Source organism: Balaenoptera ricei, chromosome 11, assembly GCF_028023285.1.
Source record: "Balaenoptera ricei isolate mBalRic1 chromosome 11, mBalRic1.hap2, whole genome shotgun sequence".
Taxonomy (NCBI): domain Eukaryota; kingdom Metazoa; phylum Chordata; class Mammalia; order Artiodactyla; family Balaenopteridae; genus Balaenoptera; species Balaenoptera ricei.
This window is the reverse complement of record NC_082649.1, coordinates 58,050,198-58,614,095: the sequence shown is the minus strand read 5'-3', so window position 1 is coordinate 58,614,095 and position 563,898 is coordinate 58,050,198. Positions and strand designations below refer to the sequence as shown.

Below are 563,898 nucleotides of genomic sequence, written 5' to 3'. Positions count from 1 at the left end.
AAAATTGCTGGGTCCTTTCGGCCTCTCCCCAGTTCTCCCCATTACTTTTTGGCAGCAGCACCATGTTCCTTATCGGGAAGGGACCTCGTGTTGTGAGACAACTCACACAAGCGGTTTGCATCGTGCCTGGCCAAGGAGGGCAGTTTCAGTCAACGGTTCCCTCACACAACTGTTCTTTCTCCTGAGAAATGGACTCGGCTTCAGAGAATGCACATCAGAGATGAACCTAAAACCAAGGTCCCCAGCTATCTGCAGAGAATGAGGCCTGGGCTTCATGGATATATATTTTTTTTCCTTTTTCTCTTTTTGTGAGTGTATATGTGTATGCTTCTTTGTGTGATATTGTCTGTGTAGCTTTGCTTTTACCATTTGTCCTAGGGTTCTGTCCGTCTGGTTTTTTTTTTTTTTTAGTATAGTTTTTAGTGCTTGTTATCACTGGTGAATTTGTTTTTTGGTTTGGTTGCTCTTCTTTCTTTCTTTCCTTTTTTTTTTATTTTTAATTTTTTAATTTTTAATTTTAATAAATTTATTTTATTTTATCTTATTTTTCTTTCTTTCTTTCTTTTTTTCTCCCTTTTCCTCTGAGCTGTGTAGCTGACAGGGTCTTGGTGCTCTGGCCGGGTGTCAGGCCTATGCTTCTGAGGTGGGAGAGCCGAGTTCAGGACATTAGTCCACCAGAGACCTCCCGGCTCCACACGATATCACACGACAAAAGCTCTCCCAGAGATCTCCATATCAACGCTAAGACCCAGCTCCACTCAACGACCAGCAAGCTCCAGTGCTGGACACCCTGTGCCAAACAACTAGCAAGACAGGAACACAGCCCCACCCATTAGCAGAGAGGTTGCCTAAAATCATAATAAGGTCACAGACACCCCGAAACACACCACCGGAGGAAGTCCTGCCCACCAGAAAGACAAGATCCAGCCTCATCCACCAGAACACAAGTTCCAGTCCCCTCCACCAGAAGCCTACACAAGCCACTGAACCAACGTTAGCCACTGGGGGCAGACACCAAAAACAACGGGAACTACGAACCTGCAGCCTGCGAGAAGGAGACCCCAAACACAGTAATTTAAGCAAAATGATAAGACAGAGAAACACACAGCAGATGAAGGAGCAAGGCAAAAACCCACCAGACCAAACAAATGAAGAGGAAATAGGCAGTCTACCTGAAAAAGAATTCAGAGTAATGATAGTAAAGATGATCCAAAATCTTGGAAATAGAATGGAGAAAATGCAAGAAACGTTTAACAAGGACCTAGAAGAACTAAAGAGCAAACAAACAATGATGAACAACACAATAAATGAAATTAAAAATTCTCTGGAAGGAATCAATAGCAGAATAACTGAGGCAGAAGAACGAATAAGTGAACTGGAAGATAAAATAGTGGAAATAACTACCACAAAGCAGAATAAAGAAAAAAGAATGAAAAGAATTGAGGAAAGTCTCAGAGACCTCTGGGACAACATTAAACACACCAACATTCGAATTATAGGGGTCCCAGAAGAAGAAGAGAAAAAGAAAGGGACTGGGAAAATATTTGAAGAGATTATAGTTGAGAACTTCCCTAATATGGGAAAGGAAATAGTCAATCAAGTCCAAGAAGCGCAGAGAGTCCCATACAGGATAAATCCAAGGAGAAACATGCCAAGACACGTATTAATCAAACTATCAAAAATTTAAAACAAAAAAAATATTAAAAGCAGCAAGGGAAAAACAACAAATAACATACAAGGGAATCCCCATAAGGTGAACAGCTGATCTTTCAGCAGAAACTCTGCAAGCCAGAAGGGAGTGGCTGGACATATTTAAAGTGATGAAAGCGAAAAACCTACAACCAAGATTACTCTACCCAGCAAGGATCTCATTCAGATTCGACAGAGAAATTAAAACCTTTACAGACAAGCAAAAGCTAAGAGAATTCAGCATCAGCAAACCAACTTTAAAACAAATGCTAAAGGAACTTCTCTAGGCAGGAAACACAAGAGAACAGAAAGACCTACAATAACAAGCCCAAAACAATTAAGAAAATGGTAATAGGAACATCCATATCGATAACTACCTTAAATGCAAATGGATTAAATGCTCCAACCAAAAGACATAGACTGGCTGAATGGATACAAAAACAAGACATGTATATATGCTATCTACAAGAGACCCACTTCAGACCTAGGGACACATACAGACTGAAAGTGAGGGGATGATAAAAGATATTCCATGCAAATGGAAATCAAAAGAAAGCTGGAGTAGCAATTCTTATATCAGACAAAATAGACTTTAAAATAAAGACTATTACAAGAGACAAAGAAGGACATTACATAATGATAAAGGGATCAATCCAAGAAGAAGATACAACAACTGTAAATATTCATGCACCCAACACAGGAGCACCTCAATACATAAGGCAAATGCTAACAGCCATAAAAGGAGAAATCGACAGTAACACAATCATAGTAGGGAGCTTTAACACCCCAGTTTCACCAATGGACAGATCATCCAAATTGAAAATAAATAAGGAAACACAAGCTTTAAATGATACATTAAACAAGATGGACTTAATTGATATTTATAGGACATTCTATCCAAAAACACAGAATACACTTTCTTCTCAAGTGCTCATGGAACATTCTCCAGGATAGATCATGTCTTGGGTCACAAATCAAGCCTTGGTAAATTTAAGAAAATTGAAATCGTATCAAGTATCTTTTCCGACCACAATGCTATGAGACTAGATATCAATTACAGGAAAAAATCCAAACACATGGAGGCTAAACAATACACTACTAAATAACCAGGAGATCACTGAAGAAATCAAAGAGGAAATCAAAAAATACCTAGAAACAGATGACAATGAAAACACGACGACCCAAAACCTATGCGATGGAGCAAAAGCAGTTCTAAGAGGGAAGTTTATACCACTACAATCCTACCTCAAGAAACAAGAAACATCTCAAACAATCTAACCTTGCACCTAAAGCAATTAGAGAAAGAAGAACGAAAAAAAACCCAAAGGTAGCAGAAGGAAAGAAATCGTAAAGATCAGATCAGAAATAAATGAAAAAGAAATGAAGGAAACAATAGCAAAGATTAATAAAACTAAAAGCTGGTTCTTTGAGAAGATAAACAAAATTGATAAACCATTAGCCAGACTCATCAAGAAAAAAAGGGAGGAGACTCAAGTCTAGAATTAGAAATGAAAAAGCAGTAACAACTGGCACTGCAGAAATACAAAGGATCATGAGAGATTACTACAAGCAACTATATGCCAATAAAATGGACAACCTGGAAGAAATGGACAAATTCTTAGAAAAGCACAACCTTCCGAGACTGAACCAGGAAGAAATAGAAAATATAAACAGACCAATCACAAGCACTGAAATTGAGACTATGATTAAAAATCTTCCAACAAACAAAAGCCCAGGACCAGATGGCTTCACAGGCGAATTCTATCAAACATTCAGAGAAGAGTATTCACCTATCCTTCTCAAACTCTTCCAAAATATAGCAGAGGGAGGAACACTCCCAAACTCATTCTACGAGGCCACCATCACCCTGATACCAAAACCAGACAAAGATGTCACAAAGAAAACTACAGGCCAATATCACTGATGAACATAGATGCAAAAATCCTCAACAAAATACTAGCAAACAGCATCCAACAGCACATTCAAAGGGTCATACACCATGATCAAGTGGGATTTATCCCAGGAATGCAAGGATTCCCCAATATACGCAAATCAATCAATGTGACAAACTATATTAACAAATTGAAGGAGAAAAACCATATGCTCATCTCAGTAGATGCAGAAAAAACTTTGACAAAATTCAACACTTATTTATGATAAAAACGCTCCAGAGAGTAGGCACAGAGGGAACTTACCTCAACATAATAAAGGCCATATATGACAAACCCACAGCCAACATCGTTCTCAATGGTGAAAAACTGAAACCATTTCCACTAAGATCAGGAACAAGACAAGGTTGCCCACTCTCACCACTATTATTCAACATAGTTTTGGAAGTTTTAGCCACAGCAATCAGAGAAGAAAAAGAAATAAAAGGAATCCAAATCGGAAAAGAAGAAGTAAAGCTGTCACTGTTTGCAGATGACATGATACTATACATAGAGAATCCTAAAGATGCTACCAGAAAACTACTAGGACTAATCAATGAATTTGGTAAAGTTGCAGGATACAAAATTAATGCACAGAAATCTCTTGCATTCCTATACACTAATGAAAGAAATTAAGGAAACACTCCCATTTACCATTGCAACAAAAAGAATAAAATACCTAGGAATGAACCTACCTAAGGAGACAAAAGACCTCTATGCAGAAAATTATAAGACACTGAAGAAAGAAACTAAAGATGATACAAACAGATGGAGAGATATACCATGTTCCTGGATTGGAAGAATCAACATTGTGAAAATGACTATAGTACCCAAAGCAATCTACAGATTCAGTGAAATCCCTATCAAACTACCAAAGGCATTTTTCACAGAACTAGAACAAAAAATTTCACAATTTGTATGGAAACACAAAAGACCCCAAATAGCCAAAGCAATCTTGAGAAAAAAAACGGAGCTGGAGGAATCAAGCTCCCAGACTTGACTGTACTACAAAGCTACAGTAATCAAGACAGTATGGTACTGGCACAGAAACAGAAATATAGATCAATGGAACAGGATAGAAAGCCCAGAGGTAAGCCCACGCACATATGGTCACCTTATTTTTGATTAAGAAGGCAAGAATATACAATGGAGAAAAGACAGTCTCTTCAGTAAGTGGTGCTGGGAAAACTGGACAGCTACATGCAAAAGAATGAAATTAGAACACTCCCTAACACCATACACAAAAATAAACTCAAAATGGATTAAAGACCTAAATGTAAGACCAGACACTATAAAACTCTTAGAGGAAAACATAGGTAGAACACTCTATGGAATACATCACAGGAAGGCCCTTTTTGTCCCACCTCCTAGAGAAATGGAAATAAAAACAAAAATAAACAAATGGGACCTAATGAAACTTAAAAGCTTTTGCACAGCAAAGGAAAATATAAATAAGACAAAAGACCACCCTCAGAATGGGAGAAAATATATACAAATGAAGCAACTGACAAAGGATTAATCTCCAAATTTTACAAGCAGCTCATGCAGCTCAATATCATAAAAACAAACAACCCAATCCAAAAATGGGCAGAAGACCTAAATAGACATTTCTCCAAAGAAGTTATACAGATTGCCAACAAACACATGAAAGGATGCTCAACATCACTAATCATTAGAGAAATGCAAATCAAAACTACAATGAGGTATCACCTCACAACAGTCAGAATGGCTATCATCAAAAAAAAAAAAAAATGGCCATCATCAAAAAATCTACAAACAGTAAATGCTGGAGAGGGTGTGGAGACAAGGGAACCCTCTTGCACTGTTGGTGGGAATGTAAGTTGATACAGCCACTGTGGAGAACAGTATGGAGTTTCCTTAAAAAACTAAAAATAGAACTACCATACGACCCAGCAATCCCACTACTGGGCATATACCCTGAGAAAACCATAATTCAAAAAGAGTCATGTACCATAATGTTCACTGCAGCTCTATTTACAATAGCCAGGACATGAAAGCAACCTAAGTGTCCATCAACAGATGAATGGATAAAGAAGATGTGGCACATATATACAATGGAATATTATTCAGCCATAAAAAGAAACGAAATTGAGTTATTTGTAGTGAGGTGGATGGACCTAGACTCTGTCATACAGAGTGAAGTAAGTCAGAAAGAGAAAAACAAATACTGTATGTTAATACATATATATGGAATCTAAAAAAAAAAAAAAAGGTTCTGAAGAACCTAGGGGCAGGACAGGAATAAAGACGCAGACATAGAGAATGGACTTGAGGACACGGGGAGGGGGCAGGGTAAGCTGGAACGAAGTGAGGGAGTGGCATGGACATATATACACTACCATATGTAAAATAGATAGCTAGGAGGAAGCAGCTGCATAGCACAGGGAGATCAGCTTGGTGCTTTGTGTCCACCTAGATGCGTGGTATAGGGGGGTTGGGAGGGAAACGCAAGAGGGAGGAGATATGGGGATATATTTATATGTATAGCTGATTGACTTTGTTATAAAGCAGAAACTAACACACCATTGTAAAGCAATTATAGTCCAATAAAGATGTTAAAAAGAATTGCTGGGTCATCTGGTGAAAATGTGTTCATCTTCTTTTTAACATATTGTCTAACTTTTCCAAACATACCATTTGGCTGCACTATTTTATGTTCGCAACAGCAGTGTGTTCCAGTTTTTCCATATCTTCACACTTGTTACCGTCAGGTTTTCCTATAGTCATCTTGGAGGGTATGAAGTGGCATATCACTTATATTTTCCTAACGACTAATGACATTGAACGCTTTTTACATATAGTAGTCAGCAATAAAAAAAGAGACAAACTGATACATGTTCCTACAACATGCAGGAACCTTGGGTTGTGGGGCGGGGGGAGAAAAAAGCATGCTAAGTGAAAGAAGCCAGACCCAAAAGACCACATATTGTATGATTCCATTTATGTGAAATGTTCAGAAAAGGCCAGGTGATAGAAAGCAAATCACTGGTTGCTTGGTGATGGGCACAAGGGAAACGTTTTTTCTTTTTTTGCTGTGCTGCATGGCTTGTGGGATCTTAGTTCCCCGACCAGGGATTGCACCTGGGCCCTCAGCAGTGAAAGCGTGGAGTCCTAACCACTGGACTGCCAAGGAATTCTCACAAGAGAACTTTTTGATGTTGCAGAAATGTTCTAAAAGTGGTTTGTGGTGATGGTTCCACAACTCTATAAATTTACTAAAAATTAAACTACATTCAAAATGGGTTAATTTTGGGACTTCCCTGGTGGTCCAGTGGTTAAGAATACACCTTCCAATGCAGGGGACATGGGTTCGATCCCTGGTCAGGGAACTAAGATGCCACATGGCGAGGGGCAACTAAGCCAACGTGCTGCAACTACTGAGCCACATGCTCTAGAGCCCAAGAGCCACAACTGGAGAGAAGACTGCATGCCACAACGAAGAGCCCAAGCACCACAATGAAAGATCCCACGTGCCGCAACAAAGATCCCATGTGCCACAACTAAGACCTGACACAGCCAAATTAAAAAAAAAAAAAGAAGGCGGCAAATTCTTAATGAACTGATTCAGGAAATGAAAAAAAAAATTTTTAAGTTACTTTTATGGTTTGTAAATTATACCTCAATAATGCTGAAGAAAAACTATTTTAGAAAATTAATGCATAGTTGAACTTTCAAGGAATAGTAATAGTAAATCCCTAAGAGCCAGAAATGAAGAACGAACTGAAATTCAGTGTAAGGTAAAGAATAGACACTGATTGCCTTGGAGGTAGGAGAAGGTGGTGCAGTGAAGCTGGTAATAAAGAGGCTTGGATCTTATCACCTCGTGAAATAAAATTCATATTTTATGGCAAGACAAGAAAAAATATAGGACTTCCTGGTGGCGCAGTGATTAAGAATCGGCCTGCCAATGCAGGGGACACAGGTTTGATCCCTGGTCTGGGAAGATCCCACATGCCGCAGAGCAACTAGGCCCGTGTGCCACAACTACCGAGCCTGCACTCTAGAGTCCACAAGCTACAACTACGAGCCCGTGTGCCACAACTACTGAAGCCTGCGTGCCTAGAGCCCGTGCTCCGCAACAAAGAGAAGCCACTGCAACGAAGAGTAGCCGCTCCTCACCACAACTAGAGAAAGACCGTGTGCAGCAATGAAGACCCAACACAGCCAAAAATAAATAATAAATAAATAAATTTTAAAAAATATATATATAAACAAAAAAATCTTCCGTGCCCTTTGGCCTTTTCTCTCCCCTGACTCTGCATCTTGTATCTGCATTATGCATCGAACAAACCTCCCCCATTGGCAGAACTACCTGCTCACCCATAAAGAGCAATATTCTCCCAGCATCAGTAGCACAACTCCTTAAAGATAATATTCTGTCTTGATCTCGTAAGGGGTCACATGGTGCTTAGGTCTGGATTATGTAAACTGTCAATAATATGTCATTTGATGTACAGCCCTCTTTCTCCAGAAACTTGTATAACTGTGCCTTGACTTCTAACAGAACAGTTCTCAGAGCTTTCTGAGATGCTCTTCCTGGGTTATAATCCTCAAATTTGGCTTGAATAAAATTTTCCATTTTGGGGACTTCCCTGATGGTCCAGTGGTTAGGACTCCGAGCTTCCACTGCAGGGGACATGGGTTCAATCCCTAGTCGGGGAACTAAGATCCCACATGCCACAAGGCACAGCCAAAAAAAAAATTTTTCCATTTTTCTTAGGTTGACTGATTAATTTTTTGTCAACAATCTGTATGAGTTCCCCAGGGCTGCTGCAAAAAATTACCAGAAACTGGACGGCTTAAAACAACAAATTTATTCTCACGCAGTTCTGGAGGCTATAAGTTCAAAATCAAGGTGTTGGCAAGGCTGAGGGCTCCAGAGGAGAATCTATTTCATGCCTCTCTTAGCTTGTGGTGTTGCCAGCAACCCTTGGCATTCCTTGGTTTTTAGATGCATCACTCCAATCTCTGTTTCCATGGTCACATAGCATTCTCCCGTCTCTGTCTTTTCTAAGAACACTAGTCAGATTAGGGCCCACCCTAATGATCTCATCTTAATTTGACGACATTTGCATGACTCCGTTTCCATATAAGGTCACATTCACAAGTGGTGGGGATTAGGACTTCAACATCTTTTTAGGGGGCACAGTTCAACCCGTAACGTCACTCACAGCAAGGAAAAGGAGCTAAAGCTTTAGGCCAGCTAAGGACAGGGAGCTAGAACTGAAAGTTTTGCAAAAAGCCAGAACCCAAGGAGTGCAGGGATCTTAGTCATTCCTGGCAATTCTGCTGCCTGGAACAGCCCTGATCCTGAGTATGTACATGCTCATTTGTTTAACTGGGCAAAGAAATGGACACAAGTTGGAAGCGTAAAGAAGCCCCTGTGTCTTTGTCTTGTTGAAATGAGGTTTTTCTTTTCTGACAAACAAGGAAAATAAAGGAACAATGAACAGGCTAGAGAAGCAGCATAAACTGGCCTGAAAGAGTTAATCAATCCTAGTTTTATTTTAACTGTTACTGATCTGTAGTGTAACTGGATTTGTCCTTCACAAAGCTAACCTCTAACACTCTCTGACTCTGTGAATTACATCCTGCCCCTGGTATATACACCCCCTACACTCCCTTGTAACAAATTACCCCTTGGAGTGTTCTGCATTTAAGAAAGACGGTCCTAGGCCGATAACCCAGAGATGAACAGACCCAATTACCGGGCTGCCTGACGCCAGCTGTGACCATTTTGAAATAAAGCAGAAAGAAGAAGAATGCAAGACCTTCACTACTTTGATCCTTATCACCTACCCCAGACTGCAAGCCCCACCTATAAGACATTTCCTGATTCCCCAGGGAGGAGGGCACAGTTCTTGAGGCGCCAGCCTGCTATGTTCTTTCTTTGCCTGGCAAAGAACAAAGCTACTCTTTCTTTTTCCTCCAGAACTCTGCCTCTGTATTTCTATTGGGTGTCCGTACACAGAGCTAATATTTTGCCATCAAAGCGGAGGGAGGAAGAGACTGAGGTAAGGTCGGAGAGAGAGCATAAAAGAGACAAGACATTCACTCCCTAGGTCATCACAGGCCACACCCATCCCTCCTGTCTCATGGGGAGGGGGGTGGGGAACTTAACACATTTAAATTCCCTCCTTGGCCCCTAAGGCCTCTTAAATTTGTAACTTTAGGCCCTAAATTTGAGGCAGAGTTTGAATGGGTCTCCCAGAACTCGATAGGTCATCTTTTGTCCATAAGCCATCTTTGATGTCTGTTTTCATTGCTTTTTAAATAAATGTGTGGGCTTCCGTGGTGGTGCAGTGGTTAAGAAACCGCCTGCCAATGCAGGGGACACAGGTTCGAGCCCTGGTCCGGGAAGATCCCACATGCCGCAGAGCAACCAAGCCCATTAGCCACAACTACTGAGCCTGCGCTCTAGAGCCCGCAAGCCACAACTACTGAAGCCCGCGCACCTAGAGCCCGTGCTCCGCAACAAGAGAAGCCACCACAATGAGAAGCGCACGCACCACGAAGAAGAGTAGCCCCCGCTTGCCGCAACTAGAGAAAGCCTGTGTGCAGCAACGAAGACCCAACGCAGCCAAAAATAAAATTAATTAATTTTTAAAAATACCATTAAATAAATGTGGGATGAGGTATTCCTTCCCCTTCACACTCCCAGTTAAGGGTGCTCTAGTTAACACCATGGTGCTGTTAGTAAGTTTTTTAATTTTATCTTTTATAATCAAATCATAGTCTGTTCACTCAAACTTTTGTAGCAAGGACAGGAGCCGGTCACAGTATTGGGCACTGTGGCAGAACAAAGAGAAAACATGCATAGCATCTGCCTGATGGAGCCCAGTTGGGGAGGCAAGTATGTTGCAAGGTGTGTGAGTGTGCTGAGGGCAACGATTAATCACAGACCTGCTACTCAGTGTGGTGTGTCCCCCGTCCCCCATCCCCCACCCCCACCCCCCACCCCCGCCTGCAGCATTAGCACCATCTGGGAGCCTGTTAGAAATGCAGAATCTAAATCCAGCTCCAGACCTGAGTCAGGATCTTCATTTTAACAAGATTGCTAGCAGGTGATACCTGTGTACATGGGAGCTTTTGTCCAGGACGCAGAAATTACTTCCTAGCTGGGTGTCCAAGGATGGTATCAATTCAGCCATCATCACCAGGACAAGGCCCTGTGCTGGGCACTGGGGACCTAGAGAAGAAAGAAACATGTCCCTGCCCTCAAGAAGCTCGCAGGCTAGCAGGGAGGCAGACAGACAACCACAGGAGTGGTGCAAAGGTAGGGGAGTAGCAGAGTCTGCTTTACAGAGGTGGTGGCTCTGAGATGCTCAACCTCTAGTGCTAGTAGAGGCATCATTTGTTCTAAGAAAACTTATAAAGCAGGCACAGTTGATCCAGCACAACACCAATTTCCTGTAGGTTCCAAGTAAGGTAAGAGCTTTCTGATGGGATCATCTTTGCGCTGGGGTTCACACAGCTCTTTGCAAAGTGGCACAGTGCTTCTCAGAGCCTACCTTTTCTCAACTGCAAAATTGGCCAATTTGAAATTTTAGTAGGAGTTATCAGGGTTATCCATGCTTTTATTGGAGCCACAAAGCCACGTTGTGAGAGGATGGCACATAAGGACTAACATGAAAACTTACTGAATGGAAAAAAACAATGCTGCTGGACAGTATGTGCACTGTGAAATCATGTTTAGAAAAACAGTCCCATACATAGTATATGCACTATTTTTTAACGTGTGCTGTATATAAAACTATACATATAGAAAAAGTACTGTAATAACAGTGCCTTTCCTGGATAGTGTAATTGGCCTTTATACACTTGAACAGCACTTCATTTTCAAAGAAACGTACTACTTAAACGAAAACATTTTAAAAGTTAAGTACATTGGAAATTGGAAGTAATGTTAATTCCTATTATCTGAGTGGAGTGATTATGGATGAAATTTTCTAATATACTTTCTAAATTTCTTACAATGAGCATATATCCATCAGGGCCTTTTGAATTGTCAGAAGCCCTAACCCTAGCCCACTTTCTTGCTGAGTCTGCAGGTCTTTGGCGCCCTCTGCCAAAGTATCTCTAAGGTGCATGTCGATCTCCTGGGGGTCTTGTTAAAAAGTAGATGCTGATTCAACGGGTGTGGGGCGGGACCTGGGAGTTTAACAGATTCCCAGGGGAAGCCGATGTTGGACCACACCTAATGACAAGGACTGAAACTGCTAGGCCACGAAGAGTTAGTCTACATCAGCAACCACAGTTCCACCGCCACCGTCAGCCTTGGACATCGGTCCAGGAACGCGCCAGGGAAAGCCTAAACCTAACGCGGAAAACAGCCAACCCCGGGAGAAGGAGGCCTGCGGCTCCGCCGCCGGCCCCGCCCCTCTAGGCCCTCGGGGAGCCTCTATTGGCCACCGCACCCACGTGAGCGTCGCGTCACGTGAGGCCGCAGTCCAACGCGGAGTGTGCTCCTCCGGGGGTCCGTGGCCGGCGCCGCGGGCTCCAAGGTGGGATGTCACAGGCCGAGAGGGGCAGTGTGTGCGCAGCCGCCTGCCTCGACGCTTCCGCCGGATTCCCTCCGCCTCCGCAGACCAGCGCGATGCGGCGCCGCATTTCGGGGCACCTAAAATCTGTTCTCCGACTGGGTTAGTTTGCTTTTGGGGAAGACGCACACCTCCTACATCCACTCTCTACCTTTTTTTTTTTTTTTTTTTTTAATTTATTTGGCCATGCCGGGTCTTAGCTGGGGCACGTGGGATCTTTTTAGTTGGGGCACGTGGGAGCTAGTTCCCGGGGCCAGGGATTGAACCCAGGCCCCCTGCATTGGGAGAGCCTTAGCCACTGGACCACCGGGGAAGTCTTCTCTACCTCTCGTTTTGACTGAGAGAAATGTTCTGGACATTCCCCCCAATGCTGAGAACTCCTGAACTACCTCCCCATGTCTGCTAAGGTGTACGTCTTTGCCGCTCCCATCCCGAGTCATAGGCCACCTTCTGCTTGTTAAAGAGGTTTCATTGCATCTGCAACCCAGGGTTAGGCCCTGACCTAAGAATCAGTAGACAGGCTGATTCTTTAGGTGTAAGCCTATTTAGGGCTAAGCCAGTGGGAGCTGCCATGCTCGTGGTTGGTATCCTGCTGGCTGTAATTCTTGGAGTAAGTGGTCCAAAGTAAGATGGGTGACTATGAGCCGTGAGGTTTTTCTAGTCTTCTCAGTTGTGCAGCAGACCTTCATAAGCCTTTACGTAAGCAGGCTGGCACTGGCATATACAGTGCTTCTGTGTAAATCATGCAGAGACACTCCTTCCTCGAGACACTATATATTCAGTTGCTGGGAAACTGTTAACGAGAAATGAGAGTATTAGGTTTAGATGGACACCATCCCCAGAGGAAGCAGCTCTGTCTGCAGGCAGGTTTAAAACTCAAAACCAAGCAAGGGGTCTGCATATCCTTTGTGTAGGAGGCTTCTGAAGGTCCTCTCTTCAATCAAGGCTCTCCTTTAAAGAAGAAAGAAATCTGCAGGTTCTCCAAGTGATGCTTGGGATCGCCATTCAAATAGTCCCAGGTGTGGTTTCCCCAGGAATGGCTGTGTCCTGGTTCAGAGCAGGGAGCCACACTGCCTGGGCTTGAATCCTGGCGGCTCCCCCCAGCTGTGGCACTTTAGGCAAGTTACGTAATGCCTCAGGATTTTTATCTGTAAAATGAAGTTAAGGAATAAATGAAAATGTACTTAAAACAATTAGCAGAGGGCCTGGCACAGAGTAAAAGCTCAAGAATGCCCAATGGGACCGGCCCGAGTGGGATGTAGCCTTCACAGGTGGCGGGGAGACGGGACTTACTCATGCTTTACCTGGTCCCGGGAAGTGAGGACTCTGCCCCTGATTTACTCATCCCTCATATCGAGTAATAACTACTTGGCCCTCTGGGATTGAACTTCAAGCCTTGGTCACTGTGGGGTCAGTAAGGGACTGGTGTTCAATAGAAGATAACTGGATATGGATTCGCATTTGACTTCTGCCCAAGGTCATATGGCCAGCAAGATGGCCAAATATGGGTCTTCTCTGAGGTTGTTTCAGGTGTAAAGTGGGTGTGCTGCCCGCTGAGGGTTAAGTGAAGCCCTGTGCAGGAAAGCTCTGAGGACCCCCAGGCTGTGGTGGCCCGGCGGCCAGCAGTAACCATGACCCTGGGTGCTGTGAGGGGGTCTGCCGGTCATGCTGCCCGGGGCTGGCCGTGGCTGCAGTGACGCTTTCTCCTGCAGGTGAACGTGGGCTTCTGCGTCTTAGGCATTATTGTGATGGCTACCACCAATTCTCTGATGTGGACGTTCTTTAGCCGGGGCCTCAGTTTCTCCATGTCTTCAGCCATTGCATCTGTCACGGTGACTTTTTCAAATATCCTCAGCTCGGTGAGTAGCCTGAGCGTACAGTTCCTCTGTCCCAAACCTGGGTTCTGGGAGGGTTCTGGGCGGGTTGTCCTCGGGCAACCCCTGCTTTCCCACATAGGAGAAGGGCCAGGAACTCAAGCAGAGGTTGGGCTGTGTCTTGACTCCCAGTGGCTGCTCCTCTAATCTCTAACTTGAAGGAATTCTCAAGTTAGATGGGGATGAAGTCCAACTGTCAAAAGCCTACTTGCTGCTCCTCAGGGGTCTGTGAACTCAGGCAGGAGATGTGGAGGGTCGAGGTTCTCTCCCAGGTGGGGCTGAGCCAGTCAGCCCTGCAGTCCGGGCGGGGAGGACTTGGTGGACCAGCTGTGTGCTGGGCCTGGCTGCCGGCCTCTGCTGGGCTTTCTTGTGCGCTTTGCTGGGGCCGATGCTGTGAGGAGGTACCCTCCCCACTTCTCCAGGTGAGATACGCTGAAGGTAACAGATGGGTTTCAGGCCCAAGACTTGCAGCTCCAGACCTTTCCTCCCGCCCTAGGGGGGCACTCAGCCACAGGGGAGTCAGGTGGTGCCCACCCACCGTGGTCGCATCCTGCGGGCACGTGCCTGCCCAGCCTCACAGCTGTCTCTGTCCTGCAGGCCTTCCTGGGTTTTGTGTTGTATGGAGAGTGCCAGGAGGTCTTGTGGTGGGGAGGAGTCTTCCTCATCCTCTGCAGACTCACCCTGATCCACAGGGAGCTGCCACCACCCAGGAAGGCTCTTCCACACAAGCAGCAGTAGCGCCAGCGGGCTGGGCGGACCCGCTGGAAAGACAGCGATGGCGGCTCAGGCTCGGGCTGGCGTGTGGGGACTGCTTCTCAGGGCGATCTGGGTGTGCAGCCTTCTGACCCTCGGCCAAAGAGAGATGCTTCCCAGGGAACCAGGCCTGTGACCGAGCAGCCTTGCGGGTGGACAGCTCCGGCCTCTGTCAGGGGAAGTACACCGCAGCATGTTCTGCCCGAAGTCTTCTCGGTCCGTCTGCTCGGTGCTGATTCTCACGCTCCACAACCCACCCGGTGAGCCATGGCAGGTGCGGGAGACCCTGGGGTTGGTGGGCTTCCTGTATGGACTTGAAACCATTGCTGTAACTGCAGTCCTGTTGCCTAACAAAGGCCTGTCATGGAACTTTGGAATCAATGACTGGTGGGGCTTTCGACAACTTCACACTGATATGTCAGGCCATCAGCGTCATGCTTCTGGATTATGGCAAGAGAAGGAAAACTAGATTAATAAATACTTTTTTTGTAAGTTAAAACTGCCAGGTGTGGAATCTTAATTCTTTCCTACTTTTTTTCCTTTCCTAATTTTTTGGAGTAAGAGCAACCAGGGTCAGCTGCAATTCCCGGAGGGGGAGTTAAAACTCCTCCCCCCGCTTCCAGACCTGGGGCTTGACTGCTCTCTGCCTGCCTGCGTGGTTCCTTCCTGACTTCACCCAGGCTGGCGCTCTTCAAATTCAGGAGCGTCTGTCCATTCTCTTGGTACCAAGGAGAAAAGCTTGACCTCACTTTGGGGGCCTAGTTTTATTTTACTTATTAGGAAAGGAAACTGGCCCAGAGGTTGCTCCCATCTCCTCATGTTAGCTCTTCTGTCCTTTGGTCCTGTGACTTTTTTGTATCTTACGCCATGTGAATCTAATTCCTAGTTCAAAACAGTCTGTTTGCTGCCTGCACCCTCTCCCCGTGCATAGCTTCAAGTGCGATGCGCACCTGCTCCAGTTCCCCGGGGCTCCCCTGGCTGTCTGAGAGCCCTCTCAGCTCTCCTGAGCCTGACTGCGGGCCCCAGGTCTCCTTCCACATCCCCTGCAGGAGAGAGGGCCTTCTTAGCCACGAGGCTGGGGGAGAGAAGGGTCGTGTCCAGCTGGCCCCTCCTCCCCACGCTCGTAGCACCTTCATTGCTCTCCTCCATTACTCGTGGCAGTTGCCGGCTGCTCTCCAGAGCTGTTCTGTGGCTCCCAGTGACTTCGCTGTGGCCCAGTCCCCTCTCCAGCTGCTCCCTTGCTGCCTCCTTCCCTCCCCTACTCACCGTGCCTGAGTCACCCACACGTCTGCATCTCAGCAGTTCTTGAGGCCACCAGAGCCAGTCGTGCCTCCATGCTTTTGTGCCTGCTTTTCCCTTTGCCTTGGATTCCCTCCCCCTTCCCCTGTCCCTGGAAAACTCCTCCTTCATATCCAACAGGGCACAATTTGCTGTGCTTTCTGAGCTCCCACAGGGGCCAAGGCCAAGCTGTGATTCACAGAATGGTAATTGACTAGCCCCGCTTTGACACACTGAAGCCTCCCAGCCTCACTGGGAGGGAGGTACTCTTGTTACTCTCATTTTAGAGGTGAGGAAACTAAGGCTCAGAGAGGTTGGGTCATTTGCCCAAGGTCACACAGCTAATGAATGTCCAAATCACTGTGTGACTCCAGGGTTTGGCTCTTAATCCGTATAACCATCCTGCCTCCCACTTCAGCACGTTAAAGCCCGGGAGAGGTCCTGTGGACGAGGATCCTGTTTTACAGTGTCTAATAGCGCTCCCCAAGTCTCACCTCCTACCCCTCTGAAGGTGATGCTCCCTGGAACACTCTTCACAGCTCCCTGGTCAAATCTGACCCCATTATTCTACCAGTGAGGAAGATGAAGGCCATTCAAGGCTCTGCAGGGTGTGTTCACATATATGAGTCAGGCACCCATCCAAGGCCAGACGTGAAGGCTACTGAGAGCTGGTGGCCCGGTCTCCCTGAGCAGTTCACGAATAGGGCAAGAAGAAGTCCATCTCGGAGCAGACGTTGTCCTGAGGGGTCCCAGCCTCCCATCCAGACGCCTGCTGGATACATAAAGATGCTTGGTGCTGACCCAGACCCTCTCACTCTCAACTCAACAGATGTGCCTGCAGGAGACCACGGGACACAATGAGATGTTTGTCTAAGAGGAAGGTTTGTCATTTTTCAAAAAGCAGAGAGATACGTGTCTCCATCTAAGAAGGTGGGGAAGTGTTCACTGTGTCTCTTTACTCATTTCAGAGGTATCGTATCTTTTTTTTTTTTTTAAACATCTTTATTGAAGTATAATTGCCTTACAATGGTGTGTTAGCTTCTGCTTTATAACAAAGTGAATCAGTTATACATATACAATATGTTCCCATATCTCTTCCCTCTTGCATCTCCCTCCCTCCAACCCTCCCCATCCCACCCCTCTAGGTGGTCACAAAGCACCAAGCTGATCTCCCTGTGCTATGCGGCTGCTTCCCACTAGCTATCTATTTTACATTTGGTAGTGTATATATGTCCATGACACTCTCTTACCCTGTCACATCTCACCCCACCCCCTCCCCATATCCTCAAGTCCATTCTCTAGTAGGTCTGTGTCTTTATTCCCATCTTGCCACTAGGTTCTTCATGGCCTTTTTTTTTTTTTTTTTTCCTTAGATTCTGTATATATGTGTTAGCATACTGTATTTGTTTTTCTCTTTCTGACTTACTTCACTCTGTATGACAGACTCTAACTCCATCCACCTCATTACAAATACCTCCATTTCATTTCTTTTTATGGCTGAGTAATATTCCATTGTATATATGTGCCACATCTTCTTTATCCATTCATCTGTCGATGGACATTTAGGTTGCTTCCATGTCCTGGCTATTGTAAATAGAGCTGCAATGAACAGTTTGGTACATGACTCTTTTTGACCTATGGTTTTCTCAGGGTATATGCCCAGTAGTGGGATTGCTGGGTCGTATGGTAGTTCTATTTGTAGTTTTTTAAGGAACCTCCATACTGTTCTCCATAGTGGCTGTATCAACTTACATTCCCACCAACAGTGCAAGAGTGTTCCCTTTCCTCCACACCCTCTCCAGCATTTATTGTTTCTAGATTTTTTGATGATGGCCATTCTGACTGGTGTGAGATGATATCTCATTGTAGTTTTGATTTGCATTTCTCTAATGATTAATGATGTTGAGCATTCTTTCATGTGTCTGTAGGCCATCTGTATATCTTCTTTGGAGAAATGTCTATTTAGGTCTTCTGCCCATTTTTGGATTGGGTTGTTTGTTTTTTTGTTATTGAGCTGCATGAGCTGCTTGTAAATCTTGGAGATTAATCCTTCGTCAGTTGCTTCATTTGCAAATATTTTCTCCCATTCTGATGGTTGTCTTTTGGTCTTGTTTATGGTTTCCTTTGCTGTGCAAAAGCTTTTAAGTTTCATTAGGTCCCATTTGTTTATTTGTGTTCTTATTTCCATTTCTCTGGGAGCTGGGTCAAAAAGAATCTTGCTGTGATGTATGTCATAGAGTGTTCTGCCTATGTTTTCCTCTAAGAGTTTGATAGTGTCTGCCCTTACACTTAGGTCTTTAATCAATTTTGAGTTTATTTTTGTGCATGGTGTCAGGGAGTGTTCTAATTTCATACTTTTACATGTACCTGTCCAATTTTCCCAGCACCACTTATTGAAGAGGCTGTCTTTTCTCCACTGTATATGCTTGCCTCCTTTATCAAAGATAAGGTGACCATATGTGTGTGGGTTTATCTCTGGGCTTTCTATCCTGTTCCATTGATCTATATTTCTGTTTTTGTGCCAGTACCAAACTGTCTTGATTACTGAAGCTTTGTAATATAGTCTGAAGTCAGGGAGCCTGATTCCCCCAGCTCCATTTTTCGTTCTCAAGATTACTTTGGCTATTCGGGGTCTTTTGTGTCTCCATACAAATTGTGAAATTTTTTGTTCTAGTTCTGTGAAAAATGCCAGTGGTAGTTTGATAGGGATTGCATTGAATCTGTAGATTGCTTTGGGTAATAGAGTCATTTTCACAATGTTGATTCTTTCAATCCAGGAACATGGTATATCTCTCCATCTATTTGTATCATCTTTAATTTCTTTCATCAGTGTCTTATAATTTTCTGCATACAGGTCTTTTGTCTCCTTAGGTAGGTTTATTCCTAGATATTTTATTCTTTTTGTTGCAATGGTAAACGGGAGTGTTTTCTTAATTTCACTTTCAGATTTTTCGTCATTAGTGTATAGAAATGCAAGAGATTTCTGTGCATTAATTTTGTATCCTGCTACTTTACCAAATTCATTGATTAACTCTAGGAGTTTTCTGGTAGCATCTTTAGGATTCTCTATGTATAGTATCATGTCATCTGCAAATAGTGACAGCTTTACTTCTTCTTTTCCGATTTGGATTCCTTTTATTTCTTTGTCTTCTCTGATTGCTGTGGCTAACACTTCCAAAACTATGTTGAATAATAGTGGTGAGAGTGGGCAACCTTGTCTTGTTCCTGATCTTAGTGGAAATGGTTTCAGTTTTTCACCATTAAGGACAATGTTGGCTGTGGGTTTGTCATATATGGCCTTTCTTATGTTGAGGAAAGTTCCCTCTATGCCTACTTTCTGCAGGGCTTTTATCATAAATGGGTGTTGAATTTTGTCGAAAGCTTTCTCTGCATCTATTGAGATGATCATATGGTTTTTCTCTTTCAATTTGTTAATATGGTGTATCACATTGATTGATTTGCATATATTGAAGAATCCTTGCATTCCTGGGATAAACCCCACTTGATCATGGTGTATGATCCTTTTAATGTGCTGTTGGATTCTGTTTGCTAGTATTTTGTTGAGGATTTTTGCATCTATGTTCATCAGTGATATTGGCCTGTAGTTTTCTTTCTTTGTGACATCTTTGACTGGTTTTGGTATCAGGGTGATGGTGGCCTCGTAGAATGAGTTTGGGAGTGTTCCTCCCTCTGCAATATTTTGGAAGAGTTTGAGAAGGATAGGTGTTAGCTCTTCTCTAAATGTTTGATAGAATTCGCCTGTGAAGCCATCTGGTCCTGGGCTTTTGTTTGTTGGAAGGTTTTTAATCACAGTTTCAATTTCAGTGCATATTTTCTATTTCTTCCTGGTTCAGTCTCGGCAGTTTGTGCATTTCTAAGAATCTGTCCATTTCTTCCAGGTTTTCCATTTTATTGGCATAGAGTTGCTTGTAGTAATCTCTCATGATCTTTTGTATTTCTGCAGTGTCAGTGGTTACTTCTCCTTTTTCATTTCTAATTCTATTGATTTGAGTCTTCTCCCTTTTTCTGTTGATGAGTCTGGCTAATGGTTTATCAATTTTGTTTATCTTCTCAAAGAACCAGCTTTTAGTTTCATTGATTTTTGCTATTGTTTCCTTCATTTCTTTTTCATTTATTTCTGACCTAATCTTTATGATTTCTTTCCTTCTGCTGGCTTTGGGGTTTTTTTGTTCTTCTTTCTCTAATTGCTTTAGGTGCAAGGTTAGGTTGTTTATTCGAGATGTTTCCTGTTTCTTGAGGTAGGCTTGTATTGCTATAAACTTCCCTCTTAGCACTGCTTTTGCTGCGTCCCATAGGTTTTGGGTCGTCGTATCTCCATTGTCATTTGTTTCTAGGTATTTTTTGATTTCCCCTTTGATTTCTTCAGTGATCACTTCGTTATTAAGTAGTGTATTGTGTAGCCTCCATGTGTTTGTATTTTTTTACAGATCTTTTCCTGTAATTGATATCTAGTCTCATAGCGTTGTGGTCGGAAAAGATACTTGATACGATTTCAATTTTCTTAAATTTACCAAGGCTTGATTTGTGACCCAAGATATGATCTATCCTGGAGAATGTTCCATGAGCACTTGAGAAAAATGTGTATTCTGTTGTTTTTGGGTGGAATGTCCTATAAATATCAATTAAGTCCATCTTGTTTAATGTATCATTTAAAGCTTGTGTTTCCTTATTTATTTTCATTTTGGATGATCTGTCCATTGGTGAAAGTGGGGTGTTAAAGTCCCCTACTATGTTTGTGTTGCTGTCGATTTCCCCTTTTATGGCTGTTAGTATTTGCCTTATGTATTGCGGTGCTCCTATGTTGGGTGCATAAATATTTACAATTGTTATACCTTCCTCTTGGATCGATCCCTTGATCATTATATAGTGTCCTTCTTTGTCTCTTGTAATAGTCTTTATTTTAAAGTCTATTTTGTCTGATATGAGAATTGCTACTCCAGCTTTCTTTTGATTTCCATTTGCATGGAATATCTTTTTCCATCCCCTCACTTTCAGTCTGTATGTGTCTCTAGGTCTGAAGTGGGTCTCTTGTAGACAGCATATATATGGGTCTTGTTTTTGTATCCATTCAGCCAGCCTGTGTCTTTTGGTGGGAGCATTTAATCCATTTACATTCAAGGTAATTATCGATATGTATGTTCCTATTCCCATTTTCTTAAATGTTTTGGGTTTGTTATTGTAGGTGTTTTCCTTCTCTTGTGTTTCTTGCCTAGAGAAGTTCCTTTAGCATTTGTTGTAAAGCTGGTTTGGTGGTGCTGAACTCTCTCAGCTTTTGCTTGTCTGTAAAGGTTTTAATTTCTCCATCACATCTGAATGAGATCCTTGCTGGGTAGAGTAATCTTGGTTGTAGGTTTTTCTCCTTCATCACTTTAAGTATATCCTGCCACTCCCTTCTGGCTTGCAGAGTTTCTGCTGAAAGATCAGATGTTAACCTTATGGGGATTCCCTTGTGTGTTATTTGTTGTTTTTCCCTTGCTGCTTTTAATATGTTTTCCTTATATTTAATTTTTGACAGTTTGATTAATATGTGTCTTGGCGTGTTTCTCCTTGGGTTTATCCTGTATGGGACTCTCTGTGCTTCCAGGACTTGATTAACTATTTCCTTTCCCATATTAGGGAAGTTTTCAACTATAATCTCTTCAAATATTTTCTCAGTCCCTTTCTTTTTCTCTTCTTCTTCTGGGACCCCTATAATTCGAATGTTGGTGCGTTTAATGTTGTCCCAGAGGTCTCTGAGACTGTCCTCAGTTCTTTTCATTCTTTTTTCTTTATCCTGCTCTGCAGTAGTTATTTCCACCATTTTATCTTCCAGGTCACTTATCCTTTCTTCTGCCTCAGTTATTCTGCTATTGATCCCATCTAGAGTATTTTTAATTTCATTTATTGTGTTTTTCATCGTTCCTTGGTTCCTCTTTAGTTCTTCTACATCCTTGTTAAATGTTTCTTGCATTTTGTCTATTCTATTTCCCAGATTTTGAATCATCCTTACTATCATTATTCTGAATTCTTTTTCAGGTAGACTACCTATTTCCTCTTCATTTGTTAAGTCTGGTGTGTTTTGACCCTGCTCCTTCATCTGCTGTGTGTTTTTCTGTCGTCTCATTTTGCTTATCTTACTGTGTTTGGGGTCTCCTTTTCACAGGCTGCAGGTTCGTAGTTCCCGTTGTTTTTGGTATCTGTCCCCAGTGGCTAAGGTTGGTTCAGTGGGTTGTGTCGGCTTCCTGGTGGAGGGAACTAGTGCCTGAGTTCTGGTGGATGAGGCTGAATCTTGTCTTTCTGGTGGGCACGTCCACGTCTGGTGGTGTATTTTGGGGTGTCTGTGGCCTTATTATGATTTTGGGCAGCCTCTCTGCTAATGGATGGGGCTGTGTTCCTGTCTTGCTAGTTGTTTGGCATAGGGTGTTCAGCACTGTAGCTTGCTGGTCATTGAGTGATGCTGGGTCTTGATGTTGAGATGGAGATCTCTGAGAGATTTTTGCCGTTTGGTATTACGTGGAGCTGGGAGGTCTCTTGTGGACCAGTGTCCTGAAGTTGGCTCTCCCACCTCAGAGGCACGGCCCTGATGCCTGGCTGGAGCACCAAGAGCCTTTCGTCCACACGGTTCTCTCTCCTATGTATGGCAGCCCACAGTCCTCAGGGATCCAAGCTTCTTTTCATTCTTTCCTCCACCCTCTGGTTCAGAATGGCTGGTGTCCTCCAGGGCCCCCGGGGTGTCCACTTGGTCCCAGCAAAGCCGAGACACTGAATGCAGGAGCAGAGGCGTCTGAGACCTTTGAAATGCAGGGCCCTCCAGAAGAAGCTGGTTGGGGACTAAGGCCAAATTGGAGCCTCCTACTCCCCCGTCAAATGATACCTTTGGGCAGCTCTAGGTTCTGGCCACTCAAAGAGAGGTCGGAGAGCCAGTGCATCCCCTGGGAGCTGGGTGGAAGCCGGCCGAGCGGGAGTCTGCGGGCCAACCAGCACCCCAGGGATCGTGGGCTGTGGAAGTCGAGGGCCGGAGCTCTGCCCGCTTCTCCAGCCAGGCCTCATCTGGGCGAGGTATCGTATCTTGATAAGAGAATGAACTATGTATCTGTATTTGTCTTTCTGGTGTGCACCCCGGATGATGGGTTGGAGTTTGTTTGCTCTGGAGCTGGCAATTTGACGTCCAGGTTCAACAGCCAATAATGGCCTGATAGGTCAGTGTTTCTATTTTTTTTTTCTGGTTTTAAAATTTTACTTATTTCTTTTTTAATGTGTATAATTCAGTATTTTGTTACTATATTCACAAAGTTTTCGACCATCACCACTGTCTAATTCCAGAACATCTTATCACCACAAAAAGAAACTCCCACACTCATTAGCAGTCACTCTCCATGCCACGGTACCCCCAAACCCCTGGCAATCAAATCTGCTTTCTGTCTCTATGGATTTGCCTATTCTGGACGTTTTATAGGCATAGAATCATACAGTATATGGCCTTTTGTGTCTGGCTTCTTTCATTTAGCATAATATTTTAAAGGTGCATCCAAGTTGTAACATGTATCAGTACTTTATTTCTTTTTATGACTGAATACTATTCCATTGTGTGCGCGTACCACATGTTGTTTATCCATTCACCTTGTGATGGACGTATGGGTTGTGTCCACTTTTTGGCTATTCTGAGTAATGCTGTTAAGAATATTTGTGTACAAGTTTTTGTGTGGACTTGTCAGGTTAGAAATGAGTTTATAGCTTCTGATACAAGAAGACAAGATTTTGCTCCTGCAGATCTGTGGATGTGGATTTACTAACTCCTTGTCTCCACGAGAAAGGGAGGAAAATGTATCAGGATGCAGCATCTTTATGATTTAGACAGGGCCTCGCCTCCCTTCTTCCTCAGAACCGGGAGATGCTCACAGAGCTTGGTTGGGGGCAGGTTTGAATCCCCAAAGCAATGCTGATGAGGCTCTCCTTCCAAAATAGACTACCAGCTTCCTTTGGAAGAAGAGGACATAGGTTTCACCCACCTCTGGGAGGCACGCCTGCGCCATAAGCACACAGCGACTTGGGCCCTACTGTGTGCCAGGCGCTGGCAGCACTGAGAGATTCGTCGTGCAGAGCCTTTCCTCACACATTATCCCAGTTAAACAACAGCTCTCTGAGCTGCTCACCCGTTCGTTGACGCGTGCATTCATTCATCTGTTGAGCACTGACCGTGTGCCAGGCCATGGGCTGGGGACACAGAAATGAGAAGATTCCATTCCTGGCTATAAAATCAGTCCCCTGTGAGTTTCATTTTGAAATGTATACCTGTCTCTCACCCTTCCTGTTGTTTTCAGGCCCTTCTTCCCTGCCTTTCTCTCTTCTCCCTTCTCCTCATCCCATCCTCTCTGGGTTAATGTGAAATTCGGTCCATGCCTATTTTTCTAGGAGAGTTTGCATTTTGAACTTCCTGTCCCATGGTAGGGCCTGAAGCCTGTCCCCTCTGTGAGCAGAGAGCAGAGGGTCTTAAGTAGGGAGTTGGCTGGGATCCATCACTTGGGAAGTCCGGACCCTGGCGTGGTTTGGGGGCTGCAATACTGGGGCCTCAGAGTCCCAGTGGCCTGTGACCAGACCCTGGTGTCACCTGTGCCAGGCAGGGAACGTAAGAATAGACGACTCTTTAGGACCAGCTGATGGATGAAATGCCATCACACAAGGAACTGAGTTAGAGCCACACCTGAGGCCCAGAAGTTCTGGGCAGGAAGAGAGAAGGAAGGCGCGCTGGGTTCCTCGGCTGACACCCAATATATCCCACCCTCTCTGCACTGCCACTTTCCACCTGTAAACTGAGGGTGTCAGAATGGACACTCTCTCTAAGGTTCCCCGTAGAGCTCATTTTTTGTAGAGTATTTGGAATTGCCCTCACCTGATTACAGCATCCTTTGCTGAGCCTGGCACCATAGACCCTGCTTTAGACGCATGACCTCCTACTCCCCCAACAGACCTGTGACATAGGTGTTCTTATCTCCATCTTCCAGATGAGGCGATGGAGGCACAGAGAGGTTGAGCAACTTGCCCAAGGTCACACAGCAGGTCTGTTGAGGGAACCAGTACTCAGGCCCAGTTCTGTCTGACCCCAAAGTCTGTTCCCCTTGGATGCTTTTACACTCACTCTGGCTTGGAAGTCACCGGAGGAAGTTCATCTTGTTCAAGCCCCTCACTGGTCAAAGGAGATGAAGGAGGCCCAGAGAAGTGAAGCAACTAAAACCCAGGCCTCCTCCCTCCCAGGCCAGGATGCTTTCCAGAAGGCTTCTCTTTGTTTCTGTTCTAAATAGTGAATTTAACTTTTGAATAGGTAATTCATGCACATGGTGCTAAATTCTGATGATGGAAAAGGAAATACAGAGAAAAGTAAGCATCCCCCTCCCATCCCTGAGCCCCCAGAGCAGGACCAGGGCCTCCCCGCAGACAGAGCCCGACCCCAGGTTTTTGTAAGTGCTGTGTGCACTTAGGGCTTGGTTTCTTTTATTCGGAGGACGGCAGAAAGCTGCTGACCCGGTTCCCATTATTCCAAGAGACCGGTGTACCTCTGCCTCTCCTCACGGCAGCAGAGGTGACTGTCGGGTCCTGGGCACCTTATTTGGTTTTTTTTCAGCTGCGCCACAGGGCATGTGGGATCTTAGTTCACCAACCAGGGATCGAACCCGCGCCCCCTCCATTGGAAGTGCAGAGTCTTAACCACTGGACCGCCAGGGAAGTCCTTGGGCACCTTACTCAGTCCCTTCACTTCTCAGGCGAGGAATCAAACAAAGCCGACTTTCCCAAGGACATGCAACGCGTTACTGCAGGGTTGGGGCTCCGTCTCAGATCCCCTCTCCCCTGGTCTGGGACTTCTGCCACACCAGGCTGGCTCCTTTCAGTAGAATTAACATCACTTAAGAAAATGACAAGTGCCCCTGTGGAGAGCAGAGCATTAATGTCTATCAATATTACAAACGTTTAAGCTCTTTGGCCCAACATTTCCACTTCAAGGCATTAAATCCTTCCTATAGATAGTCACACATACAGGTAAAATGATCTTTGTACAAGCTTATTCTTTGCAGCACTGATTGTACTAGTGAGATGTTGAAAGCAACCTAAATGCCTATGGATAAGATGCTAGTTAAATAAATGATGGGTCAGCCATACAATGGAACACTATGCAGCCATGAAAAAGAATGGGCCAGGTCTCCACATGCTGATGGAAAGATCTCCAGTGTTTCCAAGATACATTTTCCGTGGAAAGACTCAAAGCGCAGAACACATTGCTCCCCTTTGTATGAATTAGAAGGGAAATTATGCATAAACATATTTGCTTCTCAGTGCATATAACATCTCTGGGAAGATCTAAAAGAAACTAGCAACTAGGATGCATTAAAGTGGCTAGGGGTACTTTAAAAATTTTGAACCATTTGGAGGCATTATTTGTTCAAAATATAGAACAAAATTTTAAAAATCAACAAGCATCTCTGACTTTTTCAACTTGAAATGAAAAAACAAAAGAAAACTAGAAAGTTAGTCAAGGTTAGTCCAGCTCTTCTAGAGTTGATCTTGACGGTAGCTGGAATGGCTAGCCACACGCAGGTGAGGTCACGGGGCCTGGCCCTGTTTTGGGGTCACATATGAGACAAACGGGTGTCATTCTCCATTTTCTTTCCCTTTTATGTTGGCTCATCTTGGCTCCTGGTTTCCTAGGTCTGACATGTAAGGTGCCAAGGTTTTATTATTCGTAATCAATGCCCCTTTCCCAAACCCCACCCATGGCAGCCAGGGCAGGATCACGACTAACCCAGGACCGCATATTTAGGGCTCGTTTCCTCCCCCGAGGACGGACTCGGAGGAAGCCCCGGACATCAGGGCTGGAGTCTCCCCCGGAGAATGCAGGAAAGAAGCTGAAGGGCTCGTGGGCACATCCAGCAGTGAGTGGGTGAAATCTTGCCTTGGCCAACCACCTCCAAACCCTTGTCTTTCATCTGGAAGGTATGCGGGGCCTCCACCCTCTCACCCCAACTTGTGGCTGTGTGGCCCTGCGCTGCTCCCTGTCTTATCCCTCTAAAAACTCTTTCTATTTCAGCATAATTTCAGATGCACAGAAATCTAGTCAGCATAGTAAGAAGATTTCCCATATAACCGTCACCCAGATTCCCCAAATGATTTCACGCTTGTGACTCCCCCGACTCCAAGCCCCTGTGACCTCCTGGCAGGCTGTGTTCTGCAGGCTCCACTCTTGTTTGAGAAGCATCTCCAAAGGCAAGGAAGGCTGCTCTGAAAAGCTGCAGAGGGACAAACTCAGACCCTCCGGGCTTCCAGCTGCTTCTTTCTTGGAGTGACATTGAAGAAGGAAATGAAGGCAATATGAAAAATTATCTTAGAGTGAAGATGTTTCACAGGAAACAGGAAACCTAGGAACAGAAAGGAAAAGGTAAATAAAATTGACTTCATAGAAGTCAAAATATACGTGTGGCAAAGCCTACAGAGTCAGAAGGTAATGGCACTGTGAAAAGTACTTTCAATACACCTAATAAGCAAAAGCTATTCTGTAGTATAAAAAGAGCTCTTATAGATCTATTTAAAAAATGACCAACATTCCAAAAGTTAAATGGACTAAGAACAGTACTAAGTACTTCGAAGTATCATAATATATGAAAAGGTATTCAATCTGAGTAGTAATGAGGGTGATCATGAAACCAAATTGAAACAGCTATGAGATTTCATTTTTTCACCCATCAGATTGGCCAAGATTAAAAGTTTAGTAGTAAACAGGGTTTTCAGTTTTGTTTTTAAGGCATCTTCCCATCTTTTTATGGGAGTGTCACAATGAAGTCTCTGGAAGGCTCTTTGGCAACATTTACTGAAGTTAAAGATGCACATATAATGTGACACAGCTGTTCCACTTTGGAAGATTTGTTACAAATAAGTGTAAAGACACATGCCCAAGAAAGTTATAGCATATAAGAAGAGTGGAAACAATCTAAACACCCAACCAGATGCAATAGTAGCCTCCAGAAACTACGGGATCTAGTAGGGCGGTTAGGAAATAAATTCCAAGGTAGAATTTAGAGGAAAAAAAAGAAAAAGCCAGATACAGAATGGTATGTTGAGAAAGCTCTCACTTGAATAAATAAATATTTGTTTATGGCAGAGAAAACTGGAAAGATACTTAGACACTTCATGTTGATTGCCTCGAGAGAGGATCACTGGGGTGGAAGAGAGATTTAATTTTTGCAGTGGACATTTCTCACTTTCTGTCTGACCTGTTTGGGATTCTTTGTGATTCCTTTCTTCTTCTTCTTTTTTTTTTAATATTTCTTTTATTATTTATTTATTTATTTGGCTGCACTGGGTCCTAGTTGCGGCACGCAGGATCTTTTGTTGCGGCATGCAGGATCTAGTTCCCTGACCAGGGATCGAACCTGGGCCCCCTGCGTTGGGAGCGAGGAGTCTTAGCCACTGGACCACCGGGGAAGTCCCTTTTTCTTCTTAATTAGAGAGGAACGGTAAGACAACTCTTCTTCAGTTATTGTTTCTTCCAATTCTTATAAGTGACATTATCAAAGTTATTCACTTTACTGTGACAATTTGACCAAGTGAAAACCTGGAGAATTCCTAAGTCATGAGGTTGTTTAGGCATTTACATGGTGTGAACAAACACACATGACGGTGATGGGTGTATAGTAGATACTGTATAATTAGGAGAAAAATATTCCAGTTGAGTAATGCTGCAGCATGAGGTAAGAGACAGAAAATGTATTAAATGTAGAATTGCATAAATTCTGCAAGTGGAGAGAGGATACCTGTTCTCTGGTTGCACAACTGACACTCTGAATTGAGGAGAAAAATCTACTTGTTTCATTTCCTAATTATTTCCAGTTCTTCTATGTGACCTCATTGTCATCCTTGCTACATATGAACGCCAGTCATTGTACTTCTTTGCCCTTGTTAAGGACACAGGGTTCTCACCGCTCTCCTCACCCCCAGTCATCCATGCAGGCCCTGGTAGTTTCTGATGTGTGCTTTCAGTACTTTTCTAAAACAATGAGAAATTTAAGTGACGAATTTGAATTCACTTGTAAGGTTCACGTGCAACACTGTGATCACTTAATTGTGGTAAGAGTGGAGCAGCTTCAATGGACCAGAGTCTTAACTCAGGCAGTTAGCACTAGGAGATGTGTGAAGACTGATAAAATAGGATGATGGTGTTTTTCTTAGAGAGACGCGTAAGACTTGTTGAAAGTAACTATGGAGAGTTCTTTGGAAATGGAGGGAGGAAACTGCAAGGAAGCTCCCTTTAATCACTCCAAGGTCTTAGGCACCTAGTGGTGGTGTGTTCTGATGTACAAACGATGGAGATGGAGACTTGGCAAATGTGCTGGGTTTCTGAGAATCTGGGAAATCAGATTCTGTCCTTGTGATTTCAACAAATTTCTGGGCAGTGCTGAAGGCTAGATGCTGTTAGTATACAGAGATTATTACATTTTCCCAGGCTTAGATTGGTGGCAGTTTGACGGAGAAGGGGTGTTGAATGAAACAAACTTTGTGAATATAGCTTTAAAATATCACACGGCAACCTAGATGTTGGAGATGAGGAAGCCTTCTGGACACTGTAATAGGCAGGTCAGCAAGGCATGTGCTGTGGTTCACAGGAAACGAGGTGCCAGGAACATAACTGCAACATAAATTATGTCCACTCTAAATAAGTGACCTTCCGCCCACAGGTGGCAGGGACCTTTCTCTTAACAGAGTGATAGTCTTGTCAAGAGTTCTGGGTTCTGGGGACTTCCCTGCTGGTGCAGTGGTTAAGAATCCACCTACCAATGCAGGGGACATGGGTTCGAGCCCTGGTCCGGGAAGATCCCACATGCCACGGAGCAGCTAAGCCCGTGCGCCACAACTACTGAGACTGCGCTCTAGAGCCCGCGAGCCACAGCTACTGAGGCCACGTGCCACAACTACTGAAGCCCACACGCCTATAGCCCCTGCTCTGCAACAAGAGAAGACACCGCAATGAGAAGCCCATACACCGCAACCCACTTGCTGCAACTAGAGAAAACCCACACATAGCAACGAAGACCCAATGCAGCCATAAATAAATAAATAAATAAGAGTTCTGGGTTCTGCCTGAGGTGTCACTTAGTTGTGTGAGAAGTTCACCAGTCAGAGGCAGTGAGCCTTTCTTTTTTAAACAGTTTATTTAGTTTCTAGACTAGAAGTTCCCAAGTTTTTCACAACCCATGTTGTCTTTGTACTTATCTTGACTGGAGTGGAAGGAGGATTTTTTTCAGTTGTGGTAATTGATACAGTGGAGTTGGGTAGCAGGTTATGCTCACATTTAACATTGGTATAAATGAAATATAATAATGTGTCATTTTCTGCAGCTGGTAGTTTGTTTTCAGCTATACCAAGAATGGACTGATACATATGTATAGAAAAGAAGATGTACGTTTGGTGCTATGTACACAGGGAATAGGTAGATGCTCATAGCTGATAAAATGGCTGTGAAAACTAATAAGGTAACTTTTCATTTTTCACTTCTCTCTGGCATTGTCTACATGCAGGCATTGTGCACATTTTTGTTCTCTCATAATTCCAGTGTGGTTGCCCAACTATCAAGCATCGAACCATGTTCCATGCAGCAAGAAGGAGCATGTGTGAATCTGATAGAACATAGAGGTTTTGATTTGAAGCCACTCCTTTTTGCCTTGGGAGACATAATCCTCCCCTGATCTTCTCGTTCCGTATCATTGGTCAGAATTCTATCACATGGCCACTCTAAGAAAATACACATTCTGTATCACAGGCCAACATGTGAGGAGATATTTGTGAATGGTTGATGTTACCTGAACTCTTTCACAGAGCCTGACCCAAGGATATTACAAATGGTTAAATGTTTGAATTCAGGATTGTGTGGCTGGTACCCAAAGGAGTGCTTTGTAGGGGACTTTGGCTTCATTTGGGCCAATTCCCTTCCTCTGTTGTGTGTGAGTCCTGATGTCACCCCTTGAAGGGCTGTCACCTGACAGGAGAGGTTATGATGTTATTGATGATGATGATGATGACTTGCATTTCTTTGAACTTGTTAAGAATAAAATAGCTTCTAGTATAATTGTCCCAGAAAATTGTGTTTCTGTTCAAGTGCTTTTTATTTTATTTTTTAAAACAGGCAGGGAAGTGACTAAATGGGTTAAAAGAATATGAACTCTGAAGGTTAAGTTTCTGTTGGGCAGGCTTAGGAAAGACAGTGAGGGAAAATACCCCAGAGACAGGGAGAGCAGTGCACACAGCGGGCTGCTTCCCCAGCCCCGCCCTGATCCACCCCCTCAGGAGGCTGTGTCCAGGTCTGTCCTACCCTGGGTCCTCCCCTGCACAGGTTACAGGAGATCAGTGTTGGGCCGGCTGCTCCTCCCACATCTCAGCGGCAGATGCTCACATTTTGCTGAAACCCAAAAGCAGATATGTGGGAGCAAAGACCTCTATGTTTTAGAGTCTTTTTTTTTTTAATTTTGGCTGTGCTGGGTCTTAGTTGCGGCATGTGGGCTCATAGTTGCGGCATGTGGACTCTTAGTTGCAGCATGCATGTGAGATCTAGTTCCCCGAGCGGGGATCAAACCCGGGCCACCTGCACTGGGAGCACAGAGTCTCACCCACTGGACCTCCAGGGAAGTCCCCGAGTCTTTTTTTTTTTTTTTTAATTGAAGTGTAGTTGATTTACAATGTTGTGTTAATTTCTACTTGGAGTTAATTTCTCATTAAATCCTGCACTTCATAAGCCATGCCATCTGGCACCCTGCTTTCCATTTCTGCAGATCCAGTATTTGTACAAGTTCAAAAATGTAAATAAACATGTATGTTGTGAAATGATTACCACATTCAAGCTAATTAACATATCTGTCATCTCACTTACTTGCATTTTTTTCTGGTGAGAACACTTCGAATACACTCTCTTAGCAAATCTCAAGTATAATATACCCTATAATTGTTTCACCAGACTGCACTTAGATTTCCAGAATTCATTCATCCTGCATAACTGAATTTTGGTACCATTTGAGCAACATCTCCTGTCTCCCCCATAGCAAGTTCCAGACAGTCAAGATTCTGCTCTGTTTTATGAGTTGGTCTTCAGTATAATTCCACATATAATTGAGATAATACAGTATTTTTCTTTCTGTGTTGGCTTATTCCATGTAGCATAATGTCTTTCAGGTTCATTCATGTTGTCTCAAATGGAAGGATGTCCTTTTTTTTTCAGGCTGAGTAATATTCATTCTGTATATCACATTTTATATCTATTTGTGCTAGACACCAGGGAAACAATAATAGGACAGCACCTCAAATTTCTAGATGCCTAAATTAAATACAAAATTGGTAACATTAAATTTTACTGAGAATGGGGAGGAGTTTTTTTTTAATTTTTATTGGAGTATAGTTGCTTTACAATGTTGTGTTTCTACTGTAAAGCAAAGTGAATCAGCTATACGTAGACATATATCTGAGAATGGAGAGGAGTTAAAATTACCATGTATTGCTGATGGAAGTATAAAAATACATCCAGTTAGGAAAACTGATTGGCTTTTACTTATAAATTTAAAACTTTACCATATTAGAAAAAAAATAAAAGTGTACATAAAACAATGAAAACTCTCTGAACTTCTAAGACACCCTTCCTTTCTGTATTCCTCCAGCCACCTATAGGTAGCTTCTTTTTTAAAAAAATATTTATTGATTTATTTTATTTTATTTTTTTATTTTGGCCGTGTTGGGTCTTCGTTGCTGTGCACAGGTTTTTCTCTAGTTGCGACGAGTGGGGACTACTCTTTGTTGTGGTGTGAGGGCTTCTCACTGTTGTGGAGCATGGGCTCTAGGCATGTGGGCTTCAGTAGTTGTGGCTCGCGGGCTCAGTAGTTGTGGCTCACAGGCTCTAAAGCGCAGCCTCAGTAGTTGTGGCACACGGGCTTAGTTGCTCCACGGCATGTGGGATCTTCCCGGGCCAGGGCTCAAACCCCGTGTCCCCTGCAATGGCAGGCGGATTCTTAACCACTGCGCTACCAGGGAAGTCCTATAGGTAGCTTCTATTTTATGCAAACATTTTTTTAAAAAATCAATGATAGGGAAACAGAAGAAGAGACAGAAAGGTGAGTCCCAGTATCTACATCCTCATGGTTATTATGAGCCTCCTAGTGCCAAATTCCCAGGGTATTATGAAGATTAACTCCAGTAGGAGCTGTGAGGTTTCCAAAATAGTGCACCATAAACTACCTGTAAGCACAGAGTAGATGCTCAGTAGTCATTGCACTAATGACTATATACATGTTGTTTTCCAAATAGAGACTTATTCAGATGTTATAGCCTTTATTAGCCTTCTGTAAACCTTAAAGTGCCAGCCAAACATGGGATCCTTTAAGACTATGATGGTGGTTTTTAGTGAAACCAACAGTAGCTGTCTTGAGATAAGGTGGTTGGTGGAAGGGGCTGAGGTGTGGCGTGCCTGCTTTCTCTAGTGCTACTAAAAATGGGTCTGGGGGAGTATCATCGGCACACGGAAGAAGCTTGTTAAAGCTGCCGATTCACGGGCCCCACTTCAAGCCTGCAGAATCACAGTTTCTTCGTGGGTGCTAGAATGCTTTGTATGCATATTAAAGTTTGAGAGGCAAGATTTACTTAAGTGCTTATCACTCTAGACTTACAATAAAGATGACATGGCGAGCTTCAGTTACTACTATTACCTGTGACCTCCTTCACAGATTCTGCCTGACAGCACATGTTTTTTTTTTTTTTTTTAAACATCTTTATTGAAGTATAATTGCCTTACAATAGTGTGTTAGCTTCTGCTTTATAACAAAGTGAATCAGTTATACATATACAATATGTTCCCATTTCTCTTCCCTCTTGCATCTCCCTCCCTCCCACACATGTTTAAAAATACGAAATGTAGATGACCTACAATATTATATTTGATTCAGGTGTACAACATAGTTTCAGGTGAACAACATAATTTATATGGATTACAAATAAATTTGTTTTAATTACATGTTCCAGGCAATCCAGGGTGAAACCAGGGTTATGCAAGAGGGCTCTCAGATATTTTTGTGGTGTGAGAGTTGAGGTCAGCCTTCAGTTCAAGGAAAGGTAATACAGTCTGTGTGGTGTGTCAGGTGTCTGCAATCCACAGTCCCCATTGCTGCTGCAGAATTAGTGGCTGACTGTGAAAACAGGACAGGAGAAAATCATGTTTTGGTCTCCACGGAGGAACTCATTTTTTTCTGAATCTCTCAGGTGACATAGGACAGGAGAGTGTGGCCTTTTCTGCATTTCAAGGTCATCCTGCCTCTGAGAGAGGGGATAGCAGGTGAAGGGGCTGTGTTGATGCCCTCAAAGAGGCACAGGTGTGATTTCTCTACATAATATCGCCTGAGAAAAATCTAGAAATGGAGGAGGAAGAGGAAGGTTCTCAGGTAAATATTGTGACCCAGGTCAGAGGCTGTGTCCCCTTTTCTTGCTGAAATCCCATGTATTTAGAACTTGTAAACACGTATTTCTCTAACTCTGGTGGTCCTGCCTAACAAACTTGTGTTTCAACTACTTTATTTTCCTAATGATAGCCAAGGTTAGATCTTTAGAATATTCCTCTCTTATATCCCAGATCCTTCTTTCATTCTCTCTGTCCAGGCTCCCTTTACAGCATGAAAAATTCCTACCATGAATTACTGATGTGCAAATGTTGAAAATGTTCCCTTTTTATCAAATCAACTTGGGGATGTCTTTATACACAAGATTCCCACTGAATATGGGGTTGGATCCTGGGATATCAGTGAAGAAGGAGAATATGTAATATTTACGTCCTGTCTGGATGCAGCATCAGTCTATGTAGCCAAAGATTACGAAAATGCACCAATAAAGCAGATGGCTGTATGGTTCAGAATAACCCAAAGTTCTGAAAAAGAGAGCTCTCGATTACCTCAAGGGAAGACTTACCATTTAAAATACACAAGAGTACAGAACATGAGAGTTGTATGTGGCTTTAAATTTGCTTAACACTTTTCTCATGATTAGATTTTTATTTTATTCTATTTTATTTATTTTATTTTATACAGTATCACGGCAATGATGGTGAGTCCTGTGTGCATGGGGCAGCTGATATGAATTTGTCCCAGTACAGCTGATGTTAATTTTGTTCACTTGGTTCAGGAGCTGTCTGCCAGATTCCTCAACTGAAAAGCTAATAATTTTCTAATTATCATTAATAAGGGTCTTACAGGGATTTACTGAGAGATGTGCATAAACCATCACATTTCACCTGAAACTCCCCTTGTCTACTTCATTTCCCTTTACTTGTAGATTGCTTTGGAAAAGGATGACTCTCACCTTTGTTCAGTGGAGATATAGGCTTTTGTTAGTAACTGTTCCATAAATTTCCATTTTATTCCACAGTCATGTCACAGTTTTTTTCTTCTTTATTGCTTTTTGTATCTTCAGGAAAAGAAAACAAGAGTCCTATAGTATATGTTCAAGTATCCTAAAATGCTATAATATAATCAGCACAAATGAGAAATGAAATCATTTCAAGGAAATAGGGATTTGTCGATGCAAAGAAAATCTTCACGATGTTTCATCTTGTTCTCATTTCTTGAGTTGATCTGCATCTTTCACTCTAGCTCAGTGATCATTTTAGATACTTATAAAATGAAATAAGATATTGTTGCCCACATCGTAAAATCGGCTATCCATTCCCTATTTTTGATTGAGTAGTTCTTGGAAGTAGAGTTAAGGATCTGCAAATTAGAAATGCTTCCTAAGTGTTTTAAAGGGGCTGTCAGGAAATGCTATTTGGTGAAGTAATTTTCTATAACTTACAGTGTCCTCTCTTCTCTATTGAACACAGTCCTGCATTGGAAAGTGTAGAATTCCTGGGATGAGTCATGTTCCTTTTTTTTCATAAACAGTTCTTGCTGTCTCTAAGCTGAACCTGGTCAGCTTTTTTGAGCAAAGGAAAGAGCCCTGGGATGTGAAGGAAAGGAGACAACAGTTCCTATACCCAGGTAGTGGGAATGAATAAAGCAGATAGCACAGGTGTGATGTCCAAAGATGAAGGAGGAAGCTAGGCTTTAAAATGTTATTTAGGAAGCTCTGCTTCAATGGAAATTATTTTGAGAAGCCTAGGTTTATGTGTCTTGCTGTCATAAATGGTGGACCTTTGAAATATCATGCTTATTGAGATAGATTAACTTACTGAAATTTTTTCAGTAAACAGTAGAAGAATGAGCGGTAGGGTCACTACAAAGAACACAAGATGTTTCAGCTGAATTTCAAGAAAACAGCACATGGGAGGCCACAATTCATTAGAGATTTGGTGTATGGGAAAATGGCCTTTTATAATTTGTAGAAGGAAGATTTTCCTGTGTTATCCCCTTTGTTGACAAGAAAGAGGTTTCAAGATGGACTCCTGAATTGGAAAATACATTTATTTTATTTTAATATTTATTTATTTATTTGGTTGCCTGGGTCTTCGTTGCTGCACTCGGGCTTTCTCTAGTTGTGGCGAGCGGGGGCTACTCTTCGTTGTGGTGCGCGGGCTTCCTATTGCGGTGGCTTCTCTTGTTGCGGACCATGGGCTCTAGGCATGCGGGCTTCAGTAGTTGTGGGACGTGGGCTCAGTAGTTGTGACTCGCAGGCTCAGTAGTTGTGGCGCACGGGCTTAGTTGCTCCACGGCATGTGGGACCTTCCCAGACCAGGGATCAAACCCGTGTCCTCTGCATTGGCAGGCGGATTCTTAACCACTGCGCCACCAGGGAAGCCCCAGTACCGTTTTTTAAGATTCCATATATGATCTCACCAGTTTTGACCCTGTGTCATTCTTCTCTTCCAGGACCCAGTCCAGAACACTACAGTACATATAGTCGTCACATGTTCTCTGTCTCTTATGCTCTGTTAACACTGTTTCAGTCTTTCCTTGTTTTTCATGACCTTGGCAAGTGTGAGGAATACTGATGAGGCCCTGCTTAGAATATCCCTAAAGCTGAGACTGTGATATGTTTTCCTCATGATTAGAATAAATGAGATGTGGAATCTTTCTCCAGAATAGCTCATCATGTCATATCATTTGATAATTGACTTGATTTATCATTAAGGTGGTGAATCACTTGTGTAAAGTATTTGCCAAGTTTCTCCACTGTGAAGTGACTGTGTTTTTCTTTTGCATATTCTCTTCTTTGCCAGGAAATTACTAAGTGCTTTTCATACTCAACGTGGGGCTGGGGCGAGGGGAGTAAAATAAGCTTCCCTATTATAAAAAGAGGAATAACTCCATATATTGGTCATCATTTTTAGGTAAGGAATATATTTCTTTTCCCCATTCATTTCTTTTTTTTTTTTTAAATACTAGCTTTACTTTGTAATTGTCATTTGAGAGTTTAGCTTTTTTATTTATTTTTTTTTATGGCTGTGTTGGGTCTTCGTTTCTGTGCGAGGGCTTTCTCCAGTTGCGGCGCGGGGGCCACTCTTCATCGCGGCGCGCGGACCTCTCACTATCGCGGCCTCTCTTGTTGCGGAGCACAGGCTCCAGACGCGCAGGCTCAGCAATTGTGGCTCACGGGCCCAGTTGCTCCGCGGCATATGGGATCCTCCCAGACCAGGGCTTGAACCCGTGTCCCCTGCACTGGCAGGCAGACTCTCAACCACTGCACCACCAGGGAAGCCCCTTCCATTCATTTCTATAGTTATTTTTCTAACGTTGATATGGAATCCTGTGTATTTATTGAATATTTTATATTACCATTTGGTACATTTATTACCATTTATTTTGTTGTTCAAGTTGATCTACATTTGGCCATTTGGGAGCTCTTTCAGTGTAGCCCTCCTTCCCCTTGATGTGCCACCAGACTTTTGATTTGAGCCTTATTTATTGCCTCTATAAGATCTTCCAGGCTCCTGTGTATTTCCAGTTTCCACAGTCAACTCAGTATTTCCTGCTTCCTTCACATGAGACTCTGTCTGACTTTTACTTTTGGGATAAAGTAAAAAAAAAAAAAAAAAAAAGGAGTCTCTGAAAACTCTTCAATAATCTCCTTGGAAATAACTAGACTGGTAGGTTGTAGTTGTTTTTGGTAATTAACGACGAGGGTAAAGTTTTTCACAAATATCCTCCATTCCCCAGAACTGTTCTCTCATTGCATACTTGCCGTACTGCAGAGAGATGAGGTCACACAATCACAAAACCGTACCTAGGTTTATGACTGCCTCCTTCCAACATAAGTACTGGCTGTCTTGACCACACTGAGCCCACCATTCTGGCACAGAAAGGAGTCAGGTGACAATTTTTTCTTTCAGTCTGAAAGGATGACTCTCCATGGAAGGAAGCTTATCAGGAATTTAGGTACGTGCTCATGTCAGAAAAAGTGATTCTTCAGGGTTTCATTCCGGTCCAGTGCCAAAGCCACACAGGAAGATGAAATAATTCTGAAGCTTGAGCTGAACTAGCAAAGAGAGATTGAGATTATAGTTCCTACATCAATCCATTATGCTTCGAATGTAATTAAGTGTAATTTGCAATGACGCTCACTGTAAATCACAGTGGATTCTTGGTGTTGAATCCAAGTAATACTTCAACCTGACTTTTAATATAATCTTTTAATATACTTTTTAACATACTCTTCAGTATACTTTTAATATACTTTTAATTGGTTTCAACAGCTTGAAACCAATCTATTGTTCATATTAATTACTGGAATCAGAGACTAAATTTTCAGGATTACTGCAGGTATGTGCCTGTAACACCACGTGCTTATAATAAAGAGTAAGATGAATGTACGTAAACCATTATGTCCTGTGCAGAAATAGTGTAGCCAAATGGCGGTTGCTGGAACAGAAATGTGTTCTCTAACTCAGGGTGTATGAAGTGCTTTAATGGAGACAGTGAATTTTTTCTACTGCAGATGTCAATGGTCTGTTCATTTTGATGAGATGGTCTTCCCTCTTGAAGAAAAGGAATCAAGCCTTAAGGAAATATAAATATATAATAATGAGTTTCAGAGAACAGAAGTCAGGCTCAAACGTATCTTGTGATATTTGCTCTGTTTTAAAAAGTCTATCAACAAAAATATATGACCCCAGTTTAATAAAATGCACCAGACTTTACACATGAGAGGTTCCATTTTTGCATAACTATCATGTATGTTAAAATAAAATAAAAGGCAAATCTCTCCTCATCGCTAATAGTTTTACTTCACTCATGCATTAATAAATTGATAAGCATATGATGTAAAGTTAGTGATATTTTTCTACCCTACACAATTTTATTAATATTAGTGATTCATAACAACTACTTTAAGGTGCACTGTGTTATTCAACAATTCCTGTTAGGTGGAATTACATTTTATTCAGGCACAGAAGCAAAGGAGTCTTTCTGTAACAGCCCTAATATTAAGCCCGTCTTGCGTGCACTAAGTCCAACTTGGTCATGTGGCAGGTTTCTGTAGTATTGCAATGAGAGCATCTACACTAAGTTAATCTCTCTAAGTCTTTTGCATAATTGATATTGGGCTATGAAATCAATCTTTATAAGTAAATGGAAACTCATCAGTACTCAATAAAATAAATTACCACCAACTTAAACTATGATGACAAGTTAGGATACCAGATAAATATATACATAAGCTATTGGAAGAACACAGCTAACTAGATTTGTAAGTACATCATAGTGGTTAACTATGCTAGGTTTGTTACCAGAAAAAGGATTTGGGATTCTTTTATGCTTTATTTCATAACAGAATCACCATCTTATTGGCTGTAGGACTGTTATTATTCCCTGATGTTTCACGTTAGGTGCTCATGATCTGATCATGTCTCTATGGTTTTCATCTTGAATAGGCACAGGCAGCAGATTCAACACATCCATAGGACTAACATCTCCCTTAGATTCCCCCCTGCCCTGAATCTAGAGCCACCCAAAGCATTCTTGTCTTGATGAGCTCTTTTGTGTCTTTGCAACCCTCTCTTCCATATTTCACATTTCTTTGGCTCCTTTTAGTAATCCCAGCTGGGGGATGGTGAAATCTGCTGCATTGATTACTGTCTGTTTCTTAACTCTAATCCCCTTCATTCTCTTGATTCATAACTGCAGAGAATCCAGGCTTTTTTTTTTTTTGGCCATGCCACACAGCTTGCGGGATCTTAGTTCCCTGATGACCAGGGGTTGAATCTGGGCCGTGGCAGTGAAAGCACCAAATCCTAACCACTAGCCCACCAGGGAACTCCCTTTTATTTTTTTTATAATAATTAGAGAATTTCCTAATCTTGTGAGATATATATAAATTGATTGTATTAGCACATTTGTCAGTTTTTAATTTATTCATTCCTCTCTAATTCCTAAGTATAATTATTAAACCGTCATTTACAAGAGAGTGGCATATAAGACAATTTTATGCTCCAAAAGAAGCAATAAATCATAATACAACTGTAAATGCATTACTGTGTGATTAACATATAAATACCTATGTAAATATAACTTTATTAATGCTTGTAGGGGAACTTCAGAATCTAGGCCGTGTTAAGCAGAAGTCTCTTAAATAATCTGGGGATTAGAGAGGAGTCTTGACTGTGCAATTATCTATCTGAAATAATACATTTTCCTAGAAATAAACTCGCCCCGAATTCTAGGAAAAGCTGCATGAAATGAAACAGCACGTGAGATGGCCATTCAAAATATACAGGGATTGGGCTTCCCTGGTGGCACAGTGGTTAAGAATTCGCCTGCCAATGCAGGGGACACGGGTTCGAGCCCTGGTCCAGGAAGATCCCACATGCCGCGGAGCAACTAAGCCCGTGCGCCACAACTACTGAGCCTGCACTCTAGAGCCCGTGAGCCACAACTACTGAGCCCACGAGCCACAACTACTGAAGCCCATGCGCCTAGAGCCCATGCTCTGCAACAGTAGAAGCCACCGCAAAGAGAAGCCCATGCACTGCAATGAAGAGTGGCCCCTGCTCACCGCAACTAGAGAAAGCCTGTGTGTAGCAACGAAGACCCAATGCAACCAAGAATAAAAATAAATAGATAAATAAATATATAAAAAAATATATATATATAGGGATTATATATATATTCAGTATATAACTGAATTCCCATTAGGATCACATAATCAGTATTAAGAACTAGCATCACGTGTGTGCTCCCCAGAGGGTCTGTCTATTGGTCCTGTGGGAGCATCAGTGTTGCTTTAATTAAGTGCCCCAGGTGATTCTCAGGAGAGGCCAGGGTTAAGCACATGGTCTGCTGGGTACACTTGTGAGAGCTGAGGCCAGGCTTCAGTCTAGGAGAGGCAACAGTCTGCTGTACGTGGGTTTGGAAGGGGAACGTCAGTGCAGCCCACATACCCTGTGTTAGCAGTATTTGGGGACATTTATGAGGAGAGAACATGTGTTGACAACAAAGAACAAATTCACAGCTGGTCTCCATGTAGGAGCTGTTTGTTCCTGACTCTCTCCTGAGACAAAGGACAGGAGAGACTGGCCTTTTCAGCATTTCAAAGTCGGCTTTGAAAGTTTGGCCTGTGGGTGTGGTGGGAACAGATGAAGGAGCTGTGCTGACGCCACAGAAGGCATATGCTCAAGGCGCTGACCTGATTCCTCAACATAATATTGATGAGAAAACGACCCAGAGCAGGCGGAAGAAGAGGAGAAAATGGCAGCTTCTCAGGTAAACGTCCTGTCCTGGGTCAGAGGCTGTGTCCTCTTTTCCTCCTGAAATGCCGTGAATTGAGAACATACAAATCATTAAGTCTCTACTGACTTCTTGCCTAGTGAGGTTGTTTTCAACTACTTTTTTGTTTATTCTGATAGTCATGATCAGCTCTTTAAAATACTCTCTTTTGTCCCAGAGCCTTTTCTCCTCTGTCTGCATCCAATCTCCCTATAGAGCATGAAGAGTTATCGCCATGAATTAATAACTTGCAGGTATTGAAAATATTCCCTTAGTGAGACATCAACAAGGGAAAGTATTGGTATCCAAGATGCCCACTGGGATGGAGTTGGGTGTTGGGACTTTAGGGAAGTAGGTGAAAATGTAGTGATTACTTTACATCTGGATACAATATTCTATTTGAAACAGGATTGAGAAAATGCACATATAAACAGGATGACCTTAGTAATCTTGAATCCCTCATAAAGTTTTGAAAAAAAAATAGGAGAGGCAATTTATATGTTGTTAAGAAAGGCTTGCTATTTACGTGACTATTAGGAATAGAGCACATGGGAGGTTTATATGAATTGAAATTTGCATAAAACTGACATTTTTCATGATCGATTCAGGTTATGATTTCCTTATTTTTGCCAAAAATGCCCAAGCAGTGATATTGTGTCCTTCTTTGTGCCTTAGTCATCTGCTATCCGTGTATCCTATAACACCTGATCTTTACTGGTTCAGGTGCTTTCTTTGAGAGTCCATCGCTGAGAAGTTCATGCTTTTTCCATTTATCTTTAATAAAGGTCTTAGAAATAGTGAAGGATGAGCATGACCCACTTCAGCTAATGTGGTAATGCCATTTCTTTTTAGTTTCCCTTTGCTTGTCGTTGGTTTTGAAATATGAACTCTCAACTGTGTTGAGTAGAGATACTGAGAGTTGAGTCCAGCTTTTGGTTCAAGGAAATGTAATGGAGTCTGTGTGGGTGCGTCAGGGCCGTGCACCCCACATACCCCATTGCTGTAGCAACATTTCTGGCTGACTGTGAGACAGAAGGGCTTATGAAAACAGGGAAGGAGAATATCCTTGGTCTCCATGTAGGAGCGCATTTCTTCCTGAATCTGTCACGTATTAAGGGAGAGGGGAACGTGGTCTTTCTGGATTTCAGGGGCCTCCTGCCTCTGAGAGTGGGGGTAGCAGGTGAAGGCGCTGTGCTGATGCCCTTAAAGAGGTACAGGTGCCATATATCTACATAATATTGCCTGAGAAAGGAACCTAGAAGTGGAGGAGGAAGAGGAAGAAATGGCAGGTTCTCAGGTAAAATTTGTGACCGAGATCAGCGGCTGTGTCCCCTTTTCTTGCTGAAATCCCATGTATTGAGAACTTGCAAACATTTACTTCTTTACCTCTGGTGGTCCTGCCTAACAAATTTGTTTTCAATATGTTTCTTTTCTTCCTAATGATAGCCAAGGTTAGATCTTTAGGATATTCCTCTCTTACATCCTATCGCCTTCTCTCCTTTTCTCCATCCAGGCTCCCTTTAGAGCATAAAGAATTCCTACCGTGAATTACTGATGTGCAAATGTTGAAAATGTTCCCTTTTTGTCGTATCAACTTGGGGATGTGTTGATACACAAGATTCCCACTGAATATGAGGTTGGGTCCCGGGATATGAGTGAAGAAGGAGAATATGTAATATTTACATCCTGTCTGGATGCAGCATCAGTCAATGCAGACAAGGATAATGAAAATGCACCAATAAAGCTGATTGCTCTATGGCCCAGAATAACCCAAAGTTCTGAAAAAGAGAGCTCCCAATTGCCTCAAGGAAAGACTTACTATTTAAAATACACAAGAGTACAGGACATGAGAGTTATATGTGGTTTTAAACGTGCTTAACCCTGTTCTTATGATTAGATTAATGTTTTTCGGTTTGCTTTTTTGCAAAACTATCCCAGCAATGATGATGAATCCCATGTGCATTGGTCAGCTGATAGCAATTTGTCCCATTAAAACTGATGTTAATTTTGTTCACTTGATTCAGGGGCTGTCTGCCAGATTCAACTGAAAAGCTAATAATTTTCCAATTATCATTAATAGGGTCTTGGAGGGATTTACTGAGAGATGTGTATAAACCATTGCATTTCATGTGAATACTCCCCCTGTCTACTTCATTTCCCTTTACTTGTAGATTGCTTTGGAAAATGAAGCCTCTCATTTTTGTTCAGGCTTTTGTTAGTAAATGTTCTGTAAATTTCCTTTTTATTCCACTGCCATTTCACAGTAATTCTCTTATTACTTTTTGTATCTTCAGGAAAAGAAAACAAGAGTCCTATAGTATATGTTCAAGTATCCTAAAATGCTATAATATAATCAGCACAAATAAATGAAATCATTTCAAGGAAATAGGGATTTGTTGATGCAAAGAAAATCTTCGCGATGTTTCATCTGTCATTCTCATTTCTTGAGTTGATCTGCATCTTTCACTCTAGATCAGTGATCATTCTAGATATTTATAAAATGAAACAAGATGTTGTTGTCCACATCGTAAAATCGGCTATCCATTCCTTATTTTTGATTGAGTAGTACTTGGAAGTAGAGTTAAGGATCTGCAAATTAGAAATGCTTCCTAAGTGTTTTAAAGGGGCTGTCAGGAAATACTATTTGGTGAAGTAATTTTCTATAACTTATAGTGTCCTCTCTTCTCTACTGAACACAATACTGGACTGGAAAGTGTAGAATTCCTGGGATGAGTCATGTTCCTTTTTTTAATAAACAGGTCTTGCTGTCTCTAAGCTGAACCTGGTCACTTTTTCTGAGCAAAGGAAAGAGCCCTGGGATGTGAAGAAAAGGAGACAACAGTCATACACCCAGGTAGGTGGGAATGAATAAAGCAGATAGCACAGGGGTGATGTCCAAAGGTGAAGGAGGAAGCTCTGTTTCAGTGGAAATTATTTTGAGAAGCCCAGGTTTATGTCTCTTGCTGTCACAGAGGTACATCTCCTGCTCCACTCGTATCGTGCTCCTAAATCCTCTAAGTGTTTTCCTTTTTCTTCAGTGATCTTCCATGGCAGTCAGAGTGAGAGCCAATCAGAGCCATGGCCTCTGAGGGTCTGCATGTTCTGACTTTTCTTCCATTGCTTTTGGGGACCTGGGAAAATCTGTGCACATAACAAAGTTCTTTTATGGAGTTCATGTGTTTCTCCTCCCTTGTCTTTGGAGGTACTTGTCTCCTAGAGTCACGTACACATTCCACTACAACCCTGGGAACATGAGATAGACTGACCGTCCCCCATTCAAGTCTATGTAGAGCAGGCTTCCCCATGGACCAGACCCTGTACTAGGTCATCAGAAATGAACCTGGGAGCCTCACAGTGTTTACCCGGTCTCACGGTTTAACCTGGGCCACTTCATTAAGATCCTGGGCCCTGCCAAAGACTAACTGACAGAAGCTATGGGGGTGGGACACAGGGGATGGTGGTTCTAAAAAAATACACAAATGATCCCAATGGGGAGTCAAGGCTGAAAATGACTTTGGTGAACATTGCTCATCAGAATTGCATGTCTGTACGAATCACTTACGGATCCCATTAAAACAGATACTGGGGCCCACACTCAGACGTTATGAGTCTCCAAGTCTGGGATGAGAGTCATTAATTTGCACTTTGAGCGACCACTGAATTTGCTTCTCCCAGACCTCATTTCCCGCAGCATTAATCTAGAGAAATCAAGGAAGCGCCTGAGTGCCTTATACCCAACCACCCTATCTGAACACAAATACAGCTTGTTCCCAGTGAAGACCACTCACAACTTCTGAAAAGATGACATTCTCTGCTCACCCCTTTCAAATTGATCAGGGACTAGAGGAAGCAGTGGGGTCTGAGCAAGACTGTTACGGGGAAACAACATTTATTCATTCATGAAAGGAAGTTTCATGAGGACCTACTGTATGCTCGCAGGTATGTGGGGATGCGCTGTGTTCAAGACACTGTGCTAACATCCTCACATTATGAGAGTTGATTGTCATAATCTGCTGGGAACTGGGTATTCTATGTTCATCTTTCCCAGGAGTATGTAGATGTCGGGCTCGCCTTCCTGGGAGTAGAGATGATCTTTTTCTCTTCTCTTTCATTATCACTGATGATAAAGATAAAATCTACCCACCAAATTTTAAGTCTTTTGCCCTCCTTTATCTGAGTTTGAGTATCAAAAATTGTGAATGTCAGATCCATTCACAAAGGTGGCAGAGTTTTCAGAAACTCTGGTCTCTGAGCTGCTCTAAAAAGCATGACCAAAGAATGCGGCAGAACCATGGCAGGACTTTTTTGTTTTGGTTGCTTTAAGTGGACATTTTATTTATTTATTTATTTTTGTTTTTGGGGGGTTTTTTGGCCGCACGGCTTGTGGGATCTTAGTTCCCCAACCAGGGATTGAACCCGGGCCCTGGCAGTGAGAGCTCGGAGTCCTAACCACTGGACCGCCAGGGAATTCCCTAAGTGGTCATTTTAAGCAGAATGAACTGACATTCACTATTACGCTCTGCAAGTCTGATTTTGGAAGAGGGACTATATTTTGGGTGGGAATTCTGAAGCAGCAGAGCTGTTCCCACAATGTTAAGCCTCAAGTATGAAATAGGAATCTGTGGCATCAGGTGGGCTGCTCTAGAGGTGGGACTGACCAGTGCCTTATGTGTTTGTATTACTCAGGGTGATTCTGGGTGGCCAGTCCCTGATTCCAGCCTGCTCTTGGGTCATATGCATTGTTAGAGGTACTAGATTCAAGTTCTTACGAGTTTCACCTGCATTCCCTGTGTGTGCCTGTGTGAAGGTTTGGGCTAAAGAAGAGGCTAAAAAAGCAAGGGGTAACAATACAGGTCAGAGGGAGAACTGGCCTGTGCTACAGATTGTGGTACCAGCTTGCCTGAACTGCGAACTCAGGTGCGTGGGCTCCATTAAAATGGAATTCAAGGCTGGCGATCTGGAGCCCCGGGCTGGTGAAGGGAGGAGGCTGTGACTGGACGTTTTGGCCCTGGGAGGGGCTGGTGTGTGCCAGAAGTCCTCTGTGCCCTGCTCAGCACATGGTGGGAGACTCTGCCGGCGCAGGCAGTGTGGTGTTACTATCAAGGGTGCAGTCTGGTCAAGTGAGGGCACGGCTGTGCTGGTGTGTTGTTGGCGTGAGTGAGTGGGGGCAGGGAGAAGCGGGGAGAGACTTCACCCTGAGTCCTCAGGCCACGCTGCACCTGAGCGAGGTGTTTAGGGACTAGACGAGGTGCTAGTGCTCAAAATGAAATGTGGCACTGTGTGTTAAAATGTTAATTTATGCGCATTCCAGTTTTCAAGAGTTCATTTGAGCCGACCTCTACTCAGTTCCAGCAGCCTCAAATCAAAGGTGGTTAGGAGCACTTTATCTGCAGGAACTCGGAGAGAGGTTTTTCTAAAGAAGACACCACATCAAAGCAAGGATAATATTTGATTGTATCTTAACCAGTCACCTTGGTTTGGGAAAGCCTTGCTGGCTGTGTGTGATTGGTTGTTCTTAATTTATTTTCTCAGATTAACGTGCCTTGACTCTGGATTAAGTTTTGTTTGCTTAAATAGGCTACCAAAGTATGAGAGTCACCTCAGCCTAATGGCCTCCTTGTTTAATTACTTTAACACTCGAAACGCAGTAGGTGGGATATGACACTTTTCATCCATTTGCAAGGTGATTTAGCAATTGTCCACATAACGTAGAAATGCACAGTCACGTTGGTGCAACAGTTTCATGTCCCAGAACCATCCAGATAAGCCACATGTGTAGAAATCGGAGATCCACATTCTGTGATAGCAGGACAAAAAAAGATGTATCTATGTAAATGCATAACTAGGGAGGGTTTCAGTAAAGGCTTTTTATTCCTAATTACCATGGAATATGATGCTGTGTTTTTGGGAATGCAGGAAATCCATTTCTACTGGTGAGAAAATATCACCTTCATATATCATTAGTTAAGGAAAGCAATTTGATTGACAGAAAGTTTGATTTGACAATATGTATGTCAGTATTGAACCATGTACATAATATTTTAGTGTTTGTGTGTGTGTGGATGTATATTATACAAATTCAAATGTAGTTTGTTACACATGGAAATTGCATAGCAAGGAGGATATATTTGGAACTGATGATGTTACATGGAGATAAAATTTTATTGCTTCTGGGGGTGGTTAATTAATGTGCATTTTTGATTTTTAAATATTTTATAATTTCATATTTTATAATGTTTATTATTTTATAATTAAATTTGTTCTTATGTGTAGTAGTTTTCTATCACTGCCGTAACGTATGACCACACGCTTAGAAGTTTCAAAAACATTCTACAGTTCATAAGTTAGAAATCCAGTGATCTTGGCTGGGCTTTCTGTTTAGTGTCTTACAAAGTCAAAAATCAGGGTCTCCTGAGGCATAGGTTCTTATCTGCAGCTTCCAGGGGAGAATCCACTTCCAGGACCATTCAGGTGCTAGGCAGAATCCATTTCATTCTGGTGGTTTCCATGTGAGCCCTGCATGGTCACACCTTGCATCCGGTGTCCCTAAAGGAGAGAAGAAACACTGTGTCATTGTTCACTCAATTTTTTTTCTCTAATCCTTTAGTGTGTATTCATTTGAAGGGATCATCACAAGTATTTTATGTAAGTAAGGTTATTACCTCAAGGTCTCAAACTAGAGACTGTTCACAATTAGGTTATGATTTAAATGCAAATCATGGAATTAGTGAATAGGAGAAAAAGTTAGTGACCTTTAATCCACCTGCTGCAACTACCATCACCCTCCTCCACCCCTCAACTCCACCGTCCTCTATTCCTCGTTGTGACCTCAGTCTCTCTGCCTCTGTGACCTTTAGATATCTCTAGAACGAATTCTTCCCCTTCTAGGCTTCCTTATTGCTCTCCCATGTCCATCCTGTGCATTTTAGACCTCCATCCCCATGAAACCTGTATCCCCCAGATTCCAGAGCTCTCAGCCCAACCTCCTCCCCTTCTACTGCTCCCAAGCCTTTTATCCTTCGTATCCTCCTTCTCCCTTGCCCTTTATCCTTCTCTCCTTCCAGTGACTTCAGCCCATGTCTCGTGTCCTGTTATGTCTAATGCCCTCAAATGTTCTAGTCGTCAGTTATCTAGTGTCCTTAGTTTCCTCACGACCCTGCACCCATTTCCCCCAACCCTATAATTCCTGACTCTGCAATTTCCTCTGCCATTTTTTTGAATAGTTGGAGAAGAATAGGTGTTAACGCTTCTCTAAATGTTTGGTAGAATTCACTTGTGAAGCCATCTGCCTGGACTTTCGTTTGTTGGAAGGTTTTCTGGTTTTTTAATAACTGATTCAATTTCATTACTGGTAATTTGTCTGATTATATTTTCTATTTCTTCCTCATTCAGTCTTGGGAGATTGTACGTTTCTAGGAATTTCTCCATTTCTTCTAGGTTGTCCATTTTATTAGCATATAATTGTTCATGGTAGTCTCATGCTCATTGGTGTTTCTGTGGTGTCAGTGGTACCATCCCCTTTTTTTTTAAAAAAATAAAATTATTTATTTATTTATTTATCTATCTATCTTGGTTGCGTTGGGTCTTCATTGCTGTGCGCAGGCTTTCTCTAGTTGTGGTGAGCGGGGGCTACTCTTTGTTGCAGTGCGCGGGCTTCTCATTGTGGTGGCTTCTCGTTGCGGAGCACGGGCTCTAGGCGCACGGGCTTCAGTAGTTGTGGCACAGTGAGCTCTAGAGCGCAGGCTCAGTAGTTGTGGCACACGGGCTTAGTTGCTCCATGGCATGTGGGATCCTCCCGGACCAGGGATCGAACCCATGTCCCGTGCATTGGCAGGCAGATTCTTAATCACTGTGCCACCAGGGAAGTCCCTCGTCCCCTTTTTCGTATATGATTCTAACAATTTGGGTCCTCTCTTTTCTTTTTCTTGATGAGTCTTGCTAAATTTTGTTTATCTTTTCAAAGAACCAGCTCTTAGTTTCATTGATCTTTTCTCTTGATTTTTAATCTCTATTTTATTTATTTCTGCTCTAATCTTTTTGATTTTTTAAATTTTATTTTACAAACTTGGAGCTTTGTTCTTCTTTTTCTCACTCCTTTGGGTGTAAGGTTAGGTGGTACATTTGAGATTTTTCTTGTTTCCTGGTAAATTGTATCACTGTAAACTTCCCTTTTAGAACTGCTTTTGCTGTGTCCCGTGGATTTGGATTGTTGTGTTTTCATTTTCATTTGATTCTAGGTATTTTTAATCTCCTGTTTGATTTCTTCAGTAATCAAAGTCTCACAGCATTTGTAGTCTCACAGCACTGTGTTTGGAAAAGATACTTGATATGACTTTTTCTTAAGTAAATTTTCTTAAATTTACTGGGGGTTGTTTTGAGGTCTCTCATGTGATCTATCCTGGAGAAAGTTCCATGTGCAGTTGAAAAGGAAGTGTATTCTGTCGCTTTGGGATGGAATGTGCTATATATATCCATCTGGTCTAATGTGTCATTTAAGGCCAGTGTTTCCTTATTGATTTTCTCTCTGGATGACCTGTCCATTGTTATAAGTGGGGTTTTAAAGTTCCCTACTTTTATTGTGTTACTGTCAATTTCTCCCTTTATGTCAGCTAATATTTGCTTTATGTATTTAGGTGCTCCTATGTTGGGTGCATAAATACTTACAGTTGTTATATCTTCTTGGATTGATCCCTTGATCATTATGTAGTGTCCTTCTTTGTCTCTTTTAACAGTCCTTATTTTAAAGTCTAATTTGTCTGGGAGTTCCCTAGAGGTCCAGTGGTTAGGACTTGGCGCTTTCACTGCTGTGACCTGGGTTCAATCCCTGGTTGGGGAACTAATATACCACAAGCCACGTGGCCAAAGAAAAAAAAAGCCTCAAATCACTTAAAAGTTCAAATACACTGGTATGTGGAGCATGAAACACTTATTGGGATATACTGAAAGATGCAAAAAACTAAAAATAGAAATACCATATGACCCAGTGATTCTATTCCTGGGTGTATATGCAAAAAAAAAAAAACCCAAAACACTATTTCAAAAAGTTACATGCACCCCAGTGTTCATAGCAGCACTATATTTACAATTGCCAAGATTGTAACCTAAGTGTCCATCAACAGATGGATAAAGAAGATGTGGTATATATGTACAACACAATACTACTCAACCATGAAAAAATGTGATTTTTGCCATTTGCAGCAACATGGATGGACTTGGAGGGCATTATGCTAAGTGAAATAAGTCAGACAGAAAGGAAAATACTGTATGATATCACTTATGTGGAATCTAAAAAATACAACAAATGAGTGAATACAACAAAGAACAAACTCACAGATACAGAGAACAAACTAGTGGTGACCAGTGGGGAGGTGGGAGGTACAAACTATTGGGTGTAAGATAGGCTCAGAGATGTATTGTACAACCCGGGGAAAATAGCCAATATTTTATAATAACTGTAAATGGAAAGTAACCTTTAAAAATGGTATAAAAAATTTTAAATTTTTAAATAAATAAAAAAATTAAAAGATTCAATATTCTCAAAGAATATTCAAAAAAATGGATATGCTTTTCTCTAATTTTTACCTTAATCAATGCACTTTAAAGATTTGAGAAAGTATAAATATGTAAGGGGGGGTGGTTGGAGAGAACAAACTCTGGCACCACAATTTATAACACGCACACATTGACACACAATAAACAAAAAATTCTGATCTGTTGATTCAGTTATAAGGTACTTTATTAACATAGATCACGACTTCCTTTGTGAATCATCAAATATTCATTCATGGCATCATTTTCAAAGGCTCCATTCCCAACACAAAATGATAATCCACCCTCCGTTGCTGCCTTTGGTTTATTTTCAAACAAATCTGTGATGCAAACAACTTCATGCTCTGGATCTTTGGGGGTAGGGAGTCTCAGCTCACCTGAGGACAGGTGGTCATGCCCTGCTCCGGTAGTCCTGTGGGTCAGGTGGGCCCTGAGAGGAGAGGGGGCTAAAGGACCTGAGGACTAAGGGTACCTTTGGTTAGATTTCTACGGGCCACCCCTCACACAACCCTAAACCCACCATGTGATTTCCACCAACCCAGCAGCATCTCCCGTAGGCAACAGCAAGGCCACAGCTACTCCAGGAAGGGCTCAACCCCTAGGAATCAGGCCCAGGGAACCTGCGCTTCTGAAGTTCTTACCCCAAACCTTCACACTACTCAGTGGTCTCAGGTGTGCTCTGCCTGATAGCTCTAGCTCATTGCTATTGGATACGGGTCTGAGGAGTAACATCTACAACAACAAAAAACTTGTTAAAGATGCCATTTTATGAGCCCCACAGGAGAATCATAACTTCAAGTGGGGCCCTGATTCCCCCCAAATTTGTAAGCACTTTAAATCTTTGGAAGAAATGTTTGCTACGTTGCTCCCATGCACTTTCCCACTAGTATTACATGATGAGTATTTAACAGTAACATCACCTGTGCCCTCCCCACAGAATCTATCGATCTGCGTGGGAGCATCTGCATTGTTTTAACTCCAGGTGATTCTAAGGTTAGGCCCTGTTTAAGCACGAGGGCTGCTGGGTTCATTGGTGAGCGTTGCTTCCAGTCTTTGGTCCTTTTGCCGTTGGAGAGGCGTCGGTGTCTGCTCTACGTGGGATTGGAAGGGGTAGGGTCGTGTAGCCCACTTACTCTATGCTGTAGCAGAGTTTTTGGGCCTCTGTGTGAGGGGAGAGCACATGTAGACAGGAAAGAAAAACCACACAGTTTGGTCTCCATGCAGGAGCTCATTGTTCCTGAATCTCTCTTTTTCAAAAGGTTGGCATTTCAGCGTTTCAAGGTCCTTTTGCCTGTGGGTGTGGTGGGAACAGGTGAAGGAGCTGTGCTGACGCCACAGAAGGTATATTCTCAAGATGCTGATGTGATTTCTCAATATAATACCGACGAGAAAACAACCCAGAGCAGGAGGAAGAAGAGGAGAAAATGGCAGCTTCTCAGGTAAACGTCCTGTCCTGGGTCAGAGGCCGTGTCTGCTTTTCCTCCTGAAATGTCATGGGTTGAGAACCTGCAAACTTTTCATTTTCTACTTCTGATGTTCCTGCCTAGCAAAGTTGTTTTCAACTACTTGTTTTTTTCCTTCTTATGATAGTCAGCTCTTTACAATACTTCTCTGTGTTCCAGAGCCTTTTCCCCATTGTCTGCATCCAGGCTCCCTACAGAGCTTGGAGAATTCTCACCATGAATTAATGACTTTCAACTATTGAAATTATTCCCTTTGTGAAAGATCAACATGGGAAGGCATTAATATCCAAAACTCCCTATGGGATAATTTCAGATGTTGAGCTATTAGTGAAGAAGGGGAAAGTGGAAAGATTAATGTACATCTGAATGCAACATCAACTTAGCATAACAGGATTAACACACTTTTAAGTGGGATGGCATTAGTGGTCCAGATAACTCAAAGTCCTGGGGGAAAAAAAAGTAGGAGAGATTTGCTCTCAAATCTCAATATACGTTACTGATAAGAAAGACTATTTAATTACAGTATTAGAGTCAGAGAACATGGGAGGTATATGTGGACTGAAATTTGCATAAAACTGACATTTTTTCATGATAGTTTCAGATTATGGTTTTCTTATGTATTTTCACCCAGAATACCACAGTAGGGATAATGTGTCTTGTGTGCTTCAGTCACCTGATAATGATTTGTCCCATTACACCTGATGTTCATTGGTTCAGGTGCTTTCTGCAAGATTCCTCTGCTATGAAGTTTATATATTTCTTTTATGTTTAGTAAGGGTTTGGTGTGATTCACTGAGAAATGTGCATAAACCATCATGGTAAATCTGGAAACTCCAATTTCTTCTTAGTTTTCCTTTGCTTGTAGTTTGCTTTGGAAAATGAACATTGTCCCCTTTGTTTATTAAAGATATTGGCTTTTCAGGTGGAGGTTGTAATCAGTCAAGGCTTGTTCTTGTAAGTTTCCATTATACTCTGTGCTCATGCAACAGACATACTCTTCTTTATCACTTCTCTGTATTTTCCAAAAAGTTTACCAGAATATTATTAATGTATGCTCAATTGTGTTAAATTTCTGAAATATAGCTCAACTCAAATGATATTTTCAAAGACATCAAAGATTCAGAACCAATAGCTCTAACTTATTTTATATCATTGTGTGTATGTCTCCCCTAGTGTATTTGTAAAATACAAAGTGCATCATCCACAAATAGATTTATAAGATTTACCCAATTAAAAATAATTATTTCTTCTTTAAAAGTTTGATAGAGAAAAAGTTTGATAGAATTCACCAGTGAAGCCATCTAGTCCTGGTAGTTTCTTGTTGGGAGGTTTTTGAGAACTGATTCAGTCTCCTTAATAGTGATTTGGTCTGTTCAGATTGTTTTATTTCTTCATGATTCAGTCCTTTTATTTTTAATTTTTTAATTTTTTCTTTGGCCTGTTGATTTTTTTAGGATCGTGTTGTTTATTTTTATTTATTTATTTATTATTATTATTTTTTTGGCTGCATTGGGTCTTCGTTGCTGCGCATGGGCTTTCTCTAGTTGCGGTGAGCAGGGGCTACTCTTCCTTGCAGTGCGCAGGCTTCTCATTGCAGTGGCTTCTCTTGTTGCAGAGCCCAGGCTCTAGGCACATGGACTTCAGTAGTTGTGGCGTGCGGGCTCAGTAGTTGTGGTGTGTGGGCATCAGTAGTTTTTGCACACGGGCTCAGTAGTTGTGGCTCGCAGGCTCTAGAGCACAGGCACGCTAGTTGTGGTGCATGGGCTTAGTTGCTCCGCAGCATGTGGGATCTTCCCAGACCAGGGATCGAACCCGTGTCCCCTGCATGGGCAGGCAGATTCTTAACCACTGCACCACCAGGGAAGTCCCTGGATCGTGTTGTTTAATTTCCACACATTTGTAAACTTTCCAGACTCTGTCCTGTTGTTCATTTCTGCTTTCTTACCATTGAGGTTAAAAAAATACTTAGTATGTAAGTCAAGCAAGTCAGAAAGAGGAAGACAAATACTATATGATATCATTTACATGTGGAATCTAAAATATGACACAAATGATCCTACGTATGAAACAGAATCACGGACATAGAGAATTGACTGGTGGTTGCCAAGGGGGAGGGGTTGGGGGAGGGATGGAGTGGGAGGTTGGGTTTAGCAGATGTAAGCTTTTATATAGAGAGTGGATAAACAATAAGATTGAACTGTATAGCACAGAGAACTATATTCAGTATCCTATGATGAACCATGATGGAAAAGAATATTAAAAAGAGTGTGTGTGTGTGTATATATATATATATATATGTATATATATGTGTCTGTGTGTGTATGTGTATGTGTGTGTATATATATATATATATATATATATATAAAACTGAATCACTAAAAAAATTACTTAGTGATATTGGTCTTCTTAAATTTGCTAAGACTTGTTTAGTGACAACACTAAACATCACATGGTCTGTCCTGGAGAATGTTCAATGTGAAGTTGAGAAGAATAGGCTTAAAGTCTATTTTGTATGGTATAACTCTAGCTACCACTGCTTTCTTTTGGTTTCCATTGTATGGAATATCTTGTTCTAAAGCTTCACTTTGAGCCTAATTTGCTGCTGTTGGATGGACTGTTCTGTTTTTGTCCGTTAAGTCCATTTGGTCTAATGTATAATTCAAGTTCAGTACTTCCTTATTGATTTAATTTCTGGATGATCTATTCACTGTTGAAAGTTGTGTATTAAAGATCCGTACACTTTTTTTTTGTATTGTCTATTTCTCTCTTCAAATCTGTTAGTATTTGCTTAACACATTAAGGTCCTCCACTGTTGGGTGCATATTTATTTGATTGTTCTTAATGAACTGACAACATTATCATTATATAATTACCTTAATTTTTTTCTTTTTAAAAATTTTTTGGCTTCACAGCATGTGGGATCCTAGTTCCCCAACCAGGGATGGAACCCACGTCCCCTGCGTTGGAAGAGCAGAGTTTTAACCACTGGACCGCCAGGGAAGTCCCTTTTTTTTTTTTTCTTGTTGTAGCTTTTGGCTTAAAGTCTATTTTGTATGGTATAACTCTAGCTACCACTGCTTTCTTTTGGTTTGCACTTGTATGGAATATCTTGTTCTAAAGCTTCACTTTGAGCCTAATTTGTGTTTTTAACACTGAAGTGAATTGCTGATGGGCAGCATATAGTTTGACCTTATATTTTTTTCCTAATTTCTGTTGGAGTATCGTTGATTTACAGTGTTGTGTTAGCTTCAGGTGTACAGCAAAGTGAATCAGTTATACATGTATCAACTTTTTTTTAAGATTCTTTTCCCATATAGGCTGATCTTGTATTTTTATCTGTCTAGCCACTGTATGACTTTTGACTAGAGAATTTAATATGTTTACAGTAATTATTGATAGGTAAGGACTTACGAATGCCATCTTATTGTTTCCTGGATGTTTTGTTGTTTCTTGTTCCCTTTTTCCTCTTTTGCTGCCTTTCTTTGAGAACTTGTGATATTCTGTAGTGGTATGTTATGATTTCCTTCTCTTTATATTTTCTGAATCTAATATAGGTTTTTGCCTTGTGGTTCCATGAGGCTCACGGAAAGCATTTTATAGATATAACAGTCTCTTTTGTGTTGATAAGAATTTAACTTCCATCACATACAAAAAAATTTACTACTCTTTTACTCCCCTCCATGAATTTTGTATATGGTATTACAATTTACCTCTTTGTATATTGTTTATACATTAAAATTATTATAGCTGCCATTATTTTAATAATCTCATCCTTTACCCTTTATACTAGTTAACTGGTTAACACACCACCATATCACACTATTGAAGTATTCTTACCTTAACTATATACTTATAAGCCTACTGTGTATTCTTATATGTTTTCATGGTACTATTTAGTTTCCTTTTATTTTAGCTTGAGGAACTCTTTTGGAATTTGTTCTAAGACAGATCTAGTGATGATGAACTCCCTCAGCTTTTGTATTTTGAAAAGACTTTTTAATCTCTTTTTTTTTTAATTAATTAATTAATTTATTTATTTATTTTTGGCTGTGTTGGGTCTTCGTTTCTGTGCGAGGGCTTTCTCTAGTTGCGGCAAGCGGGGGCCACTCTTAATCATGGTGCGCTGGCCTCTCACCATCATGGCCTCTCTTGTTGTGGAGCACAGGCTCCAGACGCGCAGGCTCAGTAATTGTGGCTCACGGGCCCAGTTGCTCCGCGCGCGGCATGTGGGATCTTCCCAGACCAGGGCTCGAACCCCTGTCCCCTGCACTGGCAGGCAGATTCTCAACCACTGCACCACCAGGGAAGCCCTAATCTCTTCTTTTAAGAAGGATAATTACAGTGGATAGGATATGCTTGGTTGGCAGGTTTTTTTGTTTGTTTGGGTTTTTTTTTTTTTTTTGAGCAATTTGAATATATTATCCCATTCTCTCCTGGCCTGTGAGGTTTCTGCTGAGAAATCAACTTTTAATCTTATGAGGATTCTCTTGTAACTTATAACCTTATCTCCTCTTGATGCTTTTAAGATTCTTTGTTTTTGATAGTTGACAGTTTTATTATAATGTGTTAGAGAAGAATTTTTTTTTGAATTAAGTTTGTCTGGTGCCCTATGGGCTTCACGAACTTGGATATCTAAATCTCTCCCAAGACTTGGAAAGTTCTTGGCCACTATTTATTTAAATAAGCCTTCTGTCTGTATCTTTTCCTTCTAAGATTCCATAATTCACAGACTGTTTCTTTTGATGGTTATCTATAGATCACATAGTCATTCTTCACTCTCTTTATCTTTGTTCTCCTCTGAATGGGTATTTTCAACTTACTGTCTTCTAACTCACAGAATATTTTTTCTGCTTGATCTGTTTTGATATTGATGATGCTTATTGCGTTTCTTTTTTCTTGTAATATATTTAACATATAATATTATTTGAATTTAAGGTGTACAGCATGGTGATTTGATACATTTACATATTATAGTATGATTGCCATTGTAGCAGTAGTTATCACCTCTATCATGTCACATAATCATTATTTCTTTATTGGGGTTGGAAAAATTAAGATCTAGTCTCTAAGCAAGTTTGATTATAATATAACACCATTGTCTATATTCACTGTAATGTGCATCAGATCTTTAGGAACTGTTTACTATTAGTTGAAAGTCTGTACCCTTAAACAACATCTCTCCTGTTCCCCACACCACAGCCCCCGGTAACCAACATTCTATGAGTTTTGGCATTTTTTGTTTGGATTTTACATGTAAATGATATCACATAGTATTTGTCTCTCTGACTTATCTCAGCATAATTTAGCCAAGGTACATCAGTGTTGAAAATGGTAGAATTTCCTTCTTTCTAATGGCTGAATAATATTCATTGTGTGTATGTATATATAGATATAGATATCACATCTTTCTTATCCATTCGCCTGTTGGTAGGAACTTAGGTTGAGATCATATCTTAGCTATTGTGGATAATGCTGCTGTAAATATGGGGGTGCATATATCTTTTCAAGTTAGTGCCTTTATTTTCTTTGGATAAATACCCCAAAGTGGAATTGCTGAATCATATAATAGATCTATTTTTACTTTTTTGAGAAACCTTCATATTGTTTTCCACAGTAGCTGCAAAAACTATATCCCCACTAACAGTTCACGTGTTCCCTTTTGTCTACATCCTCACCAACGCTTATCTCTTGTCTTTTTGATGATAGCCATTCTAACAGTTGTGAGATGATACTTATTGTGGTTTTTGATTTGCATTGTACTGATGATTAGTCATGTTGAACACATTTTCATATGACTATTGGCCATCTGTATGTCTTTTATGGAAAAAAAGTCTATTTCCTTTATCCATCCATACATTGGATTGTTTGGTTTCTTGTGGCATTTTATGAGTTGGTTTTTTTTTGGATTTATTTATTTTTGGCTGCACTGGGTCTTTGTTGCTGCGTGCGGGCTTTCTGTAGTTGCAGCGAGCAGGGGGTTACTCTTCGTTGTGGTGCATGGGCTTCTCCTTGTGGTGTCTTCTCTTGTTGCAGAGCACGGGCTCTAGGCATGTGGGCTTCAGTAGTTGCAGCATGCGGACTCAGTAGCTGTGGCTTGTGGGCTCTAGAGTGCAGGCTCAGTAGTTGTGGCGCATGGGCTTAGTTGCTCTGCGGCATGTGGGATCTTCCTGGACCAGGGCTCGAACCCGTGTCCCCTGCATTGGCAGGCAGATTCTTAACCACTGTGCCACCAGGGAAGCCGTATGAGTTTTTTTAAATGTATTTTGATTGTATGTCCCTTACTGAATATATGGTTTGCATTTTTTCCCATTTGGTAGGTTGACTTCATTTTGTTGATTGTTTATTTTGTTGTACAGAAGCTTCTAAGTTTGATTTATTCTCAGTTGTTGACTTTTTGCTTTTGTTTTTTGTGCTTTTAGTGTCATATCCAAAAAAATAATCATCAAAACCAATGTGGAGGGTTTCCCTGCTGGTGCAGTTGTTAAGAATCCATGGTTGTTCGTGGCTACCTTGTCAAAAATTAGTTAGCCTTATATGTAGGGTTTTAATTCTGGGCTCTCTATTCTGTCCCATTGGTCTGGGTGTGTATTTTGATGCCAGCACCATACTGTTTTAATTAATATAGATTGTAATAGAGTTTGAATTAGGAACTGTGATGTCTCTGATTTTGTTCTTCTTTCTCAGGATTGTTTTGGCTATTCAGTTCTTTTCTGGTTCCATAGAAAGTTTAGAATTGATTTTTCTATTTCTGTGGAGAATGCCATTGGATTTTTGAGAGAGATTTCTTTGACTCTATAGATGGTGGGCATTGAGTTTAGGACTTTTTAATCTTAGAAATTTCTCCAATCTATGAACGTAGACTATCTTCCCATTTGTTAGTGTCTTCAGTTTATTTTATTAATGTCTTATAGTGTTCAATGTAGAGACTTTTCACCAACTTTGTTAAATTTATTCCTAAGTATCTTATTATTTTTGATGCTGTTATAAATTAGATTATTTTTTCAGATGTTTTACTACTTGTACATAGAAATATAACTGATGATGTATGTTGATTTTATATACTGCAATTTTACCTATTTTGTTGATTAGTTACAACTTTTGGGGATTTCTTGGGATTTTTATATACAAAATCATACCATCTTCAAATAATGACAATTTTACTTCTTTCTTCCTGATTTGGATGACTTTCTTTGTCTTGCCTAATTGCTCCAGCTAATACTTCCAGTACTATATTGAATAAGAGTGATGAAGTGATAGCTTTTGCCTTTTTACCATCAAGTATGATGTTAGCCGGGTTTGTTACATATGGCCTTAACTGTGTGGAGGTATGTTCCACCCATACTCAATCTGTTCAGAATTTTTAATCATAAAAGAATTGCATTTTATCCAGTGCTTTTTTTTTTGCATCTATTGAAATTATCATGTGATTTTTATTTTGACTCTATTAATCTGGTGTATCCCACATATTTGTGTATGTTGAGCCATTCTTACATTCCAGTGATAAATCCCACTTGGTCCCAGTGTATAATACTTTTAATGTATTGTTGAATTTGATTTGCTAATATTTTGTTCAGCATTTTTGCATCTATATTAATCAGTTTTATTGGCCTCTAGTTTTCTTTTCTTGTAGAGTCTTTATCTGGCTTCGGTGTCAGGGAAATGCTGGCCTCGTAGAACTAGTTTGAAAGTATCCCTTTCTCTTCAATTTTTTGGAAGAGTTTGAGAATTATTGGTGTTAATTCTTCATCATGGGTTTGGTAGAATTCACCAATAAAGTCACCTCGTCCTTGAGTTTTCTGTGTTGGGAGTTTTTTGATTACTGATTCAATCCCTTGTTATTGGTCTGTTCAGATTTTCTATTTCTTCCTGATTTGGTCTTTGTAGGAAGTGAGTTTCTAGAAATTATCAGTTTCTTCCTGAGTATCTAATTTGTTGGCATATAATTGTTCACAGTGGTCTCTTAAGATCCTGTATATTTCTATAGTATCAGTTGTAGTGTCTCCTCTTTCATTTCTAATTTCATTTGAGTCTTCTGTTTTCCTAGTCTAGTTAAAAGTGTGTGAATTTTTTGAAAATCCAGCTTTTAGTTTGTTGCTCTTTTCTATTGATTTTCTTGTATATGTTTTATTTATTTCCACTCTAGTGTTTATTATATACTTCCCTCTGCCAACTTTGGAATAAATTTCTTTTTTTTTTCTAGTTCCTTGAGGTGTAGATTTAGATTGTTTGAGAGCTTTCTAATTTTTTGTGCTGTGCACTTATCGCTATAAACTTTCCTCTCTGAACTGCTTTTGCAACATCCCATAGGTTTTGGTATGTTGTGTTTCCATTTTCATTTGTTTTGAGATGCAAGGACTTATTATTGCCATCTTATTATTGCTTTCTGATTGTTTTGTATTTCCATTGTTTCTTTTTCCCCTCTGTCTACGTCTGTCTACGTTTTTAAATTGGTGGTTTACCATGTTGGTATGCTCTGTTTCCTTTCTTAATGTTTGTGATTCTTTTAAAGATTTTTGCTTTGTGGTTACCATGAGGCATATATAAAACATCTCATCTTTAAAACAGTCCATTTTATGCTGATATAAACTTATCTTTGTATGCCTATAAATGTTCCATTCTTTTTTTTTTGAATTTTTGAATTTTGTTTATTTTTTTATACAGCAGGTTCTTATTGTCATCCATTTTATACACATCAGTGTATACATGTCAATTCCAATCTCTCAGTTCATCACACCACCTCTCCCACCCTCCGCCACTTTCCCCCCCTTGGTGTCCATACATTTGTTCTCTACATCTCTGTCTCAATTTCTGCCCTGCAAACCGGTTCATCTGTACCATTTTTCTAGGTTCCACATATATGTTTTAATATATTATATTTGTTTTTCTCTTTCTGACATACTTCACTCTGTATGACAGTCTCTAGATCCATCCATGTCTCTACAAATGACCCAATTTCATTTCTTTTTATGGCTGAGTAATATTCCATTGTATATATGTACCACTTCTTCTTTATCCATTCGTCTGTCGATAGGCATTTAGGTTGCTTCCATGACCTGGCTATTGTAAATATTGCTGCAATGAACATTGGGGTGCATGTGTCTTTTTGAATTATGGTTTTCTCTGGGTATACGCCCAGTAGTAGGATTGCTGGGTCATATGGTAATTCTATTTTTAGTTCTTTAAGGAACCTCCATACTGTTCTCCATAGTGGCTGTATCAATTTACATTCCCACCAACAGCGTAAGAGGCTTCCCTTTTCTCCACACCCTCTCCAGCATTTTGTTGTTTATAGATTTTCTGATGATGCCCATTTTAACTGGTGTGAAGTGATACCTCATTGTAGTTTTGATTTGCATTTCTCTAATAATTAGTGATGTTGAGCAGCTTTTCATGTGCTTTGTGGCCGTCTGTATGTCTTCTTTGGAGAAATGTCTACTTAGGTCTTCTGCCCATTTTTGGATTGGGTTGTTTGTTTTTTTAATATTGAGCTGCATGAGCTGTGTATATATTTTGGAGATTAATCCTTTGTCCGTTGATTCGTTTGCAAACATTTTCTCCCATTTTGAGGGTTGTCTTTTGGTCTTGTTTATGGTTTCCTTTGCTGTGCAAATCTTTTAAGTTTCATTAGGTCCCATCTGTTTATTTTTGTTTTTATTTCCATTACTCTAGGAGGTGGATCAAAAAAGATCTTGCTGTGATTTATGTCAAAGAGTGTTCTTCCTATGTTTTCCTCTAAGAGTTTTATAGTGTCCAGTCTTACATTTAGGTCTCTAATCCATTTTGAGTTTATTTTTGTGTATGGTGTTAGGGAGTGTTCTAATTTCATTCTTTTACATGTAGCTGTCCAGTTTTCCCAGCACCACTTATTGAAGAGACTGTCCTTTCTCCATTGTATATCCTTGCCTCCTTTGTCATAGATTAGTTGACCATAGGTGTGTGGGTTTATCTCTGGGCTTTCTATCTTGTTCCATTGATCTATGTTTCTGTTTTTGTGCCAGTACCATATTGTCTTGATTACTGTAGCTTTGTAGTATAGTCTGAAGTCAGGGTGTCTGATTCCTCCAGCTCCATTTTTTTCCCTCAAGACTGCTTTGGCTATTTGGGGTCTTTTGTGTCTCCATACAAATTTTAAGAATTTTTGTTCTAGTTCTGTAAAAAATGCCATTGGTAATTTGATAGGGATTGCACTGAATCTGTAGATTGCTTTGGGTAGTATAGTCATTTTCACAATATTGATTCTTCCAATCCAAGAACATGGTATATCTCTCCACCTGTTGGTATCATCTTTAATTTCTTTCATCAGTGTCTTTATAGTTTTCTGCATACAGCTCTTTTGCCTCCCTACGTAGGTTTATTCCTAGGTATTTTATTCTTTTTGTTGCAATGGTAAATGGGGATGTTTCCTTAATTTCTCTTTCAGATTTTTCATCATTAGTGTATAGGAATGCAAGAGATTTCTGTGCATTAACTTTGTATCCTGCATCTTTACCAAATTCATTGATTAGCTCTAGTAGTTTTCTGGTGGCATCTTTAGGATTCTCTATAGTATCATGTCATCTGCAAACAGTGACAGTTTTACTTCTTCTTTTCCAATTTGTATTCCTTTTATTTCTTTTTCTTCTCTGATTGCCGTGGCTAGGACTTCCAAAACTATGCTGAATAATAGTGGTGAGAGTGGACATCCTTGTCTTGTCCCTGATCTTAGAGGAAATGCTTTCAGTTTTTCACCATTGAGAATGATGTTTGCTGTGGGTTTGTCATATATGGCCTTTATTATGTTGAGGTAGGTTCCCTCTATGCCCACTTTCTGGGGAGTTTTTATCATAAATGGGTGTTGAATTTTGTCAAAAGCTTTTTCTGCATCTATTGAGGTGATCATATGGTTTTTATTCTTCAGTTTGCTAATATGGTGTATCACATTGATTGATTTGCGTATATTGAAGAATCCTCGCATCCCTGGATAAATCCCACTTGATCATGGTGTATGATCCTTTTAATGTGTTGTTAGATTCTGTTTGCTAGTATTTTGTTGAGGATTTTTACATCTATATTCATCAGTGATATTGGTCTGTAATTTTTTTGGTAGTATCTTTGTCTGGTTTTGGTATCAAGGTGATGGTGGCCTCATAGAATGAGTTTGGGAGTGTTCCTTCCTCTGCAATTTTTTGGAAGAGTTTGAGAAGGATGGGTGTTAGCTCTTCTCTAAATGTTTGATAGAATTCACCTGTGAAGCCATCTGGTCCTGGACTGTTGTTTGTTGGAAGATTTTTAATCACAGTTTCAATTTCATTACTTGTGATTGGTCTGTTCATATTTTCTATTTCTTCCTGGTTCAGTCTTGGAAGGTTATACCTTTCTAAAAATTTGTCCATTTCTTCCAGGTTGTCCATTTTATTGGCATAGAGTTGCTTGTAGTAGTCTCTTAGGATGCTTTGTATTTCCGCGCTGTCTGCTGTAACTTCTCCTTTTTTATTTCTAATTTTATTGATTTGAGTCCTCTCCCTCTTTTTCTTGATGAGTCTGGCTAATGGTTTATCAATTTTGTTTATCTTCTCAAAGAACCAGCTTTTAGTTTTATTGAGCTTTGCTGTTGTTTTCTTTGTTTCTATTTCATTTATTTCTGCTGTGATCTTCATGATTTCTTTCCTTCTGCTAACTTTGGGTTTTGTTTGTTCTTCTTTCTCTAGTTCCTTTAGGTGTAGGGTTAGATTATTTGAGATTTTTCTTGTTTCTTGAGGTAGGCTTGTATAGCTATAAACTTCCCTCTTAGAACTGCTTTTGCCACATCCCATAGGTTTTGGATTGTCATGTTCTCATTGTCATTTGTCTCTAGGTATTTTTTGATTTCCTCTTTGATTTCTTCAGTGATCTCTTGGTTATTTAGTAACATATTGTTTAGCCTCCATGTGTTTGTGTTTTTTACATTTTTTCCCTGTAATTGATTTCTAATCTCATAGTGTTGTGGTCAGAAAAGATGCTTGATATGATTTCAATATTCTTAAATTTACTGAGGCTTGATTTGTGACCCAAGATGTGATCTATCCTGGAGAATGTTCCATGTGCACTTGAGAAGAAAGTGTAATCTGCTGTTTTGGGATGGAATGTCCTATAAATATCAGTTAAATCTATCTGGTGTATTGTGTTTCCTTATTATTATATCTATTTGGTGTATTGTGTTTCCTTATTATTTCCTTATTAATTTTCTGTTTGGATGATCTGTCCATTGGTGTAAGTGAGGTGTTAAAGTCCCCCACTACTATTGTGTTACTGTCGATTTCCTCTTTTATAGCTGTTAGAAGTTGCCTTATGTATTCAGGTGCTCCTATGTTGGGTGCATATATATTTATAATTGTCATATCTTCTTCTTGGATTGATCCCTTGATCATTATGTAGTGTCCTTCCTTGTCTCTTGTAACATTCTTTATTTTAAAGTCTATTTTATCTGATATGAGTATTGCTACTGCAGCTTTCTTTTGATTTCCATTTGCATGGAATATCTTTTTCCATCCCCTCACTTTCAGTCTGTATGTGTCCCTAGGTCTGAAGTGGGTCTCTTGTAGACAGCATATAGATGGGTCTTGTTTTTGTATCCATTCAGCAAGCCTGTGTCTTTTGGTTGCAGCATTTAATCCATTCACATTTAAGGTAATTATCGATATGTATGTTCCTATGACCATTTTCTTAATTGTTTTGGGTTTGTTTTTGTAGGTCCTTTTCTTCTCTTGTGTTTCCCACTTAGAGAAGTTCCTTTAGCATTTGTTGTAGAGCTGGTTTGGTGGTGCTGAATTCTCGTAGCTTTTGCTTGTCTGTAAAGCTTTTGATTTCTCTGTCGAATCTGAATGAGATCCTTGCTGGGTAGAGTAATCTTGGTTGTAGGTTCTTCCCTTTCATCACTTTAAGTATATCATGCCACTCCCTTCTGGCTTGTAGAGTTTCTGCTGAGAAATCAGCTGTTAACCTTATGGGAATTCCCTTGTATGTTATTTTTCATTTTTCCCTTGCTGCTTTCAATAATTTTTCTTTGTCTTTAATTTTTGCCAATTTGATTACTATGTGTCTTGGCGTATTTCTCCTTGGGTTTATCCTGTATGGGACTCTGCACTTCCTGGACTTGGGTGGCTATTTCCTTTCCCATGTTAGGGAAGTTTTCGACTATAATCTCTTCAAATATTTTCTCAGGTCCTTTCTCTCTCTCTTCTCCTTCTGGGACCCCTATAATGTGAATGTTGTTGCATTTAATGTTGTTCCAGAGGTCTCTTAGGCTGTCTTCATTTCTTTTCATTCTTTTTTCTTTATTCTGTTCCGCAGCAGTGAATTCCACCATTCTGTCTTCCAGGTCACTTATCCGTTCTTCTGCCTCAGTTATTCTGCTATTGATTCCTTCTAGTGTATTTTTCATTTCAGTTATTGTATTGTTCATCTCTGTTTGTTTGTTCTTTAATTCTTCTAGGTCTTTGTTAAATATTTCTTGCATCTTCTTGATCTTTGCCTCCATTCTTTTTCCGAGGTCCTGGATCATCTTTGCTATCATTATTCTGAATTCTTTTTCTGGAAGGCTGCCTATCTCCACTTCTTTTAGTTGTTTTTCTGGGGTTTTATCTTGTTCCTTCATCTGGTACATAGCCCTCTGCCTTTTCATCTTGTCTATCTTTCTGTGAATGTGGTTTTTGTTCCACAGGCTGCAGGATTGTAGTTCTTCTTGCTTCTGCTGTCTGAGACCTAGGAATTATTTTCTAACCTCTCACATGTGAGGATTCGATGATTGTTAAGTGCTTGAATTCATGAAAGACAGAGACTTGAAGGCCAGACTAAGCAGTCTGGATTTTATTCCCTGCTAGTGTTGGAGGGTCTCCTGCAGAGGCGGGGGTGGCTGTGGCTCACCGTGGGGACAAGGACACTGGCAGCAGAAGTTCTGGGAAGTACTCCTTGGAGTGAGCCCTCCCAGAGTCCAAATGTTCCATTCTTTTATTCTTCTCTTTTTATATTTTTATGTCACAATATACTTCATTTTATCCACACATTTGTTAAAATGCTATTGTAGCTATAGATTTTTCTGTTGCATTTTTTCATTTATTTCAGCTCCAGAACATTTTTTGGTTCTTTTTTTACAATTTTTGTCCATTGTATTTTTCTTTTCTTCATGTTTTTATGATTTCATTGAATTGTCTTTTTTTCTTTCATTATAGCTCACTGAGGTTTCTTATAACAGTATTTTAAAATTATTTATTAGGTAGATTGCAGATAGTTCTAAGTCTTTGGGATTGGTAACTGGCAGACTTTTGCAGTCCTTTAGTAGTGCTAGATTACTTTGATTTTTTTTAATGTTCCTGGGGTTTTGTGCTACTTTCAATTCTGAAGTAGCAGGCACCTGCTCCAGCATTTACTACCTGTTTTCAGGAGAGAAACACCTTCTGTCAGCCCTGTAGAGTTAGAGATTCTGAGGCTTTCTCAGACCTTTATGGATAAACCTGTTTCATGCTTCTTATCACATCTTTTGGCAGAATTCGTGAGCTTATGTGCCATCTTTTGATCTTGCAACACAGTACGCTGGGTGCTGACAGCCCCTCTTTTCTTCTCCTAAGGGTGGTGCTAATGCAGAAATTTATGGTCTGTCTCTGGCCTGCAGATGTGAGCCAACTTTCTGTGTGTGTTCTCAAGCTGTCTGCCAAAGCTTGCCCTCAGTGCCTTGGTTGGGAGCACACATGGTGAACTGACCACAGCGTGAGGGTTTGTGTTGGTGAGGTGTGCAGAGCACCAAGGGTGCCCATTGGCCAGTTGGGAGGATCTATGGGTGAGGCATCCCTACTGGCTCATGGATGGGCTTTTTTTTTTTTTTTAACATTTATTTATTTATCTATCTATCTATCTGCCCCGGGTCTTAGTTGCGGCACACAGATCTTCATTGCAGATGCGGGATCTTTTTAGTTGCAGCATGCGGGATCTTTTTAGTTGCGGCATGTGGCATCTTTAGTTGCAGCATGTGGGATCTAGTTCCCTGGTGAGGGATTGAACCCGGGCCCCCTGCATTGGGAGCGCTGAGTCTTAGTCACTGGACCACCAGGGAAGTCCAGTGGATGGGCTTCTTGATGGACTCTGGAGTACAGCTAGTAGTATCTGCCCCACATTAATGCCTTACCAGAATCCTATCTGCTACCTCTTCCCAACCCCCAGTCATGCAACTAACTCATAATTCAGCACTCTGGATGGGGCAAGAAAACAACGGGCCTTTTGGGCAGCATCTCACACAGTTGGAGAAGCTACATGCTCACTCACATGCTTTTACTTGCCCCTGCAGGAGAAATCATGGGCCAGGAAGATATCTCTTGGCCCTAAATTGTGCAATCTTGGGGGAGGCATGATGTTGGTAAAGTGAAACTATTCCCTTTACTTTGTCCAATGCATCCAAACTCATACTTTTTTTTTTTGCTCCAACATTGTGCTAGTACTTCTCTACTAGAAACCTGGATATCCACAAAGGCTCTTTTGTTCATGAGTGATGGCTTAAAATAGTATTTTCCAGGTGCCCCTGGACTCGAGCCAAGAGGAGCCAGTTAACAGATGACTGCAAAGTCCAGAGCTGGGACTGAGGTCTCTGTGCCTACTACCCTGTTCATGGGTGGGTGAGACTCCTCCTGGGCCCCTTGGTGTGTGGTGCTGGAACCCACAGCTCCCACAAAGACACTTTTGTCTGTGAATGAAGCCAAGTTGTTGAAGGGGGTCATGAGGAGGCACATCTTATTCAACCGTAATGCTCATGGAACTCCTCACTGGAATATATTCAAGTCAAATTGAGTAACTCAACCTGAGCTTCCTTTACTTTGCTTTTATATTTTCATTGGTCTTGAGGCCTCAACCAGGAGTCTTCCTCATTAAGGGAAGAAGTCCTAGAGAGAGAGAGAGAGAGAGAGAGAGAGAGAGAGAGAGAGAAGCTTCCATGAGACAGATTCTCATGGGGAAAAATGATTAGGTTCTTTGCTCCTCCTAATAGAATCCCATTCTCTATAAAACCACCCACACTTTCTTGACCCAGGTCAGAGTTTCTTCCCACGCTGCAAAAAGACCAGAACAAGTCAGGGAACTGTTACCTCTTCATCTATAGGAGTTCTCAGACTTTGCCTCACATCATTATTACTTGGAAAACATTTTAAAATTCCCATCCCCAGGACTTAGAAGCATTCAGTAAATTAGTATTTCTGGGCATCAGTATTTTTAAAATATCACCATGTTATTCAAATTTGCTGTCAAATTGAGAATAAGTACACTTGCCCTACTTAGTAAAAAAAAAAAAAAAAAATGTGCATGTGAGTCACCTGAAAATATTGTTAAAAGGCAGTTTCTGTTTCAGAGCCCTGGGTTATGCCTAAAAGTCTGAAATCTGAACACAATTCAGGGACACAGACTACAGTACACTTAGACTACTAAGGGCCTCTTTTACACCGAAGTAAATAAAACTTGGTGACAAAATAACAAAACAAAAAACCTTATAAGTGATAACTGGAAGTGAAAATATCTGTACAATATATCACATTGGGAGGCTCTCATTATCATGAAGAAACTAACCAAATATAATTTCCAGTGATTTTTAATAACCAAAATTTATAAGATGAAGAAAATATCCTCCATTATGGTTTTCAGTAGCACTCTTTCAGAGATAAAAATTCTAGTTTCAGGAAAGGCTCAGCTTAAAAAACATAGGTCTCTGTTTTATCCAGAGTTTCCCAAATTCCAGTTACCTGCACACTGAATACAAATAAATGTTAATCAATTGCCTCCTACTGGCATTATAGCTTAATATTTTCCAGTGTGTTGACTCAGTTTCTTATTAACTATTATTTTCCTTTATTTTTCTTTCAGTTTTATTGAGATACAATTTCTACATACAGTACTGTAGAAATTGGAGGTGCACAGCATAATGACTTGACATATATTGTAAAAGGATTAGCAAACAACAATTTTTCTAATTTACTAAATACTTTATATGACAGTTTGGTAACTTCCATTTAAAACATAAGTTAAATTTACATCATTCATAACATTACATGAAATGGGCTGTGAAACTCTCAATGGTATTCGGTGTTCTGAAATTTGTACATAAAGCACACCTGGGGAAGTGCTAATTCATGAGACAAATTCTGCTCTTTTCTTTCTTTTACTGCAGTAGTCCCCTCCAAGACACGTTAGCCTGGAGGCTGAGTCTTCCGTGCCTTGGGGTGGGGCGGACCACTCTCCTCAGAGGAGGAGACCAGAAGGTCCTCATGGAGAACATGGACTGGGACATGGGTTAGGATCACCCAGATTCCTCTAAGATGTGAAACATCTGACTTGTAGGAGCAGGCTTCTCAGGAGGATGAAATGAAAGCTGTTCTGAACCTGGAGCCCTTCCCCCATCCCTTGTCCCATCATGAAGACAATTCTGGGGGGTTGGTCTGGAATGTGCACAGATGGTGGGGGTTGGGGGACAGTGCAGGCCTGGATTGGGCTCAGGTGAGGCGAGTTGGGTAGAGGCTGGGAGTCAATGCTTAGCACTGGGGCAGGTGGCCTTATGGTCATTTGATGTGCCTGTGTGTATCCAAGTCCAGTTGTACTGGGAAGAGGATGAAGACCATGGACAATTCCACAGATCAGGTCTCTGAGTATCCTCAGAGGAAAATAAGGACCCGAGTCTTACTTTTTTGGGGGGAGGGGAGGTTCTAGCAAAACTGGATGGAGACCTGGGAAGGTCTCTTGCCTGGGGCCTGAGTTTGGAGTCCTGGTCACATTTATGTGACCAGACAGGCTCTGGTCCACACACTGAGTCTACTTCAGGACACTTGAGTTGTGCCTTGTGGTTGATGACATAGTCCAGACCAAATGTCTTGGTGGCAAGCTGGGGACATCACAGGAGAAGATCCAGGCCTGTTGTCTGTCACCTTGGCAATGATGTTTGAGCACTGACCAATGTGCTTGGGTGCAGGTTGTGAGGTAATAATGACACCCTCATCCTGTCCTTTATCTGGTCCATAAGTTGAGAGCAAAGAGCTCAGTACAGAGTTCTTGATGTAAGGCTGTTCAAGGCAGATGGCCCTCATATCAGGTGTCTTGAGTGGTGGATGACCTGTGAAAACGAGTTCCTTGACAAATTTTTTAGTGACTGTGTGGACAGTAATTGGCTTGGAAGGATGCTGTGGGAGAAGACACCACAAATATAAAGTATATTTGAATTGCCTCTCAAGACAAAAAATAGAAGTGACCAAATAAAAATATTTGGAACCTATGAAATTAAATTTCACTGAAAAAGAAATAAAAACGATCATTTTACATATGAAGAGGCACCCAACCTCAAAGAGATGGTCGGGGAAAATACATTACAATGCCAATGTAACGTTTTTTTCCCCATTATATTGGAAACTTAAACTGCCTTTGTAGCGTCTCTTGTCAGTATCAGTGGAAACAAGCCCTCTGATACACTCGTGCAGGGAGTATACATGACTAATGTCCTTTTAAAGGCAGTTTGTCCCCTCTTTTGCTTCTTTAGGTTCTGGGCTTTAGGGGTGCTGTGGGGCTGATGTTTGTGTGATGACCTTGATATATGCTGTGTCCTTGGGCCTCTAGTCAGTGTTCTTCAGGCATTGATCATTTGATTTCCTGTAGTAGAAGAAAAAGGGCAAAAAAATCACACAGAGATTGAATCAAGATGGTGGAATAGAAGGACGTGGAGTTCACCTTGTCCTGCAAATACTGAATACATCAAAAATACATCTACATGTGGGACAATCCTCACACAATACCTACTGAACACTAGCAGAAGATCTCAGACATCCAGAAGTGCAAGAAAGATCTCCACATAATGAGATAGGATAAAAGAAAAAAAAAAGGAAGAAAACAGGACAGGACCTGCACCCCTGGGAGGGAGCTGTGAAAGAGGAAATGTTCCCTCACCCTGGGAAGCCCCTTCACTGGTGCAGAGATCAGCTGGGACAGAAAGGGAGCTGCAGAGACTTGGAGGAGGGCACAGCAGCCAGTTTGCAGCAGACAAAACAGAGACCTGCACAAAGGATCTGTGCTACTTTGTGCAGTTCTCAGCCCAAGATGCATGCCTGCTGGTACGTGCGGGGGCTGGGTGCTGAAACTTGGGCTTCAGAGGACAGACCAAGGGAGAGGACTGGGGTTGGCTGCACGGAGACAGCCTGAAGGGGCTGGAGTATAGTATGTGCCCAAGCGGGGGTGTGCGCGGAAGAAGCCCAGGCCAGCCACAGAAGCGAAGCGCCATTGTTGAGGGGCAGGTGAAGGGAGGTGCAGGACCACCATAGCAGCCTCCTTCTTGGTGCCACCTCTATGAGCTCTGGGAGCGCACAGGTGCCAGCAAGTTGCCCACCCTTCTAGGCGGGGCTGAAATCAGATCTGATCCCCAGGGACTGCATGACATAGGAAGCAGGCCTGAAACCTAAGCCCTCTCCCCGTGGCTGTGCGATCTGCGGCTTTATGTCACTGCCACTGGAGTACAGTTGATTTACAATATTACATTAGTCTCAGGGGTACAACATATTGACTTAATATTTTTATAGATTATGCTCCACTTAAAGTTATGGCAAAATAATGGCTGTATTTTCCTGTGTTGTACAATATATCCTTGTTTGTTTATTTTCTACATAGGGGTATTGGATTAAGAGAAACAAACTACTATCTTTCCCTCCCTGCTTCCCTCTCCCCACCAGTAACCACTAATTAGTTCTCTGTGAGTCTATTGCTGTCTTGTTACATACATTCCTTTCTTGCATTTTTTAGATTCCACATGTAAGTGAGAACATAGAGTGTTTTTCTTTCTCTAACTTATTTCACTAAGGTATTATATAATACATTCTAGGTCCATCCATGTTGCTGCAACTGGCAGAATTTAATTCTTTTTTAATGGCTGAGTAATAGTCTATTGTGTATACACACCACATCATCTTTATACATCTTCTAATCCAAGAGCATGGGATTATCTTTCCATTTCTTTGAATCCTCTTTAATGTTCTTTATTAATGTTTTATAGTTCTCAGCATATAAGTCTTTCACCTCCTTGGTCAGGTTTATTCCTAGGTTTTGTGGGGGTTTTTTTGGTGCGATTTTAGAAGGTATTATTTTTTTACACTTCCTTTCTGATATTACATTGTTCGTGTAAAGGAATGCAAATGATTTCCAAATGTTAATCTTGTATCCTTCTACTTTGCTGAATTAATTTATTAGATTTAGTAGCTTTTATGTGGAGTCCTTAGGGTTTTCTATATATAGTATCATGTCATCTGTATATAGTGATGATTTTACCTCTTTCCTTCCAATTTGGATACCTTTTATTTATTTCTCTTGTCTGATTGCTGTGGCTAGAACTTCAATACTATGTTGAAGAGAAGTGGTGAGAGTGGGCATCCTTGTCTTGTTCTAGATTTCAGGGGGAAGGCTTTCAGCTTGTCACTGTTCAGTATGATATTGGCTGTGGGTTTGTCACAAATGGCTTTTATTATGTTGAGATATGTTCCCTCTATTCCCACTTTGGTAAGGGTTTTTATCATGAATGGATGTTGAATTTTGTCAAGTGCTTTTTCTGCATCTGTTGAGATGGTAATGTGGTTTTTGACTTTTCTTTTGTTAATGTGGTGTATTACATTGATTTGTGTATGTTGAACCATCCTAGTGAACCTGGGATGAATCCCACTTGGTCGTGGTGTATGATCTTTTTAATGTGTTGTTGGATTCAGTTTGCTAATATTTTGTTGAGAATTTTTCTATCTATATTCATCAAAGATATTGGCCTGTAATGTTCTTTTTTTAAAAATTTATTTATTTATTTTTGGCTGCATTGGGTCTTCATTGCTGCACGCGGGCTTTCTCTAGTTGCAGCGAGTGGGGGCTACTTTTCATTGTGGTGCACAGGCTTCTCATTGCGGTGGCTTCTCTTGTTGTGGAGCATGGGCTCTAGGCACACTGGCTTCAGTAGTTGTGGCACTTGGGCTCAGCAGTCGTGGCTCGTGGGCTCTAGAGTGCAGGCTCAGTAGTTGTGGTGCACGGGCTTAGTTGCTCTGCTGCATGTGGGATCTTCCTGGACTAGGGATTGAACCCATGTCCCCTGCATTGGCAGGCGGATTCTTAACCACTGCGCCACCAGGGAAGCACAGTGGTTTGTTTTTTTTGTTTTTGTGGGGGTTTTTTTTTTTTTGCTTTATACTTATTTTAATTTCTGCACTGGAAAAGAAAAGGAAGGTGTAAACGAGGACAGGTTAGTTTACAGTGACTCCATCTTTGCCTTTAAATTAATCTTTGTTCTTGGGAACAGAGGGGGATGGAGAGACAGGAAAACATCAAAGCACAAGAGTGAACTGGTGACCAAAATGCCTCCCCGTCCAGCTAACTAGGGATCTAAAAGCCTGGAGGCAGCGCTGTAAACACTGACAGACGTCAGTTAAGATACATTAAAAAAAAAACAAAACCCATAATTCCATTCTCAAAATCAAGCACAAAAACTGACAGTGAAACATGGGTTCCACGTGCGCCCATCGGGCCGGAATGAGCGCCACCTGCTCTACCGCATTGGCCCTGCCGGACAGGAAGGACCCACAGGTAGGGAGTGGGAGGGGATGCAACCTCCCAGAGCCACAGGTGGGTCTGTGGGCCTTGGAGGCTCTGCCTCTGGAATGTTCCACGCGGGCAGGTGGTGGGTTTGAGTCATGCGCCACATGTGGTTGAAGTGCTCACTTTATTTTCCATGTGCAAACTGTCACCTCTTTTTCATTTCTTATTTTGTTTATTTGGGTTCTCTCTCTTTTCTTCTTGGTGAGCCTGGCCAGAGGTTTGTCAATTTTGTTTACCCTTTCAAAGAACCAGCTCTTGGTTTTGTTGATTTTTTCTGTTGTTTTTTAAATATTTATTTTATTTATCTCCACCCTGATCTTTATTATTTCCTTCTTTCTGCTGACTTTAGGTATTGTTATTCTTTTTCTAATTCTTTTAGGTGGTAGGTTAGGTTGTTTACTTGAGATTTTTCTTGTTTTTTTTGATGAAGGCCTGTATTGCTATGAACTTCCCTCTAAGAACTGCTTTTGCTGCGTCCCATAGATTTTGTATGGTTGTGTTTTCACTGTCGTTTGTCTCAAGGTATTTTTTAAATTTCATTTTTGATTTTGTCATTGACCAATTGGTTTTTTAGTAACGTGTTACTTAGTCTCCATGTAATTGTTTTTTTCTCATTTCTTTTCCTGTGGTTGATTTCTAGTTTCATGCCATTGTGGTCAAAGAAGATGCTTGAAATAATTCCTATACTCTTAAATTTGTTGAGGTTAGTTTTGTGCCATAGTATGTGGTCAATCCTAGAGAATGTGCCATGTGCACTTGAAAAGAATGTGTATTCTGATTTTTGTTTAATGTAATGTCCTGAAAATATCAATTAAGTCTAACTGTTCTATTGTATCATTTAGGATCTCTGTTTCCTTATTGATTTTCTGTCTAGAAGATCTGTCCATTGATGTGAGTGGGGTGTTAAAATCTCCTATTATTATTGTATTCCTGTCAGTTTCTCCTTTTATGTCTGTTAGTATTTGTTTTATGTATTTGGGTGCTCCTATATTAGGTGCATGTATGTTGACGAGTATAAAATCCTCTTCTTGTATTGATCGTTTTATCATTATATAGTGTCCTTCTTTATCTTTCTTTATAGCCTTTGCTTTAAAGTTATTGTCTGATATGAGTCTTGCAGCTCCTGCTTTCTTGTCATTTCTGTTTGCATGAAATACCTTTTTCCATCCCCTCACTTTCAATCTATGTGTGTCCTGTGCCCTAAGATGGGTCTCTTGTAGGCAGCATACTGTAAGCTCTTGTTTTTTTTATCCAGTCTGCCACTCTATGTCTTTTGATTGGAGCACTCAGTCTGTTGACATTTTTTTTTTAAAGTGCATACTTTATTCAGATATCCTTAGTGTTTTTTTAATGTTTTTATTTATTTTATTTATTTATTTTTGGCTGTGTTGGGTCTTTGTTGCTGCGCACGGGCAGCTAGCGGGGGCTGCTCTTCATTGCAGTGCATGGGCTTCTCATTGCGGTGGCTTCTCATTGCGGAGCATGGGCTCTAGGCGTGTGGGCTTCAGTAGTTGTGCCATACAGGCTTAATTGCTCTGCGGCTTGTGGGATCTTCCCGGACCAGGGCTCAAATCCGTGTACGCTGCATTGGCAGGTGGATTCTCAACCACTGCACAGCAGGGAAGCCCTCCACTGACATTTATGGTAATTATTGATACATATGTATTTATTGCCATTTCAAACCTTGTTTTCCAGTTGATTCTTTGTTTCTTCTTCATTCCTTTCTTTTTCTTTTTCCTTTTGTGGTTTGATGATTTCCTTTTATTTTATGCTTGTGTTCTCTTCTTTTTGGTTTTTGTGAATCTGTTGTATGTTCTTGATTTGTGGTTGCCCTGTTTTTCAAGTATTGTTAACTCCTTGCTATATCTGCTTGCTTTGCTGTTCCTTGTGTTTATCATTGCTTTCACAAATAGGTTTTGTTTTTTTTTGTTTTTCTTTTTGATCCATATACTGGCTAATTTAAGCGATTTACTTTCCAATTGTGGTTTTCTCCTTTCTATTTCTTCTTGCATCTTTTCTATTTAGAAATGACCTTTCAATATTTCTTTCAGGATAGGTTTAGTATTGCTGTATTCTTTTAGTTTTTGCTTGTTTGAGAAATTCTTTATTTCTCCTCCTATTCCAAATGAAAATCTTGCTGGGTATTCTAGATTGCATATTTTTCTCTTTCAAGACTTAGAATATATTTTGTCACTCTCTTCCTGCCTGCAGTGTTTCTGTAGAGAAATCAGCTGATAGACTCATGGGGGTTCCCTTGTAAAGAACTCTTTGTTTTTCTCTTGCTGACTTTAGAATCCTCTCTTTAACTTTTGCCATTTTTATTATAATATATCTTGGTGTAGGTCTGTTTGGGTTCATCTTGTCTGGGACCCCCTGTGCTTCCTGTATCTGGATATCTGTTTCCTTCTTTAGGTTTGGGAACTTTTCAGCCATAATTTCTTCAAATACATCTTCAATCCCCTTTTCTCTTTCTTCTCCATCTGGAATCCCTATAACACGTAGATTGGCCTGCTTTATGTTATCCCATAGGTCTCTTATATTGCTTTCTTTTTTCCTTTGGCTTTTTGTCTGCTCTTCTGATTGGGTAATTTCCATTATTCTATCTTCCAGATCACTTATTCTTTCTTCCACATTATTCATTCTGCTATTCTCTGCCTTGAGCTCAGCTTTCATCTCGGGAAATGAATTTTCTAATTTTTCTTGGCTCCTCCTTATAGTTTCTAGTTCCTTTTTACAGTAATCTGCATTTCTATCGATAGACTTCCTTAATTCCTTCAGTATTTTCATTACCTCCTTTTTGAAATCAGTGTCTATTAGACTGAAGAGGTCTGTTTCATTGCTTGTTCCTTCAGGGGAATTTTCTTGGTTTTTTAGCTGAGAGTGGATCCTCTGCTTCTTTATTTTGGTTCTATGGTTCTATTTCTCTTAGTCTGTGAGTTTAGGAAAACAAGTATCTACTGTAGTCTTGGAGGGCTGTTTATATGCGGGGGCATCCCTGTGTAGCTTGTGTGGGTTTAACATTTTTTTGGCATGAAGGCTGCTTTTGGTTTGGATGCTTGCCGTCTCTTACCTCAGTGTGTGCTGGCTGGTATCCCCTTGATAGGGGGTGTGCAGGTGTGCAGGTGCATGGCTTGCACAGACTCCCAGGAAGGCAGGGGCAGTGGCTGGCTCCTAGTCATGGGTCCCTCTGCAGCGGCAGCGGTGGGTCGCAGGCCCCTGAGGAAGATTGCCCAGGATCTCGGGACCCTAGGTGGCGGCGGTGGGTCGTGCGGCCTCTCGGAGGTGGGGGCAGTGGTCAGTGCCAGGTTGCAGGGCCATCAGCAGTGGCGGCGGACCATGCACACTCCTGGGGAAGTTGGCCCCAGATCATGGGACCCTTGGCAGTGGGCTAAGCAGGCTCCTGGGAGGGTGAGGGCAGTGACCTGCACCCACTCACAGGACCCTCAGTGGCGGTGGTGGCAGCAGTCCAGGCCCGTTCTGGAGTCCAAGATGGCAGCCACGGCTCATGCCCACTGTTGGAGCTCGAGAGGCGGTAGGCGGTGCCTTGCTGCCTGTGAGTGGGCAGAGAAGGAGCTCCTATGGCAGGCCTGCCCCTCTCCTCGTGTGCCCCACCCCCCGAAAATGGTGCCTTGACTCTCTGGCGGGCTCAGGCTTCTTCCCCAACTCCCTCAGTTGTGGCACACTGCACCCTCGCCCCCTCAGGCTGTCTCCACACAGCCGACCCCAGTCCTCTCCTCCGGGTCTGACCTCCGAAGCTCAAGCCTCAGCACCCAGCCCCCACCCGTCCCAGTGGGCGAGCGGACAAGTGTCTCAGGCTGTGGAGAGCCAGGCAGCACTGATCATGTATGCAGGTCTCTATCCGCTTTGCCCTCCAAACACCTGTTGCTGCACTCTGCTCTGAGGCAAAAACTCCCCCTCTGTCTCTGCCAGTGAGGGGACTTCCCAGTGTGTGGAAACCTTTCTACTTTCACAGCTCCCTCCCAGAGGCACAGGTCCTGTCCTGATTCCTTCTCTCTCTCTTTTTTTCTTCTGCCCTACCCTGTTACCTGGAGATTTTCTTGCCCTTTTGGAAGTCTGAGATCTTCTGGCAGTGTTCAAGTAGATGTTCTGTGAGAGTTGTTCCACACGTAGATGTATGTTTGATGTATCTTTGGGGAGAAGCTGAGCTCCACGTCCTACTCCCCTGCCATCTTGATCCCATCCTACCCCAGGACATTTCTACAGGACAGGTGTTATTTACAGCCCCACAGGCCTTGTGACTATTAAGTGCCCAAGACCACCAGTTTTAACGTTGCTGTTATGGAAAATGGCCACATGGCGGCAGGATTTCTTCATGCCCCACTCTGGGAACTTGGGCAACCAGAGCCTTAGTGAAAGTCGTGTTTCTGGGTTGTAAATTGGAGTGAACATGCCAAAACAAACATGCAAGTGATGCTGTCTCATTACTTCTTCCCCCTTACCCTTCACCCCTGGGACAAATGCCAACCCCTGCAAATCGCTCTACTGAGGGTGCTGTCCTCCGGAGGTGGGGCGACTGTAAAGGAGGAGGATGGAGGTGGGAACCTTCCCAGCTGGAGACGTGGAGACCAGGTGACTTTTCAAAGCTCTTGCAGCCCAGAGGGTCTACCCTGCTTTACGTGCACTGGGTTTGGTTTAGCTGTAGGAGTGCAGGCCTGGATCTGGAGATGGTGGTCCCATGCACAGGGGACCAGCCACTCCTGGTCCAAGGAAAGCTCATTTCCTGGCACATCCTTCCCAGCCCCGAGTCCCTGGACAGGCCAGTCCTTGGGATTGAAGCCTGCCAAGGCTCCAGCGATGTGACACCAGCTTGGGTCAGCAAGGCCTGAAGTTGATCATATGAGGCATTTCTTTGTTTTCATTTTTTTTTTTTAATTTTAATTTTCTAGTGGAGTATAGTTGATTTACAATGTTGCGTTATTTCAGGTGTTTGGCAACTTGCTTCAGTTATACATAGACATATATCTGTTCTTTTTTGGATTCTATTCCCATATAGGTTACTACAGAGTGTTGAGTAGAATTTCCTATGCTATACAGTAGGTCCTTGTTGATTATCTATTTTATACATATTAGTGTATATATGTTAATCCCAACCTCTAATTTATCCCTTTCCCCTACCTTTCCCCTGTGGTAAACATAAGTGTGTTTTCTAAGTCTGTGAGTCTGTTTCTCTTTTGTAAATTACTTCCTTGGTATCAATTTTTAGATTCCACCTATAAGTGATATCATATGATATTTATCTTCCTCTCGGATTTGATGCCAAAATCTTGGCTTTCTGTGCACCAATGCCAAACAGAAATATAGAGACAGAGTTTTGGAGAAAAAGAAAAATAGCTTTATCTTTGACAGGGAAATGGGAAAATACAGCGCACTAGCACCTCAAGAACTGTGACCCCCTTCCCTGGGGGGAAGTCCTATAGGTGAGGCTCGAAGTCCGGGGTAGGTGATAAGGATCAAAGTGGTGAAGGTCTGCATTTTTCTTCTTTCTGCATTATTTCAAAACAGTCACAGCTAGCATCAGGCAACCCGGTAACTGGGTCCGTTCATCTCTAAATTATCAGCCTGCAACCTTCTTTCTGAAATGCAGAATGCTACAAGGGGAGATTTGCTACAGGGGAGTGCAGGGAGTGTAAACACAAAGTGCAGGATGTAATTCACACAAGATTAGAGTGTGTTAGGGGCAGGATATAATTCAAACAGAGTTAAGGAGTGATAGGTGCAGGATGTAATTCACATAGTGTCAGAGAGTGTTAGAGGTTAGCTTTGTGAAAACCAAATCTAGTTACAGACACTACAGATGAGTGATAGTTAAAATGAAACTAGGATTGATTACCTCTTTCAAGCCAGTTTATGTTTCTCCTCTAGCCTGTTTACTGTTCACTTTCTTTTCCTTGTTAACAGGAGAGGAAAAACCTCATTTCTATTTTTGTTGCAACAGACTTACTTCACTTAGTATGATCACTGCTGGGTCCATCCATGTGGCTGCAAGTGGCATTATTTCATTCTTTTCATGACTGAGTAATATTCCATTGTTTCTATCTACCACTTCTTCTTTATCCATTCATCTGACGATGGACAATTTGGTTGCTTCCATGTCTTGGCTATTGTAAATAGTGCTGCAGTGAACCTTGGGGTGCATGTGTGTTTTTGAATTATGGTTTTCTCTGGATATATGCCAAGGAGTGGGATTCCTTGATGATATAGTAGCTCTATTTTCAGTATTTAAGGAACCTCCATACTGGTCTCCGTACTGTCTGTTACCACTTTAAAAATCGCACCAACAGTGTAGGAGGGATCTCTATCCTTCACGCCCTCTGCAGCATTAATTGTTTGTAGACATTTTGATGATAATCATGCGGCCTGTTGCGACGTGATACCTCGTTGTAGTTTTGACCTGCATGTCTCTAACAATTACCGATGTTGAGTATCTTTTCATGACCTTTCTTTAAACAGTGTGAGTAAAATTTGGCTGCTGCAACTGCCTTCTTGAAAATTTGCAATCTTTGTATTGTTTTTTGATTACCTACACAAGGACATTTCTTGAGGGCAGGAGTCATTTAAATCCCTGTAGTCCTGGTGAATACTGAGTGCCCGAAAGCACTAGTTTTAAATCTTGGCACAATCTTGTTGGAAAGGAAACTGGTAACAGCCAGTATAAAGAACAGTATGGAGGTTCCTTAAAAAACTGCAAATAAAGGTACCAGATGATCCGGCAATCCCACTCATGGGGGTATATCCAGAGAAAACCCGTATTTGAAAAGACCCACACACCGCAATGTCCACTATAGTAGTATTTACAATAGCCAAGACATGGAAGCAATGAAAATGTTCACCAACAGATGAATGGATAAAGAAGATGTGGTACATATAGACAATGGAGTATTACTCAGGCATTAAGAAGAATGAAATAATGCCACCTACAGCAACACAGATGGACCTAAAGATGATCAGACTCAGTGAAGTAAGCCAGAAAGGGAAAGACAAAGATCACATGATATCACTTATAGGAGGAAACCAAAAATTGATACAAATGAAGTCATTTACAAAGCAGAAACAAACTCACAGACTTAGAAAACAAACTTATGGTTACCAAAGGGGAAAGGTGGCAGAAGGGATAAATGAGGAGGTTGGGGTTAGCACATAAACCCCAATATATATAAAATAGATAATCAACAAGGACATTCTGTATAGCACAGGGAACTCTACTCAACACTCTTTAATAACCTATATGGGAAAGGAATCGGAAAGAGAACAGATATGTGTCTGTCTATAACTGAATCACGTTGCCGAACACCTAATAAACCACAACACTGTAAATCAACTATACTCCACTAGAAAATAAAAATTAAATTTAAAAAAAACCCTAAAACTAAGAAATGCCTCATATGATCACCTCAGGCCTCGCTGACCCAAGCTGGTGTCACATCCCTGGAGCCTTGGCAGGCTTCAGTCCCAAGGCCTGGACTGTCCAAGGGACTCAAGGAGCTGGGAAGGATGTGCCAGGAAATGAGCCCTCCTTGGACCAGGAGTGGCTGGTCCCCTGTGCATGGGACCACCATCTCCAGATCCAGGCTGGCACTCCGACAGCTAAACCAAGCCCAGCACACCCAAAGGAGGGTAGACTCTCTGGGCTGCAAGAGCTTTGAAAAGTCACCTGGTCTCCACGTCTCCTGCTGGGAAGGTTCCCACCTCCATCCTCCTTCTTCACAGTCGCCCCACCTCTGGAGAACAGCACCCTCAGCAGAGTGGTTCTCCAAGGGTTGGGTTCTGCCCCGGGCAAGAAGGGTAAGGGGGAAGAGGTAATAAGACACAACCCCCTGGAATTTCTCTTTTTTTTTTGGCCCTGGGGCTTGTGGGATCCTAGTTCCCTGACCAGGGCTCCAACCCGCACCCCCTGCATTGGAAGCGAAGAGTCTTAACCACTGGACACCAGGGACACTCTCTCGGGTGTTTGTTCTAGCACATACCACTCAAAGTTACAACTGGGGAACACAACTTTCCCTAAGGTTGTTGTTGCAGGAGTAACCGGAGCTGGGTATGAGAAAATGCTGCCGCCTTGTGGCTGGTTCCTGAAACAACAACTTTAAATCTGGTGCTCATGGGCACATGTTCATATTCACAAGGCCTGGGGGGCTGTAAATGACACCTGCCGTCAAGAAATGTCCTGCGGTAAGCAATCCAAAAAACATTCAAATCAGGGCAGAATGTCACGAAACCAATTTCAAGAGGTAACTTTTACTCATACTGTTTTAAAAAAAAGCACATGCCAAGATGCTCAACATGACTAATTATGAGAGGAACACAAATCAAAACTGCAACGAGGTCTCACCTTGCACCAGTCACAGTGGCCATTGTCCAAAAGTCTACAAACTATAATAGCTGGAGATGGCATGGAGAAAAGGGAACCCTCCAAGCTACTGGTGGGAATGGCAACTGGTAACAGCCACTATAGAGAACAGTATGGAGGTTCCTTAAAAATCTACAAAAAGCTACCAGATGATCCGGCAATCCCACTCCTTGTGGTATATCCAGAGAAAACCCGTATTTGAAAAGACCCATGCACCCCAACATCCATTGCAGCAGTATTTACAATAGTGAAGACACAGAAGGAATCCTATGTTCATAGACAGATGAATGGATAAATAAGTTTTGGTATGTACAGACCATGGAGTATTATTCAGCCTTAAAAAGAATGAAATAATGGCACTTGCAGCAACACAGACGGACCTTGAGAGGATCATATTGTTGCTGAAACTTCTCCTCTGGTCACCCATACCGAATAGGAAGGCGGAGACAGAGTGTTGTGTGAAGTAGAAAAGTGTAGCTTTTATTGCTTTGTCAGGCAAAGGAGGCCACAGCGGTCTAATGCCCTCAAGAGTCTGTCGCCCACCCTGGAGGGGGTAGTGAGTAGTTTTATAGTGTTCAAGAAGCAGGGCATGATCAGCTCATGGACAATTCTCAGATTGGTTGGCATCGAGGTGAAATTTCAAACTTCATTAACCTTCGGTTTTCATCCAGTCTAGGGTCTATGTTCTTGCTGTCAGTAGTTTTCAGCTGGAGGGGACTGCTTCCCATAAAAAGAACTCAGGAATGTGTGTCAGGCCTTTATATCTTTCAGGAAACTCTAAGTTGGGTGATTCTGCTACTTGGCAGAAGTATAGTCTAAATTCTTACCAGTTCCCCAGCCCATCTGCTATTGTTTGTTTCTACATCTTCACATTTCCCAATCACTGACTTTTGAGTCATCGTTTTTCTTCAAAGAGAAGGACACAGGTGCTTGTACATGGTTTCAATCCCCCTTTTTCTTTGATATTCCTCAGTTGAGGAGGAATAGGTGCAGAACATGAAAGGGAATGTTTTAGATTGAGAGGTTAATCATAAACTTGGCAGAAGAACTGTCAGTCCATCTTTGTTTCAATTTTCCCCTTCTCTGTGGGAATGGGGTGACAACCACTCTGGTTACTTCCTGCTGATGTGGGGTGTAGTCCTGACTAATTGGGGGAATGGACACAGAGTTGGAAATAATCTCGAATTCGAAGCTTAGCATCAATATTTTGTATTAAGAAAATATTACCTCTCTGATTCCTTTGTCATAGCACCTAGACAAACATTTGAAAATTATTAGACATATTACAATGCAGATAATGGTTAAAATACACCTTTGTAGTATTTTTCAAAATAATCCTCCTATTTTAGATGGCAACCAGGAAAATAAGTTTTGGAGTGTTTCCTTTTTACAGATATTTAGTAACCAAGTAGGCTTTTGCTGGGAGGCTATAGCTTGAGCTGTCTCATTTGCTATTACTATTTTTAAAGTAGGAAAAAGGTTTCATAGTTACAAGAAGACCTTGAGAGGATAAGGTTGCAGTTGGCAGCTGCTATTAGATATTGTTTTGAAAATGGCTGATGGTGTCCTTAAGTCTGATAAAGTTTAGAGAACTCAAGTTTTCAGTAGTATAGGAACGTGTCTGAACCCACATCCATACTGGCCACCTAGTTCCATTTTGGACGTCTGAACCAGTTATTTCATTTTGATTTTTTTTAATGGCTAAAGCAGATGTACAATGCATGTTTAATAGACCCAAAACAGGCTGTTTTGGTTACCCTAAATTTCAAATTCAGTCATGTACAAGCCAGAATGATTTCCCCATACCTCAACATGTGAAAATTTCTTCCATCATTTTCCCTTTTCGACTGCAAATATTTCCATAAATGGCATTGATAATCAATATGTTTTTCCAACGTTGCCAGAGTGGTGGCCCAGTTGCCTGCTCTGGGTCCATATATGTCCCTTGGTCCTATGCCTTTTTTTTTTTTTTTTTTTTTGCTTAGTTCTCCACGTTGGGGGAAAACTAATCAGATATCATGAACAGGCTCAGAGGTATGTTAATGGGGAAATGCTTTGTAGGCTATACAGTTTATCACTTGTACTTAATTGTCACGCAAGCATTGTACATGTGCGCTTAGCAATACACAAAACAAGCAGTGATACATGTCATGAATATTTATACTCTGTGACAACTTCACTAGAGAATTTTTTTTTCATGCTGAACACTGGGGTCAAAAGTATGGTTAGAAGTAAAACAAAAACTTTCTGTTTTGATAGGAAGACAAACATTTGATAAACAGTGCAGTTGAATTAGTTGGATGGTTCTTACGGGCCTGGTCCAGATTTTTATGTCAGCTGTCTTCCACTGCTGTTATCTTCTTTTCATCCTGGTGTGGGTGTCGTTTGGAGTTAGCAGTCTTTTCTGTAGACATTCAAATGCAGAGGCCCTTCTTAAATGGGAAATATGAATTCGAGTCAATTTCCTTCAGTTTTGTGGTACATATCATAGTTAAGAGTATCTTTTAAGGGTCTTTTTATTTAGTTTGCTGACAGTCCTTTAAATAATGTCTTTTCCACTGTGCATAATCTCTTAGGTGTAGGTCACAGGGCATCTGAGATTGGCTTTAGAAACAAGCTTAGAATATTCTTTTACTAGTTCAATTAAACTTTATAATAAGGTAACATAGCAATAAGGAGCCATCTTGGACATAGATAATAAATACAAAGCCTCAATAAATATAAAACTTTAATATCCGCAAAGGTATACTATTGAAACATAATTTTTCTGTCTAGATTATCCTCACTTTTTACTAAGTCCAGCCAAATTAAGGCTTTTTTCAAAATAAGTCTGGTTTCAATATACATGGCCTGATTATTCATATAAATGTAATTGCTCATATAGGCTCATTTATATTGGCTGCACTGGAACTCTTCGTTAGGAATCACAGATCAAACTTTTTTTTTTTTAAATTTTATTTATTTATTTATGGCTGTGTTGGGTCTTCGTTTCTGTGCGAGGGCTTTCTCTAGTTGCGGCAAGTGGGGGCCACTCTTCATCACGGTGCGCGGGCCTCTCACTATTGCGGCCTCTCTTGTTGCGGAGCACAGGCTCCAGACGCGCAGGCTCAGTAATTGTGGCTCATGGGCCTAGTTGCTCTGCGGCATGTGGGATCTTCCCAGACCAGGGCTCGAACCCGTGTCCCCTGCATTGGCAGGCAGATTCTCAACCACTGCGCCACCAGGGAAGCCCCCAGATCAAACTTTTAAAAGGCCTCTCAAGGCCAGGCTTGCCTGCAGATTCTGCCTGTGATATCTATAGATTGGGTAAATTTGTCTCTTCTCCAGGTCTAAAGAGTATCGAGATTCCTGCACATGCCAAGAGACAGTCTTTTCCATTCACCTGATAAGGCTGCTCAGAACCCAAGAGTCTCCAATTTCTGGAGGAACCAGGCAGAGAGAAAAAAATATTTTAATTTTACCTACAGGTGTAAATTACCAAATTGTTGTAAATCATAAGTAGCTTGAAGAAAAGGGCTTTTCTATACCTGAAAAACAAAGATTAGAAGCCAGCAGTATGTCAGACAATTCATAAAAACTATAATTATATTTAGCAGTTCATTTAATCCCCTATAATTTATTTTGTTGTTTGAGTCCAGTTTTTCCATCAGTTTTGTTGACCTTGCTTGATGATTGAGGATGATAGTGACAGTGATAATTTCAAGAAATTTGTGACATTTTTGTTAAGTCTTGTATGATTTGTCTAGTGAAGTGGGTGTCTTGATCACTGGAGATGGTAGACACTATACTCCAAGTGGGAAACACATTTTCTAACCTTTTCCTTTTCATTGTGAGCCATTCCCTGCAGCCAGAGAAATCTTTAACCCATCTAATAGAAAATGAGGTTTGTCAGGGAGCCGGGAAAAGCCAAGAGGGCATCTTGGATTTCCCATAGCCCTGATTTTTAAAAATTTACAGCTATTGTTTATTCATTTTTAAATTCCCTGACTTAGGAGTAGACCATTTCCATGCTATAAGGGCAGCAGGACAGCAGATATCTGACAATGAGGGGATCAATGTTAACAACATAGAAAATTCTTTTCTCAAAGTACCTTTTTCACAACCCTTTTATCACTTTCTGGATTCATAATAATTTGTCCCTTATTTTTTTCCATCCAGAAACAACCAACTGTAGGACAAAATTTATTATCATCATTTTTTTCCTCAACAAAAATATCTGCAATCTTTATACCTTCTTTCACTGGCAATACATCTCCTACTTGCTTTACACACTGTAATGTTTCCCTTATCATTTTATTACCTTTAATTACATATTATAATTTTTAACTCTTAAAAAAATGCTTGCACTTCCCTGGTGGCACAGTGGTTAAGAAGCCGCCTGCCAATGCAGGGGACACAGGTTTGAGCCCTGGTCCGGGAAGATCCCACATGCTGTGGAGCAACTAAGCCCGTGCACCACAACTACTGAGCCTGTGCTCTAGAGCCTGCGAGCCACAACTGCTGAAGCCCAGGTGCCCAGAGCCTGTGCTCCGCAACAAGAGAAGCCACTGCAATGAGAAGCTCACGCACCACAACGAAGAGTAGCCCCCACTCGCCGCAACAAGAGAAAGCCTGCACTCAGCAACAAAGACCCAATGCAGCCCCCCCCCCAAAAATTAATTAATTAATTAAAAAAAAAACCCAACCCTTAATCTCTAGTGAGAACCAAGAAGAAAGCAACTGAACTGTCTGTCATATTGGCATTCTCTGATTAGCAAACTTAGGAACATATTCTATAATCTCCAAAAACATGCATTTTCCCAAAGCACAATTTCTTTTCTCAAAGTGGCACAAGACATGTGTCTAATAAATGCAAACATCTTTAGTTTCCCTCTTGCAAGAAGACAAAAGTAGGTAAATTTAGATCTCATTTGTAAGCACTTACTTTTCTTTAAACCAATTAAATAGAGCTCATTTACAAATTAACCTCAGCAATATTATCCAAAGTCAAAGACACATACTGAGACATACATACAGACGGACAGAGATCTCATTGTTTCATCTTTTTATATTTCATCAGGCACTGTAATTAAACTTAGTTTATGAATAACAGAATACTCAGATTTACACATTTGATTTTAAAAGGCTTCTTTTTCTTCCCTCCTTTCCTGCCCCCCCTTGGCTTGAGGTTCTACTAATTAACCCAAGACTGAAGTCCCAGGCAAAGTGGGCTGTGTTCGTACTTCAAGGACATGATAAGAGTTAACTTCAAGTTTTCTCCTAAGAATATTTTTGTTCTCTCAGTGTTCTGAAAAAAAGTATTTTATCAAGCCAGCTTTCTCTAACTGCACATGCAAAATGGACCAGTTTTGGAATTTCAAGAGTTTCATCTCAACCAGTTTTCTCTGGAGTCTAAAGAATATTGTGACCACATGGTGTTTGTTAAATTATTTTTTCCTTATTTATAGGTTTATAATTATAGGTTGACCAGGCTGCCAAAATTTTCCCTAGTGGGCTGTCAGATGGAATCAAAGAAGCGCTTCCTACGTTGAGTCAAATTAAACACTTGCCAGCAAAACCAAAGGCAAACCAAATCCTTGTCGGGCAAACAGAAGCCACAAACAAACAAAAAAAACCAAACAGCCCAAGGCTCAAATTGGTTTCCAAGCTGCTACTTACAAACTGGATCTAAAAAATCCACCCCCCAGAAAAATAAATAAAATAAAAAATTCCCAAACGGCAACAGAAGGTTCCCCAAACGGACAAGGTTGAGGGTCCTTGGAGTGCACGCCGGGGGGCTTACCGAAGTGCTGGCAGAGGTGCTGCGACGTCCCAAACGCTACCTTGCTGCTTCCCCAAAATATCTTCTCAGAGCAGGAAGTCCGGACCGGTGTGGGCAGAAGGAGAGGGGGATGACCTCAAGGCAAAGGTGGCCTTGGCAGCTGCTAGGACAGCTTCTCTCCTGTCTTCCATCCCCGCCTCGGAGCTCCAACTACCGAGACGGCAGGCCGGGTATGATCAGGGCACAGCCCTACGGCAGGGGATCCCTGGCGATCCGGCCTCCAGAGGAGTCCTTCAACCCTCTGCTCTCTCAAAGGAGGCTGGTGTGGAGAGAAACCTCAGAGCGTCCGCTCAAACACAGGGGCGCCTCAAGGCCACCTGCACACAGGTCGATCCTGGATGAGCCCCCAAAATTCTATTGCCAAAACTCGGCATCTGTTCACCAGTGCCAAATAGAAATGCAGAGACAGAGTTTTGGGTTAAGTAGAAAAGAATAGCTTTTACTGCTTTGCCAGGCAAACAGGGCCACAGCGGGCTAATGCCCTCAAGACTGGAGGGGGTGATTAGCTCGCGGACAATTCTCGGATTGGTTGGCATCAAGGCGAAGTTTCAAGCTTCATCAACCTTCTGGTTTCAACCAGTCTAGGGTCTGTGTTCTTGTGGTCAGCAGTTTTCATCTGGAGAGGGTCTGCTTTCTGTAAAAACAACTCAGGAATGTGTGTCAGGCCTTTATATCTTTCAGGGAACTGTGGGTTTCATGATTCTGCTATGTGGCAGAATTATAGTCTAAATTGTTACCAGTTCCTCAGCCAAACAGCTATTCTTTGTTTCTCTATTTCACATTTCCCAATCATTAACTCTTGAGTCAGCATTTTATTACAAAAGACAAGGACACAGGGGCACGGTTTCAATACTAACTTAAGTAAGTCAGACAAAGACAAGTATCACATGATATCACTGGATGAGGAATCTACAAATTGATACAAATGATCTAATTTACAAAACAGAAACACTCATAGACATAGAAAACAAATTTATGGTTACCAAAGGGGAAATGTGGAGCAAGGGATAAATGAGGAGGTTGGGACTAGCATATACACCCCAATATATATAAAATAGATGATAATCAACAAGGACCTTCTGTATAGCACAGGGAACTCTACTCAACACTCTTTAATAACCTATATGGGAAAGGAATCCGAAAAAGAACAGATATATGTCTATGTATAACAGAATCAAGTTGCCAAACACCTAAAAAAACACAACATTGTAAATCAACTGTACTCCAATAGAAAACAAAAATTAAATTAAAAAAAAAATGCCTACAATGTTCCCCTCAGGCCTCAGTGACCTGGGCTAGTGTCACATCCCTGAAGCCTGAGCAGGCTTGGGTCCCAAGGCTGGACTGTCATGGGGCTGAGGGAGCTGGGGAGGATCTGCCAGCAAATGAAGCCCCCCTTGGACCTGTAGTGCCTGGTCCCCTCTGCACAGGACCACAATCTCTAGATCCAGGTGGGCCCTCCTACAGCTAAAACAAGCCCAGTGCACCCAAAGGGTGGTGGACTCTCAGGGCGGGAAGAGCTTTGAAAAGTCACCTGGTCTCCACATCTCCTGCTGGGAAGGTTCCCACCTCCATCCTTCTTCCTTAGGGTCGCCCCACCTCTGGACAATAGCACCTTCAGCAAAGTGGTTTTCCAGGGGTTGGGATTTGCCCCAGGGGTGAAGGGTAAGGGGGATGAAGTAATGAGACACAACCCTTCGGGTGTTTGTTCTGGCACATTGCACTCTAATTTACAACCCAGGAATACACTGTTTGTTTAAAAAAAAACACAAGATTCTCAACATCACTAATTATTAGAGCAATGGAAATCAAAACTACAAAGAGGTATATCACCTTTCACCAGTCAGAATGGCCATCATCAAAAAGTCTACAAACAACAGCAGTTGGAAAGGGTGTGGAGAAAAGGGAACCCTCCTAAGCTGCTGGTGGGAGTGGAAACTGGTAACAGCCACTATGGAGTACAGTATGGAAGTTTCTTTAAAAACTAAAAATAGAGCTACCAGATGATCCGGCAATCCCAGTGCTGGGCGAATATCCAGAGAAAACCATAATTCAAAAAGACCCACGCGCCACAATGTTCACTGCAGCACTCTTTACAATAGCCAAAACACTAGCAACCAAAAATGTCCATCGACAGATGAATGGATAAATAAGACGTGGTACATACAGACAATGGAACATTACTCAGCCATTAAAAAGAATGAAATAAGGCCATTTGCAGCAACACGGATGGACCTAGAGATGATCATACTAACTGAAGTAAGTCACACAGGGAAAGACAAACATCACATGATATCACTTAGAGGTGGAATCCAAAAGTTGATACAAATGAACTAATTTACAAAACAGAAGCAGGCTCACAGACTTAGAAAACAAACTTATGGTTACCACAAGGGAAAGGTGGGGAAAAGGGATAAATGAGGAGGTTGGGATTAGCATATACACCCCAATATATATAAAATAATCAACAAGGACCTACTGTATAGCACAGGGAACTCTACTCAACACTCTGTAATAACCTACATGGGAAAATAATCCAAAAAAGAATAGATATACATCTATGTATAACTGAATCAAGTTGTTGAATACCTAAAACAAACACAACATTGTAAATCAACTGTACTCCAATATAAAGTAAAAATTAAATTAAAAAAAAAAGAAATGCCTACTATATTCCTCTCTGGCCTCGGTGACCCGGGCTGGTGTCACATCAATGGAGCCTGAGCCAGCTTTGCTCTCATGGCTGGACTGTCCTGGGGCTGAGGAAGCTGGGGAGGATGCACCAGCAAATTAGCCCCCCTTGGACCTGTAGTGTCTGGTCCCCTCTGCATGGGATCACAATTTCTAGATCCAGGCGGGTCCTCTTACAGCTAAACAAAGCCTAGTGCAACCAAAGAATGGTGGACCCTCAGGGCTGTAAGAGCTTTGAAAAGTCACCTGGTCTCCACGTGTTCTGGTGGTGGGCTTCCCACCTCCAGCCTCCTTGCTTAGAGTCACCCCGCCTCCAGACAACAGCACACTCAGCAAAGTGGTTTTGCAGGGGTTGGGATTTTACCTGGAGGTGAAAGGTAAGGGGGAGGAAGTAATGAGACACAACCCCCTTGGGTATTTCTTCTGGCACATTCCACTGTAATTTACAATCCCCAAACACAACTTTTGACTTTCCAAGGCTTTGGTTGCCCGAGTATCCAAGCTGGGCATGAAGAAATCCTGCCGCCTTGGGGCTTCCCGTAACAACTTTAAAACTGTTTCTCATGGGCACTTCATATTAACAAGGCCTGTGGGGCTGTAAATGACACCTGCCCTCTAGAAATGTCCTGGGGGAGGTAATCCAAAAAGAAGACTGTCACGAAGCCAATTTCAAGAGGTAACTTTCACTCACACTGTTTTAAAAAAAAAGCACATGACAAGATGATCGACATCACTAATTATTATAGAAATGCAAGTCAAAGCTACAACGAGGTATCACCTTGCATCAGAGTGGCCATCATCAAAAAGTCTACAAACAATAAATGCTAGAGAGGATGTGGAGAAAAGGGAACCCTCCTACGCTGTTGGCGGGAATGTAAATTTGTTCAGCCAATGGAGAACAGTATGGAGATTCATCAAAAGCTAAAAAGAGTTGCCATATGATCCAGCAATTCCACTCCTGGGCATATATCCAGAAAAAACCATAATTTGAAAAGATACAGAGACTTCCCTGGCAGTCCAGTGGGTGAGACTCCGTGCTTCCACAGCAGGCAGCGTGGGTTTGATCCCTGGTCAGGGAACTAGGATCCCGCATGCCGCCTGGCGTGCCCCCCCCAAAAAAAAACAAAGAAAAAAAAAGGATACATGCACCCCAATGTTCACTGTAGCTATTTACAATAGCTAAGACATGGAAGCAACCTAAATGACCATCTACCAATGAATGGATAAAGAAGATGTGGTACATAGAGACAATAGAATATTACTGAGCCATAAAAAAGAATGAAATAATGCCATTTGCAGCAACATGGATGGACCTAGAGATAATCATACTAAGTCAGACAGAGAAAGACAAATATCACATGATATCACTTATATGTGGAATCTTTAAAAATTGATATAAATGAACTAATTTACAAAACAGAAACAGACTCACAGACTTAGAAAATAAACTTATGGTTACCAAAGGGGAAAGGTGGAGAAAGGGATCAATGAGGAGGCTGGGATTAGCATATACACCCTAATGTATATAAAACAGATAATCAACCAGGACCTACTGTATAACACAGGAATTCTGCTCAATACTCTGTAATAACCTTTAAAGGAAAAAGAATTTGAAAAAGAATAGGTACAGGTGTATGTATAACTGAATCACTTTGCTGTATACCTGAAACTAACAGAACATTGTTAATCAACTATACAGTGCTCCCATGTAAAGTAAGAATTAAAAGCAAAACAAAACCATGAGGACAGGGTTTAAGTGCGCTTTACTCAGCACTGTGGCCGGTCCCTTGCTCAGCGGCTGGCACGCGGCAGTGGCTCAGTAACCCTTTGTGGAGCCCGTGGAGGTGGGGGGAGGCTGGGGCACTCACCATAAGCAGTAAAGGGCCAGGCCTGCCCTCTGACACGCTCCAGGTCACTACTGCTTGGAATGGGCCAGTGCAGGAGCTCCTCACTGTTCTTGAAGCCAAAACTTGGATTCTGGGTGTGGGGCCCCTTGTGTGGGTCTCTGTAGCTGCCTGAAGGGGCCTGGGAGGTGTCAGGCGCATCTGGAGGGAGGCAAGAGTGGGCCTTGCGGTCACCACACCGCCACAGCTGTCACCTGGCCACTCTGGGGTGAGGCTGGGGTCCAGGTTCCGTGAGGGACAGATGCCGGCTCCTGTGTCAGAAGGAAGGCATGCAGCTCAGGATCTCAGCCCTTGGCAGGGAGAGAGATGCTCCTGCACAGAGAGCAGCCCCGGAATGCTGGCACAAGAGACACCCCCTCAACCCAGCCGTTCACTGTCCACTGGGTTCACCTGGATCCTCTCCTCCATTTGAATCCTTCCTGCCCTTCTGTCCTCTTAGGTCCCCGGCTCCTATTCTCACCCACAGTCCCACCTTCCACTCTTTGTTCTTCTGGAAGGACGTCACCTACATGAGATCCTCGCCTACATGGAGAGGCAGGTGCGGATTCACACACACGCACACTCAAGGCACAGTAACCAGGGTCCGTGTTGGGGAGCGAGCAGGGCGTGACCACAGGGAGATGCCTGAAATCCTAAGAAGGAACCTCAGGCTTCCTGTCCCCACCGCCCTGGGCCAGGGGCCTCAGGACATTCCCAGGGACAGAGGCAGGCAGACAGGCCTGAGGTGGGGGCCGAGGGATTTGGTCCAGAAATGACACTCAAAGCCTGGCAGCTGCCAAGCTCTGTCTCAGGGGATCCTGGGGGGACCCCAGAGGGACCCCGGGGGCCCCCACCCAAGGCGCCGCTCTCCTGTGGGTGTCCCAAGTCAGCCTGAAGGGCAGGGGACAGGGACAGGCCAAGCCCAAGCCCAAGCCCAAGCCCAAGCCCAGCACGTACAATCACCACTCCGACAAGCACTTCCTCCCAGGCCAGTTCACGGGGCTGGCATCCATGGGCAGCTGCCAGGCACCTGCTGCCGGAGAGAAAAGCCCCATCACCCCAGCGTTAGTGGAGGGAGGCGCCAGCTCGGATTCCATAAAGGCGTGCAAGTCGAAGCAGAGCCCCCTTCCCCGGGTGTGGGCTGACCGGCGGCGGTACGTCCTGCCCTCCCACCCTGCTGTCCTCCGGCCCGGCCTCCGTGGGGCTGAGCTTGCCTCCTGTATTTGCTCTTGGAGCCGTGTCTCCTGGGGACCGTCTGTCTGCCACTCACCCTCTTGGGCTGCACTCCCTCTTCCTGGACAGCCGGGGACCAGGCTGCTTCTGCCTGCAAGGCTATGGGAGGTGCTGCAAAGACAGAGAACGGGGAGGGCTTGACCAAGAGGAGAGGCCAGCTCGACAGAGATAATTGGGCCTCCTGTATCCTGTATCAATCCATCACATTTATAGTCTTCTCTCCAGACGGGAGACAACGAGGAAATGACAAAAGCCAATAAGGCCAATAAATAAAGGGTAATGGAATACCCAGTACGGGCAGCCCATCCCGAGCCCCAGAGCCAGGAGCAGGGCCGAGCCCTCCCCCGTGTCTGTCTTGACTTCAGCCACAGGCCCCAGGGACAGGTAACAGCCCCCATGGGGTTTTCAGCTGGAGCTCCAGCTGCGCAGGCCAAAAACCCTGGCATCATCCCTACCTCCTCTCTCTCACACACCCCACATCCAATCCAGCAGGAAATCCTGCCGGCTCTGCCTTCAAAATATATCCCAAATCCGACCACTCCTCAACACCACCATTGCCATGCTGGTCTTGAGCCACCAACGCCTCTTGCCTGGATTCTTACAAAGGCCTCCTGGTTGGTCCTTGGCCCAGACCGTTCTCAACACAGCAGCCAGTGGCGTCTATTAAAAGGCAAGTTGCACAGAACCCCCAAGTGGCCCCCATCGCACTCAGAGAACAGCCTGAGTCCTCTGCAGCCCCCCAATGCACCCCGCTCCCCAGGGCCTGTCTGAACCCATCTACAACCCCGGCTCTTACTCCACTTCAGCCACACCAGCTCCTTGCTGGCTCTTGCCCAGGCCATGCACGCCTCACCTGAGGGCTTCAGCAGTGGCTGTTCCCTCTCTGACACAGTCTTCTCCCAGAGAGTGCATGGCTCCCCTCTTTCCTCGGATGTCACTTTCGCAATGAGGCAAGAATGACCATCGTACTTTCTATCCTCTCCAGCCACTGTTTGTATACTTAGATCAGGTTCTGTGGGGTATAATTTACACGTAATAAATTCACCCTTTTTATTTTTAAGATCTTAGCCCTTGTTTCTTTCTTTCTTTTTTTTAATATTTATTCATTTTGCTGCGCTGGGTCTTAGTTGCCGTGTGTGGGATCTTTAGTTGTGGCATGCGAACTCTTAGTTGCAGCATGTGGGATCTAGTTCCCTGACCAGGGATCAAATCTGGGCCCCTTGCATTGGGAGCTTGGAGTCTTAGCCACTGGACCACGAGGGAAGTCCCAAAATTCACCCTTTTTAAATGCACAGTGTGGTGAGTTTTGACAAATGTATAAGCAGTATAACCACCACCAAAATCAAGATTATCAGATATTTCCATCACGTCCTCATGCTCCTTTACATTCAACCCCTTTCCCAACCCCAGTCCCTGGAATCCACTGAGGTGTTTTCTGTTCCTGTAGTTCTGTTTTCTGGAGCATTCATTTGAATGGAATAATACTGCATGTAGCCTTTGTGTCTGGCTGCTGTCACTTAGCATAATGCATTTGAGCCTCATCCATGTTGCTGCCTGTGTTGATTTGTTCCTTTTTATTGCTGAGAGGTACTCCATTAAATGGATGTACCATGGTTAGTTTTGCATTCAATAGTTGATGGACTGGACATTTGGGTTGTTTATAGTTTTTTGCCATCAGGAATAAAGCTGCCCCTATCAACATTGTGTACTTGTGTTTGTCTGATCATATGTTTTTATCTCTTGGGTAAATGCCTAGAAATTTAGTTTCAGGGGACAACTAATCAGTTTCATCTGATTAGTGTATGTTTAACTCTATAAGAAGTTGTCAAATATTTTCCAAAGTGGTTGTTCATCATTCATTCCCACCAGCAATGAGAGTTCCAGTTGCTCCATATCCATGCCAACATTTGGAACTGTCTTTTTTTTTTTCCTTTAATTTTAGCCAATTGCGTGGGTGTATCCTGTAATTTTAATCTGCATTTCCCTGATGACTAATGATGACAAATGATGTTGAGCATCTTTTCATGTGCTTATTAGCCATTCCTATATCCTCTTTGGTGAAATGTCTGCTATTGTTTTTAAGGAGCTCTAAAGAAATGCTTTATATATTAATACATATGTCACCATCTGAAGGAGCAAAACTCCCTGGGCAGTGTGACAACATTCCATCGCTCTGCATGGGCTTGCTGTACCATCTGGAGAAACTGACCTCACTGTTCTAGTCTCCCTTTTCTCATCTGTAAAATGGGCATGACAATACTTACCTCCTAGCGTAGTGTGAGGATTGTATAAACTAAAACACAAAAAATTTACAATAATCCCTAGTACACAGTAAGCACTTAATAAATATCCAGCATGATAATGATGAGCATGATTACCAGCCCCCATGTGACTTGTTCATGCCAATCCAATTTCCCTCTTCCAGAGCCCTGTGTTTTCATCTGTAAATGGTTAAGGACAATCTCTAAGTCCCTTCCACAGTAACATCCACTGGTTTCCTGAACTGCTCTCTGTTTACTGACACACCCCTCATAGGTCCTCCACCTAGGACCACCCCCCGATAGCCACCCACCCCCGGGACACTAGTTACACACACAATGCAGCAGAAAGCTCCCCGCAGCCCGTCCTTCCTGACGTGCAGAATGGACTAGGCCCCAGCTCCTCAGTCACCAATGAGAGGGACCATGAGAAGCTGGAAGGACCAGAGGGGACAGTGAAGACTGAGGAAGAGCTGGGAAGGGCAGATGGCGCCAGGCAAGACCAAGGAAAGTGGGGAGGTAGTGTGGCCTTTCAGGGACTGCATCCCCTGCCCCGCAGTGGCCCCACATGCCCTCCTCTCCCTCCATGCCCTCTCCCTAGCTCAGCTCCAGAGCTCGGGGTGGACCAGGCCCTCCGTCAGCCCCATCCTCCCCGCACCTGACCTCTGGGGGAAGCTGGATCCCCAAGGGAGTCCCTCCCTGGGGCTGTGGGGCAGGGAGGACAGGAGTGTTGGGAAATCAGTCCACACAGACCTGGGCCTGGTGCCAGGGTGCCACAGGGAGTAGGAGGAGGTGATGAGAGAAGGGGGCTGGCCAGCAGGGCCCAGGCCACTGGCAGGACGGGCCACAGGTGGCGACTGGGGAGCTGAGGGACAGGGAGGCTGGGAGAGTGGAGGGCGTCACAGGGGCTGGGGGCCTGGGGGTTCTAGAAGCCCAGAGCAGGGAGACTAGCAGAGGCCAGAGGAATGGCTGGGTCGGGGGGCTGAAGCTCTGGCCTTCCCACCCCCAGTCCTCCACTTGCACTAAGCGGGCTCTTTACGCCCACTGTCAGCTCCTCGATTATGGGCAGCCCGCCCAGCCCTCGCCACCCACCTGCTGCAGAGCCCCCCGTGCCAATTTCTCTGCTCCTGTGCCCCAGCTGAAGACCACCTGGCCCCATGTGTCTCCTTCCCGCCAGCCCCAGCTGCTGCGTGACCACCCTCCTCCTCCTGTAGAGACTCTGACGTCTGCAGGATAAATAAAAACGGAGCAGTGGGGCCACAGCCTGGCCTGCGGGCCTGACGGCAGCGGGACTCCCCAGGCGTGAGTGACAGGAGGCCCCGGAGCCAAAGGGATCCCTTACCTCACTCCCTCACTCCTGCTAAGTGATGTCAGCCTACACACGGGACCAGCTGGGGAAACCGAGGCATCTGTCCATTCTTCCTTTAGCAAACATGTGCTGAACATCTCCCAGGTTCTGGAGTTAAAAAAATGAGCACAAACAGAGGAGGCCCATGCCCTCATGGAACTCAAGGTCATCCTGGGGAGACAGACATTAACCTCAAAATCCACAAACCAGGGCTCTTTATAATTACAAAACAGTGAGGGGGTGGGGTGGGACAAAGTACAACGAGTACGAATATCCAGGGGCGGCATCAGGGAAGACCTCTGATGAAGACATGGCATTTGTGTTGACTGAGGTGGGTGTTGCCAGGCAGAGAGAGGGAAGGGTCGCAGCCTGGTCCAGAAGGGAAAGATGGCCCACGTGGCTGGCATGGGAGTGAGGGGGAGCCAGGAGCGGAGTGTGGACGTGACCCAGGGGCACACAAAGAGGTGCCTTCTTGTACATGCTTTTTTAGTATTTGCGGGGAGGGGCACGGTTGCCATCTGGGTTTGTACTTTAGAAAGATCCCACCTCTTGCTATGAGGGAAAGATCTGTGGGGCATAAGAATAGATGAGGGGAAACAGGTCAGGTGGTCTCTGTAGGGAGAGATGACGGGGCTTGGACTAGGATGGGGACAGTGGAGGGTGAGAAACTTGGGAGCAATTTTGGATGCAAAATTGGGGGACAGAGCACCCAAGAGTGGGTGGAGGCGCCTCTGGTCTCTGACTAGGACAAGGAAGGTGCCACAAGAGTCAAGAGGCCTCCTCAAGGCCACCTCCTTGGCTGGCCCTCAGGCCTCCTACATGTGGCCCAAAGAGTACTTGGCAAGCAGGATGGATGATTCATTGGGGACCTATTCTATTTAATAATTAATTCTCCACTATGGAGAAGAGTATGAAGGCTCCTTTAAAAACTAAAAATACAGCTACCATATGATCCAGCAATCCCACTCCTGGGCATATATCCAGAGAAAACTCTAATTCGAAAAGATACATGCACCCCAATGTTCAATGCAACACTATTCACAATAGCCAAGATATAGAAGCAACCTAAATGCCCATCAACAGATGAATGGATAAAGAAGATGTGGTACATACAGACAATGGAATACTACTCAGCCATAAAAAAGAACAAAATAATGCCATTTGCAGTAACATGGATGCAACTAGAGATTATCATACTAAGTTAAGTCAGACAGAGAAACATACCATATGATATCACTTATATGTGGAATCTAAAATATGACACAGATGAACCTACGAAACAGAAACAGAATCATGGACATAGAGAATAGACCTGTGGTTGCCAAGGGGGAGGGGGTTGGGGGAGGGATGGAGTGGGAGGTTGGGGTTAGCAGACGTAAGCTACTATATACAGAATGGATAAACAACAAGGTCTACTGTATAGCACAGAGAAGTATATTCAATATCCTATGATAAACCATAATGGAGGGCTTCCCTGGTGGTGCAGTGGTTAAGAATCCACCTGCCAATGCAGGGGACACGGGTTCGAGCCCTGGTCCGGGAAGATCCCACATGCCACGGAGCAACTAAGCCTGTGTGCCACAACTACTGAGCCTGCACTCTAGAGCCTGTGAGCCACAACTACTGAGCCCATGTGCTACAACTACTGAAGCCCACGCACCTAGAGCCTGTGCTCTGCAACAAGAGAAGCCACCGAAATGAGAAGCCCGTGCTCCACAACGAAGAGTAGCCCCCGCTCGCCGCAACTAGAGAAAGCCTGTGTGCAGCAACGAAGACCCAATGCAGTCAAAAATAAATTAAATAAATTTTTTTAAAAACCCATAATGGAAAAGAATATAAAAAAAGAATGTATATATATGTGTAACTGAATCACTGTGCTGTACAGCAGAAATACAACATTGTAAATCAACTATACTTCAATTTAAAAAAAATAAAGTAAAAAAACAACAAAAAAAGTGAAGTGCTGTGCTTACTTTTTTTTAGACAATGATTTACTTTTAAATGGTTCAAGAAAAGAACACCAATGAGACACAATATTGAGGGAGGGCATTCATTCACTGCACTTTCAACTTTTCTGAAAGCTTGAAATTATTCAAAATAAGATTGGAGGGGGGGCGGATTAAAGTCCCTAGGCTACTCTGACGTGAGCCAAACATGAGGCGCACTGGACAAGATGACCCCTCCCGCCCCATCTAGCCTGAGAGCCTGCTGGCTGAGGCTCTGCGTTCGGGCGAGGTCCCAGCAGTGTGGCATTAGGCCACATTGACCCCTAGAGGTGCTGTGCACTCAGAGGGGACCAGTCCTTGGCCGAATTGTCAAGTTCAAGAACATGGAAAAGAAGCCCATCCAAGCACCCCATGTCCCCTGCCCCAAATTATACAGAGTGTGGTACATCCCACTCGGCCCTCTGATGACCTGAGGGTTGGTCCCTGGAGGTGGGGCTGGACTGGAAAAGCAGCACTGGATCCCGTGATAGACCATCTCCATGACAACATCCAGAAAAGCAGGCCAGACGAAGAAGCTGGGCATGGATGTGGGCAACAGCAGGGGTTCCATGGTCGATGTGACGCCACCCCTGACCAACTCCACCAGAATGAATTAGAGGCTCAGGGAGGAGAGTGAGGGCCCAGAAAGGGGAAGGGCACACAGGGTGGACATGGGAGGGAGTTAGCAGGGAACAGAATAGCAGACCCTGGAGTTGCGGATGGGCTGCTGACAGGAAATTTGAGATTTGTCATGTTAACGCCAATGACATTTATGGACTCACGATCAAGGCAGGGAACACAGGCGACATGGTAATACTCACAGTCACTCCAAGAGCAGGGCTGCAGGCTGAGCCCAGCTCTGTAGGAAGCCATTCATTCCCTTGAGATCAGACTCTGTATCTCCTGCTGGCTCTATCCTAAGTCCTGAAGGAGGGATGGAGGTTTTCAGTCGTTTGAAGATGGAGGCACAAGGGCAGAAATACTAACAGGTATTTAAGGGGCTAGCACACCCATCCTACCTTTGCCACTTGTGTAAGGCCCCCCCTTGCTGCATACGATATAGGCGAAATAGTCTCAATCCATAGACCAAAGAGCCTGAAGTCTCGAAATAAAGATGTTACTGCAGGTGGAGAGAGATTAGGAAGTGAGCCTCTCGCCCCCAGAGGGGGCGTCCCAGCAGCAGAGCCCCCAAAGCCTGGTCCTTCTCCCTCAGACCAGGGGCTCCCTGAGCATAAACAGAGTGGAAGGCAGAGTCCCAGGTGCAGCCTGAGACCGCGGCAGGACCCGCAGAGGGCCCGGCTGGATGGATGGTGATTGGCTCAGGTCAGTAACGAGGTGCTTCTTTGACCAGAGGGACACACCTGATGCTGGGGGGAGGCCTAGGGCTCTGCCGCGTCTGAGTCCAAGTACTCAACAGTCCCGCGGGGGGAGGCGGAAGTGACCTGATCCAGAGGAAAGTCCTGAGCTCTACCCAGTGTTTACATTTCAGTTTGTTTTGGAGGGACTCTTAGTGGAAGTGTTGAGACAACAATTCAAGTATCACCTGTTGGTATACCAACAAAACTTTTACATATAATAATGAGGATTGGGAGACTGCATTTTTTTTTTTATTATAACTAGTTATCTCTTTTTCACAATGACTAGGTAGCATTTTTCATAGGAACTAAAAATGTGTTAAGACACTTTAATTTACTGATCTAAAAATCAAGACTTTCTACCATCGAGGTGGAGGCACAGGAGTGAGAACAGCATGGGAATAACCCCAAGGCTGCTGGAAATTCAGGTCAGAGGAGAATGTAGTGACAGGCCCGGGGGACAGCGGATGGGGACTCACCTCTGGAGACGGGCGGTAGGACCCCTCCCACAGAGCCGCCCTCGGGCTCCTGGAAAAACACCCAGACCCCACTGTCACCTCTCCAACAAGGAGAGAAAGTAACAGATATTTTTGGTCACAGTGACATTTTGGCTCTTTCTCCCTAAGAAGAAAAAGACTGGCACAAGCTAATTGGGGAACAGTGTGATAAAACAGGCCGGTATTAATCGGGCTGAAGTGTTCTGAGCCCCCAACTTCTTTCTTGTTTACCCAAATAAAGCAGAACAAGATGAACCATTCTCATCTTACCTTTATCTTAACACCTTGGCATTTCTGTTAGAGACAAACACAAAAAACCACAAAAACTGTTCCGGTAACACCACTTGGAAAGACAGTACTGACAGGACACAGTCAGACAAGTTCCTATGCTCTATTTGAAGATATTTTACTGCCTGCACTTACGACAGCCCATGAAAGGATTCCACGTAAACCCAAATCTAGAGATCTGGCTCAGAAAAACAGCCACTGTTTCCCCCAGAGGTAACTGTCTTTGGGTCTTTGGGCCAACCAGGTAGGCAGGCACAAAGGTGAGCAAGCCATGAGCTGGTGAATCTGCGGGCAGAGATTCACAAAAAGCCCATCTGGAAAGCAAGAAACACGTCAATTTGGCACCAGCCAGTCACTAGAAGAATTGCATTTCTGAAGGCAAGTAGGGACTCAGGTAAGCCCCATAAAGCACTGTCCTCTAACGTTCAAATACCTGTGATTGTTTCTTCCCAAAGAACTTAGGAGAGTTCAAGTCAGAGAACATTAAAGTCCCTATGGCTCGACTGCAGACAGGAAACCAGAGCCCTCTTACCAAGCAGGCCGCAGGATCACAGACACCCACAGAAGTATGTCTTTGAGCCTCTGTGTCAGGGAAGATTTTAATGTACCCCATGTTATATGCCTCATTCCTTGTGGATTACTTCTTTGGGAAGATGAACGTTGGGCAAAATACTTCAGCTCTCTAAGCCTCAATTTCCTCATGGGTAAAATGAGGATAGTGGTATTTCCCTCAGAGGGTAGTTGTAGGATAGTACATGTAAAGCACTTAGCTTAGTATACAGAACACACTAAGTGAGCAGAAAATGTAGTTGTTGAGTGCTTCTGCATAACAGAAGAGGAGGAACAGCAGGTCCATGAGAGGAGGAACAAGAAACAAATATATAATACATGTGGTCAGGATAATTCATAGAGGTTATCTAAAAGCCATCTCTAAGACCAACTCAAGTCCAAGGGAAAGAAAACGTACAATCTTGGGTTCCAAGAAGGCTGAGCAGATAAATCAAAGACACTGTACGATTTGGAGGCAGAAAATAGAACGCCTTCACATACAATACATCCAGAGGGACACGCACACAGCGTCATCCCGCAGACACAGCCCTCCTGTTAACTTGACACAAGACCAGCCCGTGATCTGCAGGCGTTAACAGTTTCCTTAGTTTCCCACGTCAAATAAAATACCAACCAAAACATCTGACATCTTTTGATGAGAAATTTAGTCTAAAATTTAGGATTCCATCATTTTAAAACAAAGCCACTAAAATACAGTATCTGAAGAGGCCGCACCTGCTTCATTACAGATGACATCACGCTTCTGAGACGTGAACTACGAGGACTTTCCCTCCAGGACTCCTGACTGCTCCTGAGCTTTAAGTTCTTCCAGTTTCTTCTCGTAGCGAGTCATGAACTCCTCATCAGGTTCAATGCCTACGTTCTGCAAATTTTCCATGACCTTTTCCAGTCTGTGTACCGATCGGGCTCCTTCAATCTTTCTTGTGCTCAGGTACAGAGTGAACTCCCTGAAATCCAGGAGCTTACAGGTGTCCACCGAGCAGATGTTCTTGATGTCACTAGTCCTATCCAGATGAGGGAAAAACACCAGTCCTGACAACTTCTCCAGCTCCTGCAGGCTCACCTGGAACTCACTTAATTGGGGCTGGAAGCCAATGGCCTTGTTGGGCACCACGAAGGCCCCTAGTGCCAGGGGCTCAGCAGACCTCGGGCTTCTGCGCGCCAGGATCACCTTGTAGAGGTGGGAGGGCACCGCCACATTGTCCTCGCCGATCACCTAAAAGCAAAGCAGCCATATTTGCAATGCTAATCTGCACTAGCAGGTCCCAAATTTTTCCTGAAAAGCTTTAAGATGCATTTCTGAAAATGTACTTACAAACTACCCCACCCCACCCCCAGTGGATTTAAATTCAGCTGCCAAAGGTAATAATAAACCAAGACACAGATTCACAGAGAAGATGAGCATTTAACAGGTAGATTCTGATCGTCTTTAAAGCAATGCCACCCCAAAGAGCAGGGGTCCCATTCTCTGCTCCGTCTGTAGGACAAAGGGATGTCAGGAGTGAGTCCTGGGTTTTTTAATGGACAAGAAAAGCTGTCACCTTCTCTCTGTCTCATAATCAGAACTTCTGGTGCTCCTAACATTCAAAGGTCAAAACGGCCAGCTTGGGGAACTCCCAGCTCTAGAAATAAAAATATGGCCTTAGTTTACCAAATTCACTAGGGAGCTAAACAAACAGCCTTTCAAGAAGCACCCAGACACACCACATCAGTATTACCATCTCCAGTATCACCTAGACTGTGGCTCATTTTTTAAATTACATTAGGTAAATGTAAATGCTGTTTGCTCAGAGTTCTGCACACTCTTGGGTCTGCTATCAAACACAGAACTTCTGAATGTGTCATCAAATCAAACACTTTGGAAAGGTATCCACACAACGAAAAAGCCAGAGCCAGGGTCAGGCCCGAAAACAACTTGGTTGCCTGTGTAGGTTGGCTGCAATAATGAAATAACACTGTTATGAAACCTTTTCAAATTTCCTTCCAATTGGCTTAGAAGCCATTATCTGTTTTCTGGAAGAGAAAAAAATGAACGTCCACTTCCTTAATGGTCTCCAATAAAATGACACAATCCAACTACAATAAGCTTGGGGTACTACTGCTCCTCCCGGGCCCGCCCTTCCTCGGCAAGAGGCCTCCCTCCCAGGCCAAACCTGCTTGCTGTGGGAGGCCCCGCTGGGAGCCCCGATAAGGCAGAGGGATGAGAGCTACAGAGGATTCTCTTCTGCTTTTCCCAAGCTCCTACCTACACGGCGCACAGCCTAACAACTCCGAGGCCATCTGCTGCCTAACACGCAGGGAAGTCCCACTGCCAAGGCCAACTGCAGGGCTGCGGGAAGACCCATCATTCCACAGGAACGATCTCTATAACTGCCTCGGAAGTTAGTGAAAGTGGTTGGTCAGGGTGCAGTTTAGAGTAAGGTTTATGAAACTACACAACCCCCTCCAGCAAGTCATTTATGCGGCTGGGAAAATAAACCTGCCCTTCAAGACAAAAAAACATACTGAAAGTGAACGCGATGGAGGGTCACAACTAGCCCACAGATCACCAACAGATGTTAACTCAACACTGCAACTCAGAGGTCCTGTGCCCGGCACTGCTGGAAATACCGAAAGGAATAAGCTTTAAAGTAAATTCAATTGGCGCTGCTCTCAAGAAGCTTCCCATCCAGGGGAAGAGTCAACACCCACAGTGTGGTGAGACGCCGATACAGAGCAGCAGCAGCGCTGAGGGGATGGCTGCAGCTGAGCCACAGTTTACAAGGTGGAGGTGGGGTGGGGGGAGGTTAAATGGGCTTCAGGTGGTCCAGGCACTAACTAGCTGGGGAGCCAACAGTTAAGCAAATCCTTGGTGCCCCCTGGTGGACACCCTCCATCACTGCAGCACAGATCTCAGACTCCAACTGTCAGGAGACCAGTCACTTGATTATTTTCTCTCCTCATGGACTCTTTGTCTACAAAGGACAACTCTCAAAAATAATTAATTGGTTAGGCCATGTGCTGCCAACCAGAGCTTCTAACCAGGTTTATTAAATTCCAGCCAAAAGTAAAGAAGCTTGGCATTTTAAGATTCATGGCTTTACCTCATGGAAATGTACCATTTCTATTAGATTTTCAAAAACTCTCACATAGCTAGAGGACCTCTAATATTACTTTTGAGAAACCTCATGGACACAGAAATTCCTACTAAGAACCACAAAGTGTGACTCTTCCACCCATGACGGTCTCACAATATTTCAACAAAGGGGCCATAAAACACTATTCCCAGAAATAAAGAGAATAATGGAAACCTTAGCCACTATCTATCTTCTCTGACTCAGTCTGCTTTGTTTTCAGGAAGTAAATATCTTTAATCTGCCTAATATCGGAACCAGTCCTATTTGGAAATTCAGAAACCTCATTGTTTCTTCCTTGAATTTAAAACTTAAAAACAAAAAAATCCTGAAATATTTTAAAGCTATCTTCTCTGTAAACAACTCAACCTACATAATAAATTCTTCCCACTTTCAGGAAAACTGGAAGACTTTCAGAAAATGTTTCTAGAAACTAGGGTACTGAAGCAGAATGGTTCAGCAGATTGAAACCCCACAGACCTGAGGCTTTGCATGAAGTTGCAAGTCACAGCCACTGGTATCTTCTTTTTTCATTCATAAAATGGGTAATAACAATCCCCAAGCTGTCTATCTCATAGAATAGTTCTGAAGATACAAAGACACGTTAAAAAAAAAAAAAAAAAAAAGATTTTGAAATCTGCAAGGCCTATGTAAAAAAGCTATTTTTGTAGTGGATGTCATTCAAAAGAAAGAAATAAATTGCATTGGTACAAAAGATGGTTCTGCAGAGGGACAGTGGGGAAACATGGGATCAAGCAAAATTAGACCAGTTCAAGGTGGACAATAGGGTTTCAGGAGAAGAAAACAGGTTGGACCCAAATGATGCCCTAAACAAAGGACTCGAGGGCTTAACGTGAACCAAGTCTTTAGTATCAGTAAATCAGCAATAATGCTTTTCATATAATATTTAGGTATAAAAATACTTTACAAAGGAAATCCTTGCTGCTGTTAAATTACCAAACAGCACTCAACTCTTGTCAAGGCTGTAACAAAAGCTGGAAATCAACTGGGAGTGACTAGAAAATACAATATATATATCATAAAGCTGGCACTCGCTCGTGACCTGAAATTAGTTTCCGTACGTGCTGACCTGCGCTCATTCCCTCCCATCCAAGAGACAGAGATGACAATTTGCTCCCCCATCCCACCCCCAGCTCCACACACACAGAGCTGGGCCTTCATGCTGACTCAGTGCCAGAAGACACTGGCCGCAAACAACACCCAGGCTAAGCCTGCCCTCTGTCATGTCATATCTGCAGCAACTGTGCCTTAAGTGAAATAGCAAGCAGCATCGTGAGGAAAAAATATGTACCTGCAAGACTCAGATAGATGTAATGTATCTGGTTACGTTCCCCTGGTAAGACAAAAGAAAAAGAAATTCCAAAAATAAAACTGTTGGACACATCAAGAGATGAAGCCCTTAAAATAAGGGTCATGCCAATCAAGTGAAAGAAAGAGACCATGACAGTGTGATAAACAGGGAATCTCTACGTGAGAGGCTGGAGGAACAAAAAGGGAGGGAGTCACAGGGGTGGGGAGTCAACAGGGGTGTGGCAGCCCCGTGTGGTACCTGTGCTACCTCTGCGGGAGCTCAAACCCTGGGAGATGGTGCTTCTCACATGGGGCACCCACCCGGCACAGAGGTGGGAGATGCCAAGCCAGTGAAACAAGCACAGCTTCCCAGACTCTCAATTCTACTAGGCAATTTAGGATGGGGGTGAGGAAATATTTAACACATAAAAGAATTTATTTCAATTAAAACAAATAGATATGGAAATGAAGATTGCATAAAGATAAAAGAGGAGATTTCAAAACAACATTCCTGATCACTACAGCTGATGCCCCAAGATCCCTGGAGACATATTTTCGATTTCCTCCCCACTCCAGGAGTTGTGGAAGTTTGGAAAATAATGCTGTAGAAGGAAAACACAGACTGTTAAGTACTTCTAACATCACCACTACCACCACTACCGAACTGTCAAATCTGAAGCTCACTTTCTTGCCAGGTCAATTATAATGTTCAGGCCAGGATCTTCAGGTATGTTTCACTTGTCTTGATTCAATCTTTTCTAGAAATAGGCACATGGATGACCTAAGCTATAATAAAGGGGGTGATTCTAATTAGAGCTGTCAGATGACTCACTCTGATAAAATCACTGCTACCAATCTTCCCTCAGGCTCACATTCACTCAAGTCCTATGATGCTGTGATTCTTTCCTACATATTCTAGCAGACATTTCTGCCTGGTTATGAGGAATCCTCCTCTTGGCCCATTTTCTGTTCTTATTTTTGCAGGCTAGTAAATATCACTTGTAACTGCTCTCCATCCACATCATTTTTTACCTCCTGGCCTTAAGCTTCTATATATGAAGAGCACAGCAATCCCTTCACTGTCGACTTTTGAGAGCTTAAAGAAAAATACTACGAATGACTGGCAATTCTCATACAAGTAGAGAGAGCCACCTTTGGATTTCCCCCTTGACAATTACTAGCAATGTGACTTGGACATGACCCCTCAAAACCTCAATTTCCTTGCCTATAAAAGAAGATAACCACTGCTTGTTTGTAAGAGCTGTTTGTGAGGACTGACTGGGATAGCATGAACAAAGCTACCTACATACTGGGTGGTGTATATGGCCCTCGATAAATACCAGCTCATCTGCTTCACTTCCTCCAAAGTATACACATATATGCTTCATTACCTAGATAGAAAAGTAAATTAATACCTCATTTTTATTAGCTACATCCTCCTAAAATAAGGTTCAGAGTATAGTTGTAAACAAGAAGTAAATACAAAATGGATGGATTTAAGAAAACAAAACATGAATTGCCACACATAACTGCAAGATATTCCCCGGGAAACAGGAATTCATGATTCAAATACATATTAATTCCTTGAGAGGAACAGACCCACCTCGAGGGCTGGGCAATGCTGTGTCCCCTTTCTCAGCATCACTAAAGGACATGGTTTTATCCACAATGATTTTATTATGAATTGCTAGAAAATAACCTGAATTTTTAGCTGGGCATTCAAGGTTTCTACCACCTGGTACAAACCTTCCCTTTTATTTTTATTTTTTCAAAACAACTTTTTATTGAAGTATAGTTGATTTATAATATTGTATTAGTTTCAGGTTTACGGCAAAGTCATTTAGTTTTATACGTACACACACATACATATTCTTTTTCAGATTCTTTTCCATTACAGTTATTACAAGATATTTAATATAGTTCCCTGTGCCATACAGTAGGTCCTTGTTGTTTATCCTTTCCTTTTATTTTCGTCTTCTTCCCTATACAAGTGCTCTAATCCAACTGTCTGAGGGACTTACTATTTCTCGGCATACATCCTACCTTTTCCTACCTCTTCCCCTTGCCTAGCTTTGCCTCCCATGTCTGTTTTCCTTAACCAAATTCACCCAAGTTTATACGTGTATATATTTGTACGCATATATATAATATTTTTGGCCCAACTAAATTCCTAAAATGGTGAGCTCTGAGACAATGTTTCCAATTTAATTTACTAAAGGATCCTATTTTGCTTTCATGTTAATAAATATACTAAAGATTTTTAAGTTTAAAATTCCACCTGAAATCAAGTTTGATGCCAAATCTAACAAAAGCTATAATAGAAATCGTTAGTGAAAAATATAAACACGTATATAAAAGTAGATGTCACTTTGATATGATTCCATGAAAGATGAAAAACTACATACCCATCGAGGGATATAGATTCCTATCAACATTCAACTTTATGTACACATACATAACACACAGTTATCTGCTTCCTTTACGACCAGGGGCTATAAATCTCCTTCTCAAAAAGCACTGGAAGGACTTCCCTGGTGGCGCAGTGGTTGAGAATCCGCCTGCCAATGCAGGGGACACAGGTTTGAGCCCTGGTCCGGGAAGATCCCACATGCCACAGAGCAACTAAGCCCATGTGCCACAACTACTGAGCCTGCACTCTAGAGCCCGCAAGCCACAACTACTGAGCCCACGTACCACAACTACTGAAGCCCGCGTACCACAACTACTGAAGCCCACACGCCTGCAGCCCGTGCTCCGCAACGAGAGAAGCCACCGCAATGAGAAGCACATGTGCAACAAAGAGTAGCCCCCCGGGCTTCCCTGGTGGTGCAGTGGTTGAGAATCTGCCTGCTAATGCAGGGGACACGGGTTCGAGCCCTGGTCTGGGAAGATCCCACATGCCGCGGAGCAACTGGGCCCGTGAGCCACAACTACTGAGCCTGCGCGTCTGGAGCCTGTGCCCCACAACAAGAGAGGCCGCGATAGTGAAAGGCCCGCGCCCCGCGATGAAGAGTGGCCCCCGCTTGCCACAGCTAGAGAAAGCCCTCGCATGAAACGAAGACCCAACACAGCCAAAAATAAAAAAAATAAAAAAAAAAGAGTAGCCCCCGTTCACCGCAGCTAGAGAAAAGCCTGCACGCAGGAACAAAGAGCCAATGCAGCCAAAAATAAATAAATAAAATTAAATTTTAAAAAAGCATAGGAATATTGAAGATGGAGAAAAAAGGCCTTCCTAACAGTGCGCCACTAAAGGCAATAGAATTCACATACTATGTTCTTTGGGGCTCTCTCCACCCACTAAAAACGGCTAAAAATAAATGTGGTGAACACACATGACAAGGCAAACAGCAGACCGAGTACTCAAGAATCAACTTGTCCAGATCTTGGTTTCTAAATACCAATCCCCATTAAAATGAACCAAGAGAAATGGCTGATTCCAGAGTTTGCCCAAGACGAGTCTGGAACATCCTGTTATGCCAGAAAGTAGGAAGTGCAGAGAAACTTAGTGGAGTCCTCCTCAATATTACAGGTGTTCAGAGATTCCGCAAAATCTGAGTACAAGTTATTAAGTAAAAGAACTGATAAAAGTTGTTGACTCAAAGAAATTCAGAGAGAGAGATGACTCCCAGGATGTGAAATAGAGGAAAGAAGGGAGAAAGTAATCAAGAATGTAGTTTGAAGCATGTCATTTACAATTCCATATACAATCCTCCCACATGAGAGGTACTTAAAGATTTGTCGAATTAAAGATTTGCCAGTATGAGCATGAATAGGTCCTATAAATTAATATAGACATGGAAAACTAATGATATAGGTTCAGAGGCCCAGAATCTGAAAGAAAAGGCCTAAGACCAATAATGCTTTAAAATAAAAACAAAAAAACAAGACTGTTACTCAAAGTATACTCTTCAGGAAGCTGATCTTGACTGCCCTCACACATTCACCATTACGACACTAATTAGGGTGAGAAGAGCTGACAGGTCTCTTTTGAAACTCTCTTCAAGGCTACTTGAACACGCCTGAATGTCATTCACAGATCAACTATTTAGGAGAAGCAAGGTTAAGTCTTTTTAGTGGTTAGTTTTACATATTCCAGTGTAGTAAGAATTCTGGTCTAGAAAAGATATACTAAAAGGTATATACGTATATATTTGTTTCATTCTGAATTAACTGCAAATTTAAAATGTGTAAGGATGGCATATGGAACACGTGCACACCCTTCACCCAGATTCATCAACTCAACATTTTGCCCAATTCCTTTTATCACTCTCTTTTTCTCTCTATTTTTTCCCTAACCCTTTTGAAAGTAAGTCATAGACACATCTTTCAGGATGTATCTCCTAGGAGCAAAGACATTCACTTACATAATCACAGTACAATGATCAAAATCAGGAAATTTAACACTGATAAAATATAATTATCTAATCTACAGACCTCAAATGTTACCAATTGTCTGAATAAAGTCTTATTTAGCAACTTTTGTTTTCTGATCTAGGATCTGATCTAAGATAACACAATGCATTTTGTTTTCAGGCGTTTTAGTCTTTAGTTTTTAGTCTCCATTAACCTGGAACAGTTAATTTCTCAGCCTTTGTCTTTGACAACACTAACATTTTTGAAGAATGTAAGTCAGCTATTTCACGGAATGTCCCTCATTTGGGGTTTGCCTGATACTTCTGCATGATGAGACTCAACATTATGCATTTTGGGCAGAAATATCACAGAAGTGATATTGTATCCTTAGTGCATCACACCAGGAAGTACAATTTATCAGTAAGTCCCATACATGCAATATTAACTCTGATCACTCGGTTAAGGGGGAGTTTCTCTACTGTGAAGTTACCATTTCTTGCTTTGTTATCAATAAGTAATTTGTGGAGGGATTCGTTTAGAATTATATATTATATAAATGTCCTATTCATCATAAAGCTTCTACTCTCTAGTTTTAACATCCACTGATGATTGTTTGAAACACATTACCATGATGGCTACAAAATGATTTTTCTCTTTCATTCTTACAAACTTATTAGTTGACAGTCCATGGTACACAGAAGCTTCTCCTTACACCCATGTGTTTACTTATGTATTAAGATATGGATTCCTATTTATAAGTTCTATAATCCATTTTATTTTGATATCAAATAGTTCCAGACACGTTAAGTTAGAACTCCATAAAGCTGATTCCTGTGTTCTTTTGACATGTCCTCACCATTTGTTTGAGTACTTACTTGCTTCCTGGCACAAGATGTTCCAGTTTGTACTTTCCCTGCACCATCCCTGGAATCAGCCATTTCTGCAAGTGCTGGGTTCTTTCAGCAGGAGGTGGTTTTTTAGAAACCAAGATCTGGTCTCAGGGTACACTCATTGCTAATAGCATATCACTGCTTCTAGGCGCTTTTAGCAGATAGATAATAAAAATTATATCCAACTTAAGAAAAACAATATACTTCCCACAACAGCATGTGGCCAAAACATATTTAACAGAAATATTCACACACACACACACACACAAAAGCTGTTTTGTGAAATGCTCTTAACTACTGGTTAACTGTCCCTTTTAAACCTTGTATACATTTTTCTTCTACTACACAGTAAGCTAGTCATACAAATTTTTCAATTTTATGAAAACAAAGCCCACACAAAACTGTAATTTGATCATTTAAGGTGTAGAAGTGAAAGCTGGGAGAACCTATTTTCCAAAAGTAAGAGTAAAGAGGATTTACCAAAGCTCAAGAATAATTAGTATTCGAAAAATAAGAGAACACAGGGAGGTTTAAGGCATTTTTTCCTTCTAGTATTACAAAAAATACGAAAATTAGCAAGTTGATGAGAGAGATTAATCTGCTTGGAATACTAACTCCATTGCCACTCCTTCACTCCCACAAGAACCCCTGGAATACTCTGAGGGCGTGAGCACCTCTGTGAACACTTGGAGACTTACACATCACTGCTCATCAGAGCCAGACGGGCTGATAATAAGCCAGTCAAGTGGGACAGGATACACCCTAAAATTGTTTTCATTTTCCTAACTCTGTTTCTCGGATCATTCAATTTTATCACAGACTCCCTTAAGTAACCATGTAACCTAAGCAGCATTTACTAAACATCTACTACATGTTCCCCCCAAACACACCTCCTCTTTGACTTTCCAGGAAGTCCTTCAATCCCTCTCCTTTCACTGACTCTATCACCTTTCTTCCTCCTCACCTCACTTCATTCCCGACCCTCTGTAGATCTCACAGTATATCAGTTCAGCTACCTTCTTGGCAGAATCCTTTTTTTTTCCTTTTTTTTTTTTTTTTGTTAATTGGGGTATAGTCGTTTTATAATGTTGTGTTAGTTTCTACTGTACAGTGGAGTTCCCTGTGCTATACAGCAGGTTCTCATTAGTTATCTATTTTATACATATTAGTGTATGTATGTCAGTCCCAATATCCCAATTCATCCTACCCTCCTTTTCCCTTGGTGTCCATATCTTGGCAGAATCCTTAATCTTGGGCATAACAGAAGCTGTCTACAGCTCTCACACCACTAATTATACTCTCTTATATCTTCAATCTCCCTTTCCTTCAATTCATAAAGTTCTCAAATATCGTGCGTGTAAAAAAAACTTCACCTTTTTAAAAAAATCCAAGCATCTAAAAGAAAAGCTTTTCCTCCCATTTATTCAACTAACTGCAATCTGGATGTCTTCCTGAATTCTTCCCTCTTCTTCACCTAAAAAGTGAATTTGTGATTACTCTTTCCTGTATTCCTCTGTTCCTCCTCACTCCATCTGCCTGAGTTCAGCCCGTGTCTGTAACGATACCTAAACCCCAGAATTCTGCTATTGATCTTAAGTGTCCGGCTCTCACACCATCAATCCTCTGGAGTCCCCGTGCTTCCCTCCTGACTCAGTTCACTCTTACTCACCCATCAAGATCTAGCTCAAAAATCTCCTCCTTGGGGGACTTCCCTGGCGGTCCAGTGGTTAAGACTCTGCACTTCCAATGCAGGGGATGAGGGTTCGATCCCTGGTCGAGAAACTAAGATCCCACATGCAGCGGGGCCAAAAAAAACATCTCCTCCTCTGTGAAGTCTTCCTGACCCCCACAAATAGGGTTGGTCAGTTCGTTCTGACACCACTTCATCTATGCGTTTATATATCAGATCACACTTTAACATAATTAACTGATAACATGTCTATTTCCCCTTCTAAACTGTGACCTCCTTGAAGTCAATGCTTGCTTTTTAACCCATCATTTTATCCTCTATGCCTATCATTCCAACAGGTGCTCAATAAATCCTGGTGAATAAATGAAATTGAAAAGTAGAATGAAGAATGAGATTATAACCTCATGCAAATAACATAAGCTTGAATATTAAAACACGTTCCTACCTGGTAACTAACCGTTTTCCTTCCATTGCTTCCAGTCTGAGGTAAGGTCAGCGGTCCAGATACTATCCAGACGTCCTCAAATCTCTCTGTCAGTTCTCGACAGTACATTTCTATTCTGAGAAACAAAGCAAAAAGATGTGTGATATTCTCACACATAAACATAGAAAAAGCAGCAAACCATATCAAGTCCTTAAGAGAGAAACCAAGAATATTAGAGAAATCAATGTAAAGAGAATATGACACAAAACACTATAAGCATATAAGCAATGTTCTTCCCAGTGTGTTTACTGCATGGAAAAACTTTAAAAATACATGCATTTATACAACTACCTATTTTCCTGTGTGTGCATTCAACATAGTTTATAACTGAAATTTTGTTTTGTTTCCTCTCATATTTTTCTATGTCCTAGTTCTCAAATAAACTTTTTTCAAGAATTACATATCATTTCAAAAAGTTGATATATCTTTTTTATGTAACTACTCCTATTGTAGGACAATTGGGTTTATCCTGACATTTCTTAAATAATGCAACACTGTATTAATTCCTTAGAATAAATTTCAAGGGCCAGAATTACTTTATTGAATATTTTGATGCTTGATTATATGTAAAACTAATATTTTTAATGAGATTGTACAAATTTACTCTATAAACTCCAAAATACGAAACAGCAGTTTCACAAGAATCTTTACAACACTGGGAATAATCATTTAAAAACTGTTCTTGCTAATTTATTAGATAAAAATGGCAAGTAGTTTTATTTTTTTTATTTTTTAAATAAATTTATTTATTTTTACTTTTGGCTGCGTTGGGTCTTTGTTGCTGTGCGCGGGCTTCTCATCGGGTGGCTTCTCTTGTTGCAGAGCACAGGCTCTAGGCACACGGGCTTCAGTAGTTGTGGAACTCGGGCTCAGTAGTTGTGGCTCACAGACTCTAGAGCACAGGCTCAGCAGTTGTGGCACACAGGCTCAGTTGCTCCATGGCATGTGGGATCTTCCCAAAGCAGGGTTTGAACCCGTGTCCCCTGCATTGGCAGGTGGATTCTTAACCACTGCGCCACCAGGGAAGCCCTGGCAAGTAGTTTTAATATGCACTTTGTTATACTGCAGTTGGAAGCAATTTATGAGAGGTAACAATGCACGACATCATTCCTCAGTTTCTGTATCTAAAAAGTAAAATCAACATTACATCTTATAGCATATATGCCCAATTGAAGGTAAAGTTTTCCTCCAAAAAGTATATCCCTTGAAAAAGGAAAATGTTAAATGCTTCCGAAGGTATGTAATCAGTCCGAATATGGAAAGAAAACTCTATAGGACAAACATCCCAGATCTTCAACCAATAATCTGCGGGGGCAGGGAGAAGAGGAGAAGCCTACAGATTAAAAGGGACTGAAGAGATATATTACCCAAATCTATGTGTGGACTGTGTTAGAATCAACCAAAAAAAAAAAAAAAAGGTAAAAACCGGCAGGGAAATTTGAACACTGATTGTAAAATTGTTAATAAGGAATTACTGAATTACTGTTACATTTTTAGGGGCAATGACAGTACTGTGGTTATATTTTTTTAAAGAATTCTTATCTTCTAAAAATATATATCAAAATATTTGTGGGGCTTCCCTGGTGGCGCAGTGGTTGAGAGTCTGCCTGCCAATGCAGGGGACACGGGTTCGAGCCCTGGTCTGGGAAGATCCCACATGCCACGGAGCAACTGGGCCCGTGAGCCACAACTACTGAGCCTGCGCGTCTGGAGCCTGTGCTCCGCAACAAGAGAGGCCGCGACAGTGAGAGGCCCGGGCACCACGATGAAGAGTGGCCCCCGCTTGCCGCAACTAGAGAAAGCCCTCGCACAGAAATGAAGACCCAACACAGCCAAAAATAAAAATAAATTAATTAATTAATTTAAAAAAATTTGTGGATAAAATAATACATCTGTGACCTGCTTAAAATAATCTGCGTAGGGGGAAAGGAGGGTATGTAGATGAAACAAATGTGGGCCATGACTGATAATTGTTGAAGTCTTTTTCAGTGTGAGGTGCTCTCTTCATTATTTCAAACCACACAGTAATGTCTGGGGAAAACGCAATAGCATGAAATATTTGTACCAGTTTTAAATGCTTAAAAGATCCCCTGACAGAACTGCATGAAAGCATCAGAAAAATACAGAATGCCCATATGATTTTATACAGTAGCCCCCCCCCCCATCCACAGAGAATACGTACCAAGACCCTCAGTGAATTTCTGAAACCGCAGACAGTGCCAAATCCTATATACACTATGTTCTTTCCTATACATATATACCTATGATAAAGTTTAATTTATAAATTAGGTATAGTAAGAGATTAACACAATAACTAATAATAAAATAGAACAATTATAACAATATACTGTAGTAAAACTTATATGGGTGTGGTCTCTCTCTCTCTCTCTCTCTCTCTCTCTCAAAATATCTTATTGTACAAGTTTAATGACTTTTCCATCTAAACTAAGCACTTATGCTTAGTGGCCATAACTTTTGCAGCTCGAGATGCAACAGCAGAACTAGCATGAGTTTCTTTTTTCTTCTTCACAGTTTCACAGATATAAGATTCCTTTTTACCACAGATCTCAACCATCTCAGCATACAATTTTTTTTCTTTCTTAAGTCAACAACTTTTACCTTTTCACTTAAGGGAAGCACTTTACAGCTTCTCTTCAGCAAATCCAAGTTGCTAGCAACACTACTCTTGCGTTTGCGGGCCATTATTAAGTAAAGTAAGGGTTACTTGAACACAAGCACTATGAAAGCGAGACAGTTACTGACCAATGGGGGGAATACGCTGTACAAAGGGAGGATTCACATCCCGGGCAGGACACAGCAGGAGGCGCTAGATTTTAGCAGGTTACTCAGCAACGCGCCAATTTCAAATTTATGAATTGTTAATTTCTGGAATTTGCCACTTAATATTTTTGGACTGTGGACGGTGAGTAACAAACAGCAAAAAGCAAAACTGTGGATAACGGGGGACTACTGTAGACAGCTTCTATCAAAAACTGGTAATGGTTATGTTCAACGGTACCAAAACTGTTCTTAAAAAGCTCAGCAACTCTTTAAATACAAGTGGAGAAAAATACAGTATCCTCTGCCTATAAACATAGTGTTCTACTGCCTCAGTAATAAGATTTTTAGTAGTTTCTTCCAGAACTTGACTTCTGACCAGAGGAAACATGACCAAAATGGCTGGCTATGTTTTGAAGTCTATACTTCCAAATCTAGCAAAGAAAACTAGTCCAAAATATTTATCTTCAGTAGTGTTAACATTTGAAAAACCAAAGGCAGAAACAGGTGCTAGGCACACATTCTCCTGTCACATCACTCATCTCCCACAGAATCACATTTTAAAAACTCTCACCCCTCACCTGTTCCAATAACCAGCATTATTATCAAAATTCTGAGGCACGATATTAGAAAGGTAAAAGGTTTCAGCCATGGCTTTCTGTGAAAAGAAATAAAAACAGTAACTTGCACTGAAATACCTTTCCCTTTGAGAGAGATTTTACAAAGTAGAGACAACCAGTTCCTTATTCATACCTTAGCTCCAAGCAATTACAGCAACTATCTGTTTAGATAAACAAAAGCCACAGCTACTCCATGACAGAAAGCTCAATAATGATTATTCAGAATAAGGACTATAACAAAAGAAGTAGTTTGGTGTGCTGCTTTTCTTCACAATTTATAAAATTCAAACCTATAATGTAGACTCTATGAACGAAAAATTTCCAGTATAAAGCTAAAAGGTGAATTCTAGTGCTAAGCCTCTGGCAGAGGATTTCTCAACAAAGGGCAGCTTTCAGGAGCACAGTAGTATTTTAGTACAGTGCAAACACATTAGTTCAAGAGTGGCACAAAAAAGTCCTGTTCTTCTGAATTTCTAGCCACCATGTGTTCATTCATCTCACACTTCTGACCTGTAAACCCAAGGCTCTGTCACTGGATTTCCTTTCATTGGTCTACACTGCCAAGGCCACCAAATACCCTCTCATCAAACAGTGGCTCTCAGCCTTGGATGCACATTGAAATAACCTAGGGAGCTTCAAAAATATCGATGCCTGGGTCCCAACCCCTAAAATTTCTAATTTAACTGCTCTGGGTTACAGGTCTGGGCATCAGGATTTTTTAAAACTTCCCAAGGTAGTTACAATGAGTATCCAAGGTTAAGAACCACTATCTTAATGATAATAATCACCAATTCATGCAATAAATGCCAGTCAGAAAAGACATTTCTCGCCTTTTTTTGGCAGAGAAATTATCCTAAATTAAAGGAGGCTAGAGAGACATGACAACTAAATGTAATATGTGATTCATGATTAGATACTGAATCCAAAAAAAAGTTGTAAAGGACATAATTGGGAAAATTTGGCAAATCTGAATGAGAACTGTATACTGGATATTATTGTACAAATATACAAAAATACACTTGCACACATTTCTTGGTATAATGATACACCTGACATATATTCAAATATCCTCATCTTTAGACAATACAATCTCCCGAGCAATCTACTTAGGCGTGAAGTGTTACAATGTCTGCAATTCACTGTCCATGGTTTAAAAAAATGCATATGTAAAATATATGTATCAAAATGTTTTTGCTGTACTATCCTCAACTTTTCTACAAGTCAAAATATTTTTGCTGTGTTCTTTTTTCAACTTTTCTACAGGTCTGAAATTTTTCAAGATAAAAATGAGTGAGTAGCTTTAGCTCCTGGTGGCTTTCCAATTCCCTTTTGCATAGCATTTAGTTTTCCTCAACCTGTTTAAAAATGTCTGAGCATCTGAGCAAAGAAAGGAAGTGAAGTCAGGAAGAAAAAGACAAAATAGGGTATGAAAATTCTCAAGTGTTAGGGTTTGGCTCCTAGGTTTTTAATTTCCAAGTCCCATGGTACACATAATACCAGCCCTGTGTTCCCATCCCTCCCAAAAAATATGCCTACAGATGAGAATTTGTTATCTCCTGCTGGAGCCATGTGGCCTCGTGACCACCCACTGCCAACATAGTCCTCATTGAAGGCACTGAAGGTTGGAGGGATGTTGGGATCTGGCTTGAATTTACAATGTTTTCTGTCTGCATCACCTGAAGAAAAACACACAAAATGGTAAGTTACCAGTGGACAAATATCCCTCAAGATTCTCTAAGCAAGGCAAGCTGCTTGCTGCTGGCTGGTATCTCTCTGAGCAGCTAGTACGTAGTGACAGCACGCATGTCTCAAGTTCCTGGGATAGCTCGGATACTTCACCTGAATTTAGCAAGGACTAGTCCAGGAAAGAATGTTCTTCATACAGTGCAGCTATCTCATCTCATATACTTTTGTTTCTGGCCTTTCAAGTTAAAGGGAAAAATCCCTTGGATAGTATCTATGTAAAAGCAATGACCAATCAAATAGCTGAGCTGTATAAAAAGCTTAGTTACTAAATACACTCTTGCTTTTTAAAAAAGACCCCCACGGGGACTTCCTTGGAGGTCCAATGGTTAAGACTCCGTGTGGGGTGCGTGGGTGCGATCCCTGCTCGGCAAATTAAGATCCCACATGCCGCGCGTGGCATGGCCAAAAACAAAAGACCCCCATGTATTGTATGTTGTACAACGGTATTTGACAAGTTTATATGTACTGAAATAATGGATATATATAGACACAAAACAATTTGTTCTGGGCAGGCACAGCCTAGAGGAGGGAGAGAGTGCCTCTGATATCTTGCTTACTGCCTCTTAAGCCATGACAAAACAAACATTTAGGTTATGAGATCAATCCAGAAACTCCTGACACAAAATATCTGAGCACCACACAGGAGAGACAAAATCTCAATTTTACTTATATTCTGATACCTCCAGAATAGTTTGCCACCGTGGACATCAGCGAATCCTAACACTATGTTTTCCACTGTCATTAGGACAGGCCTTGTTAAACTATAAAAATTATGAGAACAAATGGAATATACTCAGGCTGCTACTCAAAAAAGTGTAAAATGGGGATTAATGAAGTTACTGATTCTAACGTCATTTCATTCAATCAAGAAAAAAATTAAATTATCAGACCCCAAGGTTCAGAGTAAAGTATCTAATGTCTAGCTTCTTAGAATCACCCCATAAAAAAAAAATAATAACTGTAAACAGAGAATTACTAGTAAACTTCTCAAAGTGTCATTACCATTGGAATCGCTTCCTGGTATGTCTGGTTTTCTTTGTCTGGTGCTCACTGCCCTTGAAAAATCATTTGGGGGCGGGGGGAGGGACTTCCCTGGTGGCGCAGTGGTTAAGAATCCGCCTGCCAATGCAGGGGACACGGGTTCGAGCCTTGGTCCCGGAAGACCCCACATGCTGCAGAGCAACTAAGTCCGTGCACCACAACTACTGAGCCTGCGCTCTAGAGCCCGAGAGCCACAACTACTGAGCCTGTGCGCCTAGAGCCCGTGCTCCACAACAAGAGAAGCCACCGCAATGAGAAGCCCGTTCACCGCAACGAGAAGCACGTGCACCACAACGAAGAGTAGCCCCCACTCACCACAACTAGAGAAAGCCCACATGCAGCAACAAAGACCCAACACAGCCAAAAATAAATTAAAAAAAAAAAAAAAAAGAAAAATCATTTGTGGGAATTTCCAAAATCCTAGGATGAAGATGCCTTCCTGAAGAGAGGATGTAAACTTACTTCTGTCCAGTGTCTGGAGGCATTAGCAGTGGAGGACCACAGTAAACCAAGCTCAGGGTTTAAGGTTCTTTGATCTGTACAGGCTACATGGCTTTGGGCTACAAGTCTGCATGACAGCCAGTTTGTGGCCTCAACTTCTCTAGAACAAACTTTTTATTTTCCTTTTTGATCCTTGTCTGCTCAGTGCCAAGGCAACCTTCCGTGTAGTTCCCTATGGTGGGCAGGCAAGTAAGTTCTGGTTCACCCTTCCCCGAGGGTGCAGCCCTCTGGGGTTCCAGGTTAATGTGGGAAGGGTCTCCTGTAACATAATCTACCTTGGGTGAGCCCTAGGTCTTGCCTTCAGTCCCCCTGACCCCATAAGGCTGCAGAACCAAAGGCAATGTGGCTTTGGTTTACCAGGGCCACCCTTACCCCTCTGGATTCTGGCATTCCCCCAAATATTGGCCTGGCAAAAAAGCTCTACTATCATGTTGCCTCTTCATGTTTTGTTTGTTTGTTTGTTTTTAAAGCCAGGAATCTGGCTTCTGAGACAATATTTTTTTTTTTTTTTTTTTTTTGCTGCACTGGGTCTTCGTTGGGGCACATGGGCTTCTCTCTAGTTGCGGCGTACGGGCTCCAGAGCGCGTGGGCTTAGCTGCCCCGTGGCATGTGGGATCTTAGTTCCCCAACCAGGGATCAAACCCGTGTCCCCTGCATTTGAAGGCAGATTCTTAACCACTGGACCACCTGGGAAGTCCCTCTTCATGTTATTTTTTTTTTAGTGATTTTTTTTTTCTATATACTTTTTATATACTGCTAATAACATTTCTTGTTGTTTTTAGCAGGAGAGTTAATCTAAATAACTTAGTCTGTCATAACTAAAACAGAAGATGCTTTACACTATAATAAGTAAATCACAGGTATATGGCTTCTTGTTTTCAAATAATATTAATTAGCTCTATTTTACCTCCTCAAAATTAAACAGCTCACGTGATTTACAATATGAAACAGTGCTTTTCTTATATGCCTCTGAAAATGATAACTTAACAGCAAGATAAAATTAGTAAAGCTGAAATTTCATCTTGGGAAAATTTTTGTATTTAAAGGAAATTTATCAGGCTTGAGACTAAATCAAGTGAGTTTCTCTTGATGTAAATACATAATCAATTTCACCTGCTATGATAAAGTTTAGGCCTACATCAGTTTCCTTCTAGCAGCAAGCATATTCCAAGTTTCCCGATATTCTGCTGGTTAATGTGTACTCTATAAAGGCACACACTCATCTTAATATCAGCATTTTAATATATTTAAACATAGCATGCACTGTAAAGCAATGGAGAAATAATTTGTGGGCCATATAGCAAATTAACAGGCAAATAAGAGAATGGGAATAAAACAACTATGACAAAAAGTAATATCCTTAATATAAAAAAGAACTCCTACAAAATTCAAAAAAGAATATCCCTGGGACTTTGCTGGTGGTCCAGTGGGTAAGACTCCGCACTCCCAATGCAGGGGGCCCGGGTTCGATCCCTGGTCAGGGAACTAGATCCTGCATGCATGCTGCAACTAAGAGTCTGCATGCCGCAACAAAGTCTGCATGCTGCAACTAAGAGCCCACATGCCACAACTAAAGATCCTGCATGCCTCAACTAAGACCCGATGCAGCCAAGATAAATAAATAAAATAATTTAAAAAAAGAATATCCCTATTGAAAATCGTAAAGAAAAATTCACAAGGAAAGAATAATCCGCAAAATATTAACCCTCACTGGTAATCAATAAACGTAAATAAAATCAACTAATAAATTGGTAAAGCTCAATAATGCTCATTATGTGTGAGGGCTGGGAGAGATAGGACAAATAATGATGGTGGGAGTGTAAATTGGAGTAAGCTACCTAGAAACCAATCTGACGTTGACCAGCAAGATCTGGTCATCTTAATTACAGGAACGCACCAAGAAACCTGAGGGCACGTGAACAGGCTCACACACCTGCCTGCCTCTCCAGTCGCATTTCACATCACGCTCTCCCTTGCTCCAGCCAAACTGGCCTTCCTTGAGTTCCGTAACCGAACCAAACTCTTCACATGGGGGCCTTTAAAGATGCAACTGTGCTTCTCTTTCCCTGCCTGGAACGCCCCTCTCCATACCCCCGCTGCCCACCCAACTCCTCTGCCTGAGTGACTGCCATCCACTCTTCAGGCCACTTTCTCAAAGAAGCCTCGCTACTCAGTTATCAGGTTCTCCTGTTATAATCTCTCATCGTATTCTTTACTGTTCCTTAATTATACTATGCCAACTTGCAATCATTTTTCCTTCAGAACAGTTATTGCCGATTGTAATTATACACTTATGATTATTTGATATGTCCACCCACCCCCTCCCCAATTCAAAGTGCCTTGGGGGTAGAGACCATCTACTCTGGTCACTGATATAACCCCAAGGCTCAGCACAGTGCTATGCACAAGGTAGGCACTTAAAAAGCATTTGTGGGCAGGCCCCGGTGCAGACCTGGTCAAGTCCAAGAACCACACCATGCACAACCAGTCCCGAAAGCAGCACAGAAACGGCATCAAGAAACCCCGATCACAACGGTATGAATCTCTTAAGGGGGTGGACCCCAAGTTCCTGAGGAACATGCGCTTTGCCAAGAAGCACAACAAGAAGGGCCTGAAGAAGATGCAGGCCAACAACGCCAAGGCCATAAGTGCACGTGCTGAGGCTATAAAGGCTCTCGTAAAGGGACTTCCCTGGTGGCGCAGAGGTTAAGAATCCGCCTGCCAATGCAGGGGATACGGGTTCGAGCCCTGGTCCGGGAAGATCCCACATGCCGCGGAGCAACTAAGCCCGTGCGCCACAACTACTGAGCCTGTGCTCTAGAGCCCACGAGCCACAAGTACTGAGCCCGCGTGCCTAGAGCCCGTGCTCCACAACAAGAGAAGCCACCGCAATGAGAAGCCCACACACCACAACGAAGAGTAGCCCCCGCTCACCACAACTAAAGAAAGCCTGCGCGCAGCAACAAAGACCCAATGCAGCCAAAAATAATTAATTAATTAATTTTTTAAAAGAGGCTCTCGTAAAGCCCAAGGAGGTCAAGCCCAAGATCCCAACGGGCGGCAGCCGCAAGCTCAGTCGACTTGCCTACGTTGCTCACCCCAAGCTCGGGAAACGTGCTCATGCCCGCATCGCCAAGGGTCTCAGGCTCTGCCGGCCAAAGTCCCAGGCCAAGGCTCAAACGAAGGCCAAGGCTGCAGGTGCAGCTGCGGCTCCAGCTCAAGCTCAGGCTCCCAAAGGTGCCCAGAACCCCACAAAGGCTCTGGAGTAGAGGCCTTTATCTGCCAATGTGAGGACAGAAGGACTACTGTGACCCCTGGGCTGCTGTCTGCATGGGGCTGGTGTCCTCCTGTGCTATTTGTACAAATAAACCTGAGGCAGGAAAAGAAAAAAAAAAGCATTTGTGGAGGTAATGAATGAGTGGTGCTCATTGCAACAATATTTATGACAAAGCCTCCAATTAATGTGTCAAGATACAGATCCTCTCAGCCCCTGAGACAGCCTGGAAGGGTCTAGGGCGCCCTGGTTGACAGGCAGGGTCCATTTCTCTAGTGAGCCATACAAACACCATCATTTTCTAAATGTGCTGTAAAGTAGAAAAAGTTGAAATTATTAATAATCCTCGTTTTAAATTTGGAAACATCTTTCTTCAATGCCTTTGCTTCTAACCACCTACCCGTTATCTTGCTCTTGGATATATGTTCAAGAACCCATCTAGGAACCCGCTTTGACCGATCATAAGACAAGGCATGGTTAGTGTAGCACCTCGTCTCTGTTCCAGTTAAAGGGAATCCAAATTGTTCTAAGAGAGCCCTTTCTGAAGAACCTAAAAATGAAAAACAGGGGAAAAAAATAACAGTTAGTGACTACTATTAGGAATAAAAAATTATAAGGAAGGGGGTAAGACAAAGGACTGACTCAACAATTTAATCAACCAGGTGATCTCATTTTTGCAATTACTTATAAAGCAAAGAAGAGACAGTAGGCAAAATACTGGTTTTGCCTATAATCAGTTGTATAGTTCTATCCAGGTTAACTGTAGCTATTTCATTAACTGTTGTTTTCTAATTTAAAAAAATTTTTTTTTATTTTTCTAATTTATTTATTTTCTTATTGATTGATTGCTGTTGGGTCTTCTTTGCTGCCCGCGCGCTTTCTCTAGTTGCGGTGAGGTGCACAGGCTTCTCAATGAGGTGGCTTCTCTTGTTGCTAGAGCGCAGGCTCAGTAGTTGTGGTGCACGGGCTTAGTTGCTCCGAGGCATGTGGGATCATCGTGGACCAGGGCTCGAACCAGTGACCCCTGCATTGGCAGGCGGATTCTTAACCACTGCGCCACCAGGGAAGTACCTCATTAACTGTTAAATAAGGACCTGATCTTGCTGGTCTTTCACATCAAATTTTCAAATCTCTGCCCCACAAAGGACAGTGTATACAAAAGCAGCAAAGAAAAAACTCCTGTCATTACTAGTCATTGATATGATTGAATGCGAGACAGCCTACCTACTCATTATGTTCTAAGAGTTAATGTGGGGACAAAAGCACAGCCTTTTAAATTTTTTTAAAAGACCATCGTTCAGGGGCTTCCCTGGTGGTGCAGTGGTTTAGAATCCGCCTGCCAATGCAGGGGACACGGGTTCAAGCCCTGGTCGGGGAAGATCCCACATGCCGTGGAGCAACTAAGCCCGTGCGCCACGGCTGCTGAGCCTGTGAGCCCGTGTGCCTAGAGCCGGTGCTCTGCAACAAGAGAAGCCACCGCAATGAGAAGCCCGCGCACCGCAACAAAGGGTAGCCCCCGCTCGCCGCAACTAGAGAAAGCCCGCGTGCAGCAACGAAGACACAACGCAGCCAAAAAAAAAAAGACCATCGTTCACTGACACTCTTCCTCAATGTTCTGGTACTGAAGCAGAGATGTGTGCTGCAGCAAGACAGTGGTAAAACTGGTATTGCTTTTCCTAGTGGGAGAAACCAAGCACGCACGGAACAGGGAGTCGGTTTCCAAATAATTCTCTCTTGATGCGCTCTCCAGGCTTCAACCCACCAGAGCTGCTCTCCTGCTAAATGCCAAGTATCAGGAGGAGCAAGTTAAATTAGTATATCCGAGACAGAAAGAAACGAGCATGAGCTCATTTACTTTGTCAAATATAAGGTACACCTGGTAACCTGCGGATTTACATCCTTTGAAGAAGGGCCAGCAGGTATTCTTCATTTGAACGATGATAAATTGAGGACAGTTAACTGATCTGCTAAAACTATGTGTTCATTCGTTCATTCATCCATACGTACTGGATGCCAATTATGTACCACGTACAGGTCTGGTGGAGAAGAAAACTGACACCGTCCGAGCGCTTATGGAGCTAACAATCTAGGGGAGGACATAAACAACAAAAACAGACATGTCGGGGTAGTAGATCCCCAAGGGGAAGGAAGTACATGGAGCAGGCAGGTGAGACGCAACGCGGGGAGAGGAAGCCGAGCCGGGAGACTGCAAGGCAGACGACCAAGGGCCGGGCGAGTGGAGACAGAGCACGTCCATGGTTACGGCTCCTGCCCGAGGTAGCAGCCCGGGCCCGAGACCTGGGGACCCACACACTCACCGTCCGGCTCCCTCACCGCCAACGCTGGCTCAGCGTCCCGACTCCGGAGAAACTGCACGACAGTTAGCCCGGTTCCCATAGCGCCCGCGACGGCTCCAGCCACGAAGCCACTCAAAAAGCGTCGGGAGCCTCGGAAACGGGAGGCAAAAGTTTTGGCAGCCATCTTACCCGAGGCGCTAGCCTTTTGCCTTAGCGCATGCGCCCTTCAGGTCGGCCGCCTGAAAGCCAATCGCAACCGCGGGATCAAGACACGCATGCGCTACCTGGAGTCGCTGGCCCTGAGCCTCTCAGGAGACACCGGAGGCCAGAGCGCAAGCGCGCGCCCCCTGGTGACGAACCTGGAGGCCCAGGCGCGTCCCGGCTCCACCCCTGGTCCCCTGGACCGGGTGATGGGTGAGAGCATGACGCCTTGAAGGCTCAGTATGTGCACATACAGTCCTGAGAAGAAAATACTCTTAGTCCCGTTTAATAGGTGAATAAACCACTTGCGCATGCTTACGCTAAGGTCCTCAGAATCGAGATTCCAACTTAGGTCTGATTCTAAAACCTGTGCCACATTGGATGTCCTCATGACACGTGGCTTTGAAATCGCATGGTACACAAATCGTAACTTCTAAAGATAGCTTTGCATCTCCTAAGGAGTTTCTTGGCAAGACAGTACTCCATGGTGGTTTAGGACCCTGAATCAGAGCACAGGGGTTTGGATACCGACTCAACCACTTTCTACTTTTCTGTTTCCTCTTTTTAAAACGGGAATAATAATAGTAATAATAATAATACTTATTAGACCATAGGGTTCTTGTGAGGATTAAAGGAGATTAACCATGTAAAGCATTTAGGGAAGAACCTGGGGCATGTCGTTAAGTGCTCTGTTAATATTAGCAATTTTTATTTAGGCAGCTCTACTTTATCTTGATAGAATATGAAATCCGGATTGCTGAATGCCTGCTGTCAAAGGAAGGATATATGTTTTATGCACTCGCACTCACAAATAAATAGGTCTTCTTCATTTTGCAGCATCATCTCCAGCATTCCATGTGGATTTAGTTCACTAAGCAGGAGGCCATTTCTAACAACCAACTTAAATGGATACGTTGTTTTGACAGCTTCATGGCTCCGTGCGCCCTCCCAGGACTACCTGTCATGAAGTCATTTTGTATAATCCCCAGGACTTCTGACACTAACTAACTGGTTGAACTAAGTCAACCAGAGTCTTCCTAAGGATTTTCGATCTGGAACTTTCTCCAGATAGCAAAGCTGTGACATATGGAACTCCCGCTCTGTCTACAGCCTTTTTTCCTGCTAAGTAGACAAAGAGTAGATGCATCTGGTCTTGCACAGAACACCAGTGGAACAAATGGTGAGACACGGGTGAAGGCGTGCCATGCTGACCCCAGCTTCCAAGGCTCCTGAAGAAGCCCAGACACATCCTGCCTTTACGTAAGGCTTGGCTGGCCACTTGCCCCAGGATCCTTCCAGCAAAGCCCCCTTTTTTTTTTAAAGTATTTTTTTAAACGTTTCTTTAATTAATTAATTTATTTATATTTATTTTTGGCTGTGTTGGGTCTTCGTTTCTGTGCGAGGGCTTTCTCCAGTTGCGGCGAGCGGGGGCCACTCTTCATCGTGGTGCGCGGGCCTCTCACCATCGCGGCCTCTCCCGTTGCGGAGCACAGGCTCCAGACGCGCAGGCTCAGTAGTTGTGGCTCACGGGCTTAGTTGCTCCGCGGCATGTGGGATCCTCCCAGACCAGGGCTCGAACCCGTGTCCCCTGCATTGGCAGGCAGACTCCCAACCACTGCGCCACCAGGGAAGCCCAAAGCCCCCTTTTTGTTTAATGGTGTCTGACATGTGCAATCAAGAGTCCAGACAAGTACGACCAGGCAACACTGGTACCTGTAGGTTTCAGAGCTGCTTTGACAGCTTCCATCAGAATTTACTAAATACGTACATTCACTTAAGAGGTATTTCTCAAGGCCCTCCTAAGTGCCATGCACTGTGCTAAGCACCAGAAAGAGAGCGAGATGGTGGGTGACTCTTCCTCTCCCACATCCTGTACTTGGAAACAACAGTGAACCCCACACTGGGTCCCAAGAGTCAAGAATTAGAAGTAAAGGCTGCCTGACTCTGGGTAGGGTACCTCCTCTGGGCCTGTTTGTCCACCTTTAAAATGAAGGACCAGTAGTTTTAAAACTGTCATCAGGGGAACCCTAGTATTGCATAGGGGTGCTTGAGAATTAAGGGAAGGAGTGGGAGGGCAGGCTGAATGGCCCCTGAGCCCTCTTCTACTTGCTAACTTGGGCAAGCCTGCTTTTATGAACCGGCTTCTGTGTTCAATTTTTTTTTTTTTTTTTAACTGAAAGAATCCCTTTGCTGAAGAGAAAGCGAACAGATGGTCCCTGCAGTCCGACCTTCCAGTGTTGCTAGCGCTAAGGTCTTCATTCAAAAATGTTAGCCTTTTGTCTTCCTCTTCTTCTCATCAAGGGCACTCACTAATCAAAGATGAACTTTCTAACTCTGAGAGGACAAAATGGATCAAAAACTGGACAACTGGTGCCTAAATAAAGGGCCCCTTCATCAAAAATTGTTCCAAAGAGATCCAAGCAGGTTATTTAATCTTCGTAATTATCATCAGTGAATAAAAAGGCATTGACACCACCAGAAGGATTCAAAGCAATTGTTTCTCCACTTAGCAAATATTAGAGGCCAAAAAAAGTCTTTTATGTTACTGCAGAAAGCAGTGAGGTGATTTCTGCGTCTTTCCTGTTTTATTAGGTAGTAGAGACTATAATTATTTTATTAGCAGGGAACCATGTTCGCATCTAGTGAGATAACTCAGGAGCTCCCAGACGGGAGATCTGGCCTGCTGATTCAGATCTGGGGTGGTGCTCCATCACTGGATTTTTTTTAACAGCTCAGCAAGTGACCCGGCTACTCAGCCATGTTTGGAAATGGCAGCGCTTGTATTCTCAGTAGTCCTGAATATAACTTATTTTCTAGGTTTCTCTGCTGCACTTACAAAAATATTGCTCAGGGTTGTCTGCAAAGTATAGGATTGGGGAGCAGGGTTGTGTGTGGGGGGATCTTGGGGATTTGGAAAATACACCCCTGTCCTGCAGGAACATACCCAAAGTCCCAGGAGAGTCCATTAAGGAGAAGCCCACAGTGTCTCCAACTAAGTCCCGAGCTTCTGAAGGGCAGAACTGGAGACCTGTGCTTAGTCCACCCACAGGACCTTGGCAGCCTAGGTATCAGCCATTAACTGCATGTCGTCCAAGCAGGAATTCACGGAGGTGCTCAAGTTGGCCCTGTAAGTGGGAGAACACAACCCCCTGCCGTGTGATTAAGAGAGACAACAGGATTTTATTATTATTATTATTTTATTTTCATATACAAAAAAACTTGAAACAGTTCTAGATTTTTCCTCCTATCTGTTGGGGTGTGGCTGCTTCTTCACACAGGGGGAAAAAACTACATTCACATCGGTTTATTTGAGGACCCAGTGCAGAGTGCAAGCAGCAAAACCCCAACTTAGCAGATCTAATTCCAAACTTGACACTCATTTCTAAAATTACCACAGTAAAAAGGAACAAAGATCCACTGCAAATGAATGAACTATGATACAATGTTCTCTCCAAAATGTCTTCATTTTGCAACTGTAATTACATGGATGTCTGCTTTAGGCCATTTTAGATGTGTGCGGGTATATAATATATATATGTGTGTGTGTGTTTTATATATATATATATATATATATATATATATATATATATAAATCAGCACACTTTTCAAATCCAGACAGGGTAACAGCAACAAGCTTAACTCTGTGTATATATATATATATATATTTTTTTTTTTTTTAAACATGATACTTTAGTATAACTTTTGTTAATTCAGTAGTACAATCTATTTCTGTTCTACAAAATTTTAATTTTATAGCTACAAGGGTGAAAAGTGACCTATTACATTTACATCTCACATATCCTGGCATACAAACAGTACTTACTGAATTTGAGCCAAAAACTAGAAGTCTTTAGTTTTAGCACTTGAAGAGCTTCTTCACTTCTACAGGCTTAAATCATATCCTAGTCACATTTCCAGAGTTTTCAAATGATTCATCATTGTAAACCGCGAGAAACAGGTGAATCCAAACCTTTAATTACAGTTTTATATACAAGTTAGATAACACAGCTCAAAAAGACTTTGCTATCCATCCTAAACCCAACACACACATTCTCCACTAAGTTATTAGACAAGTCTTAGGATTTTCCTTCTTTTCCTTACAAATAATACACACATTTAGAAGGAGCTGGTAAAACTGACATATAAGATGGCAAGTGAGAGGTGACATCTGTTGGTTCCAGAATTGGTCCTGCAAATGTTGTACTCTGCTGTGTTCTTTAACTGTGTGTCTGTTACATGCAGAAGCTCTTTTCACAAGAATTGACATCAAACTCAATGTAAGTTAAATTTACAGTACTGTATGAAGTTCTTCAGATTCAAGGACAAATGTGGAAAAAATATTAACACGTGAAAAATTCGGCCTTTGATGCTACCATTAAGATCATGTCAAATTCATAAGCAGATTCTTTTGTACAGTTGAAAAACGGCATTGTGTGGATTTGTGGCGTGGAACTGAAATCTAGAAGTATGTTTCTCATCTGCGGTAACCCTCACCCCCAATTCTCAAGTACCACCCAATTCTCTTTGCATTTTTACAGAATTCTAGGAAAAAAAAAAAAGGGAGGAAAGAGACGCTGGCATTTTAACAACTCCTCCCCTCACAGGAGGTCTTCACGCTCTCAGATGAGGTCTCCTAAGAATCTCTGTACGGTCACTGGCTCTCAGACGGCCTTTGACAATGACTTGGACACTTTCCAAATCAAATCCCAGATGTTGCCTAACCTTTCCTACTCTCATCTCTGTCATTGCTGGTAAAATTTCGATGCGCGCGTTTTTCCCTTATGGAGAAATTATTTGGCTCAACATACACTTAACTCGTGGCAGGGCTCTGAGAAAACCCCAGCTGGGCTGAAGTAAAGCCCTTGTAGAGAGTGAAGTAAACAGCGCCTGAACAGAGCAGAGACCGAACACTTCGAGGGCTGAGTTGGGACCCAGTGGGGACACACTGACCCTGGTGTCCCACGGTCAGCAGGACAGGCCAGGTGGGCAGCCCACACTTGTAGGGCTGAGTTACCACTTTAATGTTGGTCTGCCATCTATGCCCCAGCGACGAAAATTCAGATGTGGTGACTGCTGGTTAATTAAACTTTCTGAACTGGTAAAAAAGGCTCTTTAAAAAATATATATATATTTATTTAAAATACATCAAAATGACAAACAGCCATAACCCGCAAGGCCTAATTTCACAGCAACATATGCTACAGACATCTTCCCAAAATGCACTGTGGTGGATAGGGGGCCGGGGGGTTTCAACCCTGCCATTTAAGGGAATGTTCTTCATTTGAGCTTTAGTGACTGGAAATGTGTTACAAAGAGCTCATTTTCGGAACTCATTTGTGTACAAGGCCAACCAGTTGAATCACTCTGCCTATTCAGACAGCAGAATACTGAAAATGGCAGAATTCAAAGTTGAGCGCGGAAAGCACCCTTCAGATGGCACTCGAGACCCATCCCACCGCAGGGCCATGAAGAGCTTGCCAGAAGCCCCTTTTGCAATCCTTGGGAAGAGTTTTACTTTAAAACAAATAAGTACCCATACTCGGCAGGGTTCCTGCGTGTGTATGTCACAAGCCTGCAGTTTCGAGAGGACCCAGATGGTGACACTGTTCAACACAAGGTCTGAGGTAACTGGTTCTTAACACACCTGGAGCACAGAACTGCATCCAGAAAATACAGCCGGGAAAAAGGAAAAAGGTGGGGTTTCGGGCTAGAAAAAACAAGTAGAAAAAAGCTTACAGCAGTTGCTTTTGGGGGGAGGCAGGTGACAAAAACAAAGGCACAACAGAATTACATTCCGAGACACGTGGCTGGAGAGCAGAGAAATGTTCTTTGATGGGGAACAGGTAGAGGACGGATGGTTGGCTCCCAGAGTGCTCCTGGATCTGCCGAAACTCAATTCATTCAAGTATAAAAGGGGTGGCGTAAAACTTTACTCTCGATCTGACCGAATAAAAGCACAGCTGGTTTCACATGACACACGAGGGACTCTCCTGACAATATTGTCCCAACCAGAACACCTCCGAACGCAGCAGCTGAAGCCAGCAGGCAGGGGCTGGGGAACAGGCCTTCAGCCATTACGGCTACAGAGTATGAGCTACGTGACTCTGTACTTGAGTATAGATGAGTATACATGATGTATACTTCCTATACATCCCCATCAAGAAGGCTTACCCAATAACCATCCACTCTCTACCCAAAAAATCAAAAGGCTAACATGAAGACTGCCTTCCAGATTATGGCAGTGATGCTGACCGTCGTAGGAAGAGCAGGAGAACCTTGTAGATACTGGAAAGATGCGCTGCTGGTACAGGATCCTGAGCCTCGTCCACAGGCTCCTGGGTTACTCGCTAGCCTAAAGTGGCGAGCCAATGCCGCCCCTCTCGCCTCCAAACAGCCCTCCCAGAGAAGATAATGTGTGTCTGGCAGCGCTCCGTATAATCTGATCACTATGTCCACACACCACCCTCCCCCTTTCCGAATGATTACTCCATTGGGAATTCTGTCCTGAAAACTGGATAATTTGGTCCTAGATAATTCAGTTTGGCAGATTTCTCCAATCACCAAATCCTCTCTTCCCATGTTTGTAGCCTGAATCTTATTCTAGTCCCAACCCACCCCAATCTGCACCCATACAATTTCTGTTCCCCAAAACACCTTCACACTACGACACCCATGAGAGTAACTTACAAACAAATTATTCGCCTCAGAACCCTTTGTTCAAAAGAAACCTCAGGAGGAAGCACGACTGTAAAGCACACTGCAGGCCCCTCTTGCCTCTCCCAGCCCCTCTCCTCCAGGTCTGCAAGGACCAGGGCTGAGCATCCCCGTCCCGCACAGACTGTCCCACACAGACAGCCACGAGTGGAGTTTTGGTCAAACAAGACCCAAAGATGGTCTGTAATCTGCCAGTGTATCAACGAGAATCCGCAGGAGCACTAAGTGACAGCGCCACACCACTTACACTCCAGTGTATGTTTATCTTGAAAGGTAAAGCTCATTACTCTGATTAGAGAATCATTCTTATTCGAAACTCACTAGACTTTATAAAAATAATCTGTGGTATAAAACAATCTCCACACTGTGCAGAAGAAATCTGTCAGGTGATATAACTAAATATATATGTAGTGCTATAGATCTTTTAAAGTAAAATTTCAAGTGTTGTAACTCTATTATATAACCTATACTTTTATTTACAATGCTACCTAACAACATTCCAATGCAAACATGATGCGGAGAATCAGGGAATGAGCCCACGCCCAACCAACAGCAGAAATTCCCAGGACTCAAGACAGAACTCATCCATTTGCAAAAAACCCATCCTCACCTGCCTGAAAAGCATTAGCTAATGAGTTGTATTTTTTATAACTGTCAGCTTAAAAATGTAAACTTTGCAAATGAATGAAATGCTTTTCTGTAGATGTCCAGAAGAAACCACGTTTGTAGAATCCACTGCATACACACATGTCCGTGTGTATATTTCTTTTGTGTCCTGTAGCTGGCTTGCAGTAGTTCTCAGAATTGTCTAGGCCCCAGACAATCCAAAGACACTCCTGGAGAAGAAAGGGCAGCACAGGGCCCATCTCCACATGCTGGCGTTTAGAGAATATGCATTTTAATTCATGAGGAAAAAACACTTGTGTTATCGCTACGAGCTGCCATAGGAGCAAATAAAATATCACTGGTTTTGGCACTACAGGGATACATGGAGTACCACAATCAAAACGTCCTGCTTCATTCATACCTGGAAGATACCGTCACACAAATGTAAAAGCTTGGTAAAAATTGTAAAAATTTAAATAGTGGTAAATCCTTTAAATTCAAAATCTTGTCCAAACCAAAGTTTACAGTGGACCCAAAATGAGTTTAAAATAGGAATATTCAAAATATCCCACCAGATAATTTGGACTTTTACTTGATGATAATGTATAGGTCTCCTGGACCCACTACAGTCGTCCCTCTGTATGGGGGAGGGGTGTGGCAGGGGGATGGGAATCCAAAATCCACTGAGGCAGAGGCCTCTTACATAAAATGGTGTAGCGTTTGCATATAACCTCCACAGATCCTCCCCTATACTTGAAATCACCTCTAGATTACTTATAATACCAAACACAATATAAATACTATGTAAATAGTTGTAAATACAATGTAAATACTATGTAAAGAGTTGCCAGTAGGTGGCAAATTCAAGTTTTGATTTTTGCAACTTTCTCTTATTTTTTCCCCCAAAATATTTTTGATCCAAGGTAGGTTGAACCCGCGAATGAAGAACCCGTGGATACAGAGGGCCGACTGTAATTGTTTTTAAAGTGTGGCTGAGTCAAATAAATTAATTTCCAAGGGAGAGGGTGCGTTTTAAACTTCAATTTCTTTTTGCTACAAAACTAAAATCATCTTTTAAAACTTCCCCAAGCCTCCTAAAGGTCTGGGATACATTCATACGTGAATTGCTGGTTACAAATTAACTGTCAGGAATCTTACTTAAAGAACTATGCCTATAACCCTGAATTCATTGTTTACAAATCTAGACTGAGAAAATAAACAAACAGTTCATCAACTGAATTACTGGGTCTGTTTCTTTGCCTAAAACATTACTCCTGATTGAGACTTAAACTCATCATTACTAGGCTGAACACATTAGCTGCTGAGCATTTTATTAGTTCAGCTTTTGTAAACAGCCATTGACCTAGGAGAATTCAAATCACCCAAAAGAGGAGAAAAAGCCATCTTGTCCTATTTCCTTTTCTGGCGTGGGGGGGGGGGGCGGGGGGCATGTAGAAAGTCAATTCCCTGTGCTTCTTGGAAAAGTGTGGTCTGAGGGCCCCTGAACTGTGAACCAGGCAGGCCTGGCCGTCTCTCCGAAGATTCAGAACCCAGCCGGCCACTGAAATAGCTGGGACTGACAGACTTGAGTAAACTGAGTTCTCCTGGAAAATGCTTTCCAATTTAGATATTTTTCTAGTGAGCCAAGTTCTCCGGAATAACGCCTGGCTGTTCAACTTCTAGTACCGCTTCTAAAAACTTACATACATACGCTCACTAGATTACTAAAAAAACATCAAATCCTTGTATTACCAACAGATGCTGGGAACTTCACATTGCATTCTAAAAAGAGGCAGAATTCCATCTGCAAGAGGGTCATCTAGTCCTCCCACCCTGGATGCAACAGCTGCCTCCCTGCCCTCATGGCTCGGAGCACAGGGGCCACATGATGGGCTTTCTGCGCCACACATAGCACATGGTGGACCCGCAATACACGGCTGGGCTTGCCACCAAGGAAACACACATGCAACCCAAGCACCCAGTGCAGAGGGGCAGGGCAGCAGCCAGCAAGAACGTGGCCAACTGGAGAGAAAGGGGACACAGAACTGCATGGTCCCCTGCTCAGCTCCCTAAAGCATGACAGGAAAGTGAGCCTGGCCCCTAGGGGCAGGGGAAGAACCACCTCAGTGGCCTGGAGATGGCAGATCTTTCCCTTGGCTGAGAACATGTGAGCTGGGGGCTCAAGAATCCTGAGGATGTTCGAGGCTGGACAAGGTCCTTCGTGTTCTGGACACATGCGACCACATACAGACAGAGTGAATTCTGAGTCAGAAGCAGCTGGCACACACGGGCAAGCCTCCCCAGCAGGACTAACCCCTCCGGGCACCTACTGAAAGCCAACAGGACAGGAAGGCCATCTGAACACCAGGCTGATGGCGCTCACCACATTTACACACAGCTGGGTCTCCCTTCCTCCTAAGAAGGGTCCATTCTCAGCCCTCACGCCCCAAGTAATCAACCAAAGAAGGACTCCTGGTAGGGACCAACGGCCCCAGGCGAAAGCCCAGCTTATGCCAGCCCCAGCATGAGCTAACAACTACATCCATGGCCTTTCCTGGCTGCCCATCATGAAGGGTCCTCTGCAGGACACTGTGGCATGGCGGCCTCTGTCCCCACGTGTCTCCTCCTTCCCGTGCTCACTCCTGGATCTCTCTGGCTCAAGAGATCTCCCCACAGCGATCAAACAGAACACACTCTCCCCCCCACAAGTCCACCCCGCAGCCAGAAGCCTTCCCGGACGACAGCACACTAGGAAGAAAGGGGCAGGGAGCCTGGGCCACGTCTGTCCCCTGACTTGGCCACCCTCTCACCCTGGATGAGGCAGGGAAAGCGATACCAGACTCCCTGCCCCCCGGTCTTCCACAGAGCTTGGCGGGGGAAAAAAAATGTAGCAGTGATCTGAGCTCACCGGAAGTGGAGGCTACAAGAAATCTTGGTGGAGAAGAGCACAGGCAGAGGCCCCCAACCCCATCGACACAAATCAGAGCTCTGGATGGTTGACTCCGCGGAGAAGAAGACATGACAGTAAACGTAACTTTATCAGAGGCGGAAGACCCACCCAGGCCCCAGCAGCACGCCCGGGAGAGAGATGCCCACCTTCTCCTGGCCACGAGCAGTCAGGGACACTCAGCCTAGCTCGCGGGGAAGGGGCCGCCAGAAGCCCTCTGCCCGGCCACACCACACGGGGCCATCACTGGACACTTCATTCTGGTGCCAAGGCCCCAAAGGGAGTGACAGTGGCTGAGCACTGGGTCAGCAAAGAGGGAGCGCCCCCAGACAAAAGGCCTGCCCTGTCCATCCTGCATCCTGCCCCGAAGGTCCCACAGCAGGGCCAAAACGTGCTCCCAGAAGAATCAAGCCAGCACGCAAAAGAAAAACTGCCCAGAGGAAATCTAAAACCAAACAGAGGCTGGGGTTTAGTGTTCCATACGGGCTGGGATCAGGGATCTAATCATTCCTATGGTAAATTAGCTACATTTGTTACTGGTTTATTTGTTTCTTCTGAGGGTTGAAAAGTAGAGACTCCCAGCACTGCCTAAGGAGAAAGCTGGAGAAATCAGATATGGCACTTTTCAATAAATATTTTAAAGCTTCTGAAAGAAATAAGTGGAAAAGAAAAGCAACTGCTGTAAGGCCTGTTTTTCTGTTAAAAATTATTCCGAGGGAAGAAAAATACCACAGCAAAAAATAGCTTAAAAAGGAAAAGTCAGAAGACAAATAACTTACCAAAAAACAAAAACAAAAACCTGTCCCTGTGGCCACCTTGGCCAGCCCACATTTTGACCCATGAAGCAAAAACTGAGCTCCGAGAGGGAAGCAAACTCGCCTCCTACCACACCCCGTGCCCAAACCCGCAGAGGAGGACACGGCCCAGGGGCCCAGAACCCCCGCGGCACAGGGCGCTGAGCCCTCACCACCAAGCCCGCGCCGTCACAGACCGGCCCCGAGCAGTGTGGACCCAGAGGCCTACAGATCAATTCCGCTATCACTGCTGCCAATGTGCTTAAGAAATTAAGTCTCGAGTAAAATTACCTCACGTGGGTCTAAAGGCTACAGTTTTGCCAAGTTAAAGTGGGGTCACCTGTCACCCTGAACAATGACCAATCAAGTCGAGGGAAACACTTGGACCTCCAAATAACTCAGGAGGAGGCTCCACCCTCCCCTTCTCACCCCAGTCAACCTCTCCCCATCGCCCACCAACTCGCCTACCCGCAAGGTGACGAGATCCAGTCTTTAAATAAAATGGTCTAAAGAAACGGGAAGGAAAAGCCTTCACAAATAAGAGTGATGAATGCCCAGACTCGGCCCAGACAGCCAACCTACAGTTGATGACAATTATTTACAAGGGGGCGGCGTTATCAAAGAAAAACGGTAGCACTCCCTAGAAGACTCACAACTTTTTTTCTTTTTCTCTATTTCTTTTAAACTTTCTTGTCATAAAAGCCAACTTACATTAAAATATACTTACTACAAGACAACACAACTAATAAAATATATAATAAAACTTACACAAGTAGAAAATTCTGAGGTATTTCTGGTTTGAGGTGGTCTGTGGTCGTGAAGTTTTAATTCTCTTACTCTTCAAAATTTAAACCTCGGAAGCCACATAGCAAAGCGTGTGTGTATACGTGGACGTGTGTGTTTTGTTTCCTTAAAAAATTTGCATGTTTCATAAATTAAAAAAATTCAAATGTTGAAACAGCAGCATTAGGAACATTCACTGACGAGAGCAAGGTTATGGCAAAACAGAGAAACGGTTTTTCGAATATGCACCTCTTTAAAGGGTCTGGAGAAAGCTGTGTTCACGAGCCACAGAAAGGGACAATAACGTCACCACACAGGGCAGAGCCAGCACTACAGGACTCGGGGGTCTCCGAGGGGCAGGCCTTGGCAGGCCCAACCCAGGGAACTCTCCCGCCCTGGCTGTGCAGAGCGCCCCCTGTGGCCATTTCCCTGAACTGCTCCAGGAGGAAGCAATGTACATATTTCAACTTTTCCTCCATTAAAGATATTTACAGTATCATGTCTTACGAAGAATGTACTCACTAAACCGTGATGATTTATACCCTTACCTAACCTTAAAATCAGGGCAGAAAAAATGTTTTGTCCTATGCCCAAGCCCAAGTGAGTGGAAAAAACTGGTCAGGGCCAACAGATGGGTCAGAGCCACACCTGATTTCAGACTTTCTCCAAACCCTGCTCTTGCCGTTAATGCTTGGCCTCCACACACTCCTTCCCCTCGATTCCTGGTTACCTGAGAAGTAGTCTCATAGCAAAGGATGTTGCTCCGAATATGCCCGGGTCCAGTGTAGCTCTGCACCAAACCCCACCCCCAGCTCTGTCCTCCCCTCCAACTCCGGTCCAAACCATCCTCATCCTCAGCCCAGTTTTTCCTCGGTCAGGACAACACCCGTTAATCCGTGAAAGACACATCTGCTGTTTCTTAAACTCACTGTCTAAAAAGGGAGAAAAACACAGTAAAAGGCGGGGGGGTGGGGGTGGGGTGGAGGACGAGGGCAGAGGGAAACTCCTCTTTTGAGGAAGATGTGTTCTTATGTAACAGTCTTCGAAGGTTCCTCTAGGTAGAGTTTGCAGCATTAAGTTTCCTAAGACAGGAGATGGGTTTCTTTGTGTCACAGATTCTGAGACAACAAACAAAGAGAAAGGGGGAAAAATGAACCCCGAAGGGCGGGAGGTGGCCGAGGCTGCTCAGCACGGCGCTGGTTCTGCATTCACAGCTCAGCACCTCAGCGCCTGCTGACGTGTCCGCTGTTTGCGATACAGTAGAGCAATGTGCTGGTAAAAACTGATCCAATCCAAAAAATAATATTAATAATAATAATAATTATAATTATAATAATAATAAAAAGTCAAGGTAAAATAGCAGCTGCATTTTACGTGTTTGTTGGTATTATGGGATTTCCAAAACAAAACACAACTTTTTTTTTTTCCTTTCCTCTTCAGATCCACTGAGTCTGGAGATCCACTCATGTCCTGGGCTTAGATGCTCGACTCCTTCGGGGGCAGGTCCACATTGGTGACGGAGGTCACCAGGGAGACAAGACAGTCCGAGGTAGTGCCATTGACAGACCTCCGGATCAGGGACACCCGCTCCTCCACGCAGCCCGCGGACAGACGAGCCTCTGCGTCGTGGTCCCAGCACTCCTCGATGGTCACGCAGAGCTGGGCCAGGCCCTGCACACCAGCGGGAGAGAGGAAACAGATGCCCTTGCTGGTGGCCCTCACTGAGGACAAGCAAACCTGACGATGTTCCTGAGGACCGGGGAGAGCCACGAGCCCATGCGCAGGGGTCTGAGGGAAACTCCCCTCCCGACAGTCACCAGCCTGAGGCCACGGGCCTCCTCCACAGCGCGGACGAAGGGTCCACTGAACCTCAACGTAGGAAGCAGGGGAACCCAGGGCCCTCCGGGGGCAGACATGGCTGCTGCCGCGGAGCAGTGATATTCAAACGAAATCTTATTAGGCCAAGCCCAAACCACATAAGGGCCCAAAGTGCAGTCACAGTGGGAAAAGAGGAAGGCTTCATCCCACCCTGTCCCCCACAGCCCTGGACACCTCCCCGGAGTCCAGGGAACGTGGCGTGACACCCTGTGCTGGAAGCAACTGTGTGGAGCTGGGAAAGGCAGCAGGATGGGCAAAATGCCCACACCCAGGAGCAATCCGGCCTGCTCAGCACCGGGACACACTCAGACCTCTCTGGATCTGCTCCTCATCAGGGGATTGGACTGGCAACCCCAGTTTCTCTGCCCTGGGAGACTGAGGAGGTCTGAGGCAGAAGGTAAGTTCCTGGCCCAGCTTCCCTCTCCTGATGCCTAAGTTTTCTCCATTTGCAGCTCTGGGCTCCAGGGAGCAGCATGGCAGCTGAACTTGGCCTCCGCAGCTCGACCCCAGACCATATGGTGAAAGTGCTAGCTCCCACTGGCCCCAAGGATGTCCCTCTTCTGAATTAACCCTTGGGTAGCAGGGGGAAGGACTCAATGGAGCTGGAGGCAAATATCCTTCCAAGAAAGGTAATGATTTACACAGCTGGGGTCTTTTGTACAGTATCTCCAGACTGGAGGGGCCCAGATGCCACAGAGCTAAGCCATATTAAATAAGCACTTATGTGATAGGTGTCCTGCCCGGTGATGTACAGTAACTCCTTCAATCTATTACTACCCTGAGGAGACAAAGGCTCAGAGAAATAAAGCAATTTGCCGGAAGTCACCCAGCTACTGACCGGCAGATCCAGGATTCCAACCCACATGCGTCAGGCCCAGGGCCAGTGGGCTCCACTGCACCAGTGCTTCACGGGGGCAACCAGGGCTCTGACGGAGCTGTCAGGCCCCATCGCTCTCTGCGGCCAAAACCAGAGCTGCCTCCCGGCAAAGCACTAACCTCCCCAGACGCTCCCCTGGTGGAAGGGAGGCACTGCACTAAGTGGCCTCTGGCCAGGCAGGGGCAGAGGGGCTGTCCCGCTGCCTGAGCCCCCTCTCTGACCCTGCCACACACGGGAGGGGCTGCCCTCTCTGCCCCCCAGGCCCCTCACCGGGTGTTTCAACCAGTGATCCTTGATGGCAGGCCGCATCTTCTTGTGCACGACCACCTCCTGCAGCTCCTCCAGTGACGGGTGCTGGCCAATCTCTTCCTCAAAAGGCAGCATGTACTCGTCCACAGGTCCTGGGGGCGGAGAGAGAGCCCGGCGGGGTCACCCTAGCGCCCAGCCCCACCACCCCCCCACACCCAGAATGCTCAGGGCTCCCGTCCCGCTCACCATCGGCAGCTTTGCAGCGGGACACGAGCTCCCACAGCACCAGGCCCATGGCGTACATGTCGATGCGCAAAAAGGCGTCTCTCTGGAAGTTGATGGCTCCCTCAAGCACCTCAGGGGCCATGTACCGCCGTGTGCCCACCTGCACAGGGACAGGGGAGGGTCTGCGGTCACCGACCACGCACAAATGCACGCACAGCTGGACACAGGAGCTACAGCCGTGTGCACAGCAGGGCCATCAACAATGATGGCCGTCCCAGACGCACCACATCCCCGGGGGGCCCCGGGGTCATGAAGTAATGACTACTGTAAAGTGTCATTCGAGACAGCAGTAATCTACCATGAACTGCTGCCTCCATCAGCACCACGAGGGGCTACACAGATGATGTGTACTTCACTGAGACACACGCCAAAAGCAAAAGGGGGAGAATACTTAAAAATAGTAATAGCCGTTGTTTTAGGATGATTTGCTTAGGCTAAACCTTAGGTTACTTTTTCTAGGTTTCTGGTTTGGATTCTTAGTATACTCTTATTTATCTTATTTTTATCTTGTTTAATAATTACAACTGAAAGAAGAAAGGAAATCTGTTTCTCACTGGCTGGCCCAAACCACGCCACCCTCCAGGCCTCGCTCTCCCCACTGGTGAAACGAAAGCCCTGTGCCCCCATGTCTTGCACCCCCTGAGGCTCGTCACCTGCCCATGAGTGTCCCCCGGAGGTTTCCCTGGCTCAAACCGAACAGCCAGGCCGAAGTCAGCCAGCACGGCTGTGAGGTCACTCTTCAGCAATACATTCTTGCTCTTAAAGTCCCTGCGGAGACAGTGGACTGAGACAGAGTCGAACATGTGGTCCAACTGACCCTGCTCCTGGCCTCCCACCTTGACTCCCAGAAACCCCAGGCCAGGCCATCCCACCCGTGGGGAGCAGGGTCTGCGCCAGGGTGGAGTTCCATGAAGCCACACGGGCAGGCAGCTTTAGGACCCTCCCTCCACTGGTGTGAGAATCCAGAACTGTACTCCCGCCAGAGCTGCAACACTGACCCCAGCCCGGTGCCCAGCATCGAAGGCCAGCCCTCACGTTCTCAGAGGGCTTGAGGAGGGCGCATAGCAGCCAGGGATGCGAGTTTTCTGGGAAGAATTTACACTATTTGGGATGCGAGTGAAAAGAGAAGTTTCAGTGAACTGGCCTGGGTTCTGAGCAGGCCCCCGAGGCTCGAGCCGCTGTGGGAGTGCGGCGCGGGTGCTGAGGCTGCGCTCGGCCCGGCCCCTCCCTAGCAGGTCCTCAGTCTCCCCGCGCCTGTCTCAGCCTTGCCGTGAGGGCTAAACCGATGCACGAATGTTTAGGGCCACCCCTGGCACACTTACTATGCACTACCGTTAGGTGGAACCATATGGAAGAGTCGACATTCAACCGTTTTTGACCTACAACAATGGCAATTTCATACAGTCAACCTCCTATGTCATTAATGTTATTACCATCGGGGCCCTTCAGCTTTGAACCCTGGAATTCGAGGCTCACTCCCTCCCTCACAGCCACAGAACCACACTACACTAGGTCTACTTCTCTGCGCCACTGTTCCTTCACCTGTAAGAGGGGCAGGGAAAAACAGTACCTATCTCGCAGGGCAGTAATGAGGCTGAAATGACTTGGTGTTTCTAAGTGCTTAGAGCAGTGCCTGCCACTGTGACGAGGAGGTAGCACAGTGGCCCTCAAAGCGCCATCCAAGGACCCCAGTGAATCCCCGAGACTGTTTCAGGGGATCTGCAAGGTCAGCATACTTTTCATAATAATCCGTTATTTGCCTTTTTTTAAGCTCATTCTCCCAAAAGTATAGAGTTTTCCAGAGGCTACACACACCTGTCATCACTCTGACAGTTAATGGAATATGTGTGCTCTAATACAGCAAATATCAACAGACATAACCCACAAGAGTGTAAAGGGATCCTAACCATAAAGTTTGAGACCTGCTAAACCAACTCTCCAAAGTTAGTCAGCAGTCGGCACTTCCTCCTGCGGCCACTGGAGGGCACCAGAGAACTGACTTGCGAGGCCACAGCCTGCAGGGGACGCGGGCAGAAGGCAGGGGAAGAGTCAGGTGGGCACAGGGTTTTGTGCGGTTGCCTCTGACACACCACAGAGCAGCTAACCACGTTTATGAAGCTGCGACCCCCAGGCCCTGCTCTCACCCTCCAACCCTCTCTGCAGCTCCAGGTCAAGCGCAGAGAGGGCAACTGCTAACCCAGGTACCTGTGGGCAATAGACGGTTTGTGGCCCTCGCCACGGCACCAGGGCACGTCCTCGTGTAGGTATGAGAGGCCTCTTGACATTGTCTCTGCCACGTGACACAGTTCATTCCATGTGATGATGTTCCCCTTGAGGTAATCCGTGAGGGAGCCCTAGAGGGAACAGACAGACTCTGGGCACAGGAGGACGGGATCCAGCCCAGCCCCGGGAGGGCCATCTCCATGGACCACTGGCTGGGCTTCCCACCCCCGACCAAGGGATGCTGGAATTCATGAGGCCAGGAGGGGTTGGGAAGGGGGTGTCGTCAGAGAGTGATAATCATGAAGTCACTACTCCCATTCGTAAGAACTGATCCCAGGGCGAGGGGTTCTTATTGCAGACCCTCATGTCCACACCCATGAAGGGTGACCTCGGGGGAAGGCCAGTGGGGCCCACGGTCACCTCCCGTGGGAGCAGGGTCCACAGGGTGTGGCTCACCTTGTCGTGGAAGGCCGTGATGAGCCACAGCTCCACCTCCAGGTTTGAGCCTCGCTTCTCAGCGGCAATGAACTGCAGCAGATTCTCATGCTTCATGCCAGGTGTGCTGAAGATCTCCCGTTCACTCTGCCACGACTGCTTGTCCTGAGGCAGGGATGCGGCTGAACCCCACCGCAGCCACGCCACCCTGCAGCTTCCCACTACCCCCAACCTCAGCCCCCGTAAGGGAGGTGAAGCAGGACTGAGCCGGGCCCAGGACCACAGACCAACAGTGACCCCTGAGATCACTAAGGCCAGCACCTGATTTACAAAGGGGGCCACTGAGGTCCAGAGACAGAAGTGAGGAGCCCAGGACCACCCACCAGTGAGAAGCAGAGGAGGCCTGGCTTTGCCAAGTGTCCCAGGCAACTGCTCGGGGTAGCCTGGTGTCTAGGGCCTCTAAGCAGAACCTGATGTCAAAACAAAACCCTGAAAACCAGACTGGATTGAGGTTTTGCAAATCAAAGTTTTGCAAAGCCCCCCCCTAGGCCCACGGTGAATGTCACCACCCCCAATGGGGCCCACTCCTCTCTCATCCCAGCTGTACAAGACGTGGACTGCCCTGGGGCAGAGAGCTTGGGCCCCGCAGGCACACACGCACCTGGAGTGGGAAGATCTTGACAGCCACAAAGTCGTTCATGAGTTGTGCCTTCCAAACACAGCCAAAGCGCCCCCGAGCCTTGATCTCCAGCAGCTGCAGTGGCTTCAGGCCCACCAGAGGGGATGGGGGTGGAGGTCCAGGGTCCTGGGGGGATCGAGGGCTTAAGAGGATCTGGCCTGGCCTCCCCACCTCTACCCTGCCCGGCCCCAAGCCAGCCCCATCTCACCTCATGGATGTCCACGTGGCCATAGGGGGGCTTGCGATGCCGGTACATCCAGAAGGCCAGCAGGACAATGAGGGAGAGGCCCCCGATGGGCAGCAGCGAGTAGGCCAGCACAGTGAGCAGGGTAGGGGCTGTCGGGGGTGGCTCGTACGTGACTGGGGGACACACGGAGCCCGGCGTCACACAGCCCGCCTACCCGCACACCTCCAGGGCCAGACCAGAGAGCCCTGCGGCTAATCCCCACCCCACGGAGGAGCCGAGCGGTCGGTGGGGGGCCAAGGCCGGCCCTCATCGCTCCCCCGCCTCACCTTCCGGGCCGCCCGCCTCGGGCAGGTGGGTGAAGCGCTCGTTGCAGAAGTTGCCTTCACAGCAGCAGAAGTACACCTGGGGGTTCTCCTCGGTGGCCACGCACTCCTGCCTGGAGGAACAGTTTCCCATCCGCTCCTCAGGCGAAGGCTCCCTGGGGCGGCCCAGCCAAACCCCTCCCCACAGAGAACCCCACAGGGAACCAGGCGGGGGGCGGGGCGAGAGCCTGAGCCCACGTCCCCTAAAGCGGGGCCCAGGGTCAGGAGGGACAACAGAGGGTGGACGTGCACCCAGAGCCCTCCTGGGGACCTCGCAACGGGGCAGGGACCCAGCACCACCCCTGCTCGCCCAGGCTGCCACGAGAGCCCGCGTGCCCCCGCCTTGGCTCCAGACACCCAGCCCCAGCGGCACTGGCACCTGTCGTAGCAGTTGAAATCGTCCAGCCAGCAGCCCTTCTTGACCAGCTCGATGGTGCCTGAGCTGTTGCGCCAGGAGGCGTAGCAGTGCAGCCGCTTGTCCTGCTCGCCCTCGCAGCGCTCCAGGCCGCTCTGGTTGGTGCGCTCCAGCTCCCAGTTGGCGTTGTAGTAGATGCACTCCCGCGTCTCGGCCTCCCCGCGCCCGGAACCTGTGCCCGGGGGAGAGAGCTGCTGCCGAGTAGCCCCAGGCCCACGAGGGAGGCAGGGTGCCAGACTGACAGCCAGATGCACAGTGGGGGGCTCCTGGGTGGGAGGGGGGCTGCTTCCCTGCAGCAGCAGCAATGAATGGAGGGGCCCTCAAAACCCCAGGGCACGGTCAGAATCACTGTGTCGTCCGGGTGGGGCGGGAGGGGGGTGCTAAAAATGCACATCCCTGGGATGTCCCTGGTGGCGCAGTGGCTGAGACTCCGTGCTCCCAGTGCAGGGGGCCCTGGTTCGATCCCTGGTCAGGGAACCAGATCCCACACGCATGCCGCAACCAAGAGTTCACATGCCACAACTAAGGAGCCCACGTGCTGCAACTAAGGAGCCTGCCTGCCGCAACTAAGACCCCGTCCAACCAAATAAATTTGTTTAAAGAATGCATATTCCTGGGCCCTGCCCAGACCCATCCATTTGGAGTGGGGGCAGGATCTACATTTTTTATTTTTTGTTTTTTTTTAAATGTTATTCATTTAATTTATTTATTTAGTTGCACCAGGTCTTAGTTGCAGCAGGCGGGCTCCTTAGCTGTGGCATGAGAACTCTTAGTTGCGGCATGCATGTGGGATCTAGTTCCCTGACCAGGGATCGAACCCGGGCCCCCTGCATTGGGAGCACGGAGTCTTAACCACTGCGCCACTAGGGAAGTCCCTGGATCTATGTTTTTAACCATCCCCCTCTGTCTCGGGTGGTTCTGATGCAGACCTCAGGGACCACGTCTGAGAAAATAGGAGGGCAGCTTCCTGCCGCTGTCTCTGCCTTGTCTCAGAGCAGCTCCACTAGTGAGAGGCAGGGCTGAGAGGATGGGGTGGATCCCGGAGGCCAAAGGCTAAGTGAGCACCAGTGGCAGGGCCTAGGCTGGTGCCGACAATGCCCACAGGCTCCTGCCCACCTGCCGCAGCATTCGGTGGCTGTGCTCTCAAAGCCCCGAGTCCAGAGGGCACAGGGGCCCACTGCATCCACAGCAGCAATTTCAGTGGGGGTCCCGGGAGACTTGACCTGTGGGGCAGACCCCCAAGCTGGGCTTCTGGGCTTAGCACAAGTTACCACCTCTGGCTGCAAGATGCTCCCAACTTTCTCCTTTATATTTTGGCTCTTCTCTCTCTACTTCCACAGGCCTTTGTGCTTCCTCCATTACCTAATTTATCACCCTTGACTAATTGCCTGTTGTTGTTTAAAGGATTATTTCAGACATTCAAAAAGTATAAAAATAATGTAACCAAAGATAACTCCCCAGAGAAAGTAACATAACGAATACTCATGTAAGAAACAAAACAGGGACTTCCCTGGTGGCGCAGTGGTTGGGAATCCGCCTGCCAATGCAGGGGACACGGGTTCGATCCCTGGTCTGGGAAGATCCCACATGCCGCTGAGTAACTAAGCCCATGCGCCACAACTACTGAGCCTACACTGTAGAGCCGCGAGCCACAACTGCTGAGCCTGCGTGCCACAACTGCTGAAGCCTGTGCACCTGGAGACCATGCTCCCCAACGGGAGAGACCACCGTGATGAGAAGCCCGTGTAGCACACGAAGAGTGGCCCCTGCTCGCCGCAGCTAGAGAGAGCCCACACGCAGCAACGAAGACCCAACACAGCCAAAAATAAAAAAAAAGAAATAATTAAAAAAAAAAAAAAAAGAAAGAAAGAGACAAAAATCATTACAAATGTGCTTGACAACTGCTTTTTAAATGTCAGGCTTCCCCCACAGGACTGCAAAGCTGATGCTTTAACTGCAGAAGCCTTGACTGTCTTGAATGCTAGAACCAGTTCCAGACACAGACTGGATAGAAGGATGGATGTATGGAAGGAAGGAAGGACCAACGGACAGAGCTATCTCCTGGCTAGAGCAGGATTCTGAAGAGAGGGGAAAACAGAAGGGATGGCCTCAGCCTGCAGCCCAAGCCCTAGGGTCCTCAGGGGAGCTTCCATCTCCGCTCAGACAACAAGCCCCCACCCCCTGTATAAGGCAAGGAGCCCGAACAAGAGAGGCCACCAGACATCAGGAATGGCCCAAGGCTGGCCCAGCTCCTCTCTCCAAGCTGCTGATCAGGCAGAGACCCCTCTGGCCACTACCGTGTGGCCAGGACCCAGGTGGTCAGGGCTGGGAAGTCCAAATCTCAAGGCTCCAGGTAGAACCCAAGGGTTCAGGATGACACTGGACCCCCACCTGACAAGATCCTCCTACAGACCAACTGAAAACAAAAGGCGCCCTTGACCCCATTCAAGTCCTGTTTCTGATGCTTACTGGCGAGTGATCCAGCCACCCCGTGCCTCCGTTTTCCCCACTCATGAAAACGGGATGATAACAGAACCTACTTCCTTGGCTGTTCCAAGAGCGAGATGAGTTAATGCATTTTAACGCTGGTTAGCACAATGCCTGGCACGTTCGCTGTTATATTCGAGCCTGACCCCCCCTGCTGCCTATGCCATTTCGTCACAGCACAAGCCCCCTGCCCTGTCAGGCTGGGAGTGTGCACACCCAACCTGCAAGAGCTTTGCATTCAGAGCCCCAGGGGGACCAGGGGAGACTGGGAGACTCCATGCCACCCCTCACCACACCCAGCCTCTGCTGCCAGCTGGAGAGGGATTCCCCCTCCTCCCTGGCACTCCGCTTCTGCACACACTCAGCTATTTATAGCCTCTGGCAACACTCCAACCACAAGGCCACCTCCGCCTTTTAACAGACACAGGGTTCCTGCCCACACTCACAGAGCCGGGGCCCCCTGCAGAGGAGGCTCCCCGACCCCAGCCCACTCGCCCATCCCGGCAGGCGAGGAAGCTGTGCCCCCTCTCACGCGCTGCCTCAGAGCCCTGTGGGGACCCTCCCCCCACACGCCGGGGTGAGGGGCTCACTCTACCCTGAGCACCAGCCAGCCCAACCGGCAGCCTCCGAAGGAACCAGGTCTACCAGCGTCAGTGTCCCCAGCAGGCCGTCCTTACGTTCCAAGGGGCCTACACCTCGGTAGAAAGATGCCCCCAGGGCTCCCCTAGCCCCCAGTCCAGGCAGAACAGAGAAACCCCGCTCCTGGACACGCACCACCACCAAAAGAAAGAACACATGCAGATTCCACTCAGAACCCACATTCCAGGAGCGGGATGAACCTAAATGATGGGCTTTGACACTTGAGGTCTATTTCCCAGGCCAGCTGACTCTGGATGTACCCGACTTGCACTGGGGAGACAAGGGGAAAATCCAGTGGGGAGAGGAAGAGGGATGAAGAGGTGAGGCAGAGCCTTGGTGGGAGGGTTTGGAGCTAGAGGGGCCACGCCTCCCCTGGGGTCCCCCGAGCTCTGGCCTTGGGGTGCATCTAGCTCAGCCAACATCTCCCAGAGGTAGCGCAGACCCCAGTAGCCAGTGGGCCACTGCACCCTGCCCCTGGCTCCTGGAGGCCCCTCGGCAGCCCCCGCCTCCCTGTGGGCGCAGCCCACCTACACTGTAGAGTGGTGAGAATGCAATGCCAGCCACCACCACATCCACCTCAGGCCCCTTGCACCAGCGCACCCCCCCAGGAGCCGCCACGCCCGAGATGTGGCCACGCAAGGCGAGCCCAGCCTTCTCCCTCATGGTCCAGCCTCCAGGTCTGCCCAGAGAGGAGGGGCAGCCCCCCCACACACACACAGTGGCCAGGCTTTCTTCCCGGGAGGCCCTGCTTCAGGCTCCCCTAGCCCTGCCCCCTCAGGGGGTCCTGCCGTCAGCTGAGCACCTGCTGTGCCCGCAGGTTCCTCCAGAGGAGCCAAGGGTCCTGAAGGTGAGGGCTCCCTGCCACAGTGTCTGTATCCAAGTTTATGACTCCACCTCCCCCGATCCACGCAGGAGCATCTTCACCATCTTCCCACGACCAGTGAGGATGGCCCGTGTGGGGGGGATCAAGGGAACCTAAATGGAGGTGAGGGGGTGGGCGAAGGGGAGGGCTGGAGCACGAGACAGACAGACACACACACACACACACACACACGTGTGTGTGTGGGCATGCAACGGTGGAATGGCACATACATACAAGAGGCAGAAAAGAATCCTAAACGTGCCTACGTTTATCTTTGAACTTCTTTCACACAGAGGATAACTCTACCCAAGTTACTTGTTAAGTGTCAAAACCAGGTTTTGAAACCAGGCAGCCTGGCTCTAGAGTACATGCCCTTTACATGCTCTGCGACCTTTATTCTCAGTGCTACAGAACAGTCCACTGCATGGCCTGACCACAACCTAAGTGTCCATCCTCCTGTTGGACCTTTAGGTCATTTACAACACTTGCTGACTTAAGCACTGCCACTGTGAACCCTCCCAAATCCTCCTTTGCCTGTTTTCTGGTGCTCATGAGCGTGCATTTCTCTAGGGAATACAGCCACACGTTAGAGATATGGGACATAAGGATGAGCATCTCCAACTCACTGGCTACAGTCACACTGTTCTCCCAAGTGGATGCACCAATTTATGTGCCCAACAGACTCCAGCCCCACTGAGCCACACCGTCAGCCCCTGATATGTGCGCACCTGGTCAGGGTGAAATCGTACATCATGGTTTTGATCCACATTTCCTGACTGCTTGTGAGAACGATCATGCTTGTGTTCATCAGCCCCTTCTGAGAACTGCCTGTTCGCATCCATTCCCATTTTTCTGCTGGGCTGCTTTTCCTTTGGGTTATAGAAATTTTTTACATATTCCAATAAAACTTTTCTTACTACATAGTAACCCCCTTCATTTATTTGTTTGCTCTTTGCCAGAAAGTCTACTTTATGTGACACTAACATAGCTATATGACATTTCTTGTAGTATTTTCCAAAAGTTTATCTTTTTCCAACTTTTATTTTAAATCTGTCTGTATCTTTTTTTATCCCAACTCAATCTAACACTGTCTTTGATCCTAGAATTGACTCCTGTTACATTTATGATTACCAGTATGTTTAAATTTGTTTTTTCTCTACTGCTACCACCTTGGATTATCTTTTTAAATTCCATTATTTCAGCCAATTCTGGTCTGGAAGTAATGCACCCTATTTCTATCCTATTATAAGCTAGCCTTTAAGTTTTAATATGTACATTTATGCTAAAAGCCTGAAAGTAATCAACATCTCTTCCATCCCTCATTGGAACTTAATTGTTCTAACTCCAATTACCTCCTTCCAACTTACATTAAATTAGTTTAACATAATATCTGTGTTCCACATTTAATCAGTTGTTCTTATCCGCCTCCCAAAGCAGATATTAGTTGTGTTTTATAAAGTCAGCATTTTCTTTTTTTTTTTTTTTTAATTTAATTTAACTTTATTCTTGGCTGCATTGGGTCTTTGTTGCTGCGAGCAGGCTTTTCTCTGGTTGCAGTGAGCGGGGGCTACTCTTCGTTGCAGTGCGCGGGCTTCTCATTGCGGTGGCTTCTCTTGTTGCAGAGCACGGGCTCTAGGCGTGTGGGCTTCAGTAGTTGTGGCACACAGGCTCAGTAGTTGTGGCTCGCGGGCTCTAGAGCGCAGGCTCAGTAGTTGTGGCGCAAGAGCTTAGTTGCTCTGTGGCATGTGGGATCTCCCCAGACCAGGGCTCGAACCCGTGTCCCCTGCATTGGCAGGCGGATTCTTAACCACTGCACCACCAGGGAAGCCCAACATTTTCTTATTAGTCCATACATTCTCCAGCTTGTCTGCTCACCCTTCTTAGAAGGAAGATCTCCACTCTTCCTTCTAGGACCACTGTCCTTCCTGAAGAACATCTTCCTTCAGTAAAGATCTTTTGGTACAGAAGCCTTTGTTCATCTTTCTGAAAATGTTAGTTTGTTCTTTTTCCTCACTGACAGTTCAGAAGAACATAAACTTTTAGGTTGAGTTATTTTCTCTCAGCATTTTGAAAATATTATTCCACTGTCTTCTGGCTTCCACCATTATTGCTGAAACGTCTACTATTAGTTTAACTTTGTACATATTCTGTCTTTTCCCTCTGGCTGCTTTCTTAGATCTGCTTCCTGCAGTTTCACTATAAGCTATGTGTCTAAGTCCATGTTTAAAGTTCTTTGTACTGCTTGGAAGAATCTGCTTTTAATCTGATGATTCATGTCTTTCACCAATTCTGAAAAATTCTTGGCTTTTATCAATTTGAATATTGCATCTCCCTATTCTATGATTCTGAAATTCCTATTACAATATCAGACCATTCCCAGTCTCTTAACTCTGCTTTCATATTTTTCAATTCTGTGTCTAAGCACCATTACAGATAATTCTACAGGTCTAACTTCCAATTCATTAATTTTCTCTTTAGCTGGGTCTAATCTGTTTAGTTCTTCTATTTAATTTATAAATTCAATTAATCTATTTTTTTATTTCTAGAAGTTCTATTTTTTTTTTTTCTGGCTGCACTGGGTCTCCATTTCTGCGCGTGGGCTTTCTCTAGTTGTGGCGAGTGGGGGCTACTCTTCTTTGCAGTGTGCAGGCTTCTCACTGTGGTGGCTTCTCTTGCTGCGGAGCACAGGCTCTAGGGCACGCAGGCTTCAGTAGTTGTGGCACGCAGGCTCAGTAGTTGTGGCTCACAGGCTTAGTTGCTCCACGGAATGTGGGATCTTCCCAGATAGGGATCGAACCCGGGTCCCCTGCACTGGCAGGCAGATTCCTATCCACTGCGCCACCAGGGAAGTCCCTAGAAGTTTTATTTTTAAAAAAACCTTCTTGGTCAATTTTGATACTTCTGTTCTTTGTCATACTTCCAAATCCCTCACTTCTAATTCCATAATTTAACTTCCTGAACATCTATTTCTGCCACTTGTTACTTTTGATGATTTCACTCATGGTATCTTGTTTCCCTGTGTGTTTTGGAATTTTGGATTCTGTTTTTGGATACAGAGTTTGTGTTCAGTGGGGGCCTTTTCTGTGGGAATAAAAAGTGAAGCCAAGTTTGAGGGGGCAAACTTCCAGAGATAATTTATATTTTTGCTTCTGCCAAATTCTCTAGGACATTACCAATCTGGAATCACTTTAATTACTCAACTCCCAGGAAACACAGATTGTATAAACTCCAACCCCAAGCTCATGGAAGCACAGATCTATGGTTACAAATTCTCAAGTGAAACTACCCACTCCCCACCAACCAACAGTTTTATTATCTATTCCCTTTATCAGCAAAAGAATGTTCCCTCTAGTCCATACTTTCACTGAATGAATAACGCTGTGGAAGTCTTATCATGTGAGAGCCTCAGTCTCAATTCCACATCTTATATCCTGTGCCTCACACACTGCTACTAAACCCACATCTCTAAATTATGGAGAGAGGCAAAGTCCCCCAGGGAAAAGCAGCTTTAACCAGTGAAGCGGTACAGCTCTAGCTTCCAGCCCACTCTTGCTTGTCCCTTACTTTGTTATACATGCAATCATGCATATACATTTAAAAAGGATATTTGTTATACTTTATCCAGCATTTCTATGTGTCTTGTATGAAGAGGTTTTTCAGCTGTTTTGTTCACTATTATTGCCAGAAATGGAAGTTCAGGAGCAATCTCCAAGGGTGACCAAAGGAGCTCTATCAGCCTAGGAACAAGGAATCAAGCTAGGTCACCTCAAGCCACTTCCAACCTCGAACTTTGTAAACGATTCCTTGGCACCATCCACGGAACAAGGTGTGGGTCCAGGGCCATTCTCTGAAACACTTGCCTTTCTCCAGGGCCCATCATTCCTGAAGGACAGTGGTGAGATAGCTTCCAGGTAAAGGGCAAGGATTATACACAAATGTTATTTTTGCTCTCTCCTGTAACCCCACTAAAACCATAGCAAATAAAAGGTTTTTAAGGCATAAACCCATAAGGACAAAAAGAACGGGAAAGCACCACAGAAATGAAGTTCTGAAGTTGGAAAGCAAATATACACAAGTGGCCACTGATCACACAGACTCCTAATTCGGCTGTGGAGAAAGCTGAGAAGCAACATGATTTCCACCATCTAACATCTTCATCCCACTTTAGAGTTTGTCTTCTTTTGGCTCCCCCTCACCTCTACATCTTTGGGGTCCCAACCCAAAAAGAGGGGCTCACTATACCCACCCTCTCTTTAGAACTCCAATTCCTGTCTTCCTAGCCCAAGGCTATCAAATGCAAGGCTCAGCTTCTCAGCTGCCCATATGGAGCTGAAAACAGACTCAAGTGTAAAAGTCACCACCCAAGGCCTCTGTTCTCACACATATTCTGGCCTGGTAGGTCTCAGCATTGAGAGGTAGCTGTACAATGCTTTCAACCAGAGATGTTTTCTCAGTTTGTCCATCTTTTCAGGTGCTTTCAGAAAGAGGGTTGGTCCTGATCATCAAAAGAGGAAATCTCCATATCTACTTTTAACCCAGGTTTTAGATATATTTTCAGGACCATATATAATACCCAAAGGGGATACCTCTACACAAACACAACAACTGAGATACCAGTGTAGAGATAAGACTGCCCTTAGAAAGTGTTAATCGAGAAGAACACTGACCCCAAAGCAGAGTCCTGAAAAAAGTAACTTCCATTCCAAAGTGTAATTCAAGAGGAAAATTCACTTTCAACCAACTTTATTATTTCAGACTCTTATGAACTGAATTGTGTCCCCCTCCAAAATTCATAACCGCCAATGTGACTGTCCTAGGAAATAAGGTCTCTAAAGAGGCAATTAAGGTCAATTAAGGCCATATGGGTGGGGCCCTAACCTAACAAGACTGATGTCCTTATAAGAAGAAGAAGAGACACCAGGAGTGTACACACCCAGAGAGAAGGCTGTGTGAGGACACAGCAAGAAGGCAGCTGTCTGCAAGCCAAGGAGGAAGGACTCACCAAGAACCAATCCTGACAGCACCTTGGTCTTGGACTTCAAGCCTCCAGAACTGTGAAAACTAATATCTGTTGTTTAAGCCACCCAGTCCGTGGTATCCCATGGTATAGAAGCCTAAGCCGATTAATACACAGACAGTGCACATCACCTGTACAATGTGGGAAAGCTGGCTGGGACATCACTTACACTGGAAACAGTACCCTTAACCCACTTCCACCTAACTCCACGAGCAGGGCCTGACATGTGGGCTTACACAAGGAATCCCAGTAAAATAGTAGTGAAAAAGTAGAGAGCACGCTGAAGAAGGGACTAGGAAAGCAGGGGCTTTGGAGAACAAGTCATCTCAAATTGTCTTCTTTAATTCTTCAGCCAGTCAAGGCAGAAGATCGTGCAAGGGAGCAAGGCACATGCTCAGCCAGGAACTGAAGCTCACCAGAACCCTTTCTGGTGTGAAAAGCCCCTCAGCAGACTCTAAAATAATTCTTTTACAAGTTTCTCCCATACCTCCTACCACCATTATCATCACACGTGACATCAGGATCCTTCCATGCCCAGAGCTTGTCAAACACACAGGGTGCACCAGTATAGCCCTGCTCCCCACAACCTTCAGCAAGAGCCTCAGTCTCTCTGAGAGGTGGAGGCAGCATGGAGCCTAGCTAGTGAGCACACACAGACACACACATGCACACCCACCCCAAACCCAGACCATATCCTGGCTAGTCCACTGCCACCTCCCCTTTGTCGGCACAGTAACCAGGAGCCTCAGACATGGGAAGCAGCCTCTCTGGCGCTCCTCAGATACCAGGTCAGCGGAAGTGAGCACCCGCCCTGTCCGGGCACCCTTCATCAGGTGGGCTATTTCCAACCTCTATAATCTAACATTACACAGGACACACACACCACCACCATCACCACCACCACCACGACACAGTATAACCATGTATAATCGTTTCTCGATATCTATCAAAATTTAAAATACACATGTCCTGGGGCTTCCCTGGTGGCGCAGTGGTTAAGAATCCACCTGCCAATGCAGGGGACACGGGTTCGAGCCCTGGTCCGGGAAGATCCCACATGCCGTGAAGCAACTAAGCCCGTGCGCCACAGCTACTGAGCCTGCGCTCTAGAGCCCGCGAGCCACAACTACTGAAGCCAGCGTGCCACAACTACTGAAGCCCACGCGCCTAGAGCCTGTGCTCAGCAACAAGAGAAGCCACGGCAATGAGAAGCCCGTGCACCGCCATGAAGAGCAGCCTCCGCTCACCACAACTAGAGAAAGTCCAAGTGCAGCAATGACGACCCAACACGGCCAAAAATAAATAAGTAAAAGTAAATAAATAAATAAAAAGACTGAGGTAGATCCATATACATTAAAAAGATTGCCAGAACAGATCTCTGAGTTTAAAAAGCCATGACAGGGACTTCCCTGGCAGTCCAGTGGTTAAGACTCTGCGCTTCCAATGCAGGGTTCATGGGTTCAACATCTGGTTGGGGGAACTAAGATCCCACATGCCGCACGACACAGCTTAAAAAAAAAAGGCCATGACACGTGACAACACGGATGCAAGTCACAAAACATGGTGAGCAAAAGATGGACATAAAGCAGTTCATCCTGTAACATTTCATTCATTTAAAGCACAATGACAGGCCAAAATAACATACGCTGTTAGAAGTTGGGATAGTGGTTACCCTTAGGGGTTTAGGGGTAGAGACTGGAATGGAGCAAGAGAGGGCTTGCTTGGGGAGAGGCCGGTAAATTTCTGATTCTCGATCTGGATGCTGATTACATCAGCATATTCAGTTTGTGAAAATTCCTCAAGCTGTCACTTATGATAATTACGCTATCCTATACATATTTTATATTTCAGTTAAATGTTTGAAAAAGAGTAATACCATTTTAGGTTAAAAAAAAAAAAAGCTTTATTTCTCTAAGTACTTCTATAGATACATATGTCAAGCGTCTAGAAGCTATCCACCAACCTGAGAAGGCTCACTTCTGGAGGAGGACTCAGACGGCGGACCAGGCTGGTAAAAGAGACCCCGGTTTTATCTGTAATATCTAAATTTCTGCAACTGAATCCATATGTATTACTTGTAAAACTAAAAATTAATAAAATTTTAAATGGGAAAAGAAGTTATGGCCAATGTGACCACCACTCAACTATATGCCAGGGTGGCTAACCAGGAGACCCCTGGATGAGGGCAGACTTGGGAGGGGTTTTTCATGGTAGGGGAGACAGGACCGCATTGCCCTGGCTCTGCTCCCCCACGTAGTCCTGCAGGACCCACTCTCAGGTAGCGGGTTCACAGGAGGGGCCAGCCAGGTGGGAAGGGAAACCAGAATTCACCTAACTTTTCTCTCTATTTTCTAAGCCCCAGCAGCAGATGAACCCTGATCCCCTCTGCCCTCAGGGCACAAAGGGCTCTACTTATGAGGCCTGGACCACAGGGCTCTCCTCTAACTCCCACTCCCACTCCCACCCAAGCCAGCAGTTCCAAGGAAGGCCCTGGTCTGCCTGGCTTGTGAGCACCTGAAGGGAATGTAAAACTTGGGTAAGAAGGAAATTCCCAAACAGGATATAAAGTAAGGGTTTCTTAACCCATGATTGCCAGCCCAAGGCTCTGAGAACTCATGCATGCTTTCTGAATCAATGAAGAGGAAGGGGGAAGGAGGGCTGTCAATGACACTGGACGTTAAGAGGCATTGTCCTCATACCTAAAAACACTGTGCATCACTATGCAAGCCAGAAGGAAAAAACATCCTGGCATCAACACTCAAGAGCGTCAGCTTCCAAGTCAGCCTCCTGTTTTCACTGGTTCAGGTCTAGGAGGTAAGCAGGGGCCCCTCCCTCTCCTCAGATGGACAGACAACAGCTGTCTGGTCACATCTTCCGAAATGCTGGGCCCAAGCCCCAGGAAGCAGCCTCCTCCATCCTCCAGCCAAGGGCTTGGGTTTCCAAGCAGCCTTCCTTTTCCTTCCCCAGAACTAATTTTAGCCTCCTTGGTTGTCAGAGTGGAACTGAAATAGTCGGCAGAGAAACGTTTGCAAACAAGAACATGCGCTCACCTCACAGAACGCCTCAGCTCCAGCCCAGAAACCAGGCAGAGGAGAAGTCCCACTGAGTGGCAGGCCCAGCCCCTAGAAGGCCCCTGGGAGGAGTCACATGCGCCCACTGGGGCAGGCTTCCTTTCCAACCCCCAGTCCCAGCAATCACGTGCCCATGAATGAAAACACCCAGCTAGGGCTGCCAGTCCCTGAGAGAGTTCGAAAAAGGCACATGTATGTGTACAGCCAGACTGGGATAACCAGGGCCAGGCATGGGGCTGTCCAAATGCGGGAAGCCATGACTGATCCTGGGCCAGGGGAGGCACAGCTGACCCCCAAACAATCTCAGCCTGCGTTACCAGTCGGTTTCCAGTACTTACCATTGTCTCAGACAAAAACAGCACTGAGAAACTTTAAAAACAGACTCAGAAGAGGGCAGCAGCCTCTACTCTCCCCCATCCCCGCCCCCACCCAACAACCTAGGCATCCAGAAGCAGCACCGCCAGGACCTCAAGGACCAGGCACCTCTGGGGCTGGGATGGCAGGCCTCTGAGTCTGGTGGAGAAAGGCCGAAAAGGAAGCCCCAAACAAGGGGGTGGGTGTCTATTCCGGAACAAAGAACAGGTGACAGAATGGAAGGGAAGGGAAAAAAAATAAAGAATCCTGAGATGGCAACAAAGTCCAGTTTGGAAAGACTCCAAAAGAGATGGAAGCAGAGTCTCAACCCCAGCAAACAAACAAACAAACAAAAAACCTTTAAAATAAGCACTTCACCCACCAGCGACATTGAGAACTTGGAAACTGAAGCTTTTGGGAATGCTTCCTCCTACTCTAAGAAGCGTCTGTAATCCGTTGCCAGTTCAGCAAGCTGTGTTTTGCCGAGTTCAAGATCAGAGAGGAGACCCCGTAAAGCTCCCCAGCCGAGCCACGAGTAGGTGGGGGGAGGAGCGGAGGACGAACAGGGGCTGCCAGCCTGCCAAGCACAACCAACAGGCGCCGGGAGAGATCAACCCCCGGGTCTGGGCCCGCGCGGTGCGGGCGCAGTCCCGTCTCCGGCCGTGCAGTCTACCGCACCTCCCCCCGGCCAGGGTGGAGCCGCGCCCCCGTACCTTTGGGGAGAGGCGGCGCCCCCGCCCCAGGGTCCACGGGCTCGGAGCTCCAGGCCCAGGGCGGCGCCGCCGCCTCCCCAGGGCGCCCGGCGGCCAGCCCGCTTGCTGGGCTCGCCGGGGAGGGCATGCCCGGCGCTCCGCTAGGCCCGCGTCGGCTGCCAGGTGCGCGCACAGGGGCGCCGCGCGGCGCAGAGGCCCCGGGCCCTCGGGCGAGGCGCGCTGCGAACCTGGCGGCGCGGTCAGGGTGGTGGGCGGGGGCGGCAGGCAGGCTGCCCGGCCACCCACAATCGCCGCCTCCCTGAAACCCGAACCACTTCTGAGAAAACTCAAGGACGCCAGGATTCTCTCCTCGGTGGCCAGGACTCCCGAACCAAGAGTTCGAACCAAACCCTGAGGCTGAAGCAGGAATCTCCTAGGCTTTTGAGGATTCAACCTCCCACCCTGAATCCGATGGGGGGGGGGGGGGGTGCGGCGGGGGGTGGTATTAGCCATTAACCCCACCGCCCACAACTCTCTGTCCCTTCAAAGGCATGAGAACATTCTAGATCAGGTTCTCAATCAGGTGATTTGTGCCCCCTCCACTCAGCATTTTCGGTTTTCGCGATTGGAAGTGCTACTAGCATTTAGCGGGTAGAGGCCAAGGGATACTGCTAAACATCCTACAATGCACAAGACGCCCTCCACCCCCCCCGCCCCGCCACACACACCAGAGAATCATGGGGTCCAAATTGTCAACAGTGTCAAGGCTGAGAAACGCTGCTCTAGAATGAGGTCTAGCCAGCCAGGATCCTGCCTGAGGGCTGTCTACCCAGCGTCATTCTCAAAAGTATTCCCCAGACCAGCTCCCCCCCCGACCTAAGCCCCCAGATCCCAGGCCCTGGTAACAGGCCAGTATCTGCAAGCAGACCTAAACTCTGACCTGATGTCTCTCGGTCCTCACTTGCACTACCCTAAGCTCCCAGGTAGGGATACACAGGCACTCAGGGGAGGGCTTCCTGAAGGAAGGGGCGGGGACGGGGGGTGGGGGGTGGGGGGTGGATCAGGGCTGGCATGTGAACACTGGGCAGGGTCACACAAGGCAGAAGTAAAGGAGAAGTCATGCCCAGTGGCTAGAACAGGGTAGGTGGAGGCAGCAGTGTGGGAACTTGCCCAGTGCACAGCCCCCGGCCAGGACTGATACAATGGGCAGGGCAACCAGGGCAGACAGGCCTTCACGGAGTCCAACCCAGGGGGCCATAATTAGCTGGTATCAGTACAAACAGTGAGTGTGCACAAAGTATGTGCATACTCTCACATGGGTTCTCTTTCTTATTTGCATTTATTTTCTGGGGGGGAAGGGTCCACAGCTTTCATCAGATTCTCAAAGGGGCCCATGGTGTAGGATGGGCACTCTTCACTGGGCTCCCTAGAAAGGAAGTTCCTCAGGCGAAGTGCCAGGGGAAGTCCAGGTGCTATTTGGGAATTGAGATGCCCAGAAAGACCCTGCAGAGTAGTGCACCACAGCAGCCCACCCAAGCTGTGGGAGGCCATGGGGTTCCAGATCTTATGTCTTCACCCAGGTGGAGAGCCAGGGAGTCTGGGTGAGTTTCTTACATCATCTACCTTGGAAGCATCTCTAAGAGCTGAGGAGGGTGCCCACTCTTCCCAAAGGGCAGCCCAGCCAGCCAGCCAGGGCAGAGTCTGGAATTCTTAGCAGGTACAAGGACAGGTAGCAGAGGACACCCTTCCCCGGGGAAGGGCACCAACAGCCCATGACTCTGTGGTCCGTGTCCTTGACACCTACCACTACACTGGGCCTGAGGGTCACTTCACTGATTCCACACACACTTCTCCCCTGAGGAAATGGACAGTATCTTTGGGTCAGAGAGAAGCCCGCCTATGACGACAGCTTGGAGCAGTCAAGGCCTGCACTTCCCAATGTGACAGACAGGAATCAGGTCCTCCTCCCCAGCCAATGGCTCCTGACATTTCACTCAGAACACTCTCCAACCCACAGGCCCTGATCTAAACCCCAAGTACAGAGACAGATGTCAGAAGTTCTTGCGGGATACACAGATGTGTGTCCGGGATATCCACTGCAAGGCAAGAGCCAAATGACTTGTTTCCCAAGGACACTGGGCCAGGCACAGAATACAGAAGACGTGCAAAACTAACTAACACTGATCTTCTAACAAGTACCCTGTACCATTATTGCAGCATCAGTTCTGCCTTTTCTTTTAGGCCTGCACCATCCAATACGGTAGCCACTAGCCAAATGAGACTACTGAGCATCTGAAATGTGCAAAGTCTGAATTGAGATGTTCTGTAAGTATGAAATACACAGTGGATTTTTATGACAGTACAAAAAATGGAGAATGTCTGTTTTAATATTGATTACAAGTTGAAATGATTATTTTATATACATTAGGTTAAATAAAATATACCATTAAAGTTAATTTGACCTTGTCACAGACTGAATGCGTCCCCTCAAAATTCGTACGTTGAAACCCTAATGCCCAATGTGATGGTATTTGGAGATGGGGCCTTTGCAAAGGGTTAGACTGGTTCATGAGGGTGGAGCCCCCATGATGGGGTTAGTGGAAGAGGGAAAAAACCCCCACAATCCCCCCACCTCCCCACTCCAAGCACCAGGTAAGCCCATGTGAGGATGCAGTGAGAAGGCAGCCATCTGCAAGCCAGGAAGAGGGCCCTCACCAAAACCTGACCATGCTGGCACACTGACCTCAGACTTCCAGTCTCCAGACTGTGAGAAAATAAGTTGTTGTTTAAGCCACACAATCAGCCCAAGGAGACTGAGACACACCTGTTTCTTTTTCCTTTTATTAACATAACTACCAGAAAAATTTAAAGTTATATGTGTGGTTCACACTATATTTCTGTTGGACAGTGCTGTTCTAGATCTTCCTTCTACAAGGGCACTGTGTGCTGCAGGGGGTGTGGGTACTTCTAAACAGCAAGCCAGGAACTTGAAGGAAGGGTATCAAGGATGTCAAAGGAACAGGAGGGCCAGCTCTGCTCCCACCTGGGCCTGTCGAGGCTCTTCCCATAGTTCTTCACAAGTCAGGGCAGTGGCCACCAAAGGACTGGCGGGTGTCACCACTAGAAACACCCAGTGACCCCCACTTTCCTCCAGGGCAGGAACACAGGTTGGTGGACTCTGTCCTAACTCTGGCTGCCCCACGTTGCAAGGTGCACTGCTAAGCACCGCCCAAGCCAGGGAAGAGGAGGGAAATACAGTCCTTCCAGGGGCCCAATCCCACCCTGCCCCGCATAATCAGGGAGGGACCTGAGACTGGCCAAGCCAGACGGAGATAATTAGGGAGAGGGTTTTGGTCTGAGGCTGTCCTTGTCCCGGGAGGAGGCCCCCTCTGCAGACATGGTCTTGGAAAAGCCCAGCACCTCCAGGAGGGATCCAGAGACAGTCAGGTGAGCTGCTGCGTGCCTAGTAAGTCGTCTGGCTGCAGCCCTTCCCTCTAGAGGCCAACGCCTTCCTTTCACTTCAGAGATCTCATTCTTGGGGAGAAGCACCTCAAAGCAGCACTTAAAAGGCAGAGAAAGGAACAGGTTCAACACCACCAACTCTCTGCATCTACGACACAGGAAATAGCTCCAAAAGACCCATGACACCCCTTCCATATTGTGCCCAGGTACCAATAAGGGGTCTCTGTCCTCTGGTCGCTGTACTCAGGCTACGCGGCTCCAAAGCCCCACTCGGAGAACTCACTTGCCTTCGGTGCAGACAGCTAAACCCTGCTACACTGCAAAGGAGGCGCGTAGAGCGCGAGTGGGGATGAGATGGAGATGCGCGTTCCCCACCCACGCAGCAGCCGGGGGATCCCAGCCCCGCCCCTGCACGCCCGGCCCCGCCCTTCGCGGGTTTCCCAGACTCTACGCTGCTGCCACCGCGGGCGGCTGGGGACCCGCGCTGCATGTGTAATGGGGGCTGGGAACAAAGACGCGCAGGACCAGGCTCCCGGGCTGCCGCACACCCGCCTCTGAGACCGCCCCGGGCTGCTCCCTGGAGCTTTAATGCGCGGCTCCCCACGCTTCCCAGGGCTGCCCGGAGCCGTCCGGAGCCGAGCGCGGAGCCCGTCCCTGCGCGCACACTGGAGTAGGGCGCGTCCCAGCACCGCTAGAAGAGGAAAATCAGTGCTTCGGCCTGGGGGAAAAGCGGTCTCCCAGCGGAACTCCGCGTTTATACACCCGCAACCACACACCCTCAAACACCCGCACGCGAGCCGAGCGCCGGCCGCGAGGGTCACCCACCCCCGCCACGTGCTTCCCGGAGGCCAGAACGAATAGGGACCTGTTGGTTTGTCTTCTCGCCCCACCTCCCCTCCCAGGAGGCCAAAACAAAGCAGTCCCTCGGGGTGGCCGCACCTCGCGTCCCGGGGCGCCGCAGGGAAAACGGGCGCAGGTAGGAGCTGGCGCCAACGGCGCGCCTCCGGGGGAACACCACGCAGACGCTGCTGGGATGGGGTGCAAGGGACTCCTCCGGGCTGTGTGAAGCGGCCCGCGTCGCTTCGCTACACCTAGTGGCTCTGAGGGTCAAGCAATCCTGCCCCCAGCCGCTGCTGCACCTACAATCCCGCTAACCCCGTATTAGATCTGACCGCCCCGCTTGGCCACCTTCCTCAAGCTTGGGATTTTCTCTCACTCTCCCTCGGTTCCACGCACCCGTGTAGCCTGAACCCCGACCCTGGGGTCGCCTCCGCGAACCGGAGCCCCGCAGACCGCCGCACAGGCAAGATCATCCCCCCAAGATCAGCGAGCAGGGCGCCCCGCGCGCCCCCCGTCCCCGCCCCGGGAGATGCAAGCTGGGTACAGGTGGTGCGGCGAGGAGGCCGCGGGCCCGCCCTTTGTTGGTAAACACCGCACGGCGCCAGAAGCCGCCCCGCGCCCCCCACGCCGCGCCCCGTCCTTACCGGCGCACAGCGATCCCCAGAGGAGGGCGAGGGCCGCCCAGGGCGCCGTCATGTTCCGCGGCGCCGCCCCGCGGACACCCGGAGCCCGCGGGCAGGGCCGCGCGGCGCTCCCGGGGCGCGCAGGGCCCGGCGGCGGCTGCGCTCTCCTTCCCGCTCCTTCCTTCGGTCTTGTTCCCCGCGCGCTTCCCGAGCCTTCGTCCCCGGGCAGCGTGCAGGCTCCAAGGGCCGGACGGCGGGGCCGGGCTCAGGGCCACTGCGGACGACGCAGGCTTCGGCCCGGGCTCCGGGGCGACGCGGGGGCCGGGGGACGGCGGCGGGGCGCAGGCCGGGGCGCGCCCGACTCAGGCATAGCGCGGCGGGGCTGGGCCCGGGCCCGGGGCGCAGGGGCCGAGTCCGGAGGGGCCATGAACGGGGGGAGGGGTGGGGGGAGGGGAGCTGAACCGAGTCCAAAATGGCTCCTGAGCCGCGGCCGCGGAGCCGAGCCAGCGGGGAAACCCGGATGTTGGATACAAAGAGGCGGGCGAGCTGGGAGGGGAGGGGGGGGGAGGCGGGCCCTCCGGCCGCGTGGTCCGCGCCCCCCTCAGGGGCGGGGCCCCAGAGAAACAACAACACGGAGGCCCCGCCCCACGCCCGCGCCGTTCCCGAGGCGCGTGCAAACCGCAGGACTGGAGGGCGAGGCAGGGCGAGCTGGCAGAGATCGCGGTTTGGGCCCGGGACTCCGGGACCCCGGGACCCCGGGGCCGCGGCACCGGGATTCTTGCTTCGTGCGCTGGCTGGAGCCCACGCTCCCGAAGGCAGCCTGCCGTGCGACCCCTGAGTGCTGGGCCGCCCCCGGACTCTGGCCTGAATTCCTCTCTGCGCCACCGTTTCCCCACCTGAGATGGGGGTCACAGTGAACCACAGGAGTGGTGTCTTTATTGATGGGTGAACTACTCGGCAGAAAAATGTCTGATTTCTCTGAAATGACAAGTGGTCCCCCACGTCTGCAATCCAACCCCCCGCCCACACACACACAAAGGCACAGCTGGGGATCTTGGAATTGGACCCATCCAAGTGAGAGAGGGTGCGAGCCCCGCCCCGCAGAGCAGCAGCAGGTGGAAAAAGGCCTCTAGCAACTTGCTTCTTTACCCTTACCCGAAATGTTCTAAGCACTGCCACCCACCTGCGCTCCGCACCCCTGCACTCTGCACCTTCAAAACTTCTCAGTTGCCTCTCGTCCCCGCAGTTGAACTTGTCTAGAGAATGTCTCCGCTATCCTCTTCACTCCCCAGCTTCCTCCTTGGGGGCCTGTTGTTCTCTGTCTCAGATTCCACAGTCCTTACCACAATCAGAGCTTGGGAGGGGGCATGCTGAGGCTCCCAGCTCAAGAGGGAAAGCCCCCTCACAGCTCGGGGATGAGGCGCAGACCCCTCGGATACAGAAATTGTCCTCCCGCCTCTCCTGATTTGCCACAGCCTCTCTCGGAGCAGGGCAAGAGCGGCCAGGCAGGAGGTGGTGCCTGGAAGTCTGAGTTGTTTCACTTCTGAGCCTCAGTTTCCTTCTACAGAAAGTGAGGAGGGGACGTCCCTGGTGGTCCAGTGGCTAAGATGCCGCGCTCCCAATGCAGGGGGCCCAGGTTCAATCCCTGGCCACCGAACTAGAGCCCATATGCCGTAACTAAGAGTTCACATGCCGCAACTAAAAAGATCCCGCACGCCACAACTAAAGATCCCACATGCCACAACTAAGATCCAGCACAGCTAAATAAAAAAGTATTAAAAAAAAAAAAAAACAAAGTGAGGAGGCTAAATAAATAAGCGGGGAAATGTGAGGAGGCTAGATTCCTTCCATGCTTTGCATTATTTTAAATAGCAGGAATCTTATTCAAACGAAATCTTATGTAAAACTCCACCTTGTAGAACGTTTATTGCCTTGATTGAAGTTGAAACGAGGGTCCACCACCCCCAGTTTCCACAGCACCAGGAGCACCTCAGGGACCACACTTTGGAGTCACTGATAGACTATAGGAGGCTATACTGATAGACGCCTGATGGCAAGGAAAGCAACTATGTCTTTTCTAGGGAAGATAAGTCACTGCTTCCTTCCTACTGGAAGGTAGCGACTATAATCCGTGTGCCAACAATTAGATTGGCTGGTTCTTCTCTTCTACTTCACATCAAGTCGGGTATCACAATAAAGGCTCAGGGTGGTCCAACTTGCCAACACATCTGTGTCTTCCACCCTGACATCTCTGGGAACTCCAAATTTGTATAACCAACTCCCTACTTGACATCTCTATTGGGCAGCCTATCAGGTATCTCGAAATTGCCCTAGCTAAAGCAGAGTTCCTCATTTACCCCATAAAGCTACTCCTCCAGTTGTCCCTGTCTGAATCAATGGCATAACCAGCCAATTGCTCAAATTGAAATTTTATGTCATTCTTGATTCCTCCCATATTCAGTCCATCAGTAAGTTGGTTTCAAAAACACATCCACGGGCTTCAGGAAGCCACGGGAGGATTTGAAGAAGGGGCGAAATGTGAAGTGAGTTCCATTTTAAAAGATCATTTCAGTTGCTATGTAGAAGATGTATTTTAGCCGGGCGAGAATGAAAGCAGGTGACAAGTCACGATCGCTTTCAGTTCACTGCTGTTGCAGTGGTCCACATGTGAGATGCTGGGTGGTGATAGTATATATGGAAGAGAACTGGCTTGATGCTGGATGTGTTGGGGTTTTTTGTTTGTTTTTTAAAATTTATTTTTGGTTGCATTGGGTCTTTGTTACTGCGCACAGGCTTTCTCTAGTTGCAGCGAGCGGGGGTTGCTCTTTGTTGTGCGCGTGCTTCTCATTGTGGTGGCTTCTCTTGTTGTGGAGCATGGGTTCTAGGTGCGCGGGCTTCAGTAGTTGTGGCACGTGGGCTCAGTAGTTGTGGCTCGTGGGCTCTAGAGCGCAGGCTCAGTAGTTGTGGCACACGGGCTTAGTTGCTCCGCAGCATGTGGGATCTTCCCGGACCAGGGATTGAACCCGTGTCCCCTGCATTGGCAGGCGGATTCTTAACCATTGCGCCACCAGGGAAGTCCGATAAACTCTTAAAGTAACCACAATTTTTGTAATTTTATTTGGAGACCTCTTCACTTAAATACACAGAAGTGGCCCCAGCCTCTCTCAGCTCCTGAAAGGCCCTTGGTTAAAGATATGCCACAGTGGGTAATTATGAGAAATACAGGGCGATATACATTAGTATATATTAGTGGGTAATTTAGGTACAGCAATGCATTAAACAATTTCAGGGGGTACCATTAATAGGATGGGTGCATGGCTTTTTTGGCAATACAATTCCCCCAAAACTTATCCATTTATTTCCAATCTGTCCCATGTGCCGTCAACATCAAAAGTTATTTCCCAGACATTTCAAACTGTTTTCTTTTCTACCTTGCCCCCATAGTTCTTCTTCCCACCCTCTCTCTTAACTTTAACCTTGAGGTCAACTAAATTAATTGTCTTGGATGGAAAGGTAACTGTCTATAACTCTCAAAACAGATTAGGTTATGCTGTGCTAATGGAAAATCCCCAAACCCCAGTGGCTCAAAACAACAAAATTTATTTCTCATTCATACTGCGTGTCCATTGGGGGTCACCAAGCAAGCTGTACTCATTATAATAACTTAGGGACACAGGCTAATGGAGGCAACATTTTGATACGTGCTTCTTTACTGCAGAGACAGGGGAAAGAGAGCCTGGTAAATTACATCCACGCTCTTAAAACTTCTACCAGATTCCGAGAAGATGGGGGGCTAGGTTGGTGGCTGCATAGCTTTTGAATCTTCCAAAATTCTCACAGAGCAACTACATAGAAGAAAACAACAACAACAACAACAAAAAAAACCCAGAAAATCCATGTACATTTACAACAAAACTAGGTGACAAGGTTTCCCCCCAAACACCAAAATACAAGCAAATGGAGACAACTACAAACTATCAATAGCAATAAAAGATTCATGGAGTAGCATCTGTACAAGGGGAAGCTGAGGAACAGCGTGGAAGAGGTACCTGGGAAAAACAGAATCCCAAAATATCTAAGAGATATTCATTGGAAAGCATGGCTCAATAACTTTAGAACAGTAGGTGAAACTAGGAGGGGTTTTCTCCAATCCAAAAGCAAGTGAATGCAAAGAGACTCTGGTAAGAATAGAAAGAGCTAGAACAGTCTGTCCCTGTGAACTCTTAAAACTGACCAGCCAAGCCTCCCTTTTAGGTCAGGCTCCTCCAAGGAGGAGAAACTTCTGGAAGTGGAACCAAAATCAAGCTGGATAAGATGTTTTACTTCCAGCCATCATGCAGTAGCTGGAACGGTATTTGCCCTTTGGAGCCATAACAAGAAAACCGGACAAAATATAGGAGGCAACTGTTTGTTTCTGGACCTTGTACAATCCTCTAATCCCTGGAAAAAAAAAGACAGTCAAAGTGAGGCTTATGATTGCCCCTGCTTTCTGCCTGGAGACAAATTCCAGTCCACAATGCAGGAAGTGCATTCCAAGCAGAGCCTGGCAACCTTGTCGAGTTGGGGACAGAGAGAGAGGTTGGAGATCGGGAGATGGGGAAGGCTGCAGCAAACTGAAGGGGCAGAGTACAGAGTGGAGGGAGCTGCAGAGAGAAAGCTGGAGGTCTTGCAGAAGAGTCTCCTTGGGGCTTTTGCTGAATTCTAGGTTTCACATACATAGGATGAAACTCCATGAGGTGAGGGAAGAAAGAAAGCAAGCTGAATAGTTCCAAGACTGGCACAGGATAGTTTTTAGTCCTAACCAGCCAAAGTGGAAAGTCCTCACTGAACACCCAGGACACTGAGAGTAAAGACTCAGAGGGTCACTCCATGGCAGTGGAGCTAAACTAGCCCTAGAATCAAGGCTACTGTAAGCCCACACTACCAAGCTTTGAAATGATCAAGCTGATCTATAAGTAACTTAAATACCTACCAGACAACAGGTCAACACTTTTTAAAGGAATTTAACAAATCTGGCACTGTATAATAAAAAATTTAATTAAAAAATGTTTTTAAATTACTAGATATGAGAGGAGGCAGGAAAATATGACCCATCAGGAGAAAAATCAGTCAATAGAAACAGAAATGACATAGATGATGTCATTACCAGTCAAGGATTTTTAAAAAGCTATTATAAATATGCTGAAAGATTTCTGGGAAAAGTGAACATAATGAAGAGAGAACAAAATATCTCAGAAATGGACTTTCTAGAGAGAAAATAACTACAGTGTCTTTCTAAAAAAAGATTAATTAGGTGGAACTACCATTTTTTCCTGTTTTCCTAATGCGTGATCTCATCTTCACTACTTCTTCTGTCTTTTTTGTTCACTAGTTTATTATTATTACTGCTTTTTGAGTTGTATTTTTAATTCATTTAACTCTTACACTTTTATTTGTACCAGTGTTACTGCATTTTAAAGCTATACTTCACCTATCACTGCTTTAATTATATCCCATAGATTTCATTATGTCTTTTTTTTTTTGGCTGCACCATGCGGCTTGCAGGATCTTACTTCCCTGACCAGGGATCGAACCCAGGTCCTGGCAGTGAAAGCACCGAGTCCTAACCACTGGACCGCCAGGGAATTTGCTCAGTCATTTTTTTAGATGCTCTGTAATTTTGGTTTATAGTTTCCCTTTGCCCTAGTACTTTCATAGAAAGTATGGATGGGACTTTAAAAATATTTTATTAATTTCTCATTCTATTCTGATTAAAGAAGATGGTATTATTTCTGTTTTGTGGAAATTATAGAAGTTTTCTCTGTGGTATATAGTAAATATTCATTTTTTTGGTGAGTGAGAATAATAGGTGTATTCTCTATTATTTATTTATTACTCCCTATTATAAGGTGCAAAGTAATCTCTTCAGAAGACATATAGATTCTGTTGGAATCTATAGGTGGGACTCAAAGAATTTCATTTAAAGTTGACAAGCCAAATCATTGAGGCTGTAACATTCATAACTCATATATCTTCACTGTGAATCGTGGCTTTTAGCATTATAGTGTCCTTCTTTGTCTTGTCTTTTTCCCGAATTCTACCTTGTCAGATATTGAAATTGTAAGCTTTGCTTTTTATAATTTGTATTTGCCTGGTATATTTTTGTCCCCCCCTTTACTTTTTAGCCTTTCTGGATCACTTATTTTAGGTGTGTCTCTTGTAAATAATAGACGGTAAGATATTAGTTTGTAAGCCAAGCTGAACTTTTTTTTAAAATGATGAGTTGAGTTTTCATTTACTAATACGACTCATATGCTTGTCCTTATTACGTTCACTCTGTATATGATGCTACATTTACTCCCTTTTTCCTTATTTAAGCGTTGATATTTGGTTTGTCAGCTTGAAATGATGTTCTTTGACTTGAACATATTGTCTTTGCAACAGAGCTCTTTGTACTGTCTTTTTCCTTCTTTTTGATTTATTTAGTTATGTTACTTCTACTGTGTCAAAGCACATGCCATTTGATACTCTTCCACCCTTATCCCCACTTTCACTTTGGTCTTAGATCTAAAACTATTCAATGCTCACTACCAGTCCTTTTGCTGAAGTTTCCCCAATCATCTCCTAGCTGGATGAAGCTTGTTTTAGTAGAATCCTAAGGGGGTTATGAGTACAATATTTCCTGAGCTCTTTTTAAACATCCTTGATACTTAAAGGGCAGCTTAGCTGGACACAAACACTTGGTTCATATTTTTTCTTTGAGTTTCTTGAAAATGTTGCTCCCTTGCTACTTGCTTTTTGAAAAGTTTGATGCCAACCTGATCTTTCCTGTGTAAGAGACTAGGCCTTTTGGCCTAGAGAATATTCCCCCTCACCTTCAAAGTGTAATAGTTTGCTAGGATGTGTCTCAGCTGATCATTCTGGGTCAATTTTCCAAGTAACAAGATAGGCCCTTTCAAGATATAGATTCAGGAACTTCCCTGGTGGTCCAGTGGCTAAGACTCCACGCTCCCAATGCAGGGGGCCCAAGTTCTATCCCTAGTCAGAACATGCCACAACTAAGACCCGATGCAGCCAAATAAATAAATAAATATATTTTAAAAAAAGATATGGATTCAGGTCTTTTGTTTTTAGGAATTTCTCTTGGGTTAGTTTTAAATATTAACCCTGTTCCATTGTCTTATATTTTAGCTTCAAGAGCTCCAACTTTAACTGTGTTAGTTTTTCTTTGCCTGTCTTCTTTGTCTATCATTTTCTTTCTGGGCCTTCCCAGCTCTTCCTTTATGTTGTTTTTGCTGTCTTAGCTTTTTTCATTCCTATCTTCTATATGCTTTGTGGTACTTGCAGTCGTTCCTATTTTCATTTGGGTATGTTGTAATGTAGTCTTCATTATCTAGGGTGATTTTACCTTTTTGTTCAAATTCTTTCCCAAGTTTGGTCAGTTCTCTTTCCATATATGCTTGTTGATTTTTCATTTTTACTCTGAGTTTCTGAATTTCTGACCTGTGGTATTCTTTCATAGCCACCATTGTTTTTTATTTTAAAGTTCATGTTGGAGGGTTGTTATAGTTTACACTCTTTGTTCCTTTTTATTTGGTGTATTTCATTAGCTTGAAAAGTTATGATTCTCACTTTGTTTTCTTCCCATATTTGTGTAAATAGTGACGTTTTTTTGTTGACGTCCTTGTAATAATGGGCAACTCTATGGGGGCAGGGGTAAAATGGGGAATGGATTGAGTGGCTTTCTGTTTCTTAGTAGAAAAGAGACCTTTTATTGTTGGCCAATAATGTAATTTCTTTTTTTTTTTTTGATCAGTCATCAATTTTTTTTTTAATTTTTTTAATTTATTATTTATTTATTATTTATATTTTTGGCCGTGTTGGGTCTTCGTTTCTGTGCGAGGGCTTTCTCCAGTTGCAGCAAGTGGGGGCCACTCTTCATCGCGGCGTGCGGGCCTCTCACTATCGCGGCCTCTCTTGTTGCGGAGCAGAGGCTCCAGACGCTCAGGCTCAGCAGTTGTGGCTCACGGGCCCAGTTGCTCCACGGCATGTGGGATCTTCCCAGACTAGGGCTCGAACCCGTGTCCCCTGCATTGGCAGGCAGACTCTCAACCACTGCGCCACCAGGGAAGCCCCAGTCATCAATTTTATACACAACAGTGTATACATGTCAATCCCAATCGCCCAATTCAGCACACCACCATCCCCACCCACCGTGGTTTTCCCCCCTTGGTGTCCATACGTTTGTTCTCTACATCTGTGTCTCAACTTCTGCCCTGCAAACCGGTTCATCTGTACCATTTCTCTAGGTTCCACATACATGTGTTAATATACAATATTTGTTTTTTCTCTTTCTGACTTACTTCACTCTGTATGACAGTCTCTAGATCCATCCACGTCTCAACAAATGACTCAATTTCGTTCCTTTTTATGGCTGAGTAATATACCATTGTATATATGTACCACAACTTCTTTATCCATTCGTCTGTCGATGGGCATTTAGGTTGCTTCCATGACCTGGCTATTGTAAATAGTGCTGCAATGAACATTGGGGTGCATGTGTCTTTTTTTTTTTTATATAATTTTTTAAAATTAATTAATTTATTTATTTATTTTTATGGCTGTGTTGCGTCTTCGTTTCTGGGCGAGGGCTTTCTCTAGTTGTGGCAAGCGGGGGTCACTCTTCATCGTGGTGCACGGGCCTCTCACTGTCACGGCCTCTCCTGTTGCGGAGCACAGGCTCCAGACGCACAGGCTCAGTAATTGTGGCTCACGGGCCCAGCCGCTCCACGGCACGTGGGATCCTCCCAGACCAGGGCTCGAACCCGTGCCCCCTGCATTGGCAGGCAGATTCTCAACCACTGCACCACCAGGGAAGCCCCTGCATGTGTCTTTTTGAATTACGGTTTCTCTGGGTATATGCCCAGTAGTGGGATTGCTGGATCATATGGTAATTCTATTTTTAGTTTTTTAAGGAACCTCCATACTGTTCTCCATAGTGGCTGTATCAATTTACATTCCCACCAACAGTGCAAGAGGGTTCCCTTTTCTCCGCACCCTCTCCAGAATTTGTTGTTTGTAGATTTTCTGATGATGCCTATTCTAACTGGTGTGAGGTGATACCTCATTGTAGTTTTGATTTGCATTACTCTAATAATTAGTGATGTTGAGCATCTTTTCATGTGCTTCTTGGCCATCTGTATGTCTTCTTTGGAGAAATGTCTATTTAGGCCTTCTGCCCATTTTTGGATTGGGGTATTTCTTTCTTTAATATTGAGCTGAATGAGCTGTTTATATATTTTGGAGAATAATCCTTTGTCCGTTGATTCGTTTGCAAATATTTTCTCCCATCCTGAAGGGTTGTCTTTTGGTCTTCTTTATGGTTTCCTTTGCTGTGCAAAAGCTTTATTAGGTCCCATTTGTTTATTTTTGTTTTTATTTCCATTACTCTAGGAGGTGGATCAAAAAGATGTTGCTGTGATTTATGTCACAGAGTGTTCTTCCTATGTTTTCTTCTGAGAGTTTTATAGTGTCTGGTCTTACATTTAGGTCTCTAATCCATTTTGAGTTTATTGTTGTGTATGGTGTTAGGGAATATTCTAATTTCACTCCTTTACATGTAGCTGTCCAGTTTTCCCAGCACCACTTATTGAAGAGACTGTCTTTTCTCCATTGTATATCCTTGCCTCCTTTCTCATAGATTAGTTGACCATAGGTGCATGGGTTTATCTCTGGGCTTTCTATCTTGTTCCATTGATCTATGTTTCTGTTTTTGTGCCAGTACCATATTGTCTTGATTACTGTAGCTTTGTAGTATAGTCTGAAGTCAGGAAGTCTCATTCCTCCAGCTCCGTTTTTTCCCCTCAAGACCGCTTTGGCTATTCGGGGTCTTTTCTGTCTCCATACATATTTTAAGATGATTTGTTCTAGTTCCGTAAAAAGTGCGATTGGTAATTTGATAGGGATTGCATTGAATCTGTAGATTGCTTTGGGTAGTATAGTCATTTTCACAATATTGATTCTTCCAATCCAAGAACATGGTATATCTCTCCATCTGTGGGTATCATCTTTAATTTCTTTCATCAGTGTCTTATAGTTTTCTGCATACAGGTCTTTTGTCTCCCTAGATAGGTTTATTCCTAGGTATTTTATTCTTTTTGTTGCAATGGTAAATGGGAGTGTTTCCTTAATTTCCCTTTCAGATTTTTCATCATTAGTGTATAGGAATGCAAGAGATTTCTGTGCATTAATTTTGTATCCTGCAACTTTACCAAATTCATTAATTAGCTCTAGTAGTTTTCTGGTGGCATTTTTAGGATTCTCTATGCATAGTATCATGTCATCTGCAAACAGTGACAGTTTTACTTCTTTTCCAATTTGTATTCCTTTTCTTTTTCTTCTCTGACTGCTGTCGCTAGGGCTTCCAAAACTATGTTGAATAATATTGGTGAGAGTGGACATCCTTGTCTTGTCCCTGATCTTAGAGGAAATGCTTTCAGTTTTTCACCATTGAGAATGATGTTTGCTGTGGGTTTGTCATATATGGCCTTTATTATGTTGAGGTAGGTTCCCTCTATGCCCACTTTCTGGAGAGTTTTTATCATAAATGGGTGTTGAATTTTGTCAGAAGCTTTTTCTGCATCTATTGAGATGATCATATGATTTTTATTCTTCAATTTGTTAATATGGTGTATCACATTGATTGATTTGCAGATATTGAAGAATCCTTGCATCCCTGGGATAAATCCCACTTGATCGTGGTGTATGATCCTTTTAATGTGTGGTTGGATTGTGTTTGCTAGTATTTTGTTGAGGATTTTTGCATCTATATTCATCAGTGATATTGGTAATTTTCTTTTTTTGTAGTATCTTTGTCTGGTTTTGGTATCAGGGTGATGGTGGCCTCATAATATGAATTTGGGAGTGTTCCTTCCTGTGCAATTTTTTGGAAGAGTTTGAGAAGGATGGGTGTTAGCTCTTCTCTAAATGTTTGATAGAATTCACCTGTGAAGCCATCTGGTCCTGGACTTTTGTTTGTTGGAAGATTTTTAATCACAGTTTCAATTTCATTACTTGTGATTGGTCTGTTCATATTTTCTGTTTCTTCCTGGTTCAGTCTTGGAAGGTTATACCTTTCTAAGAATTTGTCCATTTCTTCCAGGTTGTCCATTTTATTGGCATAGAGTTGCTTGTAGTAGTCTCTTAGGATGCTTTGTATTTCTGCAGTGTCTGTTGTAACTTCTCCTTTTTCATTTCTAATTTTACTGATTTGAGTCCTCTCCCTCTTTTTCTTGATGAGTCTGGCTAATGGTTTATCAATTTTGTTTATCTTCTCAAAGAACCAGCTTTTAGTTTTATTGATCTTTGCTATTGTTTTCTTTGTTTCTATTTCATTTATTTCTGCTCTGATCTTTATGATTTCTTTCCTTCTGCTAACTTTGGGTTTTGTTTGTTCTTCTTTCTCTAGTTCCTTTAGGTGTAAGGTTAGATTGTTTACTTCAGATTTTTCTTGTTTCTTTAGGTAGGTTTGTATAGCTATAAACTTCCCTCTTAGAATAGCTTTTGCCGCATCCCATAGGTTTTGGATCGTCGTGTTTTCATTGTCATTTGTCTCTAGGTATTTTTTGATTTCCTCTTTGATTTCTTCAGTGATCTCTTGGTTATTTAGTAACGTATTGTTTAGCCTCCATGTGTTTGTGCTTTTCACGTTTTTTTCCCTGTAATTCATTTCTAATCTCATAGCGTTGTGGTCAGAAAAGATGCTTGATATGATTTCAATTTTCTTAAATTTACTGAGGCTTGATTTGCGACCCAAGATGTGATCTATCCTGGAGAATGTTCCATGTGCACTTGAGAAGAAAGTGTAATCTGCTGTTTTTGGATGGAATGTCCTATAAATATCAATTAAATCTATCTGGTCTATTGTGTCATTTAAAGCTTCTGTTTCCTTATTTATTTTCATTTTGGATGATCTGTCCATTGGTGTAAGTGAGGTGTTAAAGTTCCCCACTATTGTTGTGTTACTGTCGATTTCCTCTTTTATAGCTGTTAGCAGTTGCCTTATGTATTGAGGTGCTCCTATGTTGGGTGCATATATATTTATAATTGTTATATCTTCTTCTTGGATTGATCCCTTGATCATTATGTAGTGTCTTTCCTTGTCTCTTGTTACATTCTTTATTTTAAAGTCTATTTTATCTGATATGAGTATAGGTACTCCAGCTTTCTTTTGATTTCCATTTGCATGGAATATCTTTTTCCATCCCCTCACTTTCAGTCTGTGTCCCTAGGTCTGAAGTGGGTCTCTTGTAGACAGCATATATATGGGTCTTGTTTTAGTATCCATTCAACAAGCCTGTGTCTTTTGGTTGCAGCATTTAATCCGTTCACATTTAAGGTAATTATCGATATGTATGTTCCTATGACCATTTTCTTAATTGTTTTGGGTCTGTTTTTGAAGGTCCTTTTCTTCTCTTGTGTTTCCCACTTAGAGAAGTTCCTTTAACATTTGTTGTAGAGCTGGTTTGGTGGTGCTGAATTCTCTTAGCTTTTGCTTGTCTGTAAAGCCTTTGATTTCTCCATCAAATCTAAATGAGATCCTTGGCAGGTAGAGTAATCCTGGTTGTAGGTTCTTCCCTTTCATCACTTTAAGTATATCATGCCACTCCCTTCTGGCTTGTAGAGTTTCTGCTGAGAAATCAGCTGTTAACCTTATGGGAGTTCCCTTGTATGTTATTTGTCGTTTTTCCCTTGCTTTCAATAATTTTTCTTTGTCTTTAATTTTTGCCAATTTGATTACTATGTGTCTCGGCGTGTTTCTCCTTGGGTTTATCCTGTATGGGACTCTCTGTGCTTCCTGGATTTGGGCGGCTATTTCTTTTCCCATGTTAGGGAAGCTTTTGACTATAATCTCTTCAAATATTTTATCTGGTCCTTTCTCTCTCTCTTCTCCTTCTGGGACCCCTATAATGCGAATGTTGTTGCATTTAATGTTGTCCCAGAGGTCTCTTAGGCTGTCTTCATTTCTTTTCATTCTTTTTTCTTTAGTCTGTTCCGCAGCAGTGAATTCCACCATTCTGTCTTCCAGGTCACTTATCCGTTCTTCTGCCTCAGTTATTCTGCTATTGATTCCTTCTAGTGTAGTTTTCAGTTCAGTTATTGTATTGTTCATCTCTGTTCGTTTGTTCTTTAATTCTTCTAGGTCTTTGTTAAACATTTCTTGCATCTTCTCGATCTTTACCTCCATTCTTATTCTGAGGTCCTGGATCATCTTCACTATCATTATTCTGAATTCTTTTTCTGGAAGGTTGCCTATCTCCACTTCATTTAGTTGTTTTTCTGGGGTTTTATCTTGTTCCTTCATCTTGTATATAGCTCTCTGCCTTTTCATCTTGTCTTTCTGTGAATGTGGTTTTTGTTCCACAGGCTGCAGGATTGTAGTTTTTCTTGCTTCTGCTGTCTGCCCTCTGGCGGTTGAGGCTATCTAAGAGGCTTGATGGGAGGTTCTGGTGGTGGGTAGAGCTGACCGTTGCTGTGGTGGTCAGAGCTCAGTAAAACTTTAATCCACTTGACTGCTGATGGGTGGGGCTGGGTTCCCTCCCTGTTGGTTGTTTTGCCTGAGGCAACCCAACACTGGAGCCTACCTGGGCTCTTTGGTGGGGCTAGTGACAGACTCTGGGAGGGCTCACGCCAAGGAGTACTTCCCATAACCTCCGCTGCCAGTGTCCTTGTCCCTATGGTGAAACAGAGCCACCCCCCGCCTCTGCAGGAGACCTTCCAACACTAGCAGGTAGGTCTGGTTCAGTCTCCCCCGGGGTCACTGCTCCTTCCCCTCGGTCCTGATGCGCACACTATTTTGTGTGCGCCCTCCAAGAGTGGGGTCTCTGTTTCCCCCAGTCCTGTCGAAGTCCTGCAATCAATTCCCACTAGGCTTCAAAGTCTGATTCTCTATGAATTCCTCCTCCCATTGCTGGACCCCCAGGTTGGGAAGCCTGACGTGGGGCTCAGAACCTTCACTCCAGTGGGTGGACTTTTGTGGTGTAAGTGTTCTCCAGTCTGTGAGTCACCCACCCAGCAGTTATGGGATTTGATTTTACTGTGATTGCGCCCCTCCTACCGTCTCATTGTGGCTTTTCCTTTGTCTTTGGATGTGGGGTATCTAAAGTGCACAGGCTCAGTAGTTGTGGTGCACAGGCTTAGTTGCCCCGTGGCATGTGGGATCTTAGTTCCCTGACCAGGGATCAAACCCACATCCCCTGCATTGGAAGGCGGATTCTTAACCACTGGACCACCATGGAAGTTCCTCTTCTGAATCTTTGACCTGCTGTTGATAGGTTGTTATCTTCAGCTTCTTGTTTCCCTTTTTGCCTTTATCCACCAAGCCCGCAAGGGACACCACTCCCTTTCAAGATGACTTCATCTTTCTCACAAGTGATATCTCTGGTCCTACTCATTTTCTAAACCCCTTCCCTTGACTTCCCACAAGGGTAGTCTCTGTCCCTGCTCTGATCCACTAGGTCTCAAAGCTGTTGCAGCATTTTTCTACTCTGGGTGAGATCACAAGTAGTTTGGTTTAACTGAAGTCCCAACATAGGTGCGGGCCTGTGGCAGAAGAAAAATCTGGAGGATTTTGCAGGAGGCAGACTTTCTATGGAGGGTTCTGCAATAATTTGAGCAAGAAATAAAGTAAAACAGGGAGGGATGGAGAGAAAGGAACTGCTTTAAGAGTTACCAAAGGAATAACAAAAATCACTTGGTGACTGATTTGATGTGGGGAAGCAGATATCTGAGTTTTGGGTTTGGGTTCCTGAATGAATGAATGAATGGATGGTTGGTGGTACAAATTCACTGAAACAGAAACTCTGGAGGAGGAGGTTTGGGGTAGGGCAAGGGAAGATAAGCGGAGTCTGGGGCTGCCCTGGTGGCACAGTGGTTAAGAATCCGCCTGCCAATGCAGGGGACACGGGCTTGAGCCCTGGTCTGGGAAGATCCCACATGCCACAGAGCAACTAAGCCCATGTGCCACAACTACTGAGCTTGCGCTCTAGAGCCCATGAGCCACAACTACTGAGCCCATGTGCCACAACTACTGAAGCCCGCGTGCCTAGAGCCCATGCTCCACAACAAGAGAAGCCACCGCAATGAGAAGCCCACTCACCACAACAAAGAGTAGCCCCCACTCTCCACAACTAGAGAAAGCTCGAGCGCGGCAACAAAGACCTGAAGCAGCCAAAAATAAATAAATTTTTTAAAAAATGATAAAAATGACTCAAAATTAAAAAAAAAAAAAAAAAGGATAAGCGGAGTCTGAAGTACCCTGTGAGAATGCTGGCTGACTCCAAGGGGAGTTCTGGCTGGAAACACAGAGCTGGGTGTTACTAGTATATAAGTAGCAGTTGAAGCCCAATGCTAGATGAAATCATCAAACAAGAGAGGACAGAATTGGAGGGAGAGAGGAATGAGAACAGAGATTTGGGGCCCAGCAATCATTAAGGAGTAGACAGAGCAGAAGTAACAGTAAAGAAGAAAGAATGAATGACAGATCAGGAAAGGAGGAGAAAAGTTGGAGAGTATGGCTATCAGAAAGACGACAAGGAGAAAAATAATTACTGCAATGGATTAAGACATATAAAGTATGTTAAATGTATCATATTGATACTAAAAATCTAGTTGCTGTTAGAGGATGCTTGGCAATCAACTCATCATCCTGAAAACTAGTGAATAAAGAGGAAAGAATCTATTTATTTTGCTTTGTCTCTCCCATTCTGCTGATTTAGGTCCCGAAAGGGAAAAAGTCACAATTTTTATTGGACATATCCGAGGCTCAGTGTTATCTTGCCTCCTGGGATAAAAGACAGGAAGAGAGATGCTTTCCTGCCCTGGGCACAAGGGCACAGGGACACAAGCTGTGTTCAGAAGGATGTCCTAAGGTGGGCTTTAAGGTGGTCCTGGGCAGGTTGGAGCACCACAAGGAGCCAGGTGGGCAGGCAGAGCTGCTTAGAACAGGGAAGAGGATCCCTGCTGTCCAAGGCCACGTCTACAAGTGGAATCAGTGAGACTGGGCCGGCCTGTGGAATTCACTCCGGAGGCCCCCGGGTCTGGGTCAGGATTCTCTGCTCAAGCATGGCATACCGCTGGAGGAGGGCCTCATAGACCTGGAGGGGTGGAAAGAGCAGTTTAGGATGGCGAAGGGAAGGTGCTCTTACATCTCTTTGCAACTTGCAATTTAAAAAATTCTACATCCCATGTACTTGCAATTTAAATTTTTTGCTGGGCAGAAAAAAGGAAGTGTCAATTCACAAAAGAGGAAATGCTAGTAGTTCTCAAACCTATAGTTTAAGATCTTTAAAAAATGCAAATTATGACAAGAAACCAGTTTTTGTTATCAAATCTACAAAATTTTTAAAAATTCTGATGAAGGTACCTGGAAATGGCTGTTTCATTGCACAGTTGGTAGAAGTTGGTGGTGCAACCCTTTTGTAAATCAATTCAACTTTATATTTTTATTAAGGGGCTTGAAAATGCCCATGGCTTTTGACCTAGTTATTCTACTTCTGCAAAGCTCTCTTAAGGAAGTAATCCTAAGTGTAGGGTGCTAGGCCCACCAAAGGTCCTCTTAGACACCACTAAACATTCAGACTCATTAGACTACCATGGGCCACACCTTGGCCCTCAAAAGGATACAATGGAGAAACATGCGTGTTGGCACAGTGGCTGCAGGAGACCATGAACAGTTTGAACAGGTGTCCAGGAAAGGGTATCTTTGCCTCCCTTCCTTCTTCCCTCCTTGCCCCCCAGGTTACAGCTCAGGTGCAAGGAGATGAAATCCACATCTTACAGGTGCAAGAACCACCCTGGCTTTGAAACCTCATGCCCCACAGGAGTATCCCTTGTTAACAACTCCATAGACAAGAGCCACGCCCGTGAGAAGTCACTGCACTCAGGGAGCCCTAAGTATGTCTTCCCCTTAGATATTTATCTTTTCCCATTCCTGGTGCAGTTTCCTAATTCAAGGCCATTTTGACATAGCAATGTTGCCTAGTAACACTGTTGACATTCCACTTTTATTAAGTCTCAAAGGAAGCAGAGCTAGAACATTAACCAAAAGTCAAATTCTCATGCAGAATAGGGAAAGGTTTTGTTAACCCTTTACCCACATAGGTTAATTATAATAATTGAAAAACTAGAAGCAACTGCTCTAAGACATGGAAAATGCTCGAGAAAATATGGTTCATTAGCCAGATAGAATATTATGCAGTCATTAAAAATAACATGTATGTTCCTGTGCACCTCTGCAAATTGCATGATGATTAGAGTCTTAGCCCATTCTGGGTGCTATAACAAAAATACCATAGATTGAGTAGCTTATAAACAACAGAAACTTGTTTATCGCAGTTTTGGAGGCTGGGAAGTCCAAGATCAAGATGCCAGTAGATTCTGTCCGGTGAGAGCCTGATTCCTAGACAGTCATCTTCTTGTTGTGTCCTCACATGGGGGAAAGGGCCAGAGATCTCTCTGGGGCCTCTTTTGTAATGACACTAATCCCATCCTGAGTGCTCCAGCCTCATGACCTAATCACGTTCATAAATTCCCACCTCCTAATACCATCACTTTGGGGGTAAAGATTTCAATTCATGAATTTTTAAAATTAATTAAAAAAAAAAACCAGTGGAGGCTAACACAACATTGTAAAGCAACCATACTCCAATAAAAATTAATTTAAAAAAATGAATTTTGGAGAAGCCCAAACAGTCTGTAGCAATTAGGAATTTATCTTTTTATGTGCCATTATCTCCCATTATATCCCAAACACACAGAGATGGTGTGTTTGGATTCCTAGAGCTTAGCATAGTGCTAGGCACACAGTAAGAACTTAATAAATAGGTGTTAAATAAATGACTATGTGCAAACCAAAAAAAAAAAAAAGTATGTATACCTTTAAGAATATAAATTCTTAGCATAGTAAAAGTTTGTAGTAAAGAAATGTTTAAAAAAAAATGGTAATAATATAACATGTAAAATATGTCAAACATGAAGAATATTTATGACAATGTAAACACAAATAATATAATAAATTGTATACTGTGAAAAAAAAAGAATATAAATACTTATGCTGTAATGTAGAATTTTAAAAGCAGGCTATAAAATTATATATATAGTGTGCTGTGTAATGAAATAAAACCAAAACCAAAACCAAAAAACCAACAAGGGAAAAAGGAGCAGAAAGAAACACAATCCCACATTCTTCCTCTTCATACTTTTTGTTTAAAGCTGTTTTCATCTGTGGCTCTGTAAGCCTTGCACTTCAGGTCAGCGCATGTGGTCTTACAGACAAGCAACACAAGGCCAAGGGACCCAGATTTCCTTGGGACTCACATATACCACCAGGAGGTCATGCCAATCCCATTCCTTCTTAATTTGGTTTAATTGGCTCCAAAGTTAAGGCCTTTAGTAACTGATTATGCAACTAGGGCCTACTCTTGGTGCAGTTGGAGCAGCTGCCTGTGAACTCAGACGTAAGAGGGCTGTGATATCCTCTCCAAGGAGGAAGTTGTAACATTTAGCAGAGCCTACAGGGAAAACACTGTTACTGTTTTGAGTTTCCACTTGAGCACATAGAGGTGCCACAGAAAGCAAACAGAGGACGTTGTCCTGCTCTCAAGGTATTTACAATCCAGTCCTCAAATAGGTCACTTATGCCAACAATCACAGACTGTCACTTCTTGCCACCTGGTGTTGAGAAGGATTCCGAGGTTACACTTGGGTTTAATGGTAAAGAGTTCCATGAGCTATTAGTGACTTTGGTCATGGGCAAGCCAGGGAGACTGGCGGTACACACACTGAGTATTTGCTGCCTGTAATGAGGCAGCTGCAGCTATTTGTTGCCCTAAAGCTTACCCTCACTACCTTCTTCCTTGCTGGCCTCCTTCTAGAGAGGATGAAAGAGCCAAACTCCACCTCAGCCTTTCTTACAACCAAGGTTGACAGTATAACCAAGTGGTAGTCTGTTGGGGGAGTTGAGGGAAACAGACCAGTATGTTTCTCCCTGAAAAGCAAGAGTGTGTGAGGAGAGACTCCTTGCCTAATGCCACGCTCTGATTTCTGCCTATGAATACAGTTGCGGGGGAACGTGATGCTAGGAGAAGCTGCATACATCCTGTGGTCATGTGGAGCATACCTAGTACAGCACTATCCAATACGGTAGCCACAAGCCACATGCGGTCCTGAGCACTTGAAATGTGACGGGCGCTATTAGTAGGAAATGCACACCAGATTTCAAATCTCAGCCAAAACAAAAAAAGAAGTAAACTATCACATTAGCAACTTTTCTTATTGATTACATGTTGAAATGACAATATTTTGGACATATTGGGTTAAATTAAATATATTAAAATTAGCCACTTATTTATTTTTACTCTTTTTTTCAAAAATGAGACTACTAGGAAATTTAAATGACATATGTGGCTCTCATGATGTTTCCACTGTCCATTGCTGATCTGGAGAACTTCAGAAAACCTCACCCGTAGCCCTGACACTGTTGAACCACTGAACCAACACGGCAGCACGGTCAGACTTCCTGTTGTATAGTAAAGCCATGATAGGGACTTCCCTGGTGGTCCAGTGGTTAAGACTTCGAGCTTCCACTGCAGGGGTCACAGGTTCAATCCGTGGTTGGGGAGCTAATTAAGATCCCACATGTCGTGAGGCGTGGCCAAATAAATAAATAAATAAATAAAGCCATGATAGGCAAGGATTCTCTTTCACCCTCACAATTAGCAGGTTAAAAGTAGGCCAGACAGATGTCCCCACTTCCCAGATGAAGAAACAGAGGTTCAGAGATGAGGAGTGCAGCTCAAGGTCATGTGAAGGTCACATGGAGAGGGAGAGGCACAATAAGAATCAGAACCCAAAGGCCCTTTATCTCAAGGTAGGATCTTTCTACTGCATTGAACTCCCTCTTGAACAGAAGGACACACAACAGAAAGTAATAGAAGCCTGGGCAGACCCATGTGGGTGGGTTATCTAGTCACCTGGATAGCATGAGCTTCTGCTTCCAAGATAAACTGCAAGACAATTCTCTATATGTGTTTCTATACGTCTTGTGACAGCTTTTGTTCCTGACTATCTTTTCAAGGGTGTTTGTATAGCAAACAGCCTTGGAAGATAGGGAGAGGGAAAATTTGTTTGCTGACCAGGATGATAAAGATGTCTCCTTCGGACAGGTTTGCTCGCAGCTCCTTTATAATGAGCAGGGTCCCTCATTTGTGACACAGACACAGTGTGTGCACAGTATCCACCTGGGTCCACTCCACACCGCCCGATGGCACTTCAGGGCCAAGGAAAACTGATGCAAACATGAAGCTTATGCTGCCTGCTGTACTGTGAGTAATAAAGCCCTCTGTCTGTGTCACCCCCTGCTCCTGGACTGCAAGAACCTTCTGCAAACAGGAAGGGTGGTGAAATGGACGCTATGGCATACCACCCGGATTGCCTTGCAGGAACAGAGAACTTATTCTCTCAGCCCTCAGCTGGCAGCCTCCTTTGTGGATTGCTTTGGCTGTAGAGAGCTGCCTTACCCCATCCTGGGGTGGCCTGCATGCAATAACGGATTGACATGGGGTATAAAGGCCCGTCCCCCTCACCACAACTGGGTAAAACTCGAAAGAGTCATCCCAGCTTCAGAACTTCCTGTAGGACTGACTGAGGGCTCCACTGAGATCGCACTGCAGCTCACCTCCTGCCTCTGCCCAGCCCTGCCTCTTCCTTTTTCCTTCAACAGATGCAGATCCCAAGAGTGCCCCCTAATAAATCTCCTGCATCCTAATCAACCACTCACGGTCTGCTTTCCAGGGAACCCAACCTGTAACAAGTGGGGTCTGCCTTCCCTCTGACTGAGTGACCACACAGCTGTGTTGGATCCAGATTTCAGATCTGAATGGTAGAAACCCAGCATGTCTTATGCTTAAGTGACGGAGTCTTTCAGTGGCCTCTGTAACCCTGTGAATTAGAAGGGCGCACCCCAAGGCATCTGAGCAAGGAAGATATGCCCGGTGAGCCGTCTGATCCCTGGGGCTATAAGATCAGCCGTATCTCTGAATCTCGGAGACAACCTGTCTTCTTTTGCTCTGTTTCCTTGACAATTAAAAAAAAAAGTAGATTTCCCTTTTAGTTGAGCACATCAACTATAATGTAGGTGATAAAGAAAAACTTACCTTTTGGAAAAAAGAACGTAGTTGATTTTTATGATGCAAATGCCACGAATGAACTCTGATGGTCTCTTACCTGAGACGCTCCCGGGGTTGGGGCAGCAGCTAATCTGGGATTTGGGGCTAACTTCACAACCTCTGAAAAGGGCACATCTGTTCCAGCTGCAAGGCCTAGAAGGGAAAGCTCATTTCACATCAGTGCATGTTGCAAATGAAGGCGTTACCCGGAAATAGCATTTTCTCTCTGGAGTGATAAAATGTTCTAAAACTGGATTATGGTGATGGTTGTACAGCTCAGTAAAGTTAACTAAAAATCACTGAACTGTACGTTTAAGTATGGGTGATTTTTATGTTATATAAATTGGGCCTCCATAAAACCATCTTTAAAAAAAAGAGAGAAAGAGAAGAAGTTTCAAGTGCAGGCCTCTTCTCAGCAGGGCCTTCTTTGTCTGAAGCGCATGTCGGGAGGCAGCTAACCTCTGATTTCTGACAGAGGGGAGGGTCCGCCCGCCTCTCCTCCCTCACGGGGCTCGGGGGCTCCGCTCTCCGCATCGCTCACTGCATTCCAGCCCCCCCAGCTTCTCTCAATTCCTTCTGCTCAGAGCCTTTTCACTGTGTGGAATGTTCTTCTCTCTTCTCAGAAAAGCTGCCGCTAGGAACATCCCTTCCAGCCCTCAGCACCATCCGCTTTCCTCAGGGCACATCTCACTACTTCTGCCACAGATTGGTTTAAGGTCCCTCCCTTCTTGAGCCGGAAGCTCTGAGAGGCCAGGACTGGGTCTCCACTGGAGCCCTGGTGCCTAGCACACTGCCCGCATACAGGAGGCACTCAATAAATGCTCACCAAGCAAAAGAGTGGCAGGGCTGGAAAAGAGAGAAGGTTGCCATAGGTGGGCAGGAAACAGTAAGGGATTTCCAGGCAATTTAAGGAGCAGTATCAGACTGAAGGGAAACTCAAGACCACCGAGAGGGAAGGAGGGCCCACTGAAGATGTGAGGCCCAGTTTTCTCTCTGAAGAACGCTGGAATATCCCAGCCCAGAGCTGTGTGGATGAGGGGACACTGGGCGGTGGGGTAGCCACCAGAGAGACTACTTGAAAGACTCTTGTCTCCCTCTACTCACTCACAGACTGGCTTTGCATGACTGGCTTTCATCCCTGGACCCAGCCGGAGAGAATGGATGTCCACATAAAGTGGGAACTGGTGTGCTAGGACCCAGCTCAGGTTTTAGTTTTGGAGGGCAGAGCAGGGCAGTACCCCCAGGTAATGTCTGACAACTAAACAGGCATGGAAAAGGAAAAATAAGAAAGGAACACAGTGCAGCACAGCAGTGGAGGCCCCAAAGGGTAGTTCCTTTTCTGCTTCGGCAGAAGGAGGAGTATAAAGTAAACCCCAGACTCCTCGTGGGCAACACTGAAGGCTGGAAGCTTATGGAATGGTGTTTTCAAAGTTCTGAGGAAAATATTTTAGAGTCCTTTGTCCAGCCAAGGTAGCATTCTTTGGGAGGGTGAAACCAAGCCCTTGCTGGACATGCAAGCCCTCAGAAAATTATCACCTACTGAATTTCCTCTTAAAAATGTATTCAGGCTGTATATTCCAACAAAACTAGCATAGAGATGAAGGAAAAAGAAACTGCAGAGAGTCAAAAAAAAAAAAAAGAGACAAACTCATACATAAGTGCAAATAAAAGCCAACATGTTGTAAAGTTTGATTAAAAACATAACAGCCTAGAAATAAACTGCCCGTTCCCTGGTGGCCTAGTGGTTAGGACTCCATGCTTTCACCACTGTGGCCTGGGTTCAATCTTCGGAGAACTGAGATCCTGCAAGCCGTAAGAAAAAAAGAAAGAAAGAAAGAAATTGCCCAATGATCTTGATACAAGCGGAGGCACAAGGTGGGGCGAGGTGGATAGGGCAGAGAGGGAGGGGAATGAAAGAGTAAGAGTTTAATTATTAAGAGAAGGCTACGGTCCCTGATTAATTCTCAATGTTGAAAGAAAACATACAAGTTTAAATAGGTGTGTTAAAAAGTTAACGATAAATGCGTGAAGAATGCAACCGCTAGAGGGAAAGGACAAGGCCCTTGAGTTACATGGGTGGCCCGGAGGAGTGGCCTGAGCAGGCAGAGGACAGGGCAAGTCGACCACATGGGTAGAAGAATGCCCCTGTGGGCCTGTGCTGCTCCCGCAGTTTCAAGGAGGCCTCCATCAGAGCCGTGGTTCCCCACTACCCCCAAGGAGCTGTCCAGGGTCCTGGACTGCTTGGCTCTCAAGCCTTCACCTTTGTCTCAACTTCTGCTCTTGTTGAAAAGATGGCTCTGGACTTTATCTACCCCTTCCTGCCCACCAGCTGTCCAGACCCATGCCCAAGTGCCCTCCACCAATGTCCCTGGGCTGAGTCTGACTCTGACCAGGCCTCATTTATTTAGGACCCTGCCTCTCTTTCCCAGTTTAAGTAAAGCACAAAGGAACAGAGGGTTTGGGGTTGGTTCCCCCCTGCTGGGAGGGGAGAAAAGTGAATCTAAAGACTCCAAGCCTGGGCTTCCCTGGTGGTGCAGTGGTTGAGAATCTGCCTGCCAATGCAGGGGACATGGGTTCGAGCCCTGGTCTGGGAAGATCCCACATGCTGCGGAGCAACTAGGGCCGTGAGCCACAGTTACTGAGCCTGCGCGTCTGGAGCCTGTGCTCCGCAACAAGAGAGGTTGCGATAGTGAGAGGCCCGCGCACCGTGATGAAGAGTGGCCCCCGCTCGCCGCAACTAGAGAAAGCCCTCGCACAGAAACGAAGACCCAACACAGCCATAAATAAATAAATAAATAATTTAAAAAAAAATTGGCCCTATAGTTTAAAAAAAAAAAAAGACTCCAAGCCTCCCATGTCCCTAAAGACTGGGAACATCCCAATCTCCCTTTCCCACTGTCCTCAGCCCAGCCAGTGCCCCAACCACTGCCAGAGGCATCTGCCGCCATCCATTGACCTACCATGGAAAGCTCGGTAAGCAGAGCCCACACAGGCTGAGTTCGCTGTGTCTATGACATACACTGGGGTGCCAAACACATCTGCCAGCACCTGGAAAGGACAGAAGTTCTTACTATGGTCCTCAGAGGGCGCATGCACACAGACATGCATTTACTGGGCTCTCTTTTCTAACATGTCTTCTGATACCTTCCATTCCACCTCTACTGCCTTAAAGGAAGTACACTTGACCATGCCGCCCTGGTGATAATAGGGTCAGGGTGACCTGGGAGAAGTCTCTAGTGAAGGGCCACAGCTCTCTGGGTTGTCCCTGCATTGTTTAACCATTTTATCAAAGACAAGGAAGAAGATTTAGAAAGTATGCTTAGCAACAAACAATCATGGTGGAGATGGCTAGGTCTCAGACTAATATAACAAGGCCAAACAAACCCAAACTAACAAATGCATGTCTTATAAGAATAAAAAAGTTTTCCATGTCGGTCCCCAAAATAAATTGCATAAATTTAGAACAGAGGATGTGTACTAAGAGGAGCTCACATGGAAAAGACTTGGGGGGGGTCTTAGTTAACCAGAGATATTGCTGATGCCCCATCCGGATCCCCTTACTGGACCGGTGTGCACCCTCACCCAGATGCTGTGAGTATTGGCTGCTAATGGCTCACAGCTGCCCCTCCTCAAAAGAATTGTTCTTTGCTGAACAGAGGCTGCCTCTCACAGGAGGTTATTCGTATCTCTTCCCACGACAGCCAGTTGGCCCTCTTACCCCAAGGTGGAAGCAAGTCTGCGGCATAGTTCATGGACCATATCTGCCCATGGGATGGAGCTGAAGCTGACTCCAACCAAAACCACATCCTTGCCTATCCTTCTTCCCCTGCCCTACCTGGATCCCTCACTCCCTTTCTCCTGGGAGCACTCTCCCAACAAATCACTCATAGAATAATTTCCATTTCAGGCTCTGCTTCTAGAGAATCTTACCTAAGACAGGTATACTATTGTACAAGTCAACAGTTGATTCAGTTACTCCAACAGCTAAGGCAGCCTCGGGCTATACCCCAAAATTCTCAGTGTCCCAATAAGACACTAACAGCCCCATGATTTGACAGTTTGATTGTCAGATATCTGCAGGTTGATTCTACTTTGGGTCATATATGTCTAGCATAATGAAGGACCAGAAAGACAGTGACAAATTCTGGCAACTGTATTATAAGAGGAATGGCTGGGAAAATCAGAGATGTTTAAATTGGAAGGGGGAAACCTTGAGGAAGACAAGAACATTGGCATTAGATGTCAGAAGGTTTGCCATGAAGGACAGGCACTTTCTGTGTGACGCCAGAGGCCAGTGCTGGTATCAGAGAGTGGAGTTGTACAGGGCAGTGGTTTTCACTTGAGCGTAAGACAGAATCTGCTTGCCATGTGCGCTGTAAAGAGCTGGCTTCCTGGGAGAGAATGAGCTGTAAGCTCCCCATCCCTGCCGGAGTGGGAACAGAGGCAGTGTTACTGCTGAGTGTCTGGCTCTTGGAAGTATTAGACGTGGAAGAGGCCCTAGCTCAGGGCTTGCTACCGGCACTTACCTGCAAGATGTCTCTGTTGTGAGATGCTCCTCCAGTGGCCAAAATCTTTGTCTTAGGCACTGCAAGAAAAAAGAAAACAAAAAACAAAAAACGGCTGTGACAATTCCCCCAAGGCAGAAAAAGCTGTTTTCCAGAGTTCTTCTACCACAAAGGGCTAGTGTCAGGCCAATGCCTCTTGCTTATCACACAGGACTGCAGGGGAGATCTAAAGCTGGTTCTGTCCACGCATGTCCAACGTGAACTTTGCTTGTGAGGCTGCTTCCTCATCCACCTCTTGGGGATGCAACTGAAGAGGGTACACAGGATGGATCTAAGGTTCTGGCAATGTTCTATTTCTTAACCAGAGTGCTCTATGAACAGGTGTTTGATTTATTAATATGTTTCACAATTAGCTGTATGAAGCACATATTCTACTGTATACATACTTTTCACAATAAAAAATAATAAACCACAGTCTAGTAAAAGACATATAGTTCCACTTCGGGTTAAAATGGAGATGGTCCAGAAAGAACATCCCCTGTGCTGTGACAATCACAGAATGCTGAATAAACAAACAAAAACATATTTTTATTTAATGCTATCAAAAAGTTGTAAATGCAGGGACTTCCCTGGCAGTCCAGTGGTTAAGACTCCGCACTTCCACTGTAGGGGGCACATGTTCGATCCCTGGTCGACTGGGGATCCCGCATGACACATGGCCAAAAAAAAAAAGTTGTAAATGCAAAGAAGTACAAATAAATTAAATCCTAGAATGAGATGAGCCCTTAAGCGCTAACTTGCTGTACCTGCAGTACAAGATAGATGGCATAGTGATCCTCCAGAGGCACATAAACTCTGCCAGGACAGAAAAACCAGCCAAGCATTAGGTGGTGTTGGTGTGGGAGAGGCGTCCCAAACGCAGAGCTAGTCCTCCTCACCCCCTCCTCTCCCCCATGGACCGTGTAAATGGTGATGCGGAAGCCGGGGGCAGGGCAGAAAAACAGAGCTCTGTAATCTCATAGTGCTTAGATCCCTACATTCCTGTGTCACAGGACTCTTTTACAATGAAGAGGCATTCATTTATTATGCAGGTATTTAAAAACAAATAAATGTTATAAGGCTCTGCTGTCACCTCTCAGCCTCCCCCATCTTCACCCTCAGCCATTAAGAGAGTACCTGGGGACTTCCCTGGTGGTGCAGTGTTTAAGAACCCACCTGCCAATGCAGGGGACATGGGTTCAAGCCCTGGTCTTGGAAGATCCCACATGCTGCAGAGCAACTAAGCCCGTGGGCCACAACTACTAAGCCTGCACGCTAATGCCTGTGAGCCACAACTACTGAGCCCATGTGACACAACTACTGAAGCCCACGTGCCTAGAGCCCACGCTCCGCAACAAGAGAAGCCACCGCAATGAGAAGCCTGCACACCACAACGAAGAGTAGCCCCGGCTCACTGCAACTAGAGAAAGCCTGCACGCAGCTACAAAGACCCAACGCAGCCAAAAATAAATAAATAAATTAATTAATTTAAAAAAAAATGAGAGACTACCTGGGCTGGGAAAAGGGGAAGGAATGTCAGCCAGCTAAGGAGACAATCCAGGACGTGGGAAGATGTTCCAGTGTTGATTCCATGTTGGAAAATCAAAACATGCTCCATTCACGACTGCAAGAAAACTCAGCTGGGCATGATGTAAAGCACCATGAAGACTTTGACACACTTTTAGGTTTGTATGTCCTCTTTGTAGGTACAAAGGGAATAGGACTCTGGCTTTATAAAAAATAAACTCATAATGGAGACTGGAAGAAAATGGTCCTAGATGGCAGGAGTGGTTGGGGAGAGGGGATGGGATTATAGGTAGTTTTCTTTCCTTTATTTTCCAAACTCGCTATTATAAGGTTTTTCTGCTCTTATAAGTCAACCTAAACAAAATGAAATACACATCGAAATATAAGCTGAAAAGGGACGATGGCTTTAGCCCCGCCCAGCTGGGTGCATATGTCTCACGGTGTCCAAACATCAAGAAAGTGATCATTCCTTAAAGAAAGCAGAGGTAACCCCATGGTTCAGAACCCAGAGTCTGGAACCAGACTGGCTTGGTTCAGAAGCTCTGAGCAAGTGATATAACACTTTGAGCCTCGAGCAAGTGATATAACACTCTGAGTCTTGGTCTCCTACTTTGTGAAGCGGGAGTAATACTGGTACCCGCCCCAGAGACACTGTTGTTAATAAACATAATGTGCTTAGGAACCAGGCTGGGCACACAGTACGTGCTCAATAAATGTTGGCAGCTATTATTATCATGATCATCAGTGTTACTTCAAATGTCTTTTTATTCTTCTTAGATGTTATTAAAACGAGATTATGACAGTTCAAGAATGAAACTCGAGGGAATTCCCCGGGGGTCCAGTGGTTAGGAGTCTGCGCTTTCACTGCCAGGACCCGGGGTTCAATCCCTGGTCAGGCAACTAAGATCCCGCGATCCCAGACTTCCCTGGTGGCACAGTGGTTAAGAATCCGCCTGCCAATGCAGGGGACACGGATTCGAGCCCTGGTCCAGGAAGATCCCACATGCCGCGGAGCAACTAAGCCCGTGCACCACAACTACTGAGCCTGCGCTCTAGAGCCCGCGAGCCACAACTACTGAGCCCGTGTGCCACAACTACTGAAGACCGTGCACCTAGAGCCCGTGCTCCGCAACAAGAGAAGCCACCGCAATGAGAAGCCCGCGCACCACAACGAAGAGTAGCCCCCGCTCGCTGCAACTAGAGAAAGCCCGCACGCAGCAACGAAGACCCAATGCAGCCAAAAATAAATAAATAAATTTATTTTAAAAAAAAAGATCCCACGATGCCACAAGCCATGCAGCCACTGGGAGCATGATGCCTACAGTTCGTGCAGCCCTTTTACCCTTTTAGGTTCAAGCGCATTCATTCATGTGATCTTGTTTGAGAGGAACCCAGCAGAGCTGGCAGGACAGGTTTGATTCGACCCTTAAGCTTGCTAAGAGGATAAGTAAGCTTACGCTGTTTTGCACAAGAATCGCTTCAGAGGCTGGGAACGATGACGTGATCACACTAGCCCCCTGGAGCCCAGGAGGGCCCCTCCGCCCTCACTGCCTCTCCCCTCACACTGGGCCGGTGGAGACAGCCCCCCAGCCCCCCAAAGTGCCCCCTCCTGACGACCGGAAAACCCTTCCTGCCAGTCACTCACGCCCACCTCAGCACCATCTCTGCCCTGCTCACCTGGGCTCACTTCTCAGGGACCTTGGAAGCCTTTGGAGACCTTTGGGGAATTTCTTTTTACACTCTGGGTGGGGGGATGGAGAGGAGTGGGACTGTTTATAAAGTTCATTCTATTTAAAAAATTTTGTTGAACTGTAACATACATCCTAACAAATGTACATACATACCATAAGCTGACAGCTTGACACATTTTCACAACTAAACACACCTGTGTAACCTAAGAAACAGAGCCTCACCAGCACCCCAGAGGCCCTCCATGCCCCCCGAAAGGTAACTACTAACGATCCAGACTTCCAACAACAGGCGATAGTTTTGTCTGCGTTTGAATCCGATGTCCACGGCATCTGCCACGCGTACTTTTGGGTTTGGCTTCTTTTGCTCAGCGTTTTCATTTGTGAGATTCATCCATTTTGTTGCGCGTGGCTAAGGCTGGTTCATTTTCATTTCTGTGTAGGATCATGTCGCCTGAACACCCCACAAGGCACCTATCTTACCATCGATGGGCACTGTGTTGTTTCCAGCGTGGGGTGCTAAGCACAGGGCCACCGGCAGTGTCCTCCTGCACGTCTTCAGTGAACACATGTCCACATCTCTGTCTCGCATCCACCGGGAAGTGAAGCTGCTGGGTGGACGTGTAAGCAGCTTTAGTAGATGCTGCCTAACAGGTTTTCAAAAAGGTTTACCTAGTGCTTATTTTTAAAGTATCCTTTTACTTATTTGGCTCAAAGGCATAAAACATATACTACATAGGATTGTCTGTAAAAGTATCATGAGGAGGCCTTCAAGCTAAGAGGATTCAGGGGTTTTCTACCTTCTCTTGACCACGGCTGGCCCAGAGGAACAATACATCTTGGAAACCTGGACTCTCTGGTCGGCGGGTCCAACCTCCTTCAGACGCCCCCCCTGCCCCCCGCCAGACCACTGCAGCGCCATCAAAAAGGGGAACTTGCTGACCTCCTAAAGCTGCCCACATTCCATAGCTCAAGTTCTTAGAAGTCCCTTCCTTCCCCATGGGCCTCCCCCAGCCCTGGTTCTGCCCTCTCCATTGCAGGTTTCTCAGTTCTGACAGTGGTTCTACATCCCCTCTCTTCCCTGTTCAAGCTGAAATGCCCAGAGCTGTGTCCCACAGGCAGATGGGGCCTGCCCAGGCTAGAAGGTGAAGGTCCAGCGATGGCCCCAGCCTAGACCTTTCCCACCTGCGTTGCCCGTGTCCTCGGGATCCAGAGCTTAGGACATTTAGTCTGCAGGTTGGAGCTTAGGGTTACAGAAAGATCTCCCAAGTCCTATAGTTCCTGGCCAGGACATGAGGCTCCTGGGGACGGAGCAGAGATGCAGGAACAACCTGCCTCCTGGTCTATGCCTGCCCACAGTGCCAGTCGATCGCTTTCTCACCCCACCACCAGGAGCCAGGCTCCACGCCCCTCCTGCACGAACAAGGCCCTTGTAATGGAGCCTTAACAGACAGTGTCCACTAGGCCTGGCCTGAAGGCCAGGAAGGGTCTCAAGCACCTCAGGGTATGCGCAGAACCCTTAGCGCCCACCCCAGAACACAGCCCGCCAGCAGCTCACTTACTGACTCGATAGCCCAGGCCCTCGGCATGAATCTTCTTGGCCATGAACTGTCCTTCGATCAGTGCTCGAATCTCCACGTCCCAGGGGAATGCTGAGACCTGATTCCGGGAGAAAGTGGGCAGAGTGAAGAACTCTCATTGTCCACTCACTGTGTGTGTGTGTGTCTGTGTGTATGTGTGTGGTGTGTATGTATGTGGTGTGTGCGTATGTGTGGTGTCTTTTTAAGAGTAGCCCAGATTCAGAGCTCATGACTCAGGCCTCCACTGGAGCGCACCCATAGTTGTGCTCTTGAACCACTAACTTGTTCGTCACACACTCACACGCACACACACATGCTCACGGCCTCACGCGTGTATCACTTTGGGGAGTCAGAGGATGGGAGAGCTCGGTTTCAGGCTGCCGAGGGTTCCAGTTCTGCCTCTGCCATTCAGCTCTATGACCTCGAATAAGTTAACGTACATCTTATGAGCCTCATTTTCTTTCTTTTTTTTTTTTAACATCTTTATTGGAGGATAATTGCTTTACAGTGGTGTGTTAGTTTCTGCTGTATAACAAAGTGAATCAGCTATACATATACATATATCCCCATACCTCCTCCCTCTTGAGTCTCTCGTTTTCTTTCTTAACAGAACTGACGTAATGGGAGCACCTATGTTTCAGGGTTGTTAAAAAGCAGACAGCAGAGCCTGGTCCATGTAGCTGATGCTCATGAAGGGAGAGCTTGTGCTGAGAACCCACCACTGTGGCGCGCCCTCTGTCCTTCCAGCTAAAGCCGAATGGCGCCCACTCCAGCCTCACCCCGCTCCCCAGCCCCTGAGACCAGTGATTGACGCCACCGCTCCCTCCCTCAGGAACTGCTCCAACCCAACTCACCTACTTCCAGTTCCTAAATTGCTCCCTTTGCCAGGACTCTGCCCAAGCTTCCCATGTGGGATACCTCTCATCCTTCAAGTCTGCACCTAAAGGCCACCTCCTCAGGGAGGCCCACCTGGTCACCCTATCCAAGGCAAGTCCCTGGCACACATCCTGCTTTCCCCTACGTCGCTTTGTTCCTTCCCGTCTGAGCCACATCACACACTGTAATCGTGTGTGTGTTCGTTCACCTGTTTACATCCTCCTAGACACTGGGCTCCGTGGAGCAGGGACCCTGTTTGTCTTGTTTGCACCAGTCATACATATCTGTTGATTGAAGAAATGAACGAAGAAAACTCCCTTCTTGATAAACCCAGACAGATTTACACAAAAGAGAACAGGCATGTCTTCTTTCTACGAGCAACAGAAACCAAACTGGCCCCCACCAGAAGACTGAGATGAACTCCCTATACTTTAGACAAAGCTTTCCATCTACAATACAACGTGTAATGCCATCATCGGCATATAATCCAACACCAACTCTGTTACACTTATTAGACAGAGTGACTTACTGAAATTCCCCAGACACCTTTTAGGGTCAGAAAAGTCTCTCAGGTCCAATCCAAAATGTGGTGATGACTCTGGTAACCATCTCACAGAAAAGTCAATTCCAAGCAGCAAGTATCAACGAAATCCCTCCTGGGAAAGGTCGTGTGGTGGAGGGCAAATAAAATAGCGGCTTTAGGGCCAGAAAGGACTGGGTTTGACCGCCTCCACCACCTAGGCCCTGGTGCCTTGGGTGAGATATTCAGTTTCTCCATCTGTAAAGGGGATGAAAATACCTAATTCACAGAGTTGCTTTGAGAGATAAATGAGGAAGATAAAGAAACCCACACACATAGTGCCTGGAACTAAACTGTGCTCAATAAACATCAGCAAATGTTAGTGCCTCCTGTGCCAGAGGCTCTTTCAATCAGGAGGAAATTCATCATCTGGAGATGGGAGGTGTAGGATAAGGCTCACCAAGGAAACAGGCTCCAAGATGCTTAATGACAATCAGTGGGAGCACACGTTAGCTCAGGGAGAACCCTTAGGTGTTCCACACTCTTCTTTGTGAGAAAGTACAGCATCTGTCTTATATCTTGCTGATGCCCCAGCATCTAGAGTGCACCCTAGCACATCAACAGTATTGTTTTATTATGACAAACCCACAGTCAACATTAATACTCAACAGTGAAAAGCTGAAAGCCTTCCCACTAAATTCAGGAACAAGATAAGGATGCCCACTCTCACTACTTCTATTCAACATAGTATTGGAAGTCCTAGCCACAGCAATTGGACAAGAAAAAGAAATAAAACTGGAAGGGAAGAGGTAAAACTGTCACTATTTGCAGATGACATGATACTTTATATAGAGAACACTAAAGTCTCCAAACAAAAACTATTAGAACTAATAAATGAATTCAGCATGGTAGCAGGATACAAGTTTGTTTGTTTTTTGGGGGTTTTTTTTGGCTGCACCAGGTCTTAGGTGCAGCATGCAGGATCTTCATTGCAGGATCTTTAGTTGCGGCATGTGGAATCTACTTCCCTGACCAGGGATCAAACCTGGGCCCCCTGCACTGGGAGCAAGGAGTCTTACCCACTGGACCACCAGGGAAGTCCCAGGATACAAGATTAATATATAGAAATCTGCTACACTAATAATGAAATATCAGAAAGAGAAAGTAAACAAACAATCCCATTTAAAATGGCATAAAGAATAGAACCTAGGAATAAATTTAACCAAGGAGCTGAGAACTATAAAACATTATTAAAGGAAACCAAAGATGATTCAAAGAAATGGAAAGATGTCTCATGCTTTTGGATTGGAAGAATTAATATTGTTAAAATGGCCATACTACCCAAAGCAATCTACAGATTTAATGCAATCCCTATCAAAATACCCATGACGTCTTTTCACAAAACTAGAACAGTCTTAAAATTTATATGGAACCACAAAACACCTAAAATTGCCAAAGCAATTTTGAGGAAAAAGAACAAGGGTGGAAGCATAACCCTTCCAGACTTCAGACTATACTACAAAGCTACAGTAATCAAAAGAGCATGGTATTGGCACAAAAACAGACATATAGATCAATGGAACAGAATAGAGAGCCCAGAAATAATCCCACGCACCTACAGTAAATTAATCTATGACAAATGAGGCAAGAATATACAATGGAGAAAAGATAGTCTCTTCAACAAGTGGTGTTGGGAAAGCTAGACAGCCACATGTAAATCAATGAAGTTAGAACACTGCCTCACACCATACACAAAAATAAACTCAAAATGGCTTACAGACCTAAATATAAGACATGACACCATAAAACTCCTAGAAGAGAACATAGGCAAAATATTCTCTGACATAAATCATACCAATGTTTTCTCAGCTCGGTCTCCCAAGGCAAAAGAAATAGAAGCAAAAATAAACAAAGGGGATCTAATCAAACTTAAAAGCTTTTGTACAGCACAGAAAACCATCAACAAAATGAAAAGACAACCTATGGACTGGGAGAAAATATTTACAGATGATGAGACTGACAAGAGGTTAATATCCAAAATATACAAACAGCTCATACAACTCAATATTGAAAAAACAAACAACCAATCAAAAAATGGGTAGAAGACCTAAATAGGCATTTTTCCAAAGAATACATACAAATGGCCAACAGACACATGAAAAGATGCTCAACATCACTAATTATCACACCAGTCAGAATGGCCATCATCAAAAAGTCAACAAATAATAAACATTAGAGAGGGTGTGGAGAAAAGGGAATCCTCCTACTGTTGGTGGGAATGTAAATTGGTGCAGCCACTATGAAGAACAGTATGGAGGGTCCTTAAAAAACTAAAAACAGAGCTACCATATGATCCAGCAATCCCACTCCTGGGCATCTATCAGGGAAAACTCTAATTGGAAAAAATATGTGAAGCCCCAACGTTCACAGCAGCATTATTTACAATAGCCAAGACATGGAAACAACCCAAGTGCCCATCAGCAGATGACTGGCTTAAGAAGATATGGTATATATACAACAGAATATATATTTTTAAAAATATCTTTTGGCCACGCCACATGGCATATGGGATCTTATTCCCCAACCAAGGATTGAACCCATGCACAACTGCATTGGAAGCCGAGAGTCTTAACCACTGGACCCAGGTAAGTCCCTATACAACGGCGTATTAGCCATAAAAAAGAATGAAATGTTGCCATTTGCAGCAACATGGATGGACATAGAAAGTGGTATACTTAGTGAAGTAAGTCAGAGAAAGATAAATATCATATGATATCATTTATATGAGGAATCTAAAAATACAAATGAATCTATATACAAAACAGAAACAGACTTGCAGACATAGAAAACAAACTAATGGTTACTGGCGGGGGTGGTGGTGGCAAATTAGGAGTATGGGATTAGATACAAACTACTTACTATACATAAAATAGATAAGCAACAAGGATTTACAGTGTAGCACAGGGAATTATATTCAATATCTTGTAATAATTTATGATGGAATATAATCTAAAAAAAAAACTGAATCATTTTGCTGTACATCTGAAGCTAACACAATATTGTAAATCAACAATATTTCAATTTAAAGAAAAATTTTTTAAGTATTTGTTTTATCAATGGCTGAGTAAATGAATGAGGTCCCTAAAACTAGCATAGTTTGATAGGCATTTGTTAAATAGTCAAAAATGGAGCCAATGTAGCTCCAATACCAATAACACACGTACCTCATGGTTTTCTGCACTAAACCTATGACGCCCAATAATTTCAGGGGTGATCTCCATTACATCAAAATAAAAACCTGAAACAAGACCAGGAAGAGATTAGCTGTCAGTGGTCAAAAACAAAAGATCAGCTTCTCAATAGCCTTAGAAAAAAGCAGGGTGAAATGACCCTATATCCCTGTTCCCCGGGACCCCCTATCCCCTGGAGACCTGTGAATATTCTCAGGTCCTTCTCTCCAGCAGGACGGAGGGCAACTGGAAAGGCCTAGGCTAGCTTTTCGTGGAGACAGCTCTTCCTGCTCTCATGTGGCCGCCCAGGCCAGGAGACAGCTAGCTGTCCAACTAACTCTAAAATACCAGCATGGGTTTGACTAAGGGAGGCACATCCCCTCCCTGCACAAAAGGCCTGCCCCAGTGCTGGGCACTTTTCCTAACAAGACCTCGTGTCTGGGGCAGAAAGCTGCATGTGGGCATGCAACAGGGCAGAGCAGGCACTGTGGCTGCCATCTCTGATGCTGTCACCAGGGGCTTCGAGGGGCACAGAAGATGCAGCTCTGGCCTGATCTGCCACTCCCACCTCACTCAGATCATGGGGTCTCACGCTAGTTTTAAGGCCCATGGAGCAGAAGTGCAGACAGTCTGGGCTCCCCTTGGCTTCTCCCTGGCCCTGCCCCTCCCCGCAGCAGCTGCTGCCCCTTCACAGACCCAGGCATCCCCAGACAGCCTACCCAGGTTTCCGCTGTTCCCCATCTCTGTGGACTGCAGCGCCTTAGAGAACTCGCTCCAGGAACTGGAAGCCAACTCATCACGGATCTTCTCTCTCATGAGGGAGCCGTTTTTAAAGCTGCAGAAGTGCACACAACCCTGAGGGAGGGACCTGGTGCTTGCTGACTGGACCCACGGGCTTTGGTGAAGAGTCCCAGGTAGAGGGGCTGCAGGTCAGGCTGGACCACAATCCCAGCCAGTGCACAGCAGGGATCTGAGGTTCCTCCTCAGGTATCAGACCCAGCGCATGTCCCTGGGAGTCACCAGGAAATGCACTTGTTGTGGGCTCTGTTTACAGGGGAGGTTGCCACAAAGGAGCCCCAGGGAGAGACATAGCTGTGGTTTCAGCACGTTGTACCACCTGGACAAGGGGCAGGGCTGGCCAGATTTACTAGACCTACATATTCTCCAGTGGTTCTTGGAGCTTCAAGGCTAAAAACCCTCCCTTAGTAGCTTCCAGCAGGTCCCCAAATGCCTGTTTGGAGGGTGCAGAACAGTCCCCTTCCATGAGAACTGTCAGGAAGCAGGATGTCCTTGCTACCATTGGTTGAAGGTCCACCATGTGCCAGACATAGCATAACAACACTATCAAGTAAACCTCTTATTCTCCGCATTTTATGAGCAGTGTGGCTCAGACATGCTACGGGATCTGCCTCAGGCCACACAGGATACAGGTGTTGGGGATGGGATCTGTATCTGGGTTTGGGGGAGACTTCAGGTCCTGGGTGCTTCCCCACCCAGCTCTGCTGTCAGCAAGACCCAGTGAGTCCCTGGGGTCTCAGCTACCCCGAGAGCCTGCGCAGTGGAACGACCTGGGGGGCTCCACATGGTGCTAGACCTGCCCACACCTCCTCCTCGCCACCCAACCTACCAAAGGAGGGCCATGTAGTGCTGGGGGTCAACCGGGTTGCAGAAGATGTGGCCTTCCAGGGTGGGCGTCGGCTCCTGCAGCCAGAGAAATAGGGTGTCGCTGGTGCCCAGGCTGACCTGGAGAGAGACGGGCAGAGGTGAGGCAGCTCCACGCACCCTGACCCTCATTGCTTCACTCCTCAGGCTGCAGACCTCGGATTAAACGCCACCTCCTCAGAGAAACCTCTGCTGACTCTCCCACACCAAAGTCCAAAGTCAGCTCCCCAGATTCAGGCTCCCATGGATCCTGTGGGCCGATTTTCTAGAACTTACTACAACTACCTCTAACTCGTGGTTCGGGTGACAACGGGTTTCCCACTAGAAGCAGGAGGGTCTGGGTTACGTCTTCACCGCCTAGGGAGCTCACAGTGCTCTAGCCCGAGGTCTGACCCTTCTGCCACTGTGCTCACCACGACTGGCCACTGTCAAGGCAGGCAGGGGACTTGTCTGCTCAGCAAAGGCAAATGACCTTCTAAGAGAGGACCTGTGGGCAGGTCCTGGGGCCTGGGTCTCCCTATCCCCTCCCTCAGCTGCCTTTTGACCCTGGAAGCCCCTCTGATAGGCAGCAAAGATGGTGCTGAGACCCCAGCACCCTCGTCCCCTGGGGCAGAAAGCTGACCCTGCCTGAGGGAGTGAGTGGTCACCTTACCGCAATGTCACCTTCCTCCAGCCTCATGCCTGCCAGCGACGCTGAGAATGGGAGGGGAGCCTGTGGTTAGCAGGGGGTCACATGAGAGCCACAGAGCAAACCAGTCACCCCCACCCCGCCAGATGGGAGCGCAGCCCCCATCTCCCACCCCAGTCCACAAGCTAAGGGGGCGCAGGAACAGGGTGAGCCAAGGGCTCAGGACGCCCCAAGGGCTAAAGGGTGGAGTCTCTGTGGTCAGGGCCTCTGATTTGGACTCAGAAACCTCATCTAAAGGGGTCCAAACTCCCCACCCACTGTTAGGCACTCCCAGGAGTGCAGAGGACCAAGGGGGCAAGTCAAGGCACCAGGATACACACGGCGGAGAAAGACAAAGGCGAGGCCGGAGTGAGGGGCTTTCCCCCACCTCAGTGGTATGGAAAGGGTCAAGGTCATGTTGACCGTCCCCTTTATGTGAGGCCCATGGCAGTGAAGTTTATCTGCCTTGCTCACTGATACACCCTGGAACTGAAAGAAGGTCTGCCATGTAGCAGCAGGCTTAAACATTGAGTGAATGAATGAATGCAGGAGAAATGTGGGCAGGAACAGGTGTACTCAAACACTGCTGCAGAGGTACGATCAGCAGAGTGTCAGAGCCCTGGACTCAGGAATCCTACCTCCGAGAGCTTATCCTATAGGCCACAGGGGTCCCCAGCCCCCTACAGGTCCGCACAGCAGGAGGTGAGCGGCAGGCAAGCGAGCGGAGCTTCATCTGCCCGCTCCCCATTGCTCGCGTTACCACCTGATCCATCCCCCCCAACCCCCCACCCCCGTCCGTGGAAAAACTGTCTTCCATGAAACTGGGCCCCGGTGCCAAAAGGGCTGGTGACCACTGCTATAGGGACAAGGGACAAGATAACGTTCGCATGGCCTCAACGGTAGAAGCCACGCCTACCTCCATCTCCCAGCTCCATCTGAGGGACACTGGCAAAGTAAATGCCGGAACAATGGAAACCTAAACAACCACTAATGATGCTGCACAAAAATATTGCCTTGGTTGGTTAAAATAAACTGTTTATTTATGGGCATAGGAAAAGAAGGTTGGAAGGAAAGCCCTCAAAATTTTAACTTTGGCTATCTCTGGGTTAAGAGATTACAGATGTTTTTTTTTACATCCTTCCTTTGGTTTGTCGGTACTTAAAATTTTTTTCTGCAGTGAAGAGGTATCCCTTGTGTATAAGAAAAAAAAGCATAAGACTAATGCATTACTTAAGGCAGCAGCAAAGTGAAGGTCAGACTTCGGGAGGGACCGGCTGAGGGCTACCTGCCTGGTACCTCCAGCATTCAGCCTGAAACCGCAGTCCAAAAGGACAGTTTAGGAAGCTGCTTCTTTGTTGTTCCCTCTGAAACATGCCCAGAAGCTCATGCTTCTGTGGTTCAAAAGCAGGCCCATTATTCTCCCTGACATTCTTCCAGTTGATAGAGTAGGTGTAAGAATATACATTTTTCTAACCAGACTCACAGACTTAGGAAACAAACTTACGGTTACCAAAGGACAAAGGTGGGGGTGGGGGGGAGGGAAATACTGGGAGGTTGGGATTAATACAGACACACTAATATATACAAAGCAATCAGCAAGGACCTACTGTCTAGCACAGAGAACTCTACTCAGTACTCTGTAATAACCTATATGAGAAAACCATCTGAAAAAGAATAGATATATGTATATGTATAACTAAATCACTTTGCTGGACACCTGAAAGTAACACAACATTGTACATCAACAATGCTCCAATATAAAAAAACAATACATTTGTTTCTAACGAGACTTGATGAAGTAACTTTCATTTTGAAAGGCAAACAAACATGGCCCACAAAGCACAGAACTGTCCTGAATCGGCGGCGCTTGTGCACCATCTGTTCCTTTCTGAGGGTGACTCAGCTTTTAGGGCAGACAGGAACTGGGGCCTGGCATCGTCCAGGAGCCGGGGCACCAGAACGTGCCCACCACGGGCCGGAGCTGCCTCTCAAATCAGGCGCCCAGGGGAGAGCGACAGGCTTCAAGCCTTGCTCCTGCAGGAATGTGGCCACTGTCTACCAGCCTCTATCTCACCTCACCTCAGACCAGGAACACGAGGGTCCCTTCTCCAAAACCTGCTCTGAGTCTGGGTTTGTGCCTTGACAACAGGGCTCCGTGTGAAGTTCTACAGAACCTGCGCAGGGACAGGGAGGCCCTCGTCTGGCTCCTGGGGGTTCCCTGCAGATGCCAGAGGGGGGGCCACCCCAGAAGGGAGGGGGCACGGCCAGGACACTGATGCGACCACAGGGGTGGCGGGGACATCCTCGCTGTGCCCTCAGCTCCAAAGCAGACAGGCCCAAAGCAGACCTAGGAGCACCACGAGTGTTACTCGTAGTGGTGGCAGAAATAATAGTAACGGTGACTTAAATGTTTTTTCCTGGGCACAAAAATACACATAGATACTGCAGGAAATACGGCATATAAAATCATCATTATGATGATGAATGAATTTTAACAAGACCTTCAGCTCCATTTCTAGGCACACAGCTCCACTGCTAGGCACGTGTGCCTCTCTCTTTTTATTTTATTTTTGCTGTCCACATCCTCATCTGTACAACCAGTAGGAGGTAAGCACAGGGAGGCTCACGGGTGTGGAAACCAGGAGAAGGGCTGAAGTCAGACCCCGGCCTCCACCAAACCCTTTCATATGTACCTGAGACTCACTTCCTTAGAGAAGGAATGGCTGCTCAGGATGGCAACTTGGGGTAGACTTGCCAGATAAAATATAAGACGCTCAGTCACACTTCAAGTTCAGAGAAACAACATGTGGGACACACTTACACTGAAAAATCATTTGTTACCTGAAATTCAAACATTGCCTGGGACACACTCATTCTACCTAATCATTTGTCCTTCCTCTGAACTCAAGTTTAACTGGGTGTCCTGTATTTGTCTTTGCTCTATCCAGCAACCCTGATTTGGTGGCCCGTTAGGAAAAGGGCTGCAGAGGTGGGGTGAGGGGCAGCATTCTGGTGGTACTCATTGTGGCCACTGGGCCTTTCTTTAGAGACCTGTCAGCCCCTCCAGGGGGGGCCTCAGGAACCCCCAGAGGAGAAGAGAAGGACGAAGAGGAGACAAGGGGCTTGGATGAAGTCATACCTATAGGTCAAATGATGGGGCAGAGACTCAAAGCTGGGTCCCAGAGGAAGGGTTGGGGGAACTGAGATGTTTAGCTTGGAAGAGAAAAGGCAGGTGTGCAGAATCCCACCCTTGGGCGTGTTGAAACTGGAGGAGAATTTGGACTGCTGCTAATTCTGAGGCTGAGGGTCTGGCACTCTGGCAGCAGCCACCAGGGCCAGGCAGGCGTGTAAATAGGCTGTATTTATTCTGCCCTTGAATTTGTCTTTTCATCACTTTTCTTCATTTTTACTGTTTGTCTTTTCCCAAACTGATAATGTTGTAAATATTTGTTTTAAGTTAGAAATTTAATAAAAATTAATGGTTGTTGTTAAAAAAAAAAAAAAAGAAAAGAAAAGGCAGGTGAGGGAGGGTGGGCACTGTCTTCCTCAATCGCTGATCAGGTTTCACCTGGAGGTGAGGCACTCAGTGGCTCTTGTGGGCGGAGTCAGAGCCAAGGTGGGGCAGGTACAAGGCATGAGAGTTCATACCAGCAGGCGGGCGGGCACCAAGGGAGGGAGGGCCCGCCAAGGACAGGCTTCCCCAAGAAGCCCCAAGAAGCCGGCTGGCATTCTCCAATGTCTCACAAGGACCAAGGCGGGCTACTGGGAGGGTGAAATCCCATGAGGTACTCACCTGGGTTGTCCCCAGTGAAGGCCACCACTTTGCATCCTGGAGGAAACCCATAGCGCTGGACGAAGTAGGAAGAAATGGCCCCCTGAGGAGAGAAGGCAAGCACGCTCTCCTGAGGCAAACCCCACCTGCTCGACACAACTGTCCACACCTCGGGCCACAGGAAGGCCACAGGCCTGGGTGGGGCCTACAGTCACATCACACCTGGGACGTCCCTCCTGTTCACAAAACACCAGAGGAGCCCAGCACAGGGCTGCAACCACGCACGTGAGGTCATCCCACTGCCTTGAAGCCCACTTAATTTTGAGATTCAAGGCAACTAGAACAGACCAGTTCCGATTGTGGACTTGCTTTGTAAGCTCCAAATTATGGATGTAGCATTAAAAATAAAGAAATAACAGGAGGAAATCATTAAGCAAACTCATAGAAGTAGATAATGCCTTGCACACATGCTCTATCAGTCAGATTAAGAGTAATTGGACACGTTTGGGCAGAGGTCAACGTTCTAAAGAAAATAAAGCAAGGAAAGGCAGTGTGGAGGAGGTGCTTCCACCAGGAACCACAGCTCTCAGGGCCCCTCCAAGACCGCCTGTGGGATCAGAGGGCAGGGATAACTTCTGGACAGACCTACAGTCTTTAGAGAGCACAGTTATGAAAAGAAAGCATTTTTCCCCCTTTCCCTGTCTTGGTTCCAAAAGTGTAAAATAAATGATGGGATTTCCTGGTGTCTGGGAAGAACATTTTACTCCATCCAGCCAATTTTCAGATTTACATCAGAATAAAGCCATCTCCTGGGAGATAATTGTCTTGGCCTCCATTGCCTCAGAAAACAGAGCCTGAGTCAGGGCTTGTGCAGGTGGCTTATTTGGGGAAGTAACCCCAGGAAATGAGAAGGGGACAGGGAAGAATGAAACAGGGAAGGGGGGAAAGCCCACCCCAGGGTCCTCTGTGGAGCTGGTCATGGCTGTGAGCTGCGTCTGAGGAGCTGCATGAAACGCACGGGGGGGCTGTCCATCTGGGGGTGGAACAGGGAGCAGCTCTCCGTAGCTCCCCACCAGCGAAGGGCACACGTGGGGTGCTAACTCCTTGAGCCTCCAGGCTGGCAGAGCACAACTGTGGAGTCCCAGATGGCTCCGGGCAGAAGTGAGGGAAATGAGATGCAGCTCACGCAGGGTTCTGCTAGGTGACACCTGCGTGAAGCCACAACAGCTGGCAAAAAAGTAGGCTGGGAGGATGCAAGGTGGGAAGCGTCTGCTACACTGTATCTCCAAATATTTTCCTGCAGAAAAGGAGAGAAAGCCATTTGGGCACCACCTTCAGAAAAAGAGATGACAGAAAACATGGATTTTGCTTGTTTCCCCCCATCACGTGGGTACCTATGTTACAAATGAAAGTACACTTTTCACAATCAGTTCTTTTCCATCCCTCAAGCTGCTGGTGTCTGCACGGGCTACCTCTTGGAGGCATGTGTTCCTGGCATAAGGCAAACAAAGTCAGCTGCCGTGGACAAAACACCGCTCTCCATCTCACTTGAAACTAAAAGCCGTGTGTGGAATACCAGTCCCAGAGGCTTGGCTGTTTTCTGTTAGCCCTTCCTTTTTCTTTCTGCTGTGCATCAGCCTGCCTGGGTCCTGAACTGTCTGCTTCTACAGGGCAGGACACCCTTAATTTAAGCTCTGTGCGCTGGCCTCACGGCACCCTCTGGATGATGACGATTTGGCTTTGAGATTCTGCTCATGGTGGCAAAGGCTGTTTTCAGCAGGTCACTGTTCATCTCAGAAAGTGCTTCTGCGGTTGGGACTCCCAACGTGAGGACTGAGGCACTCGTGATAGCCTGGTTCTCCTGGTGGCCCACCCCTCCCAGCTCTGTGACTCTCCCCGGGACTCAGGGGCCCTGGTCCTTCCTTTGCAGCCAACGCTCTGCACCACCCCGGGGTTCTGCTTGTTCTGGCTGTGGGGCACATGCTCCCCGCCAAAGGGCCGAGTGCAGGGCCCAACCAAGAACTTAGCCGGCCAACTAGGGGAAACCAGGGCGTGGACAGCCAGTGCCTATTCCAAATGTGGGTGCCACACTGATGGTTAAAGGGTTTTTGTTTTTAATAAATTTATTTATTTATTTTTGGCTGCACTGGGTCTTTGTTGCTGCACACGGGCTTTCTCTAATTGCGGCGAGTGAGGGCTACTCTTTGTTGCAGTGCATGGGCTTCTCGTTGTGGTGGCTTCTCTTGTTACAGAGCACAGGCTCTAGGAGTGCGGGCTTCAGTAGTTGTGGCAGGTGGGCTCAGGAGTTGTGGCGCACAGGCTCTAGAGCACAGGCTCAGTAGTTGTGGTGCACGGGCTTAGTTGCTCTGCGGCATGTGGGATCTCTGGGACCAGGGCTCAAGCCCGTGTCCCCCGCATTGGCAGTTGGATTCTTAACCACTGCACCACCAAGGAAGTCCCTGGTTAAAGCTTTTTAATTGAATTGTTTGGTTTTTTCCTGTTAAGTTGTATGAGTTCTTTATATATGTATTGGATATTAACCCTTTATCAGATATATAGTTTGCAAATATCTTCTCTCATTTGATAGGTTGACTTTTCACTTTGTTGACCGTTTCCTTTGCTGCGTAGAAGCTTTTTACTTTGATGTAGTTATTGCACCTGAGTACAAGACACTGATACAGACATTTCGCTCTGAATCACGTCAAATACTTATCTTGTACTAGACAAAGTCACATGTGTGTGTGCCCGTGTGTAAATGGATGGGTGTGTGTGTGTGTGTGTATACTACACAGCTTCCCAGTAGCTGCCAGCTCTCCAGTGAGCCGCGTCACTGGGCAGGGAACCTACCACAACCGAGCATGACGGCACCGGCAGGCCGAGCTTCTCCTCTAAGTGAGGTGCACAGGCACCAAGGCAAGCCTGCGACCAGACTTTGTCCTGGATCCGCAACAAATTCATTCCAGAACCTAAGGAAGGAAGGAAACAAGAAAGAGAAATCTTAAAAAAGGACCTTTTGTAAAAATGCACAAATCTGGCCGAGAGTGGATCATTCTTACAGCAAACGTATATCTGGAGCTCTTTCCCGATGGAATGTATACAATGTGCCTAGGTAACTCGAACCAGAGAGCCAGAGGCCAGCAGGGCCCTTAGAAACACATGCCTCCGCCCCCCCAAACATTCCTCACGGGCTTAAATGCCACAGTTAGCCTGGAAATCCGCTGTTCTAAGACCTGGCTGGGGGAGGGGAGCTCCCACCAACGTCACCTAGGATGGCTCTGCGTGTCCCCTGGGGTTCAAGGCTAGAGGCAGCCCTGGCACTGATGTGGGTCAGCTCCCAGGGACTTCCCAATCACATCTAACTCTTCGAGGAAAAAGCTCTCAGACGCCTCTAAACTTCTTCACGCTCGTTACTAAGATCAGCTAAGTCTTCCCTACAACGATCTACTTCTCCCAAGGTTCTCCTGAGGATGCGGAGGGGGGAGAACCCAGAGCTCAGGTGGACAGCCCTCCTCCTCCTCTGTGGGCCCAGGTGGAGGCAGGCAGGTGGGTTGGATGCTGCTAGAGCCCCGTGCCCATGTGAGATGGTCAGACCGCTGGTAAATTGAGAGGTGACTTCTGGACAGTGAGGGGAGCGGGTGGAGGCCCAGCTGAGGGTGAAGCTCAGGAATGTCTAGAGCAACAATGTAACCTTCCCCAGCAGCACTTAGCAGCCGGCTGGGGTGAGTGTGGAGGACACAGGTGGATACAGGCTCTTCCATGCGTAGGGCTCTGCTGGTCTGAGCTCCAAGGAGCTGGGTTCCTGTGTGGGACGAAGCTTTTCTTCTCCAGATTGTGAGCGAAGCTTCGGGACCACTCCTTAGTCACCCTACTTGCCCTAAAACTAGACTAGCGTCTGGTGCACAACAGCACTCACACACTTCAGCTGAGCTCCCTGAGACGCGGAGCGACTCGAGGCTCTTCCGAGGCCACTCTCCCAGGCCTGGGCTCGTGCTCTGCATTCTCCTCCCTCCATGCTAGTCTCAGCCAAGAGCTCCTCCAGCAACCTCCTCCCAGCTCTCCTTCTTCACTAGCATCGTTTGCATTTATTTATTTGTTTGTTTGTTTATTTATCAGAGTATAGTTGCTTTACAATGTTGTGTTAGTTTCTACCGTTCAGCACAGTGAATCAGCTATACATATACACATAGCCCCTCTTTTTTGGATTTCCTTCTCATTTAGGTCACCACAGAGCACTGAGTAGAGTTCCCTGTGCTATACACAAGGTTCTCATTAGTTACGTTTTTTTTTTTTTTAATTAATTAAGTAATTATTTTTGGCTGCGTTGGGTCTTCGTTGCTGCACGCGGGCTTTCTCTAGTTGCGGCGAGCGGGGGCTACTCTTTGTTGCGGTGCGCAGGCTTCTCATTGTGGTGGCTTCTCTTGTTGTGGAGCACGGGCTCTAGGCATGAGGGCTTCAGTAGTTGTGGCTCACGGGCTCTAGAGCGCAGGCTCAGTAGTTGTGGCGCACGGGCCTAGTTGCTCCGCGGCATGTGGGATCTTCCTGGACCAGGGCTCAAACCCGTGTCCCCTGCATTGGCAGGCAGATTCTTAACCACTGCGCCACCAGGGAAGCCCAGTTATCTGTTTTATACATAGTATCTGCATTTATTTTTGCTAGGGTTTTGATTCCAGAAGCTCACCACTCTCATGAGTTCCCCAAATGTGGACAAAAACTTCAGTAAGTAACTCCCTGTGGGAGCCAGGCTCCAAGATGATCCCTCTCATCCCCTAGTGTTCACACCGTTTGAGGTCCCCTCTCCCTGTTCCCATAGGTCTGTGTGACCAGGGAAAGGGATGTACATCACTCCCAAGATCATGTGAAAGACTCTGCAGCTTCTGCTTGGCCGCTGTCTCCTCTCACCCCTCGCTTGGGGTGAATCCACCTCCCATATGGCGGAGGGGCTCACGTGGCAAGGGACTGAGGCCTCTGGCCCACAGTCATGTGTGTGGCCTGGAAGTGGATCCTCCAGCCCCAGTCAAACCTTTAAGCGACCGCAGTGCTGGCGGCCAGCTTGACTGCCACCTCCTAAGAGACCCTAGGCCAGAACCATCCAGTGAAGCCACTCTCTGATTACTGACCTTCAGAAACTCTCTGAGATAATAAACATTTTATGACCCTCAGCTGCTAAGCGCTGGGGCCATTTGTTACACCGCAAAAGATAATACACTCCCTTCTTGGCAACAGACGGTAGGGCTGGAAGACTGGCACCCACCCGGGTGCACGGGGCTCACGCTGCCCGCACGCCCGCTAAACAGACCCACACCATGGACTCCGAAGACTTACCGTCACTGTAGTCAATAGGAGAGTGAGACCCAAGGAACAGAGAAGCAGCAAAACTACTGACCAAGGAAATTCTCTGCAGAAGAGAGAAACACAGCGAGATTTATGACTCACTTCCATAAACAACTGACTACTTCTGACACACACACAACAGGACAAGAGTTTTAAACTGGGGAGGGAAGTAGAAATTTTGAGCAAGATGCCCCAGCAATGTGAGGGACTGCGTATCCCTCAGTCCTTCAGAACATTTTGAGTGGCTGGAACACCAAGAAGTGACTCCTTAGGAAAGCCCCTTGCTCTCCAGTGCCTGACAAGCCATAAAACTGTCAAGTTCAAAATGGAAAAAAAAAAAAGGGAGTTCCCTGGTGGGAAGGATTCCGGGTTTTCACTGCCGGGAGTCTGGGTTCGATCCCTGGTCAGGGAACTAAGATCCTGCAAGCTACGAGGCATGGCCAAAAATAAAAACCAACAACAAACAAACCAACTACAAAACCTTATAAAAAAGCCACGCTTAGGGAAGCAGGTTTTCACCCAGAATCCATATGCCGGGGAGTGTGGTGCCCTGATTTCCCTCCTCCATGTCTGTGGTCTTTATATCTAGTCACAGAGGAAGTGGGATGCGTGGCCACAGGATTCAGAAACAACAAACACAGTCTCAGGGGTTCAGAATGAGAAGTGAAAGCCGGCCCCTTAGAAGCCAGAGGCGCCAAACATGAGCGGGAGGAATTGATAATGGATTCTAAATGTCACCCTGAGAGTCTCTGCTTCCACATGGGAATCACGGGCCCTTGGACCAGGGGAGAGAATGCCATCACCTCCTGTCCCCAGTTGGGCCACCTTTGTTCCACACATAGAATTCAGAGAACTTTTATCACCCCCTCCACCCAAAACCTTCATTAACGGCTAACGCTGCAGAGTAACCTGGAACCTTGAATCATTAAATTAAAAACTGCATGTTAACGTTCAAGATTTAAAAGGCAATTTGGTTTAACACAAGCTGATCATTTTCTAATTACTTAGAGAGGACAATCACTAGCCAGGATGTTGAGCGGCTTCTCAGGCAGCATTAAGTGCTGGCTTTCAGCAACTGTGGATCAAGGAATGAACCTGGGTTCCTGGCTCTGGTTGAAGGGCCACAGCTGGAGACACTGGTCCAGCCTTACAAATTTCCTAAGAAAACAATGACCCCACACCAATCAAATGCAGGTAACCATCCTGCATTAACCACAGAAATTGAGTAGACAGAGCCTAAGGGCACCCAGATCTCCTACTCAGGTGGTCCCAGGAAGACATCAGTCCCCCTGCTCCCACCCTGACCCTGACCTCCACCCTTCTGGTCAGGAGAGCCCCAGAATTCTCTTTCCCACAATTCCGTTCTTTCCCGCCTCTTTGGAAAAAGCCTGACAATGAGAATAAAAGCAAATTGAATATATATCATTTTTAAGTCTGCTAATCAATGTTTTTAGCCCATGCACATGAGATTTATGCTAAGTTATAAAAGGAATTCAACTGTGACCTTCAATCAAAGAGGAATGTTTAGGCACTTCCCTGGCGGTCCAGGGTATTGGAAGACTTCGCCTTCCAATACAGGGGGTGCGGGTTCGATCCCTGGTTGGGGAGCTAAGATCCCACATGCCTCGCGGCCAAAAAACCAAAAACAGAAGCAATATTGTAACAAATTCAATAAAGACTTTAAAAATGGTCCACATCAAAAAAAAAAAAAAAAAAATCTTAAAAAAAAAAAAAGAGGAACGTTTAACCAACCTCTGTGTGTGAGTAGGCCTCGGGGTTCTGCTGGTAAAGCTTTGCAATTTGGTTTCCTGTAAATCGCTGGAAAAAGAGTGCAAATTCTTAAAAACCCAAATCCTACAGGGAATGATCAACTTCATAAAGTAAAGTTAGTGCAGCATGCTCTGAAGATTAGTTAGCATGAGAGCTTAAGAAGGCCTCAAATCTGGAAATGTTTGATGTCTGCCGAACATCCTTAGTAATAACCTCGCTCCTTACACAGGAGGGTGTCTGCTCTGACCAAGGGCACCCATGCAGGGGACTCAGGTATTCCCCACCCACATTCTTCTTCCTTAAGGCAACCCAAGTGGGGTTGGTCCTATCCCCCAAACCTCTGCTCCAGGGAGTATCGAATTACCCCAGCTGGGCCCATAGCAGCCACCCTAGGGGATGGGGTAGGACCATGGCTGAAGCCAGCAGGAAAGAGGCACTCTTATTTTTTTAACTTTCCCAGGAGCTGCACTAAGCATCTACAAGCACTGACTCCTCTCAGCTGCAAAACTACCCAAAATGTAAGTGCTATTTTCATCTCCAGGTTAAAGAGGCTGAAGCTGAGGTGCCACCGTCACCCCCACGCACAGCACAGCCGCGGTCACGCCTCAGCTCTGACCTGGGAGAGCTGGGGAGCAAGAGGAGGTCTGCCATGCTCGCTGAGCAGCACGCATGGCCTTGCTCAGCAGCAGGGGCCAGCGTGCCCGGTCCTGGCTCCACGGGGGCGCACCCACGCAGCCTCACGTGATCCCACAGGGACAGGTCACCAGCCGTGTCCTCCCAGACACCCAGGGAGAAGGCACCAGAGCCAGCAACCAGACCTTCCTCCTGGCCCAGCCCGTCCCCAGCCCGTGGCGGGCGCCGCCCACCTCATAGGCGCGGGACCCGGTGAGGCAGCTGAGAGCCTGGGCCCCACCCACGGTGGCCTCCAGCTGGCGGCACTGGGCTGTGGTGCTGGAGTCCATCCACACCGGGCAGTCACGGATGGAGAAACAGGCCTGGAAGGAAGGGGCAGAGGCACAGGCATGAGCTCCGCCCACTGACTCCGGGGGCCGCCCTGGCGCTGGCAGCCACGCCCATCACAGCAGCTGCGGACGCCTCTTCCCTGGATGTGACCTTGGAAGACCCATGGGCAAGCCCTTCATGTCCAAACCTCGGCCCGGCCTAGTGGGGTCCCTCCCCAGAAAGCTCAAGGTGGAAGGCGAGGACACCTGAGCACCACCGGCAACACCGGAGATGGGCGGTGAAGGGCCAGAGCGGCAGCAAAGGGCGGCTCGGCGGGGGGCCTGTGGAGCCTGGGAGAAAAGGAGACGCCAGAGCCTACCTTCCCAGCATCACCGGGACGCATCGCGTCCCAGGGGGAGATTCCTGCGGGGGGAACTCGCCAGAGTCCTGCTGGGCTGGAGGGGACCAGTGTGCTGTGGGCTGTTGGCACCTGAGCCTCTGTCCAGACAGCAGGGATGTCTGTGGCAGGCAGGCAGGGAAGACCACGCTCACAGGACTGCTGCCCAAGCCACCTTCCCACACCCCTGACAATGCACAAAAGCCCCAGGCTTCAGGGCCCACAGGATTCGGGGCCCTTCTCCCCACTACGGAAATTTCTCAGACTCCCACAGCACGGCCAGTTACCTGCAGCTGCTCATGCAACAGGAGGTCCGGTGACAAGCTTGTCAGCACCTGGCTGGCCCCAGCCTTCCAGTACACGCTTCCATGTTGCTGCCGAGGGAAAACCCAAGCCCACGTTCACGCGGCCACACACCTGTGTCAGCCTCCTGGAGACCCAGAAAGACCCCAGACCACACGCCAAAGAACTGGACTCGAAGCCTGCCCCGCCACCTGTAAGTCGCAGAGGTCATCACCTTTATGAGACTTGGTTTTCATTTCTATAATATGGGGAGGAACTCTGGCCTGTCCACCTCAAAACTTGTAGGAAGGGTCCAAGAAAGAACTATCGGTCTGGGTTTTGGTGGCTTTGTAAAACTGTATTTAAATATATTGCTCATAATATTACCTGACATTCACTCATTCATTCACTTACGCACTATTCATTCAACAAACACTGATGGATCACCTAGATCATGCCAGGCATGGGACAGAATGACTAGGGTAGTATTGTCGCTACTCTGCAGGATACTGGAGTTGAGTCAGGGAAAAGGACACAAACGGACAAAACCCTATTAAGTGCAGTGGCAGGGCTGTGGGAACACAGAGGAGGGGCATCTAGCCAGCTGGGGGTGCAGGTGGGTAGAAGTGGACGTGATAATTAGGAAAGGATCCCAGAGTTGAGGGTGGAGGTGCTCCACGCAGAGAGTAACCACAGCTGAGAGAGGCTGGCAGGTGCAGGGAAGGGGCCTGAGGCTGGGGCGGGGGGCAGTAGGGACTGGAGGGGGAGGTGACAGCCTGGGCCTTGACATCCATGCTCGGGAGGCTGGGGTTTATCTTGGGGTGGTGAGAACTCTGGATTGGCAGGGGAGTGACATGGCCAGGGCTGAACGTATGAAAGGGCTTGTGGGAGTCATGGAGAAGGTAGGTTGGAGGAAGGGAGGAGAAGCAGAGGCCCAGAGAAAAATGATGGGTACTAGGCCTGGGACAACAGAGGCGGAGTTGGAGAAGAGATGGCAGACTCAAGAGTCATGTACAAATCAGCAGCACGAGGGGACCCCCTGGATGTAGGGGTGGGAAGATGGAGGGGTCAGGAAGGACACCTGGGGTGTGGCCCCAGTAGAGAAGGAGAACTCCCCAAGAAAGGGCACCGGAGGAGGACATCGGGGGGAAGACAGTGTGCTCAGTCTGCGACATGATAAGTTTGGGGTATTCCTGGGACACCCGGCCAAGGGGGCGGAGGGGATGTCTGGGAGGGAGAGGGTGTCCAGGCCTGGGGTTCAGGTGACAGGTGTGGACATGATCACCAGGGACTCTGTTTAGTGTAACAAGGACACAATCAATACACTCCTGTTAGGTCAGGGGAAGAAGAGGCATCTTCAGAAGCATCAGCAAGTGCTCTCTAACAAGGATGTGAAGACACGCTAATCCAGCATGGAGCAAAGTGATTCGGAGGATAACACTGGACTTGAATCCTGACTCCCCCTCCTAGCAGCTATGTGACCTTGGGCAAGTGATATCACCACGTGGTGCCTCTGTTTCCCCATGTAAATGGCAATGATAATAAAAGCAGCTAAAACTTAAAGTTTTTTTGCCCTGTCCTATGTATTTAACATTCACATTGACCCTACGGCACATGAGAGTATGGAGGCACCAGCAAGCTGGATGACGTGCCCCAGGTTGCTGCTGGTAAAGGGCAGAGCTAGGGATCAAACCCAGAGCCCCTGCGCTAACCACTGCATGATACCACCTGGCACAATCGTTATGAGGGTTAAGTTCATGCACGTAAAATGCTCAGCACTGCACCTGCCATACACTAAGTGCTCCATGTTCTTTGTCACCATTATTACTAATATCTCTACTACTAAAACTGCTATCATTATTAGCATGATTTCTGACTTTGCTTTTACTTCCAAGAAACAGAAAAGCAATTTTGTGCCCTCAAACAGTCATAGTACATTCATGTCAAATGCTTCTTCTTCGCCTTAGAGGACCTCTATCCAGTGCCTCCTCACCCTGTGTCCTATTTTGTATAACGCTTAATTGTAAGAACTGTCTCAAATCCTTTTGCAAGGAGGCAAGTGATATATCCACCAAGGTGGAACAGCTATACGGATTTTCACTGCAACAAAATGTGCGCAGTGGCTTTCAAGAACAAGCACCTTCCCTCGAGGGAAGCTGTCACCTCAGCACGTGCACCACTGCCCAAGACAGACACCCTTATGCCATAGACGGAGGCTGCAGCAAACAAACCTGGCCCGCCCCAGACAAGGCGAGGACTTGAGAGAAGTCAAAGCCCGAAGCCTTCATCTTCTCCAAGATGATATCCAAAGCCTGAGAAGAAACACAGAATCCACTGTGACTGTCCTGAACCACGGAACCAGGCTAACACACAAGCCTTGACTTGGACTGTAAGTGCCTGCCCTTCCAGTGGAGGCAGAGAAGGAACTGATGACTCGGGATTTGGAAGCACTAGAATAAATACATCAATTAAACGAGTAGGCATCAAACAAATAAAAAAGTGAGCTATGTTAAAAATATTTTAAATAAACGGAATCAGAAACTAGCACTCCTCAAATTTTGCTTCTCCAATTGGTGACTTCCAGGCACGCAGGAAGAGCAAAAACAAGGTGGCTCAAATTTCGGTTTCTTTTATCTGCATTTTCAACCCACCATATTAGTGATATAACTTCACTGCAATGGAGAAGCAAAGAGCAAAGCAGAGGCTCCCATCAGAACAGGGCTCCAGGCCCAGACTCCTGTGTCCGGGAGTACAGGTTGGAGGGAGTAGGTAAAGATGGTGACCATCTGTCCCAACCCCCTATTTCTCCCTCCACCGTCTGGTTGGAACTGCCTTTCTGGCAAGACCCCATGTGTGGGATGGATGGTGCCACCCAGCAGAGCTTGACACTTCCCCGGGAATTAGATACGGATCCCAGGCTGTGTTTTCTTCAGGGAGAAGCCACTGGAGCTTTGGCTTGACCCTCCCACCCCCATCCTATGCCGGGAGGGCTCTTTCACAGCCCTGGCTGTGGCTGCCAACTTGGCCCTGCTTGCCAAACCTCAGGCAGGGAGTGGGGCAGAGCTGGGGAAGGGACTGGCAAAGCTAGAACAGGTCCAGTTCTGGGGGCCCCTCAGGAGTAGCAATTATCCTCGTCCCAACCCCAAGCTTGGCTCTCTACTCACTTGCCACCTCCCCAGGTTAAGGCCTTGGCCCATTCGAAGCCCCTGACATCCTCAGTGGGACCTCCAGACAGCGACTCTTGCTGGTTACCCCCACTGCCACTGCCCTGTGGTCCAGCTCAGCCCCCTGAAGTATTTCCCCGGCAGCCTGTGTGGCGGAAATTCATCCTTTACCCCCATCCCTCCAGTATGAGTCAGGGTCAGGCCGATAAAAAAGAAATCATCCTTGTTACATTAACAGAAAGAAGTTAGTACAGGGAATCGGTTAAACAGGTACTGGAGGACTGAAAAAGCTTTGGCCAGACACATTCAGTGCTGCCTCTGGCTGGCCTCTAGTTTCAGGGTCTCAGGTCCCCTGCGGCCCATGAGGCAGCCCTTGGCTCCTATCATACCTGCCTGTGCTGTCCACACACCCTGGCCCTGTGGCCCTGTGGGTCACCCGGATCTGGCAACAGGCATCTTCCTTTCTCGCTGGTCCTGAGTGGGCAGGCCTGGCTTGGGATGGATCCGAGCCTGACTGGGCAGGTCACAAGCCACCATTCTGACGGCCCCTGCCCCTGGAGTTAGAGTCTGGCGACTGAGTACTAAGAAAAGAGCCCAAGGGCCATGTTTGGATCTCAGGGTTCAAGGGTGGCCACAGGGCCTGAAACCAGAGTGTTTGGGAAACGTTTGCTCTGTGGCTTTTTTTTTTTTTTTAAAGGAGTTTTTCTGTTTTTTTAAAAAAATTAATTAATTTATTTATATTTTTGGCTGTGTTGGGTCTTCGTTTCTGTGCGAGGGCTTTCTCTAGTTGCGGCAAGCGGGGGCCACTCTTCATCGCGGTGTGCGGGCCTCTCACTATCGTGGCCTCTCTTGTTGCGGAGCACAGGCTCCAGACGCGCAGGCTCAGTAGTTGTGGCTCACGGGCCTAGTTGCTTCGCGGCATGTGGGATCTTCCCAGACCAGGGCCCGAACCCGTGTCCCCTGCATTGGCAGGCAGATTCTCAACCACTGCGCCACCAGGGAAGTCCTGCTCTGTGGCATTTTAAAGATGGTCCCTGGCAGGACTTTCCAGCTGCTCTGGCTTCAGAACCTGGAAGCCCTTTGCGAGTCCTCTCAGCTCAGGAGTACCGAGGCTGAGTCTGGCCCTAGGACCATGCAGATTCCACTGCCCCAGGAGGACCTCTCAACAGAGGCTCTCATGAGCTGCCACCTTTGGGCTCCCTAGCAAATCGCCAAGTCTGCTGGTAAGATGGGCTGGGACAGGAGAGGGACAGAAATCCCTGTACTTACCTGGACCCACATCAGGACTGGAGAAGTCACTGTCAGCCCATCCTCGTGAACATGAACTCCACCCTGAGTCCTACAAGCAGAAGACAGAATGTGGGATAGAGCCTCAGGCGGGGGCCCAGTGATGGCACATCCTGGATCCCTCCCACAGAAGGAGAAGCACCCTCCCACCCCCGCAGCCTTGTGTGGGAGCTCTAGATTGAACAGGGAAGATGCTGGGCAAGATGGAGAGAGAAGGCATGGAAATTGCCCGGTGTGGCCCAGAGGTGGCAATTCTCGGAAAGCACCAGCAAAAACAAGCCTTCTAAGTATAAGGGGTTCACCCTGCAAGGCAGTCACTTGGAGCAGTAGGCATGAAGGGACTGGAGAAATTTGGGGTTGGATTAGAAGCCCTTCCAAAGCCACTTCATAATCTTGGAGTGAGGAGGCCTTTTAAACGATGACTCAAAACCAAGAAGCAACAGAAAAAGAGATTGAGAAATTCAATGACATAAAAAACAAAAACTCAGGGCTTCCCTGGTGGTGCAGTGGTTGAGAATCTGCCTGCCAATGCAGGGGACACGGGTTCGAGCCTTGGTCTGGGAAGATCCCACATGCCGCGGAGCAACTGGGCCCAAGAGCCACAATTACTGAGCCTGTGCGTCTGGAGCCTGTGCTCCGCAAGAAGAGAGGCCGCGATAGTGAGAGGCCCGCGCACCACGATGAAGAGTGGCCCCCACTTGCCACAACTAGAGAAAGCCCTCGCACAGAAACGAAGACCCAACACAGCCATAAATAAATAAAATAAAAATTAAAAAAAAATCAAAAACAAAAACTCAAATATGGCAACAACAGCAATAACCCAAGCAGAAGAAAAGAAATAATTAAAATTAGAACACGAGTCAGTGAAAATGAAAAGAGAAAATCAATGAAACCAAAAGCTGATCCTTTGGAAAGATCAATAAAATTGATAAATCTCTAGCCAGGCTCATCAAGAGAAAAAAGAGAGAAGACACAAATTCCCAACATCAGAAACGATAGAAGGGTCATCACTACTGATCCTATAGGCATCAAAGGACAACAAAGGAATATTATGAACAACTCTATGGCCACAAACCTGATAGGTTAGATGAAATGGACCAGTTCCTTGAAAGACACAAACTACCAAAACTCTAACACGGGTGGCCTGCAGTAATATAAAATATGAAAGCAAGGGCTTCCCTGGTGGCGCAGTGGTTAAGAATCTGCCTGCCAATGTAGGGGACAAGGGTTCGAGCCCTGGTCTGGGAAGAACCCATGTGCTGTGGGGCAACTAAGCCCGTGTGCCACAACTACTGAGCCTGCACTCTAGAGTCCGCGAGCCACAACTACTGAGCCAACGTGCCACAACTACTGAAGCCCGCGTGCCTAGAGCCCGTGCTCCGCAACAAGAGAAGCCACCACAATGAGAAGCCCGCGCACCACAACAAAGAGTAGCCCCCGCTTGCCGCAACTAGAGAAAGTCCGTGTGCAGTAATGAAGACCCAATGCAGCCAAAAGTAAATAAATAAAATAAATTAAAAAAAAATATGAAAGCAAGGTGGCTTCCAACCTCAGCTCAAAGGAGACACATCAGCTGGGGGAGAAATAGATGGCAACACAAGGTGATGGGCAGTGAGAGGGAAAGGCCAGCAGAGAAGGCTTCAAGAAGGAAGTGACATCTAAAATAGACATGGAGGGAAACTTCTACCAGGACCTCTCTGAGACACCTCAAAATCAACAAATCCACAGCTGTTATGGACTGAATTGTGTCCCCCAAAATTCACAAGTTGAGGGACTTCCCTGGTGGTCCAGTGGTTAAGACTCCATGCTTCCACTGCTGGGTGCACAGGTTCGACCCCTCGTCGGGGAACTAAGATCCCACATGCCACACAGCGTGGCCAAAAAAAAAAGAAAATTTCTTGAACTGAATAAAAATGAAAATACAACATATCAACTTAAAAAAAAAGATTAGGACATAAATAACATAACTGGGAGACACCAGGGGTGCACTCACACAGAGAGACAACCATGTGAGAGGCAGCAAGAAGGCAGCCATCTGGAAACCAAGGAGAGAGACCTCAGAGGAAAACAACACTGCCAGCACCTTGAAATTGGACTTCCAGACTCCAGACCCATGAGAACATAAATGTCTGTTATTTAAACCACCCAGTCTGTGGTATTTTGTTCTGGCAGCCCTACCAAACTAATACAAAACCTAAACTCATGGTCTTTCTTCTGGAAACCAATTCTCTTTCATAGTCTACCATCCACCCTGAATGCCAGCCAGAAGCCTCACCTTCACATCTCACATTCAATTCTGTACCAAGACCTGTCAATTTTACCACCCAGCTCTCTCTCCTCCAGTCAACATCATTTCCCATCCAGATGATCTTGAAAAACCTCCTCAGTAGTTTTCCAACCTGTATTCTGGCCACATCCCACCTGCTTTCCCACTGCACCAGAGAGATCTTTTCAAAACACAAATAAAACCATGTCATACCTCCCCGGCCCCCCCATTCCTATGGCCCTTCAGTGGGTGACCATAGCTTTTAGGATAAAGACAAACTCTATTCCATGGCCTATATGGCCCAACCCAGCTTCCACCTCCCTCTCTGCTCCCCAGCCACTTGGTCTTCTTCAGTTCCATGAATGAGCAGTGTTCCTTGCCACAGGGCCTTTGCACATGCCACTCCTTCTGCCTGGAAAGCTCTCTACCTTCTATCACCTGGCCAACCCCACTCATTCAGATCTTGGCTTAAGCACTACTTCCTTAGGAACATTCCCTAAACTACTCTCACAAATCTAGGTCACATTCCTTTACAATATGCACTTGAAGAAGTGAGTTTCTTTCCTTCAATGGCCTTCTCTGAGTTTATAAACAAACATTCTTTTTTTATTTTTTCTTTAATCAGTCAGTCTTTGATTGATATCAATCCCCCCCACTCAATGGGAAGCTCTAGGAAAGCAAGGACAATGTCTCTTTTTCGTTCACCATCCCAGCACCCAGCACAGTGCTTGGTACAAAGTAAGTCTCAACTGATACCTACTATAAATATATGAAGCAATGAGTGGGATTGGAAAGGAATGCAGGAGCGTGCGTTCTAGGCATAGAAGAAAGATGCTGAGCGATTTATCAAGACAACCCCTCCTGCAGTTTGAGGAAACCAGAACAGTGTGGTTTATAAATGTAAAAGGTTGAAGGAGGGGGAGTTCCCTGGTGGTCCAGTGGTTAGGACTCACGCTTTCACCTGGGGTGCGGGGGGTGCCCAGGTTCAATCCCTGGTGGGGGAACTACAGTCCCACAAGCTGCACACGGTACAGCCAAAAAAAAAAAAAGCTTCAGGGAGGACCTCAAAACCAACCCCCAACGCACACATGCACACTAGGTACATACCCAAATTCTAGAAGGTCTCTGTCAAAAAGCACACTGTCCTCGTAGAAGACATTCAGCTCTGCATCAACAGCAACAACTTTTACCTGGAAGGCATTAAAAAAAAACAATGTATAGAATTTTCCTCAGCTTCTACACTGGTCCAGGGATATGAACATCACCAAGTGAAGCCCAGCCCCCTAGAAGTGGTTCAGTCTGGAGACCTCCTTGAGGCTGGGGGGGGGGGGCATCATTGTAACCATGGAAACAGAGGCCTCATCTGGGGACATATCCAAAGACTTAGTAAAATGGAGAAGCTGAGGCAGAAACACCCATGTAGCTCAGGGAATTTTTGCCCTCCAAACAGCCAAAGCCAAGCTCCTCTAGAGGTAGATGTTCACAGATGAGCTGGTTCCTGTGCCAGGCAAGGAGGTCTGAGAAAGTCCTAGAGGGGAAGGCATGGGAGGCAAGGTTTTGAGATGTCTCTTGGAGGTCCACGCCTGCAGAGATCTGAGAGGCAAGGCCCCTGGTCTGTTCCCACAGGCCATGGTCAAGGACCAGAGACACAAGCCCCAATGGAGCAGACCTCCAAACTCAAGGATGCAACTCCTTTCCTGGACAGATGGAGAAACTGAGGCCTAGCAGGACAACCTGACCTATCCAAGGTCCCACAGGACTTTGATCAGGGATTGGCCTTGCTCCCTTGACCCATCCGAGGAGGGGGATTTCACTGCAACTGTGTTGATTTCCCAAGTTCAGGAGGAGCCAGCCCCTTGGCACCCCAAACCCAGTTTGATGACAAATTTTGACCCTGCTTGCCTGTCTGACTGGCCCCGAGAGCAGCACAGCTGGGCACGTTGACCCGGGCACGCTGGTGCCAACCAGGGGCTGTCACAGGGCGGAACAAAGTTCAGGTGTACACTGTGCCCATTTCACTTAAAAAAAAAAAAAAAAAAAAAGCTTCTAGCGGTTATCTGGTTGCAGTTCACTGGCTCTGCCTGCGTGTCTACCCGTCTGTCTGGTCCTCTGTTTACAGTAGCTGAGCTCCTTCGGGTCCCTGTCAATCTGTGCCCATGACGGCGCGCGAGCCCTTCGGGTCCCCCCCCAGCCTTCCGGTTATTTCCCCGCCACGTGCCCTCAGGAGAGTGGGGGTGGGCGCCCTTTCTAGGAGTGCCGGGGTCCAGGCCGGGCGGAGGCGCCGGGTCCCCGGGAAGCCCGAGAGGGAGGCGCGCCGGCGGCGCGGCCCAGGGTTCCAGGCGCCCGGGTCCCCCGACAGCCCGCCCGGCGTCGCGGAAGAGGCGGCCCCGCCCGGCCGGCCCCGGGCCCGCGCCGATACCTGCTGCGTGCTGAAGTCCCAGCCCAGGCAGCAGCGGCGAGCGGCGTGCTCGGCCATGGCCGCGGAGGTTCCAGGAGGCTTGTCGCTCTGTCGGTCCTTCCCGCGGCCGGACTGCCGCCGCGCCCCAACGCTCGGATACGCCGGGGTCCGCCCCTCGCCCCGCCCGGCCGGACTCCGTGACCCGAGACCCCCGCGGCCTTGCGCTCTGGCGCCGCCTGCTGGTGAACAGGGCGGGGACGCCGTGGCTCGGCCGCCGCCTGCGCTTCGCACCTGGGCGACCTACGGGTGTCCCCTGCGCAGCCCTCTCCCTTCAATCCCGCCCCGCCCCGCTCCGCTTCCCATCCAAATGTGCTCCCTGCACAGGCCCGGCCCTAACGCTGCCTGCCTTCTCTCGGAGGACGCCTGGGCCAGAGGATTCAACCTTAAGCCGGCTTGTCCCTGTCTCTCTGGGGGCCCTGAGCCTGGGGACCTCCATGGCCGTCCCTCTCGGGTACTGGAGCAGCTGTCCATCATGGTGGTGAGTTACGGGGCACAGGGAAATGTGCCCTGGGGTTGGAGGCACGGGGCTCCAGCAGGCCCTGTCCTGACCCAGTAGATCTGAGTAGTTCCCCAGCTCTGACGTGTGCCGCATCCCACCTCTGTATTTAAAGTCGGAGCTCCTGAGCCACCTCACCCCCACTTCCCCCGGAGGGGGCTCCTTCGTTCATTCCTGCGGTCAGCTGGTATTCCAGGCACGGTGAAGGGGGATGAGAACAAAAAGCAGACTCACTCCTTTTCTTCCTGGAGCTGAGGACCCCTTCTCTTCCCCTCATTCCACCTAATGTGTCCCACAGAAGCCTTCCCAACACCCACCCAGGTGAAATGCTCCGCCCAGGAGCCCCCAGCCCAGCAGAGCCCCTGATGCAATGGTCTTACTACCCATATCTCTCTTGCTGAACTTGAGCTGCTAGGATCCCAGATCCTAGTCTTAGCCCAAGGTCCCAAAGTCAGTGGCACGGCTGGATGCAAAGCTAGTGAATTTGGGTGCAGAACTTACATGTTTAACCACTAAACAAGACAATTTGCTGGGCAGCCTTGTGAGAAGGCCCGTGGCAAAATATAAAAGTCTCTTGAAGTCTGAGGCAGCTGGCTGTTTCTCAAGCTGCCTCACAGGAAGACCTACTCTTGGTCAGGGGTGCCTTTCTCTATGGGTTGTGGCATCTCTACCCCATTCTGGTGACTGGTGACTCATCCTTTCTCTTGATGTAACAGCACTTTCACTGTGGCCACAAAGAAGACTAGAGGTCTGAGAGCCCATTTGCCTGCTTAAGGAGACTACACCCACGATCTGATCCTTTAGCAAGGAATAAGGATGGAAATCTTAATTCCAAGTTATCATAACGAGTCTCATACTGTCTTCCCTGTTGACGCCCTGAAAAGGCCCAGCCAGTAGTAGAGGGGTTTCAGGGAATCCTTGGGAAATGCTGCCATGGCCTGAGGCTGGTCTTTTTGCCTATCAGCTCTGACCTTGAACCTGGTTCCCTGCACCAGGGATTTGGGAACAAAGCAGAAACTGCCCTGGAGGTGTCCCTTCACCATGACCAGGTTGTCCACAGTGCCTAGCAAGGCTCCTTCCCTTATCAGGCCCTAAGGACGCCACAGCCTGAGGGCGAGGCAAACCCACAGGAGTCACGTGATCAGACTGGCGTATTAGAAAGGTCACTCAAGATGCTGTGTGTGGAGAATGGGGGCAAAAGGGAGGAAGGAAAAATGAGTGAGAATGTGGCTGCAGGAGGCCTGAGCTAGGGCTAACACCTCAGAGGTGCTGAGGATGGAGACTAGATGGATTCCAGAGATACTTAGGAAGCTCTGGGAACGTCGTCGACTGCGAGAGGGAGCAAAGGTAATGCTCAGGTTCCTGGCTTAGGTGACCTGGTTGGATAACCGCTGATGCCTAACAAAACACCCCCGAACTTGATGACTTAAAACAATCATCTTGGGCTTCCCTGGTGGCGCAGTGGTTAAGAATCAGCCTGTCAATACAGCGGACACGGGTTCGAGCCCTGCTCCGGGAAGATCCCACATGCTGCTGTGGAGCAACTAAGTCCATGAGCCACAACTACTGAGCCTGCGCTCTCGAGCCCGCACGCCACAACTACTGAGCCTGCGTGCCGCAACTACTGAAGCCCACATGCCTAGAACCCATGCTCCGCAACAAGAGAAGCCATCGCAATGAGAAGCCCGCTCGCTGCAATTCAAGATAGCCTGCATGCAGCAACAAAGACCCAACACAGTCAAAAATAAATAAATAAAACAAATAAATTTATTTAAAAAAAAACAAATAATCATCTTTTCTTGTCTCTCAGATGTCAGCAGGTCAGCTGATCTAGGCTCAGCTCAGTTAGAGGGGCTCTGCTCCCTGTGTCTCTCATCTTTCCTTTCCTGGGACCAGCAGTGTCCTCTGGGCACGCTCTTCTCGTGAAAGCAGCAGGGCAGGGAATTCCCTGGCGGTCCAGTGGTTATGAAACAGGAGGGAAGGGCGCAGGCCACGGCCTTTAAAAGAATGACATAGCCATAGGATATGACAAAAACTGGTTAGAACCAACTAGGTCCAAGATGGCAGAATATTGGACTTCCAGTGGACCTTGAGCCTCATCATATGCTCATTGTAATTCATTAGCATAAGGTAAGTGACACACCCTCCAGCGCCATGACAGTTCTGAGGCCAACCATCAAAGACCAAAAAAGTGGGCGGTGGCTCAATTCCTGGAAACCTCCACCCCTTCCCCAAATTAGTTGGAATAATCCTCCCACTCATTAGCCTATGAAATTACCCAGCCCATAAAAACTAACCACACCATATTTCGAGGTCACTCTTGCCTTCTGAGATGGCCTACCCTCTGTCTGTGGAACGTCTTTCTCTCTAAATATTACCTATCACTTTGTCCCTCACTGAATTCTTTCTGCGTTGAGACAGAAAGAACCTGAGCCTCAGTTAGTCCAGACACCAGGTGAGTGATTCTAATCAAAAGACCGTGGGCTCAAGTCCCAATCTGGGTTTAGCCTGGGTTCGAGTCCCGGCACGTGGGTTCAAGTCCCAATCAGAGGTACACGGTTTCAGTTAGGACTCTGTGCTTCCAATGCTGGGGGCATGGGTTCGATCCCCGATCGGGTAACTAAGATCCCACAAGCCTTGCAGCCAAAAAAGAAAAAAAAGTAAGAAAGCAGCAGGGCAGAAGAAGGCAAGGGCACACTTGTAAGGCCTCCAAAGGTCTAGACTTAGAACTGACCTGCTACCTTTTCACCTCTATGCCACTGGCCAGTCCTGTGGCCAGCCCAAAGGCAAGTGGTGGGGAGGAGGCCATGGCAAGGGTGTGGATGCGAGGAAGGGTGAAGAATTGGGGCCACCAATGCAATCTCCTCAGGCCACTACCAGATGGAAGGTGGCTCCATTCTCTGAGTTAGGAAACATAGGGGGAGAGGCAGGCGTTGGGGGAAGACGGTGAGTTTCGGGAGGACATGGTAGGTTTGCGGGGCCTGTGGGATGTCTGAGTGGAGACATTGAACAGGCAGTTGGATACGAGGTCTCCAGCTCAGTAAAGAGGTCTGGGCTGAAGACAGTGATTTGGGAGTTACCATCTCCCAATGGGGATGGGCTAGAGTGCACAGAAAGGACTAGAGTGGGACAGATGGAGACCCACCCAGAGGGAACCGAAAAGGATAGTCCCAGTGCAAGAAGAGACCTTGAGAGAGGGATGAGGTAGAAGCCAAAAAGGAAGAACCTTCCTGTGGGGTGCGGCTCGACAGCCTCAAATGCTGCGTGGAAACCTGTCCCTCGGTTTAGCAGTGAGGAGCCAGGTCATTGAAACCTCAGCAAGAGCACAGCCCCATAGGCATTAGTTTTGTTTTGCTTTGGTTTTTTTTGGCCACGCCACGTGGCTTGTGGGATCCTAGTTCCCCAACCAGGGACCAAACCCTCACCCTTGGCAATGAAAGCACGGAGTCCCAACCACTGGACCACCAGAGAATTCCCTAGGCATTAGTTTTTTTTAAGTACTTTAAAAAAATTCAGCACTGTTTTTACAGTTTATTCAGTTATATGTATTCTGTGGTTCCCAAACTGTGCACCCAGGTGCTCTGGGAAGCTTCAGGGAACCCATAGGGGTGCAACGGGGTACTTTTGACTTTTCAAGGGAAACACAGTCATACTCAACCTCTGTCAGGCACCAGGGGAACTACTAACGAGGTAGTTGACGGTTCCAACATTGGATTGTGCTATATTCCTTTCTAGGATAAAGCATCATATCTTTGCAAAGCTGTGTCACGGTGATAAGCAAGTCCTGCAGGAAAATCAAAGTGAAGCAAAATGAGGGCAGCAGTGTCCAGTCTGATCCCAACCTTTGAGGAGTTGTGCAGTGCCCAACAGGCACACAACATCCCTTTAGTGAGTAATTCTGCTTATTTAAGAATGAAATGTATTATTTTCTCCCCCAATTTATGTGTATTATTTTCTTCAAAGAACTATTAAGTTGTTAGGACCTAAGTATATATTAAGCTGTTTGGACCTCACTACTTAATAAACAGAACTGTTAGCCTTTTCTTTTGGCCAAGGAGCCCCGTGACAAAATTGTTGAGATTCTAAGGATGCCATGAAGTGAAAACATGTGGGAACCCCTGATCTTGGTTGCTTCTAACAGCTCTATCATATTCATTAGTGTGCTGACCCCAGATTTTACTGTCCAGGCTGCCACTGAGACACACCGGGGTGGACTCCAGTTCCCCACTAATGCAAACAGCACAGTATGGAATACCCATACTCGGGGGAGAGTTTATATCCAAGAGTAGGGTTTATACTATGTGTGCATAACTAGTTTGATCAGAGTGCTGGATTACTCCTGAGGATGGCTGTGCTGGACTATACTCCCACCTGGAATGCACAAGAGTTCGTGTATCTCCACATCCTATATATGGTACCTGGCATTTACACCCTTTTTGATTTTGCCAGTGTAATAGGTGAGGAGTGGTTTCTCATTATTGCTTTAATTTGCATTTCTCCCATTATTGACGAATTTGAGCATCTCTTCATATACACTCACTAGCCATTTAGGATTTCCCATTCAGTGAATTCCCTGCTTATTTTCTTTGCCCATTTTTCAGTTGGGAATTTCTGTCTTCTTTTATGGATTGCAGGAGTTTCTTATATTTCAAGATATAAGTTCCCAATCAGTCTTAAATGTTGCAGGTATCTTCTCCCAATATGTCATTTATCTGCTAACTACATCCATCTTGCCCTTTGTGGACTGGAAATCTTTAATTTGAATATAATAAAATCCATCAGTTTTTCTTCTTATTGTCTAGGCTATTTGATCTTGTTTAAGAAGTGTTCCCCACTCCCAAGCCACAAAGCTATTTTCTGACATTTTCTACAAAGACATTAGCCTACATTTTCTTCTGTTAGCAAGGTCTTTGATTGAATCGAGTTTTCTTTGAAGCTAGGTGTTTGTCAACTGAATATACTACATCATAACACAGAAGTCAGTGAAAACTAATCTATCTGAGGGTAAGCACTAGATATAAACTTTTCAGAGAAAGAAAAAAATTTCATTTGGTAAATATAATAATGAGAACTCATTGTAAAATAGGAAAATGGAGACAAACATAAATTCAGTTCCTATACTCTGGTCTCCAGTGAAACAACACCAAACTATCTCTTCATTCTTTGAAGTCTGCATCCACAACATGGATTTTTCTCAAAGTTAACCTTTTTCTTTGAGAAAAATCCTGAAGAAATATGCTTTCTGGATAAAGATGCACTGTTTTTAAATTCCAGTATATTTTATCCTGTTTGTGTAAAAATAGCAGACTAGTTTTTATCCAACCCACCTAAAGCTGTGTTCATTAGTACTGAGGCTACTGAAACTGTTCAGGCTGATATATATCCTTCTAAATGAGGAGTTTTAAGAGTGAAAAGTTAGGAGTGTACTGGTAGCTTTAATTCCTATCCCTTCCACTTCTAGGACAAAGATAAAATAGCTGAATCAATCAAAACTAATCAGAAATTGGGAAATGAAATAGACAAATCAGGGATTTCCCTGGCGGTCCAGTGGTTAAGACTTGGCGCTTTCACTGCTGTGGCCTCAGTTCGGGGAACTAAGATGACGTGGCCAAAAAAAAAAAAAGACAAATCAATTATAATTCAGGTTCACTAATTTATTGTATCTGTCTGAAATTTTTTGGAAGATGTCATCTTGAGATATGTCAGAAATTAACTAATTCTTCTCTCTGTTCTATCTCAAAGGTAGTACAAATTTTTTGTAAGATCAGTGGGAAGCTGTTATGTTTTTTTGAATTTTATTTATTTTTTTATACAGCAGGTTCTTATTAGTTATCCATTTTATACATATTAGTGTATATATGTCAATCCCAATCTCCCAATGGAAGCTGTTATGATTGAAAATAAATGTTTGGAACTATAGCCCTTAGCAGGGCAAACGTCATACAGATTTGTTTATCCAAGTCTGAGGGTGAGGGGTGTCCTGCCTCCAGTTAAATAAGTAACTCATGCAGCTGGGATTAAGATTTTTAAAAGCTGATTTTGTGTTTATGTCTGGAGAAAACTTTGATGGACTTTGATGTTTCAGCAGATTCTAAAGAGCTCTGAGGAGAAAAGTTCTTATTTTCACCAGAGTATGCATAGGCCCGCTGTTTCTGTGTTTGTACTCACCTCAGAAGCAAATTTGATTTAGGAAAATTAAATGTTGGTGTGGATATCTTGCATTTTTCTGGTTTTACTGCATTTGTCCCTTGGGGTCTGAATTTCCCCTACTCCATGAGTGTTTAAAGCAGATAACTAAATCCTGTAGTTCTGTATATGTGAAAGGAGGGTCTGGAAAAGATACTCCCAGTTATTAACAATTATCTGTTGGAGTGGGATTTAGAAACTGGTGGTTAGGGGGTGACTTTTGCATTTTAATTCACTCTGTATTGTTGAACTTTTAACTTTTAGACTAAAAGAGTAAGGAAAAAGAAAACAAGCAAACATAATAGCAATAATGGGATGGATCTCAAGCTGCTTAGGACTTTTAACTCATTAGTGGGTCAAAATACAACACGCTATTTAGAAAGCAGGAAAATGAAAACATCCCTATCAGAACTTTTGGGACACACATACTCAGAGATAAATGCATATTCTTGAACGCTTTCATTAATGAGTGAAAAGAAATTAACTAACCCCATGCAGTGGGTAGAACTGTGTGTCCCCAGAATGTTCAAGTTAAGTCCCAGTACCTGTGAATGTGACCTTATTTGGAAATAAGGTCTTTGCAGATGTAATCAAATTTAAATGACTTCGTACTGGGTGGGCCCTAATCCAATGACTGGTATCCCTATAGGAAAAGAGAAATTTAGTCATGTACACAGATACACACCCAAGGACTCAGGGCAACTACCAGAAGCTAGAAGAGGAATGAAAGGATTCTTCCTTAGACTCTCCGGAGGGAATATTGACCCTACGGTAATCTTGATTTTTGGATTGTAGCCTCCAGAACTGTGAAAAAGTAAATTTCCATTTTAAACCACCCAGTTGGTGGTACTTTTTTCAGCAGCCCTAGGAAACTAATATACCCCATTAATTCAGGGGCTATAGAAATTACTCAGCATTTTGATGAACTTCCCTCTATGCATATAGAAATGCCTGAATTTTACATAACCACTGAGGTTCCATAAACTGCTTACTTCCCTAAACGTTATGTCATGACAGCTTTTCATGTCAGTAAATATAGAGCTTTATCATAAATTGTATTAATTATTTAATCTGAACAGTAGTGTCTATTAGTTATGACTTAAAGTTTGTTTTCAAAAATTTTGTATTTTTAATGTAACAAAGCTGCAATGAACATCCTCGTGTACACATATTTTCATATTTGGATAATTATCTTCTCCTTTGGGTAAATCTTGGAGGATTCCTGAGTCAACAGGTATACAGAGTCTAAATATTTGCACATCTTGCCAAACTCCACTCCAGAAAAGCTGCATGATGTGCCCTTCTACCCTCGCGGTGCAGGAGAGCACCTTGCTCTCTGCTCCTTCACCGCTCTGCCTTCTGCTAATCTCTCTTTCTAAAAACTAACATCCTTATTGATATATAAGTCACACACCACACAATTAACCTGTTCAGAATACAGCATGCCATCAATGGTTTTGAGTGTATTCACAGAACTGTGCAACCATTGTCACAGCCAATTTTAGGACATTTTCATGACCCCCAAAAGAAATCCCATTGTTCACTCTTTCCCATTCTCCCCAGACCCTGGCAACCACTCATCTACTTTCTGTCTCTATGGCTTTGGCTTTCTGGACATTTAAATTAAATGGAATTATACAACAGGTGGCCTCTCGTGACTGGTTTATTTTACTCAGCATACTTTTTTCTAGAATCATTCACATTGTAGTGAAGCTGAGCCCCCTAAAACCAAGTTCCCTTGCCAGGTTTATGATTAATCTCTCTCTATCCAAAACTTTATTCCTTTTCTTGTCCTCTCTGACCTCAGCCCCTTTCTTGTCCCCTCTGACCTTAATCCTGTGCTAATTGAACACTAATCAAGCAGAGGCATCTGATGACCAAAACTGCTGTTGTTGATAACATGATAACATCATCCATGTACTAAAATTGCTGTTGTAGACATCATCATTAATGTACGAACTCAGGTTGTTTCTCCAGGACAAGATGAACTCACAGGCCCCTGAGCCATTGACCATCTTGATCAGAGAATTGTAAACCAGAAACATCCTGACCCCTTGAAAGTATGATTTTTAAAATGTCACAGAAGGGGCTTCCCTGGTGACGCAGTGGTTAAGAATCCACCTGCCAATGCAGGGGACATGGGTTCAAGCCCCGGTCTGGGAAGATCCCACATGCCATGAAGCAACTAAGCCTGTGTGCCACAACTACTGAGCCTGCGCTCTAGAGCCTGCGAGCCAGAGCTACTGAGCCCACATGCCGCAACTACTGAAGCCCATGCAAAACTAAGCACAACTAAGATCCAAAGGAGAAAAAAAAAAAACCTCTTAGAAAAATAGAAATAGTAAGGCACTTCCTTAATCTGATTAAGGCTATGTACAACAAATTTACAACAAACATCACACTTAATGTTGAAATGTTTGCTTTCTCTAAAATGAGGAGTTAGACAAGGATGCCAGTTCATACCACTTCTTTACCATAATGTACTGGAGGAACTAACTCGTCCAGTAAGGCAAGAAAAAAAAATATAAGACATAAACATTGGAAACGAAGAGATAATCTATTTAACAAGGCTGTGGATATAAAATCAATATACAAAGGTCAACTGCATTTTTATATACCAGCAGCTAATGGAAAATGAAATTAAAAAACAAAACCAAACGATAGCTTTTAAAATAGCTTAAAAAATATCAGGTACCCAGGAATAAAGAAAGAATACAAGACCCCCTATGGAGAAAACCATAACACTATAAACTAAGACTTCACCAAAGGACTTGAAGGAAGACCTAAATAAGTGGAGAGAAGATCTAGCATGTTCTTGGATGGGAAGACTCAACATTGTAAATTGTTCTATGGATTCACCATAATCCCAGTCAGAACCCCAACAGGTGTTTTTCATTTTTGTTGTGGAACTTAATGAACAGACTCTAAGATTTATATGGAAACACAAAGGGCCAAGAGAAGCCCAGACCGTTTTTTTTTTTTTTGGCTGTGCTGTGTGGCATGTGGGATCTTAGTTTTCCGACCAGGAATCGAACTCACGCTCCCTGCATTGGAAGCCCAGAGCCTTAACCACTGGACCGCCAGGGAGGTCCCCCAAGACCCTCTTAAAGAAAAACAATGTGGGAGAACTTGCTCCTTTGGACATCAAGACTTCAATGCACCACAGTACCCAAGATCATTGTCACAAGAAGACAAACAGGCCAATGAAACAAAAAAGAGAATGCAGGATCAAATCCACATACACAATCACTTGATTTATGATGGCACTGAGAACAGTGGGGAAAAGACCTTCTTTCCAACAAGAAATCGTGGAAAAATTAGGCATTCATATTTTTAAAAATATGAAACTGTAAAAAAATTTTTAGATAGTGAAATGGCAAATCAAAGAGGTAGAAGCTCTTTGCAACCACATAACTGACAACAGACTCGTCAAGAACCTATAAAGTACCCCTGCAAGTCTGTAAGAACAAGAGCAGACAATCCCAGACAAAGATGGCCAAGAAGGACTTCTCTGGTGGTCCAGTGGGTAAGACTCTGTGCTCCGAATGCAGGGGGCCCGCATGCATGCCGCAACTAAGAAGCCCACATGCCATGACTAAAAACAAAAAAAAAAAGATCCCGGGACTTCCCTGGTGGGGCAGTGGTTAAGAATCCACCTGTCAATGCAGGGGACACGGGTTTGGGAAGATCCCACATGCCGCGGAGCAACTAAGCCTGTGCGCCACAACTATTGAGCCTGTGCTCTAGAGCCCACGAGCCAAAACTACTGAAGCCCGAGCGCCTAGAGCCCATGCTCTGCAACGAGAAGCCCGCGTACCACAACGAAGAGTAGCCCCCGCTCGCCGCAACTAGAGAAAGACTGCGCGCAGCAACGAAGACCCAACGCAGCCAAAAATAAATATATAATAAGTAAATAAATTTTAAAAAGAAAAAAAAAGATCCCACATGCCACAACAAAGATCCTGCGTGCCGAAACTAAGTCCCAGCGCAGGCTAAATAAATAAATAAATATAAAAAAGAAAGAAAGAAAAAAGCAAAAATGGCCAAGAGGGACTTCCCTGGCAGTCCAGTGGTTAAGACTCTGCACTTCCAATGCAGGGGGCGCAGGGGGCACATGTTCGATCCCTGGTCGGGGAACTAGGATCCCACATTCTGTGCGGCGTGGTCAAAAAAAAAAAAAATGGCCAAGAAACTTGACCAAGTACTTCACAAAACAGGGAGTCCAAGGGGCCAATAGATTTATGGAAATGCAAGTCACGTGTGTCGTTTTAAGTTTTCTGCCAGTCACGTTAAAAAAAGTTTAAAAAAATAGGTGCAATTAATTTTAATATTAACTCAATATATCCAAAATGTTATCATTTTTACACATAATATAAAAAATACTGGTGACATATTTTTGGGGTTTGGTTTGGTTTTTGTACTAAGTCTTTGAAATCCAGTGTGCTTTTTACACTCACAACACATCTCAACTCCGACTACCCACATTTCAAGCCCTCGACAGCCATATCTGGCTAGTGGCTAGCCTATGGTCTGTTAAAGTATACAATGCCAAACTCTAGGTAATATTAGCCATTGATCAGATAAGCAAACTAGGTCCTATCTGGAACTGACTGACAAATCCTGGCCACCTAAGGAATATCTAAGTCAAGTAGGGGTGTACTAGGTCTTACCGACAGTCACATCTTGTGGCCATTCTGCCCCATCAGTTTTCTGTCCTGACCCATCTCCTCCTGTTCCCTGCAGTACTGGCTGAATGCTTCCAGCAAAGTAATGAGATGAGGAGTTTAAGCATAGCTAATATGGTGGCCATCAGAGCTCATAGACAGGCCTCCCACAGAAAGAGCAAGGGAGGCCTTTAAAGTATCCTGTCGTCCTGTGAGCAGAAACTTTCCGAGACCTCTTTTTCTGGGTCCTTCAAACCCCTCTTAGAAGGCAATCCTGGGAAACTGGGTAAAGAACAGAGAAATCAGAAAATGATATTTTAATACATTTAGAATGGATAAACAAAGTCCTACTGTATAGCACAGGGAACTGTATCCAATCTCCTGGGATAAACCATAATGGAAAAGAACATAAAAAAAAAAAGAATGTAAGGACTTCCCTGGTGGTCCAGTGGTTAAGACGCTGTGCTTCCCTGCAGGGGGCCCAGGTTTGATCCCTGATTGGGGGAACTAAGATCCTGCATGCCACGCGTGGCCAAAAAAAATAGAAAAGAAAAAAAAAAAGAATGTGTATATGTGTGTAACTGAGTCACTTTGCTGTACAGCAGAAATTAGCATAACATTGTAAATCAACCATACTTCAATTTAAAAAAAAAGAAAATGATATTTTAAGAGGAAGGCCTGGCACCAGCTTCTTGCTGTCCTGAAGCTTGGGAGCACATGCCCAAAGCAGTGAGCTTGGGCCAGGGTACCAGAAGCTGTGTCCTGCTGCCCTTCTCTCCAGTTCTGCCCGGGAGACCCCGGGCTCCGTGAAGGCGGACATTCTTTTCTCTCCTTCCCGCAGAAGCTCCAGCGGTTAGCACCTCCCTGCAAGCTGATAATGATCTTCCAAATAAACTGAGCAGGGAGAGAAGAGCCCGCCCCTACCCTCAGGAACTCTCCTCTCAGGGAGAGAGGAGGTGGAGCCCAGGGCCTGACCCAAAGGTTTCCAGGTCTGACCAGTGGATGAGGAGTCCTGGGCCCTGCCTCGGGGAGCCCCCGTGCTGGCTGGGAGTGCAGACTCACCCTCAGGGCAGTCAGGACTGTGAGCTGGGGCTTGAGGGCTTATCCTCAGGGTGGTGGAGGTCAGGGGTCAGCCAGGATGGAATCATCAGGGGAGACCCCCCGCTCCCCACTCCCTGAGGATGAGACTGAGATAGGTAATCCCCAAGGCCGAGTTTATCTGGGAGCAGCAGAGGGAGTGAGAAAGCCCTTGTGCCATGGCACAAAAGGGAGAATTTCTCATTATTCCTTTACATTCCACCCCTGCCTCGGCAGGTGAACACACACACAGCGGGGCTGTGGAATCTGTCCTCAGCCTGCACCTGAGTGGGAAGACCACCCACACTAGCGGACGCCTGGGCTAAAAGATGTGGGCAGCGTGGAGGCGAGTGGCGCCCTTGCCCACTCCCGGCCCTCACAGACACGGCCCACCCACACCCCCCAATCAGACAACCCCTCGTTGTCCTCAGAGGTCAGCTAGGACATTAAGGACTCCGAGAAGCCTGTCTGAACCACTCTCCTCCTGGCCTGGGCCTCTGGGTCCTCCAGACACAGCCAATTCTGACCTAGTCGTCTCAAGTCCAACATGGTACCTTTATTGGAATGAATCACACCCTAGCTCCCCGAGAAGGGGCCATTTTTGGATCTCCAGGGCTGGCCTCGGGGCAGGACTGACCCTGGCCCCCCCCAAGCTGCACTGGGACCGGAATTCATGGTCTGAGATCCACAGCCCCAGATCCTGCCACTCAACCCCAGCCCGAGATCATCTGGGGGCCTGGCCCTCAGTCCTCCTGTTTGTCTATTTCCTCTTCTCCAGATTGCAAAGACAGGTTGGAGAGACTGTCTTGGTCCATATTTGTCATCGTGGCGTTGAAAATGGTGTTCCTGGCCACTTCCTCTGTCACATCGTCACATAACATGTCCTCGCTCGACATGTCCTCGCTCATGGTCCTGAAGAAACCATTGGAGAAAAACTCATGAGCTGCACCTTTTTGGGAGCTGAGAAAAGCAGCACCGGCCAGGCCTGGCTCTGCATTCCTGAGAGGTGGGTCTTTCCCACGCCTTGGCGGGTCCCCAGCCAAGCTTCGCCACGAGCCCGTGAGGGACCCTCACCTCCAGGAGCAGACCTGTTCCGTCTCCCAACCCTAGTCAGACCCTTCACTCTTCTGCATCTTTGGGATGCTGTCCACCATCTTCATCACTAGCATTTACTGAGCACTTGCCTCGAGCCACTGTGCCAACCACTTTATTATTTTTTTAATTAATTAATTAATTAGTTAGTTATTTTTGGCCGCACCATGTGGCTTGTGGGATTTTAGTTCCCTGACCAGGGATCGAATCCCAGGCCCTCTGCATTGAGAGTGCGGAGTCCTAACCACTGGACCTCCAGGAAATTCCTCCAACCACTTTATATGGGTGCAACCTTCCCAAATCCCTATGAGACAGGAAGGCTCAGCTCCACGTCTTTACTTCTCTGTGCCTCAGTTTCCTCACCTGTAAAATGAGGGATAGTGACAGGACCTACCTGTCACTATTGTATGTGGTGGTTGTTAGGATGAAATGTGAAAAGGCATGTATCTAGAACAGGACCTGACACATGGTAAATGCTCCATACAGGTTAGCTATTATTATTACTATGCTATCATCCCATTTTGCAAATGTAGAAACTGAGTCTCAGAAGTATTAGGTAACTTCCCTGTGCACATGCTAGGAAGTGTTAGCAGAGATAGAAATCCAGACCCTTTGGCTCCAGAGCCTGTGTCCTTACCTACTAGGCTGTCACTCTGCTGCATGGCACTCCCCCTCTCTACAATGGGGCAAACGCCTATTCATCCTTCAAAGCCCTACTCAAATATCACTTTCTCTGGGAAACCTGCCCCAACTCCCCAAACTGAAGTTCCTCCCTCCTGGGGTCCCTATACGTCCTGTACGTCCCTCTGTCAGAGTCCATTGGTGATAACTGTTTGCATATCTGTCTCCCTATAAACTATGGCTTGCTTAAGCCTGGGGACCTCTTACCTCTGACAGTCCAGCCCTGGTACAATGCCTAGCACAGGTGGTGTCAATGAGAGTTTGCAAAAGGAGGCAAGGAGCAGGAGGATGGCGGGGAGGAGGACTGAGGAAGGCCAAAGGCCCCTGTGCTATTAGCAGAGGGCCCTGTAGGACATCAAGCAGCCTCTGCCCCTCCCTGTTGCTCAGGTCCAGGAAGAGAGTTCTGGGCTTTGCTGGCCCAAATCCCAGAAGGGATGGTTCTACCAATCATCACAAGCCTTCTCCAGGGGCACTTAGGAGACCAGAGACCAGAAGTGCCCATGAAGCAGTTGGGTGGAGCCCATTTCCCACATGGGGTCCTGGGCTACTGGGGCCAAGAGGCCAGAGTCGTAAGTCAAGACTGGGTGCTTTGTGAGGAACTGGGAGTTCAGAAAGGAATGGAGAGGTACTCAGAAAGCTGGTTCCAAGCCAGTCCCCTGTGCCCTGGGAGGGGAGGGAGGCCTGAGTATTTCCAAGGGCATCACCCCAGTCCAGACAGGCACCAGGGGATGAGGAGAGAAGAAGACATGGCCAAGGCTGGGTCAGGAGAGCCAGGCAGGATGGGAGCTGGCAGAGGCACGTGGCAGCATCCAGTAGAGCTAGGGAGTCTGCTGTGGACATAGAGTAGCCTTTGTATCATAGGCCCTTCTGGCAAAGGGGCAGGGATGGACAGTGCTTGAGAACGAGGCCCTGTTCTGACCAGAGCCCAGAAGCCTCACACACCTACCTTCTCTCTGGGGGAAGGTGCTCCAGGCTGTCAGGGATGGGCTGATCTTGCGTTTCTGGCAGCTTGAAGCAGAAGAACAAAGCCACGAAGGCTGAGATGCAGCAGAGAAAGACGGGTAAGATGGCGATGTTCTGGTTGACGACTATCAAGGATGAGATACCTCCAGCCGCCCAGACCAGAGTCAGTAGCCCCAGACCTGTTGCCCTGGAAGGGGAGGTGAAAGTTCATTTGGGGGCTTCTTGGGCCCAGAGACTGGGTAGGGTGGAAAAAGGTTTTAGGGAAAACCCCACACCCTCATCTCCACCCTGTCCCAACTCACTGTGCAACCTTGGAGAATTTAGTTCTTTACTGTTGCAAGGGAGGTAGTAGTTTCTTCATGGGTTCAGGAGTGGGAAAAGTAAGACCACACACCATAGCGTGGGTGTGCGGGGGTGGGTGGGGAGGAGGATGCTGCAGCCATCACCAAGGGCTCCCGTGGAGAAGGGCCTGAACCTCAGAGCGGCCCAGTCACATTTCAGGCTGTCAGTGCAAGTCAGGGACTGGAGTCAGACCGCCTCGGTCTGAATCCCACTTCTGTCACCTGCTATGTTTGACCTTGAGCCAGTGCCCTTATCTCTCTGATTTCCTGTCTGAAATAGGGTTAATGATGGCGTTAGGGGGATTTTTTTTGGTGAGGGTTAAATGGAGTAACCCATGTAAATTGCTTAGCAGGGTGCCTCTCAGGTGATTGCCCAATCTCAGCTGCTGTTATTCATCTTGCTACTGCCCCACACTCCCCATGCCCCCATGGCCATCACCCACCAGGTCCCCTACCTGAGGACAGTGGGGAGGAGCTCAGAAGTGTAGATGTAGAACACGGTGACCGTGGCGGCCAGGCTGAACTCTCCAAGCACGATTATCAAGACCAAGGGGGATTTCAACTCTGTGGTCAGACAATGTGGCCACCTGAGTCTGTGGCCATCCTTCCCTCGGGGCAGGTTGGGGGGCCTGCCCACCGGCCCTCCCTCAATCCCTCTTAGAAGGCATCTGAAGGTCCACCCAGACCACCTGGTCAGCTGGCCAGTAGACTCAGAGGAGGGTCAGTCTGCTAGAGGCCCAGCCAGGCCGGGAATGAGTACATCTGCAGTGGGAGAGTTGGTCAGTGGAGTGGGACCTCTGTGGCCTCTCAGGCCACCATCTACTGTGTGGACTCAGCTGTTGCACCTCTGCCTTCCTGTCTTCCACGTGTTCACCCAGACACAGCTTCACCCGCCCCACGGCCAGCACCTCCCGGAGCGTCCACTCAGCCCCAGGCCTGCGCCTTGTGTGCCGGGCTCCCTGCTCAGGGCTCTCCCCACTTCCCCTTCATCCTCTGCAAGCCTGGTCCCTGGGGCCTGAACAGCTAGACATTCCGGGATGCCCAACTCCAGACACGTACATTGGAGGAGGAAGAAAAGATCCTGGGAAACGCCCTTCCTCAGGCCTGGGGAAGCCGGGAGCTGGACCCCCTGCTCACTGACCTGGAGCCAGGAGTTTCAGCTCCTTCCCTATCAGCCTCTGCTGGACCCTGCCCTAGGCCTCCCCACTCCCCACTTTGGGTCTGACCTTACTTGGCTCTGGGATGAAATCGGAGATCTAATTTTATATATTGGGGATTTTCCTCCTAGTTTCTCTCACACATTTGAGAGTTTCAGACATTTCTGCTTGACTCATTATAGACCCACTTTTTTAAAAAACCACCAAACAATAGAAGTTGAACAATGGCTTTGTTTCCCCCATCTTGTTTTAGCCTGTCAACACTGCCAACATCTGGGAGAGGAAGAGTCCAGGTCAAGACACACAAAATCCCAGACCCCAGGGAAAGTGAGGGAGCCCCTTGAGGTGGACCCCGGATGTAGGCTCCGCCATCCCAGCCCCAGCAGCTGAGGGGGCGCTCGTGGTCAGCAATTCTGATCAGGTGAATGAACACTGACATCTTTTTTTTTTGGCCATGCCATGCGGCTTGTGGGATTAGGATTAGCTCCCTGACCAGGGATTGAACCCGGGGCCCCCTGCAGTGGAAGCTCGGAGTCCTAACCACTGGGCCGGCAGGATATTCCCAACACTGACATCTTAATGTTCACATCCTCAGCCCTGCCACACTCTTCTCGCCTTGTGACCTGGAGCATATGCATCGTCTTAGGGTTCTTTGAAATTCTGAAAATATTGCCAGCCCACCCTCCCATTTCCTTCCCTAGTTCTGAGTTGACAGGGCGCAGGGCACTGTGCCCGCCCTGGGAAGGAGTGGCCTCCGTGCAAGAATTGCTCCTGAGAGTTTGGCCCAACGTTACGCTCAATCTTCAGCGGGCAAGTGATTTTTTTCCTGGTGAGACTACAGATGAGACAGGGCAGGGGAAGCAGTTGAAGAACTACTTTGGCTGCATCTGTTCACATTTAATTATTGACAGGAGTTGGAATCAGGCAGAAGAAGGCTGACCGCTCTCCTGCACAAGGACGATTCCTCTGGACAGCACGTCCTCCCTTCCCAGGCCTCTGGGAGCTGCAGGTGCCCTGTTCGGGATACCCGCCTCCCCTCCAAGAGGGCAGTGCTCTAGTGAACGGCCCCTGCTCAGGACGTGCCGGGGCCTCTGTAGGGCAGGTGGGCTGTGGATGCATGAGGCTAACTGCCAAGGTGTTCTGTTGGCTGGATAGGGGCAGGAGGCAGGAGGGAGGGGTTTGAGGAAGCCGGAAGGCTGGGGCTGCCATCGGGGGTGGGGGGTGAAGTGGGAGGTTAGGGGAAGCTGTACCTGCGGGGAGCAGAAGGCTAAGGAAGCACGTGAGGGCGCCTTGGAGGAAAGTCAGAATCAGGCTTCGCTTCCTCTTCAGCTGCTCAAGGAGAAAGACGCAGCAGAGCCGGGCGGGCACCTCCATCATGCCAGGAATCACTTGTGCGAAGTGGGTGTTCACTCCCAGTTCCCTCATCCTGAGGCTCAGCATATAATAGTTGCAACCGATAGCAAACCTGGAATTCGTTGCCAGAAGAGAGACACTTAGAGAAAAAGACACAGGAAGCCGGGGCCAGGAATAAAGACAGAGGCAGAGGAGAGCGCAGCAGGGCGGCAATGGAGGAGAGAAATGAGCGCAGAGATCTGGGTTCTGCAGGCCGCACCAGGGTCCTCAGGCCACGCTCCCCCTGCAGCCTGCCACGCCCACTGTCTCCTTGTACCCCTGGCCTGCAAGGCCGTTCGCAGTCCCTGCTGGGTACTCACCACATGCTGCACAGCACCAAGGTCACCTTGCGGAGGTGCCTGTTGCTATAGAAGTCCAGGATAGAGGCCGTAGTCACCTTCTTTCCAGGCAGCTGCAGCTACAGGCCAAGCAGGACCAGCCAGAGGCAGGGCCGAGACCCCAGCTTGCTCCTTCCCCCAACAGAACTCACAAGGCCCGCCTGCCCCCAACAGGGCCAGCCTGGCCTCTGTCTTTCCCCTGGCAGGGCTTGATTTTGCTGTCACCATACTCCTCAAGCAGTGGGCTGGGGACACCCTTTGGGCCAAGGTCCCACCTGAAAGGATGAGGAGGGAAGAGGCCCTTGCATAGCCCCCTGCCCTGGTCCCATTCTAGGCTTCTTACCTTATCCAGCAGACTTAAAGGAATGGTCTTCTTGTTCACACCAGCTGCATAGCACAGCACCTGCTTGGCCTCTTTCAGCTTCCCTTTCATCATCAGCCACCGTGGGGACTCTGGGAGAATCCTGCATGGCCCGCCCCTCTCTTACCCATCACTCCAAGATGCCCCGCAGACCCACGTTGGCACCATCCCAGCCTCAGCGGTGGCCATCCTGCTCCAGCATGAGGTGACTCAGATGTTGGAGGCCCTGAAGGCGACCATCAACCTTGGCCTCCCATGCCCACCGCCCCCCCCCACCCGGCAGTCAGCCCGTCCCCTGCCCAAGCCATACACAGTACCCACTGCTGCTCAGTGACACCCTGCCCACTGACTGCCTCTGCAGTACAGCTTCCTTTCCTCGGAGCCACCTCTAAGAGCTGTTTTCTATCTTGGAGGTTGTCCCCACCTGCCAGGCATACTGTCCTCCCCGTCCACACCCTCTATTAGAGCCTCGTTCTTGTAGTTGGGGAATTCTCCTGTTTCCTCTCCATCTCCTAATAGCCTGGAGAGTATGGGGGCAGGACCCCAGGTTTGACCCCAGGGCCCAGCCCCTGCCTAGGTGAATGGAGGTCTCCACTCTGGCCCATCTCCTCCCAGCCACACCTCCCATTGCCTTTGACCTCAAAATAACCCTAGGCCCTTGGTTCTTCCCAATGCTACCAGGTTGAAGAATCCACACAGATTAACATTTAAAGCACTTCTTAAGTGTCCTTATCTTATCAGTTTGTTAATTCCCCCCCAAGCCCGGACCTAGTATGATTATTCCCATTTTATTCTCAGCCTCAGGGAGTAAGGGCTTGCCCAAGGTCACAGAGTCAGAGCTAGTATGAACCTGATAAGGCACTCTTGACAAAACTATGCCATCAGCCCCTGCTGTTTTCTTGCAACTGTCCCTCCTCCCGCCCCAGCCTGGACTCTGTGGCCTGTCACTGTACACACACACCCAGGGCTCTAGAGACAACGTCATCCCCTCTACCTGCCCCTGCTCCTATTCCCCCCGACCCAGGGGCCAGCAACCAGTCACCCTGTTATCCTTCTCCACTCTAAGGCTGCAAAACTGTCCTCAAGAAAGTCACCAAGGGACTTCCCTGGTGGCACAGTGGTTAAGAATCCGCCTGCCAATGCAGGGCACACGGGTTCGAGCCCTGGTCCAGGAAGATCCCACATGCTGTGGAGCAACTAAGCCTGTGCGCCACAACTACTGAGCCTGCGCTCTAGAGCCCTCAAGCCACAACTACTGAGCCCACGTGCCACAACTACTGAAGCCTGCGCGCGTAGAGCCTGTGCTCCACAACAAGAGAAGCCACCTCAATGAGAAGCCCGCGCACAGCCACAAAGAGTAGCCCCTGCTCGTCGCAACTAGAGGAAGCCTACGTGCAGCAGTGAAGACCCAAACACAGCCAAAAAACAAAAACAAACAAACAAACAAAACTCTGTCTCTGAAATTCAATTTGGCACTGGTGCACAGAGGCCGAGTTTTTGGCATCAAGGCTGAGGAAGAAGAGAGGCGTCAATAGCAGGGACAAGGCTGAGGGTAAATAGGGGAACTGAGCAGAAGTCCATGATGATAACAAGAGTACCAGCCTCCAGCCCCACTGGGGAGCAGAGCAGCCTGAGCCAGGCAACTCACTGGCTTTGGGATCCCTCAGGGAAAAGGTACCTGACATTTGATCATCCAGTAGTAGTGGTCCTCAAAGTGTGATCAGTGGATCAACCACATCAGCATCATCTGGGAACTTGCTGGAAATGCAGGTCTTCAGGCCCCATCCCAGTCCTACTGAGCCAGAAGCTCTGGGAGCAGGGCCCTATCCTCAATGTTTTAGCAAGTCCCCGGGTGATTCTGATGCTCCAATCAATTTGCAATCTATTGCCCTAAAGGATGACCAGTCAATGAGCTCCTGCTCAGTTCCCCCCGTTAGCTTCTTAGTGACTTGCTCTTAAATATGAAGGGATGATGCAAGGTCACCAAATATTATTAAAGAAAACCTCCCCAATCAAAAAGGGCCCAAAATAAGTCGAAAAAAATGGACCCCAGAGGACACAGATAATGTAGGGGACAGGAGAGAAAAAAGAAAAGTCTAACTTGTATCCTCAAAACCACTTGAGGACCTCCCTGGCGGTCCAGTGGTTAAGACTCTGCACTTCCAATGCAGGGGCCACAGGTTTGATCCCTGGTTGGGAAATTAAGAGCCCACATGCCATGCGCGGCGTGGGCAAAAAAAAAAAAAAACCATTTGAGACTGTTTCGCAGTTTTATTTTCATAAAACAAATTCCAGGGCTTCCCTGATGGCTCAGTGGTTAAGAATCCGCCTGCCAATGCAGGGCACATGGGTTTGAGCCCTGGTCCAGGAAGATCCCACATGCTGCGGAGCAGCTAAGCCTGTGCGCCACAACTACTGAGCCTGCGCTGTGGAGCCCGCGGACCACAACTACTGAGCCCACATGCCACAACTACTGAAGCCCGCGCGCAGCAACGAAGACCCAACACAGCCAAAAAATAAAAAAATAAAATAAATTAAAAAAAAATCCAAATGCTATCACAAAAAAAATGAAATCAGAGAAAAGGAAGAGCGGTATAATCGAATGTAACGTAGAACTTTTTTGCCTGGAATTTCAGCTAAGTCCCAAAGCTAGTAAGAATGGCTGATAACCTCACCTTCTAAAGAGAGGTGTTACCACATTCAGGACAGGACTTATTAAAAAAATAATAATAATACAAAACAGCCCAGCAGCCACCTAGAAAGGCTGGAAATGTCCTGTTCATGGAAGTGAGAGGGTCTTGAATCACTTCCCCTCCCCATGTTGCTCATCAGCTCAAGCCTGGTGAAGGGCACTGCCTTAGAAAAAGGGAGTCGGTCCTTCCATCCCCTGGCTGGAGCTTGCTGATTCAGAAACTTGTGGGCTTGCCCTGGTACCTGTACTCTAGACAGAAGAGTTTCTGGTAGAGTCCTTGTTGTATCTCCTGAATTTGGAGGACTTACACAAACCCAGAGACTGGGGTCCCTTCTCCCTCTGGGTATGGTCAGGCAGGAGGTTGGTGGCAGCAGCCCACAGTGGCAGCCTGGGGGGTGGGGGCACAAGAGTTTTTAGCCAAGTGGACCCTGATGTCTTGAAGGCACCTCATGTGCTAGGACGAGAAGATCTCTGCAGAAAGAGGCTATGGGGTGAACTGCTAGAGACAGGAGCTGGAGGAAGTCACAAAGACAGTGCCTAGAGCATTTGGAAATGCCAACACTCTGAAGACCCGCAGATGGGCTCCTGGGGCATTTGAACATCTGCCCTACGGAGGACACTGACCATTGATAACACATCTTTTGTCGTTTTTCTCTGGTGCTGGGAACCTGGAATATCAGAGCAGGGAGACAGAGGAGGAAAGCAAAGGTCAGAACAGACTAGGCTGAGCTACCTAGCCACCAGGGAGAAGGTATGAACTGGATATAAGACCAAGTTTTAAATGGGGACATGACTGGATTTTTTAATGACTGCCAGTGAAGCTTAATGATCAAAATGAGACTTTTTCTTACAACCAAGAATGATGGGAAAGAGATACAACCTGCCCAAGATATTGTCAAGTGTCAGGCAAGGGAGAGCTGACAGGACATGTCTGCAGGTAGTGGTTGAAGAAAAATTGTGTCCCATTCAATAAGCTGTCTACTCATAGAATGTAGAACTATGTAGACATCGGCCGGAAGAAAGCCCTAAGGGAGATCAGTGTGATGGCTTCTGGGAAAGCATCTGAGGGCTGAGGGGAGCTGAAATTGTTGACTTGTTTTTCATCACAAACCTTTTGATACTACTTAATTTTTAACCATATGCATCAATTGCATTAATAACATTTTAAAAAATGTTTTAAGATCAAGTCATGAGGGACTGACATATATACACTAATATGTATAAAATAGATAACTAATAAGAACCTGCTGTATAGCACAGGGAACCCTACTTCACTTTGCTGTACAGTAGAAACTAACACAACATTGTAAAACAACTATACCTCCCCCCCACCAAAAAAAAAGATCAAATCATGAAACCCTCTTTCCCAGCTACATGCCATGCTACCTGGCATCAGCTGGGTCCAGGTCCTCACACTCGTTAGGGGTATCTCAACGACTGCTAAAGCTGGTCTCCAGCTTCTGCACAATTTGGAAGGTCTCCAAGCCACCTATGTGCCCTCACATTTAACTGGTAACCCCAATTCTTACAATCCATATCGTGTACGGTGCAGTGGTTAAAATGCAGGGGCTTTGGAGCCGGACAGGCTGAGTCAAATCCCAGGTCTCCCACTTTTCAGCTGTGTGACCTTGGACAAGTTATTTTGACTCCCTGAAGCCTCTTCCCTCACCCCTCCCTCCAGCCTCTGGGACATGAGACTCACGCCCATCTTGTAAAGATAACACGTGATCATGTCAAGATTCAATATAATCATTTCTTCACCCAGAACTGCCTAACCCTTAACAAGGTGATTTCAGCTTGCTCCCTCTCACCTCCCTATCTGCCTTCTCTTCCGTTCCTCTCCTTTTGCCACCTGCCCATAGTAAGCAGTGCCATCTTGCTCTTGTGCCCAGTCCCTCCTCATTACTCCTGCAAGTTTTGCTCCAGCAGTTGTCCCTTCATAGCTTCAGTCTTTCAGGTCTGTGACCGCCCCCCCCCCCCCCCTACAATTAAAAACCTCAGAGACCCTTCCCTGACTCTGCCTTGGCTGCCCACAGACGTCCTCACTTTCCCCCTGCCTGCCTCAGCCCAACACTGGGAAAGTGTCACCTCCTGGATGGATATATTTTTTCAGTTCCTCCTCACTCCTCAACCTCCTGCTGCTCCACGGAAGCCACGTCAAGGTCACTAAGGCCAACAGACCCTTCTCCAGCCTCACCTTTCTTGCCTTCAACCCTGACCATTCCCTTGTCCTTGAACTCCTGCCTTTCAACACCTTTCCTTCTGGTTTTCTGACCACCTCTCTGACATCTCTTTGAGGATCTCCTCTGATGGGGTTAATGCTGGGATTCCCGAGGCTCTGCCCTTGGCTCTTTCTCATCTCATCCCATACACTTTCTCCCAGGGAAAATCCCACCCACTCCAGCCCTTCAAGGACCCTCCACACCCCTCAATCTCCAGCCCATCAGACCCATCCCTGTGCATGCCCTGTATTCGTTTGCTCACCAGATATAAGAGATGAGGGGGAACACAGGTGCCCCACCCACCAGAAACAGCAGCCGCCAGTGGGGAAGGCTGTAGGCAAGTCCCGTCAGGAATATGACCCCCATAGCGAAAAAGCAGTGTCCCAGGATGATGGCGTGGGCCCGGTGCATGCCCACTAGCCACTCAGTGACTGTGCAGAGGCCAAGAGGACAAAATCATAATCAGCTCAGGGCACCCAGGGCTGCCCCTGCCCCCAGCCTTCTGAGATGCCCCAGCCCTGCTCAGGGACTGGGTTTCTTCTGCCTGCTCAGGATCCGGGTCCAGAGACAGCACTTCAAAGCCAGGCAGAGTGCCTCTGAGCCCCCAGGGCACACTTGCCTGAGCTCCAAACCACAGACATAGCCTCCAGTCTGTCCTCAACTTGGCTGTTCCCTCTGAACACTTCCCCCCCTGACCACACGCCTGTCACTGAGAAGCCCTGGCCCTGGGTACAGTACCTCACATGTGGCCTGACACAGGCAAGGCAAGACATCACTGTCCTTGTCTTGGCTCTTAGCGTATCAGTGCTTTGGCAACCTAGACCTCGGCCTTTGTGGAGGACCCAGTTCCCTCTGGCTGGGCTCTGAAAATTTCCCAGTGAGAAGCGGGAGCAGGGTTCCCCAGCAGGTTCCATACCAGGCCACGGCAGCTGTGAGGCTGAATAAATGTATGGGCACTTGGGAATTTTGCATCACACAGGCCTGGGGTGGAATCCCAGCTCCTTCACTTAACTGCCGTGTGACCCTGAGCAAGTTGGTTAACTTCCTGAGGCTCAAGTATCCTCCTCAGCTAAAGGAATGATAGATTAGTGCCTACCGAATAGACAGTTGCCAGGATGAAAGGAGGCAATACATACATATAGAGGGCTTAGCAGCTACCTGGCCCAGGTGGGGGAAGCAAGGGGTATGAAGGGGGGATGTGTGGGGTACCAGGGGGATGATGGTGCAAGGGCAGTGTGGGCACAGATTCTCTGGCATCTCTAGGCCTCCACAGCCTGCCTGATTGGGCCACAACTCCCCCTGTCCTGCAGGCTCCCAGTAGGTACACGCGCGCCCCCGCCCCGCCCCCCGCCTCACTTAAAGACGCGCTGCTGATGGCGTAGCCTACCGCAGCTTGGGATACGCCGAAGCGGAAGAACAGATATTGGTGAAAGCTGTTGACAAAGGCTGTCCCGAAGCCGAAGATGATCAGCCCCAGCAGCGACAGCAGGATGCTTGGGTGGCGGCCCAGCCTGCGCACGGAAGGGAGGGGAGACTGTGCCAAGTGCATGGACCTATGTGGCTGGCCCCAGCCCGCTCCCAGCACCAGAACCAGGCCCCGAGCCTACACCCGCCTCCGGAGGGCCCCTACCCTTGCCTCCCCTAAATTGAGACTCTTCGGCTCTGAATGGCCACAAGGAGGAGGCAGGGGTGTCCCGGGGCCCAGAGGGAACTCCGGAAGACTTACTTGTCAGTTATGAACCCGAAGAGGAAAGACCCTGTCAAGAGTCCCGCCAAGTACATGTTCCGCACGATTTCCGGGTTCGGTTCCTTGCCACACACCAAGTCAAACTGGGGGTTACATGCAGGGATTGGCCACAGGCCTCCACCCAGGGCCTTCTAGGTCGAGACTGAGCCTCCACCCAGGGTGGGCCTTTAGGCAGAAGGGGCCTGGGACAGGGGCAGGTAACTGTGTGGGCAGCATGCCTCAGCTCTGTTACCTCTACATCCCATCCTGCATCTGGCAGACTCTAGGAGTCAGGCCTGGAGAGAGGGACCAGAGACACAGGCCGAGAAGGGGGTTGGGTGAAGAGGTAACCGAGCAAAGGCCAGAATCACCCAAGACCCTTTCCCAAATACAGATGCTAGGCCTCACCCTAGAGAATCAAACTGGGCAGGTCTGTGCTGTGAAGGGCCCAGGTAGCAGCTTAGGCTGAGAAACTCCATAAGAGGTACCAGATCAAAGATGCTTCTTTCCCCAGTTCCCTAATTTCTGTGATTTCAGAGGGCAGAGCCACAACTACAGAAGCAATTCTCTCGGCAGGTGGCAAACCCTGCCACCTGATATCTGCCCCTATTCCCCAATCTACTCTAGCTTCCTGGCTAAGACCTGTAAGACCAGGGCTGGGCAGCAGGAATCCTGTTTCTGCCCTGGCCCTGCCTCTGCGGGTTGACCTTGGGCCAATTGCTTCCCCTCCCTGAGCCTCAGTTTCCCCACCTGTTCAGTGAGGGTGAGGGCAAATCTCTGGGGTCCTGGGTTAGCTACAGACGACTCAGGACAAGGCATACCTCATTGATCAGTGATCGCTTCTTGACCTCAGGATAGATCCACCCGTCTTGACATGAGTCTGTGCGGTTGAGGCCAAAATGGATGATGGAATCCAGATCCCAGTCCACAGGCAAGTACATGAGGCAAGTCAGGAAACTGCCATTGGGTGCTCGGGGCAAGGTCAGATTCAGCTGCTGTTCAGACTCTGACAGGTTGGGGCCCACTGCCAGTATCCAGCTGGTGTTGCAATAGGGCTTCTGTGGTGTGAACACGAAGATGTCAGCAAACAAGAAAAAGGCAGACAGGATGTTGGGAATGAAGGTGAGGGCCACCAGCCTCCGCTGGAATGTGCCAAACTCCCCTACTGCATCCATGATGGTGGCAAACTTATCATCTTGCTTGGCTTCTATGGCCCTCAATCTGCGTAACAGCATGTCCAGAGAACAGGAACGGGGGCTTTCTGCTGCCTCATGTCGGTGGAAGCCCCTGAGATGATGCTGGAATTTGAACTCTACCTTGAAGTTGTTTTCCTTTGCCATCTGTTCAAAGAGAGGATGCAGCTCAGTCTTCACTGACACCACTTTTCAGATATCAGAGACCAGTGTGGGAGGCACTGGCCAGAAACTGGCTTGAAACAGTTTGGATTCCAACCTTGATGTTCTCTGTACTTCCCTCCTTTGCTTCTGAAATTTCTTAATTTGTCCCCCATTGGCCCACCCATCCCTGATGTGTATAGAGCACTTAAGATTTTTTAATGTTTTAGAAAATGCTCTGCTTCTGTTATCATGGATGACTAAGTTCTGAGGAGCTCTCCTGCAACTTCCCCACAATGGAAACTTTGTTTACACACACACTGAGGCACCACCAGTCTTGCAAAAGGTAGGAGAGGTCTCCAGGGACCATTCCTTAAAAAAAACAAAACAGGGACTTCCCTGGTGGCACAGTGGTTAAGAATCCGCCTGCCAATTCAGGGGACACGGGTTCGAGCCCTGGTCTGGGAAGATCCCACATGCCGCGGAACAGCTAAGCCCGTGCGCCACAACTACTGAGCCTGCGTTCTAGAGCCACGAGCCATAACTACTGAAGCCCGTGTGCCTAGAGCCCATGCTCTGCAACAGGAGAAGCCACTGCAATGAGAAGCCCGCGAACTGCAAGGAAGAGTAGCTCCTGCTCCCCGCAACTAGAGAAAGCCAGCGCGCAGCAACAAAGACCCAATGCAGCCAAAAATAAATTAATTAAAAAAACAAAACACACACACACACACACACACACACACACACACACACATCTGGCTCTGAAGTGGCCATGAACTGAGGCCAAGGTGGGTGGCTGCAAGCCTTGGCCACAGAGGTGAGGACACAGGGCTGGTGCCATGGGGCACCAAAATGGTAGGGTGACAGCAGTAGAGAGCCAAGCTGGAAAGGCAGGCGGAGGGGAGGAGTGAGGTAGCAACACTGACTGTAAGGATATTACCTTGGAACAGCAGCAAAATGGGGAAACTAAGCGGGGCTGAAGAGGTCCTGGGTTGGGGTACCCCTTGGCTACCAGCAAAAGCAGATGCAGGTCTTCTATGAAGGAAAATTTCTCCAAACTAAGCTTGCAAGGCTCTCACAGATTAAGATCAAGCCAAGGGCTCAAAACAAATATTACCTAACCCACTAGAAGTTAAGTCATTCTGAGAGTAAGATGGAAGTTATAATTACAGAAATGGACTTACAACCAGAGGCAAAAAGCAGACACCTTTGGAGGGAAGACACAACTTCTAAAAATAAAAACTATTGAATAACAAGTTGTTGAAATAAACACACTAAAGGGAAGGTTAAATAGATTCTACACAAAGATGAATTAGAAGATAGAAGATTTAACGTTCATCTAGTTGCAGGCCCAGTGGGAGAAAGAGAGAAGTGATATTTAAAGAGATAAAAGCAATCCATTTTCTAAAATTTGAAAAACATGAATCCTTAGAATCAGGAAACAGTGTATCCCAAGCAGGATAAATAAAAGAGAAACTCACTGTAACAAAGCTGCAGAACACCAGTGACAAAGAAAAGATTTTCAAAAACATCTAGAGAGAAGATAGATCATGGACAAATGAGCCATGTCTACAGACTTCTGTTAAGAAACGGAAGTTGGGGCTTCCCTGGTGGCGCAGTGGTTGAGAATCTGCCTGCTAATGCAGGGGACACGGGTTTGAGCCCTGGTCTGGGAAGATCCCACATGCCGCGGAGCAACTGGGCCCATGAGCCACAATTACTGAGCCTGTGTGTCTGGAGCTTGTGCTCCGCAACAAGAGAGGCTGCGATAGTGAGAGGCCCGTGCACCGCGATGAAGAGTGGCCCCCGCTTGCCACAACTAGAGAAAGCCCTCACACAGAAACAAAGACCCAACACAGCCATAAATAATAAATAAATAAATTAAAAAAAAAAAAAAAAAGAAACGAAAGTTGTGGACAACATATCTGGAGGAATTTTATCTTAAAACTGACCAAACCCATATTGTGTAAGATAAAACACTTGAATCATTGAGGATCCAAGTTGTGATCTGAAGTCTGTGACATTTTCATAAGGGTAAAATGTTACCACTACTTTAATTACTGTTATAAATAGCTTTATAATGTTGAAGACTCATTGTTTAACTCTAAGACTTTTGAATTTTCTTTTTCTTTTCTTTTTTTTAAGAAATAACCAAAAGTTGCTAAGCAACAAGGAAACCAGAAGAGAGTGAAGAGTATCTTCAACATGTTGATAGGAAATAACAGCCAACCTAGAATTGCTTACTCAGCAAAATTATCTGTCAAGTAGAGTAAAATGAAGAGCGCTATAGTCAAAAATTGAGGAAGCAACAGATCTGATTTAATGGAACTTCTAAAAGATAAGGAGAGGGATGCTCCAAATAAAATAAAATGTATATGAAAATGCAAAATCCTAAAATAATACAAAATTCAAACAATTAAGAATGGTTTTGGTGGGAATTCCCTGGCAGTCTAGTGGTTAGGACTCTGAGCTTTCACTGCCAGGGGCCTGGGTTCAGTCCCTGGTTGGGGTACTAAGATCCCACAAGCCTCACAGCATGGCCAAAAAAAAAAAAGAAAAAAATAGTTTTGGAGCAGGAATATACAGTGTAGTGAAAAAAAAGAGTTCAGAAACTGGATAAAAGAGGAACTCATCAATGAATGGGTCTGGAACCATTGGGCAAAAAAAAGAGAATAAGGAGGAGGAAAATTATGTCAAGACGACAAACTGATAGGCAGTGATGTGCAATCAAAATGGTAAACATGTAAGCAAATCCAAATACTGATTGCATTAAATAGTAAAAGCTCTGTTCAATTGTGGAGTTAAAAAAAAAAAAGATAAAATGGTGGGCAGCAATAATATATTTTAGGATGGAGATGATGAGAGCTGAAGTATCTTAAAATCTTTCTATTGTTCAAGGTGTAGGAGAAAGACACCAAGATTTCAAAGTTACTTTTTTCAGTTTTTTTTTTTTTTTGGCCACACCGTGCTGCCTGGCTTGCGGGATCTTAGTTCCCTGACCAAGGATTGAACCCATGCTCCCTGCAGTGGAAGCACGAAGTCTTAACCACTGGACCACCAGGGAAGTCCCTCAAAGTTACATTTGCATGATAAAATTTTAAGGATAACCACTACAATAATATAGCTAGAAAACAGTAGTGGGAAAAGATAGGCTAAAGGGAAAAACAAAACCAAACCTCAATCGAAAAAGTGAAAAAAGGAAAAAAAGAAACGTAGAAAAAGTGGATTTCAGTAATTGTGACTGGAAAAATGAATCAAAGTATATTGATTATCGCTAGTTAAAAGAGATAGTTGGATTGAGCTTTTTAAAAATCAAATTAATATGCTGTTTTTAAATAGGGTGGCCGGGACTTCCCTGGTGGTACAGTGGTTAAGACTCCGCACTCCCAATGCAGCGGGCCCAGGTTCCATCCCTGGTCAGGGAACTAGAGCCTACATGCTGCAACTAAAAGAGCCCGCATGCCGCAACTAAGACCTGGCGCAGCCAAATAAATAAGTAAATATTTAAAAATAAATAAACAGGGTGGCCAGTATTTCCCAGAACATACCCAGTTTATGTCTTTTATGCTTGTGTAATTATTCATAGCGCCCCCTTTCCCTCTCACAAGTGTCTTGATTTTGATGACAACTTGGTCACTCTGTAAGAAGGCACACTTAAAGCATAGGGACATGAAAAGGCTGAGAGTTAAAGGATGGAAAAAGTTATATTAGGCGAACAGTAATCAAAAGAAATCTGATTTAGCTATACTATTACCAAAACAAAACAAAAACAAAAACCCATATAGTATCATTAATAGAGAGATTCATTATCTAAAGACAAAAGGTTCAGTACACCAAAAAATTAAATATATATGAACCTAATAAATGTCTTCAAATATATAAAACAATAATGAGTATAACTCATAGGAGAAGTTGATAGCTCTAATATCATAATGAGAAATTTCAATGCACCTTTTCAAAGGGTCAAAATGTAAAAACTTAGCAAAGATAGATTATTTTAATAACACAGTTAACAAGATTAAACTAATGACCATTTCTAAAATTCTGCATCTAACAACTAGAGAATACACATTTTTCTCAAGCCTACTCAGAGCATTTGCAAAACTTCATCATGCACTAGGCAATAAAGCAAGCCTCGACAGAAATTTTCTTTTTTTCTTTTTGGCCGCACTGCACGGCATGTGGGATCTTAGTACCTCGACCAGGGATCGAACCCACACCCCGTGCATTGGAAGCAGGGAGTCTGAACCACTGTACCGCCAGGGAAGTTCTCATGACAAATTTCAAAGAATAGGCATCATATAGACCTGTCTTCTGACTACAATGTGATTAAATTAGAAGTCACTAACAGCTTAATAATTTAAAATTCCATGTTTTTCATACATGTGTAATACAGTTACATTCATTTATCATCACAGTCTGCATTCCATCCTGGGATCCCTCTATCTCCTAAATGATTTTTTTTCTTTAATTTGTATATGGTAAGGTTCACTGTATGGGCTGTAAAGTCCTGTGGGTTTTGACAAATGCGTGGAGTCATGTATCCACCATTAGAGTTTCAGACAGAAGTCTCACTGCCCTAAAAAATCTGTGCTCCACCTATTAAACCCTCCTCTCTCTTCTCAAACCCCTGGCAACCACTGATCTTTTTACAGTATATCTTGCTTTTTCTGGAGTGTCATGTACCTGGAATCATACACTATATAGCCTTTTCAGACTGGCTTCTTTCACTCAGCAGTATGCACTTAAGGCCATTCATATCTTTTCATGGCCTAATAGCTTGTTTTTTAAAAATCACTGAATAATATTTTTCAATGTATCCACATAATACAGTTTGTTTATCCATTCATCAATTATTGAAGGACATCTTGGTTGCTTCCAGTGTTTGGCAGTTGTGAATAAAGCTGCTATAAACATTTGCATGCAGGTTTCTGTGTGGATACAGTTTTCAAATCAGTTGGGTAAATACCTAGGAACACGAACGTTGAGTCATATGGTAAAACTATGTTTAGCTTTGTAAGAAACTGGAAACTGTCTTCCAAAGTGGCTATACCATTTTGCACTCCCACCAGCAATGAATGAGAATTCTTGTTGTTCTGCATCCTTGCCAATTTATTTGATTTTAGCCATAATAGTAGATGAGTTCTTTTATTTAGTTTTTCATTCTTTTAAGTTGCAATTCCCTAATGACAAATAATGTTGAGCATCTTTTCATATGCTTATTTGCTATCTGTATATCTTCTTTGGTGAGTTATCTCTTCAGATCTTTTGCCTGTTTTTTAAATTGGGATGTTTACCTTCTTACTGTTGAGTTTTGAGTTATTTGTATATTTTGGATACAAGTCTTTTATCAGCTATGTTTTGCAAATATTTTTTCCAGTCTCTGGCTTGCCTTTTTATTCTCTTAACAGCATCTTTTGCAGAGCAGAAAGTCCAATTTGGGACTTCCCTGGTGGTCCAGTGGTAAAGAATCCGCCTTACAATGCAGGGGACACGGGTTTGATCCCTGGTCAGGGGAATGAAGATCCCACATGCCGCGGGGCAACTAAGCCTGCGTGCCACAACTACTGAGCCTGCGTGCCGCAAACTACAGAGCCAACGCACCCTGGCGCCTGTGCGCCACAACTAGAGAGAGAAAACCTGCACACCACGGCTAGAGAGAAGACTGTGCACCACAACAAAGAGCCCACGTGCCACAACTAAGACCTGACACAGCCAAAAATAAATAAAATAAATAATAAATAAATCTTAAAAAAAAAAGTCCAATTTATCAATTTTTTTCTTTCACAGATTTTGCTTTTGGTGTCATACCTAAAAATTCATTGCCAAACCCAAGGTCACTTAGATTTTCTCCTATATTGTCTTCTAGAAGTTTTATATAGTTTTGTGTTTTACACTTAGGTCTATGATCCATTTTGAGTTAATTTTTGTAAAGGGTGTAAGATCTGGGTTTACATTTTTTTTTACATTAAATTTTTGCATATGGTCATCCAGTTATTCCAGTACCATTGTTGAAAAGACTATCCTTTCTCCATTGAATTGCCTTTGCTTCTATGACCAGTTGATTATATTTATGTGGGTCTACTTCTGAACTTTCTATTTTGTTCCATGGTTCTATGTGTCTATCCTTTTGCCAATACCATGCTATTTTGATTATGGAAGACTTTATAGGAAGTCTTAAAATCAGGTAGTGTGAAGCCTCCAACTTTGTTTTTCTTCACTACTATGTTGGATATCCAGGTCTTCTGCATTTCCATTTGAACTTTAGAATAAGTTTGTTATTTGCAAAACAGCTTGCTGTGTTTTTGATTGAGATTATATTGAATCTATAGGTCAGTTTGGGAAGCATTGACATCTTACCAACAATATTGAGTCTTCCAATCCATGAACATGGAATATACATATACTTTTTCTAAAGTTTATTAAGTTTTATAAATATATATTTTTAAGTTAATAAAACTTGTGACTTTCTCAGAAGTCAAAGAAGAGATCATAATGAAAATTTTAAAATATTTATAAATGAGTGATAATATAAATGCTTATAAGTGAAAACTATAAAAACTATAAAAACTTATACCACCCATATCAAACCTATGGGTGGTATAAAAAGTGGTACTCTGTGGGAAATTTATAGTTTTACCTGCTTTATAATAGAAAATCAGAAAGACTGAAAATTAACAAACTAAATGCCCATCATAGGAAGTGAAAAAAGAACAAAATAATATAAACCTAAATAAATAAAGAGATTATAAAGTTAAAACAGAAATAAAGGAAACAATAATAGCAAGATATGGAAACAACATTAAGTGTCCATCAACGGATGAATGAATAGAGAAAATGTGGTATATATTTATACATACAATGAAATACTATTTAATCACAAGAAAAAATGGAAATCCTGCCATTTGTGACAACGTGGGTGGAGCATTATGCTTGTGAACAGACAGAAAAGGACAAATACTGTATGGTATCACTTATATGTGGAATTTTTTTTTTTTAAGTCAAAACTAGTGGAAACAGAAAGTGAAAGTGGTTTCCAAGGGCTGCGGGTGGGGAAATAGGAAGAGGTTGGTAAAAGAGGAATTACTTTCAACTATAAGAGGAATAAGGCCTGAGTATATAATGTAAAAACATGGTGACTATAGTTGATAACACTATATTGTATAATTGAAATTTGCTAAGACAGTAGAACATAAATTTCTCACACACACACACAAAAAGATAAATATGTGAGGTGATGGATGTGTGAATTAACCAGATGAAGGGAGTCCTTTTGTAATATATACGTACGTCAAAGAACCACAATGTACACTTTGACTATCTTACAATTTTGTATGTCAATCTTACATTTAGCTTTATGCTAAAATTTTTTTAATGTTTCAAATGATCAATTTTATGTTAGGTATATTTTACCACAATAAAAAATGTTTTAAAAATATGTGCAAGGGTATTCCCTGGAGGTCCAGTGGTTAGGATTCGGCACTTTCAGGGCTGTGGTCTGGGGTTCAATCCTTGGTCAGGAAACTAAGATCCCACAAGCCACGCAGCAGGGCAAAAAAAAAAAAAAAAAAAAGTGCAAGACCTGTGTGTAAAATAATTATAAAACTTACAGAAATATGTTAAAAAGAAAAATTAATGGAGAGATATCTAATGGTCATGAATAAAAGTTGTTAATTTTTCCCCACGTTGATCTGTAGATTCAGTACAAATCCAGTCAAAATCCAAAAGGTATTTTTTTGTGAATTTGTCAAGATAACTCTAAAATTATTATGGAAGAACAAAGGGCATGAATACCTAAGAGAATTCTGAAGAATAATGAGGAGGAATGATTTGTCCTGCCAAACATCAGAATCTATTATAAAGTTATATTCATTAAAGACAAGGTGGTCTCAATGCAGGAATAGCTAAATAGCCCAGAAATAGATTTAGGCAAACAATTTTTAAAAATATTTATTTTATTTTATTTATTTTGCCTGCACCGGTCTTAGTTGCAGCACACGGGATCTTCGTTGTGGTATGCAGGATCTTTAGTTGCGGCATGCAGGTTTCTTAGTTGTGGCATGCGGACTCTTAGTTGCGGTACGCATGAGGGATCTAGTTCCCCAACCAGGGCTCAAACCCGGGCCCCCTGCACTGGGAGCGTGGAGTCTTACCCACTGGACCACCAGGGAAGTCCCAAACAAATCTTGATATATGAGAGACAGACCTGCATGACAGGTCAGTAAATGGAAAAAAATTAACATTGGTTCCTGTCTCACACCATAAACAAAAATTTCAGCCCTATTAAGGACCTAAATTTAAAGAACAAAACTTTATTAGAAAATATATGGAATATATTTTTGACTTTATGTGAAAAATGATTTCCTTTTTCTTTTCTTTCTTTTTTTTTTTCACTTTAAGCAAAGTCTTTCTTTTGAAGGAACATTTTCTCATTTTCTGTTCTTGGCATACATTTTAAATTCTTACCTGTAGAACCAAAACCTCCTGAACCCCTTACAGTGTCATCTAAAACTTGAACTTCCTCTATTTCTGGGTAAAAAAAATCTGTTCACAAATGAGCTGTGCAATTTCATGACACTTTTTTACTTCAAACTTTTCTTTGCCACAATTAAATAGTACAACACCAACATTTCCTCTATAATCTTCATCTATGACACCAGCTTCTACATCTATGAAGTGTTCTGCAGCCAAACTAGAACATGGAGCTACTCTCCCATAGCATCCAGAAGGAAGAAGTATCTGAATGTCGGTTTTCACAAGGGCTTTCTCCATAGGTGGTACTGTGCAATCATAGGCACTGTACAGGTCAGAGCCCGCGGTGCGTGTAGACCACTTGGTCTGGGCGGTGGTGTGCTCCGAGAGCTGGGCAAAGTGGAGCGGTATGCCGCCCTCCTCTGCAAGCCGGGCCACCTTGCTGGGGGAGACGACTTGTGTTTCCTGAGAGCAGGGCATGGCAGGGCAGAATGTGAGCACAAGAGGCAGCAGAGTGAACCAAAAAAGGATTTCTTAATCAGGACACAAAAGCTATGTTATTCTATGCTAACCATAAAATTTTAAATTATAGGGCTTCCCTGGTGGCGCAGTGGTTAAGAATCTGCCTGCCAATGCAGTGGACACAGGTTCGAGCCCTGGTCCAGGAAGATCCCACATGCCGCGGAGCAACTAAGCCCATGTGCCACAACTACTGAGCCTGAGCTCTAGAGCCCGCAAGCCACAACTACTGAAGCCCGTGCACCTAGAGCCCGTGCTCCGCAAAAAGAGAAGCCACTGCAGTGAGAAGCCTGCGCACCACAAAGAGGAGTAGCCCCCGCTCACCGCAACTAGAGAAAGCTGGCGCACAGCAACAAAGACCCAACACAGCCAATAAATAAATAAATAAATAAATGAATTTCAAAAATTTTTTTGATTATAAATTTGACTACTCAAAAATGAAAATCATAGAGTTAAACACAACTGGGAGAATATATTGAAAAACTTGTATTACTGGGGAGAAAACGGATCAAGAATATGTAAAGAAGCCACAGATCAATAATAAAAAGACAATAGGAAAATGACAAAAGACATGAATGGGCATTGCAAGAAGAGGAAATTTAAACAAACATATGAGGAGATGTTCAGCCTCTTTAATAATGAGGGAAATGCAAATCAAGACCATAATTTACACTCATTTGCTTAAGAAAACTTACGAAATCTGACAATACCCAGTATCTAACTTTTATACATTTCTGGCAGGCTTATTCATAGTTCCACTTTGGAAAACAATTTGGCATTGTCTTATAGAGCTGAATATCCCCACACATTATGACCCAGCAATTCTACTCCCAGTTACATACTCTGGGCAAACATTTGTACATATGATCCAAGAAGAGTACCAAAACATTCACGACAACACACCTCAAATGTGAAGAAAAAAAAAAAAAAAAAGAGCCCAAATGCCCCAACAGCAGAGGAATGCATAAACTGTGGTTTATTTATCTAGCGGAATGCAATACAGCAATGAAAATGCATAAACTTCAGTTACATCTCTTAAGACTTGACCAGCCATTGCTGGCTTTGAAGATACAAGGAACTGTGAGCTAAGGAATTGTGGGCAGCCTTTGGAGGTTGGAACAGGCAAGGAAATAAATTCCCCTGTGACACCTGAATTTAGCTTAGTGAGACCCATTTTGGCCTTCTGACCTGCAGGACTATAAGGTAATAAATCTGTGTCATTTAAAGCTGCTAAGTTTGTGACAATATGTTACAACAGCAACAGAAAACTAGTACGGTGTGCATGTGTGTAAGTTTGGAGGGGGTATCACAGGATAGAGGAGACTTCCCAGGCAGAGAGGGAGAGAGAGAGGGGAGGGAGACAGGGAAGGAACAAGGGAGGGAGGGAGGGAGAGAGGGAGAGAGGGAAGGAGGGAACCTTTGCTTTGCTCACAGAGATTTGGCTTTTGGGCCTGGAGCCAGCTTCCCCGGCAGGGTCCCCTTCAGTGCCCCCCACAGCATCACCTGAATCCCCACAGCGGCCTGACAGCCTGCAAGGCCCTGGAGCCCTTGTTCCCAAGGGAACCACCCTGCCAGGTGGACAGGCCCCAGGCAATTGGTTCTCAATGTAAAAAGAGGAAAACTAAGGCCTGGGACAGGAAGGTATAACCAGGAGCAGCCCCCCTTCTGAGGGCAGGAAATGGCCAGATGCCACACCTGAGAACTCACGCTTCCCGGGAGGACAGCCCGCTCCTTCCACAGACTCCCCACAGCCGAACAGGCCCTGTCCACGTCTGCGCTGAGAATGCGGCCGCACAGTTGCCAGGTGTCATCATAATTGCCACCCTCCACACACTCCCAGTCCCTTCTCCCTGGAGACAGGACCACAAGCCAGGCCCAGCCAGACCCTTGGAAGCAGAACCCTTGGGTTCCATGGTGTCTGGGGAGCAGTGTCACAATGGGGTGGGGAGGTCCTGGGTGGGGTGGGATGGGGAGGAACAGCATTCCACTCCTGGGGCACAAGTGGCCACAGGCTCTAGGAACTGAAGGGGCAAGGCAGGCTGGGAAAATCTCCTCGTGAGCCAGCCCCATGCCTCCGCGCAGACTGTTCCCAGCACCTGGAGCACCCGCCTCCCCATCAGGGCTCCACCTCCACTGAGGGAAATCCTCCCATCCTCCAGACTCAACGTGCCCTCCCCCGTCCCCAGGCCTGAAGAGGAGGGATGGAGAGGAGAGTAAGAGGAGGAACAGGCCCTCCACTCAGCTGCTCCCAGATCCCACCCGGGGCAGGAGGGAGTGCAGGTTAAAGACTTCTTGGTGGGAAGTTTGGGGAGCGGCAGTAGGATGGCTTTTCCTTTCTCTGAGAGGAGGAGGAGAAGCTATCCAGTAGGGGGTAGAAGGATGGGAGGCAGGCAGAGTGGAGCTTAGAAATAGCCACTGGTGAGAGTTGGAAAACGAGCTGACTTGAAAAGCTGGTAGGAATACGAGGTGCTGCTAAAGACCCAGTTGGTGCTGGTGACCAGATTCACAGATCAGACTTGTCGGGAGTGTGACTCTCTCTAGCCGTGACCAGCAGTTGGGGTGCAGGAAGAGAGAAAGCAGACAGTCGGGCTCATGTGCTGCTATGGTCTTGCTAGCTGGACTCTTCTGTAAGGGAGGCCAGCATAAGAGAGACTACGTGGGGATCCGCACAGGGTGGGGGGGGGGGGGGAGAGGGGGGGCAGCCAAGAGGTGAAGAGGGGTCCCAAGGGGTCAGTTGCAGGCACATTGCTCATACTAAGGACCAACGCAGAGGTCCTGGGATGATCGCTGAGAACTCCCGAATATTCTTGTGGGAAACCTACTTTTAGGAGCTTGCCAGGGCCACTGAATGATGATTAACCACTGCAAGCCTGGAAGAACTACCACCAGTGGCCACCAGGTAAGAAGACTTCTGCCCCTTTCCCTCACCCTGCATGGGCCCTGAAGGAGCCAGAGAAGCAGAGCATGAAAGGGAGGAGTGGCCCGGAGAGGAACTGGACCAACATCCTCCCTCTCCCCGCCACTGGGCCCTGAGTGCAGGACAGGGGAAGGAGAATCTTTGAAGAGAAGGTAAGACTGAAGCTTCGATTCTGACTGAATCAGTCCCCTCTCAGCTGGATCAAATGCCCTGTGGGTCCCACCTTATCCACGGGCCTAGCCCAGCCGTTGGAGGAACAACAACCTCCCCTTCATCCACAGCTTTTCCTTCACCTGCCTGGATGAGTCCAGAACTTTAAGTGTTTTTCTCTTCCTACTCTCACCTACTTGGAGAGGTCCTACCCAGCTGTTCTGTTTTTGCCTTGACTGTGTTTTCAGGGCAGAGGGACCCCAGATGGAGGGGATCTGAGGAGCCATATCCCCACAAGACTGTCAGAGAACAAGTTAAGCCCAAGACACGTCCAAGACTCTAAGTCAGAACAGGGTATTGGGTGTGGGGCTCTGGGGATGAGAAAGGTTTTGAAAGGAGGGAGGCCTCTCTCAGATGCTTCTGGGATTGGGCTGGGCAGTGGCTGGCTGGCTGGCTCTGGGGCCAGCTCCTGGGCTGCTGCCTCCGTCAGCAAGGTGGTCGTGCTCACAGGTCCAGCTGTTCCCAGGGGAGTGTTTAGGCAGCTCTCTGCTGCTGCTGGTCTGGCTTCGGAGACACACTCAGAGGTACGTGCTGCTCTAAAGGCCACCCCGGGCCAGAAGTACTTCCTGAGGCCTCGGAATCCTTTTCCAAGGGCACTGCGTTCAGAGAGCTGGAGGAAGCAGAAGGCTGTCATTGGCTGCTTAGGAATTCATCCCGTGTTACAGTTCCTCGCCATCCCCTCCCCAAAGTAGGGGAATCGTGAGGATGCCATATGGGCCTCTATGCAACAGTGGACAAATGGTGAAGTAGAGCCCCTTCTGGGATGGAGTCACTGATATGAGGTCCTGGGTTTCAGAGAGACCAAGCACCTCACTGTGGGCAGGACTCCTGCTCCAGGTCGTCGATGGTGTCCTTCAGGGTCTGGCCACGTGTCTCTGGCAGCAGGGCACAGAGTAAGCCAGCCCCGATAGGGAGGCTGCCGTAGATGAGCATAGGGAGGGCCGTGTGGTACTCACCCAGCAGGATCACGAGTGGCTTGAGGATGCCCACCAGCCCCATGCCCGTCTGCCCGCGCAAAGGTGAGTGCAAGCCGAGAAGACCCGGCCTCTGCTGGGCCACAGCACCACCCCAGCTCACCTCCCTGGAAGCACCCCAATGTCTCATCTGGTCTCCACAGGCCTGCAGAGTCTCCAGGCCCGTGCGGTCCAGCCAGCCTTCCTGCCCCCTCCTCCTACACCTCCCCTAGTCCTACTGTGTGGCCTGCTTTTGCCGCCTCCAGGCCTCTCCGTCTGCCTGCTGTACTCCTGCTCACCTATCGAGTCTCAGATCAAAGGCTGCACCTCCTGACCACCTCCCATCCCCACCAGAGTCTTCCTTCTGAGCCATTCATCAAACTTGGGACTTACTCCATTTTCCAGTCCTGACAAGGCCAGGGTGTGGCCCCTCCTGTATCTGCCCTCCGCTGCTCTCCTCTGCTCTCCACTGACCCCGTCCAGCCTTGGACCCCATCCAGCACTGCTGCCCCAGAGCCAGCTCTGTAAGCTCATTGGGGAACAGCAGTAAGGGCAGAGGAGGGACGGCCAAAATCAGGGTCTCAGGAGCAGAGGAACAGGAGTTGCAACCTGCAGTCCTTACCTGATGACAGTGGGGAAGAGCTCAGCAGAGTACACGTAGGAGATGGTAAATCCGGCCGCCGTGGCAACCTTCCCCACCAGGGCCATCACAGTGCCCACCACGGGTAGAACTGGTGGAGGCTGCCCAGCCCCATCACCTGGGCCCTGCCCCTGCCCTGTCCTCCCAAACTCCTCACCCCGTTTGCACCCAACCTTCAGAGAAGCCCTCACTCCTGAAAAGGAAACAACAGGCCTTGGCAGCAGGTTGGGGTGGGGAGGCCAGCCCTGGTACCTGCCGGGACAAAGATGATGGTGATAACACATGACGCCACCCAGAACCAGAGTCCCCAACTGGCTCCACTTGAGGCCCAACCGCTCCATCAAGAAGATGCTGGAGTAGCGGGTGGGTACCTCAACTTCTCTGAAGATTAACTGTCAGGTAGATATCCAGGCCAAAGTCCCCCACCTTGAGGCCCAGGCCGAAGTATTCCAGGCTGTCCACGAACCTACAGAGAGTTCAGGAGTCCCTGTCACTGCTGGGTGATGAGACACCATCACGCTCAGAAGGAGAGATTGCTTTGGCCAGAAGTCACAACAGGAGACAGGAGCACAGCCAGCAGGAGACCCAGTGGTGCCCAGACAGCCACCATCCACAGAGACATGGCAGCCCTTTAGTTTGGGCCTCAGGGAGGGCTGTGGGCCAACTCACCAGACATAGAAGAGAATCAGGGTCACCTTCCGGAGCTGGGGGTGTCGGAACAGATCCAGGGCATTCCCCGTGGGGCCGGTCTTCTCTGGGACCATCCGGGAGGGAGGTGCAGCCTGAGGCGCCAGGCAGGCCGGGCTGTGTGGTCAGATGAGGGCAGGGCTGGCCCAGCTACTGCAAGTACCTGGCTCAGGAGCTCGGGGGAGAGTTTTCGCTTGTCGACCGAGGCCACCCTCTGGATCGGTTGTTTAGCCTCCTCTACCCTCCCCCGGGTCGGGAGCCACCGTGCAGTTTCCGGCAGAGCCCTGTAGGTCGGGCTGTGACCCTGGGGCCTGGACCTGGGCCTCCCCACTCCCCCAGGGGCCTCCCCGCTGTCCCAGTGCACACTGACCCCACAGGCTCGCTCTCCCAGACACCTCTCTGGACATGTAGCCAACCGAGGGGCAGCTTGCCTGGGAAGTATCTCCTCACCAGAAGTAAAGGAAGAGCGGAAGACAGGTGCAGCGCCAGCCGTCTGGAAGAGCCTCCAGCTCTGGACGCCATGGGTGAGTCCTGCGAGGGCCATCTGCCCCATGGAGAAGGTGCACTGGGCCAGGACCACAGCCCGAGTTCTCTGCCAGGGCCCCACCCACTCTGCAACTGTGAGAACACAGAGTCCGAGGCTGGCCCGGACCCTGCCCTCTCACTCCCTGCCATTGCTACACGCCACCAGGTCAGGGGCTGTGGTCCTGGCCCGGTACAGGGAGTGCTGGTGCCATCACGTTAGGTGCAGGGAGTTGAGTGGGCCCCACAGGCAGCGTGGGAGCGTGGCCACCCAGACCCCAAGGCCTCGCTCTGCGGCTGATGGCATGGGGCCCAGATACCCACGTAGGGTGACGCTGCTGAAGTTATATCCAATGACGGCCGTGGCCACAGCAAAGCGCAGGGCCATGTAGAGCTCAAAGCCGGGCACAAAGGCTGCGGCCATGCCAAGGATAGCAAAGAGTAGCAGCTACACCAGGATAGTGGCCTTGCGGCCAATCCTGGGGTAAGAAAGGGGCAGGTTGAGGAGGGAGTCTGTCTGAGGGGAAGGAGGGAGACCCAGCCCCCGGCCCTGCCCTGGGTGCTCTGTCTGCGGGAGGGTGCAGGGCCCCACCTGGGAGCCCCATTGCAGGGAGACAGGGCCTTACCTGGAGGCCAGTGAGAGGGGCACATGGTGGGGAGGAACTAGACCCTGGGCCAGGAACCCAAGAGCGTGCTGGGTTGGGGGAGCTGGTCAAGGATCTTACCAGTCACAGAGGGGCCCGAAGGTGAGCGCCCCAATGAGAAGCCTAGCCAGGTACACCGACTGGGAGGTCTCCTTAGGATGCTTCCGGCCACAGACCAGGTTAAGCTGAGGCAGACACATGCAGATGTGAGTCTAGGGGCAGCTAGGGCAAGTCCTTTACCAGCCAGCCCACCCACCACAAACCTCTCAGGACAGAAGTGGGGCAGGCAAGGCATCCCAGGGCACCAGCGTGAACTCAGGGTGCACAACACGATACTTAGAAGGGTAAAGGGAAATACTGTGACACTCAACATCTGCTTCATATCAAACTACCGGCTCCAGATGGTTCACGCCATTCTTTTCAGTGACATCATATCTGTGTGAAGTTGTGTTTTTGGCAGTTACTATGAAAAAAAGCAAGCACCATGTGAAACTCAATGTGGAACAGAAAATGAAGGTGGCGGGGTTCAAGGATCAAGACGTTTTGCAGTTCCCAATACATCCTATTAGGAAGTAACTGCACGTTAGGATGAAATAAAAGTGTCTTCTTTTGATTCGTGTGTATTTTTTTTTAAACAGCTACTGAGTTATTAGTACATAAATCCTTCTTGTTTGTTTTTTGTTTTTTGTCATTGTTGTTGTTTTTGGCTGCACTACGTGCCATGTGGGATCTCAGTGGGATCATGTGGGATCCTTTAGAGCAGGGATCGAACCCGTGCCCCCTGCAGTGGAAGCATGGAGTTTTAACCACTGGACCGCCAGGGAAGTCCCCCATCTTAAACTGTTTGGAACAAATTACTTAATACATGAAACTTTTAGGTATTTTTTTGGCCTGCAGATGCCATGTAAAATTATTGACCCACTAAGAATGTACCTCTGGGTACAGGTTGGGGAACCTCTGACAGTCATTAACTGCTTCTTCCTAACAAATGGGGCCTCTTTCCCACAACCATGGCACCCCTGTGACCTGCTTGGGCCTTTCCAACTTTTCCCAACTGGCTGCAAAACCCCCCTGAAACTCTCATCATTCACAGGCAGTCAGAATCCTAAGGAGCCCTCACACACTCCTTGAGGAAAGAGATTAGGATGGAGTAATGTGCAGGCCTGCATACACGCGGACACACACACACACACACACACACACACACACACACACACACACATACACACACGATGTGAGGGGGACAACCCACCTGGAGACTCACAGAGAGAACTTGACAGACTGGGAAACCAAGTGATGAAAATATGGGTGTCCATACAAGTCTGTACACTTGTCTACTGCAATGCGCACATAACAATAAGTGCATGTGACTGATATTCCCCACCTCCGTCTGTGGGTCCCTTGGTCTCCACCACTGATTCATTGTGATCCGCAGTCTGCTCCTTCTATCCCCCTGGCCTCTATTTCTGCATCCGTGTATAAGGAAAGCTTGAACTAGGTGCTAAGGATTCTTCCATTTCTTGGTGTAGGATTCTAAAACACAGATAGATAAATGATGAGGAGATGCTGATAGAAGAGTGAAACTCAACCAAAGACCTTCCATAGTTGTAACTATGATCCCCAAATGCCACTGGCTTCACTGCACTCCCAATTCCCCCAATCTTAATTTCTTGATTAACTTATTTGTTCTCCTAGCCCTCCCCCCAACCCCACCAGTCTGCCTAAGGCTCCCCATGATGCTTCAAAGCCTAAAACTGGCTCCCTTCTTTGAGGGAGTCCTCCCAGGAATACTGTAACCCCAGGGACCTGTGGTCTCACTGACCTGGGAGGATGAGCTCAAAGGAGCATATGTGCTGCTCTCTGGCGTCCCCGAGCAGTCTGGTCACATCCACTGTCCTCTAGGAGACTGCAGGGTAGGACGGGGCTGCCTCTGGCCCTTCAGGGAGAGCCTACAGCCTGTCTCTCTCCTCTTCCCCTCCTTGTACCTGCCTTCAGTAAAGGGCAAAACTAAGACCAAAGAGAGGTGTAACGAGAGTGTTCTAACCACTGGAGCTAAGTTGAATGGACACACATCCCTGGCAATCAACTGTCCACGGGGTAGAGGGCGGTGTTTGTGTGTATGGTGGGGGGAGGGGAAGGTACCCCCCCAAACATCACCTACAGGGATGCACTGGATGGTGTCTCAAATCTCTTCCAAATTTGAGAATGACTCTAGTAGATAAAAACAGGGGATAGGAGTTCTCGTTTCTGGTCCAGGATGTAAACAGCTTGGAAATTGTCACTCTGTTCTAGCAGGTAAAAAGCTGGACAAACTGAAAAATCAACAACTCTTCTGTCAGAGAAGTGAGGTCACAGGGCCAACTGCTATCCCTTGAATTGGAGCTAGACAGGTAAATACAGAAAACTATAACTTCTTGGAGCAGAAATCCACAAACTCAAACTTCCACAGGAACCAGTATCACAGTAGGAAAATCTGACTGTAATTGACAGACTGCTTGGGGGCTCAGGGTAGATAAGGTGAGAACAGCCAACACAGTGTTGGAGAAGCACAGAGATGCAGGACTGAGAATACCTGACTTCAACCTTGACTATAAAGTACTCAGGGATGTGTGGTATTGGCAAAAGATTACACACATAAATCAATGGAACAGAATAGAGAGCCCAGAAAGAAACTCACAGATTCAACTGATCTTTGACAAAAGAGCAAAGGCAATACAATACAACAAATGGTGCTGTAACAACTAGACACAATAAAGTGAATTTTTTTGTTTCCTAGTGCATATAAAAGTTATGCTTAGGGACTTTCCTGGTGGCTCAGTGGTTAAGAATCCACCTGCCAATGCAGGGGACACGGGTTCGAGCCCTGGTCAGAAGATCCCACATGCCGCGGAGCAACTAAGCCTGTGTGCCACAACTACTGAGCCCGTGTGCCACAACTACTGAAGTCTGCACGCCTAGAGCCCGTGCTCTGCAACAAGAAAAGCCACCGCAATGAGAAGCCCATGCATGGCAACGAACAGTGGCCCCCGCTCGCTGCAACCAGAGAAAGCCCGCGTGCAGCAACAAAGACCCAACACAGCCAAAATATAAATAAATAAAGTTTTTTAAAAGTTATGTTTATACTGTAGTCTCCTAAGTGTGCAATAGTATTCTAAGAAAACAATGTACATACCTTAATTTAAAAGTACTTTATTGCTAAAATATGCTAACCATCATCTGACAACAAAGGGTTGCCACAAACCTTCAATTTATTAAAAAAAAAAAAAAAAGCAATAATTGTGAAGCAGAAATAAAGCAAACTGCAATAAAACGAAGTCTGCCTGTATACAAAGAACACTTAAAACTCAACAATAAGAGAACAACCTGATTAAAAGTGGGCAAAAGACCTAAACAGATACCTCGCCAAAGAATATGTACAAATGGCAAAGAAGCATATGAAAAGATGCTCAACACACTGTCATCAGAGAATTACAAATTAAAATGAGATACCACTGCACACCTAGTAGAATGGCCCAAATCTAAAACAGTGACAACGCCAAGTGCCAGCAAGCACGTGGAGCAACAGGGACTCTCATTCACTGGTGGGAATGCAAAACGGTACAGCCACTTTGGAAGACAGTAGGTGGTTTCCTAAAAAACTAGACCTACTTTTACCATACAATCTGGCATTGGGCTCCTTGGTATTTACCCAAAGGAGTCGAAACATACCCACATAAAAACCTGCACACAGATATAGAGCAGCTTTATTCATAACTGTCAAAACTTGGACACAGCCAGTAAGTGAATGGATTAATAAACTGTGGTATATCCAGACACGGAATATTAGCACTAAAAAGAAATGAGCCATCAAGTCACAAAAAGACATGGAGAGACCTTAAATGCATATTACTGTGTGAAAGAAGCAGTTTTGAAAAGGCTACATATTGTATGATTCTAACTATATGACATTCTGGAAAAAGCAAAACTTTGGAGGCGCTGAGAGGATCAGTGGTTTCCAGGGACTAGCGGGGAGGGAGGGACGAACAAGAAGGGTACAGAGGAGTTTTGGGCGGTGAGACCATTCTCTATGAGACCCTAACGATGGGTACATACCACTGTGCATTTGTCCAAACCCATAAAATACACAACAGCAAGAGTGAACCCAAATGCATACTATGGACTTCGGGTGACAACGAAGTGCCAGTGTAGGTTTATTGATTGTAACACATGTACCACTGCAGTGCAGGATGCCGACAGTGGGAGAGGCTGTGCGTGTGTGTGGGGTCTGGGGGTATATGGGAACTCTGTGTATTTTTCTGTTCAATTTTGCTGTGAAACTAAAACTGCGCTAAAAAAAATAAAGTCTACTTTAAAAAAGAGAAAAACAAAACATGTGGGGTAGATGAGCTGACCCACAGGAGGAATCCATGAACTGTAGCACTGAGCATTGCTACTATGAATAGGCAGAGGTGAGGAATCTGGCCTCTGGACGAGACTGGATCTTGCTAGAGATTGTGGGCAAGTGGAGAGGCTGTGTTTACTCCTGCCCCTGCTCTTACCCCCACATGCATCATGGTCACTTCTGAGCAGCCAGCACCTCCTCTCCGTCCCCACAATACTCAGAGTCCGCTCTTACAACCTGCTTATCTATCTATCTATCTATTTATTTATTTATTTATTTATGGCTATGTTGGGTCTTCGTTTCTGTGTGAGGGCTTTCTCCAGTTGCGGCAAGTGGGGACCACCCTTCATCGTGGTGCGCGGGCCTCTCACTATCGCGGCCTCTCCTGTTGCGGAGCACAGGCTCCAGACGCGCAGGCCCAGCAATCGTGGCTCACGGGCCCAGTCGCTCCGCGGCATGTGGGATCTTCCCAGACCAGGGCTCGAACCCGTGTCCCGTGCATTGGCAGGCAGACTCCCAACCACTGTGCCACCAGGAAAGCCCACAACCTGCTTATCTTGAAAGCAAATTCAAGCAGCTACGATACCATCAATTCCAAGGTCCCAGGACCTGAGGCCTGAGTTACCGGGACCCACACAAAAGCAGTCCTGTCATGGCTCAAAGACCACCTTCTGTTGGGAAGGAGTTATGATCAGGGAGGTTACTTATCCAGGAGGTGGAGGAATACAGAGGGGCCTAGAATCTTACACGAAACCTCACCATTTCAATATCAAAGCCAAATGGGAACAAGTTCAGCCCTGCTCTGAACTTTCCACAACAGATTCCCAAGGGCTTGAATCTGGCATCTTTCCCCCGCCCAATAGCATGAGCAGAATTAAACAGAAAAGAGCAATGCAAAGAGTTCCTTATCCCACCCTATCAAATTTCCTTGGGCAGATCTCTCTCTCTTTTGGGATTTCAGTTTCCCCACTTGGTTTTAAGCTCTTCTAATTTGTAGACTAATACACTTTTTAGGGAAAAGTGCACCTTGGCTTTTCTCTATTCGCATGAAAAATTAAAGTTAGTAGTGACCTCCTGACCCACTTCCCACTGCCCCCACCAACAGTCACCAAAGTGAAGCATCCTTACACCACCACAGACAATTTATTCTTTATTGATTAAAAATGAATGAAACATGCAGCAAAGTACAAAGTCAAAAAAATAAAAATAAAAATAAAAGGGAGGGGGAAGTCAAATATTTTACATCTTCCATAATCTAGCATACATCGTAAGGAGGAACCTCCATTTATGGATACACCATTATTCTGTCCTCCAGATTATTAGAGTGTCAGCTGGCTCTAGGATTTGGTTCACAACTTAAGCAAAAAACCCAAACAAATCCATTAGTCATTCAGAAAGACCATACATTTCACAAATAGCATTGGCACATGTTACCTTGTGCTAAGTTAGTCCCTCCCCCAGGGACCAGGGAATCCTGGGGATCCAGGGAGAGAGGTGTATCCTGAATCGCCCCTCCTGGGAAGGAGCAAGACTGCTCACTAGGTCACGTGCTGTCTCACCTGCAAAGTTTCTGTTCACTCATTTTTTTTCAGCATCACTGCACAAGCCAGCAAAGGGAGTCCACCATACATCAAGCAGAAGAAGAAATAACACTGCCCTGGGGCTTGGTGTCTGACTCCTAATTCCCAGCAGGGCAAAAGATGAATGGAAAAGAAAGAGAAAGCCCCAGCCCACTTCTACTGTCATGCCTGTCCCACTGCAGTTCAAAGGTAATGGCCGGCTGGAGAAATTGAACAGGGAGATGGGCTGCTGCTTACTTACAGCTTGGGCTCTCGACCACCTCCAAATAAAAGCTAGAATAGAGTGATGCCACCACCCTTTGGATTCAGAAATAAGTAGACTCTGATGGGCTTATCTGAAATCAAAACACAGACTCTAAGGTAAGCCACTAGTCTTGTGCCAAAAGGGACACTACATTTTTTCATAACTTATTCCTACCTTCCTGTCCTTGTTCCCCCAACCCTCTTCTAAAAAAACAAAGAAAGAAAAAAAAAAAGGAAAAAGAAAAGCTAAATATTTGTCCAGTAAGCCGATCAATCTTTTCTGTCTCCAGGCTCAGCAGGCTCCCTCCTTTTACCAATCCTGCTGGGACCTTGGGCTTTGGTGTCCGATCCTCTGATCTACTTTCCTCCCAACCCCCATCCCAAAGCATCCCCTCCCTTCCTCTCCAACACCCATCCCTTTCCCAACATGCCTTTGTATCCAGGGCAGGTGAAGAAAGCCCATGACTAAAACTACAAGCTCAGAATGAAACAAAAACTATAATAAGTTAGTTGTGGACAAAGCTTTCAGAAGTGCTCTAAGAGAAAACTAGGTAAAGCAATCCTTTTATTCACAGACCAACAATGCTGGAAAGGGCTCGAGTGATTCTATAAAGATGGGTCAAAGCCCATCTTTGTGTGTCATTTTAAGGCCAGATTGAGGATCCCTTTCATTTACAAAACTTGTTAGGGCTATCTGCAGTTAGACAAAGGCTGACTGTGAAACAGTAGGAAAAAAAAAAAAAAAAAATCAACGCCACTGATGATTCACATATTGCATTATGGTGCTCTTTTTTAAACCTAAAGAATAATTTATATTATTTCTGTAGAAAATCAAATGAACACTGTCTACTCAAAAATCCTAAAAGTCACGGCACATGTGGTTTCACTTTCCATCTTGGGTCAGGTTCAGCACACAGGGACCCCCTCCAAAGGGTCAGTGCAGGAGAGGGGGCAGAAGGCAGGCCTCTCTGGCCCAGTGTGAGTCTCCTTTATTGCTGTAGAAATCTCAGCCTTGCATTTCCTCATGATTTGGAGGCCAGGCAAATTGATTTTCATGGGAGGATCAAGGAACAGTTTTTCTTCAATTGTTTTAAGATCTGAAAATAAATACTTCCGCAATGATATGAGTTATGATTTTTCCTGTTCAAAAACCACTGCTGGGGAAATTCTCCTTTACAAGCCATTACTTGATCTTTTCTCTAAAAACAGTCCAAAGTTCCACTTTGAAGGATCCGATGCCTGAAGTTCGATTACAGTCAGATGTTTTGCACCAGCTGAAGTTAAGGCTAGCAACCCTTTCTGGAGGGAGTAATGAAGAGGGGTGCCTGAGAGCAGCTTCAGCAAAACGCTTAGAAACATGATGAACAAAACAAGAACACAGTTTAGGTTGCCTCCATCTGAGGCTGTGCTTCTTCCTAACAAAGGTTGTTGGAATTCACATCGGATACCAAAAAAAAAAAAAAAAAAAAAACCCCACTAAATTAAATTCTCTGGGCTTCAGCTAAACAACCAACTTTTAATTGCTACTTCAGTGGTAAAGGGATATCCCAAGATGCCCAAATCCTGTCAGGTGTGGGAGAACAAGCAGGATGAGGAAGCCCAAGATAGCTGCTACTTTCCACCCAGCGCCATCACTGGAGTAAGGCAAGATGAGCTGATACACCTCCCTCCTGGGCCTTGAGGCACCCGGGCCACTTCTCAGATGGAGGAAGACAGGGGACACGTGCAGTAAGTTTACTAACGGAACTCTTTAAAGGGATGCTGGCCACTGGTGATCCAACTTTTCTTTCCCTGTGGGAAAAAGGGGGAATGATGGCAGGAAAAACATAAAGAAAGACCTCTAAAGCTCTTAGCTGGGAGGTTTGTTGCTGGGTTCTTTGGCAGTAGTGAGTTTAGGCCAACAGAAGCAACAGAGATACACATGTGTGGAATCTCCTTAGGCCACCTCTTCCAGGGCTGTGTTTTAGCTGATGCTGAGCTGGGCAAATCCTATTAGTTTACCATCATCAGGAATATCCGAGCCTTCGACACCAGATGCCTAAGAACCAAACAAAATGAGAAGCTGTGGCTATTTATAAACAAAATTGCAGGCAGCAATTAAAACTGACATGGGGACTGTGGGAAAGAGGGCAGTGGGGGACAGGTCCCTGGGATACAAACAGGAGGCAGATAAAGGTGTAGGTGGAGTCTGGGTACAAAGGCAGAGTCAGATTGACCAGCAATCTCTCTTGAGGATAAATAGTCAAGGGCCTCGGGTAGGAGGCTTCCTGAGAGGGAGAGGGGAAGGGAGGCCAATGAAGGGAGGTATCAGCCCAGGGCATGGGGAGGTTAAACAAATACAATCCACCAGACTTAAATATTCTCATCACTCAGGGAATATGGAAGCTGGTGTGTAAAAAGTGAGATGGTTTAACAAAGAGGAAGGGATGAATACCAGTTTGAAAGTGACAGATCGATTTGACTGGGGTTCTTCCACAATTTTCTGCAAATTAGCTGCCACTGTAATCATACAAACAGAGAAAGTAATGAGAAGCTAAGTAAATGCACATTTCAACCACATTTTAACAACTTAAATGGTAGTTCACAATCTTCTATGTACAATCAAAATGGAAGCAGAAAGATAAATCGCTCCCTAAACACAAGGTGTTTTTAAAAGCAACTCCAAGTAGCACAAATAAATCCTATCATTGTCAAATTAACTTTCTTTTAACTTAGGAAAGACACTGGGGTGAAAGAGGTATGATTTGCCTATTCATGGGCCAGAAAGCCCTAGACTGGGAATCAGCCAACTATGGCCTTCAGCCTGTTTCTGTTCTGCCTATGAGCCAAGAAGAGTGTAAAAACAGAGACTGTACATGGTCCACAAAGCCTGAACTATTTACTTTACTATCTGGCCCTTTAAAACTCTGCTGACTTGTCCTAGGCAATGGTCTTTTCCTTCAGTAAAATGTACCTATGGCCCGACTGTGCCTTTTCTTACTTCCTGCTTTTTTTAGGACTAAATCTGTAATGATTTTTGCTTAACTCTTAGCTCCAAAAGGATAGCGTTCATTCTCCAAAATGGATTAGATATGGCCAAGCTTACTCTAACCTGTAACTTCTGTCATCATTTCTACGATCTTCCAGAGACCTGGGTAAGTTTTCACTCACTATCATCGGGGGTCACAAAGCAAACTCAGAAGTGAGATTTTCTTTTTTGTAAGGAAGGAACTGTCCCCAATACCTGTTATTTCCTCAAAGCCAAGAACCATTCCAAGAACCATTAGACCTACTCAGTGGAATCAAAGCCTGATTTTCTAGATCCTAAGTATACAAGCAGAGAGACGGGGACACAAAGGCAGAGCACAAAGTAGTTACCTATTACTAAATCCCTTCCATCGACGAGGCCAGCAGAAATGAGTTCCTGAGAGACACCCTCTGCTGTATCTGCAAGGACAAAGAAGGTGCTCTGTTTCTTGTGCATGCATGTCCCTGCTAACATTCAGAGCGGGTGCTGGCACAGCCAGACCGAAGCTAGCTGTTAAATCCACAGAACCAGGATGGCGGGAGGGACTTCCTCCACATAAAGGTTTTTCCTACCACCAGGATTATCTCAAGTGAGGGACTATCACAGGTCTAGGTAGAGGGCGGAACCTGTATCACCCAGATGGCAAATATCAGCTCAATGTAAAGATAACGTTCTAAATGATGGTGTACTTTAGATGGGTTCTTGCCTTGTCGGAAGAGCACCTGATAGTGATGCTGCAGAAGAAACTACTAGTCTGAGGGCAACCCTGGACGCCAGCCCTGTGAGCTCTGAGATGTGATGATGAGTGTATAACATCTCCAGGGCTAATAAAGCAGAATAATTTAGTCCCAATTAAATCTCTCTTTTTTTTTTTTTGGGCCACACCATGCGGATTGTGGGATCTTAGTTCCCCGGCTGGGGATTGAACGCGTGCCCCCGGCAGTGAAAGCACGGAGTCCTAACCACTGGATCGCCAGGGAATTGCCCCCACGAGTCTTAAGAAAACAAACTGTAATCTCTTCTCTTTGGGGGTCATACTCCCAGTTGTTTTTGGGTTTTGTTTTTTTTTGCTAAAATAATTTTCTTTTTTATTCTGGTGGGTTTTCCTTCATATCTAATTATTATAGGTTGTACTGTCTGAGCAATGGGTATATAACTAGAAACTAAAAAGATGAGGACAGAGTACCATCAATTAACCTCATCTCCAACTGACTCCTTCCCGAGGCCTGAACACCGATCCCCTCAGAGGAAACGGGAGGACCTCTGGGGAGGGGCTGTGCACACACATTTGCCAAAGGCCAGCTATTTGAATGAGTACCTTAAAATGTGACTCTGTCTGGCTTTAAAAAGGAAAACAGATGCATCTCTGTACATGTGCATTTGTTCTCTGCATTTGAGTGAACTGCTCATGATACCGAGACAGCAGGAAGACTAAGCGTGGCACACAGGACAGATACCAGCTGGCTGCGGGCCACTTCCCAAATACGAATCCTGAGTAACCAAGGCAAGAAAGGAAATAAGCCTTGTCCCTGGGAGAAGTTCACGGTCAGAAACTGCATGACAGGGCTCAGCTTTCGCTGGGAGGGAGGGGACTGGAAGCCTTACTGCTTCTTTATTGTCACGGAGGACAACCACGTTCGGTGTTAAGAGCAGGAACTCTGCGCGCCGATAGATCTGAGTTTGAATTCCAGCTACACCTCTTCTCAGCTGTGGGAACTGCAACCAGTTACTTCACTCTCTCTAAGCCTTGATTTCATCATCTATGCAGTGGGGACAATAATCTTTCCTTAGGAGGCAGTTTTGAGAATTTAATGAGATACTGCTTAGCACAATGTCTGCCATACAGTAAGCAGTAAATTAGAGCTATATTCAGTACTCTTTGTATTATACTAAGTTTTCTAAATGAGGTAGTAGTAAATAAACTGCATTTTAATTTTATTCATATGCCCCCCAAAACCTTTAGGCCAGGAACATTTTTATCACCCTTTAAGAGGAAAAATATCTAGAGATCAGAAACTTCACACACATTTCCTTAAAATGACAAATGAGCAGTTATTTTATTTTCAGTGTTTTGATACCTCACCTCTCCCAGGAGTAAATTCGAATCGAATATCATTTAGTTCCTTTTTTGAATTCCTATGAAAGAAAACAAAATGTATAAAATAAATTTCTGAATTTATGCATTCAGGGTCCGCCTACATATATCAGGAAAGCTATGCCAAGAGAAAGATCTTTCTGTCCCATAGACTGTATGATTTGTCCTAATGAGCTCACACTGAGGGCTCAGAGCAAACAACTCAGAGTGATCATTTAATTGTTCTACAACCCTTTTAATTTATGTCCTTCACTGGTCAATATATGCCCATGCCCATCCTTATTCCCACTAGGATGATCATATTAGACTAAGGAGAACATCTGTATGAGCACAGGGAGGTGTGATTAACATGATACAGGATGCCCTTTTCTCCCTTATCCCCACTCCTACCCCCCACACCCCTATGCCTAGGAGAGTACCTTGCCCACCACTGGTATCAGTCTGACTAGACTCATAGAATGAAACACATGATGCTCCCCCAAATTCCACAGGGGTTCAGAGGAGAAGGACAAAGAACATACAGATTGGGATAATGAGGAAAAACTTTAGAAGTAGTTTTTTAGATAGAACTTAATGGATAGGAAGGATTTGGGCAGGCAGAGAAGATGGGGAAAGAAATGGGGCCCATACTGGCAGCTGAGTTAATATAAGGCTCCAGAGATTAAAATGTGACTGGTGAAGGATAGTTACAGAGATTGCGCACCACACCAAGTACTGAGATTAACTAAGCTCCCTGGAGGTCCTGGTTAAAGATGGAGAAATTAGAATATTATGTATAAAGGCAGACATGAGTGATTACTTAGGACCCAAATCCATTTTATCTAAACAGTTCCGGGAGGTTAGGTCTATCTGACACATACTTGATGTTACTGAAATTGTGCTTAAAATATAGTTATCCAAATCCAACACATCCTGCCCCACAGTGATTTTCTCCCTCACGTTGCCTCTCTGCACTTGTCTACACAGACTTACCCTTCTGCATGTCTACTACTGAAACTTGTTTTTAGCTATGCTAAGTACACAATACAAATCAACTTTCAACATAGACTTGATTATTGCATTTCATTTTCTCTTTTTCTCAGTATCTTAGCACAATAGCTAATAGTGCTGTACTTAGTCTGCTTAATATGTAATTGTTCCATCTATTCTTTCTGAAAGCTGAATAAAATTAAGGTCAAGTGTTCATTATCACTTTAGTGATGTGACTGTCATGCCAAGCACAAACACCTTCAAAGATAACAATATGCTAAACTGAACTGTCTAGTCATTTAACTTCAAAGTTTTCAGCAGTGAGAATAAGAATCTAGCCTCCTCTTCCATAAACAAGTCTGGAACACGGTCCACTAAAAACCACCCTTCAAAAAGCTAACTATAAAAAGCAGAAACTAACACACCATTGTAAAGCAATTATACTCCAATAAAGATGTTAAAAAAAAAAAAAAGCTAACTACATCACTTACAAGTACCCTCTCCCCTCCTGAAGCACATGTAAATAGAATTGTTATACTCTCTATTAACTGCTGTAATTTTCAAAACAAAATTTTGAAGAGACAAATAATATTCTTTGTGTACAGTTAAAATAGGATGAGATTACCAAGACACTGTATTAATTCAGAACTATTTGAGTCCAGGTATATAGAGTAGGCTTCTATAAAGAAAAGGTAACCAAATCTGCTTTCTTCACATTTATGGCATAATTTCATTACTCTTAGTGGTAAAATCAAAACGTTCTCCGAACAGTCTTGCTGCCTCTACTCTAATTATGGTCATACTGAGACGATGACTAGGAACTCACAAGTGGAAGGAGGAACGAGTCAACGGTAATTCAGATCCTCACACTACTGCTATTATTTCTGAGGGAAACAATACACCCACAAGCAAACACACACAATCCTATCCAGTTACTCTCAGGCATGAAGTACTAGAAGGAGGAGTAACTTTCAAATAGAAATCAGCATATTCAGAGTATTCAGAAAACAACAACAACAAAATGTCTACTTACCGTAATCTTAGTACTAGACTGATTGGGATCTTGGTTTCTTGTGAACCTGCTCCTGAAGGCAGAGCCTAAAAAAGCATTGAAAGGTATAAAGTCATTGCCTGGACTATTAAGCGTGGAGGTCACTAATGCCCATCTGCAGAAGAATCATCCACTTGGCATCAATTTTCTTCATCTCCAGGTGTGGCCATCCTAGTCCCTAGGACACTCCCTGCTGTGGGAGGACATGTACCACAAGGCAGCAACAAGAGCTGAATGTCAAACATAATGAGAAAGATAATTCTCAAACCCACACGAAATTCCATACACAGCCACATTTCAATTTTGTATTTTTCAGACCTCTCTTCCCCTTTATAAGCGTGAAGAACATGAAGCTGGGTTTTTCCCTTTAAAAAATCTGCCAGTGGCAACACATCTGCCAGTAAGGTCTAAACTGGCTACCCCTCACGAAACCACCCTCCCTGGAGGTTCCAGATCTTTTATTTATTTTTATTTAAAAAAATATTTTATTTTATTTATTTGGTTGTGCTGGCTCCTTAGTTGTGGCATGCGAACTCTTAGCTGCGGCATGCATGTGGGATCTAGTTCCCTGACCAGGGATTGAACCTGGGCCCCCTGCATTGGGAGCACGGAGTCTTAACCACTGCGCCACCAGGGAAGTCCCTCCACATCTTCTAATGACTAAACTGATCCTCTCTGAAAACCATACAGCTGTCCCTTGCTGTACAGAGAATATACATTCTATTTAAGCCGTTTATAAAACAAATCCAATCTTTCCATCAGTTTTCACAAGACAACTGTATCTTTTCCCATATGATGGGCAGAAATGGAAAACTTGCGCAAAGAAAAGGTTAAATGAAGTTAGAATGTGACTAACTGGAAGAGCTCAGAGCAGTGATCTCCAAAGGCAGAGCACCACTGGGATGCAGATGAAAACATCTGAACTTCTATTTTTGTTTCTTCCCACCTGAATTTTAGGAAAAAATAAAATAAAATAAAAACACCTCTACTATTTCATAAATGAATAGACTCTGAAACCCTTACTCTCACCATGGAGCATAGGGTCACGTGTTCAGACAGTACCGCGGTTTCCCAAGGGAAGAGTAGGGGCTACACCGCAGGGGTGGGGGCAGCTCTCAGGGGGGCCTTCATTCCCTCCGTGGCTTTCAGTGCACTCTGATTTAATGAAGTTTGTGTGTGCCTGATTGTGTGGATTCACAGATTACATGACCACATTTTAATAAAATCAACCTTCACAAAATTGACAGGTATCTTACAGCAATGCAGGAAAACCCTGGCTGGGAGACAGTATTAACAAAGATGACGGAAGAGCTAAAAATGCTCCTAGTGCCAGCGGCATTCTGCAGTTAAACATAATAAGGATCGAATAAAAAGCTGACAAGACACGGCCGCTCTTCTCGTTCTGTCCACGCAGCACTCTCAGGAGAGGTCCTCCCTGCATCGGGCACGTGAGCATGTCTTGCCCGGCCCTCTGTGGCACCTCCAGAGCGCTCCAGCTAGTCTCTCAGGTGCCCGAGGCCCAGAGGTGCCGTCTCCCGTGAGCAGCTCTCTTGGGGGGTCGAGACGGTAAGGGAGGCCCGCTTGTCCCTCCGGTGGGGCCAGGTGTGGCCTGGTCCCGGTGTCCTCCCCGAGTGCCGAGGGGACTGACTTGGTCGGGCTAGCGCCATGTGATCCCCCTTCGCCGGGGATGCAGGCAGGCGTGGGTGCGATCGTGGTGGGCCGGGCCGTGAGAAGGGGGTTGTCACACTTTTCAGACAAGCTGAGGCAGCACAGGCTTTGCCGGACCGCCAACGTTCCTACGCTTACCCGTCCCACACCCCGCTGCCGCCCAAGCAGGGACGGGGGATGGGGGACGATGCACCCTGGGTGAGACAGCCTTCCCCAGCAATCCGAGAGGGCGAGGGCGAGGGCGAGGGAGCAGGAGCCGTGGGGCACCAGACCCCCCAGCGCCGTCCCTCCTGAGTGCAGGAGCCGGGGGGCATTGAGCCGCCTCGGTGGGCAGAACCCCTCGCCTTCGCGTGAGGGAAAAAAAAGCTGACAAGAAATTACCGCCCCCCTCCACAACTTTTGCTGTTTGAAATATTTCCATCATAAACTTATTTCGTTGCTTAATGAAACCTGTGTGATCTTGGTTAAACTCTCTTATCTGCATACATTTAAAACCGTGAAAACAGATTTCTAACTTGTTTCAAAATCTACCAGGACATCACCCTCATGGCACCAGGCGGCGGTCCACGTTAGCCTCCGCCCTCTTCCTCCACCCGGAAGGCTGACCACAAAAGAAAGCACATCCCTGCTGTACCTGAGGCTCTGCGGGGGGCGGCAGGGAGACTTGAGTTGGCTGTGCAGTCATCTGCCCAGCTGGCTGAGGTAGATGAGCAGAAATCTGTTCTGGAACTTGGAGTAAAGTACCCACAGGATCAGTTGTTGAAAACAGCTGTAACAAAAACACACACACAGTGCTGCTTAAGCTGAGAGGAAAGGGAGGCGGGCCTGCTGACAGGCAAGCAGTGCCGCAGAGAGACTTTTTAAAGTAGTCCTTGTGTAGTGAACCAGCCCATCTCTACATCCCCAAGACACCTATTTCAAATGGAAGTCAAATATTTCTATGCTTTTTAAATTAATTAATTAATTCATCTATTTATTTAGTTTTGGCTGCGTTGGGTCTTTGTTGCTGCGTGCGGGCTTTCTCTGGTTGCGGTGAGCGGGGGGCTACTCTTTGTTGCGGTGCGCGGGCTTCTCATTGTGGTGGCTTCTCTTGTTGCGGAGCACAGGGCTTTAGGCGCATGGGCTTCAGCAGTTGTGGCATGTGGGCTCAGTAGTTGTGGCTCGCCAGCTCTAGAGCGCAGGCTCAGTAGTTGTGGCGCACGGGCTTAGCTGCTCCGCGGCATGTGGGATCTTCCCCGACCAGGGCTCGAATCCGCGTCCCCTGCATTGGCAGGCGGATTCTTAACCACTGCACCACCAGGGAAGTCCCGCTTTTTTGTTTTTAAGAAATTTTGAGGTGTAATTTACGTCCCATGAAATTCACTGGTATTGTTGTTACCAGCTTGTGGGGGGGCAGCGTTTGTCCTGTGGGAGCCACCGTTCACCTGGGTCGAGGACCCTTACTTCTGGGCTGTGCTCAGCTTCTGCGTGCCTCGGATCTTGTCCAGCAGGCCAGAGACGGAGGCCTCAGTGGGTTTGTGACAGTCAACCAGCAGCCCCGTGACCCTGGCAGCTCGGGTATCAGCGCTCTCAATGTCCAGGAGTTCATCCACGTCAATCTCCAGTTCTGGGATCTCTTCTTCCTGGCAGTCGTGGAGGTGAGTGAGCTGCTCCAGGATCCACTCCTCCAGGTTGAGGCGCCTCCGTAGCTCCTCGCGGTCCTACTTGACCGTGACCTTCCCTTGGCGCCTCACTGGGCCCTCGTCGTCCGCACCGCCTGGGCCCTCGCCTGCAGCCCCAGGGGGGTTCTGAAAGTAGATGCGGGGCCCTGGGCCACCACTCCCCGGTCCAGGGTCCCGAGCCGCCAACGCCGCACCCCCTGCGGGGCCGCTGTCCGCCATGGCGGCCGCCAGGGCCAAGTGCGCGCGTCGGGCCCCTCCCTGCGCCGCCACCTCTGGGACGCCCGCCGGCTGGCTCGGCCACTGGCTCAGGTTAGCTCGTGAGCTCGTCTCCGCATGGCTCCGTGGCGAAGGCGGCGGCGGCGGCCTACAACTCAAGTGATTTTTAGAGAATTTATACTTCTGTAACATCCCTACAATCTGGTTTTAGAACACTTCCATCAACTTTTCCCGTGCCCATTCACAGTTAACTCCTGCTCCCTCACCCAGCCCTAGGCAACCACTGATCTACTTTCTGCCTCTATCAATTTGCCTTTTGTGGACATATCATGTAAACCAAATTTTACAATATGCACTCTTTTTGTGTCTGGCTTCTTAGTTTTTGAGTCAGTCATGTTGTAACAAATATCAGTAGTCCACTTTTTTTTTCCTTCTTCAGAATAGTAGTTCTTTGTGTCCTATTTATTTTTAAATACATCTGTTCTATCCCCTTTGACCAGCAAAATAGCACCTACAAAATGCAGATTTAGTATATAGTATGAAATTATAGAAATGACATTTTTCTATGTTGGGGACCTTCCATTACTTATAAAGAAAGAAAATCAACCAATGGTTCCTTAACATATCTGCAATGCTTTTCAAAATGGATGTGTAGCTTTATAACATAGACATTAAACATTAACATATAACATAGACATTAAACATTATTTTGCATGTTTGAAAATTTTACAAATTTTAGTTATGTAATGGGGAAAAAAGACTGATGTTGAGTACAAAATCAAGTTAAACATACTCAAAATTATAAGGTAATGGGGAAAACAATATCAATGTAATGGCCAAAATTTAGAGCTAAAAGAGGAAAAAAATTAGAAGGGCAATGAGAGGTCTAATAGCTGTTATCATATAAGCAAAGCAAGGAGACAAGGAAGAAAAATTTTGTGTTTACTTAGCTTCACATAAAGGAAACCAAAAGTTAGTCACTGGTTCCAGTTTTTGATAGAAAAACAGAACTTTAAGATTAGTTTTAAAAATGCTTAAAACTATTAGCACTATTTCAAAAAGACAGTTAGCTTCCAAATTGCATGCACATATATGTATACCTATAATCAAGACAGAAAGGTTATACAAAACAAAGTAATGAGAGGATGTGAAGAGATTGGAACCTTGTGCATTGCAGGTGGGAATGTAAAATAGTACAGCTGTTATGGAAAACAGTATGATAGTTCCTCAAAAAATTAAAAATAGAATTACTATATAATCCAACAATTCCCTTCTGGGTATAGACCCAAAAGTATTGAAAGCAGGGACTCAAACAGTTATTTGTGTGGCCATGTTCATAGCAGCATTATTCACAATAGCCAAAAAGTAGAAGAAACCCAAATGTCCATTGACAGATAAATGGTTAAACAAATGTGGTTCACACACACACACAAATATGGACTATTATCCAGCCTTAAAAGGGAAGGAAAGAGGAAATTCTGATACATGTTACACAGATGAACCTTGAGGGCATTATGTAAGTGAAATACACAAGTCAGAAAAGGACAAATATTGTATGATTCCACTTTTATGAGGTACCTAGAGTAGTCAAATTCAGAGACAGAAAATAGAATGGATGTTGCTAGGAGCTGGGGGTAGGAGAGAATAGGGAGTTACTGTTTAATGGGTACAGAGCTGGTTTTGCAAGATGAAAAGAACTCTGGAGATGGATGGTGGGGATGGTTGTACAACAGTGTGAATGTACTTAATGTCAGTGAACTGCACACTAAAAATGGTTAAGATGGTTAATTTTATGTTATGTGTATTTTATCATAATTTAAAAAACAACAACAAAGTTATGAGCATGAGACTATGACTATGAGCATGTACAAGTTCATGTGGAGAGGCTATTGAGGCAAAGGAACAAGGAGGAGACTAAAAAGAATAACTCTGGGTAATATGTAAAATACCCTTCCATTCAATTTTTGAGAAACTAGGAATTAGTCAAGATAGGTTAAGTTAGAGCATAACAAATAATCTTAAATTCTCAGTAAATTACAAGAACAAAAGTTATTACTTTTTTGAAAAAATTTTGCTCATTTTGGAATTTTTTTCCTTTTTTAAAAAACGAAGTATAATTCATTGACTTACAATATTATGTTAGCTTCAGGTGTACAACATAGCAATTGGTATTTTTATATATTAAAAAATGATCACTACAATAAATCTAGTTACCATCTGTCACCTACAAGGTTATTACAATATTATTGACTGTATTCCCTATGCTGTACATTACATCCCCATGACTTATTTATTTTATAACTGGAAGTTTGTACCTCTTAATCTCCCCCACCTATTTCACAATTCCCCTCACGCCCCTCCCCTTTGGCAACCACCAGTTTGTTCTCTGTATCTATGAGACTGTTTCTGTTTTATGTTTGTTCATTTGTTGTTTTTCAGATTCCACATATAAGTGACATCATATGGTATTTGTCTTTCTCTGACTTATTTCACTTAGCATAATACCCTCAAGGTCCATCCATGTTGTTGCAAATGGCAAGATTTCATTCCTTCTTTGACTAATACTTCTTTCTTTAAAAAAAAAAAAAATTATTTATTTATTTGGCTGCCCTGGGTCTTAGTTGTGGCATGTGTGATCCTCAGTTGTGGCATGTGAACTCTTGGTTGCGGTATGTGGGATCTTAGTTCCCCAACCAGGGATCGAACCTGGGCCCCCTGCATTGGGAGTGCAGAGACCCGGCCACTGGACCATCAGGGAAGTCCCTGACTGAGTAATATTTCATTGTGTATATATACATATATATCATATATTCTTTATCCATTCATCTATTGATGGATACTTAGGTTGCTTCCATATCTTAGCTACTGTAAATAATGCTGCAATGAACACAGGGGTGCATATATCTTTCTGAATTAGTGTTTTTGGGAAAATACCCAGAAGTCGAATTGCGGGATATATAATTGTATTTTTAATTTTTTGAGAAACTGTTTTCCATAGTGGCTGCACCAATTTACATTCCCACCAACAGTGCACGAGGCTTCTCTTTCCTCTATATCCTCACCAACACTTGTTGTCTTTTTGATAATAGCCATTCTGACAGGTGTGAGGTGATAAAGTTATTTCTTGCACACACTTCAAGTCCATCTGTGGCCAGCAGAGGATAAATTTGGTACCTAAATTTGCAGCAGGGATGCAGGTCATGATGGCAGGAGCAAGGGAACCCAGGGAATCACAATGTGGCTCTTCCTTCTGCTCACATTTTATTGGCCAAAAGTAATTGCCACGGCCATGAGTAACTTCAAGGGGCAGAAAAATGCAATTCTACCGCATACCAAGAAGAAGAGCCAGAAATCTTAGTGAATAGCAGTTCTAATTCAAGTTGTCAGATACTAGCCTGTAATAAGCTGAGGTACAGTATTTTCAGTCTTAAACATAATCCTGTACATAATTGTATACTATATATACAAATGAAGTGGAAAAAATAGTTACTTTTAAGCATGTGGCAAGAACAAACTGGATTAAGAGCAAGACATGTGTGCCATTAAACCAAATATTGAATACTCATGAGATGATTATTTTCTTTAGGTAAGGAGCATAAGGCAGGCCAGCCTAACAGGAGTCTGTTTAGTAGGATTCCCTATCACACTGAGGCAGTAACTATAGACATCAGAATCTATTTGACAAGAGGCTGAGGAAAAAAGTCCAAAAAGCAAAGGCAGCATATGACAAATTCCTGGACAGACTAATGCAAAAAGACTAATTTCCACTTTAAGCAGCCCAAGATAAAAATAGCAGTTCATAAAGTCAAGCAAGCAAAAAAGAACATTCTGGGTTCTTAGGCCCACTTTTAAAATGAGTGCAATGGCACCATTTACTGCAAAGATCCATTCAAACTCAGAATCGACAGCTCTAATAAAATTCGACCGGTGTAAGTTCCCATTCCCATTTAGGCACATACCAAAAAGTGTGCTTAACATTAAAACCAAAACAAAACAAAAGCACATATACTTTAATGATTCAATAATCACAACTACTTACCTCAGAATTTGTTAATGAGTCTTTCACTCTGGGAGACTAAAAGAAATACAAAAAAAGGAGGCTTGTTAACTGAAAACTCAGGTTACTTGTAGTCAGTTCCAAACTGCACGGAATGTTGAAATGCAAGTCAACTCCATTTCATTCTGATCCATAATTAACTCATCGGTAACTCTAGTGAGAGTTTTCTGGAAAAAGAAAACTGTCATGATACTACTGTATTCTTTGTCCAGGTAGCCTGTAACGCATCAATATACTTATGGTATTTTAAGTCTAGAACTTGAGATTTATAAGCAAACATAATGGGACTGAGTTATCAGTTAGTAGGGAGGTCACATTCTTCAAAGTTCAATTCTTTCTACTAATCATGAACATATTATGTGCATAATATCTCAAACCAAATGTAAACATTCAAGCTAATTATCCAACACATTCCTAAAGCAGAGTAATTCTGATTATAGGCTTTAATGAAGAAAACTCTTGAGCCAAAATTGAAATACTAATTACAATATACCACATGAAAATCTAAAGCTAAATTGATTCAGTAAATCATAAGTTAGTAGTAATTCTGGATACAGGCACTGGAGAATACATAAAACAACAACTTATCTCTAAACAAATGTCAATTTATGGTAAATTCTACCAAGTGTGAATTTAGACTTCTTATAAGGTCAGTTTAGGTTTTTAAAATTTTCATTACCATTTTATTAAGGAGAATCAAGGTACAGGCAATAGCTAATGGGTTACAGCAAGTATACAGCCAATACAAAACCTTAAAAAAAACTTTGTTTGGAAATAATTTCAAACTTACAGAAAGTTGTTAGAATAATACAAAGAACACTGCTATAACCTTTACCCAGATTCATCCATTACTAACCTTTTTCCTCATGTGCTTTATTATTTAGTGTTCACTTTCTCTCTTTTTAAATATATATATTTAATCAATCCTGTACCATTTGAGAATAAGTTGCATATAATCATAGTTCTTTACAACTGAATAGTCACTGTGTATTTCTTCTTCTTCTTCTTTTTTTTAATATTTATTTATTTGGCTGCGCCGGGTCTTAGTTGCAGCACTCGGGATCTTCGTTGCTGCGTGCGGGATCTTTGTTGCAGCGTGCGGGATCTTTTAGTTGAGGCACGCAGGATCTTTAGTTGTGGTGGGATCTAGTTCCCTGACCAGGATTGAACCTGGGCCCCCTGCATTGGGAGTGCAGAGTCTTAACCACTGGACCACCAGGAAAGTCCCCACTGTGTACTTAAGAATAGGGATATTCTCTTACATAACGTCACACTACTAAAGCAATCAACTTCAGTAAATTTAAAAATAATACTTTAATTTACTCTCCATAATCCAACTTTTCCAATGACCTCCTACACATAATCATTCCCCCCTGCCTACTACACACTCTATTTGAATAGAATGCTCCTAATTTGTGGTTTGTCTGATGTTTCCTCATGATTCAGACTTAAATGAATTCTACAGAGTGATGTATCCTTCTTATAGTATCATATCTTAGGGAATCACATGTTCCTCTGCCCCTCATTAGTGATGTTAATTTTAATCATCAAGTCAAGGCATTTTCTAATTTCTCAGGTATGCAGTATTTTTTTCTTGCAACTAATAGGCCATCTATGGAGAGAAACTTTAAGACCATGTAAATATCCTGTTCATCAAAATTTTCCCATATATTTAGCACCTATTGATGATCCTTGTCTGATCTAACATTTATGATTGTTTTATGATGGCTGTAAAATGATGAACTTCCCCATCCACTCCTACATTTACCAGTCAGCACTGGCAGTTTACCGTAATGAAAAACCATCCCCCCCCCATGTATTTATATATCTATTTATTATTCGTATGGGCCTATAGATTCCTATTTTTTAAATGATTTATAATTTATTACTACACTTAATGATTTTGATGGTTAAATTCTCCCTAATTTGGCCAGTGGGAGCTCCTTCAACCTGGCTCATATTATTATGACTTTTTTAAAATAAAAAATCTTTCTGTCAAAAGAAGATATTCCAGATTTATCTTGCATTTTCCCTGTGAAAGCCCTGGAATCAGCCATTTCTCCAGTGAGCCTTTGTTCTTTAGTAGGGAATGACATTAGAAACCACGATCTGGGCATAAGGTATGCTTACTCTTGTAATCTTCGATTAGATGCCAGAAACTGTGAATTTTACCTTGTTGCATGCTGATAATTTCTATAAATCTTCTTGAGCTTTGTTTTGGAATACAGTAAAGTTACTTGGAAATAGTTTAATCCTTTTGGATCCTGCTTTGATGAGTTGTTAGTTGGGTCTGGAGCAGTGTTCAGTCTAGGGCAACATATTATACCCCATTACTGAGCACTCTACCAAATGCCCTGTGAATTATAAGTTTCTCCAGTCTAACTGCTATTCCTGGCTGTGTGAGTGCTGGGCACTTTCTCCACATGGGTAGTTTTCTCACATATAGTCATTGATAAGTATGCTGCTGAATACTCAAAAGGGAAGCTCTAAGCTTCTTTCTCTGGGTAGTTCTCTCCTCCTTGGTACTCTACCTTATCAAATTTTATCTGCCTTGATCTCTTACCTCTATCTACTCAACTCCCAAAAACACTTTTCAAGCCACAGTGAAGAGAAAACTGCCCCAAAACTGACTTGGATGTTAGAATTAGCAGAGAAGGACATTAAAATAATTATTATATATTCATATCTTCAAAAAGCTAAGTAGAGACACTGAAGATGCAAAAACAAACACCAAATCAAACTTCTAGAACCTAACAACCAAATCAAACACCAAATCAAAATTCTCGTATTACGTCTGAGATGGAAAGGAGACTGGATGGGATTAGCAGCAGATTAACACTGCAGAAGAAAGACTAATGAACAGGCTAGCACTAGAAACTATGCAAAATGAAACTGAGGGAAAAAGAATTTTTTAAAAATGAAAAGACGATCAGTGAGCAGTCAGACGACTTTAAGCAGCCTAATATACATGTTATTGGACTCTCCAAGGTGGAAGGACAGAAAAAGCATTCGAAAATGTAATAGCTGAGGGACTTCCCTGGTGGTCTAGTGGTTAAGACTCCACACTCCCAATGCAGGGGGCCCAGGTTCGATCCCTGGTCAGGGAACTAGATCCCACATGTGGCAATGAAGATCCCACGTGCCACAACTAAGACACAGTGCAGCCAAATAAATAAATAAATAAATAAATAAATAAATAAATATTTTAAAAAAAGAAAATGTAATGGCTGAAAACTTTCCAAACTTGATTAAAAAATTATAAACCCAAAGATCCAAGAAGCTCAATAAACCCTAAACATGAAACATGAAAAAAAAAAAAGATACACATAGGCATACGGTATCAAATTGCTCAAAACCATTCATAAAGAAAAAAGTCTTAAAAGCAACCAGAGTAAAAAGAAGTGTGACTTATAAATGAAAAGATAAGTATACAAGCAGATTTAATACTGTAAACAATGCAAACAAGAAAATGTTGGAACAAATTCTTTAAGATACAGGCCCACCTCATTTTACTGCACTAGGCTTTATTATGCTTTGCAGATATTGCATTTTTTACAAATTGAAGGTTTGTGGCAACCCTGCACTGAGCAAGTCTATCAGCACCATTTTTCAAATAGTATTTGCTCACTTCATGTCTTGGTGTCCACTTCTAGCAAAAACTAACACACTCACACACACGATCCAGGATATACCAATTGAAGAAGAGGTGCACTGTTCCTCTTCAGGTAGAAAGTTAACAGGCTTTAGGGACAAAGTTTCAATTGTTAGGCTTTCAAATTCACTAATCTTTTCTTCTGCAGTGTTTAATCAGCCATTAATCTAATCCAGTGTGTTTTCATCTCAGACACCATAGTTTTCATTTCTCGATTTAGGTCATTTTTATATACCCAAAATATCATCACAGTAAAACAGATATGCCAGTCCCCTTTTCCATGTAGAATAACTTGGGCTCCTGTTGTTAATAAGTTGTTCAAGAAAATTCTGTCTGTATGTTTTATATTTTAGCTGGTTAAACTGAACAGAACCACAGAATATAGTATTATCTCAGAGGCTTCAGACAAAAAGATAGAACTCTAGCTAAAGCATATAGTTTAACAAAACTTACCCTGAGTTGTGAAATTGCTGCTTTCCCTTCCTCACTTTCTTCATCAAATTCATCATCACTCCACTCCCAGCCACCATCTTCTGTCTTATGAAGACGGCCACTGGAACCTGGTACTCTCCGAACCTGCTCATTAGGAAGAGAGACGTGGACTATGGTAGTGTTCAACACTTACTATACAGAAAAGTCAGCCATATTCTCCCTCCTTCTATTACTTCAATGCTGTAAGCAGATAATAATTTTCCCAATAAAGAAGTTTTCCTATATAAACTCACATCCTCCATCCTTCACTTGCTTTCTGTTCATGATCTCCACTATTTGTCTTTACTCACAACCACTGACTCTCCCTGTACTTCGTACTCTGAGCCTGCACATCATCCAAATCCTTCTTATGTGAAGTCACAGGTCAAATTTGATTAATGGTTTCGTATCTTGAGACACTGAAAAAAAGGTGGGGGGGAGTTTAAGCCCTCAAATAAATAAACCCAAGATAAAGAAGATGCTGCTCTTTTTTTTTCAATTTTAATGTTTAAAATCACAATTATACCTCCATAGTTTCAAAAGTACTACAGCTATGCAAGTGTTGTTAAGAAAAAGAGCAGTCCCCTAACTTTCATCTTCTTCCTCACAGGCAACCACTTTCAATTCATGTTAGCTTATTCTTTTGGAATTTATATTTATCTCTCTGAGTAACCTGTTCTTATTATTACCCCTTGATTTTCTAGTTTTAGGAACTATCTACTGAACTTCCTGCTATGCAAAATGAGAATTTAACCCTATTATCAATCCCCTACTCTTTTTTCAAGATACATTGTAATTTTGATTAAATCAATATTCAGTGTTTATATAACACGATTATATAAACTATACAGTTGAACCTTATTATATATTACAATTACTTTTCTTTCCTGTATAACTTTTTAATTTCCCCTGGAGTTAATATTTGCTTATTTCTTGTCATATTCATCCCCCAATTCTCTCCCTGCTGTGTAAATCTCCTCTCACCATATTCACATATATTAGGTATTCATCAGTATTATCTTCTTGAGGAAGCCTCTCACCAGAGCCTCCTGATCTGTTCCACCAGACTGACACCAGGTCTGGTACTTTAGATCTCACTCTACTGTCATCCAGAGGACCATGCTTCCTAGATCACATGACTTCCCTGTTCTTACTTTAAGCACCTCCTCTACTATCAACATGGCACATTTATTAAAGCCAGGCATTTCTGAACATAACTTGATTCTATTCCCACACTTCACTTACAGTTTGCCTGGTTAAAAAAAAAATCTGGGTTAGAAAACATTTTTTTTCATAGTGTTGAAATAGTGCTGCATTGTGATATGGCTTCCAGAGATGCTGCTGAGGTCATTATGATCCTTGATCCTGTCCATGCCCTGTCCCCCTTCTCTGGAAAGCTACACATCTTCTTTTCATCTCCAGTATTATGAGCTACCATGGTAAATGTGCCTTACTGTTGGTCTATTTTCATCCACTGTGCTGGGTACTTGGGCTCTTTCAATCTGGAAATTCACAAAATTTTTCTTGAATTAGTTTTTCAATAATTTCTTTTCTTCTGTTTTTCTCAGTTCTCCTTTTCTGGAACTCTTTTAACTCAAATGTTGAGCCTTCTCAAATAATCTTCTAATGTTCTCATCTTTTCTGTTATCTATCTCTTGGCCTTTTGGCTCTGTTTTCTGGGAAATTTCCTCAGCTTTACCCTAAAATCTTTGTAAAGAATTTTTTTCATTTCTTCTATAATGTTTTCAATTTCCAAGAGCCACTGTGGTAGTGCCATTCTCTAAATGCTTCTTTTTTAAAAGTAACAGCTTTACAGAGATATAATTCATATACCATAAAATTGACCGATTTAAGGTATTATAATCCAATGATTTTTAGTATATTCAGAGTTGTGAAACCATCTCCACAATCAAATTTTGATCATTTTCATCACTCCATCCACCCCCCAAAAAACATCCCATACCCATTAGCAGTCACTGCCCATTTCCCTACAATCTGCTCAAGTCCTAGGCAACCAATAATCTACTTTCTGTCTCTATACATTTGCCTATTCTGGATATTTCACATAAATGGAATCATAGAATATGTCTTTCAATTAGCATAATGTTTTAAAGGTACATCCATGTTATGGCATGTATCAGTACTTCATTCCTTATTATTGCTGAATAATATTCCACTGTATAGGTGCATGACATGTTATATATGCATTTATAATAGATGGACATTCAGGTTGTTTCCACTTTTTAGTTATGAATAATACTTCTATGAACATTCATATACATTTTTTTTTAACATTACTCTCTTTTTATTCCAGTCCTTACCCAAGATAAGATTTCCAGAGATAGAGGCAAATTCAAAATACCTTCTATTTTAAGAAAGGATTTCAGAGCATTTTACCAGTAATATCTAGTAATAACCATTTTACTGCTATAGGCTTCATCACTGTGGTATTGTATTATTTGTTTGTAAATCTTTCCCCTACCCAAGGTGTGTCCTTAAGGGCATGGGAAGTATCTTAATCACTTTTATATTTCTAGTATCTGGCACGGTACCTGGCACATAACAAACACTCAGTACATGATATAGAAGGGAGGCTGGATCTATAAGGAGTGTGAAAGCATCACTGGGAATGCAACAAGGTAGAGAAAAGAATATAAAGCAGTAACCTTTCAAGGAGCTACCAGTGCAGTTATAAATGCTGCAGTTACTAATGCCTTGATAAACAGCTTGGAGTAGGGAAGGGCGTATTTGAAAATCTACAGATGGTCACCAAACTGCCTTCCAAGGAGATCTAGCCTGATCAGTTGCATGTCTTTGTTATACTGCATAGAGTATGCAAACTGAAAGGCCCCACCAGCCCCCTTTCCACTCTCTCTCAAGGCCTGCCATGCCCAACTCCTCACCCAAACAACTACTGAGTGAACATCTGAAAAGTATCCATTTGAAGGTATGCCAAATTATTAGCTTACCTAGGCCACTAATATCTTGGTTTGGTCCTGCCTTAAGGATAAAGGACTTATGTTTGTTCACTATTTTAAGGCTAGGTTACCCAAATAATACTGAAGGAAAGCCACAATCATCTTTTCTACTTTACGAACATTTCAAAAGAGTTCGAAGTTGACAGCTTTTTGTATTGTAATAGGGCAGGCATGTGGTATATGCCGCTTCCTTCTGTTGCCAATGGAATTCCAACAGAAACCAGAATGTTACTACTGGAAACAGATGAACTTCCTCTCATTGTTCCTGTACTTTTTCATATTAATCATGAAATAATGGGGAAGTGGCTTCTACTTTAGTCAGGGGGAAGGACATAAGACTGAATTATTTAATTTTTTAAACTCTTTTCTTCTTAAAACAAGTAGTTCTTCCAGTCAGCCAAGAGAAAGGATACTGTTATTTAATAGAAATTCAGTCAGCTGAAGCAGCTTAGGATATAGATGTTGATATTAAGCTTGAAGCTGTTTCCAACATTGCTGATGGTTTTTAATGTGGCTATATTTAGCCTCTCCTGTCTCCCTCACATGGCTTCAATGGGATTCACTTGGTACTCTGAACACTTTCTTCCATCAATATGGAGAATCCCCAGAAGTACCCATGGTGGATTTTTCTTCTCAGCCAACTTCCCAGCCGTGGGCGTGTCTCTCCGCCAGCCCTCGGCTGCCAGCGATTGGACCCATGTACATATTTTTATGTGTACATGTTTTCAATGCTCTTGGGTGTGACTAGGAGTGGAATTGCTGGGTCATATGGCAACTTTGTTTAGCCTTTTGTGAAACTGCCAGACTGCTTTTTAAAAGCGTCCACACCATTTTCCATTCCCATCAGTAATGTGTAAGTGTTCCAATTTCTCTACATCTTTAGCAACACTTGTTATTGTCTTTTTTGATATAGTTATCCAAGTGGGTGCGAAGTGGTGTCTTCATTGTTTGTGTATGGTGTGAAGAAACTTCACAACTTTACAACTTACTCTGGTAGTTGCAAACAGTGATTTAACAGAATTTAGAATTAATTCATTAATTATGTAACATACCTTTTCATTCTAGTTGATAGTGGAGTAATACCAAGGCATACAGTAGACTATTGCTAAAAGAATATATCAAAGAATGCTAAAGAAAAGACTGAAAGAAAATGAGTAATACTCATACTGTTAACACAGTATTAGTTAAACATACTTTCAAAATGTAAAAGTAAATCTATTCTAAGTAATTTCCCAGAAAAACTGAGTTAAATCCCCATTTACCTTTCTAGCTCTTTCAGAAATGGTTGGTGCTCTCTGCAATAATTTTTCTTGAAGAAATTCTTTATTCTGGAGAGGAAAAATAAGTATTTTCTTCTCACAAGAGGTTTTTATTGAACAAAATAACTGACACAGAAATATTCACCACAATTAAAATGTGATATAGTAACTGTTTTATAAAGAAGTTTGAAAAAAGCTTCTGAAGCTCCTTAGTATGTTACTACCATGACTTTATAAATTGAGAAAAAACTTTAGTGTACTGTAAGAACCATTATCTATGAAAAGTTTGCTTTAACATATGTCCTTTGGGATCATGGTCCCACATTTCCCAACTACAGTAACATCCTACTTATCCCACATCTTTGGGAAATGAGATGTTTACTAATTCAGTAGTAAACCCTGAAATGAGAGTTCAGTATATTTCACAGAATTTTCCACAGATTTTATTTATAATGGTAAAGTTTAATATTCATTTTTCCTGTTGTAAGTTTTACCTGACACTTAATTTATATGAAAAATACATTTATCTTATATATCAAAGATTGTATAAATAGTGCCCTCAGCAATTATTTGATCTACCATCATTCTTCCAAAAATAATCATCTTAATGCAACATCTGAACAGTGAACCTAATTTAGGTAATTGAGGAGGATCATATGAACACATGAAATCAAGTTAGAATGTCCTACCTTTGCTTTTTGGAAAAATTTGTGCCTTAACAGTTCTGCTGCTGTTGGTCTAAAACCAGAAAAGAAAGTTTTTATAAATTCAAGTGGAATGTGGGTTTTCATTTTCAAAAATGATTTCTTGAGCATCAAGATAAAAACTCAGTGTACTCCACTGTCCTTAACCTACTAAAAACCAAAAAGGATAAACTCAGTACAAGACACTGAACAGAATTTAAAAACTCAAATAGAAATGTTCTGATAATAATTACTGTAGGCTCTTTCAAAAATTCATTAGTGAAATGTTTCTTTTAAAAGCATGATTTCTTAGTGGCTTTCAATATATTTGCTATTTAATATTATTTCCCAAGAAGTTGGCTTTATCTACTTTAACAAGGCAAAAAAATATATTTAAACTCACAAATCAAGCCCTGTGCTTCTTGCCACATGGTTGCCTGCAAGCCTTCATCTTAGGTAACTACATATTTTTAAAAAATAATTTCACAATTTCCTTTTAAAAAACTGAAGATTCTAAGAGTAACGTATAGTCCCCCAATTTAATCTAAACTCAGTTTTTTTTAAATTAATTTATTTTTATTTATTTATTATTTTTGGCTGTGTTGGGTCTTCGTTGCTGTGTGCAGGCTTTCTCTAGTTGTGGCGAGCAGGGGCTAGTCTTCGTTGCTGTGCGTGGGCTTCTCACCATGGTGGCTTCTCTTGTTGTGGAGCACGGGCTCTAGAGTGCGTGGGCTTCGGTAGATGCGGCACATGGGCTCAGTAGTTGTGGCTCGTGGGCTCTGGGGCACAGGCTCAGTAGTTGTGGCACACGGGCTCAGTTGCTCCATGGCATGTGGGATCTTCCTGGACCAGGGCTCGAATCCATGTCCCCTGCACTGGCAGGCGGATTCTTAACCACTGAGCCACCAGGGAAGCCCTAAACTCAGTTTTTAACTCAACTGTGCACAGTCTTACTTCATTTGCATAAAGGCATTGTTGTCCATTTCACAAACTAGTATGACTGAGAATAAATAATAAATACTACACTTAAGAAATTGGACCTGATTAACGCCACATACCTACCATGTAATCCTGAGCAAATCACTTCTCTAAGGTTCAGTATTACCTGGCCAAGTCCCTAAAAGCAGCGGTTCTAAAACACTGCCGTGCATTACAATATCTGGGAGTTTAAAAAAAAATCCTTGGGACTAAAGACATGAGGGTCATATTCTAGCTATGTCAGAGCAACAAGGTAGAAGCAGCCTAGGTTTTGTATTGCCCTCCTGAAACAGAGTTATCATACCACATGTGAACTGTTACACAAGACAGAAATAAACTCTTATCTTATTTAAAAAAAAAAAAAAAATCCTGATGCCCAGGCTGTTCCCCTTAACACTTAAAGCAGAATCTGTGGGGGCAAACCTGGGTATCAGCAGTTTTTAGAACTCCCCAGGTGATACCAATATGCACTCAAGCTTGAGAACCAGGGCCTCAGAGGATTCTTATAAAGATTAAAAGAGAGAGTCAGTGTGGAAGTGCTATGCAAATTGAAAGTAGACATTACAATTCCTATTTTTTCATTCAGTCACAATTTCAATATGTTCAACAGTTTGCACAACACTGTTTTTTATGATTCGTTCCTTTCTTCTGGGTTCACTTCCTTCTTTCTAAAGTACACTTTAGAGAGTTCTTTAAGTGATTAAAACATGACTGGAAAACTCAATTTTTGTCTGAAAAATAACTTAATTTCATGCTTACTGTTGAATGATAGTTTGACTAGATGGAGAATTCTGGGTTAACAGTTATTTTTTCTCAGCACTGTTCCAGTATATTCTGGCCTTGACTGTTGTTTTTGGGCAAGTGGCTGTCAATCTGCCTGCTATTCCTCAGTAGGTAATCTGTTCTCTCAGGTCGCATTTAAGAGCTTCTCTTTGCCTTTGTGTCCAGTAGTTTCACGACAATGTGTACAAGTGGGAAAAGAGGGATACCGCTTGGAATCTGGGGTGATATTTCCTTAGCCTGAAAATAAAGGTATTTCATCAATGCAGAAAATTCTCAGCTGTTATTTCTTCGAATGTTGCTTCTAGTTCACAGCGTAGTGTTATACTGTGTGTTTTGTAATTTTGGATTGTGATCTCTTCAGTGCAAGAATTTCATGGGGGGCTTCCCTGGCGGTGCAGTGGTTCAGAATCTGCCTGCCAATGCAGGGGACACAGGTTCAATCCCTGGTACGGGAAGATCCCACATGCCACGCAGCAACTAAGCCCGTGTGACAAAACTACTGAGCCCGCGCGCCACAACTACAAAGCCCGAGTGCTGCAACTACTGAAGCCCGTGCATCTAGAGCCTGTGCTCCACAACAAGAGAAGTCACCGCAATGAGAAGCCCATGTATCGCAACAAAGAGTAGCCCCTGCTCGCCGCAACTAGAGAAAGCCTGCACACAGCAACAAAGACCCAACACAGCCAAAAATAAATAAAATTAAAAAAAAAAAAAAAAAAAGAATCTCATGGACCCGGGTTTTGGAAGTATTCTAACAGTGCAGTTTCCAATTGCTTCTGCCAGAAATAAAACTGGCTTAGTAATAACTGTTTTACTTTCTAATCCTGTGGATTCCTGGATAATATGGGTATAAATTCAGACTGTAAACCTGCAGAATGTCCAGGTCAGAGGGCTGGATTATTCAGGAAAGATTTCTGTTGTGTCTCTGTGATGATGGACAGATTTTTTTTTTGTTTTTTGTTCTCTCCTTTTACTCAGGATGCAGACTTCTGAATGTCCTAGCTTTAAGCAGAGATCTCAGTTCAAAATCCCCATTGGGTAGGCCCAGTATCTCATTTCCAGTCCCCACTTGGAAGTTAAAAATCCAAACCAGTAGGTTATTGGAATGAATAGTGTCCTACTGAAGGGAGCCACAGAATTAGTTTATGATAGTTCTTGGATTTATGGCTTCCTTATTAATTCTGGCATCTGAAGACATCCCTTTATTCCAAGTTCATCTCTGTATTTGGTTTTTTAAGTTTGATAGATTTAGCCAGCATTTCTGGGTGTTTGTAACAAGAGAATTCTGTTATTTTAGTCAACTAACGTGGCAGAAGCAAAAGCGTTACCTATGTTTTATACCAATTTATTCAGAAAGAGAAAAAAAGTTCTAAAAACATAGGTTTGAATTTTACTGCCTGTTTTTTTTTTACCCTTTCTAATATTTCCAACAGTAAATTTTGAAGCCCATTAAATATACTAAAGACATGATCAAGGATGTCAGTTCAAATCTTTTACTTTTGTTGAGCTTTAGAAAAATCAAAATTAAAGACCTCTTAGTGCTAAGAACCTGAGTGGACTATGTATATACCATGTGAAACAGAAAGGTAAGATAGAGTGGGAACAGGGCCTACGGTTAGAAATCAGGAGTTTTGGTTGACCTCAAAGATAAAAGATTGTATTCAATGATCTTCAACATTCTATGCTTCTGTTTAATTCATAAAGATACACACATTAGATGATCATGTTTCTTTACTTACATGCCACCCAATCTTTCTAATGTTAACAATAAGCTCTTTGACTTTTTGATCCACTTAACTAAAATATCTTTACAGTAAGGAAATAAGTATGACTATTTGACATTAAATATAATATTTGCTATGTATATTTCTCTTGTTATTAAAATTATAAAGAGCATTAAGATACTGCTTTACTTACAACTCTTAAATGCAAATTGAAAATAAGCCCTCCCACTAACTTGGCATTTCAGTAACATAGAAATTTATAATTATAAGAAATTAACCAGGAAATAGGTTAACTATTTAGGATACACTGTATACTAAAAAGAAGGGAGAAAGTAATTCACTTATTTCCAATCTAGCATAATGGTCTGTGCATTTTTTCCCTAATGTTTGTATTTAGTTCCTTTGAATTCCCTGTGCATGTATGTATGTATGGCATGTATGTAGGTGATTCTTAGCCTTCCCCAATGGTTTATATATTAGATGAAGAGAAAAGTAAGCTTTATCTCATATTTTACCTTTTTTCTGGATCCTTTTGAAGGCACAATGAAATCATTTTCCTAAATGATTTTCCATACTTTTTCAGCATTTCTTTATCTTGAACACCAGTTTCCAAAGAAGGAGGATCATTCTGCAGTGTCAGCATTAAAACCTGTAAGAATTTTTAATACAATATAAACTTCTGAAGACTCAGTAAAGTAAATTAAATATTGCGGCCAAGTTTTTTCAATATAGACAACCTCCAAACATACGAGCAGATTTCATTTTCTAAAAGTTCACGTTTAGACCAGTTGTTTGGAAACTAGAGTTATTTAGGTGTTTTCCATATAAACAGTATCTTATAGATAGTTGGCTTCCCAGGCAATGTGCCTACAAGGGCTCAACTGTATCAACATTGTATTGTATGTCCTTTAGTTGGAATCCTTTCTTCATGTTCTCTGTCCCCATTCTTATACCAGCAAACTATCTTAAAAAAAATTAAAACCATAGCAAAATTAAGAGTGTGACCTTGCTGACTTTACCTATTCATGGTTCTGCTTCAACCTGACCCCTTGTAACCTGACCTTCTCTTCCCAGAACCCCTCAGAAACTCCAATCATAGAAATCACTGATGATGTCCCAGTTAACAAAGCTACAGCCTCTTTTAGTTTGCATTCTTCCTACCTTCCCTGCAGCAACTGTCCATCCGAAATCTCTTCCTTCTTTGACTGGCAACATACTATCTTGATGCATAGACATGTAAATAATAAAGGTCACATTTATATGGTGGAATTTGGGATAATTTGTGTTTTTCTATACTGTTTGACTTTTTAATAAAAGTATAAGCCATTTTTCTAAGCACAAAGTCAACACCAAAATTAAAAGGCTATAATCAGAATTATTACTTGCTATACAGATTCAATTTATATTTACTGAAAGGGAACTACTAAGATTGGCAGTATTTCTCGTTTTGAGCAAATAGGTTAATGTGTATGTCTGGCTACAACTGCAGGAGTCACTGCCTACAATGATATAAAGTAAACCTCATCTTCCTCCCCCACCTCTTTTTAAAAATAAGCCATTTCTTGGGCCTAAAAATAGCCTCCCACCTTACAGTTATTAAAAAACCATCCTTTTCAAAACCCTGTGAATATTCACTTATACCTAGGCATCTTGACCTTTAAGAAAAAACTGTGGCCTTAAAATATCACTAACCTTTCACGCATCAAATATATAGATCAATATACATATGTTTTGAATATGCAGATACAGAGGTTTTTCATACTATCCGCTTACTGGTTTTGTCCCTCTCTACATTGTTAGAGCCTTAAAGGGGACAAAATAACGTTTTAAAGGTTCTAAAATGCACCAAGAACATAGATATATGAGTAATATCACTATGACAAAAATTCACAACGGTGGTCACCATTTTAAACAGTCATAGGGCATTTTGTAAAGTGGTCAAGCAGAACTATAAACAACAGCTACAGTTACAAACAAATAGAATTCATGTGCATATTATAACTAAGGGGTCACAGATAAAAATGGCTGCCAACAGTACTGGCAGGACCATCTTGAAACACAAAAAACTCACTTATTACTAATGTTGGGGCATTAGGATTAACAACTACGTTTCAGGTAACTACTCCTTCAGGATATAAGAGGCCTTTTAATAAAAGCTGCTTAATGTCCTACTACAAAGCAAACTTTTATTCAATAACAGTGAGAATAATATATATGTATGGCACATGAACACTTTGCATGGATCTTATTTAACATATAAAAAGCACTTAAAACACTTAAAAGCACTTAAAAACAGTGCCTGTCACAGATAAGTGCTCAATGAATGTTAGCAATAATTACTATTAACATGTAACCCTTCCAACAACCTTATAAAGTAGAAATGATCATCATTCCCACTGAGGCTGTTCTACACAAGTGACTGTGGGGAACACACCCTAAAATAAGACACAACAGATCCTAATATCAAACTAGTTACACAGTCAGGAGATGGTGAGTCATCATATAAAAAGCTCCACTACAATGTAAAGTCACCCAATGCTAAATACCAAATATCTAATAGAGATTTTAACTGCTACAGGAGTTAGAAGGAATGCAGGGCAGAATTCTATGGATAAGAATGTCAAATGAATCAGGCTCCCGGACTTCAGACTATACTACAAAGCTATAGTAATCAAGACAGTATGGTACTGGCACAAAACCAGAAATATAGATCAATGGAACAGGATAGAAAGCCCAGAGATAAACCCACGCACGTGTGGTCACCTTATTTTTGATAAAGGAGGCAAGAATATACAATGGAGAAAAGACAGCCTCTTCAATAAGTGGTGCTGGGAAAACTGGACAGCTACATGTAAAAGAATGAAATTAGAACACTCCCTAACACCATACACAAAAATAAACTCAAAATGGATTAAAGACCTAAATATAAGGCCAGACACTATAAAACTCTTAGAGGAAAACAAAGGCAGAACACTCTGACATAAATCACAGCAAGATCCTTTCTGACCCACCTGCTAGAGAAATGGAAATAAAAACAAAAATAAACAAATGGGACCTAATGAAACTTAAAAGCTTTTGCACAGCAAAGGAAACCATAAACAAGATGAAAAGACAACCCTCAGAATGGGAGAAAATATTTGCAAATGAAGCAACTGACAAAGGATTAATCTCCAAAATTTAAAAGCAGCTCATGCAGCTCAATATCAAAAAAACAAACAACTCAATCCAAAAATGGGCAGAAGACCTAAACAGACTTTTCTCCAAAGAAGATATACAGATTGCCAACAAACACATGAAAGAATGCTCAACATCACTAATCATTAGAGAAGAGCAAATCAAAACTACACACCACACCGGTCAGAATGGCCATCAACAAAAAATCCACAAACAATAAATGCTGGAGAGGGTGTGGAGAAAAGGGAACCCTCTTGTACTGCTGGTGGGAATGTAAATTGATACAGCCACTATGGAGAACAGTATGGAGGTTCCTTAAAAAACTAAAAATAGAACTACCATATGACCCAGCAAACCCACTACTGGGCATATACCCTGAGCAAAACATAATTCAAAAAGAGTCATGCACCACAATGTTCATTGCAGCTCTATTTACAACAGCCAGATGGAAGCAACCTAAATGTCCATCAACAGATGAATGGATAAAGAAGATGTGGCACATATATACAACGGAATATTACTCAGTCATAAAAAGAAACGAAATTGAGTTATTTGTAGTGAGGTGGATGGACCCAGAGTCTGTCATACGGAGTGAAGTAAGTCAGAAAGAGAAAAACAAATACCGTATGCTAACACATACATGTGGAATCTTAAAAAAAAAAAAAGGTTCTGAAGAACCCAAGGGCAGGACAGGAATAAAGACGCAGACGTAGAGAATGGACTTGAGGACACAGGGAGGGGGAAGGGTAAGCTGGGATGAAGTGAGAGAGTGGCATGGACATATATACACTACCAATTGTAAAATAGCTAGCTAGTGGGAAGCAGCCACATAGCACAGGGAGATCAGCTCGGTGCTTTGTGACCACCTAGAGGGATGGGATAGGAAGGGTGGGAGGGAGATGCAAGAGGGAGGAGATATGGGGATATATGTATATGCATAGCTGATTCACTTTGTTATAAAGCAGAAACTAACACACCATTGTAAAGCAATTATACTCCAATAAAGATGTTAAATAAATAAATAAATAAAGTGAAGGAGAACAACAACAACAACAAAAGAATGTCAAATGAAGTAAGGCTCTGAAAGAGAATTGAAGCATGAGCTGGGGTAGTATTTTGAATATGAGCTTCACCTTCATTGGTGGATACTTATGATAAGGAGCCGCCCCTGTGGCCAGTTCAATTGCTGTGATCCCAAAACTCCAGATGTCAGCTTTGAAATCATAACCCCGGACCTGTACAGAACAGAGAGATGTACAAGATTATTTTTACCACCCTAAAAGCACTTTTAAAAGATAGCTTCTAATATGTATCAAGAACCATAAACTTTAAACCAATAAAATATAATCTAAAGTTGGCAAAAGCCAAATATACTTGGTAAGAGGAAAAAAGAAAAAGAAAACTGAATGAATGTTCACCAACAATGGGGAAATAGTTAAGTATGGTATATTCACTTAAAGAAATATTATATACTCAACTAAAAGCAATATTAATGAATTCTACATGAAAATATGGAAAACCACTTTATGATGTGATATGATAAAGCACTTATGAAGAAAAACGATTACAAAATTTTTCATAAGTTTTGATACTATTACAAACAGATATATAGCCTATTAAAGAAAAAAACTAGAAAGAACTAGAACAAAAAAAAATGTTAGGCAGTCTTAGGCATAGTTTTCCAAATTTCCTATGTTATGGTATTGTTTTTCCTTTTTTTAAATTAATTTTTATTGGCGTATAGTTGCTTCACAATGCTGTGCTAGTTTCTACTGTACAGCAAAGTGAATCAGCCACACGTATACATATATCCCCTCTTTTTTGGATTTCCTTCCCACTTAGGTCACCAGAGAGCACTGAGTAGAGTTCCTTGTGCTACACAGTAGGTTCTCATTAGTTATCTATTTTATACATAGTATCAATAGTGTATATATGTCAATCCCAATCTTCCAGTTCATCCCACCCCCCCCCTTCCCCCTTGGCATCCACATGCCTGTTCTCCACATCTGTGTCTCTATCTCTGCTTTGCAAATAAGATCATTTACACCATTTTTCTAGATTCCACATATATGCGTTAATGTTCTTCTTTTTCTGACTCACCCTACTCTGTACGACAGTCTCCAGGTCCATCCACATCTCTACAAATGACCCAATTTTGTTCCTTTTTATGGCTGTGTAACACTCCATTACATATATGTCCCACACCCTCCCCATTAATTCCTCTGTGTTATGGTATTGTTTTATCACCTTAATTTTTAGAATGAAAAAAGTTACCAAGGGTGAGAATATTTTTAAAGTTGTTGGTGTGAATATGTTGCCAAATTTCTCTCCTTTATACTGTCACCAGCATATTATATAATTAAATATTTTAATTTTCTATCCTAAGCAATATAGGAGGAGAAGCAGGTTTGGGGAGTGTGTGGTTTGAGACCTAAAATTAAAGCTCCATATTACGTGCTGCTTCAACATTGGGTAAACAGGAGGACCTCTATTGACCTAAGCGAAAGTTCCCTTCCCCAGTCTCCTCCCAAGGAGAAGGTCCCCTAGGCCCAACAACCCTGCCTATCAAATGGATCAGGTGCAGTTCCTGTTTATTCCTGAGTAGCAGGTTTCCCTGCCAGCCCTCAGAATTGTTCAAACAAGCCAATCACACCTTCACAAGGAAACCAAAGGGCATATCACTCTCTTGATACTACAAAGCCTGTCTCCTACAGCAACTGTTTGTTCACTCCCTTCCTAAGTGCAACCCCGTGGGGCATGCAGTGTCCTCTGCCTCCAGATATGTGTACACACAAATAATAAACTCCTGTCAATCTCACTAGGCCCAGTGTCAGGTGCTGTGCGTTCAGCCATCCCCATAACCCTAGTATGGGAAGCCTTCCCTCACCAACAGGGTCAATACAGGCCTGTACTGTATTGTATTTTATTGTAACAGAATAAAAAGTAGATTCAGTTCTACATACTGAGTTTGACATAAGACATTTATGTAAAACGTCTATAGGGAATTGGAAATATCTATCCAGAGGCTTGAAAAACAAGACTCGACTGGATATAATTTAGAAATAATTAACAGGTGGGAAGTGGAGATGAAAATAGTATGTGTCGTCAGAGAATAGAAGAGTCAGAAACACGGTGCTGGGAAGCAGTGTCATTTAGCAGTAGAAGGAAAGCCAGAAGAGAAGCCAGAGAAATGGCCCGACAAGTAGGTGAAGAATGAGGAAGCTAAGGATGTGAGTAAAGGGGGAAAAGGTCAACAGTTTCAAATGCCACAAAGAGAGCAAAACAAGGAGCAAAAAATGAGCACTGGATTGGAGAATTAGCAGTTTCCATTAGGTGATGGGATGAGCGACATCAGACTGCAGTTTGTTTGAAACAACTGGGAAATAGGGACTTGGAGAAAACTAGTCCTTCAAGAGCCATAGCAATGAAACTACATGTAAAAAAAGTCAGGTCATTTAATTTGTACTAAGGATATTAGCATTAAATCAATCTTGATTATATTATTCCTTAGGTTGCCTTTTGTATAAATCTTGAGATTCCTATGTCCTTTGTTAAGATTCTAGAGTTTTGGTTTTTTTTTTTTTAAGCACAGACCAGTCTTAAACAAGGAACAGAGACGTATTTCCCAAAGCTAACCTAGTAGAACAAACAAAAGCAAACACTACTCAATTTTTTCAATTTTGTAACAAAACCCCAAATTGTTTAAAAAAGACAAAAGACACAGTACCTGTTCCATAACTTCAGGCGCCATCCAGCAAGGGGTTCCAACAAAGGTTTTTCTAACTTTATTTCGGGTAATGTCACCACCAGTTGCTAAAAAAGCACTAACTCCAAAGTCTAAAATAGAATACAACAGCAAGGCATTAAAAGTACAGTAACTAACATAAATAGATAGGAAAGTAATATAGTTATGGTCCTATATACACAGCATGACCTTTTCTCTTCTTTCTGCTAAACTTCTTGACTAAATTAAGACATAGCTTAACAGATTCCTCATTCCATTCCTCTCCACCTCCACAATCATCATCTCCTCAGATTTTCCTCCTTGCTCCGATCCATTCTTTTCATCTTCCCAAACTGAAATACTATACCCATTAAACACTAACTCCAGTTGCCTCTTCTCCCCAGGCCCTGGCAACCACCATTCTACTTTCTGTCCCTATGATTTTGACTGCTCTTAAGTATCTCATGTAAGTGGAATCATACAGTATTTCTTTTTATAACTGACTTATTTCACTTAGCGTAAGATCTTCAAGGTTCATCCATGTTGTAGGATATGTCAGAATTTCCTTCCTTTAGAGGTTGAATAATATTTCATTGTATGTATATACCACATTTTGTGTATTCATTCATCCACTGATGGACACTTAAGTTGCTTCCAAGTTTTAGCCACTGTAAATAACGCTGCTATGAAAATGGGTATACAAATACCTGTTTCAGTCCCTGCTTTCAGTTCTTTGGCGTGTAATTCCATTCAGAAGTGGAATTGCTGGATCATACAGTATTTTTATTTTTAATTGATTTGAGGAATTGCTATACTCTTTCCCACAACAGCTGTACCATTTTGCGTTCCTACCTATAGTGAACAAGGATTCACATTTCTCCACATCCTTGTTATTTTCTATTTTTTGATAACAGCCATCCTAATGGGTTAGTATCTCCTTTTAGTTTTGACTTGCATTCTTCCCTGATGATTAGTGATACTGAGCATCTTTTCATGTGCTTTCTGGACATTGGAATATCTTCTTTGGAGAAATGTCTATTAAATTTTAAAGTTGATTTTTTGTTGTTGTTAAGTTTTAGGAGTTCTCTATATATTCTGGATATTATAAATCTCTTACCAGATACATGACTTGCAAATTTTTTCTCCCATTCTGTGGGTTGCCTTCTTACTCTGTGGATAGTGTCTTTTAATGCACAAAATTTTTTAATTTTCATGAAATCCAACTTGTCTATTTTTATTCTTTTGTTGCCTGTGCCTTTGGTGTCATATCTAAGAAATCACTGCTAAATTCAACGTCATGAAACTTTTGCCCTATGTTTTCTTCTAAGAGTTTTATTGTTTTAGGTCTTATATTTAGGTCCATTTTGATCCATTTTGAGTTAATTTTTGAATACGGTGTTGGTTAAGGGTCCAGTTTCATTCTTTTGCATTGGGATATTCAGTTTTCCCAGCACCATTTGTTGAAAAGACTGTCCTTTCCCCATTGAATAGCCTTGACACCCTTGTCAAAAATCATTTGACCATATGTACGAGGGTTTATTTCTGAGCTTTCTATTCTATTCCACTGGTCTCTATACCTATCTTTATGCCAATAACATACTGTTTACATTACTGTTGTTTTGTAGTAAACTTTGAAAACAGGAAGTGTGAGTCCTCCTGCTTTGTTCATTTTTTTTCAAGACTGTTTCGGCTATTTGAGGTTCCTTGAGATTCCATATGAATTTTAGGATTTTCTTTTTCTGTTGCTGCAAAAAAAAAAAAAGCCATTGGGGTTTTGATAGGGATTGCACTGAAACTATAAATTACTTTGGGGAGTATTGACTTTTTAACAATAGTAAGTCTTCCAATCCATGAACAGGGGGGATGTGGTTCCATTTATTTACATCCTCTTTAATTTCTTTCAGCAATGTTTTATAGTTTTCATTGTACAAGTATTCCACCTCCTTGATTAAGTTAACTGCTAAGTATTTTATTCTTTTTGATGCTATTTGTAAATGGAATTGTTTTGTAATTTCTTTTTCAAATTGTTCATTGTTAGTGTAGAAAATGCAACTGATTTTTTTTTAAAGATTACCATTTTATTTTTATTTATTTTTAAATATTTATTTATTTATTTTGTCTGCGCCAGGTCTTAGTTGCAGCATGCGGGATCTTCATTGCGGCATGCAGGATCTTTAGTTTCGGCACGACGGCTTCTAAGTGGCAGCATGCAGACTCAGCTGCGGCATGTGGACTTAGTTGTGGCATGTGGATTCTTAGTTGCAGCATGAGAACTCTTAGTTGCAGCATGCGTGCGGGATCCAGTTCCCTAACCAGGGATTGAACCCAGGCCCCCAGCATTAGGAACGTGCAGTCTCATCCACTGGACCACCAGGGAAGTCCACGACTGATTTATGTCTGTTGACTTTGCATCCTACTTTACAAAATTCATTTATTAGTTCAAATAGTTTTTCTAAAAATATTTATTTATTTATTTATTTTATCTTTTGGCTGCGTTGGGTCTTAGTTGCGGCACGTGGGATCTTTCGTTGCGGCGTGTGGGACCTTCGTTGTGGCACATGGGCTTCTCTCTAGTTGTGGCGTGCGGGCTCAGTAGTTGTGGCACGTGGGCTCTCTAGTTGTGGCATGCAGGCTCCAGAGCACGTGGCCTCTGTAGTTGTGGCGTGCGGGCTTAGTGGCCCCATGGCATGTGGGATTTTAGTTCCCTGACTAGGGATCGAACCCGTGTCCCCTGCACTGGAAAGAGGATTCTTAACCACTAGACCACCAGGGAAGTCTCTCAAGTAGCTTTTTATGTAATGTTTAGGGTTTTCTACATATAAGATCATACAATCTGCAAACAGACATAAGTTTACTTCTTTCTTTCTAGTTTGAATGTCTTTTATTTTTTTTCTTGCCTAATTGTTCAATCTAGAACTTCCAGTACTGTGTTGAATAGAAGTGGCAAAAGCAGACATCCTTCCTGTGTTCCTGAACTCAGAGGAAAACCTTTCATCATTGAGTATGATGTTCATTGTAGGTTTTTCATATATGGCTTTTAGTATGTTGAAGAAGTTTCCTTCTGTTCCTACTTTGTTGCATGTTTCTATCATGAAAGGGTGTTAAATTTTCTCAAATGCTTGTTCTGCACTGAGATGATCAGGTGGGTTTTCTTTTTCTCCTTCTTCTGTTAACGTCATGTACAACAATGATTTTCATATGTTGAATCATCCTTGCATTCCAAAGAAATCCTACTTGGCCATGGTATATGATCCATTTAGTATGCTACTGAATTTGATTTGCTAGTTATTTTGCTGAAAATATCTACATCAAGTTCATAATGGATACTAGTCCATAGTATTCTTTTCTTGTTAGTGTCTTTGTCTGACTTTTGGTCTTGTTGAGGCACGTGAGCTCAGTAGTTGTGGCATGCTGGCTCAGTTGCCCTGCGGCATGTGGGATCTTAGTCCCCTAACCAGGGATCAGACCCGCATTCCCTGCATTGTAAGGTGGATTCTTTAGCACTGAACCACCAGGGAAGTCCCTAGTTCTTCTTTAAATGTTTGATAGAATTCACCAGTGAAACCATCGAGTCCAGGGCTTTCCTCTGTCAGAAAATTTTTGATTACTGATTCAATCTCTGTACTAGTTATAGGTCATTTCAGATTTTCTACTTCTTCATGATTTCATCTTGTTAGGTTTTGTGTTTCAAGGAATTTGTCCATCTAGGGTATCCAATTTGTTGGAGTACAATTGTTCATAATACCATCTTATAATCCTTTTTATTTGGGTGGAATTGGTAGTTATGTCCCCATTTTTGTTTCTGATTTTATTTTTTTAAAATATTTATTTATTTATTTAATTTTTGGCTGCATTGGGTTTCAGCTGCGGCACGTGGGATCTTCGTTGGAATCTTTGTTGCGGCATATGGGATCCTCTGCCAGGGCACGCGGGCTCCTTGCTGTGGCGTGAGGGCTCAGTAGTTGTAGCATGCAGCTTCTCTAGTTGTGGCCCACATGCTCAGTAGTTGCAGCGTGTGGGCCCAGTTGCCCCATGGCATGTGGGATCCCAGTTCCCTGACCAGGGATCGAACCCACGTCCCCTGCACTGGAAGGCAGATTCTTAACCATTGGACCACCAGGGAAGTCCCTGTTTCTGATTTTAGTCATTTGAGTCTTCTTTCTTTTTTTCTTAGTCTACCTAAAGGTTTGTCAATTTTGGTGATCTTTTGGTTTCATTGATTCCCTCTATTGCTTTTCTATTCTCTGTTTCCTTTTCTCAACTCTAAATTTTATTATTTCCTTCCTTCCGCTAGCTTTGGGTTCAGTTTCTTCTTTTTCTAGTTCCTTAAGCTGTAAAGTTAGGTTGTTGATGTGCTATCTTTCTTGTTAAAGAAAGCATCTAAAGCTATAAATCTGCCCCTTAGCAATGCTTTCACTGTGTCCCCTGAGTTTTGGTATGGTTGTGATTTTGTTTTCATTCATCTCTATTTTCTAGTTTCCCTTGTGATGTCTTCCTTCATCCATTGATTGTGAAAATGTGTGTTTAGTTTCCATAAATTTGTGAATTTTCCAGTCCTCTGTTGTTGGTTTCTAGCTTTACCTCATTGTGGTCAGATGATATCACTTAATCTGCGGCCTAACATATGGTCTATCCTGGAAAATGTCCCTTGGGCACTTGAGAAGAATGTGTATGCTGTTCCTGTTGGGTAGAGTGTTCCATATATGTCTGTTAGATCTAGATGGTGAATGTGTTGTTTAAGTCCTCTATTTCCTTATCTTCTGTCTGTTCTACCCATTATTAAGAGTGGAGTACTGAAGTCCCCAACTATTATTATAGAGCTCTCTACTGTTTCTTTCAGTATTGTAGCGGTATCTACAGTACCTTTCACTTCTGTCATTTTTTGCTTCATATATTTTGCTGTTATGTTAATAGGTGCATGGATATTTATAAGTGTTGTATCTACTTGTTGTATTTAACCTTTTATTAATATGTAATGTACTTCCTTAAATAAGACAGAGAAAGAGAAATATTGTATGATATCCCTTATATGTGGAATCTAAAAAGAAATGATACAAATGAACTTACTTACAAAACAGAAACAGACTCACAGACTTAGAGAATGAACTTATGGTTACCGGGGGGAAAGGGATGGTTAGGGAGTTTGGGATGGACATGTACACACTGCTATATTTAAAATGGATAACCAACAAGGACCTACCGTATAGCACAGGGAACTCTGGTCAATGTTATGTGGCAGCCTGGATGGGAGGGGAACTTAGGGGAGACTGGATACATGTATATGTATGGCTGAGTCACTTTGCTGTGTACCTGAAACTATCACAACATTGTTAACCGGCTATACTCCAATATAAAATAAAAAGTTTAAAAAAAATATGTAATGTACTTCTTTGTCTCTTGTAACCTTTTTTTTTTTTTTTTAATTGGAGTATAGTTGCTTTACACTGCTGTATCAGTTTCTGCTGTACAGCAAAGTGAATCAGCCATACATATACATATATCCCCTCTTTTTTGGATTTCCTTCCCATTTAGGTCACCACAGAGCACCAAGTAGAGTTCCCTGTGCTATACAGTAGGTTCTCATTAGTTATCTATTTTACACATACTAGTGTATATATGTCAATCCCAATCTTCCAATTCACCCCCACCCCCCACATCCTGGTAGCCTTTTTTGATTTAAAGTCTATTTTGTCTGACATTAGAGTAGCCACCTCTGCTCTCTTTTAGTTAGTTACTATTTGCATAGAATATATTTTTCCATCCTTTCACTTTCAATCTATTTGTATCTTTGGATCTAAAGTGACTTGCTTACAGATAGCGTATAATTGGATCATGTTTTTATCCATCCTGTTAATCTCTCTTTTTTTTTTTTAAACTACTGTCAACTTCCAGCCTGTTTTGTTATTTATTTATTTATTTATGGCTGTGTCAGGTCTTCGTTTCTGTGCGAGGGCTTTCTCCAGTTGTGGCAAGCGTGGGCCCCTCTTCATCGCGGTGCACAGGCCTCTCACTATCGCGGCCTCTCTTGTTGCCGAGCACAGGCTCCAGACGCGCAGGCTCAGTAATTGTGGCTCACGGGCCCAGTTGCTCTGTGGCATGTGGGATCTTCCCAGACCAGGGCTCGAACCCGTGTCCCCTGCATTGGCAGGCAGATTCGCAACCACTGCACCACCAGGGAAGCCCAATCTCTGTCTTTAATTGGACAGTTAATTCATTTACATTTAAAGCAATTACTGATAAGGAGGGACTTACTTCTGTCATTGTGTTATTTTTTTCATATGACTTATAGCTTTTTTGTCCCTCATTTCCTATATTACTTATTTTGTGCTTAATTTTTTGTTGTAAAATGCTTAATTTTTTTTCTCATTTTCTTTTGTTTATGTTCTATAGCTATTCTCTTTACGGTTACCATAGGGATTACATTTACCATGGTAAAGTTTTAACAATCTAATTTGAATTTACATCAGCTTAACTTCAATAACATACAAAAACTCTTCTTCTTTACAGCACTATTCTCACCTCTTTTAGTTGTCGTTGTCATCACAAAATTACATCTTAATAAACTGTGTGCTCAAAAACATGAACTAATCATTCTTTTAAATGCATTAGTCTCTTAAATTACGTAGAAAAGAAGACTTGGAGTTACAAACCAATGTTACTGTAATATCAAGTTTTAGACCAATAACTGTTTTTAGTAATGTATCAGTCTCTTAAATTATGTAGAAAACAAAAAGTGCAGTTACAAACCATTGTTACCATAATACTAGCTTTTATACATCCCCATGTATTTACCTTTACTGAGATCTTTATTTCTTCATACTGCTTGCAGTTACTGTCCAGGGTCCTCTCATTTTACCTTGTAAGACTCCCTTGAGCATTTCTTGCAGGGCAGGTCTATTCCCTCAGCTTTTGTTTATCTGGAAATGTCTTAATTTCTCCCTCATTTTTGAAAAACAGTTTTACTGGATATATGATTCTTGGTTGACACTTTTTTCTTTCAGCACTTTGAATATATTGTCTCTCTGCCTTCTGGCCTCCGAAGTTTCTGATGAGAAATCTGCTGACAACCTTATTTAGGACCCCTTGTATGTGATGAGTCACTTTTCTCTTGCTGTTTTCAAAATTCTTTGTCTTTGCCTTTCATAAGTTTGATTATAATGTGAGTCCGTGAGTCTCTCAGAGTTCACCTTAGCTGGAGATCACTGAGCTTCTTAGATGTTTATATTCATGTCTTTCATCAAATTTGAGATGTTTCCAGCCATTGTTTCTTCAAATATTCTCTCTGCCCCTTTCTTCTCCTTCTAGGCCTCCCACAGTGTGTATGTTGGTCTGCTTAATGGTATCCAAACAGGTCCCTCAGGCTCTATTCACTTTTCTTCAATCATTTTCCTTTCTGTTCCTCAGACTTGATAATTTCCATTTTTCTATCTTCAAGTTCACCAATTATTTCTTCTGCCAGCTCAAATCTGCACTTAAATCCTTCTAGTGAGTTTTTCATTTCACAATACAAGTTATTGTAGCTCCAGAATTTCTTTTTGGTTTCTTTTGAGGTTTTCTCTCCTTATTGATATTTAGATTTTATTCACACATCATTGTTTTGAGTTTTTCCATATATTCCTTTAATTCTCTGAACATTTTAAGATGGTTGTTTTAAAGTCTTTGTCTAGTAGATCTGCCATCAGGCCTTTTCCAGTGATAGTTTCTGTTTGTTTATTTATTTCCTTTGAATAGGCCATACTTTCCTGTTTCACTGAGTGCTTTGTGATTTTTTTGTTGCTGTTGAAGACTGGACATTTGAATCTAATAAGGTGGTAATGCTGGAAATCAGATTCTCCCCCTTTCCTGGGGTTTGCTGTTTTTTGTTATTGTTTTTGTTTTTTTGGGGTTGTGGTAGGCTGTATCTGTGCTAAGCACCGGCCTGAAATGTAAAGTTAAGATCTTCTCAGATCTTTTCTGCACCTCTTCCTGGGAATGAACATTCACTTTCCAATTTTCCCTGCAAATGTAGTTTTGTTTTTTGTTTTTGTTTTTTTTTGGACAGCCACGTGGCTTGTGGGATCTTAGTTCCCCGACCAGGGAATCAAACCCAGGCCCTCAGCAGTGAAAGCGCAGAGTCCTAACCACTGGACTGCCAGGAAAGTCTCTATAGTTTTGTTTTGGTTTTTTTCCCCCCTGTAGTTGTTTTTTGATGTCTTAGTCTTTAAAGTCAGGCTTCAAAAAGGGCAAGAAGAGAAGAGAAGGGAAGGAAAAAAAGGCTATGGCCTGTTAAAGTCCCTTGGAAATCACTTGGAAGGGAGGAGCTGCAACAACAATGGCTGCCTGTCTCTTTGCACCTCTGTGATCAGAAGCAATCAGTAATCAGAGCATATGCTGGATATTTGGAGGACAGGATCTTTTCTGCCACCATGGTTCCTGCAAGCTGCTCCAAAAACATGTGCATAGCTGCCTGCCAGGTGGCTGATAGGTGAGGAATGAGCAGCTCTGAAATTAACTGAAATTAACTGTAATTTACCTTCCAAGTCTTGCCCTAGAATTTTCAAGCAAAAAATGCAGAATTCCAACATTAGACAAATTCTGCCAATTCAATTGTTGTTTAGGCGGGGAGAAGATTCTTGGTGCTTCCTACTCTGCCATCTTCCCAGAATTCTCTCTTCTTTAGTTTCTTACCACTTGATTTTGCTTCTCTAAACAATACAGTATAATTGTGCCTGGTTTTGAACTTATATAAATGGAATCACAAGCTATATATTCTGACTAGCTTCGTTCACTCTATATTTTTATAATTTATTTAATGCTTTTGTATACAGTTGTAGTTCTATTCATTTTCATCACTATATAGTATTCCAAAGTATAAATTAACTACAATTTACTTATCCATTCTACTAACAAAAGACCTGGGACTGTTTCAAACTTTCAATGCTTATGAGCACTATGGCACACTGAAGTATGAGTTTCTCTATGCCATACACCTAGAAGCTAAAGTCTCTGGGTATGCATATCTTCAACTTAATAAAGTGTTGGTACTGTTGATATTCCCACCATCAGAGGGTGAGATTCTCCCTTGCTTTACATCCACACTGATAACTAGTACTGTCAGATGTGTTTGCTAGGTCAGTCAGTATAATGTGGTATCCCAATGTTATTTTACTTTGCATTTAATTGCTAACTAGTGAGGTTGACCACCTTTTATTATATTTATGTTTTGATGTCATTTGAGATTATCTGATTTTTCCTTAATGAGTTCTTTGTATGTTCTAAATTTGAGCCCCTTGTCAAGTTATTCATGCTGCAAATATCTTCTCTGTGGTTTTGCTTTTTTACTTATTAATGGAGACAAACTGTTCTTCTTTTGATGAACAGTAGTTGCTAATTTTACAGGAGCCAAATTTATCAGTCTTTTTCTTTACGTTAGAACATGATGTGGCTTGGTTAAAATATTCCCTTACCTGAGGACATGAAGATGTGTGCCTAAATTATCTTCTAAAGCTGAAGAAACAATTCAAGGTTTGGGTGGTTATCTTCTTCCTGCCAAACACCTGACTGTTCCAGCAGTGTGGGACCAAGATGAGGTTTTTTCTCAAGATGATCTGCTTGATCTACAATCCTGCAGTTTAGCTATTCTGGAGTTTCACCCTGGTGGAGGGGGCATTTCAAAAGGATAGCAACACTGGCAGGCCTTGGACTCCAATTCTTATCTCTTTAGCTCTGAATCTGCCAAAAGTACACTTCCACATCTCAGATGCCTCTTCCTAATTGGCAAATACCCCATTTCTCCCAGGACAGAAGCAGTTCTGTATCACCCCTCTGTAGCATATTTATTCTTAAACGCAATGAGGTTTCTTGACTACTTCTCCTTTAAAAGAAAGTAAAGAATGCTATGAAAACCCACAGATGACGACTTTAATGGGGATAAGGAGTAGATAATTGTAAGGTAATGAGCAATGGTTAGAAAATGCCTAAGACTGAAAATGAAGGATGAGTAGTGGAAGATATCTTGAGAGTCAGTAGGGATGTGTCAACATAGTATGTTTGACCAAAGAGGGTCCAGGGGATAGAAGAGAAAACTGACTAAGAAAACATAACAGATAAGTAATGTGGTTCTATCAACCATTAAACCAAAATAAAAAGAAATACTAATCATTACCTGCAATCTGTACTGAGCCATCTTCTCCAAGAAGAATATTGCCAGCTTTCACATCTCTTTAAGAAAAAAAAAAAAATCACTTATTAAAAAACACCTATTCTTTGGAGTTACATAACTTAAGCAGTTCACTATATTCACCACAACACTGTCAATATTTAAATGTTCTATTTTGCAGTAAAGGGTATTAAGGCCAACAGTAGAATTTTAAAAATTGTAGTCACTTGTACTAGAATCCAAACATTGTAAACAATAACATATAGCTTTTTGCTATTAAATTTGGAAAATCTGAGGTTATTAAATACTCAATTGAGATAATAGTGGCCAAAGAATGTGACCCCTCACTTACTATCACCTTATCTACTTTTTAAAATACAATGATTTTTTTCTACACCCTAATATATGATCAAAATTTTTAAATGGTATGTGGTTGAAAACAGGGACTATTCTATGCCTGTGGCATAAATACATGATGTAAATTATTCAAATATCTCTATATTCTTATTAGTAACTATATATAACAACTCAAGTAATACATGAACACATTCCTGTTATAAAAACCTAAACATCACTGAAAAGGCCAAAGTTCCTTTTGACCACTGTTCTCAAGTCTAGTATTCTCTCCAAAGTTTTCAACCATTATCCGTCTAGTTAACAGAATATGTTCCTGTGACATATCTGGGCTTTTCTTCCAACATAAATGATACTGTACTATCCCTTCAAATCTACAACTTGTTTTTCTCATGCAATAATGTGTCAGTAATATCTAGCAAAATTTACAATCCCTAATTCCTATGAGTAATCCACTTCTTTGATAACCTAGAGAAACTCTCACAATGTTCACAGAATGTACAAGGGGGTTGTCTACAGAATTGTTTGTAATAACCAACCAAAAATGGTAGCAACCTAGAAAGCCAACAACAGCAAAAAGATTAAATTAATTCTGTTACATCCATGAAATGGATTAAGGTCAATCAACATGTCATGCCCTCTAATACATAATACATACTGCTAAGTGAACAAATCAAATAGGACAGTGCATTTTGTACGCCACCATTAATGTTACACACACAAAAACACACACACCCCTTTCCATACACAGAGAGCAATGAATTTATTTCCTTTAGTGGAGAGGAGTGGGATCAGAGTCTTGTGGGAATGGACTCACCTATTTGTTTCATAATTAAAAATAAGTATAATTAAATAAAAAAGAGCCAGGCCTTCAAGCTAGACAAGAAAGAAAAGCGAGGCTAGCTCATGGAAGAAGACCGTTTGTCAGGAAAAAGAACCAGTGAAAGGACACTTCATCTCTTCCTTGTCCCTGTCTTCTTTCCCCTATCCTTAGCTATAACCATTCCTCGGTAAACAATGAACAACAGTTTCACAACTGTGTGTAGCAACGTCACCATACCAAGAGTATACAATACCTTTCCTGAATATATACTGAATCATTCGGAAATCATGTTACTGAGTATTTTTTTCTGCTTATAAATCCAAGCAATTTATAGGACCTTTCCCAGAGGCTGACTTAGAATGGAAGTTGGCTCACTTTGCTCTACAAACCTAAAGTCTACACCATGAACAGGAGAGAACTGAGGATATTTCCTTCCCTTGGTGACAAGACCATTCAACTAAGGCAACAATGAACCTTCAACTCCTTTTTCTGAGCTCATCTGGAATGATATCTAAAACTTAACGGAAAAACCAATGTATAGTTTAGTCACTTCCTCCTCTGTGTTTCTGCAGCAGGCTATAATGTTAGTACAGATCATAAAAATATAATCTTTCTCATTTCACCATGAGTCATATCTTAGTACATTTCTATATCATCTGTACTTACTTAATATTATAATTAGTGCATAGGGGGCATCTCCCAGATACTCATCAAATAGATTTAAATAATAGACGACAACCTGCCTTAAATCTTCTTATGGAGATAAGTGAATCATTAAATCAATCCATCCATCCAACTAAACACTAAAATAAAAATGGATTGTTTCTGAAGAGATGTGGAGTAGTAAATCAATCAATCCAACTAAATACAAAAATAAAATTGTTCCCTCCTGCCATCCCACCTCCCAACTCCCACCTCTTAACTGTGTTCCAAATATTAGGCTTATAAACCAGTATGCTGTAATCAAATAGGACAACTAACTATCCATCTAAATAGGAAAGCAGTTAAACTATGGTATGTCTATATAATGAAATACTACGAATACTAACGAATATATATGTTAATATGGAACAATCTCCAAATATATTAAGTGAAATAAGAATACTACATACATCAAGTTGCCATTTGTCTTTTGTTTTTAAGCAGGAGGGAGAGAGATATATACAGTATGTTTATATTGCCATAAAATCTCTCTCAAAGGAATCACAAGAAAATGGCAAGAAGTGGTTCCCTTTAGACCAGGGTACTAGAGGTTCAGTGAAGGAAGGAGATTTTTTCTTTTTTTTAATGCTTTATTATATTTATTTTTGTTTGTTTATTTATTTATTTAGTTATTTATTTATTTATGCCTGCCTTGGGTCTTTGTTGCTGTGAGCGGGCTTTCTCTAGTTGAGGCGAGCGGGCGCTACTCTTCATTGCGGTGTGCGGGCTTCTCATTGTGGTGGTTTCTCTTGTTGCAGAGCACAGGCTCTAGGTGCGCAGGCTTCCGTAGTTGTGGCACGCAGGCTAAGTGGTTGTGGCTCGCGGGCTCTAGAGCTCAGGCTCAGCAGTTGTGGTGCACAGGCTTAGTTGCTCCGCGGCATGTGGGATCCTCCCGGACCCGGGCTCGAACCCGTGTCCCCTGCCTTGGCAGGCGGATTCTTAACCACTGCGCCACCAGGGAAGTCCCTAAAATGCTTTATTTTTTTTTTAGAACAGTTTTAGATTTACATAAAAATTGAGAAGATAGTGCAGAGGCGTTCCCATACACCTGTCACTCAGTTTCCCCTATTGTTAACATGACACATTAAATGGTTCTGTTGCCACAGTAATGAACTAGTATTGATGCATTACTATTAACTAAGGTCTACAATTTATTCAAATATTTTAGTTTTAACCTAATGTCCTTTTTCTTTCCCAGGATACCATGTTCCATTTAGTTGTCATGTCTTCTTAGGGGCTTCTCTTGTCTGTGACAGTTAATCTTTGACTTTCCTTGTTTTTAATGACCTTGACAGTTTTGAGGAGTAATGGTCCAGTATTTTGTAGGATGCCCCTCTATTGGAATTTATATGATGTTTTCCTCATGATTAAACTGGTGTTATGAGTTTTGGGAAGGAAAACCACAGAAGTCAAGTGCCATTTTCATCACATCATATCAAGAGTACATATTTATCACCATGTTTTAGCACAGCAGATATGGTGAAGACTTGTTTTTTTATCATATACCATTTGTACCATTTGAATTTCTAAGCCTATATTTGCATTACCCATTCAAATAATGTTTTCTAAGCTTTTGTCTTAAGTGAAGAAACAGTAATCCATTTTCAGTCGAACCTACACTTTGGGTGACTACTTTTCCTGATCAGTTCCCCAGATAATCAATTCATGTTTCCCTTTTCAAACCAAAAGTGTAAAATATAGAACAGTTTCCAAGAGTAAAAGCAGAGGAAGATCATGAAGCTAAATGGCTCACTGGACAATTAAACACACCACAGTCTGTCCTCACACACAACAGGGCAAATGACCTTTCAAGGAAAAGATTTGTAACTAAATCTCTGGAAATCAACATAATGGTCCTTAACTGAAGAACCTTTGTTACCTGCCTCAAAGGATATCAAGCAACCCAACAGCCCCAACAGTTAAATCCTCCAACCACTCTTAAATAGCAAGAACAGTGAGTGTTGTTTTTCACAGCTTGATGCCATTTCTCACAAGTCACTACTGCACCAAAGTTACAGATTCCTTTTAAAATTAAAAGGAATATCATAGACATACTTGACTTTCTCATTAGTACAGAACACAAGTTTCTCCCCATCACATTTTTTTAAAATTTATTTACTTTTAGTTATTTTATTTTTGCTTGTATTGGGTCTTCATTGCTGTGTGAGGGCTTTCTCTAGTTGCGGCGAGCAGGCTTCTCATTGCGGTGGCTTCTCTTGTTGCAGAGCACGGGCTCTAGGCGCACGGGCTTCAGTAGTTGTGGCACATGGGGTCAGTAGTTGTGGCTCGTGGGCTCTAGAGCACATGCTCGGTAGTTGTGGTGCACAGATCGAACCCGTGTCCCTGCATTGGCAGGCGGATTCTTAACCACTGTGCCACCAGGGAAGCCCCCCATTACATTTTTATGACTCATCAATAGGCACAGTTTATGGAAAACATGAAAAAGGCCAAGAGAAGAAATGAATCAAGACAAAAGCTGGAAAATACGCTACATTTAGGCATCTTAAACTAACTAAATATCTACCATTTCTGTTAAAGCTAACCTCTTTAAATGGGAAAAATATTTGGGTACGTAGATACAGAGAGAAAAGTGTAAGTCTAATTAGAGACCTGTTCACCCTAGTCAAAACCTCTAAAGCCTGGGGAGTCAAGGAGAAAACACAGTAGAAACAGAGTAAAATTATTTGACCTAATCCACCAGACTGACACAAATCTACCTGAAATAACAACTGGACTCTAAAGATATGAGAAGTAACAAAACCTACTAAAAACATCCATCTCTGTTTCCCAGTAAAACAACTTTATCCCAACCTTCTCCTGTTGAAATCTCAGTGCATCTCGGCTAAAGTGTAAGTAGGGTTCTTAGCCTTGGCTGCATGTTAGGATCTCTTGGGGAACTTTCAGAAGTCCCAATGCCAAGGCCTCATCATAGACCAGTTTAATGAATTTCTGGCACTGGATCCAGGAACCAGTACTTATTAAAGTTTCCCAGGTGATTCCAATATGAAGCCAACACTGAGCTTCTCTGATTTTATGTGTAAGAGAATTTCCATTCCAGCAACACGGTAGAGACTTTCATCACTTACTACCCAGGCCTTGGCCCCAAGATACACCATTCCCCTTCTCCAAACACACAGAAATGCTGGATTAATTAGGGGGGGAAACTGCCACATAAATGAACATGAAATAAAGAAAAGGAAATCTTCAATCTTCAGAAATGAAAAGGACACTTAAGAGCAGAGCAGTAAGCCTTGGGAGACAGAACAGAGATACTCCCCCAAATAGCTAGGGAGCTCAGGCTTTAAAATCCACTCATAAACAGAAAACATGGCATTGGGCTAGCTTAAGGTTGAGAAAGAGAACTGAGACCCCTTCATAAACCTAGGACCCTGGGAAGACTGAGCCACAATGAAACATATCCTTGCCAAAGGCAAGCCAGTAAAGCCATATTAAAATAATACCTGTCTTTAATACAAAAGCATTTCTAGGAATAAAAAGTGTCATTATATAACAACAAAAAAAAGGGAATAATTTACCAAGAAGATAACAATCCTGAACCTGTATGTACCTATAAAATATCTTTCAATCGCAGAGGACTATAGTTCAAAGGAGTCATTAGTGTTGTAGGGCTAACTTCAACTAACTTCTGGCCTCCACTGTTCTGATGTGAAGTCAACTCCTAATCACACTGATGCTCTGTCTTAGTCTGTTCAGGCTGCTATAACAAAAATACCAGACTGGGTAACTTAAACAACCAACATTTATTTCTCACAGTTCTGGAGGCTGGAAAGTCCAAGGTCAAAGCAGGGGCAGATCTGGTGCCTGGTGAGGAGCTGCTTCCCTGTTCATAGGTGACCACCTTTTCGCCGTATCTTCACAAGGTAGAAGGGGCAAGGGAGTTCTCTGGGGTCTCTTTTATAAGGACACTAATACCATTCATGTGGGCTCTACCCTCATGATCTATGTACCTCCCAAAGGCTCCACCTCCAAATACCACCACATTGAGGATTAGGTTTCAACATATGAATTCTGAGGGGACACAAACATTCAGTCTATAGCACTCCCCCTACATGATAAGTTGTTTTTCTCTTGCTGCCTTCAAGATATTCTCTTTGTGTTTAGGTTTCAATAGTGTGACTATGATGTGTCTGGGTATAGATCTCTTTGTATTTATCTTAACTGTGGTTCGTTAAGCTTCTTAAATTTGTAGATTAATGTTCTTCCTCCAATTTGGAAGTTTCAGGTCACTATTTCTTTCAATATTTTTGGTCCCTTTTACTCATTTAGCTAAATGAGAGCTGATAAATTTAACAAAGTAGATGTTAGTCATACAAAATTGAGCACAGATTGAATTTGTGCCTGAACTTGATGTAAGTCAACTTTATTGCTTTCTAAAAAAGACAGTGAACTTAACCTGTATTTCAGTGTGTATTTTGGGTTAATTTTACCATTCACTATATACAGTCTGCATATGTAAAGGTTTAGGGAAAAGAATATACTTCTATCCATGTTCTGAAGTGAGGACTTTGACTTTTAAAAATAGAGATACAGATATGTTAAATAAGATAACAACTGCATATTTAAAGAATAATAATTCAGTGGCAGATCTAAATTCTATTGAGTTAGTAACTAAAAACTATAATTGATATTTAAATCAATGTATGCCCAGCTTCACTGATTAGCACAATATTTCCTAGAAGACTTTGGAAGTAGACTGCTAAATTCAGATCCCAGCTCTGTCACTAGCTGGGTGACCTTTGGCAAGTTACTTAACTCTCTTTACCTTGGTTTCCTCATCTGTAAAATAGGAATAATAATAGTACCAGGGGCTTCCCTGGTGGCACAGTGGTTAAGAATCCACCTGCCGGGCTTCCCTGGTGGCGCAGTGGTTAAGAATCCGCCTGCCAGTGCAGGGGACACGGGTTCGAGCCCTGGTCTGGGAAGGTCCCACGTGCCGTGGAGCAGCTGGGCCCGTGTGCCACAACTACTGAGCCTGAGTGCCACAACTGCTGAAGCTTGCGTGCCTAGAGCCCGTGCTCTGCGACGAGAGGCTACCCAATGGGAAGCCCACGCACCGCAATGAAGAGTAGCCCCTGCTCGCCGCCCACGCGCAGCAACAAAGACCCTACACAGCCAAAAAAGACCGAAAAGAGTAGCCCCTGCTCGCCACAACTAGAGAAAGCCCGCACGCAGCAACGAAGACCCAATGCAGGCAAAAATAAATAAATTTATTAAAAAAAAAAAAAAAATCCACCTGCCAAGGCAGGGGACATGGGTTTGAGCTCTGGTCCGGGAGGATCCCACATGCCGCAGAGCAACTAAGCCCGTGTGCCATAGCTACTGAGCCTGTGCTCTAGAGCCTGTGAGCCACAACTACTGAGCCTGTGTGCCACAACTACTGAAGCCCACGTGCCTAGAGCCTGTGCTCCACACAAAGAGAAGCCACCGCAGTAAGAAGTAGGCGCATGGCAACAAAGAGTAGGCCTTGCTCACCGCAACTAGAGAGAAAGCCCATGTGCAGCAATGAAGACCCAACGCAGCCAAAAATTAATTAATTAATTAACTTTTAAAAAATAGTACCAACTCATAAAATAATTGTGAAGATTAAATCAGGTTAAGGTAGAAAATACACTTAGAAAAGTATTTAGGGACTTCCCTGGCGGTCCAGTGTCTAAGACTCCATGCTCCCAATGCAGGGGGCCCGGGTTCTATCCCTGGTCAGGGAACTAGACCCCATATGCCGCAACTAGGAGTTCACATGCTGCAACTAAAGATCCCACATGCTGCAACTAAGGCCTGGCGCAGCCAAATAATAAATATTTAAAAAGAAAAAAAAAGTATTTAACACACAAGTTGCAGTGAATGCTAGCTGTCATTATTACCTACACCAGGGGTCAACATTTTCTTAAAGGGCCGGATAGTAAATAGGGTTTGTGGGGCAGATGATATCTGTCACCACTACTTTTTCTCTGTAGTGCTAAAATGTGCATGGCTGTGTTTTAAAAAAGAAACCAAAAAAAAAAAAAACAGGCATCAGGCTGCATTCATCCTGTGGGCCAGAGTCTGTCAATCACTGATGATCTATATGGTGGTAAAATAAATTTTTTTTCCTCTCACATGACAGTCTGGGCATGAGTGACATCAGTTCAGCATGGTAACTCCACAGAGTTGGTGATTCAGGTTCCTCATATTTTATTGCTCTACCATCTCTAAGTTCTTGCTGCACAGTCCAAGATGCCTTACTACCACATCCACATTTCAATGGAAGGAAGGAAAGGGCAAACAGAGGTTATGTCACTTTCTGTGAGCAGTGGTTCTCAGGGTATTTGGCAATGTCTAGAGATATTTTAGGTTGTCGCAATGGGCACTGGGGGCAGTGTGTACGTGTGTGCGCTACTGGCATGTAATAGGTAGAAGCCGGATATGCTGCTAGATCTGTTCTATAACGCACAGGATAGCCCCTGCAACAAAGAATTGCCCAGCCCAAAAGTCAGTGGTGCTGGGACTGATAAAACCTGTTAAGGGAACACTATTGTTTTCATCACAGTGGCTAGAAACGAAATCACACAGTCAAATCTGGCCTGCATGGGAGGCTATGAAATGTTGCCTTTCCTCTGGATGTTCACGTGCCCAGTAAAAAATGTCTTTTTTCTTTTAATTCTAAAACAAGGGGAGACATATTAGGGGCCAATTAGCAGTCTATGGCATATGTCCTTCTAGAAGATTATTTGATGAACATGGAATCAGAATTGAGGTATTAACTGAATTATGTTCATTGCTGGTATCAAGGTATGTATCCACAGGGTTATCACCATTCAGAGGACAGGAATCCTGTTTTTCAGGGCACCTTTTCCCTTGACAGTGTGGGAAATAAATTCCTAAACATTTACCCTTTGGTCATGCCCCCTTTTCAGTCATTTGTTAACACATTATTTTAACTAGGTACAAAACAACTGATTACGTACAATTTTAGATGAAAAATCCTATTGTCTTAAGAATATACTTTCAGTGTTTCCAAGATTTCTAGTTTACATGTTATTCCTTAGAATCAATTACTCTCTTTTATCCTCATAAAAAGAAAGTTTGGGGTTTCCCTGGTGGCGCAGTGGTTAAAAATCCACCTGCCAATGCAGGAGACACAGGTTTGAGCCCTCACAACTACTGAGCCTGTGCTCTAGAGCCCGCGAGCCACAACTACTGAGCCCATGTGCCACAACTACTGAAGTCTGCGTGCCTGGAGCCCATGCTCCACAACAAGAGAAGCTACCGCTCCCTGGTGGCACAGCGGTTAAGAATCCGCCTGCCAATGCAGGGGAAACGGGTTTGAGCTCTGGTCTGGGAAGATCCCACATGCCGCAGAGCAACTAAGCCCGTGCACCACAACTACTGAGCTACTGAGCCTGCGCTCTAGAGCCTGCAAGCCACAACTACTGAGCCCCCGTGCCACAACTACTGAAGCCTGTGCGCCTAGAGCCTGTGCTCCGCAACAAGAGAAGCCACCGCAATGAGAAGCCCGTGCACGGCAACAAAGAGTAGCTCCCGCTCACCGCAACCAGAGAAAAGCCCGTGCACAGCAAAGAAGACCCAATGCAGCCAAAAATAAAATAAATAAAATAAAATAAGATAAAATAAAATAAAATAAAATAAAAAAAAGAAGCCACTGCAATGAGAAGCCCATGAGCCGCAACAAAGAGTAGCCCCCACTCACCACAACTAGAGAAAGCCCGTGCGCAGCAATGAAGATCCAACGCAGCCAAAAATAAAAATTAATTAATTTAAAAAAAGTTTGTTTCCTTTGTAAGACTTAAGCAGGTGGAAAAAACTTAAACAACTGGAAAGAATTATTCATTTTTCCTAGAATGAGATGCTTCTATAGATGACTGATTTCACTTACTATACATTGATTTTCTTTAAAATGCTTCTACTCTCAGGGTAATCTAATCAAAAGTTTGTGTGTAGGGGGAGGGAATACCTTGTTTTTTTCCTCCATATTCTGATTACTCCTTAAAACCTCAGTTTTACAAATTGGTAGTCACCTGATCTTTGATCAGTTACTTTTCTGGGCCTTTGCTTGTCTGTTTGCTGACAGATTAGGGTTAAGTAGGTGACTTTTTTTTTAACTGAGGTATAAAATTGTAAGATATAAATAAATAAGATATATTGTAAGATAAATAAATTTGTAAGATATAAATAAAGCTGTAAGATATTTAAAGTGTACAATGTGATGGTTTGGTACACATATACACTGGGAAAGGATTAACTCCATAGAGTTAATTAACACATTTATCACCTCACATATTTACTTTTATTTTTTGAGAACATTTAAATCCTACTCTCTTAGCAAACTGCAATAATATGATACAGTGTTATCCACTATAGTCAACATGATATACATTAAATCCTCAGACCTTATTCATCTTATAACTGAAAGTTTGTACTTTCACCAACCTCTCCCTGTTTCCCTCACCCACTCAGCCCCTGGCAACCACTTTTCTACTCTCTATTTCAATGAATTTAACTGTGTGTGTGTGTGTGTGTGTGTGTGTGTGTGTGTGTGTGTGTGTGTTTTAAGATCCCACATATTAAGTGATACCATGCAGTATTTGTCTTTCTCTGTCTGGCTTAATTCACTTAGCATAGCATGCCCTCCAAGTTCATCCATGTTGTCACAAATGACAGGACTTCCTCCTTCTTATGGATGAATAAAGTCCATTGTACGTGTGTGTGTGTGTGTGTGTGTGTGTGTGTGTGTATGTGTGTGTGTATCACAATTTCTTTATCCATTCATCCATGACACACACTTAGGTTGTTTCCATATCTTGGCTATTGTGAATAATGCTGAATATGGGAGTACAGATATCTCTTTGAGATAATGACTTCATTTCTTTTGGACGTATACCCAGCAATGGGATTTCTGGATCTTATTGTAATTCTTTTTTTTTGGCTGCGCCACACGGCTTGTGGGATCCTAGCTGCCAGACCAGGGATCAAACCTGTGCCCCCTGCATTGGATGTGCAGAGTCTTAACCACTGGACCGCCAGGGAAGTCTCCTGTAATTCTACTTTTAATTTCTTGAGGAACCTCCATACTGTTTCCACAGTGGCTGTACCAGTTTACACTCCCAACATCAGTACACAAGGGTTCCCTTTCTCCATATCCTTGACAGCATCTGATATCTTGTCTTTTTGTTTTGTTTTGTTTTTTGGCTGCACCATACGGCTTGTGGGATTTTAGTTCCCTGGCCAGGGATTGAACCCTGGCGCTTGGCAGTGAAAGCACGGAGTCCTAACCACTTGACCACCAGGGAATTCCGATATCTTGTTTTTTTGATAACAGACATCCTAACAGGTGTGAGATGATATTTCATTGTCGTTTTGATTTGCATTTCCCCAATGGTTAGTGATGTTGATCACCTTTTTCACATGTATCTGTTGGCTACTTATATGTGTTCTTTGGAAAAATGTCTATTCAGGTCCTTTTCCCATTTTTTAATTGGGTTGTTTTTATTTTTTTGCCTCTGAGTTGTATGAGTTCCTCCTATTTTGGGGATGTTATCCCCTTATCAGAATGTGGTTTGCAAATATTTACTCCTATTTAGTAGGTTGCCTTTTTACTTTTTTGATGGTTTCCTTTGCTGTGCAGAAGCTTTTTAGTTTGATGTGGTCTAGTTTTTAAAGTTTTTGCTTTTGTTGCCTTTGCTATTGGTGTCAAATCCAAAAAATCATTGCCAAGACCAATGTCAAGGATATGTTTTCTTCTAGGAGTTTTATAGTTTCAGGTCCTAAGTTCATGTTTTTAATCCATTTTGAGTTGATTCCTCTGTATGGTATAAGATAGAGGTCCAGTATCATTTTTTGTATGATGTTTGTTGTGGGCTTATCATAAATGGCCTTTATTATGTTAAGGTACATTCCCTCTATACCCAGTTTGTCAAGAGTTTTCATTATGAAAGGATGTTGAATTTTGTCAAAAGCTTTTTCTGCATTTATTGAGATGACCATGATTTTATCGTTCATTTTGTTAAAGTGGTGTATCATAGTGATTGATTGATTTGCAGATGCTGGACCACCCTTGCATCCCTGGAATAAATCCCACTTAATCATGCTGTATGATCCTCTTAACATATTGTTGAATTTTGTTTGCTAACATTTTGTTGAAGATCTCTGCGTATATGTTTATCAAGGATATTGGCCTGTAATTTTCTTTTCTTGTAGTGTCCTTGTCTGGCTTTGGTATCAGGGTAATGCTGGCCTTGTAAAATGAGTTTCTAATGTTTCCTCCTCTTCTAGTTTTTGGAAGAGTTTGAGAAGGATTATTGTAAGTTCCTCTTTAAATATTTGGTAAGATTCACCAGTGAAGCCATCAGTCCTGGATTTTTGTTGGGAGGTTTTTGATTATTGAATTGATCTCCTTAGTAGTAATTGGTCCATTTAGATTTTCTATTTCTTCATGATTCAATCTTGGTAGATTGTATGTTTCTAGGAATTTATCCATTTCTTCTAGGTTGTACAATTTGTTGGCATATAATTGTTCATAGTAGTTTCTTATGATCCCTTATACTTCTGTGGTATCAGCTGTAATGTCTCCTCTTTCATTTCTGAATTTAATTTATTTGAGTCCTCTCTCTTTTTCTCTTGGTGAGTCTAGCTAACAATTTGTCTATTTATCTTTTTCAGAAACCAGTTCTTAAAAACTGGTTTCACTGACCTTTTCAACTGTCTTTTTAGTCTGTATTTCATATATTTCCACTGTAATGTTTTTATTTAACTTCCTTCTGCTAACTCTGGGCTCAGTCTGTTCTTATTTTTGTAGTTCCTTAAAAGTAGGTGATTTTAAATGTTATATCTTGTTGTGTTCTTCCACTCTTTTTCTGATTTCTTTGGTTTTAATTGAGCATTTTATATGATTCTATTTTTCTCTCCTCTCTTAGCATATTAATTCTTCTATTTTTCCTTTTTTAGTGGTTGCCCTAGAGTTTGCTCTACACATTTACAACTAATCCAAGTCCACTTTCACATAGCACTATACCACTTCCCTGAGTTTTCTTTCAATCTCATATATCCTGGACTGGGTATTACAGTCTTGCAACCCAGAACTGTCAATAGGCATAGACCAAAAAAAAAAAAAAGAGGAGATTAACCAAGATGGCGGAGTAGAAGGACGTGCTCTCACTCCCTCTTGCGAGAGCACCAGAATCACAACTGGCTGCTGGACAATCATCGACAGGAAGACACTGGAACTCACCAAGGAGGATACCCCATGTCCAAGGACAGAGGAGAAGCCACAGTGAGACGGTAGGAGGGGCGCAATCAGAGAAAAATCAAATCCCATAACTGCTGGGTGGGTGACTCACAGACTGGCGAACACTTATACCACAGAAGTCCACCCACTGGAGTGAAGCTTCTGAGCCCCACGTCAGGCTTCCCAACCTGGGGGTCCGGCAACGGGAGGAGGAATTCCTAGAGAATCAGACTTTGAAGCCTAGTGGGAATTGATTGCAGGACTTTGACAGGACTGGGGGAAACAGAGACCCCACTCTTGGAGGGCACACACAAAGTAGTGTGCGCATCGGGACCCAGGGGAAGGAGCAGTGACCCTGGGGGAGACTGAACCAGACCTACCTGCTGGTGTTGGGGGGTCTCCTGCGGAGGCGGGGGGTGGCTCTGTTTCACCGTGGGGACAAGGACAAAAGCTTTTGCACAGCAAAGGAAACCATAAACAAGACGAAAAGACAACCCTCAGAATGGGAGAAAATATTTGCAAACGAATCAACGGACAAAGGATTAATCTCCAAAATATATAAACAGCTCATTCAGCTCAATATTAAAGAAACAAACACCCCAATCCAAAAATGGGCAGAAGACCTAAATAGACATTTCTCCAAAGACATACAGACGGCCACGAAGCACATGAAAAGATGCTCAACATCACTAATCATTAGAGAAATGCAAATCAAAACTACAATGAGGTATCACCTCACACCAGTTAGAATGGGCATCATCAGAAAATCTACAAACAGCAAATGCTGGAGAGGGTGTGGAGAAAAGGGAACCCTCTTGCACTGTTGCTGGGAATGTAAATTGATACAGCCACTATGGAGAACAATATGGAGGTTCCTTAAAAAACTAAAAATAGAGTTACCATATGACCCAGCAATCCCACTACTGGGCATATACCCAGAGAAAACCGTAATTCAAAAAGACACATGCACCCGAATGTTCATTGCAGCACTATTTACAATAGCCAGGTCATGGAAGCAACCTAAATGCCCATCAACAGACGAATGGATAAAGAAGATGTGGTACATATATACAATGGAATATTACTCAGCCATAAAAAGGAATGAAATTGAGTCATTTGTTGAGACGTGGATGGATCTAGAGACTGTCATACAGAGTGAAGTAAGTCAGAAAGAGAAAAACAAATATCGTATATCAACGCATGTATGTGGAACCTAGAAAAATGGTACAGATGAGCCAGTTTGCAGGGCAGAGGTTGAGACACAGATGTAGAGAACGGACATATGGACACCAAGGGGGGAAAACTGCGATGGGGTGGGTATGGTGTTGTGCTGAATTGGGCGATTGGGATTGACATGTATACACTGATGTGTATAAAATTGATGCCTAATAAGAACCTGCAGTATAAAAAAACAAACAAAGAAAACAACTAAAAAAAAAAAAAAAAGAAGCAGCAGCTCTAAGCCTGCTCTCTGTGGCCAAAGGATCAGGAAAGGGGCAGCACAGCTCAGACCTAACAGGGACCCCATCCCTGACTACATAGCTGGAGTGGAAGGCTGACCCACTACGCCAGAACCAGAGGTGCCAATGAAGACCAGACAGGAAACTCCAGTGCCCAATCCACATCTAGTGCAGCAGGTAGGCCCATGCTGCCTACACCAGCACCACCGATAGGCCCAGCCAATATCTCCCATTCTTCCACCCAGCAGCAGAAAGTGACCCAGGTCTGGCACCTCTTGGTCCTCTACACCAGGGGTCCCCAATCCCCAGGGTCGCAGACTGGTACTGGGCTGTGGCCTGTTCTAAACCATTCCCCCACCCCCACCCCAGTGTGTGGAAAAATTGTCTTCCATGAAACCAGTCCCTGGTGCCAAAAAGTTTGGGGACCGCTGCTCTACACACTGGCAAAGGATGACCCAGACCCAGTGTCTCCCAACTCCCCACTCAGTAGCAAAAGGTGGTCCAGAAAAGTGCCTTTCATGTCCACAGGCAATACCACAGAATGAGTGGGAGCCCGATTGCGGCCAGGTGGCCTGGTCCACAAGGTGAGCCCAAGAAGTGCTCACAGATCCACAGGCACAGCCACTATCTCCCACCTTCCACCTAGCAGCACCAGGCCTGGGGAAGGGCACTCTACTCCAATGGGTGGCATCAGCAGGGATTGAAAAGAGAGCCCCAGCAGTGCCACAGGAACAAAACAAACCAGAACAACAAACACTGCAAGGGCTCTAAAAAATCAGGGCAATTGCCTGCTAAAATATATTATTTCTGTATATTATTATTTCAATAGGATCAAGAGTCTCCTAACATAACATCCAAAACATCCATGATAAAATTTAAAAAAAAATCATTCAACATACCAAGAACCAGGAAAAACTTCAAAAAGGAAAGACAACTAAATGATGTCAACACAAAGATGAATCAGGTTTTGGAATTATTTGACAAGAATTTTAAAGCAGCCATCATGAAAATGCTTCTAACATGCAATTTGGAATTCTCAAAACAAATGAAAAACAGAAAATCTCAGCAAAAAAAATAAAAGCTATAAAAAAGAACCAAATAAAAATTATATAACTGAAAACCTACACTAACTGAAATAAAAAGCTCAAGGAATGGGTTCCAGAGTAGAATGGAGAGGACAGAGGATAGAATCAGCAAACCTGAAAACAAATCAAGAAAATTTACTCAATCTGAACAGAGTAAAAATAGGCTGAAAACTGAGCCTCAGGGATTATGGCACAATATGGTACAATAACAAAAGATCTAACATTTCCATCATTAGAGTCCCAGAAGAAGATGAGGGAAAACAGCTTGCAAAGGTATTCAAAGAAATAATGGCTGAAAACTTCCCAAAATTGGTGAAGACAAAAACTTATAGATTCAAGAAGGTTAGGAACCCCAAACAGGATAGATGTGAAGAAATCCACACTAAGACATATCATAATTAAACTTGTCAACACCAAACTTTGGGACTTATCTGGTGGTCCAGTGGATGAGACCCTGAGCTCCCAATGCAGAGGGCCTGGGTTCGATCCCTGGTCTGGGAACTAGATCCCGCATGCATGCTGCAACTAGGAGTTTGCATGCCACAACTAAGAAGCCCGCATACCGCAGCTAAGAGTCCGCATGCTGCAACTAAGAGTCTGCATGCTGCAACTAAAAACATCCTGCATGCGGCAACTAAGACCCAGCGCAGCCAAAATAAATAAATAAATAAATAGTTTAAAAAAAAAAAAAAAGAAACAATCTTTTTTTTTTTTTTTTTTTGGCTACGCCATGTGACATGTGGGATCTTAGTTCCCCGACCAGGGATTGAACCTGTGTCCCCTGCATTGAGAGCGCAGAGTCTTAACCACTGGACCGCCATGGAAGTCCCACGAAGAAACAGTCTTGAAAGTAGCCAGAGAAAAGCAACATATTGCCTAAGAACACCAATTCACATGACAGATTTCTCATCTGAAACCATGAAGGTCCCAATTAAGTACCACAGCATCTTTCAGGTGCTGAAAGAAAAGAACTGTCAACTACAAATTCTTATACCCAGGGAAACTATCCTTCAGAAATGATGGGGAAATAAATATATCTTCAAATGAAGGAAAACAAAATCCAGGGACTAAACAAATTTGTACTAACCCAGAATCTTCCACCATTTGTACAGATAACAATTCTTGTTATCTGTACGCAGGGACTGAATAGATATAATTAGCCAGAAATACTTGAACCATGAAATGTTACACAGGTTTTCAAATGTCATTTTATTTAAAAAAATAATAATAATTTTTAATTTTAAAAAGTGATTTTACAAAAGCTTTTAATAATTTGAGAAAATAGTCAAGATATAAAGGAAACAAAAAAGAAACAGACAAAATTATACATACAGTTTTGTTTTAAATATCTGTAAGCATATAAAAGAAACTGGAAAAGAATATTCCAAAATGTTATCAGTGATTGCAATGATTGACTCCCATAGGAAATTAGGAATTTCTCCTGTTTCTAGAGTTTCCAATTTGACTAAAGTACTTGTTACTTTCAAATGCTTACTAGCTGTGTAACCACAATGTACTGGAACTAGTAATACAAAGAACCCTGCTAACACTCAGAGATTATGATTAACTGTGCAAAAGAATGGGGAATAGCCTCAATGAAATGATATAGCACAACTATCACTGCACTTATCCAAAAGAGAAGAGTGTTGTCTTTTACATACCTGTGAATCTGTCCATTTTTATGCAAGTATTCCAACCCCTCCAGCACTTCTCTGAGTATTGTAGCAATGGTAGCTTCATCTAGGACTCCACTTTTATGTTCCCCCTTTGCCACAATGTGCTTAATAATATCCAGAACAGAACCTGAAAAGAGAAGACACAGTTTTCCATAATTTTTCAACTCATTCAATATAATTCAGAGCCATTTTTAAATCAAAACACATGTAAACCTTTTCATAAACTTAGCTGTGTAGGAAAGAAAGGAAAAAATAGTAAATATAAGGAAATACAGAAGTTTAAAGGTAATAATTTATTCTCGATTCCACTCTAAAACTAAGAAAGCAGCCTGCTAATACCCAAATAGTAGTGTTACACCAGCATCTTCTTTAGACTTCTAATGAGAATCTGAAAAAGGTAATAGAGGGTTTTTAATCACCTCTGAAGAATCCCTAGGTAAACCATGCCCATCAATAACACTTTAGTATAAGATATAACAAACCAATCTAGGCTTCCAACATCAGATTAGAGTATGCAACATTGTATAAATAAAGATATAAAACACAATTGAAACGCAGGTCAAATTACATAAGAAAACTTGGAAAGTAAATATCACATGTGTATGCAAACTAATTTAAGGGTTAAAATTATGTTTCAGGTTAATAAGTAATAGAAATAAAACAGGTAAGGCAAAGAAAAATATGAAAAGAATAAAAATGGCAGTTCTTTTAAAATAACAGCCCAGATGTATTATCAATCCCATTTTTCCCAGGATGGGAAATAATGCTCCTCCTAAAAATCAGAGACAGGGAGGGAAAAGACACCCATATAGTAATTAAAGTCACAGAATGCTGTCTACCATAACTGATGATTATTAAAAAAAAGTTTGCTAGAGATTGGTAAGATTTCTGGCAGTACAATGGCCCATAAAGATCACAGAACCAAAGCAAAACAATCTCCAATATTAAAAACTGTGCCAAGAAATCTGAAACATAACATAAACTGCACTGAAAAGACTGGATGCCCATTTCTTGGCAAATGCTTCTGTTGAAAACATGCCCTGGTGGATGCTTTTTATTGCACACACTTAAAAAGAAAAAAATGTACTTCCAAATAGATGGAAAGAAGTGGTCTAGATGGAATCCTCAAAAACATTAGAGAATTGAACACATGTTTACTTTAGCTCCCATTTGAAATCCACTAACTTGATAAGCTTGATAACAAGGGCATAAACCCAGAATAAAAAAGAAAGAAGATAACAGAAGAGATATAGCACTAATTTTCTGGAAGAGAGAAAGCAGAAAAAGTAACTGATTATGCAGAGTTAAAAAATCTGTAACTTCAGTGTCTGCACAGGAGGTATATCAATTCCTACCCTAGAGCTCCAGAAAGGCTCAGAATACAAACACCAAAGACCGCATAAGGGAAAGTGAGGGGGGACTGAAGGAAAGGGCTGAACACAGGAAAACTGGTTGAAAGTTCATATAAGGCAAAATAAGATTCCCAGATCCCTCCTCCCCACCCTGGAAGCCAAGCGACGACCACTCCCCACCTCCAGCAGGAGACAGGCAGTTTACTCTCTATAGACAAAGAACCAGGGAGGCTTCAGATTCTAAGTAACTTTTTCTAACACTTTCCCCTCTTTACTGCTGGGATTCACAAGACTGTGATTCACAAAAAGGGGGCCTAAGGAAGAAGTTTTGTTCTGTTTAGTTTAACCAATCACACATCAACTCCCAAAAAGCAAAGTGACTATACCAACAGGCATGTATTTCATTCTTCTGAGAAATCCAGGCCACACAAGAACTGCTCAGCTGGGCTTCCCTGGTGGCGCAGTGGTTGAGAATCTGCCTGCCAATGAGGGGACACGGGTTCGAGCCCTGGTCGGGGAAGATCCCACATGCCGCGGAGCAACTGGGCCCGTGAGCCACAACTACTGAGTCTGCGCATCTGGAGCCTGTGCTCCGCAACAAGAGAGGCCGCGACAGTGAGAGGCCCGCGCACCGCGATGAAGAGTGGCCCCCGCTCGCCGCAGCTGGAGAAAGCCCTTGCACAGAAACGAAGACCCAGCACAGCCATAAATAAATAAATAAATAAATAAATAAATTTATAAAAAAAAAAAAAAAAAAGAACTGCTCAGTAAGAAGACATATGTATAAATGCCAACTGAGTTAAATGTTTGTAATACAAAGAATATCTAAAATAAGGAACGCAAGGGGAGAAACCCCTACTAGGAATTAAAAACACAATTTATTCATTCAACAATTAAGTCACATTATATGCGATCTAGAACTAGGTGCCAAAGAATATGTCAAGAAACATGTGACTGCTGACTTTCAGGGAACTTCTAATCTGGAAGATCAAAGAAATGGAGTAACAAAGACTCTAGGGCACACCAAAGTTATTAGATCTGTATTCTTAAAGAGTTTGAAGCAGGAACTCCTTTTCAAAGTCTTAGAAAATTTTAATTGATTTCACATCATCCAATGATCAACAGGGAAATTAAAGCAGTGCACATCCCCAGACAATGTCCAGAACAGAAATACCAAACAAGGCTGGATAAGAAGGCCCCTCTTCCCTGGGATAACTTGTCTTTTCAGTTTTAGTCTCCCTCCCAACAATATGATTTTTATAGGTGGAGGGATGATCACGCCACTAAGACCTTCCTCCTTAACTGACAAATATTGGTCCTGGAAGGTCCCCCCTTCTTTTCCATATGATTTCCTCAGCATCTTGCAGCGTCTAACATGATGACGGTGCCTATAATCCTCCCTCCTCAAACATCAAAAGTACATAGAATTCTTTATATCAACTCAGAGAAAGAAGAAAGTAAAATATTCTAAGCAAAAGAAAACTGCAGATTTATCACTGGATGATTCAAATTAATATCTAAAGAAAAGAAGGAACAATGAGGGAAGGCTATATCAGCATATATAATATTATGTCCTTAGGCACAATCTGGAAGAAATATTCTACAGGGATAGTCTGTTCTTGAACTTTAATACATGAAGAAACTACTTGGCAAACTAGTTTAAAATGCAGATTCCCAGACCTTATAGACTGTCATTCAAGAGATCTGAGGTAGGGCCCAAGAAGTTGCATTTTAACAACCTAGGCTACTCGATGAGCACTGTCCACTGAAACCCAAGAATTTCTTAGAGTAAAAGCAAGTAAATTAAATAATGGAAAACAAGAGGGGTTTGGTACAAATTTCATAACAAAGCAAAAAATTAAAATGTAGGTAGATTATCTATTCCCCCAAACCATTTCATGTCTGCCTTCATAGGCTATGGCACAGAACATTTAAAAAGCAATGCAAAACTTTAACTGTCCAAGAAAATCATTACTAAATATTAAAAAAAAAATTGAAAAAGTGGTGAAGCAGCTGCTGGTTAATGACCCTTGTTAAATCTGATAATTGTAGCTCAATCAAATTAATTACTCAGTCAACATGTTCATTTGCACAGTTTATTTCTATGAAAAAACACTCTTGAGTCCAAAATTAACTCACCCATTTTAGTCAGGTATTTTTACCAAGAAGTTTTAACCAATCTTTAGCCACTGGGTGTTGCTTGTGTCTTCCTAAGCCATATAAGTTTTCAAAGGGGCCAAAATTTGCTTGGTCTGAGTATTCCATTTCAGATTAACAGACATACCCTCTATTGTTGCTTGACCATCCAAAGCTGGTCACTCTTTTTTTTTTTTTTTTTTTTTGAAAAGAAAGATGATTTTTTTTTTTTTAAGATGGTAGTCATCTTTTCTTTTTTAAATTTATTTATTTATTTTTGGCTGTATTGGGTCTTCGTTTCTGTGTGAGGGCTTTCTCTAGTTGCGGCAAGCGGGGGCCACTCTTCATCACGGTGTGCGGGCCACTCACTGTCGCGGCCTCGCTTGTTGCGGAGAACAGGCTCCAGACGCGCAGGCTCAGTAGTTGTGGCTCACGGGCCCAGTTGCTCCACGGCATGTGGGATCTTCCCAGACCAGGGCTCGAACTCGTGTCCCCTGCATTGGCAGGCGGATTCTCAACCACTGCACCACCAGGGAAGCCCTGGTCACTCATAATAACAGGTATTTTTTACCTGGGTCCTGCTCAGGGTCAAGGAAGTCCCATACCTTTTATCTCTTAGAAGATGACAAAGCATCCTTAAACCACAAAATAATTCCCTAACATAGTGAATTAAATTAGATTTCTGCATTTCTATAGTTCGTCCCTTTCAGTCCTGCAGGTACTTCTTCATCTTTTTTTATTTTAAGACTTAACTTTTTCTTTTCATAAATTTATTTTATTTATTTATTTTTGGCTGTGTCAGGTCTTCGTTGCTGAGCAGAGGTTACTCTTCGTTGCAGTGCGCGGGCTTCTCATTGCAGTGGCTTCTCTTGTTGCAGAGCACGGGCTCTAGGCACTCGGGCTTCAGTAGTTGTGGTGCACAGGCTTAGCTGCTCCACGGCATGTGGGATCTTACCAGGCCAGGGCTTGAACCGGTGTCCCCTGCGTTGGCAGGCAGATTTTTAACCACTGTGCCACCAGGGAAGCCCCCTTCCTTTTTTTAAATATTTGGTAGGAATGACTTTTTTTAATATAAATTTATTTATTTATTTATTTTTGGCTGCGTTGGGTCTTCATTGCTGTGTATGGGCTTTCTCTAGTTGTAGTGAGTGGGGGCTACTCTTCATTGCAGTGCACGGGCTTCTCATTGCGGTGGATTCTCTTGTTGCAGAACATGGGCTCTAGGCGCATGGGCTTCAGTAGTTGTGGTGCATAGGCTCAGTAGCTGGGGCTCGCAGGTTCTAGAGCGTAGGCTCTGCAGTTGTGGCACACAGGCTTAGTTGCTCCGCCGGATGTGGGATCTTCCCGGACCAGGGCTCGAACCTGTGTCCCCTGCATTGGCAGGTGGGTTCTTAACCACTGCGCCACCAGGGACGTCCCTTCATCTTTTCCTTTCAGAAGCTTTCTTTTTTTTTTTCCAAAGAAATTAACTTTTATCTGAAAGGAGACTACCCTTCCCCTCACTATTTCTAAGGACTCTATACAATAGCCTGCTTAAACCATTTTCCCAATACCAAAATTTCTAACAGGAAAGCATACAACTCCTCTAAATAATAAATAATAAGGCTTGTCCTTCACTGATTAAACTTCAATAATTTCAACACGAAAATCACACTTAACATTTTTAAGTTTTAACAAATGTATTTTAAATACAACATGTTTTGTAGGAGTCCACAAGGTTTTTATCTCTAAAAAACAACACAATTTTTAGGGTTCAAAAATTCCGTTCTTCAAAAGAAATGACCAAGTGTTTTCTTCCATAGCTTCAAACTTTCTACACTCAACTATTTGATTGCTCCATGCCACCCCAGACAAACCTGACACGACTGAACTACTTTATATGTTAGTAACTTCCCCAAAAGAAAGTTAAAAAAGGAGTTTGTAGTAAATGCAGCTCTCTGATACAATGTCTAATACAATATCTAACACAAAAGAAGCTTTAAAAAGACCATTTCTTTCCTCATTTGATTAGGCAGGAGTTAATTTTCTGTAAAAGCAAAAAACAAACAAAAAATCATTTACAAAAGCATAACACTGGGGGTTCCTTTTTTACTCAAGATGTTTCACTACCCAAAATGACAACAATTACATCTTTAAGAATATAATAAAAGGGGTAGAAAACAGCAATACAATTGACAAAGTGTAGATGCTAAATAAACCAAAGATTTTTTTAAGGGTTCTTTTTAAGGAGTAGGAAGGATCAGAAGCTTGGGGAAATCCAGAATTAAACAAAAAAAGAGAAAGAGAAAAAGATGTCCTCAACTACAACCACTCTGTTTATCAATAGCGTCTTGGGCTGTAGGAACGATATCTTTTTTTTTTTTATTTTTTTTATTTTTGGCCGTGTTGGGTCTTCATTGCTGCGCGTGGGCTTTCTCTAGTTGCGGTGAGCGGGGGCTACTCTTTGTTGCAGTGCACAGGCTTCTCATTGCGGTGGCTTCTCTTATTGTGGAGCACGGGCTCTAGGGTGCGTGGGCTTCGGTAGTTGTGGCACGTGGGCTCAGTAGTTGTGGCTCGCGGGCTCTAGAGCGCAGTCTCAGTAGTTGTGGCGCATGGGCTTAGTTGCTCCGCGGCATGTGGGATCTTCCTGGACCAGGGCTCGAACCCGTGTCCCCTGCGTTGGCAGGCGGATTCGTAACCACTGCGCCACCAGGGAAGGCCAGGAACGATGTCTTGATCGTGATCTGTATTGACTATAGTAAGGAGAAGGTGATCTTCTGTATCGGTAATCATAGTTTTCATATCTGTTGTACCCACAATCATATCCTCTATCACAGTAAGAATCTCGACGTCTGCCACCTCCTCCACCTCCACCACTATGAGTTGGTCTGCCCATGTATATGTCTGGTGTAGGTATGTGCGCTCTCTTGGTGATAGAATAATCTACATGAATTCTTCTACCGTCCAGCTCCATTCCATTTGCCCTTTCCATAGCCTCCTTTGAGTCATCTATTCTCTGGAAATAAACAAAAGCAAACCCTTGTGATCGTCCAGTTCGCTGGTAATAAACCACACTGACACCACTCAATGGTCCATATCGAGAAAATACTTTGCAAAGATCTCTCTCTGTTGTGTACAAACTGAGGCCAAACACTCCTAGACAAGTGTTGGGATCTGGATTTGCCCTGCTGCCTGTATGTCTTCTAAGGTTAGACACTGGAGAATGACTTCGGCTCCTTCGACGATGGTATTCTGGTGTATAGGACCTACTTAGAGGTCTTCTCCTATGAGAGTGAGAATGGGATCTGGATCAAGTGTAACGTCTATGAGAATGCCTCCTTGACCCCGACCTGGATTTTGATCTTGATCGAGAATGGGATTCAAAGTGTTTGGAAACTCTTGATGGACTACGAGATCCTGACCTGCTCTCCGATTTTACATGAGCAGGAGTTCCCGTTGAAGATCTTGACTGAGAGCGAGACTCTCTGCCCTCGAAGTTGTTCTCCTCTACATCACTCATGTCGGCCAGGCACTCCCCAGAACTAAATAAGAGACAAGTCTCAGCTTGAGGGCCAGTGGCCTAGTCAACCAGCTGACTGGACCGTGGGGAGGAGGAAAGAGTCGGCAACAACAGCCGCTCCACTCCACTCCCACTCGGTCACAGGCTCCAGCAAAATCTTCAGAAGCTTTCTTAATTACTTTGATTTCTAAAAATCTTATATTGCAGTTTGGTGCTAATAAATGGTAGAAACAGCTATTTAGATAGAAAGTGATTCTAATTTCTAAAGATTAACTTTCTATACTAATAAATTCCAACACTCAAAATCAGAGTTCTAATTATTTAATTAACAAAAGATAAGAATATTACAGTCATAAGGGAGCATTACAAAATAATTCCAATATTGACACACTTAAACTTATTTTAACCATGTTGTCCACTTGGTCAATGGGCTTAAGACTGCCAGTTGCAATTCATTTTACATTTAATTAGCTTATTAAATTCTATGTCAGTACAATGTTGCTACATCAAAAATATGCTTTTGATTTAAATATTTTGGCTGAGGAAGTAAATATAAAAGAATGTAGCCTAAACATATTTCTATTAACTCTGGCTATTCACATTTTAAAATTATTCAAACGGAGCCCCTGCTTCTCAATGGTCCCCTCCTCTCACTCTCTCTGCTCCAGCTGTGATCCCCCATCAGTTGCCAGTACACACCACACTGCTCCATCCTGCCTCCAGGCACTCTCAGTACAGTGTTCCCTCTATCTCTGGATTCCTTCTCCCATTCTTCCCCATATCATCTCCACCTCCCATTTCACCTGGCTAATTATTACCTATTCTTCAGGTCTCCTGAAGAACATCACCTCCTGAAGGCAGTGGCTGTCTATCTTGCCACAGCCATTCTCCCTCAATAAAGTTAGGTTCTCCTGGTACTTATTCCCATGATACCTGATACTTCTTCATGGCACTCTACACCCTTATAATTACTTAATTATAACTTTTACTTATTAGCTATAAGGCCCATAATAGCAAGGAACTGATGGTTTGATTCACCAGTGTATTGGTAACCAATAAGCATTTGATGAAAGGCTTTTTAATTGAGCTATCTTGACAGTTTCCTCCTATTTAAAAAAAAATTTTTTTAAGTTGCGCTTAGTTCTATCTTTTGTTTTCTAAATATTGCTTAATGTATCTCTTCAGTTTGAATATGTATTTACTTTATAACTACAAAAGATTACATTTTCCTAAAAAAGATGCAAAATTTTTAATATTTTAAAAGTAAAAATTTAGATATAAGATTATGTTGACTCATAAAATTATAAGTAATTATAAAAAGAATTAATGCCTGGAATATATTTGAAAATTATCATCCAGGAAATCTGCTGAGTGCTATGCTAGAAAAATTGGGCACCGTCCCAGGAAACTTAAGACCAGGAGGAACAGAGAGGTACACTGAAAAGACATCCCACCTAGCTACATATCCTGCCCTTTCTGTGATCAGGACATATACTCACTGAGAGAGGAACAGGGATTCTTTAAAAAAAATTTTTTTTAAGGCATTCTGCTTAGGAGTAGCAGAAAGGATGGGCTGGCATACAGCTATGGATAACAGAATTAAGCAGACAACTTATTCCTATTCATCAGAGGACTTTTTAGCAAAACATTAAAAACTTTGTATTACACATTTTTGTAAATTACATATAAAGAAAATTATGCTGTAGGTTATCAAAAACGAAAGATACAGTATTACCTAATATCCCCATATCTGTCCATACTGAAAGAACCATGCTTGACCACCATCTTGAAAGGTGGCTGGTGTTAGCAAGGCTTCCAACCATCATATGAACAGGGCCTTTAACAAAGTAATCCAGTTTCTCCAGTGTGTCACTAATGGGATTGAAACAAAAGGTGATTCTGGCTACACTGAAAAGCATCAAATAACAAGGGATTATTATTATTAATGATTAAAATTTCTTGTGCACCTATTACATGTCAGCATAGTGGGGGATGCTTTGCATAGTCATCTCACTTACTCCTCCCCAATACCCTGAAATGCAGAAAGGCATCCCCATTTAACAGACAAGTAAATAGGTTCAAAGAGTTGAAAAAGTTTGCCCAGTGACACAACTGCTAAGTAGAAAACCTGGAATTTAATTCTAAAACCTACGACTTTCCTTTAAAGCCTCTCTGGGTAAGTAAGGTGTTCAATGAGTAACGGTGTTAACATGGCAAATAAACATGGATTCTCTTTTGTGTAACCCTACAATCCAAAATGGAAGATCATGCTCCCACATGAAATATATATGCAAACAAGCCGCACAGTGATGGGAAAGTCAGGCAGCTCCATCACTCACTTGTCGTCTCCATCTTGCCACATCATTCAAATCCACGCCATAACAAAATGTCTAATTGACTACATGGCATGGGTCTTTCAGTAACCATAACAAAATCTTCAATCTATACATACCAAGGGTCCACTGTTTGCAATCAGCAATGCTTACATTTTATTCTAAGGACTAAAGCAGAAATAATTGTATATATAATAGTGCAGGATAAAGTACGTAATTAATTATGTTAATATGGGGGAACCAAGATCTTCTGTGTAAGAGTAAAGAGATTCAAATATAATTTTAAAGTTTTAAACGTCTGTCATGTTAAACTTGAATTGTCAAATCATGACTTATTTTTAATATGCTACAATATATTTCCAAGCTCTTTCAACTAGAAACAATGACAAAGTAGCAGTAATGAGCATCCCAAGAATCCAAGTTATACTTTCTAAATACCACTCCCCATAAAAAGGATCAGGGCTCCTTAGAATATTTGCTGATTCTGAGAAAAGCAATATAAATGTGAACCATTTATCCTGAACTAAAAATCAAGGACGTTATCAAAGACTGATGGATTCATGTCAAAAGGACACAACAGTAAGCTTGAAGGGACTCCCACTGACAAAATTTTGGATAACCTGAGCATCAAAAGAATAGAGTATAGCTGACTGAAAGACATTGAATATATAAAAATCCTTGAGTCTATATAGTGATACTCCAAAAAATGAAAGCATTACTCAATGGGAAAAAGGAAAAAAAAAATCACTGGCAGTAATTATTAAAGTAACTCTTTACTCTGAAAATTGGTCCTTAAAAAAACACATTTATCCTGCCTTTTCAGTAGGAACTACAGTATAGGTCAATCAAAAAGCCCCAGTTAGTAAGGGAAAGTTCCTTTACAGAAAAGAATGCCAGTTTATAACTGTAAAAAAAAAAAAAAAAGGGGGCGCAATAGGAAACATTACCATTCTGCAACCCCTGACAAAATAATTGAGACAAGCAAGGATTGTTAATGGATGCTAAAAATCATTAGACAAAAGACTGGGGAACTGGATACTCACAGTGCCAAAGTATCATCCCACAGATTACATGCTTGCTGCAAAGGGAAATAAAGCTTACTCTTCCATGGAGAGGCCTGGCTGTCATAATCTTAAGCAATCAAAATTAATATCACCATTAAAGATACAACCAGATAGCAAATACTACTTCCTGATGTGATGCAATATGAAGTACACCAGCATCACCTACAAAACATTCTGTCCAAACAACACTTTAGGTCTTGTTTTAATTTGTAGGAAACAGAGGAATATAAATCAGGTTAAACATCACCAGGAAGAAATAACCAGATAAATCCAGAATGGGGAGTAGCTGCATGCTGCTAGTGCTGCTCAAGGCTCCAGATCACAGGGCCAGGCGCAACATCTCTGCACACGGCCCCGCTGAGCCAAGGTGTCATGCGCAGAGCTTCTGCACGCAGCCCGCCAAGCTCAAGTATCAGGTGCAGCCATTTCATGCTAGGAACTCTTGTCTGAATTGCCAGGAAGAAGGCCAATGCACGCAGTACCCTATGAGCAAGTGAAACTAGACTAAGCACAAAGGAAAAAAGATGAAATGTGGATCCTCTAGCAACAGGAGTAATGGAAGACTTCCCTAAATCTGCCCTCAAGCTTTTCCTTGATTGATCTGTGAGTATGGAACACTTCAAAACTAAATAGTGTGAAGAGAGAGAACCTTCAAGATGGCAGAGAAGTGAGACGTGGAGATCACCTTCCTCCCCACAAATACATCAAAATTACATCTATGTGTGGAACAACTCCTACAGAACACCTACTGAATGCTGGCAGAAGACCTCAGACTTCCCAAAAGCCGTGTGGCTGACAGGGTCTTGATGGTCCAGCCAGCTGTCAGGCCTGAGCCTCTGAGGTGGGAGAGCCGAGCTCAGGACACTGGTCCACCAGAGACCTCCTGACCCCCAATAATATCAAACGGTGAAAGCTCTCCCAGAGATCTCCATCTCAACGCTAAGACCCAGCTCCACTCAACGACCAGCAAGCTCCAGTGCTGGACACCCTATGCCAAACAACTAGCAAGACAGGAACACAACCCCACCCATAGCAGAGAGGCTGCCTAAAATCATAATAAGGTCACAGGCACCCCAAAACACAGCACCAGACGTGGTCCTGCCCACCAGAGAGACAAGATCCAGCCTCAACCACCAGAACACAGGCACCAGTCCCCTCCATCAGGAAGCCTACACAACCCACTGAACCAACCTTACCCACTGGGGGCAGATACCAAAAACAACAGGAACTACAAACCTGTAGGCTGTGAAAAGGAGACCCCAAACACAGTAAGGTAAGCAAAATGAGAAGACAGAGAAATACACAGCAGATGAAGGAGCAAGGTAAAAACCCACCAAACCAAACAAATGAAGAGGAAATAGGCAGTCGACCTGAAAAAGAATTCAGAGTAATGATAGTAAAGATGATCCAAAATCTTGGAAATAGAATGGAGAAAATACAAGAAACGTTTAATAAGTACCTAGAAGAACTAAAGAGCAAATAAACAATGATGAACAACACAATAAATGAAATAAAAAATTCTCCAGAAGGAATCAATAGCAGAATAACTGAGGCAGAAGAACGGATAAGTGACCTGGAAGATAAAATAGTGGAAATAACTACCACAGAGCAGAATAAAGAAAAAAGAATGAAGAGAATTAAGGACAGTCTCAGAGACCTCTGAGACAACATTAAACACACCAACATTCGAATTATAGGGGTCCTAGAAGAAGAAGAGAAAAAGAAAGGGACTGAGAAAATATTTGAAGAGATTATAGCTGAAAACTTCCCTAATATGGGAAAGGAAATGGTTGATCAAGTCCAGGAAGCGCAAAGAGTCCCATACAGGATAAATCCAAGGAGAAACACACCAAGACACATATTAATCAAACTATCAAAAATTAAATACAAAGAAAAAATATTGAAAGCAGCAAGGGAAAAGCAACAAATAACACACAAGGGAATTCCCATAAGGTTAACAGCTGATCTTTCAGCCCAAACTCTGCAAGCCAGAAGGGAGTGGCAGGATATATTTAAAGTGATGAAAGGGAAAAACCTACAACCAAGATTACTCTACCCAGCAAGGATCTCATTCAGAGTCAATGGAGAAATTAAAACCTTTACAGACAAGCAAAAGCTAAGAGAATTCAGCACCACCAAACCTGCTTTACAACAAATGCTAAAGGAACTTCTCTAGGCAGGAAACACAAGAGAAGGAAAAGACCTACTGTAACAAACCCAAAACAATTAAGAAAATGGTAACAGGAACATACATATCGATAATTACCTTAAATGTAAATGGATTAAATGCTCCAACAAAAAGACACAGACTGGCTGAATGGATACAAAAACAAGACCCGTATATATGCTGTCTAGAAGAGACCCACTTCAGACCTAGGGACACATACAGACTGAAAGTGAGGGGATGGAATAAGATATTCCATGCAAATGGAAATCAAAAGAAAGCTGGTGTAGCAATTCTCATATCAGACAAAACAGACTTTAAAATAAAGACTATTACAAGAGACAAAGAAGGACACTACATAATGATCAAGGGATCAATCCAAGAAGAAGAAATAACAATTGTAAATATTTATGCACCCAACATAGGAGCACCTCAATACATAAGGCAAATGCTAACAGCCATAAAAGGGGAAATCCACAGTAACACAATAATAGTAGGGGACTTTAACACCACACTTTCACCAATGGACAGATCAACCAAAATGAAAATAAATAAGGAAACACAAGCTTTAAATGACACATTAAACAAGATGGATTTAATTGATATTTATAGGACATTCCATCTAAAAAGAACAGAATACACTTTCTTCTCAGGTGCTCATGGAATATTCTCCAGGATAGATCATATCTTGGGTCACAAATCAAGCCTTGGTAAATTTAAGAAAATTGAAATCGTATCAAGTATCTTCTCCAACCACAACGCTATGAGACTAGATATCAATTACAGGAAAAAAACTGTAAAAAATACAAACACATGAGGCTAAAAAATTTGCTACTAAATAACCAAGATATCAATGAATAAATCAAAGAGGAAATCAAAAAATGCCTAGAAACAAATGACAATGAAAACATGACGACCCAAAACCTATGGGATGTAGTAAAAGCAGTTCTAAGAGGGAAGTTTATAGCAATACAATCCTACCTCAAGAAACAAGAAAAATCTCAAATAAACAACCTAACCTTACATCTAAAGCAATTAGAGAAAGAAGAACAAAAAAAACCCAAAGTTAGCAGAAGGAAAGAAATCATAAAAATCAGGTCAGAAATAAATGAAAAAGAAATGAAGGAAACGATAGCAAAGATCAATAAAACTAAAAGCTGGTTCTTTGAAAAGATAAACAAAATTGATAAACCATTAGCCAGACTCATCAAGAAAAAAAGGGAGAAGACTCAAATCAACAGAATTAGAAATGAAAAAGGAGAAGTAACAACTGACACTGCAGAAATACAAAGGATCATGAGAGACTACTACAAGCAACTATATGCCAATAAAATGGACAACCTGGAAGAAATGGACAAATTCTTAGAAAAGCACAACCTTCTGAGACTGAACCAGGAAGAAATAGAAAATATAAACAGACCAATCACAAGCACTGAAATTGAAACTGTGATTAAAAATCTTCCAACAAACAAAAGCCCAGGAACAGATGGCTTCACAGGCGAATTCTGTCAAACATTTAGAGAAGAGCTAACACTTATCCTTCTCAAACTCTTCCAAAATATAGCAGAGGGAGGAACACTCCCAAACTCATTCTACCATCACCCTGATACCAAAACCAGACAAAGATGTCTGAAAAAAAGAAAACTATCGGCCAATATCACTGATGAACATAGTTGCAAAAATCCTCAACAAAATACTAGCAAACAGAATCCAACAGCACATTAAAAGGATCATACACCATGATCAAGTGGGGTTTATCTCAGGAATGCAAGGATTCTTCAGTATACGCAAATCAATCAACGTGATACATCATATTAACAAACTAAAGGATAAAAACCATATGATAATCTCAATAGATGCAGAAAAAAGCTTTCAACAAAACTCAACACCCATTTATGATAAAAACCCTCCAGAAAGTAGGCATAGAGGGAATTTACCTCAACATAATAAAGGCCATATATGACAAATCCACAGTGAACATCGTTCTCAATGGTGAAAAACTGAAACCATTTCCACTAAGATCAGGAACAAGACAAGGTTGCCCACTCTCACCACTATTATTCAACATAGTTTTGGAAGTGTTAGCCACAGCAGTCCAAGAAGAAAAAGAAATAAAAGGAACCCAAATCGTAAGAGAAGAAGTAAAACTGTCACTGTTTGCAGATGACATGATACTGTACATAGAGAATCCTAAAGCTGCTGCCAGAAAACTACTAGAGCTAATCAATGAATTTAGTAAAGTAGCAGGATACAAAATTAATGCACAGAAATCTCTTGCATTCCTATACACTAATGATGAAAAATCTGAAAGGGAAATTAAGGAAACACTCCCATTTACCACTGCAACAAAAAGAATAAAATACCTAGGAATAAACCTACCTAAGGAGACAAAAGACCTGTATGCAGAAAATTGTAAGACAGTGATGAAAGAAATTAAAGATGCACAACCTTGTATTCCTAGAATAAATTTCCCCTGGTCATGATATACTATCAGTTTTATATATTACTAGATTTGATTTGCTAATATTTTATTAACAACTTTTGTATCTTTTGTGTTCATGAGGATTATTGTTCTGTAATTTTCTTTTCTTGTGGTGTATTTGCCTGATTTTGGTATTAAGGTTTTCCTGGCCTTATAAAATGACTTGAAAAGTGTTTTCGCGATTTTCTGGAGAGTTTTGGTAAAATTGGCATTATTTCTTTCTTAAAAATATGGTAAAATTTACTAATAAAAAAAAAAAGAAAGAAATTAAAGATGATACAAACAGATGGAGAGATACACCATGTTCTTGGATTGGAAAAATCAACATTGTGAAAATGACTATACTACCCAAAGCAATCTACAGATTCAATACAATCCCTATCAAACTACCAATGGCATTTTTCACAGAACTAGAACAAAAAATTTCACAATTTGTATGGAAACACAAAAGACCCCAAATAGCCAAAGCAATCTTGAGAAAGAAAAACAGAGCTGGAGGAATCAGGTTTCCTAACTTCAGACTATACTACAAAGCTACAGTAATCAAGACAGTATGGTACTGGCACAAAAACAGAAATATACATCAATGGAACAGGATAGAAAGCCCAGAGATAAACCCACGCACATATGGTCACCTTATCTTTGATAAAGGAGGCAAGAATACACAATGGAGAAAAGACAGCCTCTTCAATAAGTGGTGCTGGGAAAACTGGACGGCTTCATGTAAAAGAATGAAATTATAATGCTCCTTAACACCATACACAAAAATAAACTCAAAATGGATTAAAGACCTAAATGTAAGGTCAGACACTATAAAACTCTTAGAGGAAAACATAGGCAGAACACTCTATGACATAAATCACAGCAAGATCCTTTCTGACCCATCTCCTAGGGAAATGGAAATAAAACAAAAATAAACAAATGGGACCTAATGAAACTTAAAAGCTTTTGCACAGCAAAGGAAACCATAAACAAGACGAAAAGACAACCCTCAGAATGGGAGAAAATATTTGCAAACAAAGTAACTGATAAAGGATTAATCTCCAAAATATACAAGCAGCTCATGCAGCTCAATATCAAAAAAACAAACAACCCAATCCAAAACTGGGCAGAAGACCTAAATAGACATTTCTCCAAATAAGATATACAGATTGCCAATAAACACATGAAAGGATGCTCAACATCACTAATCATTAGAGAAATGCAAATCAAAACTACAATGAGATAGCATCTCACACCGGTCAGAATGGCCATCACCAAAAAATCTACAAACAACAAATGCTGGAGAGGGTGTGGAGAAAAGGGAACCCTCCTACACTGTTGGTGGGAATGTAGATTGATACAGCCACTATGGAGAACAGTATGGAGGTTCCTTAAAAAACTAAAAACAGAACTACCACATGACCCAGCAATCCCACTACTGGGAATATACCCTAAGAAAACCATAACTCATAGAGTCCTGTACCACAATGTTCATTGCAGCTCTATTTACAATAGCCAGTGCATGGAAGCAACCTAAGTGTCCATCGACAGATGAATGGATAAAGAAGATGTGGCACATATATACAATGGCATATTACCCAGCCATAAAAAGAAACGAAATTGAGTTATTTGTGGTGAGGTGGATGGACCTAGAATCTGTCACACAGAGTGAAGTAAGTCAGAAAGAGAAAAACAAACACCATATGCTAACACATATATATGGAATCTAAGAAAAAGAAACTCGTTCTGAAGAACCTAGGGCCAGGACAGGAATAAAGACGCAGACACAGAGAGTGAACTTAAGGACACGGGGAGGGGGAAAGGTTAAGCTGGGACGAAGTGAGAGAGTGGCACTGACATAAATACGCTACCAAATGTAAAACAGATAGCTAGTGGGAAGCAGCCGCATAGCACAGGGAGATCAGCTTGGTGCTTTGTGACCACCTAGAGGGGTGAGATAAGGAGTGTGGGAGGGAGACGCAAGAGGGAGGGGATATGGGGATATATGTATACGTATAGCTGCTTCACTTTGTTATAGAGCAGCAACTAACACAACAATGTAAAGCAATTATACTCCAATAAAGATGTTAAACAAAAAAAAAAAATCCAGAATGTGGGACAAGATAGACCCTTCAGACCAGACCCTTCAGTAAGTCTGCCTCATGGAAGAGAGGAAGTAGGAGGGAACCATCCTAGATTAAAGAGTAATTGAAGAGGCATGACAAACAAATGCAACATGTGAAACTTGTCTCAGCTTGTACACTATTATCATTGGATACTTTATTCTCAGTATCTCCTCAAATGTAAATGTCCATGAAAACCAAACCAAGAAAAACATTTGTATAAATTTTCCAAACCATGGAAGTTGACATTTCATTGTACTCTACTCACCTCCACTTAGCAGCTTCATGACTAGCCACAGCTCATCTTTTACCACAAAAGACGTGTAGTAAGACACAATATTAGGATGATGGCACTGACTCATGGCTTGAATTTCTTTCTACAAAGAAGAGAAAACATGGTGATTCATTATATGCAAGCCTAAAACAACACTAGAAGTTACTGAATCCAGATCTTGGAATTCCAAAGACTATGTCACAACCTTTCTGGGATTTTCATGCCTGACCTCTGCAAGAATGGTTAAACCAAAAAAACCGCTTGGTTTCCCTCAGTCCATTCTGACTCTTACTCCTTTCACTCGTTAAACTAGCGATCTCTGAAACCAGAAACATGCACTATTTATCACACCCTGCCACAGCACCAGAGAGGCCTCCACTGGGACACATATTACTTCCAGGTGCCCTTAAAGAACCATCTTGGGAAATCAGGTTTTACAGTCACAGAGGATAATTATCAAAACTAACAAACAACGGGTGGTTTGTTTCTTTGTCTGTCTTTTTTCTCCAAAACATTGTTTCATCTCATTTTTGTGAAATGATTAACAGTTCCCACTTTAAAGAGGCCATAAACTAAATCCAAAGTAGACACCTGAGCCCAAAGTCTCAGCTTATACTCTCTCATTAGAATTTAATGAATTTAAATTAGATTTGGTGTGATAAAATGCCTTATAAAAGCCCTGTGTGATCAGGGCCCTGCTTACCTCTCCATCATTCCTACTGCCTTCACTGACCCTACCCCCAACATACCCCAGTCCTATGATCCAGCCATAGTAACTTCAAGTGAGCCATGCTTCTTCTAACCACGGACATTTAACCCTGTTGTTCCCTCTGCCTCAAATACACTTCCCTCATTTTCGCCTAGCTGAAAACACCAATTCTTCCTTCTGATCTCAGCCAAAATACCACTTCCTCCCAACTTCCCAGGTTGAGTTAGTTAGGTGTCCCTTCTCTTGGCTTCCAAGCTCTGTGCATATCTCCTTACATCACAGCACATATGTACTGGATAGTACATTGGATGCTTACTTGTCTGTCCTTCCCTGCTAGACTGACAACTCCAAGAAGGCAAGTACTTAAAAAAAGTGGACTCCTACACATGGTGGGAATTATCATACTATACTGTAATTGCCTATTTATTTTTCTGCATCCCTCACAAAACTGTAGCTCAATGAGAGGTCAGACTCTGTATACTGGCACTTATTATGCCTGGCACACAGTATACCCTCAATAAATATTTGCTGAATGAATAAAATCCTAGAGCACTTTATATAGCTTTTTACTTACTGATGTATTAATACTTGCCCTATGCCCTTGATATTTATTCAGTAAGATCAATTGTGTAAAAGTTGCCCATAATCCCTGATTCATAAGAAGTGTTCAATAAACACTAGTTTTTCCATTCTCATTTTCTCTACTTGAATGTAAATTCTTTTACGGCAAGGACTTTGTTGTGTGCATTTTTGCTACCCACTAAGTTACTAGCACAGTCTTCCACACGAAAAGGTAAGTAAATATGAAGGATAAGGAAGAAGAACTAAAGTAAACACCTGCCTATTGACATAGTTATACAGGATTTGAAGAGATAAGATATGTACATATAAGAGGGAATACAAAGAACAGCATATATGTGCCGAATGAGCAGTAAAGATAGTAAATGTTATAAGAATCCAGAGGAAAGAACAGTTAAGGCAGGCAAGAAGTCTTCACAGAGAAGGTGGGAACTACGTTTAGTTCTGCAGGATGTGGAATGTTAATAGCAGTACAAGGTGCAAAGCACATAAAATTACAAAAAATGGATGAAATAAGCAAGACAGATTTTAGGACACAGGAATAAACCTGTCTAAGGTTAAGCAGTTCATGCTTTCAACAGAAATTTACCAAGTGCCTACTCTGTGACAGGCACAGTCCTAGGTGCTTGACCACAATGGTGAACCCTCATGAAACGTACAGTCTGGTGAAGAAGTTAGACAAATACTAATTTATAACACAGATGAATAATGTCTGATAGGAGAAGTACTAAATACTACATGATTTCATTGGAGAGGTGAATTACCAAAAATTAGGAGTGACAATCAGGGAAAGCTTCCTATAAGACGTTTTACTACACTGACACTGAAATAGGAAAGATAAATATGTTTTTAGGGGTTTTTGATTGTTTAATTACCTGGGACCGTATCATAAATGACCTTGTAACTGTGTTCAATAATTTAGGCTTCATCCTAACAGCAATGGAAAGGCATCAAAGGTTTAACTATATTTATTTTTTCATAAAAATCACTCTGGCTGTAATGTAGAAAATAAAAGAGAGAAGGCAAGACTAAAGGGAAAGACTCTGTTCAAGGTTGTTGCCATGAGCTGGGTGAGATGATAATGGCCTGAAAAATGATAAACAGCTAATTTCTCAGTTTAGATAACTGTACTATGGTTACGTTACTCTTAGGAGATGGTGGGTGAACAGCATATGGGAACTTTCTGTACTGCTTTAGCAGCTCTTCTGTAAGGTTAAGACTATCACAAAATAAAAAGTTTAAAAAAAATACGTGGTAATATGAATGAAAAGAAAGGGAAGAGTCAAGAGATGATACTAAATAGGTATAAACAATAGGACTTGGTGACTAACTGGACAGGAGAGGTGAAACAGACAGAAATCACATAGGGGACTGACAATGCAAAGAGCTGGGGTCAAATGGTCCAAGGTCTTAAATGTTAAGCTAAAGGTTTTGAGCTTAATCCTGGAAAAAAAGGGTACTACAAAGGGTTTTCTAAAAGGAGACTATGGCAGGGGGGATAAATTGGGAATTTGAGATCAACAGATACACACTACTATATATAAAACAGATAAACAATAAAGACCTACTGTATAGCACAGGGACCTATATTCAATATCCTGTAATAACCCATAATGGAAAAGAATCTGAAAAAGTACACATATACATACATATATATATATATGTATGTATGTATAACTCAATCACTTTGCTGTACATCTGAAACACTGTAAATCAACTAGAACTAAAAAAATAAATTAATAAAAACAAACAAAAAACAACTGCAACAAAAAAAAGGAGGTTATCAGGAGAGCCATAAATTTTAAAGATAAAAAGGGCCTTAAATATTCCTTTTCTTCTCTTCTATTCCTCTTAATTCCCCTTGGAGTTATCCTTTTCCCTTTCCTTTCAAAAAGAAAAAATATACATATTAAGTGCTCTGCAAGAGTGGTATATTCATTCTGACTCAAATTTCCCAGCAGCTTCCTCAACACTCATAAGTGATTCCACCCCTACTCATGAAAATGCTTTCTTGAAAGTCCTTTATTGTCTGTTAATACCAGATCTTTTGTCTGGAATTTTCAGTTCTCCACCTGAAGCCATGTGTTAGTGATGACTGTTCATTCCTTCTTGAAACTCACTCATCTTGATTTCTACTATTTACTCCCTGGTTTTCTGATTACTCCAACGTAGGTGGTTTTCCTCCACTTCACACTATTCAGTCAGTCCCCAAGTAATGTTAATTTATTCATTCACTGATTCAGAGTGAACAGTCCCTGCCCTCATGGAGTGCTCATTCTAGTACTAACAATTTTTCCATCTATAAAATGTCTAGGGAATTTGTGTCTTCCTTTCCATTATCACTGTCACTGCCTGAATTTAGTCTCAATATCTTTGTGTTCTTCAACCTATGGGATGCAACTCATATGGATCATGAAATAAATTTAGTGGATCACATTAAAAAAAAACAGACAGGGCTTCCCTGGTGGCGCAGTGGTTGAGAATCTGCCTGCTAATGCAGGGGACACGGGTTCGAGCCCTGGTCTGGGAAGATCCCACATGCCACGGAGCAGCTGGACCCGTGAGCCACAACTACTGAGCCTGCGCGTCTGGAGCCTGTGCCCCGCAACGGGAGGGGCCGCGATAGTGAAAAGGCCCGCGCACCGCAATGAAGAGCGGTCCCCGCACCGCGATGAAGAGTGGCCCCCGCTTGCCGCAACTAGAGAAAGCCCTCGCACGAACCGAAGACCCAAACACAAACAAAAATAAATAAATAAAATAATAAAGTAGCTATTAAAAAAAAAAAAAAAAAAATCAAAAAAAAAGACAAACAAAAATAGGATAGAAAATCAGAGTGCATTCCACATAATATAATTAAGAATTGCTTTATAAAAATGTTGTTTCAGTTACATCAATATATAATATCATATATATTCATAATGTTAATATATAATATGCTATTCTTTGCTGATCTTAAACCCCTGCCCGGCAGGGTCTCCATCTCTGCCTCTTCAAAGTCTTCCCAGCCCAGGTGGCCCAGGACACAAACACCTCCACAAAGGCCTCCACTTTCATAACTGGGAGCTCCCTTCTTCCTCTTATTTCAACACAGTACTTATACCTTTCCTAGGCATTTGTCACACTCTGCCTTGTACAGCAGGCAAGAGCCTTAACTCTTCAACTAGATTGTGAGCCTCTTGGCAGAAGAAAAGACATTTTAAGCCTCTTAATGGTCCCCTCAAATGTTTGTTCAATGAATCTAGTCCTAGCATCTACCAGAGGAGAGAAAAATTTCAATATATTACATAGCTGCCTTTCTCAGAGAAAAGTCTGTGAGTAAAATCTCTGGAGAAAATAAATGTAGTAAGATTTGACAGCTGATTTTGTGATCACACTTAGCAAAGGCTGTCAGACAAGAAAACATTTTGACAAGAGAAAGGAGCAATATACTGCGTCCTCACTAATAACTGTCACACACACTACACACCTGTAATTGGTTTACATCAGTACTCTCTGGAGAACCCAGGGCATCCTTTCTGCATTATAATAAAGACAGTTTTGAAAATAAATTTTAAAATCACAACATCAAAAGTTTAGTATGTTGAGCTAATAGTTTTTTTAAGATAAATGAAAGGGCTTCATATCTTTTTGATACAGAGCCCTTGGCACTCAGATCTCAAGTCCTGACACCACCACAAAACACCACAAATAAATCAGGTATTCTTTATATTTCTGATATTTCTTCAGGGTTAGTGGAATCTTACCTGCATACCCACCAAGAAAGCCAATTATTTTTAACTTGCTTTAAATCACTTTCCCCCACCTTTACTTACTTGCTGAATATATAAATACTGCGTTTGCAACGTAAAGATTAATGAAATATGTGGCCAATTTTTACGGAGGTCTAACCAGTTTCTTTTTCCTCTTACTAAGCTATATCAAATTTGCAGTCCTCTAAAAGTAAGGCCCTAGTGTAATAACACAAATATTACTTTCAAGAATGTCAAATGATATTTGAGAAGAGATGTTCTTTCTACTTTTGAACTAAGATTATAATCATTTAGTTAGTATTACATGAAGTAGAAAATAATAGACTTGGGTCAGAAAAACCTGATTTTTAATCCAGACTCTGTTACTTATCATGATTTACTTCCCTCATCTATAAAGTGGACCTTCTACCTATCTCAGAGATGTTTATGAGGTTAAAGTACACTAGTGCCTAGTACTGAAAAGATGTTTGTTATTATCGTCATACGTGCTTAGTAGTCAAGTTATTTAAACTTTGAGCCTCAGTTTCTTTAGTCATAAAGCAATAAATAATAAGACTTTCATTCATCTTTACACTACCCTTTCAGATTATGTAAAATAACTGGCAAATGATAGGAATTCATATTGGGCTTTTCAAATTCCAGTGTTAATATATGGGTTAAAAATATTGTTTTTCCAAATACCGTATGCTAACGCATATATATGGAATCTAAAAAAGCGGTACTAATGAACCTAGTGGCAGGGCAGGAGTAAAGACACAGACATAGAGAATGGACTTGAGGACACGGGGGGAAGGGGAAGCTGGGATGAAGTGAGAGAGTAGCACTGACATACATACACGACCAAATGTAAAATGGATGGCTAGTGGGAAGATGCTGCATAGCACAGGGAGATGAACTCGATGCTCTGTGACGACTTAAAGGGATGGGATAGGGAGGCTGGGAGGGATGCTCAAGAGGGAGGGGAGGGCTTCCCTGGTGGTGCAGTGGTTGAGAATCTGCCTGCCAACGCAGGGGACACAGGTTCGAGCCCTGGTCTGGGAAGATCCCATATGCCGCGGAGCAACTGGGCCCGTGAGCCACAACTACTGAGCCTGTGTGTCTGGAGCCTGTGCTCTGCAACAAGAGAGGCCGCGACAGTGAGAGGCCCGCGCACCGCGATGAAGAGTGGCCCCCGCTTGCCGCAACTAGAGAAAGCCCTCGCACAGAAACTAAGACCCAACACAGCCAAAAATTAATTAATTAATTAATTAATTATTTTTAAAAAAGAGTAAAGAATTAAAAAAAAAAAAAGAAGGAGGGGATATGGGGATGTATGTATACGTATAGCTGATTCAATTTGTTGTACAGCAGAAACAAACACAACACTGTAAAGCAATTATACTCCAATAAAGATGTGGAAAAAAAATTTTTTTTTAAATATTGTTTTTCTTTAACAATAAGAATTAGTTTACAATTTAGACTTCTTTTATGATCACTGCAGTTCAAATGCCCAAATGGTGCTCTAAGGTATTGCTGGCATCTGTAAATCCAAGTTCGCCACATAGCGTTTCAATTAGCATCTCCTTCCAAGTGTGTGTTCTCTCACCAAAGACGGCTCTAGATCACTCCAGCAACCCAACTCTTCAGCTTCTGCTTATGCATTACCAACTCCTGAAGAAATACATTTGTCTCATCTGCTGAAAGTTCAATATATAATTCTATTATCTCTTTTTCTTTATTCCAATTATTCCTAAATACTCACTACAGACTACACCAGAAATTAAACCCAATCTAGGACTGACAGATCATACCAGTCTTAGTTCCTGTCCTTTCTACTATCAGCTGTACATGATCTTAGAGAAATTACTTAACAATACAACAATATTAGTTCATATTTGTGTGGCAGTTTATGGTTTTCAAGTACTATATCATTCAATCTTCAAGAAAAACCTCATAAGGGACTTCCCTGGTGACGCAGTGGTTAAGAATCCGCCTGCCAATGCAGGGGACACGGGTTCGATCCCTGGTCTGGGAATATCCCACACGCCACAGAGCAACTAAGCCCGTGCGCCACAACTACTGAGCCTGCACTCTACAGCCCATGTGCCTAGAGCCCGTGCTCCGCAACAAGAGAAGCCACTGCAATGAGAAGCCCACGCACTGCAACTAAGAGTAGCTCCCACTCACCGCAACTAGAGAAAGCCCATGCGCAGCAACGAAGACCCAACACAGCCATAAATAAATAAATAAATAAATAAATTTATTAAAAGAAAAAGAAAAACCTCATGAGGTACACAAAGCAGAAGCAGATATTATTTCCAATTTAAGCCAAAGAAACTGAGGATTTAAATAATTAAATGATTTGGAAAAACTATTTCATTTCCCTTGTTGAGCACTTCCCATATACTTAAAACTACTCTAGGTGTCATGGAGCATAAAAGTACAGAACAATCCCTGTGTCGTGAGCTTTTAACGCCACAGAACACCTCATGCAGCTGTGGATCCTTGGGATACCCTTTCTTCTCCCTGACCCTGGCCCTTGGAGAAGCCAGTGCTGCTGGGGGGTCACTCTACCTCTCATCCTGCAACAATGGTCAGAATGCAGGTTGGTACCATGTTCCTAGAAGGCTAAAGCCTTGTAAAGGAGATTTCATTTGACCCAGAAATCACAATTGCATGATACTATTTTAAGGAAAGTGAGAAGTAAGCAAGCATTGTTTACAACAACAAAGAGGAAACAAAAATCATCCAATACTAGAGAACAGGTTAGATAAAGTATTCAACGGAACACTACATACATATTGAAAGCTATATTAATTCATATCTATAGACATAGAAAGAATTCTATGATAAATTTTTAATTGAAAAGAACAAGTATATGGTTACATTATTATGAAAATACAAAGATGTTTAAATGTGCACATATAGCAAGTGTCAATCTTAGAATGAGAGGACTATAATTTTTTTCTACTTACCTGGATTTTATAAATTTTACAATAAGCATTACTTATTAATGAAGAGATCACAAACCTTTTTAAAAAATAAAAAACAAAAAACTTCAAGTTATTTCCCACTCTAACATGAATGTACAAGAAATATGAGAACTGCATACCAGGAGTTCATCCATGCTAGTTTGACATTTCTCAAGGTTTATCCGTTTGATCGCCACTTTCTCCTTTTTAGGGGCACAAGATGCTGCTTGGACCACAGCCGTTGCTCCACTCCCTAAAGATAAATATATAAATGAGTAAATATGTAGAGGGGTAGATAAAAACAAGACATTTTTAATTCCTACACAATTTAAACAAGAGAATAATTCTTAACTTATTCTTACACTCAACAACAAATGCAGAGAAACACTCTAAAAAGTAGGGTGTCAATAAAAGCAAAAGCCTTGACCATTTCACAGAATTGTCAATAAATATCAGCATGTGCACACACACACACAAATAAAAGTTTCTAGAGTTCCAGAAGTTCTAGAATATGATGGTGTAGGCTCACATTTCCCTGCTCTTCTCCTCTAAATACAACTAAATACCTTAGAAATAATTCAACAATCATAAAGACAATCAGAAACAGACAATCTGAAAGGTGGAAAGCAGCAGATGGACTGGCTAGGACCCTCAGGGTGTGAGGAAAAGCACTACTGTAAGCTCCCTGGGTTTTTCCTTTACCTCGCACATATCCATGAGTGGGCACCAGAACAGCCTGCTTCCTGGAACCAACAGGGATAGACAAACAGAAAAATGAGAAAAATCCTTTCTAGCCAAAGGACTGTGAAAGGGGAAGCTCAGTAGCAGCCCAGAAGATAGATTTCCCAATCCCTATCCAGGACAATCCACCCAACCCACCACAGCATCAGCATCAGCAGGGTCTCCGCCCCACACCCAGACCGCAGCAGGCCAGATTCACCAAAGGGGCAACTAGGTCCCTGCCCCACACCTGGGGCAACATCCAGCCAATCTGCCCACAGCAGCAGCAGAGGGGGCGGAGGGCGGTGGAGGGGGGGTGCGGGGAGGGGAACCAGACCCACACCCACCAGTCAGCCCAGGTAACACCTGTAGAGATTAAATAGGAGTCCTGCTGCCCAGAAGAATAAAGCAGAAGATAACAGCACTGCCAGAGCTCTGAAAACTCAATTATCATAAGAATTACATAGCTCACAAAAGTAGGCCAGGACTTACACATTAAATCTAAGTAGAGTAACTGCCTACTAAAATAGAAATTTTAAATAGGATCAGGAGTCTCCTAACATCAATATCCTAAATGTCCATCACACAATTTAAAAAAAGAAAATCACATCGTCACACCAAGAGCCAGGAAAAACACATTTGAATGAGAAAAGACAATCACACTGATACAAACACCAAAATGAATTACTAGTTGGAATTATCTGACAAGAATTTTAAAGCAGCCATCATAAAAGTGCTTCAACAAACAGTTAAGAATTATCTTAAAACAAAATAAAAAAATAGAAAAGCCTCAATAAGGAAACAGAAGTTACTAAAAAAAAAAAAAGCACCAACTGGAAATTATACAACTAAAACATATAATTTCCAAAATATAAAACCTTCTGGAGAAGCTCAATAGAAAAATAGAGATAACAGGATAAATTCAGTGAACTTGAGGATAAGATCAACAATTTTACTCAATCTAAACAGCAGAGAGAAAACAGACTGAAAAAAAGAACAGAGCTTCAGGGAGAAGTGGAATAATAATAAAAGCTCTAAAATCTGTGTGGTAGGTAGAATAATACCCACCCCCCAAAGGTGATCACATCCTAATCCTTGAGACCTGTGAATGTTACCATAAATGGCAAAAGGACTTGGCACATGTTATTAGATTAAGGATGGAAAGATGATCCTGGATTATCTGGGTGGGCCCAATTTAATTACAAGGGTCTTTATAAAAGAGAGGAAGGAGGGTCAGAGTCAGAGAAGATGAGACAATGAAAGCAGAGGTCAGAATAATGGAGCCATGAGCCAAGGGAGGAACCCTGAAAACATACTATGCGAAGTAAACCAATCACAAAAGACCACATATTGTATGACTGCATATATATGAAATGTCCATAGAACAGGCAAATCCATAGACACAGAAAACAGATGAGTAGTTACCAGGGACTGGGAGAAGAATAGAATGGGAGGTTACTGCTTAATGGGTACAATTTCTTTCTGGGGTGAGGAAAATGCTCTGGAATTAGACAATGATGACGGATGCAAAACACTGTGAATATACTAAAAAACCACTGAACTGTACACTTAAGAAATGGTTAGTTTTTAACACATTGTAAAGCAATTATACTCCAATAAAGATGTTAAAAAAAATGGTTAGTTTTGTTATGTGACATATCTTGATCTTTTTTAAAAAAGGGAATACTACATACTACAAACAACTTTAGCTCATAGTTCAACAATTTAGAAAAAAAGGAAGAAGCAGGAGCACTTTCCAACTCATTTCATGAAGCCAGTAATACCAACACCAAAACAAAACAAAGACATCGCAAGAAAAAAAAAAACAAAAAAACTACAGACCAATACCTCTCATGCACTTATCTGCAAAATCCTTAACAAAATGTTAGCCAATTGAACCCAGCAATAGATAATACACCACAACCAGGTAGTATGTATTCCAGGTATGCAAGGCTAGTACAATTAAAAAAAAAAAATCAATGTAATACACTGTATCAACAGGCTAAAGAAGAAAAATCATATGAGCATACCACTGACACAAAAACACTCTATAAAAATTCAACACCATTCATGATAAAAAAGCTCTCAGCAAACTAGGAATAGAGGGGAACTTCCTCAACCTCATAAAGAACATCTACAAAAAAAATCTACAGCTAACATCATACTGGTGAAAGACTGCCTTCCCTCTAAGATTGGGAAAAAGGCAAAGATGTTCATTCTTATCACTTTTATTCAACATAGCACTGGAAGTCCTAGACAACACAATAAAGCAAGAAAAAGAAATAAAAGGCATCCAGATTGGAAAAGAAGAAATAAAACTGTCCCTGTTTGTAGATGTCATGACCGTCTACATAACAAAAGCTTCTAAAACTAATAAAAGAGTTTAGCAAGGTTGCAAGATAAAAGATCAACACACAAAAACCAACTGCATTTCTATATACTAACAACAATCAAGTGGAAACCAAAATCTTAAAACACAATATCATTTACAATTGCTCCCCCAAAATGAAACATTTAGGTATAAATCCAATAAAACAGAAGTTCACTATTTTACATGTTTTGCATCCTCCATGCACCATCCCCCAGGTCCCCTCTTCCACTCTTCTGTCCTCTCCTAGCTGGTTCTTTAACTGCTGTGTTAGTGTACATTACACACCAGAATGGATTAAAGTGCAAAACCATGACTGAGCTTTCTCCTGAAATCCTTCAAACTGGGTAATGTTAACTCTTGAGACAGAAAAGGAGCTGCCCAAAGGCATGAGGGGGACTAAAAAAAATTTCACAGTCTCTCTCCACTTTACTAGATCCTGAAATTTAAAAGAGTATGCAAAAATATGGATTTTATTCCTACCTGTGAGGAAAAAATAAATCAAATGAACCAAATCAACTGAAGATATTTTCCCCCAAAATTCTGACCAACCGTCACTATTACAGATACATATTCTAAAGATTTTAAGTATTTTTTAGTAAGGCTTTAACACCGACTAAAGAGCTAGTCCAGACTTCATTCTGAAAGATGACTAAGGCACTGTCACCTGAACCATGGAAAATACAGGACTTTACAATTTCGTAAACCTTTTTCTAAATAAGCCCTCTTGTCAGAGTCATACTGAAAATTAAAGCTCCTTTACAGAAACAGCTGTAAGAACAGTCATTATCATAAAAATCACGCTCTCTCTCCATACAAAGATGAAAATAAAGACACTGCCATATGCTCTGAGTAATTATTCAAGCAGCCTGATGGTTTTGCAATGAATCATCTCTCTCTCCTGTTCACTCTGGTGATCTCTATCTCAACGGATATTAACCCCATCCTTCTGGATGCTCCTGCCAAATATCTTGGATACTTCTCACGTCCAATCCAATGGCATATCTCTAACTTCAAAATATGCTACACCAGCATCTGACTGCTTCTCACCACCTCCACTACTACCTCTCTCTCCTGGATAACCTCTCCTACCCTCATACCCTTACAAAACTATTCTCCACATAGCAGCCCAGGTTATCCTTTTACAACATAAAATCTTATGCAAAGCAAAAGCCAAGTACCACGATGACTTACCACGCTTCATACCATCTGATGGCCAGGACCATCCATCCCTGCCTACCACCTTACTCTCCTGATCTCCGCAACCGGTCTGCCTCTTCAACCTCCGAATCACTCTGCTCCAGCCACCCTTACCTCATTACTCCTTAGTCATATCAGTGTGCTCCTTCTTCAGGACCTCTGCTCCTGATGTTCCCTCTGCTTAGACCAAACTGCCTACAGATGACCACAATGTTCACTTCTCCACCTCCTTCAGGTCTTTCCTCAAATGTCACCTTCTCAGTGAGGCTTTCCTTGACCTCTTTAAAACTCACCTCTATCCCTAGCAGTTCACAACCCCTTTCCCTACTTTATATTTGTCCTTCATCACCACCACAAGGGATTTCTGTCTGTCTGCTTTGCTGCTGTATCTCTAGCATCCAAATAGTGCCTGACACACAAGAGGAGGTCAGTAAATATTTGTTGAATAGATTAATGAATCAAGTAGTGGCATATATTTTCAAGAAAAAAAAATTTTGCTCATTTGGGGCAGAACAAACACAAAAATAGCCCAGTCTTCATGGGCATTACCTCATTATTACTATCATGAGCGTTACCATTTATTGAGCACTTACTCTGTGCGCCAAGTACTATGCTGAGCACTCTCTTTGCTTGCACTTCTTTTTTTTCATCTAATTCTCACAATAGTCCCATGAGTTAGGTATTATTGATCTTACAAAGCAATGCAAGCAAAGGTAAGACTTAGGTCATAAATTAGTAAGATGCAGAGCAGGGTCTAGAAACCAGAACTACATGACATTTCAACACCATACTCTTAATTGGTAGGCAACTGACTCTTTAAAGCTAACATTAACTGATTACTATGTGTCAGGTTAAATTATTTACTTGCAGTGTCTTATTTAACTATTTTAATTAAAATTAAAAAACCCGAGGCCAACATTTTTAGTTGCCTAGCCAACGTACAATTTTCCCTTCTTTAATAAGAGAACTTTTACCTATTTTGCTTTAAGTAATAACATGCTTGGATAAAAAGCTTCATTTCATTTGCAAATGGCCAAATGACACAGTTCTGTCCAATAAAATAGAATTGTATCACTGAGTAAGGCTTCCAGGAAAGAAAGCCCTTTGAAAGGGAGCCAATTGAGTTGTCATGTGACTTTGTCTTTTAACCATATTCTTCTGGCCTGGAACACAAGCACAAGTCTAGGGGTGGAACAACTATCTTGCAACTATGAGAACGCAAGTCACGTGCTAAATGGAGTGGAGTGAAAAACTAGGAGCCTGGGTGCCTAATGGCACCTAGGCTGCCACTCCAGTTTCCGTGTCATATAAAGGGAGCAAAAAAGTATTTTATTAAGCCACTATTATTTGTTTTCCATTACATGCAGCCAAATGCAATCCCTATTTGATACAACCCTATGAGGCTGTTGGCCCAATGCTGGCCTTATTGAAAATGTTATCAAAGCTAAGTCTTCCCATCAGGGAGAGAAAATACACTAACCATTAAGCATCACTCTATCAGTAGAACATAACGGCTTTCACATTTATGGAGGAGCTAGAGGTGGGATCCTGGAATCTGTATTTGGAAACCAATACTTTAGACATCAAATGTGTAGCTAGTGAACAACTAATGAAAATTTAAAAGGGGAGGGAAAGTAGAGAATAAAGCTAGTAGGCTGCCTTCACCACAGTATCAAAGGTAGGTGAATCACACCTTACGAAAAACGGATCTTAAAGAACAATTTTCTAAACCTAGGCTGAGGTAAACAGTAAATATTTATTGAGACTTTTAAAAAAGCATAATAACACAGGACTTCCCTGGTGGCACAGTGGTTAAGAATCCGCCTGCCAATGCAGGGGACATGGGTTCGATCCCTGGTCCAGGAAGATCCCACATGCCGCAGAGCAACTAAGCCCATGCGCCACAACTACTGAGCCTGTGCCCTAGAGCCTGCGAGCCACAACTACTGGGCCTGTGCACCTACAGCCCGTGCTCCTCAACAAGAGAAGCCACTGCAATGAGAAGCCCACGCACTGCAAAGAAGAGTAGCCCCCGCTTGCCACAACTAGAGAAAACCCGCATGCAGCAATGAAGACCGAACACAGCCAAAAAATAAATAAAACTTAAAACAAAAAACAAAACAAACAAACAAAAACCAAAATGCATGATAACAAAAGCCACATGGCACAGCCCTTGACAGACTGGTTTCCCACTATGCCACTATATTATATCGTGGGCAATACAACAGGTGGCAGGGCCTTACACAGCTATACTACCATGTCCAGCATAAATCCTTAAATCCATCTAAACCTGAATAAGATCTGGAAGTGAGAAAAAAAAAAAAAAAAAAGATGCAGTGATGTTCCAATAAACATTACAACAGATTCAAAATATTACAAGATTACAAGTGTTACAAGATTTCAAATCATGTAGTATTTTCACATTTTATGGCAGTACCAAAAATTAGGAAACAGAAAAAGAAGAAAAAAAGAAAGAGATAACAAAGAGATTGTATGGAGTAATGAATATGAGCTAAAAGCTTCCTGCAAACAATTACACTTAATCTGCACAACAGCCCCAAGGACATAGGTATCATTATTCCCATTTTACAGACAAAAAACTGACACTAAAACTAGTTATATAAATTGCCCCAGATCAGATAGGTAGTAAGAGCTAACGCCAGGATTTGAATCCAGGTCAGCCTAACCCCAAAGCCCATACTATTACAGTTGCTTCAACACACGTCAAATACAGTACAACGCCTGGTCAGAAATGCTAATGCAATAGTAGGGGTTAGGAAGGAGCTCAAAAACACTGAAAAGATAAATGATTAATAGTGAGACCAATACTACATCTTTTTACAAGTAATCATACTTAAAGTTCAAAGCTTTGCCAAAGCATGCTTAAGATGATACAATTCTTTAAAAGGAAGTCCTTTGAATTCCCAACTTGTATGCTTTTATTATGTTCTAGGAACGGAATTTTCTTTTCTCTATAGGATTTTGCCAGAAAAAGAGAGAATAAAACCATGCGAGAAACTAACCCCAAATATAGTCCTAAGTAGCACACGTGAAAAAAAAATATAGTTCAAATAACTGTATGTGCTTTGACGAGAAAGGAGACAGCATTATACCATTTCCTTAAAATACAATCCTTTGGAAAGAGAAAATTCAAAAAGATTCCCCCAAGCCTTTTTTGCCAAGACTTCAATCATTTGTCTCCTGAAAAAAAATGAGTATAATCTGAAGAAATTACAAAGATTCATTTTGAAAACTACTTACAGCTTATTACAAAATACTGTATTCGAAACATTTTGGCATGGAAGCAAAGTTAGAATAAGCATGCACTGCTTTATTGAGCCTTGCTACTTGTACTAGGCTGTAGAGTTCAAGGAAAAACTTTTTTTCCTCCCTCTTGGGAAGACGGGGTGAGAGAGAGAGTGTGTAAGGAGTGGAGTGGAAGTACATTAGGAACTTTCAGGAACTTATTAATGAGAGAGAGAACATTAAAAAAAATGACAAAATAGGATACACAAAAGAGACTAAATCTAACTATATCTAAAAGGGTTATCTACAAAATATCTGCTCCAATCAGTTTTTTTTCATTGTAAGGATATTTCCTTTAAAAGGTGAGATTATGACCACCATCTTCCAGTTACTTCCAAAAACCAATCAAATGCAGATGCAGAAATAAGGATCCTGGATCAGGCAACAGTTGGACGCCAGTACTGGCTCTGCCCATAACTAGCTCTGACTTTAGACAGGTCATTTTACCTTCCTATGTCTCAGTGTCTTCATCTGTAAAACAAGATGGTTCACCTTACCTCACGCCTTACAAAAAACTTAACTCAAAATATATCAGAGGACTAAATTTAAGAGCTAAACTATAACAGAAGAAAACATAGGAAAAAAATCTTTGTGATGTTGGGCTACTAAAGATTTCTCAGGACTTCCCTGGTGGTCCAGTGGTTAAGACTCCGCGCTTCCACTACAAGGGATGCGGGTTAGATCCCTGGTCGGGGAACTAAGATCCCGCAAGGCGTGGCACGCCCCCCCCCCGCCCCCCAAAAAAAGACTGAGAGTAAATATTTGAAATCATGTATCAGGTGAAGGACTCATATCCAGAATGCACACCCTCACACACATCTCTATAACTCAGTGAGAAGAAAACAACCCAACGGGCAACCCAAATGGGAAAAAGATTTGAATAGACATTTTACCAAAGAATAGATATGAAAAGCTAATAAATAAGCACATGAAAAGATACTGTCCATTATTAGTTATTACAGAAATGCAAAACAAAACCATGATCAAATACCACTTCACATCCACTAGGATGGCTATAATCAAAAAGACAGACAACAAACGCTGGCAAAAATGTAAAGAAATAGGGAACCTCATATATGGCTGATGGGAATGTAAAATGGTACAGTCACTTTGAAAAAGTTTGTCCATTTCTTAAAAAGTTAAACATAAATCTACCATATGACCCAGCAATTCCACTCAAGAAAAATGAAACATGGTCACATGAAGATTTGATGTAAATGCTCATAGCAACATTATTCCAAATAGGCAAAAAGCAGAAGAAACCCAATGTCCATCAAGTGGTGTCCAATAAAAAGGAATAATGTACTAATACAGGCTACAGCATGGATGAACCTCAAAAAACATTACACAAAGTAAAAGAAACCAAACACCAAAGATCACATATTATATGATCATATTTATATGAAATGTCCAGAAAAGACAAATCTATAGAGACAGAAAGTAGATCTGTGGTTGCCTTCGGCAGGGGGTGGGAACAGGGAGTGACTGCAAATATACATGAGGCATCTTTCTGGAATGATGGAAATGTTCTAAAATTGGATTGTGGTGATGACTGAACAACTCTGTAAATTTACTAAAAAACTATAGTACTGTACACTTAAAACAGGTGGATTTTATGGTATATAAATTGCTTTTAAAAATGAAAAAATATTATGCTACATGAATGAAGCCAAACAAAAAAGACTGCATATTACACGATCCCATTTATATGAAATGTCCAGAAAAGGCAAATCTATGGAGACAGAAAGTAGATTTGCAGTTGCCTGAAACTGGGGGTAGGAACAGGGATTAACTGTAAACAGGCACAAGGGATCTCACTGGGGTGATGAACATATTCTAAAACTGTATTATGCTAATTGGTGCACGACACAATAAATTTACCAAAAATCATTTAATTTTATATTTAAAAATGGGTGAATTTTATACTAAAAAATGGGTGAAATTATACCTCAGAGTAAAACTGTTTTTAAAAATAAGGTGGTCAAATCACATTGGAGTTAACTTTTTATCCACGGACCACTTTGAGAGTAAGATGAAGACTAACCCTACCCCAGAGGCCTGAGCCTCTCTTTTGCTCACTCACAGACACCTTACTGGTCTGAGGACACCAAATTAACAAATTTCTAAAGCTCTAGAGCCTTGTGCCATCTTAATAGCAAGGGCATTAGGAACAACTACAACCCTCCTCTTCACCCTAGAAAGATGTACAACTTACCAGAAAGAAAATCAAAATTCCTTTTCTAAAATGACAAGGACCCCCTTTCCTTACTTTTTAGACATCATTTTGGAATCTCCCACTTAATCCCTTTTTTCAATATGAAACTCTGATTGAGGGACTCAGAAGCAATCAATCAAGACAGAGACCTAGCTAGCTGTCTTTAGAACCAACCAGTACACATCAAAGACCCAGCATGTAGTAAAGATCAGATCCATGAAGTGGCTTAAGGAAAAAGATGTTATGTGTTTCAGATAAAACTTAGCCCAGATTTGTTTTGAAACAGGAAGTAAAGTGAAAAAAAGAAATGTGACAAAGTTTCTCTAAACACCTACACGGTGCAATAAACACTATACCCCCGCCCCACCCAAGATAGCTAAGGAGTTTTCAGCCACTCTTTGTTATAAAACTAATTTAAGACTGGATGCTGATCTAGCAAAGCAGACAATCTCCTTCCTCCAGCACACAAGGGTCTGCTCGTGTCTGTTGGATTGAGCTTCTGTTTAGCTAAACCCACCCCCTTTTGATTTCTAAAATCACTAGATTATTGTTGTCTAACAAATACTCCCCTCATCCCCAGTCCCCACCCTCCCCCAATCACTGTGCCTCTGTGAGAATTACAATCCATGTTTGTGCAAGTTTTGGTCTCTGTCAACTGGTATTCCCAGACCCCCTTCAAATCCATTCCACGCACAATAGCCAGGTCCATCGGATTGTATCATGTCTCTGCTTGAAGCCCTCCCATAACACTTAAAATAAAATTCCAAAATCCTTACTTTGGCTGAGAAGATCCCTAAAATCTGGCTTCTCCCTTACCTTTCTAACCTTACCAGTCTTCTTTCAGGTCCTAAAACACACCAAGCTCTTTCCCTCCTCAGGAGCCTCTGCATTTCCTCATCCCTCAGTAGGGAAAAAAATTTCCCTAGGCTCTTAGGACTCTCTCATCCTTCAGTGCTCAACTTATATGTAAATGTCTCAGAAAAAGCATCTTCCTTGAAATCGCCCCAACTAGGTCTCCACGTTATCCTCTATCAGAACATCTTGTTTCTTTCCTTCCTAGCACTTGCCAAAGCCTATAATTCTTTTTATTTACCTACTTATTTACTGTCTACCTCCCTGACTAGAAAGTCAATTCCAAGCAGTCGTAAGTTGTGTCTACGTCGCTCACTGCGGTACCTGCAGCTTCATCTGGAGAGAATCCCCAGCTCCACCCCAGCAACGCCTGGCACTTCGTGTGCTTTCTCGCACGGATGCGGGAGTGAACAAAAGCACCCTAACCCATCACCCCCCGAATAGGTGGCCGTGCCCCCAACTGCAATACCCCATTTCTCGCACCGCCTCGTAAAGGCCTGTCCCACACCTGCACTTTTCGTTCTCTCTCAGACACATCTGTCGCTCAGGTTCAAACATCTGTCACTACACAAATCTCTGGTGAGCCTTTCAAACCCCACCCCACCGCGCCGCACAGGCGCGCCACTCAAAATCCCCTCCATGCCTTGCACGCGCTGCACAAACCCGGAGCCTCACCCACGCTCCCTACCAACCCCCGGGCCACTCGAGCGCCCACGAATATCTGGGAGTCCTGCGCTCTCCGAGCTCCCGCGGGTCCCCTCGTTCCCGCGTGTCACCCGCCATCCAGCGCGGCGCCTCCCCCCTCCGCGGCGCCAGCTCTCACCTATCACCTCCTGCAGCTCGTAATCGTCCCTGTTGATGGACCAAGGAAGGGCGCTGGAGTCCTCGGACATGACGGCTGCACGGCACTCGGCCCTCCCTCAAACTCGCTGACCTCCCTCTTCTCCTCGCCGCGCCTCTCCCCACCCCCAACCGCTGCCGCCGCGCCCCCACCAACCGCCTCTGGAACAGCCACGGGTCGACGGCGCCTGGCGCCGGGTGGCCGCGCGGCAGAGCAGTGGGGGGCTCGAAGCACCCGCGGACCTCGCCTCCTGCTCCTCCGCGGCCGGCACTCCCCAGCCCGGCCCAGGTCCCGGCCTCGGCCTCCGTGGCAGCAGCTACAGGAGCTTCGCCTCGGCCCAGCCCCTCCGTCCCGCCCTCCACCCCAGCCCCACGCACGGGCCAAACTTTCCCTTCTCCCTCCACCTGCCGACACGCAGCGCGATGACGTCACCGCGCCGGGCACGCCCCGCCTCGGCCCCGCCTCCAGCCGCCATTTCAAGTGTGGCTGGATAAGCAGCGAGCGAGTAAGAAACCCGAGGAGGAAGAAGTTGACAGTGGAAGGGAAGAAATGCTTTGAAAGGAATTCAACAAGGGCATCGGAAAGCCAGAGAAGAGCCTAAAGTAGCAGAAGCGGTAGCCACACTGAGCATGGCAACCAAACGGCGGCTTAGTGAAGGGGGCGGAGCCACTTCTGGCGGCGAGGGCACGTTGCCGTCTCCGCCGTCGCATTCATTGGCTTATTTGAGAAGGAATCAGAAAGGCAATAGGTGAGTGTGGACGTCAGTCATAAATTAGTCCCGCCAGCAGGCGGTCTGAGCGCTGTTCCCGGACAGGGCTCCAGTCCTTCAAGGTGGCGGGTACGCCTCTTGCTTTGCACAGTTCTCCCGAGAGACGTCGCGGTGTAACCGTCACACCCTCGAGACGTGCAGACGGCTCCGCAGGGTGTGGAGAAACCCGAGGGAGCAGCTGGGTGGGGTAGCCTTGGGGTGTGGACAACTGCCAAGTGGGATAAAAGGCCTTGGGCCATGAGACAGAGGGGAACCGGAAGCTCGCCCTGTGATGACACTTTCTTTAGGCGGAAGTTATTTGTGCAGCGCCCGTCGCGGCCTTCTCTGTAACCTTACTGGGCAGCGAGGGTGTTCGTACATACTCAACTTTGGATCTGGAGCTCAAATGAGCACCTGTCTTGGGGCCTCGGAAGGTTGGAGTTTTTCCCCTAAGGCGGCTGGGGCCATTAAACGAGTGAGGTTTGGCCCAGGAGATTTGAGGTCGTTTCAGAGGCCTTTTGTGTGACCTCATTGAACTTGAGTTTTCTCGGGTTGACCACTTAGGGCCTTTGGAGAAATTAACGAGGTGAAATTGAACACACCTGGTAAAATGGAATAACGAGTACTGACGTGGATTGGGCTAGGTGTGAAACTCTTCTCAGCTGGACGTCTTTCAGACCAGTAGTAGTCCTTATGAAAGAGACCTTCACCCAGGCCGTGCCAGGCACTGGAAGCCCTGTGCAGGAAATTCACTGACTACAAAACCAAAGCAGTGGGACTTCCCTGCTGGCACGGTGGTTAAGAATCTGCCTGCCAATGCAGGAGACACGGGTTCGATCCCTGGTCCGGGAAGATCCCACATGCCGCGGAGCAACTAAGCCCATGCTCCACAACTGCTGAGCCTGCACTCTAGAGCCCGCGAGCCACAACTACTGAAGCGCACGTGCCTAGAGCCTGCGCTCCGCAACAAGAGAAGCCAACGCAATGAGAAGCCCGTGCACTGTAACGAAGGGTAGCCCCTGCTCGCCACAACCAGAGAGAGCCCGTGCACAGCAACAAAGACCCAACACAGCCAAAAATAAATAAATTAATTAATTAAATAAATTTATGAAAAAACAAAACAAAAGCAGTCAACTAGGAGCTGCAGCAATGAAGCTGTTAGTGCGTTTCCACCTGCTTGGTGGGATTGGAGAATGTTTCATGGAGGAGGAGACCCTGCATAGTTAACATGATATCAACAGGTGGAAATTGAGAGGCTAGAATATTACAGTCACAGCAAAGGTGCCAGAGTTCCCAAGTTTGGAAGCATAGCACAGGCCTTGCTATAGAGATTGGTTTCAGCCGTTAACTACTGACACCTTCTTTATTGCCACGTGTTGCCTTTTTCTTTTTGCAGGGAGAAGAGGGATGGGGATCAAATCTATCAGAGAGGAACTAAATCTGATGGTAAGGATTAGAGATGTCAAGGTTTGTACCAAAAGAAAGATCCATAAACCACAGATTCTTAAACTGGGTTTATTGGCCTGTGTGGACCATGAACAACCTTCAGAAAGTCTGGGGGTTTTTTGTGGGTTTTTTACTCCTTTGAAATTGTGTGCAGAATAGTGTGTACTTCAGGGAGGAATCTGGCCACCTTCCTCCCTTCTCTCTTCTTCCCCAGTGAAAAGGAGCTACTGACCTAATAATGAAAATTCGCGATGTTAATTGACCCACATTCTTGGTGGTCAGGGCCACTATGCATTCGTTGATGGGTTCTTTTCTACTTCCTCCAATGCACAAAGCTTGATGGTTTAGTTGAGCCAGAACCTGCTCTGCAGATCTGGTCATTTTATTTCCCCTGTCTCCTGGGCTTTCTCCATGTGGCTGATAGTCATTAAGGTCCCATGTTTTTAATGAGCAAGGAATTGGTGGCTGTTTGAGACCAGAAGCCGAAACCTCAATTTCTTTCTCAGCTTATGGAGTATCTTCCATGTGATAGCACTGTCATAAACACTGGGTGTACAGTGGTAAACAAGGTAACTTAGTTCCTGTTTTCATGGCGCTATAGTCTAATAGAGGAAGAGTAAACAACTCAGCAAATGCATAGATGAGGAATTATGTTACAAAGCATCAAACAGGAAAAGGCGAGTATACTGTGACAGAATAGTTAGGGAGTTTGGAGAAAACCTCTATGAGCAAACTGCGAGAGAGCCAGCCATGCAAAGTGTGTTCTAAACAGGTTACAACGGGGTTTTAGGCACTTTCGAAGCTATTGAAGTAATAATTTCATTCCTCTTAGGCCGCTGGTCCTTGTATATGGCTCCCTCAGTAATCTTTTGGGGGATGGGGGGAAAAGGGAAGTTAAGGTGATTCTGAACCCTGGCCCTAATATCAAAATTTCACCAAATCTTACCTAGGTTTCTTGAAAGTATGACATACTTTCCTGAAGAGCGGGACCTTGTTTTTCCTCACATTTGCAAAGGAGTCCTTGTCTTCTTTTGGGTTCCTCCCAAAATCAGACTCAGAAAAGAAGATTTGGGTGCAAATAGTTTATTTAGGAGGTGACCTCAAGAGGCATTCTGAAGGAGTGGTGAGGTGAGACAGGAAAGGAAGGAAAGTCATTCAAGGGTATATTAATGAGGGGAGACTGTGTGGCTATTTGAGAAACTGGAACACACCTTGGAATTGCCCCACCAACAGGCAAGGAAGCTGAGGTATTTGCCCACCAACTCCTTTTCCTCTTTATTGTGTTAATGATCCTGTACTTCTGCCCAGCTCAGTGCTGGGAAAAGCATGCTCCGAAAGTCAGAGAATGCACTCAAGCAAGAGACACAGACAGTCCTCCTCACGTACTAGAACTCTCTGAAACCAAACGTCAGAGTAGGCCCAAAGGATATGTACGGGTAGAGACAGCATCTACTACAGTGTGTAAACCCAGAAGTTGAGAATCATTGTCTGGGCTGAAAAGCTGGGAGGGAAAGTATATTCATGCTTCCTCTTCTTTCTCTGTTGCCTTTAAGCAACTTACCTGCATTGTGTTTTGCTTTTATCACCTGCAGGGTAGAGGAAAAAGGACTGATTTCAAGATTAATGATGTGTTGAAGTGATAATTACAGCTTTAATAATTCAAGTTTTATAGGCTCCATTAAAGAGAGTTGAAGTCTATAAATTAATATGTACCTTTTGTAAGAAACCTGAATATAAAGAAAAGCACAAGTGTATGTCTCTGTCCTAAGCTGATTTTCTCAGCAGTTCCACATCAGCGCCAGGACCAACTATAAACTGCTGGAATCTGTCTCTCCCCACCCCCACCCCCCCGCCCCCTTCTCTCCAGTATCACACGTCATATGTAGTATAAAGTCATCTCTTGTGAGAAGGGATAACACCCATTCCTCACAGAGGTGTGCTTCCCGCCTGTGTGCCTAGAATGGTCCCTGTACAGGCACATATTCAGGCATGGTGTTGATTAAAAATCGATGGAGTTTGCGAGTAGAGAAGACATGCACAAGCTAGGAGTCTGGAGCCTGGGGAGAAGCTGACATCTTGGCAAACCCAGGGAATGAATGTCCAAGGTGACAGGGGCTCAGAGCCTGTAAGAAATAGGTAGATGAGAGGTTATTGTAGGAAAAAAAAAAAATCAGTCCATGCAGAAAGTAGAGTCTCAGCATCAAGCTGGGTTCTGGGCCAGAGAGTAGCTTCAGGTTCTCTCAGGCTGGCATCATGCCAACTTGATGAGCTCAAGTTGAATTGAGTAAAAGATGGGAAATACCTGACTGAGGTGGAGCAGGTGCCTAGGTGCCTGCTACTTTTCAAACGCTGTCTCTTAAAGGTTTAATATGTCTAGAAACCTCCTCCATTAGGATGTTTATTGTAACATTATTGTAATAGGGGAAAACTGGAAACAACCTTGGATAAAGGTGTCCATTGATAGAGGATTGGTAATTGCTTGTATATATTATGTAGAACATCTCAGGATAAATAAGAAATTTGTGTATTAATATTAGCTGAAGTAACAACCCCAAACTAAACTAATCTGGCTGGTTTAACCCAAAAGCTTATTTCTCACACACATATAGTCCAATACGTATGTCCTTGGTCCCTTTCCTCCAAACAGAGAATTAGATTTTGGCTCCTTCCATCGTGGCACCACCGTCTTCTAGGATCTCCTTAGAGTCTTCCGCTGGACCCTCTGCATTCAGCCAGCTGGTTAGCTGAGAGGGAGAACACTACAAAAGCTGGCCAACACTGGAAGTTGTGTTTGTTACTTCTTCCCAGGTTGTGTTGGTCAGAACTGAAGTCAAGGAAACTGGGCCATGGCTTCTTCTGTGTCCAGGAAGAAGAAACGGGATTAGTCAACATCTAGGCGATCTCTGCCACAATTGGTAAATTTGGTTGCCGCCAAGCCAGAGCTACTGACTTATTGAGGAAGAGGAGTAGGAGGGATATACTCTTTTGTACATTTTGGACTTTATAAATCCAAATATTACCTGTTCAAAAAAATTAATTTAAGAAGGGGAGACTGGTGAAATTATGGTTCATCCATGCTGTGAAATATTGCATAGCAGTTAGAATGAAGTGGATCTATACATACTGGAATGGAATGATCTATAATTAAGGTAAACAAGCAAGTTATAGATAAATTTCTGCATTGAGTTAGTTTGGACTACTATAACAAATTACCATAGACTGGGTGGCTTAAAACAAATATTTTTTTCTCACAGTTCTGGGGTCTGGGAAGTCAAAGATCAGGATGCTGGCAGATTTGATGTCTAGTGAAGGCCTGCTTCCTGATTTAAAGACAGCCATCTCCTGATTGTATTCTTATATGGCAGAGGGCAAGCAGGAGCAAGCTCTCATGTCTCTGCTTATAAAGGCACTAATCCCATTCCTGAGGGTGCCACCCTCATGACCTATTTACCTCCCAAAGGCCCCACCTCCTAATATTATCACATTGAGGGCTAGGATTTCAACATACGAATTTGGGAGAGACACAAACATTCAACCAATAACATATATGTATATAAATATATGGAATAAGGTCTGGGAGATGCATGGAGGTGCAATACACATTTTCTTTTTGTGTATTGTTTGAACTATAAGAAGAAAATATTCCAATATTGTGTAACACTAACAATGTAAATTCTCTAAAGAAATTCATTAAGATCAATTTCACAAAAATATTTTGGAGGCCCATAAACATAAACCCCAGCTTCATGAATAAAGATAATGCAAATTAAAACTAAAATGAGGGGGCTTCCCTGGTGGCGCAGTGGTTGAGAATCTGCCTGACAATGCAGGGGACACGGGTTCGAGCCCTGGTCTGGGAGGATCCCACATGCCGCGGAGCAACTAGGCCCGTGAGCCACAGCTACTGAGCCTGCGCATCTGGAGCCTGTGCTCCGCAACAAGAGAGGCCGCGACAGTGAGAGGCCCGCGCACCGCGATGAAGAGTGGCCCCCGCTTGCCGCAACTAGAGAAAGCCCTCGCACAGAAACGAAGACCCAACACAGTCAAAAATAAATTAATTAATTAATTTAAAAAAAAAAACTAAAATGAGATTCCATTTCACTCTCACCAGATAGGCAAAATTTTAAAGCCAAAAAATACTAAGATGAAGAGCAACAGAAACTCTTATCCTCTTCTAGTTGGAATGTCAATTGCTGCAACCTCTTTGGAAAAAGCAGGTTGTTATTACCTAGTAAAATAGAACCTGTGCTTCTGCTATAGCCCAGCAATTCCACTCCTAAGTATATATATTAATAACCTCTTGTACATGTGTTCCAAGTAATATACACAAGAACATCTATATCAGCATGTTTTGTAATAGCTAAATAAGTAAAGGAAAGCACTCAAATAGAATGTAAAAATAATTATTCAGTGGATACTTTACGTGGAAAGGTACTTACGCAGCTACATAAAATAACTTGGCTAAATCTCAGAACAATGATAATAGCAACAAAGTAACAAAAGAATACTTACAAGTGTGATCGTAAGTGTACATGACTTCCCTCAGGGTTGGAACAATCTCAGAAAAAGCATTCCACGTAGGGAGGAGGGGAGGACTGACCATCAGCTGAACCTGGCAGAGCCAGTAAGACTTGGATGGGTGGAGCAGAAGAAAAGTGGCATTCCTGGAAGGAGGAAAGCCCTGAACAAAGGCAGGCACAGTGAAACCAGGTTGAAGAGAGCGTTGGGCATTCCCTCACAAAAAGGGAACTCACATAAACGTCAGAAGTAGGCACAATTGAATAAGAAGGGCAAGAAAACAAAAATCAGTTTGGTGATTGACTCTAGGGGAAAGGAAAGGGATGCAACCAAGATAGGGCACACAGAAGACTTCCAAGATTCAGGTAGTGTGCTATTTCTTTTTTTTTTATTTTTATAAATTTATTTATTTATTTTTGGCTGCCTTGGTGTGCTGCACATGGGCTTTCTCTAGCTGCAGTGAGCAGGCTTCTCATTGTGGTGGCTTCTCGTTGCAGAGCATGGGCTCTAGGAGCACGGGCTGCAGTAGTTGTGGCTTGTGGGCTCTAGAGCGCAGACTCAGTAGTTGTGGCGCACTGGGCTTAGTTGCTCAGTGTCATGTGGGATCCTCCCAGACCAGGGCTTGAACCCATGTCGCCTGAATTGGCAGGCGGATTCTTAACCACTGCACCACCAGGGAAGTCCGAGTGTGCTATTTCTTAACCTGGTGATGATTACACAAGTGCTCAACTATTCCTATATGTTTATGTGTTCTTTTAAGGTATATTTCATAATTTTAAGTTTGGTTTCTCATGGCTCAGGCAGTAATAATATTTATGGTACCCTGCAATCTGCCCATCCCTTCTTTCAAGCTGAGGGAACGTCCAACACTCTCTTCAACCTGGTTTCACTGTGCCTGCCTTTTTTCAGGCCTTTCCTTCTTCCAGGAATGCCACTTTTCTTCTACTCCACCCATCCAAGTCTTACTGGCTCTGCCACGTTCAGCTGATGGTCAGCCCTCCCCTCCTCCCTACTTGGAATGCTTTTTCTGAGATTGTTCCAGCCCTGAGGGAAGTCATGTATACATACTACTTCACCCAGACCATTTCCGGGCACTTAACTTGTGCCGCCAGGTACCCGTAGTCTTCTCTTTTTGTGAGTATTCTGTATTTCAGATTGGGTTGTGGATCACCCATGAGGAGTGGTGGATATCCTATCTGTCAGTAGGAAGTAAAGGACTTTCGTGGAGTTTTGGGTTTGGTGGTGTTGGTTATTTGCCCACCTTAAGCCGTGCCAGCATGATGACAGTCTAGAAATGTATAAAGAGCTGCATTTCTCTCCTTTTTAGGAAAATTTGCAAGAATGTATATACCATTGAATTCTCAGCCTTAGGCAGGAGTATCAGAATCTCCGAGGCACAGCAGTAGTTTATAAAAACATTCAAAAATGCAAGTATCTCTCACTAACTAAACTCAGGAACTGAATACTCACGTTTATCTTCTGATAACTTGGTGTACCTCACTCTCTGAACTCAGGAACTGGATAGATTCAGACAGCATGGAATTTAATGCCTAGGTTCATTAAATTAATATAAATTCAGATAAAAAGCCCAATGATCTTCATAGCAACAATTAGATTTAACTGTGCTAAGGGATATAAGTAAGTACCTCATGCAGTCAGTAAAATAGCCTTGTGAGGTTTTTATGCCAGTTTTACAGATGAGGAAACAAACTCAGAAAGGTTAAGAAACTTTCCTCCAGAAGTTCCTGGAAATGCTTAGCACAGCACCTGGCTTGTAAGCGCTCAGTAACTGATAGCTGTTACTTATTAGTTGGTGGGACAAGAATAAGTAAGAAAGCATTATGGAGGTGGAGGTTGAGCAACAGTGTTTCTGACTCAAGTCCGCTTGCTCAGGAAAAACAGGTTTCAGCCGCCATCTGCATGATGTCATTCACACCATACCACTGCTGCATCGTTGCTGCCCATAGCACTGCCTAATTTCTTTCTTTCTTTTTTTTTTGGGGGGGGCTGCATTGGGTCTTTGTTGCTACGCACAGGCTTTCTCTAGTTGTGGCGAGCAGAGGCTATTCTTCGTTGCAGTGCGCGGGCTTCTCAATGCGGTGGCTTCTCGTTGCGGAGCACGGGCTCTAGGCTGGAGGGCTTCAGTAGTTGTGGCATGCGGGCTCAGGAGTTGTGGCTCACAGGCTCTAGGGCGCAGGCTCAGTAGTTGTGGCGCATGGGCTTAGTTGCTCCACGGCATGTGGGATCTTCCCGGACCAGGGATTGAACCCGTGTCCCCTGATTGGCAGGCGGATTCTTAACCACTGTGCCACCAGGGAAGTCCCAGCACTGCCTAATTTCATATTGCAGTGTCTGGGGAAGGAAATGAAGGCTTTCTCTTTGATTCTCAGTGGATTGTGAAGCCTTGTTTGCCTTTAGCACCCAACCTGAATGAGTGAATTTGGGGTTCAGGTGTACCAAAATTAGAGACGCCCCTGCCTGACTGGACATTGAGTTGGAGATATCAGGACATGGAGAAATGTGGACAAAAGTGCCCTATCAATTGCAGTGCGCCTACGTTTATGAACTATTCTCCAGGTGCACAGCTGTGAGCAGTCTGCCTAAAGATGGGATTGTCTTCCATCATCCAAAGAGACCTGGGCCCTGGAACTGATGTTACTTCCCTGGTGAATGGCAGTGGACCGTGACAGAGGGAGGGCTCTCCATGACCTTAGAGCAGAGTCTTAAGCTCCGTCCACCCCATCCAGCAGACAGAAGGTGTTACCCTACTGTTATCAGGTTCTTCTGCTTCAGTCTTGTTGGGTGGGGGGTAACTTGTTCTCACTTAGTTTTAACTCATCCAAATCCTAGAGAGAAATATAATTAATTTTAAAGATTTGGTAGCTTTGTGGTAACTATTATAGAATAGTCGGTGCTGTAATGGGTCTTCTTATGCACTTGACAAGCCTTGGGACACAGCCTGAAAGCAGGAAAACAAAGAGGAACTAACTCCATATTGCACAAGCACCAAGGTTGTCATCAGAAAGTAAAGCTGTTGCATCTGAAAAGAACCTTTCTCAATATGGAGTTGGGTAATTTCACCTGTTAACGTATGTACACATGGTGTGTATAGTGTGTTATTAACATTTCACCTGGCAGGGAGACCCAGGAAGGAAGCAAATTTGGAGTGCCAAGGACCCCTTGGAAGGTCCTGGTGAAGCATGTAAGTATGCATGGGCACCTACAAACATGGCATACTTCGATATTAAGTAACCAGGCTGTAGAAAATGTATGGCCAGGAGATGAGTGTGCCCACAAACTGCCTGGGGAAAGGAATGGATCTTAGGACCACAACCCCTCGATGTAGAAAGGGTAGGGAAGGAATTTGCATGGTGAAAATTTAAAGAAGTGGGCAGACCCAAGGGCAGCAGAGTAGAACCTACAACTGGGATGCTGGCACAAAGCACCCCAGCGAAGGGTCTTAGTTTTTCAACAGAGATAAAATTCGAGGGATGGATTATTAATACAATTGTCCTTGGAAGGGCCCCAATTCACAGTTATCCTGCAGCCCTTTTATCAAAACCCATGCCTTACTCACTCAGATCATGATGTTCCTTGCATACTGTAGAGATGAAACCTCATCTACCTATAATGTCCAGACCATGAGGGGAAAAAAGTAAGAGGAAATAAAAGTAGCGCTACCTGCAGGTGTGTAAACAGGAAAACAGAAGAGGGAGAGCAAGCAGGGCAGGCATGCTCCAGGGTCCTTTTTTCCCCCTATTCATTCTCCCCAACCCATCCAAATCTTGACTAGGGGAAACTGTAGAAGCATCCAAGACAGATAGGGAAATATGAAGAACTCAAAACATCAGAGGCTTGTGGGCTGCTTCCCCACGTATGGCTTGGGGCAGGCTGCAAGCTGGCTTGCATCATGTCCAATATACTGTAGGAACAATAATGTAGCAATGATGGAGGGCAGAGTCTAGGCCAGTGAATACCAGGATACCATACCCAGTCCCTCACAGCCTATACTTGGTCTGCAGGAGGTCAAAAGCTTCCCTGTGTCCTATGAAAGCATGTGGAAGTGCTGTACAGGCTTGTGTAGAGTTGAAATGAAAAGGCCTGCAGAGGTGGGCTTTATGGCAGAAGGCAAATGGTTGGGACCATGGACTTCAGCTCTGAGGGCTGGCATCACACTCCAGAGGCCAGATGAGGCCCCCTGCATCTCAGCAGGTAATTATAGGAACTCAGGAATCATGCCAGGTATTTCATGGCAGAACTAGAAGACAATATAAGGACCTGCTCACAGTGATCCATGGCAACCCTTTCCCTCTACTGTGAGGTCGTATTTGAGCCTCTCCTTTCCCACACTCCCAGACCTTCTTGACAAGGTGAAGGGGGGAGGGAAAGAGACCTGAGAAGCAGCATTAAGAGAGACCAAGTTACTCTGAAAGACACTGTGTGAACCAGATAATCTAATATTTACCGGCAAGCTTGAATCTCCCTTTCCTGCCCAGCAGGATGGGGGCTTATAGGAAAGATTAGATTATAGAAAACAAGCTACATTGTCTTTGCACTTCTGAGTTATAGGGTGAGTTAGTGTGCATCCCTGCTCTAACCTTTTTTGTGCTTTAAACTATAGGGCAAGCATATGAAGTGTCCAGTTAAAGCCGGCCCTTTGGCTGCCACCCTCACAGCTAGGGCGGCCAGGAAAGGAGAGCCTTTGTACAGAAGCAGATCATGGGCCCAGTGTTCATCTGCAAAGTGGGCGGGACCCACAGCAGACCAAGGAGGAGACCATCAGTGGACATGGTGGGACTGTGGTTGGAGGAGCACTGCAGGGGGCTTGCAACAAACCTGTTTTGTCACTTAGGGCCTCTTGGTTGCCAGTGACAGAAAACCCAAACTGCATTAAGAATGCTAGCATTCCTGCTGTAACAATAGCCAAAGTAGACATTTATTTTTCTCGTACATAAAAGTCTGAGTGTAAGCAGTTTTGGGCTGATAGTTCAACCCAATAATCAAGGTCCCGGGCCCTTCCTATGCTGTGTCTGCCATCCTCAACATAGAGCTTCTAGCTCCCACCACGGCACTGCTGCACCCACATTCCTGCAGCGTGAAGTGGGTAGGGAAGGTAGAGAACACACAGCTTTGTTAAGGTCATGAATTAAAAGTTGCATATAGGGACTTCCCTGGTGGTCCAGTGGGTAAGACTCCATGCTCGCAATGTAGGGGGCCTGGGTTCGATCCCTGGGAACTAGATCCCACACGCATGCCGCAACTAAGAAGTCCACATGCCACAACTAAAGATCCCGCATGCCACAATGAAGATCCCGCATGCAGCAACTAAGACCCGGCACAGCCAAAATAAATAAAAAATAAATATTTAAAAAAAGAAAGTTGAATAAATCTCTTTTTTAAAAATTTATTTTATTGAGGTATAGTTGATTTTCTTTTTTTTTTTTTTTTTTTTTTTTGGCCACACCATGCATCATGTGGGATTTTAGTTCCCCGACCAGGGATCGAACCTGTGCCCCTGCATTGAGAGAGCAGTCTTAACCACTGGACCGCCAGGGAAGTCCCTATAGTTGATTTTCAATGTTGTGTTAGTTTCTGGTGTATGGCAAAGTGATTCAGTTATATATATATATATATATACACACACACATATTCTTTTCCATTATGGTTTATTACAGGATATTGAATATAGCTCCTGTGCTATACAGTAGGTCCTTGTTGTTTATTCATTCTATATATAATAGTTTGCATCTGCTAACCGCAAACTCCCAATCCATCCCTCCCTCCTCCCCCTTCTTCGCAACCACAAGTCTGTTCTCTATATCTGTGAGTCTGTTTCTGTTTCGTAGATAAGTTCATTTGTGTCATATTTTAGATTCCACATATAAGTGATGTCATATGATATTTGTCTTTCTCTTTCTGACTTACTTCACTTACTATGATCTGTTGGTCCATCCATGTTGCTGCAAATGGCATTATTTCATTCTTTTTTATGGCTGAGTAGTATTCTATTGTCTATATGTACCACATCTTGTTTATCCATTCCTCTGTCAGTGGACATTTAGGTTGGTTCTATGTCTTGGCTATTGTGAATAGTGCTGCTATGAACATTGGAGTGCTTCTGTCTTTTTGAATTATTGTTTTATCCAGGCATATATCACTTTCTCTTGCATCCTATTGCCTGTAGCTTAATCACCTGGCCATACCTAAGGTCTCATTTAGCTGTTGCCACAAAAATGCTGTGTAACAACCACAAAATATCAGTGGTAGACAACAATAAGCATCTATTTCTTGTTCACATATCTTCAGATCAGCCGATGTTTGGCTGGTCTATGTTGGACTCAGCTGGTCTTGGCTCCAGGCTGCAGCTTGGGTTCAAATCTGTTCCATGTATCTCTCATCCTCTTGCTAACAGCAAGCTGCCCAGGGCCTGTGCTTCTCATGGTGATGAGTTTCATGGTAATGGCAGCATACATAGGCCTTTGCAAGTCATGTATATGGATTAGGAGCTATGTAAAGAAAGTGGCCTTAGAGCAAGGTTGTGACCTTGCACAGATCTGAGCCCTTTCACTTTTACACTTACCTATCCAGGGTCAGAATGGCAAAATGAAGGCCTTAGCCCACCCAACTGCAGAAGCACATTTAAAGCCTTTGCTTGGATCATGTCTGCGAACATCCCATTGGCCAACACAAATTATACCCAAGCCTAAGGTCAGTGGAGTAGGAAGTATACCCCTCCCATGAAGGGAGGAGAGGAGGGATGGAACAAATGTCTTACGAACAATAGTCTACCGACCTTAACTACACAGAACTCTGGGAAAGCAGGGTGGCCATATGCGCAGTTAAAACTCTGGAGTTCTGTTCCTAAAGAAATAAAGGGAAGCTAGATTCTGGGGACAGTCTCTGCCACAACGTGTATCAGTCAGGAGGCAGTTTCCACTTCCAATTTAATGAAACAATGGTTGTGTTCCCCTACGGAAGCATCCTTCCTTTTGGCGCTAGGACTTTCAAACCCACTGAGCTCAAGGTTGCAGAGAAAGGTTGCACAAAAATTCCTCTGTATTTCATGTGGTGTAAAAATGAGGAGGGTCACCACATTCTTTACCCCTTGTTTCCCAAAGCTGTGCATTTTGGTTATGGGGGAGATGGCACTGTATACTTGCTGCTGACTTACGGCTTTTAAACTGAGACTTAGCCAGGCCAATCCACTGTTCTACCTAACTAGGTCTTTCTGGATGGTAGGGCATGTGTTGAGACCAGGAATTCTGAGTGTGATGCCACTGTCACACTTTATTTGCCATAGAATGTGTCCCTAAGATAGGAGCAGTGCCATGTGAGATATCACGGCAGTGGATAAGGTATTTTGCAGGTCCATAAACTAGTGGTGGTGGCAGAAATCCTGCAGGCAGGGGAGGCAAATCCACACCCATGATATGTGTCTGTTCCGACAAATAACCTTTCCCCAACATGTTGAAAGGTGTCCAAGAACCAGGTGTCTGGCTGGTGCCCCAGGAAATGGTGCCATTTCTGGGTTTAATACAGCTTCTGAATAAACATTTTGGGCATTCAACAGCAGTGCTTAGGGAAATGCCTAGCAGTAATGCCTGTGTTACAGAAGAAGAACAGTTACTAATCAATGACCTCAGCTTTCAGACTTCCCTGGTGGCGCAGTGGTCAAGAATCTGCCTGCCAATTGCAGGGGACATGGGTTCGAGCCCTGGTCCTGGAAGATCCCGCATGCCGCAGAGCAACTAAGTCCGTGTGCCTAGAGCCTGTGCTTTGCAAAAAGAGAAACCACCACAATGAGAAGCCAGTGCACTGCAATGAAGAGTAGCTCCCGCTCGCCGCAACTAGAGAAAGCCCGCACGCAGCAACGAAGACCCAACGCAGCCAAAAAATAAAATTAATTAATTAATTAATTGAAGAAAAGAATTACCTCAGCTTTCATCTTAAGAAATAGAAAAAAAAAAAAAAAAAGTAATTTGAACTCAAACAGCAGAAAAGAAATAGTAAAGACCAGAGTGGAAATCAGTAAAATAGTAAACAAAAAACCGTAGAGAAAATCAGTGAAACCAAAAATTGATTCTATGAGAAAAATCTATATAATTTTTAAACCTCTAGTCAGACTGATAAAGAAAAAAGGAGAGAGCTTCCCTGGTGGCACAGTGGTTAAGAATCCGCCTGCCAATGCAGGGGACACGGGTTTGAGCCCTAGTACAGGAAGATCCCACGTGCCGCGGAGCAACTAAGCCCGTGCACCACAACTACTGAGCCTGCACTCTAGAGCCCGCGAGCCACAACTACTGAGGCCCACGTGCCACAACTACTGAAGCCCACCGCAATGAGAAGCCTGCGTACCGCAGCAAAGAGTAGCCCCGGCTCGCTGCAACTAAAGAAAGCCCGTGTGCAGCAATGAAGACCCACCGCAGCCAAAAATAAATAATTAGTTTTTAAGAAAAAAGAAAAAAAGAGAGAAGACACAAATAGCAGTAAGAGGAATAAGAGGTGATATCACTACAGTTTTTGCAGATACTGAAAGGGTAATACAGGAATATTGTGAACAACTTAAAGCCAGTAAACTTAACAACTTAGATAAATTTATTGAAATACATAAACTGTCAAAGCTCATTTAAGAAGAAGTAGAAAAAAAAAAGTAGACAATCAGCATAGAGTTATATCTATTAAAATTTTGAATTTGTAGTTAAAACCCATCCCACAAAGAAAATGGTGGCAGTAGCCAGATTAGCTTGGTGAGGACAAGTCTTCTTGTTGAGCCTGTACACAGTCTTTTACCCTGTCACCATGGCCACTTTGTAAAGGGTCTGTTGACCAAGCACTAGAGAATCTAAGGAAGAGGCCATCTGATGTCCACAGGTTGGGTCCTGTTGTCCTCCCGATTATTGAGTCTCATCTACAACAGATGCCCTTGAATGATTTACACTCTGCGTGTTGCAAGAAGTCCATCTTTCCCCTAGATCTCCTTGTCACCAATCTTCTAATCTTGTTCTTTCTAAATTCCTGACCAGCTGACTATCCTATTAGTGAGTCAAGTTAGCTCTGTACCGTAGTTAGATCTGCAGCAGAGTACTGCCCACTGGAGAATATCCCTTCACTGCCGGCTTTTGGAGCCACTCCAGAGTCAGCTGTGGTGCAGCAGTTACCCACTTCTTGCTGGTTCCAGCACGTGTGTAGATTCATCTGTACAAGAAGGCTGTGGGTTTTTTTCCTCCACTAACTTACATGTGTTCCCCTTGAGGGCATAGGTAGAATGTTGAAGGAGATATAATCAGGCAGTGGCATTGGATACAAGAGGAGTCCAGTAGTTCACTGTGCCTTTGGACCTGCCCAGTATATACCATTTCCATTTCACAATGGCAGGCTGATATGCCTCTCCAATTTTACGGTTCAGTGAACCAGGTAATACCCAGTTCATGATAAGTACTTGGAGTTGATTGGATCTCCCCATGTCTTGCCCTCCACCTGTGCTTTAGCCTATACCACCGCCAGTGATAATTTACTTATTTGTGATGATACTGCATGCTGTGGATGGCCAGGGTCCCATTTCCCCCCCACCAAGGAGGTTATCTGTGCCTTCCTCATATACATGAGCCACTCAATTCTGAAATCCCATTTTAAGGCCACTCCTGATACCAGTTATGGTACCAGTCAGGTCCCAAAGGGAAATATAAAGGGCACACTCAAAGTGGATAATTTGAGGAGAGTTTAATAAAGGAGCTGTTTGCAAAGGCATGGGCTAGGCATAGGGAAACCAAGAGGAATGTGCAGTAGTCCAGTTTTGGCAAGGGGAGGAGATGTGGAGGAGAAAACAGATAATATCTATCTAGAACACAGTCCAAACTAGTTTAAACAAACAGGGAATATTCTGGCTCACATATCTGAAAAGTCAAGCTGTAAGTCTTAAAGCAGGGGCTCAAATGAGGTCATCAGTATCTGGTTTTTCCTCCATTCATATACAGGCAGGATCTCCTATCATGCTCCAAGGTGGCTTCAGAACTTACAGCCTTTTTCATTCAAGCACAGTAGGATCTATCAAAGGATTCACTGGTTCTCGTTGACTCTGGTTAGATCACTTGGCATGCCTGAACCAATTGTGGTGCTCAGCATCAAGGAGAGGTGTTGCTTGGTGTAGATCTGTGTCTGGAGCTGGGGCTGAGGAAAATCAGGGCATGGAGCCTGGATGAGGAGGAGCAATATTGATGCTGGGTAGCGAAAATACCATGTACCCTGTATCTCTCTTCCCAGATATATGGGGCAGAGCTTTTCTATCTTTCGTACCTATGACTCACCTGGGGGTCCCATTAAAGTGCAGAATTTGATGAATTAGGCCTGCAGTGGGGCCTGAGAGTCCTTATTTCTAACAGGTTATGTTGATGCCCCCAGTCCAGGGACCACATTTTGAGTAGCAAGATTCTATGGCTGCATAGTCGAATGTGGTAGCCACTGGTCCCATGTGGCTATTGAGCACTGGAAATGTGGCTAGTCTAAATTGAGATGTGCTGTAAGTGTAAAATACACCCTGCATTTTGAAGACTTAATATGAAAAAAACTAAAATGTCATCAATAGTTTTTATATAGATTACATGTTGAAATGATATTTTAGATATATTGGGTTAAATAAACTATTAAAATTAATGTCACCTGTTTCTTTTTATTTTTTTAACATGGCTGCTAGAAAATTTAAAAATACATACGTGGCTCACATAGTTCTGTTGGATAATACTGCGTTATCCAACTCTTGAAGGAAGTAACTCTTGAAGTAGATGAAGCTGGTGTTCTTAAACCATTTTCACTTATGATACTCAATCAGAAGAGCGAATAAAGCAGAGACCTCATGAGAATTAACCTCATGGGTCCTTGGACTTGGTGCACCCTCAGGCCCTGATGACCTCGGGTTAGGTAATTGCAGGTTGAATTGATGCGTAAGTGCTTAGGACAGGGGATAATGCTTGAGGGCATTATGGTAAGTGAAATAAGTCAGACAGAGAAAGACAAATAATGTATGATCTCACTTATATGTGGAATCTAAATAAACAAAAAACCAAACTCATAGAAAAAGAGATCAGATTATGGTTACCAGAGGCGAATGTTGTGGGGAGGGGGAATTGAAGTAAGGAGGTTAAAACATACAAACTTCCAGTTATAAGATAAACAGGTATTGGAGATGTAATGTGCAACATGATGACTATAATTAACAATGGTGTGTGATATACAGAAAAGTTGGTGAGAGTGTATCCTAAGAGTTCTCATCACAAGGAAAAAAAAATCTCTCTCTTTTTTTTTTAATAAATTTATTTATTTATTTTTATTTTTGGCTGCATTGGGTCTTCGTTGCTGCTCGTGGGCTTTCTCTAGTTGCGGTGAGGGGGGCTCTTCTTCGTTTCGGTGCGTGGGCTTCTCACCGCGGTGCCTTCTCTTGTTGCGGAGCATGGGCTCTAGGCGCACAGGCTTCAGTAGTTGTGGCACGCCGGCTCAGTAGTTGTGGCTCGCGGGCTCTAGAGCGCAGGCTCAGTAGTTGTGGCTCACAGGCTTAGTTGCTCTGCCCACATGTGGGATCTTCCCGGACCAGGGATCGAACCCGTGTCCCTTGCATTGGAGGGCAGATTCTTAACCACTGTGCCACCAGGGAAGTCCCATTTCTCTCTCTTTTAATCTATATGAGATGATGGATGTTAACTAAACTTGTGGTAATCATTTCACAGTATATGTAGGTCAGGTTGTACACCTTGAACTTACATAGTGCTGTATGTCAGTTATATCTCAATAAAACTGGGGTAAAAACAAGATGGAAAATTAAGTTTTAGTCATTGCATAAGCACCCAGGGGCTTTTTTTTTTACTTCTTTTTTTATGTTAAATTAAAAAAAAAACTTTTTATCTTGAGATAATTATAGATTCACAGAAAGTTGCAAGAATAGTACAGAGAAGTTTCTGAACCTTTCACACAATTTCCCCCAATGGATACATCTTATGTAACTATAGTACAGTATCAAAACCAGGAACTTGACATTGGTACAATGTGTATGTACAGTTCTTTGCCATTTTATTACGTGCAGGTCCTGTGTAACGACCACTACAATCAAGATACAGAACTACTACCACACCTTAAAGAGCTCCCTCAGCTACCTCTTTATAGAACATCCATCCCCTTTCCCTGCCAACCATCCCTGACAACCACTAATTTATTCTCCATCTCATCCATTTCGAGTAGAATTTCATTTTGATTTATTTCTAGTTTTTGGAGAGTGTCTCTTTGTGCAGATATTTAGGTACGACATTGTGTATACATAACTTATCTCAGTTCTACTTGTGTTGACATTACCAGTTTCAGTGAGGAGTAGAAACCTTTCTTCTCTTTAAGTCCCTTTACTCTCCCCTGTTTATAACTGTCTTAAGTATTTTCTCTATATAAATTGAGAACTGCATCAGACGATGCATGAGTACTCAGGACAGGGGACGATGGACTGGACCTGGTAGGCTTTGATCTTTTTAAGAAAGAGGAAATAGAAGGGACCACAGAGTCCCTCCTCCCAGCCAGCAGTCACTTCATTTCTCCCTTTTGTTTGTGCAGTTGCTTGAAGTAGAAATTACCACAGTGCTCATCAACTTTTCTAATCTATCCAGCATACAACCACTAACCTTTTGCTTAAACCTTCAGGTATAATTTAGAAAACTCAAGAGAAGGAAAACATATTATTAAATTATTTTCACTCTTTTTTTCTTCCTTCTTGATATTCCAAGATTGTTTTTCCAATCATTTATTTTTTGCTTTAAAAACTTCTACTAGCTATTTTTTAGGGGGTGGGGGTTGCTGTTGACAAATTCTCTCAGTTTTTGTTCGTCGAGAATGTCTTGATTTCCTCTTCATTCCTGATTTTCTCTGCATATAGGATTTTTAGTTGACAGTTCTTTTCTTTCAGCACTTGGAAAATGTTGTGCCACTTCCTTCTGACTTCCGTGGTTTCTGATGAGAAACTTGACATCATTCAAAATTATTTTTCCATTATAGGGAAGTTGTCATTTCTCTCTGGCTACTTTCAAGATTTTTCTTTGCCTTTAGTTTTCAGAAGTTTGACTATGATGAATATTGACATGGATTTCTTTGGGTTATCCTGTTTGGGATTTTATCAGCTTCTTGAATCTATAGGTTTATGTCTTTGCCATATTTGGAAAACTTTTAGCCATATTTATTTGAATATTTTTTAAGCTCCACCTTCTTCCTCCTCTACTTTTGAGACTCCAATGACATAAATATTAGATCTTTTCTTATAGTCCCACAAATTCCTGAGACTCTGTTAATTTTTTTTCAGTCTATTCTCTCTCTGTTGTTCAGATTGGGTGATTTCTATTATTCTTTCTTCAAGTTCATTTTACTATAGAACTCATCTAGTGACATTTTTCAGTGGGTTTTTTTTTTCAGTTTTAAAATGTCAATTTAGTTCTTCTTTATCTGTTTTGTTTCTTTGCTGAGACTCTTCATTTGTTTGAAGTATGTCTGTAATTGCTCATTGAAGCATTTTTATACTGGCTGCTTTAAAATCCTTGTCAGATAATTTCAACATCACTGTCATTTTGGTGTTAGCATCTATTGGTTATCTTTTCTTGCTCATGTTGAGATTTTCCTGGTTCTCAGTGTAAAGAGTGATTTTCAGTCCTGGACATTTTGAGTATTATGTTATGAGACTCTGGATCCTATTTAAATCTTGTGTTTTAGCAGGCTTTCACTGATGCTGTCAGATAGAGGTCAAAGTTCAGGTTCCCCACTCAGCCGCTGTTGACATCCTGGGAAGGGGGTGTAGAGTGGGTGCCTAATTACTGCTGGGCCAGGGTGGGAGTTCAGGCTGCCCACTGATCCTCTGCTGAGACCACCCTGGCTGGGAGGGGAAGGATGCCTTGTTTTTGCCACACTCGTGGCTTCCACTGACAGGATGGAGGAGCACCTTGCTTCTGGCAATGGCAACAGCCCTGACTCTCCACGAGGCCTTCTGACAGCACCCTGCAAGTAGGACTAGAAGCCTAGGGTCCCCGTTTATCTTGGCTGGCAGAGTGTAGGGAGTATTACAGTTTTTTTGTTTGTTTGTTTGTTTTGTTTTTTTTTTTTTACAGTTTTTTTTTTCTGTGGTTTGACTGGAGTAGAGTAGACTGGAGTAGTCTAAAAGTTTTCTTTCTTGTTACTCTGCCCCTTCCTAGTCCTTTGGCTAGAAAGAGCAGGATTTCTTTTTTTTTTCATCTGTACCCATTTGTTTATGGGTTGCTAGCTTCTCTAGTACTCAGTCTGAGATATCTGAGGCAAAAAGAAAACCATCGGAATCATTGCCATGTCTTCCTATGGGTCCCAAGGCTGCTAGTCAGACTATCTCCGTCTCCACCCTTCAGAGTCTTCTTATTTTATTTATATATATATATAATATATATATTACATATAATATATCTATATGTATATATATGGCCCAGGGTTTTTTTTTAGCTGTACTTAACAGAGGGACTGAGGAGACATGTTTATTCCATATTGTCCTGGAACCACAAGTCCCCAGGGACTTTTAGACCATTTCTCCTGCCTCACCTGGTGAACAGCAGCCAGTGGGGACAGTGTTCACCTGAACTGATGGTGAGCTCCCTCCTCACCCACCTCCCTACCAGCCCAGCGGCCCTGCCTGTTTTTCTGTGATTCTGAGTTTGCCTTCTGGAATTTGAAATCATTCCAGCCTGGTTTGAGCAGGCATTTTCCAGTTTTCTACTACTTGCTAGCTCCCAGCCCCACCACTCAGAATTCTCCATCCACCAGAGGCCCACAGAGGCTACGCCTGCACTGTTGTGGGCCAGAACTCTATTCGTGTCTCTCAGGCTGGAGCGCACGGTCCCCTTTGCTACAGAGCGAGGCTTGCAACGCAGCTGCCGAGGAGCCGTGGCGCCTCCCCGTTTCTCCAGGGTCCGTGGTCTGGTCCTTCTCACTCAAATGCCATGCAGTTTGTGAGAGTCCCTTTTAAGTTTAAGTTAAAGGAAAATATTTTGAGTTGAAGAAAATATTTTTGGAATACTTTTATCAAGACTCAAAATTAATGAATGATTTTTAAAAAACCCCAGTGATCCAAGGTGAGATTTTCAGATGTCTGGGAATATATTATCAAAATTTTCTTCCACTTCCCCATGAGATAGGAAACAATTATTTTCTGTTTCAGTCATTCCTAATGAATGATTTTAAGATACCTACCTTAGGGAGATGCAGCAAGAGAGACATGTGTCCAAGTGAAGTAACAACAATGCTTGCACTTTTTAACTTAAAACATTTTTTCATATTTTGAAAAATTTTAGACACACAAGAACAGAGAGAAGAAATGTACCTTCAATTTAATAACTAATATATGGTCACATTTGCTTCATATAGTCTTTGTTATTTTTTTCTCTCTTAATTATTTAAAGGAAATCCCAGACATCATTCATTTCATACCATGTACTTCAGAATTAGTTTCTAACAAACTGAACATTTTCTTTATGTAACCACAATGCTATTATCACATCTAAAAAAATAGTGATAATTCTTTCACATCATCTAATACCCAAATTTCCACAATTGTCTCAAGAATGTCTTTTTTTTTAGTGGTAAAATACACGTAACATAAAATTTACCATAGTAACCAGTTTTTAAGTATATAGTTCAGTATATTTTTTTGTTTGTTTTTTTTTTAGGAAAAGAAATTCATTTAATGAGCTCCAGGGAACACTCAGCCTGCTGCCATACTAACTCATGAATTACAATGGATTGTTGGTAAGCAAGACAAGACAACAGGGAACAAACAAAACAAACAAAAATCAAGACATTGTTTCTTACTGAACTCTTCTCAAATTAGATCAAGGAATTATGGTTCAATGCCACAGCTGTAAATCATTTCTCCTCCTGGAGAGGTTAGAAGGGCTTATAATATTTACCCTTTTTTTTCAGACAGAATTTAGGTCTGAGCAAAACCTTTTGTGTCCTCCAACCTCAAAGTTTATTGGGGATGGAAGTCTAAATTTGCTGTCACATGCCATAAAAAGAATCTCATGAGCAGAGGGTCAAACTAATTTTGGAATATATGAATTATGCCCAGTGTTATTTTAAATAGAATTTTTTTCTGAGATATACATTTTAAAGTAATAACTAGAATTATGACTTATAACATTATACCAGAACATATAAGATTTTTAGAAATTTCATGTAATGTCTGAAACATTTATGTTAACATATTTCCATACAAATAACCCAAAGAAAGTTTCGTATTGTTTGTTTGTTTGTTTGTTTGTTTGTACTGCAGGTTCTTATTAGTCATCAGTTTTATACACATCAGTGTATACATGTCAATCCCAATCGCCCAATTCAGCACACCACCATCCCAACCCCACCGAAAATAGATTTTAAACTAAAATATATAAATTTTTGACCGATCTATATAACTCTGGGTTCTGAAACTTCTACATGTCACATGCATGATACATAACACACAATGTCAGCCCCAGGAGAGCGAAAACGCTCCAATGAAGCAAGCCAAAGAAACAAGTTTCAAACAAGGTAAAGTGATGTGTAGACCAGGATTTTTCAATTTTTTCCTGTCATGCTGAAGCTTCCCACTCCTGAATAACAACACATGTTTCCCTTGCCCTAGACACCCAAGAGTATGTCTCCTCTCTGGGGCATAAGAATCTCTAGAGTTACATATGTGTAGTAAAGAGTGGACCCAGCTGGCATACTCACAATGACCAAATTGTGTTGATCATACTTTAAACCAATACATCGCTCCACGATGAAGTTGGAATAAATGATATATTTGCTTTCTAGACATGAATGAGATGCCTTACTGGATATACTCCAGGAAGGCCAGAGAAACTGGAATAATTTACTGGTGAATTTCTTTCAGGATAGCCCATGATTTATCTAGAATATAATCTTTACATATCTGGATCCTTCAAACTAGACCAAAGGGAAAATCTGGGCTGCAAGCCTCAATTAGAAATGTGGTATGCTGCTATGCTGACAACTGGTGCTCCCTGACCTGTATCTTCTGAGACCAGAACCCAGTGTGGTGGATGACCAATTCTTGAGTTGAACAAAAGAAGACCTCCTACAGGGCAGTGTATCTGTTCGTTACAGGGATGGCACTTAGGGCTAAGTACCATAAGGACTACAAGAAAACAAACAAAAGTAACACATGAAGCATATATGATAAGGAGGCACCACAGTCCAGAGCACAAGCTCTGGAATCACACAGGCTTGGTTCGAATCCTAGCTAAGCCACTACCATCTGTATACCCTGAAGAACAGTGGAAAGTTTAAATGTTGTTTTATCAAATTTCGAAAAAGAAGTGAAGAAAGAACCTATCTGCCAGGAAGGGACATCGTGGGGTGCAGCATCCAGTCGGGTCAGGCTCTGCATCCCCTGCTCAGAAACCTTCGCCGCCTGGCTCATGGTGATGCTGGCAGCTGAGCAGCCCTGGAGAAGGTGCTCCAGTCTCCAGGCCTCACAGAGAAGCTGGGGAGGTCCCCGGAGGAGGCTGGCCACAGCCTGGCAAGCTCTGGGTGCCTCCTGCACTCAGCTCTGAGCAGGCTCTGGCCCCTGGGCCCCTTGTGGGGGAAGGGCTGGCCAATACATATGCAGGGCTGAGGGGCCTGCAGAGCCGGTGCCCAGGCAGGGTGAGCTCTGGAGGAGAAGGCTTCCACAGTCCCCAACAGTCTCCGCATGGTGGCCCATCCGGTGCCAAACACCTGCCACCCACAGCGAGAAGTCCCAGCCACTAGAAAGTCCAGAAGGGGTCGGGCTCTGGGGCCCCGCCCTTTGCCCTTGGGCCGGGGTTTCTCCAGAGGCTGGGCTTGCATGCGCCCCCTGCCCCACCCGCCCTTTCTCTGTGACAGGTAAAATGGACATGTTACAAGCGCCAGGCTGAGCCATCCAGTGTCCAGTGCGTGCTAGACCTTGAGAGGAGGTGAAGCTAGGGAGAAGCTCTCCCAGTTTCACACTCTATTCTTGGATCGCTTGGCGCACAACCGGTTCTACATGGGCAATTTACTTTGTAAATTTCGTACCTGGCTCCGCCGCCACTGGCCCCGCCGGCCCCAGTGCCCGCCCCGCCGTGGGGCCCCAGTGGGCTGTCACCCGCTGGTTTTGCCCTCCTGGGAGGCTGCCACATCTGACCGGTACCACCCCGCTGCTCCAGCGCCTGCCTTCTGCCCTGGTCACAGGCTTTCCCACCAGGATCGAGTGCCTTTATCGCCTGGCTTTTACATCGCGCCAGAAAGGCAGTATCCCATCCAGCAGGCCAGAAACTCCCGGCTGGGGATGCTTCCCTTGGTGAACTGGAGGGATTCGCCAAAGAAGCCCGTGCTGTCTGCTCATAATTCCATCATGTTCGGCCACTCGAGAGCCATCAAGATTCCTCCACTGGGGCACAAATTTACCCTCCTGCGTTCACCACCTGAGCAGGTAGTCAAGGTTAGGAAGCTGGTACCACCTAGTCACCTCCCACTTCCTTCCCCAAAGGAGAGGGAGGTGAAGGTCCAAGAAGAGCCCCAAAGAGGCACGGCAAAGATGGAGGATCACACAGAGACCAAAGGAGAGGACGATCGGAAGAGGGGTCACTGTAGCAATCGGAATATACCATTGACATCTAGGCCCCAGGAGACCAGTGGAGTCCTCACTTCCCTCGAGTGCGATCCTGAGCCAGTGGACCTCCTTCCCGAGCACCCAGAAGACAACTTGAGTGAGAACGCCCAGATGTCTCCAATGAGCTCCTCCTCAGAAAGCCATGTCATCTGCTCAGATGGAGATCCTGGAGATGTCCTGCCTCCTTGGAAGCCTGAGTCCCATGCCATGGTGTTCTCTGCCCCAACCGCATGCTGCTCCCTGCGCTGGAGAGGCCAACAAAAGAAGTGCTGGGTGAAGACCACCGGCCCAAATCACCAGGCTCACTGATGTCTGGAAAGGAGCTGCAGCGTGAAAAATCTTCAGACATCCCATCAAGAAGCTCCTCTTCCCTGGTATCTACCAGGAGTAGGCCCTGCAAGTGGAAGATTCCCCTGCCGCTTTTTCTGCCGCTGCCGGGACTGAGGTCACCCCTGCCGCTGACAGGGGATCGAGGTGAGTGGCCCCCTCCTCCTAAGCTTCCGTGCTTAGCTGCTGCCAAAAACCTAGGCACCTTTGTTAACATAGTTAAGTCTCTCTCTCTCAGAACTAGCCCATTTAGCTCCAGGTTCCTTAGCGCACCCGACGCACTTACACAGCATTTAAGAGCTTTACACAACTGGAAGGTCACATCTTTATTTCTTATCACAGGAACACAACTTCTGTAAACTTTATTTCTGTCAGAACCTGTCTTGCCAAGCCATGGCTGGAAGAAGCTCTGGATACAGATCAGGGGCAGAAGGTCCTCAGGAGCGGCGCCCAATCCACCCCGCGGAGGCGGTCGGCGTTGAAGTCCAGCAGGCCCTCCCGCAGGGAGGCGCGCACGGCGGGCAGAGGCACCGAGTCCTGCAGTGCGCACAGGTCCTCACAGCGCCAGAAGTTGGCCACGCTGTCGCGGCGCAGCTTCACCGAGTGATCGTGGCCCGAGCGCGGCCTCGGGGACGCTGGCTGCAGATAGGATGCCCACACCTGCCTGGGGGCCACGGCTCGCCTCCCGGCCCCTCGGGCGCCCATCGCCCGGCGGCTGCGGCCCCGCAGCCTGCGCAGGACCGGCGTCGCAGCCAGAAGACGCAGGGCCACGGGCCCCAGCTAGGCCGGCCCCTCGATGCCGCGCTCCCGCGCCGCCTCCCGCCCGCAACGCCGGCCGTTGGCGCCAACCTCATTGGCCTCCGCGCCGCGGGCCAGTATGTTGTTTTTTGTTTTTTGTGTTTTTGGTCACAATTTTGTACAGCCATCTCCAGAACACTTCACTGTGCAAAACTGAAACTCTGTACCCATTAAACTATATTTTCCAAATAATATTTGAAGTTGCCTTTTTAGAAAATTGAAGTATAGTTAATTTACAATGTTGTGTTAGTTTCAAGTATAGCGGAGTGATTCAGTTTTATGTGTGAGTGTATGCATATATTCTTTTTCAGATTCTTTAAACAACTCTTCATTCTCTCCTTCGCTCAGGCCCTGGAAACCACCATTCTATTTTCTATCTCTAAGAATTTGGCTGTTCTAGATACCTTATGTAGGTGGAATTATATAGCATTTGTCTTTTTGCAACTGGCTTATCTCACTTAGCATAATGTCCTCAAGGTTCATCCATATTGTAGCATGTGTCAGAATTTCATTCCTTTTAAGGATGAATACTATTCTATTATATGTATATACCACATTTTGTTTATTCATTCATCTGTCAAGGGATACTTGGGTTGCTTACCCATTTTGGCTATTGTGAATAATGCTGCTACGAATATGGGTGTACAAATATCTCTTTGATATTTGCACCCTGCTTTCAATTCTTTTGGGTTTCCACACAGAAGTGGAATTGCTGGATCATATGGTATTTCTATTTTTAATTTTTTGGGAAATTGCCATACCACAGCAAATGTACCATTTGGGTTTTTTGCTTTGTTTTGTTTTGTTTTGTTTGGCCACACAGTGTGGCATGCAGGATCTTAGTTCCCCGACCAGGGATTGAACCCGTGCCCCTACTTTGGGAGCACAGTCTTAACCACTGGACCGCCAAGGAAGTCCCAGTTTTCTGGGTGTTTTGGTAGTAGCCGTCCTAATGGGTATGAGATGGTATCTCATTGTGGTTTTGATTTGCATTTCCCTAATGATTAGTGATATTGAGCATCTTTTCATGTACTTTTTAGTCATCTGTATATCTTCTTTGGAGAGATGTCTATTAAAGTCCCTTGCTCTTTTTTTTTTTTAATATTTATTTATTTATTTATTTATTTGGCTGCATCGGGTCTTAGTTGCAGCACGCGGGATCTTTTTTTTTTTTTTTTAGTTGCGGCATGCGATATCTTTTTTTTTTTTTAGTTGCGGCATGCGAAATCTTTTTCTTTTTTTAGTTGCAGCATGCGAACTCTTAGTTGCAGCATGTGGGATCTAGTTCCCTGACCAGGGATTGAACCCAGGCCCCCGGAATTGGGAGCATGGAGTCTTAGCCACTGGACCACCAAGGAAGTCCCCCTTGCCCATTTTTTAATTGGGTTGTTTATTTTTTTGTTGCTCTCACATATTTTGTATATTGACCTCTACGGGATATATGACCCCAAAATATCTTTTTATAATTTATGTGTTTGAGCCAGGATCCAACAAAGTCACACTATATTAGTATATTTTATTGTCTAATCTGGAGGAAATCCCTGTCCCTGTTTCTTTCCCTTGCCCTTGACTTGTGGCAGAATCCAAGTCCATTGTCGTGTAGATTTGTAATTTTGTATTTTACCTTTGCTGCTGCCCTCCAAAATGTCCTGCTTTTGCCTTGGATAATTTCATCAGTGAATTTTCCCTTTAGGAGAAAGGATTTCTCTATCAAAAGTTCCTAGGGGACTAAAACAAAAATGAGAAGAGGAAGCTTTCTCGGTATCTGGGAACCTACCTTTGGGGAGGTGGGCACTGGAGGAAGGAGAGAGGGGTGTGAGGATTAGATGGGGTTGAGCTGAGCGCATTCAGGTCACCATCTTGACCTGAGAGAACAGGGGCTTTCCCCATGACGTGACTGGTGTGGCCCAGAGAGCCCTCTCCATGACCAGGAGCAGACCCAAAGACTGTCCCCCCAGCCATGGGGGCACAAGGCAGATCCCAGGGGCCCTGCTGGGACCACACTGAGGCTTTGTTCCCAAGAGGACACTGGAGAGGAAGGTCTGGCCTCAGGGGGACTTTCTAGGAGTCCTGAGTGTACAGAGGCAAGGCTGGGAAGCCCCCAGCATCCAGGAGGCTCAGGAGCCAGGACATGGTAACAGAGAGACCAGTGAGAGAAAAGCTGTGGTCACTGAAAATATCTGGGCACTCTAAAAGGTCACCAGAGTTATCTCTGGGACTAGGATTATGGGTATTTTTTTCTTCATATTTTCTAATTTTTCTCAAGTGAACAGTAAAAAAGTCGTGCATTCTATTTAAAAATAGATCGATCCTTTCAGGATTAACACAGATATGCCCAAGGATGGCCATTACTGGTAACAACTGCGTTCTCTGGAGATCTGTGATCTGGAGTGGGGACTCTCCAGACTCTCCTTGGAGCCTAGGAGAGCAGCCCCTCCCGCTGGCCGGGCCAGGACCCAGGAGTGTGGCACAATCCCCAGAAGACCAAGCTTGGCAGAGGCAAGCAGTGTCCCCAGCGTCAGTAGCTGAGCTGCTGTTTACAGTTCTGCCTGCAGCCCTGGTGAGGCTTGGACCCTGTGAGGAGGAGGCCCAGCCTTAAGGTTAAGTTCCTGGCAAACCCACTGGAACCTACCCAAGGGCCCAGTTTCATGTACCCAGGAGAGCGTTATCCCAAGTTACTGCTTCCAAACTCCTTCCAGACACAAATGAAACCTGCTACTCCCAAAGTAGAGAACTCTTTATTATAAACCTAGGATACAGAAAGGGAAATTACAAACAGAGGCATTTCTCAGCTCTCTTTGAAACTCTCACAATGAATACAAACAGGTGTGAAAGATACTTTTTTTTTTTAAGTTGTTAATTTTTTTTTGTCTTTATTGAGTTTGTTACAATATTGCTTCTGTTTCATGTTTTGGTTTTTTGGCCCTGAGGCATGTGGGATCTTAGCTCCCCCACCAGGGATCGAACCCACACCCCCTGCACTGGAATGCGAAGTCTTAACCACTGACTGCCAGGGAAGTCCCTGAAAGATATTTTCTTTCTTTTTTTTTTTTTTTAAGATACTTTCTTGAAAGAGTTTTAAAATACTTCCCGGTATCAAAGTGGGGATAGGTACCTAGTAGCTAAGTGCTTCATCAAGATCATGCAGAGAGGGGCCTCCAGTCCCTCCTGAGACCCTGAGGGAAGGTACTTGGTTTGCCCCAGCCCTTGCTGGAAGTGGAGCAGAGAAGGCATACATTTGCTATTAGATTTAGGGTCCTGGGTCCTATCCTCGCACAGAGACCTGAGACCATGACATTTTCTCCTTGAAGGAGAGCTTAAGGGAAACCAACGTACAAATCCCCCAAGGAGGGAAAAACAGCTGTCACAGCTAACTTGCTCTGTGAGTTCAAGCAGCTCTTTCCTCGCTCTGTGCTTCATTGAAGGCGTAAATGCTGGCATAATGGGTCCTTTCCAGAGTCTGGTTCCAATGAAGAGGGAAAACAGAAAAAGAATACAAGATTGTCCCATCTTAGTCCAGGGTTAGGCCCCCTCTGTGGTGGGACTGTCCCACCCAGCTGTTCCTGGCAGCTGTATCCAGGGAAATGCGTGCATGAAGATGCCTGTATGTGTGTGCATGAGGGTGCCTGTGCACGTATATATGTGTCTCTGTGTGTGAGCTTTTATGTGTCCATGTGCCTACAAGCTTTGGGGCAAGAGGCTCTTGTGTGGTCACTGTAAACTAGTCCCAGCAAATAACTTTGTAAGGCAATTAAGTACAGAAGATTGGTGGGAAAGTTCTCTGTGGGTGGCCCAGGGAGGAAGGCTTCCTGCTCACACCACCATGGTGACCTAGCTCCAGAACCCAAACTTGATGGAGAGGCCAGAAGATGGGATCCCATCTCATGCAGGGCAGAGCTGAGAGCAGGGCCACAGGCACTCAATAGGTGGAAGTGAAAAGCAGCCCCAGACGCTCAGGCCAGTCTCTTGGGGACTTATCACAGGGAAGGTGCGCAGAGGCTGGGAGGAGTCAAAGAGGCAGAGGAGAGGTGGACCCTTGGGGAATCAGGCTCAATGTAGGAGCTCCCTATGCTGGGCCAGCCTGCTTCCCCATCTGTCCCCTGGGGCAGGAGGAAGTGGGATGTGAGGTGGGGCAACAGGGCCCCAAAGCATCCATAGGCACCATTGTGGAAGCAGCTGCCCCAGTAGTGCCATGGTCCCAGCAGTGGCCAGCACGTTGCCCAGGCAGCTAGCTCTCTCTCAGCCAAGATTTGTCTCCTGTCCCCAGGAGACTCAGAACAGTGCTTCACCATTTCCCACAATCATTCGAACACAGCTACTGCCTGTTCTCCTCACCCTACTTAGTTCTCAGGTGGAGAAACTGAGGCCTAAGATGTGTGGATGGGTCAGAGCTGGCTCTTCTGGTCTTCCTCTTAGTCCCAGCTGGCTCTGGTTTTTACTGTCCTGGCTGATAACAGCAAGTGGGCGTGCCACTTGCAGCCACATGTTCTATGTAGGACATGAGATGTGATGTCCAGATATGTACAATGGCTGCAGCTGTGTCTGTGGAATTGGCATGTCCAGGAATCAAGAGGCCAGTGGAGCACAGATTCCCCGTACAACTGCAGGTGGAGGCAGGGGTAGAAGTACATGTACAGGCAGACAGATGCACACACACCCAGGGACTCAGGGCAGTTCAGGGCAGGGACAGGGCCTTGGCGAGGCGAGTCCAGAACCAGGACTTGGTGCAGGGGTTGGTGTAGTCGCAGACAGTGATGAACCGCAGGATGCTGGGGAACTCTTTCTTCATTGACTTGTACTTGATGGGGATCAGTCGCTTCTGATGGGCACCTGCAAGCCGCCAAAGGGTACAGAGCTGGCACCAGGCTCTCACTCACAGTGGGATGGGACCAATCCTCAGTCCAGGGGTTAACAATATCCCTCTCCCAACTAAGCACCCCTGGTACATATTCACCCACACAAAGGGCACTCATGTGCACGCACACTTATGTGTGGAGACCTGCCCAAGTTCCTTGATGCTCTATCCGTGGCCCTTGGTGAGGGAAGGCTGGCATCTTGAGGCCCTGCCCACTTCTCTGTGGCAAGGGCAGGGCTGAGCTTACCTGGAGAGAGGCTGAGTGCAAACTTAGTCTGGAAGTCACATTCCTTGCTTTGCAAGTAATCATCAGAGACAACCACCACCATCCGACGGCACCTAAGGGAGAGTGGGCAGGCTATAGGCACTGTGGTGACCTAGTTCAGCATACCCCCAGGGGACAGCCTTGGGAGGATCCCACTGTGCCCAGGCTAGACAGGGTCCAACTGGGAGGATCCCACCATTGGGATCCCTGGCAGGGCTTTGTACACCCACCCACTTGCCCCCTGGCCACCTAGCCAACCTCTTTTCAATGAGTTCACTGGCGATGGACCAGACGCAGGTGCCAGGCAGGACATCGCGGTCAGACACACACAACTTCAGCCGATGGTTTGTCTGTTCCAGCTCCCGGATCATCTCCTGTACAAACTGGATATCGCTGGGGCAGTAGCAGATGAAGGCGTCAAAACGCTCAGGCATTTGCCCTGGGTGCAGAACACAAGGGTGATGGTCAGAGCCCTACAGGAAGGCTGGGGAGGAGCCCAGCCAGGTGCCCCCAACCTAAGCGACTGTGATCCTGGACCCTACACAATCCTGAGATGACACTACTCGGAGAAAGTGCCTTTCCCAGGAGCGGAAAGACGAGCACCTCCTTACCACCTCAGGCCAAACCCTAGGTTGACCATGAGATAGACACATCATTTCATGAAAATCTCATACCAAAACCAGAGGTAGGACTTTATTATTCCCACTGCTTAGGAAACTGAAGCTCAGAGAGATTAAGTGACTTGCCCAAGGTGCCACAGTCCATCTGCTTTCAACATCCATGCTTTTAACACCACAATGTCCTATGGCCCAGGGGGGCAGTACTGGGCCCTTACCCAGGGGGTCATCGCAAATGGTGATGCCCGCCGGATCTCTCGTCCGAGGGATGCTGCTGTCTACAGAGTCCACCTGTAAAGGCTTCTCAGATGCCTCCTGCTGCTGCTTCAGAATATACTTTTGGCAATCCTCCTCTGTGGGGAAGAGACAAGGTGTGGCCAGCTCCCCGCAGGTACCCCACGCCTCTACCCATGGTCAGGATCCAGCCCCTGTCCCACCTCCCTGACTGTGTTGTCCTCCAGGGCTTCTCTAGCCCAGAACTGTGGTGCCATCCACAGTTCAACAGCTCTGAAAAGACGAGCTTCCACCTGGCTCTGGCCATCCTAAAGGGATGTCAGTGGTGTTCTGGCCATGAGGGAAGCCATCAAGGTCAGGCTTGTGTCTCTATCCCATTGCCCTCCACTCCCCCCGCCCTCTCCGGGCTCCTGAGAATAGAACCCAAGGTATGCTTCTTCTAGGATCCACGGCTGATGTGAGCAGGGCATGTAAGAAGAGCTCAGGAAACGTGGTGATTATGTGCAGCGAGGGCAGCAGCCCCAACCAAGTGGGCCACTGTCCCCATGCCTGTGCAGGTATGTGTCAGCAAGTGGCAGGAAGGGGTGCATTTTCCAGGGACCTGAAGTTTCCAAAGACTGTCAGCTTTCAGTCCCTTACCTGCCTGTTGCTCTACATACTTGAAGCAGTCCCAAGCCCCCCACAGAGGACCCCTATTCTGACTCCTGGTCCTATGTGAAAGCCTTTGCCTAAGCTGTTTCCTTGTGCCTTTCCCGGCCTTCGCCTTCTTTCTCTAGTCCCTATCATCCCACGTATTGAAAAAGGGAACTGGTCTTGCACGGTTCCCCCTCTGCAGGCTGCCTCCAGTGTCGCCCTTGCCACCCCAAAACTACTACCCCCCCGCCCCGCTCTCCCCGCCTCCAAAACAGGAAAGGTGGGACGGATGCTGAGGCCAGTTATGGTCAGCCCCTTAATCCCCACCCCCACCTCGGATATGAGCCCCGGAAGGGGGGGGGGGTCCTCACCGATGCTGGGTCCCAGTTCCATCAGCAAGTCGTCGCGGCCCAGCTTGCCGAGCAGCTCGAGCAGGCGGCCCACCGAGGCGCCGGGGCGTCCCTGCCAGTCGTCCAGCAGGCTGCCCGTGGGGTCGGCATGCGTCTCCAGCCGCCGGATCTCCAAGTACTCGAAGCCCATCTCCTCTGCCAGCGCGGTCCAGTCGGCCGCCACATGCGCCCGCAAGTTTAGGAAGAGCGACAGGCGGCGCCGCACTCGCACGTTGAGCGCTGCCAGAGGCAGAGAGGACATGGAAGGGGTGGGGGGCGCGGAGCCCTCGTCCGGGCCTCCTTCAGCCATGGCGGGCCGTCATGCAGAGGCGCGTCGTGGGTCTGCGCTTCCTCCTTCCCCTACCGCCACCCCGCCCCCCCGGCCCCGCCCCGCCCCCCCGGCCCCGCCCCGCCCCGCCGGTTTCTCTTTCGAAGCGACGCCCCGCCCTACAATCTGGAGCCCCAGTAGATGTGCGGAAGTGGGGGGCGCCCCACCCCTGCCCTCGGGATCTCAGGGGACTGCGGGTGTGGGGACCGGGAACCTACCTTTTAAGGTCTACGGAGCTCCACCTATCTGTCCAGGAGGGTCTGGTGCGGCGGTAGGACGATGACCTTCCTTCCGGGGTTATAGGAAAGAGGTGACTTGCTCTTTGGCATCTGGTGGACTTATATCCTTTCCATTAGGGATCTGAGGGGTTCATACGGTCCTGCCCTCGAGGATGGCGGGGAAGGGGCAAGGGGGCAGGCATCGGCTCTGCCTCCCTCCACCCTCCCCCCCCAGTTCTGGTAGAGCACACAATCCTGCCCTTAGGAGTATGGGGAATCCCTGGCTGTACACCCAGAGTTGGAGGTGGAAAAGGGCATATTGCCTTCTGGAGCCAGAGGCATGCCACGGCCCTGCCCTTGAAAAGTGGGGGGCACGACCCCACCCTCCGTGTTTGAGGGTAACAGGACACCTTGGCCTTCCTGTCTGAGAGAAACCCAGTACTACCCTCTGGGGTCTAGGGAAAACATTGCCATTGGGAGTCAAGTGGGCACCCGGCCTTGCTTTTTAGGGGGCAGAGGACATCGTCCTGACCTGGGGAGCTTTGGTTCATTCACTCATTCAGTAGGTATTTATTGATCACCTATTAAGTGTCAAGTATGTTGCAGGCACCCTGAATACAGAGTCCTTCTCTGACTTGGTGGAAACCCCAGCCTAGCGGGGGAGGTGGGCACTAATCAAATCATCCCAAATGACTGTAAAATTGGTTTAAAAAAAAAAAAAGTATGATACTCTTTCTCCGGATAGGGGGCTTGTCACATCTCCGGCACATTTGTGCAGTCCGTTCTCCTGCCACCCCAGAATCCCAAATTCCCTCAGTCTTCTCGAAAGACTTCCCAGGAGAGCCCAAACGCGTCTGGGTAGGCTCTGGGGCATCTCGGAATTATTTAGGTCCCCCAGCTTGGGGGAGACAGCAGAGAAGGCTAGGCAGGGGGAAGAGGAATTATAGTCGCTGGCCCCTCTTTCCCGGCAAGAAGCTGCAGGCGGCGCTCCTGACGAAACTGCCTTCTGTTTGGTGGCGGGCAGCGGGCAGAGTTGTAGGGAAAGGAACCCCTGGCAATGGTGAAATTTGCTTCAAGATACCAATGGTGCTCTTGGAGACCCGCCTCGGGTTTGGCAGTAGGAAAGGTTTCCTGTCTGTATTTCTAGGCGGGGCTTCAGAAAAGCCCACCTCCTGGCTGGCAGCCGCCTGAGGCTACTGTAGGCGGGGCTTTGAGTGGAAAGACCCTCTTGGGTTCAACTTTAGGAGGTTCCGTTTGCGACTAGGGGCGGGACCTCAGGCAGACTCGCCTTCTGGTTGTCTGAGGCGGGGAGGTGGGCGGGACCTTAGAGGGAAGGGCCAGTCAGACCCGCAGGGTTGTGGGCGGGGCTTAGGATAGAGGAAGCGGGCGGTCAGAGGTACGGCTCCGCGCCTGCGCGGGCGACGGTCTGTTGGTTGCTGCTCTCTGCCTCTGGGTGGTTGGGGCTTTACCCTGCTGAGCTACGCGATGCGGAGGCTGCAGGTGGTGCTGGGTCACCTGAACCGCCAGCCCGCTTCGGGCCCGGAGCCGGCGCCGCGGGCCGCGCCGTGTTGGAGCGGCGCTCCGCGGAAGTCGGCGGAGGATGTAGTGGTGGTGCACGGGCGGCGCACGGCCATTGGCCGATCGGGCCGCGGCGGCTTCAAGGTGAGGCCCCTGGGCTCGGGCGCCGGGTGTGTGATGGCGGCCCGGGGTGGGCTGGGGTCTGGCTCCTCTGTTCGGTAACCCTCGGCGTCGGTGGTGGCTCCGCGCCCGAGTTGTGACCGCTCTGTCCCTCTGGGGTGGGACTGGGGGAGCTGGGATCTTGGGAACCCCGAGCACCGCCACCAGCCGCGCGCTTCCCGCTGCAGGACACCACCCCCGACGAGCTTCTCTCCGCCGTCATGACCGCGGTTCTCCAGGACGTCAAGCTGAGCCCGGCCCAGCTGGGAGATATCTGCGTGGGTGAGTGCACTACCCGGGCCCTGCGCTCGGTTCTCGCCTTCCCATTACGCCGAAGCCCTCCTCAAACACCAGGCACTTTGCAGGTGTTTTCCCTGAGGGGAATGTCGATGGACTTCACGCAGCTGACTGTAATCGTCCCTTTCGGGCTATAGACTCCACCGCCGCACCCCCGCCTCCAGGCATTTTCTATGCCCGCTCCAAGCACATTCTGCATATTAAGTATGATAGAAAGCAGGGATCTCAAGTGACAGACATTTCAACGCCAGGGTCTTGGCGCAGGGGTTTGAGAACACCCTAAGAGACAGGAGGCTAGGGTTCTCTACCCATCCTGACGTACTATCTATGCCAGGGTAGAACAGAGGGAGTTTGGAGCATCAAAACCCATCTAGTCCAGCCCCGCACTTACAGATGGAGAAACTGAGGCCTGGGGAATTTGCAGCAGAGCTTGGACCTGAATCCAGGACCTCTTGACCTTCAGTCCAACCCTTTTTCCCCAACTCTGCTCCTCTAGCCTGGAAATATAACATTATATGGTAAGAGTCGCGTCACATAAGTGTCAGCCCTAGATGGGGGATCACTGTTCCACCCCTGGAGTGCCAGCAGGGCTTGGTGGAGGACACTCAGGGGAAGGTGTGCATTTCAAAAACACTTCCCTAACTGACAGAACTACTTCTTCAGACTTCAAGCTTTGCCCTACATTCTTCTTTCCATGTTACCTTTTAAAGGCAGGCGACCTCCCCAGTGTGTGCTGATTTGGAAAAGCAGGTTGCATGGGCAAGGGAGCTTGGGCCTCTCAGGGACTGGATCTAGTGTATGGCCAGGACAAGCTGCTGTATAGCTGGCTGCCCCTGCTCCAGACCTTGAAATCCCACTCTTTCTGAAGGAAGATCTGGAATGCCCCCCTCTTGATAATCACAGCTGTACCTTAGTGCCTGGCACTGAATAAAGGTTTGTTGTCCACAGGAAATGTGCTTCAGCCTGGGGCCGGAGCATTAATGGCCCGAATTGCCCAGTTTCTGAGGTAAACTTTTCCAGTTCTTGCTCTGGGTTGGCTATTCACACTCTTGCTTGGGCTCAGGTCCCAGAGAACTCAGCCTGTTGGGGGAAGATCAGGATTGGACACCAGACCTGGACACAACCAGGGTCCTCAGCACCCTGCTTTTCTGGATGCTGCCTTTCCCCTACTTTGAAGGGAGGGTGTGTTTCCCAGCGCTGAGCCAGGACAGACAGCCTTTGGGACTGGAGCAAAAAGTTCTCTGTGGCCTGATTTTTCTTAAGCCAAAGTCAGCTTGTTGCTTGTGAACTCTGTCCTCTTGTCAAGTAAATAACCAGGTTGGCACACTGAAGAGTGATTTTGAGCTTTTTAAACGCTAGCCCATCAGCAGAGGCTTGGGGACAGGGCAGAATCTTGGGGTGAAGGGTAGCCCAGAAGGGGCCCTGGTGAATTGCCCTTTACCACTTGTTGTCCTAAGACAGGGAGGAGGTTGAAATTATTTTCACGTGTCGATTTAAGAGTCACTGAGTTGTGTACTCCCAGCTTCGTGGAGAAGGATTAACAGGAACATAAACTAGTGAAGGAAAAGGAAAACTGACAAAACCTGTGGAGACTAGGAGAGGTTCGGACTGTTTAGCCTGGATTTCAATGATTCCAGCGATCTGGCTCTAGATTTGACTTCCAGCCTAATCTACCTGCTGCTTCCTCTTTCAACCAGCCTGCTGAAAGCTGGTCTTTCTGTCCCCTTGCAGTACTGTCCCTACCTCCCCTCTCTGCCCTAGTTAAACCCTGTTCAAACACAGTTTCGCCATTTTGACCAGACTTCCCTGAGTTCCCAGGCTTAAAACGAGGGCCCATTCTTTTCCAGTCGCTAGCCACGTGCTTCCTTGTGATGTGCTTTGCCATCTTGCTCTGTTATTGTAGTCTCTGCTAGTTAATTCACTTTCTGTGTGTGGTCAGGCATCCTCTAGGGCTCTGTATTATAAACATGTCAGCATCTCTCCGGTGGTGCCTCATACCGAGTAGGTGTTCAATGAACACTTGGTGGATTGGGTGAAGGGGTGGTAACTAGGTAGTAGGGAGTTAGGGGACCTGGGAAGGGTTAAACAGGCTACAGGGACCTAGGAGACTATCCACCCAAGAGGGTCTCAGCAGAGCCTGGCCTGAGCACTAGCCCAGAGGTTCCCGACCCTGGCTGCACGCCAGAATCAGCAGAGTCAACAGAGTGCTTTCACCCCTGAGGTTCTGAGTCCATGGGTCTGGGGATTTCCCCAGGGCTTTGTACCCTTGGCCAGCACAGGTTACACTGGCAGAGGCAGCCTCACCAGCTTCCTGGGCTGGAACCAGTGTGAGAGCCTGGGGGAACCCGTCAGAAGAAGGGATGTTAGAGCACCTATTACCCATCAGGGATTTTTGTCCAGCCTTTCTTTTGTCTGGGAACAGCCTTTCCAGAGACAATGGGAACATAAAGGCCATATGGTTACTAGTAAGGCTGAGGAGTGGGGATGGTTTCTAGCCTCATACTTGAGACATTTCTTTCTTTTTTTTTAATTGAGGTATAGTTAATTTACAATGTTGTGTGAATTTCTACTGTACAGCAAAGTGATTGGGTTATACATATATATACATTCTTTTTTTATGTATTTTTTTCCATTATGGATTATCACAGGATATTGAATATAGTTCCCTGAGCTATACAGTAGGACCTTGTTATTTATCCATTTTATATATAATAGTTTGCATCTGCTAATCCCACACTCCCACTTTGTCTCTCCCCTACCCAACCCCCTTGGCAAAAACAAGTCTATTCTCTGTGAGTCCATTTCTGTTTCGTAGACCAGTTCATTTGTGTCATATTTTAGATTCCACATGTAAGTGATATCATATGATATTTGTGTTTCCCTGTCTCACTTACTTTACTCAGTATGACAATCTGTAGGTCCATCCATGTTTCTGCAAATGGCATTATTTCGTTCTTTTTATGGCTGAGTAATATTCCGTTGTATATATGTACCACATCTTCTTCATCCATTCCTCTGTTGATGGACATTTAGGTTGCTTCCATGTCTTGGCTATTGTAAATAGTGCTGCAGCGATCGTTGGGGTTATGGTTTTCTCTGGATATATGCCCAGGAGTGGGATTGCTGGGTCATATGGTAGTTCTATGTTTAGTTTTTTAAGGAACCTCCATACTGTTCTCCATAGTGGCTGTACCAATTTACATTCCCCCAACAGTGCAGGAGTGTTCCCTTTTCTCCACACCCTCTCCAGCGTTTGTTATTTGTAGACTTTTTAATCACGGCCATTCTGACTGGTGTGAGGTGGTACCTCATTGTAGTTTTGACTTGGATTTCTCTAAGAATTAGCGACGTTGAACATCTTTTCACGTGCCTGTTGGCCATCTGTCATACTTCAGACATTTATTTTGCACTGGTTCTCTGTCTCGGCCACAGGCCCTCTTCTCTATTCTTTATAGGAATCAGGGATATACGGTTTTAATTTTTGAATCTTCAAAGGAAGAGAAAGAAGGACCCCTGTGGCCCAACCAGCCTTCTCTTGCCTCTGGGCTGTGCTTGGCCTTGGATGAGGAGAATCACAGGGTGGAGGGGCATGTGATTGTGGGGCACTGGGGAGCAAGCACCTGCAGAGATGGGGTTTGCCCAGTGTAGGTCAGGCCTGGAGTAGGGGCAGGGCTGCTGGGTTTCTTCCCCTGGGCTTTCTGTCCCCTGAAGGGCCAGTCATGTTGGCCAGGAGCACAGGCCTGCTTTCCCTGAGAGCCTGGCAGGGGAGAGGGGGCTGACTCTGTGGTCTCACTTTCTGTTTCAGTGACATCCCAGAGACCGTGCCTTTGTCAACTGTCAATAGACAGTGTTCGTCAGGGCTCCAGGCGGTGGCCAGCATAGCTGGTAAGTTCTGACTGGGTGGGCACCCAGTGCCGCGGCCTGGCCTTGGTCCGGGCTCCTCGGGTTTGGGTCGTCAGAGTCACTGTCTGCTGGGCAAGCAGTAAGGATTTCTGACAGGACCGTAACCACAGAAAGCCTGGAGGAGAGCCCCTCACTGCACCCCCAGCCTTTTCTGGACACTCCTGGGTCTTCCATCTCTGAGGCTGGGGCTGAGTCCCGCTTAGAGACTAAGTGGGGAAGAGGCTCCCCTGTTCCCAGGACAGATGGACTCTGGGGAAGGATGTTTATGAAATGCTTTTGTTGCAGGTGGCATCAGAAATGGGTCTTATGACATTGGCATGGCTTGTGGGTAAGAATTTATTCCTGCTGGAGCTTATTAACCGACTTGTAACAGTGAAACTAACGTTCATCTCCTGAGTTCTCAGAGGCCATGATTTCAGAATTCTCCCCTGGCCCTTGCAGGCGCTTAGAAGTTGTCCCCAGCTCTGGCTGCTCAGGAACTGCTCACATCCCTCAGCACCAGAGGAAATTGGCTTTGAAGAGCTTTCTTTCTTGGAAATCTGTCAGGCTGGAAATGGGGGCAAGCATTGTGAGGAAATACAGCACTGGGTTTCTGTCTGTGGCCCTTGTGGATTCATGATGGCTGCTGAGAGAGCAGTTTTGCTTCCGTAGAGCCAGGGACAGCTGCCTCCTGTAGAACTAGTTTGTTCATTTCACAGGCTGGCTGTTCCCCACGCTGACCAAGGTGGAAACTTCCAGCTGCCTCCTGGGTTCTGAGGGACACAGTCAGATCTGTGGTGGTTTCGTCCCTGTCAGCTGTGACTCCATCTTTGGCTGCAGCATGTGGAGCCCGGGGAGGGGAAGGCTGGGGTGGGCGTCGGGTGCTGGCAGCCTCGGGGAGGCCAGCAGCCCCAGGATCCTGACGTGCTCCCTCTGGCTCTCAGTTCCTCTGCATAGCACTTCTCGATTGGAGCCCTGCTGGGCCGTCTCAGAGCTGTGCCAGTTGGCACTTGCTGTACTGCCCTGTGTCTGCAGTTGTAGATAAACCCAAAGACCACACTGCAGGGACTTTGGCCAGGCAAAGGCCACTGCCCAGGCTGCCCTCTGGTTTCTATCTTATTGGAGGAGGGTCGGGGGTGTGGGTGACCTGAGGAGAAGGTTAGAGCCTTCATGAGTTTCTTAGCGGGTATCTGAGTCCCCAAGCAAATTAAAGACTGTGTTACTAGGGTGTTAAGGATTTGGGGCCAGGACGTTCCCTCATGTCACAGGCTGGCTGTTCCCCGTAGACTGTGATCATGACGAGTAGCCCAGGATATCCTAGGTGGCAGTGGGCTCTGAAGCCAGACTACCTAAATTTGAATCCTGGCTGAGTGACCATGGACAAGTTAACTCAGCTTCTCTGAGCCTGACACTGTTCAAAGCACTCTTATACCTGAAAAGACTTTTTTTTTGGTGGGGGGGTGGGTGGCCGCGCTACAGGGCATGCGGGATCTTAGTTCCCCGACCAGGGATCGAACTTGTGCCCGCTGCGGTGGAAGCGCGGTCTTAACCGCTGGACAGCCAGGGAATTCCCAGAAAAGATTTTTACAATAACGCTGGGCACATGAAAAGCGTGCAGTCAAGGTTATGTGTTATCATCCTTTGAGGCCTTATATTCTGCCGCCTCCTGGAAGCCCTTTTGACCACACTAAACTGAGATCGCGCTAGTTTCCCTGGGCTCCTAGCACCTCCTGGTCTATGCAGGTCGGCTTGCTCTTTGATGTGCAGCTTTTAAAACATTTGTCTCTTCTCTCCGCTGAATTTGTGGCCCCTGAGGGCAGGGCCCGGGCTTGTTAGATGTGTTTCTCCCACGGTGGCCAACACCAGGCTGCTTTCCTTGGGAGCTGCCGACCGGCTGCAGGACCAGTTGTGCTGGGAAGCGAGGCCCTGCCCAGGCATGTGGCTTGTGCAGCGGTGGGGGCGAGGGTGCGGCTGGGGCTCAGCAGCCCTGCACCCCCGGCTCTGTGCTGCCGGCCAGTGCCCTGCCTTGAGCTCCCTGGCCGTTTCCCAGCACTTGCCAGACGCAGAGCTCTCCGTGGGGTGTCGCGCTGATGATCACCTCCTCTTCAGGGTGGAGTCCATGTCCCTGGCTGACAGACAGAACCCTGGAAATGTTACCTCTCGCTTGGTGGAGAAGGAGAAGGCCAGAGATTGCCTGATTCCTATGGGGTGAGCGCCCACCGTGGCTCCGTGTGCCTGTCCCCGCTCAGCTCCCTGCCTGGCCCGGAGCAGGGGTGCAGGAACTTGGATTATCTTGTGGCCTCCCGCCTTCGGCCCTGGTCTGCTCTGCAGGGGCTCTGGGCGTGGGACTTAGTGCTGCCCCTGACTTCCGTGTCCTGAGGCCCCCAGTCCGCTCTGTGCCTCTGGGTTTCCAAGCATGGCCCAGCCTGTCACTCCCACCCTGAGGGGCTCAGTCACACAAGGCATGGATGGCAGCTGCACCCTAAAGCCTTGGAGGCCTAGAAAGTTGAGGAGGCGGGAGGCTTTTGCTCGCCGGCCAGGCTGGCGAGGGCCCTTGGGCCCTGTCAGTGCAGCATCAAAGGTGCTGCATTCGCAGAGCAGCTAAGCTCTGCATCCAGAGCCACCCCCGGGGTCCGTGGGCAGGGAGTCGTGGCTCCGCTGGGCGTGTGAGGGGATGTGCGGCTGCCTCCACATCCAGGGACCATCTCCGAGGGAAGCCTGTGAAGCCAGAAGCCCCGGCCGAAGGCCCCTCTGTGGCTCTGGGCTCCCAGGATGAGGGGAGGCTCCAGCTACGGGGAGCAGAAAGCTGGGTGTGGCCTTCCCAGAGGGGACTCGTCTCCCACGGTAAAGCACTTTTCCTTGAGGCACAAGAGAAGCTGGCCAAGCCAGTTAGTGCCCCCTACCCACGCCCTCCTGTGTGCTGGTCTCTGGTGAACAGGCTTCTTAGAGTCTGGCCAGCGTCGCTGACTCCCTACCTGTGCTCCGCCCTGAGTCGTCACTACTGTCTCTCTGGCACAGACGGGCTCTCCGGTTCTCTCCTGCCTGCAGCCCTGGGGCCCGTCCCCAGGCCACCTGGCTCTGCGCTAACTGTTTGTTGTCTGTGTTCTAGGATAACCTCAGAGAACGTAGCCGAGCGGTTTGGCATTTCGCGGGAGAAGCAGGATACCTTTGCACTGGCTTCCCAGCAAAAGTGAGTGCTGTTTGGGGTGAGATGTTTAAAGGGCTGGAGAGTGAGGTTTGGAGGCTGTCCTAAGGGATCTCAGGTGGAGCTGCCCTTAGGCTACCACTGGTTTCCAAGCCTCTACCTCCCAGAAGGGGGAGGTGGGCAAGGGCCGGGGGCCACTGTGCAGTTAGCACTGTGTTCCATTACGGTCTGTTTACCCTGAGTGTCTTTCCCTAGCTTGGCCTCGGTTTCCCCATCCATTCATTGAGAGTGTAAGAAGGGCCAGGGCTCTTCTCTAGTTGGCTGCGGTTTGGTGATTAGACATGGTAACCACAGGCTTCTCTGGAGAGCCTGGAGGGTGGAGCCGGTGCTGCCGGGGACCCTGGCATCCCTGAGTCTGGGGTAGCATCCTGAGGCAGGGGCTGGGGACACTGAGGCAGTGGTTCTTAGCCACTTGGGTGCAAGTAACCATTTGAGAATTTGGTGAAAGCTGTGGCTTCCTCCCTATGCGAATGCCCATGGGCCCTTACATTTTGCATATGATTGCAAGGATCACCCTAGAATGCCCTGTGCTTTGACACTGTTTAAACACAAAGATTCATCCAGTAGTTTGGTATATGGCATTTTATTTTATTTTGACATTTAAAAAATTTTATTCCACTAACAAGTTTGTGTTAATCATAAGTGTCACTCATGCAAATTATGCATAGATATATTCAGGGTGGTATATGTCATTTTAATCACGTGGAAACGTGGGGAACGGATGGAATTGAGCAACGGGAGGGAACAGAAAAGCTGGCAGAACCCAGCACAAATATTCCTGGGGCTCCAGCCTCAGTTTGGCTTAGTCCCTCTTGGGTGAAGGTCTCAAAGGGAAGCCGCCACTTCCAAACTTCCCCCTCCCCTTTGAGGTTGGGATAAGCCAGGATCTGAAGATCTAAGGCTGATGGCCAAGAAGTCCCTGTAAAGCCCTGGGCTTCCCACTCCCAGGGCAGGTGGGGTAGTAGGGGACCCTCTGCCGTCCCCCCGAGGTGAGTGTGACCCCACATTTAGCAGCCCGAGCTTGCATGTCTGTCCCAAAGGGCAGGGCAGGAGGCAGAGGCCTCAGGGAGGGACCCCAGGAAGGAAGGTAACCCCATGGAAACCTGAGCCTGGCTGTCCACGGTGCTGGCAGGGCAGCCAGAGCCCAGAGCAAGGGCTGTTTCCAAGCTGAGATTGTGCCTGTGACCACCACGGTCCGTGATGACAAGGGCACTGAGAGAAGTGTCACCGTGGCCCACGATGAGGGCATCCGCCCCGACACCACCCTGGAGGGCCTGGCCAAACTGAAGCCTGCCTTCAAGAAGGGGGGCTCTACCACAGCTGGTGAGACTGGGCTGGGGGTGGGGTGAGGAGGGGGCTGCTTCTATGCCGGGTGTTCTCCTCTGGGAGCCTGGAGCCACCAGGCAGGGTGGATGTGGAAGGTCTGGACCTCCCCGGAGCTGCCCCCGAGGCCTCCTTAACCCTGTGGTTTGCCTCTAGGAAACTCTAGCCAGGTGAGTGACGGGGCAGCTGCCATCCTGCTGGCCAGGAGGTCCAAGGCAGAAGAGTTGGGCCTTCCCATCCTTGGGGTCCTGAGGTCCTACGCAGTGGTTGGGGTCCCGCCTGATATCATGGGCATTGGACCTGCCTATGCCATCCCTGTAGCTTTGCAAAAAGCAGGTAAGATGGCTCCTTCACACCCTAGGTTTGGATCCAACTCCTGCCTCTCGTGCTGTTGCCAGAGGCAGGTGCCCGGGGTGGGCCTGCGGGTGCCGCAGAGTGAAGGTGGGGCAGGCCAGCACCCCGACCCCTTCCTGACCCCACAGCTGGGACCCGCTCACCCATCTGGAACAGAGGCAGACACACCGGGCAGCCCAGCCTCCAGCCCATGGATGGCGCAGGGCCCCAGGGAGTCTGAGAAGCCTGCTAAGGGGCCGCTGGGTCAGCTCCGGTCTTTTCCGCTTGCCTGCAGGGTTGACGGTGGAGGACGTGGACATCTTTGAGATCAATGAGGCCTTCGCAAGTCAGGCGAGCCCCTGTTTTGCACTGTTGCCTGGGCCGCCCAGTTGGAGGCAGCGGGTGGTGGTGCAGGGGACCAGGGAGGGAGCTACAGCTGATGCTCAGCCTCCCTCCAGGCCGTCTACTGTGTGGAGAAGCTGCAACTGCCCCCTGAGAAGGTGAACCCTCTGGGGGGTGCGGTGGCCTTGGGCCACCCGCTGGGCTGCACTGGGGCGCGACAGGTCATCACACTGCTCAACGAGTTGAAGCGCCGTGGGAGGCGGTAAGGCTGGCCCCCGTGGAGGTCGGGGGTGGGGGGTTGGGGGGAGGCCCAGCTGGTGCGCCCGAGGGGGAGGTGGCCGGGAACCACGTGCCCTGAGGTCTGGCGTCCTGTGCCCGTGAAGGCCTTGGTCCACCCAGCTCAGCCTGGTCCGGGGAGAGCTTGGTGGCTGGGCTTCTGCCCTTTGTGCCTTCACCCAACCAGCACATTTTGCTTCCACAGGGCGTATGGGGTGGTGTCCATGTGCATCGGGACCGGCATGGGAGCCGCCGCCGTCTTCGAATATCCTGGAAACTGAAAGAGGCCCAGCCCAGTGCTCTGGCAGTAGCGCTACAGACGTGATACCTGGGGAGTTCCAGCACCGGTGGTAGTGGCAAATCAAGACACTTCAGCTAATTAATTTGGCAAATGTGAACACTGATGAGACAGTACAGGAGTGGGTGAGGTATCGGGCTGCCCTCTGTCGGGCCCCTCTAGCTGAGACAGACAGGCAAAGGTGGCCTGGGTCACCCAGCCTGCAAGGCTACTGTGTGATTCCTGGGGAAAGGGGCCTGTGGATGCGGAGTGCAGTAAACATCGCAAATGCATTACCTTCCCTTAGTGGCTGTGGTTTTTCCCAAGAGCCAGTTCTTGCTATGCTGGTCCTGCCTCTGCTGAATCTGAATACTGACTCTTTTAACTGCCCTGGTCTCCACAGGGGCATGGCCTACCCTTTGTATTAGCTCTGAGGACACAGGGCGCAGGGCCTGGAAGTGGGGGGGCGGGGGGCGGGGGGGGCGTCCCTCCATCCCAGGAGCTGTTCAGAGGTCCTCCAGTAGGTGCCCTGGCCCAGTAAACCTGCTCCATAGCTCTGGGCCGTGTTTATTTCCAGTATTGGGGGTTGAGGGCGGAGGCTCAGAGCTAGTAGGGTGACGCATATCTCTCGTCGTATGAGCCTCGGCCCTGGAGCCGCAGGGTGCAGGATTTCTCACCGAGCACGCCTTCCACCACCAGCGTGGACTCGTACAGCTCACAGCTCCTGTGGGGAGCAGGGGCTGAGATGAGGAGGGGGCCCTGGGCCACGGCTCCAGAGGCAGCACCAGCGAGGCTGGGAGGGCTGTACCTGGCAGTGAAGGAAACCTGGAGGGGGACGGAGGTGGGGGGTGCGTTGACCGGTCGTGCCTCCAGCAGCCCGCTGCTTGGGGAGACCCTGAAGGCAACAGGGTCCTTGTCTGGCTCCTGCTGGCCTGCATGAGGGGAAGGGGACACGCAGGAGCACAGCCAGCTCCACGCTCGGCCCACTGCCCACATCTCGGGGGTGCGCCTCTGCTCCTGCCCATGAATTCTCAGGTGGGCCCAGCCCTGGGGAGCCAGCCTGCAGGGACAGGGCACACAGGCCCCTTCCTGGGGGTCTCGGCCCAGCCGCACGGGGGAGGAGGGCATGGCACACCTGTCAACACGGTCCAGTAGCTCCGGGAGCCGCTCAGGTTCATCAGGTAGACCTCCCGGACGCGGCCCTGGTTCACGAAGCAGGTCCCGAAGTCCACCCAGCTGGTGGAGAGCTGCAGCTCGGGCACGGCCACGACGGCCCGCAGGGGCACCACCTTGGGGGGGGGGGGGACAGAGCCTTTAACTTGGTGGGGACTAGGTGACCTTACCCACTCCCACTGGGCTCTGAGCCAGGGCCACAGGGGCCCTGCCGACCCCAAGTACTGCAGCTTCTGAGGAATGCACAGGCAGCACCACAGCAGGTGGAAGGGGGCCAGCGCTGTCATCTAAAGCCGCGGGATGCTGGTGGGATTCTGGGCAGGAAAAGGGCCAGGGAGGCGCCATCTGCTCCCCTCTGACTCCCTTGCCACCCCTGCCCTGGATCCAGCTCTGTGGTTTCTGCTCCCTGGTCGGGCCGCCCTGCTGCCTTCCTCTCCCCTCTCATCTAGCCCTCTGCTCCTCTTGGGCTCTGGGCCATCTCACCTTTTCCCTTGGCCTCTCCAACTCGGACGCTCACGGGGCTGTGGTGTGGAGCTGTCACAGTCCACAGAACAAGAACGAGGCCCGTGGTGTTCTCACCTGGTGCTCGCGGTCCCACACGAGCCCAAGAGGCGTCCCTCAGCTGCTCACTGTACCCACCCATCAGGCCGTTCCCTTGGCCTGGTTTCCCTTCTCTCTCCGTTAAACGGCGTGCAGGCGTCATATGCCACCTCCTCCTCCAGGAAGCCTTCCCTGATTTTGCACCCTACAGCACCCCACCTCGCTCTGAGCTCCTGAGACAGGTAAGGATGGATGACCCTCATTTCTCCACGCGCCAGGCCTCTTCCAGGGCAGGCTATTGGGGTGTGTCCTCTGACCCCACCTGAACACATGAGGCAGGCCTGGGACTCACCTGAGTGGTCTGGTTGCTGTATTCCAGAAGCAGATTCTGAGTGAAGACCATCTGTTTCTCTCCACTCGCGCTCTGCTGAATGTCCACTCCAGGCAACATCTGGTCAGCCGGGAGCTTCTGATAGGAGAGCAGCTCCAGGGAGAGGGAAAAGGATACGTTCACCTGAGCGGATGTGGACAAGCCGTCACCTCAGACTGCTGGAGGTGGGCGGCAGCCTCCCCGCCCAGAGCTCCGTCCTTCCCTCCCGCGGACCCTGCCTGGTGCATTCACTCCTCACACTGTGCCCTGCTCCCTGCCCAGCACCCGTCAGTACCGGGGACAGGGCTGAGCGGCCCTCGGGAGCTGAGAGGCCGGAGGAGTGGGCGGCTCCACTCACGTGACCAGGGCTGCGGGCAGGCCTGTAGGCCCAAGTCAGGCCTGTGTCTTTGTCCTGAGGGCAGTGAGGAGCCCCTGCTGGGGGGACGTGCAGTCAGCTTTGCCTTCCTCAGGGGTCACCCTGGAGGCTGTGGGGAGGGGGCTGGGGGAGCATGAGTGGGTATCTGGGGGCTAGGATGTAACTTGGGCCCAACAGGATGGGGCTTGGGCACGTGGCTCCCAAACCCAGGTCTGTGGACCCAGCTCCACAGATTCATCCAAGGCACCTGTTAGGAAAACGGGTTCCTGGGCCTCAGCCCAGATCTTATCATCTCTGGCAGTAGGGCCTGGGGAACTGTGTTTCTGGTGTGCCTTATGTTTACGGAAAGATGGTGATGAAACCCTGCGTGAGGGCACACGAGAAGGGGGGGGCGGTCTCTGCCGCGTGGAGGTGCTCGCAGGACCAGGACACTGGCGGAGGGGACGAAGAGCAGGGTCTGGTGTGTCTGGGACTCGCGAGTGTCCACACTGATAGGTCTGGACGTTCCTGCGCGTGGAGGGCCCCTGTGCGGAGGGGTTTGCCGGACGTGGTGCATGTGATGGGGGTCCGCCCCTGAGCGCACAGCGCACGGCGGGGCCAAGCGTGTGGTTCGTGTGTGGATACCACTGTCTGTGTCTACGTCCAGACCTGGAGGGTGCTGCGTGCGCGAACGTGAGAGGAAGGTGAGCCCCAGCCCAGGTGAGTGTGCCCACTGTAGGCAGGGACCACAGAAGCTCCCACTGACCAGCATGTTCTCCTGTGGGTAGAGTACCAGCTGCTTGCCGGCTGCTGCTGTCCCCTCCTTGCACTCCTGCTTCCAGCTGGGGCTGGGAGCCCTGTGGCTGCGGCTCACCCCATCTTGAGAAACAGAGAAGGGCCTGGAGACCAGGAGCCGGAAGTAGTGTGGGATTTCCGTGGTGTTGATCAGCTTCAGGTGGTGGGTGGTCACCAGCTCACTCAGCACCTGGGCGGCCACAGAGGTCGGGGAGGGGACTCAGTTCTGCCCTCCGGAGCCCCTGACTCGGGTGGGGGGGTGGCGGGCCCCGGGGGAGGGGACCTGGGCTGTCAGGCCTGTGCCCCACAGGGCGCCGCGGCAGACGTCTGAGGACCGGGTGGCTTGGGAGGGCCGGGGCTGCGGCACACTCACCCCAGCACAGCGCTGCTCGGGGATGAGGTCGCTGGCCTGGCGCCAGAACACCATGGTGCCGCCGGAGTCCAGCTCCACGCTCAGCCTGCCAGCGACAGGCACGGCTGGGCTTCTGGGGCTCAGCTGACCCTGGCCGGCCTTTCCCCGGGCTCACCCGCCAGCTTCTCCCTCCCGTCCCCATCCTCTTGCTCCCAGGACCCTGTCTGGTCCCCAGCAGTGCCGGGGAAGGCTGACCCCCACAGCGGGCCGCAGGGAGGCCAGGCAGCCCAGCCGACTCACCGCGCGGGCCTCACGTAGCCGTGCAGGTGCAGCCTCACGGGTCCCACAGCCGAGCCCTGCAGGCGGCGCCTCCTCCCCGGGAGCTCCCTCTCCACCTGCCGAGCCCAAGCCCGATCACGGGCGGTCGCCGAGCTGAGCAGGCAGCGGGCGAGCTGCCCCAGGGAGAGGCAGTGGTGGGGGCCCTCCCCAGGCCAGGAGCGCTCACCTCGTCATCCAAGCTCATGGAGCCCAGGGCGGAGCCGGTACACTCCACCTTGTGCAGGACGTCGGGGCCCAGGACCACGGGTGTGAAGGAGATGCGGATGGTGCTGCTGCCCCCTGCGGGGACCACCTGGCAGACGCGCACAGCAGCCTCAGCGCCGCCTGTCCCTCCCGGCCAGGGGGACACACCCCCCCGCCCTGCCCCGAGCTCCCAGCCCCGCCCCAACTCACCACCTGCTTGGGGCTGATGGAGAACAGCTGGTCAGAGGGCACCCCCTCGCGCCCCTGCAGGGTGACCGAGATGATTTCCTGGGAGGCGCTGGCACTGGAGCCGCCCTCAGCCTGTGGTCCAGGAGTCGCTGAGGCTCACGCAGGCTCGAGGCCCACTGGCCACAGCCCAGCAGCCCTCCCGCCACCCCTGCTCACAGGCTGGGCAGCTTCACGGCTGGACTTGGACACGTCGGAGGGACTTGGGGACCAGAAGGAGCTGCTGCTCTCAGGGGCCTCAGGGCGCAGGCGGTCGCTCCCAGCTTGGTCCCGCGGCGGGGAGGGTGGCCCGTAGAACACCAGCAGCTCCAGCAGCCGGTCCTCCCTGTCCTCGGGAGCGTAGGTCTCCCAGTCCAGGCGGATGTCTGGGGCAGACGTGGGGGAGACAGGCGAGGGATAAGGAAGGGGCAGACTCTTCCCTGGGCCCCCCCCCTCCCCGCAGCCCCCAGAGGCTGCCGGGTCTCCCACACTCAGGGTGGAGGGGGCCTGGCTTCCCAATGTCACTTCCAGGCAATTCTTGTCGTAGGAGAGGCTAGAGGCTTATGCCATCAGCTCCATCAGCCCTTGCCCTCTGGATCACAAGACCAGGTTTCATGTCCAGATGCAGAAATCCTGCTCCCTGTGCTCTCCCCACACCCTCCTTTCCTTCTGGCCTATTTGCTGACCCCTGGGCCCTTCACCCCCCGTGTCCCCTGCCTTCTCCCCTCCATCCTTTAGCACCCGCCTGCCTTCACTTCCTTCCCCAGCCAGGCGAGTCTCTGGGGGCTGCCACTGGCAACTGTCTGGCCAGGTTTCTCATCTCTCTCTTTGCCCCCATCCTTGTACCCACTGGGCAAAAACCTAACCCTGGGGGAACAGAACCGACCGTCTAGGCCCCAGTGAGCAAGTCCCCCGCATTCTAAACAACGTGCCACCCCCATAAATGTCCCCAACCTAAACTGTGCCCCCACTCTGCCCATCACTGTTTTCCTGCTCAGCCGTCCCTGCCTACCTGCACCACGACACTCTTCCCTGGTCTCCTCTGGCACTCACTGGGTGGTCCCACCTCACCTCCCAGAAAAAAGTCCTGCCCGGAGCCCCCCCTCTGTCTGCATCTACCCCATCCCTACACCCCTCTTCTCAGGGGCCAGATGTGTCCCATCTCCCCTCTCTCCTGGCTGCTTCCCTACAGCACTTAAACAAGCTTCCCTCTGCCAGACCTTTCCAGTACCACCTCTCCTCTCCACAGCAAGCTTGGAGGACGAACAATCCATGAGCGCCTCCCCCCACTCCCAGCTCACCTCGGATTCATGGCTCGCCCCTGGGGAATGAACACCTGGTGGAAACATGCCCACGCAAGGTCCCCAAACATGTAGTCCCTAGGGTTGCTACCTGGTATCTATCTGCCTCTCATGCACGGAATCACTCTCACCAAGGCCACCAATGGCCTCCATACTCTCAAGTTCAGAGGACAATCTCACTTTCAGGTAAGGAGAAAGGTGCATGTGATGATGAACCCCAAGGAAGCAACAGTAACCAGGAAAGTAGAAGAGAAATCCCAAATTAAAGGGAAAATAGAAGTTACAAAAAGCAAAACGAAGAAAGTAGAAAAATAACAGTGAAATAAATCATAAAGTAAGAAGAAATACATAGATTAGGTTTTCTAAAGCTCAGCTCTCGGCTGTTTACAAAGAAACACACATCAAAGTCATAAAGGGTGAAAACAGGGGGATGGGCAAGGACATACCAGGCAAATGCCAGTACGCAACCAGGGAGAGCAATGTTGCTATTCGGCAAGGTGGGATTTAAGCACTGAAGGGGCCAAAGAGGAAGGTTACAGGGTGATAAGAGGCATCATTAGTTGTCAAGTGCATCTAACAATACAGAAGCTAAAAACATACAGCAAAACTACAAACGCCAGAAGAACTTGATAAAGATATGATTAGAGTGGTCCAATACACCCCAAATGCACAGATCCAGTGGACAAAAATAAGCAAGGTCACAGAGTGGCCATTCTCTTCCACCAACAGGATGTTCCCTTGAGTCCCCGAGGAGCTTAAAAACCACAGTGCCCAGGCCCTGCCCCTAGAGACTCTGGTTCACTTGCTCTGGGGTGGCCCAGCCTCAAGGTGCTTTAAATAATCCCCGGGAGACTCTGGTTCTCAGCTGGCCCTGGCTCTTCCTGTGGCCCATACGCTCCCTCAGTCCCAGCTGGGTCACTCTCCTCCTGGCCTCAGCCTGATGGCCCTCGACACAGACCCCCAGCACTCTGGCCGCCCCCACAGTCGCACTCAGTGCACTCTACGCTGGCAGCCCATGGTCACGTCCGTCCTGCCCATCAGGCACAGCCCCTGCTGTCCTGTTGCCTCTGTATCCCCAGCCCCTTGCACAGCACCTGGCAAATAGCTCGGGGGCTGCTGGCTGAAGGGAAGAGAAAAGGTGTCCCCTACAAGTGCCTGTCCCTATGCAAAGTGAACCCGACCAGGGGAGGGCATCTGTGGCCCATGGACACTGGGAGACCCCAGGTCCTACAGGCAAGGGCAAGTCCTGTCTTCTTGGGTGGAAGTGGCTCTGACAACCCAAGACTGGCTTGGCCACTCCTGACCTTGGCCCTCGGGGGCCTCCCTCCGCCGTACCCCAGCCCACTTGGCTCCAGGTCACGGGCCATCAGCTCCCCCCACCCCAATCTTCCCTCCCAGCCTGGCCCACCAAGCAGCAGAGCCTGCAGCAAGAGCCCCGACTTCTCTCGTGAGCATCTCACCACAGGGGCTGGAATTACTCAGGCGAAGGATCCGGGTGGCTGTGTCTCCTCCAGAGACCCGGGTGCCGAACCTGGAGACAGGAGACGAGGGTCAGCAGGGCCACAGCCAGCGCACACCCCGCAGGCCAGCTCACCTGAGAGAGGAGGGCTGGGGCTGGGGCCGGGGCTCAGGCAGGCAGGAGGCCCCACAGCGGTCTGTCTTCAGCCCAGTGTCACCGAGCCCCAGGGCTGGAGGCCCTCCCCATGCGGTGCCCGGTGAACCATGAGCCAGGGCTGCTCACCAGTAAACCCCACCCACCCTGCAACCGCACTGACCAACCACACAGACCCCAACGCAGTTGGAATGAGGGGTCCCGAGTCCGGCCCTGACCTCAGACCACAGTGACTACTCGCTACTCCTGTCCCCGCAAAGCCCATGGAGATGTGCAGATCACGGCCGTGCCCCCTGAGGCCTCTCTCCTCTGGGGTAGCCCTGGCCTGGGGCTTTCGAGCTGGATGGCACCAAGTGGCCCTGGGCCGGCGGGACAGCAACGAGTTGGCGTGGGCAGCCCGGGGTGGAGGCCAGAGGGTTTCAAGGGTTAGAGCAGGAGGCGGGCGGGGGCGAGGCAGGGATACCTGACAACAGGCTCCTCCTGGATCTGGTCAGTGGTGTAGCGGGCGGTCCTGTGGGAGCTGATGGGGCAGCCCACCACCACCATGTGCACCGGGATGACCGCTGGAGGCAGGTCTCCCACCTGCAAACACACACCAATCATGCGTCGCTCTCGTCACCGGCTGCTACCGCATCCCCTGGCTCCCCATCCCCTCCGTGAGAGGCCCTCCCTCCTCCAGCCAGCCCAGGGTCCCCAAAGCTTGGTCCAACTGGGCAAGGACTCACTGCCCCCTGTCTGACGCTCACCCCAGACCCCCCAAAGGCCTGGCCTCCCAGCCCTGGCTTCCCTGTCCTGCCCTCCCGTCTCTGCTCTCCCGGCCAGCCCTGCGACTGCACGGATCTCCCAGGCTGAGAGTCTTTGGCCTCTTATGGCCCCTTTGATTAAATTTCTTTATCTTTTAAATGGAAATAACTTTATTATTTTTCTCTGCTAATAAAAGGTGATAAATGTCTTTTTAAAATTTAAAATAGAATGTATTTCACCCATGATCCTACCCCGCCCCCCAGCATGACTCACTGTTAACATTTTAGTGTACCACTGTCTAGACAGACTTGTGTGCATAAAACACAGATATAAATGAGGAGCATTCTGCACATTTGTTTTGGTAATCTCTTTTCTCTTTACAACATATGATAATTTTACTAATGAAGGTCTACAGCATCATTTAAGGGGCTGTCCGGAATCCCACGGCATGGATGTAGCCTAATGTTTTCATCCGATCTTCTCCTGACGGACAATGGATGTTTACACTGTTTCCTTTTTTCTCCCCCCTCTATTACAAACAACGCTGAGAAGAAAAGGAAGCCTGGTATGAATTTATCTGTTCCCTGTATCCACTCCTTTCTTTGGGGCAACCTTAATTGTGTGTCCCCAGCGCCCTGCAGAAGTGCCTCCGAAGGGTGCCACACATTTCCCAGCCGGCCTCGCCGTGCACGTGAGTACCTTTCCCCTGCACCTTCACTGACAACTTTTGAACCTTGCTAATCTCACAAAGACTAGTATTTCAGTGGTTTAACTCTCACTTCTTTAGTTACCAGTGCCGGTGACATGTTTCATGTTCACTGGCCATCTCTATTTGTCATTTTTGAATTCCCTATTCAAACCCTTTGCCTATTTGGGATGCTTTTGCCCCCCTTATTGTTAGTTAAGAAACGCTTTGTATATTAAGGTGATCAACTCTTTGTCATTGGGCACAGCACAATTTAGAGCAAATATCTACTATAACTAACCCATCCAATTTACTAAATAGTTCAAGAAAATCTTCTGTGCAATAACTCAGTAGCCTAGGATTTGGGACATGTTTACTTTGTTTCCTTACTGTGCAGATGAGGCTGTCCCAGTACTCGCCCCACATGTTCGCACAGGCTGTGAGGTCAATGCCAAGCTTCTGGTGGGCCCCCAGCACACCCTGGGAGAGGTGGGGAAAGAAGACAGCTCCTTTCCCGTGGGACAGCATGCTTTCCATAAACTCTGCAGGAGAACCAGAAACGGGGATTCAGGCCCCAGGGCAGGAAAGAGGTCCAAACCCTCAAGCGTCAGCAAAGCACTGAACCAGACAAGCCAACCTACAGCCTCTCCTTGGTCTGGCTAAACAGACCCTCCTCCTGGGAGCCTGGGGCCCAGGGTCCAGCTTCTCTCACCTCCCACAAGGGCCGAGCCTCAGCCCTCCCTTCTGAGCCATCACCCCTCCCAAATCAAAGCCAGGCCCTGTGCACAAGCCGTACGCCCTGGCAAGGGGATGGCCTCATTTAAAAGAGGGGGCGCTGTCAGGTGGAGGGCCACGGCCATCTCAGGGACCTTGCTAGAAAAGGCGCTGAGAAGTGGTCTCTGGTCAGGGTCCCCTCCTGCAGCAACTGGCCCACCTCCTTGGAAGGCCACGCAAAACGCCGCTCTGGCCAGGCCTGGGCTCAGCGCCTGCCCTGGGACTCTTACCCAGCTGCTCTCGCTTGGCCAAGAGCTCCCGCATCCGAGCCATCTTCAGCAGGGCAGGAGGCATGTCGGGGCTTGACAAGACGGGACGTGGAAATCACATCAAGCTATCCGGGCCCTTCCCCAGACCTGAGCCACCTCCTCTGGCAACCAGCATCCCCCCAGGTGCCCAGCAGAGGAAGGTGGCCCTGCCTGCTCCTCCCAGGGGAGAGCTGGTCAGGCCTCCTCTTCACCTCTGTCTGTGGTCTTTGCTCCCGCTGCACCCCTACCACCCAAAGCATCCCAGCTGCAGGCCGCCTGCCAGCCCCAGGGATTGCCTCCCAACAAACTCAGGAGGGCTCCAGGGCAGGGACCCCGATCCCCAGGCTCTGCACCTTGGTGACCCCTGGATGCAAACCCAGCCCAGACTCCCCAACCCTTGTCCAGCCTTCTGCAACAGGCCGTTTCCACTCTTTCCTGCTGATATCTGTCCCACATTGAACACATGCTAACTTTCTGCAATGGGCAAGTTAATGGCTCAGGAGCTGTTCCTGGTGCCCTGCAACACCAGCAGTTGGTGGTTCTGAAGCTCCCGCCACCACTCCCCCACTCCCACCCCCGCCCGAGGAGCTTTGGTGGCGAGGCGTCTGCAGCGGGGTGCTGGTAAACTTAGCCAACCTCTCAGTGTAAATACTTTCACTGCAGTTGATTCCGAGCTACAGCTTTGCAGCGTGCCTCACTGTATCTCTGCCCACAGTTCCCTCCACCTACAATAACCTCTCCCTCGTCCGCGGGCCCCAGTACCACCTGGCCTGTCCAAAGCCCTCCACCTCAGCGGGCCACATCCTCCCCAGAAACAGCCTCTGAAAGAAACCAGACTTACCGGCTGGGTTTTTGGCGCAGGCTGTTTGCAGGGCTCCCAAAGTACTCAAACTTGAGGGTAAAAGGGGTCTGTATCGGGGAATAGTTGGTCAGGATGAGCTGGCGATTCACGCGGGTCCGCAGCGGCACTGCTGAGCCGAAGTCCAGGTGGAGCCTCTCCGGGTGGCCTGGCCACAGCTCTGTGCTGGCAACACCGCCCCGAGCCCGTGAGCGCCAGGTTACACGCCACCCTTGGCCCTGCCCAGCGAGCCACCTGGGGCTGGGGGCGCCAGACACACCCGCCTCACCTACCCACGATGCCAAGAGAGGCTGCAAACCCCCCAGGCTCTCCCTGGCCGGGGGCAGACTGGCCTGTCTCCCAGTTGCCGGGCCTCGCGTGGGAAAGCCCAAGGTACCCACAGCCCCGTCCCCTGACGTCTCCTCCCCGCCTGAACACCACGCCTCCAGTGTGTGGGGAAAGACCACAGAGAAGGCAGTGATGGGGTGGACGGGGCTGTCCCCAGAGAGTTTGTGAGGGGCCTTTTCCCGGCCGCGGGAATCACGGGGAGGAGGCTGGTACCACCTCAAGGCCGGTCCTTTCAGCGGCTGCCTCAGCCCCCAGGTCCCGGGCCTGCCCTGGGCTCACCTGCTGTCACTGTCCTCTGCAGAGATGGCGATGGCCACCTGCAGTCCCCGGGGTTTCCCGGAAATGCCCAGAACCAGTGGCTCCTTCATGCCCGACACGTTACAAGGGAGGGCCAGGTCCATCAACTCTTCCTATAAGGAAGCCCACCGGGAGTGCATCACTCAGGTAAAGCCCAGGGCTTGGCCTCAGCAGAGGGGCCTCAGATGGGCTCCCGCAGCACAGGAGGGTGCTTGGGGGGCACTCAACCCAAAGGTCTTGTCCAGGCTCATCTCTGTGGAAGGGCTCCCAGACCCTCCAATGGGCCACTATGCCCAGACCCGGCCTGTCAGCCCACCCCTGCCCCCCCAGAGGCCTGGCCCCTTCCTCAGGGCTCCTGGCTGTGAGTCGGCTCCAAATATCTGGGCAGGCCCACGTGAAGGAGACCCCTCCAAGCGGACCTCTGGAGAAGCCGCACATTTATCCTGATGAAGCTGCTACCATAGAAATCAAGCCCTTCCTGCATGAGGTCTGCTCTGTGCCAGGCCTGGGCCCGGCCGTCACCCTCGAGCTCAGGCTCAGCTGTGTAAGAAAGCCCACCATCCACATGGTCGCCAGAGAGGACTGGGACCTGGGGCTGCTAGACCCTGCGAGGAAGAAGTTTCTTTCCCCACAAGAACCACAAACGGAGAGCTGGCAACCACCCAGTACTGAGCACATTCGGGCCAATGGCCTTCCTGTGGGCTGCACCCAGGAGAAGCTGTGTCCTTCTTGGGAGGAAGCTGGGTGCCGCTCAGGCTCCCTGCAGCACCCAGCACAGGGCCCGCCGTGGGCAGCAGCTCTGCTCAGCACCTCCGGGCGGCTGGAAAGCTGGGCCCACCTGTTCCAAAGAGAATGGCCTGGCGAGGGCTAATGGTGGTGCCCAAGGGTGTCAGGGCACATCCAGGCCCTGTGTCCCTAGACAGCAGGCCCAGTGGGAATGGGGACCCCAGACCCAAATGCAAGAAGTCTCTTCCCCACTGACAGAGCCCAGGAGAGGGGTCTGGGGTAGACCTCCTGGCAGGCACAGATGCAGGCAGCCGGGGGACCTTCCTGGGCACGCAGGCCCCTGAGCCCTCACTCACCTGGGTATGAGCAGTCAACTCTAGGCTGAGCTGGCGCTCCTCACTGGGGCCCAGCGTGCCACGCCTGGGGGAGACTTTTGCTGTGCAGAAGCTTGCTTGGAGCCCCAGGAGCTGGCAGACACATGGGTGGGTCACGTGCTGGGCTTCCAGGATGGACCCGGGGTCCAGACAGAGGGCTCAGCACTGCCGCATACTCTGGGGAGGCTGGTGGACTGGGGGCTCCCAGCGAGACCAGCAGGGTGGGGTGCTCCTGAGTGGGGATAAACCACAGGTCCCTCTCCTCTCCCACCACAGGTGGACCTCATCCCGGACTAAATAAGCCACCCTGGGAGGCCCAGGGTGATGGGGAGCAGGGACAGCTGGCTCTTATGCACAGGGACATGGCCCTGTCTGCCGTGGCATGTGGGGCAGGCGGCAGAGTCAGCGCCAGGGGCAGTAATCTGTTCTGGGAGGTGTCTGGGGGGCAATGTCCCCCTCCACACAGGCCTCTGGGGCTGAGGGTTGCAGGCCTAGGGCCCGACAGCGTGGGCTCACCCACCTTGCCCCAGTGGAACTGGGTGGGCAGGAGCGTGCCATTGATGAGTGTGACAGGCGTCTCGGTGGGCACGCCCACGTAGAGGTTGGTGACCTCCACCTGGCTGCTCTGCAGGTACACGTAGGGCTCCTGCACCTCGGCATACACAGGCAGGTGGCTGGAACACAAGGAAATAAAAGGCATACTCGACAGAAAGGAAGAATTAAAACTCCTCCCTATGTGCAGATGACATGATGGTCTACATAGAAAATCCCAAGGAATCTATTTTTTTTTTTAATCTTAGAACTAATGAGCGAGTCAGCAAAGTGACAGGGTAAAAATCAACACATAAAAAGCAATCACTTTTTTTTTTTTTTTTTGGCTGTGCCAGGCAGCTTGTGGGATTTTTAGTTCCCTGACCAGGGATCAAACCCAGGCCCTCGGCAGTAAAACACAGAGTCTTAACCACTGGACCGCCAGGGAACTCCAAAATCAATCACATTTTTACAGGCTAACAAAGAACATGTAGAAACAGAAGTTAAAAATATAATACCGGGCTTCCCTGGTGGCGCAGTGGTTGAGAATCTGCCTGCTAATGCAGGGGACACGGGTTCGAGCCCTGGTCTGGGAAGATCCCACATGCCGCGGAGCAGCTGGGCCCGTGAGCCACAACTACTGAGCCTGCGCATCTGGAGCCTGTGCCCCGCAACGGGAGGGGCCGCGATAGTGAAAGGCCCGCGCACCGCGATGAAGAGCGGTCCCCGCACCGCGATGAAGAGTGGCCCCCACTTGCCGCAACTAGAGAAAGCCCTCGCACGAACCGAAGACCCAGCACAGCCAAAAATAAATAAATAAATAAATAAATAAATAAATAAATAAATAAATAAATAAAAGTAGCTATAAAAAAAAATTTAAAAAAAAAAAAAATATAATACCATTTATAATTGCTCAAAAAATTGAAATACTTTGGTAAATATCTAATAAAACACGTATAGAATTTGTGTGCTGAAAACTACAAAAACACCAATGAAAGAAATCGAAGATGACTATAAATAGAGAGGCATAAATCATGTTCATGGATTAAAAGACTCAACATAGATGTCAGTTCTCCCCAGATTGATCTATTAAGTTTAACACAATTCTTATCAAACTCCTAGCCAGGATTTTTTTTTTTTTTTTTAAAGTATTTATTTATTTATTTATGGCTGTGTTGGGTGGGTCTTCGTTTCTGTGCGAGGGCTTTCTCTAGTTGTGGCAAGCGGGGGCCACTCTTCATCGCAGTGCGCGGGCCTCTCACTATCGCGGCCTCTCTTGTTGCGGAGCACAGGCTCCAGACGCGCAGGCTCAGTAATTGTGGCTCACGGGCCTACTTGCTCCGCGGCATGTGGGATCCTCCCAGACCAGGGCTCGAACCCGTGTCCCCTGCATTGGCAGGCAGATTCTCAACCACTGCGCCACCAGGGAAGCCCCCTAGCCAGGATTTTTATAGATATAGACAAGCTTATTGCAACATTTATATAGAAAGATAAAGGACACAGACTAAAACAATTTTTACAAAGAATAAAGTGGGAAATTACTGGATGTTAAGACTTACTATACAGCTACAGCAATCAAGATAGTGTGTTATTGGTGGAGGGATGTATACAACAGATCAATGGAACAATGTAGAAAACCTAGAAATAGACCCACACAAATATGTCTGAGGGTATTTTTTTTCTTATATAAGGAATGGAGATAACATGCATTTTGCTTTTAACTTTTTATCTTGAAATAACTGTAGATTCACATGCAGCTGTAACAACAACAAAAAAAAATACAAAGGGATCCAGTACACTCTTCACCCAATTTCCCAATAGTAACATCTTGCCTAACTACAGCACAATGTCACAAGCAGGAAACCAAGATGGATACAATCCAGCAATCTTATTCAGACCCCATCAGGTTTACATGGACTCGTTTGTGTGTATTTACTTCTACGCAATTTTATCACAGGCAGATACGCATGACACCACCACAGTCAAGACACAGAACAGTCCCATTACAAGGATGTCTCATGCTATCTTCTTTTTTTTTAACCTCTTCCCCGCCCCCATTTTTTTTTGGGGGGGCCATAAATTTCTGAGCGCTGTTCACTTTGTTCAATAATTAAGGATTTTTCCAAAAGACAAAAAAACCTTTACCATCTTGGCCAGCTTGGCAATCTTCAAGAATACCAAGGAAGAAAAGACTTGTCCCCATAAAGAGCTGTAAAATATATTTGAAAATGAGGTTTAATTGCAGTTATCACGCTATCTTTTTATAGCCACAGAACGAGACTGAGATAGGTCATAGATTCAAAAGCCAAACAAAAGATAGAGATTGGCAAAATGCATTAAAAAAAATGATCCCACTGTATACTGTCTACAAGAGACACCTTAGATTCAAAGACACAAATATGCTGAAAGTAAAAGGATGGAAAAATATACTGCAAACAGTACCCAAAAGAGAGCTATAGTAGCTATTTTAATGTGAGATGAAATAGACTTTAGGACAAAAATTGTTACTAGAGACAAAGAAGGGTATTTTATAATTATAAAAAGGTCAATCCATCAGGAAGACATTACAATTATAAATACACATGTCTAACAACAGTGTTCCAAAATTCTTGAAGCAAAAAACGACAGGATTGAAGGGAGAAACTGACGATTCAAAAATAATGATTAGAGATTTCAATACCTCATTATAAATAGTGGACAGAACAACTAAGCAGAAGATGAACAGGAAATAGAAGACTTAACACTATAAACCAACCAGACCTCTATACAACACTCTATCCAACAACAGCAAAATGTTTCTTATGTGTACGTGGAATATTCTCTAGAACAGACCATAAGATAGCTCATACAACAAGCCTCAGATTTAAAAGGCTGAAATTATACAAAGTATGTTCTCCAACAAGAGAATCAAGTTAAAAATCAACAACAGAAAATAATTTGGGAAACAAAAATATGTGTAAATTAAACAACACACTCCTAAATAAACAATAGGTCAAATAAGAAATAAAATTTTTGGTTTAATATGCAAAAATTAGTGAAAAACACCACATTAATTTAAAAAAGGACAAAAATGGCATGATTATTTCAAAAGACGCAGAAAAAACATTCAATGAAATCTAACGTTCTTTCATGAGAAAGACAATCAGCAAACTAGGAATAGAAGGGAACTTCCACAACCTGATAAAGGACATCTACAAAAAGCCTACAGCTAATATCATACTTGAAAGACAATGTTTTCCTTTTAAGATCGGGAACAAGGCAAGGACATCCACCCTTGCCACTTTCATTCAACACTGTACTGGAGTATTATTAGGTCCATTAGGCAGGAAATAGAAAGGAAAGGCATCCAGATTGGAAAGGAAGATGTAGGGACTTCCCTCGTGGCTCAGTGGTTAAGAATCTGCCTGCCAATGCAGGGGACATGGGTTCGAGCCCTGGTCCGGGAAGATCCCACATGCCGCAGAGCAACTAAGCCTGTGCGCCACAACTACTGAGCCTGCGCTCTAGAGTCTGCGAGCCACAACTGCTGAGCCTGCACACTACAAGTACTGAAGCCCATGTGCCCTAGAGCCCATGCTCCACAACAAGAGAAGTCACCGCAAAGAGAAGCCCATGCACGGCAACGAAGAGTAGCCCCCGCTCGCCACAACTAGAGAAAGCCCTTGCGCAGCAACAAAGACCCAACACGGCCAAAAATAAATAAATAAATAAATAAAAATTTAAAAGAAAAAAAAAAAGGAAAGGAAGATGTAAAATTATCTCTAAATGCAGACGACATGATCTTCTATTTAGAAAACTATTAGAAGTAATGTGTTCAGCAAGGTTGTAGGATACAAGGTCAACATACAAAAAACTATTTGTATTTCTACACACTAACAATGAATAATAATAAAATGTGATTAAGAAAAGTCCATTTCCAAAAGCATCAAAAATGATACAATACTTAGGAATAACTTTAACAAAAAAAGCACAAGACCCGTACACTGAAAACCTCACTGAAAGAAATGAAAAGACCTAAATAAATGGAAAGACATTTCATGTTCAAGAATGGGAAGACTTAATATTGTCAGGATGGCAATACTCCCCAAACTGATCGGCAGATTCAATACACTCCCTATTAAAATCCCAGCTGGCTCTTTGCAGAAATTGATAAACTGGTCCTAAAATTCATACAGAAATTCAAAGAACCCAGAATAGCCAAAACAATCTTGAGAAAGAAAAACAAAGTTGGAGAATTCATACTTCCTGATTTCAAAACTTACTATAAAGCCACATTAATCAAAACAATGTTGATATGGCATAAGAACAGACCCATAGATCAATGGAACAGACCTGACAGTCCATAAATAATCCCTCATGTTTACAGTCAACTGATTTTTCACAAAGGGTGCCAAGACAATTCAATGGATAAAGAAAAGTCTTTTTAAGAAATAGTACTGAGACAACTGATTATCTAGTTGGAAAAGAATGAACTTGGATTCTTTTCTCACACCATACACAAAAACTAACTCAAAACGTATCAGAGACCTAAGAATAAGTACTAAAACTATAAAACTCTCAGAAGAAAACATGTGAGTAAGTATTTGGGACATTAGGCAATGGTTTCTTAGATATAACACCAAAAGCACAAGCAACAAAAGAGAAAAATACATAAATTGGAATTCACCAAAATTTAAAACTTTTGTGCTTCAAAGTATACATACCATCAAGAAAGTGAAAAGACAATTCTCAGAATGGGAGAAAATATTTGAAAATCATATACCTAATAATAGACATGTATCTAGAATATACATAAAAAACAACACTTCCATCTCAAAAAAAAAAAAAAAAAAGGAACACTTGCACCTCAATAATAAAAAGACAAATAACCTTATTTTTTTTAATGGGCACAGAATTCAAGAGATAGTTCTCCAAAGAGGATCTACAGATAACCAATAAGCATATGAAAGATGCTAAACATCATTTGCCATCAGGAAAATTCAAATCAAATCCTCAGTGAAATATCACTTCACACATACCAGAATGAGTACCATTGAAGGATAGACTGTAACAGGTGTTGTTAAGGAAGAGAAGAAATAGGAGAGCAGGGTGAAGAAGGATGGAGAGTGGGTCCCGACTGGCAACTATTATATTTGCCCCATATATCATTATTATAATAAGATACACTATGTTAACATTATGCATAATTTGTGAAAAATTTTAAATAAAGAATAAAGTAAATATAATGCTATTCCAATGAGAAAAAAATTAAAAGAAAGGATGTAATCAGATTAACTGATAAAACAGAGAACAAAACTATTACTTAAGACCCCTGGAGAAGGCCAAGCAGAGATTCCGTAACAGTGGAATGAGAGGCATCACAAGGCAGGGTGGGCTGTGGGGAAAGAGCAGGGGAGGTAACTAAAGGAGCGCTGGGAGATTAGCGTGGCGGGTTCAGCTATACTGGCTCCCAGAGCTCAGGCATCACACAGAAGACGGGTAAATCCTGCAGCAGGACTTACCCCACCTGCAGTGAAGAATGTTGGCGTGGCCCTGGAGAGAGGTCACAGCAGATCCTGCAGGAACACTGGGCTTCTCAACTGTCTCCGAGGGAAAACGACCAAAAAGATCCTATTTATGAAGGAAGGAAGGGACTGATTCGTGTAGGTGGCCAGTGTGGGTTTCCTCGACTGCTTGTCTTGGGCTGTTTTCCCCAAAGGCCCCTTCCTTTTACGGGATTCAGGAAGCTGTCTGCTCTGAGGGTACTCACACACACTCACACACACTCACACACACTCAGTCCTGGGAGGAGGACTCCATCCACACCTGCACCCACATACTCAGAGGAAACTGACACCACCGGCTCCTTATGCAAAGCAACTTCCTCCTTCAGAACAGGAATGGGCAGCCAAGGATTATTAGATGTAGAAAGAAACCCAAAAAGTGAAGAAAGATTCCAAACCAGAATCTGAGGAAACTAAAATTAGTTTCCTCGGGGTAATCTGAGAGGCTGTTGCATCCATAAGACAATAACAGATGACTATAGAAAAGGAACAATTCATAAAAAAAAAAAAAAAAAAAAAAAGCTTGAAATTGAAAAGCATGATTGCCAAAACAAGGGTATCCACCAGAGACTGAATTAGTGACCTGCAGGGCCAAGGGCATATCCCTGAGCGAGGAGAAAAACCCCAAGAGATGGAAAATATGAGGAAAATGGTTAAACTCATGCAGTATAGATCCAGCAGGTTTGTGGTAGACTGTGGTAGCTATTGTTTTTACTGTCCAGCAAGCTTTCCCACCTGCCTCTTCTGGAGCTGGATCCTTGCCCCTTGCCCCCCTTGCCCCCTGGATCCTTGCCCCCTTACCTCACAGGAGGTAAGGCCTGTGAGGGGAGGTGACCAAAGAGATCCATTCAGAGTGTATCTCTGGAGAAAGCAGATTTCATTTTTCACAGAGGTTATTAAGCTGGGAATGCATGAGCCTGGAGCTCCAAGTGGCCCCCTTCCCTGGGGCATTGTGGCCAAGGGCCCCTGCCAATAGGGGAGAGAAAGGCCAACAAAGAGAGAGAAGCAGAGTTGAAGGATGGGGTGGGTGCAGGAGAGGGAAGGAGGGCGGACAATGAGAGAGAAGTAGAAGACCAGACAAAGGAAGAGGCTGGAGCCCTGGATTCAGTAGGGCAGGAATGCCCAGGTACATGAGCCAATGGTTCCCCCTTTTTTGCCTAAATTGATGTGTTTCCCTCACTTGCAACTGTAAACATTCTGATTAATACAAGGTCCTTTAAGAAGAAAGAATAGAGATAAGAAAAGAAAGGAAATAAGCAGAGACTGAATAAAAGGCATTCATTCTGCCTGAGGAGAAGACAGACTTAACCTTCTTATTTAAGGACCATGAAGAACCAAGCAATTACCAGTGGGTTTGAAAAGACTCATACTTAGACCCATAATGTTAGCTGTAGAAAAGCACATTTGAATGAGACATTGCTGGTACTTTCCCCCCTGTTGCTGGTCCAAGTACCAAAAGTCTGAGAATATCTGTCACTGTGAGAGTCTGGGGTGATGGGCATCTCATACCCTGGAGGTGGAAGTATAAAATGGCACATTCTCTTTGGAGGATAATTCAAGTATTCATGAAGATTTAAAGTGAGCAGTTAAAGTTTTTATAACAAAATACAAAATACATGCAGAAATGACTACAAAACAAATATACATTTTAAATATCTATACAGTTTAAAGAAGAATAATAAAAAGAACATCTGTGTACCACCCCCGCCTAGCTTAAGAAACAAAATGTTACCACCAGTCAACTTAAGAGAATGAATATTATGCTTCAAAATAGTTTGAGAAGGGTGGGGGGGCAGAAATGGATGAGGCATGTGGATGAAGCAGTATTTGCCGTGATTTGATAATTACTGAAAGTAGATGATGGATACACAGGGGTTCATTATACTATACTATTTTTATATACGTAAGAAATTTTCCATGAGAAAGGAAGGAAGGAAGGAAAGGAGGGAGTGAGGGAGGGAATATCACTAATAACCTTTGAAATCTCCAGTGTGTTCCTCCCAGAATACAATGGTATTTGCTCATTTAAAAATGCCATGTATACACTCAACTAATATTTGACAAGAGAGCCAAGAATACCCTAAACAGGGACTTCCCTGGTGGCACAGTGGTTAAGAATCTGCCTGCCAATGCAGGGGACATGGGTTCGAGCCCTGGTCAGGGAAGATCCCACATGCTACGGCGCAACTAAGCCTGTGTGCCACAACCACTGAGCCTGTGCTCTAGAGCCTGTGAGCCACAACTACTGAGCCCATGTGCCTAGAGCCTGTGCTCTGCAACAAGAGAAGCCACTGCAATGAGAAGCCCATGCACTGCAACGAAGAGTAGCCGCCGCTCGCCACAACTAGAGAAAGCCTGCGCGCAGCAATGAAGACCCAACGCAGCCAAAAATAAATAAATAAATAGATAGATAGATAAATAAATAAATAGATAGATAAATAAATTTATTAAAAAATTTAAAAAAAAAAGAATACCCTAAACAGACATTTCTCCAAAGAAGACATACAGATGGCCAATGGGCACATGAAAAGATGCTCAACATCACTAATTATTAGAGAAATGCTAATCAGAACTACAATGAGGTATCACCTCATATCAGTCAGAATGATCGTCATCAAAAAGTCTAAAAATAATAAATGCTAGAGAGGTTGTGGAGAAAAGGGAACCTTCCTACACTGTTGGTGGGAATGTAAATTGGTTCAACAGTTTTGGAGAACTGTATAGAGGTTCCTTCAAAAACTAAAAATAGCATTAAAATATGATCCTACAATCTCATTCCTGGGCATATATCCAGAGAAAAATCATAATTCAAAAAGATACATGCACCCTGATGTTCACTGCAGCACTATTTACAATAGCCAAGTCATGGAAGCAACCAAAATGTACATCAACAGATAAATGGATAAAGAAGATGTGGTACACATAGACAATGGAATAATACTCAGTCATAAAAAAAATGAATGAAATAATGCCATTTGCAGCAACATGAATGGCCCTAGAGATTTCTTTTTTCTTTTTCATTTTTGGCTGCGCTGCACTGCTTGTGGGATATTAGTTCCCCAAACAGGGGCTGAACCCGGGCCCCAGCAGTGAAAGCGCCAAGTCCCAACCACTGGACTGCCAGGGAATTCCCGAGATCATCATATTAAGTGAAGTAAGTCAGACAGAGAAAGACAAATATCATATATCACTTATATGTGGAATCTAAAAAAAAGGATACAAATAAAGTTATTTACAAAGCAGACACAGACTCACAGACATAGAAAACAAACTTATGGTTACCAAAGGGGATAGTGGCGCAGGGGTGGGGAGAGATAAATTAGGAGTTTGGGATTAACATATACACACTACTATATATAAAACAGGTAAACAACAAGGACTTACTGTATAGCACAGGAAACTATAGTCAATATCTTGTAATAACATATAATGGAAAAGAATCTGAAACAATATATTATGTGTATGTATAACTGAATCACTTTGCTGTGCACTTGAAACTAACACAACATTGTAAATTAACTATACTTATATTAAAAATAAATGAACACTCAATGGGGAAAGGACAGTCTCTTCAACAAATGGTGTTGGGAAAACTGGATAACCACATGTAGAAAAATGAAATTGAACCCCTATCTTACACCACTCACAAAAATTAACTTGAAATGGATCGAAGACATAAACATAAGATCTGATACTATAAAACACCTAGAAGAAAACACAGGGAAGAAGTTCCTCAACATCAGTCTTGGGGATGCTTTTTTGAATTTGACACCAAAAGTACAAAAAACAATAAGAGCAAAAATAAACAAGTGAGGGGGACTTCCCTGGTGGTCCAGTGGTTAAGACTCCACGCTCCCAATGCAGGGGGCCCAGGTTCGATCCCTGGTCGGGGGACTGAGATCCCACATACCGCAACCAAGCCTGCATGCTGCCAACTACTGAGCCCGTGCTCTAGAGCCCTCCCGCCACAACTAGAGAAGCCTGCACGCCGCAACCAGAGAAGCCTGTGCGCTGCAACGAAGACCCAGCACAGCCAAAATAAAATAATTAATTACAAAAAAAAACCAAGTGAGACTACATCAAACTAAAAAGCTTCTGCACAGCAAAAGAAGCACTGAACAAAATGAAAAGACAACCTACCAAATGGGAGAAAGTATTTGCACACTGTGGACAAAGAATGCTGCCTGCCATTTCAGTAAACAAAGGATGCTGCAACCCTCAAGCCAGCAGTCACTGCACCTGCCTCCACCAGTGCACCCTGAGGGGAATTCAGGATGGAGAGAGACAGGGTACCAGCCATAAGTAGTGAAGATGCATATTAAAGGAATGATTTCAATAAGCCCAGAACCTTGCATCTTCCCATACACAGAAAAGAACTAAAATCATTAACTTGAGATGTCTGTTTTTTGTGATTAGCAGTAGTCTTTTGATGTTCCCCTGTATGTTTTTTTTTTTTTTTCCAGCAAAAACTCCCATATATTCTGGCTCCTCCCTTACCTCAGAGCTATCTGAGAGGCTGTTTTCTGGACTATAGTCCTCAGTAAGGTCCCAGAATAAAACATAATTCTCAACTTTTAGGTTGTGCTTTTTTTTTTTTTTTCAGTCAGCAATAACACATATCTGATAAGGGGTTAATATCCAAAATATATAAAGAACTCATACAACTCAATAGCAAAAAGCCAAACAAATCAAATTTTAAAATGGGCAGAGGAACTAGACATTTTTCCAAAGAAGACATCCAAATGGCCAACAGGTACACGAAGAGATGCTCAGCAACACTAATCATCAGGGAAATGCAAATCAAAACCACAATGAGATATCACCTCACACCTGTTAGAGCAGCTCTTTTCAAGAAGACAAAAGATGACAAGTGTTGGTGAGGATGTGGAGAAAAGGGAACCCTTGTACACCACTGGTAGGAATGTAAATTGGTTCAGACATAACAGAAAAAGTATGAAGGTTCCTCAAAATATTAAAAATAGAACTACCACCTGACCCAGCAATTCCACTTCTGGGTATATAGCCAAAGGAAGTGAAAACAGGATATCAAAGAGATATTTGCACCCGCATGTTTACTGCATTATTCACAACAGCCAAGGTATGGAGCACCCTAACTGTCTGTCAGCAGATTGATGGATAAAGACGATGTGGTATATGCGTACAATGGAACATTACTCAGCCATGAGAAAGAAGGAAATCCTGCCATTTGCGACAACATGGATGGACCTTGAGAACATTACGCCAAGTGAGATAAGTCAGACAGAGACAAATACTGTAATATCTCACTTATAGGTAGAATCTAAAAAAGCCAAGTTCGTGGAAACAGAGAGTAGGATGGTGGTTACCAGGGGCTGGGGGTGCCCAGCATCTGGAAAGATGCTGTTTAAGGGTACAAACTTGCAACTAGCAGGCGAATGGGTCCTGAAGATCTAATGTGAAGTATGGTGCTTATGGATACCAATACTGTATTATATACATCAAATCTGCTGGGAGACTTGATTATTCCCACCACAAAAATGAAATGATAATTAGGTGAAGTGATGGAGGTGTAAGCTAACGCTACAATGGCAATCATGCTGCAATATACAAATGAATCAGGTCAGTATGTTGTACAACTTAAACTTAGTGACATGTCAATTGTATTCCAATAAAAGAGAAAATCTGCCACAGTTATTCTGCATCCATTCTCCTGCTGATGGACGTTGGCTGTTTCCAGTTTTTCACTGTCATGAACAGTCCAGCTATGAGCCTTCCAGCATGAGCACATGGCTCCCACTGCACATGTGTAAGTCTCTCTGGGATTATATCCAGAAGGACTGATGCTGGACCAAGGGTATTGTTACCCTTACTAGGTAACAATAAAGTGTTGTCCAAAGTGGTTGCATTAATGTATATTCCTTTAGTATATACACACTAGAAGGATATATATACCCCATAATATTACTAGTGAATGATCTCCAGGTAATAGATTATGGATCATTTTCTTTTCTGTAATTTCCAAATTTCATAGGATAAACACATATCAAGACCTTTAAATTCTGAAACGTCTATAGACAAATACGTAACTACACACAACATAAATAAATATGCCACGAATAGGCATAGAGTGTGTCGTACTGGCTCCCCCACTACCCCCTCACCTGCAGGTCCCGTTTACCACCTCCAGCTCCAGGACGGTCTGCAGACACTGGCAGTGCCGGGCCTCCAACGTGATGCTCACTCTGCACTCCCCCAGTGGCTGAACTTGGCCACTGGACGGCTCGATGACGAAGGGAGACACCTGATGGGGAGAAAGACGAGGAGTGGGGACACGTGCAACTGCAGAACTGGGTGCTGGCCATGAACAACCAGGGTCGCCCCCAAGCTGCCCCCACCCTCATCCCCCGAGCGCTTCTAGGATGCAGAAGGAGGCAAGCGGGTGGGGGAACACAGCTGAGCAAGAGCTCAGGACGAAGAGGATGAAAACTGAGTCTCCAAGGAAAGGAGGTGGAAGGCAGAGGGAGTTGCCCTCGGCGTGGTGGCCCTGAGAGGTCTGCCCGCCCCGCTGCGCAGGCGCGCGTCAGGAGCTGTCGGCTTCAAGTAAGGAAAGCCACCAAGCCCCCAGACTAGGGGAGGGGACAAGCTTCCACGTGGCCACAGATTTGCCCTTTGCACCTGTAACTGTGCCATTTCTGGGACAGACCCCTCCCCATATCCTGTGCTGTAGCTCCTCTCTGAAGCACCTAGATGACAGTATCCGCTGCACGTTTGTTTCCTAAGTTGTTTTACAGACGCTAAAACCACCACCAAATGGAAGAAATTAACTACTTGATGACCATGAGCACGTAGTCCCCAGACCTACTGGAGCCTGAGGACTGATAACGTTAACCCCTGTGACACCGCCCTGTTACTTCACCATCCACCAAGCAGAGAACTGTGCACGAACTGATCACATACGCTACGACCCACCTCCCTCACCTGGCCTTCAAAAATGTTTTGCTGAAACCCTTCGGGAAGTTTGAGGGTTTTGAGCATAAGCCACCTATTCTCCTTGTCTGGCACCTTACAGTAAACACTACACCTTCCTTCACCACAACCTGGTGTCCGTAGATTGGCTTTACTGCACGTGGGCTAGCGGACCCAAGTTTGGTTCGGTAACACACCCACGTGGTCTCTTCCCCACCCCGTCACGCCCTCACCTCACTCAGTCCCACTGCAGGCTAGTTCCCACTCACCTGACATGCCCACCCCCTGCCCCATACCAGGCACTAAAAGGGAAAGGAAAAGGCTTGGGGAGAAGAGTGCCCCTCTTCCTGTCCTGGCTGAGGCCAGGAGCACCAGCCTCACTGCGCGGCCCCAGGGCCCCAGATGGGCTGCACTGGCTAGTCGGGGTGTCACTGGACGTTGAAAGATCACAGCCAGGAGGGAGGTTACTCCTCTTTGGTCTCTTCCTTCCTTGAGACCAAGGGCATGAAGGAGTGCAAGGCACCTGCCTGGAGGGAGACCTGGCCGCCCCTGCCCGGTCCCACCCCACCTCCACCCTGGCCACCGTGCTGTGCTATCTTGGGCCCTGTGCCCTCTCACTTCAGAGGTTCCACCGCCCTGGCAATGGAGGGAGGGTGGGCTGGCCTACGTCTCAGGAAACGTGGCTGGCGTGCTCTGGCCTGGCTTGTCCAAGCTTTGGGCCCAAGCTCTGCTGGTAAGGAAAGAGCCCCTTTGCTTTCTTCACTCGTTGTTCCTCACGTGCCTCTCCTTCGGAGCCCGGTGGGTGTGGGTGTGGGTGTGGGTGTGGGTGTTGGGGGGTGGGGGGGGCTATGGTCTGGGGCTGGGTTTCTGGGTCCCCCTGGCCTGGGGACATCTACAAACCCCAAATCTCAACATTATTTTTGAGAGCTCACAAGAATACAGCGCAGAGAACTGTAGAAACAGGACTGCTACCAGCTTCGATTAGGACATAAATCTTAATGTACTGTGAAACTGACAATTACTTCAACTGTAAAATGTAGTTATTCTTCACAATGGGAGAAAAACACAGACTGGGAATCAGAGAACTGGGATCTGTTACGATTCTGCCACCTATTAGCTGTGTGGCCCCGGGGAAGCCCCTGTCCCTCCCTGTTTCTCCTCTATCAAGTGATGAGGTTGGCTGAGGTCCGTAAGTTTCCAACTGTGCTCTGGGAAATCCCAGGGGTTGCTCAGAAGTCCTAGGGCAGGGAAGCAGGATGTGGGGAGTGGCAGGGTGGGGCAGGGATGCCTGACGAGGGGGCCTCTGAGAGCCAAGAACAGTCATACTCTATTCTAGATCTTGGGCTTCTGTTGGAGGTTTCATTTGAAGAAAAGGTTACTGATAGCACCCTGCCCACAGTCCCAGCGCCAGCCTCTGTTCCATGGTCCAAGCAGTGTGACCAGTGAGCCCTGGGGGGGCCAGTGCTAACTCCAAGCCTGTGGAACAGACCACATGGCAATGTTTCTTGGCAATGGTGTTGGCCAATTCGATGCAAACTGTCATAACTTCTAAGTTTCAGGGTGCCTAGTGGAGAAGCGAGGCCGCCAGGTAAGGAGAGTGGCTTCCAAGTGGAAAGGAAGAGTCCTGGAGAAGGGAAGGTGCACTGGCAGATAAGATGTATGTGTGGCTGTGACTCTCTTTCCTCAGCTCCTGAATGTGGAAGGAAAAGTGTGCAGCCCTCTGACCAACAGGGGAAGTGGGCAGCAGGATGGGGGACCTGGGGAGGGAGGGTGCTTTCACCAGACAGACCTGGCCAGAGTCTCGCACGTGCAGCAGCTGCTCCGACAGAGCTACAGTCACCACGTGGGAAGGGTGGGCATGGTGAGCCAGTGGTTTATAGCTAGCTGCCTGCTGGTGTGGCTTGGGCTTGTTCAAGATTGAACATAATATATATATATATATATATTTTTTTATTTTTGGCTGTGCCCCGCAGCTTGCGGGATCTTAGTTCCCTGACCAGGGATCAAACCCAGGCCCCGACAGTGAAAGCACCTGAGTCCTAACCACTGGACCACCAGAGAATTCCCCAAACATGGTGTTTAAACATGATGCCATGGGCTTCCCTGATGGCACAGTGGTTAAGAATCCACCTGCCAATGCAGGAGACACGGGTTCAAGCCCTGCAGAGCAACTAAACCTGTGCACCACAACTACTGAGCCTGAGCTCTAGAGCCCATGAGCCACAACTACTGAAGCCCGCGCACCTAGAGCCCGTGCTCCGCAACAAGAGAATCCACCTCAATGAGAAGCCCGCGCACCGCAACGAAGAGGTGGCCCCCGCTCTCAGCAACTAGAGAAAGCCTGTGCACAGCAACGAAGACCCAACACAGCCAAAAATAAAATAAATTTATGAAAAAACAAAACAAAACATGATGCCATAATTTAAATGTGATGATGACAATGCTTAGCCACTTTTAATATTTTCTAATTTTAGAGTAAAAGGAAAAGTGCTATTTGAGTGGAAATGATTTTCCTTTTGGAGCCTTTTGGTTTGGGCGGCAAGCTCACCACCTGGTGGCAGGTACTCAAAACTGCAAGCAGGCTGGGAACCTCTGCAAGGAGCCCCGCGGCCTGCCCCTCCCCGGAGGCCTTTTGGAAGCTTCCTGCCCAAGTCAGCTGCCCGTTTTCTTCCTGACTCTGGCTGCTCTGAAAGGAACAGGAAAATCCAGTTCGGGGTTAAGTTCTGCTGTAGAAAGGACCCCGACTGCCTAGAGACAGGGGATGGGGGACTCTGCGAGGCAAAGGTCACCAGGCAGGCGTTTCCTCTCCCAGCCTCCACGCTCTGAAGGCACCAGCAACAGTTCCACGGCTCACACACCACGCGGGTTACTCGGCTCCTGGGGGGGGGTGTGTGTGATGGGGGTGTGTGTGGGGGGTGGCACCACGAGCCAGCATCGCAGGACTTACGCCCTCTTGCCTTTCTTGCAGGCAGACCCTGCTCTCCTTCATGGACCACGTGGCCGGGAGCTGGCTGACGTTCCGGATCTGGATGGAGTTTGTGGCTCTCTGCCCCAGGCGCAGCAAACCAAACTGAAGGGCTGAGACGTCGATGACGAGGGCAGGCCCCTGAGGCACCCAGAGGGGCCCGTCACTGGGCCACCCGGGCCGTGGGCTCTGTGCCCTACCCCGGCTCCCCGTCCGGCCCACCCAGCCGCCCAGCCCCACCAGAGGCACCTTAAAGGCCGCCTCGACGTGTAAGACCACCGGTGAGGGGGAGTCTTTGATTTCACACAGCAGGTTCTGGCTCATCGGGCCAGGGACACCCCCGGTAAAGTTCAACTGAAAATCCTCCACCTCGCTGGGCTCTGAGGGAGAGGAAAGGTGAGCCGTGGACAAAGGAAGCAGGGGCAGGTCCCCTCTGTGGCCGGGCTCAGATACCTGGCCTTGGCGGACTCCTTACCCACCACAGGGCCAGGCTGCAGCTGGAGCGGATCAGGGGGCCACGGACCCCTGCACAGGCCCCTTTCACCTCGAGCTCTCCTTCCCCAGCCAGCCCCTCCCTCAGTCCCTGCAGTACCGATGGTCCCTGCGCAGGGCTCCACTTCAATGACGTGGCAGTCGCTGATCTTCCCCCACGTGTACCTGATGGCTGACTTGCTGTTGTTCCACATCTGAAAGACACACCCCGAGCCGGCCTCCCCGTCAGATCTGTACTTGCTAAAGGACTGCGGGATTGTGGGCTCACAAGAGGTCCTCTCGACACCTTCCCAGCTAAATCCCAGCCACCCAATGGCACCAACGCACACTGCAGGGTTTGTGGGTGCCACAGCCGGTCAAAGATCCCTAAACCCAGGAAAGGGTGCCACAGTCCTGTCGTTTGGAGGATGCTGGGAAGCTGACAAATGACAGACGTGCCCGGCCCAGCGTCTTTTCAAACCAAGTGGGTTCCGGGGCTCTGGGAAGAGCCTCAGCTTCCCTGCAGCGACCACCACTGCTGGCCCCGCCAGCCGCTTCCTCCCCATGCTCGCGCCCGAGTTCAGCACCATCTCGGGCAGCCGAGGCTGGGGAGGGACAACCACCTACCTTGAAATCCTTCTTCACGGTCATCCCAACGTAGTTCTCCCCGGGGATGATGAGGGCATATGGTTCTAAGAGAACCTGGAAAGGTTCCACTGAGCCTTTCACCTCGATTTCCAGGACAATCACGTCATCCACAGAGTACAAGGGATCCTTCGGGTTTTCCAAGTCCAAACTGGACACAAACCCACCATGAGCTAGGAGCCATCGTGTCCCCTATCTCTGGTCTTGTGAAAAGAAAGCGCCCCCTGCCCACAGCTCCCAAGCCCCCTGAAATCAGAGGCGTCAGCAATGCCCTGAAACAGATGAATGCCTGTGGCTGTGACGGCAGCTCAACCACAGGCCGGGGACGGGGGTCCCTCCCTGCACCTCGAGGGACCACCCCGCAGCAGCGTCAGCCTGGATCTCCACACCAGCTGACCGGAGGCCCCCCACCGACAGCTTGCTCAGGCAAGCGCTGGCAGAGGTGACGCCATGGGACAAGACCTTCCCTCATTAGTCACCACCACCCAGGGGCCACCAGCCTAGCTGCCCAGCGGTAACCGTGAGCCTGGGGCACAGCTCCAAGGTTCCAGGGTGGCGAGTCCCGCGAGCTGTTCCCTGCTTGCGGAGCCCGCTCCAGGCCTGGGTGCCAGGGCAAGGCAAGGCGCTCCCACGCGCCAAAGCCTGCCGGGGGTCAGGGGCTCCTCCACTCCGTCCCAGCACCTCCCCCAGCATGCCCAACTGCCCACCCCTCAGCGAGGGGCCCGGTTCCCGCTCACCTCATGGGCTCTGGGACTTCCTCCAGCACCATCTGGAGCACGCTGTGAAAATCCCCGGGCTGCAAGGCAAACGCAGCACCCTGAAGACAAATGCCTGCCCCAGGGAAGGCTGGAGCCAGGGCAGGCATGCCTCCTCCCTGTGGCCTGGCCCCCAGAGAGGTCTTCCACGAGACACAGCGCTGCTTCCCTTGGCAGTGCCCTCAACGAGTCTGAAGCACCGCACCCTCCCGGGAGAGGCCGTGAGGTGGCTGCATGCTGAGAGGCAGACCTGCTCTCTTACCAGCCAGGGTCCCTCGGCATCCCCCTCACACTCCCCCCCACCCCTCGCCCGGGACACACACGGCTTCGTGTTGGAAAGTGGGGGCCGTGTAAGCCTCACTCTGGGGAACCCCACCTCACTCTTTCTGGGGGCTTCTGTGGGCTGGGCAGGAATGGTAACACCTTTGATGTAGTAGAGACACGGAAGACACCAGAGCCGAGGAAACGAGCCCAGGCTCTGGCTGCAGATGGGGTGTGCAGGGTCGGGACCAGGCAAAACGAGCTGCACACCAAGCCCGGCCACTGGCCCCGCTCTTAGCTAAGCGCCAGCCTCGGCAGGATGCTAGGGATCTCGGCAGCGTCAGCTGTGGCTCCAGTGTCACCAAAGAACAGGGACAGAGGGTGAAAACATCGTGACCCAATCATGTGTGACCACCAAGACGGCCACACTCGAACCTCTCGAGGAGAGAAGCTCAAGAGGAACTCGTGGTCCGTGTGGGGCTTGAGAGCTCCCATGTCGGGGGCGATGGAGAAGGCCGTCTCCCTGTCAGGATGGGACTTGATGCTGTCCGGGCTGTAGGTTTCTCCAGGCATTAGGGACCTCAGGTTGGGCTTCATGATCTGCCAGCGGAAGGCCAGTTCCACGTGCCTGTGGGGATGACCTTGACAGTAGGCAGTGGATCCAAGGCCATGTCCCAATTCTGCCAGAATCAGGTCCCCCCAACCCCTGGCCTGGCCTGGCCCTGCTCCCAGAGTGAGCAGGAAACAACCCAGGAGCAGGAAGTGGCCAGGTCAGCCTTCAGGCCCTTCCCATGGAGGAGCCTGGGGGCACCTGGGCAAGGGAGAGCACAGGGGGCAGGGAGTCTGGAGACCTCCCAGCACAGCCCCGCATAGCAGCTGGAGGCTGGAGCCACAGTGATTTGGGGGAATCAGGCTCTAACCATCAGGCACCCCCCCCAGATATCAGGAAAATTTTCTGCCTTATCTTCTACCACGTGAGTTTTTGCCACATCGACCCCACCCTCTGCCTCTCCAGCTCTGGCCTCCCAGGACTACTGCTCTGGCCAGAAAGATATGTGCCCACTGGCTGCCAACAGGAGCGGTGACAACTCCATGGTGGTGGAAGGGGTGGGACTCGAGGCGTGCTGCTGACAGCAGGTGTCGGTGAGGGGGACGGCAGGTGAGAACTACTCATCCTGCCAGGAGACAGAGCCTGTGCAAGGCCTGGGTCACTTGGGCAGCCTGGCCAGGAGGCTCCCCAAGGTCTGTCCTGGTGTAATGACGGAGCTCAGAGGATGGTCAGGGAATAAATGGCAGTGAGAGCTGAACCCACAGGCCATCATCTGTCTGACGTTGGGACTTGGATGGCTTCCCCTCATGGGCTGGGCAGGACCTCTCTGGAAAACTGTTCCTGGTTAAGGATGCTCCAGAAGATCTAGAGCAACACCGTCCAATATGACTCCCTGCAGTTACGGACATCTTATAAATCGGCTCTGCCTAATATGATCGCCACCAGCTACCCGTGCAGCTGTTGAGTACTTAAAATGTGGCTGGTGTCACTGAGGAAGTGAGTTTTTACTTTTACTTAATTTTAATTGATTTCCATTTAAATAGTCACATGTGGCAACTGGCTACCATGATGGACAGTGCAAATCTGGATCCTTCCATCCTGTGCCCAGATTCCTCCCTGGCCTCTGGAAGGAACCACCAGCCTCACTGGGACCTCAGGCCAGGTGAGGAAGGAGGGAGGGTGTGTGCTGGGGTCCCTCACAGGCGTCACTCACGTGGCGTTTCTAATAATCAGCAGTTTGCTGGCCGTGGACTGAAGGTTTTCAGGCTCAAAGCGTATGAAGTGCTGGGCTGTTAAGTCTGTGAGCTCTCCAGGCTCCGGCTGACTTTTTTCACCAGAAACATAGATCAGATCCAGAGCCACCAGCTGCCCGATTCCTGAAAAAGTACAGTAGTGAAGTTTCCCTAGGGCTGAAACCAGGACTCTGTGGCCGAAGGCTGTCACAGGACCCAGGCCACCATCCACATGCAACCAGCCGTGATCGTGACCCCGGGAAGTGCACACTGGGGAACCCGGAGCCAACAGCACACAGGTTCATGTCCCCACGTCACCACAGACCAAAAGAAGGTGATTTTGATAACACAGCATGTAGCAGGCTCTCAATTAATACCTGGTGAGTGAAACTGGGTGGATGGTAGACAGACGGATGGAAAGAAGGAACAGGGCACCTTAAGGAAATTCAGCAGGATGCCCCTTCTAACTGTACAGGAACGTACAGGTGCCCTGGTCGTTCCTGTGTGAGTCACTGGCAATCCCCCAAAGGAGATCACGGTGAGTTTCAGAGTGACTCGATAAAAGATTGCCCCCCAGGTTTCCATCCCTCTCGTACTAGACGGCCCCTTGGGACAGTCCCGAAGCCCACGCTGGCTTGGGTCTCTAAGGTCTGACCAGAGCTAGAGGCCCCAAACCAGAGCCCTGGAGGCTGCAGCATCCCCTGAGTGTCCCCACCCCCAAGGGGGACCGGGCGCAGCTGGGCCACCCCTGGGAGCGCACCCAAGCCCACCTGTGGTCACCAGCTCCTTTATCTGGCAGTTGTCACACACGATGATGAAGGTCTGCTCTGCCTTTCCCAGGCTGGTTGGGAGGAACAGGACCTGGGGAAAGAAGGGCTGTCCCGCTGTCTCCCGTGCAGGGGGCTTCTACCCCCTCGCCCTCTTCTTCTCAGCTGCACCCCCTTCCCTCCGGTCTCCACTTCTCCCTCCCCTCCCAGCCCCTTCCCTAAGGCTAGGGGTTCAGCCCAGGCTCCACCGGCTAATTTGGGGAGCGTGTTGAAAGGCTATGAAGAGAGAATTCATAGGACTGAAATACAAATGGCTCTTAAATAACATGTTTAACCTCATTCATGATAAAAGAAGTGGAAATGCAAACCACCCAGGAGAACAGTTTTTCATGCCTCCTACTGGCAAAGAGCAGAAACTTAGCGATCATAAACACAGTGATAGGATACCTTAATTTTCCTCAAAATAATCTAGAGGGGCAGGGCAGGGTTTGGTGGGAAGAGACGGAGGGGTATAAAGGAAATAAGGTTGGCCAAGAGTTGATAAATGTTGAAGCTGTGTAATGAGTACATGGGTGATCGTTCAACTATTCCATTTTTGTATATAGGTTTGTTTTGGGTTTTTGTTTTTGTTTTTCTTTTTTTTTTGCTTGGCCAGTTGGACTTCTGCCCTTTCTTTTTTTTTTAAATTGAGGTATAGTTGATTTACAATGTTATGTTAATTTCAGGTGTTCAGCAAAGTGAGTCAGTTATACACATATATGTATAGCTATTCTTTTTCAGATTATTTTTGTATATGTTTTAAAATGTCCATGATAACAGGTTTTTTTTTTTAAGTTTGATAACCCACTGTATTGGCAAAGGTGTGAGAATTAAAATAGGCACCCTCACGTACTGTGGTTGGAAGTACAAATTGATACAATCCACATGGTGGGGATTTTGGCAACATGTATCACAATTATGAGAGCAGAGACCCTGAGTCAGCAAATGCACATCAAGGACTGTATCCTTCTGGTAGGACAGAGTGATGTATGTATAAGCTATTCCCTGAGATGGCCAGAGATCAGAAATAATCTTCATGCAGGGGACAGTTGACCTAAATTATGGTTCATATGCCCAGTGGAATACTATGCAGCTGTAAAAAATATGAAATGGTAAGTGGAAAATACATGGTGCAGAACAGAGCACAGAGTGGGCAACTATTTGTGTGAAGGAAAAATGGAAACAAAGGAAAGAAGAAACCCTGTGCAGTTGCTTAGGTAGGCATCACATATCTCTGGGAGGGCACTCTAACCTGGTAAGGCTGTGGCCTCTGGGTGGCTGAGGAACTGGGGGGAGAGAGAGCATTTCACTGTGCATCTATTTGCATCTTTTGAATTTTTAATCATTTGAATCTATTTATTTGGAAATATGAATAAATTTTAAAACAAAATCCCAATCAATAAACAAAATTTACATAAGGAATGCAAAGGGGAAAACCTCCCCCTGACTCCCCCACTGCTCCCCAAAGACTGCTGCTGCCACCCTCTTCTTTTCCTTGGGGATCACAGGAGGATGGGATGAGGGGGACATCATGGCCTGGGCAGGGGTGACCAGCCCCAATTCCTTAAAGCCACCACAAGGCTCTGACAAGGCCTGGGCTATGCCAAGAGGACCCGGCTCACCCCTCGGCAACAGAGGAGGATGGATAATCCCTACTGTGCTCCTGAACTGGCCTCGTCCCGACTCCAAGAGCCAGGTTCTTATCAGGATCAGATCATCACGGACATGAACAAGACAGCATTGCTCCAGAACAAGACCCCATCAGACCCTTGAAACTGGAAAGGAGCTGATAAAGGAAGCCTTCCTTTACATCTTGGCAAAGAAGCTTATGGCAGTGGTCCTCAAACTTCGCTGCACACACAGAATCACCTGGGGAGCTTGAAAAATCCTATGCCCAGGCCACACCCCAGACCAATTAACTCAAAACCTCAGGGCTGGGGCCCAGATGTCAGCGTGTTTGCAAGTTTCTCAGGGGACGGCCATGTGCAGCTGAGTTTGAGAACCTATGGCTCTTGGCTCTCACTACCTGATGACATGGTGTAGGCCAAATCCCCCTCCCCAGAACCCAGATAGCTTTTACTCTTGAATGTGGGTGCGTCCTTCAACAGGCAAGTGAGGAAGGCCATGCACGCTTGTGGCAGCCCCACACCCAGCCATGGGACAGCACAGCGTCAGACTCCTGGAGCAGAGGGTGGGGTGACAGGGGCAGGAAGACATCACCATGTCTCACAGCCTCTTCTGGGGACCAGTGAGCAGGTGTGACAGGCCCAAGGGACCATGGAAAGGGGCCAGTTAGGAAAGGAGGAGCCCACATCCCGGAGGTCAGACTCTGGGAGCTTCTGCAGAGGTTCAGGATGAGGCCTAAGGAAGGCGGGCCTTGTTGACCATATAACTGAGGATAAAACAGGAAAGAGAAGAAAGGTACCAGATTTAGGGGGTGGGATGGTCCAAGACAGACTGAAGGACCGAGGGGAGATCCTGGAGGCAGCTCAGATGTTGGTGGAGGTGACCCCCAGGCTCACAGGTGGGCAAGCAACGCTCAGGGATCGTGGTGGCATTGCTAGGGCTTTCTGCACTTGCTCTGTGAGGGAGGTCACAGGAGAGTCAAATGACATCACCCCACAGAATGCAAAAGCATGCTCCTACACAGAAACCGCCAAGGCTGGGACCTGGGAGTGGATATCTGGGTCATGAAAACACAGAGGCGGGAACTCCCTGGCGGTCCAGTGGTTAGGACTCAGTGCTTTCACTGCGGTGGCCCGGGTTCAATCCCTAGTCCGGGAACTAAAGATCCCACAAGCTGTGTGGGGCAGCCAAAAAAAACCCCCCAAAAAACAAAAAACCAGAGAGGCAAATGATATCAAGCGAGCAGTTGAGGAAACAGCCAACCAATCATAAGGAAAGACAAGCTAGCGTCTCATCACCTACCTGCATGAATACGGCCTGCCCCGGAGCCAGCTCAAACACTGCCGGCAGGATCCCGAAGGGAGACTGCTCAACAAAGCCGATGGTTGCAACAGCCTTAAAGAAAAGCAGAAGAGGACCCAACAGCGTGGAAGAAACTGTAAACTCTCGTGCTCAGATGACACGCTTCCCTCCTCCAAACATCCGTTCTGTGATCTGAAGGGTCTTATGGTTCATCCAGTCTCCTGTTCATGAAGAAACTGAGGCTCATCCGTTCAGCAAGCACTTACTCAACCCGCACCGGGCACTAGATGGGGTGCTGGTGGTTAGAGACGAGTACAAGACAGAGCGTCCACAAAGAGCTGCCTGCGGGTAGGAGGTACAAGGACCACTGACAAGTGTTTCAGACGCAAAGCAGGAGGTGTGAGAGATGGCCTCCCCCAGGAGGTGGGCTCCCAAAGCACAGTCCTTTCCCTACTACAGCAGCCTGTGTGGTTGGTGCCGGCTTCTGTGTCGGCCTCCATCCTCAACCCACCCCTGGCCATGAGCGCCTGAGTCAAGGGAAGCTGCCATCTTGTCAGCAGAGCTGCAGCCCAGGTGCCTACACAGGAAGCCACTTAGCATGCCAGGGACACAGACCCAGGCCTCCAGGACCCTGGCAGGTAACAGAAACGAGTGAAATGTGTGTCTGGGAACATGTGGTCCTCTGGATCTGTCGCTTGTTTCGAGAGACACAGGTACAGCAAAATATCTCTGCTCTGAGACAGATAACAGTGTGAGTGAGCGTGACCATCAGTGGTGTCAGCACCTGGCTGCCCTGGGGCGAGGAGGGCAGAGCTGGGCAAACAGGAGGGGATGTGCACGCCCCCTGCTTCTCAACTCCAGCTGACAGGCCACGGTGGATCCTGGCCCAGGGCTGCACGTCTCCCAATGTTTCAGAGAGACTGGAAATGCACATTTTTATATGAAGTCTCTCTATTTTTTAAAAAATATTTATTTATTTGGTTGGTTGGTTGGTTGGTTGGTTGGCTGCGCCGGGTCTTAGCTGCAGCATGCGGGATCTTGTTCCCTGACCAGGGATTGAACCCGGGTCCCCTGCACTGGGAGCGTGAAGTCTTAGCCACTGGGCCACCAGGGAAGTCCGAAATCTCTCTATTTTTAAATGGTGGCTCCAAAAATGTTTTTAAGCCCTGTGCCAAATAAATATACCCACAAAATTCAGCCAAAGAGCTGCCAATTTGTGACCTCTGCTATATTCAAACATTTGCTACTATAATGACTGACTGAATGAATGAATGAATGAATGCAGGGACATTTGAGTCAGGTCTTGGAGGATAAGAGAGGTGACAGGACCTGCCCGGGGTCACACAGGTATTAGGGGAGTAACAAGAACTACAGCGCTGGTCTCTGTACATGTTGATTCTCATTGGACCGTGGCAGCTGGAGAGAGAGGTTATAAAATTCTGTTCTCTGTGTGTGTTTCCACTCACAGGTGTACTCGAGCAAGTCCCTCACGGGAGTTATTTCCTTTGATGGATTTGCTCTTTTTTCCAGGTAGCAATCCGTGAGCACTCACTCTGAAGCTTGGCGGCGGCCAGCTCTTTTTAGGCATAATGCAGAACTTGCCCACGCTGAAGCCCACGTTTTTGCAGATGAATCTGGTCATCTTCATGCCCCCAATGAGGCAGTAACCACAGTCCAACACCGGCGACACTGCAGCCACAAGGAAAGATGGGCAAGAGAAACAGCACAGGCCGTCCTGTTGTTGTTCTCCGGAGGCCCAGCCCGAGCTAAGAGCAGCTGTGGAGGGGCGAGGGGGATGGATGGGGACAGGCCCACCCCTGCTCCCACACGGCAGCGGCGCCTCGGGACTCCACGCGCTCGGGCTTCAGCCAGTGCCACCTGGCATGGCCCTGGGGGTTGTGGTCAGGGGGTTGTGGTCAGAGTCCCAACTTGCAGCTTGCGGCCAGCTGAAGGGACTCGTAAGTGAGGGCGTCCAGGCAAAGCCAGCCACCCCATGGCCACACAGGTGACACCCATGGAGGGCTCCAGGCACTCCTGCTTGCCTCGCCGTGGCACAGGCCCACTCAGGGTGTCCCTGAGCCAGCGACGCCTAGGCTGGGGTCAGCTGGGATGCTGGCCTCCTCTCCCGACGTGTGTCACTCAGAGGCAGCCTCCAGGGGAAGCAGGATGGTCGGGGCCTGACACGGGAGGACTGTGCGCAAGCTTCTGGCAGGTCCCTTCTCAGGACCCACAAGCCCCTGCCCCAGGGGACAGGCCGTGTGCTGCCACCAAGGGGCCCTGTGGGCAGGCGGTCCTTCTAGGGGCACCAGCCCTCCCTGAATCCCGGGGGCGCAGAGAACACTCACGCGTCAGCACTGGGGGCGGCCTCCGGGCCTGCAGGGGGACCAGGAGCGTGTGCGCTGACTGCGTCTCCACTAAAATAAAGTCATCAAAATCCCCAAGGCAGTCGGGAAAAAACTGGACAGTGTACTGGCAGGTCATCCCAGGAGCCACCATCCCACCTTTTCCTGGGAACATCCCTGCGGGGGACAGAAGCGACAAATGAGATTCTGGAGACCAGGTAAGAAGACCAGGGCCTGGGGCGGCGGGGGGAGTGATAGGGTCCACCTGGAGCGGTCAGGCGGGGCCAATGGCTTAGCATTTACTTTGTGGGCAGCAGAGAGGTATTTGAGGTTTCTGCGGGGGTTGGGGGGTGGGACACAAGATCAGAGCTGTTGTTCAGGAGAACACTGCGTCACGGAGGCAGGAAGGCTGGCGGGGAAGCCACTGCGATGGCCTAAGTGAGGAACCAGGGGTCCTGACTGAGGGCAGTGACAGTGCGCAGGGAGAGGAGAGGGCAGAGCCGAGCCTGGAGGGACGAGATCCGAGGAGGAGCTGTCGGGACTGGGGGCCTTCGGTGGAGGGTGGGTAGGAGGCCTCTGCGGAGCACGAGGGGTGCAGCTGTGGCGTCACCCTAGGGCCTGGTGGGCGTGTAACCCGGGGCAAGGCCAGTACACGATGTCGAGGCCGCCCAGGCCGCTGCCACCCTGAGCTCACCCAATCCCAGAGCGAAGTAGGGCGTGGACGGCGGGAGGACTCGCAGATGGCGGCTGGTGGACGTGGTGTTCTGCAGCGAGATCACCATCTGTTCAAAGGCAAAGCGACGTGTGTGGACAAAGGCTATGAAGTCTGGGGTTCACTGAATAATATGGGAAGGGGGTGGGGGGATAAATGTATTGAACCTGGCACGGTAGAGGAACTCCATACATGCATACACCTTTGCCTTCTATTTCATAAGCTATTACACTGGGAAAAACGTATAAATTATAACGTGGCAAGCCGTGTTTCCATCACCCAGCTTAAGAAGTAAAACATTAAAAATACAGATGAAGCCCTGCCCCAGCCTCCCACCAGAAAACAGCTCCATAAATTTGAAGCATGTCTTCATAGGTATGTATGCCTAAATCAACATTTAGATCCATTTTTGGCCAGCACAACACATTGCCTCAATCCACCTGTAAACCAGACCCAAGTGTGGAGAGACCCATATTATAGTTTTAATTTTTATTTCTCTGTTATTAATGATGATGAGCATCTTTTCGTATGTTTATTTGCTATTTGGGTTTCCTCTTGTGTGATGTGTCTGTTCGTAGTGCCAATTTGCCATTGGGTACTTTGTCTTTTTCGTACTGATTTGTAGGAATTCTTTATGTATTCTGGGTACTAATTCTTTATAAGGTATGTGTTATACCTTATAAAGTATAAGTATTGGATTGGCCAAAAAGTTCGTTCAGTTTTCTGTAAGACGTGACAACCCCGAATGAACTTTTTGGCCAACCCAATATATAGCTTGTATAAGTTTATAACTTGTATTATCTTTTGATGTACAGTTTCTAAAATTTTAATATAAAATTTATCAACATTTTGTTCAAGGTTTATAATTCAGTTTCGAGAAATCTTTCTATATCTCCTATATTTTCTTCTTAAATTTTTGCTTGAGATCTTTGCTGGAAAGTATTTTATTTTGGCTATGGAGTGAGGTAGGGATTAAATTATTTTCCATATGGCAAGGATACTAACTCAGTTTTGCCTCTTCAGGTCTGCACACGTGCACGGGACAGCCCTGGCACCGTACCCTCAATCTGCTGCTATTCTCCAGACTCGGGGCTAGCTGCAGCCACTGCTGTCATTACGGATCGAGGTGTTCATGGCAGTAGCTGCCCCTCACGTCCACTGAGGCAGGCCTCCAGAGAGTCTTGCTCCCAGCCACACAAGGCAAACCCCCAAGCAATGAGAGGCGGGATCCAGCAGTTTATGAAGGGATGTCTCACAAGACAAAATAATCGATTGCACTTTCTGGAAGTCAGCTCAGTAATTCTTGTATTGGCTCTGCCTCCTTCCATCCCCTTTCCTCACTCCTCCCTGGAATTGTAAATGACAGCACAAAATCTCACCACCTCAGACTCCGCATTATGGGGAACCCGGGCTATGACGCTGTGCGTCAGAAAGGTCCTAAAACAGCAGACCCTTAGGATGTGATTCTGGAGTTGGCTTTCTCCCCAGTCTGGCAGCGATAAGAACTCTAGCTGGTGGGAAGTAGGGTGTGATGAACCCTGGGATGCATCACAATTACTAAGGCTTTCACCCATGGTCGACTGAAATGAGGTGCAGGTAGAGGTCAGGCATTGAAACGTGGTAGCTACGGCGTGGTTGCAAGGTCTGGGAAGACAGTAATTACGAGGATTGCGGAGTGGGCTGGTTTTCCTTAACAGCACTGGAAGCCTTGGAGGAAAAAACTGACAGGCTCAGGGCAGCCAACTGCCAACTCAAGGGCCACCGTGAAGACATTCCTTGCATTCCTGGGTTATACTCAATTTGCTCCTGGGGTGGATGTTTGTTTGTGTGTGTGTGTGTGTGTGTGTGTGTGTGCGCGCGCGCACATGTTTCTTCTTGCTCGGTTTTTTACTTAGTATTTCTGAACCTATGTTCTTTTTTTTTTTCTTTCAAATGTCTTTTAAATTTACCAAAATATGGAAAGAAAGCAAAAGTGAAATTATAGGAAACATAATAAGCCCCTGGCTTACAAGGTACAGATCTTTATTCCTACCACAACTCCTTAGCCTCCAGCACTCACAGCCAGCATCCCATTCTGCTCCCCATCTCAGGACAGACAAGCCCTCTCACAGCTCCAAAAGGCTGGGGGATGAGACTGGGCTTACGTTCTTAAGCAAGACTGGCTTATGGCTTTCATTGTCATAGCTCCTAATTTGGCTTTGGTGTCAAGGTAACATTAGGCTCTTAGTCCAAAATAACATAAAACTGGGTGACTTATGAACAACAGGAATGTATTTCTCACAGTTCTGGAGGCTGGACAGTCCAAGATCAAGATGCCAGCATGGTTGTGTTTTGGTGAGGGCCCTCTTCCATTCACAGCTGGCACCTTCTCACTGTGTCCTCAAGTGGCAGAAGGGGCAAGGGATCTCTCTAGAACCTCTTCAGAAAGGCACTAATCCCATTCACGAAGGCTTCACCCTCATGACCTAAGCACCTCCCCAAGGCCCCACCTTCTAATACCACCATCTTTGAGGGTTAGGATTTCAACATACGAATTTTGGAGGGACACAAACATTCAGACCATAGCAGGCTCATTACCTAAGAATGAGGGTATGTTCCTTCTTTTTGTAGTCTCTGACAGTTTATACAAGATCAGGATTAGCTTGAATGTTTGATGGTGTATACCTGTAAAATGATCTGGGCATGGCGTTTCTTTTGGTAGAAAGTTTTCTTTTTAAGTTATTTTCATCAAAGTTGGACAGCCACATAGTTTAAAGAGGCAAAGAGTTCTACAAAATTTCGAAAATAGAAATCGTGCCCTCTTCCCCTGCCTCTACCCGGCCATTTCCCACACCCAATCACAAACACTTCTTCCTCCTTTAGCTGATTATGTTGGAATTTACTTCCATGGCTCCAGATGGCATGCTATTTTTTTTTTTCCAGTTTTAGGCATTAATTATGGATGGGTGATATGGATATTCTCTCCTCACCCTTAACCAGCTCACCGCATGCCATACCCTTCTTATCCCTCATCTTCCCAATGTAAGTTACATCATACTCATGGTTAGATTAGTAATGCTTACATTATTGTTGCTATGTAAATGCTATTCACAGCTGAGCATGAAATTCTCCCTTATACAATTTTTGTTTTTCCAAAACTTAATCAACCAACTATTTTGTTTGCTATGTACTTATCAATAATTTAATCTCTTTCCACTACCCTACAAATCTCTTTCCAAGATGTCCAGATGTATCAGGGACTCTTATCAGTGTCACCCTCACAAGTCAACCCTTCCTAGAGCCTTCTGGCCTCTTCTAATCTGGACTGGTCGCTTGCTACACATACTGCTATGACCGAGGACAGGACAACCCCTGTAGCGGTTTTCAGACACATCCAGAAGTTCTTTGACACTCCTTCCATTGAGAGGTGAGGTCTATCTATGTAGCTTCCCCTCGAATCTGCACTAAACTTAGTGACTCGTTCGTAACCTATAGCAATGCGGAGGAAGTAATGACTTTTTCATGTATTCCAAGGGAACCGAACCTCCAAGGTTAGGTCATACAAAGTGAAGCAGGGACTTCCCTGGTGGCACAGTGGATAAGAATCCACCTGCCAATGCAGGGGACACGGTTCGAGCCCTGGTCTGGGACGATCCCATATGCCACGGAGCAACTAAGCCCATGCGCCACAACTACTGAGCCTGCGCTTTAGAGCCTGTGTGCCACAACTACTGAGCCCGTGTGCTACAACTACTGAAGCCCACACGCCTAGAGTCCGTGCTCGGCAACAAGAGAAGGCACTGCAATGAGAAGCCCGCACACCACAACAAAGAGTAGCCCCCACTCACCGCAACTAGAGAAAGCCCGCGCACAGCAACAAAGACACAACACAGCCAAAGAAATAAAAATAAAATTAAATCTTAAGGGGCTTCCCTGGTGGCGCGGTGGTTAAGAATCCGCCTGCCAATGCAGGGGACATGGGTTCGAGTCCTGGTCTGGGAAGATCCCACATGCCACGGAGCAACTAAGCCCGTGCGCCACAACTACCGAGCCTGCGCTCTAGAGCCCTCGTGCCGCAACTACTGAAGCCCAGGTGCCTAGAGCCCGTGTTCCGCAACAAGAGAGGCCACTGCAATGAGAAGCCCGTGCACCGCAACGAAGAGCAGCCCCTGCTTGCTGCAACTATAGAAAAACCTGAGCGCAGCAACGAAAACCCAACGCAGCCAAAAAAAAAAAAAAAAAAAAAGTGATGCAACCTCCCCCTTGCTTGCTAGGATACTCACTTCGAAACTCTGATCACTCACTTTGAGCTGCCTGATTACCCTGAGGCGGCCATTCTGTGAGGAAGCCCAGGCCACATGGAGAATCCATGTGCACGTGCTCTGTTAACACCCTCAGCAGACAACCAACATCAACTACTATGTGAGTGAAAATGCCTCAGATAGTTCCAGTCCCATCTTTCAGGTTACCCCTGGGCACTGACTTTTTCCAGCTAAGGCTCCAAACATCATGGAACAAGCCATTCCCATTGTGCCCTGTCAGAATTTCTGATCCAAAGAATCTACAAGCATGATAAAATGGTTGTTTTAAGTTGTTAAGCTTTGTAGCAGCAGTAACTGCAGAGCCCCTTAACCATTACCGACCTGGGCCTTTCCTGCACGTCTCTCCTATGCTGGATCTCTTGTTTCCCACACATCAAGCCTTCCCCTTCCTTGGTTTACTAACTTATATAGGGGAGCATGTTCCCTAAGAGTTTCCTGAGAAAGGGTGCATGGGACATACATTTTTAAAGACTTGGCAAATTTGAAAATGTTTTTATCCTTAAACTTTATAGTTTAGCTGGGTAAATAACTTATGCACACAGTCATATGCCCAACAGATGCAAGGTGCGTTTCTAAGAGACATCACTAGATACAATTCAATTTATATAACGGACAGTGGCAGACTGCGTTTCTCTTTTGGGGAGGCTTGCCCTGGGGAAACCAGCCACTGTGCTCTGAGGAAGGGAAGGGAAAGGAAAGGAACTACCTGATGTGGAGAAGCCTCAGGCAGAGGAACTGAGGTCTCAGCTGAAAGCCAGCACAACCACCACACATGTGAGTGAATGAGACTTTGGCCCCAGTCTCTCGGCTGCGACCCCAGACATCGCAGAGTAGAGACAAACTCTCCTAGCTGTGTCCTATCTGATCAGAAAGCAAACTGCTGTTTCACGCTGCCAAGTCTTGGGGGCAATTTGTTACATGGTTACAGTAACTGGAACGCTGAACACATTAAAAGAGACTCCAATGAAAGTTGCCCTTAAAACAATGCTGGAAGGGACCATTTTAAGTACTTCCTTTCTTTGTTTTCTTCTATCGAGTACTTTTAACTGCAAATGCTGTTCTTAAGTCCCAGAACATAATACATCTGGGCTGTATGCCTCCCACAGTATAAATATTTAGAATCCTGCAACTGGACATGCAATCACTGCGGTGATCTGACCCTGAGACTCACTAAACTAGATGCAGAGACTTCCATAAGTAGAATGTTATTCCAAGATTCTTCAGATGACTGTAGGTGGAGGGAGCTATAGGCGTGGAATGGGAGGAGGCACTGTGGAATTAGACTGCAGTTAGAGGAATCAGCATGAAGTCATGATTTTAAATATGTAAGCACATGGATATGGATATATGCATGTTTATGTGTATATATGCATTTACATATATATAGATGGACCTATGAAACTGTTATTTTTCCCCACCTCTATCCATTTAAAGGACTTAGAAGCAATGGCATCCCAGTAGCTAGTAGCAGATCTAGTGCTTAGATCTTGGTTTCTAAATACCATTCTCCACTAAAAGGAACCAGGGCTTCTTAGAAACTGATTCCAGAACTGGGACAAAGAGAGTACAAGATTAGAGTACAAGATTAGCCTGTACAAAGAGAGTACAAGTCTTTCAAAATGTAGCAGAATGTAAGGAAGCGCTCAAGAAACTGCTAGGTCATATCAAAAGAACCCGGGAGACAACTTGTAAGGCTCCTACTGGACAAATCTGAGATAATTTCAGAAGCAAAATGAATACTGACTTTAAATGAAATAACTCATTTTAGGCTAGATTAACAAAACTTCATTAACTAGAATGATTCTAAACAGATGTGCCCTCACCAACAAAATGAACACTATACAACAGCCAATATTTTACAGTACCTGGATACATATTTTGAAAAAGATGAAATGATCAATTAAACATAGGGGGTAAAAAACCAATTACTTAACTAAAATTGACCAATCTTATCTTTAATATGTATTCTCTTGATTGGACCTACACTGATCCAAAAATTGGACACAAAATATGTTCCAAATGTCTCTTATAATATTTACATTGTGTTTGACAGTCAGGTGTTTAAATGTTGTTATACCCTCAAGATCAAATTGACATCCAATAATGATTCTGCATCACAGACTAAAGCCCTTAGGTTTAAATCCTCTCCACCAGGAACTTTTGACCAAAATGGGGGGAGTTGAGAAATTTTTGAGGGAAATGGTGCAGACCTGGCCTAACTAAGATAAAGAACACTAATAAAGGACACTGGAAGACACAGTCTGTCACATATATTCCACAATTAATTTTGCAAGGTTTTATGGAAAATTCGTTTTAAAAATCCTGAAACTGTTTTGATATCATTATTCAGACTGCTTAAGAACAGACTCCCAAACTGGCCTCTTTCTTACCCCCAAAATATGCAGACAAGATTCACTGTTCCCAGACTACAGTTTTTTCTCTCCCCTCTCAGTTATAAATTCTCTTTTTGCCTTTGCTCACTGACAACGGTGTATTGGCTATTATTCGTTAAATGAGTATGCAGATCACTAATTCCTCTCTCAATGAGTCTTCCAATTCATGAGTATAATGTATTCTGTAGTGTGCTGGCAAATGTTTAACGACCAGTTCTTGGGGTGGGGAGAGTCCTGATTTGGTAGTATTTGCTGATTTCTGTGGTGTAAAAACTCCCAATATGGTCAGTTTCAAGATACCAATGTGACATCACTGAGCACAGAGTTGGAAAGAGATGTGCATGATCAGCCCTCATGAGCTAGTACAACCTGGCTTCAGGCACACCGTGGGGTACAGGCACACCTTGGAGACATGGTGGGGTCGGTTCTACATTTTCTTACTCTCCTCCCCAAATTTTATAACTTTGATGTCCTCTTTTATACCTTCATATTTATCCTTTTGCTGTTTAGTTATCATTGCTTTCACAAAATTTTTAAAATTATGACTATTTCATCTATATTTTCAAATTTCTAAGCATAAAGTTGTTCATAAACCTCTTGTTATCTTTCTAATGTCTGTAGGGTCCATAATGATGTCTTTATTTCCCCTGACACTGGTAATTTTTACCTTCTCTCAGTTTGATCAGTTTTGCCAGGGACTAAGCAATTTTACTAATCTTTTCAAAGAATTAACTTTCGGCGTTGCTGATCCTACACTATATTTGTTTTCTATTTAATTAAAATGTGTTCTTGTTTTATTATTTCCTTCCTTCCAGCTTCTTTGGGCTTAACTTGCTATTCTTTTCTAATTTTTGAGATGTATATCTAGATAACTGATTTTCAGACTATTTCTTTTCTTTTTTTAAATTTATTTAATTAATTAATTTATTTACTTTTGGCTGCGTTGGGTCTTTGTCGCTGCGCGCGGGTTTTCTCTAGTTGCGACGAGTGGGGGCTACTCTTTGTTGCCATGTGTGGGCTTCTCATTGTGGTGGCTTCTCTTGTTGCAGAGCACAGACTCTAGGCACGCAGGCTCAGTAGTTGTGGCGCAAAGGCTTAGCTGCTCCACGGCATGTGGGATCTTCCTGGACCAGGGCTCGAAGCTGTGTCCCCTGCATTGGCAGGCGGATTCTTAACCACTGTACCACCAGGGAAGCCCTATTTCTTTTCTAATATGTGAACATAAGTCTATACATTTTCCTCTAAGCCTGTCTTTAGCTGCATCCCATAAGCTTTGATGTATCATTTAAAGATGATCATTCATTATTTTCTATTTTCTAATTTCCGTTAAGACTTCTTTGACTCATGTATCTAGTAATGAATTGCTTAATCTCCAAATATGTGGGGGAGTTTCTAGTTATATATTTGTTATTCAGTCTACTTAGTTCAAGCTCTATATGCTTTCTGTCCTTTGAAATTTGTTAATTCCTTTATGATCCAACATATAGACAATTTTGGTAAATGTTCCAAGTATACTTTTAAAGAAATTGTACATTGCAATTCCTGGGTACAGTGTTATATATAACTCAATAAGATATAGTTTGTTAATTAATTGTTCAATTCTTCTGTGTCTTTACTGATATTTTTGTCTACCTGCCCTTTAAGTTTTTGAGAAAAGAATGCAAAAATCTCATGTTTATTATTGTTTGTTTTTCTTCTAGACTTGTAACATTTTGCCTATATATATATATATTTTTTAATTAATTTATTTTGTTTTGGCTGTGCTGGGCCTTTGTTGCTGCACACGGGCTTTCTCTAGTTGCGGTGAGTAGGGGCTACTCTTTGTTGTGGTGTACGCGCTTCTCATTGAGGTGGCTTCTCTTGTTGCGAAGCATGGGCTCTAGGTATGCGGGCTTCAATAGTTGTGGCATGAGGGCTCAGCAGTTGTGGCTCACGGGCTCTACACTGCAGCCTCAGTAGTTGTGGCGCATGGGCTTAGTTGCTCTGCGGCATGTGGGATCTTCCCAGACCAGGGCTCAAACCGTGTCCCCTGCATTTGCAGGCGGATTCTTAACCACTGCGCCACCAGGGAAGTCCTGCTTATATATTTTGAGGCAAGGTAATTAGTGTATATAGATTTTTTTTTATTAAGTAATTTATTTATTTTTGGCTGCATTGGGTCTTTGTTGCTGCACGCGGGCTTTCTCTAGTTGCAGCGAGCAGGAGCTACTCTTTGTTGCAGTGTGCAGACTTCTCATTGCAGTGGCTTCTCTTGTTTTGGAGCACAGGCTCTAGGCACACAGGCTTCGGTAGTTGTGGCACATGGGCTCAGTAGTTGTGGCTTGCAGGCTCTAGAGCGCAGGCTCAGTAGTGTGGCTCATGGGTTTAGTTGCTCCGCGGCATGTGGGATCTTCCCAGACCAGGGCTAGAACCCGTGTCCCCTGTATTGGCAGGCAGATTCTCAACCACTGCGCCACCAGGGAAGTCCCTAGATTTTAAATAGTTGTACCTTTTGGATGGAATTTTTTTAAACCTTTGATCAGTATAAAATGTCCCTCTTCTTTCCTTATTTCTACTAATGCTTCTTGCCTTAATGTCTACTTTCTCTGATATTAGCATAGCCACACCATTTTATCTTTTTTTTTTAAAGATTTTTTTTTTGATGTGAATCATTTTTAAAGTCTATTGAATTTGTTACAATATTATTTCTGTTTTATGTTTTGAGTTTTTGGCCATGAGGCATGTGGGATCTTAGCTCCCTGACCAGCGATTGAACCCACAGCCCCTGCATTGGAAGGCGAAGTCTTAATCACTAGACTGCCAGGCAAGTCCCACCAGTTTTCTTTTGGTTAAGGTTTGTCTGATTATATCTTTTTCCATCCTTATATTTTCAATCTTTTAGAATCCTTTTTTTTTTTGAGGAGAAAGAAATTCAGATCATTTTTTTCAAGGCTGGCAGGAACCCACAACAGTTTGTGTGTAACAGACATTACAGTGGGGATTTATATCCTCATTTTTGTTTATTTATTTTTTAATATTTTTTGAAAACAATTTAATAAATTTATTTATTTATTTATTTTTGGCTCTGTTGGGTCTTTTTTTTTTTTTTAAGGAATTCCTTTATTTTTATTATTTATTTATTTATTTTTAGCTGTGTTGGGTCTTCGTTTCTGTGCAAGGGCTTTCTCTAGTTGCAGCAAGCGGGGGCCACTCTTCATCACAGTGCACGGGCCTCTCACTATCGCGGCCTCTCTTGTTGCAGAGCACAGGCTCCAGACGTGCAGGCTCAGTAGTTGTGGCTCACGGGCCCAGGTGCTCCGTGGCATGTGGCATCTTCCCAGACCAGGGCTCGAACCCGCGTCCTCTGCATTGGCAGGCAGACTCTCAACCACTGCGCCACCAGGGAAGCTGTCTGTTGGGTCTTTGTTGCTGTGCACGGGCTTCCACTAGTTTCAGTGAGCGGGGGCTACTCTTCATTGCGGTGCACAGGCTTCTCATTGTTGTGGCTTCTCTTGTTGCGGAGCACGGGCTCTAGGCGCGCAGGCTTCAGTAGTTGTGGCACGTGGGTTCAGTAGTCGTGGCTTGCGGGCTCTAGAGCTCAGGCTCAGTAGTTGTGGCACATGGGCTTAGTTGCTCCACAGCATGTGGGATCTTCCCCGGCCAGGGCTCGAACCTGTGTCCCTTGCATTGGCAGGCAGATTCTTAAGCACTGTGCCACCAGGGAAGTCCCTAATGGTGACTTTTTAATTCTCATTCTTTCTACATTATTAATTAGAATTCCTTCATAACAAAGAGTTGTCCCTTTTCTCCCATTTATTTATTCAGATATTTACTTATATTAGTATGGACTCATGGATATTTACTTTATTCTTTGGGTTATAATCTAATACCATTATTATTTGTTTTGTTGCTTGAGTTGTTTCTCTTCTGGCCATTGGGAGCTCTGTGTCCTTCTGACATGCCCTCTCCCCTACTCACACACATACTCTCTCTCTTTTTCTCTCTCTCTCTAGCACTTCCTTACTTTCTGGCACCACAAGATGCTCTACATTCATCTCCTATTTTCCCTGCCTCAACTCTGGAATCAAACAGTTTTCCAGTGAGCCCTGGGTTCCTTTTTTTGGAGAATAGTACTTAGAAACCTAGATCTGTAGAACAGGTGTGCTAAATGCTACTAGGGTGTCATTATTTCTATCTCTCTCAGTGGATACAGCCAAGAAATATATGCATATGTACTAACCAACACATTCACATACATCCATATTTATTCTCGTATTTATCCAACTGTGTGTGTTATCCCCCCCAACATACACACCTGTATTTTTAAACCATGAATCCATATTTACACTTCCAAATACAATCTAGCACCACAGAGTTCACTCTAGCATTCCCCTTTTCCTTATATGTAACTTCTTTCTGCAACAGTGAAAAAACCTAATTCTCATTCATATTTTTTTTAATTTAAAAGGTTTCATCAAGTCCAGGATCAAGATGACAGAGTAGCTCATCAAGGACGTGAAGCTCACCTCCTCCCACAAATACATCACAAATACATCTACATGTGGAACGATTCTCATGCAATATCTACTGAACACTGGCAGAAGACCTCAGACCTCTGAAAGGGCAAGAAAATCTCCACATAACCAGGTAGAACAAAAGAAAAAAGCAGAAAGAAAAAAAAAAAAGACAGTGAGAAAGGAATCTGAATGGGACCTGCAACCCTGGGAGGGAGCTGTGAAAGAGAAAAGGTTCCTGCATGCTGGGAAGTCCCCTCACCAGCGGGGAGCTCAGCCAGAAGAGCAGGGGAGCTTCAGAGCCTTGGAGGAGAATGCAGCAACTGGTTTGCGCAGCTAGAATGGAGAGAGGGACTTCCCTGGTGGTCCAGTGGCTAAGACTCCACGCTCCCAATGCAGGGGCACCGGGTTTGATCCCTGGTCAGGGAACTAGATCCCACATGCTGCAACTAAGAGTTCACATGCTGCAACAAGAGATCCTGCACGCTGCAACTAAAAGATCCCACATGCTGCAACTAAAGATCCCGCACGCTGCAATGAAGATCCCGTGTGCTGCAGCTAAGACCCAACGCAGCCAAATAAATAAATAAATATTTTTTTAAAAACGTAAAAAACATAAAACAAAGGCCACAAAGAAAGACACTATATAATGACAAAAGGATCAATACAAGAAGAGGATTTTATACTCATCAACACATATGCACCGAATATAGGAGCACCCAAGTATATAAAACAAACACTAACAGACATAAAGGGAGAAACTGACAGGAATACAATAATAGTAGGAGACTTTAACACCCTAATCACATCAATGGACAGATCTTCTAGACAGAAAATCAATAAGGCAACAGAGATCCCAAATGATACAATAGAACAGATAGACTTAATTGATATTTTCAGGACATTACATCCAAAAAAACCAGAACACACTGTTTTCAAGTGCACGTGAAACATTCTCTAGGACTGACCACATACTAGGGCACAAAACTAACCTCAACAAATTTAAGAGTATAGAAATTACCTCAAGCATCTTTTCTGACCACAATGGCATGAAACTAGAAATCAACCACAGAAAAAGAAAGGAGAAAAAAACAATTACATGAGGACTGAACAACATGCTACTAAAGAACCAATGGATCAACGATGAAACCAAAGAGAAAATTTACGAATGCCTTGAGACAAATGACAATGCAAACACAACCATACAAAATCTGTGGGATGCAGCAAAAGCAGTTCTTAGAGGGAAATGCATAGCGATATAGTTCTTCCTTCTAAAACAAGAAAACTCTCAAATAACCTAAACTACAACTTAAAAGAATTAGAAAAAGAATTAAAAAAAAAACTAAAGTCAGCAGAAGGAAGGAAATAATAAAGACCAGAGAGGAAATAAATAAAATAGAGATTAAAAAAATAATAGAAAAAATCAATAAAACCAAGAGCTGGTTCTTTGAAAGGGTAAACAAGATTGACAAACCTCTGGCCAGGCTCACCAAGAGGAAAAGAGAAAGAACCCAAATAAACAAAATAATAAATGAAAAAGGAGACATAACAACTGATAGTGCAGAAATACAAAAAACCATAAGGGAATACTATGAACAATTATATGCCAACACATTCAACAACCTAGAAAAAATGGACAAGTTTCTAGAAACATACAGCCCACCAAAACTGAATCAAGAAGAAATAGATTATTTGAACAGACCAATCACTAGAGGTGAAATAGAATCTGTAATTTAAAAACTCCCTACAAACAAAAGTCCAGGACCAGAATTCTACCAAACATACAAAGAAGAACTCATACCAGTCCTTCTTAAACTCTTCCAAAAAACCGAAGAGGAGGGAACACTCCCAAAGATATTCTATGAAGCCACCATCACCCTGATACCCAAACCAAAGACACCACCAAAAAAGAAAATTACAGGCCAATATCTCTGATGAACATAGATGCGAAAATTCTCAACAAAATATTAGCAAACCAAATCCAACAACACGTAAAAAAGATCATACACCACGATCAAGTGGATTCATCCCAAGTTCACAAGAATGGTTCAACACATGCAAATCAATCAATGTGATACACCACAGAAACAAAAGACAAAAACCACATGATCATCTCAACAGATGCAGAAAAAGCATTTGACAAAATACTACATCCATTCATGATAAAAACTCTTAACAAAGTGGGTATAGAGGAAACATATCTCAACACAATAAAAGCTATTTATGACAAACCCACGGCCAGTATAATACTTGATGGTGAAAAGCTGAAAGACTTCCCGCTAAAATCTGGAACTAGACAAGGATGCTCACTCTCATCATTTCTATTCAACACAGTATTGGAAGTCCTTGCCCCAGCAATCAGACAAGAAAAAGAAATAAAAGGTATCCAAATTGACAGGGAAGAGGTAAAACTGTCATTATATGCAGAAGACAAGATTCTATATATAGAAAACCCTAAAGACTCCACACAAAAACTACTAGAACTGATAAACAAATTCAGCAAGATAGCAGGATACAAGATTAATTTACAAAATATACAAACAGCTCATATAACTCAACAACAAAAAAGAACCCAACCAAAAAATGGGGAGAAGACCTAAACAGACATTTCTCCAAGGAAGAAATACAAATGGCCAATAGGTACATGAAAAGATGCTCAACATCGCTAATTATTAGAGAAATGCAAATCAAAACTACAATGAGGTACCACCTCACACCAGTCAGAATGGTCATCATTAAAAACTCTACAAGTAACAAATGCTGGAGAGGATGTAGAGAAGAAGGAACTCTTCTACACTGCTGGAGGGAATGTAAGTTGGTACAGCCACTACGGAAAACAGTATGGAATGTTCTTGAGAAAACTAAAAATAGAATTACCAACAATCCCACTCCTGGGCATATATCCAAACAAAACTCTAACCCAAAAAGATTCGTGCACCCCTATGTTCATAGCAGCACATGACATAGCAGCATGTCATAGCCAAGACATGGAAATAACCTAAATGTCCATTGACAGAGGAATGGATAAAGAAGATGTGGTGTGTATATACAATGGACTATTACTCAGCCATAAGAAAAGAGCAAAATAATGCCATTTGCAGCAACATGGATGCAACTAGAGATTATCATACTAAGTGAAGTAAGTCACAAAAAGAAAGGCAAATACCATATGATATCACGTACATATGGAATCCAAAATATGACACAAATGAACCTATCTGTGAAACAGAAACAGAGTTATGGACATAGAGAACAAACTGTGGTTGTCAAGGGGGAGGGGGGAGGGGGAGGGATGGAGTCGGAGATTGGGGTTAGCAGATGTAAGCTATTATATATGGAATGGATAAACAACAAGGTCCTACTGTACAGCACACAGAACTATATTCAGTATCCTATGATAAACCTTAATGGAAAAGAATATTAAAAAAAAGAATGTATATATATATATGTATAACTGAATCACTTTGCTATACATCGGAAATTAACACAACATTGTAAATAAACTATACTTCAATAAAAACAAAAATCCCCCAAATTAAAAAATAGTTTTCATCAGTGTCAACACAAGTTTATGAAAAAAATGATACTGTAACTCCTTCCCTGAAATGTGTTAATTATGTATGATTCTCTGGGCAGTGTGAGTGGCTTCTTCCAGCCATATGTAGTCAGATCTTACTCTTAATCATTATGCTGTACTTTGTTTAATTTTAACATTATTTTACATATACTTCCCTATATATTTTTTTAAATTTAATTTAATTTATTTTTTATACAGCAGGTTTCCCTATATATTTAACCATTTTGCATATTTAGTGACCTTATGAAACCATCTGTAAGCTGTCATTCACCACCTTATCGAAACCCCTTGGGAAGATCTCAGACAAGATGGCAGAGTAGAAGGACATGAGTTCAGCCCTTCTTATGAAAACACTCAAATCACAACTAACTGCTGAACAATCATTGACAAAAAAATGCTGGAACCTACCAAAAAAGATATCCTACATCTGAAGACAAAGAAGACACAACAAGACGGCAGGAGGGATGCAATCATGATAAAATCAAATCCCATATCTGCCAGGTGGGTGACCCACAAACAAACCCTTTGAGAAGTACACACACACACACTCTTTTTTTTTTTTTTTTTTTTAGTAAAATGAGGGCCCTTTTATTTGTTCTTGATTTACCTTGCATCAGGGGCAGGCAAGGCTAAGAGGTAGACCCATATTCAAGTATTCAAGTAATTCAGTCAGTGGACCTACTGTATGCCAGCACTAATAATAAAATTATAACATAAACCTAGAAATAATCCCTGCCTGTGTGGGTTTCAATCTAGTGGGGAAGATAAATAAAATTGTGCCACGGGGACTTCCCTGGTGGCACAGTGGTTAAGAATCTGCCTGCCAATGCAGGGGACAAGGGTTTGAGCCCTGGTCCGGGAAGATCCCACATGCCGTGGAGCAACTAAGCCTGTGTGCCACAGCTACTGAGCCTGTGCGCCACAGCTACTGAGCCTGTGCTCTACAGCCCATGAACCACAACTACTGAGCCCATGTGCCACAACTACTGAAGCCCGCATGCCTAGAGCCCGTGCTCTGCACCAAGAGAAGCCACCGCAATGAGAAGCCCGTGCACTGCAATGAAGAGTAGCCCCGGCTCACCGCAACTAGAGAAAGCCCGCGCGTGGCAACAGAGACCCAACACAGCCAAAAATAAATAAGTAAATAAGTAAAAATTTACCAAAAAAAAGAAAAGAAAAAAAAAAGAATAGTACTTTGTGTTAATAAAGAAGCTTTTCCAAAAAAAAAGAAATTGTGCCACAGAAGAGTAAAGACAGGAGGGGAAGATGGTCCTATGCAGCCTAAGCTCACCTCATCTACAGGCTCCACAGTAGACACTTGCAGGTCCTACAGAAATGGCTTTTGTACGTCCCTGGGCAGCCATCCCTTTGCCCCATTCCATGCCCAAACTGAAATTATTTCAGCTCCCTTTCTCTTGAGTTTTTGCCAACTTTTCCAACTGTCTTTGAAATGTGATGACCAGACACAGAAATCCCAAACATACAAGTCCAAAAGAGAATACATAACTGTTGAGTTCAAGAAGTAAAAAAAATGCTTTCTTTAACATTTAGCCTAAAAGCCTGACATATTAGTCTGCTTTTGCTATGGGTGGATGAGAGTTCCTAAAGAATTATGGATTTGCAAGTGCTCTTTAAACTGTAAAGTACAATCCATGTGTGTGTGAAGGGATTGTCATCATTAAGAAGAGCTGTCTTTGCATATGGTGAGCAGAATTGGTGACTGCTAAGCTTGGTCTTGACCTGATTCCCCAGGATAGAAGGAGGTTAGCAGCAAGAGGGAAACTAAGAAAAGGAATGAGGACAGTCTCTACATATTGCTTTTGAAGTAATCACTAGATATACTGTTAAGTGAAAAAAGCAAGGTGTGGACAGTAAGAAGGAGAAACGGTTCAAATATATGTCTACATATTTGCTTATGATTCCAAAAAGAAACAATGGAAGAACCCAAACTAACAGAAATAGTTATCTATAGAGGTAAGGAGAATTTAAGGAAGAGGGAATATAAACAGAAGTTTGAGGGAAAGTTTTTTTAAAAACAGAAAATCACAGGTAATAAATGCAGAAAGAATAACAGAATTAGAAGTCACCATTTTATAACCCCTAATTTTAAAAAAATTGATCTAGGCAACAGTCATCTAATGCTACTAAAACCATTAAATAAAACATTGATAAAAACTTTATAAAGGATGAATTAGGCTCATAAAGCCTGAAGCCATTCATCACCAATAATAGGAAAACCGAGTATCACGCTCCTCCTGATGGGATGCAACAAGAAATATACACCACAACCAAAGAAGTATTCTTGCCAAAAAAATTTAAAAATTAAAAAAAACTTGAACGTGAATCTAATCAAACCTCTACATCTAACAAGTTTATAAAATATATGGAGGATAAAGGAATATGTTTAATGTCACCAAATAAAGCAATTAGCGAGAGTCAAACTGAGACAAGAAGGCAGAGTAGAAGGACTTCAGTTCAACTCCTCTCACAAAAACACCAAAATCACAACTAACTGCCGAACAACTATCAACAAAAAAAACTCGAACCTACCAAAAAAGATATTCTGCACCCAAAGACAAAGAAGCCACAATGAGATGGTAGGAGGGGCACTTTCCTGATATAATCAAATCCCATACCTGCTGGGTAGGCGACCCACAAAGTGGAAAATAATTATATTGCAAAGGTACTCCCGTAGGAGTGAGAGTTCTAAGCCCCACGTCAGGCTCCCCAGACTGGGCATCTGGCATCAGAAGGAGGAGCCCCCAGAGCATTTGACTTTGAAGGCCAGTGGGGCTTGAGTGCAGGAGCTCCACAGGATTGGGGGAAACAGAGACTCCACTCTTGGAGGGCACACACAAGGTTTCATGTGCACTGGGACTCAGGGCAAAGCAGTAACTCCATAGGAGCCTGGGCCAGACTCACCTGTGGGTCTTGGAGGGTCTCCTGGGGAGGTGGGGGTCAGCTGTGGCTCACTGTGGAGGCAAGGACACTGGTGGCAGATGCCCCAGGGAATACCCATCAGTGTGAGCTCTCCCAGAGGTTGCCATTTTGGCACTGAGACCTGACATTACCAAACAGCCTGCACTTCTCCAGTGCTGGGACACCTCAGGCCAAACAACCAACAGGGTGGGAACACAGGCCCACCCATCAGAAGACAGGCTGCCTAAAGACATCCTGACCCCACAGCCGCTTATAAACACACATCTTGACATGGGCCAGCCCACCAGAGGGACAAGACCCAGCTCCACCCACCAGTGGGCAGGCACCAGTCCCTCCTACCAGGAAGCCTGCACAAGCCCCTGGACCAACCTCACACACCAGGGGGCAGACACCAGAGGCAAGAAGAACTATAATCCTGCAGCCTGAGGAATGGAAGCCACAAACACAGAAAGTTAGACAAAATGAGATGACAGAGAAATACAGCTGTTCCACTATGAGATTAGAAATCAATGACAAGAAAAAAACTAAAAAACACAAACACACGGAGGTTAAACAATATGTTACTAAACAATCAATAGATCACTGAAGAAATCAAAGAGGAAATAAAGAACTACCCAGAGACCAATGAAAATGAAAACACAGTGGTCCAAAGCCTATGGGATGCAGCAAAAGCACTTCTAAGAGGGAAGTTTATAGCAATACAGTCTTACCTCAGGAAAGAAGAAAAATCTCAAATAAACACCCTAACATTGCGCTTAAAGCAACTAGAGAAAGAAGAACAAGCAAAATCCAAAGTTAGGGACTTCCCTAGTGGTCCAGTGGTAAAGAAACTGCCTTCCAATGCAGGGGACACGGGTTCGATCCCTGGTTGGGGAACTAAGATCCCACATGCCGCAGGGCAACTAAGCCCGCACACCACAACTACAGAGCCCCCATACCCTGGAGCCCATGCACCACAACTAGAGAGAGAAAACTGCACGCCACAACTGGAAAGAAGCCTGTGCGCCGCAATGAAGATCCCACGCACTGCAATGAAAGATCCCACATGCTGCAACGAAGACCCCAGGTGCCACAACTAAGACCCAACACAGCCAAAAAATAGTAAATAAATTAATTAATTAAAATTTTTAAAATAAAAACCAAAGTTAGTTGAAGGAAAGAAATCATAAAGATCAGAGCAGAAATAAATGAAATAGAGATGAAGAAAACAATAGAAAAGATCAATGAAACAAAAAGTCAGTTCTTTGAAAAGATAAACAAAATTGATAAACCTTTAACCAGACTCATCAAGAAAAAAAGGGAGAGGGCTCAAATCAATAAAATTAGAAATGAAGAAGGAGAAGTGACAACGGACACCACAGAAATACAAAGAATCATAAGAGACTACAACAAGCAACTATATGCCAATAAAATAGACAACCTAGAAGAAATGGACAAATTCTTAGAAAGGTACAACCTTCCAAGACTGAACCAGGAAGAAATAGAAAATATGAACAGACAAACCACAAGTACTGAAATTGAAGCTGTAGTTTAAAAACTTCCAACAAACAAAAGTCCAGGACCAGATGGCTTCACAGGCGAATTCTATCAAACATTTAAAGACTTAACATCCGTCCTTCTGAAACTCTTCCAAAAAATTGCAGAGGAAGGAATACTCCTAAAATCATTCTATGAGGCCACCATCACCCTGATACCAAAACCAGACAAAGATACTACAAAAAAAGAAAATTACAGGCCAATATCACTGATGAACATGGATGCAAAAATTATCAACAAAATACTAGCAAACCAAATCCAACAATACATTAAAAGGATCATACATCATGATCAAGTGGGATTTATCCCAGGGATGCAAGGATTTTTCAGTACCCACAAATCAGTCAGTGTGATATACCACATCAACAAATTGAAGAATAAAAACCATATGATCATCACAATAGATGCAGAAAAAGCTTTTGACAAAATTCAACACTCATTTATGATAAAGACTTTCCAGAAAGTGGGCATAGAGGGAACTTACCTCAACATAAAAAAGGCCATATGACAAACCCACAGCTAACATCATACTCAACACTGAAAAACTGAAAGCATTTCCTCTAAGATCAGGAACAAGACAAGGAGGTCTATTCTCACCACCATTATTCAACATAGTTTTAGAAGTCCTAGCCATGGCAATCAGAGAAGAAAAAGAAATAAAAGGAATCCAAAGAAGTAAAACTGTCACTGTTTGCAGATGACATGATACTATACACAGAAGAGCCTAAAGGTGCTACCAGAAAACTACTAGAGCTCATCAGTGAATTCAGTAAGGTTGCAGGAAACAAAATTATTACACAGAAATCTCTTGCATTGCTATACACTAACAACAAAAGATCAGAAAGAGAAATTAAGGAAACAATCCCATTTACCACTGCATCAAAAAGAATAAAATACCTAGGAATAAACCTACCTAAGGAGGCAAAAGACCTGTACTCTGAAAACTATAGGATGCTGATGAAAGAAATTGCAGATGACACAAACAGATGGAAAGATACACCATGTTCTTTGATTGGAAGAATTGATATTGTCAAAATGACTATACTACCTAAGGCAATCTACAGATTCGATGCAATCCTTATTAAATTACCAATGGCATTTTTCACAGAATTAGAACAAAAAACTTTACAATTTGTATGGAGACACAAAAGACCCTGAATAGCCAAAGCAATCCTGAGAAAGAAAAACAGAGCTGGAGGAATCAGACTCCCTGACTTCAGACTATACTACAAAGCTACAGTAATCAAAACAGTTTGGTATCGGCACAAAAACAGAAATATAGATCAATGAACAGGATAGAAAGCCCAGAAATAAACCCACACACCTATGGTCAATTACTCTATGACAAGGTAGGCAAGAACATACAGTGGAGAAAGGACAGTCTTTTCAATAAATGGTGCTGGGAAAACTGGACATCTACAGGTAAAAAATGAAATTAGAACACTCTCTAACACCATACACAAAAATAAACTGAAAATGCATTAAAGACCTAAATGTAAGGCCTGATACTATAAAACTCTTGGAGGAAAACATAGGCGGAACACTCTTTGACATGAATTGCAGCAATATCTTTTTCAATCCACCTCCTAGAGTAATGGAAATAAAAACAAAAATAAACAAGTGGGACCTAATTAAACTTAAAAGCTTCTGCACAGCAAAGGAAACCATAAACAAAACAAGAAGACAACCCACAGAATGGGAGAAAATATTTGCAAATGATGAGACCGACAAAGGATTAATGTCCAAAATATACAAACAGCTCATGCAGCTCAATATAAAAAAAAAACCCAACCAAATAAAAAAATGGGCAGAAGATCTAAATAGACATTTCTCCAAAGAAGACATACAGATGGCCAAAAAGCACATGAAAAGATGTTCAACATCACTAATTATTAGAGAAATGCAAATCTAAACTACAACCAGTCAGAATGGCCTTCATCAAAAACTCTACAAACAATAAATGCTGGAGAGGGTGCGGAGAAAAGGGAACCCTCCTACACTGTTGGTGGGAATGTAAATTGGTAATATCATTATGGAGAATAGCATCGAGGTTCCTTAAAACTAAATAGAACTACCATATAATCCACCAATCCTGCTGCTGGGCATATATCTGGAGAAAACCATAATTCCAAAAGATATATGCACCCTAATGTTCACTGCAGCACTATTTACAACAGCCAAGACATGAAAGCAACCTAAATGTCCATTGACAGATGAATGGATAAAGAAGATATGGTACCTATATAGAATGGAATATGACTCAGCCATAAAAAAGAATGAAATAATGCCATTTGCAGCAACATGGATGGACCTAAAGTTTATCATACTAAGTGAAGTAAGTCAGACAGAGAAAGACAAATATCATATGGTATCACTTACAGGTGGATTCTAAAAAAATTGATACAAATGAACTTATTTACAAAACAGAAACAGACTCACAGACTTCGAAAACAAACTTATCAAAGGTTATCAAAGGGAAAAGGTGGGAGGAGGGATAAATTAGGAGTTTGGGATATAACATATATACATTACTACATATAAAACAGATAATCAACAAGGACCTACTGTATAACACAGGGGACTCTACTCAGTATTCTGTAATAACCTATATGGGAAAAGAATCTGACAAAGAATGTATATATGTATATGTATAACTGAATCACTTTGCTGTACACCTGAAACTGACACAACATTGTAAATCAACTGTACTCTAATATAAAATAAAAATTAAATTAAAAAAAACAAAATACAAAAAATAAAGCAATTAGCCAAATCCAGAATATAAGAAATTACAGTTTCTTCTACAAATAAATGGCATTTTTAAAAAGAAAAGGATGGAGCAGCAATTATAAACTAAGGAAGAAATAAGAGATACTTTAAACCAAATGCAATGTTTGAATTCTAACTCAAAGAAACCAATTATAAATTGACTTTTTAAAAAAAATAAATAGCTAAAAATAAGATGTGGATGGATATTGGTTGATATTAAGGAATCACTGTTAATATTGCTGGGTATGATGATGGTTATTCTTTAATAGTCCTTATCTGTTAGAGATACTCACTAAAGTATTAACTGAAGAATGACATGCTATCTAAGCTTTTCCTTAAAATACTCCAGTGAATGCATGTGCACACAGACACACATACATGAAGTTGTGAGGATAACAGATGAAACCAGATTTGCAGAATGTAGGTAACTGTTGAAGCTGGGTGATGGGCACATAAGCGTTCTTTACAGTCTTTTCCCTAGTTTTGTGTATGGCCTGTGTGTGCGTGTGTGTGTGTGTGTTGTGTGTGTATGGTTTTAAAATTTCACAGCAAAGACTTTTTAAAAATAAGGAAGCAGAGTGGGATCTGTAAAGAAACCAGAGTCTTACCTCATAAACTGGTCCAATTTCATAATCTGTGAAAAATGCAATTGAGGGCTTAGCTAGAAACACTGGAGTATCAGCACAACTGTGGGAGGGCAAGAGAGGGTGAGAAAGGCTGTTAGTTTCATCCATGTGACTGATTCATGGAAAACAAATACATCCAAGCCATCAAAGAAATTGGCAATGTGTCACCTGTTGGCTTTTGCCGTTGTTAAAGCAGGTCACAAAACAGTTTTACAGCAAGATCGAATCTTTGTGAAAACACATATAGCTACATATTTCCTTTTCAATATGCATAGGAAAAACTCTGGAAGCTTAAACACCAATACGTTAATTGGGTTTTTAATATAGGTGCTAGTTTTCTTGGCAAACCTTTCCTGATTTTTCTTAATAAAAAGATATTTAATAAAGAAACATTAATAGTTTTAAGTCCATTAAAATTATGAACCAGTGAAGCAACTCATTCCCTTCGTACGGAAAATTACTGAAATATAGCCAAAGGCACTCTCTTAAAGAAAAATCACGATTTATACTAATTATTTGTCATTACACAGGTTTTAAACATTTTTATTATCCAAGACACATGAATTTAATGGAAGGAGCACATGGCTATAGAAATGTCTCCCATTTGACCCAGACCATTCAGATATAAACAAGGGCCAACACTAACCCCTATTCCTCAAGACTCTGGCAGGTCAGAAGAGCACAACCCAGGACTCTGGGGGTGTCCAAAGGCCACGCCTGAGGGCAGCCCCGAAGCCCTGCTCTACTCGGATACTGACACCCCGCCCCCAAACGTCTAGGATGCTCCAGAAGCCAAAGCAGACTCAGGACCTTCTGAGTTTTCCTCTGCAGAGTCAGATTTTCTGAGAACACGAGTCAGGAAAAAACACACCTCTCTTCCAGCTCTCCATCCTGGAATTCTCCTATCAGTGCTGGCTTCTTGGGAGGAAAGAGAAGAGACTTGCCTCCAAATGGAGTGTTAGGAGGGAAAAAGCGAGGGTTTTTCAGGAAGTGGTTCCGACTCTCCATCCTGGCGAGCAGAAGCTGCTCCAGCTGCCTCTGGGGCACACGTAAATGGTTCATCCAGTTTTTATTCTTCGGTGAACCTGTTTTCTTTGAAACACAAGAAAAGGATAGCGCCAACGATAAGCAGGGGGGCTGTGTGTGTTGATATCTTGCCGACTTCATGATCCACAGGTGGCCAAGGACACCTCCTATTTTGCTGTGGCTTCATCACAACGTCGTGTGTCACCAGGAGCCCCTTCCCCCTTGTCATCGACCTGCCTCACTGCCCACACACTCACAGGCTTCAGCACTCACCTTGACAGTTGCCCTGGATCTGAGTTTGGCCTTAAAAGATGGGTCCCACGTCAGGCTGTCCATGGTGTAGTCTGTCTCCTCTTCAGACTGAGAGGGCATCTTCCTGCAGGCAAGCTTCTTGGTCAGTTCTTTCTTTGGGACAGAACGTTTCTCACAACTAAATGTCAGCTTTGAATATCCAGGGACAAAGACACCTGTGGCACCAGGAAAAAAAATAAGTTACTATACCAAGGTGACGAGGTGGACGCTTCCAAGATGACTTAATGAAACCACCAAAGGCACAGTTAGCTTGGTATTCTTTTTCCCCTATATGTTCATATTTCCTACCTCAGATGTAATTGCCCTTTAGTGTATCAATTACTCCTGGAATTTACTCTGCATCCTCGAGACTTAGGACTAGAGTGTTCATATTTGTTCAGTTGCCAAACATGCTCAAGAACATGAGTGGACCGTTGTCACGCACACGCATGTACACATACGTCATATGTGAACATGCTTTTTAAAAGGTTTACATGACATATCAAAGTTTGTATTAGCTTTTTATACCTATAAGATCATCTCCAAAAGGTTAAATGAGAACATTCAATATTGCTAGCAGGAATGCAATGAAACTGGTATCATCACATTTCCTAGCACAGTGCCAGGTAAATCCTCAATACATGTTAAATCCATCCTTACTGATCTGCCTAAGATACTGAGTGTCCAGCCAACTTTAAAATACTAAGTGGCGGAGGAGAGGAACCAAGATGGCGGAGTAGAAGGACGTGCTCTCACTCCCTCTTGCGAGAACACAAGAAACACAACTAGCTGCTGGACAATCACTGACAGGAGGACACTGGAACTCACCAAAAAAGATACCCCACATCCAAAGACAAAGGAGAAGCCACAATGAGACGGTAGGAGGGGCGCAATCAGAGTGAAATCAAATCCCATAACTGGTGGGTGGGTGACTCACAGACTGGTGAACACTTATACCACAGAAGTCCACCCACTGGAGTGAAGGTTCTGAGCCCCACGTCAGGCTTCCCAACCTGGGGGTCCGGCAATGGGAGGAGGAATTCCTAGAGAATCAGACTTTGAAGCCTAGTGGGAATTGATTGCAGGACTTCGACAGGACTGGGGGAAACAGAGACCCCACTCTTGGAGGGTGCACACAAAATGGTGTGTGCATCGGGACCCAGGGGAAGGAGCAGTGACCCTGGGGGATACTGAACCAGACCTACCTGCTAGTGTTGGAAGGTCTTCTGCAGAGGTGGGGGGTGGCTCTGTTTCACTGTGGGGACAAGGACACTGGCAGCAGAAGTTCTGGGAAGTACTCCTTGGCTAACCTCCCAGAGTCTGTAATAGCCCCACCAAAGAGCCCAGGTAGGTTCCAGTGTTGGGTTGCCTCAGGCAAAACAACCAACAGGGAGGGAACCCAGCCCCACCCATCAACAGTCAAGTGGATTAAGGTTTTACTGAGCTCTGAATACCACAGCAACAGTCAGCTCTACCCACCACCAGAGCCCCCCATCAAGCCTCTTAGAAAGCCTCAACCACCAGAGGGCAGACAGCAGAAGCAAGAAAAACTACAATCCTGCAGCCTGTGGAACAAAAACCACATTCACAGAAAGATAGACAAGATGAAAAGGCAGAGGGCTATATACCAGATAAAGGAACAAGAAAAAACCCCAGAAAAATAACTAAATGAAGTGGAGATAGGTAACCTTCCAGAAAAAGAATTCAGAATAATGATAGTGAAGATGATCCAGGACCTCGGAATAAGAATGGAGGCAAAGATCGAGAAGATGCAAGAAATAATTAACAAAGACCTAGAAGAATTAAAGAACAAACAAACACAGGTGACCAATACAATAACTGAACTGAAAACTACACTAGAAGGAATCAATAGCAGAATAACTGAGGCAGAAGAACGGATAAGTGACCTGGAAGACAGAATGGTGGAATTCACTGCTGCGGAACAGACTAAACAAAAAAGAATGAAAAGAAATGAAGACAGCCTAAGAGACCTCTGGGACAACATTAAATGCAACAACATTCGCATTATAGGGGTCCCAGAAGGGGAAGAGAGAGAGAAAGGACCAGAGAAAATATTTGAAGAGATGATAGTCGAAAACTTCCTTAACATGGGAAAGGAAATAGCCACCCAAGTCCAGGAAGCGCAGAGACTCCCATACAGGATAAACCCAAGGAGAAACATGCCGAGACACATAGTAATCAAATTGGCAAAAATTAAAGACAAAGAAAAATTATTGAAAGCAGCAAGGGAAAAACGACAAATAACATACAAGGGAACTCCCATAAGGTAAACAGCTGATTTCTCAGCAGAAACTCTACAAGCCAGAAGGGAGTGGCATGATATACTTAAAGTGATGAAAGGGAAGAACCTACAACCAAGATTACTCTACCCGGCAAGGATCTCATTTAGATTTGATGGAGAAATCAAAAGCTTTACAGACAAGCAAAAGCTAAGAGAATTCAGCACCACCAAACCAGCTCTACAACAAATGCTAAAGGAACTTCTCTAAGTGGGAAACACAAGAGAAGAAAAGGACCTACAAAAACAAACCCAAAACAATTAAGAAAATGGTCATAGGAACATACATATCAATAACTCCCTTAAACGTGAATGGATTAAATGCTCCAACCAAAAGACACAGGCTTGCTGAATGGATACAAAAACAAGACCCATATATATGCTGTCTACAAGAGACCCACTTCAGACCTAGGGACACATACAGACTGAAAGTGAGGGGATGGAAAAAGATATTCCATGCAAATGGAAATCAAAAGAAAGCTGGAGTAGCTATACTCATATCAGATAAAATAGACTTTAAAATAAAGAATGTTACAAGAGACAAGGAAGGACACTACATAATGATCAAGGGGTCAATCCAAGAAGAAGATATAACAATTATAAATACATATGCACCCAATACAGGAGCACCTCAATACATAAGGCAACTGCTAACAGCTATAAAAGAGGAAATCGACAGTAACACAATAATAGTGGGGGACTTAACACCTCACTTACACCAATGGACAGATCATCCAAAATGAACATAAATAAGGAAACAGAAGCTTTAAATGACACAATAGACCAGATAGATTTAATTGATATTTATAGGACATTCCATCCAAAAACAGCAGATTACACTTTCTTCTCAAGTGCGCATGGAACATTCTCCAGGATAGATCACATCTTGGGTCACAAATCAAGCCTCAGTAAATTTAAGAAAATTGAAATCATATCAAGCATCTTTTCTGACCACAACGCTATGAGATTAAAAATGAATTACAGGGAAAAAAACGTGAAAAGCACAAACACATGGAGGCTAAACAATACGTTACTAAATAACCAAGAGATCACTGAAGAAATCAAAGAGGAAATCAAAAAATACCTAGAGACAAATGACAATGAAAACACGACGATCCAAAACCTATGGGATGCAGCAAAAGCAGTTCTAAGAGGGAAGTTTATAGCTATACAAGCCTACCTCAAGAAACAAGAAAAATCTCAAATAAACAATCTAACATTACACCTAAAGGAACTAGAGAAAGAAGAACAAACAAAACCCAAAGTTAGCAGAAGGAAAGAAATCATAAAGATCAGAGAAGAAATAAATGAAATAGAAACAATAAAACAATAGCAAAGATCAATAAAAGTAAAAGCTGGTTCTTTGAGAAGATAAACAAAATTGATAAGCCATTAGCCAGATTCATCAAGAACAAGAGGGAGAGGACTCAAATCAATAAAATCAGAAATGAAAAAGGAGAAGTTACAACAGACACCGCAGAAATACAAAGCATCCTAAGAGACTACTACAAGCAACTTTATGCCAATAAAATGGACAACCTGGAAGAAATGGACAAACTCTTAGAAAGGTATAACCTTCCAAGACTGAACCAGGAAGAAATAGAAAATATGAACAGACCAATCACAAGTAATGAAATTGAAACTGTGATTAAAAATCTTCCAACAAACAAAAGTCCAAGACCAGATGGCTTCACAGGTGAATTCTATCAAACATTTAGAGAAGAGCTAACACCCATCCTTCTCAAACTCTTCCAAAAAACTGCAGAGGAAGGAACACTCCCAAACTCATTCTATGAGGCCACCATCACCCTGATACCAAAACCAGACAAAGATACTACAAAAAAAGAAAATTACAGACCAATATCACTGATGAATATAGATGCAAAAATCCTCAACAAAATACTAGCAAACAGAATCCAACAACACATTAAAAGGATCATACACCACGATCAAGTGGGATTTATCCCAGGGATGCAAGGATTCTTCAATATACGCAAATCAATCAATGTGATACACCATATTAACAAACTGAAGAATAAAAACCATATGATCATCTCAATAGATGCAGAAAAGGCTTTTGACAAAATTCAACACCCATTTATGATAAAAACTCTCCAGAAAGTGGGCATAGAGGGAACCTACCTCAACATAATAAAGGCCATATACGACAAACCCACAGCAAACATCATTCTCAACGGTGAAAAACTGAAAGCATTTCCTCTAAGATCAGGAACAAGACAAGGATGTCCACTCTCACCACTATTATTCAACATAGTTTTGGAAGTCCTACCCACGGCAATCAGAGAAGAAAAAGAAATAAAAGGAATACAAATTGGAAAAGAAGAAGTAAAAGTGTCACTGTTTGCAAATGACAGGATACTATACGTAGAGAATCCTAAAACTGCCACCAGAAAACTACTAGAGCTAATTAATGAATTTGGTAAAGTTGCAGGATACAAAATTAATGCACAGAAATCTCTTGCATTCCTATACACTAATGATGAAAAATCTGAAAGAGAAATTAAGGAAACACTTCCATTTACCATTGCAACAAAAAGAATAAAATACCTAGGAATAAACCTACCTAGGGAGACAAAAGACCTGTATGCAGAAAACTATAAGACACTGATGAAAGAAATTAAAGATGATACCAACAGATGGAGAGACATACGATGTTCTTGGATTGGAAGAATCAATATTGTGAAAATGACTATACTACCCAAAGCAATCTACAGATTCAGTGCAATCCCTATCAAATTACCAATGGCATTTTTTACAGAACTAGAACAAAAAAATCTTAAAATTTGTATGGAGACACAAAAGACCCCAAATAGCCAAAGCAGTCTTGAGGGAAAAAAATGGAGCTGGAGGACTCAGACTCCCTGACTTCAGACTATACTACAAAGCTACAGTAATCAAGACAATATGGTACTGGCACAAAAACAGAAACATAGACCAATGGAACAAGATAGAAAGCCCAGAGATAAACCCACGCACCTATGGTCAACTAATCTATGACAAAGGAGGCAAAGATACACAATGGAGAAAAGACAGTCTCTTCAATAAGTGGTGCTGGGAAAACTGGACAGCTACATGTAAAAGAATGAAATTAGAATACTCCCTAACACGATACACAAAAATAAACTCAAAATGGATTAGAGACCTAAATGTAAGACTGGACACTATAAAACTCTTAGAGGAAAACAAAGAAAGAACACTCTTTGACATAAATCACAGCAAGACCTTTTTTGATCCACCTCCTAGAGTAATGGAAATAAAAACAAAAATAAACACATGGGACCTAATGAAACTTAAAAGCATTTGCACAGCAAAGGAAACCATAAACAAGACGAAAAGACAATCCTCAGAATGGGAGAAAATATTTGCAAACGAATCAACGGACAAAGGATTAATTTCCAAAATATATAATCAGCTCATTCAGCTCAATATTAAAGAAACAAACAACCCAATCCAAAAATGGGCAAAAGACCTAAATAGACATTTCTCCAAAGAAGACATACAGATGGCCATGAAGCACATGAAAAGATGCTCAACATCACTAATTATTAGAGAAATGCAAATCAAAACTACAATGAGGTATCACCTCACACCAGTTAGAATGGGCATCATCAGAAAATCTACAAACAGCAAATGCTGGAGAGGGTGTGGAGAAAAGGGAACCCTCTTGCACTGTTGCTGGGAATGTAAATTAATACAGCCACTATGGAGAACAATATGGAGGTTCCTTAAAAAACTAAAAATAGAATTACCATATGACCCAGCAATCCCACTACTGGGCATATACCCAGAGAAAACCGTAATTCAAAAAGACACATGCACCCCAATGTTAATTGCAGCACTATTTACAATAGCCAGGTCATGGAAGCAACCTAAATGCCCATCGACAGACGAATGGATAAAGAAGTTGTGGTACATATATACAATGGAATATTACTCAGCCATAAAAAGGAACGAAATTGAGTCATTTGTTGAGACGTGGATGGATCTAGAGACTGTCATACAGAGTGAAGTAAGTCAGAAAGAGAAAAACAAATATCGTATATTAACTCATGTATGTGGAACCTAGAAAAATGGTACAGATGAACCGGGTTGCAGGGCAGAAGTTGAGACACAGATGTAGAGAACAAACGTATGGACACCAAGGGGGGAAAACTGTGGTGGGGTGGGGATGGTGGTGTGCTGAATTGGGCGACTGGGATTGACATGTATACAGTGATGTGTATAAAATTGATGACTGATTAAAAAAAAAAAAAAACCTAAGTGAGTTGGGACTTCCCTGGCGGTCCAGTGGTTGCGACCCCATGCTTCCATTGCAGGGGGCACGGGTTCAATCCCTGGTCGGGGAACTAAGATCCGACATGCCACGCAGTGCAGCCAAAAATAATAATAAAAATAAAAATAAAATAAAATAAAATAGTAAGTGGTCGAGTACCCCATGGCACTTGGTTCTGCTACCTCTTTCTGGCCTCACTTGTCTGCATGGCCCAGGCCGTCAGTGGAACTCTTTCCTCGTCAGCACCCTGAATTCTCTGGATCCCAATCCTCCCACCCCAAATGCCTTCTCAGCTCTGGTCCCCCAGAGATCATCAGAGTCCCACTGACTGGGGCTGCTGACAAGCTCGTCTTCGGAGCCTGGCACCACCAGGCCGCCATCCCAATGTTTGGCCGCAGGATCTACATGGCGGCTCTTCTGAAATTCTACCTTGCTGCTTAAGCCCACAACACAGCCTCCCACTCCACTCATTCTCAGAAGATCTTGCCTCCACAGCACAGAAAACTGGCCCAGTATCACACACACATCCTTCTCTGCCTCCCTACCCAAACTTCCCTCCACACTCAAAGTTGCTCTTGGCCTGTAAGGGGTATGCAGAACCCCTAGGTCCGTGTTCTGACTCCATCAAAAACTTGCTCCCTGGCTCATATGTCTTCAGACCCTCCCTCTCTTGGTTCATTCAACTCCATTCCTAAACATTTTCACATCTTGTTGTTGGGCAACAGACTAGAAAGTCAGATTCCGCATTGAGGAGCTGAGACTTCTATCTTGTACATGTTAGGGAGCTAGTGAGGAAGTGGCATGCTCAGAGCTGAGCCTCCCAAGAGCCACTACCAAATTCAAGAAAAGTGGAAAAAAACATCTATGAACAAGGAAATAGCAGCAAAGGTGGCTGGTATGGTCCCACTACTACAGGACTTTCCTGGAATGGTATCAGAGGCTCGAAGAGGGTACAAAGAGAGTACAGAGGCATTACCTTTAGGTGCAGAGCAAAAGGGCACTGTATCGCTGTAGTAATCATTCGGGCAGATCAAATGATGCTTCTGTAGCAACTCGTTGTCCACACACCACCTGAAGACGGTCTTCACTACACAGAAGAGAATGAGAAAAGGTGTTTCAAGGCACACTGACGTCAAAGAAACTACACCCAAACTTTCTTCATCCTCCAAGCCTAAACCACCTAACAAAATTCTTAGAACCCTGTGGTCATTTTGAGATTTAAGAAACTAACCAGCAAGTATTTAAGTTGGCCACTTAAAAGAGGTCAACCATTGGGCAAGGCTGTGTGGTGGTATTATTTGAGCTAAAATACAGTTACTTGCAGAGAGGTCTATAACAAAACAGAGTTAGGGGAAACAGGGTAGATTGATGAGTGGCCCCAATTTTTCACTCTTCTCTGTATCCATGCCCCCTGCCATGTGAGTGTTTAGTTCCTGCTACTAGGGACAGAGCCCACTTCTTCACCCTTGACTTTGGCCATGTGATGTGCTTTGACCATGAAAGGCTGGCAGGATTTTGAAAGGTGCTCGTGCAGCTGAGCCTTCCCTCTTGTGCCTTTGCCATCATCCTGAGAAGAGCTCCTGCCCCTTCATCCTGGACCCCAGCAGGAGTCCACGTGGAGCAGACCCGAGCCCAACCTGCAGCAGGGAGCCAAGTTCAGCTGGACCCACAGCTGGACACTGATCTAGCCAGCCAAGCCCAGCTAGATCAGCCAACCCCCAACCGACTGGCAGACACATGAGAGGAAATCTCATTTAATAGAGTGGGAAGTTGATGTTATCTATGGTTGATGAGCCAGGAAACAGTAGAAAAGATGTGTTATTTAGAGGTTTCCAGAAGAATTAGAGCTAAAAATGGCCATTTCTGACAAGTGGACTGAAGTTGGGAGAGGGGAGGTGGAGGAATTTTCAATAGACTTCTTTAGAGCAGTGGTAGGTTTGCAGCAAAATTGAGGGGAAGGTATAGAGATTTCCCATATACCCACTTGCCCCCACCACATGCAGAGCCTCCCCCATTATCAACGTCCCCCATGGATGGTACATTTGTTACAACTGATGATCCTACACTGACACATCATTGTCACATGAAGCCCGCAGTTTACATTAGGGTTCACTCTTGGTGTTGTGAAGTCTATGGGTTTGCACAAATGTGTAATGACATACGTAGGTGGGGGTTTTTTATATTTCATTAGAAACGATTTGATTTTCTTTTTAAACCATGTACACGACTACTTTGATAAAAATTAAGGAGTAAACAGGATGAATGGAAGACTTGAAAGTTTTCAAACTTTACTACTTGCTCCATTAACCAACATGGTGCCTTTAAATGGCCTTTCCCTCCGGAGGTTCCCTATAACCAACCAAAGGTACAGGTGAGACAAGTGAAGAACACGTTTCTCCCATCAAATATGTTAATTTAAGAATTTTGAGATTTGGCCTATCACTGTAATAGTCAAGTTTTGACAAGGAAAGCAGGAATTACTCTATGTACACCGTATACAAAGGGGTTGAGGGAATTCCCTGGCAGTCCAGTGGTTAGGACTCTGCGCTTTCACTGCCGAGGACACAGGTTCAATCCCTGGTTGGGGAACTGAGATCCCACAAGTCACGCAGCATGGCCAAAAAAAGGTGGGAGGGCACTTGTTGAACGCAGGGGATTGCCAAGTGGGAGAGAGCTCAGGGAATTCATCATTAACAACTTCAGCCAGCAGCACTGAAGCAGGGGGCTCTCTGGACGTGATCTGGACTCTGCTATGAAACCCACAGCTGCTCGGTCATCTGCCTGCTTCTGGAGAACAGAGGCCCTCCCCTTCCAAAACCCACCAAGAGCCTCTCATCAGTGACCGATCCCGGAACCACAGGTAAAAGGTCCATTCTGGGAAAATGTGGGTCCCTGGCCCCTCCTCTGCAATACAGAGACCTCACCAGGGAGTGGCAGCGATGCCAGCTGACACAGTCCAGCCCAGTGCCCGAGTACTCTGGTGATGGCCTATTTGGAATATTAAAAGATAAAATAAAGCTTCCAGAAAAAGGGCAAAGGCCATGCTGCAAGGAGATGTATCCTCTGTCTTCTGATACCATTACTCCCACGGTCCTCCCCCAGGGTGTGGGCAGTTCAGTGCTGTGTCTGGGGGTGGGAGCGGCAGTTTCTTATCAGGTCTTTGGGAAGTTTCTCTCCACGTCAGGCCTGGTCTGTGGACCAGGTGAGTCTTGGGCACCCTGAACTGGCCTTGTGACCATCTTCTTCCACCTGGGAAGGGTGGGCTTCCTACATGGACCCTGCTCCTGAGCACGGCTCTGCAAGGGGTTGGCTGCTCCATTCCCCAGAAGACAACACAGATAAGATACCAGCAAGGGAAGGGGACAAAAGCACAGGACGTTCTGCTGAATTCTGATCTTTCTCCCTCTGTCTGGAGAATTTACGCATGTTTTCCACCACGTGACGTTTGTATCAGCCAACAGAGAAAGTCTGCTTCTGTGCCTCAAATAACAAAGATTTCAGGGGAATGTCCTTAGCATCAATCATCCAAGTTATAAAAGAGGTTCTTGGGTCACCTCGCCCTGCCCTGAGAAGCAGGGATCAGAGGGGTGTCCAGGAAACTGGATTAAGGTCTCTACTTCTGCTACTTTTGAAATAAAAAAGAGAAACATTGCCAGCAGAAGGCTGAGAAACCAGGGCGGATAATGTCTGATTACAACTTAATATTATCTTGGGTAAAAACATAAAATGAAGGTCATTGGGAAACTCTCCTGGCTGATGTTCATTTCGCAGTTCTCAATGTTTTATTCCACTTTCATTAAAAATAAACAAACAAATAATTACTTAACCTCCCCTGATCTCTAACCAAAAGAGTCCTACCAAAGACAGGGACAGTATCAGACTCCAGGGACTCAGTGGATATCAGGCAACCAATAAATCTTCCTGAGAATCTGCTACCAATAATCTCTGCCTAAATCCACGACTGAGGGAGGGGGCCTGGCAGCTACACGACTCTGCTGCAGAGAAGGGGCAACAGGAGGAGATATGGATTCCACACTGAGTGCTCACTGTCGAATGGGGCTGAGCCTCAGAGGGGGCAGACCTGACATGGCATGGGGCCTCACACTCAGAGCCACACCCGAGGGGAAGTCATCTACACCCGTGTGACACTGTGCCTGGACAACAGGCCTTCCTCCTCCTCTTGAGAGAAGAAAGAGATGGGCTTTAACAGCAGACACAAGTTCAAATCTGGATCCCAGCCCTTCTGAGCTGTGGGAATTTAGGGAAGTTACTTGAGCTCCTCTCTCAGCTCCTATACCTGTAAAACAGAGAGAAAACCTACCTCGCAGGGTTGTTGGAAGGATTCAGTGGAATAACATATGCAAAGCATCTTACCCATCCTCTGGTCCCCAGCAGGACCCCATGAGTGTAATGCTTTCCGAAGCCACTGTATCTTCCACTTCTCCCTCCCTCCAGGCCACAGATATGTCAGGTCTCCCAACCCTAAAAGCACTGTCCCTACTAACCTGGAAAATGATGATTTTCAGGGATGTAGGAGGATAGATCAAAGACTTTGCGGGCGGGGGGCGGAATAAAGGAACCAGGGCTTCTTAGAGAAACGGCTGATTCCAGGTCTGGGGCAATAAATATACAAGATGAACCTGGAACATCTCACCATTCCAGAAAGTAAGGAAGTTATCACAGACAACCAATGTTGTGTCAAAAGAGTCAGGTGTCAACTAGAAAATGTTCCAATTGGCCAAAGATGGGACAGTTCGAGCATCAATAAGAATGAATATAATTGTAGTTATGAAACCTATGAGGTCATAATGATATTAAACACCAACTAACCAAACCTCATTAGTCATCGTTGGCAGATGTTAGGGAAACCAGCTCATTATTTTAAAAACTGGCAGATAAGGGGAAAGAATTAATTCTGCTCCTATCTTGGAGTAATCAAAGTAGTTGCTGAAGAGTTTATCTTTATAGAAGTATTTCAGTATCATTAGCACTTCATTATAATTTATAACCCCTAATGAAACAACAGATCTGGGCAAAGACTGGCAATATCACGAAAACAGAGACATCATGTACCTCCTGAAGCGAGTACACAGCACCATCTATGAACTGGTCTTTCCCCTTCTGCCCCCCAAATTGAACTTAAACCTCATAATGTCTCTACAACTAACTACTGAATTGCAAGGAATACAGGGACCATAAGAACAGGTTAAATGACACCACAATGTTGAAATCAGCAAAATCCAGACTACGGACAAGTATACAGGAAAAATGACCCAATTTCTTTAACAAATAAATCAAGAAAGCATTGCCAGAGAGATGGTTGACTTAGAAAAGAGTTTTTAGTGAGTGCTGATGGAGCTTTGATGAGGAAAAAAGATATTGGTCAAATGTGAGAATACCTCTCCACAAAGCACTGATCAGTCATCATCTGACACGGCGAATTTAATGCGGAGACACCAACCTGACCAGGTCATCAAGGCTAGCATCACCCGGGCCTCCTGACGAGCTGCGGCGAGAGGAGCACAGCATCATTTGCATGGCGCTGCTGCCAAGCGCGAGCCTGAGTTTGGTCATGGGGAAACGTTAGAGCCACGTCACACAGGGGGAGGCCTGTCAAGAACTGTCAGGAGAGAGGATCCTGGGAAGATGGGGAGTAAAGCGCCAAGACTCTGTCTCCCCACCTAGGCGAAAGGCACACTGGCAGAATCAGTCTAACGGAACTGTTTGGTAACCATGGCATCTACTGAAGTCTTGTAACTTCCAGGGGAAGGCTCGGACAGGAAATTGCAGTGGACTTCAGCTCTTAGCATGGTAGCAGCTACCCACCCCTCACTCCCAGTCCCAGGGCAGGCATCTGTGCATGTGTTTCTGGGGCATCCTGCAGAGTCTGTGAGAGCCTGGGTGAGCCAAAAGGACCCTGTCCTCCAAATACCTGGGATTTGTGCTCTGACTGCCGATGACTGCTTCTGACCACAGAGGTGTAGGCAAAGAGGCACCTCCCCCCATTGTGTCAAGCCCCTTCTCCTCCAGCTGAAGTGACTTCCAGGGAATTTTGTTTGTTTGTTTGTTTATTGAAGTATAGTTGACTTATAATATTAGTTTCAGGTGTACAACATAGTGCTGCGATATTTTTATACATTACAAAATGATCACCACTATGGTACTTTGTTACAGCATCCTGGACTGGTTAAGACAGGGAGTTAACACTAGGGGGGCGCTCTTGTCCAACAGCGGTCAGGAGCCAATAGATCTATTTCCCCTTTTCATCTCCCTGCGGTTGGTGGTTCTGAGATCCATTTCCTGAGGCTCCTCAAAAGGTCCTGTGGGACTGAGCACGCATCACCTGTAGTGGAGGCCAACTGAACGACAAATCTTTATATCATCTTTCCCTTCTTCCCTGTTCCACTTCCCTTGTTCTGCATACCTCCTCTCTGGATCACATTCCCAAATAAACTACCTGCATGAAAACATTTGATCCAGGCTTTGCTTTTGGGAGAAACTGGCTAAAACAATTGCTTCCAGACTAGAAAGAAGACCATCAGGACGGGATTTTGGAGCTGGATCACTCTTTAGTCAGATGGCAAAAAGGATTGCATTGCTGGTAATTCCTGGTATATGATAGCATCAAATAACTAAGATTCTCATATGTGGTAAACTAGGATGTGGTAAAAGGTGAAGTGTTGGCATTTGTGATAGCTATGACCCCTGAATGGTATGGGGTCAATGGTAATTATAAGGATTGGCTGGCTTTTAACTGCTTTGGAAGCTTTCAAAAAAAAAGAAAATTATAGGCTCACATCAACTAACTAACAACTCAAGGCATACCATGAAAGTCAGAGTCTCTGGCAATGTCTAACGAGACTCTCATCTAAGTTGCAGGGCAGACAGTGCGAAAATCAGATATGGGATCTAACTGAGGGTAGCAGAATAGCAAAGGAGACTGAATGCACAGCATCAACAGGTCTCCTGTATCAAAGTCAGGACCCTGACAGGAAAAGAGTAAGACTCAAAGACCTGGAATGAGGCACTGAGGTGCATGAACCTGAGAATTCTGAACCTCCAGGTTCATCTGAACACTCGAGGTCAGCAGAAGCAACGCTCTCCCCTTGCAGAGATTAGCACCATCATCAAATACTTAAAGGATACAGGGATGATAGTTTTGTTGGGATTAAGTGATGGATACATAAGGGTTCATAAACTATTCAGTTCATCTGTCTGGCTCCTGCAGAAGCCAAACAGAGTAGATGATAATGGGCTACCATAAATTTAACCACGTGGTAGCCCCAGTCACAGCTGCCATACTGAATGTGGTATCTTTACTGGCCAGCTTCTAGCACTGACATGTGACTATTGGTCTGGCAAGTGTGTTCTCTATCCTCCTTGGTAAGGAAGGTGTAAAGCAATTTGCCTTTATGTAAGAAGGACATCAGCACACAATCACTGTCTCACCACAAGAGCATGCTGGCTCTCCTGCTCTCTAACCAACAGAGCCTGCGGGGAACTCAGTTGTCTTGACACTCTGCCCAACATCATGTCAGTCCACTATACTGCTGACTTCCTAACTGGACTTGATGATCATGAAGTGGTAAGTAGTTTAGCAAGACTAGAAGATTCAGGCTCCTGACTGGATGGCTGTTAGCATGACTGACGCCATCTTGGGCCCTTACAGTTTCTCCTCTCCTTTCAATGACCCTACCCAGGACTGTACTGTGTAGTGAATCACTTCTCTGTCATCAAGGGCTTTGTAGTTAATAGATATTGCCTAATAATCATTAGGACCAGGTAGCCTCTATGCTCTATTAGTCCCCAAACAATGATGAAAAACCTTCCCTGATGTATTCCTGGTGCCCACAAGACTAGTTACCCATTCACAAATCTTTTTTTTTTAATATAAATTTATTTTATTTATTTATTTTTGGCTGTGTTGGGTCTTCGTTGCTGTGCACGGGGTTTCTCTAGTTGCAGTGAGCGGGGGCTACTCTTCGTTGCGGTGCACAGGCTTCTCATTGCGGTGGCTTTTCTTGTTGCAGAGCACGGGCTCTAGGCATGCAGGCTTCAGTAGTGTGGCACTCTGGCTCAGTAGTTGTGGCGCATGGGCTTAGTTGTTCCGCAGCATGTGGGATCTTCCCGGACCAGGGATCGAACCCCTGTCCCCTGCATTGGCAGGCGGATTCTCAACCACTGTGCCACCAGGGAAGCCCCACCCATTCACAAATCTTAACTTAGGAATGCACGTACTGTTTCCAAGCACCTAGCCCCATACCCGAGGTTAACTATGAAATTATCCCAATGGCCCCTCTGCGGTGTGGAGTACAGCTGCGAATGCTTCTGCATCATTGCCCACCCGATCCCAATCTCACCCACTGATCCACTGCTTATATGGAACTGCCTGCCTCATTTTTCACTCTCAAGATGCCTTCTCAGTTTGGTGGGTGCTTTTCATTCCCTCTGTCCTCCAACACTGACACACTGAAGAAATTTTTAGGGATCCAATAAATCCCTAAATTTAAATCCCTAAATAATAAATTTATTTATTTATTTATTAAATAAATAAATGGCATGCCAGAACATCTCCTCTAAAGTAAAGGATGACTAGCTGTATTTTGTATCCCCTACCACTAAGAAGGGTGGTAACTGGCAGAACTCTTTAGATTTTGGAGGCAGCATATCCCACACATGGGAATATTGCTCCAAACCATTTATTAGGTGACCTGAAAGGCTATCAGTTTTGAGCGGGGTTCAAAGCAAGAGAGAGCTCTACGGCATGTCCAGGCTATGACTGAAGCTGTCCTGCCATTAAAGCCACATGACACACAAAAATGCAACGAATCCAAAGGTATCTACAGTGGATTAGAATATTGTAGAGAGTCTCTAGAAAGCCCCAGTAGGAGAGATGTAACACGGACTCAGGGTTCTGGAGCAAAACTCTGCCTACTGTGAAAGAGAATGACTCATCATTTGAAAAATGGGCTACAGGGCTTGAGCATAGACCCAGCACTGACTATGGGACATCGAGTGACTATTCATCCAGAGCTACTCATCTTGACTGGGTATTATCAGATCCACTGAGTCATAAGATTGGGAGGGCACAGTAGCAATCCATTGTACAATGGGAACATGGCATATTTGGGATTAGGCCTGAGCAGATCCAAAAGACACATGCTAATTACATCAACTGGTGGTCCAGACTGTCTATGTCCTTTACTCCTGTGCTTTTCCCTCAACTCATATCTATGGCTTCATGGGAAAGTTTCGAAGATCAACTGACAGGAACAAAAACTCAGGTCTGATTTTGAACACTTCCTGGATATTTGATATTAAGGTATTATTGCTATTTTCAAGTGTAATAATAATGTTGTCATTATTTTTCAAAAGCATTTCTTATCTTTTAGTGATACATACTAAAATAGTTACAGTGGAATTATATAATGTATGCAACTTGTTTAAAATATCATGAGGGGGGAAATAGGTGGGACAGAAATGGCCATGGTTAAGCCTGAGTTAGGGGTAAATGGGAGTTCATATACTATTCTATTTACTTAGGTGTATATTCTAAATTCTCTGTAAATCAAAGCTAAAAACAGCAACCCAGTCTGGTCCAGATATGGGTCAGCATGATACACTGGGGTTAGCTGTAAATGGGCTGCTGCTGTATTACAGCCTTACTCAGGCGTGGCCCTAAAGGACACCATGTAGGGAAATCTTTCCCAGGCTTGAGCCTTGAGCATCACACCTAATTGTTTACTTTGTATGGCAGAAGTGGCCTGAGGTCGAGTATACATGGTGTTCTGGACAGTAGTGGTGAATGGCTTGGCTGGTTGATCAGGGGCCTGAGGGCAGCTTTGTTGCTGGGATTTTCAGGAAAGTGGGTGATGGGGAACTTGCTTGAAGATTAAGAAAGCTGGGGGAGGGTTTGCCTCGACAAAGAGGCACAGCATTACCTTCCTCTTTGGCTGCAGTGTTAATGGAAAGCCTCAACACCAGCTGACTTCCAGGGAATTTAAAGGGCCAGGACCCCCCCCCCCCTTCATCTTTCTCTTTTCCGCCTTTTGGAAGCCAGATATTAAAGACTAAGACGTTCAAAAACAACTGCAGATCAGGGGAATATTAGAACATGACCACACATACCCAGAGTAGGGTTCAGAAAAGACCTAGAAGACCTTAAGATTACATCTCAGGCTGACCCTCAGCACAGACAGCCTACAATAATTAAAAAAACAAAACCAAAAAATAATTACAAAAAACAGCAAACTCTGGGGCAGGGAGAGAATCTGATTTCCAGAGTTACAACACTATTAGATTCAATGCCCAGTTTCTAACAACAACAACAACAAAAAATCAAAAACATACAAAGAAACAGGAAAGTATGCCTTGTTCAAAGGAAAAAATTAAATCAACAGAAACTGTCCTTGAAAAAGACCTGATTGCAGACATTCTAGACAAAGCCTTTAGAACAACTGTCTTAAAGATGCTCACAGAACTAAAAGAACACGTGGAGAAACTCAAGAAAACGATGTACCAAAAAATATAAATACCAATAAAGAGACAGAAAATGTATAAAGAAACTAAAAAGAAATGTTGGACCTGAAAAGGACACTAACTGAAATGAAAAATTCACTATCAAAGGGATTCAAAAGCAGATTTGAGGAGGCAGAATAGAGAATCAGTGAACTTGCAGATAGAAAAATAGAAATGATCGAGTCTGAGGAACAGAAGGGAAAAAAGATTGAAGAAAAGTAAAGACAGCTTAAGGAAGCTGTGGGACACCAGAAAGTGAACAACACACATTGTGGGAGTCCTAGAAGGAGGAGAGAGAAAAAGGGGCAGAGAGAATATCTGAAAAAATAACAGCTGAAAACTTCCCAAATTTGATGAAATACATGACTATAAACATCCGAGAAGCTCAATGAACTATAAGATGAACTCAAAGAGACTCATGTTACATGTTATAATCAAACATTTGAAAGACAAAGAGAGCATCTTGAAGGTAGCAAGAGAGAAGTGACTTGTCACATACAAGGGATCCTCAATAAGGTTATCAGCAGATTTCTCATCAGAAATTATGGAAGCCAGAAGGCAGTGGGCCAATATATTCAAAGTGCTAAAAGGAAAAACTGTTAACCAAGAATCCTATATCCACTAAAACTGTCCTACAAAAGTGAGGGAGAAATTAATACATTTCTTGATAAACAAAAGCTGAGGGTATTTGTTACCACTAAACTTGCCCTGCAATGCTCAAGGGAGTCCTGCAACGTGAAATGAAAGGACACTAGACAGTAACTCCAAGACACATGCAGAAATAAAGATCTCAACAAAGGAAATACATGGACAATCATAAAAGTTTTCTACATGATTTAAGAGACTAATATTATACATTTAAAGGAAAAAAAACTATTAAAGGTAAAAATAAAAGCTAGTATTATTAAAACCTAGTATTATATAAAGCTGATTATTATAAAAGCTAGTATAGTAACTTAGGTTTGTAACTTCATGTCTTGTTTTCTACATAATTTAAGAGACTAATGCATTAGTTGGTATTTCTGGGCACACAATGTATAAAGATGTAATATTCTGACATCAACAACCAAAAGGGGTGGGGATGGAGATGTAAAGAAACAAGAGTTTTGTATGTTATTGAAGTTAAGCTGGTATAAATTCAAATTAGAGTGTTATAATTTTTGGTTGTTAAATGTCATCCCTATGGTAACCACAAAGAAAATAGCTATAGAATATACCCAAAAGGAAACGAGAAAGGAATTTAAACATTTCACTACAAAAATTGACTAAATAACAAAAGAAGACAGTAATGCAGGAGATGAGGGACAAAAGAGATACATGGCATATAGGAAAAAAATAGCAAAGTGACAGAAATTCCTCCTTATCAGTAATTACTTTAAATGTACATGGATTAAATTCTCCAGTCAAAAGACAGAGATTGGCAGAATAGGTAAAAACACATGATCCAACTAGATGCTGTCTACAAGAGACTCACTTTAGATCCAAAGACTCACATAGACTGAAAGTGAAAAGATGAAAAAAGATATTCTATGCAAATAGTAACCAGAAGAGAACAGGGACTTCCCTGGTGGCACAGTGGTTAGGGATCCACCTGCCAATGAAGGGGACACAGGTTCGAGCCCTGGTCCAGGAAGATCCCACATGCCGCGTAGCAACTAAGCCCATGCACCACAGCTACTGAGCCTGCACTCTAGAGACTCTGAGCCACAACTACTGAGCCCGCGCACCAAAACTACTGAAGCCTGCACACCTAGAGCCCGTGCTCCACAACAAGAGACGCCACCGCAATGAGAAGCCCGCGCACCACAACGAAGAGTAGCCCCCGCTCTCTGCAACTAGAGAAAGCCCATGGGCAGCAACGAAGACACAATGCAGCCAAAAATAAAAATAAATAAATAAATTTATTAAAAAAAAAAAAAAGAAGAGAACAGAAGTGGCTATACTAATATCAGACAAAGTAGACTTTAAATCAAAAAAGGTTACAAGGGGCTTCCCTGGTGGTGCAGTGGTTAAGAATCTGCCTGCCAATGCAGGAGACACGGGTTCGAGCCCTAGTCCAGGAAGACCCCACATGCCATGGAGCAACTAAGCCCGTGCGCCACAACTACTGAGCCTGCACCCTAGCACCTGCGAGCCACCACTACTGAGCCCGTGTGCCACAACTACGGAAGCCCACACGCCTAGAGCCCATGCTCCGCAACAAGAGAAGCCACCGCAATGAGAAGCCCATGCACCGCAACAAAGAGTAGCCCCCGCTCAACGCAACTAGAGAAAGCCCGCACACAGCAACGAAGACCCAACGCAGCCAAAAATAAATAAATAAATGAATGAATTTATTAAAAAAAAAGATTACAAGAAACAAGGAAGGACATTATATATTAAAAAAAGATTCAACAGAGCAAGAAGATACAATAAGTATAAACATTTACACACCTAATGGCAGACCATCAAAATAATGAAGCAGCTTCCCTGGTGGCGCAGTGGTTAAGAATCCACCTGCCGGGGCTTCCCTGGTGGCGCAGTGGTTGAGAATCTGCCTGCTAATGCAGGGGACACGGGTTCGAGCCCTGGTCTGGGAAGATCCCACATGCCGCGGAGCAACTAGGCCCGTGAGCCACAACTACTGAGCCTGCGCATCTGGAACCTGTGCTCTGCAACAAGAGAGGCCGCGATAGTGAGAGGCTTGTGCACCGCGATGAAGAGTGGCCCCCACTCGCCGCAACTAGAGAAAGCCCTCGCACAGAAACGAAGACCCAACACAGCCAAAAATAAATAAATAAATTAATTAAATAAGTTAAAAAAAAAAAAAGAATCCACCTGCCAATGCAGGGGACATGGGTTCAAGCCCTGGTCGAGGAAGATCCCACATGCTGCGAAGCAACTAAGTCCGTGCGCCACAACTACTGAAGCCCACATGCCTAGAGCCCATGCTCCACAACAAGAGAAGCCACCGCAATGACAAGCCTGTGCACCGTGACGAAGAGTAGCCCCCGCTTGCTGCAACTAGAGAAAGCCCGCGCACAGCAATGAAGACCCAATGCAGCCAAAAATAAATAAATAAATTTAAAAAAAATAATGAAGCAAAAATGGACAGATTTGAAGGGATAAATAGACAGTTCTACAATAATAGTTGGAAACTGCAATACCCATTTATCGTAATAGAACAACCAGACAAAAGATAAGTGAGGAAAAGAGGACTTAACCCAATAGAACAACTAGATCTGATAGACACATATAGAACACTCTACCAAACAACAGCAGCATACACATTCTTGTCGAGTGCACATGAGACATTTCTCAGACCATATGTTAGGCAATAAATTAAGTCTCAGTAGATTTGAAAAGACAGATATCATACAACATATACTCTCCAACCAAAATAGGGTAAACTTAGAAATCAGTAACAGAAAGAAAACTGGAAAATTCACTAAATTGTAGAAACTAGGCAATACACTTTTTTTTTCCAGAATACCAAAGAGTTTATTCAAAAAGTCACCTAATAAAAGCACAGTTGTGCAAGTTTGTCTAAAACTTGATAATTCTGAACAAAAATAAAATGTCTGATCACTCCAAAATAGGAAAAGACAATCTTGTGCAAATAGACATCAAATTCTAGGCACTATGAAAACTGGCTAAATGTATGCTCCCAGCAAGAGAAGTGTCACGATCCTAAGTCCCCTTAGTCACCAAATGCAGGATTAAGAGGCCAGAGTCAGGCTTCCCTTTCTAAGCCACTCTGTTACTCTCTAGGAAACTCTGGATCTCAGCCTAATCTCCAGCTCTGCCTGGACCTTGATAGGGAAGGAGGGAGGGACAATAGAAGAGAAGAGGAAAGGGGTGTGACGTCTTTCTTAGGAAAGAAAAAAGGCACGGTGATGAGCTAAAAAGTGAGGAAAGCAAGGATCAACTATCATTCACCCTGAATTCACCCATTCACCCTGAGAGTCCAACCTCCTTATTTTGTAGGTGAGAAAACAGACCTAGAAAAATAATGTGGTTTGCTCAAAATCATATGGTTACTACATGCAGTAGTGCTTTCTGTAAGATCAACTTGCCTCTCAACTTGGTTGGAAAATTAAAAAACCAAACCTGTCCCAAAACTTCAAGCAACAGATTTTTAAATAACCAATGAACCAAAGAAGAAATCACAAAGAAAATTAGAAAATACTTAGAGACAAATGAAAATGAAAACACAACATACCAAAACTTATGGGACACCACAAAAGCAATGCTAAGGAGGAATTTTAGAGCTATAAACACTTACATAAAACAAGAAAGATCTTAGATCAATAACCTAACTTTAGGACTTAAGGAACTAGAAAAAGAACAAACTAAACCTAAAGCTACCAGAAAGAAGGAAGGAAATAATAAAGATTAGAGCACAGATTAACAAAGTAGAGAACAGAAAAACAGTAGAGAAAATTAATAAACCCAAAAGTTGGTTCTTTGAAAAGATCAACAAAATTGACAAACCTTTAGCTACATCAACTAAGAAAAAACAGAGAAGACTCAAAAGACTAAAATCAGAAATGAAAGTGGGGATATTACTACTGATTCTACAGAAATAAAAAGGATTATAAGTGAATACCAGGAACTGTACACTAACACACTGGATAACCTAGATAAAATGGACAAATTCCTAGAAACACTAAGCCTACCAAGACTAAATCATGAAAAAACAGAAAATCTGACTTGACTTATAACTAGTAAAGGGACTGAATCAATAATAAAACAAAAATTTCCCAACAAAGAAAAGCCCTGAACCCATGGCTTCACTGGTGAGTTCAACTAAACATTTAAAGAATTAATACCAATCCTCAAAATTTTCACAAAAAACTGAAAAGGAGGGAACACTTCTTATCTCATTCAAGAGGCCAGCATTACCCTGATATAAAACCAGACAAAGAAACTACAAGAAAACTACATCCCTTATGAATACTGATCCAAAAATGCTCACAAAATACTAGCAAGCTGAATTCAACAGCATATTGAAAGGATAGTTCACCATGACCAAGTGAGATCTATTCCTGGAATGCAAGGATGGTTCAACATACAAAAATTAATCAATGTAATACACCACATTAGCAGAATGAAAGGGGAAAAAATCACATGATCATTTCAACTGATGCAGAAAAATTTTTGAAAAAATTCAGCACCCTTTCATGATTAAAAAAACACTAAAAAACTAGAATAAAAGGAAACTATTTCAACATAATGAAAATCATAGATGAAAACCCACAGCAAACATCACACTCAGTGGTGAAAGACTTAAAGCTTTTCCTCTAAGATCAGGAATAAGGCAAGAATGCCTGCTTTCACCATTTCTAGTCACCACAGTACTGGAAGTTCTAATCAGAGCAATTAGGCAAGAAAAAGAAATAAAAGGCATCCAAACTGGAAAGGAAGAAGCAAAATTATTACTGTTTGCAGGTGATATGATCTTATATATAGAAAACCCTAAAGATTTCACACTCACAAAAAACCTGTCAGAACTAACAAGTGAATTCAGCTAAGTAGTACATAAAGTCAACACACAAAAATCAGATGCACTTCTATATGCTAAAAATGAACAATCTGAAAAGGAAATTATGAAAATCCCATTTATAATAGCATCAAAAAGAATAAAATACTTGAGAGTTAACCAAGGAGATCAAAGACTTGTACAATACAAAGTACAAAACATTGCTGAAAAAAATGAAAGAAGACAAATAAATGGAAACACATTAGACGTTCATGGATTAGAAGACTTAATATTGTTAAAATGTCAATACTACCCAAATCAATACACAGATTCAGTGAAATCTCTATCAAAATCCCAAGGATGTTTTTTTGTTACAGAAATAGTAAAACCCATCCCAAAATTCATTATGGAATCTCAAGGAACAAACAGCCAAAACAATCTTGAAAAAGAACAAAGCTGGAGGATTCACAATTCCTAATTTCAAAGCTTATAAGAAAGCTACAATAATAAGAACAACATAGTACTGGCATAAAGATGGACATAGAAATCAATGGACTAGAACAGAAAGCCCAGAAATAAACTCTCATACATACGGTCAATTGATTTTTGACAACAGTGTCAAGACCATTCAATAGAGAAAGGACAGTCTTTTCAATAAGCAATGCTAGGAAAACTGGATATCTTCACACAAAAGAATGAAGTTGGACCCTTTTGTAATACTATATACAAAAAATTAACTCAAAATTAATTAAAGACCTAAATGCAAGACCTAAAACAATAAAACTCTTAGGAGAAAATACAGGGCCAACACTTCACAACATTGGATTTGGCAGTGATTTCACTGTATTTGGCAATGATTTCTTGGATATGACACCAAAGGCACAGGCAACAAAATAAAAATAGACAAATTGAACTTCATGAAAATTAAAAATTGTGCATCAAAAGACACTACCAACAGAGTAAAAATGCAACCCACAGAACAAGAGAAAATATTTGCAAATCATGTACCTGATAAGGGATTAATAACCAGGATATATAGAGAATTACTAAAACTCAACACCAACAAAACAATCGATTAAAAATGAGCTTGAATATGGGACTTCCCTGGTGGTACAGCGGTTAAGATTACGCATGCCAATGCAGGGGACACAGGTTTGATCCCTGGTCTGGGAGGATCCCAAATGCTGCAGAGCAACTAAACTTGTGCGCCACGACTACTGAGCCTGCTCTCTAGAGCCCATGCACCACAACTACTGAAGCCTGCACGCTCTAGGGCCCATGTGCCGCAACTACTGAAGCCTGCACGCTCTAGGGCCCATGTGCCGCAACTACTGAGCCCGCGTGCTGCAACTACTGAAGCCCTCACACCTAGAGCCTGTGCTCTGCAACAAGAGAAGCCACCACAATGAGAAGCCTGTGCACTGCCATGAAGAGTAGCCCCCACTTGCTGCTACTCGAGAAAGCCCATGCACAGCAATGAAGACCCAGACACAGGCAAAAAAAAAAGAATAAAATACCTAGGAATAAACCTACCTAAGGAGGCAAAAGAACTATACTCAGAAAACTATTAGATACTGATGAAAGAAATTAAAATGACACAAACAGACGGAGAGATATACCATGTTCTTGGATTGGAGGAATCAATATTGTCAAAATGACTATACTACCCAAAGCAATCTATAAATTCAATGCAATCCCTATCAAATTACCAACAGCATTTTTCACAGAATTAGAACAAAAACCTTTACAATTTGTATGGAAACACAAAAGACCATGAATAGTCAAAGCAATTTTGAGAAAGAAAAATGGAGCTGGAGGAATCAGGTTCCCTGACTTCAGACTATACTCCAAAGCCACAGTCATCAAAATAGTATGGTACTGGCACAAAAACAAATACAGATCAATGGAACAGAATAGAAAATCCAGAGATAAACCCACGCACCTATGGTCATCTAATCTAGGACAAAGGAGGCAAGAATACACAATGGAGAAAAGACAGTCTCTTCAATAAATGGTACTGGGAAAAATGGACAGCTACATGTAAAAGAATGAAATTAGAACACACCCTAACACCATACACAAAAATAAACTCAAAATGGATTAAAGACCTAAATGTAAGGCCAGATACTATAAAACTCTTAGAGGAAAACATAGACAGAACACTCTTTGACACAAATCACAGCAAGATCTTTTTGATCCACCTCCTAGAGTAATGAAAATAAAAACAAAAATAAACAAATGGGACCTAATTAAACTTAGAAGCTTTTGCACAGCAAAGGAAACCATAAACAAAACGAAGACAACCCTCAGAATGGGAGAATATATTTGCAAATGAAGCAACTGCCAAGGGATTAATCTCCAAAATATACAAACAGTTTATGCAGCTCAATATCAAAAAAAGCAAACAACCCAATCAAAAAATGGGTGGGACATCTAAACAGACATTTCTCCAAAGAAAATATACAGATGGTTAAAAAGCACATGAAAAGGTGCTCAACATCACTAACTATTATAGAAATACAAATCAAAACTATAATGAGGTATCACCTCACGCTGGTCAGAATGGCCATCATCAAAAAATCTACAAACAATAAATGCTGGAGAGGGTGCAGAGAAAAGGGAACCCTCCTACACTGTTAGTGGGAATGTAAACTGGTACAGCCACTATGAAGAACAGTACGGAGATTCCTTAAAAAACTAAAAATAGAGCTACCATATGATCCAGCAATCCCACTCCTGGGCATATATCCAGAGAAAACCATAATTCGAAAATATACGTGCACCCAATGTTCAATGCAGCTCTATTTACAATAGCCAGGACATGGAAGCAACCTAAATGTCCATTAACAGAGGAATGGATAAAGAAGATGTGGTACATATATACAATGGAATATTACTCAGGCATTAAAAAGGACAAAATAATGCTATTTGCAGCAACATGGATGGACCTAGAGACTGTCATACTGAGTGAAGTAAGTCAGAAAGAGAAAGACAAATATCATATGACATCATTTATAAGTGGAATCTAAAAAAAGATTACAAATGAACTTATCTACAAAACAGAAATAGAGTTACAGATATAGGAAATAAACTTATGGTTACTGGGGGGTAAGGGGAGAGGGATAAAGTGGGAGATTGGGATTGACATATACACACTACTATATATAAAATAGGTAACTAATAAGGACCTACTGTATAGCATGGGGAACTCTATTAATACTCTGTAATGGCCTATATGGGAAAAGAATCTACAAAAGAGTGGATATATGTATATGTATAACAGATTCATTTTGTTGTACACCTGAAACTAACACAACATTGTAAATCAACTATACCCCAGTAAAAATTTTTTTAAAAATGGGCCTGAATAGATATTTCTCCAAAGAAGATACACAAATGGCAAATAAGCATATGAAAAGACACTCAACATCACTAATAATCAGGGAAATGCAAATCAGAACCACAGTGAGCTATCACCTCACACCCATCGGGATGGCTACACTCAAAAACAAAAAACAAAAACCTCACACTGAAAAACCAGAAAATAGCGTTGGTGAGGATGTAGATAAATGGGAATCCTCGAGCACTGTTGGTGGGAATGAAAAAATGACACAGGCACTGTGGAAAACAGTATGGTGATTCCTCAAAAAATTAAAAATAGAACTACTATAAGATCTAGCAATTCCACTTCTGGGTATAAACCCCAAAGAACTGAAAGCAGGGTCTCAAAGAGATATTTGTATGACCATGTTCAGAGCAGCATTATTCAGAACAGCTAACACCAGGAAGCAACCCAAGAGTTCATCAACTGATGAATGGAAAAGCAAAATGTGGTATGTACCTACAATGGAATATTATTCAGCCTATAAGGAAGGAAATTCTGACATAGGCTACAACATGGATGAACCCTGAGGACATTATGCTAAGTGAAATAAGCCAGTTGCAAAAAGACAAATACTGCATGATTTCACTTATATGAGGTACTTAGAGTAGTCAAAATTATAGAGACAAGGGACTTCCCTGGCAGTCCAGTGGTTAAGACTTCACCTTCCAATGCAGGGGGTGCAGGTTTGATCCCTGGTCGGGGAGCTGAGATCCCATATGCCTCGCAGCCAAATAACCAAGACATAACACAGAAGCAATATTGTAAAAAACTCAATAAAGACTTTAAAAATGGTCTACATCAAAAAAAAATCTTAAATGAAGAAAAAAAATTATAGGGACTTCCTTGGTGGTGCAGTGGTTAAGAATCCGCCTGCCAATGCAGGGGACACGGGTTCAAGCCCTGGTCCAGGAAGATCCCACATGCCGCGGAGCAACTAAGCCCATGCACTACAACTACTGAGCCTGCGCTCTAGAGCTGGCGAGCCACAACTACTGAAGCCTGTGTGCCACAACTACTGAAGCCCGCACGCCTAGGGCCCATGCTCTATAACGAGAAAGCCACCGCAATGAGAAGCCCAAGCACCGCAACGAGGAGTAGCCCCCGCTCGCCGCAACTAGAGAAAGCCTGCGTGCAGCAACAAAGACCCAACGCAGCCAAAAGTAAATAAATAAATTAATTAAATTAAATAAATGGTCAGAATGGTAACTTTAAAAAAAAAAATTACAGAGACAGAAAGTAGAATGGTGGTTGCCAGGGGCTGGGGCAAGGCAGGGAATGGGAAGTTATTGTTTCATGGGCATAGAGTTTCAGTTTTACAAGATGAAAAGAGTTATGGAGATGGATGGTGATGATGTTTGTACAAGATTATGAACGTATTTAATACCATTGAACAGTATGCTTAAAAATGGTTAAGAGGGTAAATTTTATGTTATGTGTAGTTTACCATAATTTTTAAAAATTGGGGAAAAACCCAACGGTCAAGAACATGAAAGACAGGAAAAGTTCACAGAACTGTGCCAAATGAAAATTCTGAAAATGAGACATGACAATGACATGTAACATGACTTCCTAGACAGGATCCTCGACCAAAGAGGAGAAAGGGACACTGTGGGACAGCAGGTGAAACCTGCATGCCATCTGTGAAGTGGAGGTTAACGTTGCATCATTGCTGATTTCCTGGCTTAGGGGGTTGTGTGCTGGTTATGTAGGCGAGTGTCCCTGTTTTGGAGACGTGCACACTGGAGTGTTTTGTGGTAATGAAACAACATATCTGCAACTCACTCTCCAGATGTTCAGAAAAAGACTAGAGAGGTAATGAAGCAAACACAGTAATATATTAACAACTGGGGAGTCATGGTGAAGGGCATAGAGGAGCTCATCATACACACCTCGAGGCATCTTGATGAACGGCTCAAGGACCTGTACTTCGGCCTGGTGCATGGCCTGCTCTTTCTCCGCAAGGGCCCGTGCGCGGGCCTGAATGATATGTCTCTCCAACATTTCAACTTCATCCAGCCGCTGCTTATAGAGCTCCCGAATCTGGCAGGTGGGTGATCAGATGTACAGAAATATGGTGAGATCACACAGCTTTACTGAATCCCACCCCAGCATCAGGGCTTCCCATGAAGCACAGAACAGTCACAGAACTGCAGAGACCATCTGGTCCAACCAGACAGATCTGAACTCTGAGACCCAGAGAAGGAAATGGCTCAAAGCTTTCACAGTAAAGTCAATTACAGAGCCAAGTCTGAAATCCCGTCTCCTGACTACTGGCTTCACAGTAAAGAGAGCTGCCATCTAAACTGTGAAATACCAAATATGAGTTAACACACCACCTGTGGCAGACAAAGGGTTGTGTCACCCAGACCCCCTTCAAGGAAGGACTTGCTACCTGGCTGCAGGGAGCATAGTGAGCTGAGAGCCTCCAGCTGTCAGCCCCTTCAGCGATGATCTCAGCTGCTTGAAAGCACACAGTTGAGACTCCTTGAAGGGAGCTGTGGGCAGTATGGCCTGTTTAGCAGTCAGCCTCAGCAGAGAGGACTCAAGTCAGCTGCTTTCCTCCTTATACAGATAAGGAAGCAGAGTTGCTGTTAGAGCTTAGGCATGCTTCCTAAAATCTGGGCATGAATGCCTCGATAAGATTGTGGTTTGTGGGCTTCCCTGGTGGCGCAGTGGTTGAGAATCTGCCTGCCAATGCAGGGGACAAGGGTTCGAGCCCTGGTCTGGGAAGATCCCACATGCCGCGGAGCAACTAGGCCCGTGAGCCACAATGAAGAGTGGCCCCCACTTGCTGCAACTAGAGAAAGCCCTCGCACAGAAACGAAGACCCAACACAGCCATAAATAAATAAATAAATAAAAATAAAAACCCAAAGTTTAAAAAAAAAAAGATTGTGGTTTGTGGCACAAGGGCAGGCACCCCAAAGCGGACGTGACGTTATCATCTCCGGGGAACAACTATTCAGCTTTCTGCCTCGTCGTTTCATTTATATATGTAATATATAATGTGTGTATGCGTGTAGGGAAATAAAGATAGGTGCTGGAGATATATGCCGTTATGTGTGTAGAATGTGTCTATTCACCTAGGCGCGTGTGTAGAGTGTCCTCCCACTAGAATGTCGGATATACGGCGGCATGGATTTGGTCTGCTCTTTTCCAGCTGCATCCCCAGTGCCCGGCACCCAACAGGGGCTGACTCTTGTCGAGTGGCTGAGTCGCGCCCTGGGTCGCCCGCACGGCCGCAGACGCGGTGACGCCGCCGCGCCTCGGGTGAGCACGGGGAGAAGCGCGCGGGACGCCGGGGCCGTGTTACCTGCTGCAGCTGGTCCACGAACTCCTCGTGCCAAGCATCCTCGCTGCCGCGGGCCTTGATCAAACTCTCACTCACCTCCTCGCCAGTCACCTCGGCGGTATACAAGTTGCGAAAGACGCCGGTGAGCAAGTAAGAGATGTCTTGGGTGCGCAGCGAGGTGGGACGCAGGCGCAGCAGATGGGGCTCGGGGAGCGGCCGGAGCGTGAGCGGCGAGACGCGGCGGGGCCGACCACCGAAGCCGTGGTAGAAAGACTCGGAGTAGGCGAGGGAGGACTGGCTGGGGCTGCGGATCCGGGTCGGACGCGGGGTTGGCGTCCACGTCGCCCCAACGAAGGCGTAGGACCCAGGCTCTGCGGACTGCCGCTCTCCCCTTCCAGTCTCCATGGCAACTGAGACGCCGCTAACTCCCTGCCGCACTTCCACTTCCGGCCCGCCTCTTCCGCTTTGCGTCTGTTAAAGGGTGCTGTCGAGTCGTCATCTTCGTGAACGTTCGTACGGCGGTGTTGACTTTACTGAGAGGAGCTTAGTGTGCGGACCGATAGAGAAAGAGTTAATTGGTACAGCCAGGCCCGTCTCATTGCAAAAGCTTCTTCCTATTTACTTTCACCTGCCCATTCTCTAATTTGTTCAGCATTTATTAATTCGTTCATTTAATATTTATTGTATAAAGATTGTTTCAGGTCTGTGCTAGGAGCTGGAGATACCAAAGGAAGATGCAGCTTCCGCCCTTTCGGAGCTCACAACCGTGTGTGTGTGTGTGTGTGTGTGTGTGTGACCAGAGTGTTGAGCAAGGCGAGAACAGGAAAACAACTGCAGTTTAGTGGGCTACGGTCAAGGTGGAGAAACTTGTTTGTTGTCATGGAACCACAAAGGACAGGAACTTAACCAGTCTACAGAGAAAGCGAGTACAGTGGGTTTTTGGCAGAAGTGAAGACCAAGCAGAGGTTTAGAAGAATGAATAGACTCACCGTCATTAGCCATCAAGGAAGTGGAAATTAAAACTACAGTGCAATACCACTACACACTTAGTAGAATGTCAAGAAGTTGAATGAACGAACAAACGGGTGAACGAACCACGTGAGCGCAGGTGAGGATGTAGAGCAACTTCTCATGTATCGCAACAGGAACACAAACCAGTATAGCAGCTTTGAAAAACAGTTTGTCAGTTTCTTCAAAAGTAACACATACATCAGTCCCACAACTAGGTGTTATTCCAAGTGAAATGAGAACGTTTGTGCCTACAAAGACCTGTATGAGCAGCTTTATTAATAATCTCCAAAAACTGGAAAAAACCCAAATGTCCTTTCTACTGATAAAAAGATAAATAAATTGTAGTACATCTATATACAGCATACTCTCAGCAATAAAGATGAAACAGACTAGTGATACACACGACAGCATAGATGAATGTCAAATACATTATGCTGGATAAAAGAAACCATTCTCAAAGGGCTACATATACATAATGAATGCTTCCATTTAGAGGATATCCGTTTATAGAAAATGCAAACCAGAAAACACAACAGTGGTTATCAGGAGCTGGTGATGCGAGCTAGTGTTGGCTCCAAAGGAGCATGAGGGAATTTCTTGGGGTGATGGAACTGTTCTACGTCTTGATTGTGGTGGTGGTCACAAAACTGTATGGATTTGTCGAAACTCACAGAACTGTACACCATAAAGGGTGAATTTCACTGTATATAAATTATACTTCCATTTTTTAAGTGAAAAAAAAAAAAGAATGAGTAGGAGTAAGCCAGGGGAGAAAGAAAAAGGGCACTCCATGCAGAGGGACCCCATTGTGCTAAAGCTGGGAAATGGGAGGAAATGAAAGAAGTTCAGGGGTGGAACTCAGGGAGCTGAGGAAACTTCTAGGCAAGGGCCAGATCATAAATGGGTTTGTAGGCAACATTAAGGAATTTAAACTTCATTCTGAGGACAGTAGGAGGGCCATCAAGGGTCTGAAGCTGGGTGTGTGGTGGTCAGCTGTATGTTCTACTGAGATCACGCTTGTTGCTGTGAGACAGCAGACTGGGGGGAGGCAAGAGGCATCAGGGAGCTCAATTGGGAAACTCCCGCAGGGGTTAGGAAAGAGGTGAAGGGCGCTGGGATTCAAGTGAGAGGAACTGATTGGAGATGGAGCTAAAAGGTAGAATTGACAAGACTCGCTGATGGGTAATGGGAGTGAGAGAGAAAAGGGGCCAAGAATGACTGCCACATATCCTGTGTGTGGGATCAGGTGGGTGATGAGATCATCCACTGAGATGGGGAGAGGCCTGCACTTGTCCAAGGCAGCAGCTTGACATCACAGTGACTGCCATCCTTGCCAGAGCGTGGCTTCTGCTCACAGGTGGTACAACCATCCTCTTTTTACTGCCAGGGTGAGTCTGTGTGCCCTACAGCCTCAAACCCACTTCCTGAGATGAGGCCCAGGATGCTTGCCTGCAGACCTGGGCCACTTCCGCTTCTCGTGGTTGGGCCTGGTTCCCTCATCTCTACTTCCCGGTATCTCTTCCATCCTCAGGGCTGGGAAGCCAGGGCCCCTGTTCTGGATTGTGTACTTGAGAGGATCCCACTCTGACTCTCCTCAAGCCACACCCTCTCCAGAGTGAGGAGGCCACAAGGTCAATGTGACATGCCCCGTGCCTGCCCAGACATTGTGAGCCCATTGACAGGACCTGTGCAGGCCACTTCTTTAAGGGCTTCCTCGCATTGCTGACCAGCGTGTGCACTAATGGGTAGCGTGGGTGGGGGCGGAGGGGGAGGGAGCTTGGGCAAGTGGGCTGGTTTGTCCAATTGCTCACGTGCATGTGAGCCCACCCACCCCACCACCACCAAGGGGCAGGAAGGAGTTAGTAGAACAGTCTGGGGGCCTCCATTGCTCTAGAGTTAGGACGGGGCCTGCCCAAACCAGGTGGTCTTGTGCAGGCTCCCTGGCCCCCTTCCCTACCCTAGGGAACGACAGGACAATGGGTTCTCACCATCACCTTTGGCCTCTCCATCCTGCCTCCAAACAGCCTCAGAGAAGGACACAGAGAGTCTGGCCCAGCCTGGGAGAGGCCTCCCCTTTTTCTGTGACCCTCCCACCTTCTGGCTTCAGCTCCCCCGGCTCTGTCCAGGCCAAGGTCTTCAGCAAAGCTCCAGTTCCCCCTCTGTGCTCATGTTCCTTGACTTTTCAGCGGTATCTGCTGCTGCCTGTTCCCTCTTAATGACACACTCCCCACCCCACTCCCCGCTTTTCTCTGTGCTTCCCCACCTCCACCATCGTCTCCCTCTTCTCCTGGTATCTCTCTGCCTGATAAGCTGGCTTCATCCCTGATTCCGCTGTGCCCAGCAACCACTTTCTGTTTGCTCTGTGACTAACTGAATAAATGAATGGTTCCAACCGGGCACCAGTAACAAAGGGCCCCAGTCCCCTCACCTATGAGGACTTTGTCAGCATAAAGGGAATTTCCTGAGCTGCCTTCTTCATTTTATAACCTGCTCTGCCGACCAGAATTTGTGTTTTGTTTATCTCTGGGTTCCCACACACATTTTTGGCCTTTTAAATTTTTTTACTTTTAAAGTCAGAAAGAGAAAGACAAATACCATATGATATCACTTGTATGTGGAATCTAAAATATGACACAAATGAACTTATCTACGAAACAGAAACAGACTCACAGGCATAGAGAACAGACCTGTGGTTGCCAAGGGCAGGGGTAGGAGAGGGATGGATTGGGAGTTAGGGGGTTAGCAGATGCAAACTATTATGTATAGAATGGATAAACAGGGACTTCCCTGGTGGCGCAGTGGTTAAGACTCTGCGCTCCCAATGCAGGGGGCCCGGGTTCGATCCCTGGTCAGGGAACTGGATCCCACATGCATGCTGCAACTGAGAGTTCGCATGCCACAACAAAGGAGCCTGAGAGCCGCAAATAAGGAGCCCGCCTGCCGCAACTAAGACCCGGTGCAACCAAATAAAAAAATAATAATAAATAAATATTTAAAAAAAGAATGGGTAAACAACAAGGTCCTACTATATAGCACAGAGAACTATATTCAATATCCTGTGATAAACCATAATGGAAAAGAATACACAAAAGAATGTATATACGCACATAACTGAATCAATTTGCTGTACAGCAGAAATTAACATAACATTGTAAATCAACTATACTTCAATAGAAATTTTTTTTTTACTTTTAAATTTCAAAAGTTATACATCATTATGGTAAAAAATTCAAATAATACATAAAAAATAAAAAGTATCTTCCTCTCAATCTCTTTCCTTGGATTATTTCTATATCCTTCTAGCTATTGTTTCTGCCTGTACAAATACAAATATCTACAAAGTTTTTTTAATTTTTAAAAAGCGCCAGTGGTATTATAGTATGCATTATATATATTATCCTACAACTTGCTTTTTTTTCACAGCAACTCAAACAGGACTGATTTTGTTTTTTGTTTTGTTTTTGTTTTTGTTTAACAGATGCAGGAGAACCCAGTGTAATGGAAATACCATAAGTTATTTAACCAGGTCCCTGCTAGTGAACTTCAACTTGTATAATGTTTCTGTACAAAATACACAGATGATATAGAATTAAAATTGCTTGGCCAAAGCATATGTACATTTAAATATTTGAGATATTGCCAAATTACCTCCCAGAAAGATTATCCCAGAGTAGACTCCCACTAGCACTGTGTGAGGGCTTATGGACATTTTCAACATGCTTTGAAACATATCCCAAATTTTAGCCCAAGCCCACATCTCCCTCTAAAACTCCAGACTTGTACATCCATCCTGTATCAATACTTGACATCTCACCTTGGCTGTCTGAAGGCACCTCAAACATAATGTGTCCACAACAGAGCTCCCGCTCTTCCTTAGCCTTCCCCATTTCAGCTTCTGGGAACCCCTGCTTCCAGTGGTCCAGGCCAAAAACCTAGAGTCACCTCTGGCTCTTCTCTTTCTTTCACAGCCCCCACTGGTCAATCCTGCTGGCTCTCCCGTCAAAATGTATCCAGAATCTTCCCACTTCTCATGACCTCCACTCCCACCACCAGGGTCTGACCCACCGTCCACTCTCACCTGAATTATTACAAAAGCCCCTTCCTTGGACTCCCTGCTTCAGCCCTGTCCCTCCATGATACCCCCCACTTCCAGCAACCAGAGTGATTCTTTTAAAACAAGAGCAGGGAATTCCCTGGTAGTCCAGTGATTAGGAATTCTGCGCTTCCACTGCAGGGGGCCCGATCCATTCCTGGTCGGGGGAACTAAGATCCCACAAGCCATGCGGCACGGCCAAAAAAAATAAAAATAAAAAAATAACCAAAAAAGGAATCTAAAAAAATGGTACAAATGGACTTATTTACAAAACAGAAATAGAATCACAGATGTAAAAAACAAACTTATATAAACAAAACAAAACAAAACAAAACAAACTTATGGTTACCAGGGGGGAAAGGCGGGGAGAGGGATAAATTGGGAGATTGGGATTGACATATACACACTACTATATATAAAATAGATAACTAATAAGGACCTACTGTATAGCACAGGGAACTCTACTCAATACTCTGTAATGACCTATATGGGAAAAGAATCTAAAAAAGAGTGGATACATGTATATGTATAACTGATTCACTGTGTTGTACGCCTGAAACTAACACAACATTGTAAATCAACTATACTCCAATAAAAAATTTTTTTAAATAAAAATAAATTAAAAATAAAAAAACAACCCATGAGTCAGATCATGTCCCTCCTTGACTTGAAGCCTTTCAAGGGCTCCCCATTTCCCCCAGAGTCAACGTGGAAGCCCTTAGAAGGCCCAGCAGGACTTGGGCCCCATTTCTTCTCTGGCCTCTCTCATTCCCCTCTCCCTCGCTCGGCTCCCTCTGCTGCAGCTACACCTCACTGACCCGAGCTCATCTAGGTTTGCTTTTCTGGGGGAGGGATTGGGCAGGGCTGGCTCTGAAGCACAGCTGGAAAGTTGGCATTCTTGGGTTGATCCTCCGCCCTCCCCAGGCCTCTAGAGAGGGTAGGGGTGGAGGGGTGAAGGGAAGTGACTGAAGGTGGGCACCAGCCCTGACACTATGTCTCACCTGTCTCCAGTCATCCCAGGAACCCCCTCCCCACACCCCCCCTCACACACACATCGGAGACAGGATGGTCAGCCGGGGGTGGGGAGACGCCTGAACCTCCCCCCCCCCCATAAGATAACTCGTCTCTGGGCACGCGTGGCCCCTCTGTGCCTGCTGAAAGCCCACTGAGTCACCAGGATCTCAGGGAATCCTGCAGAGGTAACTTACTGAGAGCTGGGTTTTAGGAGGGTAATCTAGGCATCTGGCCAGGGATGGGCCCACAGAGGGCCCTGGCTGTTTAAGGGCAGAGGGAGCAGAATCCAGCAACTGCGGTTCAGTGCAAAGCCTTTGCTAGGCCCTCCCAGCCCCTCAACACACAGGCGCAGTCACACACACCACACAGGCTTACACACAGCAGAAGTAATTAAGCAGACGACCTCCCAGCCTGTGAGAGGGAGGGAGGGGCAGGCGGGAGGAGAGGAGAGTCCTGGGGAGCCGCTGACCCACAGGTCAGAGCAGCAGCCTGGTTTCTCTGAGCAGGGCGTGGCCCAGCCCTCTTTTCTGGCAGAACCTGGCTGCATGTGCCAACTCTGAGTCAGCTGTGCCCGTCCCGCCCAGCAACCCCAGGCTCAGGAGGAGGCCTCAGCTCCTCTGCCTGGGCTAGAGGCCAGAAGAGGGCCTGCGTGTGACAGGTTTGGTGTGTGCAAAGGAAGAGCCAGGCTGTAGCCCCCACCAGGGGCATCAGATAATGCCGTGGTTTCGGGCTTGGGGCTCAGAGCTGGGAGGTGATGTGAACAAACAGGAATGATGCTTAAGATGAAGCCGAGTCAATTGCTGGTGTCAGAGTTTCATTGTGTCTCTGCCTGGGAAGAGGAGCAGGACTTGAGGAGGCTTAACTTGCTGAGTAGAGGGGCGGGGCCTGCAGGCCCCCGGGGATGTCAGAGGTCCCAGGACTACCCCCAAGGCCAGAGGAGGCCCCCAGAGGGCAGGCCTGGAGGCAGGCATCCCGGCCTGGGAGAGAGAGTGAGGACACAGAAAGGACCCCTCATCCTCCCTGTCCCCAGGCTGGGGCTCCAGACGGAGGCCTTGTGTGGACTTGTTCATCCTTGAGCAGAAGGGAAAGCAAGGAGGGTTTGGACAGGCCTGCCAGGGCCAAGGGCTGCTCCTGCTGGAGGGCAGGCCAACTGGGGAGAGTGCCAGATAGAGGGCAGCCCCCCTCTGCATAGGGGACATACAGAGGGAGGGAGCCTCTCCAAAGTCCTGACCCAGGCTCGACTGTCAGGATGGGAAGACTTGCCCTCTAGCTGGTTACATCCCTTCCTGAGGTATTCAAGGCCACCTAGGCCTGTGTGTGCTGGGAGGGGGAGGGGTTGGGGTCCAACTGGTTCTGTCAGACTCTCATGTTGGCTTTATCAGCCCAGGAGGCCTGCAGGATTCACTGGTGGGCTCAGCAACCCGCATCCTGGGAGGTCTTCTGGGGGCTCTCCCAAGGGCCTTTCCCAAAAGTTGGTAGGCAGCAGGATCCTGGGACTTCCCCTGGGGGTCTCTGGGTGTCAGGATTGCAAGAATTGATGGTGGGAGTGTGTGTGTGTGGGGTCCATGTAGGGACCCCTTGTCCAGACAGCCCCTTGGGAGGCCACCCAAAGAAGGAACCCTGGAGATCGCCAGGAGTTTGGGGTGTGAGGGGCTTAAAGGAGAGCTCTCTGCACCTACCTGCTCTAGGTTTTACGGCTTCCGCCCCAGCTCCCCCGCCAAGGGCACTTCTGGGGTTAGAAACTTCCCAGCGAGCCGGGAGGGGACCCTTCTCCAGACCAGGTCCAGGCATGCCTCTCCAAGGACCTCCTAACTCGCGTCCGTGCACCCATTTTGCAGAAGGGAAAGCAAACATCCGGGGAGCCGCGGCTGGCGCCTGGACTCCGAGGCTCCCTTTCGCACCAGCCCGGCTGGGCGTCGAACGTTACGCGGTCCCTGACCCAGGAGGACTCCAGATTCTTTCGCGCATCTCCCCAACCCCGGCGAGGCGCCCAGAGGCAGGGAGGGGGGCCGGGCCGCCGGCGATAATGACAGGGTCCGCGGCCTGTGGGTGGCGGCGGCGGAGGAAGCCAGAGGGATCCGGCTATTTCTAGCCGGGACGCGCCCACAGGCCGGGGCCAGGGAGGGCCCGGCTTCCCGGCCCCCACCTCTGCCCTCCTCCCCCACCCCCAGGAGGGGCGGGGAGAGGCGCTGGTTGGAGGGCCCAGGGGGCGGGGGCGAGGGCAGGCGGGGGGCGGAGCGGAGTCCTGGGCGCACCTCTGGTGTCCGCCCTCCGCAGTCCATTCGGGTCCCTCCCCTGCACTCCTCTCGGACCCGAGGCCGCCCGCGCTGTCGCTGCGGACGAGTGTCCCGCGGCGCCACCCTCCCGCCGCGCCGTCCGTCGGGCATGGACTCGGGCCGGGACTTCCTGACCCTGCACGGTGAGTACTCGGCCGGCTCGCGGGGGGACCCCGCCTGGGCCGACCTAGAGGAAAGCCGTTCCCGGCCCAGGGCGGGGGACCCCCAGCTCCTTCGGCCGCCCTCCGCCCTGCCCCGGGCCCGCTCCTCGTCCCTTTTGTCGCACGGAGGAAATCTCCACCCGGGACTGCCGGGCGCAACCCTGGGCGTTTCCAGGCTTGTTCCCCAGACCCGGCCGGTGGGGAGAAGAGGGGTGCGAGTCTGAAGACTTCCCTAAGGACGACCCCCGGCCCTGCCGCCTCGGGGACTCCCCCTCTCCCTATCCTAGTCACGGAAGGGTGGGCTCCAGGGTCCGGCGCGCTCGGAGGGACTGAGGAGGAAAGGAGCCAGCATCCAAGAATAACTGAGTTATTTTAGCCCCGTCCGGGCCGCCCAGAGAGGCTCCCCAAAGCCCAGGCGTGCCTGGACCGCGTCAGGGAGCGTAGGTGTGGCGGGGTGGGAAGGCTGGGGCGAGGAGGTGTGCGAGGTGAGGTCGGGCCGCGCCGCAGTAACTGCCCAGCGCAGAAATCCTAGTCAGCGACGCCCGGTCTGGGAGGAGCAGCCCGATCGCCCCCATCTGCGCACCCTCCTGGCCGGACAGGCCTGAGTCTCAGCTCTAACCGCCTGCTGCTACCCTCTTTGTCCATCCGAGCTCTGTCTTCTCCGACCGACCGGGAAACAGTCCGGGCCAGCTCCTTGCCCTATCGCTGTCTCTCCAGGAGAGAGAGCAGCCGCGGGCTCCGGACTGCAGGGACTGGAGGTCTCCTAGCTGCACGGGGCCCCCAACCTGGACCTGGAATCTCTTTGCTCCAGCCTGGGGACTCACCCACTTTTAGTGGGCTTTGCCCTCCTGCCCCGCAGGTCATCTGGCAGCTCAGCAAACCCTGCCTCTCTTGCACCAATCACTGCTTAACCCGATCTCCCTCTGTTTTCTAGTACCTCTGGAGTCCGAGACTTTAGTGCCCACCACCTATCCACCTAAACCATGCATGGAGATAATAGAAGGGAAAGAGAAAGGCCGAGCCCTCCAGCTGTCCACTAGAGACCCTCTGGAATTCAGGGACACTAGGAGACGTTCCTTTCAGCCAGTGCCCAGTCTGTCTCATTTTCCTGGTTGGCCCAGACCTGGTCCCCATGGCCCAGAGAGACCTTGCTCAGTGCCCAGAGCTGTTACCCTCACACCAGTAGCCTCAAGGCAAACTCTTTCAGCTGGGTCATGGGATCCCTGCCCTTTCCAGGGCTCCATCTTCTCCTCTCAGGACAGAGGTGTCTTAGTGCTCCCTGCCACACTGGCAGGAAGGGAGGCTGGGCAGCTCAGAGGATCAACAGTAGAGACCTCTGCTTTCTCTCTCATCATCCCTTAGCTAGTGCTGTGTACCCTGCAGACTGCCACCTCTTCCGTGCCAGCTTCACACTCAGACCTCCTACAAGCCCTCTGATCGCCTCTGGCTACAGCTGTAGCCTCAGCTCATGTTAGAATGGGCTCCATCCTCAGGCATCTGTGCCTTTGTCCAGTCTCTGTCCGTGGGCAGCCCTGGTATCTTCCCTGGAGAGGAAGCCACGCGGAGGCTCAGTCAGCGCCTCCCAGTTTTGTGGCATGGGCTTGGCAGCCCTGGTCCACTGTGTTTTGAGACCTGCCTCCCAAGTGCCTGACAGTCCAGCTCTTCCGGCGGAGCTGGCAAGAACAGTGCGATCCCAAGCTTCAGGCTCCCTGAAGGCCCTGCTGCTTTTAGCTCATCACCCAAAATTACGTCCCTTAACTGCCTTTTGTTCCCCCTGCAAACCATATCGGCAAGCAAGAATCTGTCAAGGAAAATTGGTGGTGGAAGGATGTAGTCACTGTGCCCTGTGCTGTTCCAGGTTGTTTACATTTCCACTGGAGAGTCTGCACCTCTTTCATATTTTGGGTCCTCTAGCATTGGACACACTTTCTGGCTTGGGCATTTGGGGGTCTGCTGCAGAAAGGCTCCCTCCATTGGCTTGGGGGGGTATGGGGGCCACCTAGATAAGAGATGTCCCTTCTGTCCTCGCCCCAGATGCATGCAGAGGCACTGTAGTATACAGACATGGATTATGGAAGTAGACTACCTGGGTTCAAGTCTTAGCTTTTTCATCTTAGACAAATCCCTTGACTTCTTGGTGCCTCAGTTTCCTCATCTGTAAAATGGGGGATAAGAACACTACCTCCCTCGTGGATTGCAGTAAGGATTGAATGAGCTAACACGTACAAGGCAATAATGAGAACAGTGCCTAGTACCAGCAGGTACTATGTTCCTACAGGAGGCCCACCCCCCAAGTAACCATGTCATGTGAGTACTTTGTGAGATGAGGGGGAATAAGGTAGTCCCTAGCCAGGAAAAATGTGACCAGAACTGGGTTTAAGAATCAAAGGGCTCCTGGGGAATTCCCTGTTGGTCCAGTGGTTAAGACTCCATGCTTCCACTGCCAGAGTCCTAGTCGGGGAACTCAGATCCTACAAGCCATGCAGTGAGGCCAAAAAAAAAAGAAGAATCAGGGGCTCCTTCTGGTGCTTCTGAAGCCCTCAGACTGACGCTCTAGTCCCCTGGCCTCCTTCCCTACCCTACTTCCTTTGCTTGCTCCATTCTAGCCAGGCCTGCACTGGCTTCTCCAGCAGGTCCCCAGATGCACCCAAAAAGACCTAACTTCCCAACGCTCTCCCCTCACTGAACACATCCACCTCCACCTCCACTAACTATTCAAACACTGAATCCCTCCCGCCCCACTGTAAAACCTGGCATTTGTAAAAGTGCAAGGTAGGGTGTAGGAGGGGCCTCATCTTGGTCCCAGGAGACCTGGGCTGCAGTCCTAGACCTGGGTTCCAGTCCTAGCTTTGCCTCTACTTACATTGTGACCCTGAGCAAGTCCCTTTGCCTGTCTGGGCCTGTTTTCTCATCCACGGGAAAGCAATACCTACTGATAGGGGATGTTGTGAGGATAAAGCACTAGTGGGCAAAGGAATTCTAGGTTGGCAAGGAAGCCAGTACCCCCAAGAGATAACGGTTCCAGATCCATCATAGCAATTTGGGGTGGCCAGACCCCTACCCTCCTCAATTATGCTTCAAAGCTGTCTGTCCCTGGGAGTCCATGCCCACACAACACAGACACACACTGATCCACACTGATCTTAACTTTTTTGTGCCCTGGACCACTTTGGCAGTTAGGTGAAGCCTGTGGACCCCTTCTCAGGATCATGTTTTTAAATGCATAAAATACATAAGAATTCAAAGAAAGCAAATTGTATTGAGATGTGATTCTATCCATAGGTCCTCGGGGAGTCCTTGGCCCTCTGATTAAACCATTAAACCATCACGCGGTTTCTCTAAAACAGAGGTTCCCCTTACAATCAGCTCCCTCAGCTCCAAATGAAGAACAATATTTCTGTGCCCATATTCCAGCTCATCTACATTAACACACATTCTCATGATTTATTTTTCTCCGAGGGGTGACCTTAGGCAAGTCACTCTGCACTTCAGTTTATTGTTATTATTGCTGTGCTTGTCTGTGCTAATAACTGGCTTTGCCAGTGACTCACTGTCAATGCTGGTGACTGGAGCTGCGGTGAGGCGAGTGAAGGGACTATTCAGAGGCAGTGAGTAAAAGAGAGGAGTGAGTCAGGCCTCTGGGTGGTGTCCTGACCTTGGCACACAGTAGGGGCTCAATAAATAATTGCTGGGTGAATGAAAAGCAAGACGTAACTTACATGAAAGGGCCCACTGTTCCGAGCACACTGGCAGCACAGTTTCGTATGGAGTTGGGAGTCCTCCTCACCTATTTATCAAAGCAAGTCTGTGTTAATGGACTCATTTTTAAGACCAGCATTTTTTCAAGAATTCCATTCGCATTTGGAACCTTGGAGATTATCCCACTCAGGTAGCGAACCTCTCGGAGAAGGAAACAGGCCTGTCTGAGGTTTACATGTGAGGCAACAGCCCGCTGAGTCACAATGGATTCGTTGAGTAACTGAGGTAAAATATTTGGCGGGTTCCGCTGTCCGGCCCGGGCTCCATCCCCGGCTCCTTCTGATCCCGCCCCACCCGGTTGTCCGCTAAACTCTGCAGCCCAGGCTGCCGCCCGGCCGGGCTTCCCTCCAGGCTCAATCTTGCCCAGCCCTCCAGTTCTCCGCCAGGCCTCTAGCTGAGTGTTTAGAATTCGCGGCTCAGGCTCCGCCCCCTGGTAGGACTGCCTCCAAAGTCGAGGTTCCGCCCTCCCTGCCCGAAAACAAAAGGCCTTTGCAGTGAGGGACCCTCCCCCGGTTTGTCCCCTGGGCCCTGGCTCCGCCCCCGGTCGTCTTCCTGGGTACCTCTGCCCCACGTCGCCTCCCAGACTCGGCTCCTCCCGCTCCCCACCTCTTTGGCTCTGGCTCCGCCCCAATCCGCTTTCTGGGCTCTGACTTTCACCACTGATCTGCTTCCCGGGTTATGGATTTGTCCCACTTCACCTCCCGGACCCCGCTCCTCCTCCTCCTCTCCCCTCCTTGACTCCGCTTTCGCCGCACCTCCTGGGGGCATCGGTCCTGCCCTTCTGGAACTGTCCCCGCCTCCTGGGGTATGGCCCCGCCCCTTCAGCACAGATTTCTGTATCGCCCCGCCTCTAGAGCCATGGCCCCACCCTTCACGGCCCCGCCCCCACGGGTTCTAGGCCCGCCCATCCACTCCAGGTCTCCGCCCCTCCTCCCGGCTGAGGAGGCCGTTCCGCTCCTAGGGCCAGGGCTGCCTTCTGGACGCCACACTGTCCCGGGCCAGGCTCAGCGGGCAGCAGGGGCACTTCGGAACGTCATGCAGTGCCTGGGGGTCAGGCGCCGAAGCCGGAGCCAGAGCCGCTCCAGAGAGCTCTACCTGCAGGAGCAGAGCCTCGAGGTGGCAGCTCTCAATGAGCAGAGGCTGGGTAAGGGATGCAGGGCGCCCCCCCCCCACTACCACCCCCGAGATCTGCGGAGGCTGGGAAGGCAGCTGGGACAGGACGCAGACTGTATGTTCCTGATCTCGGGGACTGGACCTGTTTAGTTCTGTGAGTGTGTGACCCACGGTGGGGCTGTGTTTGCGGGGATGGCATGTGGAGTGAGTACTGCGGGGGGGGGGGGATTGGTTACCCTGCGCCTTGCCACCCCCAAACCATCCTGTTTACAAACCTAGTGGTGATTCTGTCACTTGTATGGTAGTGGGGGCCACCGTGCAGCAATGATGATATGCAATGCTGTGTAACCAAGTGGCACCAGTGTGACAGTGTGCGATCCAGGGTGATGCTGTGTACCATGTGTGACTGTGGGTGACCCAGGTGACTGAGTGATTCTGTCATCTGTGTTATGGTGTGTGTGTTCTGTGGGTTTTCTGCTGTTACTCTTTGTGGCAGCATGCCCCTGAGTGGTGGCTGTATAAGGTAATGTTTCCTAGCATTGGCCCTGTGGGCAAGCTTCTGAGTCCCGACTCTACCATGTAAATTCCTTGAGCCTCAGTCTCATCATCTGTAAAATGGGAACAATGATAGTGCCTTCCTCACAGGGTTGTTGGAGGGATTAAATACATGTGCTAAGAACAGGATCTTATTCAAACATGAACTATTATTATGGTGACTGCTATTATTATGACGACGATGATGTTCTGGCACTGTACGTTGTGTGGCTGTGTGTGACTCCATGTAACAATATGTGTCACCGTGTGTGGCCCATTTTCTCTTCCCGGTTGTGTATGGCAGTGTGTGATGAGTACGGTGGTGTGGTGTGTGTGACTGTGTATGTGTGTGGCTATATCTGTGTAGCTGTGTATTGCTGTGAGTCCCAGACTCAGTTTGTTTCCATTAGGCCTCACCCTAGGTACATGGGCAGGGCTCCTGGCGCTGCCCCCACCCCCAGCCTCCTATTAGCACTGCAGCCTCTCTGCACTCCCCATATGTGCCACTAGCCTGGGCAGGTTGGTGAGGCTGCAAGGTCAACCCAGCGGCCCCTGAGCTCACAGGCCCCTCAGCACCACCCTCCCACAGGAGGAGAATGTGCTACAGCTGAGTGAGTGGGGCTGGGTGAAGGGGTGCCCATAGACCTTCTGGGTGCTAAGGGAGCAAGGGTCGGGGGGCGGGCAGCCCAGAGGCCTCAGAAACAAAAGGGCCTCAAATGAGGCTCAGAGATGGAGGTATCTGCTTAGGTTGCCCAGCGGCCTGGAGGGCCACTAATATCAAGACCCACCTTGGGACCGAGGTCTGTGTTCCGGAAGCCATGTCGGCAGCCAGGGGACTTATCTCTGCCTGACCGCAGACAGGGCCGCAGTCTGGCTCCAGGACAGGATGAACATGTCATCTGCTCACAGCCTTTTCCAGAACCGGAGGGTGGGGCTCACCTTCCGCCCCTGTGCCCCACCTCCACTGCTCCCATCTGTGCCGTGCGCAGTGGCTTGTCCTGATGCCCTAGCCTGGGGGCGGGAAGGGGCGGTGCCGCCAGAGTGTAAGGAGATGACCCCCGCAGTTGACCTCAGCCTCGGAAAGGACAGTGGAATCCCCCGGCTGAGCTGAGGCTGAGGCGGCTCTCTCCTCCAGCGGCTGGGAACTACCTTTCCCGGCCTCTCGTCTTGAGCCCCACAGACCCAGCCACCAGCTGAGGACATCCTGCAGGAGCCCCCTCCTCCCTCACTGGGCCTCCCCTGGGGCTGGAGGGAAACTGCTGACACTAAAGCAGGGGGTGGAGAGAGTTGGGACAAAAGTGGGGGAAGGTCACATCAGACTGTCACCTCTGAGGAGGCCTTGAGACACCTCCTCCAGCACTCTTCTCACCCAGTGCTGTTGGGGGAACAGAGGCACAGAGAGGGAAGGAGGTTTCCTAAAGCCATGGGTGTGGGGGGCTGTTAGCATGTGGCTGTGTCTCCACTGGAAGCAGGAGATTGGGGAGGGATAGGGGGTGGGTGGCTGAGGCCCGGGGAAGTGGTCCAGAAGATTCTGTAGGTCCTGTGTGTGTGGGGAGCAGGCTGGCTGGGGCATAGGGAGTGGGGTCATGGATAAACTGGGAGAGCCCATCAGGGGCTGGGGATCTGGGTTCAGAAAAGAAAAGCCTATAGGCCTAGGCCCAGGCCCCTCAGACTGGACCCGCACAAACCCTGATGCCACCACTCCGCTGGAGCAGGAGGATAAAGATTGCTGAAAAGCCACAGAGTTTTTGTTTTGGGGCCAGAAGTGAGGTGAGGTAGTCTATTGGCTCTGAATAGAGCTGGCTGCTGGACTCCATGCGGCCAGGGTGATAGGCTAGGGTAGTCTTGGTCCCAGCTTCCTTCAGGTCACTCTGACCCCTAGGAGGAGACCAGTAAGTCTTTCAGAGCCAGGCCATTTCCTAGGGGTCTGGTCACCCAGGAACCAGGTGTTCTTGAATTAGCTGTCCTCTCTTTGTCCATTCAGCCGTGGGTGGCAGGTCATAGTGTATAAAGTGTGGCCTTGAGTGGGTGGGTGTCCAAAGGTTTGCGTGGCCTCAGCTGGCATCAGAGATGCCTTCCTGGAGAAGGCAGGGCTCTAGAATCAGGTTGGAACAAGGGTGACGGAGGGAGAAGTGAACAGAGAGCTGAGGATGAGGCTGGTGAAAAATGGGCTGAGAGGGTCCAGTGGTGGGCATGGCCAGCATGGGGCCTGGGGCAGCAGGGACCCTAGAGGAGGTAGCATCTTACCAGCTCTGCCCCCTAGGCTTACAGGATGACAAGGACCTACAGGCACTGCTGAAGGGCAGCCAACTCTTGAAGGTGAAGTCCAACTCATGGCGGAGAGAACGCTTCTACAAGCTGCAGGAGGACTGCAAGACCATCTGGCAGGAGTCCCGCAAGGTCATGCGGACCCCAGAGTCCCAGCTGTGTGAGTGCCCTGGGCTGCAGGGCGAGGGGCAGGGTGCTGCACCTGCGCTTGGATGGGGAAACTGACACTGGTCAGGGCGGGGTGGGGCTGGAGGTCAGTCGTGGACCAGGACCAAAGGTAGGGAAACTGAGGCCAGGCCTGGCCTGGCGGGCCAGAAGTCGGTCATGCAAACAGGACCAGATATGGGGAAACAGGCTGGCCAGGGTTGGGGAGAGGAGCCAGTTAAATCACTGATAGGGAAACTGAGGCCTAGCCTGGGCTAGAGAGGGCAGTCATGGACCAAGGACCACAGATGGAGATGCTCAAGCCTTTTGGGGTGGGACTCCATAGCCATGACCACAGATGGGGAAAGCCCGGCTCCCAAGTAGGGAGGGAGCTGGACAGTGTTGCCTGAATTCCCAGGTATCCACCCAGACATTTGTGGGAAGGAGGGAGGACTAGGGCCCAAGTGTGGTGAGGACCAAAGTCCAGGGGCAGATAAGGCCCTTCCGGGTATCAGTGGCCAGGATGTGAGGTGGGGCTGCAGGAGGCAGCTCCTCCCTGGGCTGGGGCCAGAACAGGGTGCCTGGGGTGGAGCAGGGCTGGGACTTGCACAGAGAGGCCTTGGCTGGGCAGCTCCCTCGGGGTTGTGGGCCTGAGGGCTTTCTGGAAGCTTTAGAAAAGGTCCAAGAAGCCAAAGCTCAGGCCTGCAGATGGAGAGTGCCTCCTGCAAGGTCTTAGGAAGAAAGTTCTGCCAACTGCTGCTGCCCTTTTACACAGAATGCCCTAAAAATTTTGTAAAATGAGAGGTTCCCTCTGCATCTTTACTTGGTGGGAAAATTTTAGACCAAAGCTATCCAGAAGAACTTTCTATGATAATGGGAATGTCCTATATCTGTGCTGTCCAGTATGTCAGCTACTAGCCACCTGTGGCCATTGAGCACTTGAACTGTGTGGCTAGTGTGACTGAGGAACTGAATTCTTTTTTTTTTTTTTTTGGCTGCCACTGCATGGCATGTGGGATCTTAGTTCCCCAACCAGGGATTGAGCCTGAGCCCCCTGCTTTGGAAGTGTGGAGTCTTAACCACTGGACCGCCAGGGAAGTCCCGCAAATTCTTAATTTTACTGAATTTTAACTAATTTATATCTAAATAACCACGTGTGGCCGGTGGTACGGAAGGATCACTGCAGCTGGATTTCTCACACGGTTCAAGTCCCTGGAAATCCCTCACACGTTCACCTGCCCTCGGCTGTGGAGATGGGGCAGGCAGGGTCAGCCCACTGGCAGGTCTCTGGGGAGTGAGACCAGACACAGGTGACAGGGCCCAGGTGGGAAGGGGGCAGGAGAAAAGGGAGGGGCAGCCCACTGAGGGTGTCTCAGGAAGGGTCTGCCAGGCCCCAGGACACTGGACAGAAACCTGAGAAGGTGTGGCCTGTGGCAGGCCAGAGGGGAGGCAGGACAGGAGCAGGGTCGGATGCGGAGAGCCCGGCTGGGTCCTGGGGGCAGTGGGCCATGGGAGGTCTGAGCAGGGCAGGGCAGGGTGGGAGGGGATGGAGCCTGAAGTGCTCTCAGGAAACTACCCTGCGTGCCTGTTGGCCACATAACACAGGAGTGACCTGGCGCTTGCCTCTGTCTGTGGCTCCAGCCAGGTTCCTTCACAGCCCCCTGCCCTGATATGGGGTTTCCTGTTAGACGCTGGCGGTTGGCGGCACCGTGGGAAGGGGACATCATACTCTCTGAGCCCTGGGGACTCCTGGGAGCCCACCCCCCAGCCAGTACACGTGCATGGTTCCCAGTTGAGCCAAGCACTTGGCGGGGGCGGGCAGGGGGCAGACTGAGGAGTGGGAGATGTGGCCCTTTCCCGACCTGGGCTGGTGAGCTGGGAGCCTCATACCGGGACAGCTGGGAGCACAAGGGCAGGAGGAACCTCCCGGACAGGAGACCCAGTGTGAGCAAAGGTGCAGGGGCAAGAACGAGGCAGGGCCGTGAGTGAGGGGCCTGCACCCTGACAGGAGGGGCCACAGGGGCGACAGGTTGGGGGGTTGGGCACCAGGTGCGCTCAGGTGAGGAGCGTGGCCGGAAGAGGCCTTTTTCCACGTCAGAGACCCAGAGACAGGTCTGGGCTGAGCATGCCCGTTGGGCTGCTTCCCTCCTCTGAGTGAGCAGTGAGACTGCCCTCCACTGTGCTCCACCCCCGGGGAAACTGAGGCCAGGAGATGGCGGTGGGGAGCAGTCCCCAGTTCTCTTTGCCTCTGCTTCCTGATCCGTAAGTTGTCCCCATCCTGACCCCATAGCCTCCCTCAGCTCTGGTTCCCATAGGCAGACAAAGATTACCATCAGCAGGGAAGGCGTCTGGATTCTGTCTCTGGTGCCGGTGCGGGAGCTGGCCTCCGCTGCCCAGGCTTCCTGTTTCCACTCCCAGCCTGGGGCAGCTGCAGCTGGTGTGGGACCTAGAGGGGCACGGGAGGCTGTGAGCAGAGGGATTCAGCAGGGATATCCCCTGCATCCCACATGGCCCAGGGCTCGCGTGTCTCACACCTCAGAGCCTGCTTCCCGGACAGGCTCATGCCACACATCTGGGGCCTGCAGGTGGCCAGGAGGCCCCCACCGGGAAGGACAGGCAGGCTTTCAGCCAGAGCTGGTCTAGACCCAGGAAAGACGGACGTGGATGGCTCAGGATGGGGATGGGGATGGGGCAGAGCCTGGCTCCTGATGCGGGGAGGCCCAGCATGAGCCCCTCCCAGCCAGGCCAGGGAGGGCACCTTGGGGTTCAAGGCAGGTGAGCAGGGCCTTGCTGCTCCCTGAAGCTTGGAAGGTTGGGCTGTGACAGGACAGCCCCCGCCCCTGGTTCCCAAGGGCAGAATGATGTCATCTCAGACCCCCAGGGGCACCCTCCAGTCTACCTCTTGGGATCCTGGAGCACCATTCCTGCCAAGGGGCTCCCTGAGATCAGGACACACAGATACATGCAGGGCAAGGCCCTGGCTGCTCGCCTGACACAAGCACTTCTCCCTCTGTCAGGAGAGGGGCCTGGAGGCTCTCATGGCTGTCTTGAGGGAGGCGGAGGGCCCAAAGTCAAGCACGACAGGAGAGTGTGTGGCCTCCTCTCCGTCACAGGCCCCAAGCTCCAGAATGGTCTCTCCCTGTCTCTGTCTGAGAGCCCTGCCCTGCCCCACTCCTCTCCCAGGGGCCCTGCTTCCTCCCAGCACAGAAACAGGAGGCCTGGGACCCTAGGTGCCCTTCCCACCCTAAAGTCAATCTCTCTCTGCCTGGGCGTTTCCACTCTGCACGCTATAGCTGTGTCCCGTTCCTTCTCCACCTCAGTCTCTTTTTGTCCCCCGCTCTGCCCATCCTCCTGCCCCTCACGGCTCTCTCTGCCCACCTCCACCCTCTTCTTGCAGTCTCCATCGAGGACATTCAGGAGGTGCGGATGGGGCACCGCTCAGAGGGCCTGGAGAAGTTTGCCCGGGACGTGCCTGAGGACCGCTGCTTCTCCATCGTCTTCAAGGACCAGCGCAACACTCTAGACCTCATCGCCCCATCGCCCGCCGACGCCCAGCACTGGGTGCAGGGCCTGCGCAAGATCGTCCATCACTCGGGCTCCATGGACCAGCAGCAAAAGCTGCGGCAGTATCCTTTTGGTGGCAGTGGGTCCAGGCCCAGCGGGTGGATACTGGCCGTGGTCGTCCCCAGGACAACCTGGGTATGGAAGACACGCAGCTTGGGCCATCATACCAAAACACCATAGACTGGGTGGCTTAAACAACAGAAATTCATTTTCTCACGGTTCTGGAGGCTGGAAGTCCAAGGTCAGGGTGCCAGAAGGGTCGGGTTCTGGTGGAAGCTCTCTTCCTGGCTTGCAGACGGCTGCCTTCTTTCTCACTGTCTTCACATGGCAGAGAGAGAGAGAGAGAGAGAGAGAGAGAGAGAGAGCGCGCGCAAGATCTCTGGTGTCTCTTCTTTTTTTCTTTACTTTTTTAAAAAATAAATTTATTTATTTATTTGTTTATTTTTGGCTGCATTGGGTCTTCGTTGCTGCCCGCGGGCTTTCTCTAGTTGTGGCGAGCGGGGGCTGCTCTTTGTTGCAGTCCGCGGGCTTCTCATCGCGGTGGCTTCTCTTATTGCAGAGCACGGGCTCTAGGCGCACAGGCTTCAGTAGTTGTGGCAGGCGGGCTTCAGTAGTTGTGGCACACGGGCTCAGTAGTTGTGGCTTGCAGGCTCTAGAGCGCAGGCTCAGTAGTTGTGGCACATGGGCTTAGTTGCTCCGCAGCATGTGGGATCTTCCCGAACCAGGGCTCAAACCTGTGTCCCCTGCATTGGCAGGCGGACTCTGAACCACTGCGCCACCAGGGAAGTCCCTCTGGTGTCTCTTCTTTTATGGGCACTAATCCCATCATGAGGCCCCCACTCATGACCTCATCTAAGTCTCTCAAGGCCCCATCTCCAAATACATCACGTTGAGGGTTAGGGCTTCAACATATGAATTTGGGGGGAACACAAAGGAAGCAGGGAGGGTACCTGGAGCCCTCTTTGGTCTACTCTGACCCAAGGGCCAGACAGCAATGCAGCCCCCTGAAGTCCCTCATCCCCCCTGTGTAACCAGCATGGAGTGGGGAGGCTGAGGGGAGCTGCCTGCTTCAGTGGGAGACCTAGTCTTGGATATTTTAATGTTTCCTAGAGTTAACTGCATTTTTTTCTCTCTGGGAGTTTGGGAGGCCATGACACACTCCCACTTGCCCCCATATTCTGTGCCACTGTTCGGGGAGTCATCACGTTCCCCCAGGCCTGGTGTGCAGGCCAGCCTGCGGGCTTGAAACAAATTCCCTTCAAAGTCTAGGTGCACAGCAACACGCTAGTCTATGGTTCAAAGTGATCAGGCTTCTGGTATGTAGGATTAGGGTGGAACCAGCACTGGCTCCTTTTTTTTTTTTTTTATGACAGCTTTATTGAGATATAGTTCACATACCATATAATTCATCCACTTAAAGTGTACAAGTCCATGCTTTTTAGTGTATTCAGAGTTATGCAACCATCACCCCCAAAAGACACCCCATGCCCTTTAGCAGTCCCCATTTCCCCACAACCCCCCAGCCCTAGACAACCACTAATCTACTTTCCGTCTCTATACATTTGTCTTTTCTAGACCTATTATATAAATGGAATCATACAGTCTCTTGTGACTGGCTTCTTTCACTTAGCATAATGTTTTTAACGTTCATCCATGTCGTAGCCTGTGTTAGTACTTCATGCCTTCTGTTTGCCTAATAATATTCCACTGTATGGCCATTCCACATTTTACTTATCCAATCAGCAGTTGATGGACATTTGGGTTTCTGCTTCTCTGAATAATGCTGCTGTGAACATTGGTGTATAAGTTTTTGTGTGGACATATGTTCTCATTTCTCTTGAGTATATACCTAGAATTTCTGAGTCTTGTGGTGACTATATATTTAACCTTTTGAGGAACTGCCAAACTATTTTCCAAAGAGGAAATTTACATTCCCACCAGCAGTGTCTGAGAGTTCTGATTTTTCAAATCTTCACTAACCCTTGCTATTATCTGCCTTTTTTTTATTATAGCCATCCTTGTGGGTTTGAAGTGGCATTTCACTGTGGTTTTGATTTGCATTTCCTTGATAGCTAATGGTGTTGAGCATCTTTACATGTGGTTATTGGCCATTTGTATATCTCTTTGGAGAAACAGCTATTCAATAGATCCTTTGCCCATTTGTTGTTGTTAAGTTCTTTTTTTATGGATCTATTTATTTTAATTTTAATTTTAAATTGTGGTAATATATACATACATGAAATTTACTATCTTAACCATTTTTAAGTGTACAGTTCAGTAGTGTTAAGTACATTCACATTGTTGTGCAACCACTTCCAGAACTCTTTTCATCTCGTAAAACTGAAACTCTGTACCCATTAAACAGTAACTCCCCATTCCACCCTCCCCCAGGCCCTGGCAACCACTGTTGTACTTTCTGTACCTATGAACTTGATTACTCTTAAGTTCCTCATATAAGTGGACTCATACAGTATTTGTCATTTTGCCACTAGCTTATTTCACTTAGCATAATGTCCTCAAGGTTCATCCATGTTGTCACATGTTAGAACTTCCATCCTTTTAAATGCTGAACAATATTCCATTGTATGTATATACCACACTTTGTTTATTCATTCACCCATTAATGGACACTTAGGTTGCTTCCACTTTTTGTCCATCATGAATAATGCTGCTATGAACATGGGTGTACAAGTATCTTTCTGAGACCCTGTTTTCAATTCTTTGGGGTATATACCAAGAAGTCAGATTGTTAGATCATATGGTAATTCTATTTTCAAATTTTTGAGGACCCACTATACTGTTTCCTATAGCATCTGTAACACTTTACATCCCCACCAACAGTGCACAAGGGTTCCAGTTTCTCCACGTCCTTACCAACACTTGTTACTTTCTTTTTTAAATAGGTCTCTTACTGTGGTTTTGATTTGCATTTCCCTAATGATTAATGATGTTGACCATTTTTTAATGTGCTTTTGTATATCTCCTCTGGAGAAATGTTTATTCAGATCTCTGGTCCATTTTTTAATTGAGTTGTCTTTTTATTATTGAGTTGTAAGAGGTTTTTGTTCTTTTTTTAAATATTCTAAATATTCTAAGTATTTTAAAAATATTCTAATATTTTAAAAATATTCTTATCAGATATATGCTCTGCAAATAATTTCTCCCATTCTGTGGGTTCTTTTCTTTTTTTTGGTGGTATTCTCTGAAGCACAAAAGTTTTTAGTTTCAGTGAAGTGTAATTCATTTACTTTTTGTTTTTGTTGCTTGTGTTTTTTGATGTCATATCTAACCTAAAGTCACAAACATTTACTCATATATTTTCTTCTTATAGTTTTAGCTCTTGCATTTAGGTCTTTGATCCATTTTGAGTTAGTTTCTGTGTATGGTGTGGTGAGGGATCCAACTTCATTTTTTTTGCATGTAGACATACAGCTGTTCCAGCACCATTTGTTGAAAAGACTATTCTTTCTTCATTGAAACATCTTTACACCGTCGTCAAAAAATCAACTGACCATAAATATGAGGGTTTACTTCACAACTCTCAATTCTCCTCCATTTACCTAAATGTCTCTTCTTGCAGCAGCACCACAACGTTTTAGCTACCATAACTTTGTACAAAGTTTTGAAATCATGAAGTGTGAGTCTTCTAAATTTGTTCTTTTTTTTTTCAAGATTGTTTTGACTGTTCTGGGTCCCTTGAATTTCCATATGAATTTGAGGATTGGGTTGTCAATTTCTGCAAAGTAGTCAGCATGACTGTGATAGGTATTGTGTTGAATCTGCAGATCAGTTTGGAGAGTATTTCTCATTAAACAATATCAAGTCTTCTTTCTGATCAGCAAATATGGGGTATCTTTCCATTTATTTAGATCTTTAATTTCTTTCAACAATGTTTTGTCGCTTTCAGAGTATAAGTTATGCATTAAAAGAATTTGTATTTTTATTCATTTTGATGCTACTGTATGGAATTATTTTATTACATTTTCTGATTATTCATTGCTAATGTATATCCAACTCCTTTGGGGGACCCATTTTGAACACTGTTAGTTCCCTTTACTGTGTACTTTTCAGCATTTCAAAGACTTTTAAGTGTCTTTTCTCAAGGCTATGTCTGCCTGATTTTGAGCTTTCTTTTTTAAATTTTAATTGTTATTTATTTTATTTTTGGCCATGCCTCGAGGTATGCGGGATTTTAGTTCCCTGACCAGGGATTGAACCTGTGCTCCCTGCAGTGGAAGCGCAGAGTCTTAACCACTGGACCACCAGGGAAGTCCCTGAGCTTTCTTAAAAGCCCAATTCTGTGGCACTTTTGTGATAGTCACTCCTTTTGCACAGGCATGCACTTGGACAATCTCATGGCCTCTGCAGGCTTCTGCTGCCCAGACCTTGAGATCATAAAGCCATCCCAGCCTGCTGAAGAGCATTCGGCACTGGGACCTCATGCTTGGGTGCACCACTCTGAACTTGATTTTTTAACCTGTAATTCTACTATAATTTTTTTAATGTAAATATATACATATATTTACATAAAACATACATATATATAAATAAAGATTTTAAAATATGGGTAGGTTAGAATGAAATTTTAAAGGCCCGGAAAACCCACCTCCTCCAGAAACTGCTATTTGGGTTCTCCCTTTAATCTTTTCCGGCTGCATTTCATTTTGCCTAATGATGCATTTTTCAAAAATAGTGGAGATTATACATTTGTATCCATTTTCTGTGTAACATTATATCATAATTATTTCCCTGTGTTAGTATAGTCTCCATAAACAGCTTTATTAATGACTGTGTACTATTCCACTGAATGGATGGACTATAAGTTAGTGATCCATTCTTTTAGTGTCAAACATTTCATTTCCTTCACCACTATAAATAACATTGCAAAGAACTATGTTCATAAAACCTTTCAGTATTTAGGAGTATTTCCTTACCAATGGATTCCTAGAAGTGGAATTACTGAATCAACTGATGTAACAGGTTAAAGCTTTAGCTATCCCTCCATCACTTTCCTAAGGGTTGTGCTGATTTACTTTTTGCCCACGTGATGGATTTGAGTGTCCATTTCACCTCACCCTTACCTGCACTAGGTAATATACTTTTAAGTTGCTAATTTTTAGTTTAAGAAATTGCATCTCATTTCCAAATTGTTAATAACTTTGACTACTAGTAATGTTTGCAAAAGGTCAGTTTATATCCCTTTCTCATTTAGTTATTAGGGTCATTATACTGTTTTCTTTTTAATTAATCCTTCAAAGGCTTTGCTGCAAATGCTTCCTCCAGTCTGTCAGATAGATGACTTTAGTTTTTCTTTATTTAATCTTCAGAATTTTAAAAAGTTTATATGGCATGATTTATGTTGTTGTTTCTTTTGTGATTTCTTCTGAAACGTGCTATCATGTTTTCATTGTGCTCATGAGTTCCCATTGTCTTGTTCTATAGTTAGCTCTCTGTTTTCTGTGGACTGTAGTATGCAGCTCCTCCTTCTCTAGTTCTCAAGGTCAAGTCTGATGGGAGAGATAGAGGGAATGGAGAAGTGGGGGCCTAAGTGCCCCAATCATGACACCATGATCCAGGCTTTGTTTTTGCATGTGATGTCCCCACCTTCTGATCAGTGGCTTGAAATTTGCTGTTTCCTACTAAATAAGCCTCAAGTGCTTTCGTCAGATTGAGTAACAATTATATACTGAAAAGGACATACCTTGAAATGTTAACAGTAGTTACCCCTGGGTGATAGGATTATGGAGGCTTTGCTTATTTACTTTTCTACATTTTCTAAATTGTCTGTAATGAACCCTTTTAGAGTGAGAAAAGAAATGTTTTTGAAATTTTGAAAGGGTTCAAAGCCAGAAAACAGGAAAAAGACTCCTTCATTGGATGTCACATTTCCTCCAAAGAGGCCACCAGGTCTTCCCTCTGAAATGAGGATGTGCCAAAAGTCAGGCCTGCGGGGAGCTGTGTCTACAGGGGACCTCAGTCCACCTGGGCCCGGGAGTTGACCCTGAGCTTGAATCATGGCTGTGGCTGGGACCTCGGGGGTCCCAGGGCTCCTGGGTTCTTTCCTTACTTCTTGCCCAGCTGGATTCATTCCTGCTTGCGAAAAGCTGACAAAAACAAGGACAACAAGATGAACTTCAAGGAGCTGCAGAACTTCCTGAAGGAGCTCAACGTCCAGGTGGATGACAGCTATGCCCGAAAGATCTTCAGGGTGAGGCAGGATGTGAGGGCTGGGTCTGCCTGGCAGTGTGTCCTTGACTGCAGCCCGAGACCTGCTCTGAACCCTGCCCACCTGGTGTCCTGGCTCTGCAGGAATGTGACCACTCTCAGACAGACTCCCTGGAGGATGAGGAGATCGAGACGTTCTACAAGATACTGACCCACAGGAAGGAGATCGACCTCACCTTCAAGGAGGCTGCAGGCTCGGGGGAGACCCTGTCGGTGGATCAGTTAGTGATCTTCTTGCAGCACCAGCAGCGGGAGGAGGCGGCGGGGCCTGCACTGGCCCTCTCCCTCATCGAGCGCTACGAGCCCAGCGAGACGGGTGAGGGCCCGTGACCTGTAGTCCCAGGGCCACACAGGGTGGGGAGACCCCTGGGGAGACGGCAGCCCACGAGTAGGGAGCTGGAGGGAAGGGGGTGCCTCAGCCAGGCCCAGGGCCCCTGGTCAGTATTTCTCTGCCCCAGGAAAGCAGATGGGAGGCAGGGACCCTCTCTTGGTTCCTCCTTCAGGGGATTTGAGGACCCCTCCCCCAGGAAATGGAGAGAGAGGAGGCTGGAAAAGCAGGCACTTTTCCTGCCTCCCTCTTTGTGCCCATGCTGGCCACAAAGCTTTAAGACGTCAGATGGGGGCCCAGTCCTGGAGAAGGAGGAGATGAGGCCCTGCCCTCAGGGGGGCCTCAAAGCATGGGGGACAGACGAGGAGGAGACAGGGCCCCACCCTGGGGTAGTCACGGTCTGGTCAAGAGACTCAAGCTTAGCCGCTTCCAAGAGGTACCGAGGACCAGCTCAGAAGGGGAGGCAGGGGGAGTAGGGGGGAGGGGAGGGGGGGTCCCTCCCCCCAGAGCTGCAGCGCTGGCCTAGGGCTCTGACCGGCGCCGGCCTCCCACCTCCCAGCCAAGGCGCGGCGGCAGATGACCAAGGACGGCTTCCTCATGTACCTGCTCTCGGCCGATGGCAGCGCCTTCGACCGGGCGCACCGGCGGGTCTACCAGGACATGGGCCAGCCGCTCAGCCACTACCTGGTGTCGTCCTCTCACAACACCTACCTGCTGGAAGACCAGCTCACGGGGCCCAGCAGCACTGAAGCCTACATCCGGTGGGGCCTACATCCGGTGGGGCCGGGACACCTGGGCATGATGGGGCGGGGCCGGGCGGGACCTGGTCGGGCAGGCGGGACCTGGGCGGACCCGGCCGGGACCGAGGGGCCTAGCCGCCATCCCACTTGCAGGGCGCTGTGCAAAGGCTGCCGTTGCCTGGAGCTCGACTGCTGGGATGGGCCCAACCAGGAACCGGTCATCTATCACGGCTACACCTTCACCTCCAAGATCCTCTTCTGCGACGTGCTCAGGGCCATCCGGGACTACGCCTTCAAGGTGGGCGCGCTTCTGGGCCTGAGGAAGGGGATGCTCGGGCCCACCCACCCCTCCTAATCCACCCTTGGGCCTCCAGGCGTCCCCCTACCCCGTCATCCTGTCCCTGGAGAACCACTGCAGCCTGGAGCAGCAGCGTGTGATGGCGCAACACCTGCACACCCTCCTGGGCCCCATGCTGTTGGATCGGCCACTGGACAGGGTCACCACCAGCCTGCCTTCCCCAGAGGTGCCCGATGGGATGGGGTGCCCAGAGGAGAGGGCAGGGGACTGGCCGGGAGGCCAGCTGCGTCTTGACCAGCTGCCACTCCACCCTTAGCAACTGAAGGGGAAGATCTTGCTGAAGGGGAAGAAGCTTGGGGGGCTTTTCCTCCCTGGAGGGGAAGGCAGCCCTGAGGCCACTGTGGTGTCAGACGAGGATGAGGCTGCAGAGATGGAGGACGAGGCAGTGAGGAGACAAGTTCAGCACAAGTCCACGGTTTGAGGGGGAGCGGTGGCGCGGGGAGGGGAGGGGGGCAGCCCTGGGGCCCTCCCCCATCATCACCCGCCATCACACTGTGGGGTGTTTGCCTTGCCCGGGTTCTCTGTGGCTGTCACTCAGACCCTCTGCCCCCTCTCTCTGTCTCCCTCTCTGTTCTCTCTGTATCTGGGTTTCTGGCTCTCTCAGTGCCCACCTGCCCCAACCTCTGAATCTAACTTGGGCCTCCCCATGGCCCCCAGGAGGACAAGCTCACACTAGCAAAGGAGCTCTCAGATATGGTCATTTACTGCAAGAGCGTCCACTTTCTGGGCTTCCCCAGTCCTGGCACCCGTGGGCAGGCTTTCTATGAGATGGCATCCTTCTCCGAGAACCGTGCCCTCCGACTGCTCCAAGAATCAGGTGAGCCCGGCCCTGTCCCCCCAGGGTGCTGTCCATCTATCTGTCTGACCACCTGAGCTGGCCAGGGTCAGGACTGGCTCCCACCCCTCCGGACATCGCCCAGAGCTGGCACCCCACGCTGTTACCAGACAGAGCTGGTAGGGAGGGGCTTGGGCTTGCCGGGAGGCCTCCGCTTCTGACGAGCCCACATCCCCCTCAGGAAACAGCTTTGTCCGCCACAATGTGAGTCACCTGAGCAGGATCTACCCCGCCGGGTGGAGAACGGATTCCTCCAACTACAGCCCTGTGGAGATGTGGAATGGGGGCTGCCAGATCGGTACGGGATGGCTGGGGCTTGGAGGAGGCCTGGGTGAGGGTTTCCGCCTGGAGGGCCAGGGGCCAGGAGGCTCTGGGGACCCAGGCAGAGCCAGGTGCAGGGATGTGTGGGCTCAGGAGCTGGTAATCTCAGTCTGGAAATATCCCCCACCATCAAATACAGTGTCTGAAATCCCATTGTTAGCACACTTGTCCTTTGAATTCTGGCACCAGAAATGGAATGCAAGGTTGGTGTGGTGGGTCAGTTAGGGCGGCAGGAGGGCAGTAGGCATTGGAGTGATCCTGGACCCTGCTTCTGCCTCACTGTGTGACTCTGGGCCTCAGTGTATCCCAAGCAGGCTGGGCTCTGGGGCCCCTGAGGCCAGCCCACAGCCTGTGACTGCTCCGTCCTGCCTGTAGTGGCCCTGAACTTCCAGACACCTGGGCCAGAGATGGACGTATACCAGGGCCGATTCCAGGACAATGGGGCCTGTGGGTACGTGCTGAAGCCTGCCTTCCTGCGAGACCCCAACTCCACCTTCAACTCCCGTGCCCTGGCTCAGGGGCCCTGGTGGGCTCAGAAGCGGCTCAATGTCAGGGTATGGCCAGCCACCGGAGGGACAGGTGCCATGGGTCTCCCTTGCCCCTCGCTACCATCCTGAACCCTTAACTGTCCCCCGCCTTTCCTCAGGTCATCTCAGGGCAGCAACTGCCAAAAGTCAACAAGAATAAGAATTCAATTGTGGACCCCAAGGTGACAGTGCAGATCCATGGTGTGGGCCAGGACGTGGCCAGCCGCCAGACCGCTGTGGTCACCAATAACGGTACGTGCTGGGCCTGGGCTGGGCCCGGCTTCTGGAGCTGGTGTCCATGCTGTTGACGTGGTGCCCGCACCCCTAGGTTTCAACCCATGGTGGGACACAGAGTTTGAGTTCGAGGTGATTGTGCCTGAGCTCGCCCTCGTGCGCTTTGTGGTGGAGGACTACGACGCCTCCTCCAAGAACGACTTCATTGGCCAGAGCACCATCCCCTTGAACAGCCTCAAGCAGGGTGAGTGCTTGTGGAGGGAGGGGGCGACTCGAGGGGAGGCACCTCTTGGGAAGGGGCCGGCTGTTCCTCAAAGCATCCTCCCTAAGTGACCAGAACTCTCCCTGTGCGCTCCTCCCCGCCCATCCGCCTGCCAGGATACCGCCACATCCACCTCCTGTCCAAGAACGGAGACCAGCACCCGTCTGCCACCCTCTTTGTGAAGGTGGGCCTCCAGGACTAGGCTCGGGGAGTCTGGCGAGGGCTGCCCCGAGCGGACCAGGCCCTCTGTCCACATCTGGGGGCAGGACAGGGGCTGCTCCCAACCTCTCGCTCAGAGCTGGCAGCCCCGCACTGCCTTCAGCGCCAACCTGCTGTCTGTGTTGCTGCCTCTCGGGAGCCCAGGAGCTGGCCCAGTCCCTGGAGCTGTCCTCAATCCCGTTAGGAATGACACTGCAGCCCGCTCCATCCTCCAGCCGGGCCCTAGGCTGAGGGTTTTTATAAAAATCATAAGACTAAGTACTGTGGTCTCTTTACCTGGACACCGGAAAAATCCCTGTAAAGCATGCGTGCGTGTGTGCATGCCCCAGAGCACTGGAGCCCCAGCACCTCACTCTCCACTTCTCCACCCTCACACTGGAGCAAGGGGGGACATCTATCCCCCGGGCAGGAGGGACCAGCAAGAAACAAAACCCTGCATGGCGGAGGGTATGGAGGGCTCAGTCTTTGGAATGTCACGGCCGACCCCTCCAACCCCAGAGGCCCACTCTCCCCAGAGGCGGACCTGCTGAGTGACCCAGACCTGAGAGCCCACTCACCATACCTTGTGAAGGCCACAGGCTTTTATTTTAGTGACCCAGGAGTCTCCAAGCAGGGTGCGCCAGGAGGGCCTCCCCGGGGGGCTCATATATGTGTCGGGGAGATGCCTGCAGGCAGGCATCTTGGCCACGTAGATGGAGCCGGCAGGGCCGGGGTTCAGAAGAAGCCGAGCTGCTTCTTCTCCTGCTGCTGCCTCCACTTGGCCATGCTGTAGAACTCCTCCTTGGACTTCCCAAAGATCTCTTGGAAATCAGAGTCTGAGAGATAGGACTGGGGTGGGGGAGAGGAGGGAGTGGGTGCAGAGGAAGGGTGTCAGCTGAGCCCAGAACCCTGTCCCACTCACCCAGAGGTGTCATCCTCTCCCACATCTCTCTGCCCATCACCCTATCTGCAACACACATCTCCTCGGGCAGCCTGCCCATTGCCCACCATCGGTGGGTCATGCCCTGGGCGCCGGCAGCTCAGCTTTATATGCATTAGTGCTGGGGCGGTGAGTGGCAGGGCGGGGGTCTCAGGCATCCACCTCCTTGTGGGCCGGGTCCACACCCTCCGGCAGGTCCTCAACAGCCTGGTGCCTCAGCTGTTCTCGGGGCAGGCTCCCGCTGGCCACGGATCCGGGGCTGCTGCTGCCGCTGCCCGCCTTGGGGCCCAGCTCCAGCTCGTTCTCGGAGCTGTCCTTGGAGCCCTTGAGGGCCGACAGGGCCAACGGGCCTGCCCTGCCATTGCTTGGCCATCTGGACAGCCGGAAGTTGTTGACCTCCTGTCAGGAGAGGGGACTCAGGCTGGGGAAGCTGGGGGATGGGCTCCCATGGGAGGCCACACTGAGCCCACCAGCCCTCCTGCCCCCAACTGCCACCCCGGCCCTCCACTGGCGCCTGGCTCCTTCCCTGCTCATCCTGCCCTCTGGCCGTGCCAGCCGAGCCCAGACCCCTGGGAGGCCCCGATACTCACTGCTGTTATCTCTGAGATGGCAGATACTGCTCCCAGGCCGCCCTCCACTACCTCCTCATAAGACTGATTGTTCTGGGGACAAGAATCAGGGTGGGGGCCGGATGGAGGGGCACCAATGGGACCAGATTCCCCCCACACACTGGAGGTCCCTGGGCAGGGCAATGGCTCCCCCCCCGTCTGCCAGGGCAGGCCCCTCTCCCAGGATTAGGGAGGGGATGGGGGGTTCAGGCCTCACTCACGGTCCATTTGTAGGGGTCCCACATGTGGAACCATCCAGTGAAGGTGGGAGGCTCGTGGCCCTGCTTGACTAGCAAGATAGGCGTGGCCAGGCTCCTCCCTGCTGGGTGGGTCTTCAGGTACTCCCGGCCCCAGGCCACGGCCTCCTGCTTCCACTCACTCGCAGCTGCCCCCAGCCACAGGAAGATCTGGGCCACAGAGGGGGGCTGGCCTTGGGCGGGTGGAGCTGACCACTTCCCTCCCAGCCCTGCCCATCATGTGGTCTCAGAACCCGATGCACACATTCCAGCCAACCAGACCCACCCAGCAGGCTGACTGCACACCCACACACCCGTAAATGTGCCAGGAGGTCTCAGGCATGCATGTGTGCAATCAACCCACACATATTTACTGAGCACCGACTGTGTGCCAGGCAATGTTCTAGGCACGGGGGACTCAACCATGAGAAAGAAAGAGACGAAATCCCTGCTCTTGTAGAGCTTTCATTTTGCTGGGGGAGACACAAAAATAAGTAAAATATGTAGTATATCAGATGGAGAAAAATAAAGCAGGGAAAGAAGAGAAGTGGGGTGGTGGTGGGGTGGATACTGTCATTTTAAATTAGAGTCAGGGAGAGCCTTACTGAGAAGATGACACTGGAGTCAAGATCTGAGGGAGGTGGGGGAGCAAGTCACATGTATGTCTGGGGGGAAAGTGTTCTGAGTAGAGGAAACAACAACCAGTACAAAGGCCCTGAGCACGCTGGCATGTTCAGGGAGCAGCCAGGAAGCCATGGTGGCTGGAGCAGAGCGAGCGAGGGGGAGAGTCAGGGCCACTGGTCACAGGGCTGGGGGAGGGGCTTTGGCTGCGCTCTGAGTGGGATGCGAGCCCAAAGGCCTCCTTGCCACAGTCACACAGAGTCCCAGGCACAGTGATGTAGATACACACACATATACACACACATGACCACAGATACACAGACACAACTGTCCATCACCACTCAGCCAGATGGCAAATCACAGCCGTACACTGTCACCCGTACTCACGCATAGTTGCACCTAAGCACAGTTACAATGGATCACACAGCCTGAAAACACAAGTAGCCTGAAACACCATCACATCCAGCCACACAGAAACATGATTACACGGTCACATGAACTCAGTCACTCAGGCACTCACACCTGCAGCCAGTTACATTGTCTCTCTCTCACAGTGTCACCAGTTATACATGGTCTGGTCACTTATAGCCAGTTCCTTGACCACACAGCCATTACACACAGCTGCACACACACAGGCAAATGCAGGCACACAGATAAATGACAATGAAAACACAACCATACAAAATTTATTGGATGCAGCCAAAGCAGTCCTAAGAGGGAAGTTCATAGCGATACAGGCCTTCCTCAAAAAAACAAGAAAAATCTCAAAATAAGCAACCTAACCTACCACCTAAAAGAATTAGAAAAAGAACAAACAAAATCTAAAGTCAGCAGAAGGAAGGAAATAATAAAGACCAGAGAGGAAATAAATAAACTAGAGATCAAATGCAGTCACACAGAGGCATCATGCACATGCACACGCACGTGCACACACACACACATGGTCACTTTACGGCCACCCACTCAGCACTGACATGTCAGCCATGGGCACTCAGTTGCATGGACTCATACACGCCCTTATAAAGCACACGGAGTTACACCCAACTACACAACCGGTCACAACCACACATGAGTCCCAGACACACAGCCACAGTCTCCCACAGGCTCCCTGGGTCACAGAGTCGTCCCTGATGTCTTATCCACAGTCACACAATTGCCCAGTCACTCAGTGTTACAGTGTCGTAGACAGTCACACACCCGCAGCCTTATATGCAGTCACATGGCTAGAAACACAAAGTCACACACACTCACACCCAGTTACGCAGGTGCAGACACCCCCCCATTCACACCCCAGCCAGGCACCCAGGCTGCCGCACCTCCTCCCAGGTGTCCAGTAACATGACATCATACTTGTCCAGGTCCTCTTGGCTAAAGAACACCACTTCCGTGAGGACCAGGGGGCCCGTCTGGATGGAGCACTCAAACAGTCGTGGCTGGAAGTCGGACACATCCTCGGGGAGCCTGGCCAGCATGGCACAAGGCCATGAGGGGCGCAGAGAGACCTGGGCTTCTGACCAGCCTGGGCCAAGCCAGCCCCCAGCACAGCACCCCTCTACCGCCCCCCAGGGGCTGGGACACCATGCCTCCTGGAGCAGGAGGCACCCGCTCCCCTCTGAGTTCCACCCATCTCAGGATCCACTCCCAAACGCCTGCCCTTCTCTGGGCCTCCGTGTCCTCGTGTCAGTGGGGAAAGCAGGTTAGGTAGTCTGTCTTCCCACAGGCAGCCGGGGTGCAAGCTGCCCCATGAATTTCCCGGGGAAGGAGCACGGGGAAGGAGGGGGTGGCTGGTTGAGTGCGGAGGGAGGGCCGAGCTGGAGCCCTGCCGCCCTGGGAGGGAGGAGCCACTGGCCCCACCCATGACCGGGAGCCCAGGAGCCAGGCCTCAGGCCCAAGGTGGGAGGACGGAAGCCAGGCTGAGAGAGGGCGACAGCAGCACTTAGGAGCTCAGGAGACTTGGGGGGAGCACAGCGCATAGCCGGGCCGCAAAGACATAAAGAGCGGTAGGTTCTCCGCTCCCAGTTCCCTTTGAGGCCTCACTCTGCCCTTCCTTCCCATACACACCCTTATCCATTTACACACCCCCCACACACTATTCTTGCACACTCCACACACGCTCCGGGGACACCACCCGTGGGGATTGTGCGGTGGGGGAATGCACTTTGCCCTCTGGCCCTCTGCCAATAGGACGGTCCAGGACGGGGACCGTGCAGGGAGCACATTCGGCCAGCAGAGGGCGCCACCGCCCTGCTGTCCCCAGCATCTTCCTGCTCCAAATTAGGGAGGAGGGAAGGGTGGGCTGTGCTCCTGGGAGCCCCTGGGCTGGGGAGCCACGAGTTCTCAGCTCTAGTCTGGCCTCTCCACCTCCCTGTGTGACCCTTAATCAGTCACCCACCCTCTGGGCCCTCAGTTTCCTCCTCTGGGTCAGGAGAGCACCCTCCTCCCAGTCTTGTCACCTCTTGCTCCTGGGGTAGGGCGCCCGGCCCCCCAGGGCCTCCCAGAAGTGGGGAGGCTCCTGACCCTCCAGCACCATTTCCTTGTCCTTCCTGGAGATGACGGTGACCGCTGTCCGTGCCATCTCACGCTGGTCACCGCTGCAGCCCTGGCAGGCAAAGAGCTGGGTCACGCCCTGCACAGGGAGGGGCCTTCACCTCCTGCGCCACATCCCCCACTAACAGGAGCCTGTGCGGAGCCGCGCCTGAGTCCCAGGAGCCCTGGGCTCGTGGCGGGGCACACGTGAAAGAGTGTCTCCCTTCCTCCCCCTCCTTCCTCTGTCTCCTCAGCTGATCAAGGTCACAGGGACCGGGAACCTCTCCAGGTCCAGAGCACAGGATGGGGACCTCCAGGCTTGGAGATCATTCATGGTTTATGCTGAAGATCAGAGAAAACCCTGGCAATCTGAACTAGGCCTCCTTTTCCCAAGAGACTTGGGAAGGGACATGGTCTCGGCACGAGGCAGGAAGGAGGGGAGGCAGCCTGGGCCTGGCCTGGCTCTGACCCGTGGATGCCCAGGTCCACCCATAACTTCCCCCAGGTCCCAGAAGGGACACTGTGGCCTCTCCCCCACCTCCCTCCGGCCTGAGGCTTGACTTGAAGTCAGCCTCCGCTGCGGAGTGGACCCTTCCCTGGCCTGGCACCGCTGCCCCAGGAGTAAGTCAAGTGGTCATTGCTGGGGTACCTTCCCAAACCAGAGGTAGCAGAGGCCGGCTGTGGCCAGCAGGAAGATGTCGTTGGAGTTGAGGGCTGAGGCACGGGCTGGTACCTCCAGGGTCCAGGTGTTGTAGCTGTCGGTGCCTCGTACGTGGAAGAGCCTTGTGGCGGACGCTGGCTGCCCCTTCCCATTGTGCCCAGCGCTCCCCTACGAGAGGGCTGGGCCTCAGGCTGAGGCAAGGGCTCTTGGGGCCGCCTTCCTCTCCCAGTGGGGGCCAAACTGCCTCGGCACCCAGGGCCCCCTCTCTGGAAGCCACCTCTGTTTTCTACCCTCTGAGTGTGGAGCGTGAGGATCCCATCGGTCTAGAATAGGGAACCACGCCCTTTCTAAACAGACCCCTCACCCAATCTCCGAGGGGTCAGAGCATGGATCCCCCAGGCCTTGAAGACGGAAAGTGGGGAGCAGCTTTGCCTGGGTGTGACCCCAGGTAAGGCCCCGGCTCCCTTTCCGTTCTGCTTCCGCACTTGTGCGTCTGTTCTGTGGCTGCCTCTGGGGATGGGGGAAGAAACTCAGGCAGGGGTCACCCTTGGAGCTCCTGGGCCTCGGACAAGCACCAGGAAGCCAAGGGGCTACCGCTGGGCCCCTGACCTGCAGAGACGGTGCTTAGCACATGCGTGTAAGGGCCATGGGCGCATGGAGGAGTGGAGAGGCTGCGGCCACAGCAGCAAGGCGGGCCCTACCTGGAAGATCACCAGCTGGCCCTGGAAAATGGTGAGGAAGTGCGGGGGCTCGCTGCCCATGGTCACGTGCTCCTGCACCAGGGCTCCATGGTACTGGAGGTCCAGCTCCTCGGCGTTGCCCTTCAGGGCCTTGATCTCGTGTGCGGCGGCCTGGAGGCCCTGCGGGCAGGGGTGGTGAGGGCCTGGCACAACTCCCAGACCCCACTCTCAGCTCCTCAGCTCTGGGGCTTGAGGGTGCCCGCCACCCTGCTCAGGCCGGCGCACCTGCCACAGGTACAGGATGTACTGGACGAGGCCCATCTTCTGGTATGTGTAGAGGACAAGGTAGCAGTTGCCTGCGCACAACTGTCCGTGATGCGTGGGGTCCACGGGCTGCCTGCATGAGTCCTGGATGTACCACACCTGGGGAACAGGGGACCAACAGGCAGGGGTGGTGCCTCCACCTGAACTAGCCCACCCACCCTGTGTCCAGCCAGGAAGCTCTCTGCAGCTGGGGGCATGCCTCATCTGTGCAAACGGGCTCCCCTCGAGCTCTGTGCCCACCCTATACTCTGTGCTTCCGCCAGGGACCCCTGGGAGCCACATTTGTGCCAGCCTGTTCTCAGCCAGGACTCTGAGTTGGTGTGTGGTGCCTGGGACAAACAAGTGGTGAGGACTCCAGAGGCTGCCCAGGCTGCCAGATGCCACCCCAGCCTGACCCCACCAGCCACGGCCCTGCACAGCTGCTCTCTGCTCAGGCCAGGGCAGCAGAAGCTGGGCAGAAGCAAGGCCTTGGAGCTCTTGGAAAAATTTCCTTTTTTCAAGTGTCACTTAAAAAAGCAAACCCTGTTCAAAGACTGAAAGGGAAACACTTCGTCACACTTAATGTGATGTCCTGTTCCTGTGGGTAGCCGAGCATGGGCCCTGGAGCCAGGCAAACCCTGGCTGAATCCCGGTCACCCACGATGGCAGTGAGACCTTTCTGAGCTTCAGTTTTTCCCACCTGTGAAGTGGGGGTAACAGCGCTCACCTCGACATGGCAAGAAACAACATCTGGGCATCCCGTGGCCACACAGAGCCTGACAGCAGTCTCTGGAAGAGACCAGAGCACCGAGAATCCTGCTTCTGCAGAAGAGGCTGGCTGCAGCCACTCGCCTCCAGGAGCAGCACTCACCTGGCAGCCAGGCCTCCTGGCTCGGGCGCCCCCTCTGGCTGCCTGTCCCCGAGCCTGCTGCGGGGGGCGTCCCCTCCCTGCCTTTGTGCTTGGGGCCTGGGCTGCAGACCCCTCCTTCCTTCCTCCCTTGCCCTTCTCTCCGCTTTCCTGTTTCTCCTGTTCTCTCTCTCTCTGGCTGCCCCTCTGTCTCTCCCTGGGTACCCCATCTCTCCCTGACCCCCTTTCTCCTCTCCCTGTGCCCTCACCCCTCCCTGCTCTGCATCCCATCCCCTCCTCCCTCTATTCGGTCTCCTCCGCCCTCTCTCTCTCATTCTCAGTCTCTTCTTCTTTGTCTCTCCCTGTCCCCCCAACCTGTCATCCTCTCTCCCTCCTCTCCCTCCTCCCCCTCCAACCGCCCCCCCCCCGTCCTCTCCTATCTCAGTCTCTCCCCACTCACTGCCACTGTCCATCCATAGTAGGGCAAACGTCAGAGGGCACCTTGGAGAAACAGTATTTTCTCTGACCTCGGCCTACCTTGAGAACTAGCGCGCCTCACACAGGCCCAGCTGTCCTGTTCCCACAAGCTCTCAGCACCCACACACCAGCCTCGGGGCCAGGTGGGACCACAGCTTTAGCCCCATCTTACATATACAAAACTGAGCCCTGAAGGAATTAAGGGTCCTGCCTGGGGGTGACCCAATTAGTCAAGATACAACCCTGCCCTGTACAGAGCCTGGAAGGAGCCCCCAACCTCTGCATCTCCCAGAACATTGGTCTGAGACCAGACGGCTGGCTGACAGGGTGTGACTTTGTGTTGGGCGTGTGGGGCTGTGATCATGTGTGATGTAGAGTTTGTATGCTTACATGTTTGCAATTGTTTGAATAAGTGCAATCACAAGGTGTGAGTATGTGTGTCTATATTATAATATGTATGTGTCATACATATGACAAAAGGGCACAATTAATTGTCCGAATGTTACCGTGCTGGGTGCCATGAGTGTTACCGAGCCAGTGGCCGTGGCTGCGTGTGACTGTACGCGTGATGCGTATGAGCTGGCAGGGCGGAGGGTGCGTGTATACGTACCCATGCCCCGTGTGTCCCTGATTGTGTGTAGATGTGCACCTGGGCGTACCTGGGTCACTTTAGCAGCCATAAGGTTCCTGAAGACAAAGCCTACACCTGTGCGCCCATCTTCCCCCAGCCAAGCCAGTGCCCCTCACCTCCACCTTCCCAGAGCCGTCGTCCACCATCCTGAGCTGGGCCGCCAGCTCAGGATGGCTGTGCAGCTTGCCCACGTCCAGTTTCACCTGAAGTAATTTACCTGAGGGTGGGACAGAGGGTGTCACTGGCGACGTTTGCCCTGTCCCAGACTTCGCCTCGCCCAGCCAATCACGCAAGAAGCTCCCTCCGGCCACGCCCCCTCACCCTTCCCGTGTAGATTCTGGGCCCCGCCCAGGCCCCGCCCCGCCCCGCCCCGCCCATCGCTCAGGAAGCCGCGGCTCGGAGCTCCGCTCCGCCGTCCGGCCACGCCCCCTCACCCATTCCGCGGAGGTGCTTGTTCTTGCGCTGCTCCCCAGGCCACGATCGGAAGAGCTGCTTGAACGCGGCCGACTCGGCGCCTTGGTCCACCACCTCCACATTGGTGTAGCTCGGGTAGCCCTTGGCCTGGATGAAGCCCTGGGCGGGGTGGGGCTCTGTCAAGCGTGTGGCCCAAGGGCCCACAGCCCCGCCCCACCCGCAGGACCCGCCGCTCACGCTGCGGGGCCAAACAGTGCGCTGAGCAGCGTTAATTAACTGAGCTCATGACTGGCTTAAGGAGCTGGCTCCGGCACTACCGACTTCTCCGAGGTCCCTGAGGACAGGTAGGGTCCCGTTCGTCCGGGCCTCGGGAAGGGCCAGCTATGACCACCCGTCAGACCCCAGGCAGAGCCCTGCCTCCCCTCCTGGAAAAGGAGGGAGCACCCAGTGCTTGGAGAATCCTCAGACCTCAAGGCGGGTCCCCCACATCCCCCTTTTACACATGGTTTCTTGGATGCTATCTGGTCTTGCCCCCCGTCAGGGCCCCCAAGGCAGGCCACAGCCCGCAGTACCCCAGAGAGGGGCCCTGTGTTCCCCCTCAGACCGTTGGGCAGAGCTGTGTCTCCGCCCTCAGACAGGGCGGTGGGTCTTCAGGCTTAGACCCCAGGGCAGGGTTATGTCCTCCTCCATCAGACAGGGCTCCCAGGTCAGGATGTATCCCCCTCCTGGTCCCAGGGCAGGACTACCTCTCTCTTTAGACCCCAGGACATGGATGTCTCCCAGCTTAGGTTGCAGGGTAGGGCGGTTTCCTCCCTACCCAGGAACCAGGGCAGCGCTATGTCCCTCTAAGACAGGGCCCCATAGCCTCACCAGAGCCCTGCTGAAGGCAGCCTTTTTCTCCTGGAGGCTAGTCATGCGTCCCTGCCACACGTAGATCTTGAAACCACCCTGGTCCAGGATGCAGCAGTCCTGGGAGCAAAAGTGGGGCTGGTCAGTAGGTGGTCCAGACTGGGTTGGGCTTGTGGAGCGGGTGGGGAGATGGATGGGATGGCTGGGGCCAGGCGTGCCTCACCTCCTTCTGCAGTAGGTCTTGGGCCAGTGGGCAGGTCGCCAACTCCTGGATCACCACATCCTTGCCCTTCTCGTAGACACTAGGGGACAGGCATCCAGATGCGGGCAGCTCAGCTCCTCCCGGGCCTGGCTCCACTCCAGCTACCACTGCCCCTCGCACCTCCAGAGGCAGAAGGTTTGGGGGCTGGGGGCCCAGGTTGAGGTCCTGACTGCAGCCTTGCTGTGAAGACTTAGGCAGCTCCCTGGCCCTCTCAGGGCCTCAGTCGCCCTGTCTGTACAATGCGTTCTCAGAAAGGCAGCCATGCAAGAGCACAGGCTGGGTCTAAGGTCCCACATGGCCTGCCCCAGAAACCCATGAACCTTTTCTAGAGGGCTTCCTAGAGACACCGTGTTATTGCAGTAACGACGGGCATGCACGCCTGGGCTATTCCACCCACCCTGCCCGCTCCCAAAGCCTGCTCACTGGTAGAGGCGGACATTGGCCTTTTGCAGTTGGTCAGTACTCTTGCTGGGCATGGCGGTGTGCAGGTTGCCCACTCTGCAGCCCAGCACAGCTTCCATGATCTGCATGAGGTCAGTGGCTTCAGCCTCATCATCCACCACGCCAATCTGTGCACGGCCACCACGCTCCCTGTTCTGGAGGCTGTGGGTCAGGGCCAGGCCCTGCGGGACAGGACCTGGCAGTCAGAGCATCCCCAGAATGCCCCCCCTCACCTCTCAGACAGTCCAGCCCAGAATCCTCCTGTCACTGCTCAGCTCCCAGAGGCTGGGGGCCAGGGGAGGTATCCCCTTATCCTGGCATCCAGGGGTAACACCAGTTCAGGATCTGGACTCAGTTTGTAGGTGCTTCTCAGCTTCTTAGGCGAGAGCGAAGCCCACCTATTGGGGTAGCTGGAGGACGGGCACCTGGAGGACCACCCCTCTCCCCGAGCACTGCACCCCTTAGTTCCCGGGGCAGACACTGACCCGCGCCTTCTCAGCAGTGCTGGTTTTGGGCCCATTCCACTGGATCATCATCTTGCCCAGGTCTAGCAGGAAGATGTCACTCTTATTAAAGCTGTGCCAGGAGAGCTCCACCTGCCAGAGCCAGGCGTCAGGGAGGGAGACAGTGTGTCATACCACCCGCACCCAGGTGGAGGGGCACTGCAGCCTGTCCTTGCCCACGTGCGCATAGCTCAGGTGTGTCACTTATGTGCATGAAGCTGTGTGCAACTGGGTGTATGTGTGAGTGTGACACCACTCTGATGGTGTGCAGGCACACATCCATGTAAGCATGTGAGAACTTGAGCGTCACTGTGGACGTGGCTGGGTGCATCTCTGGGCATGTGTAAGCGTAGGTTATGCTGCATTTCACAGGGTGTCCGTGACCAAGTGCGACACTTCTCACTCAGTGCAAGTCTACAGCAGTACATGCATACACAGACACATGGATGCAAGTGGGGCGCAAGTATCAGTTTATCCACACGTGTAGATGTGTGTGTAGGTGAACATCAAATGTGAAGAAGTGTATGAGCTCCTGGCTGACAGTGCATGTGTGCCTGTGTGGGGGACAGTGTGTTATCTGTGGAAAAGGGCAATTATCATCCCAATGCTTTGGAGAGTAAAAGTGGGAGCTCTGAATGATTATGTCAGGCTAACAGGCAAAACCTGGGGCTGCATGGTGGCGCTGCATGACCGGGGATGTATGATCACTAAATCTGTGGGTGACACTGCATGAGCCTCGGTGGGATTGTCTGTGAGTCACAGAGCTGCCACATACCATGCAGGCAGTAATGTACACAACTCAGTGTCACCATTCACATCGCAGGCATCAAACTCCTGACTGTTCATTACACTGATGGCAGAAAACCGTCTTGTTCTCACAAGATCAGTATTTTCCATCAATATCCTGACAGACGGAAGTAAGGGGCACTCAGGTCTAATTTGCACAAGGGCACTCTATGGACCGAGTGGCATTAGGGCTAACAGTGGAGACACTGGGTGTGTCTATGGGTGACAATTATGATGTGTATGAGAATGTGGGGCTGTGCACCTGCCCAAATCATGCTACTTCCCACTGTGCTGCTTACCAGGGCCAGCCAGGTGCATCATCTTGTCTGCCTCACCTCCTTAGTTCTCAGTGTGTCCATGGGACAGATGAGGAAACAGAGGGTCAAAGGAGCTGTGGGAGGGGTGGGGCTGGAAGCCTGGCTCTGCCTTCTCTCTCCTCATCAGGATGGGCCATCGGGGAATGCTGACCTCCCGCGTTCCCCCCACTGTCCCCACCACGCTCCACACTTCCCTACACTTCAGGACACGCAGTCCAGCTGAGTCCAAGGTCAGGTGGCATCCCTGGCAGCTCTCACCTCGCTGGCTGACACGTGCTTCCCCGCTCTGATGTGCAGCAGCCGCTGGATGTTGTACACGTTGGTCTCCACGTGCTTGAGGGCAGAGGCCAGGCCTCCCTTCCGGTAGCTGAGGAGAGCATGGGGTCCCACGTGAGACCGTATGCTGCCATGCGCAGGGGTGAGTGCAGATGTGCGCACCTGCATGCACGCATGTGGGGACACACACGTGCCTGTTTAATACGTGTGTGCAAGTAGATATGAACACGTGTGTACAAGCATATGGGGGCAGTAATGTGCATGTGTTTATCCATGTGTAGATACGTGGACACATGAATGTGTATATACATGTATGCATGTGGGGTATAACGTGTATCTGTTTATCCGTGTGAGTACAGATGTGCGTGCATGGAATTCACGCAACCGCGTATATGTGTGTAGGTGGACATGAATACTCACCGATGTATGTGGGTGCCCATCTGTAGGTGGACATACATGGGGTGGCGTGTTTTCTGCATGTGCATGTATACATGTGTGCATGCATTTATGTATATACTATTTACACATATCAGGTTCAACAGAAATGATCAAATACTGGCAATTTCCTATGGTTCGACCTAATATATTGTAATTGTTAATTAAATAAATATTTGAAGCAATTTACAGCAAAAGACATATTTCTATTGGGCATAGTAACAGAAAAGCAAACTCAAAAACAACACTGGGATCCACTCCTGTGTATACACCCAAGAGAAATGAAAAACATATGTCCACACAAAAACTTGTATACAATACTGGATGGTGAGTAAACTTACTGCAGTAATCATCTCACAACATATGCAAGTCAAACCATTATGGTGTACACCTTAAACTTATACAGTGCTGTGTGTCAGTTATATCTCAATAAAACTGTGGGGAAAAACCACCCAAAACTTGTATACAAATGTTAACAACAGTATTACCCATAACAGCTAAAAAGTGGAAACAACCCAAATGTCCATTAAGTGTTGAATACATAATTAAAATGTGGTATATCCATAAATGGTGGTGTATAATTCTATTTAAGTAAAATGTCCAGAAGAGGGAAATCTATACAGACTGGGGCAAGGGAGTATTGGGGGAAATGGGGAGTGATGCTAAAGGGTACGGGGCTTCTTCTGGGGGGATGAAAACGTTCTAAAATTATAGCGATGGATCCCACAAGTCTGTGAATACACTAAAAATCACTGAATTGTATGCTTTAAATGGGTGGGTTGTATGGTATGATTTGTATGTCAATAAGTTGTCACCCGCCCCCCTCAGAAAAACCACCCCACACACTGTGATGAGGGAGACAGTTGCCCCAGGCCGCCAGCCACCCCACGGCTCCTGCCCCTCCCAGCCCGCTGCCCGCCTCACTCACATGATTCCAGGGCGGAAGTAGCTGCGAAAGCAGGCGGATTCGTGGCCCTGCGCCTCGCGGTGCTGCACGGTGGCGCCACCCAGCGTCTCCTGTAGGTGCTGCACGAAGGAGCCCGCCGTACCCTGCGCCTCCACACCCGCCTCCTTCCCGACCCAGTAGTGCAGGTCTTTGGGCGCCCCCGACGTGGCCTTCAGGCTCTGGGGGACCGAGGGCCCAGGTGTTTGCGTCTGTGTGTGTGGTGAGGGGCTGAGGTCCCAGGAGTGGGGTGGGGCCCGAGGGCTGGGGCGGAGATGGAGACCGAGGTGGAGGATGTACGAAGGGCTGTGGGGAGACTGGTCAGGTGCTTCCACCGACAGGAGACGGAGACCGGGGAGGGAAGGGTGAAGAGGCCTCAAAGGCAGCAGCCTCCGTATGGGATGCGATTCTTGGGCTCCCAGACTGCCTTTTCCCAGGGCGGAGCTTAGTCTGCACCATGGAACCCCCAAAGGGCCAGCCCCCACCACCACCACCACCGCCCCCCAGACTCCTGAAGTGCTCACGTGCAGGACGATATAGCAGTGCTCCTCAAAGAAGTTCCCATAAGCCCGCTCGGGGACCGGCACCATCTTCAGGTTCTGGGAGAGGAGGGCGCCTAGTGACAACCTGGGAGACCCCGTTCCCCCCAGCCATGACCCTGCGGGGGAGGGAGAGGGAGCTCTGAGTGGGGGGCGGGAGAAGCCTGGTCTCAGAGACCTGCACACTGTCTTTACCACCAGCTCTTGTGTCTGGTCGTGCAGCTCACCTCAGTGATCCATATGTGGAGGTCCCTGTGGCTCCCGATGGCTGGGAGGCCCCCGTTGGTGTCCATCCTAGATCAGGAAAGAGTGAGGGAGGGAACAGGAGCCAGAGTCCTCAGGCCCTGGCCGCCTGTACTCCGGGCTCTAAGCAAGAGCTCTCCCCACGCACAGCTCTCCAAAGACCCTTCATCATAGCCTGAGCCTCTCATGAGGAGGGCTGTGTAAACAAAAGGGCCAGCACACCAGGATGGGTACTGCAGACGTCGGCACAGAGGCTTTGCAACAGGGACCTGCCTTGTCGTCTGTGCTTGTGCTCTTGAAACAGGGCTGAGCTCTGTGGACAATGATAGGCTTTGAGTCCATGGACAACCTCTGCAAACAGACAGGGAGCTTGAAACAGGCTGTGCATACAGACAGGATCTGCAGCCAGGGACAGTCACTGTAGACAGTGATAGGCTTGCAGCCAGGCGAGGGCTCTGCTAGTCACAACAGGTGCTGTAGGCAGGGACAGACTCTGCAAACAGGGGCAGGGCTCTTGAAGGGAGACAGAGTCCTGTAGACAAGACAGGCTCTGCACACAAGGCAAATAGGCGTAGGTCTTTCAGACAGTTAGGAGATAGCCATGCAAAGAGACACAGCACCTGCAGAGAAAAGGGACAGCTTCCTCAGACCCAAGAAAGGGATGCAACAGGCACAGGTTCTCCTGACGAAGATGAATTCTGTTGACAGGGACCACCTTTGTAAGGATGACCTACGTGAAGAGACACAGACTGGACCCAGGGAAATTCAGACAAGCTGGGCAAACAGGCAAAGGTTATGAACGCTGAGAAAGGCTCTACAGACAGTCCCGGGTTCTGCAGGTATGGAGGAGCTTTGCAGAACTGGGAAAGGCTTTGCAAATGTGGATGGGGACAAACCCTTAAGACAGGGACTCTTTGCAGAAGGGACAGGCTCTGCAGATATGAACAGGCACATAGATAGGCAAGGCTCTGCAAAGAGACACAGCATCACCAGTCAGAGAAGTGCTTGCCAGACAGAGGCAGGCTCTGAAGCAGGCAAAAGCTCTCTAGGCATGGTCAGGCTCTGCATGCAGGGACAGCCTTGGGAAACAGCCTCAAATCCTGCAAACAAGGAGATCGGAACAGACTGGGCAAGCAATCGTGAGCTCTGCAGAGCAATCCGGGCTCTGCAAAAAGACACAGGCTCTGCAGACAAAGCCTGTATAGACAGAGACTTGGCAGACTGGGATAGGTTTTGTAAGCCCACACAGGCTCTGCAAACAGACAGCCTCTGTTAACAGTGACAGTGTCTTCAGAGAGGGCAGGATTTGCTGAAAGGAGCCGGCCAGGAAATCAGCTCCATGTTCCAGCACAGATGCCCCAGACATGGGCAAGATCTTAAAACGGGGCTGGGTTCTGTAGAGAGCCCAGGTTCAGCAAACAGGGACAGGCTTTAGAAAAGGATGAGTTCTAGAGACAGATAAAGGCTCCATGAATAGGGACAGGTTCTGTTAACAAGTACACATGGAATTAGGAGTAGACTGTGCAGACAGGCATGGGCTCTGCCAACAGGGATGTGCTCTGTTGAAAGACAGGGGTGCTCCCAGACCCAGTGACCCGTGGCGGTGAAAAACTCTTCGTAGGAGTAGAGCCTGCAAGCAGACAAGAGTTTCGATCCAGGGAAGTTCAGACAGGCTGTGCAAATAGGCAAAGGCTCTGAAAAATGTCACAGACTGTACAAATAGGGCTCAGGTTCTGCAGACAGAACAGGCTCTGAAATAGGAAAAGACTGTGAACAGGGACAGAGTCTAGAGACAGAGATACTCCCTGCAGAGGAAACAGGTTCTGCTGACAGGGCCAGGAACTATAAACAGACAATGCTTTATAGACAGGGACAGTGTCTTTAGGCAGAAAGAGATGTCTCAGCCAAGGCCGCAGGACAAGCTCGGGAGACAGGGATAGGCTTGCGTTCAGGGCCGCTTCTGCAATAAAAGCATATCTGATCCATGAGAAAAGAGGGACAGACTGTTTAAAAAGACCCAGGTTCTGAAAAAAGACACTCTCAAAACAGGCTCAGGACAGAAAGAAGCTCTGCAGATAAGACAAATGTTCCGCAAACCCAGGACAGACTGCACACACGGACTGTCTCTGAAGGTGACAGACTCTGCAGCAAGTGACAGGCTTAGCTAACATGAGCAGTTTGCATAGATCAGACCAAAACATTCTCAAATTCTTGAAACAGAGCTGAACACTTAATACACACAGACTGCAAACAGCCACTGGCTCTGCAAACAGCAACTTTGCCGTGCTCCGTGGTTCTGAGTGTGCCATGAGAGAGAAGCGTGGAATGAGAGGGATCTGGGGAAGAAGGGGGCTCTGGATTTTGTTACATGTTGGCAGGTGACTCTCAACGACCCCGGGCTTCCCTGCACCCCTCCTTCAGAAACCTCTGCGTGAGGTTTGGTCATTCCTTCATCCGTGGAAATTCTTTCGACGTGTAACCTAAATCCTGCCAGCTGCAACTTTTCCTTCTTGCTGCTGCTTTGCCTAATAGACCCAGAAGTCCCTTCTTTCTGAATTTCTCACTCCTAGTGGCCCTGGTGTGGTGTTCACTCCTCTCCCCTCCCCTCTCCACTCCACTCTAGCCGTGCTGTATCAGCAGGAGGAACACCCTTGACCCTGCATGATCGGGGAAATGAAGTGGGAGGGGAGATACAGAGTTACAGAATCAGAGGCATAGCGTGACAGGTGGCACCGAGTGGCCCAGCTTCCTTACGCCTTTGTCCAGGCCAGGCCCAGGCCCTGGTGAGCTCACAGTGGGAAACACCCAGCCCTCTCAAAGAGGGCCAAGATGGCCATGGATGTGGGGTGAGGTGGGGTGGGAGAGGGAGCTGCCCAGAACAGGGTGGGCAGAGGGGGGTCCTGCCGGGGCTAGAGCTGCCCCCCTGAACCCATACTGGAGACCCTGTGTGCTGATGGCCTGGCCTCCCTCACTAGAGCAGAGGATTCCGGGGCCAGGGGCTTGTCCTCCTGTTTACTGCCGGCTCTTGCTGCCTGACACCTGGCAGGTCCTCAGCCCATGACTGCAGGAGTGAAAGCGGACAGAGAAGGGAGTCACCATGTGCTCTAACTGCACCCAGAACTGCTGTTGCAGTGATGGCCTGTTGCTGTGACAGTGACATGAGTGACAGGCAGACACGGTGACCATGTAACGGTGGTCTCAAGCAACAGGAAACATGTGATGACATCAAGTGACAGGGGTAGTGACATTCGGCGGTGACGGGCAGAAGCAGTGATTAGTGACAACCACCAGGGCACAGGCAGGCAGTGACCAGAGGTACAGACTAGGAGCTGTAACTGTGAAATAGTGACAGAGTGACAGGAAGACTGCTTGGCTCAGCACAGGGGTCCCCAGGGCTCCCTGTGGGGCAGGGAAGTCAGCCTGTGGCCAGGAAGTTGGGACTGGGCTGGTTTCACGGGGTGGGGACAGCATCATCCCCAGGGAGCTTGGAGGGTGCCCGCATATCCCGTGCCAGCCTGCGGAGCCAAACTCTCAGGCTCCCAGGGCCTGAGGCCTCATCCCATGTAACCTGTCTTCCAACTGGATTCTGGGGGGACGGAGAAGGGATGCTCAAAGGGTGGGGGCCCTTCCCTCCCCAGAGTGCCCCTTCTGACCCACCAGGCTTTCCCACCCGAGGGTGTCCCCTCTTCCCCTTCCATCACCCACCCCGAGTGGAGACCCTCTACCAGGTATCCTCTCCTCCTACCGGAAGCCCCCTCCTCTTCCCTGGGGGCTCACTCCCTCCAGCCGTGGCCCCCTTCCTCTCCCAGATGTCCAGCTCCTCCTCTGACGTGCCCTTCTGTCCCGGTGCCGCCTCCTTTTCTGGGTGCCCTTTTCCTCCCCCCATGCATCCTCCCTCCCCAGTGCCCCCTTCTCTCCTGATGCCCCTCCACCCTTTCTGTGCTCCCTTCGTCCTCCAGATGCCCCCTTCTTTCCCCTGGAGCCGCCCTCTCACACCCCTTTCCTTCCCCAATGCACCCTCTCTCCCCTGGCCTCTTTTTCCCTTCCCTGGGTTCCCCTCCCACCCAGGGGCCCCTGTCTCTCCCTCGGGGGCCCCCTCCTTCCACACCCCCCGCCCCTCCCTCTACCCAGAGCCTCCTCCCTCCTCTGGTGCCCCTTTTTCTCCCCTAGGTGTGTAACTTCCGCCTCCTGAGGATCCTGCGAAGGGGCGGACCCTGAGGTCACTTTGCCGGACTTCCAGGAAGGGGGCGGGGGGCGCTGCCTGCTGGAGTGGGAGGTACGGACAGGGCCCCGGCCCCAGGTGTATGGACTCTGGGAGACAGACATGCCCCCGCCCCATAGAAAATCTGACACTTTCTTGCCTCTGAGGGTCGCTTTGGTCGCAGCCTCCCTGCCTCCACCAGTGTTCTCACCTGCTGGGCTGCTCGCTGCCTTCCCAGTTCTGCCGGCCCCTCGGCAGCCCCGAGCCCAGTGACCCCATGTGGTACACCCGATTTGGGGCAGCCCTCCCCACCCTGCCCCCCCCCCCCACCCCCAGTCCCCTCCTTGCCCGGCCTACCTGCTGGAGACTGCTCGCTCCTTCACCCTGCCTGTGGGCAGTGCTGGGCCTGGCTCAGGGCCAGGCTCTGCCCATTGCCCTCCCCAACACTGTAACTGAATCCCTGTTCCCGCCCAGCAGGACACGCCCCAGCACTTGTCGGGCTGGGACATTCACACTTAGTCAATCAGTTAGTCAGTCAACAAATATTGACCCAGCTCTCTGAGAGCCAACCCCTTCCCCTGGCTGGACTGCCAGGCCTCACCTCCTGGGTACCGGTGGCCAGAGAGAGCGGGGGATGGAGGCCTGGGCTGCACCAAGATGTGGGGTGTGGAATCCACTGTGACTTCCCTTCTGAGAGTCCCTGATCCCTGACCTCCAGAAGGCCAGGCCACCCCAGCAAACTTTAGGAGGAAGCAGCACCAAGGCTGGTTCGGGAGGTCGGCAGTCTGGCTCTGCGAGACCCAGATCACTTCAGAAGGTGGGGGAAGGTGGCCAGGGCTCTCTCTTGCATCTCTGCTGCCCTCCCCACCCCAATTCGGGCTCGCTGCCCGGCACAGCCCTCCCCAGGGAGCCCTGATACCATCGTGGGAGAGGCCAGTCCAGCCCTTGCAGGGAACACGCCGCTTCCACGCCTAGGCTGCCCTCTCCTTTCCTTCCTGATTGTGGGGTGGGGGAAGAGCTGGAAAACAGAGCCTTCCAGAACCTCCAGGGGCACAGCCATCCTTAACTTAGACCACAGGCCTCAGTCCCAGCCACGGTGCAGCCGGTGTGGATGCCCCTTCCAGTGTGGGAACACTGCTAAAAGCTGCCATCCGGGGCTACCCTGGTGGCGCAGTGGTTCAGAATCCGTCTGCAATGCAGGGGACACGGGTTCGATCCCTGGTCCAGGAAGATCCTACATGCTGCGGAGCAACTAAGCCCGTGCGCCACAACTACTGAAGCCCACGCGCCTAGAGCCCGTGCTCCGCAACAAGAGAAGCCACCGCAATGAGAAGCCCGCGCACTGCAACGAAGAGTAGCCCCTGCTCACCGCAACTAGAGAAAGCCTGTGCACAGCAACGAAGACCCAACGCAGCCAAAAATAAATGAATAAATTAATTAATTTTTAAAAAATTCCTTAAAAAAAAAAAAAAAGCTGCCATTGGTCCCAAGACCCTTTCCCCATGTCCAGTCCTCACCCCCACTGCTCTCTGTCACAGGGTGGGGGGACTCCAGGAAATCTGGGTCCAGCTGTGCCCAGGAGGACCTACTGCCGGTGTGTGACTGTGTTTAACAGATAGAGTTACTGGGTCCCTGTGCGTGAAGGGAGGCCCGTGTCACAAGGCACTTGGCCAATCCCTGTGTGTGTCTGTGTGTCTGACCTGTGTGTGGGAGAATGCCTTTTTGAGCCTCTGTTCCTTTTTGTGACTGTGCGTGTGGCCTGTGAGGTGCCTGCGTTTGGCTCCACCTCTCTGCCTGTGCACACCCGTTTCCCGACTCCTTTTGTCTGGGGCCCAGCGAAATCTCATGCAGTCACTTCTCCCCACCTCATCTCAGTTTCTCTCTCAGTCCACCCTGGCTGGTCTTTGTTCTTCATTCCCTGGAAATGGCCCTTTCCTAGTCCCCAGAGCCCAAAAGCTGGGGCTTGGCTCCTTGTCTTCACCTTACCTTTCCCCTCCACCAACCAGGGACTCCGCTGACCAACCCTTCCTTTTGAAACCTCCCCCAGCCCAAGTTTTCTTCCCACGGCACTGGCCGCCTCCTTTGGGGCCTTTAAATGTCAGCAGGCACAAGCCTTCACTCCTTCGCCCGTCTCCTTTCTATTTTTTTCCCAAGTTCCAGTCCCCAGGCTGTAAACACCATGGAAACGCTCTCTTCTGATCCTGACTCCCACCCCTCCCGAACTCCCCCAGCCTCCATCTATCTCCTTTATCTGGTCCCATCTCTCCTGGCACGTCTGCCCCTACGCTTGACATCCACGTCAGGCCTCTCTCAGATCTACCTCCTCACAGCCTCCGGAAATGGCAGGAACATCCAGTTGCTCAGGCCCCAAACCTGGGAGCCATCCTCGGTTCCTATTCTTCCCTCACACCCAGCAGACTGGCCAGAGGCTGGTTCATCTGGGCCCCTGAGCCTGGACAGCCCTCTCACAACTCCTGCCCTGCTCTGGGAAGCAGCCTCTCACACCAGCTGGCAGCACGAGCTCCTCTCTCGGTCTCCCTGGTCCCTACATCCATCCTCCCGCCGTAGCCAGAGGGATCTTTCAACCATAAATCAGACCATGCCACTCCCCTGCTTCAAACTTTCCAGAGGCTTCCCTAAAATCAAATCCCCAGTTGCCTATCCCTCTGGCTGCATCTCCTATCACTGTCCCCAGTTCTCACTTCATTCCAGCTACAGGATTCTTGCGTCTCTTAAGACGCCGACCTCATTCTAGTCTCTGGACCTTTGCACTTGTTGTTTCCTTTGCCTGGAAGCCTCTCCCCTACATCTTCCCATGGCTCACTTTCCACATTCTGGACTCAACCAAAATGGCACCTCCCTCTGCCCTCGTTGTGGGCAGGACACCCCACCTGGCACAATGCAGCCTCAGCAGCTTAGTCGGGGGGGGGGGGGGCGGCGCACAAGGACCTCTCCAAGGCCCCTCCCCTTAGACTTCTCTGGGTCTCTAGGAAGTCTCTCATAACTGCCCTACTCCAGAACCTCCCCACCCTGTAATCTGTGACCCAAGGCCCGGAGCGGTGGCAGTGGGCCCAGGGCCTGGCCTGGGGTCCAGATGAGCAGCATTGTTTTGTGTCTGGTGTGGACAAGCTCCATGGGATCAGGCCCTTGGCACAGAGAGAGGAAACTGAGGCCCAGAGCAGTGATCACAGGCAGCCAGTATGCTACAAGGACGAGAGGGTACCCGGCCTCTCCCTTCATCCTCCGGAGCAAGAATGGAGCTCTGTCAACCCCTCCTCCGGTTCGGCCACCCTCCCACGGATCCGGGCTTGGAGTCAGAAGGGGACTGAGCCTGGCTTGCCTCATCCAGCACCGCCCTGGCCATGACCCCCTCGTACCACTGACCTCTTCCTGCCCCGGGACGCCGCGACCCGCCTCCACCCTCGCCCCGCAGTTCCCAGGGTTCTCAGCGCTACTCTGTTCCTCCCCGCCCCCCACCCTCCCACCGGCTTATCTCCGAAGGCCCAGCCCCCTCGGCATCGGTGTTGACAAAGGCGTCGGAGAGCCTGGAGTGGGCGGGGCAGGCGCTGGATGCCAGCCCCGCCTCAGGCCCCGCCCCTCCAGGCCCCGCCCCCACGTTACCTGCGCTCTGGTTCCCACCTCGGCGTCCTGGTGTCCCAGGTCTCATCCGAGTCCTGTTGCCTCTCGTGGAGACCGGGTCCCAGGTGGCCGGGGGTGCGCCCCTCCGGAGCGCGGACAGGACCTGGGCCGGGGAAGGGGCTGCCTGACTAGTGTCCTGGATCCCACGGCCTGGAAACGTCCGGTCCTACGCCCTTGAGGAGAGCGGCCTTGGGCCCGCGTGGGTCCCCTCCCGCCCCCCAGCTGGCTGCAGGCCGCGGAGGAGCAGTGACACGGTCACCAGGGCGCGCACGGTCCGAGAGCGACTCCCCCGAGGGCGCCATGGGAACGGCCAGGGCCCGAGGAGATGGAGCCTGTCCTGTGCCTGCGGGGGCCACCACTCTTAGGAGCCGTGCGGAGTGCCCGAGGCCGAGGACGGCCCAGAGAACAGCCCTAGGTCTCTGCGAACGAGAAGGTGCCGTTGCCTTGCGTCTCCTTGGCGGGGAATGCGTGGCCCTGCGCAGCCCCCGTGCACCCACCCCAATTAGACACAGCTGGGGCCAGGACGGTACCCTCCCTACCCCCTCCTCCCGCCAGGTGAGGTGTTCCCGGTGGCTTGTGCGATCCACTGCTCCAATGTGAAGTGGGGGTAGCTACTCTGCTCCCCACCTCACTGTAAAAGCAGGGAGCTGTCAGGCATCTGGGGCTCTTATTGGGACTCCCTCCTCACCCCTGCCTTGGGAAAGACTCCCAATGTCCATATGGTGTTTTCTGTGTACTTTTCTGAGTTTCCTGAATTTTTTGCAATGAATACATAACATCTTTCAGGTAAAGCAATATATGCCATTCCCCCTAAGCGCTGCCCATAGCTCCTCTGCCATACCTGGAGGTGTCAGGCCTGGAAGAGTTTTGGGGGACTTTCTTTTCTTCCATAGCCAGTCAGAGTGGGGGTTCTCAGCCCTGGTTGCACCTTTGAATCATCTGGGCACGTAAAAATATGATGCCAACCCTTAGAAACCTGGGCTGGCACCGGTCCTCTGAATAGGTGGGAAGGGAACAGGTCATCAAGAGGTCACTTGCTTGGGACCTGGCATACTAAGAGTTCACCTCCTGATGTTTTCTTGTTTGAGCACCTATCACCTCTGTATTCCAGGACCTGGTTAGGAGGCTGGGGAGGGTGGGGAGGAGTGGCTGGGGAAAGCCCACCTGGGAAGACAGTCTGCTGAGTTTATGGATAAGCGGCACAGTCTGTGTAACCTGGGATGCTGGCGTGGCACACATTTCCTGTGCCAGGGCTGCCTGTGAATCAACAGGTTGCTCACGGCCCACATTCACCAACTGGCATGGCCACTAGCCTGATCTCCAAGGAGAACACACTGGACCCTCAGGCCTTCAGGAGGAGGCTATGCGGGCTCTAGGTTTCCCACCCCACACCTCCCTTACAGCACCCTCTCCTAACCCAGTGATTCTCAGTTCTGGCTGCCCATTAGAAACCTGAGGGCCCTTAAAAATACAGATCCTCAAGTCCACCCCAGACCATTTAAACCCAGCTTCAGTGGCAGTGACAGTTCTCAACCATTTTTTTGCTTGTATGCAAAGGTGGGGCCTGGGGGCAATGCCAGAGAAGGCAAGGGGAGGGAGAGGGCTAGGGAGCTGAGCGAAGGAGAGACAGAGGGACAGAGAGGGACACAGCCTAGGAATCCAGAACCAGGGAGGAAGCTGGGGTGACCGCTGTGGCTGGCCAGGTGCTCTACTGTGGAGAGGGCACCTAGGGGCATGGCACAGACTAACTGGGGGGGGGGGGGTTGGGGTGTGTCTCTGGGTAAATATTAGGTTTCCTGGCCTGATATAACACTGTGCCCTGTGTTCTTTGGGATGAATATACATGCCTGGCAGAACCCTGTATCCCTAAGACAGACAGAATAGACTGCAGAGGACTGTCTCACTGGCCTCCATTTTCTCATCCACAAAATGGGGATAAGACCCATCTGCTGAGCTTGTTGACCCTGGTGTTTCTCGTTATCTGGATTAGGTATCATTATGAAGAGACAGTCCTTAGAGTGGTGAGGCTGTGCCCAAGGCTCTGCTGGGACTTCCTAGCAGAGGGGCAGGGCGGGGAACTTGCAGCCCCTTACCTTCTCATACAGAGGGCTGGGCTGAGGGCAATGTTTCTGGATGTCCCAGTGCGAGAAAACTGTTTTGGATATCCTTACTCTCTTCCTGGTCCTTTGCCATGCTTCATCTGATAACCACAGCACCTCAGCCAGCGTATGCGAGGGCTATGGGTTTAGGTACCACACGCAATGCCTGTGGCTCTGAGGGGCTGGGGTGGGGGCTGTGGTTTCCTCAGGCTGCACTTGGAAGCCTGTTGGTAGGGCTGGAATCCTTGGGGGATGGTGAGCCAGACCGCTTCTGTCTGGGGAGATGAAGCCAGGGTCCTAACACTGGGCAGAGTGGTTTCCTAGCTCCCCTTGGAGTCAAGGTCCATGGCTCCTGAGATCCTGCTCCCATTGGTCCCTGCTCTTCAGAAGCTGGGGCACCGGGAGACCCAAGGTGCCGGTGTGAGGCTGTGCAGCTGGGAGAGAACAGAGAACAGAGTGAGGAGAGGTGCTAAGAAGCAGTCCACCCACAAGAGAGCGCAGTTTCATGTATTTATTTTTGGCAGGAAGGAAATCATTGCAAATCTCTTGACTGACAATGCTCGCCCCTGGAAACGTGCACATTCTACATGTAGTATTTCCCCAGTGATGCTGGATTGTTTACACATTCAAATGTCCAACAGAAATCCATGACTACCCAGACACCAGCATCTCCACCACTTGGTGGGGGGGGTGTGTGTTTGTCTATAGAGAAGCTCCCTGGAGAATGGAACAGGAACAGACACCATCAAATTTACAGTAAAATAGGAACAGAGGCAGCCAGTTGATTTTGCACAGGTATATGCAAGCACTTCAAACCATCCACTCTTCTCGAACCCTGGCATGCCAACTGTCCATCACAGCACCTTTAAAAGCAGAGGCACAAACGTCACGAGTGTTTGACCATAGGGCTGTGTGGTTCTGGATTTTATGAGAAAGCCATCTTTAATATACAGGGTCTTAAAATGTTGCCAGGTTATAGACTTATACAGATTTCCTTTTTATACAAGTTCAAATGCTGCAA

The 563,898-nt window shown here is 45.8% G+C and overlaps 14 protein-coding genes, 1 long non-coding RNA gene and 1 pseudogene across 60 annotated transcripts; 4 read left to right on the top strand and 12 right to left on the bottom strand.

Annotated features, from left to right (window-relative positions):
- Positions 1–12,086: 12,086 nt before the first annotated feature.
- LOC132374862 (uncharacterized) lies at positions 12,087–15,307 on the top strand. 2 transcript variants are annotated; one of them, XR_009505783.1, is made up of 4 exons: positions 12,087–12,280; positions 13,093–13,197; positions 13,891–14,037; positions 14,650–15,307. It is a non-coding gene; the product is annotated as an uncharacterized LOC132374862 (long non-coding RNA). The 2 variants fall into 2 exon arrangements; XR_009505782.1 differs by lacking the exon at positions 13,093–13,197.
- A 67,887-nt stretch (positions 15,308–83,194) lies between these two features.
- LOC132374861 (nuclease EXOG, mitochondrial) lies at positions 83,195–126,965 on the bottom strand. Of its 12 annotated transcripts, none has more exons than XR_009505777.1 (16): positions 126,791–126,965; positions 124,873–125,022; positions 119,447–119,586; positions 117,872–117,948; positions 114,474–114,588; positions 103,386–103,887; positions 100,981–101,081; positions 100,783–100,885; positions 97,971–98,084; positions 95,224–95,382; positions 94,408–94,481; positions 94,095–94,170; positions 93,549–93,680; positions 93,123–93,409; positions 88,525–91,618; positions 83,195–86,161 (listed from the first exon to the last, which is right to left on the bottom strand). XR_009505777.1 is itself a non-coding variant. In XM_059939217.1 (6 exons), exons 1-6 carry the CDS (start codon positions 126,951–126,953, stop codon positions 103,426–103,428), a joined length of 1,107 nt encoding a protein of 368 aa, XP_059795200.1. In that variant the 5' UTR covers positions 126,954–126,965; the 3' UTR covers positions 101,587–103,425. The 12 variants fall into 12 exon arrangements, 1 of the variants encoding a protein (XP_059795200.1); XR_009505772.1 differs by lacking the exon at positions 93,549–93,680 and having other exon boundaries at positions 88,525–89,197; positions 91,501–91,618; XR_009505771.1 differs by lacking the exon at positions 93,549–93,680.
- A 5,114-nt stretch (positions 126,966–132,079) lies between these two features.
- Positions 132,080–164,541, bottom strand: ACVR2B (activin A receptor type 2B). Of its 2 annotated transcripts, none has more exons than XM_059939214.1 (11): positions 164,473–164,541; positions 146,369–146,576; positions 145,954–146,063; positions 145,649–145,800; positions 145,423–145,566; positions 144,783–144,926; positions 144,309–144,457; positions 142,757–142,871; positions 142,065–142,203; positions 141,840–141,970; positions 132,080–140,485 (listed from the first exon to the last, which is right to left on the bottom strand). In XM_059939214.1, exons 1-11 carry the CDS (start codon positions 164,522–164,524, stop codon positions 140,291–140,293), a joined length of 1,539 nt encoding a protein of 512 aa, XP_059795197.1. In that variant the 5' UTR covers positions 164,525–164,541; the 3' UTR covers positions 132,080–140,290. The 2 variants fall into 2 exon arrangements, with proteins under 2 accessions (XP_059795197.1, XP_059795199.1); XM_059939216.1 differs by having other exon boundaries at positions 145,649–145,776.
- Positions 164,542–180,151: 15,610 nt separating this feature from the next.
- XYLB (xylulokinase) lies at positions 180,152–223,696 on the bottom strand. Of its 8 annotated transcripts, none has more exons than XM_059937579.1 (19): positions 223,579–223,696; positions 222,267–222,349; positions 218,876–218,945; positions 216,674–216,754; positions 214,448–214,534; positions 213,688–213,816; positions 212,804–212,869; positions 211,043–211,115; positions 208,568–208,686; positions 205,742–205,823; positions 201,934–201,974; positions 201,247–201,362; positions 200,339–200,454; positions 199,614–199,687; positions 194,976–195,072; positions 190,181–190,239; positions 188,615–188,702; positions 185,713–185,807; positions 180,152–180,584 (listed from the first exon to the last, which is right to left on the bottom strand). In XM_059937579.1, exons 1-19 carry the CDS (start codon positions 223,633–223,635, stop codon positions 180,507–180,509), a joined length of 1,611 nt encoding a protein of 536 aa, XP_059793562.1. In that variant the 5' UTR covers positions 223,636–223,696; the 3' UTR covers positions 180,152–180,506. The 8 variants fall into 8 exon arrangements, 6 of the variants coding, with proteins under 6 accessions (XP_059793562.1, XP_059793563.1, XP_059793567.1 ...); XM_059937580.1 differs by having other exon boundaries at positions 201,247–201,320; XR_009505579.1 differs by lacking the exon at positions 188,615–188,702 and having other exon boundaries at positions 180,500–180,584.
- A 13,026-nt stretch (positions 223,697–236,722) lies between these two features.
- Positions 236,723–250,345, bottom strand: SLC22A14 (solute carrier family 22 member 14). Its single transcript, XM_059937578.1, has 10 exons — positions 249,827–250,345; positions 249,006–249,109; positions 248,636–248,790; positions 247,542–247,710; positions 242,348–242,468; positions 241,987–242,084; positions 241,525–241,739; positions 239,573–239,726; positions 238,760–238,963; positions 236,723–236,952 (listed from the first exon to the last, which is right to left on the bottom strand). The coding sequence occupies exons 1-10, from the start codon at positions 250,343–250,345 to the stop codon at positions 236,784–236,786; spliced, it is 1,908 nt and encodes a 635-aa protein (XP_059793561.1). The 3' UTR covers positions 236,723–236,783.
- Positions 250,346–258,862: 8,517 nt separating this feature from the next.
- LOC132374085 (deoxyuridine 5'-triphosphate nucleotidohydrolase, mitochondrial-like) lies at positions 258,863–259,291 on the bottom strand. The gene has a single exon (XM_059937577.1). It carries the CDS (start codon positions 259,289–259,291, stop codon positions 258,863–258,865), a length of 429 nt encoding a protein of 142 aa, XP_059793560.1.
- Positions 259,292–263,267: 3,976 nt separating this feature from the next.
- Positions 263,268–270,456, bottom strand: SLC22A13 (solute carrier family 22 member 13). The gene is given in 12 exon segments (XM_059940582.1): positions 263,268–263,462; positions 264,020–264,141; positions 264,303–264,327; positions 264,329–264,446; positions 264,448–264,516; positions 264,720–264,832; positions 264,901–265,021; positions 265,188–265,212; positions 265,215–265,355; positions 265,584–265,738; positions 265,985–266,088; positions 270,442–270,456. Coding segments are annotated over 12 exon segments (1,203 nt in total).
- A 965-nt stretch (positions 270,457–271,421) lies between these two features.
- OXSR1 (oxidative stress responsive kinase 1) lies at positions 271,422–370,984 on the bottom strand. Of its 2 annotated transcripts, XM_059939211.1 has the most exons (18): positions 370,619–370,984; positions 359,275–359,387; positions 351,141–351,249; positions 333,723–333,864; positions 316,402–316,457; positions 306,261–306,370; positions 303,667–303,768; positions 299,875–300,008; positions 295,881–295,929; positions 295,195–295,260; positions 290,937–291,059; positions 286,814–286,849; positions 281,532–281,666; positions 279,212–279,276; positions 277,198–277,250; positions 275,465–275,533; positions 274,542–274,606; positions 271,422–274,145 (listed from the first exon to the last, which is right to left on the bottom strand). In XM_059939211.1, exons 1-18 carry the CDS (start codon positions 370,686–370,688, stop codon positions 274,071–274,073), a joined length of 1,572 nt encoding a protein of 523 aa, XP_059795194.1. In that variant the 5' UTR covers positions 370,689–370,984; the 3' UTR covers positions 271,422–274,070. The 2 variants fall into 2 exon arrangements, with proteins under 2 accessions (XP_059795194.1, XP_059795195.1); XM_059939212.1 differs by lacking the exon at positions 275,465–275,533.
- On the bottom strand, positions 282,337–282,792 carry LOC132374084 (protein phosphatase 1 regulatory subunit 14B-like; annotated as a pseudogene).
- Positions 339,720–340,754, bottom strand: LOC132374859 (transformer-2 protein homolog alpha-like). Its single transcript, XM_059939213.1, is given in 1 exon segment — positions 339,720–340,754. A coding segment is annotated over 1 exon segment (924 nt). The 5' UTR covers positions 340,725–340,754; the 3' UTR covers positions 339,720–339,800.
- A 122-nt stretch (positions 370,985–371,106) lies between the features above and the next one.
- LOC132374857 (putative UPF0607 protein) lies at positions 371,107–397,311 on the top strand. Of its 5 annotated transcripts, none has more exons than XM_059939210.1 (5): positions 371,107–371,384; positions 372,781–372,830; positions 393,050–393,128; positions 395,247–396,468; positions 396,697–397,311. In XM_059939210.1, the coding sequence occupies exon 4, from the start codon at positions 395,389–395,391 to the stop codon at positions 396,301–396,303; it is 915 nt and encodes a 304-aa protein (XP_059795193.1). In that variant the 5' UTR covers positions 371,107–371,384; positions 372,781–372,830; positions 393,050–393,128; positions 395,247–395,388; the 3' UTR covers positions 396,304–396,468; positions 396,697–397,311. The 5 variants fall into 5 exon arrangements, with proteins under 5 accessions (XP_059795193.1, XP_059795191.1, XP_059795188.1 ...); XM_059939208.1 differs by having other exon boundaries at positions 394,312–396,468; XM_059939205.1 differs by having other exon boundaries at positions 394,255–396,468.
- A 2,527-nt stretch (positions 397,312–399,838) lies between these two features.
- MYD88 (MYD88 innate immune signal transduction adaptor) lies at positions 399,839–404,483 on the bottom strand. 3 transcript variants are annotated; one of them, XM_059939202.1, is made up of 5 exons: positions 404,095–404,483; positions 403,075–403,209; positions 402,498–402,678; positions 402,222–402,313; positions 399,839–401,949 (listed from the first exon to the last, which is right to left on the bottom strand). In XM_059939202.1, the coding sequence occupies exons 1-5, from the start codon at positions 404,420–404,422 to the stop codon at positions 401,795–401,797; spliced, it is 891 nt and encodes a 296-aa protein (XP_059795185.1). In that variant the 5' UTR covers positions 404,423–404,483; the 3' UTR covers positions 399,839–401,794. The 3 variants fall into 3 exon arrangements, with proteins under 3 accessions (XP_059795185.1, XP_059795187.1, XP_059795186.1); XM_059939204.1 differs by having other exon boundaries at positions 401,929–401,949; positions 402,222–402,264; positions 402,489–402,678; XM_059939203.1 differs by having other exon boundaries at positions 401,929–401,949; positions 402,517–402,678.
- A 98-nt stretch (positions 404,484–404,581) lies between these two features.
- Positions 404,582–416,566, top strand: ACAA1 (acetyl-CoA acyltransferase 1). 2 transcript variants are annotated; one of them, XM_059939201.1, is made up of 12 exons: positions 404,588–406,320; positions 406,524–406,617; positions 407,581–407,638; positions 410,438–410,517; positions 410,821–410,863; positions 412,624–412,722; positions 413,624–413,704; positions 414,852–415,042; positions 415,199–415,378; positions 415,671–415,726; positions 415,834–415,979; positions 416,199–416,566. In XM_059939201.1, the coding sequence occupies exons 1-12, from the start codon at positions 406,144–406,146 to the stop codon at positions 416,272–416,274; spliced, it is 1,281 nt and encodes a 426-aa protein (XP_059795184.1). In that variant the 5' UTR covers positions 404,588–406,143; the 3' UTR covers positions 416,275–416,566. The 2 variants fall into 2 exon arrangements, with proteins under 2 accessions (XP_059795183.1, XP_059795184.1); XM_059939200.1 differs by lacking the exon at positions 416,199–416,566 and having other exon boundaries at positions 404,582–404,750; positions 405,168–406,320; positions 415,199–415,726; positions 415,834–415,923.
- Positions 414,284–521,543, bottom strand: DLEC1 (DLEC1 cilia and flagella associated protein). Of its 10 annotated transcripts, XM_059939188.1 has the most exons (39): positions 521,505–521,543; positions 520,710–520,777; positions 508,457–508,978; positions 507,034–507,184; positions 486,757–486,867; positions 479,170–479,363; positions 478,742–478,962; positions 477,853–477,931; positions 455,218–455,305; positions 454,527–454,700; positions 453,734–453,870; positions 452,182–452,274; positions 449,218–449,308; positions 448,429–448,591; positions 447,101–447,293; positions 446,387–446,445; positions 445,632–445,800; positions 445,126–445,219; positions 444,783–444,913; positions 444,516–444,674; positions 440,764–440,903; positions 429,070–429,223; positions 428,532–428,642; positions 427,432–427,562; positions 426,808–426,990; positions 425,949–426,019; positions 425,335–425,486; positions 423,979–424,097; positions 423,364–423,434; positions 420,783–420,988; positions 420,588–420,698; positions 420,361–420,486; positions 420,156–420,250; positions 419,877–419,961; positions 419,475–419,693; positions 418,336–418,497; positions 417,406–417,559; positions 417,079–417,165; positions 414,284–416,994 (listed from the first exon to the last, which is right to left on the bottom strand). In XM_059939188.1, exons 3-39 carry the CDS (start codon positions 508,838–508,840, stop codon positions 416,777–416,779), a joined length of 5,286 nt encoding a protein of 1,761 aa, XP_059795171.1. In that variant the 5' UTR covers positions 508,841–508,978; positions 520,710–520,777; positions 521,505–521,543; the 3' UTR covers positions 414,284–416,776. The 10 variants fall into 10 exon arrangements, with proteins under 10 accessions (XP_059795171.1, XP_059795170.1, XP_059795173.1 ...); XM_059939187.1 differs by lacking the exons at positions 520,710–520,777; positions 521,505–521,543 and adding an exon at positions 516,233–516,630; XM_059939190.1 differs by lacking the exons at positions 520,710–520,777; positions 521,505–521,543 and adding an exon at positions 516,233–516,630 and having other exon boundaries at positions 418,336–418,467.
- PLCD1 (phospholipase C delta 1) lies at positions 516,788–538,679 on the top strand. Of its 2 annotated transcripts, XM_059939198.1 has the most exons (16): positions 516,788–516,972; positions 521,711–521,893; positions 524,660–524,824; positions 528,206–528,434; positions 534,451–534,580; positions 534,682–534,913; positions 535,485–535,686; positions 535,819–535,963; positions 536,040–536,189; positions 536,280–536,438; positions 536,681–536,840; positions 537,040–537,156; positions 537,555–537,733; positions 537,826–537,958; positions 538,035–538,184; positions 538,319–538,679. In XM_059939198.1, exons 1-16 carry the CDS (start codon positions 516,939–516,941, stop codon positions 538,402–538,404), a joined length of 2,454 nt encoding a protein of 817 aa, XP_059795181.1. In that variant the 5' UTR covers positions 516,788–516,938; the 3' UTR covers positions 538,405–538,679. The 2 variants fall into 2 exon arrangements, with proteins under 2 accessions (XP_059795181.1, XP_059795182.1); XM_059939199.1 differs by lacking the exon at positions 521,711–521,893 and having other exon boundaries at positions 516,791–516,972.
- Positions 538,680–538,982: 303 nt separating this feature from the next.
- VILL (villin like) lies at positions 538,983–563,299 on the bottom strand. Of its 8 annotated transcripts, XM_059939181.1 has the most exons (22): positions 562,872–563,299; positions 561,620–561,717; positions 560,761–560,881; positions 552,923–552,989; positions 552,681–552,755; positions 552,142–552,338; positions 550,761–550,869; positions 549,382–549,492; positions 548,879–549,078; positions 548,417–548,495; positions 548,215–548,313; positions 547,365–547,503; positions 547,047–547,147; positions 544,958–545,095; positions 544,694–544,852; positions 543,981–544,160; positions 543,259–543,404; positions 542,122–542,266; positions 540,170–540,355; positions 539,931–540,002; positions 539,503–539,739; positions 538,983–539,249 (listed from the first exon to the last, which is right to left on the bottom strand). In XM_059939181.1, the coding sequence occupies exons 4-22, from the start codon at positions 552,986–552,988 to the stop codon at positions 539,136–539,138; spliced, it is 2,553 nt and encodes an 850-aa protein (XP_059795164.1). In that variant the 5' UTR covers position 552,989; positions 560,761–560,881; positions 561,620–561,717; positions 562,872–563,299; the 3' UTR covers positions 538,983–539,135. The 8 variants fall into 8 exon arrangements, with proteins under 8 accessions (XP_059795164.1, XP_059795163.1, XP_059795165.1 ...); XM_059939180.1 differs by lacking the exons at positions 560,761–560,881; positions 561,620–561,717; XM_059939182.1 differs by lacking the exons at positions 560,761–560,881; positions 561,620–561,717; positions 562,872–563,299 and adding an exon at positions 560,524–560,582.
- Positions 563,300–563,898: the final 599 nt, after the last annotated feature.

Bases quoted from the DNA above. Each gene is read 5' to 3' on its own strand.
- LOC132374861 (XM_059939217.1), bottom strand. From the start codon at position 126,953: ATGGCTGCCAAAACTTTTGCCTCCCGTTTCCGAGGCTCCCGACGCTTT. The intron at 119,587-124,872 runs GTAGGTGGTTAG...GTTTTTCTTCAG, and splicing joins ATCCAAGAGCAAGATAACGG to GTGATGCAGACAGAAAACAT. The intron at 103,888-114,473 runs GTAGGAACGTGT...CTTTGCTTTTAG, and splicing joins GGAAAACGGTTAGTTACCAG to GTGATCGGCGAGGACAATGT.
- ACVR2B (XM_059939214.1), bottom strand. From the start codon at position 164,524: ATGACGGCGCCCTGGGCGGCCCTCGCCCTCCTCTGGGGATCGCTGTGC. The intron at 146,577-164,472 runs GTAAGGACGGGG...CCCCGGGCACAG, and splicing joins CTGGGGATCGCTGTGCGCCG to GTTCCGGGCGCGGGGAGGCC. The intron at 144,927-145,422 runs GTGCGTGTGTGC...TCCCTGCCTCAG, and splicing joins TCAAGATCTTCCCACTCCAG to GACAAGCAGTCGTGGCAGAG.
- XYLB (XM_059937579.1), bottom strand. From the start codon at position 223,635: ATGGCCGAGCACGCCGCTCGCCGCTGCTGCCTGGGCTGGGACTTCAGC. The intron at 200,455-201,246 runs GTAGGTTGGGTG...GCACTTCTGCAG, and splicing joins CACTACATGGCCCTCCTTTG to CTTTAAAAACGGCTCCCTCA. The intron at 195,073-199,613 runs GTACGTGTGTTA...TCCCGGAATCAG, and splicing joins TTAGTGCAGAAAACCATGAG to GTCTCAGCATTCCCCTGGGA.
- SLC22A14 (XM_059937578.1), bottom strand. From the start codon at position 250,345: ATGGCAAAGGAAAACAACTTCAAGGTAGAGTTCAAATTCCAGCATCAT. The intron at 249,110-249,826 runs GTATGCCTTGTC...TGTAACCCCCAG, and splicing joins AGCGATCACTGATCAATGAG to TTTGACTTGGTGTGTGGCAA. The intron at 236,953-238,759 runs GTAGGTGTGTGA...TGGTTTCTTCAG, and splicing joins CACCTTCCCCCAGAGAGAAG to GACCATGAGCGAGGACATGT.
- LOC132374085 (XM_059937577.1), bottom strand. From the start codon at position 259,291: ATGCCCTGCTCTCAGGAAACACAAGTCGTCTCCCCCAGCAAGGTGGCC.
- OXSR1 (XM_059939211.1), bottom strand. From the start codon at position 370,688: ATGTCCGAGGACTCCAGCGCCCTTCCTTGGTCCATCAACAGGGACGAT. The intron at 351,250-359,274 runs GTATGCAGTTCT...TCTTCTTTGTAG, and splicing joins CTAGCATGGATGAACTCCTG to AAAGAAATTCAAGCCATGAG. The intron at 295,930-299,874 runs GTAAAATATGAG...TTCTGGTTTTAG, and splicing joins CAAAAGGATCCAGAAAAAAG to ACCAACAGCAGCAGAACTGT.
- LOC132374857 (XM_059939210.1), top strand. From the start codon at position 395,389: ATGGGCAATTTACTTTGTAAATTTCGTACCTGGCTCCGCCGCCACTGG.
- MYD88 (XM_059939202.1), bottom strand. From the start codon at position 404,422: ATGGCTGAAGGAGGCCCGGACGAGGGCTCCGCGCCCCCCACCCCTTCC. The intron at 402,679-403,074 runs GTAAGGGCCCAG...TTCTGCACCCAG, and splicing joins CATTTGCGATGACCCCCTGG to GGCAAATGCCTGAGCGTTTT. The intron at 402,314-402,497 runs GTTGGCTAGGTG...ACTCTCCCTTAG, and splicing joins AGTGAACTCATTGAAAAGAG to GTGCCGTCGGATGGTGGTGG.
- ACAA1 (XM_059939200.1), top strand. From the start codon at position 406,144: ATGCGGAGGCTGCAGGTGGTGCTGGGTCACCTGAACCGCCAGCCCGCT. The intron at 406,618-407,580 runs GTGAGTGCACTA...TGTTGTCCACAG, and splicing joins GCTGGGAGATATCTGCGTGG to GAAATGTGCTTCAGCCTGGG. The intron at 407,639-410,437 runs GTAAACTTTTCC...TTTCTGTTTCAG, and splicing joins CGAATTGCCCAGTTTCTGAG to TGACATCCCAGAGACCGTGC.
- DLEC1 (XM_059939188.1), bottom strand. From the start codon at position 508,840: ATGGAGACTGGAAGGGGAGAGCGGCAGTCCGCAGAGCCTGGGTCCTAC. The intron at 453,871-454,526 runs GTGAGTGTTCTC...TTGTGGCTGCAG, and splicing joins GCCGCCCCCAGTGCTGACGC to TGTCGCCGGTGTTGGACTGT. The intron at 426,991-427,431 runs GTGAGCCCAGGG...CGGTGTTGCCAG, and splicing joins GCAGAGGACAGTGACAGCAG to CACAGAGCTGTGGCCAGGCC.
- PLCD1 (XM_059939198.1), top strand. From the start codon at position 516,939: ATGGACTCGGGCCGGGACTTCCTGACCCTGCACG. The intron at 516,973-521,710 runs GTGAGTACTCGG...TTCCGCTCCTAG, and splicing joins GGACTTCCTGACCCTGCACG to GGCCAGGGCTGCCTTCTGGA. The intron at 537,157-537,554 runs GTACGGGATGGC...TCCTGCCTGTAG, and splicing joins GAATGGGGGCTGCCAGATCG to TGGCCCTGAACTTCCAGACA.
- VILL (XM_059939178.1), bottom strand. From the start codon at position 557,648: ATGTCCCAGCCCGACAAGTGCTGGGGCGTGTCCTGCTGGGCGGGAACA. The intron at 549,079-549,381 runs GTCAGTGTCTGC...CCTGTCCCGCAG, and splicing joins GCACTGCTGAGAAGGCGCGG to GGCCTGGCCCTGACCCACAG. The intron at 545,096-547,046 runs GTGAGGGGCACT...CCTGTTCCCCAG, and splicing joins ACGGCTCTGGGAAGGTGGAG to GTGTGGTACATCCAGGACTC.